Source organism: Apodemus sylvaticus, chromosome 8 (genome assembly GCF_947179515.1).
Source record: "Apodemus sylvaticus chromosome 8, mApoSyl1.1, whole genome shotgun sequence".
NCBI classification, from domain to species: domain Eukaryota; kingdom Metazoa; phylum Chordata; class Mammalia; order Rodentia; family Muridae; genus Apodemus; species Apodemus sylvaticus.
The window spans coordinates 82,462,701-83,039,416 of record NC_067479.1 but is presented as its reverse complement, the minus strand read 5'-3'; the positions used below and the strand labels follow the sequence as shown (position 1 = coordinate 83,039,416).

At 41.0% G+C, this 576,716-nt stretch overlaps 8 protein-coding genes, 2 non-coding genes and 3 pseudogenes across 18 annotated transcripts; 7 read left to right on the top strand and 6 right to left on the bottom strand.

Annotated features, from left to right (window-relative positions):
• The first annotated feature begins 9,747 nt into the window (after positions 1 to 9,747).
• Positions 9,748 to 22,922, top strand: Ptger2 (prostaglandin E receptor 2). 2 transcript variants are annotated; one of them, XM_052191734.1, is made up of 2 exons: positions 9,748 to 11,401; positions 21,970 to 22,922. In XM_052191734.1, the coding sequence occupies exons 1-2, from the start codon at positions 10,580 to 10,582 to the stop codon at positions 22,213 to 22,215; spliced, it is 1,068 nt and encodes a 355-aa protein (XP_052047694.1). In that variant the 5' UTR covers positions 9,748 to 10,579; the 3' UTR covers positions 22,216 to 22,922. The 2 variants fall into 2 exon arrangements, with proteins under 2 accessions (XP_052047694.1, XP_052047693.1); XM_052191733.1 differs by having other exon boundaries at positions 9,754 to 11,422.
• Positions 22,923 to 81,635: 58,713 nt separating this feature from the next.
• Positions 81,636 to 89,829, top strand: LOC127690782 (glyceraldehyde-3-phosphate dehydrogenase-like; annotated as a pseudogene).
• Positions 89,830 to 145,028: 55,199 nt separating this feature from the next.
• On the top strand, positions 145,029 to 145,135 carry LOC127691803 (U6 spliceosomal RNA). The gene has a single exon (XR_007979376.1). It is a non-coding gene; the product is annotated as a U6 spliceosomal RNA (small nuclear RNA).
• Positions 145,136 to 164,668: 19,533 nt separating this feature from the next.
• Positions 164,669 to 253,691, bottom strand: Txndc16 (thioredoxin domain containing 16). 5 transcript variants are annotated; one of them, XM_052191729.1, is made up of 21 exons: positions 253,618 to 253,691; positions 252,441 to 252,512; positions 246,696 to 246,934; positions 244,775 to 244,857; positions 239,517 to 239,590; positions 238,734 to 238,808; positions 223,113 to 223,234; positions 220,626 to 220,716; positions 210,063 to 210,213; positions 203,560 to 203,726; positions 203,180 to 203,240; positions 200,828 to 200,942; positions 198,817 to 198,960; positions 198,214 to 198,273; positions 183,364 to 183,532; positions 178,567 to 178,703; positions 175,861 to 175,945; positions 172,664 to 172,802; positions 169,749 to 169,909; positions 168,414 to 168,604; positions 164,669 to 165,194 (listed from the first exon to the last, which is right to left on the bottom strand). In XM_052191729.1, exons 3-21 carry the CDS (start codon positions 246,895 to 246,897, stop codon positions 164,926 to 164,928), a joined length of 2,496 nt encoding a protein of 831 aa, XP_052047689.1. In that variant the 5' UTR covers positions 246,898 to 246,934; positions 252,441 to 252,512; positions 253,618 to 253,691; the 3' UTR covers positions 164,669 to 164,925. The 5 variants fall into 5 exon arrangements, with proteins under 5 accessions (XP_052047689.1, XP_052047688.1, XP_052047686.1 ...); XM_052191728.1 differs by lacking the exon at positions 253,618 to 253,691 and adding an exon at positions 252,791 to 252,872; XM_052191726.1 differs by lacking the exon at positions 253,618 to 253,691 and adding an exon at positions 252,683 to 252,850.
• On the top strand, positions 245,207 to 246,113 carry LOC127691100 (tubulin beta-5 chain-like; annotated as a pseudogene).
• Gpr137c (G protein-coupled receptor 137C) lies at positions 253,189 to 327,875 on the top strand. The gene is made up of 7 exons (XM_052191732.1): positions 253,189 to 253,866; positions 281,767 to 281,810; positions 283,385 to 283,613; positions 322,168 to 322,317; positions 323,631 to 323,756; positions 323,903 to 324,021; positions 325,059 to 327,875. Exons 1-7 carry the CDS (start codon positions 253,441 to 253,443, stop codon positions 325,234 to 325,236), a joined length of 1,272 nt encoding a protein of 423 aa, XP_052047692.1. The 5' UTR covers positions 253,189 to 253,440; the 3' UTR covers positions 325,237 to 327,875.
• On the bottom strand, positions 286,506 to 286,616 carry LOC127691814 (U6 spliceosomal RNA). The gene has a single exon (XR_007979387.1). It is a non-coding gene; the product is annotated as a U6 spliceosomal RNA (small nuclear RNA).
• Positions 327,876 to 328,323: 448 nt separating the features above from the next.
• Ero1a (endoplasmic reticulum oxidoreductase 1 alpha) lies at positions 328,324 to 368,827 on the bottom strand. The gene is made up of 16 exons (XM_052191725.1): positions 368,635 to 368,827; positions 359,422 to 359,541; positions 357,836 to 357,919; positions 353,971 to 354,009; positions 352,219 to 352,292; positions 352,063 to 352,136; positions 347,759 to 347,879; positions 346,798 to 346,838; positions 343,219 to 343,230; positions 339,862 to 339,888; positions 339,605 to 339,697; positions 338,205 to 338,451; positions 337,637 to 337,706; positions 333,830 to 333,916; positions 333,624 to 333,757; positions 328,324 to 331,230 (listed from the first exon to the last, which is right to left on the bottom strand). The coding sequence occupies exons 1-16, from the start codon at positions 368,746 to 368,748 to the stop codon at positions 331,170 to 331,172; spliced, it is 1,398 nt and encodes a 465-aa protein (XP_052047685.1). The 5' UTR covers positions 368,749 to 368,827; the 3' UTR covers positions 328,324 to 331,169.
• A 12,467-nt stretch (positions 368,828 to 381,294) lies between these two features.
• On the top strand, positions 381,295 to 402,119 carry Psmc6 (proteasome 26S subunit, ATPase 6). Its single transcript, XM_052191724.1, has 14 exons — positions 381,295 to 381,422; positions 382,302 to 382,381; positions 382,459 to 382,498; positions 383,359 to 383,411; positions 386,790 to 386,857; positions 387,057 to 387,171; positions 389,430 to 389,517; positions 393,536 to 393,597; positions 393,680 to 393,803; positions 394,160 to 394,221; positions 396,548 to 396,668; positions 396,794 to 396,874; positions 399,764 to 399,835; positions 401,184 to 402,119. The coding sequence occupies exons 1-14, from the start codon at positions 381,296 to 381,298 to the stop codon at positions 401,300 to 401,302; spliced, it is 1,212 nt and encodes a 403-aa protein (XP_052047684.1). The 5' UTR covers position 381,295; the 3' UTR covers positions 401,303 to 402,119.
• A 1,586-nt stretch (positions 402,120 to 403,705) lies between these two features.
• On the top strand, positions 403,706 to 431,693 carry Styx (serine/threonine/tyrosine interacting protein). Its single transcript, XM_052191719.1, has 11 exons — positions 403,706 to 404,047; positions 411,084 to 411,116; positions 412,719 to 412,772; positions 415,467 to 415,564; positions 420,107 to 420,167; positions 420,876 to 420,912; positions 421,514 to 421,553; positions 421,628 to 421,678; positions 424,105 to 424,177; positions 425,715 to 425,808; positions 428,381 to 431,693. The coding sequence occupies exons 1-11, from the start codon at positions 403,991 to 403,993 to the stop codon at positions 428,452 to 428,454; spliced, it is 672 nt and encodes a 223-aa protein (XP_052047679.1). The 5' UTR covers positions 403,706 to 403,990; the 3' UTR covers positions 428,455 to 431,693.
• A 685-nt stretch (positions 431,694 to 432,378) lies between these two features.
• On the bottom strand, positions 432,379 to 443,502 carry Gnpnat1 (glucosamine-phosphate N-acetyltransferase 1). Of its 3 annotated transcripts, none has more exons than XM_052191723.1 (6): positions 443,480 to 443,502; positions 440,170 to 440,337; positions 439,049 to 439,111; positions 437,169 to 437,296; positions 436,457 to 436,518; positions 432,379 to 433,433 (listed from the first exon to the last, which is right to left on the bottom strand). In XM_052191723.1, the coding sequence occupies exons 2-6, from the start codon at positions 440,321 to 440,323 to the stop codon at positions 433,286 to 433,288; spliced, it is 555 nt and encodes a 184-aa protein (XP_052047683.1). In that variant the 5' UTR covers positions 440,324 to 440,337; positions 443,480 to 443,502; the 3' UTR covers positions 432,379 to 433,285. The 3 variants fall into 3 exon arrangements, with proteins under 3 accessions (XP_052047683.1, XP_052047680.1, XP_052047682.1); XM_052191720.1 differs by lacking the exon at positions 443,480 to 443,502 and adding an exon at positions 443,111 to 443,190; XM_052191722.1 differs by lacking the exon at positions 443,480 to 443,502 and adding an exon at positions 443,106 to 443,173.
• Positions 443,503 to 504,096: 60,594 nt separating this feature from the next.
• LOC127690986 (60S ribosomal protein L18-like) lies at positions 504,097 to 504,664 on the bottom strand (annotated as a pseudogene).
• Positions 504,665 to 509,888: 5,224 nt separating this feature from the next.
• On the bottom strand, positions 509,889 to 576,235 carry Fermt2 (FERM domain containing kindlin 2). Of its 2 annotated transcripts, XM_052191716.1 has the most exons (16): positions 576,119 to 576,235; positions 575,616 to 575,781; positions 550,344 to 550,577; positions 532,771 to 532,905; positions 527,764 to 527,796; positions 527,230 to 527,455; positions 526,936 to 527,038; positions 523,814 to 523,921; positions 520,014 to 520,148; positions 519,292 to 519,341; positions 518,021 to 518,145; positions 515,878 to 515,984; positions 515,537 to 515,758; positions 513,160 to 513,284; positions 512,803 to 512,944; positions 509,889 to 511,141 (listed from the first exon to the last, which is right to left on the bottom strand). In XM_052191716.1, exons 2-16 carry the CDS (start codon positions 575,770 to 575,772, stop codon positions 510,968 to 510,970), a joined length of 2,076 nt encoding a protein of 691 aa, XP_052047676.1. In that variant the 5' UTR covers positions 575,773 to 575,781; positions 576,119 to 576,235; the 3' UTR covers positions 509,889 to 510,967. The 2 variants fall into 2 exon arrangements, with proteins under 2 accessions (XP_052047676.1, XP_052047677.1); XM_052191717.1 differs by lacking the exon at positions 527,764 to 527,796.
• Positions 576,236 to 576,716: the final 481 nt, after the last annotated feature.

Here is a 576,716-nt window from a genome sequence, read left to right as displayed (position 1 = left end):
GGTCAGGTTTTCTAAGATGGAGTCTGAACCCCAAAAATCTGATCTCTCAGAATCAGTGTCCGAGTAGTCTTCTCTAGTGGATAGGATATACCTCACAACATTTCTGGAGGCCCCAGTGAGATCTCCAGAGCCCATACCTTGAAATACTAGAGGTCTTGAAGACCCCTAGAGTCAGAAAGAATGAGGTTGTCATGTACTCCCAGGATTGTACAACCTGAGATTTTCCAGGGTCCCAGGATATCCTCTGATGGATTGCTACCCAATGTTTCTGAAGAATCTGACACCTCCTCCCCTAAAGATGAACAAAGTTGAAAGTCACCTAGTTTGTCACTGCTAGAGGTATGTCACCTGGTTTAGGATACAAAGAGACACAATGGAGATAACCGTGGTGAAGATCTATGTCTAGGGTCCAGGTGAGACTTCACTTCCCCTGGTCTCTTCAGATGTATGAATGCACAGTGATAGTGACGACCCCTGCTTGTCTTTACCATGTATCTCTCTGTGTGGTTCTGTCAGTTCTATTGATTAAAAAAAAAGATCTAAAAAGGAAGGGGAGTGAGCCCTCCTGGGACCACAGCTACTGCTGCCCCTGGGATGAAACACAACGTCCCACAGGCTCATGGGTCACACTGGGTCATCCATGCTGCACCCTTCTTTTGGCAGCATCTGTGGCTACAAGCAGTTGCTGCTGTTGCTATGGTGATGCTAGCAGTAGGGGCTCCCTCTAGAGTGGTATTGTGAATGGTGGCCACAGGCCCAGACGAAGTTTTATAGAGGAGGATGAAAATGATGTCTGTTTCTTGAACAGAAAACTCTGGAGCTTTTGTAAAATCTATCGGCCATTTTTTGGAGTCAGATAGCCCTGTGACAGTGCAGGCTGTCTGGAACATGATTGGGGAATCCCAGAACCCCAAATAGTTACCCATACTGATTAGTGACTTTCTCTCTTGTGAAACGCCCCCATCTCCTGGCTTAAGACGTGTGCCCTCTTTGGCAACTGTATATGGGATCTGTACCCACACCTGGGGATCCATCCCACATACAGTTGCCAAAGTTGGATGCTATTGCAGATGTCAGGAAATGCTTGCTGACCGGAGCCTGTTATGACTGTCTCCTGAAAGGCTCTGCCGGAACCTGACAAATACAGAGGCAGATGCTCACAGCCAACCATAGGACTGAACTCAGGATTCCCAATGGAGAAGTTGGAGAAGGGACTGAAGGAGCTGAGGGGGTTTGCAGCCTGGTGGAGGAAGCAACAGTGTCAATAGGCCAGAATCTTCCCCCCAACCCCCCACAGAGCTCTTGGGTACTGGACCACCAACCAAGTAGTACACATGAAGGGAACCATGGCTCCAGCTTTGTTGGGCATCAGTGGGAGGAGCAGCCCTTGGGTCTGAGGGGGTTCGATTCCCCAGTGTAGGGGAATGCCAGGGCTGGAAAGCCAGAATGGATGGATGGGTGAAGGAGCACCCTCATAGAAGCAGGAGGAGGGGGGAGGGGAGAGGGGATTTCCAGAGGGGAGACCTGGAAAGGGGATAACATTTGAAATGTAAATAAAGAAAATATTCAATAAGAGGAAAAAATAATGTTGAAAAAAATTCCAGACCTAAAAAATTATAACCAATATTTTATATAAAATTATTTTTTTAAAAAGACTTGTGCCCTCATGTTGCCTTGGCAAGGTCACCCAGAAAAATTTCAAACCTCCTCCTGTTCTTAGTCCTGGTGGAAGAAATTTACCTCCTGTCCTCCTGCCCAGGAGCACTGATCAGGGCTCTGACTACTTGGCTGCTTGGCCCAAGTTTTCCCTCCCTCCCCTCTCCCCACCACCTAATTAGATAAGCAGTCACACCCAGGGAAGGGGAAGTAGTTCTGCTTTATCAACCAGTGTTCTGTACCCCAAAACTGAACAAGGTAAGGAGACTTAGTCAATTTTTGCCAGGCCATTTTAGGATTGAAACAGCTGATAGAAAACATTGCTTTTATCATGCATTTGGACCTCAGATATTAGAAAAGAGACTTCAAAAGTTAGAAGGATTTGGCAATATGAATAAGTATAAATTATTAGAAATTTCTAGAAAAGTTTACAACAACCATGACTCTATAGAAAACCCAAGACAAAACAAAGATAAAAGAGGTTCCAAAAGGAAGCCAGAGACACCAACAAAGAATTCTTTATAAGAATACAAGAATGACCCATCTATATAAGTGACTACAAAGGGGTCCTGGCCCAGACACTGGGACCCTGGAAGAGGCTAGTAGTCTGTCTATCTGTCCAGAAGACTTGATCCTGGTTGGCCTGATTGTGGACCGTTGCTGCTACAACCATCCTAGTGGATAAGCCAACAACTTAACCAAGTGTTAAGGGGCCAAATGCAGACCAACAGCAGCCAGTGCTCTCGGGAGTGCGAGGACCTGAATGGGAGCTCAGAGTGGGCTCGTACGCTGCAGACTCACCCTGCTGCCAGGGTGCCAGGGTGTGCTTAGCAGTGTGGCTCTGTAGAAATAGTTGAGCTTTGCTTCTGACTCATCCGTAGCTTTTCCTTTGAGGTCTGAATTTTTTAGAATCCTCATCTTTGGTATAGCTCTAATCCCTGAGCCCAGGGAACCTGAAGAATAAAATGAGAACCAGACTCCAGAGACTCTCAAAAGAGAGGAAATAAAATCCATAAACTCAGAAAAATGATTAGCAACCCAAAGTCAAATTATTTCTAAATGATCTTGGCCCTCTAAATTATCAAAGCATCTTCAAGACAGAAAGCACCCAGTGCTAGGTAGATGTATTGAAATTTGAGCTTTTAATCCCATTTCAGATGAAAGCAATATGGACTAGGAGGCAGAGGCAGGGGGATCTCTAGTCTGTGTCAAGCCTGGGCTGTGTATTGAGAACCTTTCTCAATAGAACACACAAGAGAGTGACACGGAAACAAGCTGTCATCTCAGGGGATATCATGTGCTCTGACTTGGCAATTTCACAGGTCTGGTTTTGTCCTATGGATAAAACCTCAAATGTGGGATGACAGCCCAATGTCAGAGCACTTGTCTAGCACAGACAAAAGGAAGGAAAAGAGGGAGGGGGGGAGAAGGAAGGGCCAAAGCTGAGCAGTGTTACAGGCATACAAATGTTAAGAATGCTATCCCTAAGAACTGGAGGGAATCTAACTGTGCCACACTGGGAGCATTGCTTACAATTAACTGCAGTTCAGAAACTGGAAATGATTGTTCCTGCGTTGCTGTACAGAAAAGACTTGAACAGTAGCAAAGACAGTGGCTGTGCCTATTTTATATGTGCCTTAGAACAAGAACCCCACAAAGGATGCTTCTGAATAGAAATGTTCAAGTGGTACCTCTGAACTTTAAATTTGTATAACTAGGTAAAATCAGATTGTTCTTGTATATTTCCAGATGAAATACAAGATATTTCCAACTTCTGAAGGTTTCGAAGTTGTTCCTCTAGAGGGAGCCCAAGTGCCTGAATATACTGAAAGTGAATCATCTCCCCCAGGTCAAGATTTCAGAGCTGCAGAGGAAATCCTTGAAAGATGCTACTGACACGGAGTCTCCTATGCTCAGCCTCGGCCAGTGAAGAAGATAACAGTACACAGAAATCTCCATGTTCCTGCTAGCGCTGTGGCAGCACACACCTGCCCTCCTGACACTTGGGGTGCTAAGACAGGAGAGCCTGGAGTTTGAGGCTATAAGGGGAAGCACTGTGCAGGTCTCTCCTGCTCTTGCAATTGCAAAGGGAAATGGGATGTAGCTTTGGACAGTCTTCAGGTCCCATCTGGTTCACCCATATTTTGGATTTGATTCTAAGATCCCAAATTCAGCTGCAGAATCTCTTTCCTATAACCCACGTTTGCATCAAAGCTACTTAGAACCAGAAGCAAAACAAAAAGCTGCAGCTTGCTGAGCTTTTATTCCTTCTTGCTTTCATGGGCCTAAGCAACCACCAAAGTGACTAAAGCTGAGGTAGGAAGGGCATGAGAAAACCTCAGAGGTATTGGTCCTGTGCTGCGAAGATCTTTTCAGATTCTCCTAGAACTCTCTGGATTCACTGGCAGGGGATTGGTGAGTACGACTATTCATAGAATCTAGATGTGGAAATGACACACCAAACTCTTATTTGGGGAACCCAGGAAGCTTGTTTTTCCCTAGTCTGGTGGATGAAATGAATGGATGCTTTCCTAGTACTTCAGCTGTGGCATCTTGTTCCCGACAGCGGCCGCACTCTCCTGCCTGCCTAGTGGAGCCTCCTCTCCCATCGGCCTGATGCATCAGCCTAGTAGCATCACTCCTGATTGTTACTCTTGTTGTTATCATTATTCTAAAGATGATAAAGCTGAGGTGATAGCTCATTGGTTGAGATCACTGGCCGCTCTACCAGAAGACCAAAGTCCTCCAGCATTGGGGTGGCCTTCACAACCCTCTGTAATTCCAGTCCCAGGGAATCTGACATCCTCGGTGATTCTGTAGGGCATCAGGTATGCATGTGGTATACACACTCACATGCAGAGAAAATACCCATGCAAATTAGATACCTAAATAATAACTGATAATAAATAAATAAATAAATAAATAAATAAATAAAAAAAAAGATGTGTGCATCCTAAAGAAATCATAGTTGTTTAAAACCAAGAGCAACCCAATGATACATTAGGACTAAGCTATTCACTACAGTGAGTGAGAAATTCCTGCCTTAGACACCTTGGCTCAGCTCCTCGCAAACACTGGAGAGTGAGGTGCCAGCGAAGTGTGACAGTGTTGGAACCAATTGCTTCACTCAAGCTTCTCCACCTGTTAGAATTCTGCTCCAAACGCAAATGTCTGCATCACATTCTCAAGAGGTCCTTTTATGGTCCATTTTGTTCAGAGCGTAACCTGGTTCCAGACGTTGTTTTGCCTCAGGACTCACCTTCTTAAAAAACACACTAGCTTGCTGAAGACTTATCCAGCTGCCCCTGCTGAATGGTCTGCCTCTGCCTTCTTCCCTGCTCCACTTGCTCTCATCTGATCTGATGTAAAAGAAGGTACAAGTTCCAGTTATATCTTCCATCTAGGATGAACCAGAAGCTGTAATTCCTGTTGCTTTTTTGTCCACGTCAGAGAAAATAAACACTGATTGGATGCTAATATTCACTCTTGGGCGACGTCAGTTTGGAACTTTACAAAATACATTGTCTTTATTCACAAGTTGTGTGTGCGTGTGTGTGTGTGTGTGTGTGTGTACACATGAATGCTACTGTGCACTGTGTGGCGGTCAGAGGACAGCTTTTGGGAGTCACTTCTCTCCTTTGAGCATGTGATTCCAGGGATCAAACTCAAGTCACTAGGCTTGGTGACAAGATCCTTTACCTGATAAGCTCGCTAGTCCAGCTTGAGTTTTTCCCTGAACCTTTAGCCCCCCTTTCACCATCAACCACAAGAAAGCAATCTCTGTAGTGTTAACTTTGGTCTTATGTGACTTTCTAGTTCCCAACAACCAAGTACTTAAACATTTTAATTGTAATTCAATATAGTAACTAAATTGCTAATTTTAATAGGAATTACAAATTGTGCATTTTTCTTATTCTGTCTTGCTTTCTATATTCTTGGTTAACAGTCTTCTATACAGTAGAACATTCATCATTTGGACCTATTTGGTTTCCTTAAGATACATCATTTTTAGGAAATTGGGAGATTAAATTTGCTACTCAAATACCAATTTTCAAACTAGGAAGTGAGTGTACCACACACTTCAAATGGAAACTCTCTCAATAGACTTTTTTTTTAATGCTTTTGACTAATTCAAAAACCTCCTTGGCCTGCCTCAGTGTTCCTGGGAAGCCTTTTGTTTTTCTAATGAGAAAGCAGACTAAGATGGAGCAGAGCATGCACTGACACTGTCTCTCCTCTTGTCCTGACCTCACTGCAGATGGGATGCCTAAACCCTTGGGGGAGCTGAACGGTAAGCTTTGCCTATGTCTTCCAGACAAGCAGAAAATATCATCCAGATTCTTTGCACAGTCACAGGCTAGTGCTTGTCTTAAGTGGCATGTTGCATTCGTTCTGAAAGGCAGCAGAGAAGCAGCATCATGCTGTCCCCACTCTAAAGACAAAATGCAAGTTCTGGGCATGCTGGTGGCTTTCCCACACTCCCCCTGATCTGCTGGCTTATCCTGCTGCATAGGACATCATCTGAACTTGAAGCTCCTCAGTCTCTACCAATGGTTTCTTCAAATCTCAAGCCAAGGACACTAAGACCCTCAAACTTCTTCTGTGGTATACTGATGCCACTAAGGCTGGAGGTGCTAAGACACATACATGCACACCCAGTGTGTCCCCAAAGGCTCCCATCAGTCCTTCATGAGTTCTAGGTTCCCTTCAGGGTTCTGATGTATTCTTTCTATCATCTATGACCAGAGTTCTTCTCTGGCTGTTGTTCTAGCAATGAGGTTCAGGCTCAAAACAAGAACAAAGAATAGTGACAAACACTGTGGTCTCCTCCACCAATCCCCACATCATGTAGACAGTGGGTCTCAACCTATGGGTCATGGCCTCTTTGGGGTTTGTGTATCAGATATTCTACATATCAGATATTTACATTACAATGTATAGCAGTAGGAACATTATATTTATGAAGTAGCAATGAAATAATTTTATGGTTGGAAATCATCATACCATGAGAAATTAAATTAAATGGCCACAGCATTAGGAAGTTGAGAACCTGAATAACCTAAAGGATTCTAACTTCTGCAATGAAAAAAATATTTCACATATGAGTGTCTTCGGAGAGGAGTCACTAATGGCTGGAAATGTACCTAGACTCACTAAATGTTGCAAGAGAAACTGCCTTTTTTCCTTTAATAAATTTAGATCTAAACTGTCATGTGGCTACCAGCTAGCGATTGGACAATGCAAGGCTTATAATAATAAAATCTGCATTATTTATCTCTAACAGTGGACCTGTTTCTCTGACTGTATCTTGACTGGCATAGAAAGCAACTGACACCTTCAAGGGGAAGAGCCTTGCTGCACAAAGCCAAAGGATGGGGCTGACGGGGCTGGAGGACGGCAAGCTTCCGCCAGCAGGCCACCTAGAAACTTCACAGGACTCTGTGGACTCTGTGGACTGTCACCAAAACCATCCTTTAACTCTAATCTCCACTTTTCAGTGACTTCTGTTTACTACAGTGGATGGTGTGAGCCTTGTCTAGTTTACTACAGGGCACAGATGGTGTTCTTAGAACTCTCTTTTAAAAAATTATTTAGACATGCATAGATATCAAGAAGTAAAGACTGAGTGTTTTGGAAGACACAGCTCCTGCAAACAGACCCACGGAAGCCCCACTGTTAGCGTCCTCCACGTAGTTTTCCTTTCCTTTGCTTTATCTTTGCCTTCCTTCGAAGAATGAGCTACAGGAAGTTGCTTGCCTTCCAAAGCCCCTAAGGTACAGATCCATAAAGGAAAATATGAATTTTAGATTTCAAGTAATATGTATTAGTCAGAGATCTTCAAAGAAATAAGACCAATTGTATATGTTTTTCTGTGTGCGCTGTGTATATAAAGCCATATGAGGCATAATGTTTTTGTCAATAGTGCACTTCACACTCACACAACAAAACTGCCAAGCAACAGCTTTCTTGGTCTATATTCCAGCCCTTGATGTACATGTACTATAGTGATGTACTATGTGTATTGCCCATAGAGATGCTATGTTTAGAAGAGGTCTCAAAACTGAAGAGCTAACAGCTTCGATTCTAGTCAGCCTGAAATCTGGAGAATCAGGAATATCAGTGACAGACCAAGGCCCCCAAATCAAGCCGGGTATCAACCTTCACCTATATTCGTAGTCCTATTCAGTCAGCAACTGATCAGATGGGGCCCACCCATGCTGGAGCAGTTATGTGCTTCAGTCAGTCAACCAATGTGAATGCTAAGCAATTCAGAGCATCCTTCCAGATACAGTCAAACATACTGTTTAGTCAGCTCCTGGGCATCCCATGCCTGACGAAGCTGACACACAATTACTAATCACATGGTGTTCCCCAAACATGGCGTGCTTCATGAACAGGAACTGAAAATTAGCAAAGCTGTATGTCTCAATTCTAAAACTGAGGGTGTTAATACATTTTCTGTTAAGAAATCCCAGACTCTGAATAAACTGAACTTGTACTGAGATGCTGACACTACAATTAGAAATGGGAAGAAGTCACTTTCAAAATAAAGATGAGGATTCAACTTACTCAACCAACCTGACAGTCTAACTGAGGAAGTAGAGATGTCAAATTAACAATCCAGTGAGACTTCTGAAACATGGAACACAGAAGAACTGCTAGCTCTCTCTGTTCAACTACTGGAAACACACAAACAAACAAAAATGGTAATTCGAATATGTGGTAACTGAAAGCATGCAGCCTAGAAGAGTAATTAGTAAGATATGAGCTCCTAAGAATTATGCAACTAGCTCTGGTCATCCTTTTGTGACAAATCCACCTTTAAGTAGGGATTTCTCACGGAGACCCAAAGCCACCTGTCCTGTAGGCAAACTTCCCTGCACCTGCAATCAAGGAATTCCTTGCTTAAATGTTTGCCTTAAACACATGTCTGGGGTTTCATAGTGGCTTCTTCCCCCAGGATTCCCAGGGCTGTCTCACATACAGGGAGTGCATACCCTAGGGTCTGAGGAGTTGTTGAGGAAGGGATGTGGGCAGAGCTTGGTCATCAGAAACTAGATTGTCCACACACCTCTGTGAGAATCCTCTTACGGTGTGCTGGTGTGCTACTGAGTTGGGGTGGCGACTAGCAGATGAAGGCAGAGGGGGGTGGGATGGGGATCTTGAATTTTCTCTGCTATCCATTAAAGTCAGCGGGAGTCATACCACTCATGTAGTGAAGAGCTGGAGACAATTATATAGAAATAGTGCCCCAAGGGGCTTTTGTTATCAGGGGATCATGAACACAGAAAGGGTACAAAAGCCTTTGGAAAGTAAACACAGTGGAAACAGCATCAGAGTCCTGCCCGTTCTTCTCATTCCCCAACCACTTGGGATGGCACAAGATGGGCACATGGGAGAGTCCACTTTGGGTGGCTGCGTTGAGGGTGCTACTAGCCTGCAGTTTACAGCCTAAAAAAAAAACTAGAGGAGTTTGAAACCAACTCCATCCATGCCCTACAAAGCTTAGCAATGGGGTGGATAACTCCTGTGTGGAAATTAGCCTGTAGGCCTCCCAGATGAATTGTGCTTGCCTTATTTTGGGGGAAAAAAAACCCTCTGCTCTCCAATCCCCAGGCCTGAATCATGGTGAACTAAGTCATGAGAAGCAAGGTGTATTCCATAAATAATCTTTCCCTTGCTTTTTCTTTTTACCAGACTCCTGTGCAAACCTTTCTCAGCACACTCTTTCCCTGCATGAAATACACTTTTTCTAGTGGTATACTATTGCCTACATTGTCTGTCAGGCTGGACTTGGAAAACTAGAAACACTGATACATTTTTACTACTCTGTAACTATGACAACTGATGATAAACAACTATTTGTGCCAACTCCATTGTGAAACTGGCCAACTCCCGGAATAAATCCTTCCAATGGGCCCTCATGGTTAACTGACTGTGGAGAAACGAACGCGAACAACCTTTCAACAGTTTCTTAAAGATTAAGCTTCAGTAGAGAACACTTACGTGAGGTTGTTTTCCATCTGGAGCCACAAACATAACTCTAGAGGATTTCAAGAACGGTTCCTGTTTTGTTTTGTTAGGATTGCTTAAGCAAGTCGTTATTTGTTATAGGAAGACAAGGGCTACCCTGTGGCGTGCATGGTTCCATTCCTTGGATAGACAGGCTTGCATTTCAGTTTCTTCCAGTTTTTGTCCCACCTTTGTTGGATATCTTTCTAGTTTTTTTTTTCCTAAAGGAAGACAACAACCTCTCTCATATTCTTACTTCAAGTTGTCTTGATGTCTTTGTGCCTCTTTTCTCCACATGTCACAGAGCTGGACTCTCTTAACCTCAGTTTGGTGAGTTCCTGTTACCCCAGTCTTATTAAACTGTGCTGGTTCCTAGCCTTCTTCTAGGACTAAAGGCTTCAGAGCTGAAGCCAGACGCACTGCAACTTCAAACCCATGTACTCTGCAGGAAGACCTGGAAGACCTCATCCAACTCAGGGCAAATGCTGGAACCGCCCCCTTACCCCTTCTAGAGTGCGGTCAGGCCAGCGTGTCTCTGCCTTGCCTGGCCCCTCGGCAGCAGCTCGCAAGCGATCTAAATTGCTTGCCTGGATGCCACTACTGGACTCGCCCCCGAAGGCGCGGGACGGAGCAGCTGCTCCTCTATTCTAAGGCAAGCAGCCCTGGATAAGGCAGGTGAGGCACGGGAGCATTGAGAGCAACCGGATATTATAGGGAAGAGGACACTGTGCGCAGAGGCAAAAGACCCAAGCAAGTCTGCCCTTGGTGCGAGTTTTGGGGCCGGAAGGGAGCTCTGGATTTCGGTCCCTCCCCTTTCCCTGCTCTGGCTTGGAGCACTGGGGCGGTCAGATCCTTCTACTGTCTGGTACCTGCCGGGAGGAGATATCATCTCTCCTCCACGCCCTCCACCATGGGCAATTCTTTTAATAACTCCAAGCTAATGGAGGACTGCAAGAGTCGTCAGTGGCTGCGTTCGGAGGAAAGCCCAGCCATCAGCTCGGTGATGTTCTCCGCAGGGGTTCTGGGGAACCTCGTCGCACTGGCACTGTTGGCCCGCCGCTGGCGCGGGGACACCGGGTGTAGCGCCGGCAGCAGGACCTCTATCTCCTTGTTCCACGTGCTGGTAACAGAACTGGTGGTCACCGACCTGCTGGGGACCTGCCTCATCAGCCCGGTGGTGCTGGCTTCCTATTCCAGAAACCAGACCCTGGTGGCCCTGGCTCCCGAAAGCCGCGCGTGTACCTATTTCGCTTTCACTATGACCTTCTTTAGTCTGGCCACGATGCTCATGCTCTTCGCCATGGCCCTGGAACGTTACCTCTCCATCGGGCACCCTTACTTCTATAGGCGCCACTTATCGCGCCGCGGGGGTCTGGCGGTGCTGCCTGCCATCTATGGGGTCTCCTTGCTCTTCTGTTCCCTGCCGCTGCTCAACTATGGGGAGTATGTTCAGTACTGTCCTGGGACGTGGTGCTTCATCCGGCACGGGAGAACTGCATACCTTCAGCTGTACGCCACGATGCTCCTGCTGCTCATCGTGGCTGTGCTAGCCTGCAACATCAGCGTTATCCTCAGCCTCATTCGCATGCACCATCGGAGCAGAAGAAGCCGCTGCGGATTGTCTGGCAGTAGCCTAAGAGGCCCTGGGTCTCGCAGGAGGGGAGAAAGGACTTCGATGGCTGAGGAGACGGACCACCTCATTCTCCTGGCCATTATGACCATCACTTTCGCTGTATGTTCCTTGCCTTTCACAGTAAGTCACATTTGTTTCCACAGCCCAGCAGCCCACAGCCTGCTCAAACTCCCCTCAGCCCACCCTTTCCACCTCCAGGCATACACGCTGACAACCTGCCTGGGAAAAGTCCAAATTGACAAAGGTCTGTTGCCTTCCCCTTTCCTTTTCACCTTACCCACTTCCTTCTTTCCTCTTTCTGTCTTTGCATATGAATGTTGCTACCTTAGCACTTCTGAGAACCTTCTACTGGTCCCTTCCCTGGGTTGGTAACTGAAGAGGAGGGAGTCCCTTCCAAGATAGGACTGTTGTCAATGTTATAATCTGACCACTGGGGCTCACTTTGCTATCCTTGAGGCCCTGTTCCTTGGTACTTTAATTTCTCCTGGGTAAAATATAGTTGTCAACCCACAGCACTCAGAAGGTCCTTGGTGTAGACGTTTACAGCCACTTTCATTTGGAACATTAAATTACAAAATAGTCTCTTGATGTCACTGTCAAGAGTACACATAGATGCTCCTCATTCTGTAGCTGTGTAATTCGTCAGCACAAAGATAAATGCAGTAACAGCTGGAACATCTCAGGGAAGAGGAAAAAGGCTGCCTGGGGGAACTGAGGCAGGGCTAGGACAGAAACATGGATGTTGTCCAGTTAGAGGCAGCATCGACAGTGAGTTCTGAAACAAATCCTCAGCTTCTAAAGTCTAATGTAGATACACAGCCAAAATTGGAGCCTTCGGATCTCTCATGAAGAGATATAGAAGGGGCACCTGGGAAAGGATGCCATGGACAGTGGCTACTCAAAGATCTGACTTGTAGAAGCATAGAAATAGCTCTTCTCTGGTTCACATGGATGCTTCTGATTGGTGTCATCTATTTATCCTCAGGGAGAAAGGGATGCAGATAAGGACCCTGCCCCAGGGACTCCCCTTCTCAGATATGTTTTCTATGCTCTGTTCTGCATTGTTAATACACTTGTCCCTCTCCTCGGTCACAGCACATGGTCTGAACTGGTAAGTTATACTTAGTGGGAATGAGATGGAGCCCACACTGCCCTTTAGAATAATTAATTGGGCTGTGGAAGCTGGCATCTCCACAGATACTCCAGGAGGAGAGTTTGTGTTCTGGAATGTTATGATTTAAAAAGAATGTGGCTCCTGTGCTTTTGTGTTATGGGCAAAGTATTTTATGTTTGGGGCCACATTGGAGGTGGGGATGGGATAGTGACCACTATCTATAAAAGAAAGCACTTCTAGTCTCACTAAACAACTGACTCCAACCATTCTACAATGTGTCTGTCTTAGGCTGCTGGGAACCAGAATGTCTGCTCTAAGAATTGTATCTGTTATCTGTAAGTAAATGTATAAAAATACCAGGAGCTACTTATGTAGCCTGAGAATGGGCTCCATGCTGGCCCAAACACTTACAAAAAGGATTGATTCTCCATTTCTAATCCACTGAAAAGAGGTTAGTGGGCAGAAAATGGCTCCTCCTCAACTGAAAACTTGAACTCAAAACTTGGTAAACTATATTTTAAAAAACAAAAGCTGTGACTTTCAACAGATCCCCTGTGCTCTTGTAAGTGTTGCCTTTAATCATGAAGGAGCAGTCATTGCCATATATATAAACCCCCCTCTTTAATCCCTACTGCAGCTCCTCCTCCCCCCTCTGCTCCCTGTTCCTTCCCCCCCACCTCCCCCCTACATTCTCGCTCTCCTTCACGTTCCTTTCCCCCACCTCCTCTCTACCCTGTCCTCCCAACCATTCCTCCTCTGTTTCTTTTCAGAAAAGGACAGGCTTCCCCCATGGATATCAACAATACAGCATACATATCAAGTTGTAGTAAGAATAGGTACCTTCCCTTGTATTAAGGCCAGATGAGGCAACCCAGGAGGAGAGGGGTTCCAAAAGCAGGCAGTCAGAGACAGCCCCTGCCCCCACTATTAGGAGTCCCACAAGAAAACCAAGCTACACAAAGGTAACACACATGCAGAGGATCCAGGTCAGTTCCATGCCAGCCCCTGGTTGTCCATTCAGTGGCCGTGAGACCCAGTGAACCCAGGTTTGTTGATTTTGTGGGTTTTCTTGTTATCCTCCCCTTTTTAATATCAGTCCAGAGATGGCCCCAGAATTGCCAAAAGAAAGGACTTTGCACCAAAATTCTCTTAGAAAGGATGAGGAAGTCGAGCTTGCTTTGAAGTTCTGCTCTTGATCAGTTTCTTTTTGTGGCTGGTAGGGGGAGGGGCACACAGAGAACGTTTGCAATGGCTTCTACATCAAACTGTCCCTTAGAATGGACACCATCAGCAAGCTGAGCTCTAGATTTGCTTCTGCAAAGCCCATGGCAGAGATTCCCAATGATAGAGAGAATCCCGATGTGAGTATAGTGGAAGGCCAGCACACTGACTTGCCTTGGGGATCACCATGGCATCACAGCTACACACACTGCAGATGATCCAGGAGGTGCAGTGTTAAACCGAAGCATCACATCATCTCTTCTAAAAAATCAACTTTGTCCTTTGACAACTTTTATTTTGATAGTGTTATCTTTCTGTCCCACACCATGTTAAGCATTAGGAACTACTGAGCTATTCTGATAAATTACTTTAGAGATGATATGACAGTTCAAAACTCATGGCTAATGTTCATACATTCTGTTATTTCCAAACATAAGCCCCAAGGCAGAGTTCCTCCCAAATTCTCTGACCCTACTTGGGCCACACTAAAATATGGCCAAGGCAGAGCTGCCACTTGAGTAGGAATCCTTTGCACAAGAAGGAGGGTGAGGCTCACAAATTCATTCAGGCACTTGATTTTTTTTAGCACCATCAACATGCAATCAATGCACACCACAAACATGAGATACATATTAAATTTTTCTTGAAGCCATACATGCTAAAAATGAAACCAACAAAACTTATTTTAATTACATATTTATTTAAATCAATTTATCAGAATAGCATCAATAATAAAACAAAAGTTATTCTTGTAAAATATTTGCCCAAATATTCTAATTCTTTTTCTTATATTCTCAAACACAGCAGCAACCCATCATTTTCCTCCCATCTTTGACCCAGAACAGCAAGAACTGTTTTCTGCGTTCCTGAAATTGAGTCAGACCTCTAGACAGCAAGGAGAAGCCTTCAGGGCCACAGCTGGTGGGGCCATAGTCAGTTCTACAGGTCTCTGGCAGTAGAGGAAGCTGGGACTTAGGAAATCTAGAGTCTAGAATCAGCAGTCATCATCCCAGGTTATGAACAGAGTAGATTTGCTTCTTCCTTCTAGGATGTCAGTCTAGGGCCTACCAAATTCAGGAAATAAAACTCTCAAAATAGAAAAAATAAATGCCCAGTACCCTAAAATAAAGTCAAGTTGGGTGTATCATGACTGTTACACCCAAAAGACTGAGGGTCTGAGTATTATATTTTTTACCTCAATTCATTATTTTCCCTGTGACCTCCAAGATGTGTAATGGGATTCCTATTGTGCATGTAAGTCAAGTAACTTCCTCCCGGGCCTGCAGTGAGGGAGTAGTGGAGCTGGGATGGGAAGTCTAAGGCACTGAGACCATATATATTAGTAGCAATAATGTCCAGAAGAAAGTCCTCATTTCAAGGAAAACATGGGAGGAGATCCAACCATGCTTTCACAAGAGAATTGTGATAGTATTATAAATATTTGGACCACCTTGTTTCTTTATTCCAACTTGTTAGCTTTAAAAATAAATCAGCAGGGACTTTTTTTCTCCATGTTATTTCAATCATGTTCCATTTTCCCTCAGTCCTGTGGCTTGCAAGCCCAGGACTGAGATTTTAGGAGATTGCTAGGATAAATGCTAGTCTAAATCTAGATATAATCAGATTATCCCTCACATAAAACCTTTATTTGATGCCCATAAAATGTTTTCTTAGTGATTAGAAAAGCGTCTGTTGTTTAGTAAATGACATTATTTTGACTGCCCAGTATGAAATCATGCATAAGGCTAACGATTTAGACCAAACAGTTTATTCACTAAATGAGTAGTGTATAAATTAATAAACTCCTCATGTCAATCAGTTATTGTCATCATGTCACAGTGATAAATGGAAACTCTTTTTCTTCCAGAAAAGGAATAGAACACAGGAAACAATGAGCCCTCCAGTCTTGTCTCAGACCCTGCTTGTATCATCTCCGTTCCCCACCCACATCCACTCACTTTCTCAACACTTGGCTAACTGGTTAGCTTCTGATCATTTTAAACTGCTCACCACATGACATCAGGATAAAGTACTTATGCTTTTTATTCAGTTCTGAAATTTCAAGAGCCTACCATTGACTCACTCTAAAAATACCTTCATCTTTACAAATTCTCCACGGTTAGAATTTCTAAGTAAATCTGATTAGTAGAAATCTGATCTTTATACTATAGAAAACATTGAAGTAAACAATCCTGGAGTTTCCCGTTTGTTCCTGCTATTCCTTGTGTAAAATGACATGTACATGGATGGTGAAAGTCTCATATAAAATTAGCCACTCACAAGGATACAAACTATAAAAGTTCAGGTAGTGAGTTAAAAAAAAAATTCCAGGCAAACCCCTCTACAGGGCTAGTTCCGAGTACATCCAGGATTACACAGAGAATCCTTGTCTCAAAAAACAAAAACAAAAGAACCTCAGGTAGTGGTAAAAGAGAAACCTATAACTCTTTAGGTGTCTAGAGAGAACTTATCATGAAGATATAGAAGTGAATATTTGCCAATAGCTGGAATGCCCTTTGTTACTGAGACATCATTAGTAGCATGTGTTTGACAATTGTTGGGAGCATTTAAATGCACATTTCCTTTTAAGAGAATATTCCTCTGTGTAATTTCAATTGATATCTTTTACTTCACCAATTTGTTAATGTGCAGTGGTGTCTGTAAATATAAACACAGATATGATGGTTTTTAGTATGTAGTATGCATGAAGCATCATCTGTTCCCAACACCTTCAGTTAAGTGGATCTTCCCTGTTGTTTCAGGCCAGGTCTTCAGCTCAACAAACAAACAAATAAAACACCCCTCACAGTATGAACTTAAAAACAAATCAACACCATGATTCAGGAATGCAGTCAACAATTCTTTTTCCAGGTAGAGGCTTAACCCCGGTTAATCTACAACTTGTTCTACTTGCTTGGCCTCTCCTGTCCCCTGTTTTGAGTTTCTGGCCATCAGTCCTCATCCAGATCTTGAACCTAAGTCACTAAGCTACACTTTTCTGACTGTATTTTGCTCCTTAAAAGTGTTCCATAAATTGAAAACAGGGTTAAGTATTCTGAAATTAGGACGTGTGTGTGATGGAAAGGGTCTGAAAAGGGCAGAGAGAATCTAGGGAAGCCTGAGACTTCCTGTAGACAAGGGTGTTGATTTCTGCTCTGTGTACATTGTACATGAATACTCTGTTCAGTACGTGTGGTACACTCTATAAACATACACTCCGTTCACTACATGTAGTACACTCCATACATGTACGCTCTGTTCAGTACATGTGGCACTGACTGGGCTGTGATTGAGCTCGTTTACTCTGCCAATCAGGAAACTGAAGGCAGGAAAGATCTCCAGTGTAACGGAGCAGAAGGGAAAACCCAGCAGACAGAATCAACAGGTGAAGAAAGGCTTTTATTAGGTGTGAGGAAACACACACATACAGGTAATACACAGAGAGAAAGACCTTCTGCAAAGCACAGGGGAACTGGGGAAGCTGACACCCCAGCTCTCCCTGAAGACTAGGTTTAAGGGTCTATGAAGGATCTCCCTCCCTAATTTAATGTTGCTCAGTTTGGGCAAAATCAGGGAGGCTGGTTGGTCCATAAGTGTGGAGTAAACATGTCCTAATCCAGCCTTGTACTTGTCTAGCTGGTCCTTCAGGGTATGCACATATGCCACTACTGGAGGAAAAGAGAGGTCTTTAGGCCTTTGTCTTCAGTCAGGATTATGAAGAAGAAGCTGGAAGTTTGCCAACTGTCTTAGTCAGGGTTTCTATTCCTGCACAAACATCATGACCAAGAAGCAAGTTGGGGAGAAAAGGGTTTATTGAGCTTACACTTCCATGTTGCAGTTCATCACTAAAGGAAGTCAGGACTGGAACTCAAGCAGGTCAGGAAGCAGGAGCTGATGCAGAGGCCATGGAAGGATGTTTCTTACTGGCTTGCTTCCCCTGGCTTGCTCAGCCTGCTCTCTTATAGAATCCAAGAATCCCAGCCCAGGGATGGTACCACCCACAAGGGGCCCTCCCACTTGATCACTAATTGAGAAAATGCCTCACAGTTGGATCTCATGGAGGCACCTCCCCAACTGAAACTCCAGCCTGTGTCAAGTTGACACACAAAACCAGCCAGTACATATTGTCTATTTCTGACTCCTTTCCCTATTTGTCGACCCAGCTGAGATCTGTCTGACTCCCTCCTAGCCACTCACATAGATCATTCCAAAAGCCACCTGCAGACTAGGATTAGAGGACTCTTGGTGAACAGATCATACTGCCCATCATTTCCTCAGAGCTCTAGACTTTAGCACTCGGTCTTCATTTCAGTTCCCAGATGTACAGTACCAAGGTCATGATCATTCTGGAACCATATTAATGTCACAGTTGTTCTTATAGTGTAAAGTAGACCTCAGTTTCCATGCACCATAAGCATGTTTGGAGGGGAAAGATTTCTTTAAAGCATGGCCCCATCCCCACAACCCAATTTCTTTTTTAATTTAATTGTGCAAAGCCTGCAGCTAAGATACCACAATGTCTTTCAGAAGGTGGAGGAACTCAGCAAGTGCTGCCTACAAGTTAGCTGATGGGAGGTATTGATGGAAAAAAAAAAGAGTCGCATGTTTTCCATCCCTAAACAGAAGAGTGAGAGCCACGGTCTTCATCAAACCCTTCAACAGAAGTGTCTGCATACCTTGTGTCCATATAAAGCTTTTTGCATCAGAGGCTTTCAATGGAGGTGTCAGGATACTGGCTAGGGACTGGCATTTAAGCTAGAGCCCCACGAGGGCAATTTGACTCCATACACAAAGTAACTAGTTTTTTAAACCTTGGCTTCCTCCTCTCTAAAAGAGTCTGGGTTCCTGTAGGGAGCTTTTAAGCCTCCCAAGTTCATGCCTTAGCCAAGACTGAATAAGTCAAAGAAACAGTGCAACTGAATGTATTAAGTCTCCCCTGGGGATGACTTCACACACAGATGAACCCAGTAAAGTGCTCTTTCACGCTAAGATCCGGAACCCACTTCATATCAAATAAAAGATAGGAAAGCAGTTTAAATCACAGTCCTTGACCACTGCTAAGATGACACTTCCCATGGATGCCTGCTTCGGACATGGCTGAAACAGAAGACTCCCATCTGTGCCCCCTGTAGTCTTTACAAAGCCTGGTGTGGGGGTGGGGCTCAAGCAGTTAGTTCATTCAACACATTAGACTAGCACCTGGTATTTTTCTCACAGCAAGGAGATTGATAGTGTACGCCAGAAGGCTCATGTGTTCTCACCAACCTCTGAATTTGAACTTTAGAACATCACCAATATATCCCTGAGTAATTTCTGTATCTCCCACATGTCAGCTGTTTGTTAAGAACTGAGGCTCAGCTCTAGGAAAGGAGGAAGTTCACCTGTGTAGAGGTTCACACTTTCAGTTTGGAACCAGGTCATGGTGATGGGTACTTTCTGATGTTCAGATCAGTCAAGAGCAGTTCCAAGAGGAGATTTGCTTGAAGAGAAATCCAGCCAAAACCAGTGGACCAGGGACCTCAGGATTGAGAAGAGGCAGGGTGCATGACGGGGCCTGGGCTGTGGCCTTTATTAGGGTTTCTGCAGGAAAGGCATGTTAAGGTAAAAGGATTAGGATTGGCAAACTTGTATAACTGTGGCAGGCTGTTAGCTACAGGGCAGTCCTTAGTTGATTGGTAACAGAACCCTGGACCATTAAGGAGGAGGACACGTCTATGGGCTATGTACTCTGTAGGTGAGGTAGGTCTCAGGACTGGTTAGTAATGTGTATAGCAAAGGCATACTCCCTATTGAGCCCTTTGTTGGTTGCAATAATTAGTCATTCCAAGAAGGGGCAGTCTCTCCCCAGCCACAGACTTTTAGATATCTAAACCTTATAATAGGGTTGGGAGTATAGCTCAATGGTTGAATGCGTGCCTAGCATAAGTGAGGTCCTAAATTCAAGCCCCAGCGAGGCACAGAAAACCACTCACATCACAAAATATCATAATATAGAAAATTATAATACAATTATATTAACGTTACATCTACTTAGTGTGCACTTGAAAGTGCTAAAATGGTATGTTTTTATGTTATGTGGATTTCAGCACAACTTAAAGCAACATTGAATCCAGAATGCACAAGAACAAAGGTATAAATTCCAGTCAGAAATTTTAAAAAGTGAAGGAGAGGCAGAAGGCAAAGATCACATCAAAAGCCCAAAGTGTTAAAGGTGTCTGAAGTCAGCATCTCTTCTAAATGTAAAAGAATTGAATCATCTCCTACAGAGTATTGGCTACCCTCCGATACTTACCGACCATAAAAGAAATAGCATAGAGCTTCTCCACCTTTAAACCAGCTCTCACTTCTCATTATCCTGTTACACTCTACAAGATCAGAAATGATGATGTAGGTTATTCTGTACTGCAAACCTGGCTCATCTTCTGGGTGGAGCTGGGAGATGAGGATGCTGAACCTGGTTCACTGTGCTTGCCTTGATGCTCAACTCAGCATCACTGTGTGCCCTGCCAAACTAGATTGGAGACAGCCTTGGGCTTTTCTACAGTAGAATGCTATTACCTATGCATGCAGTGTGTGTGTGCATGTGCATGTGCGTGTGTGTGTGTGTGTGTGTGTGTGCATGTGTGTGTGCATGTGTGTGTGCATGTGCGTGTGCATGTGCGTGTGTGTGTGTGTGTGTGTGTGTGTGTGTGTAGTATAGTTTAATTACCAGAATTATCAGAATTATGTATACTATTACTGAATGTTTCCCTCCAAACTCCCCTCCTGAACACATCATACTGAACATTTTGCATCCAAAGTAATATAACAGACTAGAAGACTATTGCCCCATTGCATTGGATTTCACATCCCCACCTAACTCTTTTCTCTGTGCTCTGGAAAACCCACGATCAATTCTTCTTTTTCCCTACTCATCTGCCAACTCTATTCTCCACTCATTATGCCAAGATTCTCTGGCATAAACACCTCTGGCTGCCAAACCTTCCTGCCATTGTCTTAACATAAGCAACCCAAGGATGACGGCTTTTCTCTCTCCCTACAATTTGTTTAGTACATCCAGTTCCCAGATGCTGTGGAGGGAGTACCAGGGTAAAGGGAAGAGATTGTTCAGGGAAAAGCGTGTCAGGGAAGAAGTGGCTGGTTTCCCTAAGTCACAGACTAGGTCAGAAGGTTCCCGGAGCATTAAGAATAAGTGTGTAGTTAAATGATGAGGTGTGATCCACATTTGGATTCCTTTCTGTAGGTTGGAATCAAGAATCATGGCTTCCAAGTATGTTCTGTTCCCTAACCAAATCGCTGCATTGAGTCAGATGAGAGCACCAATACCAGTTTGAAAGTCCTGATCTACGTATAAGGATTTATGTCCACTTCCCAGAGTTTAGGTTACCATTCTGAAAGGCCATGCTGCAATTCTGACCTGGATGTAACAGCAAGTGAATGCTGTACTAGCATCAGAAGTCTTGGACTTGTGCTCTTACCAGGCCACAAAACAGCCTTAGATCCATGGCAAGTTCCCTGAGTCTTTGCTGCCCCTGTGTTCTCTCTGGTGAAATGAGGTCAGAACTCACTTACTTTTAGAGTACAGATTACATGCACACTGTTGAAGCAGCCCATGAGTTGCTTACGATGAGCGTGTGAAGTAGTGATATCAACTTTTTTACACACTCGCGAGTTTCTTGTCCTTGATACCAAAGGTACACAGAGTTAAACTCAAGCTCCAACACTGAGACACTCAGAGCCAGCCCTCCACCTGCTGCTCTGTTGGTCTCTGGCAGAATCATCAGGTCAGGCATTTGGGAATGTAAAATGTTCTTAACATCCCCAGAATGTACTTCCTCATCTGTTACATTTCCCATTAGGACCCGGAACATTTCACAACACACATATCAGGTAAACTGTAGCTACTAATACTATCACTGCTGATATTATTAAAATACTGTTTGGCCAGGCACAGTGGCTCCCACCTGTAATCCTATCTGGGGGGCGGTGGAGCCTTACTGGCAGATCCTGTGTTTGAGGACAGTTTGGATTATATAATGAGACCATCTGAGGGGAAAACAGATTCTATTCCAGATGCCATCTCCCTCCATTCCCAATGACAAGACTGAAAGTTTTGTGGGACGCTAACATTAATGGTAACCTTAGAATACATGTTTTCTTTAAGTTCATGGGGAAACGATGATGTAACATTTGTGTAGGAGATTTTTCACCACCCACCCTTTCGCCGCCACTACCACACAAAACAAGGCTTGATCTCAAGAAACAACAGAGAATCTAAGCTGGCTTGTTCACAGTGTAGACCTAACATTGTTTTTCTCTTTGCTTTTTTCAGATCTTTGCCTACATGGATGAAACGTCTTCCCTAAAGGAAAAGTGGGACCTGCAAGCTCTCCGGTTTTTATCGGTTAACTCTATAATCGATCCTTGGGTCTTCGCCATCCTTAGGCCACCGGTCCTGAGGCTAATGCGCTCAGTCCTCTGTTGTCGGACTTCACTGAGAACACAAGAAGCTCAACAAACTTCCTGTCCCACCCAGTCCAGTGTCAGTAAACAGACTGACCTTTGTGGACAGTTGTGAGGATGTGCTTCACCAGGGAACCTCTGAAGAAGCCTTCAAATGGCCTCATTGGAGAAATGTAAAGGGCTGAGATATAAACAAAATGGCCTTGCTCTGAGGAAGCAGATGAAACAGACTTTACAAAGTGGTGTGGGCTGCAGATGTGATGACAGGGCCCTTTGAGGAAAGTGTCAGAGGGTGTATAAAGTTCACATTATGTGACCTTTGAAGAACAATCAGCTGTGTCTAAGACCCAGTTGATTTAAGCTTTCCTGTTGAATGGCAAAGCATGTGGTTTTGTAATTTGTTTTAAAACGATACATGGTTGCCATCTCCTGTTTTAATGTCAATGCCGCTGCTGTTATAAACTCAGTCAGACCAAATGAAACTCATTCTCTAGGAAGTCAGTTCGTGCAAGCGATGAAGCAACCAGAGCAGACAAGTTGCTGTCTCGTGATTGCTTAATGGACTCCATTTGGACCATGAAGTTGAAAGCCATTGGCCCCTTCTACTGTGTGTGTTCATGTGGGTGTCTTCTCCAGTCACACTGTGCCACCCTTGAAAGGATGCACTGATTTGATTAATGCCAGTTTGGGTCACCTATCCTTTAGGTGCTCTGTCGTGTTGTCAGATTATTTATTCTGTCTTGTCTATTATGAGGAGGCTGCTGAAGAAAACTTCAGAAATGTGTGTCTCACAAAGAAATAATAAAAAACAATCAATTTTAATTATTGTTCTTTTTGTAGAGAAAAAATTTTTACAGTTGTATCTGAGGCCAGATTTTAGGATCAATCTCTGGAAATTCAAGATCATTCTTTGGGTATACTAGAATCCTTCTGCTGTTGTAATAGGGACATAACTAACATATGCACTTACTTTACAAGGTGTTTGTGCCACGCCAAACTCTTTCGTCTGTATTTTTATTGAGGGAACATATTTTTATTGAGGGAACAGAAGAAAACACCTAAATGTTAGTCATAATATATTTCCAAACATTTGGCATGATGTAAACTCAGCTTTAAAGTATTTCAGTGAGCGTGTACATTAGTCAGAGTTATGGTATAAACACATAACTCTGAAATGCTACAAGCTGAACTATAAAACAAAAAAAAGTGGAAGTCTTCAATGAACTCACGCCCCAATGACAGTTTCCAGTTAGTGTAGACATGCATCTTTTAAGTAAAATGAAAGTTAAAAAAAGAAAATCAAATTATTTTTTGGCAAGTTTTGAAAATGTACGATTGTTGTAAATTAAAATTTTAAGATATCCGGTAGAGTTATTGATATTGAAAGAGAGTTTTGCTCAGTTTTCAGTCTTCTGACATCGTCATTAGAATAATATAACCATCTTATTTGAAGGCAGATAAAATTGTAGGATGGCTGTTAACTTTTTAAATTTAGTTGTTTCTCAAGCTTCATGTTTGCCCAGAGCTTTTTTTTTTTTTTTTTTTTACAATTAGTTATCATTTAGAAAGACTCTTTGAGTAACTAAGTGTCTCTAATACAAATTCTGTGAATCAAATCAGCTCTTACTTTTACAAGAATAAATAAATAAATAGTTCCTATTTGTATAAATTTAAGCAGAGCAGACAAAGTTTAATTTAACTAAAATCTAGACAAGTATAAATACCCCCTCTCCACCCGGGTGCTTTATGCCCAGAAATTACACTCAGGGGATAGTGAGGCCTATGGAATGATCCTTAAGTAGAAAATTCTGGTTACTTTGCATCTGGAATTTTGATCCCTTTCATCAAATGTTTTCGTAAAATCTCAGAATGAAAAAAATATATTAACTACAGTTTCTCAGTCCACCATACCCTGCCCCTACACCCATTGAGAACAATGCCTGAAATTTTTTTTAAATGGACATAGAACTGATGTCCATTTAAAAAATGATACACTTGGGAGCATACAATATCAGAACTTACGCCGCTTTACTTATTTATTTATTTCCATTATTATGGCCAACTCTAAGCATGGCATACACACTGCTTTTATGCATGCATATGTATATGTGCATTATGTGTGTCTGTGTGTGTGTGTAAAGGGCCCCAGATTTACGTGGCTTCTGCTTCATTCATTCAGATAGTATCTTCCAATCAATTGAAGAGCTCAGCAATATGATGAGTCTAGCTAGCCAGTTTGCTCTGGAAGTCCTCTGTCTCTGCCTACCCAGCGATTATGTGGATTCTGGCTATCCAAACTCTGATACTCAAATTTTCACAAAAGGATTGTAACCACTGAGGCATTTTCTCAATTCTATTAAGCCATAATTTAAGAAGTAGTCAGTCTCTAGGACTCCATTTTCTTGTGTGCTTCTGTTCCTTGTATGTTGATGACTAAATTGTTTTGTTTCATTTGCACCAATTTATAAGCAGAAAAAACTGAATGTCTAAACTTTCTCTAACAATCACCTATTGTTCATAGCATTTCAAAGGCAACTTAGAAAAAAATAATACCTGGAAGGTATGTAACAATTTCCACCTTATAGACCCTGTCCTATCAGTGTGCTTGCTTTAGTTGCATTTTCCAGGTAGATGAGAGAAACCCATTACATATTATATGTTACATATTACAGTGTTGAGTTGGAGAAAAGAGAACCTGATTGTGTTCTTTGCTTCCAACTGTTGTTGATGTGAAAAGGGAGAAACATGGCAAGTGAATATTCACCTGAGAATGCCAGCCCTAAGTTAACATGTCCTGGAATCCACTTGTCTGTTCCATGCTAGGCTGTTTCTAGATGACTCAGTGCAACCCCAGTCAGTTTTCCCACAAAAGATATGGAAAGTGCTGCTGCACTGAATTGGAGCCTTGGCTCTCTAGAGATCTGGTGTAGAAGCAAGTTTGCTCTCAAGTCCATAGAAAACCTAAATGTCAAGAACTTTAGAAACCAAGACAACCATTTGTACAGCCCCATGCTCCAGAAACTACCATGCTCAAACCATAGAACCCAAACAACCTACAGCCGGCCCCATGCTCTATAAACTTCCATCCCCAAACCACCCAAGCTGGCATAGGAGCCCAATCCACCCCACCCCATGCTCAGCATCGCTTGCTTGTTAAACTTCTCCTCCTCAATGCTACTGCACTTTAGGAGGGATTGACCTTATGCTGGAGTTAAGACAGCTCTGATTTGGACTTGGACTAAGAGAAACAACACACTCTGGCTTAGAATTTGATAACTTAACTTTGAAAGGCAGAGCTCTCACTTGGGACAAGATTGTTTATTTTACTTAGCTAAGCCAACTCTAATGGTTTTCTAGACTTGGGCAGGGCTCCTACTTGGGCCACTCACAGAGATGCATTGCCCTCTGCAAATGAACATTTCTTCTTGAAGGGTCATGAGCTTGGTCCTTGTCATTTAGAGAGATTAGCAAAGTTCCTTTCTATCCATTGTATGTCCTCTTTGTGTACAGTTGTGACATAAAGCCAATTACTCAAAAGCATTATGATATGATAGGCCTAAAAAAGCATTTCTCAGCGTGTCTGGTGACACATACCTTAAATCCCAGTACTCAAGAGGCAGAGGTAGGAGAATGCTTGATTTAAGGCCATCTGGGTCTACATATTGAGTTCTAGGCCAACCAGGGCTGTATAGTGAGACCCTGTCTCAAATGCCTACAAAAGAAAGCAAAACAAAAGCCATTCGGCCACCTGAAGGACTATAAGAAGGAGTATTATTTTAGCAACTCAAAAAATCTACAATCTAGTTTACACAGAGGTGAAGGCCACGTGTCAGGCAGCACTGTTTTCACGTTCCTTCTTAAATCTGTTAACTTATGTACTTTGAAAAAAATAATGTAAATACCTTTTGTGAATTGTGGTTTTATTTTCTATGCAATGTATGTGTCACTAAAGGTCAATCTTAGCAATCTGACTTTGCTATCCACGAATGTCACATGCGGAAACTTTACAGAATCAAGTAAGGCAGTGATGATTCAGGTAGGAAATGATGACACATTCAGGGGCAGAGGAGGAATGTTTAATAAAAGGAATATTTACAGAGTGTGAAGGAATGGTGGAGGAGGCCTTCAAAGCTGTTCCTCCTCCTACGCCTGGAGTAGCAGGGGAGGAGCAGTTACTGGAACCCAGTGAAAGATGTAGAAGATGCCATCCAATAGGAACCATGACTCAGAAGGGGGAAACAGCCACTGCCAAGCCACAGGGTGAGAAGGAGTTCTTCTGCCCCTCCCTTTCATCAGGCAAACCTAGTTGTAGTCTACAACAGAAGAGGACCCAGGCTGTGCTCCTATGAAGCACAGAATGCTAGATCTAGAGGAGAAAATGGAAACTAGCCACTGCGGGAAGACCAACAATTTGCGTTGGGCAGTTCTGCTTCTTGCCTTCTAGTGCAAACAGATATTCCTTAGCAAGTATGGGAAATAGGGAGCTGCCCCATTTACAGAGGAAGAGATAATACAATAGATCTCCCTTCCAGATTTACTTGCCCAAGACTCTATGTACTGGTTTAGAAATTAGGTCTTATTTTTGTGAAGGGTCTCTGGGATCAGAGAAACCTAACTGAGGGCAGCCCATATCCCCCAAAATACAAGTTGGATGTGCCTACAGAGCCGGTATAAAGAGCATCTGAAGCAATTCAGCAATGTCTAAACACTAATAAGAATCATAAGAAACCTGACACACTTGTAATCCCAGCACTTGAGAGGCTGAAGGTCCAGAGTCTGAAGCCTGAGGGACCCAGTGAGAATCTAGCTTCAAGGCAAGGGGAGAAAGAAGAATGAGGTCAAGGGACAGGGCAGACAGGGTGGAGATTTTAACACTACAGGAAACAGTCAGCAAAGTCCAGCTTCCAGGAGCAGCTACTACCATGGCTGATCCTGCTACACAGCCTTCATCTTCATTTCTCTGCTCATTCCCCCCTTTTGTGATAGAGTCAAATTACATAGCCCAGGCTGGCCTCTAAGGCCAGGCCCTCCTGTCCCACATTCTAGAATGCTGATGTCACAGCACGCAGACTCCTTCTTGAGGGTATTTTTCCTGGCATGGAAAACACACACACACACACACACACACTCCTGTGACATAAATATCTTGTTTGCTTTGATGCACATGCAAACTCTAGTAGATCTGTAGGTTTTTTCAGACTTCCAAAGTTTTCCCAGACAAGTTACTTCATTGCTCAGAGTCCCGGTTTCCTCACCTCTAAAATGAGAGTGACGTCATCCACCTGCCAGCCTTTTGAGTTTCCAGGACATTTAGCTCTATACCTGGATGAGGTAAATGTTAAGAAGGTTAGAACCAGTGTTTTTCTAAATGCGCAATGTAGAGTTCATTCTGACATTGCACACACTTGGCTCCACTCTCTGACCCTTGGAAATGGTAATGGTTAGAATAAATAATTCTGTGCCTGTTCCTCTATCAGGTAACAGTCACAAACCATGGTAATGGTATCTCAGAGAGCCAAAGGATGACTTGTCTACATGTGTAACACATAGGGATTTGTAAGTGTAAAGAGAAAGGGCCAAGAGAGACAAAGGGACAACTGAAAACACAATACCTCCCCTCAGGGTGACTACTTTCAGATCTGGCCCAGCTAACATGCTAGGCCAAAGCCAAACTCCAAGAAATTTAAGGGGGAAAAAAATGCACCTATCAGTGAGAGTTTTCATATGTGGGCTTCCGGCTTAATTTTAACATTATGTTTCTACTGATATTGTCTTAGAAACAAAGTCATACATTAAAATCCTCAGCAAGTAAAAGAAGTGTGAGTGCCACACTTTGCACAGTGGGAATTGGGTGTGAAGGTTAAGTGAAGAGGCCATCAAGGGCATCCTAGTTAGAGTTATTGTTGCTATGACAAAACATCAAGACTAAAGCAAACAGAGGAGGAAAAAAGTTTACTGGGCTTACACTTTCTTATTTAGAGAAAGTCAGGTCAGAAACTCAAGCAGGGCAAGAACCAGGAGACAGGAGCTGATGCCGAGGCCATGGAAGGATGTTGCTCTTCATCCTGCAGTTGAGGATCACCAGCCTAGGGATTATACCACAAACAATGGGCAGGAATCTCTGTCAATCACTACTTAAGAAAATGCCCTACAGGTTTGTCTACAGTCAGATCTTATAAAGTTACATCTCATGCAGGCATTTTTCTAAGGTTCCCTTCTCTCAAATGCCTTTAGCCTGCATCAAGTTGACATAAAACAAGCTAGCACAGGCAGCAGAATGAATGGAAGTATGCATCCTGGGGGGGGGCCCGCTGGGAGAGGAGGTGGGGGGACCCTCTAGAATGTACCAGAAACCTAATAAGTGAGAGTCTTTTGGGACTCAAAGGGGGGGAATCTTAGATGAAATGTCTGATAGCAGAGAGAGGGAACTTGTAGAGTCCACCTCCAGTAGAAAGACAGGGCATCAAGTGGAGGGATGGAGTCTCCAGTCAAAAACTCTGACTCAGAATTGTTCCTATCTAAAAGAACTTCAGGGACAAAAATGGAGAAAAGACTGAGGGAAAGGAGGTCCAGTGACCAGCCCAACTTGGGATCCATCTCAAGAGGAAGCCCGAAAGCCCGGCACTATTACTGATGCTATGGTGTGCTTACAGACAGAAGATTAGCATGGCTGTCCTGCAAGAGTCCCAACAAACAGCTGAGACTGACGCAGATACTTACACCCAACCAATGGATTGAAGTCAGAGCTCCCCCCCCCCCACCCTGTGGTTGAATTAGGAAAAGGCTAGAAGAAGCTGAGGAAGAGGACTACCCCATAAGAAGACCAGCAGTCTCAACTAACCCAAACCCTGAGATCTTTGAGACACTGTGCCACCAAACAGGAGGCATACAAGAGCTAGTCTGAGGCCCTAACACATATGGCAGAGGACTGCCTGGTCTGGCCTCAATGAGAGAAGACGCACCTAACCCTGGAGGGACTTGAGGCCCCAGGGAGTGGAGAGGCCTGACTGGTGGGAGGGGGACATCCTCTTGGAGACAGCAGGAAGGAGGAATGGAATAAGGAACTGTGGGAGGGTGAGCCAGGAGGGGGAAGGGTAATGACTGGACTGTAAACGAATAAAAGTAATACTAATACTAATAATAATAATAAAATATAAGCCAGCACAGAAGGCATGCTTTAAGTTGCCCCTATGATTATGGTTCTGATCAAAGTCTTGTCTACAATCACATGAACCACCTGTTTTTTTTCCTCTTTTTGTTTTTCCTGCTTGGCCCTGTATACTAGTGCAGGGGTAGGTGGGTCTCGTAGGATTATTAATAGAACCTGGTCTTTCATGTTAGACACTTAGTTCTTATGTGCTATCAGTGCTATAACCCATAAATGAACACTCTCTTGGAAATGAGACTCCTTGGCTCTTACTTATCAAATGACATCTTTACTAGAAATAACTAGCAGATACTCATCTCAGTGCTAAGGGTGTGCCTGTTAAATCCAGCCTTTAAAAACTATAACAGCTGTACAGCCAAGTCTTTGAAGATGTAGTTGAGACTATCTTTCAGCTCTAGGAGAGTGTCTCACTATTTCCACACTGCAAAGAGTTTAGAGAAGCCAGCCAAAAAGTCCCCAGCTTTTGCAAACACAGGTTCATTTTTCTGTGTTTTTAAAAATAAATGCCCTGGTGTTACTTGAGAATGAAAGGCATGGTAACCAGAACACTGCGGGCTGCATACTGTGGTGTGCTACTCTCTGACCTGTGAAAATAAATCTCGTGTAAGTATTCTTCTGATAAAAGAGGAGCGAATTGCTCTAAGTATAAACGAGGGACCTTTATTTTCTTTGCTACCTATTATGGTGATGGGGGAGTTGCACTCCCGCTCTGAGAGGAAACACCAGCTCAGATGTTCATGCCTTTCCATGGCACGTCGGTTTGAAACACCTAGGAAGGTGAAGAAGTAGACACTGATCACTTTTTACATTTTTTTTTCTAGTACTGGAAATCCACACCAGAGATTCATGACCTAAGCAAGCACCAGACCACTGAGAAGCATTCCCAGCCCCTTTCTAAGATTCTCTTCTGTATCTTTTCACAGTGTTACAGTGATACATGATGGTTGCAATGGCACAGCATGTTGGAAACATGATTACTCATTGTCAGTATTAATGGCATCTTCAAATGATAAAGTGCATTCAGTTTATCTAGTGAATATATTAAGACAATACTAAATAGAATATTTTACAATAGAAATCTTAAGTAGGAAACTCATCACCCTGGGAGAGGCACAGTGGTATTCTATGCACAACACACTGAAGGGTTAATCCAGAAAGCTGAGCTGGGGATGGATGTGAGGGAGAAGGCTCAGGTAACTTTGCTCTGCATCATCTCTCTCTCTCTCTCTCTCTCTCTCTCTCTCTCTCTCTCTCTCTCTCTCTCTCTCTCTCTCTCTCACCTCCTTCCCTCTCACCTTCCTCCCTGTTGTGTCTCCTTCCAAAAGTCACCAGTCACCTTTTTAAAAAAATTTTTTATTATATATATTCTTCATTTACATTTCAAATGTTGTTCCATTTCCTGACACCGCCCCCCCCCGAAAGTCTCATAACCCATCTCCCCTTCCCCTGTTCCCTAATCAACCCTCTCCCGCTTCCCTGTCCCAGCATTCCCCCACACTGCAGCATCAAGCCTTTCCAGGACCAAGGTCTTCTCCTCCCTTTGATGTCCAACAAATCTATCTTCTACTGCCTATGTGTCTGGAGCCATGGTAACTCCATGTGCACTCTCTGGTTGATGGTTTTGTCCCTGGGAGCTCTGGGAGTATTGGTGGCTCATATTATTGTTCCTCCTATGGCACTGAAAACCCCTTTAGCTCCTTGGATCCTTTCTTTAAGGCTCTGCTAGTGCATGACAAATACAGAGGGGGACACTCGCAGCCAGCCATTGAACTGAGCACAGGGTCCCCAATGGGGGAGCTAAAGAAAGGATTCACCAGTCACCTTTACCTCCATGCAACACACCCAGAAACCCCCTGGGTCAGGGTCAATGCCTTGGCTGTTCTCTCTACTGGGAAAGGCATCTTTTCCTCTAGACAGTCATGGTTTGCTTTCCAACTTGCCCATCTCTCCCAACATCCTGCCCCATAGAGACCCTCTGTGGAAATCCTACCTAAAAATTGTACCCCATGATGGCCTCAAACCCACTATGCAGTTGGAGATGACCTTGGACTTCTGATGCTCCTGTCCATACCTCCCAAATGCTGGGTTACAAGTGTGTGCCACTATATCCAGCTTTATGCAGGGCTGGAGACGGAGCCCAGGCTATGTGCATGCAGGTAAGCACAATAGATAGATACAGCCTGATGTGCTTGCTCCCCTTTAAAACAAGAAGCAAGCCAGAAAGTCCCTCTAAGCCTACTGTGAAAAGGATTTGATGACACGCTTTAAGTGTTGTGGATATTGAATCTCAACCCTCAGAATAACACTGCAAGGTATGTGCTTTCTCCATTTTACAGATAGCACACACACACAAAAATTTAATTCAGTCAAACAACTAGCTCAGGAGCTCATCCCTTTAAACCCAAAGCATTAAAGCTAGTTTCTGATCCCAGGCTCAGAGGACATTCTACTGATTCCATAGGGCAGAGGTCTACCACAGCTCTCTCTTTCTCACTGTACTTCTGGAATAAAAACATGCTGGAAACGAGCCCAGCCGATCCTGTCAAAATAGCACCTGGGATACAATTTTATATTGTAGTACATAGTATAGACCTTGTTGTGGACTGGGTTATCTTAAATGTTTTGAGTGAATAAACAAATGAATGATATTAAGAGCACAACCACTATTAATCTCTTCCTCCTTTGCTTCTCTTTTCTTGTTCCCTTTGTGTGCAGAGGGGAAGACAGACCAGGACTGCTACTGGGGGATATAAAAGCTCAGGAGAGGAGGAGTCTGTTCAGGGATCCTGACAGTGTGGTGGAGCCCACACAGGGTAAAGATGTGTCTAGACACAGGAGTGTTGTGGTGGTGGTGGGGTGATACAGAGTCACAATGGACATATAACAACATAAGCCTATAGAAGAGGTTTCAGTGAGGTATCAGAGCCTGAAGAGTGAGGAGATTATCCACATAATTACACATTGTAAGGAGCCAGGCCTAAATGGGGTGGTTGGGGTGGCATCAGGATGTAAAAGCTTAAGGGGAAGAAGCCCCTTGGTCAGAGATAAAGCTAGCCTTAAGCAACTAGGGAGAGTTCTGCACAGGGTGAAATAGCGTAGGAACTCGGAACCCATGTGAGAGTAAAGTGTTTTGCTACAGCTGGGCTTGTAAGCCTAAGCAAGGTTAAAGATCCCCCGTCTGAAGCCTGCCATGGGCCATCAGGACCCATCTGGAATGAGAATGGTACCTGTGTAGGGCAGTTAGGGGCTCAGTTTGACCAATAGCATGAGCAGAAAGAGCAGTGTGGACAAGAATGACCACTAGGTGATGAGAGATTGGTCACATAGCTGGGCTGAATAAATAAGCCAATGTATGAAGAACAGAGAGCAGATGTCACAGATGAACACGGGAAATGAGAATGAATAGTATGGGGCTGGGCTGGAAGCAGGAGCTTGATTCTAGCTCATATTTTTTTTTCAAAATACAGAAATAAATACACATGTGTCTTCTCTGCCTTCATCCACCAAGAAAACAAGAAATCTGCAAACCTTCCCCCAACTCAGTGCTAACAAACCCTCCTCATGTACCTGCCTCTGTATTTACATATTGTTTTTTTCTAAAGGAGACAGCATTCCATTGAAATAGCTGATTCAAGGGAAAGAGTAAAACAAATTTTAATATTCTGTTCTTCAATAAACTATAGAGGAATTCAGTGACTGAAATCGCTCTATCACAAAAACACTGATGCTGGATTCAGAGAGGATCCTCACCAACCAAGGTGGTGCAAATTCAAACCTCAAAATGTAGGATGTTAAGATTATGAATGTGAGTGAAATAGAAAACCACACAAACAAAGGTAAATTCTGAAGTGAAAATATCTGCCAATTATATAACTGCTAATGGCAAGGAAAAGGACAGCGAGATGCAGACAGGCTCAGACCAAGCAAGAGGACCCAGTAAGCATTATCAGTGATGGACACACTGAAATCAGGAGCCAGGGGGTTACATGTGAGGCTTCTATTTGTCAAAAATTCATCACAGTATCATGAAGAAAAACCAAAATTGTCGGCCCTATTATCAAAGCCAAGAGACAAAAGCCATGAAAGTCAAGGAGAGGTGAAGAACTATTCCAGACAGGTCACAGTGAGCAGATATGAGTAGCTCTGAATTAGTTCCTATTACTAGGAAAGGCATGATTAGGACAATTAGGAAAATGTAGAAGAGTTGAGAGCTAAATGGTAACATGCCTATCTTAGCCTCCTAACTTTGGTTATTGTGTCATGCTAATGTAGGGTTTTCCTTGAGAAAACACTCTGATGTCTTCGTGGTGGTTATGTATCAGGTCCAGAATCCAATCTCTAGTAAATCAGAGGGAAAGGTCTGTCCTGTGCTCTTGATTCTTTTGTAAGCTCATTACAGTTTCAGCATTAAAAATACTTAAAGATAAATCAGGATGCTTACGTCCTGCAGGGGGAAGATAAAATATTCATGGTTCTTATAGATATAGAAAGTCTAGTCTAATCTATAACCACAGTATAATTCCATCATTCAGGTTAGATAGAGGTTGGATATGTATATGTAATGTGTGCATATATGTATGTTCACATGTATGTAGGTATGCACACATGTTTGTTACATATATGTAGAGGCCTGAGGTCAACATCAGGTGTCTTCCTCAGTCACTTTCCACTTTATTTACTGATACAAGGTATCTTAGTCAGGGTTTCTCTTGCTGCAATGAAACATCAAGACCAAGAAACTAGTTGGGGTTTATTCAGCCTACACTTCTACATTGCTGTTCATCACCAAAGGAAGTCAGGGCAGAAACTCACACAGGGCAGGAACCTGAGAGGTAGGAGCCAATGCAGAGACCATATAAGGGTGCTACCTACTGGATTGCTTCGTCTGGCTTGTTCAGTATGCCTTCTTAAGGAACTCAGAACTTCCAGCCTAGGGATGGCACCACTCACAATGGGCTGCGCCCACCCTCAACCCCTGATGACTTATTGAGAAAATGTTTTACAACTGGGCCCATGAAAGCATTTCCTCAGTTGAGGCTCCTTTCTCTGTGACAACTCCAGCTTGTGTCAAGTTGACACACATACCCAGCCAGTACACAAGGTCTAGGTCTCATTCTGGTCCATTCAGTTATCCAGCTTCCTTCAGAAGTCCTCTGTCTCTGTCCTCTGAGTGCAGGGAGTGGGCAGCTGCCTCACTGCCTGGCATTTTCTGTGGGTTCTGGGCACACAAAACCCAGTTTTCGTTCTTGTGTGACACTTTATTTAGTAGCCAGCTCTCAAGGCCTAGAGTTAGTTTCCATCAAATATTTGGCTTTTGAGTTATAAAGCAGTGAGTATGTATGAAATAGGAAACAAAACAGTGAGGCGATCCATGGAGTCACTTTCCTAAGGACTGCTAGCTTTGCCCAGCTTACCTGTTTGCCAGTAAGTCAAGCTAAGCACTAATCAGACACTAAAAGTTGACTTCAAGGACTGACATTCCTGACCATCCTATCCTAGCAGAGAAGCTAGGATAAAGCAAATACACTCACAACCAAGAACTGATATTTCAATGTATACACAGTGTTTTGAAATTACAATGCCTTTTTTCCAGTAGACTTAGTGAAAATTGTAGGTCCCACATGAGAGAAGGATTCTGTACCAAGGAGAACTGGTGGTGTGGCTGTGGGGGGCTTAAAAAGGAGAGGATTGGGGGTCAAGGGAGTGTGGCATGGCAGTGTGGGGGAAGGTGCCCAGGCAGGCCCCTGTCCAGGCACTTCTTCCCCCTGAGGGACCACACGTACACAGGCATGGTATAGAATAGAGTTTATTCAGAGTAGGGGAAAAACAACACACTCTGGCTTAGAATTTGATAACTTTGAAAGGCAGAGGAGAACAATTAGCTCTCACTTGGGACAAGATTGTTTATTTTACTTAGCTAAGCCAACTCTAATGGTTTTCTAGACTTGGGCAGGGCTCCTACTTGGGCCACTCACAGAGATGCATTACCCTCTGCAAATGAACATTTCTTCTTGAAGGGTCATGAGCTTGGTCCTTCTCATTTAGAGAGATTAGCAAAGTTCCTTTCTCTCCATTGTATGTCCTCTTTGTGTACACTTGTGACATACAGCCAATTACTCAACAGCATTATGATATGATAGGCCTAAAAAAGCATTTCTCAGTGTGTCTGGTGACACATACCTTAAATCCCAGTACTCAAGAGGCAGAGGTAGGAGAATGCTTGATTTAAGGCCATCTGGGTCTACATATTGAGTTCTAGGCCAACCAGGGCTGTATAGTGAGACCCTGTCTCAAATGCCTACAAAAGAAAGCAAAACAAAAGCCATTCAGCCACCTGAGGGACTATAAGAAGGAGTATTGTTTTAGCAACTCAAAAAAGCTACAATCCAGTTTACACAGAGCTGAAGGCCACGTGTCAGGCAGCACTATTTTTGTTTTGTTTTGTTTTTACAATGCCAGTATCGTCATTTTAAATAAAATTTTGTTCCTGTTTTTAGGAACCTGTATTAACTGTGTAAAATATCATCACCAACACCACCATTACTACCGCTCCTAACACTACCACTGATATAACATCAAAACCACCAATACTGATACCATACCGTTACCACCAAAACAAACATTAATACCAATACCTCCACTACTACCACCACCATCTCCAACACCACCAACATGAACGTTAACATCACCACTTTTATCATCAATAAAGCCAACACTGATAACATTCTCTTTACCCACACCAACCTTAACACAACCAACAACCTCATAACTACTACTGTGAACATCAATACTGATCCCTCAACTTAATATCAGAAGCAACAGCACTAACACCATCAGCAGCATCACCACCACTAGCATCATTATTAGCACCACCAACATCGTCATCGTCAACGTCAACATCGTTCTTGTCATCACATTGGTATGTGCCTAATTGCTTTGACAGATGTTTCTAACATTTTGACGTTGACTGAAGCCCTGAGGTTTTGAAGTCAGAGATGACTGTAGTTCATTGGAAATACATCTGTGTTCACAATAAGAAATGCCCAAGCAAATAGTGACTGGACCAACTTTCCCACCTTCCTCCAACCACACAGGAACACACCATCTCTCCAGGCAGTCTCCATTCTTCACTCTCATTTTATTCAGGCCTCGACTCAGTGTCACCTCAACAGAGAATATATGGTTTTGGCCTACATAAAGAAGAACATACCTCCATAAAATGTTCCCTTTGCTCCCTCCCTTCATTCTGTGTCCTCGTTACCATCCTTTTTCCTCTCAGGACCTGGTGCTGTGCACGTCTCTGTGCATGCATGCTCATCAGCCTTCTCTCTGAGTAAATAAAAGACTCCCTGATGGCAGGCCTTATTTATTTGCAATTAAAACACCATTTCAAATGGTAGATTTTTAATAAATATTTATTGAGTAAACAAATGAGCGGATCTAATTTTCAACTAAGTTTAGAAACAACCCTAATTTTTAATCAAGGCCAAAGGTCCATGGGAAAATGCAGTATTGCCACATTTGCTAAGAGAAAGAGGACAAGGAGGAAGAGGAAGAGGAGGAAAAGCAAGTAGGAAGTTTCAGTGTAGTTAATACAAAGGAAAAGAGGGCCTCAAAATCACCTTTGCCATGAAGCTCTTAGTACACATTAATTACAGAGTGCATTTCTGTTGTTTTTTCCTTTAATTTTGTAATTTTTTCCCTTGTCGTGGCATAAGTTTCCAGGAGCAATACCCCACTCTGTTGCATCTGGAGGAGTAGGGTCTTTCTGCTACCCACTTCCTTCCTTACTCATTAGCTCCATAGAGTAATTCCCAACATCCCCCAGATAAGCCCCCAGCTCCCCAGAAGACATGGCAGCATATGCTAGTTCTGCCCAGTTGCTTGTCTCAGTTCATGAAACCTTGCCATCTTCCTTAATGTTAACTGACAGAGTCAAGAGTCACCTGTGAAGGAACTGCCAAGTGAAACAATGCCCAGAGCAGACTGATCTGTGGGTTTGTTTGTGGTTGGGTCATCTTGATTATCATTTGATATAAGAAGATACAATCCCTTGTGGACAATACCATTCCCTGGGCAGCTGGTCCTCAGTATAAGAAGGTAGCCTGTAAGTGAGGCTTAGATTCATTTCCTGACTCTATAACCTGTGATGAACTGTGACCTGGAAGTGTAAGCCAAATAAACCCTTTCCTCTCCTGCAAATGTATTATCACAACAAGAGAACTCAAACTAGAACACTTGCCACCCTGACTTAAGAAACTCAACTTCTGCTTTGCTGAACCTTGGATGGTTCTCTTTTCTAGTGTGGAGAGTCCAAGTCTTTGAGGACCAGACTTCTTATTATGATCATGATGAAAACAAAACCAGTTGAACGCTCTGACCAATCCTTTTTGTAACCCTTCACTATAACTGACCAGAAGACCTAAAAGTGTGTGTTGTTCTGAAGGCATGTCTTTAAAATATGTATTTTTTAATATTTCTGCAAAGAACTCACCGATTCTGTACCAGACTCTAGACCCCGAAGTGCTAATTGTGTTAATAAAATGAGCGTCTCATCGGTGACTGCAAAATTCTATTTTGACTCCAGTCTATAAATAGGAAATTTAATATAGACAGAAAAATAACTTCAGACTAGCTGCTTTTCCCCAATGAATGATCTCACAAACAGCAGCCAACTTTTAAAAAAGAGCAAAAAGCAAAACACTGGTTTGGTCAGCTGCTTGTCCCTGAATTTATTCTACTGTCTTAATTCAGAAGAACATGACACAAGAAGCTTAGCTTCATCTGCCACAAAATTATATGTTATGGCAATGTTTTTCAGAGCATAAATTACATCTTGGAAATAATGGCATTGTAGTTAAACCCATTACTTTCCATGAACTTTTTTCCAGGCAAAATAAAACTGACATCTGATAAGCATTTTATTTCTTCTGCCAAAGAGCAATCCACTGGGGGTTAGAGTTAGAATCTGAAGCTTGATTTTCCTAAGAATTCAGATAAAAATGTCAAAGTAGTGACATAAATAAAAATCCAGGCCAAAAACTAAATACAAAACCCTTTTAATAGGCTTCCAAAGTAATTTTTCTTCTTCTTCTTCTTCTTCTTCTTCTTCTTCTTCTTCTTCTTCTTCTTCTTCTTCTTCTTCTTCTTCTACTTCTTCTTCTCCTCCTCTTCCTCCTCCTCCTCCTCCTCCTCTTCCTTCCCTCCCCCCTCTCTCCCCAGACATGGTTTCACTGTACAGCTCTGACTGTCCTGAAACTCACTCTATGGATCAGGCTAACCTCAAACTCAGAGAGTTGCCTGTCTCTGTCTTCAGAACACTGGGATTAAAGGTATACACTATCATCACTCAACCAGAAGTCTTATTTTTCATTCAGACTATTTCAAGTGATGAATCTGTGGGCTTTTTTTATTTTGGAGCAAACCCACAGCCTTGCACACACCAGTCAAAGGCTGGACCTCTGAGCTACAGCATGGAGTGAGGAATCTTTAACAAAGAAGGGGACCAACATGGGAGTGTAGCTTTGCCTAAAAGTTAATCACAAAAGTAAACAAATCAGTCAGCACATACCACAAGAGCCTGAACTTGAGAGTGACCAGGCCATTTTGACTTTTGACCTCAAATGTGAGTAACTGAATGAGTCCACTAAAGGATATCACCTCCAGAAATGCATGTTATAGTTAAAAGGATGCTTCCATTGGCTTCCTTGGGAACATCCTATGAAAATCAAGAGGTCCTTTGGGTTTTAATTTTTAGATCTCACAGTTTTGCCAAATGGATTTAAAGACAGTGGCAGTGTCAAGCCACACATAAACTGTGTATAATTATTTGCACACATGAACAAAAACAAAAAAGAAATTACTCCCTGCTCAATTCTCCATTGCCCATCATATATGTCGATAGAATTGTAAACATCTGTTATCTCACATTAATAAGAAAAGGAAGAAAAGGTGAAAACAACTGTGATGCAGGCCTCTGGAGTATAGGGCATCCAAGGGTGAGTAAAAAAGATATACTTCAAATTACATCCTCTCATTAGACTCTATCAGTCAACATGATAGGATTGACACATATAAGGCACTTGGCTGAGCAAAACAATTAATTACAAGGTTTTTTTTATTGATGGCATACTTGAACTCAAGCTATGTTTTCTCAGAATCCCTCCTCTTTCAGAGACTGTCAGTATTTCTCAGGCCATAGCCATATTACTAAGGCCTCTGCTTCTATCTTTGCATCTCTGCCTCTGGCTCTGATCCCCTTGTTTCCTCTTTTGATTGCTGTAATTAGTACTGGCTCTACCTGGCTAACCCAGACTTCTCTCTGTCTCAAACCCTTATCTATGTCTGCAAGTGCCTCTTCTCATGTAAACTAAAAGAGCTAGGACTCAGATCTGCACCATACAGGGGTACATTATTCTGTCTACCATGCAATTTTGAAGAGTTAGGAGGTGGGCCTTGCCACACTAGGCACACTATGTATGACTCCTATTAACACTTACAATGAATCAGTGCTAATTAAAATGATTCTATAAAAGATATAAATAGATGGATCCTGAGGCAAGGCTACCATATCTGGAACTTGTTATATGACAGAAGTAGCTTTATAAATTAAGAGGGAAAAGCTAATAAACACCATCGAAACTATTAATTATGTGTGCAGGAAACAATAATTAGATCTCTACTTAACCATATATGAAAGTATTTTCAGACAAGTCACATAGAGACAAGGCAAATAAAATATTAGAAAATATAGGCAAATGATCTTAAGAGCTCAGATAAGGAAGATTTCTTAAACAAAACCAAAGTGTACACATGGTGAGTCTTGAGATGTATACATAAAAATGTAATGCACAATAAAAAATGCCATGCAGAAAGTAAAAAAAAAATGTTCATGAATTTCGAAACATCTCTACCATTCTTGGAGCCAAAATATTAGTATTTAAAGTGGAGAGAATGTGTACAAATGAATGAGAAGTTATAATTACATAATTAACTAAAATTAATAAAAGATCTAAATAAGAGACCTAAAACAGCAATAATGTTAAGGTGGAAATAGAGACCAATCTTTATAACCTGGAATCAGAAATCATTTCTTAATAATAACACCAAAAGCACAAATAAAAAGTAGATTAGATGAGCTGCATCGAAATTTGAAAATTTTTTCTTTCTTTCTTTTTTTTTTCTTTTTTGTTGGCTATTTTCTTTATTTACATGTCAAATGTTATCCCCTTTCCTGGTCCCCTGCCCAACCCTCAATCCCATCATCCTCTCTCTGCTTCTGTAAGGGTGTTCCCCAACCCACTTACCCACTCCCACCTCCCCACCCTTGAATTCCCCTACACTTGGGCATTGAACCTTCACAGGACCAAGGGCCTCTCCTCCAAATGATGCCCAACAAGGCCATCCTCTGCTACATATGCGACTGGAGCCATGGGTCCCTCCAAAGGGTGCTGGTTCAACTGGATGTGAGCATGCAGAAGAATGCAAATCAATCAATTCTTATCTCCTTGTACAAAGCTCAAGTACAAATAGATCAAGGACCTCCACATAAAACCAGACACATTGAAAGTAATAGAAAAGAAAGTAGGGAAGAGCCTCGAGCACATGGGCTCAGGGGAAAATTTTCTGAACAGAACACTGATAGCTTATGCTCTAAGATCAAGAATTGACAAATGGAACCTCATAAAATTACAAAGTTTATGTAAGACAAAGGACACTGTCAATAGGACAAAACAGCAACCAACAGATTGGGAAAAGATTTTTACCAACCCTACATCCAACAGAGGGCTTATATCCAATATATACAAAGAACTCAAGAAGTTAGACTTCAAAGAACCAAGTAACCCTATTAAAAAATGGGCTACAGACTAAATAAAGAATTTTCACCTGAGGAATATCGAATGGCTGAGAAGCACCTAAAGAAATGTTCAACACCCTTAGTCATCAGGGAAATGCAAATCAAAACAACCCTGAGATTCCACCTCACACCAGTCAGAATGGCTAAAATCAAAAACTTAGGTGACAACAGATGCTGTCTAAGATGTGGAGAAAGAGGAACACTCCTCCACTGCGGGTGGGATTGTAAGCTGGTACTCTGGAAATCAGTTTAGCAGTTCCTCAGAAAATTGAATCGGGGAAACCAGAAAGGGAGTAACATTTGAAATATAAATAAAGAAAATATCTAATAAAAAATACATAGTGAATTTAAAAGGTAAGCATCAGAAAAATAATCACCCACCATCTAGGACACTTACAACCCAACAGAAAAATAACTTGTTTTTAAAATATTTCTCTAATAAAGATACTAAGTGACCAACAAGGACCTGAAAAATGCTCAAAATCATGTTATTAAATGCAATTTTTATATGGATTTTTTAAAATTTTGGTATGTATTATCTGCTCCTACAGCTTTACAAAGGTCTCTTCAATTCTTCTGGGGTACTAGGTATTACAAATTGTAATGCAAAAGAAAAACATCATGTCCGGAGCTGCAGAGACATCTTTTAGTCTTTGAATAGCAGATCCAAACTGGCAGGGCAATTCTTAGGACCACTTGACTAGACCAGCACATCTTTCTGCTCATTCATCCATTTTTCCTAAAGTGTCTTAATTTAAATCAGAAGTCTTTCACAGTCTCTGGTACCTTGGTCATTTGCCTTCAGATAACAGGAAACCCTGGGCATCTTACTCTTATTTTGATGTTGGTCTTCAGGATGTTATCTCTTCATAGGCCAACATCAAAACATCTTGGCTGGAGGTTTCTAGACACTCTTAAACTATCTTTAATAGTGATGTCCATGTCTTGAGCACCATCACACTAGGAAGTAAGATCCTTTATACTCTAAAACTCAATGCCTTTGATAGCATCAATCACAACATTATGCAAACAACCTCATCAAAGTCACTTACAATTGCCTAAATCCTGTACCAATTAGAAAGACTCATCATCTGTTTGTTTTTGTTCTAAATGCAATTTTTTTAAATTATTCCTTTTTTACTTATTCACTTTACATCCTGCTCTCTGCCCCCCTCGTAGACACCGCCTCCCACAATCTTTCCTCCCACCCTGGCACATCAAGTCTCTTCGAGGCTAGATGCATACTTTCCCACTGAGGCCAGACAAGAAAACCCAGGTAGTAGGAAATATCCCATGGACAGGCAACAGCTTTTGGGATAGCCCCCATTCCAGCTGTTTGGGACCCACAAGAAGAACAAGCTACACATCTGCTACATATATGTGGGGAGGCCTAGGTCCAGCTTGTGTGTGTGTGTGTGTTTTGTTGGTGGTTCAGTCTCGAAGAGCCTCAAGGGTCCAGGTTAGTTGGCTCTGTTGGTCTTCCTGTGGAGTTCCTATCCCCTCCAGGACCTGCAATCCTTCCTCCTACTCTTCCATAAGAGTCTTCAAGCTCCATCCTCAGTTTGGCTGTGGGTGTCCTCATCTGTCTGAGTCAGTTGCCAGGTGGAGCCTCTTCTGTCTGCAAGCACAACAGATATCCTTAATAGTGTCAGGGACTGGTGCTTGCCCATGGCATAGGTTTCAAGTTGGGCTGGTTATTGGTTGGCCATTCCCCCAGTCTATGCTCCACCCCCTGTCCCTGCACTTCTTGTAGACAGAATAAATTTAAATGCAAATTTTAAGATCATACGAGATACTAACTCCATACCCACTAACATACTTACAATAATATTTTAATGAGAAGTAGACATCTTCAAGAGTGTGGGAGAGTCCAACCTTCAGAGATTGTTACTAAGAATGAACAATGGTGGCTGAGAGATAGTTCTGTCAGTCAAGTGGTTGGCATATAGGCATGAGGACATATAGGCAGCTCTCCAGCACACACACTAAGGGGTGAATGGAGTTTATGTGTGTGATCCCAGTGCTGGGAAGAGGGACAAGTAGGTCCCTGGAGATCACTGGCCAACCAGCCTAGAAAAACTTACATGCTTGAGGTTCAGTGAGAGACCTGTCTCAAAGAACACGGAGCACTGGGAGCCTTGTGGAAGAGTGGGGGTGGAAGTGAGCAATTTGGAGGGGTCAAGGACTCAAGGACACCACTAGAAAACCCACAAAGTCAATTCACCTGGGACCATGAGGGCTCAGAGAGCCTGGGCCACCAACCAGGGAGCATGCAGGAGCTAGACCTAGATCCCTACACATTTGTAAATGTGCAGCTTGGTCTTCATGTGAGTCCCCTAAGAAGTGGAGCAGGAACTGTCTCAGTCTCTATTCCCTGTCATTGGATCCCCTTCCCCCTACCTGACTGCCTGGTTGGGCCTCAGCGGGAGAGAATGTACCTAATTCTGCTCAGACTAGATGCCCCAGGATGGGGTGGTACCCAAGGAGGTGTCTCCTCTCTGAGGAGAAGGGGAGGGGACAAGGGAGAAGAGATTTGTAAGGGTGGGACTAGGAAGAGAGGAGGAAGAGAGCAGTGATTGGGATGTAAAGTGAATTTTAAAAATGGAAGAAAAAAAGGTGGAGAGTGACTGTGGAAGACACTGAAGTATACATACACATGCATGTTTACCAACACACATACATATACACACCCATATGATCACATACATTCACACACACAAAAAGGATCAAATCACATATAAACACCAAACACATGCACAGACTCACACATTCACACATGTTCATGTACTCACACCATATACACACATTCACACACACATTCACACACACATTCACACATATGTGCACACCACACACACTCACATACACACATTCATGCACACACACCCACTCACTCTCACACATTCACACACACTCACATGCACATACACAAATCATGCAAATAGGATGTGGTTTTGTTGGGATTCCATGGAAAGGGGAAGAGGAGAAGAGAAGATAATGGGGGAATATATATATAAATATAAATTTATTTGTGAAGAAATAAATAACTTTTTAAGCAGTTGCAACTCACCTAAGTCTGAGCGATGCTGAGCAGAGCAGAAAGCTCGTTAGAGTCTGGACTGTAACTTCTCGCCTTGGATGTGGAGCTTTGGATCAGTGTCCTGCAGATTGCCACTGTCAGGGATGAAGTCCATCTTTAAGCATTTGGGGGGAGTGGCAAGTAAGATAGAAAGTTAAAAGCAAAATAAAAATAATTTTATTGGTGTACCTACTGCATAATACAGTTCTTACAACACTAAATAGAATCCCTACGACACAGCATTTCCATTAGGTATGACTCCCAGAAACGGAAAACAGTGACTAAAACAGATACCTATGTGTCAATTTTCATAGAAACGCTATTTACAATAACCAACAGACTTAAGTGATAGACAAATTTAAGAAAAAAAAAGCATGCTATACACATGCAAGGCATTATCATTCAGCTTTAGAAAGGAATGATAAATAAGGCCAAAGCGCCAATAGGGAGAGATTCATTCATGTAACATTCCAGCAAATAGCTTATCTTTATTTTGCCCTTGCCCTGAAGCTCCAGCAGGTTGAATTAAAAGGCACTGGAATAGTTAATCTGGAGGGAGGAGTTTCCAGATAGCACAGAATGCAGTCTGTGGCGTGGGGCCCTGCCACCTAATTCTACTCAACTGTACAGGAGAACTGGGAGCAGAAAGGGGAACAGAAAGATCTAAATGCTTGCCTTTGACCCAAAATGAAACCACGAAATTGGGGCCAAGAGAAGTGTGGCTGTTACGATTAGAGACATCAAAATGAGCCAAGCATTTTATATTCTGATAGTAGGGAAGATGCCTTGAGGGTGCTTCAGGACTTGGCAAGATGCCACCCATCCCAGGTTTTTAAATCATTTGCAAGATTTAGCTTTGAGAAGAGCACACACACAGGACTAACTACAGAAATGGTCTTCTATGTTCTACCACCTAGGCTCTCAAAGACCGCTGTAATCTCAGGGAGCCTGACTGTTTAGGCTGTTGGCAGACATTGGTGTTGGCCATGTAATGCTGGTTTTGCATGATTCCATGGTATGGAATCATGGAGACTTTCACCCAGAGTCCAAAGAAAGGATAGGGAAGCCTAGCAGTGTTTGAGAGGGTCAGTGCCTGAGGGAAGCCATGACAGGAAGAGCACGAGATGTAAGCATGAAGGCCAAAACACAGTGGAGACCCTGACAAGTTAGAGATGCCGAGAACAAGGAATATCTGTGGAGAAAAGATGTAGGGACAAGTCTGCCCAGCTTAGAACCGTGTAGTCTGCAGCCACTGAGGCTGTAGGGGCTGGATGGCACAAGTGCCTCAGAATTCACACAATGGCACCATGTGTCCTGAAGGACAGATGTGCCAGGGCAACAGAGTATAATGTGTTTACCATGAGATCCAGCTGGATCTCAGTATTGCTTCTGTCCCCTGCCTGCTCTCCATGTCTCCACGTCTCATGTTTCAATGGGAAATGTCTGTCCTGTTGCCCTGTGTAGTAAAATGTGAATTTGCTCTTGATTGTTTAGGACTCACCAACAAGAGCCTTGAGTTAGCTTTTAGATAATATTGTAACTGATAAGACTGTGGTGTGTCGGGGGAGGGGCTGGACTCATAGAGTACAGGAAAGTGTTCTGTTTTGTGAATGAGCATAAGCTTTTAGGGGCCAGGGTGGAAGGCTACGAGGGGAAGATGAAACATTCCCCATAAGCTTATGTGATGGGAGTTTGGGGAAACTTTAGCAGGCAGAGCATGGTTGAAGAAGGCCGACCTCTGAGGACATGCCCTTGGAGGGTGGGTACATTAGGACTCAGTACTCCTTTTGCTGTCCCTGTGAGGTGAGCAGATCTGCCACCAAGCCTTACCAAAGCTCAAAGCAAGGAGGCCAATGGAACATGGAGTGAGATGGCAGCAACGGTAATAAATAAATATTTCCTCTTTAACAAAGGGAACATAAAAGGAAGGAAGTACTAATGCATTGTTCAATTTAATGAACATAAAAAATACCATAAGTGAAAGGAGTTGGACACAAATGGTCACATGGTTCCGTTTATGTGAAACACCAAGAACCAGCCAGCAAAGAGGATTCGTGTTTTCAGAGGCCTGGCAGCGGAGAGAGGGAAGATCTGCTTAGTGAGCATGTGTTTCCTTTCCGAATGATGAAATGTTGTGTAACTAGACAGAGGTGGCGGTTGCACAACATTGTGGATAACTGGATTTCACTGGTGGTAAAGGTTATGCTATGTGAACTTTACTACATAAAATGAGTAATATGCTGTGTGTGCATCCAAATGCCCCTCCCTACACAATAGAAAGCATCATGAGCAGTGTTCAAAAATAGATTGTTAATTATTTTTAAGATGCTTGCCATCCACGTAGCCAAAGAAAGTGTAGTACCAAAAGCCATAGAAAGAATGCCCATAAATCTTTGTGAAAATATAAATGGCACAAGGAAAAAATGGTCTGAGGACCAGCCAGGGAATTTACAGAAGAGTCTGATGCTAAGCAACCAAGCGCCGCCACCCCCCACCCCCAACAAAAAAAGTATGAAGTTAGATTCAACCTCATTGTGATCAGGAAAGTACAAATCCAAACACATTTTGTATTTTGTCAGACAGAGATCTAACACCAGTGAAAATGGTGAATTAAATATAATACCGTGCTATGGAAATATTCCCCCAAACAGTGTCAGGTAAATAGACAAGTTTCTGATTGATTTGTAGAATAAACTGACATGTGTATTCATCATTAACACATTAACTGTGAGGGTAGATATCGTAGAAGGTACAACTGTGTAAGGAAGGGAGCCTGGCAGCTTCGTGATGGTGGCTGGCCCTGGAGATGAGGGACATCAGAAGAACAGGACAACAAAACGCACTGTTGGTGTTCGTCCGTTCTGAGCAGTTGGTGCTGATGCCTTTGTTATATGTCTTCCATGTTTGTATCCCAGTGGCACTTGCAGAGTTAAATAACCAATATTTACTAAAGGTTTATTATTAATAAACAAGATACAGCTATCCAAAGACTACACAAATTTTTCTATGGTGAGAAAATTGTCTAAATGTGTGTGTGTGTGTGTGTGTGTGTGTGTGTGTGTGTGTGTGTGTGAGAGAGAGAGAGAGAGAGAGAGAGAGAGAGAGAATTATCTAAATGTGTGTGTGAGAGAGAGAGAAAATTGTCTAAATGTGTGTGTGAGAGAGAGAGAAAATTGTCTAAATGTGTGTGTGTGTGTGAGAGAGAGAGAGAGAGAGAGAGAGAGAGAGAGAGAGAGAGAGAATTGTCTAAATGTGTGTGTGTGTGTGTGTGTGTGTGTGAGAGAGAGAGAGAAAAAATTGTCTAAATGTGTGTGTGTGTGTGTGTGTGTGTGTGTGTTAGAGAAAGAGAGAGAGAGACAGAGAGAAGCAGATAGAGAGAGGCACACACAGAGAGGAGGCACAGAGCTGTCCCACAGATGGTCAACATTGCCAAGTTTAACATCTTTGAAGAGGCGGCACAGTGACAGCCTGTGTGACACTCCCCAGTCAGAAATCCCTGGACAGTGCAATGCCATAGAGCCCTGTGTGTCCACCCAGGACAGCGTGTGCTGCAACTGAACAAACGTGCTTCCTGTTCTTCTGAAAAAGCCAAACAGACAACAAAGCCAAGCGCAAGTTCTGCTACCCACCCTGGTTTGTTCCACATTTTCCCTTGACCTGAAGTTCACTTCTTTGCTCAGTGACTTAAATCTGATGTAAGCCACAACACTGCAGATTGTATCAAACAGAGTTTTTCAAATTATCATTGCTACTACACTACTAAGTTGCCTCCAAGGTTACTACCACTCACTGATTCTACAAGTGAACTGCTATTGATTTCCTGGGCTGTGTATTCTAATAACCAAGCTGCTATACAGACATGAGAATTAAACGAAGCTGCTTAAGAGGTTCTGCAGCCCACAGCCCAGATCTTTCTAAATGTGATGTATCGAGATTGCCTGCCTGCTCAGCACATAGGAATGCTCCATGGACAGGCTATTTTCCCCAATTAATAAACATTTCTTTCTAACGCGGGCTTGCTGAAAGAAGCTCCGACTTAATGTTCTTAGGTCTCTGAAACCTTACCACGGAGATAAAACAGAGAAGTCTGTTCCTAAGAATCACAGTGAATTTATAAATACCGCATGGCTGTAAATACGGCTTTAAGATGAGAATTTCTCTGGTGAGACTGGTCTCTGTTATTTTTAACTAGAAAGAGCAATTGTGTCTTATGTAGAAAACACCAAAAAATTATTACCACATCTCATTATCTACAATTTTTTAGAACACAGCTTTTTGTGCTAAAATACAAATTTGTGGTGGGCAGGAACTTTGTCCTACTTGGTTAGCATAAGGCTTGGCACCTATGTAGGACCTGTTATAAGCAGGGCAGACTCTGGGTAGCTACGTGGGTCTTGGATTATATTACCTCATCAACAGATATGCATTCCCTTCTTTCTGCTCTTGGAAGAGTTAAGTAAAAATAGTAGGATTGTACTCATTCAGAAGCAGGAAAAGTGTCTTTAAATATGAATAAATCACAAGTACAGCATGATTACCAGAAACCTATCATTGTGACTAAGCAACTTCAAATGAGGGAAGATTCCAGGGACCTGCTCCATGGTCTCAGGACCTGTGACATCTCTCAGTAGTGGCCAACAGAAAAGAGCAGGGACCCCAATACCCATCTGAAGAGTAGATCCCCAGTGATCTAACTTCCTCCTTTCAGGGTCCACTTAAGGACCCTCCTTCCCAACAATGAGAGGGCAAGCCTTTAACATGTGGCTCATACAGTTAATCCACAGCACAGTCGTTCTTATTATAGAAAAAGGCACAAATGTCACACTAACATCTGCAATGACAAGTAGCAGACAGTCAACCCCCAATAACTTCTAGAGCCACTCTTTCTTCTGAAGGATGAAGATCAGAGAAGATACTGGTGTTGATAAGTAGATACACATTTGCACAAGCCAGGAAGCATACTGTCGTGTGACCTGACATCCTGTTTGGTTTTTTCTTTTCCCCTTTTCCAGCACATGGGGGAAAACCTGACCTAAGCTAACCTGGTTAGAATTGTTATCTGAAATTTTGAGTTAGAACCAATGGAGTGGACTTCAAATTTCCCAGCAACGAGTCACGCTAGAAGCTCTGTGGCAGCTATACTTTGCGCCCCCCCCAGCCCCCACTGAGAACTGGAGAGCAGAAAAACCCAGTCACTGGCCAGAGAGACCAGTGAGGTAAACGTTGTATCAGTTTCCTGTTGCTGCTGTTAAAAAAAAAAAATACCACAAGGTAGGGCTATGGGGTAGAAGTCTGAAATGGGCTGGCAGGCCTGTGTTCCTGTAGGCTGCAGGGGCATCGTTGCCTCGCTTCCTCTACCCAGAGGCCCCCTGAAGTCCTTGAATCATAGACTAGTCCCTCTTTTCCCCCTCTTGCACCTCTCTGGTTTCCCTCCCATAAAGACCCTCCCAATCACACTGGGTCCACCTGGATAATTCAGGATAATTTCTCTAGTTCAATATGTTTAACTTAATTATATCTACAACATCTGATTTGCCGCTTAAAATGACATATTCACAAATTCCAGGTATTTGGGACATCAGTGTGGAGAGGGATGTCATTTTTTCTTTTCTTTTCTTTCTTCCTTTTTTTTTTTTTGGTTGGTTGGTTTGTATGTTTCTATGTTTGTTTGTTTGTTTGTTGAGACTGGGTTTCTCTGTGTAGCATAGCCCTGACCTCATACCCAGAGATCTACCTACTTCTGCCTCCCTCTGTACCTCCACCACCTGCTTGTTTTGTTTTTGTTTTTGTTTTTTGTTCTTTTTTTTAAATCGGATATTTTCTTAATTTACATTTCAAACGTTTTCCCCTTTCCAGGTCTCCCCTTCTGAACCCCCTATCTTATTTTATCCCCCATCCTCCTGCCTCTATAAGGGTGCTCTTCCACCCACCCAATCCCATCTTCCCACCCTGGCATTCCCCTACACTGGGGCATCGAACACCCTCAGGCCCAAGGGCCTCTCCTCCCATGGATGTCCAACAAGACCATTCTCTGCCACATATGTAGCCAGGGCCATGGGTCCTTCCATGTTTACTCTTTGGTTGGTGGTCTAGTCTCTAGAAGCTGTGGGGGGTGTCTGGTCTGTTGACACTGTTGCTCCCTCCATGGGGTTATAAACCCCCTTAGCTCCTTCAGTCCCTTCTCCAACTCCTCCATCAAGGGCCCTGAACTCAGTCCAATGGTTGGTTGCAAGCATCTGCCTCTGTATTTGTCAGGTTCTGGTAGAGCTTCTCAAGAGATAGCCATATCAGGCTCCTGTCAACAAGCACTTCACAATATCCACAATAGCATTCAGATTTGCTGACTGTATATGGAATGGATTCCCGGGTGGTGCAGTCTCCGGATGGCCTTTCCTTCAGTCTCTACACTTTGACTCCATAGTTCCTCCTGTGAGTATTTTGTTCCCCCTTCTAAGAAGCACTAAAGCATCCACACTTTGGTCTTCCTTCTTCTTGGGCTTCATATGGTCTGTGAATCAAATCTTGAATATTCTGAACTATTGGGCTAATATCCACTTATCAGTGAGCGCATACCATGTATGATCTTTTGTGACTGAGTTACCTCACTCAGGATGATAGTTTCAAGTTCCATCCATTTGCCTGCGAATGTCCTACTCAATGATAACTTGGTCAAGGAAGGAATAAAGAAAGAAATCAAAGACTTTTTAGAATTTAATGAAAACAAAGAACAACATACCCCAAATTATGGGACACAATGAAAGCAGTGCTAACAGGAAAACTCATAGCTCTGAGTGATCTCCAAAAAGAAACTGGAGAGAGCATACCCTAACAGCTAACAGCACAACTGAAAGCGCTGGAACCAAAAGAAGCAAATACATACAAGAGGAGTAGATAGCAGGAAATAATCACACTCAGGGCTGAAATCAACCAAGTAGAAACAAAAAGAACTATACAAAAAAATCAACAAAACCAGGAGCTGGTTCTTTGAGAAAATCAACAAGATAGATAAACCCTTAGCCAGACTAACCAGAGAGTACAGAGACAGTATCCAAATTAATAAAATCAGAAATAAAAAGGGAGTTATAACAACAGAAACTGAACAAATTTAAAAAAATCATCAGATCCTACTACAAAAGATTATACTCAACAAAACTGAGTGAAATGGACAATTTTCTAGACAGATACCAAATACCAAAGTTAAATCAAGATCAGATAAACCATCTAAACAGTCCCATAACCCCTAAAGAAATAGAAGCAGTCATTAAAAGTCTTCCAAAAACAAAACACACACACACACACACAAAAAAAAAAAAAAAAAAAAAAAAACCAAAAAACCCCGAATACCAGATGAGTTTAGTGTAGAATTCTATCAGACCTTCAAGGAAGACCTAATACCAATACTCTTCAAACTATTCCATAAAATAGAAACAGAAGGAACACTACCCAATTCATTCTATGAAATCACAGTTAGGCTGATATCAAAACCATACAAAGACCCAACAAAGAAAGAAAACTTCAGACCAATTTCCCTTGTGAATATTGATGCAAAAATATTCAATAAAATTCTTTCAAACTGAATGCAAGAAAACATCAAAATGATCATTCACCATGATCAAGTAGGCTTCATCACAGGAAGGCAGGGATGGTGCAATATATGGAAATCTATCAAAGTTATCCACTACATAAACACACCCAAAGTAAAAAACCACATGATCAATTCATTAGATACTGAAAAAGCATTTGACAAAATTTAACATCCCTTCATGTTAAGTCTTGGAAAGATCAGGAATTCAAGGCTCATACCTAAACATAGTAAAAACAATAAACAGCAAACCAGTAGCCAATATCAAACTAAATGGAGAGAAACTTGAAGCAATCCCAGTAAAATCAGTGACTAGACAAGGATGACCACTCTCTCCATATCTATTCAAGATAGCACTTGAAGTTCTAGCTAGAGCAATTAGACAACAAAAGGAGGTCAAATGGATACAAATTGGAAAAGAAGAAATCAAAATATCACTATTTGCAGATGATTTAATAGTATACTTAAGTGACCCCAAAAACTCCACCAGAGAACTATTAAAACTGATAAACAACTTCAACAAAGTGGATGGATATAAAATTAACTGAAACAAATCAATAGCCTTCCTATACTCAGAGGATAAACAGGCTGAGAAAAAAATTAGGGAAACAATACCTGTCACAATAGTCACAAACAATATAAAGTAAATTAGTATAACTCTAACCAAACAAGTGAAAGATCTGTACAACAAGAACTTCAAGTCTCTGAAGAAAGATATTGAAGAAGACCTCAGAAGATGGAAAGATCTCCCATGCTCATGGATTGGCAGGATTGATACAGTAAAAATTACCATCTTGCTAAAAGCAATCTACAGATTCAATGCAATCCCCATCAAAATTCCAACTCAATTATTCATAGAGTTAGAAAGAGCAATTTTCAAATTCATTTGGAATAACATAACAGTCAGGATAGCAAAAAAGAAAATCTCAACAATAAAAGAACTGCTGTGGGAACCACCATCCCTGACCTCAAACTGTACAACAGAACAATAATGATAAAAACTGCATGGTATTGGTACAGTGACAGGCAGGTTGATAAATGGAATAGGATTGAAGACCCAGAAATGAACCCACACACTTATAGTCACTTAATCTTTGACAAAGGAGCTGAAATCATCTACTGGAAAAAAAGGACAGTATTTTCAACAAATGGTACTGGTTCAACTGGCAGTCAACATGTAGAAGAATGCCAATTGTTCCATTCTTATTTCCCTGTACTAAGCTCAAGTCCAAGTGGATCAAGGACCTCCATATAAAACCAGATACACTGAATCTAATAGAGAAAGATGGAAAAAGCTTCAGGCACATGGGCACAGGGAAAATTTTCCTGAACAGAACACCGATAGCTTATGATCTAAGATCAAGACTTAACAAACAGGACCTCATGCAATTACAAAATTTCTGTAAGGCAAAGGACACTGTCAATAGGACAAAACAGCAACCAACATATTGGGAAAAGATCTTTACTAATCCTACATCCAATAGTGGGCTAATATCCAATATATACAAAGAACTCAAGAAATTAGACTCCAGAGAACCAAATAACCCTATTAAAAATGGGGAACAGAGCTAAACAGAGAATTCTCAACTGAGGAAAATTGAATGGCCAAGAAGCACTCAAAGAAACGTTCAACATCCTTAGTTATCAGGGAAATGCAACTGAAAACCCTGAGATTCCACCTCATACCAGTCAGAATAGCTAACATCAAAAACTCAGTTAACAGCAGATGCTGGCAAGGTTGTGGAGAATGAGGAACACTCCTCCACTGCTGGTAGGATTGCAAGCTGGTACAACCACTCTGAAAATTAGTCTCATGGTTCCTCAGAAAATCAGACAGTACTACCTGAGGACCCAGCTATACTACTCTGGGGCATATACTCAGAATATGCTCCAACATGTAATAAGGACACATGCTCCACTATGTTCACAGCATCCTTTTTTTATAATAGCCAGAAGCTGGAAAGAACCCAGATGTCCCTCAACAGAGGAATGGATACAGAAAATGTGATACACTGACACAATGGAATACTACTCAGGTATTAAAAACAATGAGTTTATGAAATTCAAGGGATGTCATTTTTGCCTACCAAAAATATCCAAGGAGATACAAAAGGTCATAGGTAAAGAAAGGTTCCTACAGCCCCTTTCTTTAGGCATTTGTACCCTTGGGAGCCAAGACACACTTTCATGTCCCTGTAAAACCTCCTGTGTAACAGTGGCCTAGAATATTAAGTATTCTAAAAGCTCTAAATAATTTGCTTTACCATAATCATCACCATCACCATTATTGTGTGTGCGCGCACATGTGTGAAGGGATGGCTGTGGAGGCCAGAAGGGGATATCACATCCTCTGGAGCAGGAGTTACTAGGAGTTGTAAGCGCTTGACTAGGTACTGGTAACCAAACCCAGATGTTCTGCAGGAGCAGCAGGTGTCCTTAACTGCAGAGCCTCCCTCCAGCACCCCCCCCACCCAGCTTTTAGGGACAAGAAGACCAATAAACAATGTCTTTGCTGAGTACTAAACAAGAGTCATATGTGCCACAGATTCACCACTCTCATTCTACTTCAGAAGAGTAGAATTAGTGTGGCCAAGTAGAGAATCTTTTTCTCTTATTAAAGTGGAGTTTAAACTATAAAAATGTAAACCTTTGTTAACAGTAGCAGAATATTAATGAGGGGATATTTATAACCCACAGGAGATTGCCCGTCACATGTAATCCTAGGGAGTTCCAAAGGCGAGGGAACCTTAGCTTGGTGCTTCTCAGCCTGCTTCCTCTCCTTTCTCCCCTCTCTCTTCTCCACTCTCCCTTCACAAACAGAAGAATTGTGTCCGGAGCCTCTGGACTCAGATATATGTCTGGGACATCACGGTGACTAACCCTTCCTAAGTAGCCTGGCAGCAGTCAGAGGTAGCATGTTTGACAATGTAAAACATTTTTCCATGTTGAAGCACATTCTCAGAAGAGAAAGCCACAAGTTTCAGGAACCAGAGTTTTATTTCTGTCAGTGTTGTTTGGTGCTGTGTGCCAGGGCCTCACTTATGCCTGGATCTCTGGCCTGGATTTCATAGGGCATTCTCCTGGAGTGCCTCTTAACAACTTCCCTAATCGCTCACCCTACTGCTCTCCGTGATGTCACAGGGATGAAATGACACTGCCACCTTCATCCTAGACAGAAACAAGGACAAGAGGAGCCCATTGTGTGCCCAAATTTATGAAGAAACGAAAGGCGGGTTGGAAAGTATCACACACTTTTAAGTGGAATCGTGACTCACTCTGTGTCTCAGAATCAACAAGAATGCAAGGAGCAGACACAAGCTAAACATCTCTGCAAAAGAGGCCTCTTCCTGTTAGCTGCCCAGCCCTCATCTGTTAGTGAAGAACTCTCTCCTCTCAGAAAATTTAGGAAGTAGATTTCTAAATCCTCTCACTGTATCCTTTAAGACCCAGTGAAATGAGTTCAGGCAAACTAGAATCTTTTACTAGGTACTGTAGAAAGGCTGCCTGCATGCATGTTTTGCCAAGAAATTAGAATCTGTTCTTTGCCAAGGAGCATAAATATACTTGGCAGAGTACAGAGACTCAGTAGCAAAGATAGAAGTAATCTTTCCATTCAGCCAATTTTTCTCACTTATTACACAATATCTGTCTTCCCCTGAATGGACTTCTTCCCTGACAAGCCTGGTTCAGAGGGCCAGATCTATACAACAGGGCGTACACAGGGCCGTAGGGGCTGTCGCTGGCCCAAGACTTTCCTCCCTCTGCAATCTGTTGTGTTTTCTTCCAGTAATGATCAGTTTTTAAGAAAGGCATTCAGGGTCTGTCAGCAGACTGTCAGTATGAGCGCTGATGATTGACTAACCAGAGATTTCTAGTTTTACAGTCACTGAATCAACTCAGGCTGTGCATGGGGGCACTGGGGAGCTGTCAAGATTGTGCATTTAGGGCTTGGGAGACAATGATGATTCCTAGGATATGTGAACAGACAGTCCAGCTAAGCCATGAGCTCCAGGACCAGTGAGATTCTGTCTCAAAAATAATTCAGTGAAGCCAATTGGGAAGGATATGATCAAAGCAGATTTTTCTAAGAGGAAGGAGAGAGAGAGAGAGAGCGAGAGTGAGAGAGAGAGAGAGAGAGAGAGAGAGAGAGAGAGAGAGAAATAGATTTAAAAAGAGACCCAACATGAATCTCTGACCCCTATGACCTCTATGGGTATGTGTGTGTATGTGTTTATGTATGTGTGTATAATCACACTCTATATACAAATACATACACATGTGCATGAGAACATACACAAGCATGTACACAAAATAATTAATAAGCAGGCAGATAGATTAATAAAAGATTGTCAGTTAAACCATCTATATGTCCCTAAATACACATCACTCCAGGAGAAAACCAACCACAGGAGCCCGGTTCTGGGTAGAGACTCACCTCTCTGTTCTTCCTCATGGATATGCGGTCCAGATCAAATAATCATCAGAATGCTAGAATTTCATATTCATGCAAATATAAGATAAAATAACTTATATTGGGTAGGAATTTTAATGTGATTGAAAGGTCAAGGCATGCCTAACATTCCAACAGAAACATCAGCAGCAGCAAATAAACTTTGATAATTCTTGTTGGCAGCTAATTCAATGTACTCTATGCACTTGATAATAGCACAGCTGTAATTCTTTTAAAAATAGCTTGTAAACGTTTTTAAATTACTCAAATGCCCATTTGTTTAGAATTATGGCTATTTGTGTTCCAATAGTACTTTCCACTTGATTTCTATATTCCTGGAAAGGAGGCACATCAAAGCATGAGTCAGACCTGATCCCATCCCACAGATATATAGGCAAAAACAAGAACTAGGATCCATGTACCAAATGACCTTTCCTCTTCTTCTGTCTCTCTGCTGCACTTGCAAAAGCAAACCCTGTGAACATTTCTCATTATTTAGCATTTGGATCTGTGTGTATGTGTGTGTATGGAGTATTCATATGTGTGCATATGTGTGTTTGGTTGGGGAGTGTATCTCTGTATGCACATATCTACAGAGGCCAGAGGTTGACATCAGGTGTCCTTGTTAATCATTTGCCACCATTTTTGTTTGTTTGTTTGTTTGTTTGTTTCAAGACAGGTCCCTGGCTGAATCTAGAGATTTCTGTTTCAGATATAGACATGGACCACTATTCCTGCACACACGTCCCCTCTCTGTGTAGTGGTTCTAGAAATACGATCTCAGGCCTTCATATTTGGTGTTATTTTTTCAAAATTTCTATTAAAAATGACTCACTCTGGGAACTTTTTGAAAAACTTCATCTGAACATTAACCATTGCCATAAATTTTCATGCAATGAAGTGTTGAGAGAGACCTCAAAAAAGCTACCCAGAGAGAATAGAAATACATGAGTTTTTGGAGATTGAAGTATAGTAGACAGAGGAGGTCTCTCTCAAAAGAATGAGTAGAGAAAGCCATTTGGGAATTCTGTTGCATTGTAGCTCACACTTAATTTTTATTAATCATTACTATTTATTTATTTGTGTAGCCCGGGCTACCCTTGAACTTGGTTTAGCCTTCTGAGCACTGAGATTTTAGGGACAGGTCACTATGCCCAGCTACAGTTAACATTCTTAAAAAAAGTGCATGCTGCAGATTACATTTGGTTGATAAACTGTTTTTTAAATCACACATCCTCGAGGAAGCATTTAACACATTAACATTATTATCAAGCTGTTTCTCTGCAGAAGCACACATGAACAGGTAAGAGAGGCCACGACTCTGCTCATTTCATTACCTGACAGACTAGAGTCTCTCACAACAAGTGAAGCAAGCAAGGATCCTTCCAGGAAGAAGAAAAATGCAGTGGAAACAACACGAAATCTCCCCCTAGATGCTCAGGCAACAAGCCACCCAGGGGAACCTACCTTCTGCCCCCTTTAGCAAACTGAATTTGCCCAAACATAGATTTATATTAATCTATAAAGTGATACTTTGATAATACTAAATGTTTTAAAGTGTCCATCTTTTCTATTCTTCTAAACAGGTTAGAAACACAGTTTTAGAATTATATAGCTAAGTGAAAACAAAGTAAAATGCAACAGGCAACACATTTCCTCATTAAAGGCATAGATCTTTCAAGCCTTCGGCAAAAAACTAGAGTTCCCAGAAATTCACTGGAGTGGACGTCCATGTAGTTTTTCTTCATGTTGATTCCCACTGCACTATATCTCAAAACCAGACACACACCCACACTCTGGCCGCCATCCCATTCCCTAGTTCCCTTTGACCCAGTTGAAATGGTCTTAGTATTTTTCTTGTAAACTTTTTTTGTTAATATCTTTGTGTTCTTTTGATTTTTTGTAGCTTATCACTGACCTTGGAAATGTTAACTAAATAAGGAAGAATATAAAAAATAATTACAGGACATTGAAACTCCAGAAGCAGGCACATTTCCAAAGCACATATTTATGATTCTAAAATAATGTCCCCGTAGCCTGATGGGCTGTGTGCAATCACCTTGCCCAGCTTCCAGAGCCTCTGGTTCCCCTCATCTCTCAAATTGGCAAATAATTCTTCAAACCTTATATCCATAAGAACCAATCTTAGACACCAAATGGCACGCAGATACCAAGTTTGACACACATACCCCATTCTTTAACTGTGCCTTCCCCCCCAGCTGCTCCAGTTAAGCCTACTTTTCCATTCAAGAAATTCATATGACTTACAGAACTACAGCAGTTTTTGAATAATGAACTACTTCTCTCTACCTCTAATACCAGGTTCTTTTTATCTTTGGAAGAAGGTTCAGTTGAAAACAGCTGAGAATTAACTCAGGCACCTGCTATTCCTAAACCCCACCATGGCTGCTATGTCTACACACATCGGGTCTTGCTGAGACCACTGGTCTTGGAAAGCACAAAAATGAGGGGACTTGGACCTCCCTGGCCTCCTGACATGTGTGGAGACTGCAGCTGGAGACTGCAGGAACAAGCTCTACACATCTGAAAAGTCTTGTCAGACAAGGACATTCTTGCTCTCTAATGGTCCTGAGGATTAATCCTGGGCCCCTGAGAATGCAAGGCAAACACTCTCCCACTGAGCTACATCTCTAGCCTTGGAACCAGAGGGCTGCTCGTGTTAACAGCAAAGGGGTATGAGAACATAGTCCCAGGAGACTGAAATCCCAGGCTAACAATCCAGGCCAAACTGCATGCTGCTAAAGACCCAGGGTTGACAACTTTCACTCACATAATTTTAGTCATATCTGAAATATTCATTAGAGGAAATAATGCAATCAAAATTATCAACATACTGTCAGCAGGTCCTATATTTTTGCTTTGGAAACAACAACAGCAACAACAACAACAAAAGGCAAAGAGCAGCGAGGAGAGCCCTTGAAAAGCACAGGCAAGCACTGAGGGTGAAGAGTAGAGGGGTAGAAGTGCCATGGAGATGCTGGTGTCAGAACACATGATGGAATTTCTGATGTTCTGCATTGTGGGGCTGAGTCTCAGAAGATGGGTGAGATAGCTAGGAATGGGTTTATGGAACAACAGGACAAAACAGAAACGGACTGGGTGGACATGTAAATGGTGTAGATGCTATTTCAAACCCCAGAGAAGACAGAGTTGTTGCTGGTTGTTGCTATTGTTGTTGTTGTTGTTGTTGTTTTCTTAAAGTGAGTATGGGCATTCTGCCTGTGTGTCTATGTACCAGATGTATACCTTATATACTCGGGGCCAGGAGAAGATGGAAGATCCCCAGGAACTAGGAACTAGAGATACATACAGTCACCACCTGGGTTCCCTGGAAGAGTGGCCAGTGCTCTTAAGAAGTGTCTCTCTGGCCCAAGAATACATTTCAAGACATTCATTTTAATTTATTTCATTTTTAAAAAAAATTAAAAACCTTATCCCTTCTGATTAATAGCTTAGAATTTTTAAAATAAATAGCCAAATAAACGAAATAAAAGTAGACTGATATTTCATAATACAAGCTTGGATACATTCCAAAGTAATCAGGATTCTCAATGTTCAAAATGAACCCATGTTAGCTTTTAAAATATATATAGGTAAATTAATTTAAAATCTAAACGTTGGGGAAGGCTTCCTTTCTTTGACTTACTATGGAGGTACAATAAGAGAAAAAATGTTTTTATATGGCAAAAGGCAAAGGACAAAAATGTGATGATAGTACAGAGCTTCCAGTGGGGCTGACCCCCTCAGTCGCCATGGTGCTTCTACTGATTTTGGAAGGCAAGGGCTGGTAACATAGTGGGAAACAACCCCAGGTCTTCATTGTTTACAGAAAAAGAAAAGCAAATGATCTTAACATACAGGTCTAGCAACATCTAAGATCTACAGTGTACTCATTTCAACAAGTATGGGAAAACAAATTCTCAAACAAATTAGCGAAAATGGGTAATTGTGAAATGTCAATGACGAGGGTTTTAGTAATATGTAGAAGAAATTCAACATATCTCTTTCTTGATACAAACTTCCCACTTATAGAAATCTTGCCCAAAAGAAAATCAATACAATAAAGGTATAATGCATCCGTAAATATGTATGTTGTATTTTGTTTTATATAAATGGTCACTTATTGTTGTATCTGAGCACTTGTAACAAGCAGAGTTCTGTCTCCAACAACAGTTCTCATCCAACAGGAAGGAAAAAGAACACTGAGGAATCTTCAAGAATAATTAATTATCTTTTTGCAGAGAAAAAAATGGGCAGAATACATATTCTATGACTCTGAAATACTTCTGTGCTAAAAAGTCATGGAATATTTTTTTAAGAGTGGTAGACTCATGTGTAGAAGACAGAAAAAGCTGAAGGGCCAGCTGGGAAAATCTGGGGAACATGAGGACTGAAGGAGTTAGGCGGGGCTCGCCCAAGCACATACAAACTCGGATGAAAGGTCAGCCTAGAGTTTATTTACAAACAACAGTACATTGCTTGAATTCCCCAAAGCAATGTTTCTGGGGGGGGGGGTGTATTAACTGTCAGCTAGAAGTCCTCCAGCTCTCTGGCTTCTCCAGGAACACCACTAAGATGTCTTGTCTCTTCTATCCAAGAGAAGACAGTGAGTTGTCCCTTCTCCTCCTTGGAACAGTCAGGACAAAACCTGGGTTTTCATATTTTTTACCCTTTATGGATGAAGCAAGTGTGCGTGAGACTACATGACATTGTACTATTACTTAAACCTTGAAGGGCTTTAGGGGCACTGAGCAGTGCAGAAAGTAGTACATAAATATACCATACCTACCAAGCATAACTTTACATTTGGACATGATCGATATGCTTATTAAACAATCAAATATTACAGTAAATTTCAGTTTCTCTTCTATGTGGATATGATGCATAAGGAAGGGGTCTATGCACTTGTAACTATCTCTATAATAAACAACCCACATGTCACCATTTCTAAGTCTCAATTTTTTGTGTTTGTTACTTCATACATATTTTTCAAGATTCATAAATACAGATCTAACTTATACATCTTAAGAATTGACTGTAACCTTTAAAGGGGAAATGCCACCATCTATTTCTCCCTCCTCTAGTGGGTATTTCAAATGTAAACTTGCTGGTGTTACCACCTTCGCTGCTGCGTGAGGTGAGAGTGAGCCAGACTTTCTCAAGATAAATGTGAAGTGGAATGTCTATGTATCCACCTTCTCATGTAAACACAAACTGTTAAATGTCTTTTAAATGCTCTTATCTTGGATGTGACAAACAACCCAGCAGAACTGGTCATGGGGGTGGGAATCCACTTGTAGATTAACTAATTCATTAATTTATGGATTCATTCATCTTTTAATTTTCCCCATCAGTTAGTGACTATGTATGTACCTAAGTCTTGAGCTATAAATTACCTACCTAAACTTATAGCATATATAAGTTTACAAGGTTTCATCTTGCTAGAATGCTGTCCCATCGTCCTTGTATATCTAGTACAAAGTTCAGATGTTTTTGAGAATTCCTAGAATTCCAGCTTCTCCCTATCTTTTACTTGTCTATCAATCTGTGTATACAAGAATAAGTTTTCTCACTTTATAAGAAGAAGCGCTCATTCCAAGCTTTGGATCTTCCCAAGTAATCAGAATTACCATGCATCTTGCCTACAGTCAGCTGTAACTTAGAACTGTTCTATAGTTTCTCCATGGCAGTCATTTAAAGGGTGTCTTGAGGCCAGAGAACAGCTGAGCTCTCCTGTAAAATGTAAATTTCAAAATTAATAAGCATCATTTTACTGTCAGCATACTCAAATGTTTCCTTTTCCTTCTTCTTTTTTATTTAATTGGATATTTTCTTTATTTTCATTTCAAATGTTTTCTCCTTTCCAGGTCTCCCCTTCTGAAACGCCTATCCCATCGCCCCTCCTCCTCCCCCTATGAGCGTTCTTCCCCACCCACCCACTCCCATCCTCCTGCCCTGACATTCCCCTACACTGGGGCATCAAACACCTTCAGGCTCAAGGGCCTCTCCTCCCACTGGTGTCCAACAAAGCCATCCTCTGCCACATATGTGGCCAATGCCATGGGTCACTCCATGTGTGTTCTTTGGTTGGTGGTCCAGTCCCCGGGAGTTCCAGGGGGGTTAGCCTGTTGACATTGATGCTCCTTCCATGGGGCTGCAAACCTCCTCAGCTCTTTCAGTCCCTTAGAATATGTATACACGAAAATTATTACCTAGAGAGACATAACAGAGAATAGTTGAATGTGGAGAACAAGGAAAAGAGAAGACCAGTACAAATTATGAATCGATGACCCTCTTCAGTGATGGCTCATGCTGGGCCATGTGTCTTATTTTCCATCCACAAAGGATGCAGAAGCAGCAATGCAATGGTTCTTTCAATCCTACTGCATGGAGGAGATGTGAAAGCTGGAATGTTGCTTTAATCAACCCATGAAAATGTCAGTTTAATTCAATTGGTCTAATTCAGTTAGTCAAGACAAATCAGGTCACCTTGACTGAGACCACCATTGGATTGGATTATCTCCCCCCTAAAAAATAGCAGCTGGAATAAGTAGAGCCTGTTTTCCATAGCTGAATTCACAAGTGCCCTCTAAACGACCTGGCAGTGCCTAGAACAGGCCCAAAACCCTGTCTCTCCAACCTCTTGCTGCTACTTGAAGCTGTTCATCTGCTGCATCAAAAAGAAACCACCCACAATTTGTTTATCCATGTCAGTAACTACAAATTGAATAAACAAGTTCAGCAGGCCAAGGTGGGATGAGATGAAGGGTACTCACCCATTACCTCGAGAACTTCAGTTTCTGTGCAGATGATGTGTATCTCCTGAATGCTTTAAAGACACAAAGGTTCAGCTCCTGAAACATCATTTAAGCTGAGTGTTCCTGTTGTCAATCAGGATCCATCAGAGTTTATTGTTTCTTTTCTGGGAAGATCCCACACTATATTTTTTTCATAGATTCCCTAAAGGCAGTTACATGTAATAGATCTTCTAGATCAAAAGTGTAGGTGGAATAAAATCGTATCACTAATTTGCAACTTCAATGTATTCCTTCAGTTAAAAGTCACTGACTTGGGCAAATTCCATTTGTAGTGAGGCCTCAGAGATGGTTGTCCTGACCCAGGCATATCTGGGAGCTTCTAGTACTTGCTGGGTGCCAGAAACTATCCTGTGTGCTATTCCATGTGTTCATTCAGCTCAACCCCCATAACTGCAAAGTGGAGATGCTATCATTATCCTCACTTTGAAAATGAGGAAATCAGAGTTACAAAGGAGGTCTGGAACACATGCTATTGTGCACTAGGTCTGAGCCTGTACCTCATGTCACTCCTGAGCCAACTACCAATATGTTAGCTGTGGTTTTCAGCCCCCAAGAGGACTGTATCTCTTTTAGAGTTATTTGGGGATTAGAGTTGCAATGTCAGATTCAAAGCTCAAAAGAAAATAAAGGAAATCAGGAAGTGGGGCCCACCATTCTCTCTGAGGCAGCCATAAGTCTTCCCCATAAGTCTTCCCCATCATCCCTCCAAAAATGAGACTTAACTGAGGAGAAGGATGGGAAAATAGGACATAGGAGGAGAAGAGGAATAGAATAACACTAAAAATGCTTGGAAAAGCCACAAGGAAACCTACTGTTCTATAAGCATTTTATATATATATCCTATACAAAGGGGTTACACTTCTTTCAGAAGTCATAGGTTGCCAAATTAAAAGGCCTGGATCCTAGTGTGGGTACTGTCCCTCAAGTTGTTGAGTCAAAGGTGTTATGGAGACCCCCCAAAACAATACAAACTACTATCCTGCTCTTAGCTGCCCATCGAAACTTGATAGTAAAACCCTTTTGCTGAAGGCATCACACAGATTGATTGGTCATGAGATATCGAGAAATAGAGTTGGTACTAACCAGTGATCATCCTCCCTAGTGGCTAGATTTTTATAGTCCTTTGTAGGCTGCTGGAGGAATGAGGGCATTGACAGGTTAGCATATATGTGAATCCCACAAACTACAAAAATGATCAGCATAGCAAGATACAGCTATCTACATCAGTGGCAGGAATGTTATGGAGGTAACTAATTACTTTCTGTTTGAATTTAAGGTCTATCCCATGAAAGGAAATGCATACCCATTACTGTAAATCTGTCCTAGAATCCATGGTTGTAAATTCATAAGCCCCACGATGAACCTTTTACTTACTATTATTCTGCTAAATGGGCATAGTTTCAAACTGCCCTATAAATTCCTATCTTTCTACCATAGATTAATGCAGCTCACATACCTCATCAGAGAAATATGTGTGTGCAGTAAAGGTGACTAATACAAAAATTCACAACTGGTCAAAGTGGGATGAACTTCAAAGTCAGTGAAGTGATCAACTATAAATGGGACATCTATATCACACGTACACATGTCCTGAGACTCTGTGACTATTTCAATAGAGGGGGCAGTTGGGGAGTACAGGATCAAAACTGTGTCTTCTGGACATGACAGGTTTGCTGCACTCATGAATTTATGACATTTGTGGCTGTTTGCACAAGACCTATACAACATCAAGTCAGTCAGCATTCTAGATGAAGGGAGAAGTTCAAGAGTTCCAGTCCTTAATGGGGAATTGTAGAAGGTTGGTGATTTCTTGGGGGAGAGAGAATCATTTTTCTTGAAGATTTTGGCCCCTTGTAGATTAACCATACTCCAGTATATGTTCTCATACCCAGAAGAATATAGGCAGCACAAACTGTATTTAGTGAATGGTTTGAATATGCTTGGCCCATGGGAAGTGCTATTAGGAGGTGTGGCCTTGTTGGAGGATATGTGTCACTGTGTGGGTGGACTTTGAGGGCTCCTTTGCTCAAGCTCTGTCTAGTGTAGAAGAGTCTGTCTTCTCCTGGCTGCCTTTGGATTAAAATGTAGAAATCTTGGGTCCTTCTCCAGTACTGTGTCTGCCTGAAAGCTGCCATGCTTCCTGCCATGATAATAATGGACTGAACCTCTGAAACCGTAAGGCAGCAACTATTAAATGTTGTCCCTTATAAGAGTTCCGTTGGTCATGGTGTCTCTTCACAGCAATAAAATTCAAACCAAGGCAATGGGTTATAAAGGAAAAAAAAAGAGGACATGGTATTTTGGGGGGTTATGAAGGTGGAGTGAATTTTGGAGGAGCTAGGATGAGTAGTGGTGTAAATGTAGTCCAAATACATTGTATGTATGAAATTCTAAAGAAGAAAATAATTTTATATATAAAAAGGCATCCCCTGACTAAGGATGTAGCTCTTTAGCAGAGTGCTTGCTCTTCATGCACCCAGCCCTGGGTTTGATCCCTAGCTATATCTGATTTTCTTCCCTCTATACCTAATGCAAAACTCAGACAGTAAGGGACTGTCTCTGATAAAGTCCTATCTTGTAGAACCTCTTCCAATCCAGGCCGTTTTGGAAACAGATCTGGCTTCCTGGATTTTTTTGGCCAGGTAACAATTTCACTGATTGAATTTATAACTCTCCAAGTGTTAATCATAATACCTCTAATAGGTGAGGAGAGATCTTCTGGTCAAATAAATTTGAGAAAAGTAACACTGTATTGAAGATTCCTAATGAAAATGAATATATTAAAGGCTCAAGGAAGCCCTGCAGTGTTTCTATTCTAGTGTATTTTCTAGCTAGTTCTCCCCAAGCTTGCGCCTTCACATCTTCATGAGATGCCACTGGGACCTAAAGCTGGAGAATGAAGCTGATCCCTGGTATTTTCAGACGCATGAGGAAAGAAACAGAAGGCCTCTGATCTGCCCCACCTAGGAGACATTCTACAACTATGGTCACGGAATCCCCATCCTGTCTCCCTGGCCTGGCATCAGGAAGGCCTTGCTCTCTAGACTCCTTGTCAGGACAGCGTTTGGAAGCTAGTGTTTGACACTTGAAGGCAATCATTTAACTTCCTAAGCCCCTTTGGATGTTTCTGTTCAACAACTTGGTGTGTGGCCCTGTGTAACTTGAAAATGAGCCACTGAGTTCTGATCCCCAAAGCTGGGGACAAAACATTGTGTTTGGAGTTTGAGAAAATCCTAGGGAACATTTGTACAATAAGCAATGACTCATAGATGCCCATGATAGACAGGAAACATGCTGTCCTATGGATTGCTCTCCAAAGAGGAGCTAAATTGAATTAAGTGTATTCCCACACTATGCTGCTTGGAGTTTTGAAGAGTATGAGAAACCTGGATATTACAAAGCAAGCCACAAATGAACTTCTTTTCTGCCAAGTCACACCACTAATAGAAAATTAAATTCCTCTGTGGCCAAACTCAACATCCAGTTCCCAGTTACTTGTTCCTCCAACAAGTAAGCCAGGCAGACAGTCTTGCAGTTACAGCCTTCACCCACACTCTCCATCTAGACAAGAGTCTATGATCTCTTTAAGGATGAGGACTGATTAAGACTACGATGATGGGCGGCGGCAGCGGCAGCAGCAGCAATGGCTGCTCCAGCTGAAGGGCCATCAGCAGTGGAACCAAGGCGTCACAGGGACCAGTTAGGCCCTGCGCCCACGACCACTGACCTTCGCTGACCAGCCGGGCAGCAAGCAGCTGCAGTTGTGCTGCGCCTTTCCTGCAAGGAGGCCACTTCAGAACTCGGCCTCCCACCAGTCAGGAGAGGCGCATCCATCTTGGTTCCGTACTCCACGGATCGGACTGAGGTACACAAACATAATCCAAGGCCAACACCGCGGTGGTCTGAGCCCAACGGGCGTTGGCCTGCACCCAGGCCCTGGGCGGGTCGGGGGGCCATCGGGGTGCCAACCCAGGCAGGAGGTTTTTTGCACAGGCCTGCGAGCGCGCCGCCGCCATTTTGCCTGCAGGACGACAGAGAGCTCAGGCGGGCAGACCTGTAACAGGCATAGCCTAAGGCTAACAAAGCGGGGGTCCAGGCCCCAAAAGGCACAGGACTGACCCCAAGAACTGGGCGGCTTGGTGGGCCATCTGTGAGTCAACCCGCCCAGGTGATTGTTAGCAAAGCAGACTCTCCCGGCGCTTTCAGGGAGCGCGGGCGCGCACGCCCGCCATCCTAGTCACCTGGCAGACCCAATTAACAGTCATAGCCCTAGGGGAACTTTGCTCGGACCTTGGCCTCCCAGGCTTTTGCCTGGACTCAGGGACTGGGCGGCCAGGCTAACCTTGTGTGCGACAGCCCGGTTGGCGGATCGGCTGCCCAGCGGAGTGAGCGGAACACAGGGGAGGTCACAGTAGCATACACCGTCGGCACTCCCTGGGGGTGCACACAGGCTCCATCTGGTCCACAGACACAATCTGGGGCAAGGCCTCAGGCAGAAGCCCTTAGCTCTACTCTCTCCGCTTCCGGATCCAGATCAGTCTGGGCGGCAGCATTACATCTCCAAGTCCTGCAAGTGGCTAGCTGGGCTTCCGGGCGGCCAGCTGGGAGAAGTCAGTGTGCTCCAGTGAATCCAGCGGGCCCCAGCGGGAGCCTTCGGGTGCCTGCTTTGGGATCGGAACAGCCTGGGCAGCAGCACACTGTCTACAAGCAGTGCAGGAGGTAAGCTGTGCACCAGAGGCCAACTGGGAAGGGGCAGCTTGCACTGGTGAGTCCAGCACTGAGAAGATAAACTAACACCAGTGAGAACTAGATGGCAAAAAGCAAACGCATGAACGTCACTAACAAAAATCAAGGCAATATGGCAACATCTGACCCAATTCTCCTCTACCAACATGTCCTGGATACCCCAGCACACCAGTAAAACAAGATTTGGATTTAAAATCACTGGTCATGATGCTGGTACAGGAACACATGAAGGTCATACATAAAGAAATTCAGGAGAAAATGGATCAAAAGTTAGAAGCCCTTGCAAGGGAAACACAAAAATCATTGAAAGAAATCCAGGAGAATACAAAAGCCAACAAGGAGGAAATGCAAAAAACACTTAAAGAAATACATGAGAACTTTGCTCAACAGGCTGAGGTCATGAAAGACGAAACACAAAAATCTCTTAAAGAAATACAAAAGAACTTTGGTCAACAGGCTGAGCTCATGAAAGAGGAAACACAAAAATCTCTTAAAGAATTACAGGAAAACACAAACATGCAAGTGAAGGAGCTAAGCAAAACCATCCAGGATCTAAAATCAGAAGTAGAAACAACTAAGAAAACTCAAAGGGAGACAACTTTGGAGATAGAAAGCCTTGGGAAGAAATCAGGGGACAGAGATGCAAATATCAACAACAGAATACAAGAGATAGAAGAAAGAATCTCAGATGCTGAAGATTCCATAGAAACCATGGACTCAACAGTTAAAGAAAATGCAAAATGCAAAAAGCTTGTAACCCAAAATATCCAGGAAATCCAGGACACAATGAGAAGACCAAACCTAAGGATTATAGGCATAGATGAGAGTGAAGATTTACAACTTAAAGGGCCAGCAAACATCTTCAATAAAATTATGGAAGAAAACTTCCCTAACCTAAAGAGAGAGATGCCCATGAATATACAAGAAGCCTACAGAACTCCAAACAGACTGGACCAGAACAGAAATACTTCCCGTCACATAATAATCAAAACACCAAATGTTCTAAACAAAGAAAGAATACTAAAGGCAGTAAGAGAAAAAGGCCAAGTAACATATAAAGGAAGACCTATCAGAATCACAGCAGACTTTTCACCTGAGACTATGAAGGCTAGAAGGTCCTGGGCAGATCTCATGCAGACTCTAAGAGAACACAAATGCCAACCAAAACTACTATATCCAGCAAAACTCTCAATCACCATAGATGGAGAAACTAAGATATTTCATGACAAAACCAAGTTTACCCAATATCTATCCACAAACCCGGCCCTAAAAAGGATAATAGGAGGACAACACCAATACAAGGAGGGAAACTTCACCCTGGAAAAAGCAAGATAGTAACCTTTCATCAAACCCAAAAGAAGTTAAGCATTCAAATTTAAAAAATAACGTCAAAAATGATAGGAAGTAACAATCACTATTCCTTAATATCTCTTAACATCAATGGACTTAATGCCCCAATAAAAAGACACAGACTAACTGACTGGATACGTAAACAGGACCCTACATTTTGCTGCTTACAGGAAACACACCTCAGGGTCAAAGACAAACACTACCTTAGAGTAAAAGGCTGGAAGACAATTTTACAAGCAAATGGTCTCAGGAAACAAGCTGGAGTAGCCATTTTAATATCAGATAAAATTGACTTTCAACCCAAAGTCATCAAAAGAGACCCTGAGGGACACTTCTTGCTAGTCAAAGGAAAAATACAAAAAGAAGAACTGTCAATCCTGAACATCTATGCACCAAATGCAAGGGCACCCTCTTTCGTAAAAGAAACTTTATTAAAACTAAAAGCACACATTGCACCTAACACAATAATTGTGGGTGACTTCAACACTGCACTTTCCTCAATGGACCGATCAGGAAAACAGAAACTAAACAGGGACACAATGAAACTAATTGAAGCTTTGGACCAATTAGATTTAACAGATATATATAGAACATTCTATCCTAAAACAAAAGAATATACCTTTTTCTCAGCACCTCATGGTACCTTCTCCAAAATCGACCATATAATTGGTCACAAGACAGACCTCAACAAATATAAGAAGATCGAACTAATCCCATGCCTCCTATCTGATCACTATGGAGTAAAAGTGGTCTTCAATAGCAACAGAAACAACAGAAAGCCCACATACACGTGGAAACTGAACAATACTCTACTCAATGATACCTTGGTCAAGGAAGAAATAAAGAAAGAAATTAAAGACTTTTTAGAACACAATGAAAATGAAAACACAACATACCCAAACCTATGGGACACAATGAAAGCAGTGCTAAGAGGAAAACTCATAGCCCTGAGTGCCTCCAAAAAGAAAATGGAGAGAGCATACATTACCAGCTTAATGACACACCTGAAAGCCTTAGAACAAAAAGAAGCTATTTCGCCCAGGAGGAGTAGAAGGCAGGAAATCATCAAACTCAGGGCCGAAATCAATCAAGTAGAAACAAAGAGAACCATACAAAAAATCAACAATACCAGGAGCTGGTTCTTTGAGAAAATCAACAAGATAGATAAACCCTTAGCCAGAATGACCAAAGGGCACAGAGAAAGTATCCAAATTAACAAACTTAGAAATGAAAAGGGAGATATAACAACGGAAACTGAGGAAATCCAAAAAATCATCAGATCCTACTACAAGAGCCTATACTCAACACAACTGGAGAATCTGGAGGAAATGGACAATTTCCTTGACAGATACCAAATACCAAAATTAAATCAGGACCAACTAGACCATCTAAACAGTCCCATAATGCCTAAAGAAATAGAAGGAGTCATAGAAAGTCTTCCAACCAAAAAAAGCACAGGACCAGATGGCTTCAGTGCAGAATTCTACCAGACCTTCAAAGAAGAGTTAACACCAATACTCTTCAAACTATTCCACAAAATAGAAACAGAAGGAACACTACCCAATTCCTTCTACGAAGCCACAATTACGCTGATACCAAAGCCATACAAAGATCCAACAAAGAAAGAGAACTTCAGACCAATTTCCCTTATGAACATCGATGCAAAAATACTCAATAAAATTCTTGCCAACCGAATCCAAGAACACATCAAAACGATCATCCACCATGATCAAGTAGGCTTTATCCCGGGAATGCAGGGTTGGTTCAATATACAGAAATCCATCAATACAATCCACTACATAAACAAACTCAAAGAACAAAACCACATGGTCATTTCATTGGATGCTGAAAAAGCATTTGACAAAATTCAGCATCCCTTCATGCTTAAAGTCTTGGAGAGAACAGGAATTCAAGGCCCATACCTAAACATAGTAAAAGCAATATACAGCAAACCGGTAGCCAGCATCAAACTAAATGGAGAGAAACTTGAAGCAATCCCACTGAAATCAGGGACCAGACAAGGCTGCCCCCTTTCTCCTTATCTTTTCAATATTGTACTTGAGGTACTAGCTCGGGCAATTCGACAACATAAGGAGATCAAAGGGATACAAATTGGAAAAGAAGAAGTCAAACTATCATTATTTGCAGACGACATGATCGTCTACCTAAGTGACCCAAAGAACTCCACTAGAGAGCTCCTACAGCTGATAAACAACTTCAGCAAAGTGGCAGGTTATAAAATCAACTCAAGCAAATCAGTGGCCTTCCTATACTCAAAGGATAAGCAGGCTGAGAAAGAAATTAGGGAAATGACCCCCTTCACAATAGCCACAAACAGTATAAAGTATCTTGGGGTGACTCTTACCAAACATGTGAAAGATCTGTATGACAAGAACTTCAAGACTCTGAAGAAGGAAATGGAAGAAGACCTCAAAAAATGGGAAAACCTCCCATGCTCCTGGTTCGGTAGAATCAATATAGTTAAAATGGCCATTTTGCCTAAAGCACTATACAGATTCAATGCAATACCCATCAAAATCCCAACTCAATTCTTCACAGAGTTAGAAAGAGCAATTATCAAATTCATCTGGAACAACAAAAAACCCAGGATAGCTAAAACTATTCTCAGCAACAAAAGAAAATCTGGGGGAATCAGAATCCCTGACCTCAAGCAATACTACAGAGCAATAGTGTTAAAAACTGCATGGTATTGGTACAGTGACAGGCAGGAGGATCAATGGAACAGGATTGAAGATCCAGAAATGAACCCACACACCTATGGCCACTTGATCCTCGACAAAGAGGCTGAAAACATCCAATGGAAAAAAGATAGCCTTTTCAACAAATGGTGCTGGTTCAACTGGAGGTCAGCATGCAGAAGAATGCGAATTGATCCATCCTTGTCTCCTTGTACTAAGCTCAAATCCAAATGGATCAAGGACCTCCACATAAAGCCAGACACTCTGAAGCTAATAGAAAAAAAACTGGGGAAGACCCTTGAGGACATCGGTACAGGGAGAAAGTTTCTGAACAGAACACCAATAGCGTATGCTCTAAGAGCAAGAATTGACAAATGGGACCTCATAAAATTACAAAGTTTCTGTAAGGCAAAGGACACCATCAAGAGGACAAATCGGCAACCAACAAATTGGGAAAAGATCTTCACCAATCCTACATCAGATAGAGGGCTAATTTCCAATATATATAAAGAACTCAAGAAGTTAGACTCCAGAAAACCAAACAACCCTATTAAAAAATGGGGTACAGAGTTAAACAAAGAATTCTCACCTGAAGAACTTCGGATGGCGGAGAAACATCTTAAAAAATGCTCAACTTCATTAGTCATTAGGGAAATGCAAATCAAAACAACCCTAAGATTTCATCTTACACCAGTCAGAATGGCTAAGATTAAAAATTCAGGAGACAGCAGGTGTTGGAGAGGGTGTGGAGAAAGAGGAACACTCCTCCACTGCTGGTGGGGTTGCAAATTGGTACAACCACTCTGGAAATCAGTCTGGCGGTTCCTCCGAAAACTGGGTACCTTACTTCCAGAAGATCCTGCTATACCACTCCTGGGCATATACCCAGAAGACTCCCCACCATGTAATAAGGATACATGTTCTACTATGTTCATAGCAGCCCTATTTGTAATTGCCAGATGCTGGAAAGAACCCAGGTATCCCTCAACAGAAGAGTGGATGCAAAAAATGTGGTATATCTACACAATGGAGTACTATTCAGCCATTAGAAACAATGAATTTATGAAATTCTTAGGCAAATGGATGGAGCTAGAGAATATCATACTAAGTGAGATAACCCAGACTCAAAAGGTGAATCATGGTATGCACTCACTAATAAGTGGATATTAACCTAGAAAACTGGAATACCCAAAACATAATCCACACATCAAATGAGGTACAAGAAGAAAGGAGGAGTGGCCCCTGGTTCTGGAAAGACTCAGTGAAACAGTATTCAGCAAAACCAGAACGGGGAAGTGGGAAGGGGTGGGTGGGAGGACAGGGGAAGAGAAGGGGGTTTGCGGGACTTTCGGGGAGTGGGGGGGGGCTAGAAAAGGGGAAATCATTTGAAATGTAAATAAATTATATCCAAAAAAAAAAAAAGACGACGATGATGATCTTTTTTTTTTTTTAATATTTTTATTTTATATATTCTTTGTTTACATTCCAAATGATTTCCCCTTTCCCGGATCCCCCCTCCCCATATGTCCCATAAACCTTCTTCTCTCCATCCTTTCTCCAATCATCTCCCTCCTTTTTCTCTGTCCTTATATTCCCTTCCAATGCTAGGTGGTATATTTACACAATGGACGACAATGATCTTAATTGGAACAGAACAGTTTATAGGAGGGAGCGCTCGCTTGATGGCATTACTTCCTTTTCCAGTAAAAAAAAAAAAAGTGAGAATGGGGACAGTTAGAGTTGTTGCCAGTTGTTATGATGCTCACAAGGATGATGAATAGAATTGGGTATCTAAGTTGTAGTGCTCACAATAAATACCTGAAAACTACATACTAGATTTTGATGGCAGAGATTCAGTGCTGCTATTATAACAAAGCAAATGGAAGATACATGCTGCAAACAGGGTGATTATGGAAATTCAACAGGCTCTCTTCATTTCTAAGGCTTTAGTTTCTGCAAATAAAGAGATTTTTAAAATGACGGTCAGAAACTTCTTTTCATTGTTTTGTTTTGAGATAAGAGTCTCACTATTTAGCCTTCACTGGCAAGGAATTTGTTATGTAGATCACCAGGCTGACCTTGAACTCACAGAGATCTACCTGTCTTTGTCTCCTGTGCATTGACATAAAAAGTGTGTACCGCTATGCCTAGCTTCATAAATTCCTTTCAAGTTATAAAAGTCAGTGAATATGCCACACTGATATAAAAATGGAAGTGAAGGCTGGGAATATAAACCCAGTGGTGGAGTGCTTGCTCAGCATGCAGGAGCACTTAGGTTGGCTTCTTAGACACACACACACACACTCACACACACACACACACTTACACACACACACACACATACACTGAAAGAAAAAGAAATGAATATGTAGAGTTGGAGAATTCATATTGTGTATTAACTTAATTCCTCAAAGAAATTACATGCTTTCTAAGGGACTATAACTGCCAGTTTTTGTATCTCTTTGTGAGGAGGTCTTTTCTTTTTCTTTCTTTTTTTTTTTTTTTTTTACTTTTTATTGATTCTTTGTGAATTTATCTGGCTTACACTTCCACATTGCTGTTCATCACTGAAAAAACTCAGGATAGGAACTCAAAGCGGACAGGATCCTTGAAGTGATGCAGAGTGATGCAGAGGCCATGGAGGGGTGATGTTTACTGGCTTGCTCAGTTTGCCCTCTTGCAGAACCTAGGTCCAGCAGCCCAGGGATGGCACCATCTACAATAGACTAGGCTCTCCCCCATTAATTGCTATTAAGAAACTTCCTTACAGCCTGATCTTATAGATGCGTTTTCTCAAGTGAGGTTTCCTCCTCTCAGGAAACTCTAACTCATGTCAAGTTGACATAAAACTAGCCAGGACAGGAACGGGCTGACACCAAACATTCTCTTCCTGATCATTGCTGCATGTGAAAGCAGCAATGGCATGGAAGAGCTGTGGCAGCAGCAGCCTGCAGTACTGGCACACTCAGCTGTTCCCAGACTCCATAAACGCCAGGAGTCAATGGTGCAAACAACACTGACAGCCTACACACGCTTGTGACTTGGAGATGAGGTGGCAATCGGGTGTAAGAAAAGGATAGTGACTGCCAACTTTTCTTGTCTGGTGGATAACAGCAGAAGTCATCTCAAATGTAGTAAGTATTTTACATTTCTTTCTTCCATGTGACCCCATCCCCCCCCCAAAAGGATGAAATCGGCTGATGGTCATGGTACAGTCACACTTGCAAGGAGTTCTCAGGCACCAGGTACCTACAAACATTATAAAGTACATACATCCGCTTGTAGCTCTATGGGAAACCAAGGCTTAGAGAAATATGCTACTGGATCAAACTAGCTGGAAATTGTATCCAAATCCCCTTCCTCATATTCATTGCCTTACAGCATACCTCTGCATTTTTTTAGCCAGGTGCTGGGGACCTACTATGGGAAAAGTAGCACTTGGGACCCACACATACACACACAATTTTAAAACATGAATTGGGCATTGTCTCTATGCTCAAGGAATTTTATTTAATAAATGGATTGGATCCAGTCATGTACTTGTAATACAAGGCAGAATTAAGTGCTACGATGAATTAAAATGACTGGAGCAGTTGAAAACAGAGTGATCAACATAAAAGAATTCAGGACTGCTAGAGAGATGATTTTAAAAGAAGCAGAGAAGAGGCAGTTGGGATGGCAGGACTGTGAACATTCAGCCTGAATTCCACTACAGTCATCTGAAGGCAGCTGATACTTTCAGCAGAGGATGCTCTGTAGAGGGTAAGTCTAGAAGAGGCCGCAGGAGCAGAAGGGGGATAAGAGATGAAGGATGTTAGAACCAGGGAGCAGGTGGGGAGGAGGGAAAGGGGGTGAAGAGAAGGGAAGATGTGAGGAGGAGGAAAAGGAGGAGGAGAAGGGGTGGAGGAGGGAAGGGGTGAAGAGGAGAGAAGGAACTGGGGAGGAAGAGGAAAGAAGGAGGGGAGAAGGGATTAAGGTAAGGAGAAAAGAAAAACTAGATTTGGCAAACATAAATGTAGTGAACAAATAGAAAAAATTAAGCAAAGAAGAATAAAATGTTTTAAATGGATCATAGAGAGATGATAGTATGTATTATTACTAAAAATGACCATGGAACTCTAAAAGAAACCAAGGACTAAGAAGGACAAAAGCCGTGATTATACCATGTTGATTGTTCAGTGTTGACTCTATCAATTTTGGCATCCAGGAGCAAACATCTGGCAGGAAGTAAACAAAAATGGGAAGAAGGAAAAAAAATAAACAGACATGGCTGGGTAAAGAAATGGGTGTGCAGGAAGAAGCAAAGCTTTGAGTAGACCAGGGGAAAATAATAATCCATCAGTTCATGTCACTAAGCTTTTCTGTGAAGTCACTAAGATGCAATGGTGACAGCAACTTTGCCTTCATGAAATTTGATTTCTGGAATGTAAAACCAAAACAAGTTTGAAGAACATTGACTCTAATAGGATGGAAGGGTGGCAGTGCAGAATATCCATGGGGAAGAAAGAAAACATTTCAACACAGAATGCTTCAGGCCAGAGATCAGTGTGTTGCCATTGCTCTGTAAACATGCATGTCTTGAACCTGCTAAGCATGAAGATGCAGATGAATACCCGAAAAGGAGTCAACCTGGAGATAGCATTTATTCCAGTAACAGGAAGCAAAGGTCAACAAGGAAATGTGGTGGTTAGAATAATGGCCCACAGGCTCACACACTTGAATACATCAGGGAGTGGCACTATTTAGAAGGATTAGGAGGTGTGGCCACACTGGAGGAAAGTGTGTCACTAGGGGTAACCTTTGGGCTTTCAGAAGCTTGAATCAGGCCCAGTGGTTTACTCTCTATTCCTGCTGCCCATGGATCCCCGTATAGAACCCTCAGCCACCTCTCTAGCATCATGTCTGTCTGTAGGCTGTCATGCTTCCTGCCATGATGATAATGGACTAAACCTCAGAAACTGTAAGCTAGCCCCAACTGAATGATTTTATTTTTTAAATAAGAATTGCCATGGTCAGAGTGTCTTTTCACAGCAATAGAACACTGACTAAGACAGAAGCAATTACCCATTGTCACAAGTACTATGTGTAAACAAATGGAAAGAAGCAATGACAAAGTTGATTTTGGATATGAAACATCTTCCATAGCTCAGGTGCTGAAGGCCTGGTCCCCAGAGCAGTATTCAGAGGTGGGGCCTTGGGGAAGTTGCTGAATCCTGAAAGCTTTGGTCCAATCAATGATGGGTTCAAATTCTGATGACAATCCTAAAATAAGTAGGAGGTGGAGCCCAGGAGGAAGTAGGCTGCTGGATGCATGCCAGTCTGTCTTGCTCTCTGTCTCCCATCTGCCATGAGGGGAGAAGCTCTGCTCTACTGTACAGTCTCTGCCATGAGGTTCTGCCTCACCATAGCCTAGAAACAAAGCTCTGACCGTGGACTGAAATCCCTGCAGCCGTGAGCCAAAATAAATCTTTCCTCTTCTAAGGTGTTTCTCTCAAACATTTTGTCACATGATAAAAGATTATCTAACACCTAAAGGCAGCTAAGGAAAGAGAGAAGACATATGTGAACCTTCCAGATATGACTTTGTAGTGAGGACACTGAACACAGAGTCATGAAGATGGTAAACTCTCAGCACTGGAGGAAAGTGTGTCACTAGAGGTAGCCTTTAGGCTTTCAGAAGCTTGAATCAGGCCCAGTGGTTTACTCTCTATTCCTGCTGCCCGTGGATCCCCGTATAGAACCCTCAGCCACCTCTCTAGCATCATGTCTGTCTGTAGGCATGAATTCCAAGTAGAAAGAACAAGAAAGAACCGGTGCTGTGGCTTGGGCATGGTATGTTCCACAAAACTCCTGTTAAAACTCGGTTCTGTGGAAAAAGCACTTTGCTGCACAAGCATGAGGATCTGAGCTCAGTCCTCAGAACCAAGGTGAAGTCACATATAGGAGCTCCTACTGTGTGTCAGGAGGTGCAGTGCTCAGCAAAGAGAGCCTGGCTCAAACAAGCAGGGCAAGGACCAATACCCAAGGTTCAACCCTCACCTCCACCTGCATGCTGTTGCTCTAGAGTGCCTCACATTCAAACCCATGAGCACATACACACACACACACACACACACACACACACATACACACAGGGGAAAAATGAAATCAAAGATCTCTCTTGAGCATACAAGTGGTGGGAAGTGAGGACATTTATTTTGCTGTGGAGCAATGGAGAAATAGACTGGAGGAACAAAAAGTTCCGTTTAGGATATATAAAACTGAGGATACCCGGGATGGATTACTGAATAATACGGGGTTGTTTTGTTTGGTAGGAGGAAGGAAGTTACATTTATAGGCTGAATTCTCTCCATGGTCATTCTGGAGTTATAGTCTCATAGCCATTTTCCTGCCAACCCAAACCAACACCTCCAGGAAGGATCCAGTTGCTATACCCAGCTTTGGGAACTTTGTTTTGCACATGGACTCTCAAGTCTGCGCCAAACCTACCACATACATTCTAGTGGATCAGAGGTGGAGGGAGGCACAGAGGGAGCTAGGGGAGTCATGTAAGTCTGCTATCAGAAAGAAGATGTTTGAGTGTGTCAAACAAACAATGAAAATAACCAGCACAAAAAGGAAAACTGGCCTGTTCTTGACCCCTGACAATTTCTCCCCATCAAGTTATCCGCACTGCCTATAGTTGCCTGCATAAGATTAAGTCAGTCAAAGTTCTGGCATGGACGGGGAAGGGTCTCTCAAGACCTCACCGCTAGTTGAGCACCAGTGGCAGTTAATGAGTGTTAGAGGTTGTGGGTTGGGGAGTCAGTTTTCTTCAGGGTTTTGTCCCATAGGTTGTCCATATGCCCTTAGTGGATTGCCCTGTTCCCTGTACACACACTTGAACTGAAACTGGGATTAAAAAGGAGAACACGAAGGTAGAAGGGAGATACAGGAGAGATCTTGTTGAAGTCATAAGGGGGAGTGAAGGGAAGTATAATAAAAATATATTGTACACATGTATAAAATTCTCAAATAATAAATTGAAAGTATGTTTCCTTAAAGTTCTCTGAGATAAAAGAAAAATCTACATGTTTCTTTTATTAGAAACAAAAGCTACACATATAAAATGTTAACAATACATGGGAATCTCTTTGTCGAAACAGGGTTATTTTGATGCTACAGGCAGTTGGCCACCTCTAAGCAACCCCTGCTCTGTGGGAAGGTTGAGTAAGACCCTTGCTACTTGACCTAAGCCTTTATCTGTTCCTTCATTAAACAAGTGTATCTTGGGTATCTATGTGCTGGGAGATATGGGGTCTATAAGATTGTATGAAGCAAATTGTTTAACCCTTTGGAGAGAATAGGCATGGACAAAAATATCAAAAAGTAAATCTGTGTTAAGTGCCCAAAGTCCTCACTAAGAATTGAGCTATGGCAACTGAGATTGCCATGTAGCAAGAAGGTAGGATCTGGGCACAGAAAAAGACAGAGAGAGGGGTCATTGCCAAAGTAGAGAGGCAAAAAGCTGAAGATGGGGTTGTGAAATAGTCAAATATCACTGGGACTGAATTCTAATACATGTGGCAAAATAGGATATAGAGGTTGGAAGGTCAATGACAGCCAGATGTGGCTTCCTGGACCAACAGGCTTGAAGCTCTGGATCTGACAGGACATGTCTTGGACATCTGAATAGAGAATGGTAAGGTCCAAGCAGCCTCTAAGGAAGATGACTTGATGAGGGGCAACAGAACATTTAGAGGAGGAAAAGGAGGAATCAAGTGGCCAAGACAGCTCAGTGCCTGAACACAGAACTGAGCTAGGGAGATAACAGCAGAGCTGGATAGGGATGTGGGAGCTGGGGAGATGGTTCCGTGGGTAAAGCGCTTCCTGCCAGCACAAGGACCCAGGTTTGGATCCCCAGTATCCACATAAGAAGCCTGGCATAACAACATGCACCTGTAATCCCAGTGCTGGAGACGCAGAGGCAGGAGGATGTCTGGCTTGCTGGCTACCCAGTCTAGCCAATAAGATCCTAATTCAAAACATTAGGTGGGGCATGACCGAGGACGACTCCCAACATCAGTCTCTGACACCCATCCACATGCACACACAAGAATGATCACCAGCACGCACCAGTGCACACACATAAACATGGACATACACTACGTGAACACAAACACACAGAAGAAAAGAAAAGAGGAAAGAGGAGGGAAGACATTAAAGGAGGAAGGGAAGAAAACTCAGACACAAAATCAATGACAGATAATCAGGAATCTCCTTTTATTTATTCAGAAACTTGTATGCTACAGAATATGTAAAATATGAACTATGCATGTTACAGAATATATAAAGTGACTGCCTTGAAATCTTAACTACATCAAAGTCACTTGTTTTTTAATTTAAAAATAGGCTGTTTATAATATGGAAAAACAAAGCGCAAAAGAAAATACCATGTTCCTTTTAACCCTAATCCAGGGCTAAGCTGGCTGAGGCCCAGTCCTCTCAATGATTTACTATTATAAACACTATCACGGCAGACAGCCTTAGGCATTCACTTTTGCATACTTCTCTAAATATTTTCTTACAAATTCCTTCAAGTGGAGTTGTGCGACCTGAATGTGACACTCCATCTGCACTACAGCAGAGTCCTGTTCCCTCTGCTCTCTCCTTGGATCTTTTATTAATTTATACTTTGCTAAATGAAAAACCAGGTTGAGTTCTCCCCGAGTGTTATTGACCGCTGGTATCTCTCCTGTTGTGACTCACTTGACCCTTTTAGCTATGGCTGCCCATCTCCTTCTTACTTTCTAGTTCTTTATGTGGCAGGATATGAATTCTTTATCTGTCATACACATGAAAAATTTTCCCTCAGTGTTTTCCAGCTTTTTGTGTTTGGATTAATTTTATAATTTTTATAATATATGAAAACACTTAAAAATTTCAAACATATATAATCAAATAAGCCAATATTTATGGCTTTTGCTATTGTCCCATTGCTTATACTTATAAGAATATAAGTATTCTTATAAATTGTCCCACGCATTAATGAAAAGTGATCACCCTTATTTTCTTCCAGTTTTTAAATAATTATCTATATTTGTATATACACATGTGTAGGTATGTGTGTTTTACATGTAGCAATTTCATCTGTGTGTATTTTATTTCCATATTTTTGTATGTGAATAATTAAACATAGCTTCCAGACTTTGTTTCAGGGACTTTTTTTTACAGGAAGATGCAAAATGAGGCTTTGAAAAGTGTGTCCTCAGATTGAGTAAGTTTGGATAGACTTGCATTTTATAATGCATATTTTCGGAATCAATAATAATAATGATTAATTATCTTTTAAAGAATAAGGAACTTGAGAAAACAATAACTCAAGGCCCTATATAGTTTCAGAGCATAGAACATTCACTTTGAAACTCAAGTAATAAACTCATATATTTATTTAGTGTCTCCTATATTTATAAAGATAAAGAATTTAAAAGCTCTAAAGACAGGAGACACAATATCTCCAAAAATTTGCAACCAGCTAGACCTGATGGTACACACCCTTGATCTTACAACCTGGGAGGCAGAGGCAAGCAGATCTCTGTGTGAGTTCAAGGCTATGTGTGGTCAACATCACAAACTCTAAGCCAGTTTGGGCTACACAGTCAGACCCTGTCTTAAAAACAAAATGAAAAGGGAACTTACAACCAATACTCTAAAAAAGGCCTGTGTTAGGGACAAAAAAACCCAGCTCCCATTAGAAGTGGGTAAAATCATGGGAATTTGTCACCAATGTACATAAAGGTGAAGAAACAGCAGGCGTCCAAGAGTCTCCATGGCTGGCAGGCCAGACATGTGGAGCCCGGACCTGCCCAGTTTGAGCTGAGAGCACAGCGCCTGAATGTAAGCAGCAAAAGATCTGGAATGAAGGTCAGATGGAACCAGAACAGAAGAGACAAATCTTGAAAGGAGAGTAATAATGTAAGTTTGGACTGCCATATTAAAATACCACAGGGAGGGCAGTTTAGCTGACAACCATTGGTTTCCCACAGTTGTGGACACTGCAAAGTCTATTGTCAAAACATTAAGGTGTTCATTAGATTGAGCTCAGGAAGTCTTGTGGAAGACTTGGGGGAAGGATTGAGGAACCCAGAAGGGATAGGGACCCCACAAGAGGACTACAGACTCAACTAACCCGGACCTATCGGGGTGTCCAGAGTCTGAACCAGCAACCAAAGAGTGAGCACGGACTTGACCTCCCACACATATGTAACTTGGTCTTCATGCGGTTCCTCCGGCAACTGGATCAGGGGCTTATCCTGACACTGATGCTTGCTCCCCTAACTAGTCTGTCTTTGTTTGCCCTCAGTGAGAGAGAATGTACCTAGTTCTACAGTGACTTGAGATGCCAGGGTGGGTTGGTTCCCCAGAAAGACCCCTGCTACCCCCCCAGCCCGCCCCTGCATGCCACTTCTCAAAGGAGAAGAGGCAGAGCAGAGGGAAGGAAGGACTGTGTAAGAAGGTGACTAGGAGGAGAACAGGTGTGGATTAGGGACATAAAGCAAATAAATAAATAAATAAATAAATAAATAAATAAATAAATAAATAAATAAGGAAAATGTTAAAGCTTTCACTTGGCGAAGGCCCTGCCTGCTTCTGGTTTACAGATGGCTGCCATCCCACTATATGCTCAGATGGCCTCTTCTTTTTACTCCTTAGAGAAAAGAGGGCTCTGCTCTCTCTTCTTGTGGAGGCACTAAACCCACCTTGAGGACTACTGCCATGATGTCATCTAACCCCATTACCTCATGAGTCCCTCTTGCCTCTCATCTGTATGCTAGACGTCAGCATATGACCGTGAGTGGTGAGAGAAACAAACACTAGGTACATTATCAGAGAAGTTTGCAGAGAGGCACAGCTTGAACCCTGGGGTCTAGCTACTGTTAGAAAACCACTAGAAGAGTTGGAGACAGAGAATGAAGATCCATCAGGGAGGAAGGAGGGTCTTAAATAGATTTGGATGCACTCAGGGTAGATCTGTTTTGCAGAATAATTCTGAGATATGTTTTTAAAAATTAATTAACAGTTTCCTAGACAAAAAGCTTGGACCACGGGGTCAACTTGCCTGGGGGAACTACCGTGATTCAAAAACACATCAGCCTACTACATGTGAAATACAACTGGAAATGAAGGCTGAGGAAGGATATATATTTGACAAACTTAATCCAAGACAGATGCAAAAGAACCTTAAAATATATAGGTATAATCTCAATACCTTCATGGCTGCACACAAAACTGCCCTCTCTGAGTTGAGGGAGCAGAAGAGAGCAGACTAAGAAACTGGGAGGGGCCAAGTACTTTCTGAACTGAGGCTCATACACAGCTGTAGATTCTGAGGGGGGTAAATGGGCAGTAGAGTATGCTAATAATAATGATTAAAGCCACAAAACCCTCTGCCAGAGGAACAGAAATTAAACAGTTCATGGATGGAAAAAAATGTTTGTTACACTTGAGGCAAAGGAATCCCAGGTTCTGGTGAGGGAACATTCAGCTGAATCAACAAATGAAAATCCCTTTTGCGTAGTACCTTTCTTCTTGCTCTTCCATCAAAACATTGAAGCCAGTTTCCCTCCTTCCCTGATTACCCAATATTTAATTCTTCTCACCTCTTAAATTATATATTCATTATCAACATGAGACTAAAGGCCATCTCTTACTTCCTCGTACCCAACATTGTCAGACCAGACAGTATTTCCATCTCTATCTTTCTTAACAATTCTCTGTATTAGCTACTTTTATCTCTGTTATAACCAAAATACTTTCCTCCTTGAAGGAGGAAGGGCTTATTTTGGCTCATGGTTACAAGGGTGTGGTCCATCTAGATGAGAATGGCACAGCAGAGCAGTTCAGTTCACTTCGTAGAAGGCCTGGGAACAGGATAGGACTTGTCAGTGCTCAGCATTTTCATCCAAGTCCCCAGCTGCCAACATTTAGGTTTGGTTGTTCCCCTTAATTAATGCTTCCTGGAAATGCTCTGTAGACCCATCAAAAGTGTCTGTATCCCTTGTGTACACTAAACCCAGTTATATTGACAATGAATGCAGCAATGTGTTCTCCAAAGGGTTTTTTAATTATCTTTCTTCAAATGCCTTTCAGAGAACACGCATACTTGGATGGCATGTTCTCTTATGCATCCTTTGGGGAGCATATGACACCATGCAAGCCATCTAACTTAACCTAAGAACTTCTTTTCCTCTGTAAGCTACTGTGACTTCACTCTCCTGATGGTGGTTCACAAAACTAAGACTGCATGGAGCACACAGAGTTCCCTGTTGCCCTACAGTTAAGTAGTTGGGGATATGCATATTCTCTACTCTGTGAGTGGAACATAGGCAACTCAAGTTGGAGAGAGAAAGAAGGAGGGAGGAGGGAGCAGGAGGAGAATTAATGGGGTTACTAACTGTTCCCAACCCTGATTCTAATTTCCTTTTGATTCTAAACCATATGTCTATAAAGTTCTTGACACATCTGAATTCCCATAGTAACTTCCCATCAGGATTTTTTTAGTGCAATGGCTCTCAACCTCCATAATGCTGTTACCCTTTAATACAGTTCTTTATGTTGTAGTAACCCTCAACCATTAAACCTTAAAATTGTTTATTATCTCTACCTTACAATAGTAATTTTGCTACTGTTATTAATCATAATGTAAATATCTGATATACAGGATATCTGGTATACATTCCTCCAAAAGGATCAAGACCCACATGTTGAAAAACACTCCCCTAGAGGGTCAGAACCAATAGAATGCTTATACACTGAAAGATGATTTGTTCCAGCAAGACGGCTTGCCAAGTAGAAGTGGCAAGCCCAGAAACCCAAGTTCAATTCCAAGAACCCACATAAAAGTGTAAGCAGAAAGTTGACTCTAGCCGGGTGGTGGTGGCTCACACCTTTAATCCCAGCACTTGGGAGGCAGAGGCAGGTGGATTTCTGAATTCAAGGCCAGCCTGGTCTACAGAGTAAGTTCCAGGACAGCCAAGGCTGCACAGAGAAACCCTGTCTCCAAAAAAAAAAAGAAAGAAAGAAAGAAAGAAAGAAAGAAAGAAAGAAAGAAAGAAAGAAAGAAAGAAAGAAAGAAAGAAAAGAAAAAAAGGAAAGGAAAGGAAAGAAAAGAAAAGGAAAGGAAAGAAAAGAAAAGAAAAGAAAAGAAAAAGAAAGTTGACTCTACAAATCAGTCCTCTAAGTAAGTTGAACATACACCCGGTGGCATTTGTGCCCATTTGCATTCAGTACATTAGTTTCCATACTCATAGATGTGCCTCTCTGGTTCCCAACCTCACCTCTTCTGTCTAAAGAATCAGTTGCTTGAGCTACCTCAGGTGACTTCCTTTTGGCAAGTCCTCGTTTGCATCTTCTTTACCCATAAAAAAAGCCAACCTGCTAGATCCCCACTTCAGTTGTCATGTAAGATCAAGAGTTCCTAGAGGTTAGGCTATGGACCTAGCTGTGCTGCTGTACCATCAAAGGCAGTGTAAGGGTGATGCTGCAGCTCAGTTGCCTAATCCAGGGTCTACCCTCAGTCTCTTCTCCAAATCTAGATTATTATTAGTGCCTCTAAAATGCCACCAGAGATCCCCAGAATGACTTTGAATTTAGAGCCTCAACACTGGTCAAGGTCAACTTGTATTGACATATTGTTAAGAGCTAATCGCTGCCTTCAGGCCTTCATCTGCATTACTGCTCCTTAAAGATGAGAAAGCGAAGCAGGATTCAACCCACACTGTGTAATACCCCAAGTATTTCATACAGTCAAAATGGATTTGAGAGTGTAACTCAGAGGTGGAGCGTGTGGCTAACGTGAACAGAATCCACCCTAAGTCTGATCCCCAGCAGAGCTCCCAACTCATTAAAAAGCGAGCTACATTGAAGAGAAGAGGACCACACTCCCTTCTCAATCCTTTGGCTAAGATAAAGAGATAGAAGAACATGCTAGTGCAGGGACAAAGTGTTCTACTACAGAACAGAGATGACTGTGAAACAGGAAGGGCAGCAAAGTAGGTAAGAGGCTAGGCTATGAAGATGATTTCTAGTCATTAGAAAGCAGCCCTGTTCCACCACCCCCCCCTCTCCAACATGTTTGCTTCCTGCTTCTGCCAAACCATGTCCTAGAATGCCCTTTCTATTTTCCCTCTGCACACTCTGTCAACTCGGGAAGCCTCCTTCAGTCCTCACCCGTTCACATTCCCTGACCATGCACAACCTGCCACCCCACTACTCACTGAAATGCTTAACCTCAGACTACTTGAGATGGTTACTTAGCACTTTGGGTGTTTGGTGTGTTTCCTGCTTGTCCCTCCTGATGCCCCAGGCTACATGTTTAGGAGTGCTTCAATAGTTCCACTTCCTATCTGTAACCATTCCTCAGAAAGTTAGTCATAGATTAGGTGTTCATTGAGCACCTGCTGACTCAAATTCCATCACTGCAGGGAAACTTCTAAGTGGCCTTTGCATGAGTGATGTCTTAATCTTTAACTGTCTAATTGCATGTGGCATGCTAGGGGAAACCATTGTGACTGCTTCCAGAATTTCTGTTTACTAAGTATGGTTTGAGTTATCTCATGCAGACAAAAAAAAAAAAAAAAAAAAAAAAAAAAAAAAAAAAAAAAAAAGCAATCATTTGCTTCCAGAAAACATTTTTTTTAACATTATTACTGGCTCACACTGACATATTTTAGCTGAACTTTGATCACAGATTCCCCTTCTCCAAGTATCTTTTGGAGCCAACTTTACTTTCCTAAGACTTCCTAAGACTGGCGGCTAAATGTCCACGTAAAGTGGACACAGCCACATGTTAGAAGAACAATCTAGTTGAAAGTCCAATGTCTGTGTTCATTTTACTGCTTAAACAGAACATTCACAAATGTTCTCCATATGCAGGAGCCCAAGCAAATGAAGCAATTTCCAATTACGATTGGATGACAATGTGGCCTATTTTCTCTATTACTGTAGAATGTTCAGTATGAGCAATGCCAGGCAAACACCATCTTGCACAAGGCAGCATGAGGACACTCAGGCCAGAATCATCCCAGAATTCACAGCACACAACTTTGAGAATTCCATCCATGCCAAAAGTGCTCTGGTATCCCAAGATCTTTGAAACACACTTTATAGTTTCTTAATATAATGTTGATAAATTCTCATAGTACAATTTTGTAAAATTATCCTACTTTCTTGTATGAATTTGAATTCTGTCTTCCAACCAGGTTTTAATTATATTTTCCTTTTAAATATGTATGCTATAGTTGTCTAGAGGAATGCTGGACTGAAAGGGATAGTTCACAGAACCTAAAGGGTCTTTCCTTCTTGAACAAATGCTAAGTAGACACTCCATAGAGAGACCTTATTAAATGTGTGGGCTCCTCTTACTTTTCTTGTTGATGCAAAGGCGTGACAATTCTCTAATTGACACCTAATTGCAAAAGGAAAAATAGTTTTTCCAACAGTGTCTCATTGGGTATACAAACAGCACTTAAGTCTAGGCCCCATGCCCAGTAGTAGATGGCCAACACAAAATGAACTTAATGCTATTTTTGGAGATGTGTGTGTGTGTGTGTGTGGTGTTGATTCTTTAATTTTTAATTTGCCTGTTTGTTTTCTAAAGAAAAAGAGAGGTGTGGAGTTGGAAGGGTGGGGAGTTGGGGATATGGGGAGGATCTAAGAGGATAATGAGGGAGAGAGTTGTGATCAGAATATATTGCATGGAGAAAAATATTTTTAAAACCTGACAAAAACAGTCTAAGGAAAGGAGAGTTCATTTTGGCTCACAGTTTAAGTGCATACAGTCTGCTTTAAGGAAGGCATAGAAACTGAAGTAAGAGACCGTGGTTCGTATGCTATCATTAGTCAGGGATGCTGGCTTTTTTTTTTCCTGTATTATTCAGTCTGTTACTTTAGCCTATGTTGCCACCCACTTTCAGGGTCAGTCTTCCCTCCTCAGTTAAACCTCTCTGAAAACACCTTCAGAGACATACCCAGAAGTATGTCTGTTAAGGAATTCCAAATCCAGTCAAGTCGACAATGAAGCTTGCCCACAGCAGCTTACACCCATGGCATGGCTTCCACTCTGTGTCTGCTAGCATCTCTCGCTCTTGATAACATGGGCAGTTGTTAGGAAATCCATGAACCCTGGGAAAAGACCATAGGCACAATCCAGATTACACATGTTGGTCAAATTTATTGATACTGCTAGCAAAACAAGCTCCGAGCCAACCTTGAGACTGCCTCGAACCAGAAGCAGAGGGAAGGATGTTCAGAGATGACCACAGGAAGACCTTGAGAACTATGCAAGCAAGCCAAGGCTGTTCTATCTGTCAAGATTAGGTAGTGAAGGCTAACCTCCAAATAGTCCTTGAATGTCTGCATAAGCAGGTTACAGAAGCCAAAAGGCAGTTAGCTGTACCATAACAAGTAGATATTGTAACCTTTCTGGGTGGGGGTCACTGTGTCAGGGTTCCTGAGAATTTATCTTCCAGGGACTGGAGTCAAAGGCAAACCCCTAGTGGGTACTAAGATGGATACCTAGCATAAAATGGAGTTTCTTTGGCCATCCCACAGTGATCTCAATGGTTCACATAGAGCAGATGGTACTCTCACTAATCCTCCACCAGGTCTTGGTGTACTCAGGACTCTGCATTTCCCCAGTAACTGATGGAAACTGTGTCCACTGCACGTCCTCACATGCCAGCCAACTGGCTGCATCTTCCCTGCCTCCCTCCATGCTCTTCTCTCTCTTGTGTGCTTGGCTCCGGCCTTTCCTTAAGCACCATTGTCAGGAGAGTGTGTTCTGAGATCCTTCCCCCACCTCCCATGCTGACCCACGGCCACAGGAGTTCCCTCTCTTCCTTCCCATCAGGTCCACAGATGCTTCCTGGAGCCCCTGCTCCCATCCCTTCACTTCCCTTTCTTCCTGCCCAACCCATACTAGGAAGCCATAGCCCCATCCTTCTGCCAGTTTCCCCAGGGCATGTGGGGTTGTCAGGCCAGTGTAAGTTGGGGGACTGGGAGTAGGAGGAAGATAGGAGGAGAAAATTAATTCTTGGAGTATCCACTTGGAAGCTAGAACAAATAGAAATAAAACAGTGGGGAGCAGTTGGTTTTTCCCATGCTGTGGTATATTATTATAGTTAAGACATCTTATGAGACATTGTGAAGACAGGTTAAGAAAATGAAGACAACTCTTGATTAGAAAAAGCATTTGCGTTTTCACCACCATGGAGAAGGCCGGGGCCCACTTGAAGGATGGGGCCAAAAGGGACATCATCTCCACCCCTTCTGCTGATGACTCCATGTTTGTGATGGGGGTGAACCATGAGAAATATGACAACTCACTTAAGATTGTCATAAATGCATCCTGTACCACCACCTGGCCAAGGTCATCCATGACAACTTTGGCATTGTGGAAGGGCTCATGACCACTGTCCATGCCATCACTGTAACTCAGAAGACTGTGGATATCCCCTCTGGGAAGCTGTGGCATGATGGCCATGGGGCTGCCCAGAACATTATCCCTGCAACCATTGTTGCAGCCAAGGCTGTGGTCAAGGTCATCCCAGAGCTGAACAGGAAGGTCACTGGCATGGCCTTCCATGTTCCTACTGCCAATGTATCTATTGTGGATCTGACATGCTGCCTGGAGAAACTGCCAAGTATGATGACATCAAGAAGGTGGTGATGCAGGCATCCAAGGGCCCACTAAAGGGCATTCTGGGCTACACTGATGAGCAGGTTGTCTCCTGAGACTTCAACAGTATCTCCCACTCTTCTGCCTTTGATGCTGGGGCTGGCTCTCAATGACAACTTTGCAAAGCTCATTTCCTGGTGTGATAATGAATACAGCTACAGCAACAGGGTGGTGGACCTCATGACCTTCATGGCCTCCAAGGAGTATGAGGCCCTGGACTGCCCACCCCAGCAAGGACACTGACAGTAAGAGAGAGGCCCTCGGTTGCTGAGGAGTCCCTGTCCCAACTCAGCCCCCAACACTGAGCATCTCCCTCACAATTTCCATCCCAGACGCTCATAATAACAGGAGGGGCCTAGGGAACCCTCCCTACTCTCTTGAATACTATATCAGTAAAGTTCACTGCACACCCCCCCCAAAAAAAGAATAAGAAAAAACGTTTGCTATGGGAGGGCACAACTGATTTCTAGCCTATTGTCAAACCCGAGGTTCTCATCTCTACACCCTTCTCAATCCTCTCTGCTTGTTCTCCTCCATGAGGCCCTCTCTGATGCTCTTCTGTGACTGTGAAGATGCCATGACCAAGGCGATTTATAGAGGAGAAAGCTCATTAGGGACCTGCAGTTCCAGAGGGTAAGTCTATAACAATCATGGAGGGGAGCATGGCGGCAGGCAGGCATGACACTGGACCAGTGGCTGCGAGCTCACATGTTGAGACCACAACCACAAAGCAGAGCGAGAGGAAGCTGGGAATGGTGTGGGCTTTTGAAACCTTAGAACCCACCCCCAGTAACTCACCTTCTCCAACAAGACCCTGTCTCCTAATCCAAACAGTTCTACCAACTGGGGACCAAGCATTCAAATATATGAACCTGTGGCGGGGAGGCAGGAACATTCTCATTCAAATCACAAGTTCATTGACTCTTATAGTTACAATTCATACTGATAAGCACACGAGGCAAAGCCTACACCTAGTGGAGCATCAGCTCAGAGTAACACACACACACACACACACACACACACACACACATACAACAAGCAGGAGTACATCTCAGCATGTGTGGTCTGGGTTTCCCACCCTGGGTTTCCCACCTCAGCCTCTACATCTACATATCTCCAGGGTCAGGGCAAAGGGTTTTAAAAGGCAATACCAGAGGCAGTCAACATATTAAATCCTGCTTTGGCGCACCTTTTTTGGAGGGTCTAGACTGTGATTGGTTGGCCCTGCTTAATTGGACCTGTGGCAAGGGAGCAGAGTGAGGAGCAGAGACCTGCCAATCACCTTACAATAAAGGGAAGAAGGAGGGGCCAATGCTCCCTTCAGTGACTTACAGATCTCCCAACAGGCTCCACCTCTACCTCCCACTAGTGATGTCTTGAAGTCAAGTCTTTAACACATAGGTCTTTGTTGGGCAAGGGAGCATTCACACCACAGCACATGGAAAATGCCCACCCTTCTGAAGGGAAATGAAAGCATCGTTTTATTCTTTGTTTACATTCAAAATGATTTTCCCTTTCCCGGTCCCCCCCTCCCCATAAGTTCCCTAAGCCCTCTTCCCTCTGCCCATTCTCCTATCAACCCCCTCCTACTTCTCTGTCCTGGTGCTCCCCTACAATGCTGGAACAAGCATTTTCTGGACCAGGGACCTCTCTTTCCTCCTTCTTGGGAGTCATTTGATATGTGAATTGTGTCTTGGGTATTCAAAGCTTCTGGGCTAATATCCACTTATCAGTGACTGTATTCCATGTGTGTTCTTTTGTGATTGGGTTACCTCACTTAGGATGATATTTTCCAGATCCAAGCACCTTAAGTCAGAGCATGGGCTAAAATTCAAGCTAGGGCTGTCATTCCCAAGTGGGGGATCTTAATTCAAATCGCCCTTCCCGAAGCTGTTTTCTCATGCGCCAAATGTCCTCATCAGTTCTCCCAGTGTTCCTTGACCTGCACAGCTCAGCCCCTCAGCATCCCAGGCTTCTCCCTTCCACGGACAGAGCTCTAGCTGGCAGGGTCCTATTATCTGGCTGCTTCTTACAGGAGACCAGCGAGAGCTGGGAGGTCTGGCAGCCTTGTTTATCTGGTTCTTATGCCAATGGCGTTTAAGCCTGGGCAGATGTAGAAGAAATACTGTTGCTTTTTTTCTTTCACTATTTCATTTTTACTTTGAACTCTAGTGCATTTTAGCTTCCTGTGGGAGGACCCTGTGGTTTCAAGTTATGGGTGCCTGGGGACCCTGGAATGATGGTAAAGTGGCCTGATGCTTTTTCTCTTCTAAGACCCATAGTTCTCCGAGCATTTCCCTGTGAAGCCCCTCCCCAGGCCCCCGACCTATGAGAGTCTGCCACCTCTATCCTCCCTGTCTATCCAGAACACCAAGTACAACTTCCTTATGCACTGGGGTTTTAAAAATCATGATGTAAAAGGGGAAGTGTTTGCCGTCAACTTCTGCTTTCTGCCCCTCTGAAGCAAGGGCAGTGTGGCGCCCTGCTTAAACGAGAGAACAAATGTTTTGGGGCTGGGGAACATACAGTGTTATCTCAGAGAATTTTACATCCATTTATCATGCCACCACCCTGGTCCACTAAAGTGCTCACACCCTCATCCTGAACAGATATATACCCCACAGAATGAAGGATATTTTGCAAATAGGATTGAGTTGAGGATACTAATATGGAATAAGCCTGAATCATCTGGTCTTTAAAAAGAGACAGAGGGAGGGTGGGAGGGAGAGAGGGAGGGAGGGAGGGAGGGAGGGAGGGAGGGAGGGAGGGAGGGAGGGAGGGAGAAATAGAGTCAAAGACAGGGGGGGGCCATGAAGATGAAAGCAGAGGCCACAGAGGGAGGTGTCATTGTGCTTCCTTTAAAGAGAGAGTAGGGCCACTCAGTATGCAGGGAAGCATGTAGCAACATCTGGAACCTATGAGAGGCAAGGAAGAAAGAACACAGGTCTATACCTTGAGGTTCACCCAGAGGGGCTGGATTTGGACCTGTGTTTTCCAGAACTGTTAAGATAATACATCTGCATTGTTTTAGCTACAAGTTTGTGGCAACTGACCACAGGTGACTGTGCTAATTAGTGGTAACATCACCATTAATAATAATAGGTCATAGGGTGTAGGAAGTTTGTATTTTTTCCACAGAAAATTCCAGAAATATTTATACAACTGAATTCTCCTACTCTTTTAGGTAGAAATTGAAAAGTAGTTATTAGCATGCTGGCTCTAAAATAAATATGGTATATGCAACCAGAAAGGAGTTTGGAAAGTAGTGCTTTGGCTTCTAGGTACATTTCCCTCTACCCTCCAAACAATATCTAGAACTTGCCTTCTGCACAGCATCCAGGGTATGGATAATGCCAACCAGTGAGAGGAAATCTCAACACTGAGTTTCTGTGCACTTCAAGAGATCCTTAATCAGTTAAAAAAAGAACTGATAGAAGCATTTTTAAAGTTTCTAGAAATAAATTCCTTATCAGCAGACACAAGTTGTCCAAGTGCAGGACATGGCGGTAGCAAAGATGGTGGGGCAGAATTAATGTGTCACTATGCAACAGCAAGCCCCACCAAAAAAGAAAGGCATCACCATTAGGAGGGCAACAGGGACTCCTGGCTTCAGTCAGCAACCCCCTGCAGTTAGGGACAAACCCTCATTTCCCCTTCAGTACTTAATCATGAGATGGCTCGATCAAGTCCCCTGTCTCAAGTCTGTGCGACAAATGACATCATTTCAGTTAGAGAGGGGTATAGATAATTGCATTTTCTTGTATCAGAACTCTGTAGCCTGATAAAATTTTATGTAGAAACCAAAGTACCTGTTATCCAAGATATGCATTCGTCTGTACATTTCAAAGAAAAAATTTCCATTTCATGGAGCTCAAAGTGCTGAGGGGTTTTTTTTAGATAAAGAAGAAAACTGTACTTGTATACTATAATTTTTTCTCCTGGGCCAATGTAGTATTGGATTTTACAGAAGAACTCTTGATTTTTTTAAATTAATATTTACTGTATATGTACACCCATGTGTGTGCCTGCGCATGCACATGGGCCAAATGAAAGTCCAAGGACACCTTGGTGAAGCAGCTCTTGCCTTCGACCATACGGGTCCCAGGAATTAAATTCAAGTCAAAAGACTTGTCAGTTACTGTTATCCACTTAGCCATCTTACAACCCCCAATTCTTTTTAAAATATGCATCTTTCATCTCTTCCCCTTATCAAGTATTGAATGTTTTTTAACTTTGACATGCTGTTCTTCTTTATTTAAATCCACCCTATAAATTTTGTCTACATATTTCTATAAAATTAAAGAAATTTAAAGAAAGAATTAAAAAATATAGAAAATAGTGTTAAAATTGAAGATTTTTATGGAAAATTATAGGATAAAGTGGCAGACATAAAAATTCTAATATAATTGAAAAGTAAAATAGCAATATTTTCTGATAAAATTAAAGATGTTGATGTAAATTATTTCTGATAAAATTGAAGCACTACATAGAAAAAAGTTTTAAAATAAACGATTATCTTGGAAAATCATAAAGATAAAATGTTAGACATAAAAAGCATTTCTGAATTAATTGAAAAAGGAATTATAAATATTTTCTGATAAAATTGAGGATTTACACAGAAAATATTTCTGATAAAATTGAAGAAACATATAGAAAAAAGTGTTAAAATTGAAGATTTTCACTGAATGTTATTCAGATAAAATGGTAATCATAAAAAATTCTATTTAATTGAAAAAGGATGTAGAAACATTTTCTGACAAATCTGAAGATTTACACGGAAAATAAGTCTGAAGAAATATATAGAAAAAGTGTTAAAATTGAAGATTTTCATGGATTATAACACAGATAAAATGGTAGACATGAAAAACATTTCTAATACAATTTAAAAAAGATTTTGAAACATTTTCTGGTAAAACTGAAGATACTGATAGAAACTATTTTTGATGTAACTGAAGAATTACATAGAAAAAAATGATAAAATTCAAGATTTAAATGGAAAATAACACAGATATATTGGTTTATAAAATAAACATATCTAAAATAATTGGAAGAGTAATAATAAAATTTTTCTGATAAAATTGGAGCTTTACATGGAAAGTATTTCTGATAAAATTGAAGAAATAATAGAACAAATGTTAATATTGAGGATTTTCTTGGAAAATTATACAGATAAAATGGTAGACATAAAACTATTTCTAGGGAGCCTCTGCCATCTTGGCTCCTGGATGAAAAAGACACAACACCAGGTACACAGAGATATCCTGAGTTTAACATCGCTCGGGACATAGCCCACCAGCCTTCTGCCTGCACCCAAGGCCTGGGCAGGTCTGTGGGCCGTCTGTATGCCAACCCTGTCCAGAGATGTTTGCCCTGCAAAGTCCCACTTGGAAAGGGTCCCCGCAGTCTCCACCACCTTGGCTCCCAGGTGGACTGACAGGCAACATCAGGTACACAGAGACAACCAGAGTATAACATTGCGCGGGGCAAGGCACACCAGGGCTCCAACAGCACCCAAAAGTAGGGCAGCCCATCAGCAATCTGTGCCAGGGGAAACCCAGTCATCCAGAGGTACAGAAATAGACTTACAGGCTCACAGGAGGTTCAAGCACCAGCCAGTGACAACAGGACCAACTAACACCAGAGATAGCCAGATGGCAAAAGGCAAACAGAAACATTACTAACAGAAATCAAAGCAATATGGCAGCATCCGAACCCAATTCTCTGACAACAGCAAGTCCTGGATACACCAACACACCAGAAAAACAAGATCTGGATTTAAAATCACATATCATAATGCTATTAGAGAATTACAAGAAGGACATAAATAAATCTCTTAAAGAAATACAGGAGAACATGAAATAAAAGGTAGAACCTCTTACAAAGGAAACACAAAAATCATTTAAAGAAATTCAGGAGAATATGGGTCAACAGATATATGCCAATAAAGAGGAAATACAAAAATAACTTAAAGAAATACAGGAGAATTTGGGACAACAGGCAGCAGCCATGAAAGAGGAAACACAAAAATCTCTTAAAGAATTACAAGAAAACACAAACAAACAAGTGAAGGAACTAAGCAAAACCATCCAGAATCTAAAAACATAGGAACGTTATGAGATAGGAACTTTGGAGATAGAAAACCTTGAAAGAAATCAGGGATCATAGATGCAAATATCAACAAGAGAATAGAAGAGATAGAAGAAAGAATCTCAGATGTCAAAGATACCATAGAAAGCATTGACTCAACAGTCAAAGAAAATGCAAAATGCTAAAAGCTTGTAACCCAAAACATCCAGGAAATCCAGGACAAAATTAGACCAAACTTAAGGATTATATGTATAGATGAGAGAGTGAAGATTTACAATTTAAAGGGCCAGCAAATATCTTCAACAAAATTATGGAAGAAAGCTTCCCTCACCTAAAGAGAGAGATGCCCATGAATATACAAGAAGCATATAGAACTCCAAACAGACTGGACCAGAACAGAAATACCTCCCATCACATAATAATCAAAACTCCAAATGTACTAAACAAGGAAAGAATATTAAAGGCAGTAAGAGGAAAAGGCTAAGTAACATATAAAGGAAGACCTATCAGAATTACACCAGACTTCTTACCAGAGACCATGAAAGCTAGAAGATCCTGGGCAGGTCTCATGCAGACTCTAAGAGAACACAAATGCCAGCCAAAACTACTATACCCAGCAAAACTCTCAATCACCATAGATGGAGAAACCAAGATATTCCATGATAAAACCAAATTTGTACAATATTTTTCCACAAACCCAGCATTACAAAGAATAATAGGTGGAAAACGTGAATACAAGGAGGGAAACTACACCCTGGGCAAAGAAATAGTAACCTTTCATCAAACCCAAAAGAAGATAACCACTCAAACATAAAAATAATACCAAAAATGACAGGAAGTAATAATCACTATTCCTTAATATCTCTTAACATCAGTGGACACAATTCCCCCAATAAAAAGACATAGACTAACAGACTAGATAAGGAAACAGGACCCTACATTGTGCTGCATGCAGGAAACACACCTCAGTGTCAAAGACAAACACTACCTCAGAGTAAAAGGCTGGAAGACAATTTTACAAGCAAATGGTCTCAGAAAACAAGCCGGAGTAGCCAGTCTAATATCAGATAAAATTTACTTTCAACCTAAAGTCATCCAAAGAAACAAGGAAGGATACTTCTTAGTGGTCAAAGGACAAATCCACTAAGAAGAACTTTCAATTCTGAACATTTATGATCCAAACGCAAAAGTACCCTAATTTGTAAAAGAAACTTTGCTAAAGCTCAAAGCACACATTGCACCTAAAACAATAATTGTGAGTGATTTCAACATTCTGCTCTCCTCCATGGACTGATCAGAAAAAACAGAAACTAAACAAGGACACAGTGAAACTAATAGAAGCTTTGGCCCAATGGGATTTAACAGATATATATAGATAGAACATTTCATCCTAAAGCAAAAGAATATGCCATTTTCTTATAACTTCATGGTACCTTCTCCAAAATCAACCATATAATCGGTCACAAGACAGACCTCAATAGATATAAGAAGATCGAACTAATTCCTTGCCTCCTATCTGATCACTATGGAGTAAGAATGGTTTTCAATAGCAACAAAAACAACAGAAAGCCCACATACATAGGGAAGCTGAACAATGCGCTACTCAATGATAACTCGGGCAAGGAAGAAATAAGGAAAGAAATCAAAGACTTTTTAGAGTTTAATGAAAATGAAAGCACAACCTACCCAAATTTATGGAACACAATGAAAGCAGTGCTAAGAGGAAAACTCATAGACCGGAGTGCCTCCAAAAAGAAACTGGAGAGAGCATAGAATAGCAGCTTAACAGCACACCTGAAAGCCCTGGAACAAAAAGAAGCTAATTCACCCAGGAGGAGGAGAAGACAGGAAATCATCAAACTCAGGGCTGAAATCAATCAAGTAGAAACAAAGAGAATCAAACAAAGAATCAACAAAACTAGGAGCTGGTTCTTTGAGAAAATCAACAAGATAGATAAACCATTAGCCAGATTAATCAGAGGTCACAGAGACAGTATCCAAATTAACAAAATTAGAAATGAAAGGGAGAAATAACAACAGAAACTGAGGAAATTCAAAAGAAATCATCAGATCCTACTACAAAAACCTATACTCAACACAACTGGAAAATCTGGAGGAAATGGCCAATTTCCTAGACAGATACCAAATATAAAAATTAAATCAGACTCAAATAGATCATCTAAACAGTCCCATAACCCCTGAAGAAATAGAAGAGGTCATTGAAAGCATTCCAACCAAAAAAAGCACAGGACCAGATGGTTTTAGTGCAGAATTCTATCAGAACCTTCAAAGAAGACCTAACACTCTTTAAATTATTCCACAAAACTGAAAGAGAAGGAACACTACCCAACTCATTTTATGAAGCCACAATTTATGCTGATACCAAAACCACACAAACATCCAACAAAGAAAGAGAACTCCAGACCAATTTCCCTAATGAATATTGATGCAAAAATACTAAATAAAATTCTTGCCAACCGAATTCAAGAACACATCAAAATGATCATTCACCATGATCAACTAGGCTTCATCCCAGGGATGCAGGGATGGTTCAATATATGGAAATCCATCAATGCAATCCACTACATAAAAAAACTCAAAGAAAAAAACCACATGGTCATTTCATTGGATGCTGAAAAAGCATTTGACAAAATTCAGAATCCTTTCATGCTAAAAGTCTTGGAGAGAACAGGAATTCAAGGCCCATACCTAAACATAGTAAAAGCAATATACAGCAAACCGGTAGCCAGCATCAAACTAAATGGAGAGAAACTTGAAGCAATCCCACTAAAATCAGGGACTAGACAAAGCTGCCCTCTCTCCCATATCTTTTCAATATAGTACTTGAAGTTCTAGCTAGAGCAATTAGACAACATAAGGAGGTCAAAGGGATACAAATTGGAAAGAAAGAAGTCAAACTATCACTATTTGCAGATGATATGATAGTCTACCTAAGTGACCCAAAAAACTCCACCAGAGAACTCCTACAGATGATAAACAACTTCAGCAAAGTGGCTGGTTATAAAATCAAATCAAGCAAATCAGTAGCCTTCCTATACGAAAAAGATAAGCAGGCAGAGAAAGAAGTTAAGGAAATGACACTCTTCACAATAGCCACAAACAATATAAAGTATCTTGGTGTGACTCTAACCAAACAAATAAAAGATCTGTATGACAAGAACTTCAAGTCTCTGAAGAAGGAAATGGAAGAAGACCTCAGAAAATGGAAAAAATCTTCCATGCTCATGGATTGGCGGGATTAATATAGTTAAAATGACCATCTTGCCAAAAGCAATATACAGATTCAACGCAACCCCCATCGAAATCCCAACTCAGTTCTTCATAGAGGTAGAAAGAGCAATTCTTAAATTCATCTGGAATAACAAAATACCCAGGATAGCTAACACTATTCTCAACCATAAAAGAACTTCTGGGGGAATCAGTATCCCAGACTTCAAGCAATACTACAGAGCAATGGTGTTAAAAACTGCATGGTAGCTGGGCAGTGGTGACGCACGCCTGTAATCCCAGCACTCTGGGAGGCAGAGGCAGGTGGATTTCTAGTTCGAGGCCAGCCTGGTCTACAGTGTGAGTTCCAGGACAGCCAGGGTTACACAGAGAAACCCTGTCTTGAAAAAACCAAAATCAAAAAAAACAAAAAAAAAAAACAAAAATAAAACAAAAAACTGCATGGTATAGGTACAGTGACAGGAAAGTAGACCAATGGAATAGGATCGAAGACCCAGAAATGAACCCACACACCTATGGTCACTTGATATTCGACAAGGGAGCTGAAAGCATCCAAATGGTGCTGGTTCAATTGAAGGTCAGCATGCAGAAGAATGCGAACTGATCCATTTTTATCTTCTTGTAACTAAGCTCAACTCCAAGTGGATCAAGGACCTCCACATCAAACCTGACACACTGAAACTAATAGAAAAGAAACTGGGGAAGACACTTGAGGACATGGGCACAGGGGGAAAGTTCCTGAATAGAACACCAATAGCTTATGCTCTAAGATCAAGAATTGACAAATGGGACCTCATAAAATTTCAAACTTTCTGTAAGGCAAAGGACACTATCAAAAGGACAAAACGGCAACCAACAAATTGGGAAAGATCACCAACCCTGCATCGACAGAGGGCTAATATCCAATATATACAAAGAACTCAAGAAGTTAGACCCCAGATAACCAAATAACCCTATTAAAAATGGGGTACAGAGCTAAACAAAGAATTTTCACCTGAAGAACTTTGATGGCTGAGAAGCACCTTAAGAAATGTTCAACATCATTAGTCATTAGAGAAGTGCAAATCAAAACAACCCTGAGATTTCACCTCACACCAGTCAGAATGGCTAAGGTCAAAAACTCAGGAGACAGCAGGTGTTGGCCAGGATGTGGAGAAAGAGGGACACTCCTCCACTGCTGGTGGGATTGCAAGATGGTACAACCACTCTGGAAATCAGTCTGGTGGTTCCTCAGAAAACTGGGAATGACACTTCCGGAGGACCCTGCTATACCACTCCTGGGCATATACCCAGAGGATTCCCAGGCATGCAATAAGGACATATGCTCCACTATGTTCATAGCAGCTTTATTTATAATAGCCAGAAGCTGGAAAGAACCCAGATGTCCCTCAATAGAGGAATGGATACAGAAAATGTGGTATATTTACACAATGGCATACTACTCAGCAATTAAAAACAATGAATTCATGAAATGTTTATGCAAATTGTTGGAACTGGAAAATATCATCCTAAGTGAGGTAACCAAATCACAAAAGAATACACATGGAATGCAATCACTAATAAGTGGATATTAATTAGCCCAGAAGCTCTGAATACTCCAGACACAATTAGCATATCAAATCATGCCAAAAGCAATACACAGATTAAATGCAATCGCCCTCAAAATCCCAACTAAGTTATTTATAGAGTTAGAAAGAACAATTCTCAAATTCATTCGGAATAACAAAAAACCCAGGATAGCTAAAACTATTCTCAACAGTAAAAGAACAATTAACATATCAAATGATTCCCAAGAAGAAGCAAGGAGAGGGCCCTAGTCCTGGAAAGGCTTGATATAGCATTGTAGGGGAGTACCAGGACAGAGAAGTGGCTGCGGGTTGATTGGGGAATGGGGAGAAGGAAGAGGGCTATGGGACTTATGGGGAGGGGGGAAATCATTTGGAATGTAAACAAAGAATGTAGAAAATTTTAAAAATAACTATTTCTAAATTAATTAAAAAGGAATTATAAACAACTTCTGATAAAATTGAGGATTTTCATGGAAAATATTTCTTTTTTTATTCGATATAATTTATTTACATTTCAAATGATTTCCCCTTTTCTAGCCCCCCACTCCCCGAAAGTCCCCTAAGCCCCCTTCTCTTCCCCTGTCCTCCCACCCACCCCTTCCCACTTCCCCGTTCTGGTTTTGCTGAATACTGCTTCACTGAGTCTTTCCAGAACCAGGGGTCACTCCTCCTTTCTTCTTGTACCTCATTTGATGTGGAAAATATTTCTGATAAAATTGAAGAAATAATTAAAAAAATGAGTTAAAATTGTAGATTTTCATGGAAAATTATACAGATAAAACTATAGACATAAAAAACATTTCCAAATTAATTGAAAAAGGAATCATAAACAACTTCTAACAAAATTGAAGATTTAAATGGAAAATATATCTGATAAAATTGGAGAACTATATAGAAAAAAGTGTTAAAATTGAAGATTTTCAAGGAAAATCATTCAGAAAATTATTCAAATTTATCAGAAACATTTTCATGCAAATCTTCAGTTTATCAGAAAATATTTATAATTCCACTTCAATCAACTTAGTAATGCTTTTATGCCTATCATTTTATGTGTATAATTTTCCAGGACAATCATCATGTTTTTTCTTTTTCATTGAAAAAGGAAGTAAAAACATTTTATGATAAAATTGAAGATTTACATGGAAAGTATTTCTGACAAAATTGAAAAAATAAACAGAAAAACACATTAAAATTGACAATATTCATGGAAAACTAAAGAGTAAAATGGTAGACATAAAGAACATTGCTAAACTAATTGAAAAATGGAGTAGAAACATTTTATGATAGAATTGAAGATTTATGTGGAAATTATTTCTGATAAAATTGTAGAAAATATAGAATAACATGTTAAAATTGAAGATTATCATGGAAAATTACACATATAAAATGATATGCATAAAAATATTTTTAAGTTGATTGAAAGTGGAATTATAAACATTTTCTGATAAAACTGAAGATTTACATGGAAAGTATTTCTGATAAAATTGAAGAAATATATAGAAAAACATGTTAAAATTGAAGATTGTCATGGAAAATAATGCAGAAAATGGTAGACATAAAAACATTACTAAATTAATTGGAAGAGGAATTACAAACATGTGTTTATAAAATTGAAGATTAACATGAAAAATCCTTTTGTTAGTCTATGCCTTTTTATTGGGGAATTGAGTGCAGTGATGTTAAGAGATAATAAGGAATAGTGATTGTTGCTTCCTGTTATTTTTGTTATTTTTATGTTTGTGTGGTTACTTTCTTTTGTGTTTGTTGGTAGATTACTTTCTTGCTTTTTCTAGGGTGTGGTTTCCCCCCTTGTGTTGGCATTTTCCATCTATTATCCTTTGTAGGGCTGGATTTGTAGACAGATATTGGGTTAATTTGGTTTTATTAAGGAATATCTTGGTTTCTCCATCTATGATGATTGATAGTTTTGCTGGGTATAGTAGCCTTGGCTGGCAGTTGTGTTCTCTTAGGGTCTGTATGAGGTCTGCCCAGGATCTTCTAGCTTTCATCGTCTCTGGTGAGAAGTCTGGTGTGACTCTGATAGGTCTGCCTTTATAAGTTACTTGCCCTTTTTCCCTTACTGCTTTTACTATTCTTTCTTTGTTTAGTGAATTTGGTGTGTTGATTATTATGTCCTGAAGAGGACTTTCTGTTCTGATCTAGTCTGGAGTTCTGTAGGCTTTTTTTTTATTCGATATATTTTTTATTTACATTTCAAATGATTTCCCCTTTTCTGGCTTCCCACTCCCCGAAAGTCCCATAAGCCCTCTTCCCTCCCCTTATTCCCCCATCCACCCCTTCCCACTTCCCTGTTCTGGTATTGCCCTATACGGCTACACTGAGTCTTTCCATAACCAAGGGCCACTCCTCCATTCTTCTTGGACATCATTTGATATGTGGATTATGTTTTAGATATTCCAGTTTTCTAGGCTAATATCCACTTATTAGTGAGTGCATACCATGATTGATCTTTTGAGACTGGGTTACCTACCTTAGTATGATGTTCTCCAGCTCCATCCATTTGTCTAAGAATTTCATGAATTCATTGTTTCTAATGGCTGAATAGTACTCCATTGTGTATATATACCACATTTTTTGTATCCATTCCTCCGTTGAGGGATACCTGGGTTATTCCCAACTTCTGACTATTACAAATAAGGCTGCTATGAACATAGTGGAGCACGTATCCTTATTACATGCTGGGGAATTCTGTGGGTATATGTCCAGGAGTGGTATAGCAGGATCTTCCAGAAGTGAGGTGCCCAGTTTTCTGAGGAACCGCCAGACTGATTTCCAGAGTGGTTGTACCAATTTGCAACCCCACCAGCAGTGGAGGAGTGTTCCTCTTTCTTCACATCCTCACCAACACCTGCTGTCTCCTGAGTTTTTAATTTTAGTCATTCTGACTGGTGTAAGATGACATCTCAGGGTTGTTTTGATTTGCATTTCCGTAATGACTAATGATGTTGAGCATTTTTTTAAGATGCTTCTCAGCCATCCAAAGTTCTTCGGGTGAAAATCCTTTGTTTAGCTCTGTACCCCATTTTTTAATAGGGCTATGTGGTTATCTAGGGTCTAACTTCTTGACTCTTTGTATATATTGGATATTAGCCCTCTGTCGGATCTACGGTTGGTGAAGATCTTTCCCAATTTGTTGGTTGCCGATTTGTCCTTTTGATGGTGTCCTTTGCCTTACAGAAACTTTGTAATTTTATGAGGTCCCATTTGTCAATTCTTGATCTTAGAGCATAAGCTATTGGTGTTCTGTTCAGAAACTTTCCGCCTGTACTGATATCCTCAAGGGTCTTCCCCAGTTTCTTTTCTATTAGCTTCAGAGTGTCTGGCTTTATGTGGAGGTCCTTGATCCATTTGGAGTTGAGCTTAGTACAAGGAGATAAGGATGGATCAATTCACATTCTCTGCATGCTGACCTCCAGTTGAACCAGAACCATTTGTTGAAAAGGCTATCTTTTTTCCACTGGATGTTTTAAGCCCCTTTGTCGAGGATCAAGTGGCCATAGGTATGTGGGTTCATTTCTGGATCTTTAATCCTATTCCATTGATCTGCCTGCCTGTCACTGTACCAATATCATGCAGTTTTTAACCAAAAAAAGCACAGGACCAGATGGTTTCAGTGCAGAATTCTATCAGACCTTCAAAGAAGACCTAACACCAATACTCTTCAAACTATTCCACAAAATTGAAACAGAAGGAACACTATCCAACTCGTTCTATGATGCCACAATTATGCTGATACCAAAACCACCCAAGGATCCAACAAAGAAAGAGAACTTCAGACCAATTTCCCTTATGAACAGCAATGCAAAAATACTCAATAAAATTCTTGCCAACCAAATCCAAGAACACATAAAAAATGATCATCCACCATGATCAAGTAGGCTTTATCCCAGGGATGCAGGGATGGTTCAATATATGGAAATCTATCAATGCAATCCACTACATAAACAAACTCAAAGAAAAAAAACCACATGGTCATTTCATTGGATGCTGAAAAAGCATTTGACAAAATTCAACATTCTTTCATGCTAAAAGTCTTGGAAAGAACAAGAATTCAAGGCCCATACCTAAACATAGTAAAAGCAATAGACAGCAAACCGGTAGCCAGCATCAAACTAAATGGAGAAAAACTTGAAGCAATCTCACTAAAATCAGGGACTAGACAAGGCTGCCCCCTCTCTCCCTATCTTTCCAATATTGTACTTGAGGTACTAGCTAGGGCAATTAGACAGCACAAGGAGGTCAAAGGGATACAAATTGGAAAGGAAGAAGTCAAACTATCACTATTTGCAGATGATATGATAGTCTACCTAAGTGACCCAAAAAACTCCACCAGAGAACTCCTACAGCTGATAAACAACTTCAGCAAAGTGGCAGGTTATAAAATCAACTCAAGCAAATCAGTAGCCTTCCTATACTCAAAGGATAATCAGGTTGAGAAAGAAATTAGGGAAATGACACCCTTCACAATATCCACAAACAATATAAAGTATCTTGGTGTGACTCTGACCAAACAAGTGAAAGATCTATATGACAAGAACTTCAAGTCTCTGAAGAAGAAAATGGAAGAAGACCTCAGAAAATGAAAAAAATCTCCCATGCTTATGGATTGGCAGGATTAATATAGTTAAAATGACCATTTTGTCAAAAGCAATATACGGATTCAATGCAACACCCATCAAAATCCCAACTGAGTTCTTCATAGAGTTAAAAAGAGCAATTCTCAAATTCATCTGGAATAACAAAAAAACCCAGGATAGCTAAAACTATTCTCAACAACAAAAGAACTTCTGGGGGAATCAGTATCCCTGACCTCAAGCAATACTACAGAGCAATAGTGTTAAAAACTGTAGGCTTTTTGTATGTTAATGGTCATCTCTTTCTTTAGGTTAGGGAAGTTTTCTTCTGCAATTTTGTTGAAGATATTTACTGGCCCTTTAAGTTGTAAATCTTCACTCTCTTCTATACCTATAATCAAAAGGTTTGGTCTTCACATTGTGTCCTGGAGTTCCTGGATGTTTTGGGTTACCAGCTTTACACATTTTGCATTTTTTCTATGGTATCTTCAGCACCTGAGATTCTTTCTTTTATCTGTTGTATTCTGTTGTTGATGCTTGCATCTACAACCCCTGAATTCTTTCCAAGGTTTTCTATCTCCAGAGATGTCTCACTTTGGGATTTCTTTATTGTTTCTACTTCCTCTTTTAGATCCTGGATAGTTTTGTTCAGTTCCTTCACTTGATTGATTGTGTTTACATGTAATTTTTTAAGGGATTTTTGTGTTTCCTCTTTAAGGGTTTCTACCTGTTGACCCATGATCTCCTGTATTTCTTTAAGGGAATTTTGTGTTTCATCTTTAAGGGCTTTTACCTGTTCACACATGTTCTCCTGTATTTCTTTAAGGGAGTTATTTAAGTCCTTCTTGAAGCCCTCTATCATGAGATACAATTTTAAATCCAATTCTTGCTTTTTCTGATGTATTGTTAAATCCAGGACTTGCTGTGGTGGGAGAACTGTGTTCTGATGTTGCCAAGTAGCCTTGGTTTCTCTTGGTAGGGTTCTTATGCTTGCCTTTCCCCATCTGGATATCTCTGGTGCTGGTTGGTCTTGCTGTCTCTGGCTGGAGCTTGTCCCTCCTGTGGGCCTGTAAGCCTGTGTCTGTACTCCTGGGAGACCAACTCTCTTCTGGCAGGGTCTTGCACAGAAGGCTGTGGAACTGCCTGGCTCCCCGGTACAAATGACAGTGGGAAGGCTTCCATCCCAGCTGCGCCACTGATCTTATGCCTGGTGTGCCTCTAGCTGTTCCCCTCCAGAAAGAAGGTAGTGATCTCACCTCTGTGCTCAGAAGTAAAAGCACTGCTGGAAGATCACTCTCTCCTGGTGAGCTGTGCACAGAAGGCTTTGGAGCTGCCTGGCTCTCCAGTGACTTCTGTATCCTTTCTAATATTATTTCTTCTCTACTCATTCTAAATCCACGAAGAAGAAGAAGAAGAAGAAGAAGAAGAAGAAGAAGAAGAAGAAGAAGAAGAAGAAGAAGAAGAAGAAGAAGAAGAAGAAGAAGAAGAAGAAGAAGAAGAAGAAAAAGAAGAAAAAGAAGAAAAAGAAGAAAAAGAAGAAAAAGAAGAAAAAGAAGAAGAAGAAGAAGATGGCTCTCCAAGTTACCGCTTCTCAAAGCTGAACATGTGGTTCTTTTTTTGCTTGTTTCATTTTTTAGACAAAGTGTTTCTCTGTGAAGTCCTGGCTGTGTTCTGGAACTCACTCTGTAGACCAGCCTGGCCTCACACTCACAGATTTGCTCCCTCTCTTCCTCCAGAGTGCTGGGATTAAAAGTGTGTGGCATCCCTGCTTCTGGAAAGACTCAGTGAAGCAGTATTTGGCAAAACCAGAACAGGGAAGTGGGAAGGGGTGGGTGGGAGGACAGGGGAAGAGAAAGGGGCTTGCGGGACTTTCGGAGAGTGGGGGGCTAGAAAAGGGGAAATCATTTGAATTGTAAATAAATTATATCGAATAAAAAAAAAAGTGTGTGGCATCACTGCCTGGCTTCATGTGGCTCTTATTAAAGTGTGGTAATCAACTGATGATTACCATGAAGGCCTGACAGCCACCCTTACTGTTCCCCCGCTCCAGTGGAACAGTCCACAAGAGAGCTCATCCGTTGCTACCCCCACATATTCAGAGTACAGCTGGGCCTCTCTGTGCAGCTTCCACATTCATAGATTTGAACAAATGTGGTTTGAAAATAACTTTTTTTTTATTCGATATATTTTTTATTTACATTTCAAATGATTTCCCCTTTTCTAGCCCCCCACTCCCCGAAAGTCCCATAAGCCCCCTTTTCTCCCCCTGTCCTCCCAACCACCCCTTCCCACTTCCCCGTTCTGGTTTTGCCCTATACTTCTTCACTGAGTCTTTCTAGAACAAGGGGCCACTCCTCCTTTCTTCTTGTACCTCATTTGATGTATGGATTATGTTTGGGGTATTCCAGTTTTCTAGGTTAATATCCACTTATTAGTGAGTGCATACCATGAGTCACCTTTTGAGTCTGGGTTACCTCACTTAGTATGATGTTTTCTAGCTCCATCCATTTGCCTAAGAATTTCATGAATTCATTGTTTCTAATGGCTGAATAGTACTCCATTGTGTAGATATACCACATTTTTTGCATCCACTCTTCTGTTGAGGGATACCTGGGTTCTTTCCAGCATCTGGCAATTATAAATAGGGCTGCTATGAACATAGTAGAGCATGTATCCTTATTACATGGTGGGGAATCCTCTGGGTATATGCCCAGGAGTGGTATAGCAGGATCTTCTGGAAGTAAGGTGCCCAGTTTTCGGAGGAACCGCCAGACTGATTTCCAGAGTGGTTGTACCAATTTACAACCCCACCAGCAGTGGAGGAGTGTTCCTCTTTCTCCACATCCTCTCCAACACCTGCTGTCTCCTGAATTTTTAATCTTAGCCATTCTGACTGGTGTAAGGTGAAATCTCAAGGTTGTTTTGATTTGCATTTCCCTAATGACTAATGAAGTTGAGCATTTTTTAAGATGCTTCTCTGCCATCCGAAGTTCTTCAGGTGAGAATTCCCTGTTTAACTCTGTACCCCATTTTTTAATAGGGTTGTTTGGTTTTCTGGAGTCTAACTTCTTAAGTTCTTTATATATATTGGATATTAGCCCTTTATCTGATGTAGGATTGGTGAAGATCTTTTCCCAATTTGTTGGTTGCCGATTTGTCCTTTTGATGGTGTCCTTTGCCGTACAGAAACTTTGTAATTTTATGAGGTCCCATTTGTCAATTCTTGATCTTAGAGCATACGCTATTGGTGTTCTGTTCAGAAATTTTCTCCCTGTACTGATGTCCTCAAGGGTCTTCCCCAGTTTCTTTTCTATTAGCTTCAGAGTGTCTGGCTTTATGTGGAGGTCCTTGATCCATTTGGATTGGAGCTTAGTACAAGGCGATAAAGATGGATCAATTCGCATTCTTCTGCATGCTGACCTCCAGTTGAACCAGCACCATTTGTTGAAAAGGCTATCTTTTTTCCATTGGATGTTTTCAGCCCCTTTGTCGAGGATCAAGTGGCCATAGGTGTGTGGGTTCATTTCTGGATCTTCAATCCTGTTCCATTGATCTGCCTGCCTGTCACTGTACCAATACCATGCAGTTTTTAACACTATTACTCTGTAGTATTGCTTGAGGTCAGGGATACTGATTCCCCCAGAATTTCTTTTGTTGCTGAGAATAGTTTTAGCTATCCTGGGTTTTTTGTTATTCCAGATGAATTTGTTAATTGCTTTTTCTAACTCTGTGAAGAATTGAGTTGGGATTTTGATGGGTATTGCATTGAATCTGTATATTGCTTTTGGCAAAATGGCCATTTTAACTATATTGATTCTGGCGATCCATGAGCATGGGAGGTTTTCCCATTTTTTGAGGCCTTCTTCCATTTCCTTCTTCAGAGTCTTGAAGTTCTTGTCGTAAAGATCTTTCACATGTTTGGTAAGAGTCACCCCAAGATACTTTATACTGTTTGTGGCTATTGTGAAGGGGGTCATTTCCCTAATTTCTTTCTCAGCCTGCTTATCCTTTGAGTATAGGAAGGCCACTGATTTGCTTGAGTTGATTTTATAACCTGCCACTTTGCTGAAGTTGTTTATCAGCTGTAGGAGTTCTCTAGTGGAGTTTATTGGGTCACTTAGGTAGACTATCGTGTCATCTGCAAATAATGATAGTTTGATTTCTTCCTTTCCAATTTGTATCCCTTTGACCTCCTTATGTTGTCGAATTGCCCGAGCTAGTACCTCAAGTACAATATTGAAAAGATAAGGAGAGAGGAGGGGGCAGCCCTGTCTAGTCCCTGATTTTAGTGGGATTGCTTCAAGTTTCTCTCCATTTAGTTTGATGCTGGCTACCGGTTTGCTGTATATTGCTTTTACTATGTTTAGGTATGGGCCTTGAATTCCCGTTCTTTCCAAGACTTTAAGCATGAAAGGATGCTGAATTTTGTCAAATGCTTTTTCAGCATCCAATGAAATGACCATGTGGTTTTTTTCTTTGAGTTTGTTTATGTAGTGGATTGCATTGATGGATTTCCGTATATTAAACCAACCCTGCATTCCCGGGATAAAGCCTACTTGATCATGGTGGATGATCGTTTTGATGTGTTCTTGGATTCGGTTGGCAAGAATTTTATTGAGTATTTTTGCATCGATGTTCATAATGGAAATTGGTCTGAAGTTCTCTTTCTTTGTTGGATCTTTGTGTGGCTTTGGTATCAGCGTAATTGTGGCTTCGTAGAAGGAATTGGGTAGTGTTCCTTCTGTGAAAATAACTTTTAAAATTTGAACATGCATCAAACATGTACAAACTTTTTTCTTCCTGTCTTTCGTTCCTAGACTAGACAGTGCAACAACTATTTACATTGCATTCTACATGATTATATAAAGAGGACTTAAAGTACAAGGCAGGACTGCTTAGGATGTGTGCAAGATGTGTGCATGCTTGCTGTTTTGTGTAAGGGACTTGGGGTTTGGATCAGTGGCCATCCTGGAACCAGCCACGAAAAAAACAGCTGTATTGCTATGTTAATCATATTTTTAAAACACGTTTGAGATCATTAAAAAAAAAAACCAAAAAACAAAAGGATTAGAGTTAAGTTTGGATCATTTTTTCGTTACTATTATTCTTTTCCTCCAGTAATTTATTTATTCCGTTTATATCCTGATGAAAGCCAACCCTCTCCTCCCAGTCCCCTACTCACACAGCCACTTCCCCTCTATACCCCCATCTCCTCTGAGAAGGAGCCCCCCCCCAATGCCCTCCCCAAAAGCTGGTGAGTTGAAGGCTTCATCCTTGGCTGGAAACACTGTTATCTGGTGGTGGACACATTAGAAGGGCAGGACCTAACTGGAAGAATTAGTAAGAAGTTGGAGCTTCCTGCCACTGAGGAGTCTGTTAGGACCCTTCCTCTCTCTGCTCTCTTCTCTCCTCTCTTCCTTTGCCATATGACTGCTGTGATTACCCCAGTGTTGCTTGCTTCTACCCCAATGTTTTGTCTTACCTCAAGCACAAAAGCAACTGGGCTTAACAACACTAGCTGACTCCTTTGGTTTCTCTCAGTATGACAGAAAGATAACATACTGTTCACAATTTAAATTCATCGGGCCTGGGGTCAGTTAGTGAGGGTAGACCACCATCCACACAGGAATATCTGTGGTTTTGCTCTAACCCAGTGCTTCTTAAGCCTCGCCAAACCTTAAAATATCTGAACATGCTTTCAAAATCTGCCTGTCCACTCCCCACTTTCCGTACACATCAGAAATCTTAACTGGTTTAGGGAGGGGGTACAATGTAGTTCTCAAAAACACTGGGACTCTGAGAGGCAACAGACAAGGACCCTTCCTCTCTCTGCTTTCCTTGCAGAGACAGGAGGCCCTCTCTGCAGAGAAGGAGAAGGTGCACCACCTCCCTGTGAAAACTGCTTCAGCTCTTACCCATTGACCCAGCACATCCATGCAATCACACGGTAAGCTGCGTTAAATTATACAGCTCACATAAATAGCACTCTAACCTCCTTGTAACTCAGTAAGGGCTCTTAGCAAGGGAGATGATTCAGGAACGGCCCTCCTTTTTGGTCCATGTAAGGAAAGTAGGGAGATATTAAGTTTCAGAGCACAGTTACAGGAAACATACCTACTTAAAGGAAGACTCTGTCCATTGTCTTCTCCGAAGCCTCAACATTTACTAGCTAAACCTTGTAAAGTTGGCAGAAGCCAGAGAAGGTTTCTGAGACTGAAATGTCAGCCAAGCAATCCCTCTGCAGAATGCAAGCCTTTCAAGTGTATCACACTGCTACAAAGCCAGCCTGTTTCAGTTAGACCACGGGACCTTGGACAGTATTCCTGATTAATTACTATACTGATAAAATGGATCTGCTGATGAGGCTATGAATGATAAAATGAGCTCCTGTTGATAAGAGTGGTGCTTAGATAGCTACTTGGGAGGTCCAACCCATTCATCCTGAGAAATGAGGAGTATTAGGATTGCACCAGTCAAGATTGCATCTTAGCATACCTACAGCTAACTCACATCCTTTGGGTATTGATTTAGACAATAATGAAGTATGTGGTGTGCATGGGACAAGTCTGTCCTGATCATAAGCTCAGAAGTGCAAACTGAAGCCAGCTTGTGATACGGCTCATAGGCAAGGACAAAACATCTAAACTGGTGCTATGAACAGTAGAGACCCTTCTGCATTTTTAAATAACAGGATGACATGATCACTTTCCTGTTTTAAAGAAGAGTGCAGGGACTAAAGAGATGGCTCAGAACTGCAAATCACTTGCAATGCAAGCAAGAGAAACTGAGTTTGTATCCCCAGCACCCACATATAGGCTGATCATGGTGGCATGTAATCAGAGCACCTGGGAAGCAAAGACAGGAGTATCCCTGAGGCTTACTGGCAGTCAATGTAATCAATGCAGCAAGCTCCAGGTTCAGTGAAAGACACTGTCTCAAAAAGATAATGTGGAGAGAAATGCAGGGGAGGCACCTGAAGTTGGCACACATGCACACATGTGCACATGCACACTCAGATAATATTAAAGAAAAATAGAGTATAAAGGTCAAACAGGGTTTGTAAGTATCCTACGTCCTCTTCAGCTCCAGGCTTTCTCTGCTCCCTCTGCAAGCAAAACCACCACAGAATTTACATCTGCCAATTGTACTTTTGCTGAAGCAAAGAATTAAAACCACTGATGTTTCCATTTCTGCCCCTAGATGATAACAGTGGACAAAACATGAGGTCTTTGTCTTCTGACAATTCCCAGGTAGGCCTGAGGTGATGTCCTTGTTTAAATCTTATAACAGACATTTATAATACATTTAATACCTATACCAGATACACAGTCATTTTCCAGGCTCAAGGTCTAGTGGGGAAGAGCTCTTGACTATAACACGAAACTCATCTGCAAGAAATAGAAGATGGTTGTAGTCAGGGAGAGTCAGGAGCCAGGAAGACTGGGGTCAAAGGTTCCTGAAGAGTCCCATTGGAAATATGACCAAAATAAATAAGTCTACAGGGTTTCACAAGAAGCAGAGAAAGAAGACATTGTAGGTAGAGAAACTAATATGAACAAAAGCAAATAGTAGATATGTTTGTCAATTCTCATCATTATGCTTCAGTAAAGAAAATGGCCAAGTGAGTGGACAGAGACTCTGCAGAAGCTTTGAGAAGTCATAAGGCTGACGGAGGAAGAGAAGATAGGCCAGAAATCTACAAGGCATTGCTAAGGAAGAATGTCAAGAATGTATTCCTGGTCCTATCTCTGACTCTAGTCATTGTCTTAGTTAGGTGTCTATTGCTATGATAAAACACCATAGCCAGAAGTAACATGGGGAGAAAAGGGTTTAATTCATTTATATTTCAAAAATCACAGACGATTATCTGAGGAAGCCAGGGCAGGAACCTGGGGGGATAGGAACTGAAACAAAGACTGTGAAGGAGTGTTGCCTTCTTCTCCATGGCTTGCTTTCTTATAGTGTCCAGGGCCATCTGCTGAGGGGTGGCTCCACCTTCAGTGACCTGTAACCTCCCATAGCACTCATCAAGAAAATGTGCCACAGGCTTGCTCGCAAGCCAATCTCACTGGCGAATTTTCTCAATTAAGGTTCTCTCCTGCCAAATGACTCTAACTTGTGTCAAGTTGACAAAATACTAACCAGGACAGTCTTACTTGTTTGTAGAATAAAAGAGAAAACAAAATGTCAAAAAGAATGAATGACGGGTGAGGAAGTAGAGTGGATAGACATGATCTAATAAAACCATAAATAAATAACTCTGAGGTTTTACATATGGGTGAGTGATAGAACCATGAACTTAAATGGAGAAGTCAGGAAAAGCAAGTGGTTTGGCAGCTTGCCAGGAAGAGGTGAGTTGAACAAGGTCAATATGATGCTTGCACAGTTCTAATGAAGTGTATGAACTCCCTGAGCACTCTTGAGTAGTCTCTGACTCATTTACTCAGGTAACATATAGTGAACCTTTGTCATCTGTGCCACAATGGTGGATAGAAAAGACTTGTTGGAAAAATGGTCTACATGGCTGATGTAGATGGAAGCTGAGTGCAGAGGTACACATCTGTAAAACCAGTGTCAGGGAGGCAGAAACAGACAGCTCTCTGGAATTCACTGGTTGTCAGTGATCTTCAGGTTCAATGAGGGATGCCAATTAAAAAATAAGGTGGAATACTTGGAGCTGGAGAAATGGCTCAGAGATTACAAGCACTGGCTGCTCTTTTAGAGGGCCTAGGTTCGATTCACAGCAAGGACTTGGTGCTCACAGATGTTTGAAACTCCAGTCCAGTGTTGCTCAGCAGTTTCCTCTGAGATTAAAAATTCCATCTAGAAGGGAAGCTTCTTAAAACAGAATGTAAACAAGTCAAAGGAGCTTCAGGAATTCCCTGAAACTGACCAGATTCACTAGGCCCCTTCCTCTCACGAAAAATCCATTAAGACTGTTGAGAGCCACCCTCAGGCAAGCCAAGCTGCCAAGAGGACTCTGAGACCAGACAAACAGCACGAAAGAAGCAGCAATCAGATGAGCTGCCTGGGAGTTCACACCAACTGAGGCATCTGGAAAGGAGGCTGTCCAACCTGTTGAGCTGCCTGATGGCTGTGCAGTGTACTCCAGGGCCTCAACTTTCATGAGCTAGCACCAATGCTGGGGTGGGCTTTGATGATGAAGCTGTCTTGGAGTTGGTAACCCTTTACCCATCCATATTCCAGTAAATAACCACAATAAAACACTTTGGTTCACCAAGTTGGACTTTAGTTTGTCATGGGTTCCCTATCTTGGGGAGTAGGTGTGTGTGTTGCATTTCTCCAGGAAATGTCTGTCACACAACACCCAGGAGACCTGACCATCATGGTCCCAGGCACATACTTACACACAAACCAAACACCCACAAATAAGTAAATGGATGGATAAATAAATAAGGTTGAGAACAGTTGAGAAAGACACTAGCTTTGGCCTCTAGACTCCACAAATGCACCCACGTGTTTATGTGTGTGCCCACACATGAGCACACACAAAAGCACATATATGTTGTAGAAATATTTCTGGAAGAAGCATTCTGACACCTGTGAGAATGGAAAAGAGGAGATATTACCAATGAGAGGTCCAAAAACCTTGGGAATTAAAATTAAAATTCCCTGGGAAGCAAACTGGTCTCCTCAAAGGAAGCCACTGGCGTTGGACTGTTGATCATTGACGACCCTGACTTAGGGAGGATATGTCTGGAGTGGAGTCAGCTTCTGGGAACCCTGGCCAGAGGAGATAACAAGGCCAAAACTGAGCTGGTCTCTGAAACTCTTTAAGATCTCACTAAATATAATGAAATTAAATTAGTAACCTATCAAAGTTGTACTAATGTACAACTTTGCCCCTACCAATCATATTAGAGGTTATCTAACCCTTCAGGAAAATTCCCCTAGCACTGCATAAAAGGGACCTATGAACCCCTGTTTATCATCATTTTGATGGATGGTTGACCCCTGCATGCTGGTAATTTATGCAGAATAAGTGCCCTTTGCATACTATTTGAGTCTGGAGTCTTCTGTCAGCAATTCTTGGACCATCCCATCCATGCACTGAAGCCAGGATAGCTCCTGAAAGGATTTGAAGCACGGTCTTGTTTGTATTCTCATTTTATACTCTAAAGTATAAAATGGGGTGGGCAAGCAAGTAAGAGTTGACAGAACTTTGCATGGCAGTAAGCAGGTTGTTAAGGTCAGTAGCCCATTGTTTTGACTATTTCTCCAGGTCATTCTGTTCCAGGTAGCAAATGAAGTCATGCTTAGCAAATAGGTAGTAAAGCTTTAGGTGAATTACTAAATCAATAAATTAATATCTAATAATTTCTACATTATTATACACTTTAAATATCAGACAGACAGACAGACAGATAGACACAGACAGATAGAAGAGCTGAGCTGGGACTGAGAGATAGCTCCTCTTGCAAAGGACTCTAATTTGTTTCCCAGTTCCCGTGTTGGGCATCTCACAACTGCCTTCAACTCCAGCTCCAAGGGAACAGACACTCTTCTGGTCTCCACTGACACTGTATGCAAATGTGCAAACCCACACATGGACACACAAGTCTTCCTTATTGTTTTCCTTCCTTCAGCTTCCATGTCAGTCCACTGGCTCTTTCTCTTTGTCTACCCATCAGCCTACTACAAACTGCTGATATTCTTCACCTGCAATGCCTTCGCAGTTTCCCACAGATTCCTACCTGTCTCCTGCATCTTTCTCTGTTTCTCTATAAAACTGTCTTCTTCACTATGATGAGATTTCTTCTTCAGCAAACCAGGCTGTGCCACGTTACCACTTGACACCTTTGATATCTTTCAGTCCACTTTACTATAAAATCCAAATACACTTTCAAAGATGCACTGGCCTCTGCACATCCTGCCCCTGCCCATTTTGCCAATCTCACCTCCTACCAGCATCTCTATATCACTGACCTTTTAGTTAGGTGACCTTCTCCCACTACCTTGAGCCCCCAGCCTCTTTGCCACCTTTATGCTCACTGCTTCCCTTCAGTAGATGCACACACACAACGTGTACCTCACATATTCATCTTCACTTTCCAGGTCACTTGTTTCCCTCTTGAAATTATACCGCACACTTGCTATTTTTATTGTTGTTTTAAAAAGACGCAGTCTATCTTGGCTCATGGTTCTGCAGTCCATGATTAAGGGCCACACTGGTGATGGCTTGCTGGTAATGTGCTGAGATAAAGCGGAGTGCCTACCATCAGAGACTGGGAGTAAGCTTAAATATGTGTCTTGTACGGTCTCTTCTTCATCATAAAAAACCACCAGGATTAAATCCTGTATGCTCCGTTCTGATGGCCTCATCTAATTCCAGTCACTTGCTACAGAAGATGGTAAGAACATTTAGGGTCAGCTTTCTTAGAATTTTCAAGTATAAAACACATTATTACCACCATCATCATCATCTCTAAATTCCACAGTTGGATTAAGTTTTTACCCTCTTAATATCTCACAATGAGGCAATGCCATAAATATTATTGTTTTATTCATTAGTTAAATGGAATGGATAGTCTCTTTGTCATTGTCTAAGAAGACTAAACTATTTGAATAATAAATTTTAGTTTAATTTAATAAACAGTTAATGACTAGTTGAATTTGTATCTTATAGTATCATTTATTACTGCATTGGTTACATTTAGCAGTACATTAAATCAACTACATTTAAAAATTGCATGTCAAGTAATAACACATATTGTTTTCTATCCCAGACCACTTTGTACCAGTTAACTTCTTTTGACCTTTGGTTTACACATGTAATAAAAACCACATGATGGAGAATCAAAGATAGGAATGCCCCAACTAACCTACGGCACCATGTATTTTTCTTCAGAAGCCATAAACCCAAAACAGGAAGATGATTATGGGCTAGATATGGTTTTTAGAACTTTCCAATGAGAAATAAAACAAGTTATAAATTAAATTACACATAGCAAATGATCAATGTTTCTCAGATAAGGTGTTTGGAGATGAGCAATGAGTGATTAGCAAATGGTAGAAAACTTACAATCATATTCAGATGCTTACAATCAAAGAGAGGTATATTGAGGTCATTCTAGGCAGAAGGAAGTCTGCTTTTTTCTTTAAAAAAAAAAAAAAACAACTCTGAGAAATAAGGAATCAACCGTTCTTCCTCAGTCTTTTTTTTAAAGTAGCATATACCCAGACCTAGGGAGAGGGCAAATAGAGATAGCAGATCTGTGAGTTTGATTTTTTTTTTTTAATTTAAGCAGTGGATTCATCTTTTGAGGCTGCACCCTTCTATTTGTTTAGAAAATGTCATAAGAAGTGAATCACAGTATTTGATTTCATACAGGTTATCAGCTGGTGGGAAGGCAAGGTGAAATTCATAGAAATCAACCAATATACAAGATAAAGGAGCAGGCAGGGCAACACATGGCTGTTGGAAACGTGTCTTCTGGTCATGGTTCATGGTGTAGTCCCAGAACTTGGGAGTTTAAGACCAGCCTGTGATATGCAGTGAGAAAGGACAACCTAACAAAAACGCATTTTTTTTCAGGGAGTGAGATGACCTCAAACACTGGTTCTGAATCTTGAGAAACTGGAGCAAATTTGTGGTGCTGTATCACCCCTGAATTCAGTCTGTCCTCTGTTAGAAGCCTAACTTTTCCTCAGAGGGCCATGAGGGGACAGTGTGTACAGAGTGCCTGGCGTTGGGGGATAGCACAAGGTAAGTGATGTAACTCCTATGAGCCTACAGACCCAGCTATCTGGATATCAGGACGATAGCATGAGGCTAGGATTTTGAGATGAGCATGGGAACATCAGAAGATCCTGTCTCTTAAAAAAATAAAAATAAATAAATATTTTTAAGATTACTTTAGTCTCTTGTAAATTGTAAGGGACTGTATGTAAGAATAAAAATAAAAATAGAAAACCTTTGTTGAACAGTATTAGAATCAATGCATTACTCACCCTGATTCTTAGTTTGCCGGGAATGGTAACCAAGACCTTGGGTCTAGCTTCACCTCCTAACCTGTAGCTACCATGTGTGAGAACATCTCCATCCACATTGGCCAGGTTAGTCCCTGATTGGCAATGCCTTCTGGGACTGCTATTGCCTAGAACATGGTATCTAACTAAATGACCAGATGCCAAAAAATATGACCACCAAGAAGGGACTTTCCAGAACCTTATTCAGTGAGCATGTGCCCAGAGCAGTGTTGTGAGGTAAGAACAGAGGTCATCTGTCACAGGGTAAGAAAATGCTGCTAATGTGTATGTCCCAGGCACTGCACCATTGGCCAGGAGATTGCTGCCCCAGTGATCATCTTAAAGATGACATCATTGATGAGATCATATAGGTTGAATTCATAAGCTGAATGGCTGGTGCAGAGGTCTTCAGGACCTTCTGACTTTCCAGAGCTCTGATGGGGGAGCTGACTCTGGGTTCACCTCCCTACTTGTGAAATGTCTCTCTATTGATAAGATCAAAAGGTCCAAGTTGAAGTTCCTTGTTTATCAAGTTCCACAGTCACATATGAGTCCCACAACTCCACCCTCACCATCCACACCAACCTGGAGCACTGTCTGTGTCTTGATGGTGGACAATGAGGCCATCTATAACATTTGTCATAGACGCATCTATATTGAATGTACAAACTACACTAACCTTAACTGTCCTTTTAACTAGATTAAGCCTTTCACCACCACTTTTATCTGAAGACTGATCTCACAAAATTCTAGGTCAACCTATTGCCCTATCCCCACACCCACTCCCTTCCTAGCACAGATGTCCCTGTCATCTCTATTTTAAAATCTGACCATGAGTGACTTCCTGCAAGAAAGTCACCAGTTCTTACTTTGAGACAACCAACCAGATGATGAACTGTAACCCTCACTGTGGTAAGTGCATGGCTAGCTGCCTGTTGTACAATGATGATGTGGTTCCCAAAGATATCGCTGTTTCTATCTCCATCATCAAGACCAAATACATCGTCCATGTTGTGTATTTATGACTCACTGGCTTCAATGTTGATATTAATTACTAGCCATCTATTGTGGTACCTAGCAGAGCTGGCCAACATACAGTGAACTGGGTGTCTGCTGAGCCATGGTCATTGCTGAGGCCTGGGCTTGCCTAGAGCACAGATATGAACTGATATAGATCAAACATACTTTTTTTCACTAGTATATGAGTGAAAGGATGGAGAACAGGAAGTTCCTAAGGACCATGAGAACACAGCTGCCCTAGAGAAGGACTTTGAGAACAGGGAGAAATGCATATGGGTTCTGCTGAGGGGGAGCAGAGGAGGAGGAAGATAATCCTCATTACACTTCCTTTCAGTCCTGCAGGCTACATTTCCAGAATGTGAGCTGCAGATACTAATGTTTTGCGATTGTGTTATCTTCACTCAGCAGTGGCCATGCCTGCCTTTTCTATATGTACATGTAACATATTTCCATGACGTCTCAAAGTAAGCACTTTGAGAAAGAAAAGTATAACTAACCTTAACTTGTATAACCACAGCTCAACTGCGTTATCAACAATGAAGAACACCATGCAGTTAGCAATATAATTGAGAGAAAGCACACTGTAAAGTTTTTGACAGAAGTTTGTCATTTTGAGATGACATTTTCTGGAGTTACACAGCTCTTTTCTTCCAAGATACTTCCATTTCAATTGAATGTATTCATTGGCAAGAGATCCTATCTGTGACTGCATAGGGTTTTATGAAAATGCAATTATCTAACAAAAAAAATATTTGTAAGGAATACCAAGAATCACATGCATTGTCTGACTTTTAACAAGCAAGATATAAAATATATATGTATATAAAGATTCTGTGCCATTTTGTCTGAGAGCCTTTCCTTCCTCGTGGTTTTAGCTTCTTCCTGTTTTCTGATGACTCTGAATCCACATCTGGCCCCAAACTTCCTCTCTGTGTCTCAGACTATGTTCAAGTGATGACCAGACAGTTCCATCAAACAGCATGTCCAGGACCTCCCTTGCCACCCTGCTACCCAAGGAACACAGTGTTTACCTAAGCAGTACTTTCTCCCTTCTCCCCATCAATCCTTCCATTCCTTAGATTTTTCACCTCCTACATTTTCCTGACCCATCCTTCCTCTGCACTGGTATCACCACTATCCTAGATTTGGATCTCATTTATGATTGAAAATCTGTCGAACTGACCCCTTCTGGCTTCCTGTCAGAGGCTCTGCACTGTACCTAGAGGCATCCATCTATAAATTAAACCTGCCTCCTCTAACTCCCCCTAGCATTGCCTTCCACTTAAATTCCCTATTGTCAAGGGAAGAAACAGAGCTCTTAGCACAGCACACAAGGAGTCTTATGGAAAGGCCCCTTTCCATCTTTCCTAGTGCAGCCATTCATTAACTTTACTATTCGTTGAGCTAATCTTTACTGAGCGTCTAGCACAGACTAGACACTGTTTTAGACACTGAGAAAAGTATAAGAATAAGAGGTGGGGTTTTCACCCTTTGTAAGCACACATTTTACTAAGACACATCAGAAAAAAATAAACAAAAGGGGAAGCCTGTGATATCAGGTACTGAGAGGCAATATAAGAAACGATGAACCAAGATAAGGGGATGGGGTTGGATACAAATGTCTGATTTTAGAGAACGAGAGAAGGTCTCTGCAAGGAAAAGACTTGGGCAAATTTTAATCAAGCTAATCAGTGAACAGTTTAAAAGATACAAAGAGAAATGTCTCTGGCAGAAGACCAATGCCTGCCTCCTGAGTCTGAGAAGCCTGAGACTAACACAGGTGAGATGGTATGCCAAGAGGAGGCATGAGATTTACTCAAGACCACAACAGACTCGCCACTCATCACAAACCAGATGGAGAAGGTTGAGACCAAAAGTGTGCGGGGTTCTCTTTGAGAATCCAACTTCCAGGTGGAGGAGCCAAAGGTCAGTCCCAGCAGATCTACTAGCTGTGGGCTGTAACAAGGGCAATTCAATTGAGAGTCCCTTGCCACAGCTGAAAAGCAGGGCTCTGGGCTGGTTTGCTTCCCTTTGCAGTCTTTCTGAGCGTTTCCCAACTCTCCTGCTCTGGTGAGGATCCTCTAGAGGTCAGTGGCGCCTTTTCTTTTCTTTTCTTTCCTTTTTTCTTTTTTCTTTTAAAGATTTATTTATTTTATTTATATGAGTACACTGTAGCTGTCTTCAGACATACCAGAAGAGGGCAATGGATCCCATTACAGATGGTTGTGAGCCACCACAGGGTTGCTGGAAATTGAACCCAGGGCCTCTGGAAGAGCAGTCAGTGCTCTTAACCACTGAGCCATCTCTCCAGCCCCAGTGACGCCTTTTCTTGTCACTTGACAAGATGTAGAAATCACTGATCCCTGAGAACCAGCATAGACTAACTCTCCACAGCTCTTAAAACCAGAAAATTGACTTAAATTTTTTAAAAATTAAATATTTTAAGATATTTTAAAAAATTATCTTAAAACAATTTGAAAACCAATACTACATATTAACTATTCTAAGCCTTGAATTTCATAAACTTTTTCATGGTATTTTCATAGATAAAATACTAAAAGACTGACTTTATTTCATACTTAGTTGAAATTGCAATTGATTAAATTACATATCAAAGAAGTATTGATTATTAATTTTGAAAAAAATACTGATTTGAAAGTCTGTAGCCAAGTCTGTGAAAGTGGAGTTTTTTTGTTTGGAGGGGGTTGCTTGGGATTTTTTTGTTTGGTTTGGTTTTCTTTCTTTTTTGATATGGAAGAAAATACTGTACAAACAAATTGCATGTAACTGATTAACACAAAAATCAAAAACTCACAGCCTGACATGCTAGCAGATCATACAGAAAAAGTTGAAACAATAATTGAGAGAAATACTATGAAGTTCTAAATTCAGCCTTGTGGCAGGAAAATTCCAGGCTTTTTAAAATAATTCTGCTTTAATAGACCTGAGTGTGCACTTGATTACAGTACAAAAAGAGTTGTGACAACACCATGGTTGCTTTGGGGCCAGACTAGAGTTCCTTAGAATCAATCAATCAGTCAATCAATCAGTCAATCAATCGGGGCAGCAGCATAGTAAGTAGCCCTGGGCTGTGATTAGATCTTGCTGAGCATTCTCTGCTGGAGAGGACAGGAGGAGAGCAGGACCACCAACACCCCCAGAGGAAGTGAGCAGAGGGTGGGAGGGGCTCTGCGGCTTCTTGTGAGGAAAGGCTTGGTTTTCCCATCCTTGCACACTGCTCTGTAGCAAACAAGCCAAACTTCAGAGGATAGGACTGCGGCCAGGCAAGAAAGCGCAGTGGGCTCTGATATGGAAGATAAGACCCAACAGGGGCCGGAGTAGGGTAAGTGCTCTCAATGCAGGCCTGAGGACTGGAGACCAGATCCCCAGCACCCTGTAAAACAGCAGTTCTCAACCTTCCTAACGCTGCCGCCGCAGCCCTTTAATACAGTTCCTCATGCTGTGATAACTCCAATCATAAAATTATTGCCATTGCTAGTTCATCACTGTAATTTTGCTACTGTTATAAGTCCTGACATAAATATCTGGTATGCAGAATATCTGATACATAACCCCTGCGAAAGGGTCCCTTCACACACACACACACACACACACACCGCCAAAGAGTCCTGACCTACAGGTTGAAGACTGCTGCTGTAGGTTGAAGACTACTGCTGTTAAAAGGCAGGTGTGCAACTCACTCACAAAACTTTCAACCCAAAAATCTATCCTGTCAACAATATATGCAGGCCCAGGAAAGGGAGCAGAGACTGAGGGAATGGCCAACCAATAACCAGGCCTACTTGAGACCCATCCCCTGGGCAAGTGCCAATTCCTAACACTATTAATGATACTCTGTTATGCTTGCAGACAGTAGCATGTTGTCCTCTGAGAGGCTTCACCCAACAGCTGACTAAGACAGATAGACACCCATAGCCAATTGGTAGATAGAGCTTGGGGACTCTTATGGAATAATAGGAGTAAGGGTGTAGGAACTCCACAGGAAGACCAACAGAGTCAACTGACCTGGACCCTTGGAGCTCTCAGAGTCTGAACCACCAACCAAAGCACATACACAGGCTGGACCTAGGCCTGTCCACTCACATGTAGCAGATGTACAGCTTGGCCATTATATGAGCTCTAGACTAATGATACAGGGGATTTCCCAAAAGCTGTTGCCTGTACATGGGATATGTTCTTCTCGCTGGTCTGCCTTGCCTGGCCTCAGTGGGAGAGGAAGCACCTAGGCTCACAGAGACTTAAAGTGCCAGGGTAGGGAGGGGGGATACCCAGGAGGGCCCCACCTGCTCAGAAGAGAATGGGGGCATTGGGGAAGGATTGTTGTAGAGGGTAACTGGGACAGGGCAGGATGTAAAGTGAATAAGTTAAAAAATAAATTTATAAAAGCTAGATGTGGTTAGTGAGCATCTGTAATCCTGGTTTAAAATGGGGTGGGGTCAGGCAGACAAAGAAGGCCCCTGAAGCTCACAGGCTAGCTGGTCTTACCAAATTGGCGAGCTTTAGGCTCAGTAAGAGATCCTATGTAAAAAATGGATGGATAGTGACTGACAAACACAAATGACAGTGACCTCTGGCTCTCACATGCATGTATGCATGCTCCTGTGTACACACACACATACACACACACAAACACACACACACCAGCAATCACCTTAAAAGGCACACTGTCCCTGCAGGTTGTCTTCCAGCACAGGCTACATCGCCCTCCTTCAGGGATCTGGCAGGATTTGCTTTTCTAGTTAAGTAGCATCTGCTGAACTACATGGCTCCTCTCAAAGCTAAGCTTGTATAATTTATTTACATATTACTAAGACAAGAGATTAAATCATACAGACTCCAGCCCCATACAGTGCACTTATGTTCACGAAGCACGTCAGGAAGTGCTGCAGGTTCTCCTATTATTTACCTTTTGTAGCAGTTGTTTTTGCTTTAGTCACTACTGCAACCACACTGGAATTTCTGCCTGGTTTTACTCTATCAGGGTGGTGACCAGAAGCATGAGATGCAGAGACAGACTGCTGTGCTTCAATCTTATTTTTACTGGTGTGAATTTAAGACACATTATTTAACCTCCAAACTTCAATTTCCACTGTAAATTGGGATAACTGTTCATGGAGTGGCTGTGACAATTCAGTAGGGTCATATAAAGAAGTTAGTGTCATATATATGATATAGCAAATTCTGGAAGATGTCAACATTGGCTGTATGTCAGTGTTCTGATATGTTCTCTGTAAATATAGCTCCTGGACTCCAGCTCTGACACTATGCTACTTTGGGCCCAAGAAACTGAGTCTGCTGTGCTGAATGTTCTGCTTTAAGAGTGGCATAGTTGAAGTCACAACCGATGCTTCTTAAATATGTAAGACATCCTAGAAGCTGGAGATATAGCTTAGTTAGTGATTGATTAATTAATATATACAAAGCCCTGGGTTTGATCTCCAGCACTGCATAAAACAATGTTTGGTGCTATATGCATATAATTATAGTTCATAAGTTTGAGGTCCACTCAGATACATGATAACTTATCAGGAAGGTCTGGAAGAAAGGACAAAAGTATGGAAGGAGGGAAGGAGGGAGGAAAGGAGAAGAGGGGGGGATAGAAGGAAAGAGGGAGGGAAGGAAGGAAAAAGGATTAGGAGGGAAATAGAAAGAGGGAAGAAGGAAGAAACAAAGACATTGCTATGACAATATTAATCCTCACTGCACAGGCAATCTTTGACAGATCTTCCTCAGGCCCATTGCTTTGAAATATTTGATCTGATTTTTCTCCATAGGTATTGTTCTATGTGGTTGAGAATGATCTCTGATAGCCAAAATTTCTGTTTTGAATGAGTAAATTTATTAAGTTTATAGCAAGCTAGGGTAAAAGAAAGTAGAGAATGCAAAACATTATCAAAGTAGGCACTTAAAACATCCAGCAGAAATCAGTTGGGGAAGCCTCTTAAATAGTCTACTGGAGGTGTCTCACAAGGAGTGCCACTCCTGCCTCAGAATGTCCCCTCTGGTGAATCTTCCAAGTAAAAGAACAAAGAGCAGCAAACAGGTATCATCAGATTGGGCACTCACAATAACCAGAAACCAAATGGAGAAGTCGAGGCGGTCAGCGTGGCGCTCTCTCTCCACAGTCGAGCTTCTCAGCCTGAACTACCAGCCTGTCTGACAATGGGCCCTTTTATACTGTGGGATAAACAGTAGCAACCTCTGTTGGAAATGGTTCATCTTCTCTCCTCAAGAACACGATGTTTATTTTACTCCTGGGTAGTTTCAACTGTTTCCCTCTCTCTCTATTACAGAGTTAAGGGGTCCAGCCCACCCCTAGACAAGAGGCCTTGGAGGACACTTAACAGAGATGCGCTTGGGTCTGACGTGGCCTCAGTTCCACAGCTAACCTCCCAATGAGTCAAACATCGTATGAAATTTGTCAGTTTAATATACACTACAGTTAGAACAAGCCGTTCCATAATAAGGCTGACAGCATTTGTATCTATTAGAATATTCACAGAACCAGTAGCATGTATATGTATGTGTTTATATGCATTCACTCCCTAATAAACAAATGTAGGTACATACATAACACCCTTTAAAATACTTATACTTATATAAACATATATGATCAGAACTCTGTCAAGGGTGATTCTGTGGGAATGAGACCTGGAGGAAGAAGTCCCCTTCTTCAGGTCCCTAGTGTTTTCTCTGAAGAATTTCAACTACTTATATGGATCAAGTAGCTTATCATTAAGCTGAATAATCTAATTTCATCCATCTTTACCATTTAAATGTCAACCCCAAAATGTTGTTGGTTATTTTTTATATTAAAAATGTTTTAGTCATACAATACATTTTAATTATGTTTTTCCATCCACTAACTCCTTCCTGATCTCCTCCATCTCACCCCGCTTTGTGCTCCTCTCTCCTCTCTTTCAAAAAGCAAAAGCAAAAATAAACATTAAAATGAAAATAAAAATAAACAAGGAATCAACACATAAAAATGAAACAAAAATCCCACAAGGAAATGTAGGGTTGTGTTGTTGTTGTTGTTGTTGTTGTTGGCCAAATATGTCTGGACATGGAGTCTTTCCTGAAATGTGGTTGATATACCCAGTGATGCTCCGTTTGGGAAAACTTATTTTTCCTTTAGTGGGTATCAACTGAAGAAATCTTGTTGGTTTAGGGTGGAACCCTCTCAGTGTTGTGACCCTTCTAGCTTGAATCTATATACATCTATGCATACAAAAGTTTCCAAGAGTTCATATGTGCACCAGCTTCATTGTGTCTGGAAGATACTGTTTCCTTGAAGTCATCCATCACTTCTGGCTCTTATAAACTTCTGTTTCATCTTCCACAGAGATCCTCGAGCCTTGGTGTAAGGGCTTTGATGAAGACATCAAAGTGACTTCATCTGCTTCAACATCTCTCAGTCTCTGAACATTGTCGAGTTGTGGGTCTCTCTGTTAGTTCCTATCTGCTGCAAGAAAAAAATCTCTGATGAAGGTTGAGTGATGCACTGATCTATGGGTATAGTAATGGGTCATTAGGAGTAACTATTGCTACATTCAGTTAGTGGAATAATAGTAATAAGTTTCACCATTAGGCACCATGGCTTACCTAGTCTCACATTCTTGGCCACTTGAGCAGTGTCAGGTATGGTTTTCATCTCATGGAGTAGAGCATTCAATCCATCAATAAGTAGCTGGTTATGCCCATAACATTCACGCCACAATTGCACCTGTACATCTTACAGGCAGGTCACTGTTGAGGGTCTCAGGGTTTGTACCTCGGTGATGTTGATAATTACCTTCCTCCTAGGGTAGTGTACAGGGTACCTTCTAGCACGTGAATGCTAGTCAGTAAGGATAAAGCTTCTTGTTGGGTACCAGCTCAGCTTTTCCATGTTTGGTGACATGACAACAGGGCTTTACCATCAGGTTGTGGAGAGAAACCAGTAGCCTTGCTAATTGCCTGTGACATTTGAGGGTTCTAGGGGACCCCTTTGGCCAACTAATCAACAAGATGTTATCTATCTCTGGCACTTTTACTTGATAGCATAAAATGTCTAGTTGAGACATTGTCTCACCTATTATTTGGTGAAGTAATTTATAATATATGTATATGTATATATATACATATATATATATATATATATATATATATATGCACACACACACACACATATATCTTCTACAGTAGTAGGTTTCAAGTAGCCTATAATGTTGGGTGTCCCTCCCATATATCCTTCCTGTTATCCCACCCCATGCCCTGTTTAATTCCCCAGTCTAGTTTCCTACATATTTCTCCATAACACTATTTTTTCTCTTTCCATGGGAGATCCTTTCCTCTCTACTGATCCTTACTCAGTACCTCACCTTTGTTATTATTTGGATTATAGCACACATATTAAAATCTTAAAAGTTAATCTCCACATACAAAAGAAAACATGCAATGTTTGTCTCTTAGCATCTGGGTTACCTCAGGATACTTTTTTTCTAGATCCATCCATTTACCTGCAAATTTCATAATTTTCTTTTTTCTAACAACTGAATAGTGTTCCATTGTGTGAATGTATGATATTTCCGTTATCCATTCATCAGGTAATGGACATCTAGGCTGTTTCCAGTTTCTAGCCATTATGAATATACCAGCACTGAGCATGGGAGAACAGTTGTCTCTGATATAGGATGCGAGTCCTTTGGGTATATGCCCAGGAGTGTTATAGCTCTGCCTTGATGTAGATATAGTCCCAGCTTCTTTAGGAACCTCCACACTGATTTCCAAATTGGATTCCAGTTTGCACTAGCAATGAATAAGTGCTCCCCTTTCCCTGCATCCTCACCAGCCGCTGCTGTCATTTCATCTTACCCCTATAATGTACCCAACAAGTGCAGGGTCCTGGCACAAAAGCTCTGTCCCACACAGAAGATGGTACTAATTCTCCCTCCCAGGAAATTTTCATTTGAGTGCTAAGATGAATCAGTTTTTAAAAGAATATTGAGACAGACTCTCATTCTGTAGCCTTGGCTTGTCTGGAGTTCACAATGTAGACCAGGATGAACTTGAATCTGTCTCTGATGCCCAAGTGCTAGGATTAAGAGATTGTTTTCCCATATCCAGTTCAAAAATATTTATTTTAAAAAATAAAATTAAGGAGCTAGTAGGATGCAAACTGCACACACACACACACACACACATGCACAAGCACATGCACACGAACACGCACACACACACACAAGCACATGCACACACACATAAGCACACACACACACACACACACACACATACAAACACACATGCATGAACTCAGGACCAAGATTCAGAGGATGCAAGAACAGAGGTGACCGAGACACAGAATGTGACTTTACCATCTAGCAAAAATAGTGCACAAAAAGATAAAGCTGCAACTTCATGTGGTAAATATTACAGTAGTGATGGTTGTGGTACGTCAGTCACAATGGGAGCACAGACTTTCTTACGGTTGCTATTGGAGGTTTCCAGGGGCCACACCTACAGCAGAAGAATACAAGCAGAGTTCGGCCGCAGGCCACCTGAGGCCACACTATTGAGCTGGCAGCACGGCTCCCCACCTTAGAATCTTGAGGAAGATGAAGCTTCTGGGTGGTGAATCACCTAGGATTCCCAGACATGCACCCCCACCTGTCTTTACTTGACTTCCAGGTCTGTTCTTCATGTGTTCCAACAAAGCCCAAAATGCCTCCTTTCCTTGTTTCCCACATGTGCCTGTAGTAACATGCTAGCTGAGCTGATCAAGAGACTCAGTATTACCTGAGATCTAAAATCCAAACATGTTACTTGCTATACTAACAGGCTTTATAATTAGACAAAACCAAAATCGCCTACAAAGCAAATGCTGATTTAGGAAAACAATCATAAAATCTTTAACATTCAAATTTCTCAAATGTAAAAGTAAGCAGATAGATATAGATGGAGAGAGAGAGAGAGAGAGAGAGAGAGAGTCCTTATTTCTAATTATTTTCTCCAAAAATAATGTTTGTATTAACTAGTAACTATTTAAGAATTTCATACAATGCACCAAAAGCACACTCACTTCCCATCCCTCCTAGATCCACTCTCTCATCCTTGCACCCTCCCCACAAAAATAGTAAAAACCGCCAAGTCAAATTTGTGTTGCCCATATACCCACTAGAACATGGTCAAGTTCCCAGTAGCCAGCTCCTTAAAGAAAACTGAGTCCTTGGGAAGGGTTGGGTGGGAAAACAGGGGGAGGGAAGGGGACTGATGGGACTTTCGGGGAGTGGGGGTCCAGAAAAGGGGAAATCATTTGAAATGTAAATAAATATATCAATAAATTAAAAAAAAGAAAACTGAGTCCTTCCCCACCCCACTCCACCCCCACCCCACCCCCACCCCGACCCCACCAGAAGCCGTCAACTGTGAAGAGCTACACCTCAGCATCTTTATCACAATTTTTAATAATGCTTCAATAGATTCCTGTATGGACTGTTTCTTTTGGCGATGGGAGGGGGAGATTGTCACATAAGCCTTCAATGTCTCTCATTCTCAATTATGGGTCTGCAATCATCAATACCACTACAAAAGAAGCTTCCTTGCCTATAGCAGCCAGCAGCAGCAAGGATCACAGACTTCCACAGACCAACATGAAGGTCTCTGGTGGCAGCCCAGAGCACAAACATAAGTATCTTAACTCCTGTGAGGTTTTGTTTCCATGCATTTTGACAGGTGTGAAGTCTATTCTCTCTTCCCTTTCAGTTAGGAACTGGAAACCATGAGTCAAAAACTGAAATGAATATCATCATGCTGAACCTCACAGCACTTTCAGATAGGAACTTTAAATTTTCCACAGACGACTGATTCAGAATGAAAATTCATTGCACTACATGTGCTTGCGCACACACGCACACACACACACACACACAAGTGGTGAAAATGGAGGAAGGGGAGAAAGAGGAAGAGAGAAGGAAAGAGAGGGGAAGATAGAGAGGGAAGGAGCGATTGAGAGAGATAATCACAAACAGACCTATAAACTTCCAAAATCTCTTCTTAACTCTTGTTTTGTTTAATTCCGTCTCTCTGTTCCATTGGGTCTCCTTGGCATCAGACTGCTACAAGGCACAAAAGCAACACAAGTGAACAACTACTGAACAAAGAAGAGAACATCTACTACTGTAGATTAGCAGAGACATTGACAAAGAACAGCTTCTGCTCCAAGAGTAGCGTCTAACCTGGCAGATGGTGCTGCCAACAGTTATTTGGGAACTGTTTGAGACTCCTCAGCCATCACCAGAGAAGCTTCCTCCTGCAGTATATGAGAACAAATACAGAGGCCACATCTGGACAACGTGCTAGGACTGAGAGACAGTAGAATACTCAGTCATAAACGTGATGTCACCATCAAATCTCTCCCCTCAGAGCTCAGGGAGCAAATCCGAAGAGAAGGGAGAGGGTGTAAGAGCCAGAGGGCCTGGAGGAAACCCAAGTCCTTCACATCCAGCAGGACTGGTGCTCCTGTGAACTCACAGAGACAGCGGCAACATGCACACAGCCTGCACAGGTCCAAGTCGGGTGGGGTCCCAGTGCTGAGAGTGGGAAGTTGACGAGTTCCCATCCCTAGCCCAGAAACCATCTCCAACTGACAATTGCTTGCAAAGGAAAATGTAGTCTTCTCCAAAGGAGTCTCACTGGGTATACAAATCACTCTTAAGGGCAGGCCCCATGCCAGCAGTAGATGGGTAGCAAAAATTAACTCAGTGGGTTATTTTATTTTGTTTTGCTATATACCATCTTATATTGCTTTGTTTGGGCATTTTTCTTTTAAACCTTACTTACTGGCTTTTGCTTTTATTTTATGATTTCAGACATTGGGTTTTTATGGTATGTGCTTGTGTGTATTTCTTGGGTGTTTTTTTTAACCTGTGTGGGTTTTTTTTTTCTAAATAGAGAAAAGACAAGTGCGGTGTTGTATGTTTGGGGAGACAGGGAGAATCTGGGATGAGATGAGGAAGGAGATAATCAGACTATACTGAATAAAAAATTTTATTTTTGATTTTTTTTAAATTAAGCATTTTAATAATTAGAAAGAATGGGCTTCCTGGTTTGGGGAGATAACTTAGTTGGAAGAATTGAATACCACACAAAAATGAGAGCCTGAGTTCAGATTCCCAGCAAATACATAACAGACTGGGTGTGTTGGTAATCCTTGGATGCCTGCAATCCTAGTAGAAGGCACCTGGAGCTTGCTGGCCAGATAGTCTAAACAAATCATTAAACTCAGGTCTTCTGGTCTCTACAGGTCCTGCATGCATGTGGTAAACAGACATGCAAGCAAAACATCCATACATTCAAAAAAAAGGTTAAAAAATTTTAAATACTATTGGAAGCTGGAAGTATAAATCAGTAGTAGAGGAGTAACACAACATTCAGAATTTAATCTACAGCATTCACACATGCATGCACATACATGCACACGCACACACAGGCAAGCACACACACAAACACACACACACATGCATGGATGGAACATACAAATCATTTTCTGTAGTTGACAAAATCTGTAGACTGTTCGTGAGAGGACAGACCATTGGCACTGAAGGGAGCCTGACCTCTTGGGTGTCCTGTGTTACCAGTGGGGATAGAAACTTCTGCCTTACAAAGTTAGGATTAGAGCAAGTGTTAAGAAAATAAAATCTGTTACACATATTTTAAAAAAATTATCTCATGCTTGTCCATTAAGGGATCAAGGGAATTACTAGAAATAACTCTAAAATTCTTTCCCACCAATACTGAACTCAACTCCTTTTGACAATCCATGTTTGTTAGTAAGTCTGCCTGAGGAGAAAGAAGCAGCAAAGAAATTACTGTGCTTGATTCTGCTGTGAAGTTTGTGTTGTGGGCAGAGGACTGACAGAAAAATGCTTGTCAAGTATATTCAAAGCCTTACGTTAGATCTCCAGGACATATAGACTGGGCATGCGGGTTCCTGCCTTTTACCCCAGAACTTGAGGAGTAGAGGGAGGAGGCTGAAAAGTTCAAGGTAAAAGTCACCCCAGCTACATCAAGCTCAATGATAGTTTGAATGCATAAGATGTGTGTGTGTGTGTGTGTGTGTGTATGTGTGTGTGTGTGTGTACACACACATGTGCACACATGCTCAAGTGCATGTGAGAATGTGTGTGTACATGTTTGTGTGTGTGTTTGTGTTGCAAGCATGCATAGATGTGCATATGTGGGAGTGCATGTATGTGTAAGTTTTTAAGGACAGAAGAGTTTGTTTTGCCTCTTAGTTGGATACAGTCTCTCATCATGAAGAAGTCATTCATGGCAGTGGGAACTTGAAACACCCACTGGTCACACTGAAATATATATTTTTAAATACCTGTTCTCTGGCTGAAGATATGGCTCAGTGGTTAAGTACTTGCCTGGGGTACACAAGGCCCTATGTTTAAATTTTAGTTCTACACAAACTGAGAGAGAGAGAGAGAGAGAGAGAGAGACAGACAGACAGACAGACAGACAGACAAAGACAGAGAGAGACAGAGACAGAGAGTCAGAGAGACAGAGAGACAGACAGAAAGAGAGAGGGAGGGATGGAGGAAAGAAAGGAAGGAAGGAAGGAAGGAAGGAAGGAAGGAAGGAAGGAAGGAAGGAAAATATTCTTAATATTTGTCTTGACTTATTTATAAAAAATTGAGATTTGGATGTTTGAAAAAGCACCAATATATTAGTTTGCATATATTTTCAGAAAGGCAAAGGCGAATTAGGCCATATGCCCCTTATACAAAAAATGGCTCCTGTGACTTGTTGAGTTCATGTTTATAAAACAGAAAAGTGCTTTCTCCTGGATAGCGACGAGAAAGTCCGAGTCAGAGATACAGAGCTAAATTACACCAATGGAGTGACTGAGGGTGGATCGGAACAAGAACTTCCTTGCACATGTGTCCGTCCAGGAGCAATTGTCAGCAGTCTGCAAGAGTGAGAGTGTGTGAGGCCTGCCTTGAACCCTATAGCTTAAAAAGTCTTTTGACAAATGTCATATGTAGTTCATGATAAATTTGCATATAGTGAATTCTCATCCCACTTCTCCCTAACCTCTCTTAACCTCCCTCTCTTTTATCTAGCCAGTTGCCTATTATTCTAATGTCTGGACTCTAGTAAGAAAAAAACACAGAAATATTATAAGAATGTATTTTCATTTTAATCCCAGGTATGGGATATGGGGATGCCTCAGATTGTCCACAGCAGCTGACTGTGATTTGCCTCATGCTCTAGCAGGGGTGTGATTTTGCCAGCTGTGGCTAGTTTCTGTGAGTTTGGAGTTCTGGGGACTCTTCAGAGGGTATATAAATGCAAGGACCCCAAGAAGCTTGAGGGGTTATTGTTGGTTACAATCTGTTAAGTAGTCATGCACAAAGAAGGAGAAAGATATCCTGACTATAAAGATCAAACTTGCCCCAAGGACCTTGACAGCCCTAATCAGCAGGAAGTAGCCTGATGTTAACATTGCCCCCTTTCCCCTTGGTCCTTTTTTCTCTCCTATCTAGTGGTAGAGGTACAGAAGGGTGAATAGAGGTACAGAAGGGTGGAAGAAAAAAGAATCCACAAAGCTGCCAAAAATGTAGCTACACTGGATATTTGGGGACTTACTAAGTTGTAGTTGCTTGCGTCAGCATGAATAGTGATTTACTGGGATGTGGGCAACTTATCATTTGCTATGCCACTGGCTCCTCTCCCAACACTTAGTAACTGATCATAGTCCATAACTGAGGGGCGGGGCCTCATGAGACCCCCTCCCCCATGCATAAGGAAATGATGATGGGTTCAGTCTTATGTTACTCTTGTGCAAATAAATAGTGAGTTTGGATAAAATGAGCATGACACTGTTTGATAGCACTTCTTCCGGTCTCTAACTCTTACATTCTTCCCAACCCCTTGACAGTTCTTGAGATTTGGAGCAGATGAGATAAATGTTTATTTAGGGCCAAGCACTCCACCATCATTTATCTAAATAAACCTTTAAAAAGTTTTACATATACTGGATGTCATGGCACACACCTATAATCATAGCACTTGGAAGATTGAGGCAGGAGAACCATGAATTCAAAGCTAGTTTTGTCTAGGGCAGTAGTTCTCAACCTTCCTAATGCTATGACCCTTTAATACAGTTCTTCATGTTGTGGTGACCCCCAACCATAAAATTATTTTCATTGCTACTTCACAACTGTAATTTTGCTACTGTTATGAATCACCTGTGTGTTATGAATATCTGTGTGTTCTGATGGTCTTTAGGCCACCCCTGTGAAAGTGTCATTCAAGCTCCAAAGGGATCAAGACTTACAAGTTGAGAGCTTCTGGTGTAAGGTGGTGCTTGAAAGGGTACCATTTGTAAATGATACTGTAACTTATGCTACTTAGCCCAATGACTACACTTGTAAGCAGGAAGTGTTTACAGTCTTCTACATCACCAAAACCACAAGTTCTATTTTAAAACAAAACAACAACAAAGTTTTCATTTATTCTTTGAGAATTTTATAAAGTATATTTGATCATATTCATCCCCTTCCTCCAGATCCTCCCAGATCCTCCTCCACTTCCCCGTCCACCCACTTTCTTGTTCTCTCTCACTCTTTAAAAATAAATTTAAAAGTCATTGGGTCCAGTTATGCTAGCTCACTACTCCTGAGCATGGGCTTGCCCTAGAGTGAGGTTAATACGCATGTTGTCACTCCAGTGAAGGAAACGGGCCCTCCCTCTCCTAGCAGCCATCCATCTCCACCAGCCCCATGGCTAGGGTCGGTCTCTGTGTCCACTGCTACTCTTCCACGCTGAGGTTTTGTCTGACTTGAGGCTTCACACATCTTGCTATGATGTGACGTCTCTGTGAGTTCACAAGGACATCTTGCCCTGCTGTGTCTGGAAAACACTGCTTCCTTACAGTGATCCACCTCTGGCTCTGACAATCTTTCCAGTCCCCTCTTCCACATAAATCCCTGAGCCTCAATGGGAGGGCTGTAATCAAGCATCCCATTTAGGTCCATGCATTCCAAAGTTATTCTCTGCCAATGGACCAATTGTGGGTTTCTGAAACCTATTTTCTTAACCAATAGGCAGCAAGTGAACAGAAATTATTTTAAACTCACTTCTCCCAAATCTTTTACATCTGATGGAGGTTATGATAAAAAAAACTTATTGTTTGTATCTATGAAACTGCCAAACAATAAACAAAAAGTGTTTCTTTTTATCTAATGCTGAAAATTGTCTTTGGTTTCTGGCAACTAAGAATGGGGAAAGCCATGGGCTTAAATCTCAAAGAAGAAATCCCATAACCATTGCTTGGGGGGGGGGGTTGGTTGGTTGGTTGTTTTGCTAACAAAAAACAAGTAAAGAATATGACAGCCCATCACTAGCACAAGATCAACTGCCAGTTGCACATCTGAGGCATGCTTTCAGGCTTGGGAACTTCTTTCTGCATTCCAGATTCTTCTATAGCCTTACAGCTTATCACTAAACATGGTTGAATGGACTCTCCCACATATCTGCAGAATAGCTTAGGCAAATTATATGCTTTTTAGAGCCTGATTTTTGCTATTGATAGTGGAAAAATAAAAGTGCCTCACACTCACATATTCCCTCTGGGGGGCAGAACTCCCAGCTTTTCTAAAATGTTCAACCCTCTTCCCTGTGTACCTACCTGAGCATGGATTCAATAGGTTGGATGACAACTACTAGTGATTTGTCTTTTATCTTGCAGCTTCATGCAGATTTTTTCCTCTTTAAAAACTGCAAGGGGCCTCTTGTCGGCTGTAGCACTCAGGAAAGTAGGCCCTGTGCCTTGCCTGGGCAGCACAGTAGAGCTGGCCCTGGTAACCAGGGCACAGAAGAGCCAGCCCCACAGGTGTGAGACTGGGAGAGCTGTTAGACTGACCAACTCAGCTACCACCCAGGCCCAGATCCAGGGCTTTGAGTTGGCCCACCCCAACATCTACCCCATCTGTGAACTGCTGGAGCATGTGAAGGGGCAGGTCCTGCAGAACCAAAGCTGCAGGATGTCCATGACACAGGACAACAACAGTCTATCCCAGAGGAGTCCTAGTGAGGATCCAATGTTGGTAGTATAGCAGAAGCCAGAGGCCTCAGGCCAGAACATGATTCACTGCAATTAACATTTGCAAATAGAAGATGGGTGCACTGTGTGACTGCAGCTTCTACAGAGAGATGTATATCTGTTTCGTGGTTTGTCTGTTTGTTGTTTGTGGAGAAGATTGCAAAGGTAGAGAATAGATGTGGGGGAACAAGCCAATTAGTAAGATGAGGGGATAATGTAAAATTCACAAATGAAAACTGGGGAGAAACGTATTTCTCCTGTCTTACTTATCTGTGCTTTTTCACTTTCTATGTATGGAAAACTTACATGCACAATTCGAAAACCATACTAATACAATGTCTGTACTCTTTCCCACTGTCCTGTGAGACGCTGTCATTCTGAAACTTTCTAAACATTAAGGAGCATTTCATCTTTACCTTTCAAGTACTATTTTTGAAGGAAAATTGCTGGACGATATTGTTGGCATCCATTGTCATCTATGTCCGTCTTTCTTGGCATCCGACCCAACTCTGCCTACTCACCTGCAGTCTATGGGCAAGGCCTTTGACTACATTTAGTATCCCTGGAGTTTTGGTTCTGAGGACCAAGAGCTTTATAAAACTCTCTTTACCCAGGAGGCCCCAGTTAAGCTGGCTACCAGCATTGTTTGTGTGGCTTCGTGGCTCCAACGGAGTAGGTGTTGGAGCACAGCACAAAGGATCTGTTTTAAGGAGAGCTCACCTACTAAGTTGGAAATCTTGGTTACTTTCTTAGCTTTTGAATGCTGAGTATGCTTCTTAGCGCTACCAGAAGAATTAAAGCACTCTTTAGGGCAAGGCTTCACCCTTGGTGAAACTCTATATAATCCAAGACAACAAGAGCTAATATGCTTTTGGGTTCAGAGTAAAGGAAGTTCCCGGTCAATCCTTTCTGCAGCAACTATCCATACAGAGGCTTAGAAATTAATGTCAGCGTTGGTGATATAAAACGTTCACAGTACATAATTTTAGAGTATACCAGAGATAAACTACAAGAAGGGGTTTTTAAACTAATAGGCAAGATGTTTTTGTTATGCTTTAAAATAAAGAGAGAGACCTAAAAATAACATTATCCCTCCATGACTTCTTGATTTACACTAAGAAGCATTGTGGGAGTCTGTTTCCTTCTTCTATGAACATTGGCAAAAGCTGTGGCACACTTAGATAATGAACCAGAGGAAGGACAATGGTGTACAAATATCATCTCTGCCCTTCCCACCATTAGCTGCTTCCTGGAACTGGAATAATTGCGGTGCTCAGGAGGCTTGCTGAGTTCCCATTTTTGTCTATTTTACTGCAGTGGGAAAAAAAATGGTATTCTGATAGCCTGGAAAAATTACTGCAGGAAATGACTTCTGCCCTAAAGAGTATCTAATTCATTATCGTTTTCAGGATAAAACTTTCTCTACAACTTTAAGTCTCCAGAGAATTTAATCTTCTTAAGCTAATGCAAACAAAGAGGCTAGTAGAAAGAGACTATCATTCTACTGTGACTGGAATTGTCCTTGGGAGTGGGGACCATAGACTTGACACTCATTATAGATGCTTCATTTTTCTGTTTTATTTAAGTACAAACATCTGAACTTAACTTTTCTACTTTTAGGGTAGGATACAGTAACTGATAAGAGTATAACCCTAATTTATAACCTATGATCCAGAGCCCAACTCATTAATTCAATGGTGCCTTGCTGTGTTCGCCTCCTGTTCCTCTCTGACCTCCTAGACTTTTCTACTGATCCCCTTCATTCAATATCAGCTGCTGCCTGTTTCTACATGTGTTTGGTTCTTTGGAGTCTCCAATCCAATGCTCTCTCCTGGCCATGGGAGTTCCTTTAGTAACTTGTTCTAGATTACGCTTCATGCTAGCACTTCCAACCTACAAAGGAAGAATGATTTCTGTGTTACTCTTCTTCATACACAGTAGGCCCTGTAGATAATGGCTGATTCCTGATTTAATTCTGTGTTTACAGCACTTAGCTCAGAATCTGACAATTAGTAAATAACCATAGACTTGGTTGGTTGAAAGAAAAAATGTAAAGGAATTCATGGTGTAATCTAAAAATAAAACCTCAAATAATTGATTATGATACTTGTAAGTATATTTTGTGTGTGTGTGTGTGTGTGTGTGTGTGTGTGTGTGTGTGTGTGTGTGTGTTTCTTTTTAAGTGGGAAAAGTTGGCCTTCATCTCTCTGGTAAGTAGGAAGGAAATACAAGGAGTTACTATATTCTCTGCAACTCAGTGTCACTTGAATTGTTCCTAGACACTGAACAAACATAAGCAAAGTATCCATCCTGGTTTGTTTTGTGTTGCTGTGACAAGCACAACTAAATGAGACTTGGAGAGTAAAGAGATTATTTATTCTCATACTTTACAGTTCATCATAAAGAGAAACATCAAGGTAGGAACCTGAGGCCACGACTAAAGCAGAGACCATGGAGCAACACTGCCTACTGGCTGCCTTCCTCTGACTTGCTCAGCTGATCCTCAGACAGTCCGGGATCACCTGCACAGGAGTCGCACCAGTCCCTGTCATTGGCTCTTCCATAAATGATCAATTAAGAAAATGTTCTGATGCAGGATAGGGATGCAGGTAGACTAGCTGTAGATCTTTATCTTGCCCTTCTTGCCTCCAAATCCAATCTCCTAATGTCACCCCAACTCTATAACAGATCACCTGTCACAGCCTCCTCTCCCTCTGTGCTGCCATCTCCAGTAGATCACACAGTTCTCCTCCACCCTTCTTTCCCTCCCCTTCCCTTATCCTAGCACCTATCTCCATTCCCTGGGAACTTACTGGCCACACAGTAGGGGAGCAGGTAAGGCAACTGCAGATCTTTACCTCTCCTTCCAATCCAACCCCCCAGTCTCATCCCCAGACCACAGCAGATTACCTGCTATAGCTCCTCCTTATTCTCTGTCCCTATTCTGAGGATAAAGTAGATACTGGTGGAACACCCTGTTTTCTTCCCTCCTGTGGACCAGGACCCCCTTCTATTCCATCCCCATTCCTAAGTGTCAACTCCCAGTATCTAGAAACACATTCTACCCAGAGGCCACAGTGGTCACAGAAGCATTCCCTACCAGACAACACACAGCCAACACACTCTCCTTAGAACCAGGGAGGGCAACAGAAACCAAGAAAAAAAAAAGACTCACACAAAAAAGACAAGACCAGATATCAGCACCTAGTATCACAATCATTCCAAACCCAGATGTCTAGATACTAACATAAAAACATAATCAAAACAGCCAGAACAATGACTCCACTAGAGCCCAGCAACCCTTCTACAGTAGACCCTAAGAAATGTAATATAGCTGAAGAACAGGACAAGAACTTCAAAATAGCCTTTATGAATAGCATAGGATTTATGAATATCATTAAAAACAAAATGAATAAATCCATTAAAGAAATCTATGAAGAGTCAGATACATATATTTACACCCAACCAATGGACAGAAGCTGCTGACCGCGGTGGCTGAATTAGGGAAAAGCTAGAAGAAGTTGAGGAGAAGGGCAACCCTGAGGACTGGCAGTCTCAGTTAACCTGTACCCCCAAGATCTCTCAGATGTTGGGCCACCAACAAGGCAGCATACACCAGCTGATATGAGGCCTTCAACACATATACAGTAGAGGACTGCCGGGTCAGGACTCAGTCAGAGAAGATGCACCTAACCCTCAAGACACTGGAGGCCCCAGGGAGTGGGGAGGACTGGTTAGAGGTTGGGGGGAATATCCCCATGGAGACAGGGGTTGGGAGGAAGTATGGGATGAGAAACAGTCAGAGGGTGGACAAGGATGGGAATAAAATCTGGACTGCAAAAAAAAAAGATTAAATAAAGTTTTTTAAAAAGACATTTAAAAAAAAGAAATCGGCCATCTTCCCTCCCAGTCAGACAGGATAAGCAGCCACAGGTACCGAGATATGCCAAGTTTAAAAGATCTCTGGTGACACAGACCACTGAGATGTGGGCTACTGCCTGTACCCAGGACCTGGTCAGATCAGCAGTTTGTCTGTATACCAGCCAGTCTTGGGCCCTGTGCCCTGCGGGGTAGTCAGAATTTGGAGGAGTTCCCTGCTGCCATCTTCGCTCCCAGTCGGGCAGAACAAAAGGCACCAGGTACCGAGATATGCCAGAGATAACAAGATGGCAAAAGGCAAAAGTAGGAACGTTACCAACAGAAATCAAGGCAATATAGCAGCATTTGAACGCAATTCTCCAACAACAGCAAGTCCTGGATACCCCAACAAAGCCGAAAAACAAGATTTGAATTTAAAATCACTGGTCATGATGCTGTTAGAGGAACACAAGAAGGAAATAAATAAATCTCTTAAAGAAATACAGGAGAAAATGGATCAAAAGTTAGAAGCCCTTACAAGGGAAACACAAAAATAATTTAAAGAAATTCAGGAGAATATAGGTCAAAAAGATAGAAGCCAATAAGGAAAAAAAATGTAAAAATCACTTAAAGAAATACAGGAGAACTTTGGTCAACAGGCAGAAGTCATGAAAGAAGAAACACAAAAAAATCTTAAAGAATTACAGGAAAACACGAACAAGCAAGTGAAGAAACTGAGCAAAACCATCAAGGATCTAAAAACAGAATTTAAAAAAAACTAAGATATCACAAAGAGAGACAACATTGGAGATAGAAAACCTTGGGAAGAAATCAGGGGCCATAGATGCAAATATCAACAACAGAATACAAGAGATAGAAGAAAGAATCTCAGTTGCCAAAGATACCATAGAAACCATGGACTCAACAGTCAAAAAAAAAAAATGCAAAAAGTTTGTAACCCAAAACATCCAGGAAATCTAGGACACAATGAGAAGACCAAACCTAAGGATTATAGGAATAGATGAGAGTGAAGATTTACAACTTAAAGGGCCAGCAAATATCTTCAACAAAATTATGGAAGAAAACTTCCCTAACCTAAAGAGAGAGATGCCCATGAATATACAAGAAGCCTACAGAACTCCAAACAGACTGGAACAGAACAGAAATACCTCCTGTTACATAATAATCAAAACCCCAAATGTACTAAACAAAGAAAGAATATTAAAGGCATTAAGAGAAAAAGGCCAAGTAACATATAAAGGAAGACCTATCAGAATTACACCAGACTTCTCACCAGAGACCATGAAAGTTAGAAGATCCTGGGCAGATATCATGCAGACTCTAAGAGAACACAAATGCCAGCCAAGACTATTATACCCAGCAAAACTCTCAATCACCATAGATGGAGAAACCAAGATATTCCAAGACAAAACCAAATTTACACAATATCTTTCCACAAACCCAGCCCTACAAAGGATAATAGGGAGAAAACACCAATACAAGGAGGGAAACTACACCCTGGAAAAAGCAAGATAGTAACCTTCTTTCATCAAACCCAAAAGAATATAACCAATCAAATATAAAAAAATAATATAAAAAATGACAGGAAGTAATAATCACTATTCCTTAATATCTCTTAACATCAATGGACTCAATTCCCCAATAAAAAGACATAAACTAAAAGACTGGATACGTAAACAGGACCCTACATTTTGCTGCATACAGGAAACACACCTCAGTGTCAAAGACAAACACTACCTCAGTGTAAAAGGTGGGAAGAAAATTTTACAAGCAAATGGTCTCAGGAAAGAAGCCTGAGTAGCCACTCTAGTATCAGATAAAACTGACTTTCTACCTAAAGTCATCAAAAGAGACTCTGAGGGACACTTCTTGCTGGTCAAAGAAAAATGCAACAAGAAGAATTCTCAATCCTGAACATCTATGCTCCAAATGCAAGGGCACCCTCATTCGTAAAAGAAACTTTACTAAAGCTCAAAGCACACATTGCACCTAACATAATAATTGTGGGTCAGTTCAACACTCCACTCTCCTCAATGGACTGATCAGGAAAACAGAAATTAAACAGGGACACAGTGAAACTAATTGAAGCTTTGACCCAATTGGATTTAACAAATATATATATAGAACATTTCATCCTAAAGCAAAAGAATATACCTTTTTCTCAGCACCTCATTGTACCTTCTCCAAAATCAATCATATAATTGGTCACAAGACAGACCTCAACAAATATAAGATCGAAATAATACCATGCCTCCTATCAGATCACTATGGAGTAAAAGTGGTCTTCAATAGCAACAAAAACAACAGAAAGCTCACACATAGAATCTGAATAATACTCTACTTAATGATACCTTTGTCAAAGAAGAAATAAAGAAATCAAAGACTTTTTAGAATTTAATGAAAATGAAGACACAACATACCCAAATCTTTGGGACACAATGAAAACAGTGCTAAGAGGAAAACTCATAGCCCTGAGTGCCTCCAAAAAGAAACTGGAGAGAGCATACACTAGCAGCTTAATGACACACCAGAAAACCCTGGAGCAAAAAGAAGCTAATTCACCCAGGAGGAGTAGAAGGCAGGAAATCATCAAACTCAGGGCTAAAATCAATCAAGTAGAAACAAAGAGAACCATACAAAGAATCAACAAAACCAGGAGCTGGTTCTTTGAGAAAATCCACAAGATAGATAAACCCTTAGCCAGACTAACCAAAGGGCACAGAGACAGTATCCAGATTAATAAAATTAAAAATGAAAAGGGAGATATAACAACAGAAACTGAGGAAATTCAAAAAACATCCAATCCTACTACAAAAGCCTATACTCAACACAACTGGAGAATCTGGAGGAAATGGACAGTTTCCTAGACAGATATCAAACACCAAAATTAAATCAAGATCAAATAGATTATCTAAACAGTCACATAACCCCTAAAGAAATAAAAGGAGTCATAGAAAGTCTCCCAACCAAAAAAAGCACGGAACCAGATGGCTTTAGTGCAGAATTCTATCAGACCTTCAAAGAAGACCTAACACCAATACTCTTCAAACTGTTCCACAAAATAGAAACAGAAGGAACACTACCCAGCTCGTTCAACGAAGCCACAATTATGTTGGTACCAAAACCACACAAAGATCCAACAAAGAGAACTTCAGGCCAATTTCCCTTATAAATATTGATGCAAAAATACTCAATAAAATTCTTGCCCACCAAATTCAAGAACACATCAAAATAATCATCCACCACGATCAAGTGGGCTTCATCCCAGGGATGCAGGGATGGTTCAATATAAGGAAATCCATCAATGCAATCCACTACATAAACAAACTCAAAGAAAAAAAACATATGATCGTTTCATTAGATGCTGAAAAATCATTTGACAAAATTCAGGATCCTTTAATGCTAAACGTCTTGGAAAAAACAGGAATTCAAGGCCCATACCTAAACATAGTTAAAACAATATAAAGCAAACTGGTAGCCAACATCAAACTAAATGGACAGAAACTTGAAGCAATCCCACTAAAATCAGGGACTAGATAAGGCTGCCCTCTCTCTCCATATCTTTTCAATATATACTTGCAGTTCTAGCTAGAGCAATTAGACAACATAAGGAGGTCAAAGGGATACAAATTGGAAAGGAAGAAGTCAAACTATTACTATTTGCAGATGATATGACAGTCTACTTAAGTGACCCAAAAAACTCCACCAGAGAACTCCTACAGCTGATAAACAACTTCAGCAAAGTGGCTGGTTATAAAATCAAATCAAGCAAATCAGTAGCCTTCCTGTACTCAAAGGATAAGCAGGCTGAGAAAGAAGTTAAGGAAATGACACTCTTCACAGTAGCCACAAACAATATAAAGTATCTTGGTATGATTCTAACCAAACAAATAAAAGATCTGTATAACAAGAACTTCAGGTCTCTGAAGAAAGAAATAGAAGAAGACCTCAGAAAATGGAAAAATCTTCCATGCTCATGAATTGGCAGGATTAATATAGTTAAAATGGCCATCTTGCCAAAAGCAATATACAGATTAAATGAGATCCCCATCAAAATCCCAACTCAATTCTTCATAGACTTAGAAAGAACAATTCTCAAATTCATCTGAAATAACAAAAGACCCAGGATAGCTAAAACTATTCTCAACAGTAAAAGAACTTCTGGGGGAATCAGTGTCCCAGACCTCAAGCAATACTACAAAGCAATAGTGTCAAAAACTGCATGGTGTTGGTACACAGACAGGCAAGTGGATCAATGGAATAGGATTGAAGACCCAGAAATGAACCCACACACCTATGGTCACTTAATCTTTGACAAGAAGCGGAAAACATCCAGTGGAAAAAAGTTAACCTTTTCCACAAATGGTGCTGGTTCAATTGGAGGTCAGCATGCAGAAGAATGCTAATTGATCCATTCTTATTCCTCGTACTAAGCTCAAGTCCAAGTGGATCAAGGACCTCCACATAAAACCAGACACACTGAAACTAATAGAAAAGAAACTGGGGAAGACACTTGAGGACATGGGCACAGGGGGAAAGTTCCTGAACAGAACACCAATAGCTTATGCTCTAAGATCAAGAATTGACAAATGGGACCTCATAAAATTTCAAACTTTCTATAAGGCAAAGGACATTGTCAAAAGGACAAAACGGCAACCAACAAATTGGGAAAAGATCTTCATCAACCCTACATCCAACAGAGGGCTAATATCCCATATATACAAAAAAACTCAAGAAGTTAGACCCCAGAGAACCAAATAATCCTATTAAAAATGGGGTACAAAGCTAAACAAAGAATTTTTACTCAAAGAACTTCGAATGGCTGAGAAGCATCTTAAGAAATTTTCAACATCATTAGTCATTAGGGAAATGCAAATCAAAACAACCCTGAGATTTCACCTGACACCAGTCAGAATGGCTAAGATTAAAAACTCAGGAGACGTGCTCGCTTCGGCAGCACATATACTAAAATTGGAACGATACAGAGAAGATTAGCATGGCCCCTGTGCAAGGATGACACGCAAATTCGTGAAGCGTTCCATATTTTTATCTCTTAACATCAATGGTCTCAATTCCCCAATAAAAAGACATAGACTAACAGACTGGATAAGGAAACAGGACCCTACAATTTGCTGTATACAGGAGACACACCTCAGTGTCAAAGATAAAAACTACCTTAGAGTAAAAGGCTGGAAGACAATCTTACAAGCCAATGGTCACAGGAAACGAGCAGGAGTAGCCATTCTAATATCAGATAAAATTGACTTTCAACCTAAAGTCATCAAAAGAGACACAGAAGGACATTTCTTGCTGGTCAAAGGAAAAATCCACCAAGAAGAACTTACAATTCTGAACATCTATGCGCCAAATGCAAGGGCACCCTCATTCGTAAAAGAAACTTTACTAAAGCTCAAAGCACACATTGCACCTAACACAATAATTGTGGGGGACTTCAACACTCCACTTTCCTCAATGGACCGATCGGGAAAACAGAAACTAAACAGGGACACAGTAAAACTAATTGAAGCTTTGGACCAATTGGATTTGACTGATATTTATAGAACATTTCACCCTAAAGCAAAAGAATATACCTTTTTCTCAGCACCTCATGGTACCTTCTCCAAAATCGACCATATAATTGGACACAAGGCAGACCTCAACAAATATAAGAAGATCGAACTAATCCCATGCCTCCTATCAGATCACTATGGAGTAAAAGTGATCTTCAATAGCAACAAAAACAACAAAAAACCCACATACACGTGGAAACTGAACAATATTCTACTCAATGATACCTTGGTCAAGGAAGAAATAAAGAAAGAAATTAAAGACTTTTTAGAACACAATGAAAATGAAAACACAACATACCCAAACCTATGGGACACAATGAAAGCAGTGCTAAGAGGAAAACTCATAGCCCTGAGTGCCTCCAAAAAGAAAATGGAGAGAGCATACATTACCAGCTTAACAACACACCTGAAAGCCCTAGAACAAAAAGAAGCTATTTCACCCAGGAGGAGTAGAAGGCAGGAAATCATCAAGCTCAGGGCCGAAATCAATCAAGTAGAAACAAAGAGAACCATACAAAAAATCAACAAAACTAGGAGCTGGTTCTTTGAGAAAATCAACAAGATAGATAAACCCTTAGCCAGACTGACCAAAGGGCACAGAGAAAGTATCCAAATTAACAAACTTAGAAATGAAAAGGGAGATATAACAACGGAAACTGAGGAAATCCAAAAAATCATCAGATCCTACTACAAGGGACTGTATTCAACACAACTGGAGAATCTGGAGGAAATGGACAATTTCCTTGACAGATACCAAATACCAAAATTAAATCAGGACCAACTAGACCATCTAAACAGTCCCATAATGCCTAAAGAAATAGAAGGAGTCATAGAAAGTCTTCCAACCAAAAAAAGCACAGGACCAGATGGTTTCAGTGCAGAATTCTATCAGACCTTCAAAGAAGAGTTAACACCAATACTCTTCAAACTATTCCACAAAATAGAAACAGAAGGAACATTACCCAATTCCTTCTATGAAGCCACAATTACGCTGATACCAAAGCCACACAAAGATCCAACAAAGAAAGAGAACTTCAGACCAATTTCCCTTATGAACATCGATGCAAAAATACTCAATAAAATTCTTGCCAACCGAATCCAAGAACACATCAAAACGATCATCCACCATGATCAAGTAGGCTTTATCCCGGGAATGCAGGGTTGGGTCAATATACGGAAATCCATCAATGCAATCCACTACATAAACAAACTCAAAGAACAAAACCACATGGTCATTTCATTGGATGCTGAAAAAGCATTTGACAAAATTCAGCATCCTTTCATGCTTAAAGTCTTGGAGAGAACAGGAATTCAAGGCCCATACCTAAACATAGTAAAAGCAATATACAGCAAACCGGTAGCCAGCATCAAACTAAATGGAGAGAAACTTGAAGCAATCCCACTGAAATCAGGGACTAGACAAGGCTGCCCCCTTTCTCCTTATCTTTTCAATATTGTACTTGAGGTACTAGCTCGGGCAATTCGACAACATAAGGAGGTCAAAGGGATACAAATTGGAAAGGAAGAAGTCAAACTATCATTATTTGCAGACGACATGATCGTCTACCTAAGTGACCCAAAAAACTCCACTAGAGAGCTCCTACAGCTGATAAACAACTTCAGCAAAGTGGCAGGTTATAAAATCAACACAAGCAAATCAGTGGCCTTCCTATACTCAAAGGATAAGCAGGCTGAGAAAGAAATTAGGGAAATGACCCCCTTCACAATAGCCACAAACAGTATAAAGTATCTTGGGGTGACTCTTACCAAACATGTGAAAGATCTGTATGACAAGAACTTCAAGACTCTGAAGAAGGAAATGGAAGAAGACCTCAAAAAATGGGAAAACCTCCCATGCTCATGGATCGCCAGAATCAATATAGTTAAAATGGCCATTTTGCCAAAAGCAATATACAGATTCAATGCAATACCCATCAAAATCCCAACTCAATTCTTCACAGAGTTAGAAAGAGCAATTATCAAATTCATCTGGAACAACAAAAAACCCAGGATAGTTAAAACTATTCTCAGCAACAAAAGAAAATCTGGGGGAATCAGTATCCCTGACCTCAAGCAATACTACAGAGCAATAGTGTTAAAAACTGCATGGTATTGGTACAGTGACAGGCAGGAGGATCAATGGAACAGGATTGAAGATCCAGAAATGAACCCACACACCTATGGCCACTTGATCCTCGACAAAGAGGCTAAAAACATCCAATGGAAAAAAGATAGCCTTTTCAACAAATGGTCCTGGTTCAACTGGAGGTCAGCATGCAGAAGAATGCGAATTGATCCATTCTTGTCTCCTTGTACTAAGCTCAAATCCAAATGGATCAAGGACCTCCACATAAAGCCAGACACTCTGAAGCTAATAGAAAAGAAACTGGGGAAGACCCTTGAGGACATCGGTACAGGGAGAAAGTTTCTGAACAGAACACCAATAGCGTATGCTCTAAGAGCAAGAATTGACAAATGGGACCTCATAAAATTACAAAGTTTCTGTAAGGCAAAGGACACCATCAAGAGGACAAATCGGCAACCAACACATTGGGAAAAGATCTTCACCAATCCTACATCAGATAGAGGGCTAATATCCAATATATATAAAGAACTCAAGAAGTTAGACTCCAGAAAACCAAACAACCCTATTAAAAAATGGGGTACAGAGTTAAACAAAGAATTCTCACCTGAAGAACTTCGATCTTCTTATATTTGTTGAGGTCTGTCTTGTGACCAATTATATGGTCGATTTTGGAGAAGGTACCATGAGGTGCTGAGAAAAAGGTATATTCTTTTGTTTTAGGATAGAATGTTCTATATATATCTGTTAAATCTAATTGGTCCAAAGCTTCAATTAGTTTCATTGTGTCCCTGTTTAGTTTCTGTTTTCCTGATCGGTCCATTGAGGAAAGTGCAGTGTTGAAGTCACCCACAATTATTGTGTTAGGTGCAATGTGTGCTTTTAGTTTTAATAAAGTTTCTTTTACAAAAGAGGGTGCCCTTACATTTGGGGCATAGATGTTCAGGATTGTCAGTTCTTCTTTTTGTATTTTTCCTTTGACCAGCAAGAAGTGTCCCTCAGGGTCTCTTTTGATGACTTTGGGTTGAAAGTCAATTTTATCTGATATTAAAATGGCTACTCCAGCTTGTTTCCTGAGACCATTTGCTTGTAAAATTGTCTTCCAGCCTTTTACTCTAAGGTAGTGTTTGTCTTTGACCCTGAGGTGTGTTTCCTGTAAGCAGCAAAATGTAGGGTCCTGTTTACGTATCCATTCAGTTAGTCTGTGTCTTTTTATTGGGGCATTAAGTCCATTGATGTTAAGAGATATTAAGGAATAGTGATTGTTACTTCCTATCATTTTTGACGTTATTTTTTAAATTTGAATGCTTAACTTCTTTTGGGTTTGATGAAAGGTTACTATCTTGCTTTTGGAAATCAGTCTGGCGGTTCCTCCGAAAACTGGGCACCTTACTTCCAGAAGATCCTGCTATACCACTCCTGGGCATATACCCAGAAGACTCCCCACCATGTAATAAGGATACATGTTCTACTATGTTCATAGCAGCCCTATTTGTAATTGCCAGATGCTGGAAAGAACCCAGGTATCCCTCAACAGAAGAGTGGATGCAAAAAATGTGGTATATCTACACAATGGAGTACTATTCAGCCATTAGAAACAATGAATTCATGAAATTCTTAGGCAAATGGATGGAGCTAGAGAATATCATACTAAGTGAGGTAACCCAGACTCAAAAGGTGAATCATGGTATGCACTCACTAATAAGTGGATATTAACCTAGAAAACTGGAATACCCAAACATAATCCACACATCAAATGAGGTACAAGAAGAAAGGAGGAGTGGCCCCTGGTTCTGGAAAGACTCAGTGAAACAGTATTCAGCAAAACCAGAACGGGGAAGTGGGAAGGGGTGGGTGGGAGGACAGGGGAAGAGAAGGGGGCTTGCGGGACTTTCGGGGAGTGGGGGGGCTAGAAAAGGGGAAATCATTTGAAATGTAAATAAATTATATCGAATAATAAAAAAAAAATTAATTAAAAAAAAAAAAAAAAGAACTTCGGATGACGGAGAAGCACCTTAAAAAATGCTTAACTTCATTAGTCATTAGGGAAATGCAAATCAAAACAACCCTGAGATTTCATCTTACACCAGTCAGAATGGCTAAGATTAAAAATTCAGGAGACAGCAGGTGTTGGAGAGGGTGTGGAGAAAGAGGAACACTCCTCCACTGCTGGTGAGGTTGCAAATTGGTACAACCACTCTGGAAAGCAATCTGGCGGTTCCTCCGAAAACTGGGCACCTCACTTCCAGAAGATCCTGCTATACCACTCCTGGGCATATACCCAGAGGATTCCCCACCATGTAATAAGGATACATGCTCTAGTATGTTCATAGCAGCCCTATTTATAATTGCCAGATGCTGGAAAGAACCCAGGTATCCCTCAACAGAAGAGTGGATGCAAAAAATGTGGTATATCTACACAATGGAGTACTATTCAGCCATTAGAAACAATGAATTCATGAAATTCTTAGGCAAATGGATGGAGCTAGAGAACATCATACTAAGTGAGGTAACCCAGACTCAAAAGGTGAATCATGGTATGCACTCACTAATAAGTGGATATTATCCTAGAAAACTGGAATACCCAAAACATAATCCACACATCAAATGAGATACAAGAAGAAAGGAGGAGTGGCCCCTGGTTCTGGAAAGACTCAGTGAAGCAGTATTCGACAAAACCAGAACGGGGAAGTGGGAAGGGGTGGGTGGGAGGACAGGGGAAGAGAAGGGGGCTTACGGGACTTTCGGGGAGTGGGGGGCTAGAAAAGGGGAAATCATTTGAAATGTAAATAAATTATATCGAATAAAAAAAATTAAAAAAAAAATAAAGCAGAAAAAAAAAAAAACCTCAGGAGACAGTAGGTATTGGTGAGTTTCTGGAGAAAGAGGAACACTCCTCCACGGCTGGTGGGATTGCAAGATGGTACAACCACTCTGGAAATCAGTCTGGAGGTTCCTCAGAAAACTGGGCATGATGCTACCAGAGGCCCCTACTATACCACTCCTGGGCATATATACTCAGAGGATTCCCAGGCATGCAATAAGGACACACGCTCCACTATGTTCATAGCAGCCCTATTTATAATAGCCAGAAGCTGGAAAGAACCCAGATGTCCCTCAATGGAGGAATGGATACAGAAAATGTGGTATATTTGCACAATGGAATACTACTCCCCAATTAAAAACAATGAATTCATGAAATTTTTAGGCAAATGGTTGGAACTGGAAAATATCATCCTAAGTAAGGTAACCCAATCACAAAAGAACACACATGGAATACAGTCACTGATAAGTGGATATTAGCCCAGAAGCTCTGAATACCCAAGAAACAATTAACATATCAAATGATTCCCATGAAGAAGGAAGGAGAGGGCTCTGGTTCTGGAAAGTCTTGATCCAGCATTGTAGAGGAGTACCAGGACAGAGAAATGGGAGGGGCATGATTGGGGAATGGGTGGACAGAAGAGGGCCTATAGGACATATGGGGAGGGGGGAACTGAGAAAGGGGAAAGCATTTGGAATATAAACAAAGAATATAGAAAATTAAAAAAAGAAATCTATGAAAATATAAACAAACAGTGGAAATAAATCAACAAAATATTTCAATACCTGGAAGTGGAAGTAGAATTAAAAAAAAATGAAGAAAGTCTGGATACAGAAAATTTAGGAACCTCCCCCCCCCCAAAAAAATCTTCAGAGGTATGTCTTACCAACAGAATACAAGAGATGAAAGAGAGTGTCTCAGGCATTGAAGCCAAGATAGAAAAAAAATGGATACCTCAGCCAAGAAATTTTAGCAAAACAAACAAACAAAACTTTCAAACACAAAACACACAGGAAGTCTGGGGAAACATTGAAAGGCCAAATTTATGAATAATAGGAATAGAGGAAGGAGAATAAACCGAGATCAAAAGCACAGAAAATATTTTCAATGAAATCATAGAAAATTTCCCTAATCTAAAGAACAAGATGTCTATCAAAGTATACAAAGTATACAGAACACCAAATAGGCTGAAACAGAAATATTCCATTCAGCACATAATAATAAAAACACTAAATGTACAGCATAAAGAAAGAATATAAAAGCTGCAAAAGAAAAAAAAGACCAAATAACAGATGAAGGCAGACCTATTAGAACAATATCTGACTTCTAAATGGGAAGTAAAAGCCAGAAGGGCCTGGGCAGATGTCCTACAAGAGATTGCAGATGCCCCTGGACTACTATATTCAGAAAAAAATATTCAGTCACAGTAGAGGAAGAAAGAAAGATGATCCATGATAAAAGCAAATTTAAGGAGTATCTATCTACAAAGTCTAACTTTACAGAAAGAGCTATAAGGAAAACTTCAACCTGATGAGGTTAACCACACCCTAGAGAACACAAGGAATACATAACCTCTGACCAGCAAATCAAAGAGGAGCACCCATGCCACATACAACAACATACACCATAACAACAAAATGAAAATCAGCAAACACTGCTCACTGATAACTCTCAACATCATTGCTCTTAATCCCCCAATAAAAAGACACAGACTAACCGAATGGATGTGAAAACGTGACTCGCCCTTCGCTGCATCCAAGATAAGCACCTTAATATTAAGGATAGACATCACTTCAGGGTAAGAGGATGGGAGCTTTTTTTTCAAGCTAGTGGACCTAAGAAACAAGACAGTGTAGTCATTTTAATATTTGACAAAATAGATTTCGAATCAAAAAGATGCTTCTTTGAGAAAATAAGTAAGTATGCTCTCACTGATAAGTGGATATTAGCCCAGAAGCTAGAAATACCCAAGATATAACTCACACACCACATGAAGCTCAAGAAGAAGGAAGACCAAAGTGTGGATAATTTGGTCATTCTTAGAAGGGAGATCAAAATAACCATGGGAGGAGATACAGAGACAAAGTGTGGAGCAGAGACTGAAGGAAAGGCCATCCAGAGACTGTCCCACCTAGAGAACCAACCCATATACAGGTACCAAACTCAGACACTATTAGGGATGCCAACAAGCACTTGCTGACAGGAGCCTGATATAGCTGTCTCCTGAGAGGCTCTGCTAGTAACTGACAAATACAGAGGTGGATGCTCTCAGCCAACCACTGGACTGAGCATAGGGTCCCCAATAGAGGAGCTAGAGAAAGGAACCAAGGAACTGAAGTGGTTTGCAGCCCCATAGGAGGAAAAACAATATGAACTAACCAGTACCCCCCAGAGCTCTCAGGGACTAAACCACCAACCAAAGAGTACACCTGGAGGAACCCATGGCTCCAGACGCATATGTCCTTGTTGGACATCAATGAGCGGAGATTATGTGAAGGCTCATTGCTTCAGTGTAGGGGAATGCAAGAATAGGGAAGCAGGAGTGAGTGTGTTAGTGAGCAGGGGAAGGGATGATAGGATAGGGAGTTTTTGGAGGGGAAATGAGGAAAGGAGAAAACATTTGAAATGTAAATAAAGAAAATACCTAATAAAAATAAAAATAATAAAATAAAATAAAGTAAAGTAAAATTGAAATACCAAAAAGAGAAAATAAGATTGACAAACCCTTAGTCAAATTAACTAAAAACAATAGAAAAGATCAAAATGAACAAAATTAGAGAATTAATGCCAATACCTAAGTTGTTCCACAAAACAGAAATAGAAGGAACACTGCCCAATTCTTTTGAGGAGGCCACAGTATGCTAGTACCTCAACCACAGAAATACCCAACAAAGACAGACAATTACAGACCACTTTCCATTATGAACACTGTTGCAAAAATTCTCAAAATACTTGCAAATCAAATCCACAAATACATCAAAAAGATCATCCACCATGATCAAGTAGGCTCAGATCACCATGATCTCAGAGTTGCAGGAGATGGTTCGATATAAAAAAAAATCAATAAATGTAAGCCACCGTATAGACAAATTGAAAGGAAAAAGGCCATGTGACCATCTCATTAAATGCAGAAAGGGCCTCCTCCCTCCCCTCTGGCTCTCTCACTCAGATCTCCTCTTTGATGGGGTTTCCTGGAATCTGAGGAAAGGAACACATCTCTTTAAAATACTGCAATTTTTCCTTTCTTGTTTGCCCTCAAGATCTCATTTTATTATCATAAATTATAAAATACAGTCCATCTTTAAAACTCCTACACTTAAAAGTCAAAGGTCTTTTTAAAAATCCAAAGGTTCTTAACTATATAGCCTCTTTGAAATAAAAAGAAGCTATATACTTTGATAATCCAAGAGAGAAGAATCAGGGCACCATTATGATCGGGTCAAATTAAAACATGGCAGCTAGTGACCTTGATGGTTCTTCAACCCAAACTAAAAATCACACTTTTATTTATATATATTATATATAAAGTATATGTTATATATACATATAATATTATATATATTATATACACATATTATATACATAATATGTGCATATATTATATATGTATATATGTCGGAACATATATATATGTTGGAACATATGTGTGTGTATGTGTGTGTTGGAATATATATATTGGGAATATATATATATATATATATATATATATATATGGAGGGAGCTCTCCCTCCCAAGAATGTAAATATCTTTAGATAGAATGATCCTAGTCTCTTATGTAACTGAATAGGAATTAACTTACTGTTCATCTTGTTGAGACCATATCATGTAAGACTGGATGTTTTTAGCATTCTATCTGGTAGCTTTGGGAATCGGTTTTAACACACTAGTCACCTTCATTACAAAGCAGAAGGTAAGGGAGTTTGCTGTACCAAGAACAATGTAGCTTATTACATTGTATTTCTAAGAAAAAAAAACAAGCTTAAATGTGAGGAAAATTAATTCTCCAAAGGTATCCTTCATATACAAGATATCCACTTAGAAGACAGAAAGTCCAGGCTGGGTAGAACGCTGGAGGAAATGAGTCCTTTATTTGATTAAGAAGATGATGTGATGTTTTGCCTATTTGAAGTCAGGAGAGTGGTCTGGAATATTTCACTAGATCCAGATTCTTTCTTAAAGTCTATGTAAGGAATTGACCATAGGTTATTCCAACTAAATCTTGGGTAGGATTCAATTGACATCTTAGTATGTTTTAAATAAAGTTTACATTAAGAAAATGTGGAATGTTATAACATTAATCAACTCTAAAATGGGATGATGCCTGAATTATCTGCTTCCTCAATAATTTAGTAGCAGGTCATATTAATATTATTTTCAGGTATAACATACACACAGGTTTTTTTTTTAGAGAAACAGAATGGACAAGGAAGACTTTTATATGCTACTATCCCAGTAAGTGGATATATAAGATATATATATATATATATATATATATATATATATATATATATATATATATAGAGAGAGAGAGAGAGAGAGAGAGAGAGAGAGAGAGAGAGAGATCTGTTACTGGGGGAACTCAAGGCAGGCACTCAAACAAGAAATTGAAGCAGAAGCCACACTACTTGCTAGCTCATTCTCAAGCTCTTGTTCAGTTACCTTTCTCATATAGCCTAGGAGACCACCTGCCTACAGAATGGTAGCCCTCCTAGTCAACTAACAATAAAGAAAATTTGTCACAGACACTCCCCAGTCCCTCAGTTGGGGCTTTTATTCTCAGATGGCTCTAGGCTCCATTAATCTGGCCATTAAGGCTAACTAGGACAGCCTCCAATCTTTGTCAGTAGGAAGCAATGTAATGCCCAGATTTTATTTCAATCCTTGGTTTATACAATCATATGCTTAACACTGCCCATTTAAGTATTGTTTAGTTATGATTTTCTTGACTGGTTACACTGTGGTCAGAAAGCATACTGTATAACTACGTTAATCTTTTAACAATAGTTAAGATTGCTTTATTGGCCAGTATATGTCAACTTTGATAAATGTTCTTAAAGTCTTGACAGGAATATCTCTTCTACAATCCTTGGACAAAGCTATATATATCAACAGTGTTGTTTAAAGCCTTCGTAACTTGACTTGTTTTGGTTTTTTTACCTGATTTAATTAGGTACTGAAATGGAATAATAATGAAGTTGTTTAGCTCTACTAAGTTCTACTTTATATATTTTTATAATGATATTAGGTAATTAAAACATTTACAGCTATCTTGGGACTGGAAAGATGACTTTGAGGTTAAGAGCATTGTCACTCTTGCAGCTGACCTTGATTTGGCTTCCCAGAATCCACATGACACATTACAACCACCTGTATCTCCAGTCTAAGGGATTGGGTAGCCTCTTCTGGCTCGAGGGCACCAGGCATGCATGTGGTGGCCAAGCACATAGGCAAAAGAAACACTTATGCACACTAAAAAGAAGGGGGAGGAGGGGGAAGAGGGGGAAAAGGGGAAGAGGGAGGGGGAAGGGAGGAGGAGGAAAAGAAGGAGAAGGAGGAGGAGGAGGAGGAGGAAGAAGTTGTTTATAACTATCTTAGCACATTGGTGAGCTGACATTATCATTATGAAGTTACTGCTTAATGTTTATCTCATGTAACATTATGATTTTCTGACATCCTTTTTCTTGTATAGAAATCTTGCACTGTATATCTTGTCCTATTCTTTATTTTTAAGCTTTTTATATTTATTTTTATGTGTATTGTAGTTTTGTCAGCATGTATTTCTATGTACCACATGTGTGCTTGGTGCCTGTAAAAACCAGCAGAGGGTATTGACCAGGACTGGCATTATAGACAGTTGTAAACTGCCATGTAGGTATTGAAAATCAACCCTGGTTCCTCTAGAAGAGGAGGCAGTGCTCTTAACTGCTGAGTCATATCTTCAGACACCCTTTCCCCCCTTTTTACTTTTAATCTTCCTGTATACTTATGTTTAACCTGTGTCCTTGATAGTTATATGCCAACTTGAAAGAAGCTACAGTCACTGGGGGAAAGAAAGAACACACAACTGGGCAAACAAAGAAACAAAACAAAAAGGTCCCCAAAAGATCTGCCTAGAGCCAAGCCTCTAGAGCATTTCTTAATTAGTGATCAATGAGGGAGGGCCCAGCCCATCGTAGGCGATGCCATCCCTGGGCAGGTGGCCCTGAGGTATAGAAGAAAGCAGGCTGAGCAGGCTATGCAGTGTGAGCGACTGAGCAGCGGTCCCCCACAACCTTTGCTTCTGTTCGTGCCCAGAGTTTCCTTCAGGACGAGCTGCACCTGTGAGCTGAAATCTCCTCTTTGCTTTCCTAGCTGCTTCTGGACACAGTGCTTTATCACAGCAACAGAAACCCTAATTAAAACACCAATATTATACTGGATGTGGAAAACCTGCAACACGCATTGTAAAATCAGGAAAACAAGGATGCTCATCTCTCTGCTCTTATGCAGTGTAACGCTCAGTGTACTGGCTAGAGCAATAAGTCAAAAGAGATAAAACAGATACCAAGAAGAAAATAATAAAATTATCTTCATTTGCAAATAATATGATCATCTACCAAAAGAAAAAAATCTTAAAGACTCAGCCAGAAAACTTATAGACATTTTCTGTGAAGTAGCAGGATACAAAATCAACACAAAAGTCAGGAGGTTTTCTATATATCAACTTCAAACATGCTGAGAAAGAAATTGAGGGGAAAGGGTCCCATTCAAAACAGTCTATAGAGTCAATATGTTGCACATCAAAATCTCAATGACATTCTTCATGAAACTATGGGGGTGGGGCTGGAATCTTAAGACTTGTATGGCAATACAAAAGACTTCAAGTAGCCAAAGCAATCTTGTCCCTAGTAGCTTTAGTATCTAAAGTCATTACTGATTCATTTCTGCTATTAGTTTTTGCTAATTCTTATTCACAGTAAGTCCAGCTTTTTCCCTTGTGGTGTTGCTCAGTTGCCTGCACACACATCATTGCTTTGCAAGCTGTTTTTAGGACTACTATGGACCTACTTTAGGACTATTTCGAGGCCTACTATGAGGTTTGTTTCCCTAGGCAAAATGCGCAATTTACTTCTGGGAGATACTTGCTTTCAGGACCTATTGGAAATATTTTAGAGTGAATTTAATCACTTGAGGGTTTGTTTTGTTGTTTGGATCATAGGTTGCATCTATTTTGTTTGTAAATCTCAAAGACTGGCTATGATTTCAAATTCTCAGAAATGCCACTGTCTCTGACACCTCCTTCTGGAATTCTGAATCATCTTCTCATGTAATTATGGAGTGCAGATAAAGAGTTCTTTCCTCCTCCCTCTCGTCCTCTCTCTCTCTCTCTCTCTCTCTGTCTGTCTCTCTGTCTGTCTCTCTCTGTCTCTGTCTCTGTCTCTCTCTCTCTCACACACACACACACACACACACATCACACACACACACACACACACACACACACACACACACACATCCCCTTCCTCATTGTCTTCTGGAACCCAAACTTGCTCCCACTTAGGAATTTAAAGGGCACCTTTAAGGCTAAGCTTCCCCTTTCTTCTAATTTCAACAAAACTGGTGAACTTTCCACCCTGGGTAGACCCAAGCCTTTGAGTTTTGCCTCCGTGGCCAAGGAAGGTACACAGACATACTTGTCTTCCATGTACCTCCCAGGCAGATGAAGCTAGTCTCTGCCCAGTGGCCCTAGGAACCCTACTGCAGAGTCCCACAGGGATGAGGACTCTGAAGGCACCAGAAGCTCCCAGGACTCAAAACTTCCCCCAGACTAAAATTTCACTTTCTTTGTCTTCAGACCATCAGACCCATGGTGATTAGAGAAACCTGACACTATGGTTTCATTTTTTACATATTTTTATGGTTTTCCTCTTTAAACTGTAAGTTTGCTCAAATAACCACATGCCTGACAACTTAAAGGGAAAGCTATCAGGGATTTTGCTATTTTTTCAGACATTCCTACCTGAACTATTCTGCATGTGACATCAAGAAAAAAGTTATAAAACAAAATATTGAAATTCTCCACTTAATAAGGGTTTTCACATTGTTGAGTTCAGCTTTTGTGTCTTTGTTGAAACAATGAGAACAAAATGGCCTAGTGAAATGTAAAAAGTGAAGTTTAATCACATGAACAAACGCTTTTGTGGGCAGGGAATGTTGGAGCTATGGTTACATCTCTGGTTTTTGCCTTCACTTAGATTTTTGACTAAGAAATGTTTGGTCTCCCGCTATACCACTCCTTGGCATATACCCAGAGGGTTCTCCAGCATGTAATAAGGACACATGCTCCACTATGTTCATGGCAGTCTTATTTATAATAGCCAGAAGCTGGGAAGAACCCAGATGTCCCTCAATGGAGGAATGGATACAGAAAATGTGGTAAATGGAGTACTATTCAGCCATTAGAAACAATGAATTCATGAAATTCTTAGGCAAATGGATGGAACTGAAGAACATCATCCTAAGTGAGGTAACCCAGTCTCAAAAGAACACTCATGGTATGCACTCACTAATAAATGGATATTAGCCTAGAAGTTTGGAATACCCAAGACACAATGGTGTCCAAGAAGAAGGAAGGAGAGGCTCCTGGAAAAGCTCGGTGCAGCAGTGTAGGGGAATACCAGGACAAGGAAGTGGGAAAGGGTGGACTGGGGAACAGGGGGAGGGAAGAGGACTTATGGGACTTTCGGGGAGGGGGGATCCAGGAAAGGGAAACTCACTTGAAATGTAAATAAAGAATATATCGAATTTTAAAAACAAAAGAATATATAAAATTAAAGAAAAACCCTTTTAAAATAAAAAAAAAAAAATGTTTGGTCTCTTGTCAGATCCTCTAATCAATCCTCTAACGAAACATTTTGTTGCTTTTTGACTTACCACTTAAATTTGTTTTCACCGTCACCATGTCTCAGTCACTGTTCTATTGCTGCAAAGAACCACAATTACCAAGGCAACTTATATAACAAAGCATTTAATTAGGGCAGCAGTTCTCAACCTGTGGGTCACAACACTTTGGAAAGTGTTTGTCAGATATACTTCATAACAGTAGCAAAATTACAGTTATGAAGTAGCAACAAAGTAATTTTATGGTTGGAGGTCACCATAACATGAATAACTCTGTATTAAAAAGTGGAAGCGTTAGGAAAGCTGAGAACCACTGAATTCGGGGACTTGCTTACAGGTTGAGGGCAAGACCATGAGCATAATGGTAGCAAGAGGACGGACATGGCTCTGTAGCAGGAGCTGGGAGCTTGGCATGTTGATCCACAGACAGCAGGCAGAGAGAGAGAGACAGACAGACAGAGACAGAGTAACAAAGAGAGACAGAGATGGAGAGACAGAGACAGAGAAAAACAGAGACAGACAAATACAAAGCAAGGCAGACTGGGCATGGTGTGAACTTTTGAAACTTCAAAGCCTACCCACAGTGATATACTTCCTCCAGCAAGGCCACACCTAATATTTTACACACAATCTACCCACTGATGACTAAGCAGTCAAGTATGTGAGCCAATCTGAGGCATTCTCATTCAAACCACCACAGACTAACAGCCTGAGGCCTGCTTTTTTCTCCCCACTCATTTTATCAGTAAGGCCTTCCTTAACAATACTTCTTGTTGGTAGTTTGACTATGCTTGGCCCATAGGAAGCGACACACCTTCTTGTTAGAAGGTGTGGCCTTGTTGGAGGAAGTGTGGTACTGAGCGGGTGGACGTTGAGACCCTCCTAACTACGAAGTGGAAGACAGTCTGCTCCTGGCTTTCTTTACATGAAGTAGAACTCTCAGCTCCTCCTGCACTATGCCTGCGTGGACACTGCCATGGTCTTTCCTTGATGATAATGGACTGAACCTCCAAACCTGTAAGCCAGTCTCAATTAAATATTGTCCTTATAAGACTTACCTTGGTCATGGTGTCTCTTCACAGCAATGAAACCCTAACTAAGACACTCCCCCAATATCATCTCCATCTCCCTTTGTCTTCTCTTCCTTCACAGCAGTTGTCACCTGTAAATTTACTTATTTCCTATATAACATGTACTGAGAGTTAAATAAAAGGGCTGCTTTATTCACACTACCCAACAGCTCCAAACAGAAAATATTTGTTGGATCAATGAAGGATAGCTCTCCACTATGCCCCAGATTCACATATCCCACTAAATATTTGACATCTGCCAATGTGATCAAGTAGGTCTTCAGTCTTAATGTAGATGAAACAGAACTTGGGATTCTCAGACTACCCAATCTTCTGTATTCTACACCATTCCAGTCTGTGGTTACTAATATCAGAAACTCAAGTCATGTGATGTCATCCTTTCCCTCAAAATTCCATCTTCTTACCACCCCTATGGCCATACCTTAATAGCAATCAGAACACTCTAATTTTTACATGTTTCTTGGTGCAGTTACAAGGAGTTCAAATGCCTTGCCATCTGTGCTCCCAAAATACTGCCTGATTTTTGCCCTCTTCCCAGTTCTCCAGTCTTCCCTCTTTCCTTCCCCACCATGAGACATGAGGCATACTGGCTCCATTCCATTCTTCAAGTAACCAAACTTTTCCTCAAGTCTTCTAGGCCTTGTTCCTTCTGTCTAGAATGTTCAGTCTTCCTGATCAGGTACCTGACCATCTCATCCTTTCTAAATGTGCATGTCACATTGCTAGAGAGGACCAACAGGTCACAGTAATTCTTTATCTGTCTTCTTCATGTCCACTACTGTGTTGTCACAACGTTTGAAGTTCCTGAAAGGGATTTTAGTAGTAGAACTCTGTTTGTTAAGACACTTGGCCTATACGATTTCCTGCCTCTCACAGTGGTTGAGTTTTGTTTTTATGACTCTTAGAAAAGCCTGTGTCACCAGGGCAGAAAGACTTGCCAGATCTCAGCCAGTGAGTAATGACTTGAGCTTTCTACAATGTCTATAGAGGGAAGTGTTTCTGCTCAAAATCCAGTGAATTGCTCCTGCTTAAGAACTACGGAAGGGGAATCTTCTGCACCAGTCTTTCTCATGAGAGCTTCCTATGTCTGGAAAAGGAGTCCAAGTGAATGCAACCAAGTGTCATGTCAGGACCTTTTCTCAGCTGACGTCCTTTATATACCTGGCATGTGTTCTTTTATTTTATCCATGGTACTGGGGAGAGAACCCAGGTGTGGTACTCTACATTTAGCTCCCTCGTCATCAATGCCCTCCCCTAGTCACGGGATCTCACTGAGCTGAGGCTGTCCTCTCCTTGTTCTCCTCCTTCCACCTGGGATTATGCCAAGTTCTCCTCACTATCCTTTAAAGAATTAGTTCAGTTTCTATCCTACTCCTCCAAGTCTTTTGCATGCCTGCCATTGCTCTGGCCTATCTTTTGGAGGACATAAAACTAGTGGCCTAGGAAGCCAGCATCCTATCAAACACATTAGCATTACTGTATAACCCTAATTACACAGTAATAATAAGGCTAGTCATGAAACAGTCACTGTGTGTGCTCCTCTGCGCTTGAGGCTTGTTTCTTTTTTTTTTTTTTTTTTTTTTTATTATTCTGCATCTCACTCTGTATAGGTGGGCTCGGGCCTCTCTGCTTGAAACTGGGGGTAAAGAAAACTGCACAGATATCCGTACTCTCACCAGTGTTTACTAGGGAGAGTAATTAAGTCCTTGCCAGTGGCAAAACTAACTTATTTGCAAGAAGGGTAAAAATACCAACTCACTTCTTGCTTTGGTGTCAGCCTCCTATTCTTGCCAAGGTGAAAGAGACCATGTGTCTTGTTTTTCTATGAAACGGTTTAACATTCTTTGGAACTCAACTCCTTTGATTTTTTTTTTTCACCCAGTGCCTTAAGAGAAGTTGTGGCTGCTTCTTTCAGCATAAAAGAAAATACAAGGGTGGAGGAAGGCTCAGCCATTAAGAGCACTCACTGTTCTTGCAAAAGACTTCGGTTTGCTGCCCAGCACCTATACAACTACCTGTAACCCCAGCTCTAGAAAATCCAATGGCCCCTTTTAGCCTCCTGCTCTCCCACATGGTGCACATAAACTCACACAGACTCATACACATACACATAAATTAAGAATAAAGTAATTTTAAATGAAAATAACCTTTCAGCTTCCTGCACCTTGGGCTAAAGGACAATTCTCAAGCTGTTCTTAATTGCTTTTTATAACTAAAGCCTGACGTTGATCTCAGCAGCTTAAAAACATTTTTAAAGCAGCTTCTGAGATGAACTCCAGGAGTTTCAGGAACTGAACATTTCATTCACAAGAGCTGAAAGCTACAGACTGAGCGGGTCTGGCTTGAACATGGTGAGGCAGGAAAGGGTGAGTCCAACTAACTCACAGGAAATTAGAGATCACAGGCCATCACAGAAAGTGCTTGTCCCTACTGGATCAGGGCAACATGTAATCCACCTGAGAGAAAACCATTTGGATATCTCAAAAACAGGTGAGAAGATGTGGCAAAAGGGCCTAAACAGGTGTGACAGGTGACAGCGAGACAGTGCCATCTGCAGCTTTCCACTTCCTTGTCCCTCTCCATACTCATGCTTCAGTTTCATCCTGAGCAATTTTTGTTATTCTGTGAGTTTACTTCTTCTGTGCTGAGGAATTCTTGTCAGGGCTGTCGCTTGAAGAACTTAGCTACACCCCTAGCCAAGGCTTTCCCAGAACTCTCCTGATCGTCACTGATGGAAAACCTGGTGAGCTACAATGCACTTAACTATGCAAGTCACACACACACACATGTAGTGAACAATGTATGAACAAAGAATGTAATGAACAAGATAACCCACACAGAGAAACATGGCAGGGCACCAACTCAGATGTTCTCAATAAAATCCTCAGACAATGCAGTGCCAAAATGAGCCAGACCCACTGCAAATACATCCACCCAACAGTTTATGGTTTCAGATGAAGAATTGACTGTTGGGTGATTCATACTCTCATAATAAAGGCAAGTCCCATAGCCCAAGAAGACCATTCGCTTTTCCCCAAGCATAAGGGGTAGATTTCATACGTGACACAGATAAGGCAGCCTCTTTTTGCTAGGAGATTGTAACACAATATTTAATTCCTATTTAATCTGAAACTTAGCATTCTAATTTAGAGAGATAAGAGCTCATTTAAGACTCCCTTATAATACACAAATACGTATATAGAAAGTTGCACATATAGACTTAAATGTACAGATATATATTCAGACAGGTGCACACAGATTTACATACATTGTAAGTCCTTTTGAAGAGACTTTCATTGCTTCTTCAAAGTATAAAAATTGTGGCTGGAGAAATGGTTCATCAGATAAGAGCACTGGCTCTTGCAGAGGACCTATTTGGTTCCCAGCATCCACAGGACAACTTACACTATCCACAATTCCAGTCCTCAGGCATCCAATGCCCTCTTCTATCCTCTGTGGGCACCAGGAATGCATGTAGTACATTTACATGCACACAGGTCAAAAACTCATACATATGAAATGTAAAAAAAATAAACCTTTTTTAAAAACTGACTTTTAATAATCAGGATATCATAGCCACTCATTTTTAATATCCAAAGATTTACAGTAAATGGGAAGACTAAGAAGATATGAAGATCCTACTCTGCTACAAGCCACTACAAGATTGCTAATTATACAACCTTGGTAACTAATGGCATGAAAAGGTAATTCTTTGATGGAGGATCCATCTATCCAGTATATAGTGGTTGGGTGTAGAGGGACCTCATCCTCTGTCCTGTAGAAGCCAGTAGTATCACTAAATCAAAATATTAAAACTGTCTCTTCATCTTGCCAAATATCCTGGGAGGCAGAACTGGAAAGTACTGGTTGTAATATGACTACAAGAAAATAAATACAACTGCCAGCTATGATTCCACTGAAGAGTCAATGGTGATTCAGTAGAGTTGCATCCCAATTTGATTCAAATGTACATGTTAGCTAGAACCAGGTCAATGACACTGGTGTTGGTCTGATGATGAACTTCCCAGTACAACTGTCATGTACCACCTGTGGCAAATAAGCGCACAAACATGGATTTCTTTAGTAAGGAATGGTGTTAAATGTAAAATGCACTGTGACTTGCACTTTGAAATGCACTTTGAAGACTTGACATTAAAAAGTAAGTCTCTCAACAGTTTTGTAGTAATTAAGCTGTCTGGGGTTTACTGGGTGAAGTACATTTTAAGTCAATTTTATCTACTCGTTTTATGGTTTTAAATGTAGCCAGTAAGAAATTTTACATGTCATGTGTATCACAGTTCCATTCAACGGCACTTATCTAGAGACAGCATAATTCAGTCTTGTTCCTTAACAGAACTGATCTCCCGTTTCCTGAGCCAGTAAAGTCCAGTCATAACTCCTTGTCGTGGTGAAAAGGCTCCTCCTGCGTTTCTTTCGGCCAGTTACTCCTGTTCCAACGCTTTATTCTGAGCATTTCAACCGGTTCTTTCCTGGTTGCTGACTTGTCTTCAGGCTGCTGCCCAGCACTCTCCTGCACCTCTGTTTCTTTCTGACACTCCAGAACGTTCTTCGTGGGAGCTTGAGATGTAGGTGCATCCATCATACTAAGAAAATCAAAGGCTGGAAGAGGAGGTTTCCATTCCTGGGCAGATAAGACTGCTGGAAGAAAGAGACAACCAAGAATTTTAGTGATTAACAGAGATGAAATCACTGTATGAATATAGTTAGGAAGTATTTTATTTTGAAATACATATTTGTAGGAGGAACTCATCAGCTATCTCCATTTGCATTTGTGGTGACCCAAGGAGGTCATATGCACATTTTCCCACATCCATGCAGAGGCCAAAGAAGAAGCCTACTTATTAATCTTTATTTTTTGAAAGTCTCTCTCCCTGAATATGAAGCTTACTAGTTTGGCTGGCCATCAAGCTCCTAGACTCTGCCTGTTTCCATCCCTCAGCTCTGCTTTACAGGTAGAAGCAGCCATGCTCACCTTTTCTGCAGGTAGATGGGATCTGAACTCAGAGCTCATGCTTTTACCACAAGCACTATAGCATCTCCCCAGCATCTAGCTTCTGATGCCCATACTGGGTGGCTTACAATTGCTAATGACTCAAGTTCTAGAGCACTCAACCTCTCTTTTGCTTTCTGAAGGTTACTGAATGCACACAGTGCACACACACACTCATATGCACTCACATACACACACACACACACACAAGTAAGAAACATCCATACCGATCATATTCATTCAGTAGACTGCCCTTAAAACTGTAAATCGAACCCTTAAAATTTTACTTCACCTTCTGTAGTCTTGTACTCCTAAAAAGTATCCTCCTTTTATTTTATTATTTGTTTGTTTGTTTGTTTGGACAGAGGTGTAACCTTGGCTGGCCTTGAACTCATATGCAGACCAGGCTGACATTAAGCTCACAGACATCTACCTGCCTCTGCTTCCCAAGTACTGGGATTAAAGGTGTGTGCCACCACATGTTAAACTTTTTTAAACGTGTGTGTACTTGTGTTCTGGCAAGCTTTACATCAACTTAACACAGGGTAAAGTCATCCTAGAGGAGGGAACCTCAATTAAGAAAATGCCTCTGTAAGATCAGGCTATAAGCAGATCTATAGGGCATTTTCTTAATTACTAGTCACCTATCCATAGCCTTGGTATCAGCCCTGGTTCCAGAGTCCTGTCCTGCTTGAATTCCTGTCCTGACTTCCTTCAGTGATGGTCTATGATGTGCAAGTGCAAGAGAAACCCTTTCTTTCCCCTGTTGCTTAATCACTGTATTTATCGAAGCAAAAGAAACCCTAAGACGTGTGTGTGTGTGTGTGTGTGTGTGTGTGTGTGTGTGTGTGTACATGTGTGGATGCACATGGAGGCCAAGCCAGAAGTAAACCATGGTGTTCATGGTGTCTTCCTCAGTTACTTTTTGGTCAGGGTCTCATACCCTGAGCTCACTAACTGAACTAGCTCCACAGATCTGCTCCCCTCTGCCTCCTCAACAATGCATTACAGGTGAGTACTGATAGCATTTTTCTAGGCTCTGCCCCACAGTTACCTGGCAACAGCCAGGTGTGCCTGACTCATTATCAAAGAGGCTGCTTGCCCCTTCCTCTCTCTTGCTTTCTGGCTCCTGCTCTGTCCCTTTGCTCCTAAACCTCTCTCATTCCCCTCCTGCTCTCTCCATGTGCTCATGGTCTCCCCCTCCTCCTCTACTCCCTCAACTCCCATCCCCATGCCCTGAATAAACTCACAGATACCTTCATAGAACTGGTCCCTCATGGGGAAGGGGTGCCTCAGCATGGGCCCACAAAGGCACCCCTTCCCCTACACTTTACAGCACCTCCAACAAACATATTCCTTCTCTCCAATATCTTTTTATAAAACACAAGTATTACCACACCTGCCCTCTTGTTTTGATTTTTTTAAATGTGAGTGCTAAAAATCAAACTCGGGCCTTCTTTGGCCCCAAAAAGTAACTATTTCTATGAATCATTCCAGAAAAAAAATATTTTGGAATATATTTAACATTGTTACTCATATTAGTAATGCCTTAATCTTGAACCATTTTCTGTTTCTAGGCCAGTATCTTTTTCCACACACTTTATGAAAACAAGTCCATTTTTAAAATTAATTATAGACAAGTAATAATTTTAAAGTGCTATGGAGTCAACTAAACTATAAATACACAGAGATTAGATAATTTCTTTTACAAGAGTGTCACACAGTGAATCTTCACATTATTTTAAAATACTGGTCCCAATATGCAGAGAATGACAAGAGTTTGGAGAATGTATCCCTAAATGGGAGGGCATCATTAAACTCCTCCCCTTGATGCTCACTGATCCACGCAGAAGAGGAGTCAGAAAGACGGTAAGAGCCAGAGGAGCTGGATAACTCCAAGGGAGCAGTGTCTCCCAGACACAGCCAGACTGATGCACATATGAACTTAAAGACTGACAGCATGCAGAGGCCTGCAAGAGTTCAAGCCGACAAAATCGCAGCACAGAGAAAACATGGGCACACAATTCCATCCCTAATCAAGAAGCTATTTGCAACTGATAGTACCCGGGGCACTCTGTCATCTCCAGTATAGCCTCCTCACTGGATATATCAACCACATTCCATGGCTGCCCCAAGTGCAGGAGTAGTTGTTCAAAACAAAATGAACTCCATGGGTGGTTTTCGTTTTGTTGTTTGTTTGCTTTTTTGCATGTTTTGTTTTAGTATCTTTTGTCTTACTGGGTTTTAATTTTCCATTTTGTTGATATTATTATTTGTTAGTTGTTTTGTAGGGTTTGTCTTTTTTAAGAGAGGGAAATAACATGACATTAGGTGGGTAGAGAGTTGGAAGGATCTGGGAGGAGTTGAAGGAAAAGGTATGATAAAAAATATATGATATGAAATAGTCATTATTTAAATAGTCATTAGATGAAAAAGACTGATTTAAGTTGATAACAGATAAATTAGATAGCCAAAAAATCTACTAAAAAGTTTAGTTGGCCTATTTAAATTTTTTAAGAAATAAACTATATAAATAAGTATAGTTAAAAACAAACTGTGATGGTAGAATTTGTGTATAAAGATGGCACAACAGATTTTTACTCTGGCCGGTCAATGCTCCCAAAGTGGCAGGTTTTTAAACTAGATATTACAAGACTCACATGTCTGAGGTACTAGCAATGTACACAACAACATGGATTCAACACATCAGTATTAAATAAAAAAAAAAAAAGGCCTTAGGTGAGGCAGTGGTCTCCATTCAGGACTTGAGGAGTCTAGTCTGCTCATCTTTATTAGTTATGATTAACATTTAAAACATATGCAGCAAAATACAGAATTATATGTACTGAAGGAAACAGAAAACTTACTGATAGGATTTTCTAATCCCGCTTGTAAATTTTTCAGCCACAACACAAGGCTTTGTTCCGTTATAGACTGGGATAAAGGAAATGCATATACTTGGCCACCCGACTGCAGATTCACCAAAAGCAGCTGAGGAAGTGGTGGTAGACGGCCAAAATATGCCTTCAAGATGCCCCTCCCCACTGGAGTGTTCTTTCTGCAAGAAAGGATGGTTGAGTATGTTAATCATTCCTTCTCTGACAACAAAAAAGAAAATTGTCATTTATAGAGCAATAAGTTTCAATTATTAGCCTGCTGGAAATCTTATGAAAAGACTTCCCCAAAACCAAGAGATCTACAATTATATTAGCAATCAAATGCCTTTAAAGCGTCGTTGTGATACAGGGCAGTCTGTCATGGGAGAACAAAAAGCAGCCAGGGACTGTGCATGAAAATCAACACGGGTCTGACAATCCGTAGGTTCTCCTTAAGCTCCTCATCACGTGTCGGCTCCAAATTGACCTGTTATGTAAGTCTAACAGGATGCTTCCTGTTACAAACATTTCTCTCCCCTCAGATTGTCCCTTTCCTTGAGAAAGGAGGAATGTTAATTCCACATTAAAGATCCAAAACTGTAACTACATCCCTACAAGGAACTACATGTTAAAGCCTAGCTCCCTGATGCAGCACACCTCACATTATGTAAAATACTTCTTTAGATACCTGCAGTGGACATTAGTGAGGTAAACTTTCCCTCAAGAGTAAGATGTAATAAGATTCAACAACAAAAATCTATATTGCCACATTTTTCTTGCTTTTCAATTAAGTTTAAGAAATAATGCCTTTTATCTGTAAGTCTGAACAAGGGTCATGTGTGCACATGTGAACTGTGCTCACAGACATTTAATGAAGCACTAGTGATTCATCTAGAAAACATGCCAAAAACTACCACCAAGGGATGCACTCAATGAAAGCCTTTTCTAGTACTACTGGGTTCCTTTCAACACACAAACAGACTGAAGTTTGTAAATATCACAATGTTTGCTTTCTCATTTGCCATTTTTTCAATGGACATCTACTACTTTTTATATTACCTACAGTTATTTTAGGATAACAGGTCTAAACAAGGTCATCTTTGAACTTGTCTGAGGAAACTGTTATAAAGATATCATGATGGTGGATTTAGTTCCATGTTAACTCAAAAGTTATAGAATTTCATTTACTAATAAAAATGTAATAATTCGACTTCCTTCATGTAGCTCTTGAACTCATTAGTGGTGTGATTTTAGGCAGACACCACACCACAGGCTTCCCCCAGCCTACCTCTTAGAGCAAAACAAAACCATATAACACATACTTACAGGTTTAGCCAGCAAGGGGTAAATGAATCCATCTGCTTCTGTCTCACCAGTGCCAGGACTGTGCTCCTATACTGAGGGTTTATGCTGCCATCACTAAACAAGATAAGCAATGGTCTCTGAAATCTTAAATATGTGGGAAGATTTTCCACAGTGATCTCTGGCTGTTTAAAAAAAAAAAAAAGCATCAAAATCCCTCAAACAAACACAGGCATGATACAGCATAAAGCAGAGACGATACTCAAATCACTCATGCAATTTTAGTTTATAAAATGAAATTCACACATTTTCTTTCAGAGATTTAACCACAGTAAGTCTTAGAAAATTCTTATTCAATCCTATATCACAGTAATGAGTTATAGTCAAAATAAAAATACTAACAGACTTTAAGAACACAGTGGTTGATATCTCTACAATAATTTGTGCTCAACTCTGGACCCAGATTAGCTAATACATACACAATAGACAACTCTTCCATACTTCCCTCTAGTACTTTTTTTTTTAATTTACTAGAGGTTAAAACATAAGCTAAACTTTGAAATTATAACCTTTTCCCCACTATGATTAGCTTACTTTTCCCAAACATATGGATTTTTAGATGTTTAAAACAATTAAAGATGTGCTAAACAAACCCAAAAGCCAATTTTTACTTCTTCTGGGTTTAAAGCAACTGAAAAGAATTTAGTGAGGAGTAAGAAATCTAATTCTCTACCACTCGCTACTGCTTTTCCAGGGTGTCCTGCAGTAGCACAGTGCCCTCTGGAGGCACCTGTGAGCTAGAAATCTCATTTCAGATGAGAAGTGTTCCCAGAGGCTCGGTGGGGAAAGAGGCAGGCGTACTGCCCACCAGCTAGCTTCCGATTTCGCTGGGTCACTAGAAACCCTTGCCAACAACTTGACTGTTTAAAATCACGCCAGCGACCTTTACACAAGCTGGCATATACCTTTCCCTTCCCTTTGCCAATCACTCTTTTTTCCACTTCTTTTCTTCACTCTCACATTCATCATCTTAGATTTCCCACATCACAAGTTAAGTCCTATGTCTGCTTCTTCAAATGCCCCTCTGGCCGTCTGTTCTATCCACTGTCTATTTTGGTAACATTCCCTCCTAAATGATGAAAGATCTCACGGAGCCCCAGAAACATGAGACGAAGGTGACTTCTGCTCATCTCATTTACTAAGAATAAGAAGCCTGAAATGTAAGGAACTCCCTGCCCCCTAAGAATTCATACATTAGAAGAGAGAGGTATTCAAACTGCTGTGATCCTTGAACATTGTTCATGTTCAACAGCCAAGGAAGCCAACCTGTCAAAAAGACAAGGTGAGGGAACTCATGGTGTGAGGAAGTGTCATGCTGATACAGTCTCTGTATAAAGAGCAAGATCCTGACAGGCTAGGTTTGTACTCCAGCAGAGCTACAAACACTGAGAGCTATCATCAGAACAGACAGAGCTGTTACGGCCACATGTGGGACATCAGCAAGCTGAAGGGTGACAGCACAGGGACAGCAAGAGGCAAGTGTAACTGCAAGACCAGACAGGAACGCCGCAGCCGGCATTCTAGCTCTGAGAAGTGCAGACTGTATATCAGACTGGAGACTTGGACAGACCGGCCTGTTTGCAGGAGGATGACTAAACAGAATAGGAATTTGAGAAAACAAAGGTCAGTGATGGGCAATCTCCTTTTTCATATCAGCAAAGAAAGACAGACCAAGCTATCTGAAAGACGACAAATATCCACCAAGGGGAAACTGGTTAATTAAACACAGAGCATTAACATAAATAATTATTGAGCATATATTAAAAATAAGAATTTATATATTTTCCTTCATGAAAATATACTTAATATAAGAAGAGATGGGGGAGGAGGAATGGAATGAGGAACTGTGGGAGGGCAGACTGGGAAGAGGGTAACAACTGGAGTATAAAAAAATAAAAGTTATATAATAAGAAGAGACAGATAATTGTTTTCAGATTTCTGGAGAAATATATTCTCAAGTTTAAACCCGGAGAAGTTACAGTTGAGTCTAAATTCCTTCTCTATTACTTCTGTATTATTTGAAAAAAATATAGTTACTATACTATGTATATATTAAGGTAGCATTTCTTTAATAACATGTCTCTTAAAAATTAATGTAACAATGATTTAGAAAAATATTAACTCAGTTATTTGATTAATTATAACCTGTTAATTTGGCAGTAGGATTGGGAGACAGAAACAACGAAACTTGTTTTAAAGTCTACCCTTTATGTAGTCTTTAATGTAGTCTACCCAATGTATTAGCATTTAAGTCACTGTGACAAGACACAAGACAGGAGATCATTGAGTCAATATTTATAGTTGATAATAGTACCCCAACATAACTTCACAAATACAAATGTATTGTAGCTACTGGAATCAAGTAACTTAGGTTACACCTGTTGTGCCTTCTTTGACTCCACTCTCGGGCATTAGAAAGGAGGTCAGATGGTGGCATTTTAAAACTGTACAAATTGTAACAATAGCTAACACTTGCTGAACCTTTGCTATAGGTTAGACACTTTCTACAAAGTGGCACTCCTCTGACATTTACTCCCAGCAGTGATTCTGCACCTTATACATGGATACCTTAGGAGCAGCAAATATACTACAGAGCCAGTAGGATGCGGAAGAATTTGCAACCAGGAAATCTGACCTTCTAGAACATCTTTATTATAACAAGGTTTATCCTACACTGGCACTTCCACCCCAGGAAGCTAGTAAAGTTTAGCAGCACACTAGAAAAGCTGTGTGTATAAATAAACAACAAAATCAAACAAGTATTCAGCCATAAAACATGACATGCCAGAGCTTCTGAAAGCTGAAAACTTATGTGTTAAAATGTGATATTACCATAATTTTATTTCAAATAACTTTCTTATAATATACAATATACTCACAAATGCTTCCAGTGGTGCATTTGCTAGTATCTGAACCATGTCTTGTACCGGGGTGGTGTCTAGTGGGACACTTTCTATTCTACCTTCTTTAGGCCTGGCCAGGAGCAGGGCTGGGAGAGTTGTAGCATATTTATTTGACCTATGAAGAAATATACTATTAAAATTTATAACCAAGATATATCAAGTCACCAAAAGATGAACAACCACACCGGCACCTCCCAGTGGGAGGCAAGAGAAGAAAGTCTCACAGCTAGCTAGTGAGAGGGCATCCGCTGCAGTCCCCACTCTGAGAAGTGAGAAAAGGTGGCCATGGGTTTAAGGCCAACCCACACAATACACTGAGGCACTGTTTCAAACAACAAGAAAGTATAAACATGTTAAAAGCCCTAGCGCTAAGGAGAAATTTCTCTCAATTTCCAGACAAATTTTTATTTGAAGTTATCTGAGAAAGTTCAGGAGTACTGACGAGCTGAAAAAAAAAACGACAATAATCTAAAGATGTCTTCTTTACAATTTTCCCTCAAGAAAATGTGTAAACAGGACCGGGAACACACTGGTCCACCTTTCTGGACTGCTCGTCACAGGCCCGAGTAAGGCAGAGAACCGATGGCAAGCCTACAGTCTGCAGGTACTATAGTTAACACCTTATCTATGCCCGCTGGTCCATTGGAGCACTTCTAAAAGTAGTTGTAGCTATCCTGTCTTACAGCTGAATGGGGTTCAGAGAGCAAAAAGCTGATAGATGCTGAACTCCAATGAGGGACTCTAGACAGTATGTAAAGAATCCACTTTTGCTACTAAATCTGATATAACCCAAATCCTCTAAATCAAGTGAAAAATATTTTGTGTGAAATGCCAGTAAAATTATATGGTGTGTAGAAGAACTTAAGCCAGAATGAAGTACAGACACTACAAGACCATAAAGATTGTTCAAGAGCCCACACTTCAGATAACCAAAGGAGGTACCAAATTGACAAGCTAGCTGTTTATAAACCAAACACACTGAAAATAGTATTGACCTTGCTCTTTATATCTTAAATGCAAATTAACAGCAGAAAATAGTAGGTGACTAATTATTAGATAGGTAGGTCACCTATTTTCTGGTTCAGTAATACTTTCTAAAAATAGACTAATTTCATAAAATAATCTAAATTTTCCCCATTAAGAAGTGTTCAAGCCAGGCGGTGCTGGCACATGCCTTTAATCCCAGCACTTGGGAGGCAGAGGCAGGTGGATTTCTGAGTTCGAAGCCAGCCTGGTCTACAGAAACCCTGTCTTGGGGGGGAGGGGGGGAAGTGTTCAAAATGAAAAAAAAAATTGAGTTCAAAACAAAAGAATTAGTAACAGTGTAGCCAGAAAATCCAAAGCACAAACTATTAGGGCATAATAAATCCTGGAGCTGGTCTTGTGTGCTGTGCATTCAAATGCTGAGTTCTGTACAGCAAGATCAGGTTGCAGTCTAGACATGGGCACTGTACTGACCAATGTGCTATAAAGAATGCCCCCCAACAATCTCTGACTGGTAAATAAAAAGCTAATGCCTAGGCTAGGGCAGAGCAGAGAGGAAGGTAGAATTTATTCAGTAGGGGGTCTCAGGTGGGGACCACAGGGAGAAAGGACAAAGGAAGATGAGGTCACCATGAGGCAGGACAGACCATGAGGCTGGATCCTGAGCACGTACCCTGAGAAGCTTGCCAGGGACATACATAGAACAGAGCAAGACTCAGTTACCAAGTAACGCAGGGTCTGTGGCTGGAATAGAGATTAGAATAGCTCAGAATCTCCCCAGTTTGGCTTGCAGCTTAGTAAAAAATATCAGGTTTTGATGTCTTGTGAGGGAACTATACAGACTAAAGTGGGCATAGAAATACCCTGCAGATATCTGGGACCAAAGGGGGGTTGTACCAACCCCCCAAAATATTTCTACTGTAAATCTACACACACACACACACACACACACACATACACACACACTACTCATGATGTGTTGATAAGAATTTCCAAATGTGTAGTCCAAAACTAAATTATACTGGCAACCTACAGCAATCCCACCTAATATTTTTATTCTGTAACAACTAAAGTATACTGGCAACCTACAGCAATCCCACCTAATATTTTTATTCTATAACAACTAAAGTATACTTGTAACCTACAGCAATCCCACCTAATATTTTTTATTCTGTAACAACTAAAGTATACTGGCAACCTACAGCAATCCCACCTAATATTTTTATTCTATAACAACTAAAGTATACTTGTAACCTACAGCAGTCCCACCTAATATTTTTATTCTATAACAACTAAAGTATACTTGTAACCTACAGCAATCCCACCTAATATTTTTATTCTGTAACAACTAAAGTATACTTGTAGCCTACAGCAATCCCACCTAATATTTTTATTCTATAACAACTAAAGTATACTTGTAACCTAAGCAATCCCACCTAATATTTTTTATTCTGTAACAACTAAAGTATACTGGCAACCTACAGCAATCCCACCTAATATTTTTATTCTGTAACAACTAAAGTATACTGGTAACCTATAGCAATCCCACCTAATATTTTTATTCTGTAACAACTAAAGTATACTGGTAACCTACAGCAATCCCACCTAATATTTTTATTCTATAACAACTAAAGTATTCTGGTAACCTACAGCAATCCCACCTAATATTTTTTATTCTTTAACAACTAAAGTATACTGGCAACCTATAGCAATCCCACCTAATATTTTTATATATATCCTCCAGTGACAAATAAAAACAAGACTCAAGAAGTAAAATTCTCAACAGTATAAAAACTCCAAGGAAAAGCTAGAACACAGGCAGCAGGATGGAGCCTATGTAAGTGTGGTCACTCCTGTGGGTACCTTCAAAGCAAGCGTGAGTCTAAGATCCCCTGTGTCACTTCAGAAGGAGTAGAGAATGTAGCAGCGTGGAACTTCTTAGACATCTCCATGAAAGAAAATTAAAACTTTAGAATACTGGGGTGCACTGGTACAAATAGGAGTAGAGGGGGAGGGAAAATGGCAGACCAGATGACGTGTGTATAAAACCCCACACACCCATCACCTTGCGAGTTGATTGAAAAGTAACTTGTGGTTCTGATAAACCTCCAATCAGTTGTGGAAAGACAAGTCTTACACTATACTGCATCATTTCAAGTGTCCCAGAATTAGAAGAGCAATAAACTTACAGTATCCAAACATCATCTTCAGAATAAACTCCTGTGATGACAGAGCCTCTCAGCTGCTTTCCCGCTTCCCTGAAATATTCTTCTGCTGCAGAGACAGAGATGAGAAAAGCTTGTGAAACTTTAACGTCATGTGTGCTAGGCAGCTGAGACAGACTTTACAGACGGCAGACTCCATTACCTTTAAGCTTCAAAGGCTGATGCTTAAGTGCAGACACTTAACAGCTAAAATAAATCTGCTTCATGGCATACCTAAAGAGGTATCTACTGATATGATACAACTGTGGTTTCATAAGCAAATGTTCTCTTAATGTCATTTTTAAGATTTATAGCACTCAAGAGCTGGAGAGATGGCTCGCAGTTAAATGCACCTCCAAAAGACTAGAGTTTAATCCTCAGTACCCACAAGGTAGTTCAAAACTGTTTGTGGCTCCAGTTCCTCACACAGATATACACATAGGCAGACCACCAATGCACATGAAGTAAAAATAAATTTTAAGGAAGTATAGCACTCTAATAATACAGAATGACGAAATAAATACTTGATATTTTTTAATTTGCCTGCTAAAGCAAGGAAACCGGGCACAGCTGTCTTCTTACATACAGACTGGAGAGAGGTGTGAGTATGGGAAATGATATATACCTTAAAATCACAAAGGTATGAAAATGCTTGTTGCAATGGATTGAAAAGTAGGCAGGGCTCGTATAGAATTACTTAGCGGGGCAGAGCTCTTCAAGGCAGAGATTTCCAGGGTGAGGACTGGTTTGGATTTCAAGTCCCAAGCTGGAGGATCTTAGGGATTGGTGGGTTTTCCTGCTCAGAGATTGGCGGCTTTATTTTGCTCCCTTTTTCCTGCATCAGGCCCATGGATCAGAATGGCTTCCCAACTGCAGGCAGCTTTGGCTGGGGTCCCACTGTGAGGAGCTGCTTGGGGAGGCTGGAGAGGCTGTACTGCGGGTAGCTTTGACCACTCTTATGGTGGTACCTCACTGGACAGGGTGCTGGCTGTCCCTGTGGGGCACTGCTCAGGGACTACGGGTGGCAGATGGACTAGAAAACTGGCTGGCCATAAATCTGAGAAAAAGCCAGAAAGCGAGTGAGCAAGCACTGTACTTCAGTGGCTGTGAGGCAGTTCTCTGACCGGAGGTAATGCTGCAGGGAATGTCTTCCCTCAGTGATGTACTGTGACCTAGGAGTGTAAGCTGAAATAAACCATTGTCTCTCCTAAGCTGCTTTGGGTTGGACTATTGTACCTCGGCACCAGAATAAAACTAGAACAATTAGCAAACAAAGTTTTGTTTTGTTTTGTTTTTCCTTTTTTTTTTTAAATTTCTGTATTCTTTGTTTATATCCTGAATGCTTTCCTTTTTCCCGGTTCCCCCCTCCCCATAGGACTCATAAGCCCTCTTCCCTCCACCCATTTCCCAATGACCCTCCTCCCTTTTCTCTGTCCAAGTACTCCCCTACAATGCTGGATCAAGTCTTTTCAGAACCAGGGCCCTTATATTTTATTATTTTATTTTATTATTATCCCTCAGATGTCAGTTTGTTTTCTAATGGGAGGCAGAAAAAGGGTGGATCCATATAGGAGGGGAGGTGGAGAGGAACCGGGAGGAGTAGACGGAAGGGAAACCATAATCAGAATACACCTTATGAGAAAAAAAATCTATTTTCAATTTTAAAAAATGAAAATTCAAAAAAAGAAACAAAAAGGGGATGACCCCTGAATACTGACATGAATCTCTGCTTCCTGGCCTGCCAGCATGTGAGCAGTGGCCTCATGCTCCTGCCTCCACACCTTCCCTGCCATGCTCCCAAGTTGAGTAAAAACAGGACTCTCTTTAAGTTGTCTTTTGTAAGGTAATTAGTTACAGCAGCAAAAAAAATAATATAAACTCTTAGAGTAACTGCATCATAGGTTTTTCTTTAACCTTGTCTTTACATTTAAAATTCTTTACAAGAAGAATTTTTTAAACCATTATTAAGCAATGTACTGGCTGGTTTTGTGTGTCAAATTGACATAGGCTGGAGTTATCACAGAAAAAGGAGTTTCAGTTGGGGAAGTGCCTCCTTGAGATCCAGTTGTGGGGGCATTTTCTCAATTAGTGATCAAGTAGAGAGGGCCCCTTGTGGGTGGTACCACCTTTGGGCTGGTGTTCTTGGGTTCTATAAGAGAGCAGGCTGAGCAAGCCAGGGGAAGCAAGCCAGTAAGAACATCTCTCCATGGCCTCTGCATCAGTTTCTGCTTCTTAACCTGCTTGAGTTCCAGTCCTGACTTCCTTTAGTGATGAAAAGCAATGCAGAAGTATAAGCTGAATAAACCCTTTCCTCCCCAACTTGCTTCTTGGTCATGATGTTTGGGCAGGAATAGAAACCCTGACTAAGACAAGCAATAAGTGTTTAAACTGTGCGATTTAAAAGTATGGGCTAAGGAGATGGCTCAGTGGGTAAAATACTGTATAAGCATATTGAATCAGAATTTGATTCTCCCAGAGAAGACACATTAAAAAAAAAAAAAAAAAAAAAAACCACTGGATAGTGTACAGCTATAATCCCAGCACTGTGAGGTGGGGACAGGAGGATTCCCAGTGCTTGTTGACCAACTAGGCCAGCCAATTTGTGAGCTCTGGGTTCACACACACACACACACACGAACATATGCAGCAACAGCAAAATAAAAATAAAAAAGGGAGTTCCGCTCTACTTACCTGATGTCATGGCTGGACTAAAGAGCCCCAGTACTGACACGCTAGTGAAGCTGAACAGGTCTTTATATAATTCCCCACGTAGGTATTTTTCTGCTTCTTGAATGGATGCTAAGTTCACTGGACAGGAGATCTTGTTCCTGAATATATGTATAACTATGCTCAAAACTATTTCTTTTTTTATATATATTCTTTGTTTACATTCCAAATGATTTCCCCTTTCGGGGTTCCCCCCTCCCATAAGTCCCATAAGCCCTCTTCCCTCCTCCCATTCCCCAATCACCCTCCTCCCATTTCTCTGTCCTGGTATTCCCCTACAAGGCTGCATCAAGCCTGTCCAGGACCAGGGCCCTCTCCTTCCTTCTTCTTGGGAGTCATTTGATATGTTAATTGTGTCTGGGGGTATGCAGAGCTTCTGGGCTAGGATGAGGAGAAAGAGAAACACTGCTCCACTGCTGGTGGGAATGCAAGTTGGTACAACCACTTTGAAAATCAGTCTGGCAGTTCCTCAGAAAACTGGGCATGACACTTCCAGAGGACCCTGTATTGCCACTCCTGGACATATACCCAGAAGATTCCCTGGCATGCAATAAGAACACATGCTCCACTATGTTCATATTAGCCTTATTTATATTATCTGGAAAGAACCCAGATGTCCCTCAAAGAGGAATGGATACAGAAAATGTGGTATATTTACACTATGGAATAGTATTCAGCAATTAAAAACAACGAATTCATGAAATCCTTATGCAAATGTTTGGAACTGGGAAATCTTAAGAGAGGTAACCCAATCACAAAAGAATACACGTGAAATGCAGTCACTGATAAATGGATATTAGCTCAAAACTAATTCTTAACGATATTTTATAGTTTATAAAAAACACAGAACCTAGCAAACAATAGATTACATAGACTACTGGATAAAATTATTCTTTTCTTTTTTTTTTATTCGATATTTTTTTATTTACATTTCAAATGATTTCCCCTTTTCTAGCCCCCCACTCCCCGAAAGTCACATAAGCCCGCTTCTCTCCCCCTGTCCTCCCACCCACCCCTTCCCACTTCCCCTTTCTGGTTTTGCCAAATACTGCTTCACTGAGTCTTTCCAGAACAAGGGGCCACTCCTCCTTTCTTCTTGTACCTCATTTGATGTGTGGATTATGTTTTGGGTATTCCAGTTTTCTAGGTTAGTATCCACTTATTAGTGAGTGCATACCATGATTCACCTTTTGAGTCTGGGTTACCTCACTTAGTATGATGTTCTCTAGCTCCATCCATTTGCCTAAGAATTTCATGAATTCATTGTTTCTAATGGCTGAATAGTACTCCATTGTGTAGATATACCACATTTTTTGCATCCACTCTTCTGTTGAGGTATACCTGGGTTCTTTCCAGCATCTGGCAATTATAAATAGGGCTGCTATGAACATAGTAGAGCATGTATCCTTATTACATGGTGTGGAATCCTCTGAGTATATGCCCAGGAGTAGTATAGTAGGATCTTCTGGAAGTGAGGTGCCCAGTTTTTGGAGGAACCGCCAGACTGATTTCCAGAGTGGTTGTACCAGTTTGCAACCCCACCAGCAGTGGAGGAGTGTTAACTCTTTCTCCACATCCTCGCCAACACCTGCTGTCTCCTGAATTTTTTTTTTTTTATAATAAATGAATTTATTGTGCTCTGTCCCTAGGCTCCTCTTTATTCCTAACATGGCCACATCTTTTCTTTCTTTTTTTTTTTAATTGTTATTTTTTTTATTCGATATAATTTATTTACATTTCAAATGATTTCCCCTTTTCTAGCCCCCCCCCCCACTCCCCGAAAGTCCCGTAAGTCCCCTTCTCTTCCCCTGTCCTCCCTCCCACCCCTTCCCAGTTCCCCGTTCTGGTTTTGCCAAATACTGTTTCACTGAGTCTTTCCAGAACCAGGGACCACTCCTCCTTTCTTCTTGTATCTCATTTGATGTGTGGATTATGTTTTGGGTATTCCAGTTTTCTAGGTTAATAACCACTTATTAGTGAGTGCATACCATGATTCACCTTTTGAGTCTGGGTTACCTCACTTAGTATGATGTTCTCTAGCTCCATCCATTTGCCTAAGAATTTCATGAATTCATTGTTTCTAATGGCTGAATAGTACTCCATTGTGTAGATATACCACATTTTTTGCATCCACTCTTCTGTTGAGGGATACCTGGGTTCTTTCCAGCATCTGGCAATTATAAATAGGGCTGCTATGAACATACTAGAGCATGTATCCTTATTACATGGTGGGGAATCCTCTGGGTATATGCCCAGGAGTGGTATAGCAGGATCTTCTGGAAGTGAGGTGCCCAGTTTTCGGAGGAACCGCCAGACTGCTTTCCAGAGTGGTTGTACCAATTTGCAACCCCACCAGCAGTGGAGGAGTGTTCCTCTTTCTCCGCACCCTCTCCAACACCTGCTGTCTCCTGAATTTTTAATCTTAGCCATTCTGACTGGTGTAAGATGAAATCTTAGGGTTGTTTTGATTTGCATTTCCCTAATGACTAATGAAGTTGAGCATTTTTTAAGGTGTTTCTCTGCCATACGAAGTTCTTCAGGTGAGAATTCTTTGTTTAACTCTGTACCCCATTTTTTAATAGGGTTGTTTGGTTTTCTGGAGTCTAACTTCTTGAGTTCTTTATATATATATTGGATATTAGCCCTCTATCTGATGTAGGATTGGTGAAGATCTTTTCCCAATTTGTTGGTTGCCGATTTGTCCTCTTGATGGTGTCCTTTGCCTTACAGAAACTTTGTAATTTTATGAGGTCCCATTTGTCAATTCTTGATTTTAGAGCATACACTATTGGTGTTCTGTTCAGAAACTTTCTCCCTGTACCGATGTCCTCAAGGGTCTTCCCCAGTTTCTTTTCTATTAGCTTCAGAGTGTCTGGCTTTATGTGGAGGTCCTTGATCCATTTGGATTTGAGCTTAGTACAAGGAGACAAGGATGGATCAATTCGCATTCTTCCGCATGCTGACCTCCAGTTGAACCAGCACCATTTGTTGAAAAGGCTATCTTTTTTCCATTGGATGTTTTCAGCCCCTTTGTCCAGGATCAAGTGGCCATAGGTGTGTGGGTTCATTTCTGGATCTTCAATCCTGTTCCATTGATCTGCCTGCCTGTCACTGTACCAATACCATGCAGTTTTTAACACTATTGCTCTGTAGTATTGCTTGAGGTCAGGGATACTGATTCCCCCAGAATTTCTTTTGTTGCTGAGAATAGTTTTAGCTATCTGGGGTTTTTTGTTATTCCAGATGAATTTGATAATTGCTCTTTCTAACTCTGTGAAGAATTGACTTGGGATTTTGATGGGTATTGCATTGAATCTGTACATTGCTTTTGGCAAAATGGCCATTTTAACTATATTGATTCTGCCGATCCATGAGCATGGGAGGTTTTCCCACTTTTTGAGGTCTTCTTCCATTTCCTTCTTCAGAGTCTTGAAGTTCTTGTCATACAGATCTTTTACACATTTGGTAAGTCACCCCAAGATACTTTATACTGTTTGCGGCTATTGTGAAGGGGGTCATTTCCCTAATTTCTTTCTCAGCCTGCTTATCCTTTGAGTATAGGAAGGCCACTGATTTGCTTGAGTTGATTTTATAACCTGCCACTTTGCTGAAGTTGTTTATCAGCTGTAGAAGTTCTCTAGTGGAGTTTTTTTGGGTCACTTAGGTAGAATATTATCTGCAAATAATGATAGTTTGACTTCTTCCTTTCCAATTTGTATCCCTTTGACCTCCTTATGTTGTCGAATTGCCCGAGCTAGTGCCTCAAGTACAATATTGAAAAGATAAGGAGAAAGGGGGCAGCCCTGTCTAGTCCCTGATTTTAGTGGGATTGCTTCAAGTTTCTCTCCATTTAGTCTGATGCTGGCTACCGGTTTGCTGTATATTGCTTTTACTATGTTTAGGTATGGGCCTTGAATTCCTGTTCTTTCCAAGACTTTAAGCATGAAAGGATGCTGAATTTTGTCAAATGCTTTTTCAGCATCCAATGAAATGACCATGTGGTTTTTTTTCTTTGAGTTTGTTTATGTAGTGGATTGCATTGATGGATTTCCGTATATTGAACCAACCCTGCATCCCTGGAAAATTATTCTTTTAAAAAACTCTGCCTCATTAACTGAAAAGTGACAGAGCATGCACCAAGCTTCGTTACTCTGTGCTCTCAGCTCTAGTATCCTTGACTCTATTAAAAGTTTGTCAACAAAGTGTGTAGTTAGAACTATAGCCTCAAATTTAGAAACCTTAAGAGTGAGCTGAACAGCCCTACTTATAATTGCCAGAAGTTGGAAAGAACCCAGGTATCCCTCAACAGAAGAGTGGATGCAAAAAATGTGGTATATATACACAATGGAGATTCAGCCATTAGAAACAATGAATTCATGAAATTCTTAGGCAAATGGATGGAGCTGGAGAACATCATACTAAGTGAGGTAACCCAGACTCAAAAGATGAATCATGGTATGCACTCACTAATAAGTGGATATTAACCTAGAAAACTGGAATACCCAAAACATAATACACACATCAAATGAGGTACACGAAGAACGGAGGAGCGGCCCCGTGTTCTGGAAAGACTCAGTGAAGCAGTATAGAGCAAAATCAGAACAAGGAAGTAGGAAGGGTTGGGTGGGAAAACAGGGAGAGGGAAGGGGACTTATGGGACTTTCGGGGAGTGGGGGTCCAGAAAAGGGGAAATCATTTGAAATGTAAATAAATATATCAATAAATTTAAAAAAAAAAAAAAAGGATGAGCTGAATACTTACAACTGGATGAACTTCAGGAGATCTTTAGTTCCCAACATACCGGCATAAGACACTGGGCTCTCGCCTTTCTTGTACAACTTTACCACAGGAAACGCAGTAACATTTTGCTTTGCACATACATCAGACCAATCTGCACAATTTATTCTAGTGAGAAGGATGGTGGACCTGCCTAAATCAAAGGGGAAATGCATACTTTATAAACACTACTGCAGAACCTTGTTGCTTAGTTTCAGCTTGTCTAATCCCATTCATTTTAGGTGTATGTCCAGCATGACACTCTTGCAGACCTCTTCCCCTGATCTCTGGAGGCATTTCCTTACCCTTGATGATGATTTCCTGTCTCTAGAGCGGCTCCCTTTGGACCCTTTTGTAGGCTCTTCTATTACTGGAGTTGGGACCTTCTTAAGCCAGCGTTTAAACTGCTTTTGCTCTTGCTGTACAATCTCTTTTTCAACTACAAACAATCCAATATAGCCTAAACTTGTTTCTCTGCCCTCAACTTCTCATTGAAGTTCCAGACCCACATATTGTTAGTGGCATCTCTGTCACCCTCTGAATGAACATATCCTAAAACTCTGCATGACTAAAACCAAGAACAGGTTCCAATCTGTGTAGTGGTGAAAGAGGCCGCTCTTGTGCAGCTAAGAAAACAAAGCAACGTTTTTCTCATCTCCTTGTTCCTAAGTCTCCCATGCCTTCTCAGTCACTACTTTTTCAATTTTACAGCTCTAATTTTGCATGTTTCCAGTTATCTTCTATTTATATTTATTGCCAGTAGTGTTTTTGCTGGATAACTACAATAGGTTTCTACTTCAGGTCCCAGATTAAGCCTCTCTAAAACATTGCTAGAGATACCATTTTCAAAATCAAGTCTGTTCGGGTACAGCAAACTCCTCCTCACCCATCCTCACTAAGCTTTGTAGGGGTAGGAATGTGTCACCATGACACTATTTCATGGACACCTTGCCTGGAACCCCATCTGTACCAGATCCCTCTTCTACATGCTACTACAGAACTACACAACTCAGTTCCTAGTCACGTTTTCTATCTCTGTGTTTATCTGCATTGTCTGGTGAATATCTGTCTCTATGAAGAAAACTCCTTGGGAAAGGGGGCTGTGCCTGCACTTGTCACCATCAAAGCATGAACCTGGGGCTCTGTTATCATCCCCATCTAAACCCAACAATCTCTTCTCACCCCAGGAAAATGCATAGAATAAAAAGCATACATTCTTACTTGTTCAACAACAAAACATATAAAGAACTCTGGAATATACAGACCACTGGCTGAAAACAGATTTTAAAAAATCAACTAACACGAGCACCACATACTTAAGCTAGAAAAAAAAGAAATTCATTCTAATCAAAAGTAGAGTCGATATATTACATTGAGAAATTTGTATCATCCACTACATAAACAAATTCAAAGAAAAAAATCACATGGTAATTTCATTAGATGCTGAAAAAGCTTTTGACAAAATTAGATCACCCATGCTCATGGATTGGCAGGATTAATATATAGTAAAAATGGCCATCTTGCCAAAAGCAATCTACAAATTCAATGTAATCCCCATCAAAATTCCAAAACAATTCTTCATACAGCTAGAAAGCACAATCTGCAAATTCATTTGGAATAACAAAAAACCCAGGATAGTAAAAACTATTCTCCACAACAAAAGATCTCCTGGAGGAATCACCAGCCCTGACCTCAAGTTCTACAACAGAGCAATGGTGATATAAAAAAAAAATAAAAAAACAAAACAAAACTGTGTGGTATTGGTACAGAGACAGGCAGGAAGATCAATGGAATAGAATTGAAGACCCAGAAATGAACCCACACACCTATGGTCACTTGATATTTGACAAAGGAGCTAAAAAACATGCAGTGGAAAAAGGACAGCATTTTTAACAAATGGTGCTGGATCAACTGGGTCAGCATGCAGAAAAATGCAAATTGACCCATTCTTATATCCTTGTACAAAGTTCAAGTCCAAGTAGATCAATGACCTACACATAAAACCAGATACACTGAGGCTTATAAAGGAGAAAGTGGGGAAGAACCTAGAACACATGGGCACAGGGGAAATTTTCCTGAACAGAACACGAATGGCTTATACTCTAAGAACAAGAATCAACAAATGGGACCTCATATAACTGTAAAACTTCTGTAAGGCAAAGGATACTGTCAACAGAACAAAAGGGCAACCAACAGATGAGGAAAAGATCTTTACCAATCCTAGATCCGATAAAGGGTTAATATCCAATGTATACAAAGAACTCAAGAAGTTAAGACTCTAGAGAGTCCAATAACCCTACTTAAAAAAAAAATGGAGTACAGAGCTAAACAGGGAATTCTCATCTGAGGAAACTCAAATGGCTTGAAGTACCTAAAGAAATGTTCAGCATCCTTAGTTATCAGGGAAATGCAAATCAAAACAACCCTGAGATTCCACCTCATGCCAGTCAGATGAAAAACTCAGGGAACAGCAAATGCGGGCGAGGATGTGGAGAAAGAAGAACACTTCTCCATTGTTGGTGGGATTGCAAGCTGATAAATCCACTCTGAAAATCAGTTTTGCAGTTCCTCAGAAAATTAGACATAGGACTACCTGAGAACCCAGCTATACCACTCCTGGGCATATATACCCAGAAGATGCTCTAACATGTAATAAGGGCACATGCTCCACTATGTTCATAGCAGCCTTATTTATAATATCCAATAGCTGAAAAGAACCCAGATGTCCTTCAACAGAGGAATAGATAAAGAAATTGTGGTATATCTACACAATGGAGTACTATTTAGCTATTAAAAACAATGAATTCATGAAATTCTTAGTCAAATGGATGGAACTAGAAAAAGTCATCCTGAGTGAGGTAACCCAATCACAAAAGAACACACATGGAATGCACTCTCTGATAAGTGGATATTAGCCTAAAAGCTCAAAATAAACAAGTTACAATTCACAGACAACAAGAAGCTCAAGAAGGAAGACCAAAGTGGGGGTGCTTTGGTTCCTCTGAGAAAGGGAACAAAATACTCACAGGAGTAATTATGGAGACAAAATGTGGAACAGAGACTGAAGGAAAGGCTACCCAGAGACCGCCCTACCTGGGGATTCATCCTATAAACAGTCACCAAACCTGACACTATTATGGATGACAAGAAGTGAGTACAGAAAGGAGTCTGTTGCCTTCAAAGGGGGACCTGCTGGAGCCTTACAGATACAGAGGCAGATGCTAGCAGCCAACAATTGAACTGAGTGTGGAGGTCCCCAATGGAAGAGTCGGAGGGCAGAATGGAGGAGCTCAAGGGGGTTGCACCCCATGGGAAGAATGACAATGTCGACCAACCAGTCACCCCAGGACTCCCAGGACTAAGCCATCGACCAAGGGATACACATGGTTCCAGCCAAAAGAGTGGCAGAGGAATGCTTCAGGGGGAGCAGAGGTCCTTGGTCCTATGATGGCTCAATAAATGCCCCAGAGTGGGGAAATCAAGGTGGGTGGGGTAGGTGGGAGAGGGTTTGGTAGACGGGCATATTATTGAAACAGGGGATAGAAGAGTAGGTTGGGGGTTTTCGAGGAGGGGGGAAACCAGGAAAGGGTATAACATTTGTAATGTAAATGAAGAATATATTCAATTTTTTAAAAAAAACTAAAAAAAACTAATACAAATTATTAAAATATACAAATATTTTGTATATTTTGATAATTTATAAATATACAAAATATATAACATTTATTTTGTAATTTATAAATATACAAAAATATACAAAATATACAAAAAGCCCAAAAGGATACAAAAAATAAAAAAAGAAACCTATATCAACATGTGAGTCATTCCTAAGCTGTTCTCTCAAATTGAAAACTTCTTTTAAATAAAAAAAAAAGCATTGATGCATGTTAAACATGGATGCACTACTGATTTATATTTCAGCAACAGGTTAGTATGCTGGCATTCCGAGAGCACATCCCATAAATTTCACTAACACATTAACTTCAAATAGAATTCCTAATCTGAAGGTGGGGGTTCTTTTATATAATGACTAGATTACATATTAAAAACAAATCTGCCAGGCTGTGGTGGCATACACCTTTAATCCCAGCACTTGGGAGGCAGAGACAGGCAGATTTCTGAGTTCGAAGCCAGCCTGGTCCACAGAGTAAGGTCCAGGACAGCCAGGGCTATACAAAGAAACCCTGTCTCAAAAAAATCCTTGTCTCCTTGTACTAAGCTCAAATCCAAATGGATCAAGGACCTCCACATAAAGCCAGACACTCTGAAGCTAATATAAAAGAAACTGGGGAAGACCCTTGAGGACATCGGTATAGGGAGAAAGTTTCTGAACAGAACACCAATAGCATATGCTCTAAGATCAAGAATTGACAAATGGGACCTCATAAAATTACAAAGTTTCTGTAAAGCAAAGGACACCATCAAAAGGACAAATCGGCAACCAACAAATTGGGAAAAGATCTTCACCAATCCTACATCAGATAGAGGGCTAATATCTAATATATATAAAGAACTCAAGAAGTTAGACTCCAGAAAACCAAACAACCCTATTTAAAAATGGGGTACAGAGTTAAACAAAGAATTCTCACCTGAAGAACTTCGGATGGCAGAGAAACACCTTAAAAAATGCTCAACTTCATTAGTCATTAGGGAAATGCAAATCAAAACAACCCTGAGATTTCACCTTACACCAGTCAGAATGGCTAAGATTAAAATTTCAGGAGACAGCAGGTGTTGGCAAGGATGTGGAGAAAGAGGAACACTCCTCCACTGCTGGTGGGGTTGCAAATTGCTACAACCACTCTGGAAATCAGTCTGGCTGTTCCTCCGAAAACTGGGCACCTCACTTCCAGAAGATCCTGCTATACCACTCCTGGGCATATACCCAGAGGATTCCCCACCATGTAATAAGGATACATGCTCTACTATGTTCATAGCAGCCCTATTTATAATTGCCAGATGCTGGAAAGAACCCAGCTATCCCTCAACAGAAGAGTGGATGCAAAAAATGTGGTATATCTACAAAATGGAGTACTATTCAGCCATTAGAAACAATGAATTCATGAAATTCTTAGGCAAATGGATGGAGCTAGAGAACATCATACTAAGTGAGGTAACCCAGACTCAAAAGGTGAATCATGGTATGCACTCACTAATAAGTGGATATTAACCTAGAAAACTGGAATACCCAAAACATAATCCACACATCAAATGAGGTACAAGAACGGTGGAGTGCCCCCTTGTTCTGAAAAGACTCAGTGAAGCAGTATAGAGCAAAATCAGAACAGGGAAGTGGGAAGGGTTGGGTGGGAAAACAGGGGGAGGGAAGGGGACTGATGGGACCTTCGGGAAGCGGGGGTCCAGAAAAGGGAAAATCATTTGAAATGTAAATAAATATATCAATAAATTAAAAAAAATAGCAACAAAAACAACAAAAGCCCACATACACATGGAAGCTGAACGATTCTCTCTACTCAATGATACCTTGGTCAAGGAAGAAATAAGGAAAGAAATCAAAGACTTTTTAGAATTTAATGAAAATGAAGGCACAACATACTCAAATTTATGGGACACAATGAAAGCAGTGCTAAGAGGAAAACTCATAGCTCTGAGTGCCTACAAAAAGAAGCTGGAGAAAGCATACACTAGCAGTTTAACCGAACACTTGAAAGCTTTAGAACAAAAAGAATCTAATAGACCCAAGAGAAGTAAAAGGCAGGAAATCACTGAGTAGAATATTATTCAGTTTCCACGTATATGTGGGTTTTCTGTTGTTTTTGTTGCTATTGAAGACCACTTTTACTCCACAGTGATCCAATAGGAGGCATGGGATTAGTTCGATCTTCTTATATTTGTTGAGGTCTGTCTTGTGACCAATTATATGGTCGATTTTGGAGAAGGTACCATGAGGTGCTGAGAAAAAGGTATATTCTTTTGCTTTAGGATAAAATGTATATCTGTTAAGTCTAATTGGTCCAAAGCTTTAATTAGTTTCACAGTTTCCCTGTTCAGTCATATAGTTCTGTAGGCTTCTTGTATATTCATGGGCATCTCTCTCTTTAGGTTAGGGGAGTTTTCTTCCATAATTTTATTGAAGATATTTGCTGGCCCTTTAAGTTGTAAATCTTCACTCTTATCTATGCCTATAATCCTTAGGTTTGGTCTTCTCATTGTGTCCTGGATTTCCTGGATGTTTTGGGTTACAAGCTTTTTGCTTTTTGCATTTTCTTTAACTGTTGAGTCCATGGTTTCTATGGTATCTTCAGCATCTGAGATTCTTTCTTCTATCTCTTGTATTCTGTTGTTGATATTTGCATCTATGTCCCCTGATTTCTTCCCAAGGTTTTCTGTCTCCAAAGTTGTCTCCCTTTGAGTTTTCTTAGTTGTTTCTACTTCTGATTTTAGATCCTGGATGGTTTTGCTTAGCTCCTTCACTTGCTTGTTTGTGCTTTCCTGTAATTCTTTAAGAGATTTTTGTGTTTCCTCTTTCATGACCTCAGCCTGTTGGCCAAAGTTCTCCTATATTTCTTTAAGTGATTTTTGCGTTTCCTCCTTATTGGCTTTTTTATTCTTCTGAATTTCTTTCAATGATTTTTGTATTTCCCTTGCAAGGGCTTCTAACTTTTGATCCATTTTCTCCTGAATTTCTTTAAGTATGTCCTTCATGTGTTCCTGTACCAGCATCATGACCAGTGATTTTAAATCCAAATCTTGTTTTACTGGTGTGATGGGGTATCCAGGACATGCTGGTAAAGGAGAATTGGGTTCAGATGTTGCCATATTGCTTTGATTTCTGTTAGTGACATTCCTGTGTTTGCCTTTTGCCATCTAGTTCTCACTGGTGTTAGTTGGTCTTGTTGTCAATGCTGGACTCACCAGTGCAAGCTGCCTCTTCCCAGCTGGCCTCTGGCGCACAGCTGACCTCTTGCACTGCCTGGAGAAAGGATGCTGTGGCCCAGGCTCTTCAGATCCCGAAGCAGACACCTGAAGGCTCCCACCTGGGGCCTGATGGACTCACCAGAGCACACTGACTCCTCCCAGCTGGCCTCCCAGAAGCCCCTCTGGCCTCTTGCAGAGCCTGGAGATGTGCTGTTGTAGCCCAGGCTGTTCTGGATCCCAAAGCAAAGATCTGAAGGCTCCCTCCAGAGGCCTCAGGGCTGGAACCTAAGCTCTGTGGAGCCAGACCCACCGGAGCAAGCTGTGTCCTCCCAGTCTACCTCCGGGTGCACACCAGGCCTCTTGCACTTCCTGGAGACCGAGTGCTGTGGCCCAGGCTGTTCAGATCCCAAAGCAGGCAACTTGGAAATTATTCTGGCGGTTCTTCAGAAAACTGGACATGACATTTCCGGAGGACCCTGCTATACCTCTCCTGGGCATATACCCAGAGGATTCCCTGGCATTCAATAAAGACACGTGCCCCATTATGTTCATAGCAGCCTTACTTATAATAGCCTGAAGCTGGAAAGAACTCAGATGTCCCTCAAAGGAGGAATGGATACAGAAAATGTGGTATATTTACACAATGGAATACTACTCAGCAATTAGAAACAATGAATTCACAAAATTTTTAGGCAAATGGTTTGATCTAGAAAATATCATCCTAAGTGAGGTAACCCAATCACAAAAGAATACACATGGAATGCAATCTCTGATAAGTGGATATTAGTTAGCCCAGAAGCTATGAATACCCAAGGCACAAATCGTGTAACAAATGACTCCCATGAATAAGTATGGAAAGGGTCCTGATCCTGGAAAGGACTGATCTAGCATTGGAGAGGAATATAAGGACAGAGAAAAAGGAGGGAGGTGATTGGAGAATGGATGGAGAGAAGAAGGTTTATGGGACATATGGGGAGGGGGTATCTGGGAAAGGGGAAATCATTTGGAATGTAAACAAAGAATATAGAAAATAAAAATATTAAAAAAAAAAGGCAAGAAATCATGAAACTCAGGGCTGAAATCAACCACGTTGAAACAAAAAGAACCATACAAAGAATCAACAAAAGTAGGAGCTGGTTCTTTGAGAAAATCAACAAGATAGATAAACCTTTAGCCCGACTAACCAGAGGGCACAGAGACAGTACCCAAATTAACAAAATCAGAAATTTAAAGGGTGATATATAGGGGTACAGAGCTAAACAGGGAATTCTCAACTGAGGAAACTCAAATGGCTGTGAAGCACCTAAAGAAATGTTCAGAATCCTTAGTTATCAGGGAAATGTAAATCAAAACAACACTGAGATTCCACCTTACACCAGTCAGAATGGCTAAGTTGAAAAACTCAGGGGACAGCAGATGCTGGAGAGGATGTGGGGAAATAGGAACACTTCTCCATTGTTGGTAGGATTGCAAGCTTGTAAAACCACTCTGGAAATCAGTTTGGCGATTCCTCAGAAAATTAGACATAGTACTACCTATGGACCCAGCTATACCACTCCTGGGCATATACCCAGAAAGTGCTCCTACATGTAATAAGAACACATGCTCCACTATTTTCATAGCTGCCTTATTTATAATAGCCAGAAGCTGGAAAGATCCCAGATGTCCCTCAACAGAGGAATGGATACAGAAACTGTGGTATATATATACAATGGAGTACTATTCAGCTATTAAAAACAATGAATTCATGAAATTCTTAGGCAAATGGATGGAACTAGAAAGTGTCATCCTGAGCAAGGTATCCCAGTCACAAAAGAAAGCACATGGTATGCACTCACTAATAAGTGGATGCTAGTTCAAAAGCTCAAAATAAACAAGTTGCAATTCACCCAGCACAGGAAGCTCCAGAAGAATGACTTAAGTGAAGGAGCTATGGTTCCTCTGAGAAATGGAACAAAATGCTCACAGGAGCAACAAGGGAGGCAATGTGTGGAGCAGAGTCTGAAGTAAAGGCTACCCAGCAAGTGCCCTACCTGGGGATTCATCCTATAAACAGTCAGCAAACCCTGACACTAAGATGAGAAGCATGTACCAAAAGGAGTATGCCCTAGCTGTCTCTAGAGAGGCCCTGCCAGAGTCTTACAAATTCAGAAGCAGAAACTAGCAACCAATCTTGGACTGAGCTTGGGGTCCCCAATGGAGGATCTGGAGGGTTGTCTGGAGGAGTTGAAGGGGTATATAGCCCCATGGGAAAAACAATGACTTCGGACACCCAGACACCCCAAGACTCCCAGGGACTGAATCATCAACCAAGGGGTATACCTGGTTCCAGCCAAAAATGTGGCAGAGGAATGCCTTTTTGGGCAACAGTGGGAGCAGTGGTCTTTGGTCAGGTAAAGGCTCAAAGAGGCCACAACAAAGGGAAACAGAAGGGGGAGAAGTTGGGGGGAAAGTGGGACTGTGTAGGGTAGAGGGGCATATACATGGAGGCAGGGGGAAGGAGGAAGGGTAGGGAATCGTTGGCGAGGGGGGCTTTTGGGAGGGGGAAATTGGGAAAGGTTTTACCATGGGCAATGTAAATAAAGAAGATACTCAATAAAAAAAAAAAAAAGGTGATATAACAATAGAAACTGAGGAAATCCAAAAACTTATCATATCCTACTACAAAAGCCTATACTCAACAAAACTGGAAAATCTGGAGGAAATGGACAATTTCCTAAACAGATACCAATTACCAAAATTTAATCAGGATCAGATAGACCATCTAAATGGTACCATAACCCCTAAAGAAAGAGAAGTGGTCATTGACAGTCTCCCAACCAAAAAAAGCACAGGACCAGATGGCTTTAGTGCAGAATGCTATCAGACATTCCAAGGAGACCTAATGCCAATACGCTTCAAACTACTCCACAAATAGAAACAGAAGGAACATTACCCAACTCATTCTATGAAGCCACAATTTCGCTGATACCAAAACCACACAAAGATCCAACAAAAAAAGAGAACTTTAGACCAATTTCCCTTAGGAATATCGATGCAAAAATACTCAATAAAATTCTTCTCAACCAAATCCAAGAACACATCAAAACAATAATGCACCATGATCAAATAGGCTTCATCCCAGGGATGCAGGGATGGTTTAATATACAGAAATGCATTAATGCAATCCACTACATAAACAAACTCAAAGAAAAAAACTACATGGTCATTTCACTAGATGCTGAAACGACACTTGACAAAATTCAGCATCCTTTCACGTTAAAGGTCTTGGAAAGAACAGGAATTCAAGGCCCATACCTAAACATAATAAAAGCAATATACAGCAAACCAATAGCCAACATCAAACTAAATGGAGAGAAACTTGAAGCAATCCCACTAAAATCAGAGACTAGACAGGGCGGCCCCCTCTCTCCATATCATTTCAATATAGTACTTGAAGTTCTAACTAGAGCAATTAGACAACATAAGGAGGTCAAAAGGATACAAATTGGAAAGGAAGAAGTCACTATTTGCAGATGACATGATAGTCTACTTAAGTGACCCGAAAACCTCCACCAGAGAACTCCTACAGCTGATAAACAACTTCAGCAAAGTGGCTGGTTATAAAATCAACTCAAGCAAATCAGTTGCCTTCCTATACTCAAAGGATAAGCAAGCTGAGAAAGAAGTTAGGGAAACGACACCCTTCAAAATAGCCACAAACAATATAAAGTATCTTGTTGTGACTCTAACCAAACAAGTGAAAGATCTATATGACAAGAACTTCAGGTCTCTGAAGAAGGAAATTGAAGAAGACCTCAGAAAATGGAAAAATCTGCCATGCTCGTGGATTGGCAGGATTAATATAGTTAAAATGGCCATCTTGCCAAAAGCGATCTACAGATTCAATGCAATCCCCATCAAAATCCCAACTCAGTTCTTCACAGAGTTAGAAAAAGCAATTCTCAAATTCATCTGGAATAACAAGAAACCCAGGATAGCTAAAACTATTCTCAACAACAAAAGAAATTCTGGGGGAATCAGTATCCCTGACTTCAAGCAATACTACAGAACAATAGTGTTAAAAATTGCATGGTATTGGCACAGTGACAGACAAGTGGACCAATGGAATAGAATTGAAGATCCAGAAATGAATCCACACACCTATGGTCATTTGATCTTCGACAAAGGAGCCAAAAACATCCAGTGGAAAAAAGATAGCCTTTTCAACAAATGGTGCTGGATCAATTGGAGGTCAGCATGCAGAAGAATGCGAATTAATCCATTCTTATCTCCATGTACTAAACTTTACTCCAAGTGGATCAAGGACCTCCATGTAAAACCAGACACACTGAAACTAATAGAAAAGAAACTGGGGAAGACCCTTGAGGACATGGGCACAGGGGAAAAGTTCCTGAACAGATCACCAATAGCTTATGCTCTAAGATCAAGAATTGACAAATGGGACCTCATAAAATTACAGTTTCTGTAAGGCAAAGGACACTGTTAAAAGGACAAAACGGCAACCATCACATTGGGAAAGGATATTCACCAACCCCACATCTGATAGAGGGCTAATATCCAATATATACAAAGAACTCAAGAAGTTAGACCCCAGGGAACCAAATAACCCTATTAAAAATGGGGTACAGATCTAAACAAAGAATTTTCACCTGAAGAAATTCGGATGGCCGAGAGGCACCTTAAGAAGTGCTCAACATCATTAGTCATTAGGGAAATGCAGATCAAAACAACCCTGAGATTTCACCTTACACCAGTCAGAATGGCTAAGGTCAAAAACTCAGGAGACAGCAGGTGTTGGCGAGGAGGTGGAGAAAGAGGAACACTCCTCCACTGCTGGTGGGGCTGTAAGATGGTACAACCACTGTGGAAATCAGTCTGGAGGTTCCTTAGAAAACTGGACATGAGACTTCCAGAGGACCCTGCTATACCTCTCCTGGGCATATACCCAAAGGATTCCCCGGCATGCAATAAAGACACATGCTCCATTATGTTCATAGCAGCCTTACTTATAATAGCCAGAAGCTGGAAAGAACCCAGATGCCCCTCAAAGGAGGAATGGATACAGAAAATGTGGTATATTTACACAATGGAATACTACTCAGCAATTAGAAACAATGAATTCACAAAATTTTTAGGCAAATGGTTTGATCTGGAAAATATCATCCTAAGTGAGGTAACCCAATCACAAAAGAATATACATGGAATGCCATCTCTGATAAGTGGATATTAATTAGCCCAGAAGCCCTGAATACCCAAGGCACAAATTGCATAACAAATGACTCCCATGTAGAAGTATGGAGAGGGTCCTGATCCTGGAAAGGATTGATCTAGCATGGGAAGGGAATATAAGGACAGAGAAAAAGGAGGAAGGTGATTGGAGAAGGGATGGAGAGAAGAAGGTTTACGGGACATATGGGGAGGGGGGATCCGGGAAAGGGGAAATCATTTGGAACATAAACAAAGAATATAGAAAATAAAAATATTAAAAAAAAAAGATTGACTAAGCCATAGACAAGTGAGAGGAAAAGCAGAGAGAGAAGATCCAAGTTAACAGAACCCAAAGGGGCACAGAACAACACTCACCGAGGACATCCTCAACACCATAAAGCTGTACTTTAAAACCTCCACTACACCAAAGTGGAAAACCTAAAAGAAATGGATAACTTCCTTGATACGAACCAGTTGAAAAGTTAAATCAAGACCAGATGAGGAATTTAACTGACCTATTTATTACCCCTAGAGAAATAGCAGCAGTTATGTCTCTTTAAAAAAAATCTGGGAGTCATTTGTTATGCTACTTGTGTCTTGGGTATTCAGAGCTTCTGGGCTAGTTAACATCCACTTATCAGTGATTGCATTCCATTTATATTCTTTTGTGATTGTGTTACCTCACTCAGGATGATATTTTCCAGTACCAACCATTTGCCTACAAATTTCATGAATTCATTGTTTTTAATTGCTGAGTAGTATTCCACTGTGTAAATATACCACATTTTCTGTATCCATTCCTCCATTGAGGGACATCTGGGTTCTTTCCAGCTTCTGGCTATTATAAATAAGGCTGCTATGAACATAGTGGAGCATGTGTGCTTATTACATGCTGGGGAATTCTCTGGGTATATGCCCAGGCTGGAAAGGCCTGATCCAGCATTGTAAGGAAGTACCAGGACAGAGAAAAAGGAGGGAGGTGACTGGAGAATGGGTGGAGAGAAGGCTTCTGGGACATATGGGGAGGGGCGAACTGGGAAAGGGGAAAGTGTTTGGAATGTAAACAAAGAATTTAGAAAAAAAAAATTGTGGAAAAAAAAAGAAAAAAACAAACATAATGTACTCCTTTATTTAGTATGCTTGCTTACCACAAGCTTGGGAGAAATTACATTTCATAAAAGAAAAATCATTTATTTTTCCTTTCATTTAATATTGTAAGCAATATTGGGGCCTCCTGATCTTTTATAGTATTTTGAAAATATCCTCTTGTACTGTTACTGAGGGTTTTTAACATTTAAATACATGAATGTCATAATTGAATCCTCCAATTTTAGGTGGACATGTATAATTGATTGTAAGGCCAATGTAAGTTGTATTATAAGCCTCAAAAAGAAATTGAGTTCATAAAACTTTTCTACAATATCAAAAAAAAAAAAAAAAAACAAACCCTGAGGCCAGATGGCTTTAGCCTTGAATTTTATGAGACTTTTAAAGAACAGTTAATCCCAATACTCCTCAAATTATTCCCCAAAATACAAACAAAAGGAACACTATTTATTTTGATGAGGTCAAAATTACACTGATAGTAGAAAGACCCAACAAAGACAGACAATTACAGACCAATTTCTACTGTTGCAAAAATTTTCAGCAAAATACTTGCAAACCAAATCCAAGAACACATAAAAAGATACCTGCCATGATCAAGCAGGCTTCATCCCAGAGATGCTGGGTTTGGTTCAGCTATGTAAATCAATAAATGTAATAAACAAACTGAAAGATAAAAATAGCATGACCATCTCCTTAGATGGAGAAAAGGCTTTAACAAAATCCATATCCCTTCAGGATAGAAGTCCTAGATATATTAGGACATAGCTCAACATAATAAAGACAAATTCAAGCAAGGCCATAGCCAACATCAACTTACATGAAGAATAGCTCAAAGCATTTCCACTAAAATCAGGAACAATCAGAAGTGTCCACTTTCTCCATACCCACTCAGTACAATAAAGTACTAGAAGTCTTAGCTAGAGCAATAGGACAACTGAAAGACCAAATAGGAAGGGAAGAACTCTACATATCTTTATTTGTAGATGATATTATAATATACACAAGTATACTTCTGTATACATAAGATCCTAACAATTCCCCCAGAAAACTCGTACAACTGATAAACACTTTCAGCAAAGTAGGCTACAAAATTAACTTGCAAAAATATGTAACCTTCCTATATAGATATGAAAGACTCAAAATCATGGAAATAATACCCTTCACAATAGCCTCAAAAATATATATATAATATCTTGGGGTAACTCTAGCCAAGCAAGTGAATTAAAATCTTTAAGACACTAAGAAAAAAAAATGAAGACAATATGAGAAGATGGGAAGACCTCTCATGCTCATGAATTGGTAAAAATAGTAAAAAAAAAAAAAAAAAAAAAAAAAGCCATCTGATCAAAAACAATCTACAGATTCAATGCAATCTCCATCAAAATTCTAACACAATTCTTCACAGAACTGGAAAGGAAATTTTCAGCCTCATGTGGAAACACAAAAACTGAGGATAGACAAGGCAGGACAGTCCTGCTGGAGATGCCACCCCCTTTATTTACTCATTTAAACTCAGTGCCACAAGCTATAATTTTGTGGGAGTTGTTTGTTTGTTTGTTTGTTTTCATCTTTAACATGGTTTTATAAAAAGTTTCACACTCAGACCAAAAAATAAGAATGCATACTACATGATACTACCTTTCAACTTAATTGCCACATCAATATAGGATTGTAGAAATGCCATGGATACTGCATGCCCTGTAATAAAATCAGAAAATTCAACAGGCATTAAGAGGTGCTTATGTACAGAGCACCCATACTTACACCGCACACATAAACACATGAAGAGGTTTATGGGAATTACCAAAACTAGAACTTCCAAATAAGAGAAGTTACTACAGAGTACCCAATATTATTCAATCACTTATATTGATTCCAAAAGCAACTAATATTTTCATTCATAATGTATACAGTGAAATGGCTTACTTGAAGATATTTCCTATGCTACTATAAAAATATTGATATAAAGTAATTACATTCACTGATACTAGCTTTGAAAAGTTAACTAGCTGAATTTATAGCTTAATCATTGACCTTCAATGTGTAAATTATATATCTAGAAGCACAGAAAGTTAAGTTTTATTCCTTAGAACCAGAAGTAAATACATCAGTGTGTGTAGTCTATTTGAGACATTAAAAACTATGACATCTTACAATGTATAATATTTAGAAAGCAACATAAAAGCCATCTTTTAAGGGTGTTCATATGTCATATAGCGCCCTTTCAAATCTCATACTTACAGGTAGCATAGAAGAGCACTATGCTGTCAGAAGCTGTGACCGTTGTGTTAAATGTCTCCTCTGTTAGCTCCACAGACAACTCCAAAGGTAGCTGTCTCTTCCTATCTCTGTAAACAGTTCCTGCCACCTCATCATCTTCAACAGCTAAATGTTTTTAAAAGAAGTTAGTTTACATAGTTAAATAATTAAATATTTAAAATGTCATGAGCCATCACAGGAGAAGTGGGCTCCACCACCACTGCTGATGTGACCTCAGGCAGGTCGCATAACTGTGTAAACAGATTCTTCATCTATCAATCAAAGGGAAAGCTAGCTCTGGCAAATGACACAATCCAAGAAAGCCGTGTCAGGCATGAATTCATGAAATTCTTAGGCAAATGGATGGAGCTAGAGAACATCATACTAAGTGAGGTAACCCAGACTCAAAAGGTGAATCATGGTATGGACTCACTAATAAGTGGATATTAACCTAGAAAACTGGAATACCCAAAACATAATCCACACATCAAATGAGGCACAAGAAGAAAGGAGTGGCCCCTGGTTCTGGAAAGACTCGGTGAAGCAGTATTCGGCAAAACCAGAACGGGGAAGTGGGAAGGGGTGGGTGAAAGGACAGGGGAAGAGAAGGGGGCTTACGGGACTTTCAGGGAGTGGGGGGCTAGAAAAGGGGAAATCATTTGAAATGTAAATAAATTATATCGAATAAAAAAAAATTTAAAAAAAAATTCAGGAGACAGCAGGTATTGGCGAGGATGTGGAGAAAGAGGAACACTCCTCCACTGCTGGTGGGGTTGAAAACTGGTACAACCACTCTGGATATCAGTCTGGCGGTTCCTCAGAAAACTGGGCACCTCACTTCCAGAAGATCCTGCTATACCACTCCTGGGCATATACCCAGAGGATTCCCCAGCACGTAATAAGGATACATGCTCCACTATGTTCATAGCAGCCCTATTTATAATAGCCAGAAGCTGGAAAGAACCCAGGTATCCCTCAATGGAAGAATGGATGCAAAAAATGTGGTATATATACACAATGGAATACTATTCAGCCATTAGAAACAATGAATTCATGAAATTCTTAGACAAATGGATGGAGTTGGAGAACATCATACTAAGTGAGGTAACTGAGTCTCAAAAGATGAATCATGGTATGCACTTACTAATAAGTGGATATTAGCCTAGAAAATTGGAATACCCAAAACATAATCCACACATCAAATGAGGTACAAGAAGAACGGAGGAGTGGCCCCTGGTTATGGAAAGACTCAGTGTAGCAGTATAGAGCAAAACCAGAACAGGGAAGTGGGAAGGGGTGGATGGGAGAACAGGGGGAGGGAAGGGGGCTTATGTTACTTTCGGGGAGTGGGGGGATCTGAAAAGGGGAAATCATTTGAAATATAAATAAAAAATAAAAAAAAATAAAAAAATAAAAGAGCCAGCCAGCTGCATATGTAGCAGAAGATGACCATTTCAGACATCAATGAGAGGAGAGGCCACTGGTCCTTGTGAAGGCTCAATTCCCCAGAATAGGGGAATGCAAGTCAGGAAATTGGGGGTAGGGGAGCAGGGGGGAGGGGAAATGGGAGAGTAGGGGGTTTTCAGAGGGGTAACTCGGAAAGGGGATACCATCTGAAATGTAAATAAAGCAAATATATAATAATAATAATAATAATAATAATAGAATAAGAGCCAGAAGTGACTGATAAGTAAGTACTGAAATATTACTGAAATTTACTACTAACACTGCTGACAACCAGACTCATTCATAACTACAAACACATTATGCGCCATGGCTTTGTGTAGATGCAGTAAGCCCAGTGGGAGAAAAAAAAACGATTATGGAAGACAAAGGCAAGACTGTGGGAAGCCAGAAGCCTGGTGTAAAACAATAAAGGTACACACTAAAGTGCAAGAGAAAGCAGCCTGACATCTGCTCACCAATCCACCCAATAAAATGTGATTCCATTTTACTGGCATTAATGGCAGGAGGTGGGTCTTACAATTCTTACCCAGATCTGGGCCCTCCATGTCTTCGCCTTCATCTTCTTCAATGTGCATATTATTTTTCACATGGGAAATGATTAACTCAACATCATTCAATACCAGAAACTCCACAGGCACATCCTAGAAATGTTATTTCAAGTTAGCATTCAGAGTAACAGGTTTCACTGTGACATTTTCAAACATGTCAACATACTCTGTGCTCATGTGTCTCCTTCCCATGCTGCCCTCCTGAAACCTCCTTGCTGGTCTACTGCTCCCTGCTAAGCAGTACCCCTATTTAGTTACAGCCCCCCTTCACCCTTTTTCCCTCCTCCCCTTTCCTTGAAGATCTCCTCCTCCCCTCTCTGGCTTCTTGACTCTTCACATACTAATGCATGCACGCACACGCACACACACACACACACACACACACCTAGACTCTGCATATGAGAGAGAATATGTAGTATTTATATGAGTCTGTCTTATTCTACTTAACATAATAATCTCTAGTAGTTCTATCCATTTTCTCATAACCACACTGTTTATTCACCTGTTGATGGACATTAGACAGACTCCATCTTCTAGCTATTGTCAATAGTGTAGTAATAAGCATGGATATGCAATATCCCTGTGGTCTGCTGACTTAGGAGTTCTTCAGATAGATGTCCAGGAGTGGAATAGCTAGAGTACATGGTAGTTTCATCTTTAGATATTTTTAAAGATTTATTCTTAAAATGTGTGTGTGTGTGTGTGTGTGTGTGTGTGTGTGTGTGTGTGTGTGTGTGTGTTAGGTATGTGCACATGAGTGTAGGTGCCCATACAGGCCAAGCCAAAGCATTGGAGCCCCTGGAGCTGGAATTACAAGTGGCTGTGGGTACTGAGAACAGAACCTCAGTCCTGTGTAAAAGCAGCAAGCACTCTTAACCAATAGCTGTACCTCTAGCTCCTGCATTTCTTTTTATCCTTTTGTGTATGGTGAATTTATATATGTATATATATGAAGTGTGTATGCACATGCACATGTTCATGAGTTCCTACTAACATCTGTACTGGGTGGTCTTATGCCAACTTAGCACATGCTATAGTCATCTAAGAGGGAATCTCAATTTTAAAAAAATGCCTCCAGAAGATCCAAAATTAAGCAAGCAAGGATATAGAGTGTTTGTCTAATTAGAGATTGATGGGGGAAGGCCCAACCCACTGTGCATGGTGGTATCCCTGGGATGGTGTTCCTGAGTTCTATAAGAAAGCAGGCTGAGCAAGCCATGGGAAGCAAGCCAGTAAGTAGCACCCCTCCATGGCCTCTGCATCAGCTCCTGCTTCCACATTCCGAACCTGCTTGAGTTCCTGTCCTGAGTTCATATAATGATGAACTGATCTTTTCCTTTCCATGTTGCTTTTGGTCATGGTGTTTCATAACAGCATTAGTAACCCTAACTAAGATGAGGCCCATGCTTGTGAATGATGGTGTGGTGTAGAGATCAGAAGACGACATTTGTGTCCTCCCTTTCCATCCTTGATTGACGCTGAGTTTCTGTTGTCTGACCAAGCTAGCTAGCCTTCAAGCTTCTAGGCATATTCCTGTCGCTGTCTCCCATCTCTTTAGAGGGGCTCTGGGGTTATAGGCACTCACTAGTGAGGTCTCCTTTTCATGAGTTCTAAAGATCCAAATTCTGATCATACTTGTCCAGCTAGCATTACACCTGCTAATCCCTCTCCCCAGCCTACAATGGGCTATTTTTTAGTTTTTAAGGACCTTCTATCCTGATTTAATGGCTGTGCCTGCATACACTCCTGCAGCAGTGTATAAAAGCTTCTCTTTCCCAACTTCTTTGCTAGTATTTGTTGTCGTGTGTTATCTTGATCACAAATATGTAATGAAACAATTTTATCTAAAATATTTTTCTTCCTAGGAACTAAAGAAAATCTCTAAGCTTCAGTTTTAACACTAAACAACAAAGGAGGACCCAGAGTGTACCTCAGCTAAAGACAGATGCCCCCTATGTGTGTGCATGTGATAACATACACCAGTTACGCTAGCACTCATAGCATACAAGAGGACTCCAAGTAAAGCGTAGCCTGAACTACATAGTAGAGACTGTTTCAAAAAATAAAAATAAAATGAATCATTTCCTTTGGTAAATTTTGCCAAAGGAAAATAATCAGTAATATTCAAAACAATTTATAAGGGCAGGAATAATATAACAAAAACAAATAATTAAATATAATTTTAGGGGAAAGTAAGAAAATAGAAAAAAGCAATTGTGCATTTTTCAATAATTTAAAGATCTAATAGTAAACATGTATTACTTTAGTCCACATGAACTATTTTTGGCCCAAGAGGTAAAATTATAGACCAGTATGTAAAAATGACTAACCTTCTCTGCTCTTCTGAAGGCCACATTAGCATGCTGAGGAATGTTCACGTCCACAGAGTCCCTTTTGCAAAATGAAAATAAATTTTTATTCACTCGTCTACATAAGCCACCCTGGTTATAAATCTAAAACAGAACTTTACATCCTTATTCTAAAAACAATTATGAATAGGTTACAATTTAGTGAGCTTGAGAAATTCCGTGTATGAATACCAACTGGATTTTCTAGTCCTCATTTTAATTTTAATCAAGCTAAGTGTATAGACTTCAGCTCAGCAGTTAGTCCTAACTGTACCTGAAGCTGTTAGATGTAAGAGTTTTCTTATTATTAGACCATACAAAAAAACAAGCAGCATTATCTTGAAGGCATTGTGGTGAGATACCTCAACAAGAGCAGGACGCCTGCTTTCCCCAGGAGATGCCATGCCACCCACTCTGCAGTTCTTCTGTCAGCCTCCTGGGTGGCTCGCTGGCTGATAATAAAGACCAGCGGCAACCCTAGTTGCAGATGAATGGTTGAAACCAGTTGAGGATCTTCAGCTACTTCCATCTTGATTTAGAAAAAAAGAAGGCAAATCAATCTCATCCTATGGTAATAACCCACATGACAGACTGTATGAACCCTCTCCCCAACACACAAACACATGGAACTAATTTTTATAAATATATACTGTATCCTATGAAGCTGGTCTCTAAGAAGTTATGTGAATAAAAGTTTAATTCAACTTCCCCAGATCTCAATGTATAAACAAGAAGTAAAATTCTCTTCAGAAAAAAAAACCTGTAAAACATATATATATATATGTTTTACATATATCCTTCTGTCTACCAGGTATAAGTAACCAACCACTGTGGAGAATATTATCAGCCTTCAGAATGTCCTTGGGTTTACTCATTAGGGTGATGGCTTAACCATTTCCCAATCTGAGTTCATTGGTGGGAACCTTAACAATAGGTCTGGATCGGGACTGAAGAAGAGGCTCGGCAGTTAAATGCACATCCTGCTTTTGAGGAGGACCCAAGTTCTGTTCCCAGTACCCATGTAGGGCAGTTCACAATTGCCTGTAACTCCAGCTCTAAGAGATAAGCACCTGCAGTAACATACACATAACCATAAAAGGGGCACAAACATATACACATAATTTAAAATAATAAAAATAAATGGTTTAAAATTGGTCTGGGGTAACTTCATACCTGGTATAATCTCAATCTATTTGAGATTGAATACATATACAAATTTACAGTAAAGATCTGTAGTTTAAATTTTAAAAAATCAGATACAGTTATGGCCAGGACTGGTGGAACATGCCCATAATCCCATGATTTGGGAGTTAAAAGGACTGCCCCTGGTTCAAGATTATCATGGGCTATGAGGCAAGTCCTATGCTAGCCTGAGCTACATAGCTATATAGCCACGTTACATCTAAGAAACACACACACACCTAACCATTAGATTATATAACTAAATTCTGTCTCACTTTAAAAAAGAGAGAGATGAACATATATACAAAAGCACCAACCTGAATCAAATTTTTGGAAGTGGAATGATATTACATTGCAATGATTAGACAAATACTATTCACACAAAAGTCTTAATCTTAATTTCTACTTTTGCTTGCTTACATATTTAACATAAAGACACCAAGTCACTTTAGATCCTAAGTGCCTATGCCTAGGATAGTTTGCAAAACACAATGACCACTGTACCTCAAAGACAAAAAGTCATCAAAAAAGACATGGAAGGACACTTCATACTCATCAAAGGAAAAATCTACCAAGAAGAATTTTCAATTCAAAACATCAATACTCCAAATGCAAGGGCATCCACATTCATAAAATAACTTTATTAAAACTCACAGCATATATTGCACCTCATACAATAATTGTGGGTGAGTTCAACACCCCACTCTAATCAATGGACAGATCAGGGAAACCCAAACTAAAAACAGACACAGTAAAAGTAACAAATTATGTACAAAATGGATTTAACAGATATCTATAGAACATTTCATTCTGAATCAAATGAATATACCTTCTTCTTGGCACTTAATGGTACCTTCTCCAAAACTGACCATATAATTGGTCACAAAAAAAGACCTCAACAGATATAAGAAGATTGAAATAATCCCAGGCCTCCTATGAGACCACTATGGATTAAGGCTGTTCTTCAATAGCAACAAAAAAAACAACAGAAAGCCCACATATACATGGAAGCTGAACAATGCTCTACTCAATGATACCATGGTCAAGGAAGAAATAAGGAAAGAAATCAAAGACTTTTTAGAATTTAATGAAAATGAAGGCATAACATACCCAAAATTATGGGTCACAATAAAAGCAGTCATAAGAGGAAAACTCATAGCTCTGATTGCCTCCAAAAAGAAAATGAAGAGAGCATACACTAGCAGCTTAACAGCACACCTGAAAGCTCTAGAACAGAAAGAAGCTAAGAGAAGTAGACAGCAGGAAATCATCAAACTCAGGGCTGAAATCAACCAAATTGAAACAAAAAGAACTATAGAAAGAATCAATAAAACCAGGAGCTGGTTATTTGAGAAAATCAACAAGATAGATAAACCCTTAACCAGACTAACCAGAGAACACAGAGACAGTATCAAAATTCTGGTTTTAGAGCAGAATTCTATCAGACCTTGAAAGAAGACCTAATACCAATACTCTTCAAACTATTCCACAAAATAGAAACAGAAGGAACACTATCCAACTCATTCTATGAAACCACAATTATGCTGATACCAAAACCACACAAAGATCCAACAAAAAAAAAAAGAGAACTTCAGACCAATTTCCCTTATATTGATGCAAAAGTAGTCAATAAAATTCGTGCCAATGGAATCCAAGAACTCATCAAAATGATCATTCACAATGATCAAGTAGGCTTCATCCCAGGAATGCAGGGTTGGTTCAATATACGGAAATCCATCAATGTAATCCACTACATAAACAAACTCAAAGAAAAAAAATACATGGTCATTTCATTAGATGCTGAAAAAGCAGTTGACAGCATTCAACATCCCTTCATGCTTAAAGTCTTGGAAAGAACAGGAATTCAAGGCCCATACCTAAACATAGTAAAAGCAATATACAACAAACCAGTAGCCAATATCAAACTAAATAGAAACATGAAGCAATCCTACTAAAATCAGGAACTAGAAAAGGATGCCCTCTCTCTATATATCTATTCAATATAGTACTTGAAGTTCTAGCTAGAGCAGTTAAACAACAAAAGGAGGTTAATGGAAAACAAATTAGAAAGGAAGAAGTCAAAATATTACTCTTTGCAGATGATATGATAGTTACCTAAGCAACCCCAAAAACTCCACCAGAGAACTTTTACAACTAAAAAACAACTTCAGCAACATGGCTGGATATAAAATTAACTCAAATCGGTAGCCTTCCTATACTCAATAAACAAACTGAGAAAGAAATTAGGGAAACGACACCCTTCACAATAGTCACAAACAACATAAAGTATCTTGGTGTGACTCTAACCAAACAAGTGAAAAATCTGTATAACAAGAACTTCAAGTCTCTGAAGAAAGAAATTGAAGATCTCAGAAGACGGAAAGATCTCCCATGCTCATGGATTTGTAGGATTAATATGGTAACATCCCTTAGCCATCTTGCCAAAAGCAGTCTACAGATTCAATGCAATACCCATCAAAATTCCAACTCAATTCTTCATAAAGTTAGAAAGAGCAATTCTCAAATTCATCTGGAATAACAAAAAACCCAGGATAGCTAAAACTATTCTCACCAATAAAATAACTTCTACAGGAATCAGTATCCCCAACCTCAAGCAGTACTACAGAGCAAGAGTCTTAAAAAAACAACAAAAACAAACAAACAAACAAACAACAAAAAACGGCATGGTATTGGTACAGTGACAGGCAGGAAGATCAATGGAACAGAATTAAAGACCCAGAAATGAACCTTCACACCTATGATTACTTGATCTTTGACAAAGGAGCTAAAACCACCCAGTGGAAAAAAGATAGCCTTTTCAACAAATGGTGCTGGCTGTTAGCAAGTAGAAGAATGCAAATTAATCCATTCTTATCTCCTTGTGCTAAGCTCAACTCTAAATGGATCAAGGACCGCCTCATAAAACCAAACACACTGAAACTAACAGGAAAGAAACTGGGGAAGACTCTTGAGGACATGGGCACAGGGGAAAAGTTCCTGAACAGAACACCAATAGTTTATGCTCAAAGATCAAGAATTGACAAATGGGACCTCATGAAATTACAAAGTTTCTGTAAAGCAGAGGACACTGTCAACAGGACAAAACAGCAACCAACAAATTGGGAAAAGATCTTCACCAACCCTACATCCGACAGAGAGCTGATATCCAATATATACAAAGAATTCAAGAAGTTAGACTCCAGAGAGCCAAATAACCCTATGGGGTACAGAGCTAAACAAAGAATTTTCAAATGAGGAATGTCAAATGGCTTAGAAGCACCTAAAGAAATATTCAACATTCTTAGTCATCAGGAAATTGCAAATCAAAATAACTCTGAGATTTCACCTCACACCAGTCAGAATGGCTAAGATCCAAAACTAGGGAACAGAAGGTGTTAGAGAGGATGTGGAGAAAGAGGAACACTCCTCCACTGATGGTGGGATTGCAAGCTGGTACAACCACTCTAAAAATCAATTTGGCAGTTCCTCAGAAAATTAGACATAGTAGTACCAGAGGTCCCTGCTATACCATTCCCGGGAATATGCCCAGAAGATGCTCCAGCATGTAATAAGGACACATACTCCACTATGTTCATAGCAGTCTTATTTATAATAGCCAAAAGCTGAAAAGAATCCATATGTCCCTCAACAGAGAAATAGATACAGAAAATGTGGTATATTTACACAATGGAATACTACTCAGCTATTAAAAACAATGAATTCATGAAATTCTTAGGCAAATGGATGGAATTAGAAAATATCATCCTGAGTGAGGTCACAAAAGAACACACATGGTATGCACTCACTGATAAGTGGATATTAGCCTAAAAGCTTGGAGTACACAAGATACAATTCACAGAACAAGCTCAAGAAGAAGGAAAAACAAAGTATGGATACACCAGTCCTTCTTAGAAGGGGGAACAAAATACTCACAGGATGAGATACAGAGATAAAATGTGGAGTAGAGACAAAGGAAAAGACCATCCAGAGACTGCCCCACCTACGGATCCATCCCATATACAGTTACCAATTCCAGACACTATTGTGGATGCTAACAAGTGCTTGCTGACAGGAGCCTGATATAGCTGTCTCCTGACAGGCTCTGATACTGCCTGACAAATACAGAGGGGGACGCTCTCAGCCAACCATTGAACTGGGCACAGGGTCCCCATGGAGGATCTAGATAAAGGACCCAAGGAGCTGAAGGGGTTTGCAGAGCCATAGGAGGAACAACAATTTGAACCACCGAGTACCCCCAAAGCTCCCAGGGACTAAACAACCAACCAAGAGTATCCATGGAGGGACCCATGGCTGTAGATTCATATATAGCAGAGGATGGCCTTGTTGGACATCAAAGGGAGAAGAGGCCCTTGGTCCTGAGAAGGGTAGATGCCCCAGTGTAGGGGAATGCCAGTAAGGACAGGGAAGCGGGAGTAGGTGGATTGGTGAGCAGGGAGAGGGGGGATGGGTCAGGGATCAGGGGGTTTTCTGGGGGGGGGGACCAGGAAAGGGGACAATACTTGAAATGAAAATAAAGAATACATCTAATTTTTTAAAAAAAGATGTATCATGTGAGAAAAATGTAGTGAAGGGTTTTCACAAACTTAAGACGAGCCTCTAACATTTCAAAGAAAATGCTGACCACCATCATGGAATGTCTCTAGGACTCTTTTTTTTCCCCCTAAATACTTTTATTTTCTATATTCTTTGTTTACATTCCAAATGATTTCCCCTTGCCCAGAGCCCCCTCCCCATATGTCCCATAAACCTTCTTCTCTCCATCCGTTCTCCAATCACCTCCCTCCTTTTTCTCTGTCCTTATATTCCCCTCCAATGTTAGATCAATCCTTTCCAGGATCAGGACCCTCTCCATACTTCTTTATAGGAGTCATTTGTTATGCGCTTTGTGCCTTGGGTATTCAGAGCTTCTGGGCTAATTAATATCCACTTATTAGAGATAATTGCATTCCATGTGTATTCTTTTGTGATTGGGTTACCTCACTTAGGATGATATTTTCCAGATCAAACCATTTGCCTAAAACTTTTGTGAATTCATTGTTTCTAATGGCTGAATAGTACTCCATCGTGTAAATATACCACATTTTCTGTATCTATTCCTCCTTGAGGGACATCTGGGTTCTTTCCAGCTTCTGGCTATTATAAATAGGGCTGCTATGAACATAATGGAGCATGTGTCTTTATTGCATGCCGGGGAATCCTTTGGGTATATGCCCAGGAGAGGTATAGCAGGGTCCTCCGGAAGTGTCATGTCTAGTTTTCTGAGGAACCGCCAGACTGATTTCCAAAGTGGTTGTACCATCGTACAGCCCCCCAGCGAGCCATAGAAGACTATGATTGTAATAGCTACCAACTTTTCGAACAATGTCTAAAATATCCAAAAACACTGAGCACTCGCAAGTATCTGCACTCACTATAACTATGACACAGTATTATCACTTGTGTGTTATATTTAGGTGATTTGATGCAATAAATCAAAACATAAAACCACTATTTAAAAAACAATTTATATTACACGTTTAATAAGTACTTGTTCAATGCGGTGAAAGCAATGTGTCCAAGGAAAAAGAGATCAAAATAGTCACCAATATAAGCACTCATCTGTGAATCAAAACTTACTATCTCTCACATGTGAATATCTGTTGCAGTAAAGAGAAACACATACCAACAGAGGTGCGTTCATGGTCTTCACAAATAAGTGAATATTCAGTGTGGTCAATGGTTGTTCCATTAGTGTTCGTCTGCAATGCTCAGTCAAATCCAAGACCAGTTTGCAATGAAAAAAATAGAGATGTGCATGTTCTATATTCTCAGAGCTGCGAGTGTAAACCAGGACAAGGCAATTAACGAGATTCTGTGTGATCCCCTTACAATCCAAAAAAATATACTTTTGAATATCTCTAATGCACTGAATTTAATAGAAACCTAAAAGTTAACTTTAAAAATAAAATCAACTTGGTGAAAGTTGAAAGAAGACTGAAAGTATTTAAGAAAACTAGCCTTAATATCTGAACCAAACCCCTCAAACTCTTACACATTGTCTACGTTAGGTTATAGGTTTCAATAAGACAGTCACAGATGAGACTGTCTTTAAATACAGTTGCTTCTCTGTACCTATTCTAAATAAAGCTTTATAATACAAATTTTCTAAGTTTAATTTAACCTAAATCTGTTGAATAAACTTTAGTTAAACTATGCCTTAAGATGGAAGCCATATGATAGTTGTGGGAGTCTTTGAATTTGTATCTGAAAAATTACAAAACTGGACAAATACAGTTTATAATTTTAGTTGTGGTATTATTTCAATACAAGAAATGAAATCTACAGTGAAGATAAGTTTTGTCAAAATTTAAACAGCATTTTTTTAAATCTTCATGTAGTATTAATAGAGCTTTGTAAAATACTACACTACTTTATTTTTAAAATAACAGGAACAACTAAACAGTAACTAATTTCTTTTTTATAAATACACAAATAAGTTAATAATTTTTTAAATCTAGAATTACAGGATTAAAACACACAGACCAAGCTAGTTCTACTTCTATTAGTTACAATATGATTTCCAATAGAGTCAGTGATCAGAGAAACAATCCTGTCCAGCTATGATGCCTATGTTACATCAAACAACGACCAGCATTTAAAAGTATAACCCTAACTGTGGCACACATACCTTGGCAATAACCAACCCCTCTGTAATTGAATCTAAGACCCATTCAACAAAAAGACCACGCTTAGTTCTAGATACCTAGTTTCCTACTCAGTGCTAGTGGAATCATAATTATTGGAAGAGAATCTACAACTCCTAATTTCCTAAGCAAGTATAATCCCTAACAACAAGCTATAAACATTTGTCCTTATACCCACATCCTTCATAAAGAAATCTCCATCCTTCATCAAGGAAGCTTCTCTTTGCAACAGACAAGAGATCCTGGCAGAAAACCACAACCAATCAAATGCAGAGTTGTTGAGTCCAGCCCCAACCTACCAAACCTCCCACACCTAAGGCTCAACAAACATTATGGAAGAGGAGACAAAAGATTGTATGCACAGACCAGAGGATCAGGAAAGATGCTATGAGACTATGTCTCCTAGTTTATCAGAAGCTACACATGTAAAGTCTCACCAACATGACTGCATAAATGTGAGCTGTGCAAGGATGACCAATAGAGTGTGCCAAAATGGATGAAGAAAATCCCGTGAGGCCTCAACCCCACACAAAGAACTATTATAGGCAACTGAGGAGAACTGGGAGTGGAAGAGGGGGTCCTCACAGCAAGTGCACACTAAAAGGTTGTTCAGTGCCAAATGGTCAACCCCAAAAACATGCATACAAGTATCATTATATGGAATAAACAAGCAATCTTTAGAAATATATATGCATACACAAATACATACATGCATGTAATAACAGTAAAAAAGGCAGACATAAATTTGAAGGGGAGAGAGGTATGTGGGAAGGCTTAAAGGGAAGACAGAAAAGGAAGAATTGTAATTAAATTCAATATCAAAAATAAGTTAAAAGCTTTATATCAAACAATAAAGACTAATATGACTACTGAAATCCTTTAAGTGCTTAAGCCAAAAGAGATGTATAAGGGTAATATTTTTTTCATTTTTTTCTTTTTTTTTATTCGATATATTTTTTATTTACATTTCAAATGATTTCCCCTTTCCTAGCCCCCGCCACTCCCCGAAAGTCCTGTAAGCCCCCTTCTCTCCCCCTGTCCTCCCACCCACCCCTTACCACTTCCCCGTTCTGGTTTTGCTGAATACTGCTTCACTGAGTCTTTCCAGAACAAGGGGCCATTCTTCCTTTCTTCTTGTACCTCATTTGATGTGTAGATGATATTTTGGGTATTCCAGTTTTCTAGGTTAATATCCACTTATTAGTGAGTGCATACCATGATTCACCTTTTGAGTCTGGGTTACCTCACTTAGTATGATGTTCTCTAGCTCCATCCATTTGCCTAAGAATTTCATTAATTCATTGTTTCTAATGGCTGAATAGTACTCCATTGTGTAGATATACCACATTTTTGCATCCACTCTTCTGTTGAGGGATAGCTGGGTTCTTTCCAGCATCTGGCAATTATAAATAGGACTGCTATGAACATAGTAGAGCATGTATCCTTATTACATGGTGGGGAATCCTCTGGGTATATGCCCAGGAGTGGTATAGCAGGATCTTCTGGAAGTGAGGTGCCCAGTTTTTGGAGGAACCGCCAGAATGATTTCCAGAGTGGTTGTACCAATTTGCAACCCCACCAGCAGTGGAGGAGTGTTCCTCTTTCTCCACACCCTCTCCAACACCTGCTGTCTCCTAAATTTTTAATCTTAGCCATTCTGACTGGTGTAAGGTGAAATCTCAGGGTTGTTTTGATTTTCATTTCCCTAATGACTAATGAAGTTGAGCATTTTGTAAGATGCTTCTCTGCCATCCGAAGTTCTTCAGGTTAGAATTCTTTGTTTAACTCTGTACCCCATTTTTTAATAGGGTTGTTTGGTTTTCTGGAGTCTAACTTCTTGAGTGCTTTATATATATTGGATATTAGCCCTCTATCTGATGTAGGATTGGTGAAGATCTTTTCCCAATTTGTTGGTTGCCGATTTGTCCTTTTGATGGTGTCCTTTACCTTACAGAAACTCTGTAATTTTATGAGGTCCCATTTGTCAATTCTTGCTCTTAGAGCATACGCTATTGCTGTTCTGTTCATAAACTTTCTCCCTGTACCGATGTCCTCAAGGGTCTTCCCCAGTTTCTTTTCTATTAGCTTCAGAGTGTCTGGCTTTATGTGGAGGTCCTTGATCCATTTGGATTTGAGCTTAGTACAAGGAGACAAGGATGGATCAATTCGCATTCTTCTGCATGCTGACCTCCAGTTGAACCAGCACCATTTGTTGAAAAGGCTATCTTTTTTCCATTGGATATTTTAAGCCCCTTTGTCCAGGATCAAGTGGCCACGGGTGTGTGGGTTCATTTCTGGATCTTCAATCCTGTTCCACTGATCCTCCTGTCTGTCACTGTACCAATACCATGCAGTTTTTAACACTATTGCTCTGTAGTATTGCTTGAGGTCAGGGATACTGATTCCCCCAGACTTTCTTTTGTTGCTGAGAATAGTTTTAGCTATCCTGGGTTTTTTGTTATTAAGATGAATTTGAGAATTGCTCTTTCTAACTCTGTGAAGAATTGAGTTGGGATTTTGATGGGTATTGCATTGAATCTGTAGATTACTTTTGGCAAAATGGCCATTTTAACTATGTTGATTCTACCAATCCATGAGCATGGGAGGTTTTCCCATTTTTTGAGGTCTTCTTCCATTTCCTTCTTCAGAGTCTTGAAGTTCTTGTCATACAGATCTTTCACATGTTTGGTAAGAGTCACCCCAAGATACTTTATACTGTTTGTGGCTATTGTGAAGGGGTCATTTCCCTAATTTCTTTCTCAGCCTGCTTATCCTTTGAGTATAGGAAGGCCACTGATTTGCTTGAGTTGATTTTATAACCTGCCACTTTGCTGAAGTTGTTTATCAGCTGTAGGAGTTCTCTAGTGGAGTTTTTTGGGTCACTTAGGTAGACTATCATGTCATCTGCAAATAATGATAGTTTGACTTCTTCCTTTCCAATTTGTATCCCTTTGACCTTATGTTGTCTAATTGCCCGAGCTAGTGCCTCAAGTACAATATTGAAAAGATAAGGAGAAAGGGGGCAGCCCTGTCTAGTCCCTGTTTTTAGAGGGATTGCTTCAAGTTTCTCTCCATTTAGTTTGATGCTGGCTACTGGTTTGCTGTATATTGCTTTTACTATGTTTAGGTATGGGCCTTGAATTCCTGTTCTTTCCAAGACTTTAAGCATGAAAGGATGCTGAATTTTGTCAAATGCTTTTTCAGCATCCAATGAAATGACCATGTGGTTTTTTTCTTTGTTTATGTAGTGGATTGCATTGATGGATTTCCGTATATTGAACCAACCCTGCATTCCCGGGATGAAGCCTACTTGATCATGGTGAATGATCGTTTTGATGCGTTCTTGGATTCGGTTGGCAAGAATTTTATTGAGTATTTTTGCATCGATGTTCATAAGGGAAATTGGTCTGAAGTTCTCTTTGTTGGATCTTTGTGTGGTTTTGGTATCAGCGTAATTGTGGCTTCATAAAAGGAATTGGGTAGTGTTCCTTCTGTTTCTATTTTGTGGAATAATTTGAAGAGTATTGGTGTTAACTCTTCTTTGAAGGTCTGATAGAATTCTGCACTGAAACCATCTGGTCCTGTGCTTTTTTTGGTTGGAAGACTTTCTATGACTCCTTCTATTTCTTTAGGCGTTATGGGACTGTTTAGATGATCTATTTGGTCCTGATTTAATTTTGGTATTTGGTATCTGTCAAGGAAATTGTCCATTTCCTCCAGATTCTCCAGTTGTGTTGAGTACAGTCTCTTGTAGTAAGATCTGATGATTTTTTGGATTTCCTCAGTTTCCATTGTTATATCTCCCTTTTCATTTCTAAGTTTGTTAAATTGGATACTTTCTCTGTGCCCTTTGGTCAGTCTGGCTAAGGCTTTATCTATCTTGTTGATTTTCTCAAAGAACCAGCTCCTGGTTTTGTTGATTCTTTGCATGGTTCTCTTTGTTTCTACTTGATTGATTTCAGCCCTGAGTTTGATGATTTCCTGCCTTCTACTCCTCCTGGGTGAAATAGCTTCTTTTTGTTCCAGGGCTTTCAGGTGTGTCATTAAGCTGGTAATGTATGCTCTCTCCATTTTCTTTTTGGAGGCACTCAGGGCCATGAGTTTTCCTCTTAGCACTGCTTTCATTGTGTCCCATAGATTTGGGTATGTTGTGTCTTCATTTTCATTGTGTTCTAAAAAGTCTTTAATTTCTTTCTTTATTTCTTCCTTGACCAAGGTATCATTGAGTAGAATATTGTTCAATTTCCACGTGTATGTGGGTTTTCTGTTGTTTTTGTTGCTATTGAAAACCACTTTTACTCCATAGTGATCTGATAGGAGGCATGGGATTAGTTCGATCTTCTTATATTTGTTGAGGTCTGTCTTGTGGCCAATTATATGGTCGATTTTGGAGAAGGTACCATGAGGTGCTGAGAAAAAGGTATATTCTTTTGCTTTAGGATAGAATGTTCTATATATATCTGTTAAATCTAATTGGTCCAAAGCTTCAATTAGTTTCATTACGTCCCTGGTTAGTTTCTGTTTTCCTGATCGGTCCATTGAGGAAAGTGCAGTGTTAAAGTTACCCACAATTATTGTGTTAGGTGCAATGTGTGCTTTGAGCTTTAATAAAGTTTCTTTTACGAAAGAGGGTGCCCTTGCATTTGGAGCATAGATGTTCAGGATTGAGAGTTCTTCTTGTTGTATTTTTCCTTTGACCAGCAAGTGTCCCTCAGAGTCTCTTTTGATGACTTTGGGTTGAAAGTCAATTTTGTCTGATATTAAAATGGCTACTCCAGCTTGTTTCCTGAGACCATTTGCTTGTAAAATTGTCGTCCAGCCTTTTACTCTAAGGTAGTGTTTGTCTTTGACCCTTAGGTGTGTTTCCTGTAAGCAGCAAAATGTAGGGTCCTGTTTACGTATCCAGTCAGTTAGTCTATGTCTTTTTATTGGGGCATTGAGTCCATTGATGTTAAGAGATATTAAGGAATAGTGATTGTTACTTCCTGTCATTTTTGACGTTATTTTTTAAATTTGATTGGTTAACTTTTTTGGGTTTGGTGAAAGGTTACTATCTTGCTTTTTCCAGGGTGAAGTTTCCCTCCTTGTATTGGTGTTTTCCTCCTATTATCCTTTGTAGGGCTGGGTTTGTGGATAGATATTGGGTAAACTTGGTTTTGTCATGGAATATCTTAGTTTCTCCATCTATGGTGATTGAGAGTTTTGCTGGATATAGTAGTTTTGGCTGGCATTTGTGTTCTCTTAGAGTCTGCATAAGATCAGCCCAGGATCTTCTAGCCTTCATAGTCTCAGGTGAAAAGTCTGCTGTGATTCTGATAGGTCTTCCTTTATATGTTACTTGGCCTTTTTCTCTTACTGCCTTTAATATTCTTTCTTTGTTTAGTGCATTTGGTGTTTTGATTATTATGTGACGGGAAGTATTTCTGTTCTGGTCTAGTCTGTTTGCAGTTCTGTAGGCTTCTTGTATATTCATGGGCATCTCTCTCTTTAGGTTAGGGAAGTTTTCTTCCATAATTTTATTGAAGATATTTGCTGGCCCTTTAAGTTGTAAATCTTCACTCTCATCTATGCCTATAATCCTTAGGTTTGGTCTTCTCATTGTGTCCTGGATTTCCTGGATATTTTGGGTTACAAGCTTTTTGCATTTTGCATTTTCTTTAACTGTTGAGTCCATGGTTTCTATGGAATCTTCAGCATCTGAGATTCTTTCTTCTATCTCTTGTATTCTGTTGTTGATATTTGCATCTCTGTCCCCTGATTTCTTCCCAAGGCTTTCTATCTCCAAAGTTGTCTCCCTTTGAGTTTTCTTAGTTGTTTCTACTTCTGATTTTAGATCCTGGATGGTTTTGCTTAGCTCCTTCACTTGCTTGTTTGTGCTTTCCTGTAATTCTTTAAGAGATTTTTGTGTTTCCTCTTTCATGACCTCAGCCTGTTGACCAAAGTTCTCCTGTATTTCTTTAAGTGTTTTTTGTGTTTCCTCATTATTGGCTTTTGTATTCTCCTGGATTTCTTTCAATGATTTTTGTGTTTCCCTTGCAAGGGCTTCTAACTTTTGATCCGTTTTCTCCTGAATTTCTTTAAGTATGTCCTTCATGTGTTCCTGTACCAGCATCATGACCAGTGATTTTAAATCCAAATCTTGTTTTACTGGTGTGATCAGGTATTCAGGACATGCTGGTAAAGGAGAATTGGGTTCAGATGTTGCCATATTGCCTTGATTTCTGTTAGTGACGTTCCTGCGTTTGCCTTTTGCCATCTAGTTCTCACTGGTGTTAGTTGGTCTTGTCAATGCTGGACTCACCAGTATAAGCTGCCCCTTCCCAGGTAGCCTCTGGTGCACAGCTGACCTCCTGCACTGCCTGGAGACAGGGTGCTGTTGCCCAGGCTGTTCAGACCCCGAAGCAGACACGTGAAGGCTCCTGCTGGGGTCCCCTGGATTCACTGGAGCACACCAACTTCTCCCCGCTGGCCGCCTGGAAGCCCCTCTTGCCTCTTTCAGGACCTGGAGATGTGGTGTTGCTTCCCAGGCTGATCTGGATCCGGAAGCGGAGAGGTCTGAAGGCTACTGCCAGAAGCCTCAGGACTGAAGCCTAAGCTCTGTGCCACAGGAATGAGCTGTGCTGTGAGCTCCCAGACTGCCTCTGGGTGCACACCAGGTCTCCTGCACTTCCTGGAGATGGAGTGCTGTGGCCCAAGGTGTTCAGATCCCAAAGCAGGCGCCTGAAGGCTCCTGCTGGGGCCCGCTGGATTCACCGGAGCACACAGACTTCTCCCTGTTGGCCGCCCGGAAGCCCCACTTGCCTCTTTCAGGACCTGGAGATGTGGTGTTGCTGCTCAGGCTGATCTGGATCCAGAAGCGGAGAGGTCTGAGGGCTACCGCCAGAGGCCTCAGGACTGAAGCCTAAGCTCTGTGCCACAGGAATCGTATAAGGGTAATATTAAAACAAAGTTTATAAACTATAATCTAAAGGTACAAAGAACAAAGAAATATTTCATTCTGCCTCAAGGTGGGAATAAGGAAGGAAAAGAAAGAGAAGATCACAGAGCTCACACACAAAGGGAAGCATAAAATCTTTGTGGGAAGCAACCAGTATATAGCTAAGACTAAAGAAAGTGCAGAGTTTCCCGAGGGGTGAGTCTGGACTGCTTGCTGACCACTGCTGAAAGCAAAGAGCTGAGCACTGGATACACTGGTGGGGGTGTAGGTCATATCAAAGTCTCTGAGGTAAAGCTGGAAAGCTACTTTAATCATGTATCCTTTACTGTTCACAGAGACCCAACAAGGGTCTATTGCTACTAGAAGTTTAGAAGTCTATGTCACAGAAAACAAGAAAAGTTCAATAATGGGCTGAAAACATCATGGAGAATCCTTGGAGAACAGCAGGAGCACAGATCTTCACTCTAGCACCAACACTTTTCAGTTCCCAATGCAAACTTGTAAGGACATGTCTTTGTTTTTTCCAGTAATTGGCCTAAAACCTACAGAAGTAAAAGATCTCTGTCCTTTGAACAATTGTGTGTGGAATAATAACAGTTATGATGTCCCAAGAGATCAGCCAGGCAGTCACATGAGAAAATTTGGCACAGCCACAAAAGTCATGCTTTGGATTAATTTTCTTGGAGAGAATTTTGAAGCTATATTTCATTGTTAAATTTCATTGGTTACCACATAAAAACAGATACACTGAAACTAATAGAAAAGAAAGCAGAGAAGAGTCTGGAGCACATGGGCACAGGGGAAAAGTTCCTGAACAGAACACCAATAGCTTATGCTCGAAGATCAAGAATTGACAAATGGGACCTCATAAAATTGCAGTTTCTGTAAGGCAAAGGACACTGATGGTGGGACTGCAAGCTGGTACAACTACTCTGGAAATCAATTTGGCTGTTCCTCAGATAATTGGGCATAATACTACCAGAGGACGCTGCTATACCACTCCTGGGCATATACCCAGAGGATTCTCCAGCATGTAATTAGGGCACATGCTCCACTACATTCAGAGCAGCCTTATTTATAATAGCCAGAAGTTGGAAGAACCCAGATGTCCCTCAACAGAAGAATGGATACAGAAAATGTGGTACATTTACACAATGGAATACTACTCAGCTATTAAAAACAATGAATTTATGAAATTCTTAAGCAAATAGATGGAATTAGAAAAATATTATCCTGAGTGAGGTAACCCAATCACAAAAGAACACACATGGTATGCACTCACTGATAAGTAAATATGAGCCCAGAAGTTTGGAATACCCAAGACACAATTGAATCAAATGTGTCTCATATCAAATGAAGCTCAAGAAGAAGGAAGAACAAAGTATGGATACTCTAGTCCTTAGAAGGGAGAACAAAATATCCACAAAAGGAGATACAAAGAGTAGAGCAGATTCTGAGGGAAAGACCATCCAGAGACTGCCCCACCTAAAGATCCATCCCATATACAGCTACAAAACCCAGACCCCATTGTGGATGTCCACAAGTGCTTGCTGACCGGAGCTGGATATAGCTGTTACCTGGGAGGCTCTGCTAGTGCATGACAAATACAGAGGGGGTCACTCTCAGCCAGTCACTGAACTGAGCACAGGGTCCCCAATGGAGGAGCTAGAGAAAAGACTCAAAGAGCTAAAGGAGTTTGCAGCACCATAGGAGGAACAACAATATGAGCCACCCAGTACCCCCAGAGCTCCCAGGGACAAAACCATCAACCAAAGAGTACACATGGAGGTAGCCATGGCTCCAGACACATAGGTAGCAGAGGATGGCCTTGTTAGACACCAAAGGGAGGAGAGGCCCTTGGTCCTGGAAAGGCTCGATGCCGCAGTATAGGGGAATACCAGGAATATCAGGACAGGGAAGCAGAAGAAGGTTGACTGGGGAACAGGGGGAGGGGAGATGGCTTATGGGACTTTGGCGGGGGGGGGGGGGGGGGGGGGGGGGGAGAATCCAGGAAAGGGAACATTTGAAATGTAAATAAAGAACATGTCTAATTAAAAAGTAGAAAAAAATAAATTAAATTTCATTGGTTACTCATGATCATGAGTACTAAAGGAAAAATATTTATCCTAGATTGACTCTCCACCAACCAAATGCACTGAAAAGTGAACTTCTAGGTAGACCTATAAATTAGGAATTAGAGAAAAAATTATCCACATTCTATTCAAAAGCTACTTAAATGCATTTATAACTATTATGACAAAATGACTTTCGAACCCTCAAAAGACTCTCTGGAGGCTAATTCCAAAACTGTTACTTTATGCCATGTGACCACTACAGGTCTGTTCCTAAGATCTCTCCTGCAGCCAACAGACACTATCACACAGCTTGTCCACAATGACTCTGTTCACCCCAAACTACCATTGCAGTGTGTCTTACAACAGGGTAATAAAGGCATTCAAGGCTCCCTTTTGCTTACAACTGTATGTGACTCCTTTAGAGAACCCCAAGTTGTGTCAGTGAAAAAAAAAAAAAAAAGATGACTAAGCAACATGAAACATACCCACAACAGAAAATCACAACATTGACCTGAGTCTCTCATACATACCCAATATTTTCTAAAAGAGCAGTTTCTGTGGTTAAGGCAAACTGGTATGAGGTCCCATACACAAAAGCGGCTTCCATGACTGCTCTATGCTCTGAAGAGGAAACAGGGAAATAGATTAGTATGTGACTCCATGCAAACTTTCATCCTGAACGTCATCCTATCCCTTTTATTACCTGTTACATTTAAGGAAAGATGGTTTGGTAGTTCAGAAACCTTACTGTTCTTCCCAAGGACCTGAGTCCATATCCGAGGACCCCCATGGGGCAGCTTGTAATTCTAGCTGAGGGAAGACCCCCATGGGGCAGCTTGTAATTCTAGCTGAGGGAAGACCCCCATGGGGCAGCTTGTAATTCTAGCTGAGGGAAGCAATGCCCTCTTCTAGCCTCCACAGGCACCCAGCTCACACATGGCGCACTCTCACACAGACATATACACATAAATAAAAATAAACCTTTAAAAAAATTAAAGTATATTTCATTCAAGTTCATAAAGGAACTGGGATAGTAGAAAACAGTTATCCTTGAATATCCTTGTATCATGCATGTGTGTGATTTTTTTTTATTAGTGGGAAGCATTTATGAATTTACAAGTTTCATATTCTATATTCTGTATTTATACATACACTTTTTAACCAATTTTTAAGAGACAATATAGCAAGTCATATTAAGAAAGGAAGGAAATCATTTCCCCTACTTTCTACCCCATCTCCATTACTCAAGACAGAATGCTTCTAATTCACTCATTATTTCTTTTAGTGTTTATCTGGAAGCCTTTACTCCTTCCCATCTATTTCAAACACTGTGGTCAAATTGAGGCAATGAAATATAAATCAACCTGTAATCCCAGCACTCTGGGAGGCAGAGGCAGGCAGATCTCTGAGTTTGAGGCCAGCCTGGTCTATAGAGTGAGTTCCAGGACAGTCAGAGCTATACAGAGAAACCCTGTCTCCAAAAACCAATATATATATATATATATATATATATATATATATATATATATATATATATTGATATATATATATCAAGGAATTAATCCCTGTCTTGCTATAACTCATGTCTTTTACTAATGACAACTAAAAACTGGGGAAAACAAAACTGGAGACCCTGAAAAGTAAAATAAATGGGCAAGCTGTTAGTACTATGTTTTAAATTTTAAATGTTTTTATTTTGGGGGTAAAACTAACATGAAGGTCAGAGGACAACTTCTGGGAGTTGGTTTGCTTCTCCCATGGGGGAATTGAGGGAGAAGGAAGGTTCCTAAGATTGGAAAGATTGCACACCTTTACCTAATAAGCCATCTTGTAGGCCCTGGAGTACTATTTTATGAGGGTATTACATTTTGTTTTGTTTTTTTTTAACTTTTATTTCATGTGTGTTCATGTATGCCTGTTGGTGAGAGGGTGTTGGAGCCTCTAGAACTGGAGTTATAGACAACTGTGAGCTGCTATGTGGGTGCTGGAAATTTAACATGGGTCCTCTGGAGGTGTAGCCAGAGCTCTTAACCTTTGAGTCATGTCTCCAGCTCCGGATATTATGTTTTGCAACATGCTGAAGCTCTATATCTATAAATAATAAAATTTCAACATGTAGTTTAATTCATAAAAAACACAGAATTGGATAAGGAGATGGCACAGTAAAGCATTTGGAGTCAATTATGAGAACCGAGTTTGGATTCCTCAGAACACACTTAGAAGCCAGACAGAACTATAAGCCCAGTGCTCAGAAGGCAGGAATCCTCCAGGGCAAGCAGGGTAGACTAGCCAAATTGGCAAGCTACAGATGCAGCAAGAGATCTTGCTTAAAGAAATAAAATGGAGAATGACCAAAGAGAACTCTGATACTAACTTCTGAGCTCTACACATGCACCAACATACAGACAAGCAGGCACGTGCACGCACACACACACACACACACACACACACACACACACAGCTGTGTTCACTCTGATGGAGTGCTGGAGTGCACCTACTACCAAAGCAGTAAGAGGTAAAGATGGGAAAGAGGTATTGGGAAGCAGTCTCAGGTTGCAGTCCACTGGGAGGAGGAAGCCACAGGCTAGCTTTTGTCACAGTGGTTCAGTATGGTCAACACTCTTGGGCCAGAGGAAGGCTTTGCCATTTTCTGGTAAGCATTGCCTGGAGGAAGGCTTCACACTCACACAGGTCTAAGGCACCAGGCCGTGGACATGGCCCTGTCCACACTCAGGACTGCATCTGCTCTTCACACATTCACCCAAGGCTTCCTTGGCTCTCCACAAGTTTTCCCATGCAGAGACTGGAAAAGGGAGGTTAAGTGACTTGTCTAAGTCACACTCTCAGCAACCAGTGAGCCAGGAGGGCTAACCTGGACCACTGGGTTCTAGAGCACCACTCCACTGTGCTGCTAACTGACAGGAGGAACAACAGGAGAGAGACTTTATGCCATCTGAAGCACTTCAATGCAGTCACACAAGTATAAGCCCAGCCAGGACCAAGCAAGCTTGCCATACCTGGTGTTCCGATGGCTTCTACATATGAAAATATCATATTTGATTTTCCTTTCAAAGAGTTTTCTATGCTGTGAAGGTCTTCCAGGGTGGTAATATATTTTACTTCATTAAAAAGCAGAGAACTAAAATAAACAAAGACAAAATAGTGAAAAGTTTATTATGGACTTTTTTTTTTTAAGAATAACTCCTTTGAATAAGCTGAGTAATAAGAGTACAATCGTTCTAACACACTGAAGTAGAACTGGTCTCTAGGTTATTGTCCTTCCTTGAAAACTCAACCAGGACACTGGTAAGAAATTCTTCCTCACAATCACCTCTGCAGAGCTAAACTACATTCTCACATCCTACTCTAATCCCTTACAGGTCTCTCAGGCTTGGACCTAGATGAGCCATCTGCACATCACAGCTGCGGGCTTCTTTCCAAGAGTCCCTATGCCTTTCATGACCTACACATTATCTACCTTGCTAATGTCACTGTGTCCGCCTGTGCTCAGTCTGACACAATGCAGGCACAACTCAGAGCCTCTGTTGGGAGCTCTGCCTCTACTCCATCTGATACATCTGATCCTTTACCATCATTTCAAAGAAGCGTTCCCTGTTCCCATGTCAATAAACCTGTAGTAGCTTCTCCTTATTTCATTATCTGATTCCTTCATGATATATACTATAATCTGAAATTATCTATACTATACTCTATTCCACTTTCTTGTTAACTCCTTACTCACACTAGACATTGTCATCTTAATATAATAACCCAAATATTTTATCAGTGTACTTGTAGTAAGTATAAAATAGAGTACAGAACTTAGAAGGTAATCAGACATTGAACTAACAACATCAGCCAGGTGCTTCACTCAGAAATGGAAATTCAAATGGTTGGACAGAGCCAGGCATGACACATTCATCTGTAACCCCAGCGGTGGCAAGAGAACCGTGAGTTCAAGGTCAGCCTGGGTCACACAGAAAGAAAAAGAGAAGGGAAACAATACTGTAAAGCTTATTCATAAATACATTTACTGAATTAAGGGAACAGGGATAGAACACAAAGCAGATGCTGTCCTGTCTACAACAGCAACCTTTTTACTTCACCATAACTTCTTTTGGCATGTTTCTTCTTTTGTCTTATGAAGACAAGGTCTTACTCTGTTGTTTAGGTTGGTCCAAACCTACTTCTCTAAAAAGCCCAATTGAGCCTTGAGTTTGCCGCAATCCTTCTACCACTCTCTGCCTCCCAAATATGGATTCATGCATGAACCAACATGTCCGACTTACCAACAAGTACTGTTTTGTCAACCAAATGATCTTCATTTTTTGTTGTCTATTTCTAAGTAAGTTGTTCCCATGAAGAAGAATTTTCATTTCATCTCTATGTATGTAACATATTTAAGATTTGGGGAAGGTTTTCCAGGCCCACATACTTAAGTAGAGGTTCACTCAAATATTCACAATTAGTTATTCAAATATAACTTTCTCTCACACACACAAAAAAAACCCACTTTCCCTTAGACAGCTATTCTCCAACCTTTTGGGATTAAGACTCTTACAAGCTTAACAATTACTTATGTCCAATTTGTTTACATATGTTCTCCTATCAATAGTTGCCAAAATGGAAAAGGAAAACTTAAAAATCCTTATTTTTAGAAAATAAGAACACCACTGAATATTAGCATAACTTTTTATCAAAGATTTTTTCAGAAAAACAGTGGCACTGATTTACATTTTTGCAAATCTGTTTAACATGAAATCAAATCTGCTTCTATACCCAATGTGTTGTAGTACTGTGTGTCATATGGCCTTGGGGAACTTGTTCATGAGAAACTGCTACTGAAAAGGTCAAGTAAGTAATGCCTTATATCACAAGAATATTTTTACTTGGTAGTCACTCTGAAAGTGCTATTCCAAATTATGTTAGCTTAGATATTTAACTATTTATTAAAGATTTGTAAAATATAATAACTTAATCTATAATTCCCAGGGTAGCCTCTTGTTTTGTTTAAGAGTGTTTTCTAAGCAGTACTCACTGTGCTAGGTATTTTGCATGCTTCATATACATCCTCAACAATATTATTGAAACACTCTGTTAGCTCTACACAGTAAGTTGGGTGGCTCTAGATCATTGTACCAGTTGCTGCTACAGCTGAGATTCAAATCCAGGACTCCTGACAGTAATGGATGGACTTTCTGATGTTTTAACCCACTATTTGGGGGACTGGGGGAAAAAAGAATATTGCCTTTTTTCTAGTTAGCCTAGGCTGGCCTCAAACCTGAAGAGATCCTCTTGCCTCAGTCTCAAATGTTTACATTATAAGCATTTACTACCACACCCAGCCATCACTGACCACTCTTACAAATAGGAAGCCAAATGGGGAAAGGATGCTAGCTAATCATGGGGCAGGAGCAACCCAGATCTACACCTTTAAGCTAACAATCTGATTTCAGTCAGCTGAGTGCTATCCGGTGCACTTCCAAGAATCCCATGTCAATCCTTAGCTTAGAATTTTGTCATGGTGAATGAAGCCCAAGTTTCTACAAAAATGTTGATAATTTCCCAAACTTGCTTTTCCAGTCTCCCAACTACAAGGCTTGGCCATTTAACATTGAATCACCTGCTTGAGCATCTGTATCAGGAGCAAGTGGTACAACCAACCATTGACACTAGACTTATTTGAGAGATGGCAGAAATAATGCTTCAAAGACAGTCGTGAAAGACTGTTGCTGAGCACCTCAATGAAGGTAGTGCAAACTTGCGTCCATTGTGTGGCAGCAATGCAAGAGTCCTCCCCACATTAGCTGTGCCCTGATTCTAACTATAACTCTGGGCTATTAAGTCCAGTACTCCAGCCCTTTTAGGGAAACTGAGGTTTCCTCTATCCACTCCAAATCCTTCAGTTTCAGTCAGATCAGGGTTTGAACTAAGAACCCCATGTAATGCACTCACTCTGTCTTGTTTAATTTTCATGGCAAACATTTAAGATGGGAACTATCATTAACCCTGTTTTTTAAAGGCAAGACTATGGGGTTTAGAGAAGTTACACTGCCTAATGTCCCAAAGCTCATTATGCAGTCATTATCCATGAGATAATAATAACCAAAACTAATGACATTCATAATCTAATGATCTCTATGATTTTTCCCAGTGGCTTCCTGGCTTTATTATATTCCTTAATAGGTTCCAGATTATGTGCATGTCCAGGGAGCTCAAGGATGCATCCCATATGCCTGTCTGTACTCCTCACTTTGGTTCCAAAGAGAAAAACTGCTGTGGACACAGGTTACGAAGAAAGTCTCTCTTGGAATTTTCTCCCTCTGGTGACTGGGTCAGACAAGCTGGGACACTCAGGGTGCTTTCTGCCCTGGAAAGGATTTATCTTCCTTTGGTGATGCTCTTCCTGAGACTTGATCAGAATCAAACACACAGATAAAACAGACAACAAAGAATTGAGCAGCTGTCAGTAAAACAAAGAGACCAAGAGCCTACTCTTCCCTTTTGTTTCAGAGCCAATCACTCATTCTTTTTCAAAAATTATAGTCTGTCAGAATCCAAATTCTTTAAAAAAAAAAAAAAGCAGTAAAACAGTATATGCTAATTTATCACTCAACCTCTCTCTCCCACAGGCGGAGCAGGGAATAGCAAAGGGAAGATTATTCGTACATGTGGGTCATTCTCTTTGTTCGTGCTTTGTTTTGCTTTTTGAGATATGATTTAATAGGTATCCCAAGACAACTTGGCCTTTCCTATGTAATCCAGGCTGGCTTACACTAAATCTTTCTTCTTCAGTTTCCCACATGTAGGATGTAGAGGCAACATAGCACAACACTCCCAAGACATTAGTATTATCTAAACCATGAAGCTGTGACTACAAGATGCACACATAAAGTAATAGGTTGAATACAAGAAGCCACCTATGAAATACAAACTGAAAATGCACACATGTATTCTCTAGTGCCTGCAGTCTCCTACCAGCTTACTCCTTATAAGACACCTATAGGCCCTTAGAGGAAGAGTTCTGTTCCTTCCATATTCAGTAATTTAAGTGTAAGCTTTCAAAAGACACATCCACCAACCTACTATGTACTAAGCACCTGAGAGATCAAGCACCTCATTATGATCCCAGGTCACAGTTTGAAGATCTAACATGAATACCAATTAAAAGCTCTGTAACAAACTCACATCCAAGACAAGCAACCTTTTATTCTAGATGTCTAATAAACCCCCATCAACGTTGTACATTTTTAAATAATGTTTCAATGACATTTTAAATATAATTTTAAAGGCCCACATAATTGGCCATAGGGGCCCAAAAGTATCTAATTTATAAACAACTAATGTGAACATTATCCTACATTTATACTTATTCTCAGATTTTATAATTTCATTCTTTCCCAGCTTTATTTTTTATATTTGGGGGGGGGGAGTAACTTATCAAAAATTTGGACAGTCTTCTGACAGAGGAACAGAGTGGAAGAAAAACTGTGGTGCATACTCAATTAAAACATTCTAATAAACAAATACAGATGCTCTGAGAAAAAAAGTAACACCACAGTTTACACACTTTTGAAACAAATACATACAAACATTATCAAATGCAAGCTTTCGGATCATGAACAAATGTTTTGAAGACAATCTAAGCAGTATCTACAAGTATTTCTTGTCCTTAGTCATAAGGCTAAGTAGAACATCTTGACCAAAAACAAGTGCCAAGTTGGCTGAAATTAATATAATTTAGCATGTGCATTGATCAATTTTGCACCCTACATGCACCCTACAGAGTAGAAAGGTAGCACCAACCCAGCTATAAACCCTTATGTCTACAACAGTGACCTACTTACAGGATACACTGACTCAGCAGTAGCATAAGTATGGGAATGACCAGCCTCTAGCCAACTGAATTAGACCCGCTCTAAGACAGGGAACCCATGTCTGACACTGGTCATGTGGCCAAGAACCTAAGACTAGACAGGCCATGAACCAAGAGGAAAAGCAAATACTATTCTTCTACTAAAGGAACAGCAATAAAATGACTCTTCTGTCAATAGACGATCGGGATTTTTGTTAAATTAATATATTTATTAATAAAACATTAATATGTATTAGTTAACAAAAATTAATTTTATAAGTAAATTTAATTAAAAATGATAAAAATTTCCCAAAATTTGAAAAACGACTTATTGCTATCCATAGATTAGTATTTTGCTTAAATCTATCCATAGATTAGTATTTTGCTCATCAGAGACGCTCCCACCTATGATAGATGGGCACAAATATAGGGACCCACAACTGCACAGTGCTCACAGACTGACCTTGGAACAGCCAGTCCTTAATGGGATGTCTCAACCCAATCCCCCAACCTTGACCCCGTAGAACTGAGTAAACTCTGAGAAGAGGACATGGAAAGATTATGAGAGTCAATGGGGATGGAAGACACCACAGAAACAAGGTATTCTAAACACAACATGATTTACACAATACAAACTCATAGACATGGTAGCAGGATGCACAGGGTTGACACAGATCCAAGTCAAACGGGGTCTCACCACTGAGAGGGGGAAGGGACACAAGCTCTCATCCCTAAACAAGAAGCTATCTCCAACTGACAGATGCTTTCAAAGGAAATATTAGTTTTTCTAATAGATTTTCATTGGGTGTACAAACAACACAAGTGCAGGACTCATGCCTAGCACTACCTGGCCAACTCAAAATGAATTCAAAGGTATCTGGGACATTATTTTGTATCACAAAGCTTTGTCTGAGCACTTTTTTTTTTTTAACCAAAGAGACACCATGACCAAGGCAACTCTTACAGAGTCAAGCATTTGACTGGGGCTTGCTTAGTCTCAGAGGTTTAGCCCATCATGGTGGGGATCATAGCAGCATGCAGGCAGATGCCAGATTGTAGCCGAGAGCTATATCCTGATCCATAGGCAGAGACAGACAGGTCTAGTGTGGGCTTTTGAAACCTCGAAGCCCACCCTCAGTGACACACTTCCTCCAACAATTGTATACCTTCTAATCCTTTCTAATAGTACCATTTCCTGGTGAGTAAGTATTCAAATATATAAACCTATGGGGGCCTTCTTTTACTCAAACCACCACTCTGGTCTTTTGCTTGTATATTATGGTTTATAATTTTGTATTGTTACGGTTTTCTATATACCTGTGTGTGTGTGTGTGTGTGTGTGTGTGTGTGTGTGTGTGTATGAGTGTGTGTGTTCATGTACATGCTTCTCAAGTCTTTTGTCTTCTTTTTTTCTATTTTTATCTATTCTTATTTGGTTTTTATTTGCCTGTTTGTTTTCTAAAGAGAGAAAGAAGGCATGGAACTGGATGGGTGAAAAGTTGGGGAGGACACAATAGGAGATGAAGGAGGAGAAACTGTAATCAGAATACCTTGTATTAAAAGTCTATTAAAAATGTTTTTGTAGAGACAGACAGGGGTGGCCCATGCCTTTAATCCCAGCACATGAGAGGCAGAGGTAAGCAGATTTCTAAGTTAGAGGCCAGCTTGGTCTACAGAGTAAACTGAGTTCCAGGACAGCCAGGGCTATATAAAGAAATCCTGTCTCAAAAAAACAAAAAACAAAACAGAAAGTTCCTTCTGGTCTGGGATGGTTTACCTTGGGAGTGAACTCCCCCGCCAGCTGCGCAACACCCAGAGGAACCTCCGCTCCCCAGCATTGTAACACACCCAGGATCACAGGATCACAAGATTCCAGGATCCCAGGAGCTAGGTCACACCAAGATCCCAGGGCTCCAGAGGAAGCTTCACTCCTGAGAGCTCTGACACACCCAGGATCTCAGGATCTCAGGATCACAGAATCACAAGACCCCAGAGATAGCTGGATTCTGAGGAGTTCTGACACAACCAGCATCATAGGGAGGAAGGGCTACAGTCACATATTTCAAATGCAGGTAGCATTAGAGATAATATCAATGGTCTCAATTCCCCAATAAAAAGACATAGACTAAAAGACTGGATACATAAACAGAACCCAACGTTTCGCTGCATACAAGAAACCCACCTTGTTGGCGAGGATGTGGAGAAAGAAGAACACTCCTCCACTGCTGGTGGGACTGCAAGTTGGTACAACCACTCTGGAAATCAGTCTGGAGGTTCCTCAGAAAACTGGGCATAACACTTCCGGAGGACCCTGCAATACCATTCCTGGGCATATACCCAGAGGATTCTCCGGCATGAAATAAGGACACATGCTCCACTATGTTCACAGCAGCCCTATTTCTAATAGCCAGAAGCTGGAAAAAAAACCCAGATGTCTCTCAATGGAGGAATGGATACAGAAAATGTGGTATATTTACACAATGGCATACCACTCAGCAATTAAAAACAATGAATTCATGAAATTCTTAGGTAAATGGTTGGATCTGGAAAATATCATCCTAAGTGAGGTAACCCAATCACAAAAGAATACACATGGAATGCGTATCTACTGATAAGTGAATATTAGTTCAGAAGCTCTGAGCACCCAAGACATAATTCACATATCAAATGACTCCCAAGAAGAAGGGAGAAGAGGTCCCTGATCCTGGAAAGGCTTCATCCAGCATTGTAGGGGAATACAGAGGACAGAGAAGTAGGAGGGGGTTGATTGGAGAATAGGCAGAGGGAAGAGGGCTTGTGGGACTTATGGGGAAGGAGGTAACCGGTAAAGGGAAAATCATATGGAATGTAAACAAAGAATATAGAAAATAAAAAATTAAAGAATAAAGAAAAGAAACCCATCTCAGTGACAAAGACAGTCACTACCTCAGAGTCAAAGGTTGGAAAACAATTTTCCAAGCAAATGGTCCCAAGAAACAAGTTGGAGTGGCCATTCTTATATCAGATAAAATTGACTTTCAACCAAAAGTTGTCAAAAAACATAAGGAGGGACACTTCATATTGGTCAAAGAAAAAAATCTGCAAAGATGAACTCTCAATTTTGAACATCTATGCTCCAAATTCAAGGGCACCCACATTCATAAAATAAACTTTACTAAAGTTCAAAGCACACATTGTACCCCACATAATAATAGTGGGAGACTTCAACATCCCACTCTCAGCAATAGACAAATCATGGAAACAGAAACTAAACAGAAACGCAGTGAAAGGAACTGAAGTTATGGACCAAATGGATCTAACAGATATTTATAGAACATTCCATCCTAAATCAAAAGAATATACCTTCTTCTCAGCACTTCATGGTGCCTTCTCCAAAACTGACCATATAATTGGTCACAAAACAGGCCTCAACAGATACAGGAATACTAAAATGATTCAATGCACCCTATCAGATCACCACGGCCTAAGGCTGGTCTTAAGTTCAAACAAAAATGGCGGAAAACACACATATACATGGACTTTGAACAATGCTCTACTCAAGGATAACTTGGTCAAGGAAAAAATAAAGAAATAAAAGACTTTTTAGAATTTAATGAAAATGAGGACACCTTATACCAAAACTTATGGGACACAATGAAAGCAGTGCTAAGAGGAAAACTCATAGCTCTAAGTGCCTCCAAAAAGAAAATGGAGAGAGCTTACACTAGCATCTTGACAACACACCTGAAAGCTCTAGGAAAAAAAGAAGCAAATGCACCCCAGAGGAGTAGACTGTAAGAAATAATCAAACTCAGGGTCAAAATCAACCAAATAGAAACAAAAAGAACTATACAAAGAATCAACAAAACCAGGAGTTGTTTCTTTGAGGAAATCAACAAGACAGATAAACCCTTAGTCACACTAACCAGAGGGCACAGAGGCACTATCCAAATTAATAAAATCAGAAATGAAAAGGGAACAACAGAAACTGTGGAAATTCAAAAACTCATCAGAACCTCCTACAAGAGCTTATACTCAACAAAATTGGAAAATCTGGATGAAATAGACAAATTTCTAGACACATACCAGAAGCCAACATTAAAACAGGATCAGATAAACCATCTAAATAGTCCCATAAGTCCTGAGGAAATAGAAGCAGTTGTTAATAGACTTCCAACCAAAAAAAAAAAAAAAAAAAAAAAAAAAAAAGCCCAGGACCAGATGGGTCTAGTAGGGAATTACATCACATCTTCAAAGAAGATTGAATACCAATACTCTTCAAACTATTCCAAAAACAGAAACAGAAGGAATGCTACCCAATTCATTCTATGAAGCCACAATAACACTTATACCTAAACCAAAGACCAAACAAGGAAAAAGAACTTCAAACCAATTTCCTTTATGAACACTGATGAAAAAAATACTCAAAAAAAAATTCTGGCCAGCCAAATACAAGAATGCATCAAAGGGATAATTCACCACAACCATGTAAAGCTTCATCCCAGGATGCAGGGATAGTTCAATGTACAGAAATCCATCAATGTAATACATTATATAAACAAAATCAAAGAAAAAAACTACATGGTCATTTCATTGGATGCTGAAAAAACTTTTGATAAAATTCAGCATCCCTTCATGATAAAAGTCTTGGAGAGATCAGGAAGTCAAAGACCATACCTAAACATAGTGAAAGCAATATACAGCAAACTGTAGGCAACATCAAACTAAATGAAGAGAAACTTGAAGCAATCCCACTAAAACTGGGGAGCAGACAAGGCTGCCCATTCTCTCCCTATCTATTCAATATAGTACTTGAAGTTCTAACCAGAGCAATTAGACAACAAAAGGTCAAAGGTATACAAATTGGAAAGGAAGAAGTCAAAACATCACTCTTTGCAGATGATATGATAGTATACTTAAGCAACCCCAAAACTTCCACCAGAGAACTCCTAAAGCTGATAAACAACTTCAGCAAAGTGGATGGATATAAAATTAACTCAAACAAATCAGTAGCCTTCCTCTATAAAAAGGACAAACAAGCTGAGAAAGAAATTAGGGAAATGACACTCTTCACAATAGTCACAAATAATATTACATACCTTGGTGTGACTCTAACCAAGCAAGTGAATGATCTACATGACAAGAACTTCAAGCCTCTGAAGAAAGAAATTGAAGAAGATCTCAGAAGATGGAAAGCTCTCCCATGCTCATGGGAGGATTAATATAGTTAAAACTGATCATCTTGACAAAAGCAATCTACAGATTCAAAGCAATCTTCCTCAAAATTCCAAATCAATCATAGTGCTAGAAAGAGCAATCTGCAAATTCATTTGGAATAACAAAAAACCCAGGATAGCGAAAACTATTCTCACCAATAAAAGAACTTCTGGGGAAATCACCATCCCTGACCTCAAGCTCTACTACAGAGCAATAGTGATAAAAACTGTATGGTATTGGTAGAGACAGGCAGGAAGATCAATAGAATAGAATTGAAAACCCAGAAAATAACCCACACACCTACGGTCACTTGATATTTTACCCAGGAGCTAAAAACATCCAGTGGAAAAAAGACAGCATTTTTAACAAATGGTGCTGGATCAACTGGAGGTCAACTTGTAGAAAAATGCAAACTGACCCATTCTTATCTTCTTGTAGAAAGCTCAAGTCCAAGTGGATCAAAAAAAAACCCAGATATACTGAAGCTTACAGGGGAGAAAGTGGAGAAGAGCCATGGGCACAGACGAAAATTTCCTGAATAGAACACCAATGGAAGGCTGGAGAGATGGATCAGCGGTTAAGAGCACTGACTGCTCTTCCAAAGGTCCTGAGTTCAAATCCCAGCAACCATATGGTGGCTCACGACCATCTATAATGAGATCTGACAACCTTTTCTGGAGTGTCTGAAGACAGCTACAGTGTACTTACATATAATAAATAAATAAATCTTTTAAAAAAAAAAAAAGAACAACAATGGCTTATGCTCTAAGAACAAGAATCAACAAGCAGGACCTCATAAAACTGCAAAGCTTCTGTAAGGCAAAGGACACTGTCAATAGAACAAAACAGCAACCAAAAGATTTGGAAAAGATCTTTACCAATCCTATATCCAATAGAGGGCTAATAACCAATGTATACAAAGAACTCAAGAAGTTAGACTCCAGAAAGTTAAATAACCCTATTAAAAAATGGGGTATAGAACTAAAGAAATATTCAGCATCCTTAGTTATCCAGGAAAGACAAATCAAAACAACCCTGAGTTTCCACTTCATAATAGTCAGAATGGCTAAGATGAAAAACTCAGGGAACAGCAAATGCTGGCAAGGATGTAGAGAAAGAACACACCTCCACTGCTGGTGGAATTGAAAGGTGGTAAAACCACTTTGGAAATCAGTTAGGCAGCTCCTAGATAATTAGGCAGAGTACTACCTAAAGACCCTGGTATACCACTCCTGGGTATATACCCAGAAGATGTTCCAACATGTAATAAGGACACATGCACCACTATGTTTGTAACATCCTTATTTATAATAGCCAGAAGCTGGAAAGAACCCAGATGTCCCTCAACAGAGGGCTGGATACAGAAAAGGTAGTATATTTACACAATGGAGCACTATTCAGCTATTAAGAATGATGAATTCATGAAATTCTTAGGCAAATGGATGGAACTAGACAGTGTCATCCTGAGTAAGATAACCCATTCACAAAGGAACACACATGGTATGCACTCACTGATAAGTTGATATTAGCCCAAAAGCTCTGAATACCCAAGATATAATTCACAGACCACATGAAGCTCAAGAAGGAAGACCAATGTGTGGGTGATTCAGTTCTTCTGAGAAGGGGAACAAAATACTCACAGGAACAAATATGTAGATAAAGTGTAGAGCAGAGACTTCAGGAAAGGCCATCCAGAGACTGTCCCCTCTGGGGAGTCACCCCATATACAGTCACCAAACCCCAACACTATCGTGGATGCCAAGAAATGCTAGTTGAAAGGATCCTGATATGGCTGTCTCCTGAGAAGCCCTGCCAGAGACTTACAGAGGCCGATGCTCACAGCCAACCATTGGACTGAGCATGGGGTCCCAGGTGGAGGAGTTAGAGAAAGGACTTTAGTAGCTGAAGGGGTTTGCAACCTCATAAAAAGAACAATATCAACCAACCAGATCCCCAGAGCTCCCAGGGACTAAGCCATCAACAAAGGGATACACATGGCTCTAGCTGCATATGTAGCAGAGGGCTGCCTTGTCAGGCATCAATGGGAGGAGAGGTCCTTGGTCCTATGAAGGCTCGATAGATGCCTCAATGTATGAGCAAGGGCGGGAGGTGGGAGTGGGATGGGTGGAGGAGCACCTCATAGAAGTAGAGGAAGGGAGGATGGGATAGGGGCTATCTGGGAGGAGGGTAAACTGGGAAAGGGGATAGCATTTGAAATGTAAATAAAGAATATATCCAGCTGGGCAGTGGTAGTGCACGCCTGTAATCCCAGCACTTGGGAGGCATAGGCAGGTAGATTTCTGAGTTCGAGGCCAGCCTGGTCTACAGAGTGAGTTCCAGGACAGCCAGGGTTATACAGAGAAACCCTGTCTTGAAAAAACCAAAAATGAAAAAAAAAGAATATATCCAATTAAAAAAGAAAAATAAAAGATGTAAAATCAAAAAAAAAATTGTAAATGGAAAAAGGTCAATAAATTTTGGGTTACTTATAGTCTATGTAACAAAATGCTAGGTTAGAACAATATGACTATATATACGTGTATTCATACATATATTACATATATATGATATATACACATACCTCCTATGAGTATATTAAACACTAATAATGTGCTAGAGTGATGTGACCAAGTATTTTATATATGATAAATACATATACATCTTGTAAATATGTATATGAAACAGCAAATAAAAGCATCTTTAAAGAAGACGATATAAATCAGTGGAGAAAAATTGTTCAGCTATGGAAAATGTGATTATAAAGACCATTTGTGTGTTAACAACTTTTGTACATAGACTCAAAATATTTGCTGCTCAATCTAGCAGTAGCTTATTGTTAGCATCAATAAACCATCCTACTTTATTAGTGGGTTTAACCTAATTTATTTTTCAACTGTTTTTAAACAAAAATTCCTTTAGGGTTAAAGAGCAAAACTATGAAGACACAAAATATTGGTCTCCTGGGTGGGGCAGATGTTTTAGGTCAATGAAAATACTCTGTGTGATACTATCATGACTGATTCAATTCTTTATACATTTGTGCAGACCCACAGAATACACAACATGGAGAATGAATTCTTTTGTAACTGTGGACTTTTAGTGACTGATTGTCAGGAGGGCTGGGATTTGCCTCAGCATTTGCCTAGCCTATACAAGGCCCTGGGTCAGATCCCCAAATCTACTGAAGAAGAGATACATTATTCCATACTGATTCACTGTAACAGATGATGCATCACTGATGGGAAAGGCAGAATTTATGCATGTTTGGGAGCAGGGGATGAATGAGAGCTCTGTGTTCTCATCCTTTTGCTATGAACTAAAAGTGCTCTTCAAAAGAATAAATGTCATCTTAAAACAAAGAAAGACCTCATAAAATTACAAAGTTTCTGTAAGGCAAAGGACACTGTCAAAAGGACAAAACGGCAACCAACAATTTAGGAAAGGACAGAGGGCTAATATCCAAGATATACAAAGAACTTAAGAAGGTAGACTCCAGAGAGCCAAATAACCCTATTAAAAAAAATGGGGTACAGAGGTAAGCAAAGAATTTTCATCTGAGTAATATCAAATGGAGGATAAGCACCTAAAGAAATGTTCAACATCCTTAGTCATCAGGGAAATGCAAATCAAAACAACCCTGAGATTTCACCTCACACCAGTCAGAATGGCTAAGATCAAAAACTCAGGAGAAAACAGGTGCTGGCAAGGATGTGGAGAAAGAGGAACACTCTTCCACTGCTGGTGGGGTTGCAAGCTGGTACAACCACTCTTGAAATCAGTCTAGTGGTTCCTCAGAAAACTGGGCATGATGCTACCAGAGGACCCCACTATACCACTCCTGGGCATATACACAGAGGATTCTCCAGCATGTAATAAGGACACATGTTGCACTATGTTCACAGCAGCCCTATTTATAATAGCCAGAAGCTGGAAAGTACCCAGATGTCCCTTAACAGAGGAATGGATACAGAAAATGTGGTATATTTATACTATGGAATACTACTCAGCTATTAAAAATAATGAATTCATGAAATTCTTAGGCAAAGTGGGTGGAACTGGAGAACGTCATCCTGAGTGAGGCGACCCAGTCACAAAAGAACACACATGGTATGTACTCACTGATAAGCGGATATTAGCCCAGAAGCTCAGAATACCCAAGAAACAATTCACATATCAAATGATGCCCAAGAAGAAGGAAGGAGAGGCCCCTGGTCCTGGAGAGGCCCCTGGTCCTAGAAAGGCTCAGTGCAGCAGTATAGGAGATTACCAGGACAGGGAAGTGGGAAGGGGGTGATTGGAGAAGGGGGGGGAGGGAAGAGGGCTTATGGGACTTTTGGAGAGCGGGGATCCAGGAAAGGGGAAATCATTTGAAATGTAAATAAGGAATATATTGAATTTTTTAAAAAAAGCACAGCTACTAGTGTACAATACTTTTAACAAATGGAAAACATACTATTCTAGGATGAGAGGATTCATTTTTTATTTATTTTTTTATTATTCGATATAATTTTTTATTTACATTTCAAATGATTTCCCCTTTTCTATCCCCCAACTCCCCGAAAGTCCTGTAAGCCCCCTTCTCTCCCCCCGTCCTCCCACCCACCCCTTCCCACTTCCCCGTTCTGGTTTTGCCGAATACTGCTTCATTGAGTCTTTCCAGAACAAGGGGCCACTCTTCCTTTCCTGGGAGTGGGGACCCAGAAGAGGGGAAATCATTTGCAATGTAAATAAAAAAATAAAATAAAATAAAGTGGGTAAACTATTTGGACAGCACACCAGGAAACTCAGCATGTAGCCAAAACAGAACAAAGACCTAATCCATCCAAGTCCATAGCTCTGGGAAAGTCTCTAAATGTAGTAACCTTGCTTTTCAACTTCTGTAGTTCTGCTTCTGGATAACTGCTCTTGTTAACTGAAGTATGTCAACCCAGAACATCGTTTGGTTTGGGTTTTTTGTTTTATTTTGTGCTTAAAAGCTTACCCTGATACAGTCTCAATGCTCTACTGGGATCCTGAATACCCAGTATAGTCTAATACAAATATAGTATGTATAGGCTAATGCATACCTTCCATTGGCTTACACCTATTTCCAAGCAGTTTTCTCTAGTGGATACTCCACAACAGCATCATAACAGAAAGCTCAGCTATCCAGGTTCCTTCTGCTAGAGGAGAACATGAGGAGAGCACATCTTTCTATGAAGGGCAAACCCTCATATGATACCAAATCTGACAGTAATGTGACACTGGACTTTCAGCCTCCAAAGCTGTGAAAAATAAATTCTGTTTTCTACACCACCTCATTTGTGGATTCCACTGTAGCATCCCAGACAGACTAAGGCATCTAGGAAGCATTCATTGCACTAGTAAACCAAAGCAACTTATGATCATTCATCAGGTCCAGTTAGGGAAACTGCTTTCATATAGAGTGCATATTCCTGTGTTCCTTGTCACTGAAGAAAGTTTAGATCCTTGATATGAGATGAACCAGTGATCTGTATGAAACGTATATGTATAAAGATGTTAAAACTCTAAAATACCTCCAAGTAAAATCACTGATAAATAGGCAATCGAGCACCCCTGTACTTACAAGAGAACATGCGCAATGATGGCGTTCACGTCAAACAAGATGTCCGTGGGGAATTCTCTGAGAAGTATGTTGCCTCTGGAAAGAGTTTTAGGAACACGTTATACAAGTATCTACTTATGCTCCAAGTTGCTTCCCAATCTAAAACATTTAAGTTCTTTGATTAAAGTCTCTTTCTTATCTGTGTACCCCATATACCTACCAGAATGCTGGTACATAGTATATTTAAATATATGCTGTATATGTACTCAAGTATGTTTATTCTGAAAAATGTAGAACCTATACTTCTACAAAAAGTACTGAGAAACAAACCCAAAAGAGACCTCCCAATAACATTTTCCTGTCACAAAGATTTCCAAGCTTGCTTGGGAAAGAAACAAACAGGTAAAAGAAGTTTCCTGAAGGCCCATCTCCAGGGTCTGAGAGTATATGAAATCCCTCTGAAGATGACACTCGAGGGTAGAGGAATCAATACCAAGATACCAGCAGATCTTGAAGAGGGAAAGGAGTCCCAGTATGGAGCTGGCAGAGCCACTCAGAACACTGTTCTGCCCTTCTTACCAGACAGTCTGAGCAGGAATTCACACAAGAGTCTCACAGGGAGTACTCAAGTTCCCAGCTTCAATAAAGAAAATTAAAATGGCAAGTCTGCTCCTTGGAGTTTCTACTAAACTTCCCAAGACCCCACTAAAGGCCACATCATTCTGACCCAGTGATATGTTACATACTTTTAAGTAGTCTAAAACAATCACCTAGCGTAACAATCACACTCCAAAGAGAATTTACCTGAATAAATACGCTTTCATCAAACCCTCTTCTTCCCCACAGTACCTTGATGCTTCTTCTTCGACACAAATAACCTTTAAAAGATTATATTTAAGGTTCAAGGTATGTATCACAGGGCCAAACATGGAGAATTATTAAACATCACTGCCTGTCTCCAGGTTAAATTCTGCATCTCATTTCTTCTGGTTTATGCTGTCACTACTCACACACCTGAAGACACCACAGAAAGGAATAGTCCTCTACAACTAATGACGTTTAATTTTCTGCAAGTTTATATTTAACTAAATTTTTCTTAAGAATTAGGTGGTAGGGAGGTAAAATAGGAAGGAAATGCTTAAGGCAAGATAAACAACCATGAAAGAAAACCAAAAATCAACGCTAAGAGTGGAGCTCAGAGGCAGAGTGAGTACTTAGCAGAAAGAGTGAACATAATCTAGGTCCATGACAGCAATCCAATGCCTGAGCACAGTGTGGCAGCTCACACAATATGGCAGACAACATAGTGTGGCAGCTCTGCTGGTCTCCTAACCCAAGTCCATGAACTCATTTACTGCTATTAACAGAATCTTGCTTTGAAAAAAAGAAGTGTCCTATTGGAATGTTTGTAGCCTCTACAGCGGGTCAGGATGGCCACAGGGTACACTTGGCATTGGCAGATGTCACGGTATGGGAATTTACTGACAGTTCTCAAAAGGAGACAGCTTCTCTCTCAATAAGAACACTAGAATACCAGTAGCAATCCCAAGCACAGGCACATTTATACTGTTTGCTAAACCAAGTGTGCACTGTTAGAGAAGAAACACCAAAACCAGACTGCTCACAACCCAGACTTATGTGGTGTAATGTCTCAGACCATTTGTGAAAATAAGACAGGGTGACAGGACACAAAATCAGGAGGCAGTAATGTAAGTACAGGCCAAGGACGTGGACCTGGAGGGAAGCCATAAAGACCTAGAGGCTGATTAGGAATGAAGAGTGTGTACACACATCACCACACAGAAGAAAGCCATAAGGAAAGCACACACATTTCCAGCTAGGGAGATGAATGGCCACTAATACAGCTAACCAAAACAAAGGCAGGAGAGGCAGTTATTTTGTTCTGAATTTGATTAAGGGTTTTGTTTGCTTTGACGGAGTAGGGTTTTATTGTTGTTAGTTTAATTTATTTATGCAGAATTTGAGGAAATGGAATGAAAGCTGTGGAACATTTTTTTTAAAAAAATATAAAAGGGGAACTGACAGGAAAGACATAGGAACAGAAAATTAGAATTAGCTCAGTTAGAACCAAAAGAACTTTAGTGTATATAGGTTATTAATTTTAAATTGCAAACTATAGGAACGCCCACGTTATGACAAGAGGTCCATTCATTCACTCATTATAGTCTGAAGATATGGCATTATGTTAACCACTGGGGATATAGTTAAGTCCCAAATAATAAACATTATTTTTAATTTACATTTTTAAAGTTTAATCTAAATAATTAAGACATAAAGCTAAGCAGTATGCATTACAAACAGTAAAGGGACAGAATACAGCAGAGCATTTGAGACAGATAATCAAGGAAGGCTTCTCTGAAAAGGTGACATTGGTACTAAGAACTGAAGGAGACATGTAAGTATTTGAATACGTGCCTAGGTCCTGTGGTAATGGCAGCTGGGGGACTCAAGGAATAGGAAAATGAACTGAATGCTTTAGGAACATGTAAGTATTTGAATATGTGCCTAGGGTAAAAATACATGCAAAGGTCCTGTGGTAATGGCAGCTGTGGCAGACTCAAGGAATAGGAAAATGAACTGAATGCTTTAGGAACATAAACAAGGTGGAAGACAGAGTGAATCACAGACAAGGTAGTCTCTGTGACACTCTGAGCTTTGATTTGCTGTGATTGCAATGGAAAGCCTGTCATCACACATGGAGAAAAGGGTCTGTAGTGGTTATGATCAACAGGGCAAGCCTTTCTGGGACAGCCCTGGGTCCCCTCGGTGACAGGATGACCAGGAGAGTAAGAGTGGAACAAGAGTAGCTGAGCTTGAAAAGTCTTGAAAACAGAACACAGGGGTTATAAGAGAAAGAAAAATCAGGGATGAGCTTATTTGCTTGCTTGTTTGTTTTGTTTTAAAAACAACTTTGATACAGTCATGAAACTTTGTTTTGGTTATCATTTGTATCATATTTCTTTTTCCTTCATTTACCTTAAAAATATGTAAAGTCTTTAGACACATATTTAAGTTGCATAAAGTTGGACTAGGTTACTTTCTCTGGCTTGAGAATATTTATCTTAATTGGAATACTTAGTCCATTTATATTTTTATCTCCACCCATCCTGGAAAAGCTACTAGCAACTAATGGTGGCCATAGGAGAGGTAGTCTTTTTCTTCCATGGTGTAACCATTAGTAAGTTGTCTCACTAAATAAGCCCTGACTCATTACCATTCAAGCAATCATAATTAAATTCAGTGGTCTCACATGCTCACAAAGGCATCTAGGATTTGGTATTTTCTTCATCTATCTGTGTCTCTCAATATTAATTTTTAGGACATTCTCAAATGCTACTCTCTTCCCCAACACCATGTCACTTTCTTTTTTTTCTTTTTCTTGTTTTTTTTAATTTGATATATTCTTTATTTACATTTCAAGTGATTTTCCCTTTCCTGGATTCCCCCTCCCCGAAAGTCCCATAAGCCCTTTTCCCTCCCCCTGTTCCCCAATCAACCCCTTCCCTCTTTCTTGTTCTGCTATTCCCCTACATTGCTGCACTGAGCCTTTCCAGGACCAGGGGCCTCTCCTTCCTTCTTCTTGGGCATCATTTGATATGTGAATTGTTTCTTGGGTATTCCAAGCTTCTGGGCTAATATCTGCTTATCAATGAGTACATATCATGTGTGTCCTTTTGTGATTGGGTCACCTCACTCAGAATGACATTCTCCAGTTCCACCTACTTGCCTAAGAATTTCATAAATTCATTGTTTTTAATAGCTGAGAAGTATTCCATAGTGTAAATACACCACATTTTCTGTATCCATTCCTCCATTGAAGGACATCTGGGTTCAGCAACCAACAAATTGGGAAAAGATCTTTACCAACCCTACATCTGACAGAGAGCTAATATCCAAGATATACAAAGAACTCAAGAAGGTAGACTCCAGAGAGCCAAATAACCCTATTAAAAAATGGGGTACAGAGCTAAACAAAGAATTTTCAACTGAGGAATGTCAAATGGCTCCTAAAAAAAATGTTCAACATCCTTAGTCATCAGGGAAATGCAAATCAAAACAACCCTGAGATTTCACCTCACACCAGTCAGAATGGCTAAGATCAAAAACTCAGGAGAAAACAGGTGCTGGCGAGGATGTGGAGAAAGAAGAACACTCCTCCACTGCTGGCAGGGTTGCAAGCTGGTACAACCACTCTGGAAACCAGTCTAGCGGTTCCTCAGAAAACTAGGCTTAATACTACCAGAGGACCCTGCTATACCTGAGCATATACCCAGAGGATTCCCCAGCATGTAATAAGGATACATGCTCCACTATGTTCATAGCAGCCCTATTTATAATAACCATGTCACTTTCAGTCTCAACACTTAGCAGCAAATCTTCATTTCTTTAACATGGGACTGAAGTTGTGTATCCCTTACTATACTGATGACACTCTTAGTAACTAAGATGATCTGTGAATGAGACGTACACCCATATTTACATACAGCCTTTCCAAAGAGACGGGGTCATCTAAAGAACATTCAATATAGGAAGTTCATTTCACTTATATTTACTTCTTACGTGGCAAGGACGGAGCTAATCCTTTAGTGTGGGCCTGTGATTTATTACCTTCCCTTGGGATTTCTAAGTGTTCTCAACCATAACATCAAAACGTCAGTTAATAACAGTGACAGCCTAGCTGGGCGGTGGTGGGACATGCCTGTAATCCCCAGCACTCTGGGAGGCAGAGGCAGGCGGATTTCTGAGTTCGAGGCCAGCCTGGTCTACCGAGTGAGTTCCAGAACAGCCAAGGCTATACAGAGAAACCCAGTCTCGAAAAAAAAAAACCAAAAATCAAAAAAAAAAAAAATTGACAGCCTAAGCATAAATCCTAATATTCTCTCCTCCAGTTATTAGATACACAGTCTAGGTTCTTCTCTACTTGTTACTAAACAGCACAGTAGTCATGGTCTTCAGTATCATACATAACTACTACTTCATTTTTAAAGTTTATGTCCATGAATATGTGTGTGTGTGTATATCATGTATGCCACATGGTGGAGACCAGAAGAGGGAATCAGATTCCCTGAAACTGGAGTTACAGATGGTTGTGAGCTGCCATGGTGTTGGGAACTAAATTCTGTCCTCTGCAAGAGCCACTAGATCTCCTTACTACTGAGTAGCTGTAACCTGGCACTTCCAAATTTTGGAAGCATGCTGGTGTAACGCTCTAGAATAGACTCAGCTGTTATAAATAAATCAAGCCTTATTATATACAGTACACTTAAAATATGAAATTTGTAGTCTGACTGGGTTTTTGTAACTGTCCTACCTCCCTGTCTAGGAAGTCTTACTACAGACAAGAGGCAAATAATCTCTGGGGGGAGGGTGGAAGTTGAGAATGAATAAATGTATGCAAAAAGCCATTGGGCACTAATCTGAAAGAATTACAACTTTCAATAGGTGACTTCTCATGTCAAGTTAAGTTAAATAAAAGTTTTAGATGTTATCGAACCTGACACATGTGGAAATTGTCACTGAAATCCATAGCAAATTTGAACCTTTTTTTTTTTGAAAAAAAAATATATCTTCAGATTGGCTTGCTTTATTCTAAAAATGTCCCAAACTATAGTATAAACAATTGTAAACACAGAAAAATACAAAGCCAAAAAATTTTAATCATCTTCATTTTGTTCCTTTCACTTACATGAATAGAAATTTAATGAACAGCAGAATTGTGACTGCTATGAAACAGCTATAAAACAAAAGAAAGAAAGCCCACCACAGACTTGAGACTGCTCTGGCAGAACAGGTGATGAAATGCACTGATACTCCAGAGCTGAGGGACTTGAGCAGCTTCTCTTCTCTCTGTGTCCCGTGACACAATCACTGAAGCTCTTCCTGGCCTTTCACTTACACTTTAGGTACAAAAGCAAGGAAAAGAAACTCATTTTTTTCTCAGTTTGGAAAAAGTTGTGAATGTGTTTTCAGATATGCAGTCTGAGGTCCGAGGGTTGTACATGTCTGTCACTAATGTTTTATTAACATAAATATCTGTGTACCTTTGCAACTGAAATCCCATAGTCCTGGAGAGGCCTAATGGCTTCTTTTAGTTCTTCAAGAAATACAGAGTTACTTAGAGAACCTAAAACAAGAAATGTTGAATGAATAATATTGAATTTGATCTTTTAAAAGATGAATATTTAAAACTAAAGGTAAAATCTGAACACACAAAAAATTAATTATTTTCCATTAAGTATTTATGTATCTAGCCTTCAAAACAAACATACCAACACATATTTTCCTATTGCTTCTTTATTATTTCTTTATCACGGGATAGTTTAGTTTTGTAAGTTACCTTAAAATTTTATTTAAAGCATATATTTAAAAAATACTAAGTTTGAATCAGCACCCCAGCACAGATATGACACCATGAGGGAGACTGGGTATAGCAGACAGGCCAGTACAGGGACCAGCTGCATACCAAGCAATGAGCTGCTGGGGGCCACCTGGGTGACTCAGCGCTGTGGCTGGAGAAGGCTGGAGTCTACTACCATGACTCGTGCTCTCAGAAGTGTATGCCGTGGGGATGCCTTGCTGGGTTGGAGCCTCGCATCATAGACAATGTGTGGTCTGAGCCTTTGGGGCTGCTCTTCTGGTGTGGCAATTTCATCTTTACTGGAACAACTGGGCCAAGGGCCACTACAGAGGAATGTGAGCATTGTAACTGCCTGCAGAGTATCTAATTCATGCACTGACTGGGCAGTGCACGGGCACGCTGCTCATCAGCAAGATCTGAGAGGAGCACCCAGACTGCATCTTGAACACCTTCAGAATCATGTGGTCACCTAAGGTCTTCGACACTGTGTGGAGCCCTACAACAACACGCCACTGGAGCACTGGAGCCAGTGGGAAGCACTGATTAGACCTGGTGCATCAACAATGGGGTCCTCTACCACATTGCTTCCCCAGGCTCAAGCTAAGCACACCCACCAATGGGGACTTCAACTACAGGTATCTGCCACCAGGAGCAGTGTCACCACATCTCTACATGTCCATGTCACACCTGGTCAGCTCAACACCAACTTACACAAGCTGGCCATGAACATGGTGCCCTTCCCATGCCTGTACTTCTTCAAAAGCCCACTTCAATACCCTCACACCCAGGGCTACCAGTAGGACTGTGCCCTGACAGTGCCCATGCTCACACAACAGACGTTCAAAGCCAATCACCTGATGGCCGCCTGTGACCCAGGCCACAACTGCTACTTGACCTTTGCCACCATCTTCAGAGACCCCATGTCCATTGAGGAGGTGGATGAGCAAATGCTGGCCATCCAGAACAAGTTAGATACCACATACACAGCATACTTAGACACACATACAAAACTTCCAAATTGACTTTAAAATACCAAATCACAAATAAAATTAAAACAGTGCCTAGAGATGTGAACTTATTTTATTAATTCCAATACAATTTTATTGTTACTGATAAGAAGGCTTAAATAAACCCATCACAATTATGTTCAATAGTCATGTATTAAAGAGGTCTCAGTACAATTAATGACACAGCCAATGTAGAATAGAATAATAAACTAATCATTGCTAAAACTATATATCCAGCTTTTATAAAGTTGCTCTAACAGCTACATGCTAAAGAAAAGAGTAAGGAAGTATATACTCCAGAAATGACTGACTGAAATTCAAATGGTTTGTCAGTAACCCTGAAGTAGTGTTTTCTATGAATAAGCGATGTGTAAATCCATTTAATCCTCACACTAAGTTTAGAAGACAATCACTACTACATCATAGCAGATGAGAAACAGAGAAAAGCTCAGGTGCCTGGATCATGCAAGCAGGCAAATCATAGAAATAGCATTATGGCACATATGGTTATAACGGACAGAAAGTTTCCACTGAGTGTACTGACTACAGCAAAATAAGTATCTCAAGAGTCACGTAAGAATTTTAAGAGATACTTACCAACTTGGCAAAAATAAGCTAATGAGGCTTTTCCTGGCTGCAGTGTGCTGAAATATTGCTGAGAACTCAGTTCTGGGAGAGAGTCTTCAGTTGACTTGTAAAAACTGCACATCAAAACCAACACAACACCAGCTCTAAATACGCTGAAGCCAGAAGACATCATGAGCTGTGCCTGACTATGAATGCCAGGAGATTTGTACATTTTCTTCACTGCTGTGTTCTACTGCCTGAAGCGATACCTGGCACAGAGCAGCAGATCAACAAAGTTCTGTTAGACTACATTTGTTAAATTTAAAGATATCAAATGAACAGTCAAATCACTGCATGACTTGATTTTACTAGAACTTTATTTCCTTCTAGTGAGAAAGAAATAGGGAATCATATTTAAGAACACTAAATTGATAATACTTTTGTTTCATTTTATATTTTCACATTGCTGGAGACTGTTTAAGAAAGTTTAAGGATAGTTTAAGGAAGTACTGTATCACTAAGCTAACTACCTTCACACATCTTGAAGAGGGCTAGGTGTACAACCATGCTATCATTGTTGATTCTGTATTCTATTTGGTGTTTTGAGACAAGGTTCTAGCCTGAAGGCCCAGCTCACCTCAAACTTATAACAGCCCTGTTTGCTGCCTTTTGAAAGCTTAGGTTACAGTCATTCAATACCATACTCAACTTAATTTTTGATAACTGCAATAGAAATCAAAGATACCTACAAAATGCTTATTAATTTTCACATCTTTACTAAAGTATGTTAAGCTGACATTCTTGAACATTCTAAAATTAATTTAAAATATTATCCAATCCTTTATTGTTTCCTATGTTAAAGAATGAACTCAAAGCATTACACTAGCTAGTTGAGTACTCTACCACTGATCTTCAGGCCAGCCATCCTCTTACTTCTTAAGTCAAGGTATCAATCATTAGCCTAGAAGCCTGGAATACCCAAGACACAATTCACATATCAAAGGATGCCCAAGAAGAAGGAAGGAGTGGCCCCTGGTCCTGGAAAGGCTCATTACAGCAGTGTAAGGGAATACGAGGACAGGGAAGTGGGAAGGGGTGGATTGGGGAACAGGGGGAGGGAAGGCAGCTTATGGGACTTTCAGGGAGGGGATCCAGGAAAGGGGAAATCATTTGAAATGTAAATAAAGAATATATCAAATAAAAAAAGGTATCAATCAGCTGTCTAGGATGGCCTTGAATTTATGATCTTTGTGCCCCAGCCTGCTGAACAGCTTGGCATACAGGCCTATATCACCAAGCCTGGCTCAACTCATTTTTAAAATTGGACATTTTGTTTGACCCATTTACAGCTAATGTACAACAAATACTACAGTGATGGCTCAACATCATTTGGTTGGGAATAATACATGCAAAGTCTGCTATAGGTTTACTATCTTTGAAATCTCCTGCAAGATATCTACTCACACTGTGCAAGAACATTCGTTCTGAACAGAAGCCTATTTTAATGCTTGGATGTACTATTTTGCACTGGTTATACACTGCCATCTTAACTGGCTGGTCCAGCCCTACTCCCTGACCCGGTCTGACCTAGCCATCCATTCTCCCATCACCTTCTTCCTTGGTGTGCTCAGCACGTTCCTTCTTGGCCTGCTCTCAGTTTTGTCTGCTGTTTTGCAGTTTTCAATTTTTTTTAACATCTCCGGGAGTTTTTCTATACTACCGAAGTTTAAATGAAGATAGCTTAGGCAAGCAATTTACCACAGACATACAATCCCAGCCCCTAGGGAAATTAGGGTAACATAAAAAATACCATATTTATAAAAAGCGTAAGTACACTCATAGGTATAGGTGAGAATTTTCATCTTTTAATCTGAAATAGGACAAGATATATAGATAGAGATATAGAGACATTCCTAAGAGTAAGAGCAGAGTTTTTCAACAAAGGATAAGATGACAACTTTGTAAAAAAAAAATCATAAAAGCACCGACTATACACTCCATTCATCAAAGATCATCAATGAGATATTTCTCCCTAGAGAGCAGGTGTTTCTGGAAAAATAAAAAAGAATGAAGCTAATGATTCGTGGATTACTTAACAACTTCTGAAATTCATTAGACCAAGTTACTATCAGTGAACAAATTTGTCTTCAGTTTTTAAACCTGAGTTGTGCTAAAAAGCTGAAAGTAAACTAAGAAATGGCAGCTGTGAAGGGTGTATAAAAATGTAATCTCAATGATACCTCATTGAGAAGTATCCTTAAAAGAACAACAATAGCAACCAACCAGAGCTCCTAGAGTCTAAACCATCAACCAAGGAGTACACATGGAGACACTCATGGCTCCAACCATATATGTAGCAGAGGACAGCCTGGTCAGGCATCAATGGGAGAAGTGGCCCTTGGTACTGTGAAGGCCCAGTATAAGAGAATTGGGGGGGGAGGGGGGCAACACACCCTCATAGAAACAGGTGGAGTGGTGATGGTATAGGGAGCTTCTGGGGGGAGGGTAAATTGGGAAAGGCAATAATATTTGAAATGTAAATAAATAAAATATGCAATAAAAAAGGAAGTATCCTTAAAATTAAAATTGATTATACATTCTAACCATTGTAAGAAACCTATTTCACGGCTGCTTTATTAGTAGAAACATTTTAAAATAGGTCACTCACTATTTTCTTTGTATTCTGGAGGAAACTGTATGTATTTCTGTAGCTAAGGGAATAACTACAGAGCACTCATTACTATATGAAATAACAATAACCTAATTAAAAAACAGCAAAGTATTAGGTTAAATCATAACTGAAAGATCAACCATCAATTATTTCCTTGTCTTGAGGCTACAATTCAATTACTTTAGACTAAATTGGACATTAGAGTTTCACACTGTTCCTCCCCCCCACAGTGTGCTTTGCAGCTCCAAAAGTTTGACTTCAGCAATCTTCTATGTGACTAGACAGGTGAGGCTACACCTCTGAAAGTGCAGCTACCAGTTAGGTGCCAGAGGCAGGAATAAATTAGTAATACCACATACATACTTAGCTAAGCACAGAGAATGCAGAGTCCACTAGAACTAAAACCGTAACAACCAAAGTTGAACGGATGAGGAGACACAAAGGGAAAAAGCGAAAGGTGAGGCGGTGACAGAGGCTAAATATATTTCACAACACCAAAAGCCAAAATTATTTAAAATAAGTCTATGCTGCCAAAATACATGAATACAAATTGAGAGCAGTTATCTCTGAAGAAAAAAAACGGAGGCAAGAGTGAGTGAGTATCAAAGCAACTTTTGAAGCCCACAAAGCCATTCCTTTTTTTTCCTTCCCTTTCCTTAGCTTTGTCACATATGGTCTCACTGTGTAGCCGAGCTTGGCTTCATGGTGATCCTCTTGCCTCACACTCCAGAATGCTGAGATTACCGGTATGAGCTGTAATCATACCTGGCTAGCATCATTCCTTCAAATAAACCATCTCATTTTTATTTTAAAAGTTATTTATATTCTTGTTCTTCGACTTTTGCAATCTTTTGCCTTCTATTTGCATGTAAATAAATCTTCTACATCTTCCACAATTATTCAAATCTACCCCAACCAGCTACAGAAAACTGGATGAACCCATGCATGGAAAAGAAAAAGTATTTGCTTAGAGGCTTGCCTTCCTTAAACAGGGATCTTTAAAGGACGGAGTATGTGGGTGGGAAAAAGCATCAGCAAGCACGGAGTAAAAACACAGACATAGAAAATAGCGACTTTTCCCTCTCGTAACTAGAAAAGGTATGAAAAAGCAGTGCTCAGTGCTCCAAAGTTCTCCACAAGTTGATGAGACCCATGGGAGAATGTGACCTGGCTCCCTGGGTGTGGCAGATCCGGGCTCAGCACTCTTCACAGGTCTAAGGCAGCCTTCACTTCATGGCGCTTCCTCATTCCATCTCTGCTGAAGCTGTTTATGATACCTTGTGAATTCATTATGGGGGGAGCAGGGGGATATCAGTCAATAATTTCAACAGCCAGCACGTGGCAGGCACTTTATTTCCAGAAACGTTTAAATTGGTTAGTTCTGTGTCAGCAGGAACACAACACCAGGGAACCCTTAGCTAATGTGTAATGAATTCAAGGAAGACTTGTAAAATGTTAAATCATCAAGATTTGAGGACTTACTTCTGAAGTGTAAACTAGTCTATGTCCATTGGTACACAAGCTAGAAATGAGCAGCTGCCTTAGCAAAACCTCTAAAATACTAGCTAGGAGGTTAAACATACCTCAACGCTGGTCTGGGCACCGCAAGAAAAAGGTTATCTAACATTGATCATCAATAAAGAAGCCACATCAAGTTGGTAAAACTGTTGCTACAGCAATCTGGAGATGATACACACCTACTGAGTCCACAATGAGTTTGTACCGAAGTTCTTACAGCTAATGAGCTTATTTTAAGCATGAAGAGGCTTGCAAACAGACGATTCATACTGTATAGAAGCTGCTGCTGTTTGTATTTAACAAGGTATGAAAAAATCTGGGAAGCAGCACCAGCAAAGACAGGCAACATGCAAACATTAAACATAATTTACACCCAAACTATTCCTTGTTCATAGCAGCATGCTGACCAAACCACCTCAGCCTCAAAACAAAAGGCCATATACTCCCAAAACCAGTTTAAGATTATAGCAAGATAATGATAAAACTGGCAGGACCTGTTACAGGACAAACCCAAAGACCTTGGAGAACCATGCTCTAGGGCATGCAGAACAAGAACTGCTTGCTGCTAATCTGTACCAAGTAACTGTTGTGTGCTCAAGTTCTCTGAAGAAACTGTATCTGTATAAAGACCCTGCAGCATGCCTGACCTGTGCCGAGTAGAACATAATGAAAAATCGAACACTCTTAAACGAGAACCAAAATCATCCTGCACTACTTCTTCCCCTTCCAGTCAGCGCTGAGTAGCCACTGTTGTATCTGGCTGAATAGCTGTAATGTTAAGAATGCATATAGCCTCCACCAACCATAAAGCTAATGAGAAAAAGACAACTTCTAAATGCTGGAGATTCTCCTGCCTCATTATAGTCTACCTGGTGAGCCTACCATTAATAAACACAGACTTTTTTGCTCATTTCTTTTCATTTTATCGTTATTGTACATGTATGGTCATGATTACATACGTGTAAGTGGTAGTACTATCTGGTGCCTGGTGAACTACTGGCCGAGAATACTCGTTCAAATACTCATTCAGAACAGATCTTAAGCTCCTGTGTGTCATGTACTTGGTGGTGGAGGATTGAGAAACAGCACTGTTCTTAGGCAGAGGATAGGAAAGAGTATTCAGGAAAGGCCGGATATTGGATGTTCCAGTAAATATACTGTCTACAAGAAAACTGAATCTGCGGTGAAATGTTCATTCTGAGAACAGAGGATTCCCTCTTAATCTTTCATTTCTTTGACTGATTTGCTACAAAAGGCCAAAAAAATAGTAACAAACTTCATATCGTGGCCCAATATACAGTCGTTTCTCACTTAAAGAAGAAATATACCTCTTATTTTATACCTTTGGGTCTCAGATGAGGATAGCACCACTTGCTATCTCACACAAGCAGAATTGTCACACCAACTCTTCCATTCTGGATGATCACCAAATTGTTACTGCTCCGCCGCCCAGCCCGCCCCAGACAATTCTCTAAATTGCTACTTTCAAACAAACACCTTCCCCTTGCAGAAGGCCTTAACATTCATCTGTTCCCAGTACCACCGTTCTTAAAGACCTCTTCCCAAGAGATGTAAGGGTTACTTACAGTTTCTGCTCACGCTTTGCTTCATTCGCTCCCCTCGCCCCGTGTTTCCTCCTGTTCACTCAGACCTGCTCACTTAAAGAAAAAAGAAAAGATCAAAACCAGCGTCGTTCGGTGCCCTAGAAACAGGTGAGCTGAAGCAGAAGTCGGAGCTCCGCAAGCAGCCTGGCTAGGAGGAACGCTGCCGGGTGCTGAAGTGCATGCAATCCTGCAGGAAAAGTCTCGAGGCCCGCGCTGCGACCCACCTGCCTGAGATCCTCGTGCAGTGAAATGAAAGGTCTCTGAGATCAGCGCTTCTCACCACCCGAGTGGAGACCGTGACAGAAGGCGGCTCGCAAAGCGACTACGCCTACCTGAGAGAGCTCACCGCCCACGGCCGCTACAGCCTCTGCAAAACCACTCTCTTGGGCTAAAAAACAACCCCCGAGGCTCCGCCTGCTCCTCGTGCTCCTTACGTAAGAGATCCTCCAACCAATGGAAGGCCAGGGGGCGGAGCGAGAACGGCCCTAGGTGACAGAATCTCGAGTCCTCCCGCCGGCGCGAGGAAGTCTTGCAGTTGCTGGGCCAATCAGCAGTGTGGGTGGGGAGAGAGGCGGGGAGGAAAAGAGGAGAAAGCAGGAGGCCAATCAAATCTAAGACTTCTGGAGTGACAGGTTCTGAGGCCTGTGGTATTCCGAGTGAGGCGCCCAGAGGGCGCGCCCGCCCGGGCCAATCGCCGGCTGCTCACAGTGCAGAGCGAGCGCCTCAAAAGCTCGGGTTTCTCAGCTGATTGTCTCCAGCCGAGAGTTGTTTTCTGCTGCTGCCGAGCCGAGCCCCGGCAGGAGGAGACGAGCCCCCCAGGGGGGGAGGGGGAGGCGGGCCCGAGAGCAGCCGCGGCCACCGCGCGGGGCTGCGACTCCTGTCACGGCGCTGCCCGGGGCCGCAGGCTGGGGCGGGTGGGTGGTCCGGGGGGCGCTCTGCCCGCTTCCTTCCCGCGCTCCCTCCCCGCTGCTCGCGTCCCCTCATGAGGGTGTCAGCGCCAGGGCCGGCGGCCGCCGCGGTCCCCACGGCCGGCCGGGAACCCTCGACGCCCGGCGGGGGCGCCGTCGCGGCCTCGGGCGCCGCGGTTCCCGGGTCCGTGCAGCTGGCGCTGAGCGTGCTGCACGCGCTGCTCTACGCCGCGCTCTTCGCCTTTGCCTACCTGCAGCTGTGGCGGCTGCTCCTGTACCGCGAACGGAGGCTCAGTTACCAGAGCCTCTGCCTCTTCCTGTGTCTCGCGTGGGCAGCGCTCAGGACCACGCTCTTCTCGGCCGCCTTCTCCCTCAGCGGCTCTCTGCCCCTGCTGCGGCCACCCTCTCGCCTGCACTTCTTCCCGCACTGGCTGCTCTACTGCTTCCCCTCCTGCCTCCAGTTCTCCACGCTCTGTCTCCTCAACCTCTACCTGGCAGAGGTAAGGCGGGAGGACCGGCGAGCGGGGGAGCGGGGCCGCCGGGATGCACTCCTGCCGAGACTGAAGGGGGTCGGGGCGGGGGAGGTGGCTGGAGAGCAGTCTGGGTACTGAGACACTCCTGTCTTTACCTCTCCCTCAACTTAAGCGGCTGATGGACTCGGTGCCTGAGGGGGTTGGAGAAGTGAGAGAGAGAGTATGCGTGCCCCGACAACTTAAGGCAGTGGGACACCCTTTGTTCAGTGTCCCAGACCTCCACGTAAGGCGTTGGTGGCGACCACAGAGAAGCACCGTAAGAAGTAGCAGCTCCGGTAGCTCGGTCGGGGCTGGACCGGGTTGAGGGAGGTTGGATGCTGAGGTAGAGGCAGCTCTGCTGAGTCTGGACCGCTGCCAGCCATTACGTCACCAGGCAGAGCTGTTCCTCCGCTATTGTTGCTGCGTTTCTTTTATTAGAAGCTTATATTTCCCCCCCCCCCTGCATCTCCTTAACTGTGGCTCGATACATCTTACACAAATTCTGATCGATCGCTTCCCCGACGGGCTGAGCGATCAATAACCAATGCTGCGGGACAGTCGAAGGACCTCCATAAAGCCCTTAGTGTTTGTCCCGGTTGCTGCTTGCTTTGGCCATTTAGGCGGTCTCTTCCAGCACAGCGTTTTGAGGGAGAGCTAATTAGGAGAGAAGATACAAGCTTACCTGTGCCTGTTGCAGAAACAAACCACGGAACTGTTGGGTTTTTGTTTTGTTTTTTCCAACAACTTGCTTAATAGCCGGAGTCTAATCACACCCCCTTTCTCTTTTACGGGGAATTGCCGGTTGGATTGCATTGTTCTGCAGCACTTTGGTATTTGACCCATTTCAGACAGGTTGGAGTATAAGGTTGTCAATCATATCTATCTGGTATTTATGCCTTTTTATTTTCAGGTTCCTCCCCGCCAAAGTCTTTATTTTCCTCAAAGTAAGAGCTTAGGAGAGGAGAAAAAAGGTGACATCATACACTTAATACTGACTAATATAGAACGGTATTGGTCTATGCAGCTAATCCTCTCAAAGGCTTTTGGAGGTGATGAGAATTAGCACAGTTCAAGGAAAAGTAACCAAAAAATGCACTTTTAAATCAGATTGTTTATATTTCCTACATAAACCAACTCTTTTTCTCCCTTATTAACAGGAAAACATCATTATTTTAAAGTCACAATTATAATTTCAGTTATATACATTATATATAAGCTATATACAATTATATATAAGTTATAGCCAATAAAAACAATTATTAGCAAAACCAAACTTTATTTTTATTCTCTATTAGCATAATACCACAAAAACCTTATAATACCACAAAAACTCAAACCCTTAAGAAGCAAAAGTGAAAAGGATATGCAATTATAAAACAAACATGCTACAATAGTGTGATATTTGGGAATCATCTGGTTGCTTAAGCTATTATAACATTTATAAACTGATACTGAGTTTTTCTTGACACTTCTGATAGTACATTAGTAATTTCTCATCATTGAAGCCTTGCTTTAGCCTCAGATACAGTTAATCTACCTGAAAATTATTAAAAGTCAGTTTGCTAGGAGCATCAGATATCCATGGGTGTTGTCATCCTCCCCAATATATCTTAAGAAATTATTTCTACAGTTCATTGGACCTTGCTAACACCACCCTTTCACTTGAGACATAACACATCAGAAAGTGTACAATCTTAAACATGCAGCTAAGTAAGTTTTATATATGTATACATCCAAGTTACCAACAGCCTAAGTAAGATCTTGGATGCCTTAAGGGTTCATTTGTATCTTCTACCAGCCAACACTTATCACTCAAAGGGGGAAAAGTAGCCAAATCATAATAGGAAAAATATCAACTATATATTTAAGCACAAAATTCTAAAAACTATTTCTAGAACAAAAAAAATAAAGATTTATCTAGATAAAATTTTCACTATTCTATCACTGATAAAACATTAAAAGTCTGAAAGTCGTATTAAATGAATCGCTTGTTTGTGTAATACAGTTTTCTGGGAAAAAAACTCTTACCCTAGAAAATATAATTTTCAAAATACTAAAGCTTTTTTTTTTTTTTGGTCTGGTTGTTTCTTAGTATCTTCTGGAAAGGGCTTATGTGTTGTTTGTCTTTTATAATAAAACTAAAAAGTTTAGGACAAACAATAATACTTGAATAAATATCCTTTTTTGAAAACCTGCTTTATAATAGACATTTAAATCAGAATTTATTTCCCAGTTCATTGATACCTATACTTAAAAGAGTATTTGAAGTCAAGTGTGGTGGTATATACCTATAATCCCAGCACATGGGAGGGAGAGGCTGGAAGAATGCCATGATTTTGAGGGCAGCCTAAACTACATAGTTCTAAGGCAATATGGCCTATATAACAATTGAACTTAAAAGGTGAGTATGTTAGCACACATTTGTAATCCTTGCACCTAGATGTCAGAAGCAGGGGGATCTCTAGTTACACACTGTAGTACTCTGCCTCAAAAGGCAGTAAAGAGTGAATTTGTTTTTCTTGTGTTTTTTGAGGCAGGCTTTCTATGTACTCCAGGCTGGCCTTGAACTCTCCATCCTCCTGCTTCAGCTTTCCAAATGCTAGGAAATATAGATGTATATACCATCATGCTCAGCTCTGGATGACAATTTTTAAGTGACAATTTCAAGTAACTGGAAGTATATTTTCCATTGATCATTCTGAATTAGTAAAGGTTTTCTCTGTGAGGAGTTGTTTCTTTATTTCAATGTTTTGTTTTCAGATGGGCTTGCTAGTTAGCTCAAACTGGCCTGGAATTTGCTGTGTAGCTCAAGATGCTACAAACTTAAAACTCACATGCCTCAACATCCCAAGTGATGAAATTGTAGCATTGCTGCCATACCCAGCTTTTGGATTCTTCATACTACAGCAAAGTTGTAGAGAAATTTTGTTGACCAAAACAAAACTATTATTTAATTTTTGTCCCAAAGTATTGCCTTTACTGTCTCATGTTAAATGCTAATTCCATTTTACTTTTAATTTAAAACATTTGTTGTGTTCATGTCTGATGAATTAAAGGCATTCAAACTTTTCATTATAAAGAACCATGGATCAGGCCAGAAGGTATACTCCATCAGTTAAGAGCACTTGCTGCTCCCACAGAAGACTGTCCAGTGCCCAGCACCTGCCTGTGGTAGCTTACAGCAGTAACTGTAGGTGCCAGCATACCTACATTCACATGCACATTCCCCTCATAGATACATAGTTTGAAAATAGAACCTTAGATCATTATAAACATAGGAAATAGCATTTACTACTTCGAACATATTTTATGGTGACTCTTTCAAAATACATATTTTTTTAAAAGTTAAGAACTGTGTAAACCATTCATTCTTTTGGTTTATACATGAATGGAATTGAGCTGAATGTATTTCCTTCTGACTTTTCATCTTTCTGAATTTTGGAATGGAAAAAAAAATGATAACCTAAAAACGGATATTGAACTTTCTCTGGCAGTATCAGTACCAAATAAAATTTTGTGGTCTTACATTTTCCCTAGTGAAGATTTCAGTCTTTAAATAGATTGTTCTGATCCTATCCTTCATTAGGATGTACAAAAAAAAACAGCATAAGAGTTAGTATACTATCTTTGGAGCACTATGATGCATGCCAAAATGAATGAGTTCATCTTTGAGGTCCATATTGACATTTTTCCTTCCAATATCTATAATATAAATGATAGTTGCTTAATCAGTATAAAATTCAATGACTTGATTCTCATGCTAAAAGAGCTAAAATGTTATATTTAAATTTTTAACTTCACAAATGTTATTATTGCTCTTCAAATGAAGTTACTATTATAAATATCAATGACACTTTAAATAAAATGTAATTGAATTTCCAGGTATCTTGGTTTGTTATATTACTTCCCACAAGTGTATTTTTACCACCTAAAATATCTCCTAAGGACAAGTCTCAGGGCAACTACAGCTACTATGAATATATTATTCAATGATGATGTAAAAGTTAAATTCTAGAAAGCATGTGATATATACAATTACCTTATTTTGATGAGTATTGAGGTAAATATGTATGGGTTGTTTAGTCTTTATATTTTGTGCTTAAAGATTATACATGTTATGAATGCATAGATTATCTTGGCTTAAATAGAGAAAAGTTAATTCTGGTATTTGTAATTATTAACAACGCTTCTAAGATATAGTACATGAAAAGTCTACAAAATAAATATCTTACATCACAAGTTACTATTCAATGGAAATGGCTTAGTTCATTGTTTAACTGTCTGCAAGGAATATAAACTGCTTTTGTCTAAACTTACTCAACTACCTTTTTCCCACTAACTTGATCCTACTTTTTCTATGACTGAGACTATAGTTTTTTTACTGAAGGCAAGATCAGATTGTCTGACATTTTAATGGATTTAATATTTTCAAAACATTTTATAACAATTACTGTGAGACTCTAATGATCAACAAAGCTGATCATGTGAATACAGGTGAACAGGGAGGCAAGAAGAGGATATTGGCGCCTCCTGGAACTTGAGTTCCAGGCAGTTGTTAGCTACCTCATGTGGGTGCTAGGAATTTGGATCCTCTAAAACAGCAACAAGTGCCTAACTGTTGAGCCATCTCTCCAGCCCTAGAAAATAAAATCGTTTAAAAAAAAAATCCAATGGGGGCTGGAGAGATGGCTCATTGGTTAAGAGCACTGGCAGCTCTTCCAAAGGACCCAGATTCAATTCCCAGCACCTATATAGCAGTTCATGACTATAATCCCAAGAGATCTGACACCCTCACACAGACATACACAGATACAGAATACCAACGAACATTAAATTTTTTTTAAAAAATTAAAACTATCTTGGAGGTCCTAGTAATTACATGAAAACACGAAGGAGAAATAAGTTCAGTATTTAGAAAAAGAAAGTAAAATTGTATTTGTAAATGGCATTAATTGCTGAGGTCAGACATCCTAAAGAATCTTTAAAAACTATTAGAACTACTAAATAAACTTAACAAATTATAGGATAAGAATTTTTACACTGAAAAAAAAAATTGGGCCCTGCATTGGTGGCACACACCTTTAATCCCAGCACTTGGGAGGAAGAGACAGATGAATTTCTGAGTTCAAGGCCCCTGGTCTACAGAGTGAGCTCCCAGACAGCCAGGGCTACACAGGGAAACCCTGTCTCAAACCAAAAAAAAAAAAAAAAAAAAAAAAAAGGAAGCTGAAATTGAGAAAGTTTCACTTACAAAACAATAGTATTAAAAATTAAAGTACTTAGGGAAAAAAGTACTTAGGAACAAATGTACTATAATGCAAGACATGCAAGACATATAATGAACACTACAAAATATTAAGAGAAATTAAAACAAGTATATATAGTTTGAAATAGACTATTCAGTTGACATATACAAAGCCCTAAGTTAGATCCCTAGCACTGAAAAAACAAAAACCTACATAAATGAAAAGTATACCAAACAGGATGCATCACCTTTTTTTTAATATTTTTATTTTCTATATTCTTTGTTTACATTCCAAATGATTTCCCCTTTCCTGGATCCCCCCCTCCCATATGTCCCATAAACCTTCTTCTCTCCATCCATTCTCCAATCACTTCCCTCCTTTTTCTCTGTCCTTATATTCCCTTCCCATGCTAGATCAATCCTTTCCAGGATCAGGACCCTCTCCATACTTCTTCATGGGAGTCATTTGTTATGCAATTTGTGCCTTGGGTATTCAGGGCTTCTGGGCTAACTAATATCCACTTATCAGAGATTGCATTCCATGTGTATTCTTTTGTAATTGGGTTACCTCACTTAGGATGATATTTTCCAGATCAAACCATTTGCCTAAAAATTTTGTGAATTCATTGTTTCTAATTGCTGAGTAGTATTCCATTGTGTAAATATACCACATTTTCTGTATCCATTCCTCCTTTGAGGGGCATCTGGGTTCTTTCCAGCTTCTGGCTATTATAAATAAGGCTGCTATGAACATAATGGAGCATGTGTCTTTATTGCATGCCAGGGAATCCTTTGGGTATATGCCCAGGAGGGGTATAGCAGGGTCCTCTGAAGTCTCATGTCCAGTTTTCTGAGGAACCTCCAGACGGATTTCCAAAGTGGTTGTATCATCTTACAGCCCCACCAGCAGTGGAGAAGTGTTCCTCTTTCTCCACATCCTCTCCAACACCTGCTGTCTCCTGAGTTTTTGACCTTAGCCATTCTGACTGGTGTAAGGTGAAATCTCAGGGTTGTTTTGATCTGCATTTCCCTAATGACTAATGATGTTGAGCACTTCTTAAGGTGCCTCTCGGCCATCCGAATTTCTTCAGGTGAAAATTCTTTGTTTAGATCTGTACCCCATTTTTAATAGGGTTATTTGGTTCCCTGGGGTCTAACTTCTTGAGTTCTTTGTATATATTGGATATTAGCCCTCTATCAGATGTGGGGTTGGTGAATATCCTTTCCCAATTTGATGGTTGCCGTTTTGTCCTTTTAACAGTGTCCTTTGCCTTACAGAAACTGTAATTTTATGAGGTCCCATTTGTCAATTCTTGATCTTAGAGCATAAGCTATTGGTGATCTGTTCAGGAACTTTTCCCTTGTGCCCATGTCCTCAAGGGTCTTCCCCAGTTTCTTTTCTATTAGTTTCAGTGTGTCTGGTTTTACATGGAGGTCCTTGATCCACTTGGAGTGAAGTTTAGTGCATGGAGATAATAATGGATCAATTCGCATTCTTCAGGATGCATCACTTTTAATGATTAATTTCTCCAATTTGAGCTATGCATGAAATACAGCTCCTATTAAAATCTCTGCAGAAGTTATAAGATACTTGGAATATTGTTTGTGGGAAATAGAGGCCTTAAGAGTCCTTAAAATTTTGAAAAGAAGTAATAAACCTGGAGAATCATACCACCTGATTTTTCAAGAGGTTCTAAAAGTTATCAATACCGTGTAATACTAATATAAAGACATATCAGTAGAGCAGAATTCAGAGTTCTGAATTAGACATGCACACTTAATTCAACATGTTCTACAAAGATGTCAAATTTTAGTGAGAGAAATTTTTGTTAAATATACAAATGGAAAAAAAATGAAGATTAGTTCTTACCTTATACTGTACTTTAAAATCTACTTGATAGAAATCATGAACTTAAGTGTGAATGCTAGGTTTGTAGATGAAAATTTTTGTTTTCTTGGATGAGGTCAAAATTTCTTGGTTAGAAAATAAAAATCATGGCCCAAAACTAACAAGTGAATTTTTAAAATTAATTTGGTTTTTGCAAAACACAGAGTGAAGATGAGAAAATATTTACAAAACATATACCTGGTAAAAGAATATGTATTTAGAATATATTTTTAAAACCTCTTAAAATTCTATAAAGAGATTTGTACAAAGCCAAGAAGCACTTAAAAGAAGGTCAGAATGATTAGTTATCAGGAGAATTAAAATCATGATTAATTACCACTGAACATAGATTAGGGAATCTAAAATGTAAAAGACTGACCATACTATGGACTGCTAAAGATATAAGTTAGAAGTATACACAGGGGACCTAAAGAGATGGTTCAGCACTTAACACTGGCTACTCTTCAGAAGAACCCAGGTTCAGTTCTCAACACCCATAAGGCAGCTCACAACTGTTAACTCTTGCTGTAAGGCATCCAACGTCACACAGACATGCATGCAGGCAAAATACCAACACACATAAAAATAAGTTGTTTTTTTTTTTAAGAATCTGTGTACAGGGGTTGGGAGGAGGGTGGTGCTTTAAGTGTAGGACTTTACAACCAGTTTGAAAAACAACCTTTAAAAGTCTGTCAGACAGTCTAGCCATAACTGTCTTAAATAATTATCCAGAACAAACCATATGTCCATAGAAAGCCTTATATTTGAAAGCTCATATTAGGTTTATTTACAAGAGCACAAAACTGAAATTAACCCAAATACCCATCAAAAGGATGGCACACAAAGGAGTACTACTGTTAGGTTGTTTTTTAAGCACAGACAACACAAAGTCAGTAGACTGAGTGAAAAAAGCAGACTCCCCCTTCCCAAATGACCTCACCTATTCTAATTATAGTAAATATTTTTAAATGCAAAGTAATCTGTACTAAGTAGGCACTGGAATCTGGAGAAGGGAACACATATAACATCCAACAAAGAGTTCTTTCTTTCTTGGATGCCCAGTACCAGTTGGACAGGTTTGGGGGCATTCTGTATTTATAGATGATCTCTTAGTTTGTATAGATCTTTCAAAATTCAGAATTCTTTACACTGATGATGTATGGTGTGTCTTATATTAGTAATGCCTCCAGTTAGATTTATGTCTCCCTCAAGAACAAGATTCTTCTTACTCCAGGAATAAAAACTAAAGTGGTAAATGAAAAATATAACTACACATTTATTAAAATTACTTAGGTAAATTATTGGGTTACTCTGTGCCTTCCACCTTGCTTATAAAAATGAGAGCTATCATAATACATGCTTATAGGATTATCATGAGGCTAAGATTAAATATGAATATTTAAAATGGAACATGGCATATAATATTGGTCATTAGCTATTACTAAATTTCAAAGAACTGGAATTTTATAGCCTGTATTATCTCATCCAGAAGGCATTACATTAGAATTCTGTCACAAAAGAATTTGTAAGGGCTGACAGTGTGACTCTGTAGTGCACTGTTTAACCTAGTATGTGTGCGAGACCCTAGATTCAATGTCCAGCATGGAAAAAAAATTATCTAGAATTTTTAAAAACAAGTTGACATGTAGACATGTTTGAATCTATATTAGCCACATACATTTTAAAAAACTAAAATTTAGCAAAGTTAACATCCTTCCATCTCTTTCTTTTTTCCTTCTTTTCTTTCTTTCTGGTTTTTCGAGACAGGTGTCTCTTTGTAGCCCTGGGTGGTCTGGACCTCCCTCTGCAGCCCAGGCTTGCCTCAGAGATTTGCCTATCTCTTCCTCTGCCTCTAGAGTACTAGGATTAAAGGCATGTACCCCACCCACCACACAATCCTCCTAACTCAGCCTCTAGAGTGTAAAATCAAAGCCTTTTGTACATAGTTTTTCATAGTACTTCAAAACATAGTTTTCTCTCTTCAGTCTAATTTTCTTTTGCCCCATAATTCTACAAAATATCTGTTGCCCATGACCCACAATGATTCATGTCAGCAAGTTCATTCGATATTTTTAGTACTAATTCAAATTAACCAGTAGGAAGTGACTCTGCCCTTCTCCTTTAAGGCCAGAGGTTGACAGTTCTAACAATGTGAGCCTATCTCCTTTCTTTTCCAAGTAATAACATCTACATTCATGGCATAATGTCACAAAAATATATATATATATACCTATTTCTGATTCACCCAAACTGCATCTCTGAGCCCTAGCATTCTAGGTTTTATAGTTACTTGACATTATCCAGTACCTCTAGCACCCAGACTCAGCATGGCTATGCTCCTCTGTCAGTTTATGCCCTACACCTATTTCTACCAAAACCTAGTTGTCAAGTTTATTCACCATTTCCATGATTTCCACTGCTCTCTGGCTTTTTGTTGTTGTTGTTGTTGTTGTTGTTCTTGTTTGGTTGGTTGGTTGGTTGGTTGGTTGGTTGGTTGGTTTTGGTTTTTTTGAGACAAGATTTCTCGGTGTAGCCCTGGCTGTCCTGGAACTCCCTTTGTGGACCAGGCTGACCTCAAACTCAGAAATCCACCTGCCTCTGCCTCCCAAGTGTTGGGATTAAAGGCATGCACCACCACCGGCCGGCTTGCTCTCTGACTTTTATGTAATTGAGAAGCTACAAGTAATCCTTGATACTGCCTTCTTATGCTTACTTACATTCATTCCATCACCAAATCTTAACATCTTTTCAGTCCATTCCCCCATCACAATACCTGGTTCAAGCTACTACAACCTGCTGAATAGTCCATACTGGTTAACTGCCTAACTACTTTGTATTCTCTGGCACACCTACACACGTACAGGTTCAGTCTCTGCACTGTTGCTAGCGTTATCCTTCTCTAACAGGAATCTAATTTTAGAAGTTTCCCCCTAGATTCTTTTATTGGCTTTAGTTACTCTTTAAAATAAAGACAAATTTGTACATACTATGAGGCATTGCATCTTGCAGAGTATTCCTTGTTCCTCATCACTCCAGCCATAGTATATGTCCTTTCTTTCAGTCCTTTGTACAGTTTCATTTTTCTTAATTTGTTTTTTTTTTTTTCGAGACAGGGTTTCTCTGTATAGCCCTGGCTGTCCTGGAACTCACTCTGTAGACCAGGCTGGCCTCGAACTCAGAAATCCGCCTGCCTCTGCCTCCCAGAGTGCTGGGATTACAGGCGTGCGCCACCACCGCCCAGCCAGTTTCATTTTTAATAGAACATTTCCATGGTTTTTGAGCCCAGAGTGTTCTTCCTTCTTTTCTTAGTCCTCTCATTTCCTGAGCAGCACTTCTTCAGAGAAGCCTGAACACAACTATTCAAATAGATCTACCATGTAATTTTACAGCAGAAAAAGTTCAGCCCCAGTACCTCTTCCTCATCTTTCTCTCCCCACTTCTTTATTTGGTTTAAAACAGGGGTCCTACTTAGTTTGGTTTAAAACAAAATTCAAATGCTAAGAAGGGTCTTAAGTAGAAAATAGTGATGACTGTGAATTAAAGGTATCAGGTCTTAAGACATCCACATAACAGTTTCTACTGTAAGACAATATAAGAAAATAGTGTGACTTTCCAAAAGAAAGAAGTGTGTATTTCATTTTTTTTACATTTATTGTGTATGTGTGTACTCAAATGTATATATTGGGAACATACTGCAGAACATGTGGAGGTCAAAGAACAACTTTCAGTACTTGGTTCTCTTCTTCCACCTTGTCAGCTCCAGGGTTAGAATTCAGGTCATCAGGTCATCCCCCAGCCCAGAAATGCATATTTCTTAAAGTTGGGAATCTGGTGAGCCTGGTACTTGGGAAGCAGATACAGGAAGACTAGGAGTTCAAGGCAAATTTCAGCCTAATTGTGAATTCCAGGATAGCTTGGACTACATGACACTCTCTCAAAACTAAACAAATAAGAAATCTTCTTGTAAATATTATTTGAGAAAATATTGTTACTACTACTAGATAAGGCAGCAAAACATTTGTGTGGGTCATTCCCAACACATATAACTGCTGAATTTTACTTTCTCTTCCTCTTCTGTTGCTGGATGGTCTTTCTTAAAATAATAAAACAACTAAATAAAGTCTTTATAATTTTCATGTAACAAACTGTGTTAGTTTTGTTTCCTATTGCTGCAATAAAAATAATTCTGACAAAGGCAACTTAGGTTTGAGAAGTGGTTTATTTTAGTTCTCAGTTCCAGGCTTTAGTCCATCACTACAGGGAAATCACAACAGTGGGAGCTTGGGGGAGTTGGTTATATCCAAAATTAGGGACAGAGAATAATGGATGTTTGCATGCTTCTAAGGCTCAGCTCAATCTCTTCATTCAGTCCAAACCATTTAAAGCGGTTTAAACCACCTTCCTAATGCTGCAACCCTGTAATGTAGTTCCTCATATTATGGTGACCCCAACCATAAAATTATTTTGTTGCTGCTTCATAACTGTAATTTCTGCTACTGCTAAGAATTGTAATACAAATCTAATTTGCAAGATATCTGATATGGGCCCCCATGTGTTGAGACCCACAGGTTAGAACTGCTGGATAAATAGAAGACCCCACCTTCAATGCAGATCTTCCCATCTCCATCAACTCAATTAAGAAAATCTCTCATAAACCAGCCTAAATCTAGACAGTTCTTCATTGAGACTCCCTTCATGGGTGATTCTAGATTAGGTCAAATTGACAAGCAAAACTAACCATAACAGAAAACATTAATTATATTTTAATACTCATCAGCATTAGTTCAGATGAAACCTGAGCAGTTTATTCATTTCATCTCAAGTCTAACACGGTATATAGGAAGTACCATAAAACACAGGATATATCATAAACATCTGCCTTCTACTACACTATAGGTTATGCCATGCCAGAGTCCAGTTTACATTTATTTTAAGGAAATTTTGCATATCCTTTATCTGCTTTCTAGAATAAGATGTAGTTAGATTTTTTTTAATTATATGTTTTGTTTTAAGACAGGATCTCTCTGTATATTATTGGCTGTCCTGGTAACTCATATAGACCAGAACTCAACAGAGATCTGCCTACTTCTGCCTTCCAACTGCTGGAATTAAAGGCAGACTAAAGGCACAACATCCAGTGATGTTCTTCTTACACTATAATTAAATTATATCTGCCAGTTTATCAGTATATTAAACACACTGTACAGTTTGTTTTTCCAGACTTCAGTTCTTCAGAGGTAAAAATGCTGTCTTTAAATTTTGTGCTGTTTTCTCTGCTACTATATTGGACTTCCCAATTGTTAATTCAGTCATTTGGACTGCTTTGAGATGATGTAATATATTTAACAGGATATGAATTTTTCTCCGTTACAACCTTATATTAAATTCCTTGGTCAAGTGTTTCCTCATTTTCTTTCTCTCATTTTGTGAAGCCTCTTACAGAACAGAAAGTTCAAGACTTTAGATTCTAATTCAGATTTTGACAAATCTATTCTGAAAGGACATTTGATAGCAGAACTGATAGAATAACTTGTTTGAGTAGATACATATACTTGGCAACAGGAGGAAGGAAAGTGGAGAGGCCATGTGGTGACCTACTAGGAGAATTACACATAAGTATGTCTTAGAAAGAGTAAGCAGACTAGAATCAGTTGGGATTAAGGAAACTAAACAAGTTGTGGATTTTTTTCAGGTTTCTAAACTAGAAGTTGTCAGAATCTGGCTGGAACATTAAATATGGAGGAGTGGTACAGTTAAGAACTTGAACACTGCCATGTGCAGTAAGTAGCACATGCCTTTAATCCCAACACTCAGGGTAGAAGCAGGAGGACCACTATGAGAAGCCATCCTGGTCTATATACTGAGACCCTATCTCAAAACCAAACAAATAACAACAAAAAAAAATTGAACACGGAGTCCTAAACCTTCAACTCTTGCTGACTTTGAAAAGGCTACTAAACTTCTGCATCTCAGTATATTTCCATGTTTAAAATAGAGCTACTTATATCTATTTCAATGCTATAAATATTAAACAAAATACTGTTTTAAAATACAGAAAGTAGTAAACAGAACACAGTAAGAAACAAGTATTATTTACTGGTATTTTAGGTTGGAAAAGGGGGCTAAGGAAGAGTACATCTCTTAAAATTAAGGTTTTCTTCTGTCTGGTTTCTTACAATGAGCTTTGAAAAATAGTCACTTTTCTTAATATAGATTAATATATTTTGTGCAATTATTTCCTACTATATGGTGAAGAGGGGTTTGTAGATATTAACCCCAATTTTAGATAATGAACTAAGGTAATAGGTTTATGGTGAACCACATTATAATTGAAATTCAGGTCTTCTGGTGTATAATGCTTTTTCTAGCATGGTATGGTATTACCAGGTTTTAATCTATTGTTAGTGGTTATTAGTATTTACATTCAAGCTATTTTGCCTTTAAGTAACGAAAAGGCGAGCCAGAAAGATGGCTCAGCAGGTAAAAGGTACCTCTGTCAAAACCAGTGACCTGAGTTCAGTGCCCAGGGACTACATGGTAAAAGGAGAGAACTGACTCTACAAGCTGTCCTCTAAGGTCCACAGAGTGTTGAATTTGTGTGTGCCTGCCAGTCTATCTGCCTGCTGCCTATCTGCCTGTCTGTCTGTCTATACACACAAATAGATAAATAAATGTAATAAGAAAGAAGTCAGGATGAAAGATAAAAACAACATTCCTTATACTTGTTTATTTTGCAGGATTCCTTATGTTTGATACAGCTTCATTGTTTCATAGAAACTGATATTCTTCAGTGTATTCTTGTATTTGCAAAAGCAACTCTACCATTTTCTTGACTTAAAAACATGAAGGACTGTATGAACAAGCACTACAATATATTATAGGGTATTTGCCCCTGGAAAATTTATTAAAGGACAAAGGAGTTTCAGTTTCAAAATATATTTAAATCCATTTTCTAGAAGCATAAATCTTCACACTTAATTAAGAAAAAAGTTCTGCATATTCCTTAAATATAAGACACATTGACATCTTCAGCAAACTTTTCATGGTAAATTAATGAAGTTTGTAGTAATCAGTTATATTTAGTTTTTTTTTTTTTGAAAGGTCACAAATTTTCTTCTCATAAACTCATACTTTATTTCTAAACATTTTAGCTGTTACTTTTCAAGGGCATAAAGGGTGTGCAAAGCATAGTGTTTATAGAGCATTATACTTATTAAACAGTTTCCTGACTATATTTGCTTGGGCATATTAGTTATATAAATCTTTAACAACTAAGAACTGGTTCCTTTTATTCATGACACTAAAGGAAGCCATATTTGTTACCCTGAAAATTTATTAAGAAATTAACTTTGCTTTTTCTCCTTTTCTTTGTCTCTTTTCTGTTTCTGAAACTCTTTCATTAGGTATTTTGCATCCTATATTGAGCTTTTTCTTCCTTCTCCTTATCTATATTTACAACTGCCTTTGTTTCTACTTTTGGGGAAAGAGCCCTTCCCTTCACTTTGTCATTTCTTCCATGAGTTCTTTTTTTCTTAGAGTTCTTTATTAGTTGCATTTTTTGTTTCATGAATGCATTATCTTAATCTGAGTATAATCATTTTATTTGCTTGATTTTATTTTTCCTTTTATCTATTTGTTTTGATCTTGTATTTTATTAGAGACTCTGAGACTCTCTGGTTACATATGGATTGCTATTCATAGTTAGAGAAAATTGATCATGTGGGTGAGGCATGTACACTTGACCTATGTTTAAGGGAGGTCTGGGGTTCTGAAACAGAGGCTTAGAGCCTTAGATCTTACCTCTTGAGTTCATCAGATTCTTCAGGAGAGATATATTTAATCATTTAGAGAATCAGAAGTTTACTCTAGCATTTTAAGAATAGACTGAGGCAAAAAAAAGCTAGAGTAGAGGAGAACACTTAAGCCCAGTGTGCACCCTCAGGGTCCCTGTTTTTAGTGTGGTGAGATAAACTAAACTGTGCCTAGTATTTAATGTTATATTTTAAGACAAAAGCTTTTTGCTGACTTATTCATAGAACAAATACACAGGTACCTGCCAGAGTAAAGAAGGGTATTTTCCCAAGGAACTAGAGGGTGAGATTTATTGATTCACCTCTCTAGCCAGTATTATTTACCCCTATTTTACCTACCCTAAAATGATACTGATTCTTCTGGCTCATGTAGCTTTGACAGTTCTGAAATATTTATCAGCTACTTCTCAACCTCCTTGCTCCTAGCTTGGGAGTAATATAACTTGGTAATCATAAATTGTGATGAGGTTCCAAGACCACCATTAGGCTTGGTGTTTTGTTAGAAAGACTCACAATTTCACTCTCACTCTTGATTATACTTTATAACAGTGAAAAGATACAGATTAAGTTCGGTCAGGGGTAAGCCACATGGCTATAAAATCTAAACTCTATAGTTTTTTCCTAATGAAACTTCACAGGATATACTTTAACTCATTTGGCAACAAGTGTGACAACACACCTGAAGTGCTATCTACCAAGAAGAGACTTGGACATTTCTAGGGGTTTTCCAGGTAAGCAGCTTCTATCTAACATATAACCAAAATTCTAGTCTCTCAGGAAAAAGTCCAGAATATAATATATACATTATCTTACAGTTATTTATACACTTATCTTTTAGGAAATTATGGGGACCCTCTTGAAATCCAGTTTACAATTGACAGCATGGGCCCATCTTACAAGCAGGCTTTCTGAGCAGTGTATAAACACCTACACAGGCATGTGGAGTGCACACAGCACTTACTTGCTTTCTAGACTCAAAATTTTGTTTTTATGTCCTTTCACATTCCTTTTAAACTCGTGAGTTTATACTTTTCATGAGAGTAACTTTGTTGTCTTAGTTTACTTTTTTAGGTAAAAAATATAGGTATATTCAGTACTCATCTGTAAATTTATTTTATTGTAACACTTCACTTTGATTATATAAGATCATTTTAAGCAATTTTGTTTCATTACTCACTTTGTTTCCACTTCAAATGTTATGCCCCCTTCCCAGTCTCCCCTCCAGGAAACCTCCACCCCATTCCCCTCCCCTTTGCCTCTAAGAGGGTGCTCCCCCACCCACCCGCTCCCACCTCACCTCTCAAGCATATGCCTTCTTACATTGTGATGAGGTTCCAAGACCACCATTAGGCTTCAAGCCTCCACAGAACCAAGCACCTCCCCTCCCACTAATGCCAGAGAAGGCAGTCCTCTGCTACATATGCAGGAGCTATGGACCTGCCCATGTATACTCTTTAGTCCCTAGGAGCTCTGAGGGGGTTCAGTTAATTGAAACCGTTTTCCTTCTATGGGATTGCAATTCCCTTCAGCTCTTTAAGCCACTTTAATGGAGAGAAAAGAAATGTTTAAGAACACAGTATACTAGATTCCTAACAGAGATGCAAGAAGATATTATGTCTTAGAAAGAACATGAAGATATAAAGAAAACAATAGAAGACAGAAGCTCTTTTAAATATATGATTGACATGGAAAAGAAGGAAGTATTCAGCTTAAAGCTGAAGTAACTGAAACCTCATAATCCTTGTGTAGTCAACAGCATTGGTAAGTTTGGGAATAATGCACCATTCTGCAGAGGAATTTGAGCAGTTGATATGGGGACTATAGATAACTGCTTCTGTGAGAGTAATCTACATAGTTAGATATGTATGCCTAGCTATTCACCATGGAGAAGAGATTATATTTATCATGATTCATTTTAGCATGAATTCTAAATTTTATACAGATAAGCTCACTGGTAAAAATTTTTATTTCAATTTAACAAAAGTGAGAAAAATTCCACAGGAAAGTACTCGTCCTATAAGTATTTCAACACTTAAACCATCTTCAGAGCATCATGTCCTACATGCCAGAGGGATATATAAACAGTACATACCTTCTGGTTAAGTGTTAGGCCATTCAGTATAAGGAAACATAATACCATGGACTAGTATAAACAAACTTATGATAAAAAAAAATTACCATTCTACAGACTGGAAAGTCCATGGCTCTGGCAGACTTGTCTAGTGAGGGCCTACTTTGGAGCATAGACAGTGACTGACTTCCCACTGTAACCTCAGGTGATAGAAGACAATAGAACCCTCTGTGAAGATTCTGTTACATGAATACTATGTCCTCATTTATGAAGACTCCATCAATGTGATCTAAGCATGCTCCAGTTGTCTCCTAACACCTTCACAGTGAAGATTAGTATCTTAACCTAATTTTGAGGAAATGTAAGAATTTGGACCATAACACCATCTTCAAACTTTGTGTACTTACAATAGTATTTTTTTTTTTTGGTTTTTTGGTATTTTGGATTTGGTTTTTTTGAGACAGGGTTTCTCTGTATAGCCCTGGCTGTCCTGGAACTCACTCTGTAGACCAGGCTGGCCTCAAAATCAGAAATCTGCCTGCCTCTGCCTCCCAGAATACTGGGATTACAGGTGTGCGCCACCGCCCAGCCAATAGTAAACTTATATAGGATATATTCACACATAAAACATGCTACAATCACCTCTCCTCTAAGAAACGAAAGTGGAATTCATACATCTATATTTTAAGATGGAAACTGCTTCAGATTGCTTATTTATGATGAATATTATAAGATAAAATTAATAATACTATCTAAATATTTGTTAATTACCAAACCATATATCAGTACTTTGTTTTTTGTGTTTTCTCTATTACATATGTACTTTGAGCAGACAGCCTCATACCTGCCTACCTTCCACTTTCTCACCATTCTTTCTGTTAAACCGAACTGACATATTATTTACAATTCTAAATTTCAAAAAATTTGCATAAAGCATGTGTCAGTATGTTTTAAGAATTATCTTAGCAAATTGTATATAATTAAGTGCATGTTTTTCTAGTAACTATATTTTCACCCAGGATTAGTTCTTGTTAGATGTAGTTGTAAAATATTTTGAGTCTATTGGTATTAATAACATATTGTTGTTTTTAATATTCCTATAATAAAAATATTAGTTAACCACAGATTAAATGATGCATTGAAATATATTCTGTAAGTTCAGGTTGTAAGTGACTTTTAATTCTGTTTTATCTAGCTCAAATCCCTCTTAGACCCATTATTTCTTGACAAGTAATATGAATTACCCTTCTAAACCAGCCCTGACTCTCATCTCGATAAGATCTTTTTAATGGCCTATTCTGAAATGTGGCTATTCCCAGATGACACTTTGTGGCTTTTGTAGCAGGGAGACAGTAAGTCTATCTTATGCTTCTCAGTACTCTTCACTGATGTTATGCCTTCATCTCCTCGCTGAAATCTGCCATTTGATTAGGTCATTATTGAGTATAATAATAACCTCCTTGGGTGAATCAGCAGTTTTGCCTTGCCTTGTCTCCTTTGGTAGAGAACCATTTTGTTTTCTTTTTCTTTTTTTTTTCTTTTCTTTTTTGGACATTTTCTTTATTTGTATTTTAAATGTTTATCCACTTTCCCCACTTCCCCTCCACAAACCTCCTATCACATCCCTCCTCCCTCTGCTTCTATGAGGGTGCTCCCCCACTCATCCACCCACTCCTGCCTCCTCGCCCTCCCACCCTGGCATTCTCCTACACTGGGGCATCGAGCCTTCACAGGACCAAGGTCCTCTCTTCCCATTAAGGGTCTGACAAAGCCATCCTCTGCTACATTCGCAACTGGAGTCCTGGGTCACTCCATGTGTACTCTTTGGTTGGTGGTTTAGTCCCTGGGAGCTCTGGGAAGGTCTATTTGGTTGATATTGTTGTTCTTCCTATGGGGTTGCAAACCCCTTCAGCTAATGGAGGAGGACCATTTTCAAAGCCCATATTGTTAGCCACCAAATACCTCAATTCATTGTTTTCCAAAATGTCTCCATTTCTGTTTAAGCTATCTATTAACACAGCCTTATCTTGAAACAGTTCTTTAAAATGGAGCTGTTCTTTCTTTTTTTTATTGAATATATTCTTCATTTGCATTTCAAATGTTATACCCTTTTCCGGTTTCTCCCCTCCCCGAAAACCCCCAACCCATCTTCCCACCCCCTGCCTCCAAGAATATGCCCCTCCACCCAACCCACTCCCACCTACCCCTCCTCCGTTTCCCTTTGCTAGGGCATCTATTGAGTGCCCTACCAGACAAGGGCAGTCATCAGAAGAAATTCTTCTCTTGAGTACTTTCCACAGCTTGCAGTTCTAAATCAATACGTGAAGACAGCCTTGTTAAACCTGAACATTCTATAGTGATAGTCACTTTTCCCTATTCGATTATTTTAGTTTTAAAATCAACAAATCTTTATGGCTATATCCACTGTCTACTGCATCTATATACCTTAATATGTTCTTTTAAATACTTCTAATTATGTTATCCATGCTCCAAGCACTTATTCTTCTCCAGAATATACTTTTATATTGAAAAATAGATTTTTATAGAAAAACAGAAGAGAATCCATTTGCCAAATTTTCTAATCCCACTCTATATCAAAATGTCTCAATCTGTAGTGTCAATTTTTCACTTATTACCTTTGCGTATTTGTAAGCAGACATGTGTATATATGTATGTGGGGGAGCATATCATATATGAAGATCAGAGGACACCCTACAGGAATCTGTTCTTCTTTGCACTATGCAGGTCCCCATGACAGGTAACTTTAACCACTGAGCAATCTCCCCAGCTCTCAAATGTTTTTAGTGAAGTGATGGCTTATAGATTATTTTCAGTTCCATATAGACCTCTTAAGTTTTTCTTCCTTGTGTGTGTTTCTTCAGCTGAACTGTTCTTTTACAATCTTGAGTAGTCAAGCTTTCTTTCCTCTCTCCTCCACTTTCTGCCTCACCCTTTCTTTTTAGTTCATTTCTACAAAAAAAAGGATTTTAGATCTGAAACATGAAGGGTCTTTTTTTACCCTGCTTCAAATATAACAGAGTACCTCTCACCATTTTTATACTATTCCAAAAGAAATATAAGACTCATAGGTCAGAGAAAAGAGCCATTTATTACTCCAACTTTTAAAAACAGCTACCCAAGCAGGGTTTTATGTCAGGTTCCTTGGCTCCAATCCATAGGGCAACACTGTGAGGGGCCAGAATTACCTGCACATGCAGTAAGGTGTTGCTACAGAGGAACCTTTTTTGCAAGGTATTAATGACCCAACCAGTCACCCAACCAAATGCTACTTTGTTGATCTTTTTTTTCTTTTTTTTTTTTTCTTTTCATGAAATTGCACAAGGGCTATACTTCCCTTTAAATCATCCTGCTGGTTTCTATGACTGATCTAATTCTGCTTCTCTTCCTTGCCTTAGCTCTCTTGTTCATCATTCTTATGCTTTTTGAATCCTGTTAAATATGAAGATACCACAGATTATTCTCATCTTTGTTCCTCATGCATCTGCAACTTGAATTTCAGTTGTCACCTCTGCAGGCATCTATACTTTCCTTCAAACATTCTAAAACTCACCATCTTTGTATCTATTTAGATTTAATAGATTTTAAAAATAAAGGTGAAGCCCATGATCTGATTTATTTCATTTATTATTTGGTCCTTTATTCTAATAGTTCTTTAGACTCAAGAGTAACAAGCCAGGTGGCACATGCCTTTAATCGTAGCACTATAGAGGCAGAGGCAGGTTGGCATTGTAAGTTTGAGTACAGCCTCATCTACAGAGTGAATTCCAAGACAGCCAGGGCTACATAGAAAAACCTTGTCAAGAAAACTAACTATAAATAAACAACAAACTGCTAACAGTTGTGGTAAGATGGCCCCAAGCCTGACCACCTGAGTTTAATTCCTAGAACACACATGGTAGAAGGAGAGACTCAACTTCCACAAGTTATCCTCTGACTTCTACGCACATGTCATGGCACATGCATATCAACATACTCATACACACAAATGTGATTTTTAAAGTTAAAACTTTTTAACCTGGGAACATTATTTGGTATATTCAATCATATCAATTGTATTCTTTTCTATATTCTTTGTTTACATTATGGGACTTATGGGGAGGGGGAACCAGAAAAGGGGAAATATCAATCATATTTAATGAAATTTTTTTACTTCATTTTACTCCATTTTCAGTGATCAATAGAAGAATCACCCAAATAGAATCATATTGCAGTTTGTAACAGGCTAAAGAATATTCCTCTAGCACTTTATATAAGATCTCTGAATAGATGATGGCTTGCCCTTCCATCCTCAATTTCTTCCACCTTTCCATACTTCCCTATACTACACTGTAACACCAAAGTACTTGCTTTGACTTGAATACATTGATCATTTAAAAAAATATTTTCTGAACTCCTGCAAGCATTGTGCTAGAAAGTGAGGCTATAGATCTAAATAGTGACTTTTCTCAAGAAGCAAGTAAATACAAAAATAAATTTCATGGAATATGATTAGTAATGTAATAGCATGACAGTTTCTCTTTCCCTGAGGCATTTAACCAGACAATAAAAACTATGGTAAAATTTGTTACATGATCATGAGAGTATATTCCAGATAAAGTACAAATATGAATGAAGATATACAAAATTGAACCTTCTTATTGAGAAGCTGTAAATATTTCAGAGTTGACGGATCATAACATTGAAGACAGGAAACTAAAAGAATATAACGTGGGATACAAAACCTTTCAAATGCACACATATTAACGTCTGTACACTTTTTCCTGGGATGGTATTATGAGATTTACAAACACAATGCTGTACTGTAATTTATTCAGACAAGAGTCAATTGTAGATAATAAAACTTGAGGATAAACTTTTGAAGGATAAAATAATTACAAAGTTTTTAAATATACCTACATATAGCACTTGCTAATTAGAATGTAGAAAATAGTTACCAACAGTGGGAAAACCTTAACAGATTCTACCTCAACTAGCTAATCAGTATTAGCAAGGTAGGAATTGAACAAAACACCATCATGAGTCACTGATAAAAAGGGTACTTCATCATCACTTCTGTGGCATAAAATCCAGTCGTAAGTAAACAGCCAAAAAATCCAAGGAGGAGAAGCATATCAACAAGTGGATATGCTGAAGAGGTAAGGGAGAATAACCACAAAATTTCTGAATAAAAATTACAAAGATATAATAGATTAAAGGATAGTAAAGCCAGATGGCTAGGAGGTAAAGATCCATGCCACCAAGCCAAATGACATGAACTGCATTCCCAGAACCCACATGGTGGATGGAGAAAACAGATTCCAATGAATTATCCTTTGACATGCACATGCATACCATGGAACCCTCATGCCCATACATATACAGGATAAAGTTACACAAAAGTGTAAGAGACTAAGCACAAAATAATGTATATGATGCATATTTCCTGAGTTTCCACCATAAAGGCATTATTGGGCTAACTGAAAAATATTCATAAGTCCTGAACGTTGCTTTATAATGCTGTATTACCTTTGAACCTAGCACACACAAATCAAAGGCAGATGGATTTCTTTGAGTTTCAGGCCACCCTAGTTTATATAGAGTTCTAGCCAGTCAAGAATGCTTAGTGACACAGTATGTTTACAAACACAAAATACTAGGAGCACTTATTGCTCTGGGAACAGTGCCAAGCACCACAACCATCCAGAACGCTAGTTCCAAGGGTCTCACCACCCACTGCTGACCTCTACAGGCACCAGGCATGTGTATGACTTACATACATGTTCACATACGCTCAATATAAAAATAATTCAAAGCTAAAAATAACTTTTAAAAAACAAGTGTTTCAACATTGAATTTTATATTAATGACCCTGAAGAGGTAGCTCACCACAAAACAGCCCTTGCTGCTCTTACAGAGGACCTAGGACCATGTGGTCCCTCACAGCCATCAGTGACTCAAGTTCCAGGGGGTGTGGCGCCCTTGTCTGGCCTCTACAGGTACTACATATAAATACACATATATGCAGACAAACACATAAAATCTTTAAACTTTCTTTTTGTAATGGTGTTGTGCATACATGTGAATTTACTTTTAAAAGGAAATGTACAATGGAGTATTTAGAGGTAAATATATAATTCACTATCAAATAATGGCTTAATATTTTGCATAGAACATAGATATTTATAGCAACATTCACAAAAAACAAAAATGTAGAAGCTACATACATGTCCAATGATGAGTGAATGCATAAAGTTAATATATATAATTTCCTTCCTAAGACTAACTTCATATCTATGTATATATACATATTATACATATATAATATTTGTGTATTATGTAGATTCTAATGTACATATATGTGAGTAAATGTATGTTGTATATATGCATATAATATATATGTATATATGTAGACATGTGCATATATATACACATGTATAGCCTTAGGAAATAAATTCTGACACAGATGAATCTTTTTTGTTCTTTTTTTTTATTTGATGTATTCTTTATTTACATTTTAAATGATTTCCCATTTTCTGGGTTCCCACTCCCCGCAAGTCCCATAAGCCCTCTTCCCTCCCCCTGTTCCTCCATCAACTCCTTCTCACTTCCCTGTTCTGGTATTCCCCTATACTGTTGCATTGAGTCTTTCCAGAACCAGGGGCCACTCCTCTGTTCTTTTTGGACATCTTTTAATATGTAGATTATTTCGTGGGTATTCCAAGTTTCTAGGCTATTATCCACTTATCAGTGAGTGCATACCATGACTGATCTTTTGAGACTGAGTTACCTCACTTAGTATGATGTTCTCCAGCTCCATCCATTTGTCTAAGAATTTCATGAATTCATTATTTCTAATGGCTGAATAGTACTCCATTGGGTAAATATACCACAGTTTTTGTATCCATTCCTCTGTTGAGGGACACCTGGGTTCTTTCCAGCTTCTGGCTACTACAAATAGGGCTGCTATGAACATAGTGGAGCATGTTTCCTGATTGCATGCTGAAGAATCCTCTGGGTATATGCCCAGGAGTGGTATAGCAGGGTCATCCGGAAGTGCCATACCCAGTTTTCTGAGGAACCGCCAGACTGATTTCCAAAGTGGTTGCACCATCTTACAATCCCACCAGCAGTGGAGGAGTGTTCCTCTTTCTCCACATCCTCTCCAGCACCTGCTCTCTCCTGAGTTTTTGACCTTAGCCATTCTGACTGGTGTGAGGTGAAATCTCAGGGTTGTTTTGATTTGCATTTCCCTAATGATTAATGATGTTGAACATTTCTTAAGGTGTTTCTCAGCCCTCCGAAGTTCTTCATGTAAAAAATCTTTGTTTAGTTCGGTACCCCACTTTTTAATGGGGTTATTTGGTTCTCTAGGTTCTACCTTCTTGAGTTCTCTGTATATATTAGATATTAGCCCTCTGTCAGATTTAGGGTTAGTGAAGATCCTTTCCCAATCTGTTGGTTGAGGTTTTGTCCTTTTGACAGTGTCCTTTGCCTTACAGAAACTTTGTAGTTTTATGAGGTCCCATTTGTCAATTCTTGATCTTAGAGCGTAAGCTATTGGTGTTCTATTCAGGAAATTTTCCCCTGTGCCTATGTCCTCAAGAGTCTTCCCCAGTTTCTTTTCTATTAGTTTCAGTGTGTCAGGTTTTATGTGGAGGCCCTTGATCCATTTGGAGTTGAGCTTAGTACAAGGAGATAAAGATGGATTGGTTTGCATTTTTCTGCATGCTGACCTCCAATTGAACCAGCACCATTTGTTGAAAAGACTATCTTTTTTCCACTGGATGCTTTCAGCTCCTTTGTCGAAGATCAAGTGACCATAGGTGTGTGGGTTCATTTCTGGGTCTTCAGTCCTATTCAATTGATCCACTTGCCTGACATTGTGCCAATACCATGCAGTTTTTATCACTATTGCTCTGTAATAAAGTTTGAGGTCTGGGATACTGAATCCCCCTGAAGTTCTTTTACAGTTGAGAATAGTTTTAGATATCCTAGGTTTTTTGTTATTCCAGATGAATTTGAGAATTGCTCTTTCTAGCTCTATGAAGAACTGGGTTGGGATTTTGATGGGAATTGCATTAAATCTGTAGATTGCCTTTGGCAATATGGCCATTTTAACTATATTAATCCTGCCAATCCATGAGCATGGAAGATTTTTCCATTTTCTGATATCTTCTTCGATTTCCTTCTTCAGAAATCTGAAGTTCTTGTCATATAGGTCTTTCACTTGTTTCGTTAGAGTCACCCCAAGATACTTTATACTGTTTGTGACCATTGTGAAGGGTGTCATTTCCCTAATTTCTTTCTCAGTCTGCTTATCCTTTGAGTATATAAAGGCTACTGATTTGCTTGAGTTGATTTTGTAGCCAGCCACTTTGCTGAAGTTGTTTATCAGCTGTAGGAGTTCTCTAGTAGAGTTTTTTGGGTCACTTAAGTAGACTATCATATCATCTGCAAATAGTGATAGTTTGACTTCTTCCTTTCCAATTTGTATCCCTTTGACCTCCTTATGTTGTCTAATTGCTCTAGCTAGGACTTCAAGAACTATATTGAAAAGATATGGAGAGAGGGGGCAGCCTTGTCTAGTCCCTGATTTTAGTGGGATTGCTTCAAGTTTCTCTCCATTTAGTTTGATGTTGGCTACCGGTTTGCTGTATATTGCTTTTACTATGTTTAGATATGGGCCTTGAATTCCTGTCCTTTCCAAGACTTTTAGCATGAAAGGATGCTGAATTTTGTCAAATGCCTTTTTCCACATTGTATATATGCATTGTATATATGCATATAATATATGTATATATGTAGACATGTGCATATCTGTATGTATATATATATATACATAATATATATATACATATATGTATAGCCTTAGGAAATAAATTCTGACACAGATGAATCTTAAAAGCATATTCTAAATGAAATAAGTCACAGGATTATTACTGGATAAGTCGTTATATAATTTATAAATACTGAAAATGGTTGTAAGAAGTTGGAAATAAGAAAATGGGAATTATTTTTAATGGGCTTGAAGAATGGAAAGTATATTAAGGCTGATGGTGATGGTTGCACAGCAGTGTAGGTGTACCCAATGCCACTGGAGCAGATATTTTTAAATGGTGACATTATAATTTTATATATATATATATATATATATATATATATTACCACAATTTCAAAATTAAATCACTTGGACACAGAAAAGGAAAGAAGATAAATGGAAGAGTTATCTTCTAAAGAAGTAGATAGAGTTACAGTGGACTTAGAGAAATCAATTAAGGGCTGGAGAGATGGCTCAGGAGTCAGGAGCACCGACTGAAGGTCCTGAGTTCAATTCCCAGCAACGACATGGTGGCTCACAACCATCTGAAATGGGATCAGATGCCCTCCTCTGCTGTGTCTGAAGACAGTGACAGTATACTCATATAAATAAAATAAGTAAATCTTTTTTTAAAGAAAGTATTTGGGAAGTCAATTAAAAGACTCTTGAAATAATACATTGTGGTGATGAAGACAGAAAATGGGTGAATCTGAGAATGATGTAAGGAGTGCAGCTTAGAGACTAATGGGATAAAATTAGTCTTGGGCTGTGCCATACACTGACTTTTTGGTAGAGTCGGGTGTTAGGCACATGCAGTAGGTATGGCTAGGCCTAAACACCCACCTGCTGAGGACCCATTCCCCTTTCATAACTGTTTCCTCTAAGAAGCTCTGCCTTGCTCTATAATCTCCCTTACTTCTTATCCTTACCTAAACTCATTCTTTTTCTCATTTCTAAATTTTATGATAGCACCATTGCCTTTTTACCCCAATATGTCAAAATAGGTGGTTTATCGTTTGCTTTTATGCAGTGAGTCTCTACAATATATTAATAGCAATTATGTTTATGAATCTTTGACATCTTACATGGGCATGAGACATCTAGGTTTTCCCCCACTGTTTTGTTTTATTTTGAGACAGTCTATGTAACTCAGACTAGCCTGAAACCTGCATCATTCTGCCTTTGCCTCTGCTTCCCACTTGCTGGGATTACAGGACATGCCACCATACCAAAAACATGGAATCATAGTAAGTTCTCAAGAAGTATTGGAGTGAAGTCAGTAAGTCCCTGAGTATTTAACAGTATTTGTGTGCATAACATTTTGGGTTTTGTCTGCTTTTCAAACCACCAAAGTTCATGCCATATTTCATTATGCTATAACTAGTCTGCCCGCTTCAATTCTTTACTCCCTCTGTGTACGCCTTATGTTAATACCAGATTGGTGAAACGCCATGCTTTGGAATATCTGCATAGAAACATTCAGTCCCTTCCCATTATCTAAAAAATACAGTTCAACTTTACTGGTAAGAAAATGATCTTTGATATTAGCAAGCTCTATTTTAGAATAAAGCATGACTAATAAAAAGTTTACAGTAGGGATTAGAGAGATGGCTCAGTGGTTTAAGAGCATTGCCTGCTCTTCCAGAGGATGTGGGTTCAGTTCCCAGCATCCACATCTCCCATTAGCTCACAAATCTCTATAACTCTAGCTCATGGATCTGATGTCCTCTGGCCTTTAAATTTGTCTGGCACACAGACATATCTGCAGACAAAACACCCAGGCACATAAAATCAGACTAATTTATTTTTCTAAATATTTAGGATAGATGGCAAACCATCCACCAGAGTATCTGCTTCATAGAAAAAGTTCATGCCTATTTAAACTAACAATTTTGTGTGATATTTAAGGTAGAAATTTAAGTATCTGGGTACCTATTTTTCTTTCACAGTAATTCAACTGAAAGCATTGGATTTTATTGGAAGCACAAAATCAAAGTAAATTGAAAAATGTCTGTATTACACTTGTTCTCAAAACTCTTTACGCTCTCTTTATAGGTTATATGTAAAGTCAGATGTGCCACTGAACTTGACAAACACAAGTAAGTTTCATGAGTGTCAGACTGTATGTAATTGTAAATTATTTACTTTATGTATATTGGTGTTTTGCCTGCATGTATATCTGTGCACCACATGTATGAGTTGCAGGCAGTTATGAGCTGTCTGTCATATGGGTATTAGAAATCTAATCAGGTCTTGAAGAGTTTTCAGTGCCCTTAACTGATAAACCATCTCTCCAATACCCCCCACCCCCAAGTAAATATTTTTAACAGTCAGTTGATAAAGGCAAAAGGAAGGAATTGCAGAGGGTGCCTTCACAATCTTATAGACAGTGGAGTCATTGGTCAGTTCAAAGGAAATGAGGGCCGTAGGTAACTTTCTCTCTTCAGCCATGATAGCCATGAGGCTTAAGCTCATGCCCTCCCTCCCTCCCTCCCTCTTTCTCTCTATTATCCCCCCCTCCCTTCCCCTCCTGGCTCCTCCTTTTTTCTTTCTACAACACCATGCATTCACATATACAAGAGCTAATGCAAATCAGTTTCCTGAGCTAAGCAGTGTTTCTGTACTGGTTACTCTCAGCAGAGGGAACAGAAAATGAGACCAGAGACATGAGTTTCAGTCCCAGTTCTCCTAACTCAACTCTTCTGAGCTTTGGTTTCCTAAACTATTCTAATTTACTACATAACATAATTTCAAGTTTTTTTTTTATTTTAAAGTTCTAAAGCTATTTTCTTATTATTTAGTTCAGCATTTCACCACATGTGATAGCACAGGCTATAATTCCTACACTGGGCAGACCAAGGAAGGAAAACAATTTGGACTGCATAGCAAGACCCTCTCAAAAATGTTGTTTAATGTAACCTTTCAAACTAATTTGTTTTTTACTTCACATGTATACTCAAAGTTTTCTTATTACTAATTACAGATTGCTTTCCACTTATCTTCTATAAATTATCTTCAAGGGCTGAAAGCAATCCAAAACAGATGATGCTAGAATGCAAATATATTTGACCTGGGGTTGTTTTCACAAGTTTGCTCTTAACTGCTACTTGGTACAGACCTTACTAGAGTTTTTATGATGAGTGCTGGGAACTACATGTTCTGTTCCTATGTTCTTTTATGGTCAAGTTTAAAACATGTTTGTTATAGATAATCAGGTCATAGACTCAAGCACTGCTTAAAACTATTTCCTATAGCTCTTAAAATTGATGAATTAATTAGGCACAGCATATTAATTACCTAGAGAAATGTTAAGAACCTGATAATTATTAGAATAGGAAGACCAATGAAAATGCACTCAGTAGTTATAAAAATGAAAAAAAAATCATGATTTCCCATAATGGTGTTAAAATGGCTCAAAATTTTTTTCAACTCTATAGATCAGTATTTATTTTTACACATGAGATTATTTATAAGGTAATGATTTAAAGTCTGTGCATTTTGAAATAGTTCATATACTAAGTTCATAATGGCAGGCATGCCAAGTAACTATGGGAGATTATTAAATTTGTATTTAATGAAATTATAAGCATTTAAGCTGAAAGAATTCTTGTCCCTGAAATAACACGAATTTCTGAATAGTTTTATAAACATCAGATAAACTTTTTTCTTTCAGAATTCTGCTGCATTTGGGCTTCATACTGGCAAGCCTTCTCTTCTTAGCAGTGAATTTGACCTGTGCAATGCTGGTCCACGGAGATGTCCCAGAAAATCAATTGAAATGGACTGTGTTTATTCGAGCATTAATTAACAATAGCCTGTTTATTCTCTGTGCCATCTTTTTAGTTAGTTACATATGCAAAATTACAAAAATGTCATCAGCAAATGTCTACCTCGAATCAAAGGTAAGTATAGTTGTTCAATATGCCTGAGAGTCTAATTTCAAATCCTAATCCTAAGGATCATACTTTAATGGGAAATTTTTGTTGCTTTTTAAAAGAGTGTTCTGGAGAGCAGTCACATTTTTAGCATGAAAAATAGTTGTAGCAATTAAAAGATGTTCAAATTGGTTGTGAGCATTAGCCTTCAACAACTAAACCATCTCTCCAACCCAAATTTCAGGTCTTCCTAAACAATTAGGTACTTTTCTGTGACTCTGCATTAGAGGCTAGTCAAAAGAAGTAAATCAGAATGAGTGTAAATGAATCAACCACATCCCGCTTTTCTCCTGGGACAGTGCTCACCAGCACTCGGGATGGGCCAGGATTCAACAGCCGGTCACAGAATTTCCTACAGTACAGCCCTAACAAAGCTAGGCTGTCTCAACCCCCTGAGTAGCATTGTTTACCTTTATACCAAAGTTGGGAAAACACCAAAATCCACATGATGTATGCCCAGACAGACCTGGAGGGTTTTATGCTATGAAGACCTAAAGGCCATATGAGGTTGTCTGAAATACAGAAGCACCTTAGCAGGGCTTTTGCTGGCTCCATGTGTGCTGTGTATCTGAAACAGGATCAACATGCTTCCTTTTGAGGAGCAGAAAATTAACGTGTTGAAGACACAGGCATAGAGTCAGAAAGTGATTAAATATGAAACCTTTTTAAGTAATAAAATCAAGACTTGTTCTAAATAGAAAAAAGTTTAACAGTATAGGAAGAACTTAAGATTGTGTACAGTAAGAGCAATAGTATTGCCATAAAGCATGCTTACCAGATAATGTGTACATACACTTAGGTTAGCAGGGTACTGTGCCATGGACATAAAATCTTGTTTATTTGTGTGATGGTTTAGAAGTGATATTTCACTCTAGTTTGTGTATATATATTCACTTATGTGTGTGAATGTATATGCATATATAATATATAGATGTATGTTCTGAAACAACTCAGACAATTTTGTATTCTCAACCACATTCAGATAGATAGATAGATAGATAGATAGATAGATAGATAGATAGATAGATAGACAGACAGATCTTTATAAATCTTTAAAAGTGACTTTAAAATCATTTCCCAGAAGAATCTCTGCTGCATTCAGGCAGCACATCATCTGGTTTTTACTTTCTCCCTGTAAAATCACCAGGGTCATTTGCGGGGTTTTATTACTCTCCTGTAACAATATGCAGTAATGGCTGTTTAGTCAACCAATGCCTAAAACAGTCAACCAATGCCTATCAGTCCACTACCTCCAGTTTCACATCAGCTTTCCTGACAGCCCCAAGAGTCTTTTCTTAAGGCTTCAGACTCAGTCTTTTACTTTCCTCTTTCTAGTCTTCTTCCTTTATATACATTGTGATACTAATCTCTCAGCCAAATCATATGTACCGGATTATCAAATGATAATCCTGCCCCTTCATCCTTGAACTACATCATCTGGAGTTGCCTCCCCACTTTCTAGTGCTCTCTGCATGTTCCTCTCTTCCTCAGCCTTAAAGACCTCATTTAACCCAATCTCTGCTCTCTGTCTCCATAACCAAATCTAGACAAGCTGACGGATTATCTGACTTGTCCTGAACTTTGGTGTCTGGGAGCTCTTGCCACTTTGTATGAGCTACCACTTGTATACATATATTGTGTATGTATAGATGTAGATTCCAAGTAAAGTGAAGCCACTTCCCCTTATGTATCTTTGTAAGGCATTAGAATGTAAACATATTTGTCTCATAAATTAACATGGGTAAGACAATTAACTGAGGAACAATTGAAGCTCTAGGATCATGGTGCCTGGGTTTTACCAACACATAATTTAACCTCTCTGTAACTGTCTCCATAGCAGTGTAGTAAAGATGTGGGAAATCACAGCATATGATCTGGCACTAAAAATAGAAACATTATCTGTTATTATCTTTATCATTACACTTTGGCATAGTTCATAGGGAAATTATTAGAAAATTTAAACAAAGTTTTTAGATAACTGTTTAGGGAAAGGTTATTCTTGGTATGTATGTTTGTTTTGTTTTAGCTTCCCCTAATATTGTTCATTAGCTGGTTTTATTCCCACCAGATCAGCACTCTCCAGCCTGACTGCTAAAGCTTGGCAATATGAAAGGGTATAATTTCACAGTTTTAAAAGAAGCAGCAGGGACTGCACATAGCCCAGCAGCAAAGAGCTTGCTCAGTATACAAGGCCTTGAGTTTCACTTCCAGCACTGAAACAGACAAGCAGCAGTAAGGCTACCATGATATTATGTTTAGAACCTGGAGCAAATATAGCTTTATGTCCTTCTTCACTATACTCTAGTAAAGAATCTTATTAAAAATAAGACTATATAACATTATATATCAAAGTTAACTCTTACCTGATAGCCCTTGAAGTCATTTTTTAAAATATCAACTTCTAAATTGTTATTTATCTTCACAAAATTGGACTAAGGGTTTTAGTAATTGCATCTACAACTCCCTTGACAGAGAAGGCATTTAAGAGTCTTTCATGTTCACTTTTTTTTCTATATTCTTTGCTTACATTCCAAATGATTTCCCCTTTCCCAGTTCCCCCCTCCCCATATGTCCCATAAGCCTTCGTCTCTCCACCTATTCTCCGATCACCTCCTCCCTTTTTCTCTGTCCTGGTACTCCCCTACAATGCTAGATCAAGCCTTTCCAGTATTAGGGCCCTCTCCTTACTTCTTCATGGGAGTCATTTGTTATGCTAATTGTGCCTTGGGTGTTCAGTGCTTCTGAGCTAATTAATATCCACTTATCAGAGAATGCATTTGTATGTATTCTTTTGTGATTGGGTTACCTCACTTAGGATGATATTTTCCAATTCCAACCATTTGCCTAAAAATTTCATGAAAAAATATGGAATGCTTCACGAATTTGCGTGTTATCCAAATTTGCGTAGGGGCCATGCTAATCTTCTCTGTATCATTCCAATTTTAGTATATGTGCTGCCGAAGCAAGCACTCATGTTCACTTTTTTAGTACTTAATTTATATGTTGACCAGCTATAGCAGTACTGTGGTTTGACTCTCTTTTTCAAAGAGGAGTTTTACTTGCTTTTAAAACATTTGTTACTGAGAGCCATCTTTAATCCCAGTACTTTGGAGACAGGTGCAGGTGGATCTGCTAGTTTGAGGCCAGCCTAAGCTATGTAATAAGGCTCTGCTATAAAAAATATTAGTTGCCTAGAGTTTGAATCATTTATTTCTGTGCCTTCATTGTTTTCCTTGCTGGTTGGTGGATGTACTGGCTAGTTTTGTGTGTCAGCTTGACACAGGCTGGAGTTATCACAGAGAAAGGAGCTTCAGTTGGGGAAGTGCCTCCATGAGATCCAGCTGTGGGGCATTTTCTCAATTAGTGATCAAGTGGGGAGGGCCCCTTGTGGGTGGTACTACCTTTGGGGTGGTAGCACCTTTGGTGCTCTTGGGTTCTATAAGAGCGCAGGCTAAGCAAGCCAGTAAGGAACATCCCTCCATGGCCTCTGCATCAGCTCCTGCTTCCTGACCTGCTTGAGTTCCAGTCCTGACTTCCTTTAGTGATGAACTGCAACATGGAAGTGTAAGCTCAATAAACCCTTTCCTCCCCAACTTGCTTCTTGGTCATGATGTTTGTGTAGGAATAGAAACCCTGACTAAGATAGTGGATTTGTTTACTTTCTTACATATTTAAGGCTGCCACCTTGTTCTATATGCATGTGCTTATATAAACTATAAACATCATTATTTTATAAACTAGTACATGTAGAACAATGTTTCCTCAACAACTATTTTGGTGTTTCTTATAGCCTTATAATATTGTAGCAATACCACATGCTTAACAAAAACAAAGAGAGACTACAGAGATTGCCCAATGATTAAGAAGGCATGCTGCTCTGGTAGAAGACCAGAGTTCGATTCTAAGAACCCATGTCAGGCAGCTTACAACCACCTGTAATTCAGGCTTCAGAAGGATCCAATGCCTCTGTTCTCCACAGACACTTGTGCACGCATATGCACACACACATGCACACATACACATGCACAATTTTAAAAGTAATTAGAATTTTAAAAAATTAGGTTTAGATTTCAGCCATGTCTCATACATTGCATATTTACTTACAAGCCAGTGTTGATTACACATTATCTCTGTCAACTTACCTCAAGAAATATGAAAATCAGATTTCTGTCATATTTAGGCCTCCTCAACTCCCATAAAATGTTACCAATTTTACCTTCTGCTTGCTTTTCCACCAAGGTGACTCTGACCTAAAGTTTCTGTATTCTAGGTTGTTGTTAGAATAAATTCTCACCTGCTAGATTCACAAGTTAGTTTGTCAGAAATATGACCTAAAGGGTAAACAATCTGTTTCACCTTCTAATATTTATTTTGTGCTCAGCTCCATCTAGATCAGTGAGGTTCTGAATTAAGTCTGAGTAATACCTGGATTGTTGTCTTCTTCTGTCCGAGACTGTGACAGACACCATGTCTACATGTATACATGTATACATCAAAATTTTTAAAGGAATTTTCTTATAAGAAAGGTTTGTTCTAGGGGCTGGAGAGGCCACTCCTGAGCTCCTAAGTTTCATCCACAGGTACATGTCACTGTTCGGAACCAGAGCCAGGAGAGTTGTGCCCTTCCTGACCTCTGCATGTAGTGACACATACATGTGGTATATATTCATACACGCCTGCAGACATATAAATAATAGTAAAGAGGCTTTGTTCTCGTGCGTGCTAGATGGCTCAGCCAGTACTTGGCGCCAAGCCTAGCTACCTGAGTTTGACCCCCACATCTACAAAGTGGGAAGAGTCAACTCCCACAGAGTGTCATCCGACTTCCATTCCTGCGCAGTGGCATGTGTGCTTAAGAACACACATTAATAAGTAAATAAATATTTGAAAACTTTTAAAGAAAGGTTTATAGTAAAATCATTAGTATGTGCTGTATAATCCTGTTGATGGTATTACTATGCAAACTCCCCAAGAAAGAATGTTTTTTTCATTTTTAACACCAAAAAGAAAAAAGTCACTGATTAGAATTCTTCACTCAGGTTAATATGTCTTCCATTCAGAAACAAACATGTAGCTATTCCCTATCAATTTTTAAAAGACCTTGTTGTATGGACTATTGCTCTGGTTCTACCTCTGTCTTATTTCATCTCGTTCTTCTCTATCCACAAACATATTCTTATGTGTATTTTTAACCTCTATGCACCTCTGTAGCTTCTGATTATTCACAACTAGAGAGATGTAAATTTAAAATAAGATTAGATATGCTTTTGGGTATGTTATATTTCTTCCTTGGATATGTCCTTTTTTTTTAATTACTTAAAAGACCTTAGAGGCAGTGTATTTTAGGAACTAGAAGGAAAAACTTGAGAATGAGAGAAAAGAATATAAATTCCATTCATCTGGTTTTGCCTAAATGTGACCTTGGGCAATTAAAAGTCTCTGAGCTTAAATATCCTTAACTTACCTGATGGATCCCATCATAGCACACAAGAATCAATAGCTTCTGTGTGTACAACAGACTTGCTGAGTCAGCAACCCCCCCTTTTTTTTTTACAATAGCCTCAAAGAAAAAATACCTTGCAATACTCTTAATGAAGGAAGTGAAAGATGTCCACACTGCAAGACACTGAAAAAAGAAACTGAAGACAATACATGACAAAAACAGAAACAAAAATTGCTGTGCTCCTGGATGGCAGATTCAGTATTGTGAAAATAACTACACTACCAAAGGCAGTCTACAGATTCAGAAGAATACTCATCAAAATTCCAATGACATTCTTCACAGAAACAGAGAAAACCATTATAAATTCATTTGTAAACATAAAAGACCAAGTAGACAAAACTAAGCAGGAAGAACACAAGCAGAGCCATAACGTTTCCTAACCTCAAATTACACTGCAGGGCCATAGTGATAAAGATATTGTGCTTCAGGAATGAAAACAAACATGTAGACCAATGGAATATTACACAAGATCCAGATATAAACTGTATAACTGTGGACATCTAACTTTTTTTTTTATACATACACAGACACACATTCACAAACATATATATTTTTTCAGGGTAATAGGTTATTTCCAGTGGATAGAAGACAATAAATACAAACCCTATGAAAGAGATGGCTTATGAAGTGGTTTCCTTTGGTCTTGGGTCAAGGTTGTTTCTGGGTAGCGAGTGTTTCTTATTTAAGGGATTGTTTCCTATACACTCACAGTACTTATATTCTATGGAGCATTATATGGAGAGAGTACTCACTCATCATTTGTTTATTTTGTTTTTTTTTTCTCTTTTTTTTTTACTCGATATAATTTATTTACATTTCAAATGATTTCCCCTTTTCTAGCCCCCCCCACTCCCCGAAAGTCCCGTAAGCCCCCTTCTCTTCCCCTGTCCTCCCTCCCACCCCTTCCCAGTTCCCCGTTCTGGTTTTGCCAAATACTGTTTCACTGAGTCTTTCCAGAACCAGGGACCACTCCTGCTTTCTTCTTGTATCTCATTTGATGTGTGGATTATGTTTTGGGTATTCCAGTTTTCTAGGTTAATAACCACTTATTAGTGAGTGCATACGATGATTCACCTTTTGAGTCTGGGTTACCTCACTTAGTATGATGTTCTCTAGCTCCATCCATTTGCCTAAGAATTTCATGAATTCATTGTTTCTAATGGCTGAATAGTACTCCATTGTGTAGATATACCACATTTTTTGTATCCACTCTTCTGTTGAGGGATACCTGGGTTCTTTCCAGCATCTGGCAATTATAAATAGGGCTAACTTTTGACAAAATTATTTCCTAAATACACTAAAAAAGAGACATTCTGGCAAAACTGGATATCCACCTGTAGAATGAAGTTAGATACCATCTTTTTACCCTGCACAAAAACCAGTACAAAGTGGATCCTTAATTTAAAACTAGAAACATGGAAACTGCTATAGGAAAACATGAGGGACTTCAGGATATAAGTGCAAGCAACATGTTTCTGAGTAGAGCTGACCTACACAGGATAAAGCACAAAGAATTGACAAATGGAACTGTATGGAATTTTAAAACTTCTGCACAGAAAAACTATCAGCAGAAAAAACAAGCAGCCTACAGAATAGAAGAAAATATTTGCCAGCTATACCCAAGACATGGATTTAATATCTAGAATATATAAAAACCATGAGAATTAAATACCAGAGAAACAGAACTGAAGGTTGGTGAGTGGGCCAATGAACTAAACACATAGTTTGCAAAAGAAGAAACAAAAATGGCCAATACTTTTTGAGTGTTGAACATCTCTGACCATTATAGAAATGCAAATTAAAATTACTTTGTGATTTCATCTATTCTTTTCATATAATAAGAGCAGACATCAAGAAAACAAATACCACACAAGATATAGGGGAAGAAAGAACCTTTATGCACTGCTGGTGTGAGTGAAGACTTCATTATGCTAATCAATGTAGAGGCTTCTCAAAAATGAATGCATGTTCCATATGACCCAGAAATATCACTTCTAGGCATACACCCAAAGGATGCCACATTCTACCACAGAGACACTTGTCCATTTGTGTTTAGGGTTGCCCTTTTTGCCATAGCAAGGAAATAAGGTTAACCTAAATGTCCATCAGCAGGTAAGTAATGAAAATATAAAGTGATTTTATTCAGCAATAAAGAAAATTTGAATTTGTGAGAGGAAAGCATTTTAAGCCTGGTACCTAAATCCCAGAAGGAAAATACAGTGTGTTCTCTCTCAAATGGGCATCCTAGCCTCTAACTATTAAATATGTGAGTCCAGATGGGAGAAAATGTGGGTGTGGATCTGTGTGACTGGAAGAAGCCCTAAGGGAGTAGTGGAAGGAGATGGGAGAAAAATGGAAATGGGAAGATTAGAGGTAAAGAGTATAGCAGGAACCGATGGTAGAGGGATGGGGAGGCAAAGGAGGAAGGACCCACCAGAGGGGAAGTTTATGGAAACCCATACAGAAGTAACTGTTGCTTTTAAGTTAATTTAAAAAAAAAAAGTGTGATGTAGATAAGTTAATGTTGATGTCCTAGGTTTTGGCAGGACTGAGTAGTAACTACCTCAAAAGTTTATTGCCAGAACTCAATGAAAATGTTCATGAATAACTAATATAGTGTGTTGCACCCAGGAAGTCCTAAAATGTTAGCTTTGTGCTTGTAACAGATGGTAATCTAGTCTGGAGTGTGTTGTTGCTGTCATCGCTGCTGATACTGTTGTTGAGATTTATGTATTTTTCTTTTCTGTGTATGGGTATTGTACCTGGATGCATATACCACATGCATAGACCCCATAGAGTCCAGAAGAGAGAGTTGGATCCCTTAAAACTGGAGTTACATGTCATTTGTGTTCTGGAAATCAAACCTGGGTCCACTGGAAGAGCAGTCAGTGCTCTTAACAAAGGAATTATCTTTCCAACCCCTTGATGGAGGTTTTAAAATCTGAAAATGATGGCAAAACTTATCTGGGAAAGTATTCTCTATATTTAATTAAACTCAAAAGGAATAATGACCCTTAAAAATTAATTAAAATCCTACTGGATTTCTTCTTTCAGTAGCTTAGTTTTACAGTGGATGCCATTTTATACTTTTATTTTTAATTTACAACCCAACTGTTGCCCCCACACCCAGTCCTTCCCTCCCACAGTTCCTAATCCCATTCCTCCTCTCCCAGTGTCTGAGAGGATGCTCTCCACCATCACACCTTCCCCCTCTCTGGAGCGTCAAGACTCTTAAGGATTAGATGCATCTTCTCCCACTGAGGCCAGACCAGGCACTCCTCTGCTATATATGTACTAGGGCTTCAGACCAGCTCATATATGCTGTCTGGTTGGTGGCTCAGTATCTGGGAGCTCCTAGGGTTGGGTCTGGGTTAGTTGAGACTGCTGGTCTGCCTATGGGGTCGCCCACCTCTTCAGACTCTTCCATCCTTCTCCTTCAACCATAGGGGTTCCCTACTTCAGTCCAGTAGGTGAATGTAAGTATCTGTGTCTGTCTCAATGAGCTGATAGTTGGGCGTCTCAGAGGATAGCCATGCTAGGCTCCTGTCTGTAAGCACACTATAGCATCACTGATAGTGTTGGGTCTTGGTGCCTCCCCATGAGGTAGATCCTAATTTAGGCCAGTCACTGAACTGCCTTTCCCTAAGTCTCCTCAACATTTTTTGTCCTTGCAGTTCTTTTATAAATGAAGAATTCTGGGTCAGAAATTCTAACAGTGGGTTGGTAACCCCATCCCTCCACTTGATGCCCTGTCTATCTGCTGGAGGTGGACTCTTCGAGTTCCATCTCCGCATTATTGGGCATTTCATCTAAAGTCACTCCCATTGAGTCCTGAAAGTCTCTCACGTCCCAGGTCTCTGGTACTTTCTAGAGTGTCCCCCATCCCCCAAGGCTGCATATTTCCATTTATTCTGCTGGCCTTTTGGACTTCTCACCTGTTGCCCCTTATACCTAATCCTGTTCCCTTTTTCCCCCTCCCCCTTCCCTCACCCACCCAGGTTCCTCCATCTCTATGCCTCCCATAATTATTTTTGCCCTCCTTCTAGTGGGATTGAAGCATCCTTACTTGGGCATTTCTGCTTTTTAAACGTCTTAAGTTCTGTGAGATGTATCCTAAGTGTTCTATACTTTTGGCTAATATCCACTTATTAGTGAATACATACTGTGCATGTCCTTTGGGGTCTGGGTTACCTCATTCAGGATGATATTTTCTAGCTCCATCCATTTGCCTACAAAATATATGATATCCTCATTCTTAATAGCTGAATAGTAGCTGGCGTGGTGGTGCACGCCTATAATCCCAGCACTTGGGAAACAGAGGCAGACAGATTTCTGAGTTCGAGGCCAGCCTGGTCTACAGAGTGAGTTCCAGGACAGCCAGGACCACACAGAGAAACCCTGTCTCAAAAAACAAAAAACAAAAAAACAAACAAAAAAAATTAGCTGAATAGTATTCCATTGTGTAAATGAACCACATTTTCTGTATCCATTCTTCTGTTGAGGGACATCTGGGTTTCTAGCTTCTGGCTATTACAAATAAGGCCACTATGAACATAATATAGCACATGTCCCCGTGGTGTGGTGGAACAAATTTTTGGGTATATACTCAGGAGTGGTATAACTGTGTCTTCAGGTAGAACTATTTCCAATTTTCTGAGGAACTGCCAGACTGATTTCCAGAGTGGTTGTACAAGTTTGCAATCCTACCAGCAATGAAGGAGTGTTCTTTCTACACGTCCTCGCCAGCATGTGCTGTCACCTGAGTTTTTGATCTTAGCCATTCTGCTGGGTATAAGATCGAATCTCAGGGTTGTTTTGAACTGCATTTCCTAGGTGGCTAAGGACTTTGAACATTACTTTAAGTGCTTTTTGGCCATTCAAGATTCCTCTCTTGTGAATTCTCTGTTTAGCTCTGCACACCATTTTTTAATGGATTTATTTGGACTTGTGAAGGTTAGCTTCTTGAGGTCTTTATTCATTTTTGGATATTAGTCCTCTATTGGATGTAGGGTTGGTGAAAATGTTTTTTCCCATTCTGTAGGTTGCTGATTTGTCCTATTGTGTTTTGCCTTACAGAAGCTTTCAGTTTCGTGATGTGCCATTTATCAATTGTTGACCTTAGAGCCTGAGTCATTGGAGTTCTGTTCAGGAAATTTCCCCCTGTGCCAATGAGTTCAAGGCTCTCGCCCACTTTCTCTTCTATTCAATTCAGTGTATCTTGTTTTATGTTGAGATCCTTGATCCACTTTGACTTGACCTTTGTGCAAGGTGACAAATATGAATCTATTTTCATTTTCTACATACAGACTATAAGTTAGACCAGCACCATATATTGAAGATGCTTTCTTTTTTCCATTGTATGTTTTTGGCTTTTTTGTCAAAAAACAAGTGTCCATAAGTGTGCGGGTTAATTTCTGGGTCTTCAGTTCTATTTTATTGATCTACATGTCTGTCTCTGTACAAATACCATGTGTTTTTTATTACTATTACTCTGTTGCACAGCTTGAGGTCAGGGATGGTGATTTCCCCAGAAGTTCTTTTATTGTTAAGAATTGTTTTTGCTATCCTGGGTTTTTTGTTTTTCCATATGAAATTGAGAATTGCCTTTTCCATATCTGGGAAGAATAGTGTTGGAATTTTGTTGGGGATTGTGCTGAATCTGTAGATTGCTTTTGGTAGGATGCCCATTTTTACTGTTAATCCTACCAATCCATGAACATGGGAGATCTCTCCATTTTGTGAGATCTTCTTCTATTTCTATCTTGAGAGACTTGAAGTTCTTGTCATAAGGATCTTTCATTTGTTTGGTTAGAGTTACACCAAGATATTTTATATTATTTGTGGCTATTGTGAAGGATGTTGTTTCCCTATCTTCTTTGGCAACCCATTTATCATTTGTATAGAAGGAACACTACTGATTTGTTTGAGTTAAATTTATATCCAGCCACTTTGCTGAAGTTGTTTATCAGCTGTAAAAGTTATCTGGTAGAATTTTGGGGATCACTTATGTATACTATCATCCACAAAAGGTGATACCTTGACTTCTTCTTTTCCAGTTTGTATCCCCTTGATCTCCTTTGTTTGTTGCCTTACTGCTCTAGCTAGAAAGTCAAGTACTATATTGAATAGATAGAGAGGGAGAAGCTTTGTCTTGACCCTGGTTTTAGTGGGATTGCTTCAAGTATCTCTCCATTTCATTTGATATTGGCTGTTGGTTTGCTGTATATTACTTTTATTCTGTTTAGATATAAGCCTTGAATTCCTGATCTCTCCAATACTTTTAACATGAAGGGGTGTTGTATTTCGTCAAATGCTTTTGCAGCATCTAATGAGATGATTGTATGATTTTTTCTTTGAGTTTGTTTGTTTATATACTGGATTATGTTAATGGATTTTCATATGTTGAACCCCTGCATCACTGGGATGAAGCCTACTTGAACATAGTGAATGATGATTTTGATATGTTTTTGGATTTAGTTTGCTAGATTTTATTGAGCACTTTTACATTGATATTCATAGAGAAACTGGCCTGAAATTCTCTTTCTTTGTGTGGTTTTGATCTCAGAGTAGCTGTGGCTTCATAGAATGAATTAGGTAGTGTTCCTTCTGTTTCTATTGTATAGAATAGCTTGACAAGTGTTGGTATTACTCTTCTTTGAAGATCTGGTAGAATTCTGCACTAAAACCATCTGGCCCTGGGCTTTTCTTGGTTGGAAAGTTTTTAATGACTTCTTCTATTTCCTTAGGAGATATGGGAGTGTTTAGATAGTTTACCTGCTCTTGTATCTTTCTAGAAACTCATTCATTTCATCTAGATTTTCCAGTTTTGTTGAGTAAAGGCTTTTGTAGTAAAATCTGATGACCTTTTAAAATTTCCTCCATTTCTGTTGCAATTTCTCCTTTTCATTTCTGATTTTGTTAATTTGGATACTGTTTCTGTGTCCCTTAGTTTGGCCAAGGGTTTATCTATCTTGTTGATTCTTCTCAAAGAATCAGCTTTTGGTTTTGTTGATTCTTTGTATCATTCCCTTTGTTTCTAATTGGTTGTTGTCCACCCTTAGTTTGATTATTTCCTGCCATCTACTCCTCTTATGTGTGTTTGCTTCTTTGTGTTTTAGAGATTTCAGGTATGCTATTATATTGCTAGTGTAGGATCTCTTCAATTTCTTTATGAAGGCACTTGGTATTATAATAAAAAGTTTTCGTCTTAGCACTGCTTCCATTGTATCCCATAAATTTGGGTATGCTGTGTCTTCATTTTCATTCAATTCTAAAAAGTCTTTCATTTCTTTATTTATTTCTTCCATAACAAAGTTATAATTGAGTAAAGAGTTTTTCAGTGTCCATGTGTGTGTTTGTCTATCTAGAGATGTCATAAAAAATTATGAGTAATACTTTACATGTGTGGTGCTAAAGATGACAAATACATCTGTGAAGCACTCTGTACTGTTGGATCTTAGAGCAGAGTTGATCTCTATTCTCCTGGGCCCACCACTCTGCAGAGGGTTAGGTATACAAGGTGTTAAAAAAAAAAAAAGAAGGGGACACTTAAGAATATCAACAAGACCCAAGAATGGTGGCATATGCCATTAATCCCCACACTGAGGAGGCAGAGACAGGCTGATTCAAGGCCAACCTGATCTACAGAGGGACTTTCAGGACAGCCAGGGATACAAAGAGAAACCTTGTCTCAAAAACCCCAAAACAACAACAACCCCCAACAACAACCAAAACCATTCTTAAGTGTCAGACAAACTGACTGCAGTCTGCAGTTGAAATAGACCATTTCATAAGTGGGATGAGCCAGGCTAAAGCCAAGGTGATAGTCTGGAGTCTGCCTGTTGGTCCCATGGTGCACACGCTATATGATCAGATGACAGGCTAGTAGGAGCTGTTGCCATGGCCAGTGTTAGGTATCCTCTTCTTTATGGGGTCTAGGAAAGTCTTGCACCCTTCTTTGGTCTAGTGCATTCATGAGTTCTCAGGCCTGGTTTTCCTCATATGACTCAAATATGCCCATGTGCTCATGTGGGTACAGTTTACCTTGATAAGTTTACTGGCTGATGCTGTTTGTGCTTTTATGGATGTTATTTTTCAATCTGTACCCCTTGAATGGTTCGTGGTGAGTGGTGGTGTTAATATACACAACAAAGTGCAGAGGTGCCCTGCTTCTGCAACTCTGTTCCAACTGAAGTCAGGTGATGTTTGCAAGATGGACTCTCCAAGAGCAAGGCACAACATGGAAAAATGCTGGTTTATACAGAGTGGCATAGCCTAGATAACAGAACAGTGTCATCTCAACACTCAAGTGGTTTTTCTCCCCTTATACTTTTGTATTCTTGTGGTCTTTCTTATCAGAACTGATTTTTCTGTGATCAGAAGGTCTACCCAATAAAAGCTATCTGGGCTACAGTGTCAGGATCATAGGGATCAAAGACTTAACTTCATGGTGTTTTAACAGCATGAAATTATTTCTGAAACTATCCAGATTTTAGAATTTTAAAACCTATTTTTAAATTTGTTGAAAATGTTTTTCTCGTTTTTAATGCTTAGTATGTCCTTTTAATTTTAAAAGGAAAATAACATTTGTGAGACTTTTTAAGGATATGTGCAGCTCTCTGCTTCTGATAATGACCAGATTGCTCCTAGTAGATAGAATGATGAGCTCTAGGATAATATATCAAAAGCACTGAAGATACTGGAAAGTAGCACTTAGAAGAATGTGGTACTAAACCAGCTTCCTGCTTTATACTGCTTCTAGTCGGACTCCCACCCTTGGGGAGCTTGACAAATCAGAAAATGCAATTCTCATACTGTTACAGGTGGAAACTAACTGGGAGCTTGGGGAGGAAGACAGCCTCATAGAAGAAACACCACGTTCTGGTTATATTCTATACCAAATGTTTAACACCAGATATTGTCAAGATAGTCTAGACTGTAGAGGAATGATAAAGTAGTTAGATTTAGAACTTAGCTCATATCTAGCATGGGAAACAGCTTGAGATCAAGTCTAACAATCATTTTATGGTTGGCTAGAACAGTCATTTTTAGAGAAATATAACAGAATTTCAGCTCTTTAAAATATGTCTTTCACAGTGCTCACAATCTAAAGCTACTAGCTCTATGAAGAAGTGGAAGGTGTAACTCACACTCAGCAATCAAAAGAGTTAAGATGACATAGATCGTGTATTTGTCCAAAATTTTATTGTATTTTCAAGGTTATAAAGGAAAACACATTCTGATTATATAGGAATTCTTAAGAGAAACATATACTATAAAAAATAGAAATTCTAAAACTTAACAAGTCACTTGGACTGGATTAGAAAGAGTCAGTGTACTTCGAGATTAAACCAATGGAAATTAGCCAACTGAAGAATAAAGGATGGTGAGGGAAATAGAGAAAGAAATATAATGATCAAAACCTACAGATCTACTTTTGAATATTTAGAGAAATCAAAGGAAAAAAGAAAAGATAAAGCTGGGAAAAGTATTTAGAGAAATGACTTAAATTTTCCAATTTTGTTGTAGAACAGATTTATAATTTCAAGAAAATCCACATCAACTTTGATTTAACCAGAACATACATAATAAAATAAGCACATTGCAGTCATGTTGCTTAAAATCAGCTAGAGAAAAATGAACCATCACATGTCAGGAACAGGGAGGGCACTCATTTATCGCAAATAACAGACGTCAAGAGCAGGGCAACATCCTCAGATCCTGGAAGGGAAACTTTCAACTCTGAGATCTGCAGCATCCTCTTTCTGTTGTTCTGTTTCAGACAAGGTCTCCCTGTGTAGTCCTAGCTGTCCTGGAACTCTTTATATAGACCAGGTTAGCTTCAAACTCAAAGATTTTCTTGTCTCTGCTTCCAAGTTTTGGCATTAAAGGCATGCACCACCACACCCAGCTTGAAATATCCTTGAAGAACAGCAAAGAAATAAATTTATTCAGATAAAGGGAAAACAATCAGTATACCTGGACTGCATGAAATACTAAGAACATTCTACACTCTGTAGAAAAATGAACTGGTATGAATTCAGCTCTTCAGAAATGAAGAACACCATAGTTAATATGCAGATAAACAGAATTCCTTAAGTTTTAAAAGTACAGAATATGAGGTTTACATATGTAGATGTAATAGGCAATGTCTTCTATATGCTGTATCCACCAACAATTAATGATAGGAGAATATAAAAAGTTAAGGGTGTACATTATAGTATTTGGAGCAGTGGCTCTCAAACTGATCTTGAAACTACTAGAGTCCTAAATATTAACAATGTTCTCAAGGATATTTGTAATATATTCCTAATACATGTTAAAGGTTAAAATATTAAGCTTTTAATTCATCGAAAAACAAACCCATTGCATACAAAAATCAATAATCCTTATGAGTAATGATATTTTCTTTTAAAATTAGAAAATTGACATGCTGAACTCTTCAAAGCTCCTTAATGTCTGTCTTGGTAGGAGACACCTAGGTTTTCATGTCTGCCCCTGTATTCACTGTGTAGGATGTTATTCAGACTGAAAAAATTCAGAAACTTTACACAATTATATAACTTTACACAATTATGCATTTAGAAAATAAAGAACTTTTTAAAAAATATTTCAGACAATTGTAGATATTCTTTAACACTATACGAAAACTCAGAAGTAGCACTCTCTGAAAGATTAGTTGCCATGAAGAATCTAAAGCAAAGAGTTACTTTATTTTTTAAAGATCTGCTTATTTTATGTATATGAGTACATTTTCACTGTCTTCAGACACACAGGAAGGGGACATCAGATTCCATTAAAGATGGTAATGAACCACCATGTGGTTGCTGGGAATTAAATTCAGATCTCTGGAAGAGTAGTCAGTGCTCTTAACCACTGAGCCACCTCTCTAGCCCAATGAGTGACTTTTTTATTAATCTATATTATACTTGTAAATTTTTGATGAGATTATGCTTTGATCATTTGAAAAAAAGTTGTCACAAATCTTCAAAATGTTGTATTTAGAAAATGAGCAGCTTGGTCTTCATCGGCCGACAACTAGAGTAGGGGCTGTCCCTAAGCCTGTTGCCTGCCTGCCTGCCTAAACAGGCTGCCTTGTCTGGCCTGAATAGGAGAGGATATGCCTAGTCCCATAATGACTCCATGTGCTGGAGAGAAGGGGTGTGGGAAGTTGACACCCAGAGGGAAGGTGAAATGGGGGGAAGACTTGCATGAAGGGGTACTGAATGAAAAAGGGGGGCTGGTATTGGGTTGTAAAGTGGATAAACAATTTTTTAAGTTAAATTTTTGATTGGGTTATTTGGGGTTTTTTGGTGATTAACTTCTTGAGTTCTTTATAAATTTTGGATATTAACCCTCAGTTGGATATGGGGTTAGTGAAGTTTTTTTTCCCATTCTGTAGGTTGCCAATTTGTTTTATTGACTATGTCCTTTGCCTTACAGATGCCTTCCAGTTTCATGAGATCCCATTTATCAATTCTTGATTTAGAGCATGAGCCATTGGAGTTCTGTTTAAGAAATTTCCCCCTGTGCCAATGAGTTTAAGGCTCTTTCCCACTTTCTCTTCTGTTAGATTCAGTATATCTTGTTTTATGTTGAGATCCTTGATCCACTTTGACTTGAGCTTTGTGCAAGGTGACAAAAATGGGTTTATTTTTATTTTTCTACATAGAGACAGCCAGTTAAGCCAGCACCATTTATTGAAGATGCTTTCTTTTTTTCAATTGTATAATTTTAGCTTCTTTATGAAAGATCAAATGTCTGTAAATGTGTGGTTTTATTTCTGGGTCTTCAATTCTATTCCATTGATTAATGTGTCTGTTTCTGTACCAATACCATGCAGTTTTTATCACTATTGATCTATAGTAAAGCTTGAGGTAAGAAATGGTGATTCCCCTAGCCATTCTTTTATTGTTAAGAATTGCTTTTGCTATTCTGGGTTTTTTGCCTTTCCAGATGAATTTAAGAATTGCTCTTTCCATGTCTATGAAGAATTGTGTTGAGATCTTGATAGGGATTGCATTGAATCTATAGATTGCCTTTGGTAGACTGGCCATTTTTACTATGTTAATACTTCTAATTCATGAACATGGGAGATCTCTCCATTTTCTGAAATTGTCTTCAATTTCTTTCTTGAGAGACTTGAAGTTATTGTCATACAGATCTTTCACTTGTTTGGTTAGAGTTACACCAAGATATTTTATATTATTTGTGGATATTGTGAAGAGAATTGTTTCCCTGATTTCTTTCTCAGCTTGTTTGTAATTTGAATAAAGGAAGGATACTGATTTATTTGAGTTAATTTTATATCCAGCCACCTTGCTGAAGTTGTTTATCAGCTAGAGAAGTTCTCTGGTGAATTTTTGGGCTTGCATATGTATACTGTCATATAATCTACAAATAGTAATACCTTTATTTCTTCTTTGCCAATTTGTATCCCCTTGATCTCTCTTTGTTGTCTTATTATTCTATCTAGCACTTCGAGTACTATATTGAATAGATATGGGGAGAGTGGGCATCCTTGTCTTATCCCCAACTTCAGTGGAATTGCCTCAAGTATGTCTCCATTTAATTTCCTATTGGCTGTTGGTTTGTAGTAAATTGCTTTTATCATGTTTAGGTGTGGGCCTTGAATTCCTGATCTCTCTAATACTTTTAACATGAAGGGGTGCTGTATTTCATCAAAAAATTGGGCATAGAACTAAACTGAAATTCCACAACTGAGGAATCTTGAATGGCTGAAAAGCACCTAAAAAAATGTTCAAAGTCCTTAGTGATCAGAGAAATGCAAATCAAAATGACCCTGAGATTCCACCTTACACCAATCAGAATGGCTAAGATCAAAACCTCAGGTGACAACACATGTTGGAGAGGATGTGGAGAAAGAGAAAAACTCCTCCATTGCTTGTAGGATTGCAAACTGGTACAACCACTCTAGCAATCAATCTGGAGGTTCCTCAGAAAATTGGAAATAGATTTCCGTGAAGACCCAGCTATACCACTTTTGTGAATATACTCAAAAGATGCCCCACCATGCCACAGGGGCATGTGTTGCACTATGTTCATAGTGGAGTTATATGTAATAGCCAGAAGCTGGAAACAACATAGATGTCCCAAACAGAAGAATGGATACAGAAAAGTGGTTCATTTACACAGTGGAATTCTACTCAGCTATTAAGAATGAGTACATCCTGAGTATTGCAGGCAAATGGATGAAACTAGAAAATATCATCCTGAGTGAGGTAACTCAGACCAAAAAGGACATTCATGGTATGTACTCACTAATAAGTGGATATTAGCCAAGAAAAAAAAGTACAGAATACCCAAAATATAGTCCACAGAACTCAAAAAGCTCAACAAGCTGAAGTGCCCAAGTGAGGACAACTTAGTCCCACTTGGGAGTGAGAAGAAAGCAATCACAAGTTGGGAGGGACGGAGGGAGGGGGGGAAAGAGGGAGGGAGGGATATAGGAGGGAAAGTGGACAGGATAGGAAGTGGGAAGAAGAGGAGAACCTGATCTGACATTGGGGGAGGGAAAAGGACTGAAGCCCTGGGGACCAGCAGAAAAACTGGAAACAGGCAACCTCAGGAGATATAGGAGGTTGAGGGGACCCTCCAGAGTGCACCAAAGACTTAAGAGTTGAGAGACAGGACTAAAAGGGAGGGACCTTAGATGAAATGCCAACAGTAGGGAGAGGGAACTTATAGAGCCTACCTCCAGCAGTAAGGCAGGATTTCAAATGAGGGAGGGGGGCATCCCACAGATATAACTCTGACCCAAAATTGTTCCTGTCTGAAAGAATTACAGGAATGGAAATGGAGAGGAGCCCAAGGAAAAGAAGGTCCAGCAACAGGACCAAAGTGGGATCCAGCTCAAGGGGAGGTCCCAAGGCCTGACACTATTACTGAGGCTATGGAGCACTCACAGAAAGGGACCTAGCATGGCAGCACTCTGGAAGACCCAACAAGAAACTGAGTTAGATGTAGATATTTGCACCCAACCAATGGACAGAAGCAGCTGACGCCTGCTGTTGAATTAGGAGAGGCTGAATGAAACTGAGGGCGACCCTGTAGGATGACCAGCTGTCTCAATTAATCTGGACTCCTGGAATCTCTCAAACACTGGTCCACCAAACAGGCAGCATGCACCAGCTGATATGAGGCCCCTAGCAAACATACAGTAGAGGACTGCCGGGTCTGTGTTCATTCAGAGATGATGTGCCTAACCCTCAAGAGACTAGAGGCCTCGAGGAGTTTAGAGGTCAAGTGGGGTAGGGGGTGGGGACATCCACGTGGAAATGGAGAGGAGAGGAGGTATGAGATGTAGAACAGTTGGAAGGTGAACAGGGGTTGGCAAGGGTGGGGAATAAAATATGGAGTGTATAAAGATAATAAAATTGTTTTAAAAAGTTAAATTTTATATACAAAAAATGTATTTCATAAAGTTGAGTCCCAAAGTATATATGTTAATCTCTCACCATCTCATTAGCAAGGTCTAGTTTTTAGAAAATATTACCTATGGCTGCAAGTGTGTATAATTTCCCAGAATCTAATTTTCACTAGAAATTCTCATTTAATTGGTAGCGTTTTTATTTAAAGGTATAGGCTTATTTTGTATACATAAAAATTACAACTGCATATCAAGTCTGAATAGCCATTGTTTGCCTGCTAAAGTTGTCTGGCAAGTAAAAAGTACAGTCCTTTGGGGGGGGGGGGGAAGGAGTGACTATTTCCACATCCAAATAAATTAATCATGTAAGTAGTTTTCTCCAGGACAGCCACAGTGTTTCCATATGAAAAAGAAGTGCTTTCATCCTATGACATGGATTATTAAATAAACAAGTCATCTAGGGTCAACGTTTAAGTATTTTTACTATTTCATCAAGGTTATTATTAAAATATTGCTTTCCTAAAATCCTGGCTCTTGGGAGGCAGAGGTAAAATCAGGAGTTCTGGGCCAGTTTCAACTTCAAAGAGCATTTGAGACCAACCTGGGCTCTGTGAGACACTGCCTCAAACAAAAAGAGAATTCTTAAATTCTCATTTTTAACCAGGAATGCATGGTACTGAAGGGTAGAGTCACCATAAAACAACTTACATTTGTGGGCTAAAAAACAAAAAAAAAAAAAAAACAAAAAAAAACATTTTATTGAATCTTAATTTATCGGAAAAATTATAAAAACATTATTTGACATACCTGCATTTAAATTTTCAATTCCTTTTGCTTTAAGCTCTGAATGATTGGTCTCAAAAAGATGCTGCAGCTTAACTTGGACCATAGTACTATTCAAAAAATGTTCTGTTGCAGAAGACATAAAAGGTAAACTCTTAAATTTTATAAAACTTGTTGAAAGACAGTTGTTATTTTTTGTTTCTTACCAACCGTTTCATGCCGTTCCTTGGAGGCAGATTGAAGGAATCTCAGTGGTTCAGATAGCTCTCTGACACCTTCAACTTTCTTAGCAGCTTTCTTTGTAGGGCAGCTCTTGTTGAAGACGACCTTCATTCATTTTTTTCTTTTTTAAATACTTTTGAAAGTATTTTATTTGTGTATGTGTGATACATGTATGCATATTTGTATGAGGGCTCGCTCATGTGTGAGTGTGGGCACATGTGAGGTATGGCACATGTAGAGACATGAAGGCTACTTTTGCTGTCAATACTTGCCTTCCTGTGCTTCAGACACAGCCTCTTTATTGTCTGCCTCAGCATGCACCAAGCTAGCTAGCGCACAGAATTCTGAACTTAGATTGCTGGGCTTATGCAGCACATATGTTACCAGAGCCATCTACTGAGGCCAAATTGTTTCATGTTAACCATTCTTAAATACACAGTCATTGCCCTTAGGTTCATTCAGAGTGTCACACAGCCACCCCCTCTACCCGTTCCCAGAACATTTCTCTCACCGCACACCAAAACTCTGTACCCATGACTCCCCATTCCCAAGGCCATAGTACATTTTTAAGTATGAAATGTACATTTTATTATAGTTTCTCTGTATAGCCCTGGCTGTCCTGGAACTCTGTCTATAAACCTGAGGCTGGCCTCAGACTCAGAAATCCACCACCACCACTGCCTGGCTCAAATTAATTTTTAACTTTGAAAAATTATGAATTTTTTAAGGCCAAGAAGACAGCTCCATGGGTCAGAGCACTTGCATACAAGAAAAGGTGAGGTCCTGGGCTCGCATCCTCAGAACCCTTGTAAAACAGGCTGACAGGGCTCTGTCATCCCCAAGTCTTTTTTACTGGCAAGATGGGCAGCACCAGAGGGCAGTATCTAGAAGCTGAACAGCCAGTGAGCCTGGTGTAAGAAGCAAAACAACAAAAGAGAGACCTCATCTCAGACAAGGTAGAAGGAAGGCAAGCTGACACCCACGGCTTCCTCCAATCTCCATACGGTGTGCAGCGTAGTGTTCACATACCCACACTCAGAGAGGCAAGCATAAATATTACACACATTGAACATGCATGGATGCATCATACAGACAATGGAGAAAACCCATATAATCATTTTAGGAGACTCAGAAAAAGTGTGTGACAAAATTCGACATCCATCATGATTTTAAAAGATTTTAAAAGGCATTCAGTTAATAAGTAATAGAGGAAATTGCTTCTGTTTAATTAAAAAGAAATCTGTTTTGGGGGCTGGAGAAATGGCTCAGTGATTAAGTGTACCTGACTGCTCTTCTAGAGGTCCTGAGTTCAATTCCAGCAACCACATGGTAGCTCATAACCATCTGTAATGGAATCTGATTCCCTCTTCTGTTGTATCTGAAGAGAGCAACTGTATACTTAAATAAATCTTTTTAAAAAAGAAATCTATTTTTATAGTCAATAGCCAACTTAAATGTTCTGTCCATGAATAAAGGAAATATATTGGTAGATTTTTGAGAATGTAATTCTACTCAATATACTAAGAAAGATAAATAAAAGATATAAAATTGGGAATTACGTAGAAGTAAGTATCCAGATATTATGGCAGAAACCTGTAATCCCAGTATTTATGTGGCTGAGGTAGGAACATTTAGAGTACAGGGCTATTCTTGTTCAGGGCTACATAATGAGACCCTGTATCAAAAAGCAAGGGAGGGAAGGCTTAGTGGTCATAAATCCCTTTAGTCTTCCTTTGTCATGGACATGCTTTTCCTTAGACAGATAGTTTTGCTGGATGTAGTAGTAACCTGGGTTGGCAGTTAGTGTTCAGAACATGAAATACATCGTTGCAAGATCTGGTTATCCTGGTGGATAGTATGGTATTATAGGTCTGCCTTTACATGTGACTAGTTCTCCCTCCATTCTTGGTTTGCTTTTTATTGTTCTGTATATTTAATGTTTTAATATGGGGGCCTCTTGTCTACTTTATATCCTTGACACATTGTCTGTGTAGGTTGGCATCTCTTTTCCTGACTATGGGGAATCTTCTGCTTCTTTTTAAAATGTCTCCTATGCCATTAGAAAGAGAGTCTATAACCTGTAAATTTGGTCTTTTCCCTGTCACTTCTCAGAATTGCTGCCTTATTGTTACTGTTTTATCCATGTCCTTGCTGGATTGTCTGGTTGCCTCCTCTTGTCTGCAGTGTCTGAGTCTGTTCTGTCCTTGATCCATCTATTACTGAGACTTTCCACAGGGTTTTTATTTGACTGTAGTTTGTTTTGGTTGTTGTTGTTTTTATTTCTAGACTTAAAACTTATTTTTCTTCAGTATGTTCTTCAGTTATTTTGCTGAATTTCTCTTGCGTTCCATCCAGATCCTTCCTTGTTAGGCTGTTCATATATTTAACCTGCCTATAATTGTCATCTTGAGTTCTTTGGTTTTCACCCAATTCACTTTAACTAGATGCCATTGCTATAGGGATAAGTCATCTTTGGAAGAGTTATGTTATATTGATTTTTGTATTTCTTGTGTTACACTGGAACTTGTGCTTCTTGTGTTGTTTATCTTATTTTTATGAGCTATATTTTTTTTTCATTTGAACTATTTTTAGTGTTCAAGTGAAAGTTCCAAATACCTGGTGTATCCTCTGTATTGGTCCCTAAATAGCATATAAACGAAGTGAACACAGCATTTGATATCACCACGAGAAATTGTCATAATGACCCGTAAACAGCAATGACCTCTTTCACTTCCATAACTGCTGGAGGATGAACAACTAATGACAGTATGGAGCATGCTTAGATTTGACTTAATCTCCATCTTATTTTTTGTGACAGGGTCTCTTGCTGAACCAGGAACTCACCCATCTGGCAAAAGTAACACAGGCCCCAGGATTTCTGCCTCCAGCTTTGCAGCCACAGGATCATAGGCATAATGCAGCTATGCACAGATTCTCAAATGGGTGCTCGGAATTGAACTCATGTTCTCATAATGAACACAGCAAGCAATTAACTGACTGAAACATCTCCCCATAAATTTAAAACTAAACATGAACAAGCCATTAACTTACTAAGTCATATACTTCACTGTGCACAGATTTCTACGTGTCAGTCATCTTGTAACATTTTTTTTCTTAAGAGCTCTTCATTTAGTTCTATTCTCCCATTTAAATTTTTCTTGGAGGTTGGTTGGTTGGTTGGTTAGTTGGTTGGTTGGTTGGTTGGTTAATTTATGTGTTGACATCCCAAACAATGCTCCCTCCCAGTTCCCTCCTCACAGAGTCACCAAACCTCCATCCCCTTCTCCTCTCAGAGGGTGGGGCCACTCCTGAATATTCCCCCTACACTGGTGCATAGAGTCCCTGCAGGACTCAGCACATCCTCTCCCACTGAGGCCAGACAATGGATTCCATAATCAGGCTACAGCTTTAGGGACAGCCCCCACTCCAGTTGTTGGGGGACCCACATGAAGACTGAGCTGCACATCTGCAATGTGAGGTAGCCTCTGAGAGGTTCCAGAGCTCCAGGTTAGTTGACTCTGTTGGTCTTGCTGTGTAGCTTTCCCAATCCCAGGCCTCTGAGCCATCCTCGAGATCCCCCCATCCCACTCACCTACAGCCCCTTACCTCCACACCCTGCAGCTGCAGATTTCCATTCATTCTCCTGGCCCTCTACCCTGTCTCTCCCCACACCTGCTCCTGCCCTCCCATTTCCCTCCCCCTCCTCCTCTCACTCAGTTCCCTCCTTCCTTCCCTCCCTCTGCCTCCTATGGCCATTCCCTCTTCTAAGTGAGATTCAGGCATCCTTACTTGAGTCTTCCTTCTTGTTTAACTTCTTTGGGTCTGTAGGGAGTAGCATGGGTAGCCTGTATTTTGTGGCTAATACCTACTTATCAGTAAGTACATACCATGAATGTCCTTTTGGGTCTGGGTTACCTCACTCAGGATAATATTTTCTAGTTCTATCCATTTGCCTGCAAAAACTTGTTGTTAATAACTAAATAGTATTCCATTGTGTAAATGAACCATAATTTCTGTATCCATTCTTTGGTTGAAGGACATCTGGGTTGTTTCCAGTTTCTGGCTATTACAAATAAAGCTGCTATAAACATAGTAGAGCACCTGTCCTTGTGATATGGTGGAACATCCTTTGGGTATATGCCCAGGAGCAGGATAGCTGGGTCCTCAGGTAGAACTATTTCTAATTTACTAAGAAACCACCAGATTGATTTCCAGAGTAGTTGTGCAAGTTTTCTATCCTACAAGCAATGGAGGAGTGTTTCTCTTTTCCACATCCTCTCTGACATGTGCTATCATCTGAGTTTTCTATCTTAGCCATTCTGATTGGTGTAAGGTGGAATCTCAGGGTGATTTTGATTTGCATTTCTCTGATGACTAAGGATGTTGAAGATTTCTTTAAATGTTTCTCAGCCATTTGAGATTCTTCTGTTGAGAATTCTCTGTTTAGCTCTGTATCCCATTTTTTAATTGGGTTATTTGGGTTTTTTTGAGTCTAACTTCTAGCCCTCTATAAAATGTAGGGTTAGTGAAGATCTTTTCCTGATTTGGAGCCTGCTGTTTTGTCCTATTGACAGTGTCCTTTGTCTTATCGAAGCTTTTCAGTTTCATAAGGTCCCATTTGTCATTGTTTATCTTAGAGCCTGAACCATTGATGTTATGTTCAGGAAATTGTCTCCTGTACCAATGCATTCAAGGATATTTCCCAATTTCTTTTCTATTAGATTTAGTGTATCTGGTTTTATGTTAAGGTCCTTGATCCAGTTGGACTTGAGTTTTGTGCAGGGTAATAAATACTGATCTATTTGGATTCTTCTACATGTAGACATCCCATTAGACTAGCACCATTTGTTGAAGATGCTTTGTTTTTTTTACTGTATGGTTTTGGCTTCTTTGTCAAAAATCAATCATTGGTATGTGGGTTTATTTCTGGATCTTCCATTCAAATCCATTGATTGACTTGTCTGTTTTGGTATATAAATGTGGTTTTTATCACAATTGCTCTTATAATACAGCTTGAGATTACGGATAGTGATTACTCGAGAAGTTCATTATTGTTCAGTACTGTTTTAGCTATCCTGGGTTTTTTTTGTTGTTGTTGTTTTGTTTTATTTTTCCATAAAGTTGAAAATTACTCTTTCAAGGTCTAAAAAAAAATTGTTGGAATTTTGATGGGAATTGCATTGAATCTATTGATTGCTTTTGGTAAGATGGCCATTTTCTTTTTTGAGACAAGGTTTCTCTGTGTAGCCCTGGCTGTCCTGGAACTAACTCACTCTGTAGACCAGGCTGGCCTCGAACTCAAATCCGCCTGCCTCTGCCTCCCAAGTGCTGGGATTACAGGCGTGCGCCACCACTGCCCGGCAAGATGGCCATTTTCATTATGTTAATCCTACTGATCCATGAGTATGAGAGATCTTTCCACCTTTCGAGATCTTCTTCAATTTCTTTATCCAGGGTCTTGAAGTTCTTTCACTTGCTTGGTTAGAGTTACACCAAGATATTTTATATTATTTATGGCTATTGTAAAGGGTGTTGTTTCCATAATTTCTTTCTCAGTCCATTAATCATTTATATTTTGAAGGAGGGCTACTGATTTATTTGAATTAATTTTATATCCAGTCACTTAGCTGAAGTTGTTTATCAGCTATAGAAGCTATCTGGTAGAATTTTTGAGAACACTTTTGTATACTGTTATATCATCCACAAATTGTGATACCTTGACTTCTTCTTTTCCAATTTGTATCCCCTTGATCTCCTTTTGTTGTCTAATTGCTCTAGCTAGAACTTCAATTACTATATTGAATAGATAGTGGGCAGCCTTGTCTTGTTCCTGATTTTAGTGGGATTACTTGAAGTTTCTCCCCATTTGATGTTGGCTATTGGCTTGCTGTACATTGCTTTTATTGTGTGTAGATATATGCATTGAATACCTGACCTTTCCAAGACTTTTAATATGAAAGGGTGTAGGATTTTATCGAATGATTTTTCATCCTCTAATAAGATGATCATGTGATTTTTTTCCTTTGTTTTATATAGTGTATTATGTTGATAGATTTTCATATATTGAACCATTCCTGCATCCCTGGGATAAATCCTACTTAATCATGGTGAATGATGTTTTTGAGGTGTTCTTGGATTTGGTTTGCAAGAATTGTATTGTATATTTTTACATTGGTGCTCATAAGCAAAATTGGTCTGAAGTTTTCTTCCTTTGTTGAATCTTTGTGTGGTCTAGGCATCAGGATGACTGGCCTCATACAATGAATTAAGTAGTGTTCCTTCTGTTTCTATTTTGTGGAATAATTTGAGAAGTATTGGTATTAGCTCTTCTTTGAAAGTCTAGTAGAATTCTGCACTAAAACCTTCTGGCCCTGGGCTTTTCTTGGTTGGGAGACTTTCAATGACTGTGTCTATTTCTTTAGGGTCATGGAACTGTTTAGTTTACCTGATCTTGATCTAAGATCTGCCTAGAAAATCATCCATTTCATTTAGATTTTAGAGTTTTGTGGAGTACAGGCATTTAAGTGAGACTTAATAATTTCTGAATTTCCTCATTTTCTGTTGTTGTGGGGTGCTGAAAAGAAGATATATTCTTTTGTTTGGGCATAACAGGTTCTGTAGATATCTGTTAGATCCATTGAGTTCATAACATCTGTTTCATTGTTTCTCTGTTTAGTTTCTGTTTCGATTACCCGTTCATTGGTAAGAGTGGGATGTTGAAGTCCCCCACTACTATTGTGTGGAGTTCATTATGTGATTTGAGCTTTAGTAAAGTTTCATTAATGAATGTAGGTGCCCTTGCATTTGGGGCATAGATGTTCAGAACTGAGATGTAATCTTGATAGGTTTTTCCTTTGATAAATATGAAGTGTCCTTCCCATCTCTTTTAATTACTTTTTGTTGAAAGTTTATTAGATATTAGAATGGTTACTCCAGCTTGTTTCTTGGGACTGTTTGCTTAGAAAACTTTTTCTGCTCCTTTACTCTGAGGTAGTTTCTATCTTTGTTGTTGAAGTGTGTTTCTTGTATGCATCAGAATGATGGATCCTGTTTATGTATCCAGTCTGTTAGCCTGTGTCTTTTTATTGGTGAATTGAGTCCATTGATGTTGAGAAATATCAATGGCCAATGATTCTTAGTTCCTGTTATTTTGATATTGGAGATAGTTCTCTCTCTCTCTCTCTCTCTCTCTCTCTCTCTCTCTCTCTCTCTGTGTGTGTGTGTGTGTGTGTGTGTGTGTGTGTGTGTGTGTGTGAGAGAGAGAGAGAGAGAGAGAGAGAGAGAGAGAGAGAGAGAGGGAGAGGGAGAGGGAGAGAGATTGGTTCTCTTCTTTTGGTTTTGCTGTGAGATGATCAATTTTTCACGTTTTCTTGAGTGTAGTTACCATCCTTGTCTTGGATTTTTCCTTGAGGTATCCTCTGTAGGACTGGATTAGTAGAAGGATGTTATTAAATTTGGTTTTGTTGTGGAATATCTTGGTTTGTCCATCTATGGTGATTTGAGAGTTTTGGTGGGTATAGGAGTCTGAGCTGGCATCTGTAGTCTCTTAGGGTCTACAAGACATCTGTCCAGGATCTTAGAGTCCTTGTTGAGAAGTCAGGTATAGTTCTGATAGGTCTGCCTTTATATTTTACTTGGACTTTTTCCCTTGCCTCTTTTAATATTCTTTCTTTATTCTGTACATATGGTGATATGATTATTATGTGGTAGGAGGATTTTCTTTTCTGATTCTTTCTATTTGGTGTTCTGTAAACTTCTTGTGCATTTATAGCCATTTCTTTAGGTTAGAGAAGTTTTCTTTTATGATTTTCATTGAAGATATTTTCTGGCCCCTTAGGACTGGGAATCTTCACCCTCTTCTATTCCTATTATTCTTATGTTTGGTCTTTTCATGGTATCTCAGATTTCCTAGATGTTTTGAGTTAGGAACATTTTTACATTTGGCATTTTTGACTGATGTATCAATTTCTTCTCTGGTATCTTTAATGCTTGAGATTCTCTCTTCCATCTCTTATATTCAGTTGGTGATGCTTGCAGATGGACATTTAGATTGGCTCCATTTCCTTGGTAAATATTTTATTTTCTCGTTCCTATTCTCTTTCCTAGATTTTCCATCTCCAGGGTTACCTCCATTTGTATTTTCTTTATTGCTTCTTTTTCCATGTTTAGGTCTTGGACCATTTTGTTCATTTCCTTCACCTGTTTTATTGTGTTATTCTGTATTTCTTTAAGAGCTTTATTTTTATCCTCTTTAAAGGACTCTGTCATCTTCATGAGATGAGATTTAAGGTCAGAGTTTTATTCTTTAGGATTACTGGGACATCTAGCGCTTGATGTATTGGGATAGCTAGAGCTGGGTTCTGACGGTAGCATATTGCACTGGCTTCTTGTGCTTGCCTTATGCCATCTTATTGTCTCCAGTGTTTGCTGGCCTGGTAGTCCCTGGGTGTCCCGAGTTAGAGCAGGCCTCCCGGAGGCAGGCAGAGCTGTGGGTGGGAGCAGTGTGCTGATCAGAGATTGCAGGTGGACATGTGTACCTGAAGGAAGATGGAGCTCCAATAGGTCAGGGCAGAGCTCAAAGCTGCTGGGCTTGCTGGGATCGAGTGGGGTAAGAGGGATTTTACTTGAGTGTCCAAGGTTGGAGCAGGCCTTCTGGGATTATCATATTTTTAATTAATTTGATCTCAAAATATGTGTGAAAAAGCAAAGAACTCAAAATGCTTAAAATAGTCTAAAAATTGGGAGAGCAGTGAAAGTTTTTCTGTAGTTGTAATGTTCATTATAGTTCATGACCATATGGTGAAGACAGGACCATTCATGCAAACTTAAATACTCATGTGTAGCTAATGGATACTGTATTTAATGGTGTAGAAAGTAACACCAAAAAGGAAAGAGATTTATGATTTATGGCTGTGAAACTTATTCAAAAAGCTACAGTAATTAAGAATGTACTACTGGCCTAAGAATAGACCAGTAGACCAACAGAACAGAATTGACAACATGGAAATAGAATAACAAAGCTGTGGCCATCTAACTTTTGACAAATAAGACAATAACATACATTGGAAGAGATAACCCATTCAATAAATGGTCCTGGCAAAACTGCATGTGCATCCACAGAAGAATGAATACAGATTCAGTCTTGTCAAGAAGATGATTTAAAATCTGAGATGATAAAACTATCAGGAGAAACAGGGACTGCTTTTCAGACACTGTGGTAGAGAAGGGCATCCTGAACATGGATGAAGGCACAGGTGTCAACAACTGAAATTTGAAAGTTTCTTCACAGCAAAGGAAACTATCAACAGCACATACAGCAGCCCAGAGAATGGGTGAAATTTTCCACCAGCAATCCTTCAAATAGGGGGCTAATGCCCAGAAGTAACTCCACATAGCCCAACTAATTCTACTCCTGAGCATACACCCAGAGAACTCTATTCCACACTCATGTTTATTGGTGTTGAAATAAACATATTTTAGCAAGGAAATGGAACCGATCTAAATGTCCATCAGCATATAAAATGTGATCATGAAACTGGTTTATTCAGAAAATGGAATATTATTTGGCTGTAAAAAATGAAATTTATAAGAAAGTAGATCTACTTAGAAAATATAATATTAATGAGTAAGGGCACACAGACTCAAAAAGAAGCTGTATGTTGTCCCTCATAATGCAGATCCTAGCCTATAACTTAAGTGTATTTATTTGCAGAGAGCTCTAAGTATGGATACAGTATGACATAAGACCAAGAGGGCTGGAGAGATAGCTCAGAGTTAAGAACACTGACTGTTCTTCCAGAGGTCCTGAGTTCAATTCCCAGCAACCACATGGTGGCTCACAACCATTTTTAGTGGAATCCAGTGCCACCTACAGGTGTGTCTGCAGACAGCTACAGTGTACTCATATAAGTAAATAAGTAAATATTTTAAAAAAGAAAGACAACAGACCAAGAAAGGGATGCAGATGGGATGCAAATGAAGCACACAAGAGATGTGAACGAGAATAAAAGGTAATTGTTGTTTTCGCTTTCAACTCTGTCAACATGTAAGTGATAGTGAACATTAACACTCTAACTGAAGCTGCATGCCTTCAGAATAACAGTTCTAATGGTCTAGAAGTTCACTGAGATACATGCAGTTAAGGACTGGGCAAGTGTTCATTTGAGTGCCTGCTTAATCTAGAGGTGTGAAGATTTTAATTGTGAGTTTATTATAATACAGTACTTTTAAAAATAAGAATAGGCAAATAGATCAGAACAACAGGATAAGAACTTAGACATCAGTTCATACTCATGTTCTGAATTCTGATAAATATGCTAAAAACAATCCAAATAGAACTGAATTATTTTTAACCAGTAGAAACAGAGAATTGGATATGCATATGGAATACAGTAGAGCATCCTAGATCCATCATTCATTTATCTATCTATATATGTATATGCAAATATAGTATACATGCATATATATATATATACATATATGTGTGTATATATATATATATATATATATATATATATATATATATTCAAAATGGAAAAAGGTCAAAATCTTCTAAAAGAAAACAAAGAAGAACCATACAAGTTAGGTCAGACAAAGATTATATAAGTCATAGAAAGTAACAACCAAGAAAAATCAAGTCAATAAATTAGATTTAATTAAACTTAAAAACATAATCAAAAGGCAAGAGTAAGAAAATACAACCACAGGCTTCAAACATACTTAAAATGCACATATCTAACAAGGAACTAGTGTCCAGCATATATAAAAATCTATAATCTAGTTACTTTTTAAAGACATCCTAAGTTGGAAGGTGTTAAAAGATTTGAATAGATTGTTGACAGAATGTTTAAAGGGCCAAAAATCCCAGTATCATTAGTAATCATGGAGAGTCAGATTCAATGAAGACATCACTACACATCTACCAGCAAACCTAGGAGTAAAAAGTTTGCCAACTTAAGTGGGATCTAGGACAGGACAACTACATGAAGCCACTGGAACTCAGACTTGGATGGAAGTGAAAAATTACACATCCATGCTGAAAGAAGACATCATTTCTGAAAGTAGCTGAACCTCTGCTACTACACAACTCAGAAATACCACCCCCAGGTATCTGCCCCAAAAAAGTGAAAGCGTATATCTACAAAAAATTTTATGGGTGTTCACAGAACCTGCCTGTTAAGAGGAAGACAAACGAACAAGCTGTCACATAAACAAATTGATGTAATTGTACAGTGGAGTTAATATAATTAACTACTCCGGTTTGCCTGGAATTTTCCAGAAAGTGGGCCTTTCAGGAACTTAAGAAAAGCCATAGCAAACTGTGAAGACTTGGTCGCCTTCAGTATTGACGAGAGGCAAGCACTGGGGACACAGAGACTCATCAGCTAAAAACCTGCAAACAAGTCCATGTTCTTTGATTCTGCTTACATGAACCTCTAGAAGAGGCAGAACTGAGTTGGCAAAACAGAAATGGTAATATTTCTATGTCGGGATGACTGGCTGTGTGGGAGCTCTGCATCGATGATGATGGCCGACATCTTGGCAGAACTTTGCCAAGTATGAATGAAAAAGAATGCTGTACGAACTATCTAAATCAGTCACCAAAGTACAAGGTCAGTGTACAAAGTACAGTGGTTGCACCCTTTTTCCATTTCCTAATCCTGTGCTTTGTAGCTCCCATTTGTTTTTTAAATCACTGTTATACTTCCATTGTTTTATATAATTAACTTGTCTGTAAGTTGTTTTTATGCATTACTTCATTGTTATTGATTCTTTGCCCATTTCCCCCTTAAAAACCTTAAACTATTTTTATGTTTAAGGTGAGTTAACTCATTTTATTCAAACATTTTATTTTACAAAATTCTCTCCCTCTCCCTCTCTCTCTCTTTCTTTCTCTGGGGGATGTATGTACCCACGTATACACACATGCATATGCAAGTGTGACCCTGTACTTTGGTGACTGATTTAGATAATTCGTACAGCATACTTTTTTATTCATACTTAACATGATTCTCAATTATATGGCTCTTTTAAAGTCTAATCTTAACAGAGTATTTGGTCCCAGGGTAGTTCCAGCTATTCAGGAGACTAAGAAAGAATTTTACTGGAGCTCACAGAGTTCAAGAACAGTCAGGAATCATAGTGAGACGATTTCTTATAATATTTTTAAACTCTGGATTGACTCTAGGTTAATGTTTTTATTAAGTTGAGGGAGTCAGAAAAGTTAAAATGTACATTACTGAAGATTTTAATTTTTAAGTTTTTCAAACTTAATTTTTCATGTATTATGAAATAAACACTTTGTTATAATTGTACTGGGTTGATTCAAAGAATAAACTCTACTGCCAACATCTTTCTAAGTATCTTTTATTTTTAGTTCTTTTTCTTTCAGATGCCTCTAATATGCTTTGTTCCTATGAAGAAGTCAGTTACAATAATGATTCCCAGTTCTGCCAGAACCAGTCCAGCCTGTTATGAAAAACTCTTTTTAAAATTTTTAATATTTATTTATTCGGTGTGTTCATGTGCACATGCATGCACACATATGGAAGACAGAGGACAAGTTCTTTTCATCTATAACATAGGGTCCTGTGTATCAAACTTAGGGCTTCACAATTGGTTACAGGCACATTTATCTGGTGCACCACCTCACTGGTCCTAGTAATAAGTATTTTAATAACTGTTATCTATCCTGAAATCAATACACTTAAACCAACAATACAAATAAAATTTAATGTAGTTACCATAATTAAATATAAAGTGAAAATAAAAGAAGTTAACAAACATGTCAGTATGTAAATTTGAGAGCATGCTATAATCAGACATTTGTCTGTAGACAAAAGAATCATGAATAGAGTGACTGCAGGTGTACAGTTGAATTTTTCAATACGATAGGTAGTATTGGTGTTACGGAATATTTGAACTCTTGATAAAACTTTGAAAAAACAAAATAGAAGTTTTATTTAATTGCCCTAATTATAATAGGAATTTTATACATTATATGTGCTTCTTGGAAATACGGCATGTATTTAAATTATACAAACTCTTCAGATATTCCAAATTTTATTTTTAAAAATAGTCTTCATTACAATTTTGAAAGTTTGAGATAGCTTTTTTTAACATACTCAATAAGTTAATAAACATGTACAAAGAGTAACTCAGAACATAAAAATGTAAGAGATAATATTGATAGGTCTTCAGCTTTAAAGAGATAGTATTATCTTCTGGTCATTTGTAGCAGGGTCCAGAAGGCTGTCGGAAGGCTGACTTAATACTCCAAATGTGGACCTTTGTTCTTCCACTAAGATCAAAGAAGAAAAATGAGATAATCCAACAAGGGAGTAAGTGTTAGCATTAGCATCCTAGCTGGATCCCTGGATTCTGCACTTCAGATAACAGTGGTTTTTTTCCCCACCTTAATTGAAATCATTCTCTTCTGCTTTTTTTTTTTTTTTTTTTTTTTTTTGGAAAGGTGAATTTAAACTTTCCTTTAATGGAGCATAATATTGAGACATAAGCTCTAGTATTTGAAATTACCAGTTCTTTTTTGTTTGTTTGTTTTATTTATTTTTTTATTCGATATATTTTTTATTTACATTTCAAATGATTTCCCCTTTTCTAGCCCCCCACTCCCCGAAAGTCCCATAAGCCCCCTTCTCTCCCCCTGTCCTCCCACCCACCCCTTCCCACTTCCCCGTCCTGGTTTTCCCCTATACTGCTTCACTGAGTCTTTCCAGAAGAAGGGGCCACTCCTCCGTTCTTGTACCTTGTTTGATGTGTCGATTATGTTTTGGGTATTCCAGTTTTCTAGGTTAATATCCACTTATTAGTGAGTGCATACCATGATTCATCTTTTGAGTCTGGGTTACCTCACTTAGTATGATGTTCTCCAGCTCCATCCATTTGCCTAAGAATTTCATGAATTCATTGTTTCTAATGGCTGAATAGTACTCCATTGTGTAGATATATACCACATTTTTTGCATCCACTCTTCTGTTGAGGGATACCTAGGTTCTTTCCAGCTTCTGGCAATTATAAATAGGGCTGCTATGAACATAGTAGAACATGTATCCTTATTACATGGTGGGGAGTCTTCTGGGTATATGCCCAGGAGTGGTATAGCAGGATCTTCTGGAAGTGAGGTGCCCAGTTTTCGGAGGAACCGCCAGACTGATTTCCAGAGTGGTTGTACCAATTTGCAACCCGACCAGCAGTAGAGGAGTGTTCCTCTTTCTCCACATCCTCTCCAACACCTGCTGTCTCCTGAATTTTTAATCTTAGCCATTCTGACTGGTGTAAGATGAAATCTTAGGGTTGTTTTGATTTGCATTTCCCTAATGACTAATGAAGCTGAGCATTTTTTAAGATGCTTCTCTGCCATCCAAAGTTCTTCAGATGAGAATTCTTTGTTTAACTCTGTACCTCATTTTTAAATAGGGTTGTTTGGTTTTCTGGAGTCTAACTTCTTGAGTTCTTTATATATATATTGGATATTAGCCCTCTATCTGATGTAGGATTGGTGAAGATCTTTTCCCAATTTGTTGGTTGCCGATTTGTCCTTTTGATGGTGTCCTTTGCCTTACAGAAACTTTGTAATTTTATGAGGTCCCATTTGTCAATTCTTGATCTTAGAGCATACGCTATTGGTGTTCTGTTCAGAAACTTTCTCCCTGTACCAATGTCCTCAAGGGTCTTCCCCAGTTTCTTTTCTATTAGTTTCAGAGTGTCTGGCTTTATGTGGAGGTCCTTGATCCATGGTTTCAGAGCGGAATTCTATCAGACCTTCAAAGAAGACCTAACACCAATACTCTTCAAACTATTCCACAAAATAGAAACAGAAGGAACACTACCCAATTCCTTCTACGAAGCCACAATTACGCTGATACCAAAACCACACAAAGATCCAACAAAGAAAGAGAACTTCAGACCAATTTCCCTTATGAACATCAATGCAAAAATGCTCAATAAAATTCTTGCCAACCGAATCCAAGAACACATCAAAATGATCATCCACCATGATTAAGTAGGCTTTATCACAGGGATGCAGGGTTGGTTCAATATAAGGAAATCCATCAATGCAATCCACTACATAAACAAACTCAAAGAAAAAAACCACATGGTCATTTCATTGGATGCTGAAAAAGCATTTGACAAAATTCAGCATCCTTTCATGCTTAAAGTCTTGGAAAGAACAGGAATTCAAGGCCCATACCTAAACATCGTTAAAGCAATATACAGCAAACCGGTAGCCAGCATCAAACTAAATGGAGAGAAACTTGAAGCAATCCCACTAAAATCAGGGACTAGACAGGGCTGCCCCCTTTCTCCTTATCTTTTCAATATTGTACTTGAGGTACTAGCTCAGGCAATTAGACAACATAAGGAGGTCAAAGGGATACAAATTGGAAAGGAAGAATTCAAACTATCTTTATTTGCAGATGACATGATAGTCTACCTAAGTGACCCAAAAAAACTCCACTAGAGAACTCCTACAGCTGATAAACAACTTCAGCAAAGTGGCAGGTTATAAAATCAACTCAAGCAAATCGGTAGCCTTCCTATACTCAAAGGATAAGCAGGAGGAGAAAGAAATTAGGGAAATGACCCCCTTCGCAATAGCCACAAACAGTATAAAGTAACTTGGAGTGACTCTTACCAAACATGTAAAAGATCTGTATGACAAGAACTTCAAGACTCTGAAGAAGGAAATGGAAGAAGACCTCAAAAAGTGGGAAAACCTCCCATGCTCATGGATCGGCAGGATCAATATAGTTAAAATGGCCATTTTGCCAAAAGCAATATACAGATTCAATGCAATACCCATCAAAATCCCAACTCAATTCTTCACAGAGTTAGAAAGAGCAATTATCAAATTCATCTGGAATAACAAAAAACCCCGGATAGCTAAAACTATTCTCAGCAACAAAAGAAATTCTGGGGGAATCAGTATCCCTGACCTCAAGCAATACTACAGAGCAATAATGTTAAAAACTGCATGGTATTGGTACAGTGACAGGCAGGCAGATCAATGGAACAGGATTGAAGATCCAGAAATGAACCCACACACCTATGGCCACTCGATCCTCGACAAAGGGGCTAAAAACATCCAATGGAAAAAAGATAGCCTTTTCAAACAAATGGTGCTGGTTCAACTGGAGGTCAGAATGCAAGATCCATCCTTGCATATTGATCCATCCTTGTCTCCTTGTACTAAGCTCAAATCCAAATGAAATTACCAGTTCTTATGAGATGAAATATTTAATGTAATAAAATGTGTCCTAATGCCACAGAGTTGGGTAATTGACTCAGAGAAGTCAGGCAGGGCTCTGCTCAGGGAGCAGGAGTGCTGAGAGAGTGAGAGAGGCTGGACTTGCAGCCCCATCCATGTGAGGAGTCTTCTCATTTTCCATGGAGTTGGGATTCAGAAGAGCAAACAATCCTACATCAGGTTAATTCTGTTTCTAATCCACAGAACAGTGCCACATTACTAGGGCCATATGAATAGGTGTCATGCTTTGCTCTAAGTCCTTATTCTAGAGAGATGTCCATCAATACTTATGATCATGAACCAGAACAAACAGCATAAAGAACCCTCCCAGCAGAGTGAGTTTCGTGACTCCAAATGACAATAATCAAGAAACAGGCTACCAAAATGTTATTATATAAAATAGAATAAAATAAAATTCTGGCCAAATAATTATAAACTGTTTTTTCTTCTTGATTATCATAAATGTCAGAGGACAGTACTCCCATGGGAGCACTCCCCCATGGCTTATAGGTCATTTACTAACCCTGGACCTTGTGTGCTAAGTGCTGTGTTTCTTAAGCTAGTGACAATTGAACACGACTTTCAAATTATCATATTGAGTGTTTACTTGAAATGGATCAATATTTTTGACAATGGTATCACCTCTTAGGATAATGTTTTTAACTCACATGAAAAATATGTTGGATAACAGAGGAAAACAATTATTTTCAAAAGAAGACACCAGATTGAGAGGCCTCGCAAACTGTATCATAATTCCCTTCCTTGTACCCAATACAGTTGAAAACCAGCAAGTTATATATAGGACTTTCTGTTGCTGGAGAAATGGTAAAAGCCATAGTTCAGACATTTGAAAGTTCGGTCAAGTACCTGGTTTATTTTGTCAGCAGCATGATATCACTCAAAGCACTATCATCCATTTCTTAATAAAATGGAATAAATATGCAAGGATCTGAATTTTTGTTCCTGCTTTGTATCAGGAAAAAAAAGTGTATTCAAACAGGCAAGTGTTTCCATTTCCCCTTCCACTCTGATTAGACTACACTGGCTAGAATCAAATATGGCTCAGAACTTAGGCCAGTTTGTCTACTCATATATGCCACAAGCATAAGGCAACTTTGGTAAAAACAAAATCTTCCAGCTGCCATTTAGCAAGTGGGCAAAGCACTTACACACATTAAACACAGCAGGTCATTCTAGCCACAGGAGTCACAGGCCGGATAATCAAGAGGTTGCCTGAGCAGGCGCCCACCCCTCTTCCTAGGGGACTTTGCAAGAGGTGGCGGTGCTGTATGCGGATGAAGAGCTGACTCACTGTGGGAAACATGCTGAAATCACGGCTGTGCTCTCCTTCCTGTAGGGTATGTCTCTGTGCCAGACTGTCATCGTGGGCTCTGTGGTCATTCTTCTCTACTCTTCCAGAGCTTGTTATAATCTGGTAGTGCTCACCATATCACAGGATACCTTAGAGAGTCCATTTAATTATGGCTGGGATAATCTTTCGGATAAGGTAAGTGCCTGACACATATTACCAGTCTACAGTTAATACAGTTGATAACTAAGTCATCTTAGCAAGGACAATTAGTGTTTGACTTAGACATGTTTGTATACAATCTCGGCTTTCAATAACCTTGTGTAAAACTGTTTAAATTTTCTCATTTGCATGTAACACCTTGAAATCACCCTTCAGAAAGTTTTATCAAAGAAAGAACTTTTTAAAAATAATAATGCTAGAAACATTTTTCTCATGAACCTAGTTATTAACTTTTAAGATGATATTTTAATATCTTTAGGTAATTGTCTGGCAGTAGCCAGTGAAAATATAGCTAATGTACTATAAGGATGAAAGAACTAAATAAAATCTTAATACTTTGTTCAGTTTTATATATATAAATAATTACTTTCTTTAAAATGTGTTTTCATCAGCCTTGCACAGTGAAGAGCCTTAGTAGCTCTTTGCATGTCTGCATGTTTATTCACAGCATTACAGCTGTACACATTTACCCTCTGAGCATGTTCCATCCTTCCTAAATGTACAGTTTGACAATTTAATGTTCTGCCTTTGTATTAGTTTTACTTGGCACTGAACCTAAGACAGTTTAGGAGGCTATTTCATTCATTCACTAAGGAGATGGACTTGTCACGTCATTGCATGTGGCAGATTCTCCTTACATCTTTTCCTGTTTCCCTTTTCCCAGCATCTGGCGGAATAGAAACAAAGTCAGCGTATAGAGTAGTCCCATAGTGGATTTTAAAAATCAGCTGTGGCCAGGCGGTGGTGGCACACACCTGTAATCCCAGTACTTGGGAGGCAGAGGCAGGCAGATTTCTGAGTTTGAGACCAGCCTGGTCTACAGAGTGAGTTCCGGGACAGCCAGGGCTACACAGAGAAACCCTGTCTCAAAAAAAAACAAAAAACAAAAAACAAAAAAACAAAAAACAAAAAACAAAAAAAATCAGCTGTGAATATTTACTTAGCATGTCTCATTTGTCACAGGCCTAACTCATAGTGCTTCTGTGTCCTTGGGGCAGTTGGAACAATAATTCCTTAAAACTAACACTCTTCAGACTCTGGTGTCTCAAATTATATCATTCTGCATTATCCGGAAGACTGAAATTTTTTTCTAAGCTAATGCATTAAAAAGTTTGTCTTGCAGTAATAAAAAATAAAAGTATTATGATCCTAGAGGGAAAAATAATCATTACATGAGAAATCACAAAATACAGAAAAGTTCAGTGCATTTGTTTTTATACTTGATGTATGTGACTGCTCATAATATAAATAATATAAAGCCAATGTGAAAATCTGTGCTCTATGGGCAGGCTCGGGGAGAAGATGGAAATGGAGGAGACTACATTGTCTTTGGAATGGTCCTCTTTCTGTGGGAGCATGTACCAGCATGGTCAGTGGTACTATTTTTCCGGGCACAGAGATTAAACCAGAATCTGGTAAGATATCATAATATCCTCCAAGGCTCAATCTCATTTTTTAAAGCATGAGATATTTATCCCAAGTTGCTGTTTTTAGCAAAGTTTGGGGTTAAAACTCATAGACTGGGGTCTCTGCCTTCACCCAGCCTTTAATGCATCCACAGGCACCCGCTGGTATGATAAGCAGCCACAGCTACAGCTCCAGGGCTTTCTTTTTCGACAATCCAAGACGGTACGACAGTGATGACGACTTGCCAAGACTGGGGAGCTCACGGGAAGGAAGGTACATATAACTGGTCACTTACTGAATTAGTGTTGACAAACAGGAGCAACCCTGAGCTTCAACCCACCCATTCAACCGGTGATTTGGCAGTATACATTAATACATACGCTGATGAAATACTGTAGCTTAACGCATTATATCTATTTTTTTTTTTTTTTTGGATTTGGTTTTTTTTTCGAGACAGTGTTTCTCTGTATAGCCCTTGGCTGTCCTGGAACTCACTCTGTAGACCAGGCTGGCCTCGAACTCAGAAATCCACCTGCCTCTGCCTCCCAAGTGCTGGGATCAAAGGCATGCGCCACCACCGCCCGGCAACACATTATATCTTAACTGTGTGGTAGGGCATGCTCTATAAAGGACTGTCAGCTGACCTGAAGCCAGCTTACTACCCTTTCTTGAAAAATGTTGGGAGTAAAGTGGTACTATATCATCTTAGGGCCCCTTCTTGGTTCAGAGTCAGAGCATACAGGCACTCTTGGCATGTTGACAGACATGAAAGGATTGCTGTGCACTGTGTATCTGGTTGTATATTTCTAGTGCAATTCCAGATCAAAAAAGTCTTTCTGTGCCCCCCACTTCCAAAACCATTGAGAAACCTTATCATTCACCAACAGGACTCTCTCTCAGCTTGGCTCATTTTCAGTAATTCTTGCTTCACCTGGACAAGATGCTTAATCTTGTTTTCATCTGCGAGGCAACGATTATAACTCAGCCTGCCTAATGGCTTGTACTTAGGACTAAAGAAATACATGTTCATACAGATGTGCTGTAGACAAGCACAGTACATAATTATAAGACATGACTATTGCAGGCACATTCTGCCACTTTTGAGAATCATATATGTTTTTTGTGATACATGTTACAGATCAGAGATTCTAAGATAGAGGCCATTAAACTTTGTAGAAAGTCGTATTATTTTGCACATTTTAACATATTCCTGAGCTGTGAAATTCTTTGGAAATGTTTTTTATAAATGCGGTGTGGCACCTTCTTACCACTGCCCTATGACTTGTTTGCCTTATCGTTTGTTGTTACAGTTTATCGAACTCGCAAACTTTGGGCTGGTACGGCACCATGACTGGGTGTGGTGGCAGCACATACACGGCCACACCCCCACTGAACGGACCTGTGACAGACACTGCTCCTTTGCTCTTCACGTGCAGTAATTTAAATATGAGGAATCACCATAGCTTATACGTAACTCCACAAAACTGATGGCTTTCCCACGGCTGAAGTCTCAGACTGTCTTTTATGAATGTATATGTGTATTCAACATCTTTAAAACCATCTGCATCAATACTGCATCATCCCTTGCAACTAACAAAAGTCTGGAAATATAGCTGTGTTTCATGGTTCTCCATGTTTTGACCTCTGAAGCTTGGAGAAGAGATTAGACATTAAGGTACTTGATGACCTCAGAACCTCCTAACTTTGGAACATCCAGCACACATTTGCATATTTGCACTTTTACCTATGTTTGGAAAGAATACTCTGCCCCAAAGTCCCCAAAGCCACACTTGAGTATTCACACCAGAATATTATTGTACACTATATCAGGAGGCAGTTTTCCACAAAAATCAAAACATAGAAACCCGATGGTGTACTTTACCTTGACCAGTGACAGCTTTAAAGTGTGATCAGTGTATAAAATTAAGGCTTAAAAATGCATTATTATTTTTAAAAAATCTAAAAATATGTAACACTTAAGACAGTTTTTTAAAGCATGCTTTGAAGAATATCAGTTGAAATTACTCCATTATTTTAAACAAGTGATAGTAGAAATCCTTCACGGTGCTGCTGGCTGGCAGTGTTCTTTGGAAAGCCAGAGGGGTTTCTTTAAGAGGAACAGGGAGTCAGTGGAGACTATGTGGCTTTGAGGATTGGTCAAGTGGCTATTCTGTGACTAAGTAGCAGTTTAAGCATGACTCTTCCAGAAGCAATAGTGACCTTTGCATAGGGGACTTCGGTAGAATGTCTTGTGACTAAACAAGGTTACAGATGCATTTAGAGATTCTTCATGGGAAAAAAAAAGTGCTAAGTTTAAAACAGTATTTTTTCAAAAAGTATTCAATTTATCTGAAAGGAGATGGAGCTCATCCTACCTACTGAGTCAAGACTGTCCTCAGGTAAATTAAATCATGAGACACTTTGCAGTGAGCTAAAGTGCAATACTTTATAATCCCGCCTTTATTTTCTCGTTTTATACCTTGTATATGGCCTAAACCAAATTAAATTAATTCCAATCAATTCCAGCATGGGATTAACAAGAAAACAGAAGAAATGTTAAATGGTTAACAACATTGGGATATTTTAGGATCTCATTAAAACTATCTTAAATATGATATTGTAAGCTGTGTGCCTGTGCACGCAATGCTCCCTGTGTTCACGCAGACACACAAACATAACACACACATAGTAGTAGGCCAAAACAACACAAAATTTTAAAATGCACTTTCTACCTGTGTCTGCATGGAAAGTAAATGCTGAATACCTCAGATCCCGAGGGGACAGGCCATTTAGGAGGCTGTCACACGGGTGAACATGACCTCACACAGGATCTGCAACTGCTCTGGAACTGAGACGAACACAGCTGCCCTCTCCTGCCGACTGTGACTAGAAACTGTCCACTTTGTACTCATACCTAAAATATCCTTCAGCTTTTTGATGACTGATGCAGCCACTTCACAGAAGTATATATGAATCTCTAAAAACAGTCAGTCCTCTCCATCTTCTGAATGGTACAAAGCCAAATACTTTTCTTCTTTTTATGAACAACAGATTTTAAATTCAATCAGAAGCATAATTAATATACATGACATTTGTTTATAAGTCCTTATTGTGACAAATCAGTTAAACTTTTATAGTACAGAAGTTAGCCTTGGTACTAAGATGACAACCTAACAACATAATCTACCACCATGGGTTTCAGTTATTTAGTTTCTCAGAATGCCAGTTGTTTGACAATATTAGGTATCTAACTCTATTGTCTTTGTTAATCTCTGGATTCAAGATTTTTTTTTTCTAGTCAAGCTTCTATATACAAACCTCCTGGTTGACAAAGTAAAGAAAGATTACTTAAACACTTCAGATAAAGTGTTTTAGTTCTTTTAGCACACTGGTTGACTATACTGAATTTGAGATTTGCTAATTCATTAATTTTATCACTGACTCAAGTCCTTTTTTTTTTCTTTCTTTCTTTCTTTTGAAACAGGGTGTCTCTATGTAACCCTGGCTGTCCTGGAACTTGCTATATATACCAGGCTGGTCTGGAATTCACAGAGATTCTCCTGTCTCTGCCTCCTGAATGGGAGGATTAAAGGTTTGTGCCACCACACTTAGCCTATAAAGTACCTAAATTCTTAACATTTGTCTAATATACATCTCACAGTACATCACCAAAGAAATCTGCCCCCGTGTTTGCTTAAAATTTCAGAAGCACTAGTGGCACTTTAAGTTTGGTCTCAGAAGGAGCTGTTTATCAAGTCAAAGGGCTATAGTTCCCTGTCCACCTGCACTGAAGCACATGACAATTCCAGCCCTTCCTCAGTCATAAACCAGAAAATCAAATTTCATTGCTTAAGTGTATAATTCTACAGTGATTAGCAATATTTATCATTTTATTTCACTCGGGTTGCTATTAATTTTGAAATTCTTACCACTTACTGTAGCTGATTGTAGTTTTGTGGACAATGTAATTTATAGCTAAAGTGGCTTTTTTTTATTCGTAATTGCCTTTTTATTGTTTAACAGTATTTCTCAGCTATACAGTCAGTTTCAAACTGGTTGCAAAAGTATAGCTGTGTCCAATGAATGTACTTCGTTTCACTAAATTATAATAAAATGCTACTGTTAAAGAGTGCTTTTATTTGAAGGTGTGTTTTCTTAATGTCCCTCAATGGAAGCCATTCAATTTTTTCAAAAATCCCATTACAAATGAATTAGTGAATAATGCATTAAATCCGGATCATAACACATTATAGCCAGTTTGAAATAAAGCACCATGCTCTTAATGGCAGTATTTTGAGGCAGACATTTATTCAAACATTAAACTAAGAAAAATCCTCATGAAATGATTTATAATCTCTCCCTCCTGAGAATTTTGAAGTCTAGTCTACAATCCTAGCTACCCTTCCGTTAAGAAACTCCTGTGTTATTGGTTCTTCCCAAAGTAGAGCCCATGTGTGACTGACCAAAGACCAAAGATTTCTCAATTATTTTCATCTTTATTGCCACACACCCCCAGTCTCCTGATCACCAGTGTGCAGCAGAGGCAGTGAAGGTACCTACACTCAGGGACAGCTGTCATGTGAAGCAATTTATTCAACAAACATTTATTAAATGATCATATGTCAAACATTATGCTATAGAGATGCCAAAATGAATAGTTTCTTTTCCTGCCCCTAAGGAGCTCACATTCTAGTAAAGGACACTTTAAAAAATAAAATATACAGTACAATAAGTGATTCAATAGAGGTAGGTTGCAATTACAGTGGTGACCATAGAAAGGGGACAGGTAATTTCACAGAATTTCAAGAATGCACATATTTCCCAGATGAGAAAGAAACCTAGGGCTCTCGATACAAATGCAGTGTCTACAGAGGTTTGGAGGGCTACCAACTCTGGACTTTTGAAAACCTTTTTAACACTCTTATCAGAACAGAGTGGCAAACATAAGACGAGGGTCTTGGATAGCAAGGAGAGACTCTCACCAAAAAGCTCATAAGCTTGTCAGCAGAAATTAGACTGAATGCTTCTAGAAAGCCCAGTTTGACAATGTGAGCCAACAGAGATGGGAAAACAGACTTAAGTAATCCTCTGGGTAACTATGCACAGTAAAAACTGAAAGACAGTGACAGAAATGTTGGAGTAAAATCGGCAGAACCTAATCAATAGGTAGAAGACACAGGAGAGAACTGTAAAACCTTGAACAATGCAATGGTTCTGAAATTCACCAAGTATGGAACACAAACATAGAGTAGGTTTGTGGTGATTGAGTCTTTGAAGATGCAGAAGTGACAACAGGTAGCCAAGTGAGCACAGCAAGCAGATAGACTAAAAAGCTAAAATGAGATCACTGCACGGAAATTACTCAAAAGCACAGTCCAGTGACTCAGAGTGAAAAGTCTGAGGAATGATATTTAGGTTAAATGAAGAGACCAGAAGAAAGATACCCAGGAGCAAGCCAAACACAAGGACACAAAGGAATATGGACTTTAGGGAAGGGATCGTCAAATGTGTCAAGTACAGGAAAAGTTAAGATTTCTTAAAAAGTAAACTACTTATTAACTGCAGAGTTGGGACTTTGGCTGTCACTTGGAGGGACAGAGGACATGGCCAATCAAGTGGGAGACAGCAAGTGAAAGCAGTGAGGGTTTCAAAAGGGCTTGCTTGTATGTGGTGATCATTTAGTTCTCTTAAGTTTCCCCAAGAAAACTGACCTAACTGGTCTTTCGTTTGAGATCCAAAAGAAAAAGCGAGAGGAAAGGGGAAATAGAATACATTGTTAAATGAGATACATCACCATTCACTTAAAGTATACTAAATACATACGCTTTCCATCAACAAATATTAGACACTAACTGTATGCCTGGCACTAGACCAAGTCTTAGGGACAGAGAAAATACACAGCAGTGTAAAGTGACATTCCTAACTATTATATATGTAAGTCTTGCTTTTTTGTATGTGATATCTCAACCTGTCCTAACTGCTCAAGACATTATGTGTGACATCAAGGGGGCATAATTTTGAGGTACATACCATTTATAATTGCCATGGGATGTAAATGCTTAGGCCACTTCAAATATTGCTCTCCGTGAAGAGCATCCACTAATAAAAGCCTGTCTAAGTTATAGTTCCATTCTATGGAGGAAAAGAAAATGAGTTTCATGCATAAAAAACATGATTTGTATACCCTGTGATTACACAGGTCAAAGAAGGCAACCAAATTCAAATTTCAGATGACTGGGATGTGGGATGTTTCCTTATTTTAAGGCTTATAGTAGTTCAGCTCAGATTTGGAAGGTTTGGATTTTTCTTTAAAAAAAAAAAAACAAAAAACAAAAAATGGTGTTTAGGAAATTGCTGACCATCACACTGAAGTATTTTGGGTTAAATCATGATGCCCATGACTGATTTTCAAACCCTTAAATAAAAGCAGGTTATATAGGTCTATGTGGGAGCTTAAACAAGGCCTGTGAACACAGCTCATGAACGCAGGGCTGGCTCAGCATGACAAGGCCCTGGGCTCAGTCGCCACTGCGAGGTGGGATGAGTGAAACACCTGTGAACAATCCATGAATCTGTGTAAAACAGGTTTGGATGGTTTTTTTGTTTTTGTTTTTTGAACTGTTTTTGAAACTTTATGTAAATAAGAAATTATATAAAAATAAAATTTCCCCCAAAATTCTATTAGGGGAACTATTATGAGAATAAATATATAATCTATTCATCTTTCTACAATGTTTAGAAATCTCCTGTGCCTCTGAATTGTTCTACTTCCCTACATACCAAAACAGCACAATCAAAATAGCTATTTAACTCTAAAAGGAATGTTTCATACCAGTGTATTTTAAGGTTGCCAGGAAAACACAGGCCTCCCAGTTCAACTTGAACTTCAAGCAAATAATTTGTAGTATAAATAGGCTCTAATAAAATACAACATACTTAACATTTAAAGGAAAACTAGTTGCTTATCTAAGATTTAAATCTAACTGGGCAGTCTATATCTTCTTTGCAAACAAGGCAAATGAAAAAGCGTTGGTGTCTGGGCTGATGACCACGGCTTACCGCTGAGCCTCCTCACTGCCACAGGACCTAAGCTTTGTTTCTATTACACCTTCTTAAATACAATTCTAGTTTGAGAGCCTAAGGCAGTATTTACCTAGCTTTATCATACGGGAATTCAATGACCTTACTTTTGCTTAGTATTAAAATTTGTACATTACCAAAATATTACTTTTATTCACAATAATATTAAACATGAACAATTTTTAAAAATGTCATTTACTTAAAACAATGTATCTCTCCTTTTACAAAAGCAGCTTTATATAAACGTTTGGCTCGGGACGGTCATTGCAACCATGGTACTCAGAGAGATTCCACCCTTCGGACTCCCCTGTGCAGAAACAGGCATGTTCCAACCGTCCTCCTCAGTGAACATTCTGTAACAAGTGCCTGAAGTTCTCTAACTCTCTCACGCTTGTAGAAATCCTGTAACCAAGAAACATTTCACATCAAAACTGTCTTTCATGAATTCTATGTTAATCATTCTGCATTTTTAGGGTACATAAAAATTTTGAAATAGTTTATTTCAACAAACTGAAAGGTACATAAATCTACTTATATCCTATAGTTTTCAATCTGGCAAGGAAAACCTAAGATAATATTTTCCAACACAAGCTAACTTTTAATATTAAAGTATTAAATATATATATGTGTATGTATATAAATGTGTATTTTAAATATCCAGAGCTATGTTGAAATGTTTAAAGCACATCGATATTCAGTATAGAATATATAAAAGCATCAGAATTATATATTTTAGGTATTCACAATTGTTCTTGTTACTTGTATTATATACCTAATATAAAATACAGAATTGTAAAAATATTAAAATAAGCATTTAAATATCCAGTGTAAGAGTGCAGTAAATAATATACTTTTCCTTCAATACTCAATGCACAAAGGTCAACGCTACAGACAGTAAGCTCCAATCTGCCTTGTGTCTCTGCACAATCCTTTCTAAATGCACTTTAGCTCTTCACTCACTCCAGGATGACGAACGTAGAACACACAATTTATTATAGCGGTAAAGCTCTTGGGTACTAGGGAAATAAATTCTAAGCCCAATTATTTCAATCCCAAAATGTTGGATAGTATTTTTAAGTGAAAGCTGCCCACCATGTGAGGGTTCAGTGGTAGCACTGAGGGTAGGGTCTGTCGGTCTCAGAATCACCACAAGCAGGAAATGCCATCTACATCTAAAATTGTAAATGAATCTTCCGTATCTCACACTTTCATCAGTTTTGATAGAAAAAAATTAAGAATTACTCATCTTTTTTTTTCTGAACCTCCTTTCCAATATTTTTTTTATTCGATATATTTTTTATTTACATTTCAAATGATTTCCCCTTTCCTAGCCCCCCCACTCCCAGAAAGTCCCGTAAGCCCCCTTCTCTTCCCCTGTCCTCCCACCCACCCCTTCCCACTTCCCCGTTCTGGTTTTGCTGAATACTGCTTCACTGAGTCTTTCCAGAACAAGGGGCCACTCTTCCTTTCTTCTTGTACCTCATTTGATGTGTAGATTATGTTTTGGGTATTCCAGGTTTCTGGGTTAATATCCACTTATTACTGAGTGCATACCATGATTCACCTTTTGAGTCTGGGTTACCTCACTTAGTATGATGTTCTCTAGCTCCATCCATTTGCCTAAGAATTTCATGAATTCATTGTTTCTAATGGCTGAATAGTACTCCATTGTGTAAATGTACCACATTTTTTGCATCCACTCTTCAGTTGAGGGATACCTGGCTTCTTTCCAGCATCTGGCAATTATAAATAGGGCTGCTGATATCCAATATATATAAAGAACTCAAGAAGTTAGACTCCAGAAAACCAAACAACCCTATTAAAAAATGGGGTACAGAGTTAAACAAAGAATTCTCACCTGAAGAACTTCGGATGGCGGAGAAGCATCTTAAAAAATGCTCAACTTCATTAGTCATTAGGGAAATGCAAATCAAAACAACCCTGAGATTCCACCTTACACCAGTCAGAATGGCTAAGATTAAAAATTCAGGAGATAGCAGGTGTTGGAGAGGGTGTGGAGAAAGAGGAACACTCCTCCACTGCTGGGGGGGTTGCAAATTGGTACAACCACTCTGGAAATCAGTCTGGAGGTTCCTCCGAAAACTGGGCACCTCACTTCCAGAAGATCCTGCTATACCACTCCTGGGCATATACCCAGAGGATTCCCCACCATGTAATAAGGATACATGCTCTACTATGTTCATAGCAGCCCTATTTATAAGAATTACTCATCTTTTTGTATAATAATGAGTTCATAGACATATTTGTGACTTTCCATAACCTTTAAAGGTAGCACCAATAGTGCTTGCTTCAGCAGCGTGAATACCAAAAAGAAAAAGGAAAAAGAAAATGCTTTTAAATAATCACAATTAGCTGGGCCTGATGGCACACACTTTAATCCAGCAGGAAGGTAGAGGCCATCAGATCTCAGCATGAGGCCAGCCTGGTCTACATAGTGAGTTCCAGGTCAGCCAGGGCTACACAGTGAGACCTCACCTCAAAACAAAACAAAAAAATCCATGTATGTATATACGTATACAAAATAATTACAGTAAAATACACAAATTTAATGGTACTCAAAATCTGTCAGAAAAGTAAACATGAATACAAAAATCAATAGATGGAAATAATCAAGTAGTGAATACATGTGTGTGTATTCTTGAGGTATTTCAATCGTATAATTCTATAACAAGGCAATCATACTGAAAAGAACATTTCTAGTTTTCTCTGAAAACATACTCATGACATCAGACTAACACAGCTAGCAGAAGCAATTTCAGCACATCAAAACTTACCTTCCAAATGCATTAAACAATGATACTATTTCTTGTCTGGTTAGCTGGAATTCATAACTTGGTCCACTTTCCGGCATATTTGCTATCAGTTTTTCGGAAAACAAGATCTTGAGAGCAGTGCCCAGACCCTGAGTCTAAAACAGAAGTAAGAAGAGATGAGGAAACGGCTCGCCAAAGGGTCAGTAAGGAGCCAGAGCAAGGCTTACCTGAAGTTTGCCCCACAGGCGGCACTTGAAGCAGCCAACACAGTCCATGATTCTCGAGATGTTTCTAAAGTGTAGTCGGAAGTCCTCCTACAAACAATGTAACAGAATCTTGTCAGAACTGGTTCCCCAGTGCTTTCCATGGACACTGTACCACAGGGCACCAGAGCATGAGAACACCTGTGAGAACACCCCTCCCTATCTTTCAATTTAATCCTCCCTGAGATCCAAAATTACATGCAATCCACCCCTCATGAAGTTCTTTAAAAGATGCAGAAAATTAAGTAGCAGGTCTATTCAAACTCCTGGTGACCTGTACATTTTGAAACCAGCCCTGCCTCACTCCAATTCACACCAGCTGGAAAGAAATATAAGTCATAAGTATAGTTGTATACATCAGTGTTGGTAGTTGTGGAATTAAAAGGGTATCACCCAAAAGGGAAAGGGAAAGAAGATGGAGGAAAGTGACCTTTGATAAAGTTAAATTATAGCTCTCCTTTTCTGGACTTAAGAAAAACACTCAATATTTTCTTTACTACTGATATTATTGACATCAGTAGTAATATATAATTATATTTTTGCTACTAATACATAATTATTTATTATATATACTATCTACTAATATATATTTACTACTAATATATAATTATATTGCTATTTTATATGAGTATTAAATATACACACATATACACAAAATTAATAGTCATGTATGCACCACCAAATTTAAAAAAAAAAATCATTACAAATATAATTCAAACTCCCTAAGTACCATTCCCCATTCCTGTGCCTGTCCACTAACACTATGCTGGATTTGGAATGTTGCTCAATCTATATTTTTATACCATGGGGGGGGGGGGGGGCGGGGGGAATGATCCAACTGTTGTTTAATGCCAGGTTTTTGTTTTTGTTTTTAATTTAAAAAGAATCATACTTTTACCTACTAGAGAAGAAGGGCCTTGTGATGCCCGACTCCACCCTGAGGGAATACTGATTGTAGCTGTTCTAGAGGTTACAGAATCTACATGGAGACAAGTTATCTAGAGAAGAAGCAGCAGTCCACACAGGCTCCACAGATGTCAAAACAGATACAATTATGATGGACAAGTGACACATATTTTACTTAAAAAATGTCACTGAATACAAAGTGAGTTTCTGATAATTACATTTTACATTACATTTCATTATATTACAAGATACTAAAAAAGGCCTAAGGTAGAGGGGCTTAAAAGTCTTTAAGAGACAATCATACTTGCAAAGTTATAAGCCATTATTCAAAAAGATTATGCCTGCATTTATCTAAGTTTAGTGTTGGAATCTATGTAACAAAATATTTAAACAGAGCATCTTTTGAGTAAATCTTTGCATGATATGTACGGCGAGCACGCAGGGTTGCTTATAACAGCCAAATACCGTTATAAAATTAAAGCCAACCACATAAAATAGAACGAGGATAGCCTACCTATGTGAACTGTATATGCTAGGAATTTACTGGATTAGGACAAAATCTTTGTAATTTCCACAAACAACCACAATGTCTAATAATCTGGGTATATCCCAAAGTTATCTCTGATTAGAAAACCATACAATCCTTAAAGTAATCAGAAGTTAAGTTGTTAAAACAGAGCCTTGTTCTGCTGCTCAGGCCGGCACTCACTCTCCTCCCAGTCAGTCAGGAACTATAAGTACGCACTGCCACTTCCAGCGTTCTCCGTGGAGTACGGTCATTTGGGACAAATCACCAGACTCAACTGACTGGTTCTTGCCAAACTTCTCAAATGTCTTATAAACCTTCAGACTCCATTCTGTTCTGAACACTAGCAATTATTTCTATCGGTACACTGCCACTATAGAGGAACCATAATGAAAACTTTAGTTTGTTTCTTTGAGACATGGTTCCTCTATGTAACTCTGGATGTCCTGGAACTCACTATGTAGACCAGACTGGCCCCAACTCACAGAGATCCTCCTGCCTCCTAAATGCTGGGATTAAAGTGTACCACCATGCCCAGAAACATGAATTTATGAATAGTGTTCAAATCTACATTTACCAGAAAGCTTTTAATGTCCTATAATTTTTTTTCTGAAGGTACTATACATAAACTTCAAAGCACATAAAAGCTGACTGGAATTTGGATCAAATTAAAATACTGAGAAAATTTCCTAATTTGTACAGTATTAAAAAAAAGAATGGATGCCAAAACCCTGACCAACAAACCAGCAAGTGAAGTAAAATAGAAACATATTGAAAACCATACAGAAAAGGAAGAAATCTACTGTGGTATCTTCCCCTCACTTTCCAGTTCCTGGAAGGGCGGGGGATTGCAAACCACTGAGGTCCATATCTGTGTGGAGATAGCGCTCAGGAGGAAAGCCACCGTAATGAAGAGCAGCTGACCGGACAGCTGATCTCAGCACCATGCACAAAGAAGAGCTTGCTTCACAAAGTGATCAAAGTAGCTTCTTTACCACCATGGGAAAGAGGGAGGGGTTACATATTCTGGGGAAGTCATATCAAGCACTGTGCCATTTATGAGGCAAGATTCAGTAGGAAGTATAAATACATTTATACCTTAAATTTATTTATTTGTTTGTATTTTTCTTTGTTTTGGATTTGTTTTTTTCGAGACAGGATTTCTCTGTGTAGCCCTGGCTGTCCTGGAACTCACCCAGTAGACCAGGCTGGCCTCGAATTCAGAAATCCGCCTGCCTCTGCCTCCCAGAGTGCTGGGATTACAGGCGTGTGCCACCACTGCCCGGCTTAAATTTATGTTTTAATTGGCAATCAGACTGTTTATGGTATGTAATGATATTTTCATTTTTACTACTTAATATGGAGCAATAAAATTGATGCAAGATATTTCCTATCCATTCACATTGAGGCAGTGAGAGGCAGTGACTGGAGGGGACAGAGGAGGCAGAGCTAAGAGAAGGGGGGCCGGAGAGAGAGGGAGCCTGGAAGCTGCACGAGGGAGTGGAGGGGGAGGAGCCATGCAGACCCAGATGGTGTCAGCTGTGTCTCTGGTGTGCTGAGAGGTTAGAGATATTGGGATAGAACTTTATTATTGTAAATTGGCGTTATGTAATTGAGAGTTTCATATATATAAATATATTTGGTTAACTACTCAAGTTTAAGAGTCATGCTTTGCTGGATACTTGGAAGGAACGGGTACTGAGCAGGAGAGAGACCTGCAGGGACTTGGAACAGAGAGGCCTGGCCAGGCTGTACTATATTTTAATCATTTTCCCACTACATAAAACCATGTAAGAAATTCTTAACTTAACATACCGTTTTGCAGCCGGGCGGTGGTGGCGCACGCCTGTAATCCCAGCACTCTGGGAGGCAGAGGCAGGCGGATTCTGAGTTCGAGGCCAGCCTGGTGTCCAGAGTGAGTTCCAGGACAGCCAGGGCTACACAGAGAAACCCTGTCTCGAAAAATACCAAACACACACACACACACACACACACAAACAAAAACAAAAACAAAAACAAAAAAACATACCGTTTTGTAGTAAAATCTGCTCTTAACAGCTCTGAAATATGTAATACATGACCCCTTACTAGTCATCCTGCTAAGCAAAGGGCCACTAAAGCTTGCCCCAATGAGACTCTGCTCTCACCAAGATCTTCCACCTGTCCCATCTCTGTCCAGGGTCTCTCAAATGCATCATTTTACTCAACTTCCAATAACACTGCTATGTTACAGACAGGCCAGGACACCACCCTGGCCTCTATGTTATACATATGTCATGATGTACAGCATCTGCATAGTCACCAGGCCGTACCTAACAATTAAATTGACATACAATTACCTTTAGTTTATGTGCTTCATTTTTATCCCCAGCAAAAAAAGAATTCTCATCAAAATGCAAAGGGAATGACCTGCATTTAAACAGAAAAGGTTCATGTTCATGAATTAGCAGTGTTGAAAGTCTTGCTAATATATTTTGTCAGAAATAAATAATATAATTTTAAAAAGAACAGAAATCATTAAAGCCAACACCAATGCAAACAAATACTTATCCTCAAATATAAATTCTAAGTGTATTGGAAATCTGGCCTCAAACTTAAAAGACTGAGCAAATAAAATCATTCTGGTATTAAGAACATAAAAAAAAAAAAGTGTAATACATGGATCAAAGCAAATCCAAGATATTCTAGAATTTCTGGGAAGGCCAGGGGATACATACCCATTCCCAGCACTCTGGAGGCCGAGGCAGGAGACTCTGACCATCTCAAAAAGAGTGAAAGTTCAATGAACAGAACTACATTTCCATGATTTTAAAGATGGTTTCCTTCTCTAAACAATGGTGTCCGAGTTTACTGTGGACACCAGCCTGGCCGCTATGTTATGCATATGTCATGATGTATAGCACCTACTTGATTTCATGAAGTATCTCCAGAAGTAGCACTTTGTTTTCTGCATCCTGAACTTTATTTCCAGTGAAGAGCTGAAAATCTGGACGCTCAAAAAATGGAAGCACTTTAGAGAGTGCCCTTAACTCTATCAAGTACAGAAAGTACAAGTTCTTCAGCCTTCTTGGTCCTTCTCCTTCAGTCAAAATCCCATCGAAGCGCTGCTGAAACTCTGTGACGTTGTGACCCCACTTCTTCTCCAGCCAAGTATCTAAGAAGAAAGAACATTAAATGATTGAACTATACAGCTAAGTGATCTTCATTTTAATTATAAGGGACTACTTATACTTATAGAAGTCAATTTCGTTCTGTAGCTTAAAATACATAATTCAACCAAAAACAGTTTGGGTTTTTTATTGTTGTTGTGGTGGTAGTTGTTTTTCTTTTTTTTAATAATTTGGCCTTAAAAACTCTGTCATAAACTAGGCATGGTGGTACATGCCTTTAATTCAAAGCAGACAGGTTGATCTCTGTGAGTTCAAGGCCAGCTTGGTCTACATACAGGTTGCCAGGACAGCCAAGGCTACATAGAGAGACCTTGACAAGAAAAATAGATAAAATTTCAAAAATTCTGTAGTAAGAACTTTGCCTTTTGGAATACATTCTTAAATAGAAACAGGCATCTGGTAATATCAGACTGCTGAATATCTACAACCATAAAGTCACAATGTATAATTAAAGAGTTACTTGCTAAGCTGAGGACTGAGCAGGAAAGAGCAAGTGCTACTTTTTCAGCGGACCTGCCTTCAGCTCACAGCGGCCTGTCCCTCCTGCTCCAGGTGGACACCTCTGGCCTCTGAGGCACCTGTGCTCGCATGCACGTACCTTCCCCTCCCCTCCCCCTACAACACAAATATAATTAAAATTAAAAGCAAAAATTTTAATGACGATCTGAAATTACTAGTGAGTTTAAAGCATCTATTTCAAATTAGAATTACTATTTTATTTCTCAAAGGTAAAATACATTCCAATTTCAGAGGGAATAAGTTAATGAAAATCAACCATGGATTGATTTTCTATCAGTATCCTAAACCATAAGGAAAAGCAGACAATGCTGTACCCACTAAAGTCTAAACACAAATAAAGGCTCTCGGACAATAACAAACTGTGCTGTTGCGGGTATTTTAATTCCCACAGCAAAACAAAAGAAAATTTCCAAAGCAATGTGTCTAATTTTGAGAGAATTAATAATACACAGAGCCATTCAACTATATATACATTCCTAGTTACTACCATTTATGAGTGAATTCTTACTGCCCAAGAGTCAAACAAGTCTCTTTTTTTTTTCCCACCCAGGTAAATACCAAGAAAATTCTAAGAATACCTAAAAAGCAAATTAATGAAAGATTTCAAAAGTCACACACCTTGTAAAAGATATCTTGCACTCAAATGCACATTAATACTTGCATGAAGGCCAGATATAAGCCTGTAGAATGCTCTCTTTTCTACACAGAGGCCTAAAATAAATAAATAAATAAATAAATAAATAAATAAATAAATAAATAAATAAATAAATAAATGATTTGAAAATTAAATTTTGTATGTAAACCTTGGGAATTTAAGAATTATTTCATGATTTAAAACTGGAAAAAAATTAATTTGTTTAAAAGTTTCTGATTACCTTCTAGCCAGCTGTAAAATGTATTCTCTGAAATTAAAAGAAAAAAATAAGTCATAATTTTTCATAACACCAAATGTGAATTTCCAAGTACTAAGAACTGTTCCAGCTAAAGTTCCAAATCTTATTTCCTCAAAGAAGAGAAGATGGAGTGGATCCAGCTAGGTCCACTCTGTTCCTCAGTCAGGTCCTGTCTCCTGACTTCTTGGATAAAATGTTTCATATGTTATCAAACTGTAGAATTTTGAGTCAGGAGGGATGTTATTCTGTGACATATCACGTGGCTACCCTGTTCACAGCTCCTTAGTTCAATTACCACAAATAAGACAAATGCACACGAACACACATGTGCACACTAAATCTAGCAAGATTACACAACTAGATAAATTGCCAAAGTCATGTATGCTTTGAAAATTCAGGACATATTACATACTTTTAGATTCTGGTGAAACAAACACTGTAAGATGCTACTGCAGATGGAACAGACTTCCATGCAGTTCACAACATCCACAGAGCAGTAGGCCAGTGCTAAACACAACTACTCTTGTTCTGTGACCTAATGACACTACTGTCAAAATGCCAATGCTTACTAATTCTGGCTTCAGAATTATGGTCTAAAGAAATAAAATGGGAAGAGGACAAGGAGTTTGTAGAAAGGTTACTGTTTTAATTTTAAAACCTCAAGTAATGAAAATGATCAGTAACATCTGAGTTAACAAAATGTTAACTAGATAACAAAGCTATTAAAACTGACAAGGAGCTGGGCAGTGGTGGTGCACGCCTTTAATCCCAGCACTTGGGAGGCAGAGGCAGGCAAATTTCTGAGTTCGAGGCCAGCCTGGTCTACAGAGTGAGTTCCAGGATAGCCAGGGCTACACAGAGAAACCCTGTCTCGAAAAAAAAAAACAAACAAACAAACAAACAAACAAAAAAAGACAAAAAAAACTGACAAGGAAATATAACAAAAATAACATAAAAATATTTTAAACATTTTACAAAATATATGATTACATGTATGCAGTACTTGCTATAGAGATGATAAATACTATTAGGTAGGGATCCTTTTATTTTGCTAAAGTCATTTAAAATGATAATAAACCAGACAAGCATGAATCTATGAAAGACATAAAAATTATAAACCCAACTACGTAAAAACTTCATTTGTTAGTCAGAAAAGCAACTAAATCAAGCACACAAAAGGCAAGCAAGCTGGATAAGACGCATGTTATAAGTGTGACAAGGGGCTAATGTTCCAAACATAAAAGAATTTTATACATCAACAATTAAATGTTAAAATACCCATTAAAAAGATAAGTGGGGAATAGAAATCAACAAATAGAATAACTTTTATGAACTGTTCAGTCATGTTGTAACTAAAAGATGAAAATTAGAAGAATATTTGTATTTATCAAGACAGCAAAGAAAAAAATTAAAGTATGGGTGAGAGAGATGGCTCAGTGGTTAAGAGCATGCACTGTTCCTGCAGGGGCTCTGAGGGTTTCCCAGCCCCTTATGGGCAGCTTACAACTGACCGAAACTCCAGTTCAAGACAGTCTGACACCCTCTTCTGGCCTCCACAGTCAACTGCATTCACATGCACATACCCACACACACAAATATAATACAAAAATATAATAAAAAATAAAATAAACCCAGGCAGGGGTGGCACATGCCTTTAATCCCAGCACTCAGGAAACAGAAGCAGGCAGATCTCTTAGTTTGAGGAAGCCAGGTCTTCAGAGCAAGATCCAGACAGCCAGAGGTATACAAAGAAACCCTGTCTCAGTAAGTAAAGGCACATGCCTCTAAGCCTGATGACCCCTTCAACCCTAAGGACCCACACAGTGGGGAAAAGCCCAACTCCTCCCAAGCTGTCTGAGCTCCACACGTATACCACAGCAGCATGTACTCGCACATATCCACTAAGTAAATAAAGACACTTAATAAAATCAAACATAAGAATGATGTTTAGAGCCAGGCGGTGGTGGTGCACGCCTGTAATCCCAGCACTCTGGGAGGCAGAGGCAGGCAGATTTCTGAGTTCGAGGCCAGCCTGGTCTACAGAGTGAGTTCCAGGACAGCCAGGGCAATGCAGAGAAACCCTGTCTTGAAAAACCAAATCCAAATTAAAAAAAAAAAAAAAAAAAAAAAAAAAAAAAAGAATGATGTTTAGAAATCAAGAGATTTGAGGAAGACAAAAGATACTTCATGTTTAACATTTTCATCTAAACAGATTAAGGCCAAGCAAGCGCTGACTGGGTTTCTTCACATGGTGTGTCTGTTTGTCTGTCTGTGTGTGGCAGTGCTGAGGATTTAAACTAGGGCTTCTGACTGTTCGAATGAACTATATGTATGCCTCTTTTTTCTCACTTCTTGAGACAGGGTCTGGCTAATTAATTCATTCAGACTGGCATTGAACTCATTCAGTAACACAGAGTGGCCTTGAACTTGCAATCCTCCTGCCTCAGCCTCCCCCAAGTAGCTGGGATTATTAACCTGCACCTTAAAGGCTCAGTTAAGCATATAGTCTTTAGAATAGCAAAAATTATTTCAATCTCACCCCTAAAGCAAAAAATATTCTCAAAATTACAAAGTAATGCTGAAATATATTTCAAATTTTAGCATTCCTATAACACAGCCTTGGCAATGATAACTAAACCCAAGAGTCAGCTCTGAATCAATATGCAAAAATGTCTAAAACCTCCCCCTGGTAAGACCCAGTATATCCCATGTCTCAAGAAGTCAAGAAGAGACCTTTTCTATGCCAGACTTGGAAGCAGACACACAACTGAGCTGCCAGATCTGAGGCAGGCTGCCCCAAATCTGTAACTCTAAACAGGGGCCCCTATCATCTCTGCTTTCACCTCCAGCACTTTAGATAAAAAACAAAATTAAAATAAAAATTAAGCACTAGCCTGGTGGCTCATGCCTATAAACCAACCTCTGAGAGACACACAGAAGACTGCCAGAATTCAAGGACAGCCTGAGCTCTATAATGAATGAGCTGCAGGCCAACCTGGGTTATGGACATCTCTAAAACCTTCCTAATGCCACAACCCTTTGATGTGTTCCTCATGCTATGCTGATACCAACCATATGATTGTTTTCATTGCTACCTCATAATTATAATTTAGCTACTGTTATAAATCATAGTGCAATTGTCTGTGTCTTCCAATGGTCTTAAGGCAACCCCTGTGAAAGGGTTGCTTGACTCCAAAATAGTAGCGATTGAGAACCACAGCTCTAAAATAACAAAGTGTCAGAGGAAGTGGAAAGAAAAGCACTTTGCCACAATAAACACGAGAACTCACATCTAAATATGCAGGCAGAACTGACATAATGTATGATAAAAATACATACCTTTACTTTTTCCTGAAAAACAAAACAAAACATTTTTTGTTATTATATTATAAATTACCTCCACCTTTCCCTTCTGAAATGCTACACTCTTTTTTTTCTTTTCTTTTTTTTTATTCAATATATTTTTTATTTACATTTCAAATGATTTCCCCTTTCCTAGCCCCCCCTCCCCGAAAGTCCCATAAGCCCCCTTCTCTCCCCCTGTCCTCCCACCCACCCCTTCCCACTTCCCCGTTCTGGTTTTGCTGAATACTACTTCATTGAGTCTTTCCAGAACAAGGGGCCACTCTTCCTTTCTTCTTGTACCTCATTTGATGTGTAGATTATGTTTTGGGTATTCCAAGTTTCTAGGTTAATATCCACTTATTAGTGAGTGCATACCATGATTCACCTTTTGAGTCTGGGTTACCTCACTTAGTATGATGTTCTCTAGCTCCATCCATTTGCCTAAGAATTTCATGAATTCATTGTTTCTAATGGCTGAATAGTACTCCATTGTGTAGATATACCACATTTTTTGCATCCACTCTTCTGTTGAGGGATACCTGGGTTCTTTCCAGCATCTGGCGGAAATGCTACACTCTTATGAAAGTTTTTTAATGATTCTTTTAGTCAATGTATCCATACAAGTAAGATCAGGGGAAAGAACACCATAGCCATATCTCCATCCAACAGTAGTTTAGGCTCACAGAGGTCACCTGTGCTGACAGGCAGGGGAGTGTGGCACACTGTCTGCCAGCAGCTGACACATCTAAAGCACCACAGTGCACTTGGACAGCAGTCTTTTTGTACATTTATTACCCTAAAGCTATAACTCAATCCTTGCTAAAGGTTTGTATCACTGCTTTCACTCCTCCAGACTAACATAAGATTTAACCTTTGTACTGTTTTCAAAGACTATAAAATTCAAATTCCTCATAATGTAGCAGTTTATATGCAGTTGCTTACTTACTGTTAAAATATAATCTTCATTGTTCCCATTTCTCTTTTCGTTTTAGATTATTTTTATTAAAAAACATTTTTGATATACTTTTGGATTGCATTTTTCCCTCCCACGACCCCTCCCATCATCCCCACTCCCTCACAACTCCTCTCCATCATCCCCACTCCCTCACAACTCCTCTCCATCATCCCCACTCCCTCACAACTCCTCCCCTCGTCCCCACTTCCTCACATATCCAAACCTACACCCTTTCCTGTTCTCACATTAGAAACAAAAAGGCATATACAAAGTAATAGGATAAAAATAAAAACAAATAAACATGAATAGGACAAAACAAAAGAACAAAAAAAGAGCAAAACAAAATAAAATAAAAATCCCAGACAAAACATTACAAGACAATAAAACCTCCCAAAACTACCATCAAGTTCATTATATTTTGCCTATATTTCTTTAGCACCATTAGTATTTGTTGAACTCATTACCAATGTTTAAAATATTTTTTATATTTATTTTGGTTTTTTGGGAATCAGTATTTTATCTGCATGTATATATGTGCACCATGTGAGTGCCTGGTGCCTTCATGGATCAGAAGAGGACTTCAGACCCCTGGAGCTGGAGTTATGAACATTATAAGCCACAACCTGTGTACTGGGAACCAAACCCAGATCGCAGTTTGTATTGCCAAGACAAATACCATTTATACTTTGGAAACTGTGATATTATTTAGGTATTTAGAGGTACTGTTCTATTAACTCTAGCTACTGTTTCTACACATGCGTTTTTCCTTCACTGTGCTGCTGATCATCCTTTATTTAAATAAGCTTCTCTCCATCATCCCCACTTCCTTCCCCACAACTCCTCTCCATTGCTACAAACGTAACAATGTTTGTTACAATTGTATTAAATTGTACAATTGTGTCCCTAGTCACATTCCATGGTTTTCGATAATCACTGAAATAGTTCCCTTTTCCACTAAAATGAATGAAAGTGATTAAATATGAGCTGATAATAGAGAATACTTATCTATGAATTTGCACTTCACCTAATTAGATACACAGCTTTCCCTGCCTCACCATGTATAACTCTGTACAGCCTAAAACGTTCTTTCTTTCGAAAGAAAGACTTGCCTGAAAGCAGTGCCTACAATCAGTGTCTTTCCAAATGAACTGGGAAAGTAAAAGCCTTTGCTTAAAGTGCAGCAAAGATTCTAACAATAAGTCCATCCTGGGAGAATATAACTGGTGGTTTGAATGAGAACGGCCCCTACAAGTGCCTATATTTCAATGCTTGGTCCCCAAACTGTTCGGGAAGGATTAGGAGGGACGGCCTTGTTCACGGAGGTGAGTCACGGGAGCTGGGCTCTACAGTACAAAGCCCAGGTCATCTAGGTCGAGCCTTCCATCTATGCCTTAGACTTGAGCACCATATGTGAGCTCTCCACTACTTCTCCAGTGCCATGCGCATCTGCCTGCTGCCACACTCCCTACCATGACAGACATGGATTAAGCCTCTAAAACTGGAATGAAAACTCCAAATTAAGCCCTCTAAAATTCAATTAAATACTTTCTTTTGTTAGTTGCCTTGGTCACTATATCTCTTCACAACAATATAAAAGTAACTAAGTAATAAGAATATGTAATTTCTAAAAAAAAAAAATTCAGAAACCATATGTAGAAATTGTTTATTCTATAAACTATTATTAACTGAGGGCAATTTGAATCTGCACATCCTCTTTGTATCTACGTATTGCCTTACACAATGCTGAATAACCAGTTCTTGCACAAATAAGTGGTTCTTACACTGCTCTAGACAGTATCCAAAAATCAAACTTTTATTGAAATTATAAAATGTGTCAATTTCTCTAATTCTTTTAAAGAAACTGTTCAATGGAGAAAACAATTTCCATCTTCATTTATCTAGCAATTTACTCCATGATTACCAGGCTCTATATTGAGATAATTGCTGCCCATTTCCCAAAGCACTGGGGCAAATGAATACATATATAAATAACAGAATGATGCCACCAGTAAACAGACTATAAGAAGGAAGCAAACACAGCAAGTGCTGCATCACAGAGAGCCAAAGATGACTTCCAACTGGGAAGCGAAATGTTCAGACTAGATCTCAAATGTAAATGGACAGTGGAACCTTATATTCAGTGAAATAGAAGGCATGTGGACTTACAATCAGACCATATAAAGTCTTTAACTTGAGGTATAGGTGTGTGTGTGTGTGTGTGGGTGTGTGTGTGTGTGTGTGTGTTATCTGGCTGGGAATCAAACACTGCACCATTAAACTTTCTCTCAAACTCAAGTTTTTTTTTTAAACATTAGGTAAATGTTTGGAATATTCATTTATCTGAGGGGATGAATGAAATTGAAGTCAGGAAACAAATACTTGGTGCATTGCAAAAACAGATAATAAATATATAACCTAACCTTCGTATTACATACAATGGTCTAATACCATTAATACCCTTAGAAGAATAGCTATGCCTTCGCAAGAGTGAGATCACTCTCTAGAAACAGAACCAGTGGACTACTTGACAAGCTTCCCTCGCCACTTAATCCTGCCTTCTTCTTCACTCTAACCCAAATATACTAGCCAATAAACAAGAGAAGACGCAAGTAACTCACCTCCTCGCCCAGAAGCCAAAGGCCTTTGAATTGTCTGTGGCCTGCAAACAAAAGGATTGTACTGTATGAACATCAGTGTTACCAATAATGTTATAGTTGTATCTGATATTGAAAGTGAAATGTGTTATCATACAGATCTTTTGTCCCAGGGAGAAATATGCACACACACACACACTCTCTCTCTCTCTCTCTCTCTCTCTCTCTCTCTCTCTCTCTCTCTCTCCCCCCCCCTCTCCCTCCCTCCCTCTCTCTCTCCCTCTCTCTCTCTCTCCCTCCCTCTCTCTCTCTCCCTCTCTCTCTCTCCCTCTCCTCCCTCCCTCCCTCCCCCCCCCCCTCTCTTTCAGGCTTCCACGTGAAGAACCTGAAGCACTTCTCAGTCCCCTAGGGATCAACTTCTATTGGTCTGGCTAAGAATACAAAAGGTGTTTCCCCTAAGCACTGAACTTAAAAGTTTCAGATTCTCCATCTATGAGCAGTTATGACTATGATACATTGTTACCGTAAGAACTAGAAGAACAATGTCTGTGACATGTTTAGCAGTATGTGTAACATACAGTGAGTACACAAAAAAATGCCACCTTGGAGCTGGTCTTGGAAATCAATTTAAGTTGAAGAGGATAAAATAACTGCAGCCACAGAAAGGAGAGTGACAAAGAGAATCTTAAGCTGTAGATTCTAATCTATACCCCACCATTGGCTATAAAGATCTTGGTAAATGAAGCAAAGCCCCTGATTCCAGAATTACTTCATCCACATAATAAGATCCTGTAATCCACTCAGGAATGTTTGTTCAGTGTCTCCAATCCTAAAAAGGTCTATTATTATCTAAGTCTTTAAAGAAGTAGTTTTTACAACTTGTGCCAGTGCCCATGAAGAAACGGAACATTTAAGTTTCAATGTCCTAATCAATCTTTTAAGAACATGAAGCTGATTTGTACAGATCTAGGAGAGCAGTACATACTTAAAACAGTTTTCTTCGTAGATGACACTCCATATCCTCCACGCGTCGGGCCCCTTGTAGCCTGTGTAGCGCTCAGGGTTAAGGAGGAGATCCACATACTCAGCATCGGGGGACTGTATATCTGCAAGATAAAATGTCTCACCAAATCCTACCTATTTCAGAACCTTTTAGAAGTAATAATAGGGAGAAACAAACAGCCACATTAACTGTACACAAAGGTTGCAGATATTCCTGATCCTGTAAGTGGTAAAAATGAGCTGGGCGTGGTGCACATCTTTAAACCCGCACTCAGGAGACAGGCAGGAGGATGTCTGAGTTTGAGACCAAGACATTCAGGGCTACATGGAAAAATCCTGTCTCGCCCAGGCGGTGGTGGCGCACTCCTGTAATCCCAGCACTCTGGGAGGCAGAGGCAGGCGGATTTCTGAGTTCGAGGCCAGCCTGGTCTACAGAGTGAGTTCCAGGGCAGCCAGGGCTATACAGAGAAACTCTGTCTCAAAAAATCAAATCCAAAAAACAAACAAAAAAAAAAAACAACAACAAAAAAAGCCTGTCTCAGAGAGGGCCAGAAGGCCAGAAGAATAAATGGAAATCTGCAGCTGCCAGGGTGGGGGAATGTCTAGGAAGTCCCAGAGACCTGGGATTAGAGTCTCCCAGAAGTCCATGTGGATTGCCTTAACGGAGCTGCCTAACAATGGAGACATGGAACCTCAAGAGACCACCGCACACAGTTAGGCAGGACCCCCAGGGAGGGATAGAGACACCAACCCACCCACAAAACTCGCAACCTAAAACTTGTCCAATCTAAAAGAAATTCAGAGACAAAGATGGAGCAGAGACTGAAGGAATAGCCAGCCAATAACCAGCTCAACTTGAGACCGATCCCATGGCAAGCACCAATCCCTGACAGTATTAATGGTACTCTGTTGGGCTGGAGAGATGCCTCTGCGGTTAAGAACACTGACAGCTCTTCCAGAGGTCCTGAGTTCAATTCCCAACAACAACATAATGGCTCACAACCATAATGGAATCTGATGCCCTTTTCTAGTGTGTTGGAAGAAAGCAGCAGTGTACTCACACATATAAAATAAATAAATCAGAAAGAAAGAAAGAAAGAAAGAAAGAAAGAAAGAAAGAAAGAAAGAAAGAAAGAAAGAAAGAAAGAAAGAAAGAAAGAAAGAAAGAAAGAAAGAAAGAAAAAAAGAAAGAAAGAAAGAAAGAATTAAAAAAACTTTTTATTAGTACTCTGTTATACTTGCAGACAGGAGCATGGCATAACTGTGCTCTGAGAGGCTCCACTCAACAGCTAACTGAAACAAATACAGAGACCCACAGCCTAACATTAGACAGAACTTAGGACTCTAGGCATTGTTGGAAGAAGGACTGGTGGGCCCTCAAGGGGACAGGAACTCCACAAGAAGACAACAGAGTCAACTAACTCTGTTGACTCCCAGAGGAGGCTCCCAGAGAGTAATCACCAACCAAAGAACACACACAGGCCGGAACTAGGCCCCTCAACATATATAGCAGATGTGCAGCCTAGTCTTCATGTGGGCTCCACCCCTCCAACAACTGGAACAGGACGATCCCTAAAGCTGTTGCCTATGGTGGAATCCATTCCCCTAACTGGCCTTGTCTGCCCTCAGTGGAAGAGGATGGGCTTATCCCTTCGGAGACTTGATGTACCAGGGCTGGGGGATACCAGGAGAGGCCCCACCCTCTCAGAGGGGAAGTGAAGGAGGAATGGGGGGAGGGATTGTGTGAGAGGGGGAACCAAAGGGGGACAGCAATTGGGGATGGAAAATGGAAAATGAATGGAAATCTGCAGCTGCCAGGGTGGGGGAATGTCTAGGAATAATAAATAAATATATTAATGGAAAAAAAGAAAATATTTTTCTAGGTACAGGAAAGGAAAAAGAGAGAGAGAGAAGGAAGAGAAGGAAGAGTAGGAAGAACAGGAGGAGGAAGAAGAGAAGAGGAAGAAGAGGAAGAAAAAGAAGAAACCCTATCTCAGAAAAAGAAAGAAATCTATGGAATTTATGTTTTAAGAAAATGTCTAAGTCAATCTTCACAAACTATGCAAACAATGAAGACAATGTTTTCATCCACATTAGCATGGCAGTTCATCGATGACTGGATGGAACGAAGAAAGGATTGGTTTTTTTGGGGCGGGGGTTGGTTTCTTTTGGTTTTTTCGAGACAGTGTTTCTCTGTGTAGCCCTGGCTGTCCTGGAACTCACTCTGTAGACCAGGCTGGCCTTGAACTCAGAGGTCCGCCTGCCTCTGCCTCCCAAGTGCTGGGATTAAAGGCGTGCACCACCACCACCCAGCTGAGAGGATTGTTCTTAGGAGAGCTACCACCTCACCAGTTAACCATGGGTCTGATCCCTAGCACTAAACAAGAAAAAAGAAAAGTACACTAAAAATCATACAGACACACACGGGTGTTTCTCCAGTGAAATATAGAAATACACAAAACGACCCTGAGCTAAACTCAACGGAGAGATGCTCATTTTCAGATTTGGGCAACAGAAATAAGACACCAGGAATGCATGACATGCATCCTACTACAAAAAGGCTTTTTTGTTTGCTTGCTTGCTTTTTGATTTTTTGAGACAGGGTATTAAAGATCTACCCTCCCCTGCCTCTGGAGTGCAGGATTAAAGGTGTCCACCCGCCCGTGCCTCTGGAGTGCTGGATCAAAGGGATCCCCCCACCCCTGCCTCTGGAGTGCTGGATCAAAGGTGTCCACCCGCCCCTGCCTCTGGAGTGCTGGATCAAAGGGATCCCCCCACCCCTGCCTCTGGAGTGCTGGATCAAAGGTGTCCACCCGCCCCTGCCTCTGGAGTGCTGGATTAAAGGTGTCCACCCGCCCCTGCCTCTGGAGTGCTAGATTAAAGGGATCCACCCACCCCTGCCTCTGGAGTGCTGGATTAAAGGTGTCCACCCGCCCCTGCCTCTGGAGTGCTGGATTAAAGGTGTCCACCCGCCCCTGCCTCTGGAGTGCTGGATTAAAGGGATCCACCCACCCCTGCCTCTGGAGTGCTGGATTAAAGGTGTCCACCCGCCCCTGCCTCTGGAGTGCTGGATTAAAGGGATCCACCAGCACCACTCACCCTTTTCACTAACGTTTTAAAAGTTCATTAATCCACTAATGTAGAGCCATACAAATAATATCAACATTCCAATCCGATTTAATTTTGCTTAGCTAATGCAGAGGTAGGCAATGCAAATAGAAATAATATACTATAGGAAGAGGAATTAGAGCCATCTATAAATCTTGATCAGAATCCTATGCAATTCTAAGGCTGTGTAATTTCAGCACAGCCTGCAGACTTGACGTCATGGCTCAATATTCTGTGCACTAAAAGCATGGAAAAGGTTCACAATCCAGCAGCATATACAGATGATGTTTTCCTTTTTCCTACATTTAGCTACTTTTGCAATATGCAGAAGAGAATTATAAACTACATGATACATAAACCTGCAAAATGTAATATGTGATTTTTTTTACAGAGAGTATTTTAATTTTTTTAACTATGATAAAAATACAGATAGTGAAATTGGCCATTTCCACCATATTCAGTGAACCAGTAAGTTATATTCACAATGTAATCATTGACACTTTGTTTCCAAAACCTCTCTACTACCTAAACAGAATGTCTGATAATTTAACAATAAACTCTTCATCCGCCACCCCAGCACATCCACTAACCGCTAATCTACTTCCTGTTGCGATAGCATTGCCCGCCCCAGACAGTTCAGAAGCAGATTCATACTTGTCTGTGCTGACTTCTTTCACCGACCACATTTCCAAGGTTCTGCCCCATTGCAGCATTTGTTGGAAGCTCATTCCTTCTTACTGTTCAACAGTATTCATGTGTATCATATTAACACAGTTCACTTAGTTTGCACCTAGTGGTAGACACACAGGCCACTTTCTCTACCTTGTGCCCCTTATGAGTGAGCATCAGTCTACCTTTGTCCAAGTCTTTCTCCAATTCTTTTGAGTTTCATACCAAGGAATGTCATTAAGTCCCATGGTTCTATGTTTAGCTTTTTGAGAAACCGTCACACTATTAGAACTGCAATTTTTAAAATAATTTTTTAAAATATTGGGGGCAGCTTCTGGAGCAGCTCTTGGTAAACCACTTGCCTAGCATCCAAACCTGAGTTTAATGCTTAATACAATAAATGGGAAAGGAGGGAGGCTGGAAGGAAGATAGATTCAAGCAGACAGAAAAGAAGGCAGGTGGGGTGGCTGCTTGGTTGGCATGAAATGCGCACTTTAACAAATGTCATACCGTCAACTTCACAGAAGCTGTCTGAAGAATCATCGTGCTTGGTCCACTGAAGTACGGCCTTCTGGGTCTCCTCACTTCAAATAAGGAAAATTGTGTTATTCTCTTTTCCAGTTAGCTGTGATGCAGAGAAACAATGGATGGCGAAGAGTGAATCACCTCAGAGATTCATCCACTGCGCCCAGTCGCTCAGCTTGCTCACATTCTTCAATGAGGTTGGCTTCCTCAGAATACTAAATGGAAAGAAAACAGATTCACTACGTTTTAAACCTGCTGCTTCCATTTTTGTTTTTGAGACAAAGTCACACGATATAGCCCAAAGACGACTTCACATAATCTCCCTGTTTCAACCTCCTGAACACTGGGATTATAGACATGAGCCACTCCACTTTAAAGGAATTAAAAGTTAACCAGGCTGGTTCTGCCTGCCACTATCAACCCAGGCTTATAAAATGCACTCTTACAACCAAAAGGTAGGTGAAAGGCTTTTTTGCCTCTTGTTTTTGTCAGAAGCACAAATTACTATTATGTTCACAAAATAAAGATCACTGTGGCAGTGACTAAACTGTCCACAGGAAAAAGTTTCTGAGGTACATGCGGCCATGGGGCAGGTCAGAAGGCAGCCCTAGTGACCTGACCGTAGCTCTGGCCTTCTCCTCCCTCATGGCCGTGGCTGCACTTCTGTGTCTCAGCTTCCCCCATGCCATAATTGGAAGAACACCTTACACAAAGCATGCCAGTAGCTTCAGGTATTTAAAGCAAGGCTTTAACAACACTATTTCTTCATGTCTAAACATACATACTCATTTTTTTCCACTAGGCCTGTGTACAGCACACACCAAACTCATGAGACTTGATAACATCACCAAGTTGTAAATTATTTCAGATGAGATTTGGCATGTTCAGGGTGGTATAGCCATAGACAGAAAATTATTTCAAAAGAAAACTTAAACATCTAAGGGCCAGGAGATGCTAGTCCAACAGGTAGACATGCTAGTCGTGTGAGCTCGATGGCCTGAGTTTGACCCTAGGCCATGTAAGAAGTCAGGTGCAATGGCATCTATAATCCCAGCATGCCTGCAGCGATGGGAGGCAGGGACAGGAATGACCAGAAACTCAAGACCGACTGTCCTTGAAGATGGAGACCAGCTTGCAGAAGAGACAGAACCTGCCTCCACAAACACATACATACACACCCAAAACAATTAATGCATGTTTAATTTATTCAAAAAAATCATATGACTATATATACACCTATTAAAACAAAAATTTTTAAATCTTATCTAAATTTTTTAAGTTAAAGTAACTTCTTAGTACCATTTAGTAATCTAATCAGCCTAATTAGATTTCTCACCTTACTAGGATATGGAAATGTTTCTAAAGAATATTTTTTGAAATAAATTATTTTAATTATTTTTCTATAAAACTGATCTTTAAAACTGTATTTTATGATTAATCTATTTGAAATTATCAATAACTTCAGCTGACTATTCTCTGCAGATATATTCTAAGAAAATACTCCTTATATATACATGTGTGTGATAATTTAACTCTTGTCTCATAAGTTCTAGTCTTTGAGAAAATTCTGAATAGCATTTAACTTAATTCTGAAATGCTCTAATTTTGTATTGCTCTCAAACAAAATGATTTAATCCGAGCCTGGCCCTTAAATGACTGGGAATGTGAAGTAGAAAATGCAAATGAAGCAAAACTGGCATCACTACTAACTGCTGGATCATGAGTAAGTAGGTTTCCATCCACCACCTTTACTTAAATGTCGTATAAATGTTTTTAAAGGAGTGGAAGCTACTGAATATGAAATAGCTTTCAAGGGATCTCACTAAGAAGAGCAGAATGGGATTTCTGAACTTTGCAGAGACATCAGTCCCATGGATAAGTGTATGCGCATACCTTATAGCTGGCAGACTTAATTCCATCAGGAACTTCATCCTGAAAAAGAAAACATTCATTGTATCTTCTGAAAAAATATTTTAAATTCTTATGACAAATGAGAAAAACCCCCAAATTATTAGAGACTATTTTAGGTGAGAAGAGTTAGAATTTTTTAAATAATTTCTTTAAATTAAATAAAACTTCAACAGGTATGGTAGCACACAGCTTTAATCCCAGCAGTCTAAGGGCAGAGCCGAGAGGCTATCTGTGTTTGAGACCAGCCTAGCCCACACAGCAAGAGCGATGAAATAAGATCTGCTCTCATCAAGGCCCATATATTACTGATCACGTACTTACTGTACCATGGAAATAAAAATGCTTACATTCTATAACTCTTGTTGGTATACAAGACAAATGCGGTATCAAGCTGATTAAGGCGTGGCAAATATTCCAAGACCCTTGGGCTGCTGTTTGTCACTCTTTGGTCCCTATTAGGAAATGTCAGGATAAGGCTCAGGCTTGCCTACTTGAAGAGAATGTCTCTGAGCCTGGCTTGTCTCTGCTCTTAGTAGGCATAGTTCAGAGGCGTACTGTAAGGCTCAATTCAATTAGTGTTGCCCTTCTCAACTAAACCACAACAGCAAGGGCAGAGCTAAGCTTATGTAACCAGGGCCTGGCACCCAGCAGGCTCACACGGAATATTCATTATTCAAATTGCATGCTAATTAATGCGTTACCAGTCTCTGGTCTCATTTTCAGTCCATGATTCACAAAACTACATTGTCTTTCTAAATCACGACATTTCTCTGCCAACCTTATATATATTTATAAAATGGGAAAATTTTAAGGTGGATATTTTCCCATTATGTAAGGTTTTTCTTTTTTAATTTTTAATATTAATTTGTTTATGGGAATTTCACACGTATATAAAGTACATTCTAATATCACTTCTATTTCTCTTACTCCCCTCCTCCCTGCAAAGCCCCCTCCCACATTCAAGACGTTGTCGTCTTTGTATTTGTTTTTTTGTGTTTTGGTTTGGTTTGGTTTTTTTTTGTTTTTCGAACAGGGTTTCTCTGTATAGCCCTGACTGTCCTGAAACTCACTCTATAGACCAGGCTGGCCTCGAACTCAGAAATCCACCTGCCTCTGCCTCCCAAGTGCTGGGATTAAAGGTGTACGCGCCAAAAACCACCGGGAGGTGGAGGGGGGGTGTTAGAGCCTAAGGACCAGTTCTGTAACAAGGTATTTCATAAGTTAATCCTTGAAGAGTTGCATTGTGTGTAACTGAAAGCATGCTTCACATTCTCATGAAGAAATATAGAAAAGTAACAGCTGACATTGCTGTAACATCCTGCTCGGTCCCGCTATGGAGCAATATTTACATGTATAAAGTAAATCACGAGACCATAAACCCACACCACACACGTCAAGGTGGTTATTACCTAAACCAAGAAACTAACACATAGCCACATATAGGAGATATCAAATACAGGAACTCTTGTGTGCCACTGGTAAAACATATATTGCTACAATCTCTATGGAAGACAGTTCTATAACTCTTTAAGATTTACAATTACCACACAACCCAACATATCCATCTGTAAGAATATATGAAGAAAATCTGAAAGGCCAGAGATGTGTCTCAATGATACAAATATATTGAACAGCAGCAAATAAATGAATATTTACTATCTAATGGATATATATAAATCTAGACATTCAGCAATACATTGATGTTATGGTATGTTCTACTTAAAGATAGATTTATTCATTCATTCATTCATTCATTCATTTATTTAATGTATTATGAATACACTGTCCCTATATTCAGACACACCAGAAGAGGACATTGGATCTCATTACAGTTGGTTGTGAGCCACCATGTGGTTGCTGGGAATGAACTCAGGACCTCTAGAAGAGCAGTCAGTGCTCTTAACTACTGGCCCTTGATATATTCTACTTAAAAGCAGTATACTAAGTGAAATAATGCCAACTATAAAAGGACAAATATATAATTGCCTGTGTTAGGAGGCAGGTTCCTAAACAATCAAACTGACTGAGGGAAAACAAAAAGAATGGCAGTAGCCAAGGATGAGGGGCTGGGTCGGTGTTTAAGCTGCAGGGGTTCAGTATGCGGGGAGAGGATTGGACAGGGCTAGTCGGTGGCTGCACAGTGTACATGTACTTAAGCCACTGACTGTCAGCTTAAAGGTTAGGTGATCAATCTGTGACACACAATAAAAGTGAGAAATAAAAACACAGATATGTGGTGGTGCCTGGTATAGGAAAGTAGGGCCTCATGCATGCTAGGCAAGAGCTCTGCCGCTGAGCTACACCCCAGGCCTATGTACTTGTAAAAACCTACAGCATTTGAAAGTGTAAAAAGGGAAATCTCTGCTTTCACAATAGAATACTCCAAACTTCCAGAGTACAAACAAATATCAAGCCAAAAGACCGATTAATTTCTCTAATAAGTTAAAAGACTTTATTACTCAGATAGGCAGAGAAGGAACCAATGTGGAATCCCTTAAATAAAAAAAAAATGATGCAGGGCCAGCAAGATGGCTCAATGGGTAAAGGATCTGGTACCAGGTCTAAGGGTCTGAGTCAATCCCTGGAACCCACCAATGAACCATGAGGAGAGGGCAGGGCTCACTCCAGCAAGCTGTCACCTCCCCAGTTGAGCCATGTGACATGCCACCCCTTACCACCAACAAATAATGTAATAAAATATTTAATTTATTGACTTCATAAAAAATAAGAATGTAGGGGGCTGGAGGGATGGCTCAGCGGTTAAGAGCACTGACTGCTCTTCCAGACGTCTTGAGTTCAATTCCCAGCAACCATATGGTGGCTCACAACCATCTGTAATGGGATCCGATGCTGTCTTCTGGTGTGTCTGAAGACAGTGTACTCACATATATCAAATAAATCTTAAAAAAAAAAAAAAAAATAAGCCAGGCGGTGGTGATGCACGCCTTTAATCCCGGTATTTAGGAGGCAGAGGCGGGCGGATTTCTGAGTTCGAGACCAGCCTGGTTGGTCTACAGAGTGAGTTCCAGGACAGCCAGGGCTACACAGAGAAACCCTGTCTCAAAAAACAAAACAAAAAAAACCAACAACAACAACAAAAAAAGAGTGTAATAACCATAAAAATGTAATTGTACTTAAAAAAAATACTGGAGGGCTGGAGAGATGGCTCAGCAGTTAAGAGCACTGACTGCTCTTCCAGAGGTCCTGAATTCAATTCCCAGCAACCACATGGTGGCTCACAACCATCTGTAATGGGATCCAATGCCCTTTTCTGGTGTGTCTAAAGACAGCTAAAGTGTACTCATAAATAAAAAAAAATAAAAAAAAATACTGGAAAGATAATGAACACTTTTAGTCCCAGCACTTGGGAGGCAGAGAAAGGCAGATCTCTCAAGTTTTGAAGACAACCTGGTCTATATAGTGAGTTCTAGACCACCAGGGCTACATAGTGAGAGATCCCTTCTCAATAATAACAACAATAACAATAATAATAATAATTCTATTACCATTAAAAGTGTAATTCAAAATAAATTTTAAAGGTCTGAGAGATGGCTCAGTCATTTAAATGCTTCCCATAAAATCCTGAGAGCCTGAGTTTAGGTCCTCAGCCAGCACCCCGGGGAGGAGCCAGGCTGGAGGCAGCCCCTGTAACCCCCGTGCTGCAGAGGCAGCAGCCATCTTGCCTTATCAGAAATACAGTGGAAAACGACAGGTTAAGTTTTGTATTTATTTAGGTTTATGATCTATAAATTGAATGTTATATTTAAGCAGAATCACATTACAGTTTGGTTGATGCTGGCCCTTTCTGAAAACTTGTAAAGAATGAGGAGAGCTGGGCAGTTCTTACAGAGTGACAGGGTTTGACAGCACAGTCTCTTCTTCCACACTGGTTGATGTCATTCCAGAAAGGACATGGCTTCCTCAAGTTTACCTACAAAAGAATAGAAAGTTGTAAAAATATAAAGCCCTGAAAGTATAAGTGACTGCTGGCACCATGATCACGTGGTTATGCTTTATCCAAGAGTACACCGTTTCTCCCACTGCCAAGGTGCCTTGTCTGTATAAATGTGCAGCTGCGGGTAAGCCTGGAGAGAGAGGCATGGACTATCACTAAACAGACCCTGGACAGATGGCAGCTGGGAGTCAGGGTTCAAATCAGTACCACACAGCTCCTATTTATGCAAGAGAACAGGAAGGAACTGTGGACCAGGTTTTCGAAGCTCTTTCCATAATGTGCTCACTGATCTACTACTGTTAAGTGTTTAGTAAATCCAAAAGTGCCTCCTCACAAAACAAAATATTTATAATAGTTGGAGTCCATCTGACGGCTGACAAAACAGTTTTACCATTATGAGAACAATATTACCATTCTATTTTAATTTAACCAGTCAGTTTCTACCTCCAGAAATTACTGAAGTCTAAACACCAGGGCTGTGGGGAGAGTTCAGTTGGTAAAGCGCACAGGGTGTGAGTGTACTCCCAGAAGCCATGTAGAAGAAAGAAGCAGGGTGGCCTCCCAGGGCTGGGGCAGCAGGGACCAGATCACAGAAATCAGCCAGGTGAGCCTGCTGCCAGAGCTCAGGCCAGTAGGAAACCAAGTCTGGAAAAGACAAGTGGACTGTGCCCGAGAAACACACCCACGGTTGTCCTTGGGCCTCCTCATGCACAGGCGCTTGTACACACACACACACACACACACACACACAGTCCAATGGGTGGTCCCTCAAGCCAACAGTTCATTTGTGAGCCAAGGTTTCCTACTAACTTTAGCACACATTTTAAGAGGCAGAGGCAGCCCTGCAGGTGAAAGTGTCTGATGCATAAACGTGACAACCTGGGCTTCAACCCCAGAACTCACAAAACCATGAAAAGCATACAGAGTTGTCCTTACCTCCACAGGCATAGACACCTGCACACAGACACACACACACACAGACACACACACAGAGATGTCAGGCCTGAGTGTCTGCATTCATATGTACATACCCATCTACACACACACAGACACAGACACACACACACATACATACACTCACACATACACATCAGACACAGACACACAGACACACACTCACACACACACACACACACACACACACACACAGAGACACACACACAGACTTCAGGCCTCTCCGAGTGCTGGCATTGACATGTACATACCCATCTACACACACACACACACAGACACACACATACCACACATACACACACCACACATACCACACACATACTTCAAGCTCTCTGAGTGTCTGCATTCACATGTACATACCTATCTACACACACACACACACACACACACACGCACTAAATTTTTTACTTAAATCTTGTACACATTTAAATAATTACCAATTTCAGTAAAAGTACTAAAGTTTAGTCATCTAAAGAAATATAATCATCCATTATAGCATACTTATATAAAAAAATTGAAAGTACCTTATAATATCTAAAGTAGTCACTTTCAAGAAGCTTTTGTAGTCTTGGGAAAAGTCTGTAGTTATTAAATTTATCGATGGTCTCAACATCACAGGTACAGTCATCCAGGTAACCGCTAACCTGTTATAACAAAAAATGAAGCATTGAGTTTAATGGTCCCTGATGCCCCAAGGCCCTTCTCCTCACAAAGTCATCATTTTTGAAAGTCTGCTTCTCAGCAGCATTATCTTCCCACCCTCTCTTGGTTCCCTAAGATAGAGAATGCCAATAATCCAGCAAAGTTGTTGCTCTTCTTGTATCTCTAAAGCAACACTGTGGCACGTTTATAGACTCAGCTGAGGTCCTATGTACACAGAACTAGACCCTGAGCAACCACCCATAGCCTTACCTTCCAGGAGCCAGTCGACCTGGCCAGAGGTTGGCACTAAGATTAAGAAGAAGAGAGAAATGTCGCCCTATGGCTGGACCAAGCAACGAGAAAACTCAAATCATATTTCATCACATGAACTGACAAACACACACAGCAATCAGGAGAGAAAGATACCACAGAGGGGCAGGCGGGGGAGTGCAGAAATAACTGCTTCTAAATCCCTAGAGCTTGTGTGTGTGTGTTTTTCTTTGTCTGTCTCTATCTCTCTCTTTCTCACGCTCTCATTTTTCTGAGGCTATATAGCTCAGAGACAGCTTAGTGAATGTATAAAGAAAAGTAATACTAACTGGGCGTGGTGGCGCATGCTTATAATCCTAGCGCTTGGGAGGCAGAGGCAGGTGGATTTCTGAGTTCGAGGCCAGCCTGGTCTACAGAGAGAGTTCCAGGACAGCCAGGACTACCCAAAGAAACCCTGTCTTGAAAAACCAAAAAAAGAAAGAAAAAGAAAAGAAAAGTAACACTAATTAATAAAACAAACAGTAGCTCTTATCCTCTTGTTCTCTTGTTTCTCTTTCCCTCTTGGGCTCTTCCCTTCCCCCCTCTCTTCTCCCCTCTCTCCATGTGGTCATAGTCAGCCTCTACTTCTCTACTCTCTCCTCTCTGCCTTTCTCTGCCTCTATTAGCCTCTTTGATTCCCCTCCACATGCCCTAAATAAACTCTATTCTATACTATTAAAAAAAAAAAAAAGAAAAGAAAAGAAAACCAGTAAGTCACTTTTAAGACTGACAATCCAGGTGGTGGCGCACGCCTGTAATCCCAGCACTCTGGGAGGCAGAGGCAGGCAGATTTCTGAGTTCGAGGCCAGCCTGGTCTACAGAGTGAGTTCCAGGACAGCCAGGGCTATACAGAGAAACCCTGTCTCGAAAAAAACAAATCCAAAAAAAAAAAAAAAAAAGACTGACAATCCCAACTACTGGGTAACATTGGGGTAATAAATTGACCACAAATGCTCAGCACTGGTATCGTGAACCTACCTCCTATATCTAACTATTGACTCTCTATACCAAGATGAAATGAGAATTTAGAATCAGCCAATGTTGTTGGCCGTAAAACTTAGAGTTTGGAGCATTTATTTGGAGCTAAGCAGGCACTTAATGAAAGTTAAGCAATAAGTACATAATGATTCAAAAAATAGAAAGAAAGAAAAATGCATCACCACAATACTTTGGTGTGCTATGTCTACACTGTAAACTATATTGAAAATATGGAAGGGCCCAACCCCTCACTAAGGAGCTACTGACAGCTGCCAAGGAGAGTTTCCTTAGGGATGTGGTCCCTGGCAGGGTGACCAGGCTCCCGTGGATGGTCACACACCCATACATACAGAGCAGCACAAACCGATCTTGGAGAAGAGTTTTTTTAAAAAAGGATAGACAGGCACTATGCACACTTTTAATCCCAGTGCTTGGGAGGCAGAAGCAGGCAGATCTAAATCAGCCTGACTGGGAGGAGGAGGGAAAGGAGTGCGGATGGACAGAATCAAAATGCATTACAGACATGTATGGAGTTTTCGAGAGTGAGTAAAGATATATAAAAAGGAAGAAAGCGAGGGCTGGAATAATGACTCAGCAGTTAGCTGCTCGCACTTCTCTTCCAGGACCCAGGTTTGGTTCCCAACACCCCTGTGCTAGATCCAATGCCTTCTCCTGGCCTGCCCAGGCATGAACTCACATGCACATACCCCACACAGAAATACACACAAACACACACTTAAAACTTTTTTAAAAAATAAGAAAGTGGGACAGGTGGTGGGGGACTGGAGAAATGGCTCAGCAGTTAAGAGTACTGATTGCTCTTCCAGAGATCCTGAGTTCAATTCCCAGCAACCACATGGTGACTCACAACCACCTGTAACAAAATCCAATGCCCTCTTCTGGTGTATCTGAGGACAGCTACAGGGTACTCATATATATAAAATAAATAAATAATTCTTTAAAAAAATAATAAATAAATGTTTTTAAAAACTTTTTTTAAAAATAAGAAAACATCCAGGCAGCGGTGTCACAGGCCTTTAATCCCAGTATTCAGGATGGCAGAGGCAGGCAGATCTCTAAGTTCAAGACCAGCCTAGTTTACAGAGTGAGTTCCACGACAGCAAGGGCTACACAGAGAAACCCTGTCTCAAAAGAACACAAATAAATAAATAAATAAATAAATAAATAAATAAATGTAAATAAATGAAATAAGAAAACAGGTAAGTAAAACTTTATTAAAACACTGAATTAATATCTACCCTTGGACTATATGAAATCCTATACAATCTTCATTTAAGAACATTGAAAATCAGGCTGGAGAGATGGGTAGGAGCACCGACTGCTCTTCCAAAGGTCAAATCCCAGCAAACACATGGTGGCTCACAACCATTCATAAAGAGATTTGATGCCTTCTTCTGGTGTCTGAAGACAGCTACGGTGTACTTGCAAATAATAAGTAAATAAATCATTTAAAAAAAAGAACACTGAACACCAGTACTGGGCGATGGGGGAGAAGGCTCAGTCTACTGACTTTTCTGGTCTTATTTACTAGCAATCTGATCCATATATCCCAGCATTTCTATTTTCACTCCTTTTGAGTTTGTAAGGATAGAAATCACCTACTATTTCTAGCCTTTGATTTGAACTGTTACAAAAGAATGGCATTAGGAACAGCAGGAGGAACAGCAGGAGGAGGGGACCAGCACACCTGAGCCAGCCAGTTATAAAAGGAAGCCAGGACGGCCTTAAATCTCTAAATCCCCAACCAAGACAAATAAATGATAGAAATGCCACATACACACAATAAGATTCTGCTATTTAACCTCAGTAGCCCCGGAGGACATGCTAAGAGAATTAAGCCAAAGAAAGACATGCCTGGCCTCACATGTAGAATATATTATGAAAGGAGGAGAAAGGAGAAAGAGAGAAAGAGAGAGAGAGAGAGAGAGAGAGAGCAAGAGTAAGAGACAGACAAAGATGGGAAGAAGAAAAGAAGAAAAACTAGAGTATTACAAATGAAAGGATACAACAAACAAAAAATCTACACCAGATTGCAGGGCATACGATTGTAGGGTTGTGGGTCCTGCGTCTGCTCTGCCATGGTCACTTGGGAGGCAAAATAGCCAGGAGTTTGACTGCGTTTACCGCAGGCAGCTCACTCGTGGTGGGAAAGCGCAGTCTGAGGCATGGGATAGCCAGAGCTGGTTCAGGGGTCCCCAGGGCCTGCAGCGAGGCTGGGGCCATCTGGTTCTCGGTCTCTTGGACACCCAGGCACTGGTAGAAGCCATGGAAGAGCTGAGAATGGAGTTGGGGGCACATCTAGCCCAAGGCAGGGGGGGTAGAGGGAGGAGCTCTGGGAAGGAAAGCTTATTGGATACCCCTCAGACCTCTAGGTACCACATTAGCACGGAGAGCTCTGTGTTGAGCCTATGTGACTACAGGCCATGTCTCTTTTCCTATTGTCTTGATCTGAGATGTTAGGGATGCCTCATCTACATGTGGCATTGCCCTTCCGTGACTGATGGTCACAATTCTAAGCCCAGCTGCAGCTAGTGGCAGGGGTCTGATGCCCGAGAGCAAGTGAAGCTCCTACCATTGTCCTTCAAGATCTCTGGGGCTTCAAAGCCTTTAGCTCAACCAAGGACCAAGCTACCTCTCATGGTCCACTGCCCCACATATGATACTGTCAACTATCTCTGCCTAAAGTCTAAGTTTTATTCAAGTTCACAATGTCGGGCTAGAGAGATTGCTCAGCAGTCAAAAGCTCTTGATGTTCTTGTGGAGTTCCAATGTGCAATTCCCAGAGCCCACATGGTGGCTGACAACTGTAACTCCAGTTCCATGGGATCTGGTGTCCTCATCTGACCTCCACAGGCATGTGCATGATTCACAGACATACTGTAAGTAAAACACTCACATACATAAAATAAGTACATTTTAAAGAAAGAAGGAAGGAAGGAAGGAAGGAAGGAAGGAAGGAGGGAGGGAGGGAGGGAGGGAGGGAGGGAGGGAGGGAGGGAGGGAAGGAAGAAGGAAGGAAGGAAGGAAGGAAGGAAGGAAGGAAGAAAGAACACACAGCATTGTGAAGTGACTCACAAACATTTCTTCCATATACTCTATTCAGAAAAGTCAGGAATGCAACAGGCACTTAAGAGTCAATGGCTATCTCTCCAGTATAACCAGTTTCAAAGATCCCTCTGTCTAGGATTTAATACATCCACCCAGCAAATCATCTCTCCCACAGGCCAGGAACACAGCCTAACAATTAAAGCTATTTTTAAAACTGATTTAACAGGACCCTTCGCAGGTTAAATCTACTGAAGCACGTTTGAAGAGTATGTGTTGCAGGATTTTTCCCTGTCCAATTAGATCTGTGCAGAGAAGGTCTATGATTGGACAGGGAAAAGGGGCGGAGCAAGGAGTGGCAGAGAGAGGTGGCGGGCAAGAGAGATTAGAGAGATCAAAGAGGGCCAGGAGGAATGGAGGCCGAAAAGATGTCATCAAAATGTTGGAATATTGGGAAAAAGCTTTTATCATTATCAACTGGCTCTGAAACTGGCATCTTGAAAACTGTAATATTATTTATATATAAATCTGATTAATTAATTAAGCTTTAAGAGTTTGAATTTACTTGATTACTGGGATGTGGGTCGGCCGATTACAGGGATTTATGGCAGAGAGGGAACACAGCTGGGATGCTGTGGGAGCTAGCTGGGAGAGAACAGCTGGGTGCTGAGCAGGACAATGCTGGGACATGGTGCTGTGGCCTGTCAGGGCACGAGAGATGGCGGGAAGAGTTTTTTAAAATATTTCCCACAATAGGTATGTCTACAATGTCTACTACAAGCAAAAACTGATGTGTTTGTGGAGCTGGCATGAGTGTCCTTCCTGCATCAGCCCGAGGCAGACCTAGCACTCAAGTAACTGCAGCGTCCCCACCGCAGCAGCCTGAGTGCGCCCCGCAGCAGCCTGAGGCAGGCCTGCCACCCTCAGGGGGCTGAGCATCACTACTGCTTACCAGACTTAAAAACAGTTTTAGTGAAAAGGAATATACACTCGTGTTAAATTAAGTGCGTCCTCCATAACAGTCTTCAATGTTTCTTCTGAGAATCTATCTTTGAAATATATTCCACTACTTGTACCTAAGGTTTTACTACATTCACTTTCACTAATGATGCATAATTCAACATAACTGTCAGAAAATAAAAATAACAAACTGGAAGGACTCTTCACCTAAGTCTGTCTTTGTGATAACACACACTATCTTGGTTCCCAGAAGGAGTACTTCCTGAATGCAGATTGTTTACTCAAATGGGGATAAAGTCAACTTTCTATATAAATTAATAATATTATTAATTAACATTCTAATAGGATAATAAAAAGCAAGTGATTGTAAGAAGGATTTACAAGTCCCAAACAATTAACCATTTTGAGTAATGAACAGTAAACAATAAAACACTATTATGAAAAGAGTTTATAAAAGGTTGGAGAAATGCCTCAGTGGTTGTTCTTGCAGAGGACCTGTGTTCAATTCCCAGCATCCACATAGCTCACAACTAACTATCTAACTCCAGTTCCAGGGGATCCAATGCCCGATTTGACCTCCAGTGACTCCTGGCACTCAAGTGGTACACATACATACAAGCAGGCAAAACACTCAGACATAAAATAAAGCTAAAATTTTTTTAAATGATTTATAACATACATGAAAATCATGTTAAAAGGCCTTGACACTAGCGCAACGATGTGATAATTGAGCAAGCCCAAAGACTCATTACAGCCATCACCCATCACAAAGCCCAATCCCAGCGAGCTATGCAAGCAGCTGGCTAAACTAAAAGATTTTTTAACATCTTACACTGAAACCTCCCGAACATGTGCTGAGCACCAATCAAATACTAGGTTTGAAAACCAATTTTTTGACTCAGTTTTGATCTCAACATGTGATCTCAACAAGCACCGGGGACTTGTTGCAATGACCTTCTAAGGTCAAACAACCACAGACTGCTCTGACTCAGACAGCACCTGTGAACTGAACCCCACTGCAAACCAGATACCCATGCGACAGCAGGAGGTATGTGGTGATGAGGTAACCCAAGGTAGATGTGGAAAGAAGGACCCACTGGCAGCAAGAAGAAAAAAAACAAAAACAAAAAAACAACAACAAAAACAAAAAACTAAGACGATTTTGACTGTTTCTGCCGTTAGCTAGGCTATACTTAGGAAACAAGACTCTCACTATGTAGCCCAGGCTGACCACAAATTCCTGCCCAGGCTGACTGCAGATGTTAGCCACAAGCACCACTGTTCCAGGCTAGTTTACTCTTACTCAAAGTTGACTCTGAAGAGGAAAACCAGAAACTCTTCCTTTAGAGAAAAAGTGACTTAGATGATCGTGGGGCACACCTTTAAACCAAGCTCTCTGGAGGCAGAGGAGGAGTTCCATGAGTTCAAGGCTAACTTGATCTACAGAGTGAGAAACCCCATCTGGAAAAACAGGAAGAGAAGAGAAAGAAGAGAAGAGAAGAGAAGAGAAGAGAAGAGAAGAGAAGGATGGATTAAGGAAGCAACAAAGTAACAAAGTTAGTTTTAGCAGACTAGGGAGCACTTAAATATAAGGATGTGGAGGGCTGAAGAGAGCTCAATGATTAAAATCAAGTATTGCGCAGTATGGTAGTGGTGCATGCCTTTAATCCCAGCACTCAGGAGGCAGAGGCAGGTGGATTTCTGAGTTCCAGGCCAGCCTGGTCTACAAAGTGAGTTCCAGGAAGGACAGCCAGGGCTACACAGAGAAACCCTGTCTCGAAAAAACCTAAAAAAAAAAAAAAAAAAAAAAAAAAAAAAAAAGCAAGTATTGCTCTTCCACAGTACCTGAGTTCTATTCCCAGCACCCATGGGTGGCTCACACTCTAGTTCCATGGGATCCAACATCCTCCTCTGGCCTAGACACTGCATGCATGTGGTGTGCAGACATATATGCAAATACACATACACATTAAATAAAAATAAATAAATCCAAAAAATAATAAGAGCTGGGTGTGGTGATCCAGTACTCAGGAGGCAGAAGCAGTGAAAGCTCTGTAGGTTCAAGGACAGCCTAGTCTACACAGTGAGTTCCAGGATAGTCAGGGCTATGTCAAGAGTGGCTAAAGATAGATAGATAGATAGATAGATAGATAGATAGATAGATAGATAGATAGATAAACAGACCTGAAGATATTTTGACAACAGCTAAAAAACAAACAAACCCTTAATTACTAACCAAGGGAAAATGAAAAAATAATTAATAGTTACTCAATTTTAAGGATATATCCAAAAAGACTGGGTGTGAAACAAAGTTGAAGAGTCAAATAGTATTTTTATACCATTAACCAGAGAACATACCTGAAAGTGTAACTCCTAGGATCTTTTCTCAACACCACTAGTTAAAAGTTGTTTATTCCTATCTCAAGTGTTTAGATGTTAAAACTGTTTACCTGAAATTTGTAATCAAAAGAAAAATGGCCTTTTTCTGAACTTCCAACAACTCATTTCTGCTCCAAAATTACTCAACAAAACAATAAAATCCAAAAATTTAAAGGGATGAAACAGATAATACCTCTTCTTCCTGGCACTCAAGCGTCTTACAGTATCATATGCTGCATACACGCATTTCTGATCACAAATAGTAAGACCCACGAAGGACCTGGCTGTCTATCCCTCCATTTTTTATAAATGTAATTTCAGAGATCGAAGTCCATCAAAACGAAAGCTAATGCTTGGTCATTTGCCTGAGGACCTGGGGTAAATCCCTGTGTCCCATGTGGTGGATGGGAAGAAAGATTCCTGCAAGCTGTGGATTAAAAACACTCCCTACTATGCGTACATTCACAGGTACAATATACATACCCACAAAATAAACCAGTATTTTAAACATCATAAAGAACAGTAATGAACAGTCAAGAGGAAAGGGGTGCAGGCCAGCGCGAAGTGTGGTCGTGAACGCCTGTATAGCAATACAATTTACATATTAAGTAACACAGTAATAAAATGATATACACTTTTAAACAGTAGAAAGTCTGGGGAACCGCTAATATTCAAGAGTTCTTCCAGGCCTTACAAAAATGCACTAAGACACATCGACTGAATCCAGATACTTCTGGGTGTTTTCCAAGCTGTTAGCATTTTCTTTAGACTACAAAATGAAATTCATAGTTATTTCAATGCGCCTAGCCTAAAAGGCCTCATAAAAAATTTTAGGGTACACTACGAAACAAAATTCTTTGAATGTTTTGCTCACGGAACCCACATCTCCTACAGAAGTAAATATCACAGTTCATAATCAAACTGAAGAGCTAGGGCCTGCCTGGGATTCCGCAAAGGGAGTGTCAGGATGCGAGAATAAGCTTTAGGAAGAAAGTGCACCAAACACAGGCCGAGAAGTCACAGGACAACGACAGCCGCAAAGACACCAGGCAGTTGGACCAGGGCACCCAAAGAGCCCCGCAAGGTCATTCAAACTCCGGACAACGACAGCAAGACCAAAAGAACAGTAAGTCTCCGCAAGAATCCATATCAGGAGCAGAAAGGCTGGGGACGCCCAGGGCAATGAGCACACAAGGTGCCCAGGTGCCGGGTCCACTCAGAACCCCAAGTCCTGTGGACACGGAGCAGTCAAGGATGCAAGGAAGCAGTGTGACAAGCTGGCCAGGCGCCCACGCCGACTGAAGGGTGCCCCGGCCCGGGGCGATCGGGAACGCAGTGCGGGCCGCGCATCAGGATCGCCCGCGCCGGAGATACGCAGCCCGTGGGCCGCCCGCACGCCTCACCTGGCAGAAGCAGCGCTGTGCCGCCGTCTCCGGCTGCCGCTCCTCGCCGTGGCCCAAGCGCAGCAGCCATAGGACACTCAGGAGTCCGACCAACAAGCCCCGGGCGCGGCCCATCGCCGCTCGCCGCCCACCGCCCTCGGCCCGCGCCACTGTGCCTGGCTCCCCAGCGCAGGCCGCGCGCCGGCTGAAGAAGCCTGCGTCCGCCCCGCCCCGCCCCGCGCTCCGCCCTCCGCCCTCCGCTCCCGCCCCCCGTGCGGACGTGCGGCGGCGCGCGCCTCAGTCCACGCGAGCCTCGGGCGTCCGCCTGCCTGCGCTCCCTGCTCACGCACCCGCCTCCGGGACACCTGTCTTGCAGCTCGCCTGGCGTAAAGATGCGGTCCTTCCGGGGTCCGGGTATCCCCGGAGCCACACTGCCCGGGGCCCGACGCCATCCTGCCCGCCCCATCCCGCCCCGGAGCTCACGCTGGCCCATCCTCTTTCTCACTAAGAGGAAATCGCCTGGGTTACGTGTCCGCCGTGCTTTGGCTGGCTAAAGGCAAGAGGATGTTGGAGTTCATCTGGGGAGCACGACCGGACACACGATTTTGAGGCTTTCTAGTTTTTCCCCTTCCTACTTCCTACAAAGGGAACAGGTGAAATTGGTTTCCGAAGGGCTGGGCGTCGCATCGCGATCTACATACACCTATAATCCCAACACTAGAGACTGTGGCAAAAGGATTGTTCAGTTTCTGTAATCCCAACACTAAAGACTGTGGCAAGAGGATTGTTCAGTTTCAAAGACAGCTTGAGCTACATATTTCCTGCCCTATAGAGTTAGGCCCTACTTCATAAATAAATGTTTAAATACAATAATAAATACATGTTTTTATTAAACTAGTATAGGGAAGATATTAGTTCAATGTGTACTCAACTTCCGATTTATTCATAAAAATAGTCTCTTTTTTTTCTGTGTTTCATGGGAATCAGGCGTATTTCACAAGCTAGAGCAATGTGGTGCTCCAATCTCTCGTTTCATAAGTGGAAACGGGGATAGCTAGTGCCAGGCAGTGAGAAGAAGCCTTCCTTAGCCTGTTATCTATAGTTGTGTTGTACACATAGTAAGATAATATGGCCTTATAAGCTAATATTGTCTTCACGATATTTATATTCCAGCTCATACTTACCTTTTCTAGAACCAGATCATAGTTTCTCCTTTTCAGGTGTTTTTCCTGGTGTCCTTTTCACACAGTTCCAGATTCCAAGCAAGTTTCCATCAATTTATCTTGCAAAGATGAGTTTGACATTGCAAGTACAAAGATGCATCAGACCTAGCTGGTGCGTGGAAGACACCCATAAAACTGACAGTATTGTCATCTTTTCATTCTTCGTTGCTTTGTTTTGCTTGGGGTAGTGGATTTTGATTTTTTTTAAAGATTTATTCATTTATTATATGTAAGTAAGTACACTGTAGCTGTCTTCAGACACTCCAGAAGAGGAAGTCAGATCTCATTACAGATGGCTGTGAGCCATCTACACTATAGACCACACTGGACTCAAACATGCGGGGGTCAATCTGCCTCTGCTTCCCTAGAGCTGACATTAAAGGCCTGTGCCACCACAACCAGCCTTTCAATCTTATTTTTAGTTCACTAATAATTGTGTGTACAATGTGATGTTTTCCATCCATATATACGTTGTAGGAAGACTCAATCACATTAATATATCTATCACCTCACCAGCTTGACTTCTTACAAGAATGTTTAAAAATAAGTCTATTAGCCAGGCGGTGGTGGCGCACGCCTGTAATCCCAGCACTTGGGAGGCAGAGGCAGGCGGATTTCTGAGTTCGAGGCCAGCCTGGTCTACAGAGTGAGTTCCAGGACAGCCAGGGCTACATAGAGAAACCCTGTCTCGAAAAACCAAAAAAAAAAAAAAAAAAGTCTATTAGTAACTTCCAAGTACACAGCATATAAACCACAGCCTCCATGTAATACGATGGAATCAATGGTCAATAAAACTTACTTTTCCAGCCTAACTGTACCTTTGTGTCCTTGGACTAACTTCCCTTTCTCCAACCTTCTCTGGTTACCACTTTTCTACAGATTCCACGAGATTGGATTTTTTAAACTTTCACATGCGTGAGATCACACAATGCTTCTCTCTTCTCTTGCTTCATACCACTTAGCGCAGTGTTCTGCAGTCACAGCTGTGTTGCAGGTTATCACAGTCCCCTTCTTTTTCAGTCTGCACAGTACTCTGTGTCAGGCTACATACACTCAAGGGTGTGCTGCGTTATTTGTTCATCCACTGATGGACGTTTAGTCTGCTCCTGGCTACTATGTGTAATGCTGAGCCACACTGAGACCTACTCAGACCTCTTGGAATATTATCAAAAAGATGAGTGGCTAGGCTTGGTGGTTCATAGTGTAGTCGCAGCACACATTTAGGGCTAGCCTGGTCTACATTAAGCATTCAGGGCTATGTAACAAGTTCCTGTCTTGGAAAAAAAACAACAACAACAAATCCACTAAGCAAACAACAAAAAAAGGCTAATAAAGCTGGGCATAGTGGTATACTTTAATTCCAACAGAGGTAGGCAGATTGCTGTGTGTTCCAGGCCAGCCTGGGCTAGGGGTAGTGAGTTCCAGGACAACCAGAGCTATACTGTAAGTGTTAAAAATAAGAACCTACTAGAAAAAAACAAACAAACAAAAAACCCAAAGACTAAGGCAAGAGGATCTTGAGTTTAAATCCAGTTGGAGCTACATAGCAAGACCTTTTCTTAAAAAGAATTAAGAAAAAAATTATGTATGTCATACTTGGGAAATAGAAAAGATTCCACAAAAAACTAAACATAGAATTACCAACCTGGTCATTTCCATAAATATCCTTTGTGTAAACATCTGTGCAAGTTGAAATTTGTATACTGAGTGGATACTTGCCCTCTCCACGTTCGATATTTGTATGACATCTTTGGCAACATGTCCTTCCTCGTATTTCTACCACTGCATTGCAAGCTTTTAACACTGCTTAAACATGGCCTCCATCTCAAGCATACCTTAGACTCCCAGGTTTTTGTTTGGGAATGAATAGCTTTTCCAGGCCCTCTATCATCAACAATGAGAGGCAAAGCAAGGGAAGAGAAGCACTGAGGGAGCAAAGTGCAAGTTTTCTGAAGCAAGCTTGGTGCAGCGTAAGAGTCTCCAGCGAGGCGAGAGTCTGAGTGTCAGCTTCCCCGAGAGTGTCCAAGAGGCCTTTACCTCAGTCTCCTGAGTGAGTTTGCTTCTTCAGTATGCCTTCCTAGGCATATAGTGTGAGGCCCACGAAATGGCTGACTAGTCATTCAATAGCAATCTCAAGAGTGCCAGAGCATGGGAAGTTCAGACCTCAATTCTGAAAGCCCAGCCTCCTGTTACAGGTTTGTTCAGCAACATTAAGTTGTTGGGAGATGAACTAGATCATGAGTTTGTTATTCTAATACTAGAACAACATCATGTCAGACTTAATGCACACAGCATTTCTTGACAGAGTCCTGATTGCTATGTAAATAGGAGCTATTATTTTTCTTTTAATGAGCAAAGCAGGAAGGGCCTTGCACCAGTTTTTCAAAATGGGACATGAAGGCATCTACAGGAACCTAGGCGCCTAAACAATTTCCAGCATTAAACAGACAAGAAAGAAAGAATTCAAAGGAAAAGATGAAGTCACGGAACAATGACTAAGCAAAACTTTAAAGGCTCGGTGCCACATGATTAGACCCGGTTATCTAATCTTGACTGAGTACAAATATCATATTGTCAGGCCTTCCTTGCCACATGATCAGAACTATCTGAGGTGGGAAGGCACAGCCACTGAAGCTGTCTTTATGTACAGTTCCTGAGTAAGCAAGCTATGTATTACAGTCCCTGACTTCACGACTTCATTTCCCATTCCTGCCTCAACCCACAGTCTATCTGGTTTCCAGGTTACCAGCCCTCCTGCTCCTCTTTAAATGGAGAATCATCACTAAATTCAATGACCATTTTCCAGGAAGTACATGCTGCATTTTGACAAGGCTGAGTCCCCTCTCTTTAAATTCAGTACAAGGTGTAGGTTCTCTTAATGACCTCCTCCCCTTTTGTCTCTCTCAGCAGGTAGCCCAGGCTGGACTCTAATTCACTGGCTCCCTGCTCCACTTCCAAGAACTAGGACAGCCACGCCCACCCTCCTTATCCCTTCCTGATGCTATTTAACTCTCTCCTTCCTGATCTTTCTCACAGTCCACTTTTAAGATGTGACTGCTCCTTGGGACTCCATCTATGTTTTAGCATCTCCTTGAGAACATTGCTTAGTTCCATAACGTTAAATGCCTTCTCTACTCTCAAGTCTCCCAAGTGTATATTTCTAGTTCAGTTTTTCCCTAGAGCTTCACAGTTCAACTGCCTGTTGGTCATGTATGTCTGCCTTTCTGAGCGATAATTGGTCACAAATGTCTGTGGCCAGGCATCTGGAAAGCAGGAAGATGCATTGGGCTTCCTTCTGGTTTTCTTTCAGATCCCACAACCTTTTGATGCACCATGATGAACCTGACAGGCTTCATGGAGAAGAACTGAGCTCCGGCTTTCTTTCTCAGCTAATTTATTTCCTCATTCCCTTAACTAATCAACTGGCTTGTAGGCTTATATCCCTCAAAAAAAAACAAACAACCAACAAACAAAACCATGAACAGCCTCCACCCAAGGCCAGTTTCTGAAATATGTAAGTCTTATCACATTTAAGTTTTCCAACGCTCTCAGCTGTTTGAAAAGTTAAGCTCAAGACTCCTGACATTCAAGGCCCCTTACGATCTGAGCCTGCCTACTCAGGCTTCATTCCCAACACTCTGTCTTTACCAGGATGGATTCTTAACAATTTCCCCCCGAACGGCATGTTTGTCAGGTGCCACATCTCTGCTCACATGAAATGAGTTTGAAAACCTGACATTTGCCCTCCGTGTCCTGTTCTTCCACAATTGTACACACCATAAGGAATGAACAATACCCGTCTATGTGCATGTTCTCTGCGTTCATCACAGGGCAGAGGCCTTGACTTGATGTTTGTAGCTCCTCAGCCCTTACTCCGCAGTGAACTGTGTGTTGCAGAAGAAGAGTCTGGGTGAACTGAGGAATGTATGAGTGAATTAGCAAATTAGCAAATCTAAAAGGATAATGGAAGCTTAGGGTAGCACAGGACAATGTGTTGTTTAAAAAAAAAACAAATTAGAGAAAATGCTGTCAAGCTTATAGGACAAGCAGCCAAGTGTTATGCATTAGAGGGAAGTAGTAATTGTGGGTGAGGGTGAAAAACGCTGAACTTGGAAAAATTTACAAGAGGCACGGATGTAGGAAAAGTGATGTGAAACCCAGGGCTCCAACTACATGTTGACTCTGTAGGTAGAGGGATCCAAATTCACTCAGAGAACATTTCAAAGCCAGGAGTGTGCAGTCAAGAGTGGCCACAAACTCAGAGATTGCTGACTCGGCACGATTCAGGAAAAAGGGGACAAATTCTGAGCCAGGCACAACATGGATTTTGTGGAGACACTCTTAAACCTCTCCCCAGAGCACCTGCTCTGTTCAGCTTGAGTGACACTCGCTTCCCACTCACATCATCCCACCCAACGGTCGGTCCTCCTGTTCTGGAGCCTGCTCTGGCTGTAGACTGACAGAAGAAACTAAGTGTCTAACAGAAAGAAAAGTCTGCAAGCTTGGGAGCCTGAGTGATAGCTTAGCAGCTAAGCATGCGACCACTCTTGCAGAGGACCCCCATTTGCTTCTGAGCACCCACATTTGTTGGTTTATAATTGCCTTTAACTCCCAACTCCAAATATGGAAATCTGATCACAATACTACAGCTTTAAAAATTGCAATGCTCCCCAGCTGTTTGAAAATTCAAAACTCTCGACATGACATTCAAAGCCCCCCAAGATCTGACAGCTTCATTTCTACCTTTTTAAAAATGAAGGATTGGGGTTGGAGAGATGACTCAGTGGTTAAGAGCATTGACTGCTCTTCCAGAGGTCCCGAGTTCAATTCCCAGCAACCACATCGTGGCCCACAACCCTCTATAATGGGGTCTGATGCCCTCTTCTGGTGTGTGTCTGAAGAGAGCTACAGTGTATTCATATAAGTAAAAATAAATAAATGTTTAAAAAAGAAAAGAAAAGAAAATGAAGGATTGCTAACAGTTATCTCATTTTAATAGGTGAAAGAAGGGAGCTGGTGAGATAGCTTGGCGATTAAGAGCACTGGCTACTCTTCCAGAGGTCCTGAGTTCAATTCCCAGAAACCACATGGTGGCTCATAACCATCTATAATAGGATCTGATCCCCTCTTCTAGTATGTTTATGTACATGCAGATAGAGTACTCATATACATTAAATAAATAAATCTTTTTTTAAAAGGCAGAGGGAAGTTTCATACATTAAAAAAAATCTTTTAAGAAGTTATACAAAAAGACAGAGAGAGAGAGCTGGAGAGATGGCTCAGTGGTTAAGAGCACTGACTGCTCTTCCAGGGCTCTTGAGTTCAAATCCCAGTGACCACATGGTGGCTCACAACCATCTGTAATAAGATCTGATGCCCTCTTCTGGTGTGTCTGAAGACAGCTACAGTGTATATATAATAAATAAATAAATCTTTAAAAATAGTTTAAAAAGACAGAGCGTGGGGGTGGAGTTTGTGTGTATGATTGAAATGGGAAAACCAGCAACCTGGCCCAGTGGGAGAAGGCTCCACCCACCAAACTTAATTACCCTGAGTTGAATGCCCAGGACCCACACGGTAAACCAACTGGAACACCACACACACACACACACACACACACACACACACACACACACATGCAGACTCCCCACACAAGACAAATAAAATGTAATTTTAAAAATAAGAAATGAAATGAAAAAACTCAAATGATTAAAAAATAAAATCTAATCACCCAAGTGTAATTAAGACCTTAGAACTAATTAACAAGAAACGCCAAACCAAAAGGATGGCTATCCAGACTCAGAGCCACTGGGCACCCAGCTAAGGGAGTGGAAACCGTCTCTATCAGAATCTAAGGTTTTAGAGCAGTGGTTCTCAACCTCCCTAATGCTGAGACCCTTTGATACAGTCCCTCATGTTGTGGTGACCATAAAGTTATTTTCATAGATACTTCATAACTGCAATTTTACTGCTGTTATGAAATTTAAAGTAAATTTCTTTCTTTTTTTCTTTCTTTTTTTTTTTTTTTTTTTTTTTTTTGGTTTTTTTTCGAGACAGGGTTTCTCTGTGTAGCCCTGGCTATCCTGGAACTCACTCTGTAGACCGGGCTGGCCTCTCAAACTCAGAAATCCACCTGCCTCTGCCTCCCAAGTGCTGGGATTACAAGCATGTGCCACTACTGCCCGGCTTTAATGTAAATTTCTGATATGCAGGATCTGGTAGGCAGGCCTCAGTGGGGTCACAACCCACATGTTGAGGATCCATCGTTTATGACTGTGAAACAAAATATTGTAGAAGCCACGGGAAAATAAGCCAGGACCTTCAAAATCTTGAGAGAAGATATATTCCCAGACAGACTTAATCGTATTTGAAGGTAGATTTAAGACATAAGGTATTTTTAGGTCAGGCATGCAGTTGTAGTTCTCTGGGAGGCTGAGACAGAAGAATGCCAAGTTTGGAGCCATTGGGCTGCACCTGATCTCCATTCTCAGAAAAATGTTTGTGGCCTGGTGGCATGGTACACGCTAGGAATCTCATTGTACAGCAGTCTAAAGCTCAATGACTGTAGAAAGGTCCAGGCCCACCTACACCGCATAGCGGGAACATGCCCAGCTCTTCTTTTCCACTTGAATCTTTATAGCACTTTTAAAGATTGTTTGCATACACTACTTTGATGGAAGTGAGAACCATACCACCGCTCTTCATGTGATTCATCTTGTCTGATTAAAATGAAGATAGTTTTCGGAAGCCTGGGAACTTACTTTCCACTCCGACCCAGACTCTTAGTGCTTAGCTCCAGTTACACACAATTCCATTTTGGTAGACATTTGAAGTACATGTATGGGACAAAATACTTGTAAACACTTGAGAGTGCACTCACCACTGAGGCATATCCTTGTAGTCCTGACTATTACCAGATAACTCCTCAATTGGCTGAAACAGGAGGAATTATTTGAGTCCATTAGTCTAAGGAACGATACCTCAAAAGAAAAAAACCTTGAGGGTCATAGGTTGTATGTGAGCAAAAGTAGTTGCTACTTGCCTATCTGGTACGATCTGCTAATCTCTCTCTCTCTCTCTCTCTCTCTCTCTCTCTCTCTCTCTCTCTCTTTCTCAAAAAGCAGTTTCTATTGTACCTATCCCTGTGGAACAATTTACTCCCATTTTAGTGACACTGAACCACAAACATTTCATCTCAGTTTTGCTGGGGCGGCAACTCAGGAACTATTGAGTGAGCTCAGTACGTGACTCAGTCTCATGCTGTTGCAATCAAGACTAAGGTTGCATTCATCTGAAGTTGTCCTAGGGCTGGACATCTGTGGCCAACATCACTCATTTGCATGACTGTTGGCAGGAGGCCTTGGTTCCCTGTTGATTGTTCTTTCCATGGGGCTTTCTGTAGACCTGTTGATGTGTCCTCATGGTAAGGCAGCCAACTTCTTCTGGAGTGGGTATTCCAGGAGAGAGTAAAGAGGCAGCTTCGGTTTGCTTTCTGTTTTGTTTTTGGTTTTTTTGTTTGTTTGTTTTGTTTAGTATCCTTGTCTCCGCAATTGTATGCTGTCACATCCACTTTAATCATCAGGAGGAATCACTAGACTGCGAAAGAGTAATTAGGCTCCATTTCCTAAAGTGGTTAAGTGTCAGAGCTGTGCACACATTTTAAAATGACTTTACTCACCAGTACTAAGTTAAAGGATTGTAGATCAGAAGACTATGTGTGCCTCATGAAGGCTTAAATCCCTTTTATTACTTAACTTTAAAAAAGAGTCTATTTAGTGTATTTTTGTGTTTGCGTGTTTCGTCTGCATGTACGTGTGTGCGTGATGTGCTTGTGTGCCACACCCACGGAGGCCGGAAGAGAGTGGTGGATTGTAATACAAACTGGAATTGGAGGACAAATGGAGCACAGAGGGTTGTGAGCTTCTGTGTGAGTGCTGGGAATCCAACCCCATCCTCTGATCCATTGCAAGAGCAACCAGTGCCTTAACCATTGAGCCATTTCTTTCTTGTTTTTAAATATATATTTATTTTATTTATTTATATCACTACACTGTAACGTCTTCAGACATATCAGAAGAGTGCATCAGGTCCCATTATAGATGATTGTGAGCTACCATGTGGTTGCTAGGAATTGAAGTCAGGACCTCTGGAAGAGCAGTCAATACTCTTAACCACTGAGCCATCTCTCCAGCCCCTTAAACCATTTCTTTAGCCCTCTATTATACTACTTTTAATGATTTCCAAATAAACTAATAATATCATATATTTTCATACCTCTTCTATTCTACTCTGATATTTAAATTTCTTTGCGTGAGATTTCTTAGACTTTTTTGATACTTATTTTTACTTCTAATTGTCTGTGTGTGTGTGTGTGTGTTTGTGTGTGTGTGTGTGTGTGTGTGTGTGTGTGCACTCACATGAGTGCACATGCATGAATGCAGTTGCCTGTGGAGGACACTAAATGCCCTGGAGCTGGAATTTCAGGTTGTTGTGAGCCACAAGATGTGGATACTGGAAAGCAAACTTGGGTTTGCTCCTAAGTTGCTGAGCCAGCAAAACTGTGAAATGAAATATTTGTGATTCAATGTATACTACTGAACCATCTCTCCTGCCCCTAGGTACATTTGTTAAATATATCCGCTTATCTGTCACAGTGCTTAATATCATTTACATATTTTGTATATATAAGTATATGTCAATATATATATATATATATATGGAGAGAGAGAGAGTTTATGTTCTCAGACACTGTCCTAGATATATCCATGAGCAATAAACAGTCACCATCTTTGTGTAAGTTCTTGGGCTTTCTATGGGGAATGAGAAAAGACACTAAACATTTAATCACATATATGAATATATATTTACAAATTATGTTACTCTTTCATACACACACACAACACACACTCATATACACACAACAAAATAGGGTTGCTGTGGGCATGAGAAACACAGAAAGTTCAGCTGAAGTTAGAATTTTGCCATATGGGTAAGAGGAAAAAGAATCCAGAGTTAAAAAGATTGACAAAGATTATGTTAAAATGACATTCTGATCTGTGCTCATGTAATTTTGTTTAACCCCAGAGAATAAACTTGAATTCTATTTTATGTGTATGGGATGTTTTGTCTGCACATGTGTGTACACCACTGGGATACCTGGTGCACATGGAAGCCAGAAAACACCATCGGATGCCCTGGAACCGGAGTTAAGGGGTGATTGTGAGCCACGATGTGGGTGCTGGGAATTGAGTGCAGGCCTTCTAGAAGAGTGACCTGTGCTCCTAATAGCTAAGTTATCTCTCCAGACCCTGTGTGCACATATTTTTGCTAAACTGTACAAATTGGACTGCCTTTTATATTCTGTCTTGTCTTTTCTTCTTGATGTTAGAATTGAGATGTATTGGTATGAACCTACTCATTTGATCAAAATAGTGTGGGAGAAAGGACACTTCCTGTCACTTTATTTATTGTCTACTTTAAAAGCCATTTTTAGCAAAAATACAACAGAAAACTCACATAATATCCACACCATTTTCTCCAAGTAAATTTGGAGGACTCTGTCACTTTGGGCATTAATTAACATAATTGTATATGTATTTGTAAAGTATATTCATTTATTTTTAGGGTGCTGGGAGTTAAACCCAGCTGTGTCTTAGATAAATATTCTCCCAGTGTTATACTCCCAGCATGAGAATAACAATTTAAAAGAGAACAATTAGCATATGCCCTATTTTGGATTAACCTTTAGTTATGTTGTCTATTTAATACCCATGACAATCTTTTTAAATAAGTACAATTATGCTGATTTTATGAAGACATCAAGATATCACCACCCCTCCACCACAGAGATCTGAGATAGACTTCGAAGTTCCTACCTTGGTCTCTGCAGAAACTTTATCTTGTGTTCTACATCTCTAGCCCATTTCCTTCCAGTCCTGCTGGCCCCCTTTTCCTGATTGAAGTGAGCCAAGCTCTTTGCTACCATAGAATCATGCACTTGATGTTTAATCTGTTCAGAAGACTCCGGTGGCATAGTGGGGCACCTTCTGATCTCAGATGTGCTCAAAATTTCTTCTCCTCTTTATTCCATAATATCCTTTTATTTCAATTGTAGCATTTAGTAAATTAAGATACCTTTATGATTTATTATTGTTTGTGCATCTACACGTGGATCTCATGCCACCTTTTGCCGCCTTTAGGTGGGTTCCATGAATCCAATTCAGGTCACCTGACCTCCATGACAAGCGTACCTTTGCCCATTTAATCATCTCTCTGGCCTCTATTCAAGTCATTTTTAATTTGTTTATTAGATTAGAAGCAGGTCAGTACTTTATTGAGAAACTGGAAATTGCCTCATTCTGCTCATGCAGCTGATATCAAAAGGCTGCGTCTGGGGGCTGGAAAGTGGTTCACTGGTTATCTTCCTAAAGATCTGTGTGTGTGTGTGTGTGTGTGTGTGGTGAAGTGTATTCATTTAGAATTAGGCTGCTGAGGGTTAAACTCGGGGCCTTCTGTGTGGTAGGCAAATGCTCTACCAAAGTTACACTCCCAGTCTGTGAGTAGCAATTTAAAAAAATACAGTCACTGAGCCTAGAGAGATAGTTCAAAGGGTTATCATACTTGGTGCTCTTGGGAGAGGCTCTGGATTCCGTTCCCAATATCCACATAGTGGCTCACAACCATTTGTAATTCCAGTTCCAGGGGATCATGTGGCTTCTTCTGACCTCCTCCAGCACCAGGCACACATGTGCTGCACATACATACATGCAAGCAAGACATTTATAAAATAAAATAAAAATGAATTTTTAAAAATCAGAGCAGCAGAAAAAAAAAAATCAGAGCAGCTTGCAACTCCAGAACCGGGAAATCCGTCGCCCTCTACTGGCTCTCCTGAGGTGGACAGTTAGACACATACACACATAAACATAAATAAGCAATTTGGAGAAGAAAAAGGCTGAATCTGGAAATTCATCTCAGTTGGGAAATCTCTTGCCTAACAAGTAGGAGACCCTGGATTCGATTTCCACACAGCACATACTGAATGTTCGATGTATGTCTATGATTCTAGGAAGCAGGGAGACCAGAGTTCAAGCCCTCAGCTGCGTGGTGAGTGCCAAGGCAGCCTGAGTTACAAGACACTGTCTCGAAAGAAAAATCTTGCCATTTCCTCTTCCTTTTCGATTTATTACAGATCCTTTGGCGTTCTAGGAAAGCAGTGACTTAATATTGAGCCAATCAGTAGCTACGTCAGGCATTGCTCACTCTGGCCTGCAGGGGACAGTGTGACCGGAGAGGATCTTCACCGCTTTCGAAGCTTTCTGCCGCTCTAGGTGACTCAAGATATTGACTTAGGCGCGGGGAGCGAGAGGCGGGCCTGCCGGAAGGGGCGGAACCAGCCAGGATCCCGCCCCAGGCCGCCTCTGCGCCCTCGCCCCGCCCCCTCCCCCGCCCGGGCTGCCATGGCCCTTCCCGGCATCCCCTATGAGCGACGGCTTCTCATCATGGCGGACCCTAGAGATAAGGCGCTTCAGGACTACCGCAAGAAGCTGCTAGAGCACAAGGAGATTGACGGCCGTCTTAAGGAGCGTGAGTGAGCCTTGACACACTCTTTAGTGCCTGGACCGGCTTCCGTCTCTGATAGAGCGGAGGCTTCGGCTGAGCCCCAAAACAGCGTCCGGCTTGGGAAGGCCTGAGTCCAGGGACGAGGCGCTTTGTCATCCCGCCCCGCGCTGGGGTGCAGCACCGCCTCGGCCGTGGGTATGGCCCCAGTCCCAGTCCGGTGGCAGAGGGAACAGCCACAGTTCTGAGGTGGAAGGGGAGAGGAGGATTAGAGGAGTGAGGAACAAGTGGGCTGGGGTCATATCTGAAGTGCAGGAAGGCAAGGTTGGAGCCTCGGGACCCTGGGGCCGGAGGACGCTTGAGTCAAAGCTCCAGCGGAGGCGGCATGTACTTGGAGTAGAAAGGGCCCAGTGGTTGTAATAGCCTTTCTCATCTTTCCTTGGGCTTCATACTAAGTGCCAAGTTTTCCGTACACCTTGAGCATTTGCGTGAAAAGCCTGCGTGATTTAATTAAATGAGAGAATACCGCAGCTATGATTCGGTGAAGAATTGCGTTGCTTAACTTTAGTATTTTTTAACCAGAGAGTAAGCCAGGTGATCTAGTGTAGCTATGGGAAGTCTGATTCTCGGATTATCATTTAGTTTTATAGCAAATCTGAAAGTGCCAGGATGTCACTATCTGTTAAGACTGTAACTTAGTAATATTCGTACCAAGAAAATAGATATATGATACCTTCTCTGTTACATTTCCTTTTAAAACATGCCACCTATCCATTACAAACTGAAAAATCTTTTTTTGTGGTTTGATACAGTAGGTATGAAAACTACATAAAGTAAAAGAGACCTAAGTAAAAATTTTAACGCAGTTATTATTTAATTTAAAATGTCAAAATTTTATTATTTCAGTAAGGGAACAATTAAAAGAACTTACCAAGCAGTATGAAAAGTCTGAAAACGATTTGAAGGCACTACAAAGTGTTGGACAGGTAGGTGATAAAGTTTGAAAGTATTTTGCCGTTTTTAAGCTGTTGGCAAAAGGTAATGCACCTTTTTTCTTTTTCAGATTGTAGGTGAAGTGCTTAAACAGTTAACAGAAGAAAAATGTAAGTGGATTAGCTTACTAATTAGTTAAACAAAAAGCCCCAGTTCCTTCCCAACTTTGTTTGTTTGTTTGTTTGTTTTTGAGACAGTTTCTCTGTGTATTCCTGGCTATCCTGGAACTCACTCTGTAGACCAGGCTGGCCTCGAACTCAGAAATCCGCCTGCCTCTGCCTCCCAAGTGCTGGGATTACAGGCGAGCGCCACCACGCCCAGCTTTCCTTTCCATCTTTTGAAATGCCCATTTTATTTTTATTTTTGAGGCCATGTACTATTGTGTAGTTCTGGATGCAGCTTCCTATGTAGACTAGACTGGCCTTGAACTCCACTTGATCTTAGCCAAACGGCCAAGAAGCGATGATGGCCTTGAACTCAGAAGAGATTACCTGCCTTTGCTTTCCAGTGCCGGGATTTTAGGCATGTGTGCCATCGGAAGGTTGTTTTAATTCTTAGTGTGTGTGTGTCTATCTTGTCTGTCCTCCCGCCCGTCCGCCCCCCTCATGCACGCATGTGTATATGTGTATATATATGTATGTGCATACATGTGCACGTGCTACAGCACACACATGGAGATCAAAGGACAATTTGTGGTAGTTGCTTTTCTGCTTCTGCCATGTAAGATGGGACCCAGAGATTGGCCTTAGTCAGATCAATGGGTTTGGGTATAAGTGCCTTTATTTAATAAGCCATCAGGATAGCCCTGAAGTGCCTAGTATTCGAGTGACAACAGTACAAGGAGTTGGTCTTTTGCATAAGCTAAATTTTGTATTTACTGTTCTTAGAAGTCAGACATTAAAACTACACTCGCCGTAGATGTTGATGTATTTGTTTTCTAACTTTGTTTTTCAACTTGTTCTTCTTCTAGTCATTGTTAAAGCAACAAATGGACCAAGATACGTCGTAGGTTGTCGTCGGCAGGTAACACTTTTTGTCTGTCTAGGCTTTGTAACTGAGAAAGACACTTTTATATATAAGTTACATAATTCTTGAGGTAGGCAGGTGAGGCATTGTACCTATAACTCCCAAGAGTGTTTTGTTTAGACACAGCAAATGATTAGCAAAGCCTGGAATTTCTTAGTCCCTAGTGTTTCACATTGTCCTAGTCAGATACCTCTACTTGGAAATCAAATCATTTTAGAACTAGAAAAAAAATGGTTTGCTGGGCGGTGGTGGTTCACACCTGTAATCCCAGCAATCTGGGAGGCAGAGGCAGGTGGATTTCTGAGTTCGAGGCCAGCCTGGTCTACAGAGTGAGTTCCAGGGCAGCCAGAGCTACACAGAGAAACCTTGTCTCGAAAAAACCAAATCAAAAAAAAAAAAAAAAGAAAGAAAGAAAGAAAGAAAGAAAGAAAGAAAGAAAGAAAGAAAGAAAGAAAGAAAATGGTTTAGTATGATGTCTTTCTTGAAGAGGGTATCAATTATCCATGTTTTATATTTTAACATTCAAAAATGTTACTTACAGACTCTGCAGTAGTTAATTTTTTAGTCATTTAGACCAGAATGGGGAAATTGAAATACCCCTGAATTTCATTTTGCAGACTTTACAGTGTCAATGAGTAGTTTGGAATGATTCAGTAGCATCTAATTTATATACCATTCTGTTCTTTAGGCAGTGTCTTAATCATATTGAGTTTAAGTTTTCGTTGTTGGTTTTGTTTTTTTGTTTGTTTTTTTGTTTGTTTGTTTTTGTTTTTTGTTTTTTGTTTTTTTTTCCGAGACAGGGTTTCTCTGTATAGCCCTGGCTGTCCTGGCCTCGAACTCAGAAATCTGCCTGTCTCTGCCTCCCAAGTGCTGGGATTAAAGGCATGTGCCACCACCGCCAGGTGGTTTTGTTTTTTGTAACTGGATCTTGCTGTGTAGCCTATGGTGGGTTTAAACTAACAATACTGGTATCTCAGCCTCCTGAGTGCCAGTGCAAGTGTTTGCCATTACACCAAGTTCAGGTTTTAAAACACTGGTATTACATGACTGGAGAATAATATTTAACATTGAGGCTAAAGCTAATCTTAGCATTTCACTCAGCATATAACTAGATATTTTTCTAATCGGATACTACAAGCCCAAGAGCTGGAGAGTGGCTCAGCAACTAGGAGCACTGGAGCTCTTCTAGAGGACCTGGGTTCAATTCCCAGCACTTAACCAAGGGCTCACAATCATCTGTAACTCAGTTCCCAAGGGATCTGGTGTCCTCTCCTGGTCTCTACAGCCACCTGTATGGTGCATGCATACAGGCAAAATATCGAATTCATAAAAATAAAGATTTAGAAAGTATCAAAGGTCTAGGGTTGGGGATATAGCAAAATACATGACAAGCATAAGAGACATCCTGGGTTCAATCCCTAATAATGATGATGGATTTTTGTTGTGGCTTAATCAGCTTTTGCATTCCTTTCAAGGCCCTCTGGATGCCAAAATTTGGCATTTCTAAGATACTGTTTTGAAAGAGCTTCTATTGATTTATCTTTTCAAGTACTTTGCTTATAAAGGTCTTCTTTCTTTAATGCTAATCCACTAAATTTAGTGTTTTGCCTATTTTTACTTCAGCGTGTAGTATGTGTGTGTTAGTATATGTGGTGCATGCATGTGATTGTATAATGAACCTATAGGAAGGCTAGAACAGGACATTCTCAGTGTTTCTGCTTTGAGACAGGGTCTCATAGAACTGGAGGAAGTTTTGGCTAGGCTAGCTGGCCAGTGATCTTGGGATTTGCCTATCCCAACCTACCAATGTTGGATTAATAGGCACCAGTAGCCACGACTGACTTTTTATAGGAGAGAGAGAGAGAGAGAGAGAGAGAGAGAGAGAGAGAGAGAGAGAGAGAGAGGAGCTTAAGTCCTCCCTCTTGAAAACAGTACTGAGCAAGCTCCTTACCCCTGCTTCATTTTGAAATGACTAAGGTAACACCCTCTTCTCCCAGTGTTACTTTGTGCCTGCCCAGTCACTTCTCAGCCTTCCACCCCCAGCAGCTGCATCACTTGATGCTTCTAGGACGGTCCATGATCTTGACCACGGTCCAAATGTATTATGTAGTGTCTGGAAGATACTGGTGGGCCTTGCAAAGGAAGCAAATGTTAATAACTCCAAATCCCTCACCAATTCAACCACCCTCGCACGACCCTTATGCAGTTATTGTTTTGTTTCTAAAAATGCTTTGCCTCTGAGCTTGGGCACCAGGGAAAACCCACTCTTGGTCTGGCAACAGTTTCAATTGATTTAATCAGTGTTGTTATCAATAACTTTCTACATCATTTCTATTTTAGTGAGCACAGTCTCCTAAATTTGTAGCTCATTGTAGTCCTGTACAAAGTAGTTAAAATTCTAAAAATATAATGGCAGTCAATTTTGAAACTATTGGAACGTAACTTCATATTTCTGACAAGTGAGATCTTCAGTATATATTCAGTGCATCTATAGAATAGACTATCCAATTGTAACCAAGGAAGTCAACATGCTGGTATGCAGTAATTATCTAACCTGATGTGCTCAGTATGAGGCCTGTTGTATACAAGGGCACAGGATTAAGTTTTTGTTTTATCTTTTGCATTCCTTAGTATGGTTTTTGTTTTTGGAGACAGACATACATTCCTTAGTATGGGTTTTATTTTTATATCTTTGTATAGCCCTGGCTATTTGGAATTCACATTGTAAATCTGCCTGGCCTTGAACTCAGAGATCTGTCTGGCTCTGTCTCCCAAGTGCTGGATTAAAGGCATGTAGTAGTACCACAGACTTGCATTCCTTAGTATACTAATAGAAATCTTTTAAAAGGAAACTTGTTTCCTTATCTCTTAGGATTATGTATATACATTTTTCCTTCTAGATATAAAAAATATATTTTACAGATACACTTACAAACCATTTTCTTTTTTTTTTCCCAAAATAGTCACTAAGGGTTTTTTTTTTTTTTTTTTTTAAGTTTTATTGACAGGAAGTTTATAATGTGGTATTTGTGTCTTTTATGTAGTATGAAGATGTATATGGCTTCTGAATATTAAGCTCTTTTTTTTTTTGTTAAAGATTTATTTATTTTTTTGTTAAAGATTTATTTACTTTATGGTATGTAAGTACTTACATACCATACTGTAGCTGTCTTCAGACACCAGAAGAGGCATCAGATTCCATGACAGATGGTTGTGAGCCGTCATGTGGGTACCAGTATTTGAACTCAGGACCTTCAAAAGAGCAGTTGGTGCACTTAACTGCTGAACCATCGCTCCCGCCCCTATTAAGCTCTTGTTAAAGCAGCATTCCCCTTCTTTAATGTCTGTGTAACATCTTTTGTCTTATGAAACCAGCTTGATAAAAGTAAGCTGAAGCCAGGAACCAGAGTTGCTTTGGATATGACCACACTAACCATCATGAGGTGGGTTTCTCATTGCTTACATTCCATTTTCATAGAGGGGAGGTTTTCTGAAGTACAGGATTTGTGGAATCGTCCAACATTCTACTACTCCTTACCTATTAAGTTCAATGTCTTTAGAAGGTACTTATAGGTGCTTGCATAATCCACAAGCTAAGAGGAAATCTTTTGAAAGAAAAATTTCTGATTTTTTTCGTCCTAGATATCTGCCAAGAGAGGTGGATCCATTGGTTTACAACATGTCTCATGAGGATCCTGGAAATGTCTCTTATTCTGAGATTGGAGGCCTGTCAGAACAGATTCGGGAGCTGAGAGAGGTGGGTGTTGTAGTCTCTGATCTCAGACCATTGCTCTGTTGCTTTTAGAGTGTCTGAAGGGAGAAACTGTGTAAAATTACATTTGAGGTTTTTGTTGTTGTTGTCATTGTTGTTACTGTTTGGTTGGTTTTTTGTTTTGTTTCATTTTGGTTTTGGCTCAATAGTACCTTCTGCTTATTATACATTTGTAACTGCTGAGAATAGCAGTAAATTTCTAGCTATAAAGATTACTGCTCCTTGTTATTTTGGAGATGTTTGGTGTTAGGAAAATCACTTTTTTGTGGCCAAAAAAACAGTGTAGGGGAAAGTGAAGAAATACTGATATAGTACAAACTCCTTGGGCTGTTAAGTGGCTTAGTCAGTACAACACTTGCCACACAAGCCTAGATCACCTAGATTTGATCTCTGGGACACAGATAAAAGAGGACAGAAGGACTGATTCCATAAACTTGTCTTCTGTGGCCCACAAGTATGCTGTGGCACGTACGCTTCCTCCTCCTCATACACAAGTGTATTAGCACATGCATGTGGACACAGACACCGGTGGGGGACACACACACACACACACATATATATATATATATATACACACACATATACATATATATATATATATATATATATATATATATATATACACATTTGTACACAGAATAATAATAAATTTTAAAAGAAACTGGTCTCTGAGTGGTTTAAAGATTGGAGTAGGGCACAAGCATTCCAGGTGATTGTGAAAACAAATTTTTCTTGGCAATATATAAAGAAGCACTGGCCTGATTATGAAATAAAAGTATATACTGAATTCAAGTTAGTGAGAGGGTAAGGGAAGTAAAAGGAAATGTTTTCATGAAACTTGCCTCCCACAGTGCGTGGCTGCATCCCATCTGCCAAGGAATAGGACAGACACACAGACACACACTTCTTATCCTCAGATATTTTAGAATGTTGGTGGTTTTGGTTTTTTTTACACTTTTACTTATACGAATCATGTTTTATGACTTTATAGTTCTCACACAGATGTTATTTCAAGTAGTTGGTACTGTAAATAAATTGGATAGCTAGATCCTCTTCCTTCTCCTCTTCCTCCTTTTCTTTCTTCTCCTTCTGTTTTTCTTTTCTCCTCCTCCTCTGAGACAGTATCTCGTGTATCTCAGTCCTTAAATTCATTTGAACTTGTGATTCTCCTGCTCTCTCGCCTCCCTGGTGCTGCATGTTGTGGGCACTCATTGCCACGCTCAGCTGTGCTGGAGATAAATCCCAGGGCTTGGGTATATTAGGGAGGCAAGTACTCTACCAACAGAGAACATGGCCAGCCTTCCTTCTTCTTCTTTTTAATCCTCTAAATTAGAGTAAAAAAATAAAAGAATTTTGTTTTGTTTTGTTTTGTTTTTTTAAGGCTGTGAGATACTGCCAACAGAGGAAATTTTATGTCTTTTGTGGTAGTGACCAATTATGATGTCAGAAGCAATTCTTGTTTTGTGACTATTTTGCATTGTATTCTGTAAATTATTGTAGATCCTTTTATTCTTTGCTGATTATAATCATTTTGCAATACTGGGAATTCAGCTTAGGACTTCACATGCCAGGCAAGTGCTCCAGCCCTGAGCTGCACTCACTCTTTTCCACTTGGTCTTTCGAGACACATCTTGGTAAACTAACCTCTCTAAACCAGAGCTTGCTGTCGTCCTGCGCTGGCCTCCTGAGTAGCACGAGTTGCAGATGTATGTCAGTGGGCCCAGCTTCTCTAGTTTTTTATACTGTAATTTTTATTGAGGTGAAATATGCGCCTGATATAAATGTACAGATTTGTAAATATCTAATTCTAATACATTTTTACAAAGTATTTACATGTGTACAATCTAATATGTAGCTTGCTAAAAACAACCACTACTTTTTAATTTTTGGTTTTAAGAGATTTCCATCTGAAATAAAAACAATATTTTTGTATAGCATGAAAGTGTAGTTCTCATAGATTATAATATGGTATTATTAGACTTTATTTGTTGTTGTGGTGGTGGGTTTTTTTGTTTTGTTTTGTTTCTTTTTTTTTTTTGAGACAGGGTTTCTCTGTGTAGCCCTGGCTGTCCTGGAATTCACTCTGTAGACCAGGCTGGCCTCGAACTCAGAAATCTGCCTGCCTCTGCCTCCCAAGTGCTGGGATTAAAGTGCACCACCACCACCCGGCATTATTAGACTAAATATTTGAAAATATATTAAATTTTTTTTACTGTTTAAGAAACATGTAACTTTTTTTCCAGGTAATAGAATTACCTCTTACAAATCCAGAATTATTCCAGCGTGTAGGAATAATACCTCCAAAAGGCTGTTTGCTGTATGGACCGCCAGGTTGGTATCAAATATCTCTGCCCCTTCAGAAAAGGAGTAGATGGGGAATGAGAAGGTAGTAAGACAGGAATTTAATATAGGCAATTCCAGTGTCCACTCTGTTGAGAGTACAGGTTGACATCTCTTCCATCAGGCATGTGGGTCCTTGAGTGCCCTGTCCCAGTCCATGTAATTCTATATACCATAGTCCTTAGAGTTAATGTCCTAGAAACAGAGGTCCCTGAGACACTTTAATGGAGCTGCAAGGTCAGAACCACTGGCATCAAACTAGTGTATTATTTGGCTCTTTCCTTGTGTTGACATCTATTGCCGGTACCAAGGCACTGTGGTGAAGTTGATCAACACCAGCATCCTCAGTGCTGGTAGTCACTGTCCCAGACCACCATATTCTTGCAGTGTTGGCAAAAATGCCAGGTTCACTTTGACTGTTGCTAGTAAAGGGGTAAAAATGATAAATCTTATTAAAATTTCATTTTGAAATGTTTTTTGTGATGAAATGGGAAAAGGTATAGAAAGTACTTCTGTACGATTGCATCCTGAAAAATATAGTGTGTTCAGACAAAGTATTCATGCAGTTATTTGAGTGGGAGGCTTTACATGGGATAGTTTTTACTTGAAAGGACAATTTGCAGTCTCTGGTGACTCAGATTGTTGCTTTCTGGTGATTAGATAATTGGTTATTCAATCTGGCAATTAGTTATTTAGCTTATAATTTTTCTATAACAAGTGAAAGAAGGGTTGGATAGATGGCTCAGTGGTTAAGAGCATCAACTGTTCTTCCAGAGGTCCTGAGTTCAATTCCCAGCAACCACATGGTGGATCACAACCATCTGTAATGGGATCCAATGCCCTCTTCTGGTGTGTCTAAAGAGAGTAATGGTGTACTCATAGATAATAAATAAATAAATCTTAAAAAAAAAAAAAGTGAAAAGTAGTACAGACTGTTAGTAGTCATAAAATTTGAGGTAGCAAGTAAAATTAGAACTTTTAAAAACAACTTATATTCATGAATATGTGTGTCTTTTTTTTCTCTGTATAACCCTGCCTGTCCTGGAACTCACTTTGTAGACCAGGCTGGCCTCGAACTCAGAAATCCGCCTGCCTCTGCCTCCCAGAGTGCTGGGATTACAGGCGTGCGCCACCACCGCCCGGCTGAATATGTGTGTCTTATTTAGGTTTCTGTTGCTGTGCTAAAAACCATGACCATAATCAACTCAGTGAAGAAAGGATTTATTTCAGCTTTTGGCTCTTATGTTATACTCCATTGCAGAGGAAAGGTGAGGAAGGAACTCAAACAGAGCAGGAATCTGAAGGCAGGAGCTGATAGAGGCCATGGAGGAGGTCTACTGACTGGCTTTCCCATCATAGCCAACATAACCTGCCTTTTTATAACACTCAGGACCACCAGGCCAAGGCTGGCACCTCCAGTAACAGGATAGACCCTCCCACATCAATCACTAATTAAGAAAATGTACCACAGACTGGCCCAGTTGGGGGCATTTTCTCAGTTGAGGCTCCTTCTTATCAAATGACTCCACCCTGTATCAAGTTGGCATACCTACATGTGTATCTGTACCACATACACACTTTGCGCCCAAAGAGGCCAGAAGAGTGTGTCAGATCCCCTAATACTAAAGTTACAGATGGTTGCGAAGTACCATGTGGGTACTGGGGATTGAACCTGGAAAATCAGCTTATTGCCCTTAACTGCTGAACCATCTCTCCAGCCTGAAAATTAGAACTTTTGAAAAATATTTACTAGACCCAGTGAGTTTGACAGCTTTAATATGTTAATTCTAGAAGACTTTTCTGATGAGGTATACATTGATACCAGTAGATGATTTTGAATATTTTATAGTGAAAATGTCAATATTTAAGAAAATTGTATAATTCACTGACCCTCTAGTTTCCAAATAACTAATGATTGATGCTAAAGATATCGTATACAGGTAAAAGATCTATTCAGGAGCTAGAGAGATGGCTCAGCAGTTAAGATCACTGGCTCTTCTTCCTGAGGTTATGAGTTCAATTTGTAGCACCCACACAGTGGCTCACTACCATGTATAATAACTATAGTCCCAGGGGATCCAATACCCTCTTCTGGGGTACAGATGTACATGTAGACAAATACCTGTATACATAAATAATTTTTTAAAAGATCTGGACAGTGTGTATAGCCATTTGTAAGAATAACTTTATTTATTTCTAAAGTTCTGTATTCATTATGCTTAAAATTATAAGACGAGATACTGTCTCACAACTATTAGAATGGCTGTTATCAAGAAAAGAGTGAATCAATGTAATGAAACCAGGCATTGACAAAGATGGAGAAAAGAGAAACTATATTGCTGATAGTAATGTAAATTGATGCCACCATTTTAGAAAATAGTATGGGGTTCTTCAGAAAATTAAAATGAAAGTACTATATACCTTAGCAATTGAGGGTGTATGTGGTGTGTGTATGTATATGTATGCATGCAAGGCAGCTGAAACCAGTATGTTGAGATGTTGATACCTCCATGTTTATTGTAGTGCTATTTACAGTGGCCAAATAAGAAAGTCTTAGTATCCATTGACTTATGAAAGGATAAAGAAAATATGGTGTGTGTATATATATATATATATATATATATATATATACACATACATACATACATACGTACGTAGAATATGGTTGAGTCTTCACAAAGAAGTAACTTGTGTCATCTGTGTCAACATGGATGAGTCTTGCAGCAATGACAATAAGTGAAGTGAGCAGGCACACAAAGACAGACACCACATGATTTCACTTGCATGGGGGATTTTAGAAAGTTGAACTTACAGAGAATGGTTTGTTTAAGAGGGGCTAGGGAAAGAGAGATGGGTTGAGTTCACAAAAAAAAAAAATTAGCTGTTTGGGGCTGGAGAGATGGCTCAGCAGGTAAGAGCACTGACTGCTCTTCCAAAGATCCTGAGTTCAAATCCCAGCACCCACACGGTGGCTCACAACCATCCGTAAAGAGATCTGATGCCCTCTTCTGGTGTGTCTGAAGACAGCTCCAGTGTACTTAACGTATAATAATAAATAAATCTTTTAAAAAAAAATTAGCTGTTTGTGTATTAGGTATTTCCAATTGATGAAAGAAGACTAGGTTTTCACCACAAAGTAATAAACATTTGAGTTAATATATATGTAAATTAGCATGGTTTAATCATTCTACAATGTATACATATACCAGTGTCACATTTTTAATGTTATAGTTATTTACCAATTTAAATCAGGAGGGATATTTAAAGTTAAAATCTTTTTTTTTTGGTTTTTTTTGTTTTTGTTTTTTCGAGACAGGGTTTCTCTCTATAGCCCTGGCTTTCCTGGAACTCACTCTGTAGTCCAGGCTGGCCTCGAACTCAGAAATCCGCCTGCCTCTGCCTCCCAAGTGCTGGGATTACAGGCGTGCGCCACCACGCCTGGCTAAAAACTTTTTTTTGAAGATTTATTTATTTTTATATATTCGAATACATTGTCGCTGTCTTCAGACAGACCAGAAGAGGGCATCGGATCCCATTACAGATGGTTGTGAGCCACCATGTGGTTGCTGGGAATTGAACTCAGGACCTCTGCAAGCGGTACTCTTAACCACTGAACCACTGAACCATCTCCAGCCCTAAAATTAAAATTTTAGTATTGCAAGTAAATTACGTTAGGATTTTAAATAAAAATTCTATGTAGGATTTAGCTTCAGTCTTAGAAAATTCACTAACAATACAATTATATTATTGGTTATGTGTTTGTGTGTATCTGTGCAGATGAATGCCATATGTGGGAGGGTGCCCATAGAGGCCAGAGTGGGTATTGGGTCACCTGTAGGAGATACAGGTAACACTAAGATGCCTTAAGAGGTACTAGGGACTGAACTCTTGTCCTTGGGAAGAGCAGCAAGCATTCTTAAGTACTAAGCCATCTCCCCAGCTCCAAGAGTTGTTGAAAGGCTTTTAAAAATGGTTCTGCTTTGAACCCAACCTCATTTGATATTTCTAGGCACTGGGAAAACACTCTTGGCACGAGCTGTTGCAAGCCAGCTGGACTGCAACTTCCTAAAGGTAAGGAAAAATTCTTTTATATATTTTTAAATGAAGTTTATTTTATTTGTCTAATTTGTATTACTATTTTTCTTTTGAACAGGTTGTATCTAGTTCTATTGTAGACAAGTACATTGGTGAAAGTGCTCGTTTGATTAGAGAAATGTTTAATTATGCCAGGGACCACCAGCCATGCATCATTTTTATGGATGAAATAGATGCTATTGGTAAGAACGAAACCTTTTCGATTTTATCTTAAATGCTTTTGTTAAAGAAGTTGTTTAAAAACCTGAAAGGCCCTCCTGCTGGGCAGTAGCTGTGACCTGTCTACAGTCAGCAGCATGGCATTGGGCTCCTCAGAGCGCCTCCTGCCTGAAGAGGACTTATCCGAGGTTAGAGAGCACGGCCTTGAATATTACAGAATGAGAAATATTCAAAAAATCACTTCTAACTCAGTATAACTCTTACTGTTTAAGTTTTACTTAGTATTTTTAACACTGGCTACTATTACATTCTGTTTTATTAAATTATGGGCACCGAACAAAAGAATAATGTGTATATATTTCCAAATTTATTACTTTAGGTGGCCGTCGGTTTTCAGAGGGAACATCAGCTGACAGAGAGATTCAGAGGACATTAATGGAGGTAAGTAATGCTTGGTAAAGAGGATTTATAAAGAAACACTTATTAATAAAAAACTAAGTATTGCATATTTGAAGGCGAACGTGTTTGAAATGTTGCCAGCAATGAACACATTCCTGTACCATGATCCCTAATGAAAACAATTAGTGTGTAGTTTGGGAAGATGGCTCAGTGGGTGAGAGTGTTTGCTTTGCAAATATGATGCCTGAGGTAAAGTCCTGGCTGTAGACAGGAACAACGTAAAGCTTTGTGAGGCAGACGCGCGTCTATAAGGCCAGCATAACGAGTAGATACCAGAGATGCTTAGACTTGCTTACTGTTGATGAGCTTCAGGGTCAGTGAGAGACGAGGCAGAGTACACCAATGTCCTTCTGCTGGTAGCCTCCAGAAGGACCCACACATACATATCATATCTACACACATACACAGAAGAAGGAGGTTACTAAAGAACAGGAAAAGACAGGAAAAGTTGGATCAGTAGATACCAGGTAGACAGGAACAAGCAGTATATTGTCTGTTAGTACCTGGATATCTCCGTAAAAAAACATGTAATATATATTTGAGGACTGTAAGAGAACACAATGTTTTTGCCATAAAGAAATGATGAGTAAGGAGAATATGTTATGTTTAAGTTGACTTAAGTGCTGTAAATATGAATTAAAACATATGGATCCATCTAAATGTGTAGATTTAATGTTTTCATATAAAGAGGTAAAAGAAAAATGGATTCTAAAAAAGAGATATAAAATTCTATTTGGTAAAAAATGGACTATTCTATAGTTTTTTTAAATAGATCAGTTATTCAGATGTATAAATTATTGTTAAGCGTTTGACTGTGCTGGTTTGATAAAGGTATGAGTAATATATAAGATTTTTAGCAGTAAATAAGTTGTATTATGTTTGTGGTTGCTCTGAAAAACCACTATTCGATCTTTATTATTAAGACAATGACAGCTGCCGGGTGGTGGTGGCGCACGCCTGTAATCCCAGCACTCTGGGAGGCAGAGGCAGGCGGATTTCTGGGTTTGAGGCCAGCCTGGTCTACAGAGTGAGTTCCAGGACAGCCAGGGCTACACAGAGAAACCCTGTCTCAAAAAAACCAAATCCAAAAAACCAAAAAAAAAAAAAAAAAAAAAAAAAAAAATTAAAAAAAAAAAAAAAGACTATGACAGCTAAAATAGAATTTTAAAAATATGTTTTATTCTTTGACAATTTGATGCACATACACACGCATACATACAGTGTCTTCACATCTACCCCACGTCCTCACTCACTCCTTCTAAGAGCCCAACACCATCCTACCTTCATGGTCTTTCTTTTGAATAACTCAGTGAGTCCAATTAGTGTCTCCTGCTTGAATTAGCAACCTAATAAGGACCATGCCCTTGAAGAAAAATTGCTCCCTGTTTTCCAGCAGTCATCAATCCATAGCTCCTCATAAGCCTACTAATTGGTGGGAATTATTGCCTGCCTTGATCTTGGGCAGGTAATCACAGCCACTGTGAGGTCATGACTGCAGTGCATCTCCTAGGAGTCCAGCCGATCCCAGTCTCCCCTCTGCTCTCAGCCCCATGCTCATGATGGAGTGTGACCCTGGAATAGTGAACTGGTTTTAATGCTGGAGCAGATGGGGGATGAGGTGAAGAGGGTACCTAATGCAGGATCTCATTTGCTGCAGTGGGAACTAGGGAGCACAGGTCATTTGGTTTTAATTGTTTTTATTGTAGTGTTAGAAAATCTTTTTTTCTTCTTTTTTTTTTTTTTACAAATTATACAGACCTAGGCAGAGAATGAATAGTTTTGTATTTTTAGATAAAAATACTATCTTCTTGGAACTCCTATATAGACCAGTCTGACCATGAACTTAGGACTATCTCTATATACAATACTTTAAACTTAAAATATAGTCTTGTGACTGGTGAGAGAGCTCAGCGGTTAAGAGCACTGGCTACTCTTGCCAAGAACCCATGTTCAGTTCCCAGCACTCACATGACAGTTAGCAGCTGTCTCTAACTAGTTGAGGGGCGTATGGCACCCTCACACAGACATACACACACAAAACACCAATGAACATTAGAAAAATCAAACAAACAAGGGGCAGGAGAGATGTCTCAGTAGTTAAGAACATAGCCTACTCTGTCTTAAAACAAAAGCCAAAACTATAAGAGGTATTTTAGAGCAACACAGTGTATTCATATAACTGGTAATATCATCAACTAGCCGACATCAGTCAGCTAGTTATGTTTCAATAATTTTATTTCATTAACTTAGTGTATATGTGCACAACATGCACATGTTTGGTAAAGTCTGTCTCTAATTTTTTATTTAGTTACTAAATCAAATGGATGGATTTGATACTCTGCATAGAGTTAAAATGATCATGGCTACAAATAGACCAGATACACTGGATCCTGCTTTGCTGCGCCCAGGAAGATTAGATAGAAAAATACGTGAGTTACTCTCTTTTCTTTATCTGTTCTGTTTTTCTCTTTGTCAATTTTTTCTTTTTATTCAACCTCTTTCCACTCTATTAAACTATCAACTAGAATACAAAATAATTTATTTCTATTTTCAGATATCGATTTACCGAATGAACAAGCAAGATTAGATATATTGAAAATCCACGCAGGCCCTATTACAAAGCATGGTGAAATAGGTAAGAAAAGAGTGTTTATTCGAGTATGCATCGGGTAAATAAAGTGCAGTACAACAGGATGCTGCTGCCAACAGGTTCCCAGGTAGCCTAGGAGTTTAGAGATTCTTCGGGATGCTTTTATCTTCTCAGAAGAATAAACGTGAAGATGCAAAGTATTGTTACAAATTGGAGGGCAGTGGGAAAAATATAAAATAGTTTCTGTGTGCTGGAGAGACGGTTCACCAGTTTAAGAGCTCTGGTTGCTTTCCCAGAGGTTCTGGGTTTATTTCCCAACACCCACATGACAGCTCATAACCAGCTGTATCTCTAGTCTGAAGAAACCCAACATCTTCTGCCTTCAAAGGGCACTTTGTGCACATGGTGCACATACAAAGATACAGACAAAACACCCAAACACATAAAAATAAGTATATTTAGCTAGGAGGTGGTGGCACCTACACTCAAGAGTCAGAGACAGGCAGAACTTTTTAGTTAATGGCCAGCCTGGTCTACAACAAAGCGAGTTCTGGGACAACCAAGGCAACCCAAAGAAACCCTGTCTCAAAAAAACTAAAATAAATAAGTTTAAAATTAAAATTTTAAATTTAAAATATTATAAAGTGCCTATGTAAGTGAGGGTTGAACTGTGGCAAAACATGGCTAATGAGTTGTACTTGATTGTAAGAGAGTTTTGGAGTGGCTCGTCTGTGTCGTTCCTTTGCATACCATTATGGCTGCCTTTTCACCACAGCAGTGGAGTGAAGTAGTTTGGACAGGATGGAATGCCTGCAAAGCAGGCTTTATTTTTTTCTCCCTTTACACAAAATGCTTGTTGACTTCTGTATTAAGAGAATGTAGTGTAATTGCTTGACAGCTTTAGAATGGTCTACAAAGTGACACAGTGTCAGATTGCTTGTGTAGGCTGCTTGCAGTCCTAGTTCAATCACCATTACTACCAAAAGAATTTCTTAGAGCCAGTATAATGTCACACAACTTCAATCTCAGCTCCCTGTAGGCAAAAGCAGGAGCATTTCAAATTCTGAGAATTTGAGGTCAACTGGGTCTACATAGAAAGCTTCCAGCCAGCCAGGGCTACATAGTAAGACCCTGTCTCAAATAAAAAAACAACAAAGGAAAACTCTTTAGAACTTAATGGTTGACTATTACAACTCATTTCGTTGTCCATATGAAAACTTTTAAGCTGGAAAGATTGATCTAAACAAAAGATTCTAGGTTATAAGTATCTTCTACAAATACTGAGCTCTCCCACGATACTGGATAACTATGGTATCCTTGGGAATCCCTACTCTTAGAAGGTTAGTGACATGACCATGATTACGTGCTGACTGAGGAGTCCCTGTATAGACACTGACTGGTTCTGTATTGCCGACAAAGGTGTTTCATAGTTTTAGTGGGTGGTGCTCTGCTGTTTCCCTCACTATCTCTGTCAGATTCATAACTAGCACAGAGCTGTAGTACTTCAAGCCATGACTGTTTTGTGAGGAGAAAGAGTTCACTGTTTCTGTTATTCCAGCTGCCATACAACTTGAGGTTTACAAAGAAAATCAGAAAGCTAATAAATGCTTGCTGTATCATTTCAAGGTTCTGTTTGATACGTTATCTCTACCTTTAGTATGTTTTACATTTGACTTGCATGACTAAAGTACATTCTGCTTACTGTCACTGTTTTACATACTTATATATTTTATGTGTATTTGCACATGCCTAAGTTCAAGGTGTCTGTTCACCACACGTCTCAGACAGTTGTTAGCCACCCCATGGGTACTGGAAACCAAACCTCAGTCCTCTGCAAGGGCAGCAAGGGCTTTTAACTTTTGAACCATCTTACCAGCCCCAAATTATTTTGGTTTTGTTACTTGACTTTTTTATTTTGTGGTGCAGTGATTGAACTCAGGACTTTAGAAGTGCATAGCATACACTTAGCCATACCCCCAGTTCTTAGAATTTTTGTTAGAATACACTATAAACAATACTGAGTTTCATTATGCCATTTTTGTGTGTGTGCAGGCCTGTGTGTTTTGTATTTTGGTCATATTCACCCCATTTCTTTCTCTTGTCTTCCTCCCATGCACCTGATTCCTTCCTCTTCCATTTTAGCTCCTTCTAATTTTATGTTTTATTTTGCCACAGAGTGAGTTTTGTGGGTTTTTTTTTTTAATTTTATTATTTTATGTACATGCTTATTTTATATGTCTGAGTGCTTGCCTGTATGCATGCATGCCTGTGCACCAAGTAGGTGCCTGGTACTCCTAAAAACCAGAAGAGAGAGTTGGTGTCTCTGGAGCTGGAGTTCGGATACTTGTTAGGCACCATGTGGGTGCTGGGAATCTAACTCAGGTCCTGTGAAGGAGCAGCCACCTCTCCAGTCCCTGATCCAGAGTGAGTTTAAGTATGGATGCTTAGAGAAGTATGGACCCTTTTCCTGTGGCTATACCACTGAAGAGAGTGTCTCTCCCTCCTACTGTTACTGTAACTGATGATGTAACAGCATCAATCAAGAGTGAGTGCCATTTATGTGTGGGTCCAAGGTCTGTGCTGCATACCTGGTGTGGAGCTCTTCTTTCTGCCACCTTCCTCAAGCTTGGGGTTGATTACAGCCGTGCAGCAGGTTTAATGAGTCACATCTTTGCACTTACTTTGTTGTTCTTACAACTTAAAAGTAGGCACCTCCCAATTTTAATGAAATTTTGGTTAAAAATTCAAAAGTGTGTTTCCCTGATTCCAGTTTATTTTGCAGCATGTTTTGTTGTTAATGTTGTAAAATAGTAGCACAGGTAATACTAATCAAATTCAAAATGAACTAGTCCATTTAAATTTTCTCTATAGGCAAAAATCAGTATTGAAACTTCATTATTATCTTGTTGATTTCTGTTATTTTTTTCTAAACAGATTATGAAGCAATTGTTAAGCTTTCAGATGGCTTTAATGGAGCGGACCTAAGAAATGTTTGTACTGAAGCAGGTGAGAATAAAAAATATATTTTCACCATCAATAACAATGTTCTAAGCTTATTTAAAAGCAGAGCTGCATTTTGTCAGGATTTCCTTCATTTGGTTTGCATTTGAGACTTGATTTCAAGAAGTAGAACAAAACAACACAAGGGAGGATGTGCCACTGTGTAATTGACTTCGGTTTCTTGTAAGGGACCATAGGAGACTACAGAATGCCTTTGAGGGTGATATGGCTGACCTTGCAAGACCGGAACACTGCTTTACCAGCTACCCTCCCCCAACCCCAGTGAAGTTGGGCTCTTGGGGATATGATCTCTGAAGGACTTCCTAATGCCCACAGGCATGTTGTGGGAAGCAGGATTGCTTGGTACACTGTGGCTAGAACTAGAGTGGACTAGTTCCATGGGACCCGTATTTGAAAGATTTGCTCTAGCAGGGCAGTGGTGGCGCACGCCTGTAATCCCAGCACTCTGGGAGGCAGAGGCAGGCGGATTCTGAGTTCGAGTCCAGCCTGGTCTACAGAGTGAGTTCCAGGACAGCCAGGGCTACACAGAGAAACCCTGTCTCGGAAAAAACCAAATCCAAAAAAAAGGAAGGAAGGAAGGAAGGAAGGAAGGAAGGAAGGAAGGGGGGGAGAGAGAGAGAAGGAAGGAAAGGAAGGAAGGAAGGAAGGAAGGAAGGAAGGAAGGAAGGAAGGAAAGGGAAAGGGAAAAGAAGCGGTAACATGGAAGATCTTGGCAGCCTTGGGTACTAGAATCTGGGAAGCTGAGTGAGCTTTGTAACCCAGAAACCAGAAACCAATGGTGACTTTCAGTGTACACAGGAATTCCAAGACTCAGAAATGAATGGTTTGGGGGGGGGGGGGGGGGAGGGGAATCCAAAAACAAAAAAAACAAAAAAACCAAAAAGAAAGAAAGAAAGAAAGAAACTTCAGCCAAAAATGTGTAGGTCTTGATAGTTTCAGTTGTTTTTTATTAAGTACTAACACTTAATACTACCAGTACTTTTATTAAGCGAATATCAATTTTATTAAGTACTGCCCAGTCCAGATTTAAGTATTCAGATAATTGTGTTATCTGCTTATTTCAAAACTAATGCTCACTCTACTTATGAAAATGTATGAAGTAGCACTACTGGCTCAGAATTAGTAAATGTATTTCCTCTTCACGTTTCTCAGCTTTCCTTTTGAGATCAGGTCTCGACATGTTAGGCTCTTCTTGAACTTGCAGTCCTCCAGTTGCAGTCAGCTAAGTGCTAAAGTTACTTACAGGCGTGTGCCACTGTTTCCAGCTTAATTTCCTTACTGATTGAACTGCATTTCACATAGTATAAGCAGCATTTTGTTTTGTTTTCCACAGGTATGTTTGCGATTCGTGCCGATCATGATTTTGTAGTTCAGGAAGACTTCATGAAAGCAGTCAGAAAGGTGGCTGACTCCAAGAAGCTAGAGTCTAAACTGGACTATAAACCTGTGTAACTTTCTGTAAGGTTTTTGGTGGCTGCATGACAGACATTGGCTTGATGTAAAATAAAGTTAAGGAAAATAATGTATGTATTGGCAATGATCTCATTAAAAGTGAATAAACATGTATAAGCAACATAATAGTATATAATTTAGTAATTCTTTTAAAATTGGTACAGAAGAAAGTTGTATGCTTGTTAATGTTGCATTTACTGCAGCAGGATTTACAAAAGACATGCGGAAGCTTTTCGCATTTGCTTTATGAGCATTTGTACAACATTTAGAATGGTTAGAGATAGTAGAGGAGAGCATTTCCTAGCACTGATTTTATAGTTTGTTTTCCTCGTCCTAAAAAAAAAAAAGCAATAAAATCTGTTTTAGTTGTCCTATATATATATATATTTGTCTTTTCTAAGAGCACATTTATTCTAGTCCTTTTGGATCAGTAAGTATGTGATTTTAAAGCCTGGATGAAAATGAAAATTAAAATAGGGCTTTGAATTTTATTTTTAAACAGTACTCACAGCATCCACAAAATTGTCTTGTATATATTATAAAGTGTTGGGGGTATGGAGTATATACATGCACTTGTGTCTTCCAAGAAATTCTCTTTACCTATTGCAGTATTTGATAATTTTTTAAAACTTTTTAAAGATTATGACTGAAAGTAATACTTATAGTTAATTTAGTTTATGTGAAAAAATAATTCCCTTTTCAGGTCTGGATCCAGGAAAAGTCTGTTTGTGGACATTTAATTTTGCATATACGTGATTTCTAGAGATGTATTATTTCCTAGGTTCACTAATGGATTCTATAAATATCTTCCAGTAAATACCAGGCTGAGAGTGTCTATTCTGTGGAATGTTAAATGTCAGAAATGTTCAAAACAAAAGTTGTTACCTGTACACAATTCTAATTTCATGTGGCAATCAAAAGTTGTATAAGGAAATTGTCAATGTCTTAAAATTAAGATTATAGCTAATTCTTGTTTAAATAAAGGCATCAAACTTCAGTTTCATAAATACCAAAGGACTAACCATAAATGATCTAGCTAATGTAGAAGATGTAATTCTTCTTTTCCCCTTTCTTTTTGAGACAGGGTCTCGCTATGTACCCTGGCTGGCCTGGAATAACTTACTGTGTGGATTAGGCTGGTTTCAACTCACAGACATTCTCCAGCCTCTGTCTCCTGAGTGGTGGACTTAAAAGGCTTTCACTGCAATACATTTTTGTTTGTTTTTCGAGATGGTTTCTCTGGGTAGCCTAGAACTCACTCTGTAGACCAGGCTGTCCTTGAACTCAGAAAGCCACCTGCCTCTGCCTCCCAAGTGCTGGGATTAAAGGCATGTGCCACCATTGCCTGGCAAAATGAAGATGGATTATTTTTAATTAAAAATTATTAGCAGGGTATTCTGTGTCTTTTGTAATCTATAAAGCTGGATAATAGTATGTGTAATACCAGAAAACATGGAACATCTAATTGGCTAATTATTGAACAGGTATACTTCTAAGTTGAGCAAACATATATGACAACATGAAAAGAATTAGAGGAAATCTAAGTTAAACACATGGTCCTTCCACTTTGTTTTTAAAGGATGGTTTTTGATAAAAATAGTAAGACCTGAGATCCCTAGGAAGTAGTCTTAACATACAATGAAAAGCAGTGAGAGTGTTAGTTACTCACTTTGCAGCCTTCAGAGAGACCGAAGGTTGTTCAGAAGTTCTAACCAGTTCTTTGTTTAATCCCAGAACTCTTGTAAATTTGAAGACCAGCCTGGTCTACATAAGTGAGACCCTGAAAGGTATATTCTTAACTTTTAAAAAATTATTAACTCCAATGCCAGCTCCTCACACAGAATCATATTTTATGTTGAAAAATTGACTTGGAGAAATCCTAAAGAGTTCTGAGTACAATTTAGTAAGTAAAATATCACTTAAACTAACATTTCTGATGAGTTTTTCTATGAATCATTTCCTTGAAAATTTTCTGGATAATTTGAGTTGTTACACTCTGGAGTATACCTAAGAGGCCACTTTCTACTCTGTTTAAAGGTGATGAATATCTCGTTTTTTGTTTTGTTTTGTTTTTTGCGTAGTCTAACATGAATTTAAACTGAGCTCTTCCTGTTTGGTTATAACTTCACCCACGGATTGGGCAGCGTTCCTCTGAGTGCTGTGGGTCATGGAGGACACTGAAGGGGCTCCCATCTCATCTGGGAAGGCCTAGCTGGCCTGACAGCCCACTGCCATCGCTCCGACCGCTCCTCCCTCCTTTCGGCCTCGGCTCCGCCCCGCGGGAAGCCCCGCCCCCCGCGTCTGCGCGCTCGCGGCGGGCAGGGCGGAGGCGCGCTGACACCTGGCGGCGGCGGGGGCGGGCCGGCGGCGAGCGTGGGCTGGGATTGGCTGTGGCGCGTGGGCTGGGGCGGGAGGAGACGGTTATGGGCTCGTTCCTGGGCAGGATCCGAGCTGTCTGAGGGGCGCGGAGACCTGCGGGAGGGAGACGGCCGCAGCATGGCGGCCGGCAGCGCACCGCCCTGCCCTCCGCCTTCCTGTCGCAGCCGTTTGGACCCTGTAGTCCGCGAGTGCTTGCTGTGAGCCCGCCGCGCGTCATCCCGCTGTCCGCCCGCCCTCCCTCCCCCATCGCCTCTGCCAGCCCGGAGGGCGGCCGGGCTCACCGCGCCCACCCGCCGGGGCCCTGGGACCATGGAGGACGTGAAACTGGAGTTCCCCTCGCTCCCGCAGTGCAAAGACGACGCCGAGGTGAGTGCTCGCCGGGCCGCCCTGCCGCAGACAGCCCCGGGGTCTCCGGCCGAGCAGCGCCTCTGGCCCAACTGTCCCAGACTCTTGCCTTTCCCCTTGGGGGGCGTCAGTGAGGTCCTCCTCCCCTGAGACCCTGGTGGAGGAGCCAACCCGGAGAGTACTTTTGACCACTCGCCACGGCGTTGAGGTTTTTCTTGAACACAGACTCATCTTTGCCAAAGCAACACGCTGAGGAGTTGTTTTTAATCTGATCTTGATATTAGGTTCACATGCAGGACACATAGCCCCACGTGTGGAATAGACCAGAGGCATGAACTATGGAATTGCACCCTCTAATAGTTCTTAAAGTCAAAAGCCAACCAACCACCACCAACAGCAAAAACAAAAAACAAAAAGCAAAAAAACCACAAAAAACTATGACTAGCAGAGGGAAAAAAAGTAAAAAAGCTAGCTTCTTTGAATTTGAAAATTTTTAATAACAAATCTTGCCTTTGGAGGAAAAGTACTATCTAGAGCAAAATTCTCCCAACTTATGATTTCAGGGTTCTTTTCACTCCACCTTGATTTTTCTTTACCTAACATCTGTTGCAAATATTTTATTGTACCTGAAACTCTTAGGAGTTTGCCAGAGGCTAAATTAATAACAAGACAAGGATTCTTAGCTGTGACACTTAATAGGATCAGAAAAGGATTCTAGAGTTTTGTTTGTGTGTTTTGACATAAGACTTTATACACAGACCTGGCTGTGCTGGAACTCATTAGACCAGGCTGTCCTGAAACAGATCCACCTGCTTCTGTAATCCAAATGCTGGAATTGATGGTGTACAACCCTTAATCTCTCAGTGTTTTAAAAGTATTTGGGGCTGCTCTTGGCTGCCACACTTGTAATCCCACTCCTTGGAAGGTAGAAGGAGAAAGATAAGGAGCTCACAGTAGCCTTAGTTATATAGCAAATTTGAGACCAGTCTGAGTTATGTATGAAATGGAGATTTATTCCAAATACTCAATTCTATTGAATGTCTTTTTGTTTTTATTTATTTATTTATTTATTTATTTATGATTTGGTTTTTCAAGACAAGGTTTCTCTGTGTAGCCCTGGCTGTCCTGGAACTCACTCTGTAGACAAGGCTGGCCTCGGACTCAGAAATCCGCTTGCCTCTGCATCCCAAAGTGCAGGGATTACAGGTGTGCGCCACCACCGCCTGGCCCTATTGAATGCCTTGATGATCACTTTTTTGTGTTTGTTTTGTTGTGATTCTGGGTTTTTGAGAAAGGATTTTTTGGTAGCCCTGGCTGTCCTGGAACTCTGTGTAGAGCAGACTGGCCTTAAAGTCCTGAGTACTGGCTAAAGGTGTGAGCCACCAAACCTAGCTACTTTTTTAAAATGAATTTTAAGACAAGGTCTTGTGTAGCCAGGAATGTCCTTCAGCTCCTGTTCTCCCAAGCGATGGACGTACAGGCGTTTGGAGGATTCTCTTATTTGTATAGTGATGGTTGAGACATGCATATATTTTTAAGTCGAATCTTAAATTTAAAAAAGAATTTGTACTTTTTTTCTTTAATGTAGAGTCAGGTGAATGAGGGGTATTTTATCTTCAAGCAATTTCAGTTTCACGAGTGGTTTCTCTGTGATGGAAGAAGAGAACCTTCTGACTTCTCCAAAAAGGGTGCAGGATATTGATTGACATTTACTTAGAATAAGTGTTATATCAGGTATGCCACAGCACATAGTGCCCGTGGAGGCCTGACTTCTAGTTCTTTTGGGTTTTTAAATACACTTTAATCCTCCCCCCATTCTTAGAAGTTAGAGCTTAATTTCCCCCCTCTTTTATTGTAATTATATTTATTCCCTGCAAAAACTGTAACTTCTTACTGGGAATAATAGCTTTTTATCTAATTAGCAACATTGACTTACTATTTCCCAGTGATATATATAAGGCATCAGTTTCTTCTGCATAGAATATCAAATCACTGCCAAGCGAGTAATGGCCTTGTAGGTTGTGTGGTGTGTGTGGTGTGTCTGTGTTTGTCCCAGTGTCATTCATACATCCCATTAGTCTGTCTTGTCTGTCAACCATTTGGTCTTCCTCTTATTCAAGATATAATCATGAAGTTTATGCTAACAACATTATCTAAACCTAATCACTTCTAGAGGCCCCCCTCAGCACACTGTATTTGTATTGAGTTTCCACCTTTTAATTCCTTGTTTGGACATTTCAAAACTTGTTCCTTGGAGATATGTTCAAACCATATCCCAACATAGCTGTAGGGTTAAGATGAGAAAGCTCTCAGAGATCAGCATCTGATGATGGCAACCAGAATAATTTCAGATGAAATTTTTTCTGAACATTTCTAGGTTTCAAAGTTCCATACTTATTCCAGTGAAACTTGTTGATCTCTAAATAAGATTATATATGTATGTAATCTGTGAATGGAAATAACTTTCTATTCTCTTGCTGGTTTGCAACTTGCTTTAATTCTTGTAATTATTATTATTAGCAACAGGGTTTCTCTGTGTAGCCCTGGCTGTCCTGGAACTCAGTATATAGGCCAGGCTGGCCTCAAACTCATAGAAATTTGCCTGCCTCTGCCTCCTAGATTCTAGGATTTAAAGATGTGTACTACCACATCCTTTTGTAATAACTTTTTTTGGTATAAATATGGAGACAGTGTTTCATGGTCTATTGTCTACAAACTTATACAGAGTGTGAAACAACTCTGGAATCTTGTTTTTGTTAAAAATTGAGATTAAAATTTCATTTTCTCTATTATGTCCTTTATTTTTTAACCTAATAATTTAATAGCATTGAATACCCTTCACCTGATTAAATCTTTTAGGGGGTAAAGTACTTAAACGAAAAAGCACATTTATCCTGTCGATTTGAGTTCCTTCTAGCTTCTTGCTAAATCAAAAAGGTTTAGGAAAGTCTACCCCCAAAATAATGCTGTTTGACATGCTGGTTACTTGAATATATAAAATGGCAGATGCAGAAGAGGGTTTCTGAATGCCCCTCAGTTGCCTAGAAATAGATCTGAAAAAAAGGGTTCAGTAAATGGTAACCAATAGAAGATTGACTTACAGAAGTGGATACACACCCAGGTTTATCATAATCCTTGCTAAGAGTCATTGCATATTGGTTTGTGTGGCTTTCTTAGACATGAGCACATACATAGTCTCAGAATTCTTACTATCCTACCTCAGACTCCTAAGTGCTGTGAGTGTAGGCAGGTGCCACCATGCTCAGCTTTAAGCTTCTAAATATCACTGGTATTGGATGTTTACCTTGTGCATATAATAAATGTGTGTACCTTTTTTCCTATTAGTCTGTCTATTGTCAATTTTCATAGACTTCAATATTTTACTTTCCCTTAACGTAGAGTTTCTCTTTGTATCCACGGTTGTCCTCAAACTCACTCTGTAGATCTGGCTGGCCTTGAACTCAGAGATATACAGATACTCTGTATATATGTACAGAGAGAGAAAGAGAGGGGGGGGGAGGGAAAGAGAAAGAAATTTTTTTATCACACCCTAGGGCAGCAGTTTTCAACTTGTGGTTCAAGACTCCTTTAGGGGTCACATATCAGATATCCTGGATATCAGGTATTTACATTACAATTTATAACACTAGCAAAATTACAGTTAAAAGAATTAAGTAGCCACTACATTAGAAAGGTTGAGCACCAGCCGGGCGGGCGGTGGTGGTGCACGCCTGTAATCCCAGCACTCTGGGAGGCAGAGGCAGGCGGATTTCTGAGTTCGAGGCCAGCCTGGTCTACAGAGTGAGCTCCAGGACAGCCAGGGCTATACAGAGAAACCCTGTCTCGAAAAAACCAAAATCCAAAAAAAAAAAAAAAAGAAAAAGAAAAAGAAAAGAAAAGAAAGGTTGAGCACCACTGCACTAGAAGCTAGGGAGGTTTTCCCTCTCCTACACAGTATCTCTCAGCAGATCTTTAATCATTCTTGTTAATGTTTCTTTTCTCTTTAACCACATACAGTATTTTATTTTAAGGAATTTCTTTAATTGCTTTTCTTAAGATTGTAACAAGTTGCTTCAGGAAATAAGTTTGGCCAATAGATGACTTCAAAATTTTTGGTGCACACCTTTAGTCCCAGAACTCTGGAACAGAGACAGGCAGGTAGATTGCTAAGATCTAGGCCAGGAGGCCCATCAGGGCTACAGTGTCTATAGGCTAATGCCAGGTATCTTCAGAATTCACACTCACTGTGTAGTTATTCCTTGTAACACACTTAATATTAGGGACACCATCACTAAAAATGTGTCTTTGGCCAAAATCATTAAAACTTGTCTATAGAAAAGATAACCATTTCTCTGTGAATGTGCTAGCCTACTCTACAGAGTGAGTTCCAGGACAGCCAGGGCTACATAGAGAAACCCTGTTTGGAAAAACAAAAACAGAAAAAGAAGATAACCATTATCTACTGGTAAGTTGAAGAAGCAGACAAATAGCAAGTTTGGCTAATATGGTTTTGTTTTTATTTTTTTGTACTGACTTGAAAATCAGATTCTCTTCTATTCTGTTAATCTCAGGAATTATAATTACCATTTTGTGTTAAAATCATTCTTTGTTTAAAGATATGTTTTCCATAAGGCTTTTTGTTCACATTCACAAGGCTGAATAGAGATGTACTAATTATGAAAATAAGTTCTGGATCTAGGTTGTCTAGACTAAAGGTAAGACTCAGGCCTGGAGAGACAGCTCAGTAGGGGAGAACATTTGCAGAGAAGCACTCATATAGCAGCTCACAACTTCAACACCACTTCCAGGACATAGAAGATCTCTTCTGGCCTCAGAGGGAAGCAGGCACATACATAATACACAAACACACATAAAAGCAAAACAATAATAAAGTAATAAAAATCTCTAAAAAATAAAATTTTGGGGGCAGATAAAATTCTTTAAATAGAATTTAAAATAGAAGTATAAAGTAGACACAATGTTAATTTTTTTTAACATAACATTAAAAAAAGTTTCTTTAATAAGAATCTGTTTATAAAATTGGTCTTTATAGCCAGGCGTAATGATACGTGCTTTTAATTCTAGCACTTGGGTGGCAGGGGCAGATGGATCTCGAAGTTGCAGGCAAGCCAGGTCTACAGAGCAAGTTCCAGGACAGCCAGGACTACACAGAGAAACCTTTTCTCAAAAATCAATTAATTAATTTAAAAAAAATTGGTTTTTATAAAAAGTTATTGGGACTGGGTCAGGGTCTATCCTGGCTGGCTTTGAACTCACAGGGATCCACCTGCCTCTGTCTCCTGAATGCCAAGATTAAAGGTGTGCTATTATGCCCAGCTTGGAGGAATTTTTTTGTTGTTGTTTTGTTTGTTTGTTTTTTGGATTTGGTTTTTCAGAGACAGGGTTTCTCTGTATAGCCCTGGCTGTCCTGGAACTCACTCTGTAGACCAGGCTGGCCTCGAACTCAGAAATCCACCTGCCTCTGTATCCCAGAGTGCTGGGATTACAGGCGTGCGCCACCACCGTCCAGCGGAAATTTTTAAAGATTATAAAATCTTATTTGTGTACATAAATGGATGTTGGTGTGTATGCATACAGGCATTTATCATTGTGGCTATATCTATTCAGGCTGTGCCTGAACCCGGGGCTCATGTTTTCTTGGCAAAGCTAGAAGCCAGAAATCCCAAGCCGTCCTCCTGTCTCTGCCTACCTCAGAGCTGGTGTTAATGCATTTTAGGTTTCCTGGCCTATAACATGAGCACTGGGATTAGAGCTCTGATCTTGGTGCCTGAGCTACCTTTCCAGAGATGCTTTTGTATAGGGTTGCCTTTTATTCTTGGACTTGAACAGTGTTTTTTCTGAGCTGGTAGCACTGAACTTATAGAACAGGTATTGTGCTGCCAGTTTTGTGTCAGCCTGACACAAGCCATAATCAGCTGAGAAAACTGTGAGGGTCAAGCCAGTAAGAAGTCCTCCCCTATGGCTGCTGCATCAGCACCTTGCTTCTAAGTTCCCATCTGGTTTGAATTCCTGCTATGGCTTCCCTCAATAGACAGTGACTAGGGATTTGTAAACCAGATTAAATTGTTTCCTGTTCCCAAGTTGCTTCTGCTCTGGTGTTTCATAACAGCAATAAAAACTTAAGTTTTACCTTTTGAATTTTTCCTGTAGTGGATTAGTCTTTATTTTTGTTATATGCTCTGTCCTTTAGGCTAAGTGCTCTTTGTTTTCATTTGTTTGTTCGGGACAGGGTTTCTCAGTTGCCTGCCTGTCCTGGAACTCACATTTTGACTAGGCTGGTCTTGAACTCAGAGATCTGTCTGCCTCTGCTTCTGAATGCTGGGATTAAAGCCATGTGCCACTATGCCAGGCTAAGATTGAAGAATGTTTATATCAGTTTAAAAAGGTATCCCATTGACCTGGAGAGATGTTTCAGTGGTGACTGCTCCTCTAGGGAACCTGGTTGACTTCCAGCACCAGCATGGCAGCCCACAAGTATCTATAACGCCAGTTCCAGAGAATCTAACACCCTTTTTTGGCTTTGAAGAAATCAGGCACACAGTGATACACAGGTATAATGCAGACAAAACACCCAGACATATAAAACAAAAGAAAATTAAATTTAATAAAAGAAACTAAGAGAAGATTATAGGCATTCCACCCAACATAACACCAGGCAAATTGTAATCTGATTTCTGTCACCAGGGATATCTGCTATAGGGGTGTATGTAGGTAGGTGTGTGTGTGTGTTTGAGACAAAGCGGCCCTGGTTGGCCTGGAATTTACTGTCTAGACCAGGCTGCCATAGAGCTTGGCAATCCTCTTGATTTTATCATTTAAATTCTGGGATTATGAACATGTCACCATACCTGGTTATTTTTATTTTTTATTTTTTGCAGTACTGGGCTCAAAGGGTAGCTAGCATTCAGGATTCCAGTCTCTATCACTTGGGTTTCAAAGATCAATTTCAGATTGTTAGACTTGAGCCATCTGATCAGCCTGTGATATTTTTCATGCTATTTATTTTTACTTGTTTATTTTTGTTTTCCTTTTCAAGGAGTGGACTTACCCTATGAGACGAGAGATGCAGGTATGGCAACTTTGAGTTTATTCAAACGACCCCTCTTATTTAATAACATATGCTTCACAAAGGAGACCTGCTGGTTCGTTATCTGTAGGTTTTTCATATTTACCTAGTTATGAGTATTGTGCAATGTATATATACATTAGAATATCAGGTGATACATATGTACTATTTGTATCAAAATTTTAATATGTAAATGAATTCTTTGTATTACTTGGCTTAGATTTAAGATCATAGCGATATGTGGGTGTTCTTAATGAGTCACTGCTTTTCCTCTGTGTTCCTTGTAAAGCATTTTGCTTTCCTGGCTAATTTACATAGATTCAAGAGACTTGACCATAAAATAATTGAGGCTTTTGGGTAGTTAATCATTTTTTTATGTTTGCTTCCCAGTTGACATCCATAACTAATTTATCTAGTATTCAGTGAGTTGAATACTTACTGTTTGGAATGAATTATCCTCTTTTGTATTTCTTATACTTTGCAGTCAACTTTGTTAGTCCTCAAGATAAGCAGTGCCCCTCACTCTTAATCCCATATCTTGTAATGATCTCCTTTTCTTAATGAAAACTCACTTTTTAAGTGACTCTTCTTTGGGAAGCCCACATTCATGCTCTCAGGTGTCTTGCTTTCCCTTCTAAGTGTTTTTTCTTAACCCTCATGCTTTATGAAACCTAAGTCTGCTTCATTAAAAAGGAGAGAGAAAAGAAGAAAGTTCTCTTTTAGACCTTTATATGTGAGTACATATGAGCACTAACTTGATGCTATGGGGAATGGAGACATAAGTGAAATGTGATTCATACTTGTAAGATGCTGTTGGGGCCATTCCTATAATCTCTGAACTCAAGAGGCTGAGGCAGGAGAACTGCCTGGAGTTTAGGGCCAGCCTTAGCTATGTTAGGAGGATGCTGTTTTAAAATGAAAAGAAGTTAGTGAGCACAGTGCTATCTACAGGGATTGATTACAGTTAGCTTAGCTTTTATTTACTGTGATGCCAGTTGTATCCTGTTTCATCTTGTGCTGCTTTGTTTCTGAAGAAAAGACAGGCTCTGATTGTGAGTTCCACCTGGCCTGAAACTTACTATGTACCCAGACGGCTAAAACTCACGATCTTCCACCGCAGCCTCCTGAGTGCTGGGATTATATCTATGTTCCACTACACCTGGCTCTTGCACTGCTTTTTGTTTTGACCAAATAAAAGTTAGTGTAAATGTAATTCTAACGGGGTGATTTTCTTTATATGCCTGTTTTATTTTTAGGCTATAGTTGATAATAGAAGTTAAAAATGGTTTTATTAATGTGGATGTCAATAATATAATGTGTTGATTATATCCAGTCCTACTTATAAGAAAAAACTGTAGGATCTCAAATATCTGGCTTTTTAGGATAAAACTTAAATTGGGAACATCACACTTGAATTTATAAAGACACACCTATGTTTCTCATCCCAGTTTGCTAAATGTAGCTGGGAAATGCTCCCTGATCAAAGTTTTAACCAGAATATTGCAAAGGCTATTAACCCCTGTACACAGAGACAAATTGAGCTAATTGAGCTATATGATATGTATTTGCCATAGGTTTAAACTTTACGTATGTATTTTCCCCTAGGAAGTTTTGCCTGGATTGTTCTTAGGCCCATACTCTTCTGCTATGAAAAGCAAGGTATGAACTTTAGGTTAGGTTCTCCAAGAGGCTTTAGTAAACCAACTGTGTATCTGGTAAGTTTTTAATAGTATGAGTTTTACATTAGCGCACATTTATATACAACTGTGTTCATAATACTTGTACCTACTTTTAAATTTACTGGACCATTAATAGTTTTTAAGTGTTTCACCACAAATTACAAGTGAGGTTTTATAATTTATTTTTCTCATGAAATCTTGTGTTTGCTAGATTTACTAATCCTATAACTTTTAGTAATTTATTTACTATCTTAAAATGTTATATCTGTACCTGCCAGGCATCTTCTGACCAGTATCAGATACATGCAAAGTATCAGAGGAGGAAATAGAACAGGGTGTCAACTTTTATCAAAGCAAAAGTGCTGTTTTATAGTGGTGCTTCTTTTGCATTGGATATAGACTTCTTCAGTTGCTCAGTTAAGATGGGGGTGTTTTAGTCTTTAGTGATGGTCTTGCCACCTTTTAAGGAATTTTCAGCTTTATGAATTATGGGGATGATACTAATGCTTTTTAAGTGATATATAGTGTGAAACATTGTTTAGCAAATATCTTCCCCCCAAGGGCTTGCTGATTCAGAATTCAGTATACTTTTATATGATAGTTTTATGACAATAATTTTCAGAGTCATACTGAAATTGGAAGGTTCTTTGATAGTTTTTTTGTTGTTGTTGGTTTTTTGTTTTGGTTTGGTTTTTTGGATTTGTTTTTTTCGAGACAGGGTTTCTCTGTGCAGCCCTGGCTGTCCTGGAACTCTCTCTGTAGACCAGGCTGGCCTCGATCTCAGAATCTGCCTGCCTCTGCCTCCCAGAGTGCTGGGATTACAGGCGTGCACCACCACCGCCTGGCCAGGTTTGAGGTGACCCACAAGGAAGCTGGAAAGGGTAGATGGTGTAAAAGTGAATTAACAAATAGAGATTTGACTCCCTAGAAGATGGTGTCAGCAAAGCTGTTGTCCCAGAATGTAATGACCAGATGCGGATCCTCACAATCATTTGTGCCCATATTAGCATCTCTTAGATGGTATGTCCCTGCGTTATGGGGGATAGAGTGAACAGGCTCTTTTCTTTGTCGTATAATTATGCCTAGTAATGGGTTTCACTATGACATTTTTATTTCATGTATATAAACTATTTTGATACTCAAACACTTAATCTGTTCCCTCTCATCCTCCACTGACTCCTGTTAATCCTTTTCCCAACTTATGTCTTCTTTGTGTACATATTTATATTTCTCAATATGAGTTACCATAATATATCCCAAATTTCTACTCATACCACCCCCAAAAAAAGTATCTTTCAACCATAAAAATTAATAGTGGGGATACAGAAACCTTAGAGGGATGAATACTTTTTTAAAGATTGGTTTACTAAAAGCATATTTTACTATGTCCAAATACCATTTAAATAAAAGAGATGACTTCAGGTTGCTTGTTAACCAGCGACCTATTCATTTTTATAACTTTTCTATTTGTATTTGGAAGGTAAAGTCATAGTTCACTTTTTATAAATGCTTCTATTGAAAGGTACAAATACATTCTGCTTATTGCATTAAAATTTCATTCTGATAAGCTTTGCTTTACTTAATTAAATGTGCCTTGAAAGCTTTTAAAGGAGTTTTTGGTTTGGTTTGCTTTCTTTGTTGTTACTGTTTGAGACAGGGTTTCACTATGTAACTCAAGCTGACTTGGAACTTGCTCTGTAGACCAAGATAACCTCAAACTCAGATCCTTCTGCCTCCCAGGTACTGAGATTAAAGGCTTGTGCCACCATGCCCACTTACAGCAGGTTTCTTCATGTAGTTTTTCATATTAGTAAACTAAAGTAGATACAGAAACCTCATCTTAATTATTAAGTATAAATTGAAGAATAAATGCTGTTAATTTTGGAGTTTGCATACATGTGAATATAGAACATTGGCTCATTTTTAATCCCGTCAAACACATCTAAGTAATTCAACAAACATTCCTGCTTATATACCATGATATTCTCGCAAAATACAGGTAGCTATGATTAACATTAAGAAAACCATATTGTCTAGTCAATTTGGAGACTTCTAAAAAAACACAATGGTTTGGGTGACTTGCCTCACACAGTGAGTTCCTGAATTTGTCTCTCAGATGGTATGTCCCTGCTTTATGGGGGATAGAGTGAACAGGCTCTTTTCTTTGTCATGTAAAGGTTATGCTCCCACATGGGTGTTCCATCTCATGACTTTGTTTAGACTAAGTCTTTATAGTACACATTTTTTTTTCTTTTCTTAGAGTTATTATAACTGCTCATATAAGGGTAGTGTTTCCCATTCTCCCAGAACAAAACTGAGCCACAGACCTCAGATCATTGGCAGACCTGGGATTGCCAACTTAGAAATTCATGATTCTAAACTCCCTGGTTTTAGCCACAATTGTTAATAGTACTGGTTTCTTGAAATGTTATCTTTAAATTCTCATCAAGCTCAAGAAATAAACATAAATAATATCCATGTTAAAGTGCAGAGAACGTTTTGTGTGTTAAGCTTGAATCATTGAATTGTCTTGTAGATCATGTCAGGTCAGTTACTATAAAATAACTTTAATTTTCTGTACTTTAGAACTAGATATGAGTCTTGTCTATTTTCAGACATATTATTGTAATGTGATGTTTTATTTTAAACTATTATCTCTCCCCACTTTTTATAGCTACCTATATTGCAGAAACATGGCATAACTCATATAATTTGCATACGGCAAAATATTGAAGCAAACTTTATTAAACCAAACTTTCAACAATTATTTAGGTAAGAATTATTACTGTGCTTTATAGAAAAAATGTTAAGGACAAAACATGTAATGATATTTTATTTTTATTATTATTATTCAAAGTGTTTTAAGATTAAACCCAGAGCCTCAAGCATGATAGGTAAGCATTTTCTCTGTCCTGTAATGACTTGGTTTCAAGTTTGTTACATAATGTAACTTTCAGCTACTTCATAAGTATCAGCTATATGGTATATATTTTAATAGAATTTATTTAAAATTTTAAAATCTTGTTCATAATTCTAGAATGTGTTCCTTTACTCCTTATCTCCAAAATACGCAGTCCCCTTCCTCAAAGGCACCTACTATTTTTTCTTCATTGTGTCCATTCAGAAGCATAATCCTGTAGATAAGGTTGTTCTGATTTAATAGTTTTTGAGTCCGCCTCCCTCCCAATCCCCCCACCCCCACCCCGACATTACAGAGGTCAAGAAACAACAGAGTGGAGACTTGGTCTTTCATTGTTTGCAGCAGAATATGCTATGTTAGTTTCGTCCACAGGCTTCAGGGGTGTTCCCTGAAGTCTGTGCCTCCTGTCTTGCCATTCAAGTACTGGGATTACAGATCTGAGCTTCCAAACCTTGCTTTTCTTTTCAAGATACTATTTTTAATTATGTGTATGTTTGTCTTTCTGTAGATATGGGCGCATGAGTGCACATGCCCCTGGAACTGGACTTACAGGGGATGGTTACAGACATGGTTATAGATCCAGACATGGATGTAGGAACCAAATCGAAATTCTCCTCAAAGGCAATTGGCCTAACTACTAAATCACCATTCTAGCCCTCACACCTAGCTTTTTTCTTTTTCTTTAGAGTTCAGGGTAGGCCCCATGCGAAGGAACAGTTGTTCAACATAAAAATAAACTTTGTTGGCATCTTTTGTCTTGTGGGGTTTTATTTGTTTTGATGTGTGTGTGTGTGTGTGTGTGTGTGTGTGTGTGTGTGTGTGTGTGTGTTTTCTGTCTGTCTTGTCTGTCTCTTTAATAAAGAAAGAGCTGAAATTGATTGGGAATGGAGGTGTAGAGAATGGGAAAGGATGGGGGAAAGGGAAAGAACGTGATCAAAATATATTGCATGAAAACTTTTATATGTACATGTCTTGCCTGTATGTATGTTTCTGTATTGTTTTGTGCTTGGTGCCCATGGAGATTTGAAGAGGGCATCAGACTCTCTGGAACTGGAATTACAGTTGTGAGCTGTCATGTGGATGCTGGGAATCAAACCTCAGTCCTCTAGAAGAGTAGCCTTAACTACTGAGCTGTTTCTCTGTTTCCCCTACCAAGCTTTTTATATGATTCTGGGGATTTAAACTCAGGCCCTCACACTCATGGCTAGTGCACTACCCACTGAGATACCTCCTTGGTCTTCCCCGAAACCCTCATATTATTCTCTTTCTCATTCTCATTTTCCCTGTCTGTCTGAGACAGGGTCTTATGTTGCCAAAGCTAGTCTTAAATGAATGATTATCCTGCCTCTGCTTCCTAAGGACTAAGATTACATGTGTGCATACCATATCCAGCTTTAGTCAATATCTTACTAGACGTTTCTATATTTCTAGACTTTTTTTATGTATTCTTAAAAGATGCCATGACCATCCTTGAGCATGTCATTTACTAATGATAGGGTAAATATTGCACTCCAGTGCAGTGTATTCGTTTATATTTCATGGTCAAGTACGAGTGACTGTTTATAAAATACTGAAATTTGTTTCAATCTGGTGAAGTTAAATACTTTTCCATATAATTTTAGCTTTCTCATTTATCTTCTAATTACTGCAATTGAATAATTAAAAGTCTTAATATTTGTTATTTTTAGGTTCATTTAAAAAATAAGCTGGGTTTGGTGGTACATGCTTATAATCCTACCACTTAGGTGCCTGGGCTCCAAATTGAAACTGACCCATAAGGCAAATAATGTCACAATAGTAAAGACTATATTACACATGCTAAAGACAAAGGAAAATGAACCACTTGATTATTGGGAGAGAGCTACTACCAATGTTTTTTTTTAATATCTTTATAGAGATATTCTGTATCTGTATAAAAGTACTTGTTAGAATTTTTTTTTTAAACTTAGGATACATAAGCCAAATGTTTTTTATCTAATTTTACCTGGAACTCCTGTCTGTAGACCAGGCTGCCCTTGAATTCAGAAGTCCAGTGCTAGATTTAAAGGTGTGAGTCATCATGTCCAACTAAAGTTTTAAATATTTTTGTTTTGTCTTGTTTTTAGCTGTGAAGAATGTTTGTGTCTTAACTTTTTAGCCATGAAGGAAATGTCTGACTTACTGTAGTTTTAGAGTTGAAGGTGTTAATAGCAAGATTAAAAGTGATGCATGGGTTTGACTTGGGTCTGGACTAGTAGAAGGTGTTGGCTCTAGAGTTGGGTGTGGTCTCTGTAAAGGCTTCTGCTCTAGTGTTCACTGGGTCTGCAGCTTGGGTGTTGATGGTATTGACTTCTTTCTCATTCCAGGGGACAATTTTATTAAGTTTAGCAGCAGCCTGGGAGGTACTGATTTATAATACTAATTTCATAATTTAGCTAAAGTTTTTTCCTAAACAAATGATATTGGATAGGTTAAAGTTAGAAGTTTTTTGCAAAAAACAAACAAACAAACAAAATATACTTTGCCAAAAAATATATGTAATTATAGCATAATATAGTGATGACACCCTATTTTCTTTTCTACCATAAATCTCGACAATAAGAATTCTTTTAGCTATTTTTTGCTTTACTAAAGATCAGTTCAAAACAATGAATTGTTGACTCAGTGTTTCACCAGACATTTTAAAAAGATATATTATTTCTAGTTATGTATAGGTGTATGGATGTGTGCATGTAAGTGCGGGTGCCCTTAGGGGCCAAAGGCATCCAGTCTCACTGGAGTTGAAGCTACAGGCAGATGAGAGCTACCTGTAAAAGAGCAGCACATGCTCTTCACCACCAAGTCATCTCTCCTCCCCTTGTTTGTTTTTTGGAACTGGGATCTCTGGTATCTCAGGCTGGCCTGGAACCTCACACCTGCTGGAGCTACAGAACTGAACCTCCACACCATTTTGTTGAACTCCCTCTCCCACAATCCAACATAAAGCTTCCTTTGAAATGTCCTCTGAAGGTTCAAAGACCGTGAACACAAGACCTCTAGAGAATCATCTTCCCACCAACTCACAGGGGAATTGTTAGAGATGGGAAATAGGAATGAGGAGTAGGTGTACTTTTTGTACTAATTTTCTAGATTCACTCTAAAGCTCTCTTTACTGCTTATGGTTTTTGTTTTAATTAGTTAAACATTTTATACTAAAACATCAGATGTTGTGTTGTAAGGCTTTAAATGTCCTCAGACAACGTAAGTCTATGACACAGTCCCTAAAGATATGATACTTTGAAAATTATTTTGCACTTTTTATGATTATCAAACATTATCAGGGGCAGGAGAAATAGCTCAGTGGTTATAAGAGTACTGGCTGCTCTCGCAGAGGACCTGGGTTTGGTTCCTAGCATGCACATGGTAGTTCATAACCATCGTAACTCCAGTGTGAAGGGATCCAGGTGCCCTCACTGGCTTTCCTGAGTAGCAGGCACACATGTGATCATGCAATGGTGTACATACATGCAGATGCAGGCCAAATACTCATTCACATAATAAAGTCTTTTTAAAAAGATAATTATGACACCTTAGTAGTAGCACACAATCCCAGCACTGGGAAGGCAGCATTCCGGAACAGCCAGAGCTACTTAGAAAAAAATCTTTTTTTTTTTTTTTTTTTTTTTTAAGGGGTGTGAAGTTTGAGAGCAGGATGTAGAGTCTCTGTCCTGGAGGAATATGGGGGAATAATTGGAAAAGGAATATAATCAAAATATACTGTATGAATCTATTGAAATTCTCAAAAAAAAACTAATAAAAATATTGTTAAAATAGATACCAATCTTCTCATAGTAAAACATACAGGGAAATGGAGCTCATAGAATAAAGGGAAGCTTAAAAACTCAAACTGTTAGCTGGGCAGTGGCAGTGCATGCTTTTAATCCCAGGACTTGGGAGGCAGAGGCAGGTGGATCTCTAGAGTTTGAGACCAGCCTGGTCTACAAATCAAGTTCCAAAGCAGTTAGAGCTACACAGAGAAACTATCTTGAAAAAAACAAACAAGTCAAAATTTGGGGCTGGAGAGATGGCTCAGAGGTTAAGAGCACTGACTGCTCTTCTGAAGGTCCTGAGTTCAAATCCCAACAACCACATGGTGGCTCACAACCATCTGTAATGAGATCTGACACCCTCTTTTGGAGTGCCTGAAGACAGCTACAGTGTATTTACATATAATAAATAAATCTTTTTTAAAAAGTCAAAACAGATATCACATGATAGATGAGTTGCTTACATGGAAGATCAATGGGATGGAAATGTAATTAAGAATGATAGTTTATTATAAATAAATAGATGAGATGTTACTTTTATTTTAGAACTTCAAGTGTTGTGTGGAGATTTATCTGAGCATATACTTATCATAAATGCTTTGTTTTCAGATATTTAGTCTTGGATATTGCTGATAATCCAGTTGAAAACATAATACGTTTTTTCCCTATGGTAAGTATCAGTATTTTTATATCACTTAAAATTTATGTTTTAGACCTAATAATTTAGATTGTAAAACTATTTCTGTTGCTTTATAGCTGGGAAAAAATGGGTGAGGGGTTACTTTATAAAGAAAGTGAAGAAGTTTTTTTTTTTGTTTTTTTTGTTTTTTGTTTTTTTTGGATTTGGTTTTTTGGAGACAGAGTTGCTCTATATAGTCCTGGCTGTCCTGAAACTCACTCTGTATACCAGGCTGGCCTCGAACTCAGAAATCCACCTGCCTCTGCCTCCTAGAGTGCTGGGATTACAGGCGTGCGCCACCACCGCCCGGCGAAAGTTTTAAAGTAGACAGGAAGAGCTTTTTACCACTGAGCCATCTCACTAATCTGCTCATTGAGGTTTTTTTTTTCAAATTGTATTATATTTTTTTTGTGTGTTTGTGCTCATGCATGCACACACACTTATGTGTGCTATGGTGTGCATATGAAGATCAGAGGACAGCTTTGGGGAGTCTGTTCTGTCTACCGTGTCCCAGGATAGAACTTAGGTCATCAGGCTTGCTGGTAGGTGCCTTTACCTGCTGAGCCATCCTGCCAGACCAAGAGTTGTGTCTTTTAAAGGTTAGGTGTTGCTCTGTAATTTCCAAACTCTTTTTATTTTACTGTATAATGTTCGTCTTACTCTGCATGCTTTTTGTAACACGTTCTCTCTTACCCTCAGACTAAAGAGTTTATTGATGGAAGCTTACAAAATGGAGGTAAATAATTTTTTCTGTTATTAAAGATTTATTTTTGTGTATATGAGTATTTTATCTACAAGTATGTATGTATACTACATATGAGCCTGGGGCCTGCAAAGGCCAGAAGAGCTTATCTTATCCTCTAAACTGGAGTACAGAGAGTTGTGAGCTGCCCTGAGGGTGCTGAGAATCAAACCTGGTCCTCTAGAGAGCAACAAGTGCTCTTAACCACTAAACCATCTCTCCAAGCAATAGTGTTGTTTTATTTTTAGGAGTTTTTGTTACAATTACCTTTTAATTGATATTTTTTCAAAATGTCAGGTAAAGAAATTCTATTTTTATATCGTAGATGATACTCAAATGTATATTTTCCCAGCTACTTAATTTCATCTTATGCTTTAAATTTTTTCACTGAACTACTTTCAGTTTCCCCTAAAATCTGTTGTATTTTCTATGTAACTAAAATAAAGACTCGAAAATTAATAGTTAAGTGGCAAGTACATGAAATAAAACATCTAAGAAAGACTCATCATAGCCAATATGTGTCTTTAGTATAGTTTACATTCACATTCAAAATCCTATATTTTTAGATGATTAACTATTTTATAAACTTTTTCAGGAAAAGTTCTCGTCCATGGGAATGCAGGTATCTCTAGAAGGTATGAAGAGAGATAATCTTTGTTTCTTGTTTTTAGTTATGAGTTGTGTATTCTAATTGTTTCTCTGTCTTCAGTGCCGCCTTTGTTATTGCATACATCATGGAGACATTTGGGATGAAGTACAGGTAAGCTAACACACTCAAACCTAGCAACAGTTCACCTCACTTAAATAGACTTAATAAAATAGTTGGGAATTTAAGGCTTCTTATAGATTGTCATGGTTGATTGGGTAAAACTGGAAAACTACCTGCCATTAGGGCATTGATTAGTTTCAGCTTAAAAACTCTGGTGTTTATTTTACTTCAGTTGACATCTACTGGGTATAGTAGAATATGCCTGTAATCAAAATGCTCAGATATTAAATAGGATTACAAAAATTCAGGGCTTCAAATCAAGACCCTGTCTAAGAAAAGAAACAAGTAATTAGGAATTGTCTGTATCACCCTCTTCTATATAAATCAGGGCGATCTTTCACACCAAAATTCATCTCTTACAATCAATACATAGATTTTTAAAGAGAGGAAAGACCTAAGACCTTCATAATAATCAAACTAGTATATAGTATTACCTGTCTTAGTCTTAATAAAGCTAAAAATCCTCTATATCACTTCTAAACAGAAAACTTTAAAGTATTTTTCTCTTGGGGCTGGAGAAATGGCTGAGGACCTGGCTTCAGTACCCAGCACTACATGGAGGCTTATAACTGTGTTAATAGTTCCAGGGTATTCAACACTCTTTTCTGGTCTCCTGCAGACCGTGCCTGCACACACGCACACGCGCGCGCACACACACACACACACACACGGTACAAGCAAAGGTCTTATATACATAATTGTTTAAGTAGTTGCCTCTGACAGATTTAGGCAGAGTAGAAAATCTTGCTGTCAGTTATGCATTGATGACCCTACAGGCTCCAGTAGATAGTTTCAATCCAAGGTCACACACTAAATTTATCTGTTGAGTGACAAGACTTTTCCTGTGGAGAATCAATGCACATCTACTCACCTCAGATACGGAGCCTACTATAGACCAAAGTATGGCTACAGCCCAACTTGGTGAACCAATGAATTTTATTGGGGTTACTGACAGAAATATGAGTGAGGAATTACTTGGAAGAGCAGAAATGAATCAAAGGCAGTGGCATCACCAAAGCCCACCCCTGCCTGGGTGACAGATCACAAAAGCTGGGAATCTGGAACACACTCAGCTAGGTGGAGAATGTTCTTTCCATGTGACTTAGTCCTTGAGTGTAAAGCTCTTTCAGGCAGCTTAGTGGTTATCTGCTTCTTTAAAGCAGCTTGGCTTATCTGAGAGTGACTGCATCTCTTTACTCTAGAGAGAAAGGCATCTAAATCTGGTCAGTTTCAGGGACTTGCTGAAGCTTTTTAGTTGTTTTAGCTTCCCTGCTGGAGGGAATGTGGCAACCTTGAAGGAAACTGCTACACAACAGGCTCACAACACCAAAAGCGATTAATGCCAGAAAGGGACTGGTAGACTGGGGAGGCAAGAATCTAGAGCCCAGATGGGGGTATGGATGGGTTCCTAGGGATGAGGAGAATAAAACAAATTAGAAAACACTATATACATATGTAGATTTGTAAAAAACATAGATGGATGCAATTTTAAATATTTGAATGCAAATAGTTGAAAAATATGTTCCTTATTTAGGATCTTGTCATAATATTCATAATCTCTTGATTCATTGTGTTTACTACTAGATATACATGTAAGCTTTATAGCATAAGGGAGTTGGGGTTCACTTCTCATATGTTTGTGCATGTGCACCATGTGAAAAGTATCCTGCATGCAGAAGGATGCATCCTTCTCTCCACAGCAGTCCTCCAGAAGCAGCATCCCAATGCCTGCTTTATCACTGAGAAAAAATGGAGCAAGTTCCCTGTTAGAGGTGGTGAGCCCAGAAACCGTGAATTTAGTTGGCCTAAGTTCCCTCCATCGTGAAACATTACCTGTCTATAGTATTATGAGTATTGTTGACTATTTTGGCAGGTTATTTAGGTGGTTTTTAATGTTGTAGGTTTTTTTTTTTGTTTTTTTTTTTAACTGTAGTGAGGACTGAACCCAGGGCCTTGCATTAGCTAAGCAGTTCTATCCCCAGCTTTAGGGGAAATTTCAAGTAAATTCCTCTTTGGTTTACTTGAGACAGCGTTTCTCTGTGTAACCCCTGCTGTCCTGAAACTTACCCTGTAGACCAGGCTGGCCTTGAACTCAGATATCCACCAGCCTCTGCCTCCTGAGTGCTGGGATTTAAGACGCACAGTACCATCTTCCACCCACCTTCATATAAATTCTAAATGGAAAAAATATTTTAGATTATTTCATGAAATAGGTCTTTTTTTGGGGGGGGGGTTGTTTTTTTAGGGTTTCTCTGTGTAGCCCTGGATGTGTTGGAACTCACTCGGTAGACCAGGCTGGCCTCAAACTCAGAAATCTAACTGCCTCTGCCTCCCAGAGTGCTGGGATTAAAGGCGTGCGCCACTACCGCCTGGTGAAATAGATCCTTTATATTAATTTTTTCTTCCTCTATTTTTAGAGATGCATTTGCTTATGTCCAAGAAAGAAGATTTTGTATTAATCCTAATGCTGGATTTGTCCACCAACTTCAGGTAATGAGCTCCTATGTCTTCTATTTTAGAATCACTCCAATCCACTTGTTTTCATAGGTAACGGTCTAAGCAAACTGTCAGATTTTCATCTTCCCATCCCAAGCCCCTGCCGCTTTTGCTTGTAACAGCTCTGTACAGTTGGAACAGGCCATGTGCCAGATGCAGAGCTGCCTGAAGCACGAGTGCAGGAAGTACCACTTTCTGGCCACTCTGTTTAAGGCAGAGTATAGAATGATTAAAATGGCTTGTCTATACAGCTTAGGTGTAGAATTTACTTTCTAAATATTTGATATTATTATAATCTGACTAACCTGATGATTACTCCAGTTTTCATCTTAATTTAAATATTTTTTTTGTTTCTGTCCATTATTTAGCTCTGGCTGTCCTAGAATTCACAGAGATCTGCCTGCCTCTGCCTCTGCTTGGGAAGCAACGGCAGTTGTGTCTCTGTGAGTTTAAGACTAGTAAAAACAAACAGACAGACAAACAAAAACAGCTTTTAGGACTGGAGAGATCGCTCAGCAGTTATGGGCACTAACTGCTCTTCTAGAGGTCCTGAGTTCAAGTCCCAGCAACCACATGGTGGCTCACAACCATCTGTAATGGGATCTGATACCTTCTTCTGGTGTGTCTGAAGACAGCAACAGTGTATTCATAAATAAAATAAAAATAAATAAATCTTAAAAAAAAAAAAAAAAGACTGGGGAATATAGCTAGCAACAGACGCTTTCTCACCTAGCTTGCTAGCATGGGTAAAGCTTTAGGTTCAGTTCCTAGAAGCAGCATAAAGAAGTATTTGATGAACTCACATTTGCCAAGTATGCTGTCATACACCTGCAATCTCAGAAGGAAGGAGGATCAGAGGATCAAAAATTAAGGCCAGTCTCAGCTAAATAGAACATTGGAAGCGAGCTTCAGTTCTTTGAGATTGTGTCAGGAAGAGGAAGAAGGGAAAACATTTCAAAGGCAGAGCACTACAGCACTTAGGCATGCAGAGGACTTGAAAATACAGCTAGCAAGGAAATGGCTAGTGATGTAGCAAGAAGATTCTGGTGCACTGATTTCAGGGATGGAAGGTTAAAGACTTTGCAAAAGGAAGGAGTAATTCCCTATTTCAAAGAACTTGGGGCCCTTCACAAAGTTCTTGTGAGATGGGGAAGATAAACTTGTTCAGGGAAAACTGGGAAAAGATAATTTTATTTTGTTTATTTATTTTTTAGATAATTTTATTTGTATTGATTCTTATAACCATTTAATAAAATTGCAGGTTTAAGTTTTTGGTCCCTCTATCCTTTGTGCTATTTTAACATATAGAATTAGACTGTTAGAGTTAATGCCCAGTGGCAGAAGATAAATAGTGTCTGGAAGTGAGCCCTTGAACTTTGTTTCTAATTACAGTAACTGACAATTACCAGATAGGAACTGTGAACTTTCATTATTTTTGCAAGAGTATGGTGCCAGCCCTTTTTGTCTGTAATCTAAGAATAGAAATGTATACATTCATCTTTTATCTGAGCTATTTGAAATCTTTTTTTAGGAATATGAAGCCATCTACTTAGCAAAATTAACAATACAGATGATGTCACCACTCCAAATAGAAAGGTCCTTATCTGTTCATTCTGGTACCACAGGTAAGGGGTTTGCTTGCTTGTTTGTTTTGTAGAAAATTGAAGAGAAAGGTAATGGTGGACAAAGTAGAAAAGAAGCATCTATTAAACATTTCACATACTTCTGAGCAATCTGTTTAGAAACTCTGAGTAAACCAAAGAGTTTCAAAAGATTAGCAGTCTAATGAATAAATAGTACACATAGTAGTACATGTAGTTTATTATTACTATGTTATGCATAGACTATAATGCATGCCAATTATAATAACCAGTTGAAAATCACGTATCTATTGTGTTTAATTTTAAGACTGTTAAATTGTATAACTATTATGTAAGATTAAAATAGGACCAGTTTGGATAACTTGACTGACATCAAAAAGGCGGTTACTGGATATGGTGGCATATGTCTATAATCTCAGTCCTGGGTGATGGAGGCAGGAAGATCAAAGCAAGACCTGTCTCAGAACAAAATGAGAAAAGTGATTAATACGTAAAAATGTTTCAAGTTCAACAATGTAATTCAAGTTATCTCAATTTCTCTTTGCTCCTATTTTGAGTTTTTCATTGTTTTTAAGCTTTATTTTTATGAGTGTTTTGCCTGCATGCACATACACATACTATTTGCATGCCAAGTTTCTGAGAAGATCAGAAGGTGGCAGCAGATGTCTGGAACTGGAGTTATAGATGGTTGTAAGCTACCAAGTAAATACTAGGAACCAAACCCCTGTCCTCTGAAAGAGCAATATGTTCTTAACTGCTGAGCCATCCTTCCTACTATGTAGTACTGGCTTGCCCAGAATTAGCTATGTAGCCCAGACTAGCTTGGAACGTACCTGGTTACTGTGTATGTACTGAACTGGATAGCCCTCTGGTCCCCTGAATCCACGTGGTATAGGAGAGAACTGACTCCCACAAGTTATGAACTGCCTCTACCTTCCAAATGCTGGAACTAAAAGTGTGTGCCACCATTATCAACCTACCATTTGACCTGACTTCTATTTTAGAATCACTCCAATCCACTTGTTTTCATAGGTAACGGTCTAAGCAAACTGTCAGATTTTCATCTTCCCATCCCAAGCCCCTGCCGCTTTTGCTTGTAACAGCTCTGTACAGTTGGAACAGGCCATGTGCCAGATGCAGAGCTGCCTGAAGCACGAGTGCAGGAAGTACCACTTTCTGGCCTGCCTAAAATACTCAGGCCAGATGCTCCTTTCATGAGTGTGGCTTCCCAGTTACCCTTGATCCCTCTCATTAATTATGATGTTTACCAGCATCTTTAAAACACACTTCCTTCTAAATAGTACTAACAAAGGCTAGTTAGGCCATCCTGAACCTCTTAGCCAGATTATCTTCATATATTCTATACACTGCGGTTATATTTATCTTTCTTAATGTAATGATGTTTTTGTTTTGCCAAGACTTATTGACTATTCCTACAGAAGTGTAAACTGGGAGGTCCAAAATAAGCATACCAGCTGAAGAGAGCCCTAGTTCTCACGCAGAGCCATGGGCAGCAAAGGTTAACATATGTAGTAAAAGCCCTTCTGCTCTTTTAGTTTTTGTCTGCACTCCAAAAAACTAAATTGATGGTCGTTCAGGTGTTATCCTTACTACAGTGCATGATATTCCTCTTCTCTATTCTTACATATAACTTAGATACCATCTCCTCACATGAGGCTGTTCACTGTAGTCTTCTCTGGGTCGCTCCTGGAGAAGCATCACTGCCTGGAAGTCATGCACCTATGCTTACTCTTATGCTAGGAGTTATCTTCCACTTTCATTCCATTGGTTTAAGCATAACTTTGTTAGAATCTGCACCCTGAGGCAGGCAATGGGAGTACACTCCCTACCCTCAGGAGGCACAAAGGCAAGTGGATTTCTGGATTCAGCCAGGGCTACATGGAGAAATCCTGTCTCAAAAACAAAACAAAAAAATCTGCAATCTGGGCTATAGTATGACAGCACAACTCTGAGCCTGCAGCCGTGCCATCATTAGTCACAGAGCACGGATAACTGCCATTTAACTGTCCTTTAGCTGTCGCCTCCACAAGACTGCTTTCTGAATATAATTACAGGGCACACAAGAGATAAAATGTATTCTTGGTGGGATATTTTTATACAGCAGACTCTGGTATAAGTAAAACGGATCTCTTATCTGATGTATATTTTCCTTGCTTCTAACTCATAGGTCTGGATGATAAGGCCACAGCATTAGCAGAAAAATATTTTCAACTGTTCCTCTTCATAACTATAACTGTGTGAACAGAACAATTATATCTAAAAATCTTATGAACACAAACTCATCTACTAAATGTGGGGTCTTAGGTCATGTTTATGTTGCCTACAAAGCATAAAGTTGGCAGTTATCAGTTTTAATGGACCACTGACTCTTGAAAAGTTTTACTATGTACAAGATGTTAAGTTGCCAAAGTAACTTTATCTTCATGACACAACATAAGTGTGCTGTAAATTCAAGCATGAACTTTTCACACTGCTAATATAGTATCACTTGGTGGAAGAACAAATTTTGCTGCTTGTAGTATCCTAAGGTAAGTTTCCATAAGTTTTCACTGTACGTTCATTCAATAACCTTTAGGTAGTGTGAAGAGAACACATGAAGAAGACGATGACTTTGGAAACATGCAGGTGGCAGCCGCACAGGATGGCTGACCTGTGAGGACTGTTACATGGGTGTGAGCTTCCATCTGGAAAGGAGAGGATACTAGTGATGATAATGTGAAATGGTAAACACACAAATACTTTCTTTTCAATTATATGTTGCTTCCAGACATGTTTCTCTGCAACTTGTTAAGCAACACTTTAAGACATTGGACTTCTGCAGTAGATGGCGTTGATGGGTGATGGGTTTACTTAAAAAAACAAAAACAAAAAAATACTTCATGGTTTTATTATAAACCAAGAATTTTGGACTTGCAAAGAGGTATTATTGCAATAATGCACTTTTCATACTTGAAATTTATTTGTATGATATAAAGTTATGACTTTAAACAAAATACAAGTTAGGGGGATTTGTTTATAGATTTTGGATAATTTATAACAAACAAATTTCCTAATGTTTCCTAAAAACTCATTTTGTGTTATATTTAAGGTAATTTTGCAGTTCAATTTTATGATGGAGCCTCTTACAGAAACATTAACAAAATGTAGAACTCTTCCACATTTTTTAGTATAATTCAGTAACTTGATTACCATTTTTTTAACTTGTTGGACCCATATCTTTAAATCATGACTTTAGCCAACTAGCCTATTAATTTAATACAGTTAATACTTCCTTTCCAGTTGCCTCCCTTATTCTAAATGAGAAAAGTTGAGATGATCAAAGAAAGAGGTCTTACTTTACAAAACCAGATACTCAAAAAATAAGGATAGTGTTATATTTTCCACATGACTTTTTTCTCCTTGCTGTTTAAGCCAAATGGAGACTTGGTCTTTTCAGAGTTGCCTAGCTCTTCTAACTTTTGTCCAAAATGGTTCAAAGTAGACCAAACCAATGTAGCACTGTTTCTTCAGTATGAAACTCCCAAAAGAAAAGTGCCTTGCATCAACAAACAAGCAAATCCTCATGACTTCTAAATTAGTATATAAAGCAGTGAAAAGCTATTAATGTTTTTCTGTAATTTCTTGTTTTAAAACCATAAATTAAATCTGATGCTTGAAGAAAGTAAATTATCTGGAATGAGACATTTACTTCTATTTTACATTGTATTACTTCTCTGAGGTTAAGCTGACAGCTTTGCTTTGAAGATATATATCCATTGGGAAAAGCAATTTGTGGGTGGCTTCAGTGTATTGTAAATTACTGTTTCAACTTGTTCCTAAACTAACTCAAACTTATACCATAATTTGCATTAACAAAGTCATTTTATGGCTCTTTAGTTTTCCATGTTTTGAATCTATATGTATAAAAGTTGTTCTACAAAAAACCTTTTACTATTGTTAAGTGTGATGTGCAGAAGAGAGGTGTTTTTAACTTTTTGTATATGATGACTTTAGGGTAGCGCAGACACAGTTCCTTTATAGCCCATGCTTCTCAGTCCCCTTTAGAGGTGCTTTGCCGTTGGGAGTGATACTGCACACTTCCAGGGTCCCTTGAGGCACTGTGTCAGGTACAGGTCACACTTCACCGCCTTTAGGACAGGAACAGCATAGAAAGAATCTTTGTCCTTCCCAGTGGGAGCCTGACTAGAACCAGAAGGACCGTCACCTTGATCTCTATCCTCTTCTGGCTTCCCGTCCCATCTCCTATCTTTCAGCTCTGAAAAAACAGCAGTGCTTTTAATTCTGTTGTGTCACAGGCATGGTGGTCTAGTAGAGCCAAGATTACATTGGGTATTCAGAAATTCCTGTAATACATATCACCACTGGACAGATCATCTCTCTTGGAGTCAACCCATAATCTATGACTCAATGAACAGAAATTTTGCTTATTAAAGCAATCTCTACAAATAGTTTTTCAAGATGAGACATGTAAAAAACTTTTTAAAGTAAGTTTTATAAAAATACATGTTCTTCTTTAAATAGGAGTCTGTCCAAAAATACAGAGGTTATTGACAGTCATTTGTAGCTGGTAATTTTCCATTTTTCTATCCACTGTCATTTTTTCTTCTCACATAAAGTGCCTATCCAACACAATATACTGGAGACAGTCTCAGACACTTGGGACTGCCACCATGTTGAGCACAGTTGATGTGGACAGATGAGATTTGTCCTTTCATAAGACACCTCCAAGTTTGTTTTCTTCCTCTGTATTTACTAAGTAGCTGTCTTAGGTTCCATTTCTAGTGAAGTTTTGTAAGTTAACTATGATAAATTTATCCAATCATGATTTGTTCTCTAGACAACTTGAATAATGTATGAATGTCTACCCAGCTTCAACATTAAATATGTAAGCTGGACTCATAATTAAAACTATACATTTTTATCAAAACACAGGGAAATTACTCCCCATTTTGAAAGTTTGAGACAACTGGAAACTGGAGTGGAGAAGGGAGTCTTCTCCTAATTTAAATGATTTATGTTAGTTTCTTGTCTGTTAGATGTTGTACCAACTCTATGGTAGGAATGTTGAAGTGTGATAACTTTGCTACCAACTTTCAACCACTTGTAGAGCAGAATATTCATTTGAAGGGGTATAGGGTTGTACTTACTGAGTCTAGAAGTAATGTCAGAAAATGCTAAGCATGTCCTTTATAATAAAACATAAGGTTTTATTGTTTAATTACTATGGAATTCAAATTAATTAGAAGTATTTAAGTGCAATCTTGAATTATGAAGTTGAGATGTATATATTAGGATGTCAACTTGATGTAAAGTAAATGAGCAGTTACCTGATGGATTTTTTTTTTTAACAACTGGTTTAATCCACAATCTTAAAGCATAGCTTCACTTCAGTATTTACAGTATCTTTGTCCATTCAACAACACTCCAATGAGGAAATAGTAGGAAATAACTAAGAATTACTCAAGGATTTTATTTATTTATTTTTACTAGGAAAGTAAGTTTCTAGAGTCTTGAGTGCTGGATAATTCTTTTGTCTTTCCCATTCATGGCAGCTAAAAATAAATCACTCAAAATATTCAGGTTTACATGTTATGCTCTTACAGGGAGCTACCATACCTCACAGTTCAAAGTGTTTCCTCAATCAGTAACATGATACTGACATGTAATTGCAATTTACTATGCAGCAAAAATGACTCAAAATCCTATGTGTCTATTTACCTCTGTATAGGCAGTTGCTTACGTTACTCTGCTTTTAACATTTGTACTCAGATAAAATGCTTATGTCTGTATAGGAATGTCACAGGGCAAGATGCTGCTAGCCTGGGCACAAAGTATTAAAGTTATTTTGTGAAGATTGGTGGTTGTATTAAAACTGTTGTGCCATTGTACTTCAAATGATTGAGAGGCTCGTTCATATTCCTTAGGCCTCAAAACTTCTTTGTCTTCTGGGTAAAAGTAACCCAGCTTTACTCCCGCAGATTAAGGTGAGTAAACATTTAATATTAAAACTGTTTCAGTACTACAACTGTTTCTGTAAGAGGGATTTATGAGAAAACCTTAACACAACTCTGTGGGTTTTGTTGAAATACTAACATCGTAGATTGCATTAACACAAAGAAATAAAGTGCTAAATTTTACTTTAGGGGAAAGGCCTCTTTTAACATAGGAAAAACCTAATGAAGGTCTGTCATGGCTACAGAACTAAAGAACTCTGAAAATGAAAGTCAACCTAATGACTAGAGGAAAAAAAGTCCAAATAATCCAAAAGATAACAAAAAACTAGGTTGTTAAGAGTCACACCTGTAATCCCAGTACTCTGGGAGGCAGAGGCAGGTGGATTTCTCAGTTTGAGGCCAGCCTGGTCTACAAAGTGAGTTCCAGCACAGCCAGGGCTACACAAACTCTGTCTCGAAAAAAACAAACAAAAAGAGCCAGGTTTTAACCTAATAGACTCAAGCTGATCATGGTGCTCGCATGCCTGAAATAGCAGCTCTAGAATATGTCTGAGGAGCCCCAGGGTATCCTGGGCACCCTGTCTTAACAAACAAGAAAAACAAAAGACAAGATTCTAACTTGACTATTCATATAAACAAGTTTAATGTAATAACATGGAATGCAAAAGATTAGAACCATTATTAATAAAGTATCTGATTCTATTTTAAAAATCATTAAAATAAATAAAACAGGACAGTGATCAGAATAATAGTACCATTATAATCACATTAAATAGAAAAGCTACCATCATTTTAAAGCTGTACCAAAGGCAGTACTGCACATTTTTTTTGCGACTCAAAGGCTTCAGATGTCAATGATATGGAAACCAGGGTAGAAGCTCCCCTAGGAACTGCTCACTGACAGTTTGAAAAGACCCTGGATAATTCTAATATCATGTGACAGATGAGACAGGTGGTACAGTATCTGCACAAAACTATATACTTAGTAAAATAGTTATTTAAGCTGTTGTACCTTGTCCCATTTTTCTTTTGTTGCTTTAAAAAGACTGCAGGGTTAGGATCAACAGTGTGCAAATATGTATCTGGTGGTCATAATAACAGAAGCGTCCAACTCCCTGTAATGTGAGAAATGGTGCACCTTAAGTCTATTTAAATGTATGAGACAAAAATAATTTTATGGTAAGAAACACCCTTATTCAATATATATATACATATATTTAAAAATGAGCAGCATAGAGCAGACATAACTGTTTACTACCCATACTCTTGACTACCAAGAAATGAAGACAAACTTTAGAAAAATACAATGCAAGAAAAGATTCAAGTTGAAAATATATTCCTTTGGTTAAAAATCCTCCCCCTTTATGATAATGTGAACTCCCAGCGGCGACTGCATCCTCCCGGGTCACTACCCTGGCATACTACAGCGTACTGCAGTCCAGTAGTTAGGGAGCTTACTGGGCTGCAGCAACAAAAATGAACTCTAACAGTAAAGCCTTGTAGCATTAACCTCTTGATGGTAGTTTTTACTTTAGAAACCTCCGACACATGTAATTTTCTTCAGATACTGTATAGTCAAACTTTTTGTAGAAACCGACATTTTGTGGTAGACATTCAAGGGTGATCTTGTAACAGTTCAGTTTCTTGCTTAGCAAAGTAAGAGTTGATAATAACCTGAAAAAGAAAGTATAAGGAGACAACATTAACCAAAATGGGTATTGATAATGACACAGATTAGCGTTATATAAAAATAAATTAGTATTTATTCGGTATACAAGTTTAGAGTATGGCCTTTCCACTTATTCCTTTAAGTGTTCAAATTATTATGCTGATAGCATTTAAATCACTGAGGAATTGTTAGACTGTGTTAATAAATAACTCAACCTACACCCTCCTTTATTATGGACCAGATGCACAAGGTTAGAGCCCAAGTCCGTGTAGTTCTCTCCTTTCTGCTTTCTTGGGATCAAACTGAGGCCACTCTCACCCACCTTGCTAACCTCTAAACCTTTTTTAAAATAAATGTTAATAAATGTTAAGAATTCGTGTATGAGAGGCTGGAGAGAGCACTTGCTTTTTACAGAGGACTAGCACCCACATGGCTACTAACTATCTCCAGTTCTAGGTAATCTTTGCCCTCTTTGGACTTCCTGGCCTCCACAGACAACAGACATGCAAGTAGTACACATAAATACAGGCAAAACATCTATATGCATAGCATTTTAACAAATTCACATTCAGGACTAGAGAGTTGGCTTTACAGTTAAGAATATTGCCTGCTCTTGAATTTGTTTTCTGATTTGATTCCCAGGCCCAACATGGTGGCACACAACCCTTTGTAACTCCCCTCCCAGGGCATCAGATGCCTCCTGGCTTATGAGGGTACCGGGGACAGGAGTAGTTAGTTGCATGTAGGCACAACACCCACACAAGAAGAACCTATGCATGAGCCTAGGTATAGTGAGTGGCATCATATGGCATTATTTGAGAGGCTAAAAAGAGAATTGCTATGACTTTAAAGCAAGACCAACTGAACTACACAGCATGTCTGGGATAAGCATAGGCTCAGATTAAGACTTATTGAGAAAATAGCACGCATGAAGCCTTAGCTTCAATCCTCAGTACTGGGGTTGGGAAAACCAGAGAAAAAAAAAGACACTAAAATTATCAAATTTTGAAAAACATAGCCCATGTTACTTTTTTTTTTTTTTTAAACGAAAAATCTCTAGTTAGCTTTGGTGACACAGACCAAACAGGAGGCTATGGAATTGAAGGTTGTTTTCTACTATAAAACAACACAGATCTTAACTCAAAAAATAAGGTTGGGAGTGTAGAGCTCAGTGGTTACAGGGTTGGGATACCTTTATGTCTACTTCAAGTAAAAGCACTTGCATAAAATGAGTATGAAATAGCTGTTCTTAGCCTTGGCTGGCCTGGAACTGGCTATGTAGAGCAGGCTAGCATTAACCCACAGATCTGCCTGCCCCAGCTCCTGCCCCTGCCTGTTGAGAGCTGTGAATAAAGGTTTGTGCTACCATGCCAAGTGTCTTCAATCATTTTTAAAACTACTTTTAAAGGAAATATGGATCAGATAAACCCAAGATTGGTCTGAATCTCTTTAATTTCAGCACTAGGATAAAGAGAAATCTCAGAGTTTGAGGCCAGCCTGGTCTACAGAGTGAGTGGACAGCCAGGGATATATGAGAAACCCTGTCTCTGAAACAAAGTAAAACAAAGTTTTTTCAAAAGTGAACTCCTGTGCTAACTGAAGGGCCTTCTCCTGTTGTACATAGTTAGACATGATTTTGTCATGTAGTCCAGGCTGGCCTTGAACTTAAGGTCATCTTCCTGCCCCAGCTTTCTGTGTGCCAGTTTTATAGTTAGCCATGTCTGGATTTCAGGTTTTATAAACAATCCTTTATCATTCTTAAAAACAACTTTCATGTTCTAAAATTTCAGTTGAATGGATTAGAATAGCAAAAACTGGTGCAGTTCATAAGTCAAGTATTCCAATTCTTAGGGTACTATATGATACATACCTGATGCGTATTTATTGAGTAGACTCATTAAAACTCAGACGTTAGATTTAAATGCAAGTTCTTCTACTCATAACCTGGCAATTACACTTTGATTTTTATCTGACAGGAGCTGGGTACTCACTGTGTCTGAGAAAGCTAGTATTAAGAGGTAAAGAGGAGGTTACTTTTCTTTCTTTGTTTCTTTCTTTCTTTCTTTGTTTTTTTTTTTTGTTGTTGTTGTTGGTGGTGGTGGTGGTTTTTTGAGGCAGGGTTTCTCTGTGTAGCCCTGGCTGTCCTGGAACTAACTCTGTAGACCAGGCTGGCCTCGAACTCAGAAATCTGCCTGTCTCTGCCTCCCAAGTGCTGAGATTAAAGGCATGTGCAACCTCTGCCCGAGGCTGCTTTTTCTTTTCTTTCTTTCCTTTTTTTTTTTTGTTATTAATTTTTTTGGTTTTTTGGATTGGGTTTTTTCAAGACAGGGTTTCTCTGTATAGCCCTGGCTGTGCTGGAACTCACTCTGTAGACCAGGCTGGCCTCCAACTCAGAAATCCGCCTGCCTCTCTGCCTCCCAGAGTGCTGGGATTACAGGCGTGCCCCACCACGCCCTGCTATCCAAAGTTACTTTTCATAAGCCAGCCCTGTTTTCAAGTACTCCAGACGCTGAGGCAGAAGGACCACAAATTCATAGCTAAGCTGAATTTAATGAGACACTTGTCTCACAAAAAGAAGTCTGGGCAGTGGAGGTGCACACCTTTAATCCCAGCACTCAGGAGGCAGAGCCAAGTGGGTGTCTGTAACTTTGGGTCTGCAAAAAGAGATAGGCATACCTGTCTCGAAAAACAAAACCAGAGGAGTTGAGGGACGACTACTATCGAAGAGACTGCTTGCAACATACCTCAGTGGTAGAACACAACTTGCCTGTGCCTGGCATGTCAGAGTCAAAGGTACCATACAAACATACATGCACAGCTCAATTACATGTTACTTTTGGTAAATGAAATGTTTTCAATTCTCAAACTCTGAGGTAAAACTAACAAAACTATAATTTTTCATTAAATTCAGTCTAAGATACAGAGAATGAGTTCAGAATTTAAGGTCAGAAATAAATCAAGTTTCCTGGCATGAGGCCAAACTGGGACAGAAACCATCTAGTTTCCATGGTTACCTGTGCATACTTACAGTTTGCCAAGCTGCTTCCCTCTGCACTCGTCACTAACGACGACATCTTCTACTCTCCCTCTCTGCAAACAATCACAGTACTACAGGATGAGCCTTCAGCCTGTTTTCCACTAAGCCAACAGATGATAATGATTACAGTTTTTACTTTTTCACAGAGGAAACAGGAAAATCAGCTACTCCTTAACCGGTTTTTAGCTATATTCTCAACCTCCCTTCTCTGCTATTACAGCAGAAGTCTAAACCCCAATTACCATAACACAATCTTGTCATAAACATAGTATATTCAACTTGTTGCTTAGTAGCAATTTATACCCAGCACAGTTTACCAATGTTAAGTACAGAAACTAAAACCCTTAACAACAGAGTACACGCGCATTTTTTCCTACATTCAGAATGAGAGTGAGTGTATCTGCATTTGTGAATGGCTTTTGGGGTATCTGTGGAGGTCAACTTGTGATAATTCTTTCCTTCCACTATGCCAATCTGGGACTTGGGTGGTTTGGGCTTGGTGGCCCAACCTCTTCAGCCGTCTATCTGCTGACTCATCTGTCTGAATTTCATTGGACTGTAATTGAAGAAACTTCAGAAATGTCTTCTGCTAAGGAGCAATGAACAAATACTGGAACATTGATTTTGCTAATGATGTTTCCAAGTTGATTTCATTAGAAAATATCTGTGTGCTTTATTCATAGGCACTAGTTTGAGTACATACCTTAGCACATGAATGGATAAATTTATGTTCTATTATCAGAGTTGCTGTAGCCACAATTTGTCCTAGGGTCACATCCTCCACAACCGTAACATAGTAATCCCCAGACTTCTTCATATGCTCAAAAGACTCTGTCAGGAAATGTCAAAAAGTGTTAGAAAGTAGGCGTTTCTATTTTACTGAATTCAAGAAAAGCACCAAGCTTGTCAGACTTCATCTTTCCATTTTAAAGCCATTTTGCTACAGTGCTTAAGTTTCTAGCAAGAGAAATAAACTGTTATTTGGGATTTTTGACTAGGGTATCACTCTGGATGTTCTGGGACTTCCTCTGTAGACCAGCTTGATCTTGAACTCACAGAGCTCTGCCTGTCTCTAACCACCTCCCCCCCAAGCTCTGGAATTAAGGGTGTACACCACTACAACCAGTCAGTTTCCTCTTCTAAAAATACATTATTTAAAACATCAAGGAGTTGAAATACCAATGGTCAGCACTGGGTGGTTCACACCTTTACAGTCATCTGTTAGTACAGAATGGAGATGTAACCCTGAGGTAGAGAGTGCTGTTGACTGGTTGAGCACCCAGAAACACACAATCTGCTAGCAAAGTAAGACTTGAGTTCTTTGAAATGAACACACAGTATTACAGATAAACTGTGCATGTGCCATTTCTATGACTAATTAAAAAGTCAATATCTTCCCTCTTAATTTACATTTATCTAAAACTAACATCACAGATACTCAAAGAACAAAACTACAGGTTATTATCAGAGCATATTATATCCACAATTCAGTCTTAGCTTTAAAATATTTTGATAACAGTTTTCCATTTCTTATCGCTTCTTGCCTTTTGGCTAAGATCAAGTGCAGTTTTCCATTTGTTTTTCCAATGTTTCATGGTTATGTATTTGTCTTTTTAGAATAGGATCTTTGCTATAAAAGCACCTTGCAAAAATGAGATACATCCCCACTTAAGCAGTTTTTCCAAAGTCATACAAACAATAATGCTTACACTTTATATTGCTAGAAAAGCTACATTTCTCATCTATTCTGATATGTAAGCAAAGAGAAAAAAAGGAGTTTAAAAGCCAAGCTCTAAAACTCAGATATTGTTTATTTTCAAAGTCTCATTCTATATAGGTTCAAGTAGGGGAGAAATAATTCAATGAAGGAAAATAAACAAAACTATAGAATATTGATCTTCATCCTCAGCCTGGTTGGAGAAGTTACCAACTAAAGGAAATGCATTAATAGAAAATGGGAACAGGCTTGAGTTAGGACACTGGATAAAGCTCAGAAGGTTCCATTTTTCTTGCCAGTAATTAACTGTGGCAAGTAATTATATGACTGGTTGTTTTTGGAAACCTATTTTCTCATGTCTCAAAGGGAGAAGGGGATTGTTAAGACTAAGATACCCAACCTTAAAATTCAATATAAAAGCAAATAAATAGATGGATGAAATGAGTAAGAACAAAAGAATAGGAACATAAACATAAATTGTAAAATTTTTTTAAGTTAGTAATAAATTTCTGTGCTAAACATAACCACATAGAAAGCTATACTACAGGGATGGAGAGATGGCTCAGCGGTCAAGAGCACTGTCTGCTCTTCCAGAGGTTCGGAGTTCAATTCCCAGCAACCACATGGTGGCTATCATGAGATCTGGTGCCCTCTTCTGGCCTGCAGGATACATGCAGGCAGAATGCTGTATACATAATAAATCTTAAAAAAAAAAAAAAAGATATATACTACAGTAAAAAAAATAATTCTAGAGTAAATCTCAAGTTATACAAAACATCTCAATTCTCTAAGGATGGCTGATTTGTAACTTTCAGCTATTTGAATGAATTCACCTGAATTCAGACAAGGTGCAGCATGGTACTTACTCAGGAACTGCTCCGGGCTGACGACACCAGTCTCTGTCAGTTGACCCAATACCTTAAAAAAACCTAGTTTTAAAATGTTGGAGAAAAACAAAAGAAAGATTAAAATATGGAAAGCAGCAAAAATACTGACTGGGTAGGTTAAAGAAAGTTACTTTTCCAAAACACTATAATCATGTTTTGCAATAATCTTTAATCAAGATTTGCTGATTAAACATGCAAATTTTCAACTGTGGTGTGTGTATTCATGGTACCGTATACATGAGGGAATTTTTATTCAAGTACTTATTGTTTTTATAACCAGAATAGCAAATGACAGCCTCCAAATATGTTTAACAGCATTTGATTTTAAGGTAATTCAGACCTTAATATCAATAATTACAGAACAAGTGCTACTTAAATTTTATGTAAGGGATGCCACATTTTCCTAAATACATGACTCAAAGTGCCAGATTGTCACCTCCACTGAATATATCAAAAGCGTAACTAATATAACACTGTTGGGACAATTTAAAAAATCTTTAATTTTAATGTTAATGCCACTGAACATAGTGGTACATGCCTTTGCAAATCCGAGCACTTGGGAGACAGAGGCAGGTAGATCTCTGAATTCAAGGACAGCCAGGACTACACATATTTTTGAACATTTTTAGTCTTAATTTTTCTACATGCAGGAATTCTGGCCAAAGTTACTTTATTCAAATACCTATGTAGAAGAAAAGAGTAAGGTAAAATGTTATTACCAAAAGTTTCAGGAAATTATTATGGATAATTTAGATGTTAAAAAATTAACATCTAGATAAGACTAGATAAAACCCTTTCAGTTTGTCCAAGGAATAGTCCTTTGCCTGTCTAGGTTCTTGGAGAAGACTTTTCCATGTTTTTTATACATTATAACTTCAGTTTTGTTTTGGGGACAAAAATTCCTTTTGAATAGAATACTTAGTATTTAGTTATTTTTAAACTTAGTAATATCTGGTCTTAGCCATGATACATGCTTATTACAGTTGAGTGATACAGTCACTGTAAGTACAAAAATGAAGTACTGTTTTAAGTTCAAATCATGCTTATAAAGAAAGCAACAAATTCTAGTCAGGATTCCCAAACTAAAGTTGGGCCCATACCTTTATTTAAGTCTGAAGTACAAAGAGGCCTCAAAACCAAGCCTTCTCCAGGATGCGTTGGAGAAATGGCTGGAGAAAATATTGCTGTATTCTGACTCCAGTCCACTTCTTTAAGCAAACTTGGGTCAAACATAGGAGTTTCATCGGGTTTCATCTTTCCAGTAAAGTCTAAAATAAAATTTCGAATGTTGAGAGGCCTTATAAAAGGAAAAGTATGCTTGGTGAGAAAGTGAATTTCATCATACAAACATTTTATCATCTACTCTAGCTACCAAAATCTGTAACTGTAAATATGTTTACATGTTAAAAGCCAGCTTTACTATCAGTAGGGAAATTAAGTCAACAAAAACAAAACATTAAAACTCCATTCTCCAGCAGGTCATGAAGAAAGCAAGAAGTGATTACACACAAAGGATTTTAAAGAACCCAGGGGTTATCAATAATTGATTTACAAAAGAAATCCTTAAAGGCTCTCAAATAGTGTCACATTGTGTAGCTACTTGTCATGGTGCACAGCTGAGGCACTTTAGTACACACTTTGAGTTTTACAAGGCAATCCCGGAAGCTTCGAGGTAACTGAACAAAGACAGGGAGGCTGTGGCCCCCCCCCCCACGGCCCCCACTCTCGCTCTCTAGCCTCATTCCCTTATCCTTTCCTAAGCTATCTCCACCCACACTGAAAAGGCCATTTTAGATAAGCCATCCTCCTGGCAAAGGTGGGAAGCTCAAGGGGCAAGCAGAAATGGCGACCCGGTGATTAGCACAGTAATTTCTACACGTGCCACTGATGAGCTACCCAGGACCAGTCAGTGGGCCAGGAAGTACATAGCTACAAGGAAGCCACACAGTTAGTGGAGAAAGAAATAGACAATGCCAGGAAATCACTTTCTAAGAACAGGGTTTCATCGTGTAGCTTAGGCTGGCTGGCCTCAAGCCCTTCACTGGATGTGTGCATTTGTGTAGGCATGTTTGTATGTGTTGTGTGCATGTGTGTGCCTGTGAGAGTGGAGGAGGCCGAAGGCTGACTTCAGGCGTCGTTTTCAATCTCTCCACTGAATATACTGAAGGTAGTTCTCTCCCCAAACCCATCGCTCACGTTTTAGGTTGGTGAGAATTGCCAGTTTACTCAAAGGACTTCTCTGTCTCCTGATGATACCATTACAGGTGGGCTACTAAGCCCACCCTATTTTCTTTACATGGGTTCTGGGAATCAGAATTCTGGTTCTCAGTCTTGTATTGCAAATGATTTACTCTCTCAGCTACCTCCCCAGCCTCCCTTTAACTCTAGGTTCTCCTGTTTCCATATCCCCTGTGCTGATGACAGGTGTGTCCCACCATACCAGACAGCAACATTAAATCAATTTCTAGCATTCATTACTAACTGGATGAGGACAGACATTGGTCTGGTTAAATACAAAGGATCTGATCAGAGTCAAACCTCTTTTTAAATGAGATTTATAAAACTTAAAGGGGAAAAGCCTATCTTCCTAGTCATAAAAACACAATCTATGATACTGACAGAGGCCATGCCTTATTACAGTCTAATAAAAAAATCAGGTGAGGTGACAAACACCTGGATCCAGTGCTAGGGATAAGGTAGAAGCTTGAACAGTGGGCACTCAAGGACAGCAGGCTACCCAGTCACAACAGTCTCAAAAAAGCCACACACTTTAAAACTATGGAAAAAAATTTTAAGTTGGCTCTAAGGCACCCCCCCCCTCCTCCTGCCAAGCTACACAGGCTGTTTTATCAAAACAAAACGAAAAAAAGCCTTCATTCCGTAGCACTTAAAGGTCACCACCTAACTTCATCTAAGTTTGGTTGTAAACTCAAAGCACCTCCCCCCCCCATCCCAACCAGTAGGGTTTAACTGCTAAATTAGCATTTGTTTACAAGGCTTGAGTATTGCCTAAGCCTTAGTCCCATAAACCTCTAGTCAATGAATAATGAATGGTGTGAGGTATCCTCTAGAAATGACATTTCAGAAAGTCACGAAGAAAAAAAGATTGCCACATGACCACAAGTGAGAACACAAAAGACATACACCAAAGTTCAAGTTTGATTTTCCAGCCTCTGAATGAGACTGGATACAGATGGGGAGCAACAAGTAGGGAAGATTGAAGACCAGGATTCACAAATTTCTAAACATGATCTGCAAATCGAAACCGCTGTGATAGGTGACAGACTGATAGCTAGGTAGACAGACAGGTGGACAGCTTCGAGTATCTTCATGAAGATAGAGTTTCATGAGACAAGTATTTCCCGTTAGCGTACTTAATCTACACCATCTGATTATCCCCAGTCTACTTAAGACTAGTCCTAAAGTGATGCATCAACAAATGAGTGGCCTGGAATGAGGGTCCTCTCATTTTCCTATTGAGCTCTACAGCAGAAAAGTCAACAGATGACAATCTCTGCATCATGAAATCTGTTTCAGCCATACAAATCCTGCCTTAGGAATCAATTTTCTGAGACCCAGTCTTGGATTAATTAATCCCAACCAAACAAATCCCCATTTATTTTTACAGAAACATTTTATGCTTGCCTTACATAAACATTAGCTATTACAATAGAACCCACACAGTCGGTGTTTCTAGGGGTTCAAGTCCTAGGTTCCCCCACCCCAGGTTTCATATAGTCTGCGCAGCTGGGGCTCTTCAGAGCTGGCGCGTGACTCCGGCTCTGACCGCTGCACTGGTAAAAGGGAACCTAGAGTTCGCGCCCTTTCATAGCGACGGCAGCAGACAAGGCGAGGACCGTCCCCCAAGTCCCACGCCACGGACACTCGGTCCCTAGGCCCTCCAAGATCCTGCCCGGCCAGAATGCCGGGCATCATGCTTAGCCGCCGGGTTCCTGGGCCGGGGCGCCCCAGCCTCCGCAGTCTGCAGCGGTACCAAGCCCGCCAGCCCCCGCGTCCCAGCCCCAGGCCGCCTCACCGCACCGGAGAGGACCACGCTCCCGTCGCGGCGCGTCAGTCTCCCTGCGGGTCACAGAGCCGCCGCATCCGGATCCGGATCCGGCTGCAGCGCAGCCCCGCCCCCCGTGCGCCCCCACGCGCCGCAGCCGGAACCGCTAGGCTTAACGTGGCCGGACCAACGCCTCCGCCCTGCCCCGCCCTCACGCACCGCTGCGCACGCGGAGGCACGGCCACGCACTCCACTCCTGGGCTCCGGGGGGCGGGGTGGAGCGGGGCTCTGGGAGGCGAAGGGAGATCTGCGGGGCGGGGCTCCGGGTATGAGCTATGGGGCATTTTAGGCGACTCCGGGGCGTGGGGCAAGGCCTAGGGGCAAGGCTTGTGTCATCAGTTTACCTTCCAGACGCGCCTTTTGCTTGCCGCACGCATGTACCACCGCCGCTCTCACGCCTAATCTGAAAATAAAGCTATAGGAGTATAAGCTGAGTATCGCGATAACCAGTGTGGGTTTCTTTCATTCTCCGATCCCCAAGGTACTAACCTTGTTAGTCTTTTGGTTCCCCTTCCCTCACATGCATGCAGTCCATTAATCAGGACTTGGGTTACTCACTGGTGATCACATCCCGATTCCCAAATGTCCGAGACATGGCTAGGTTCCTGTTTTTTAGAAACTTGTGTTGGGACCACTCACCTTTTGAGATTTCCACTGCAGCACTTTGCTTTCTAGGACACCGGGAACATTTCAGCGTCTCTGGGCAAGAAGTGGCTAGGTTCTCCAGACTGAAGAGTGGGGTAGAAGCCAGGACCCTGTAACCATCTTACAGTATACAGCAAATACAGTGTTTGTTCTGTAATCTCAGTACTGGGAAGGCTTGAGGACTCTTTTTGTGGGCTCCTATCTCCATTGTCTCTCCTAAGTACTATTTAGTGCCATCTGACAACTGAGGAAACAGATTTGGAGATACACACACACACACACACACACACACACACACACGTGTGTATAGTACCTGGCATGTTGGTGTATGCCCATAATTCCAGCACGAGAGACCAGAGGCTTTGTGCATCTCTGTGAGTTCAAGGCCAACCTGATCTACACAATGAGATCAAGGGCAACCAGGGATATGTAGAGGAATGCTGTCAAGATAGATAGATAGATAGATAGATAGATAGATAGATAGATAGATAGATAGATAGATAGATAGATAGATAGAGATAGGTAGATGAGGAGGAAAAAATGTCTTGAATATACCAAGAGACCACTTGACTTCCATCTCTGAATTCATTAAAATATTTATCTCTTTAATTGCTTACTACATTATATTGCTTATTTTAAAACTTGCAACGTTAGAGAAACACAGGATAAGAAGTCCTGTGTCCCTATAGCTCCACCTGCAGAGTTAAGATTATGTTAACAGCTTGGTAGAAATTTCTTGAGATTGCCGGAATTTCCTTTACTGTTACTTCTGTTTGACTTGTGTCCTTGAACATTTGTGACACAGCTTCCTAATCTTGGTGTGGTATCTGCCACCTCATTGACACTGTGAGGGTCTAATAAAGCAATACAGATAAAACATCCAATATGTCTCCTGTTCGTAATGTGTGCTTAAGATGCTAGTTTGTGTACATGTATGTGTGTGTGGAAGGAATAAACTACAGTATGGTGGAATAAGGAACATCTACCCAAATTCCAGTGCAACAAAACTTATCAGTTAACTGCATGTCTTACACTGAATGGCAGCGTGATTACTCCATGCAATCCCATAGGGGCCAAGGACACCCAGTCACAAAAACATTCTGAAATAAATCATATCTTTAATGAAAAGAGACTAGAAAATCACAGGTAGACTTTTACTGATTTAACTCAAGGCTGATGTTCCACTCACAATCAACTGATCAATTAGTAAATACAGCATTGCCTAAAACCACTAGCTAACTGGAAAACAGCATAGTTCATGAGCAGCGCCATGTCTCTTACAGTCGCCTGCTTCCCCTTTCTCTCAGGATGGCACAACACATGTGAACTATGTGCAGTGGTGGTCATCTCCTCACTTCAGTACAGCGGCTCACCCACCCACTGACCACCTGTTGAGCCCTCTCCATATCAAGCATTGTAGTGTTGGGATAATGGATTTGCTAAGGTTTTTCTTCATAGACTTTTAGATTGTGAAAAGATCAGAAATAAAACTCTTTGCAAGTTATTTTCTATTAAGAGGTAATAAGTGTTATGGTTAAAAAAGATACGAAAAGGCCAGTCCTAGGGGTACACACCTAACACTAAGAAGGCAGAGGCCTGTGGATCTCTGTGAGTTCAAGGACAGCATGGTCTACATAGTGAGTTCCAGGACATCCAGGACTACATAAAGACACTGTCTCAAAAACAAAAACAAACAAAACGAAAAACAAAAAATAGAAAAGGTAATGTTGGGATATAGTTCTATTCATTTATTTGTTCTCACTACATAGCCCAGACTGGTCTTGATCTTTTCACACACACACACACACCACCACCACCACCACCACCACCACCACCACCACCACCACCACACCTAGTTTGAAGTTTAAAATGTGATGATCACTGAAAAGTTCTCTGGGATCTCATTTGAGTTTAATTCTGAAAGGAAATAAATCTTGTAAATATCATTAGAGAAAGAACATTCCAAGAAAATAAAATTATTAGAGTTTGGTCTTCAGTTCAGGGGAGGAGCACTTACTTGGCTACCTGGGTTCACTATCAGGGCTAAACAATAAAATTAAAAGAAAACACTAAGTTGCTAAATGCTAAGTTTTGCTACTCTTAATCTAAAAATTCCCATGGGAAATTTGAACACAAAAGATAATACCTGTAAGATTTTAATAGAGTTTTTGTCTGCATTTTAGAAAATGGTTAGAAAATTTATAAAAAAAAAAAAAATAGATACTTTAACCGCCTCTGATTTATTTCTTTGTTTTGTTTTTTGAGACAGGGTTTCTCTGTCTCAAAAGGATCTCCTGGACAGCTTAGAACACAGTCTCTAGACCAGGCTGGCCTTGAATTTGCAGATATCCCTCTGCCTCTACTTCTTGAGTGCTAGGATTAAAGGCTTAGACAGAACCCTAACAATTGCAAGCTGCCATGTGGGTCCTGGGAGTTGAACCTGTATCCTCTGAAAGAGCAGTCAGTGCTCCTAGCTGCAGAACTATCCCTTGATAACTTTGTTTAAAAATAGTCACATCTCCTAATTATTCTGGTTGATCGGGTTTGTTTTGTTTTACTTGTTTTTCTTTTCTTTTTTCCTAGTATAGAATAGAATTTATTCAGGACATGGGGAGGGGAGTTAAGGGGGTAGTAGAGGCAGAGAAAAAGAGAAGGAGAGAGTAAAGAAGTAGAGGCTGGCCATGACCTTGTGTTAAGAGGGGGAGGGGAGGAAGGAAGGGAAGAGTCCGAGACGGGGCAAGAGAGAGTCTGAGAGAGTGAGAGGCAAGAGAAGGAGGAGCTTCACTTGTTTTTTAAAACAGGGTTTTTCTCTGTAGTCCTGGCTGTCCTGGATGAAACTCTCTGGGTAGATCAGGCTAGCCTGCAACTAAGAGATCCATCTGCTTCTGTCTCCCCAGTGCAAGTATTGGGATTAAAGGCCTGTGCCACCACCAACTGGCAACAATACCCTTTTTAAAACAAACATAAGCCAGGTAGTGGTGGCGCACACCTGTAATCCCAGTACTCTGGGAGGCAGAGGCAGGAGGATCTCTGAGTTCGAGGCCATCCTGGTCTACAGAGTGAGTTCCAAGATAGCCAGGAGAAACCCTGTCTTGAAAAAACCAAAACCAAAACCAAAAAAAAAAAAAAAAAAAAAAGAATATATACCTATGCTGGGTGATGGTAGCACATCTTTAATCCCAGCTGGCTGGGAGGCAGAGACAGTAAGTTTGAGGCTAGCCTGGTCTACAGAGCAAGTTCTAGAACAGACAGGGCTACACAGAGAAACCCTATCTCAATAACCCCCCAAAATACATATAATAATAATAGTACATATATGCACACGTACATGCATACACATTTATAGTTCTAAACAGTGGGTTATAAAACATACCTACAAGGAGTTTAAACAGCTGTTTCAAAAGTTCTTGAGGTATTCTTGCAAGTCACTGGAGGCTTTGAATGGAAAGTTTTCTCAATCACATATTTATGATTCTTCCACTTTTAAAAATGTACTTTCAGTGTTTGATTTCTGTTGTCATAGAAATCAGCTGTATCACACACACATTTTGGTAACTTCCATCATGTTTTTGGCTAAAGTGACTAAGAGTCTCAAGAGCTTTAGATAGTGAGGACTGAGAAAATGAGATCAGCCTGGGCTGAGCCCACAGAGTTTGCTCAGCTCTTACAGGATTATATTGTGGAGTCACTCCCAGACGCTGCACAGGGAGTGTCCTGGAAAGATCACTGTTTAGAACTACTCAGTGCTTAAAGGAAATGGTGACAGGCTGGTCACTTAGTGAGGGAAAAGCTCTTGTCGAAGACATGCCTGCCACCATGAGTTACACAACCAAAACTTGGTGTCTGAAGGAAAACACACCACTTGCTGAGGAGTTGTGTTAAAGGAGCTTTGGCAAGCAGGATGTGTACAGCTTAGTGTATGAGGGCCGGGGCTCCATTCCCAGCATGGGGGTGGGGAGGCGGGAAGGATGGGAGAAGGATACAGGCAGGCTGAACTTCATGACATTAGTTACATTAAAATCCTGTTTTGTAGCCAAGTGTGGTAGCATGTGCCTTCAATACAGCACTCAAGAGGCAGAAGCTAGAAGATCTCTGTCCATGACAGTGGCTTGTCTAACACATATCAGGCCCTGGTTTGCTCTCAGCATGGGAGGAAAAGTTGAGAAGTACCAGATGCTTTGGGAGCTTTCAAAAGCTACTATGTCACCAAATTTGGAGGTTCAAAGTGGGCTTTAGAGATATCAGAGTTAGAAGCACAGGATCAGACATTTGAAACCAGTGTTGGCCACATTATGAGTTCAAGGCCAACTGGAGGTATGTGAAAACCTGTCACAAAAGAGAGAGGATGCTAAACAAGAAAATGACCTGGCTATTACCCCAGGGATGCAGGGATGGTTCAATATACAGAAATCCATCAATGCAATCCACTACATAAACAAACTCAAAGAAAAAAACCACATGGTCATTTCATTGGATGCTGAAAAAGCATTTGACAAAATTCAGCATCCTTTCATGCTTAAAGTCTTGGAAAGAACAGGAATTCAAGGCCCATACCTAAACATCGTTAAAGCAATATACAGCAAACCGGTAGCCAGCATCAAACTAAATGGAGAGAAACTTGAAGCAATCCCACTAAAATCAGGGACTAGACAGGGCTGCCCCCTTTCTCCTTATCTTTTCAATATTGTACTTGAGGTACTAGCTCGGGCAATTCGACAACATAAGGAGGTCAAAGGGATACAAAGTGGAAAGGAAGAAGTCAAACTATCATTATTTGCAGATGATATGATAGTCTACCTAAGTGACCCAAAAAACTCCACTAGAGAACTCCCACAGCTGATAAACAACTTCAGCAAAGTGGCAGGTTATAAAATCAACTCAAGCAAATCAGTAGCCTTCCTATACTCAAAGGATAAGCAGGATGAGAAAGAAATTAGGGAAATGACCCCCTTCACAATAGCCACAAACAGTATAAAGTACCTTGGGGTGACTCTTACCAAACATGTGAAAGATCTGTATGACAAGAACTTCAAGTCTATGAAGAAGGAAATGGAAGAAGACCTCAAAAAATGGAAAAACCTCCCATGCTCATAGATCGGCAGGATTAATATAGTTAAAATGGCCATCTTGCCAAAAGCAATATACAGATTCAACGCAATACTCATCAAAATCCCAACTCAATTCTTCACAGAGTTAAAGAGCAATCCTCAAATTCATCTGGAATAACAAAAAACCCAGGATAGCTAAAACTATTCTCAACAATAAAAGAAATTCTGGGGGTATCAGTTTCCCTGACCTCAAGCAATTCTACAGAGCAATAGTGTTAAAAACTGCATGGTATTGGTACAGTGACAGGCAGGCGGATCAATGGAACAGGATTGAAGATCCAGAAATGAACCCACACACCTATGGCCACTTGATCCTCGACAAAGGGACTGAAAACATCCAATGGAAAAAAGATAGCCTTTTCAACAAATGGTGCTGGTTCAAGTGGAGGTCAGCATGCAGAAGAATGGGAATTGATCTATCCTTGTCTCCTTGTACTAAGCTCAACTCCAAGTGGATCAAGGACCTCCACATAAAGCCAGACACTCTGAAGCTAATAGAAAAGAAACTGGGGAAGACCCTTGAGGACATCGGTACAGGGGGAAAGTTCCTGAACAGAACACCAATAGCTTATGTGCTAAGATCAAGAATTGACAAATGGGACCTCATAAAATTACAAAGTTTCTGTAAGGCAAAGGACACCATCAAAAGGGCAAATCGGCAACCAACAAATTGGGAAAAGATCTTCACCAACCCTACATCAGATAGAGGGCTAATATCCAATATATACAAAGAACTCAAGAAGTTAGACTCCAGAAAACCAAATAACCCTATTAAAAATTGGAGTACAGAGTTAGTCTCAGATTCCCTGTGAAGCCAGGACAATCTCTTACTAAAGACCTTACTGCCTCAGCCTTCCAAGTTTGGAGTCTAGGTGTGTGCCATCATAGTCAGTATAAGTTAAAAAAGCGCAATGAGATTGAAAGTAAAGACAGGGGACTGGAAAGACGGCTCAGCGGTTAAGAGCACCGGCTGCTCTTACAGAGCTCCTAAGTTCAACTCCCAGCAACCACATGGTGGCTCACAACCATCTGTAATGGGAGCCGATGCCCTCTTCTGTTGTGTCTGAAGACAGTCACAGTGTACTCATACACATAAAATAAATAAATCTTTAAAAAAAAAAAAAAAAGAAAGAAAGAAAGTAAAGGCCAAACCTGGAAGATCCGTACCTTTCCATGTAAACCGGTGTAATTAAGAAGTCCAGTAGCATACCACAGAGAGGACAGACACAACCCCTGTACTAGGGAGGCTGAAACAGAAGGACCACAAGTGCGAGACCAGCCTAGGCTACATAATGAGGCCCTGTGTCAAAAAACCTTTGGTGTCCCAGGGGCATACCTAAGATGCCAACACCTTGGCCAGAGAGGTGGCTCAGTAGGTAAAGGAGCCTGCAGGCAAGCCTGACAACCTGAGTTCAGTCCCTGGGACCCACATGGTGGAAGGAGAAAGCTGAGTCCCCGGGCTGTCTCCTGTAACCACCACATAAACATACACAAAGGGACACACACAAAATAAATCAATGCATAAAAACAATACCAAATCCAGGGATAACGGACTCCTTTGTATTTGTATAGAGTTGTATTTGCTTAACTTATTTCACACGTATATTTTAAATCACTTAAAGAATACTGATGAAGCTGGGCGGTGGTGGCACACGCCTGTAATCCCAGCACTCTGGGAGGCAGAGGCAGGCAGATTTCTGAGTTCAAGGCCAGCCTGGTCTACAGAGTGAGTTCCAGGACAGCCAGGACTATACAGAAAAACCCTGTCTTGAAAAAAACCAAAAAAAAAAAAAAAGAAGAAGAAGAAGAAAAAGAAGAAGAATAGTGATGAAACCTATTAAAATACGAGTATTACGGGATTATTTGTTATCTAAATCCATGTATAGAATAATGACAAGAAGAAAGTATACATGTAGTACAAACATAGTTTCAGAATATTTTAAGTTATTATTATTATTGTATCTGTGTGGTTGGTGTGTGTGAGGTGCATTCGGGTCAGAAGACAGTGCCAGTTCCTCCATCCACCTTCACGTGGGTGGGTTCTGGGGATCAAATGCAGGTCTCCAGGCTTCTACCATAAATGCCTTTACCTACTGAGCGCTCACTGGCTCTCAGACATACTTTTTCCAAATATTTTTAACATCTAGGAGAGTCCAGAGGGAGCGTGACCCTGAGCTGGGCCACGTGAGGAGAGTGGGGGGGGGGAGGGGAGAGAGAGCCAGAGACCAGGAAAGTAAAAGGTATACAAAAAAGGCTAGCAACCAGAAAGGTCGGATTGTGTGGGGAAGGGCAGCTCCGCCCCCGGACTGTTTTTTTTTGTTTTGTTTTGTTTTGTTTTGTTTTAATCGAAGAATGTGAAATCTCAGCTGATGAAGGCCTCTCTATAGATGGTTTGGTCTCTGTCCTCAGTCGGTGGCATCGAAACTCCTACATTCCTCATAGTTTTCTGAGAGAGACAGACAACGGGAACACATTTGTTGTAATTTGGTTCATATACAAAGTTCGTAAACCCTTGAAGCTACTGTGTGTTAGGTAGGTCTCAAACCCAGGCCAAAGGCTAACTGAAGTACCTATTTAACATATCAAATCAGACCTGGCCTCCACGTTGTCCCAGAATGCCTCAGTCCTTCCTTACTGTTATAGGGTGTGGTTGGTATATCCTAAACTTGTGCAGTCCGGGGGCGGAGCTGCCCTTCCCCACACAATCCGACCTTTCTGGTAGCTAGCCTTTTTTGTATACCTTTTACTTTCCTGGTCTCTGGCTCTCTCTCCCCTCCCCCCCCCCCCACTCTCCTCACGTGGCCCAGCTCAGGGTCACGCTCCCTCTGGACTCTCCTAGATGTCTCTGCCTCTCACCATGCTTTATCTACAATAAACCTTCTCCCCCACCAGACCTAGGAGCAGCCGTGTCCCTCTTTTGTTTAACCGGTTCATTTCCTGGGTCGATGCTGTCCTACCAGTTCCCTTTGGCTCACTCTGGAGTGTATTCTAATGAGACAGGCGTCTCATGACGTGGTATGATACTGCTGTAATAGTTCAGCTTGGGGCTGGTTTACAGAAAGAGCCAGTGCTTAGAGGATGACAGGGTTGGAAGTTGCAGCCCATTCAACCCTAGGACTTAGGAGACGGGACCTGGAGCTCAGGCTGTGTTAAACCTTTCGGATAGGAGATTGCAGAGCTGGTGGGCTGGTGCAGGCGGGGCTGTCCACCCCAAGCCCAGCAAGACAAGAGGTCTAATGCTTGCCAAACTGCGGTGGCACATATCTTTAATCCCAGTACTAGGAAGGCAGAGGAAGGTGGATCTCTGTGAGTTCGAGGTCAACCTGGTCTACAGAGTGAGTTCCAGGACAACCAAGCTACACAGAGAAACCCTGTCTCAAAACAACAGCAAAGAAGTGCAAATGCTCAGGAACCTTCCACACATCGCTCCATGACACGGCTTGAATAGGAAAGCTCCCCACAGGCACCTGTGTGAAATGCTTGTGTCTGTTTGGCCGTGCTGCCTGGGGAAGTAGTGAGACTGCGGGAGGGTGGGCACATCTGGAGGAAGGTGACTGGGGGCTGTGGCGTGTTCTCGGCCATGTCTGTCTGCTTCCTACCTGTCATCGGTGAGCAGCCCTGACAGACTCCTGATACTACAACGTTCTCAGGCTTGGCGGTAAGTACCCGTGCTAAGTCATCCCTAGGGAGGCAGACTGTACGTTATGGCTTCTCTCTGACATATCCGAATTGCCAGCAGGGCCACTCTTGGTGTCATTATTAAGTAAAATAAAACCTTGTTGAGCACAGCAGCTATAGCTCCATGAAGCTAAAGGAAGAAGGGCTGTTAATCCCACTGGTCAAGAATAAGACCACGACCACAGTTTTGAGGTAAATTTGAAGCAAGCTTTAATTAAACACTGGCCAGGAGGATGAGCTCTGGCCAGGACCATTCTGGAGTCCCCAGGAAAGGGCCACCAGCCATGTTTTGCAGAGGATTAAAAGGCAAAACCACAGAGCTACCATATTTCTCATCAGGTCCAATCAGGGGCAAGCAAAGGTCTAAACTCACTTCCTGCCTGTGTAACCCACTGCCTCCCCCCATCCAATCAGGGTCAAGTGTACATCCTGACATATTTCCTGCTCAGGTACCTCCCACCTCCATGTGATCACATCTGGTGTAGTTGGGTCAAATAAACATGTTTAGGGGAGTGAGAACGTGTGGCTAGTTACCTCTCATAAACAACAGCCTCCAGCATTTCAGGGAGTATCTGTCGTTGGGCAAGGGGCTTACAGGCTAGAGACATTTTTGATTCAAGGACTTCTTAGGCACAGAGAAACTCACACGGTAACTTTGACTCTCACAGGGCCTAGCTGGTTAGCAGATTCACCTCCAGGGCAGAATCAGGTGCCACTGGCAGACAGTACCATGCAGATAATATACAGATAGTATATTATAGTGTCAGTCAGGGTGTGATTTAAAATTTATAAGTTGCTTATGTTTAGAAAGTTCTATTTAGTATTTTTGACCTTGATTCACCATAAATTTGTTTAACACAGGGTGTCACTTACTCTTGGCTGACCTCAAACTCACTATCACTTTGGTCAAAGAAGACTTTGAGCTCCCTGTCTTCCTTTTTCAACCTTCTAAAAGGAGGATTAATTACAAGTGTGTCTAAACCTCAGGGAAACATCTGCCCCCATCAGGAACTGGCTGTTGGGTGTGGGACACTTGTAATCCCAGCACTCCAGGCACAGAGGCAGGAGATTGCAAATATGGGACAAGCCGGAGCTACACTGTACAATAACATCTCAAAAATATTTAACTTTTATAGAAGCTAAATCATAAACAAACACACACAAAGAAAGCTACCTGACTGTGATGGCACACACCTGTAACCCCAGCCTCCCGGAGGATGGAAAAAGGAAGATCAGGGGTTCGAGGTCAGTTGACTACAGTAGTGAGTTTGAGGTCAGCCAGGACTGAATGACATCTCTGTGAAACAAAGGAAGTCAGGTATCCTGGTACATCATCCCAGCCCGCAGGAGGCAGAAGGATTGCTGCGATTCTGAGCCCTCATCTACACAGAGAATTCTAGAGCGAAGTCCTGAGGCCTTTTGGTATCCATACTCTTGTCTGTGTGTGTAAAATTTAAGAAAGAAAGTGAAAAGACAACAAGTCAGACAGAACAGAAGAACATGGCGGTTGAGGGTGATGAAGCTCCCAGCCGAGGGGGCAGATGTGGGGTTGGCAGGGGTAAGGCCCGAAGCTCATGGGCAAAGGCCTGAGGCATCATCTGCTAACTGTTTTCAGTGAGATTAAGCAGGCTCCAGTTTTAGCTTAGGTTTTCCCTAGCATAGCCTGGGGCAAAGACTTAACATGCTATACTCAGGAGAGCTCATGCCAGGATGAAGGGTAATGGGGGGAGTCAGACCTGAGATGGGAGAGCCACATGAAATAACTAGATGGTGTTGACGTCAGCAATTGTATAGTCTCTAAGAACTGCCCGCTTGTACCTGAAGATGCAAAACTCACTTACTAGACACTGTTCAAAGATGATTAGTTTTCCTTCGTAGGTACTGGAGATTCTGATATGTATAACGGAGACTCGTTTAGACCTAGTTCATAACTCAGATTCCGTTTCATCAACAACCAGCTCGTACTTGGTAGTAACGGGAACCAGGTCTCATGGGGTCCCCAGAATAAGAGCTCTCATTTAGCAAGCACGGGGCAGTTTTAGATAGTGCCCGGTCCACACAAAGTAGCTTTTGTTATATCAATTGTATTAATGCCAAACTGAGAGTCACGGACTTGGAAACTTGGTCAAGATCACAAAAGAAGTAAATAGCAGATCTTGTTTCAAAGTCAGGTCAGGAGGAAAATAAAAATTAGAAACTCAAAAAGCAACCTCCAAAATTACAGCTCTTGTTGTTGTTGTGTTGTGTTTTTCTAAGACAGGGTTTCTCTGTGTAGCACTGGCTGTCCTTGAACTCACTCTGTAGACCAGGCTAACCTCAATCTCAGAGATCTGCCTACCTCTGCCTCCCAAGTGCTAGGACTAAAAGCTAGCACTAAAGGTGTGTGCCACCAACCCGTGGCCCAAACTAAGGCTCTTTATCATGATGCCTCTTAGAAGAAAGGTTTAAGACCCTTAAATCCCTCCTCAGTCTATTGTGATGGTTTGTATATGCTCGGCCCAGGGAGTGGCAGTATTAGGAGGTTTGGCCCTGTTGGAGTAGGTGTGTCACTGTGGGTGTGGGCTTTAAGACCCTCATCCTAGCTGCCTGGAAGCCAGTATTCTGCTAGCAGCCTTCAGATGAAGATGTAGAACTCTCAGCTCCTCCTGCACCATGCCTGCCTGGATGCTGCCACATTCCTGCTTTGATGATAATGAACCAAACCTCTGAACCTACAAGCCAGCCCCAATTAAATGTTGTCCTTATAAAAGTTGCCTTGGTTGGGCTGGAGTGGTTAAGAACACTGACTGTTCTTCCAAAGGTCCTGAATTCAAATCCCAGCAACCACATGGTGGCTTACAACCATCCATAACAAGATTTGATGCCCTCTTCTGGAGTGTCTGAAGACAGCTACAGTGTATTTACATATAATGAAAAATAAATCTTGGGCGGTGGTGGAGCACGCCTTTAATCCCAGCACTTGGGAGGCAGAGGCAGGTGGATTTCTGAGTTCGAGACCAGCCTGGTCTACAGAGTGAGTTCTAGGACAGCCAGGGCTATACAGAAAAAAAAAACCTGTCTCGGAAAAAAAAAAAAAAAAACCAAACCAAAACACAAACAAAAAACAAAACAAAACAAAATCTTTAAAAAACAACAACAACAAAGAAGTAACATGTGCCTATGTATCAAGTACCCTCGTCATATCTTCCAGGTGGTTTCTGCCCCATACCTAAACCAAGTGTTATTTTCTACTTGGTGCCATTAGTACTTAAGGTGAGACAAAGTGAAAAAGGAATATAACTATGTAGTTGAGCATTGTATCTTACATATTATTAAGTACTAAAGATTCATAATTTTGAATCAGGCATGGTGGCTCGAACTTACAATCCTAGTGCTTGAAAGGTAGAGAAAGGAGAGTTAGGAATTCAAGGTCAGCCTCAGCTACATATCAAGTTTGAGGCCAGCCTGTGCTACATGAGGGCCTGTCTCAAATAAAGAAAAAGTTATGTATATGCATACAGACACATATACATGTGTATATATACATATATGCATATATATAATTTTAAAATATTTTATTTAAGTTTTGTCTGTGTGAGGGTGTTAGAGCTCTTGGAACTGTAATTACGAACACTTGTGAGCCGCCATGTGGATGCTGGGAATTGAACCTGGGTTCTCTGGAAGAACACCAGAACTCTTAACCACTGAGCCATCTCTCCAGTCCCAACATTTATAAATTTATATGTGTGTGTATATATAATTTGCTTTCTAACTATCATATAATTTTACATATATATACATATATATAAAATCTTATGGTTCTAGTAATTTTATACTGGATATCAGACCTTATAAGTATTATACTGTTTTTGAATATTCTTACTTTTATAGAGTTTTGAAAGGCTTTTTTTGATAATCAGGTGAGTGATTAGTTTACTTGTGGGTCATCTAGAGGATTCTGAGGATTTGTTTTTTGTTATTGTTAATTGAGCAGGGCTTTCAATCCAGACGCTCCAGACACGTGTGCTCTTCCCTCTTCAGCTCTGAATGCATGTGCCACCGTGTTTTGGCCACAAAGTTGGTGTTTAGCTCTGTTGCGGATGACTGGAATTGCGTTTACTGCAATAGGGCTAGATTAGTATTGCTCAGCTTCCTACTGGCGGCTCTCTGTGGCCTCATGAGTTCTCTCTTCGGGTCGTGTAGGCTCTGAACCCCTCATGGCCTCTGTGTGCTCCGAGGACCATACTTTAGTACCGGTCATATACTCAGCCTCACAGAGATCCACTTTAGGACTGCAAAGATTGTTACTTAGCCAGAGACTCACATGTCTCCTGTATAGATCTGGGAGGTCTTTCTCTGCATATCTGTATCTTGTCTAGACCTCTGTTGCAGCAGAAAGACATATAACCCTAGCTGTAGATGTGTGACAGTCTCACATCAATGTCATGACAATGCCACCCAACTGTACATTGTGGTGCTGGGAATCCAGCTTGGGTCCATGGCAAGAGCAGCTAGTGCTCTTGCTTCCTTATTTTGGGGGCAGGATCTCCTCCCAGGCTGGCTTCCAGTTGGCCTTTCTTCATGCCTGGGTAGCTAGTCTCCGCCTTTTAAGACCTGGAACCACGGGCACCGGTACTCCTCCGACCCTAGAGTCATAAACACCGGGGTTTGTGAGCTTAGCTCACAAGCTACTGCCAGGCAGTGCTTGAAGCTTCAAACACGAAGGAGCATGTTTCTTCCTTGTTGTTGATTTCTACCTGAACAGAGTAAAAGAATCCTTCACCAACTGCTTGTGACACCTCCACTCAGTAAGCTTGGCTTTTTGTCTACCTCAGCACTTGCCGCAGGGAGGTTCCCACAGTCCCACAGCTGAAGGTGGAATGAGGAGCAGCAGCAGAGTGTGGCAGAGTGTGCAGGGTGAGAGTGTGAGCCCCCAGAGTGTGAGCAGTGAGAGTGTGAGCCCCCAGAGTGTGAGCAGTGAGAGTGTGAGCCCCCAGAGTGTGAGCAGTGAGAGTGTGAGCCCCCAGAGTGTGAGCAGTGAGAGCGTGAGCCCCCAGAGTGTACGCAGTGAGAGTGTGAGCCCCCAGAGTGTGCGCAGTGAGAGTGTGAGCCCCCAGAGTGTGCGCAGTGAGAGTGAGCCCCCAGAGTGTGAGCAGTGAGAGTGTGAGCCCCCAGAGTGTGTGCAGTGAGAGTGTGAGCCCCCAGAGTGTGCGCAGTGAGAGTGAGCCCCCAGAGTGTGAGCAGTGAGAGTGTGAGCCCCCAGAGTGTGTGCAGTGAGAGTGTGAGCCCCCAGAGTGTGTGCAGTGAGAGTGTGAGCCCCCAGAGTGTGTGCAGTGAGAGTGTGAGCCCCCAGAGTGTGCGCAGTGAGAGTGTGAGCACACAAAGTGTGCACGGTGAGAATGTGGATCCCCAGAGTGTGCGCAGTGAGAGTGTGAGCCCCCAGAGTGTGCGGGGTGAGAATGTGGACCCCCAGAGTGTGTGGGGTGAGAGTGTGAACCCCCAGAGTGTATGGGGTGAGAATGTGAACCCCTAGAATGTGCGGGGTCAAAGTGTGAATCCCTAGAGTGTGTGGGGTGAGAATGTGAACCCCCAGAGTTTGCGGGGTGAGAGTGTGAACCCCCAGAGTGTGTGGGGTAAAAATGTGAACCCTCAGAGTGTGTGGGGTGAGAATGTGAACCCCCAGAGTATGTGGGGTGAGAATGTGGGCCCTCCAGAGTGTGTGGGGTGAGAGTGTGAACCCCCAGAGTGTATGGGGTGAGAATGTGAACCCCCAGAATGTGCAGGGTCAGAGTGTGAATCCCGAGTGTGTGGGGTGAGAATGTGAACCCCCAGAGTCTGCGGGGTGAGAGTGTGAACCCCCAGAGTGTGTGGGGTGAGAATGTGAACCCCGAGAATGTGCAGGGTCAGAGTGTGAATCCCGAGTGTGTGGGGTGAGAATGTGAACCCCCAGAGTCTGCGGGGTGAGAGTGTGAACCCCCAGAGTGTGTGGGGTGAGAATGTGAACCCCCAGAATGTGCAGGGTCAGAGTGTGAATCCTCAGTGTGTGGGGTGAGAGTGTGAACTCCAAAAGTACGTGGGGCGAGAGTGTGAACCCCCAGAGTGTTTGGGGGGAGAATGTGAACCCCCAGAATGTGCGGGGTGAGAGTATGAATCCCCAGAGTGTATGGGGTGAGAGTGTGAGCCCCCCAGAGTGTACAGGTGAGAGTGTGAAACCCCCAAAGTGTGCAGGGTGAGAGTGTGAACTGCCAGTTTCTCTTTCTTCCTCCTCTTCCCCTCCTTTCTTTTTGCTTTTGTTGTTTTGTTTTGGTCCTGGAACTAGCTCTGTAGTCCAGGCTGTCCTCAGCTTCGAATTTATAGAGATGCACCTGCCTCTGCCTCCCAAGTCCTAGGATCAAAGGTATCTACTACCACTACCTGACTTTGAAGTCTTTTTTTGAAAAGCAATTTACTTATTTAGGTTATGTGTGTTGGTGTTTTGCCTTCAAGTATGTCAGTGTGGGGGTGTCAGAGCATCTAGAACTGGAGTTACAGAAAGTTGTGAGCTGCCACGTAAGTGCTGAGAATTGAGCTTGGGTCCTCTTAATTACTGAGCCATTTGTCCAGCAGACCAAGAGTTTTTTTGTTTTGTTTTAATGGGCCTTTATTGCTGCTCTAACAACTCTTTGTAAAGAGGTAACTCTAGAATCCTTTAGGCACCAGATTAGCAATCAGACCCTGAAACAGTTTTGGCATCCCTGGCCTTTCCCAAGTGGTCTGAGGACATGTTTACTGTTAATCTCACTGGGAAAGAATAAGTTGCTACCGCAGGGCACAGAGCGCCATACCCAAGTGGGGCAGGGAGACAGCTTAACCACCCAGGAGTACAGAGGGGCCTGCCTGCACAGGTAGAACCACCCCCGCTGCTCAGAGGATCACACCCAGAACCCTCTGGTGGAAGCCCTCCGGTTTTTGTCTCTGGCTTGGGACCACCCTCTGCCACCGTGCACCATATCCAAGTGACACACAGATGTAGCTAAACACTCAGGAATGCAGAGAGACCAGACAGCACAGGTAGGACCACCCCTGCTACTCAGAGGAAGCAGCCAGAAACCCTGAGGACACAAGAGCCTGGGAGCAGCCTGGGACAGGAGTCTTCTGATTACCATCTGCACCCAGAGCTGATCAGGGTCACAGAGCTACATACCCAAATACAACCACAAGACAGTGGATCTCGCAGGAATACCTACATATCGGTGTACACAGAGAGAATGGATCTCCCAGGAGCACAGATACAAAGGCTTGCAGGACAGACAAGCCACAGTCAGAGACAGCAACACCAGCTAACACCAGAGATAACCAGATGGTAAAAGGCAAATGCAAGAACATTATCGACAGAAACCAAGGCAACATGGCACCATCTGAACCCAGTTCTCCCACAACATCAGGTCCTGGATACCCCAACACACCAGAAAAGCATGATCTGGATTTAAAATCACATCTCATGGTGCTGATAGAGGATTTGAAGAAGGACATAAATAACTCCCTTAAAAAAGTACAGGAGAACATGAGTCAACAGGTAGAAGCACTTAAAGAGGAAACACAAAAACCTCTTAAAGAATTACAGGAAAATACAAACAAACAAGTGAAGGAACTGAAAAAACCATCCAGGATCTAAAAGTGGAAGAAGAAACAACTAAGAAATCACAAAGGGAGACAACTCTGGAGATAGAAAATCTTGGAAAGAAATCAGGAGTCATAGATGCAAACATCAACAACAGAATACAAGAGGTAGAAGAAAGAATCTCAGGTGCTGGAAATACCATAGAAAGCATTGATTCAACAATCAAAGAAAATGCAAAATGCAAAAACCTTGTAACCCTTGGGCTGGAGAGATGGCTCAGTGGTTAAGAGCACTGACTGCTCTTCCAAAGGTCCTGAGTTCAAATCCTAGCAACCACATGGTGGCTCACAACCATCCTTAATGAGATCTGATGCCCTCTTCTGGGGTGTCTGAAGACAGCTACAGTGTACTTACATATAATATATATATATATATATTTGGTTTTTTTGGATTTAGTTTTTTCGAGACAGGGCTTCTCTGTATAGCCCTGGCTGTCCTGGAACTCACTCTGTAGACCAGGCTGGCTTCAACTCAGAAATCCGCCTGCCTCTGCCTCCCAGAGTACTGGGATTACAGGCGTGTGCCACCACCGCCCGGCCTAAATAATTCTTAAAAAACAAAAACAAAAAAAACCCTTGTAACCCAAAATATTCAGAAGATCCAGGACACAATGAGAAGAACAAACCTAAGGGTTATAGGTATAGAAGAGAACAAAGATTTACAACTTAAAGAGCCAGTAAATATCTTCAACAAAATTATAGAAGAAAACTTCCCTAAGCTAAAGAGAGAGATGCCCATGAACATACAAGAAACCTACAGAACTCCAGACTGGACCAGAACAGAAATACCTCCCATCACATAATAATCAAAACACCAAAACAAAGAAAGAATATTAAAAGCAGTAAGAAAAAAAAGGCCAAGTAACATATAAAGGAAGACCTATCAGAATTACACCAGACTTCTCACCCCGAGACCATGAAAGCAAGAAGATCTTGGGCATATCTCATACAGACTCTAAGAGAACACAAATGCCTGCCAAGATTACTATACCCAGCAAAACTCTCAATCACCATAGATGAAGAAACCAAGATATTCCATGATAAAACCAAATTTACACAATATCTTTCCCCAAATCCAGCCCTACAAAGTATAATAGATGGAAAACGCCAATATAAGGAGGGCAACAACACCCTAGAAAAAGCAAGATAGTAATCTTCTTTCAACAAACCCAAAAGAAGATAACCACTCAAACATAAAAATAACATCAAAAATAACAAGAAGCAACAACATCTCTTAACATTAATGGACTCAATTCTCCAATAAAAAGACATAGACTAACAGACTGGATACAAAAACAGGACCCTACATTTTGCTACATACAGGAAACGCATCTCAGTGTCAAAGACAAACACTACCTCAGAGTAAAAGGCTGGAAAACAGCAATCTACAGATTCAACGCAATCCCCATCAAAATTCCAACTCAATTCTTCATAGAGTTAGAAAAAGCAATTCTCAAATTCATCTGGAATAACAAAAAACCCAGGATACTAAAAACTATTCTCAACAACAAAAGAACTTCTGGGAGAATCAGTATCCCAGACCTCAAGCAGTACTACAGAGCAATAGTGTTAAAAACTGCATGGTACTCCCCTCCAATGCTAGATCAAGCCTTTCCAGGATCAGAACCCTCTCCTTAAGAGGACAGAGAAAAAGGAGAGAGGTGGTTGGAGAATGGGTGGAGAGAAGAAGGTTTATAGGACATATGGGGAAGGGGGAACTGGGAAAGGGGAAATCATTTGGAATGTAAACAAAGAATATAGAAAATAAAGGCGACTAGCATGCAGAAGAATGCAAATCGATCCATTCTTAACTCCTTGTACTAAGCTCAAGTCCAAGTGGATCAAGGACCTCCACACACTGAACCTACTAGAAAACCCAGACACACTGAAACTACTAGAAAAGAAACTGGGGAAGAGCCTTGAACACATAGGCATAGGGGAATTTTTCCTGAACAGAACACCAATAGCCTACACTCTAAGATCAAAAATTGATAAATGAGACGTCATAAAATTACTGACTTTCTGTAAGGCAAAGGACACTGTCAAAAGGACAAAATGGCAACGAACAAATTGGGAAAAGATCTTTACCAACCCTACATCTGACAGAGGGCTAATATACAAAGAACTCAAGAAGTTAGACTACCGAGAACCAAATAACCCTATTTAAAAATGGGCTACGGAGCTAAACAAAGACTTTTCACCTGAGGAATATTAAATGGCTGAGAAGCACCTAAAGAAATGTTCAACATCCTTAGTCATCAGGGAAATGCAAATCAAAACAACCCTGAGATTTCACCTTACACCGGTCAGAATGGCTAAGATCAAAAACTCAGGCAACAGCAGGTGCTGGCGAGAATGTGGAAAAAGACGAATACTCCTCCACTGATGGTGGGATTGCAAGCTGGTACAACCACTGGAAATCATTTTGGAGGTTCCTCAGAAAACTGGGCATAATACTACCAGAGGACCCTGTTATACCACTCCTGGGCATATATCCAGAGGATTCTCCAGCATGTAATACAGATACATGCTATGTTCATTGCAGCCCTATTTATAATAGCCAGAAGCTATAAAGAACCCAGATGTCCCTCAACTGAGGAATGATACAGAAAATATGGGATATTTACACAATGGAATACTATGCAGCTATTAAAAACAATGATTTCATGAAATTCTTAGACAAATGGATGGAACTGGAAAATTGTAGCTGCCCGCAGCCACATGTGAACCGGATACCTGGAAGAGAATTCTGGGGATAAACGGGAAGGGGACAAAAGAGAATTGAGTCAAGATGACAGTTGCCGATAGAGACTGACTTTACTATTATTTAGCCAAAATATATAGTCTTTAGAAAACAACCCTGCCCCCCCCACACACACACACACATCAAGGAGCAGGTCGCCTGCTTCAAGTCTAGCGGGTCTCTGCTGGTCTCCAGGTGAGACTGCCCTGAGGCAGCCTGGTCTTCAAGGTGAAAGCACCGTATTGTTCCCAAGGAACAAGGGCTGGGGAGATAACACCAGCGGAAAAGTGGGGGCTGCCAGCCAGCTCAATGCTGTGGGGGAAAGGACAGAAAATATCATCCTGAGTGAGTGTCTTTGTCAGGGTTTCTATTCCTGCACAAACATCATGACCAAGAAGCAAGTTGGGGAGGAAAGGGTTTATTGAGCTTACACTTCCATGTTGCAGTTCATCACTAAAGGAAGTCAGGACTGGAACTCAAGCAGGTCAGGAAGCAGGAGCTGATGCAGAGGCCATGGAGGGATGTTCCTTACTGGCTTGCTTTCCCTGGCTTGTTCAGCCTGCTCTTTTATAGAACACAAGAACACCAGCACAAAGGTGGTACCACCCACAAGGGGCCCTCCCCCTTGATCGCTAATTGAGAAAATGCCCCACAGATGGATCTCATGGAGGCACTTCCCCAACTGAAGCTCCTTTCTCTGTGATAACTCCAGCCTGTGTCAAGTTGATACACAAAACCAGCCAGTACAGTGAGGTAACCCAATCACAAAAGAACACACATGGTATGCACTCACTGATAAGTGGATATTAGCCCAGAAGCTTGGAATACCCAAGACATATTTCACATATCAAATGATGTCCAAGAAGGAGGAAGAACAAAGTATGGATACTCTGGTCTTTTGTAGAAGGGGGAACAAAATACCCACAGAAGGAGATACAGAGACAGAGCATGGAGCAGGATCTGAGGGAAAGACCATCCTGAGACTACCCCACCTAGGGATCCATCACAAATATAGTTACAAAACCCAGACACAATTATTGATGCCCACAAGTGCTTGCTGACCGGAGCCAGATATAGCTGTCACCTGGGAGGCTCTGCTAGTGCATGAGAAATATAGAGGAGGACACTCTCAGCCAGCCATTGAACTGAGCACAGGGTCCCCAGTGGAGAAGCTAGAGAAAGGACCAAGGAAATGAAGGGGTTTGCAGCATCATAAGAGGAACAATATGAGCTACCCAGTACTCCCAGAGCTCCCAGGGTCTAAACCATCAACCAAAGAGTGCTCAGATGGAGGGACCCGTGGCTCCAGATACATAGACAGCAGAAGATGGCTGTGTTAGACACCAAAGGGAGGAGAGGCCCTTGGTCCTGGAAAGGCTCAATGTCATAGTGTAGAGAAATACCAGGACAGGGAAGCGGGAGAGGGTTGGTTGGGGAACAGGGGGAGAGGATATGGCTTATGGGATTTTCCAGGGGCAGGGGGGAGCCAGGAAAGGGGACAACATTTGAAATGCAAATAAAGAATATATCTAATAAAAAAAATTAAAAAGGATCTAAGCATAAAAAAAAAGATTGCTGGCCGGGCAGTGGTGGCGCACACCTGTAATCCCAGCACTTGGGAGGCAGAGGCAGGCGGATTTCTGAGTTCAAGGCCAGCCTGGTCTACAGAGTGAGTTCTAGGACAGCCAGGGCTACACAGAGAAACCCTGTCTCAAAAAACAAACAAACAAATAAACAAAAAAAGATTGCTATCACAATTTTTAGTCAAAATTTGAAGCAAAATTTAATTAAAAACTTGCCAAAAAGATGGGCTTTAGTCATGTCTGGTTTTGTAGCAGCTTAAAAAGGCAAAACCACAGAGGTACCATATTTCCCATCAGATCTAATCAGAGGCAAGCGTACATCCTGACATATTTTCAGACCACATACCTCTCACCCACGTGTGATCAGGCGCATTCAGTGCAAATGGGTCTGATAAACATAAGAGCAACAGGAACATATTCTTAGCTGCAAACAGAACTCTTAACCTGCAATGTATATTTTTTCCTGGTTGGGTCTCACACTGGCTGTTAGCCAAGAAGAAACCTGATTGCTTCTCTTTGGGGTCTTTTATCCCCTAAGCTGCCTAACCAGTCTCTATCTCCTGTGTTCTTCATTCCCTCTCTGATGAGGAGGCCTGGCTTCTTAAAGCTTGTCACCATCTCTGACACTATGAAGCTGAGAACTAAACCTTCTGTGTGTGGACCTGTGGAAGGACAAACTTAAACGGCCAAGCCATAGGAACACGTTCATCTGAAAACATGCTTTGTCATTTGGGTCAAAAGCTTCAGCAAAAGTGAAATGTTGAGTTGTTTTGTTGTGCTTTGTTTTGTTTAGTGGACTGGCCCCAGGGCCTGACATTGGCTGGATAACCATTCTACCACTGTTCTATGCTCCAAGACTGGGTTAATGTTTTAGTTATTGAGCATATCATTGTGCAGAGGAAAAATGGAGTTAAGTATTGGAGGCTGAATTCTGACAGGCAGGAACAAACACAGATCTCACTAAAGTCTCACCTAGCCTGCATGCTGCCTGGGGCTACACAGCCAAGAGACTTGGCCTTTTTTTCTCTTGTTGGTTTTTTTGAGTCAGGGTTTCTCGAACAGCCCTCCTGAAACTCTGTAGACTAGGCTGGGCTCAAACTCACAGAGCCCCACCTGCCTCTGCCTCCCAAGTGCTGGGATTAAAGGCCTGCAGCACCAAGCCCAGCAGGCCTCTTTGCTTCCTGGGTGTGTAGTTAAAGAAAGGGAGAAAGATTCGGTAATATCAAGTTGAGGTTTTGTTTGTTTGTCATAGGCTGGTGCCACCAAGCCCAGCTGGTTTTTTGTTTTGTTTATTTTATTTTATTTTTATTTTTTGAAGTATTGGCTATTTTGTACAATTAGCAATGCAAAGAAAGAACCAACGATTAGGAGGTGTGGCCTTGTTGGAGGAGATGTGTTACTTTACATGGTCTTCAGGGTTTCAAAGCCTATGCCAAACCTCCCACCATGGTCACAGACTCACTCTCTGGAATCACGGGCCCCCAAACTAAATGATTTCTTTATAAGTTGTTTAGGTCATGGTGTTTTGTCATAGCAATAGAAATGTAACTGAGACACTGGGGGATGATGGCAAAGTGGGGTGGCTATTTAAGCAGCTCAGCTAATAGCTGGAAGGGAGCCCTGTGAGCATCTGTGCAGGATTGCTATAACCATTGTTCAACATGGGAACTCGGAGTTGAGATTCTCCTCTTCTGGGTCATGAAAATCATATTTGTGATTTGAGAATTACTCTCCTCAATTGTCTGTCTCTTCTAAAGTACAAATGTGGATTTTTTTATAATCCACAGAAAACTGACTCCCCAAAATCAGAAAACGCTTTAGGTCAGTGAATGACAGGAAGGACTACATTCCCATCAAAGAGTATTCACCAACCCGTGGATCAAAATCTGGTGAAACTGTGGGTCTGTGACCCCCATTGCAACACTCACTCGCAATGTCTTGCCAGAGATGGGGAGGCTCAAAGATGATCACTGTTTATTTCTGTATTTTTATGTGACTCTGGGTTCTTAAAATTCTATGACCCGAAAAAAGACAAGAGAAATTGTCTGGATACTTACGTTTGGTACTGGTACTGGCTAGTTTGGTATCCAGATTTAATACATGCTGTAGCTAAACAGGACACATAGGAAACTCTTTTCCCCCTGATGTTAATTAAGAGCCATGTAAAATGTTCAAACAAAATTTGGGACTAGAGAGATGAGGAGGGGGTGAAGCTCTTGCTGTGCTAGCATGAGGACCTGCGCTCAGATCTGTAACAACCACAAGAAAGCTGCGGATAGGATGAGCCTGTAATCCCAGCGCTGGGGAGGTGCAGGGAGGTGGGTCCCAGGGCACCTGGGATTGTTAAATACCCAGTCTACCTCTAGGACGAATGACTCTTTTAAACAAACAAACAAACAAACAAGGTGGTGAGTGGCAGAGAAAGATCCTGACCCGATGTCATCCTATAGTCTACTTACTTGCATTCTGGGGCACACTCATTGCACACACATGCACACACATGCACACACACACACATGCACACATACACTTGCATACATCCACGTACAACGAGCACAATATGGTGAACAGGTACGAGCAACATAAACTGTGTTTGTTGTACTGCACCATGTGTCTTTAGGAAGCTAATGTTAGCCCTGTCAAACGCACCCACTCAAATGTCTAGAGAAGTCAGTGAGGCTGTCTTGAAACATTCTAACAAGAACTCAAGTACCTTCCCACCGTGCTCTCACACACCGTCACCCCAAGATTGGAAAAGGATTCCATTCCATTGATCCCACAGTTAATTAGTTCCTAGAACTAGTCAAGGTTTGGTGACTGTAATGGCAGATCATTAAAATCTATCAAAGTGTAGGGTCAAGTGAGCGGAGGCCCTGAGTTCAAGTCCCAGCAGCCACATGATGGCTCATAAGCATCTATACAGCTACAGTATATTCATATACATAAAATAAATTAATAAATCTTTTAAAAACATCTATCAAAGTATTCAGAGATAAACACTCCACTTTACATTTTCCATCACAATGAAACCCTCCCCTTCATGTGACAAACAGGATAGTCATGCACATTGGAACATTGTGTCAGTAGATGAGAACTTCACCAACAGCAGAGTCATTTATAATGTATCAACATAAATGTTAAATAGATCATGATTTTTAAAACGTGTAATACACACTCTTGGGACCATTATTAACATTTAGGTTTGAGCAGGGCATTGTCTTAGGTGTAACAATGTAGCTTGGAAGGACAATACAGCTCTTTTTTTAAATGTCATGACAATTTACAACTTATTTTCAGTGGTTCAGAAATATGGTTAGAAGTCAGGCATGATGGTGCACATCTTTAATACCAATACTAGGAGGCAGAGGCAGGCAGATCTCCGTGATTTTGAAGCATGCATAATCTACATAGTGAATTCCAGGACCGTCAGTGCTGTGAAGAGAGACCATGCCTCAAATAAACAAATGAACAAAGAATCCAAAAACAAAACAACAACAAAACACGGCTAGATGAAGATTGTTAATCCTTCCTAGCTAAATGTAGGTGGGTGGTTCTGTTTATTGTGGCATGTTAATAATGGATAGTAATAGTTATACAGAGGGGTATGGAGAGATGGCTCAGTGGTTAAAAACACTGGCTGCTCTTCCAGAGGTCCCGAGTTCAAATCTCAGCAACACATGGTGGCTCACCACCATCCGTGTGCGCTCTTCTGGTGTGCATGAAGACAGAGTACTCACATACATAAAATACATAAATAAATATGTTTTTATAAAAAGATGTCCTCTGATATCTACACCTGTGCTATGATATGTGTCTGCCCTGCCCACCCAACACATAATAAATGAAAATGCTTTTTAAATAGTTACACAGATTAGCGGTACTTAAATGTATTGGTTTCTGGTACTCGGGACTGAATCCAGGATCTCAGACGTGTTCAGCAAGCACTGTTCGCAGGCCTACATCCTGAGCTTGGTCTCCTCCTTCTAACTTCTCTGGGTGTTTAATTTTTTTTCAGAATAAAGACTTTAGGAAAGACTTCCATTAGTTTTTTTATTCTTTGTCAAAAACAAGTTATGATTATGTAATTCCCCAAAGGGAATCCCTTCCCAAAATATGAATTATAAATTGGAGACCATACAAATCTGAGCAGTTTTCAAAGAGATTGTGTTTCTTTTAAATCATTGCCCAAGGGTAAACAGAAATCTGAAGCAACACTTCCTGACCTTTGTCATAACAGTTACTGACTGTTTCTTTATCCAAATGCTCCAGGACCATGTACACTCAGGTTTGCCAGAGATACTGGGTCTTCCTGATCTTCAGCAAGCTTTATCATATGGTCCACACACATGCTCATGATATGATCCTCTTGGGGGTCTTCGAGAACAGATCCAGGTTGTATTCCCCCCACACACACCCTGAAGAGTTCCCAGTTCAGTTGGAAAGCCAACCATGATGAAATTGAGAAACCCAGAAAAACTTAGACAAATAAACTAAAACAATAGAGTTCTAAAAAGGAATCATGGAAAGGAAATTATCACCTGATGATAAACTGTGTTCTATCTAAGCTGTGAGTTCTCAGTGACTGGACAGCCACAGATCTCCTGTCTACATAGATTATGATTTTTGTCAAGTCTAAGTAGATTCAGGGCACCGCAACAGCAATTTTCTGTTGCTATTCTCCACGTTCCTAATTCAGGCATTCTTTGCCTGAAGCTAAGCCTAGAACAACATTAAATATCTAAGCAAGGGGGAAAATAGTGACTGGAGGGGCTCAAGAGATGTTCAGAGGTTAAAAGTGCTTGCTGCTCCTACAGAAGACTTGAACGTGATTCCCAGCATGGAGTCTGGTTACTTATAAATGCCTGTAACTCCAACACCAGGGCGTCTGATGCCCTCTTCTGTCCTCTGTGGGCACCTCTGTCCTCTGTACACATGTGATGCACACAGACACATAAACCAGAGGCTGCAGTTTTATCATGCATATCCACAACCTTCTGGATAAAGAGTGTGTCCCAGTAGTGGATAAGTATGACACCTGTGGTATTTACTCCCTTAGTGATATCCCTGATATTCTTAAGGAAGGCTGAAAAAAAAAAGACCTTTTACCCAAAGTCAAATATGCAAAAGAGTGATAGAGAGTTTTGTGGGAACCAAGAGTTCTTGTGGCTACTATGACTGATACATTGTAAAAATTTTGTCCATGTGTTTGTGCAAGTCTTTAATCCCAGCACTTGGGAGGCAGCGGCAGGTGGTCTCTGTGAATAAAGGCGTGCTTGGTTCATATAGTAAATTCCAGGACAGCTAAGGCTACAACAGAGAAATTCTGTTTTTTTGGGGGGGGGGGGCAGACAAAAGCAACAACCAAAAGCTTTATTTTTGACTCTGTGTGTGTGTGGTGTCTGTACTTGAGAGAAAGAGACACCATAGATTCCAGCCTAGTCTAACCTATCTAGCAAATTTCAGGCTAGCCACAGCTACATAGCAAGACCTTGTATCAAAAGACAAGACAACAGATACAGCCTATATGATCCTGGATACGGCCCTGTGGTAGAGTGTTTACCTCGCATGCAGAAAGTCCTAAATCCAATCCCAGTACCTCACATATACACACAAATTTTATTTTATATGACAGAGCTATTAAATCCCAGACATTTTGGAGATGACCCTTGCCTGCTACCACCAAGTGTGGGTGGAGCAGAAGACACCCAGAGACCTGGGTGCCACTAAGAAAAGCAAGTAAGTGCGGAGAAATGCGAGAAGAGGAGAAGCAGAAGGATGTGTGCAGTGAAGAGAGGCTGAGCTGCAGACTGGACGGTAGCGAGGGACAGTCTGATGTGATTGCCTGCTCTGCCTCCTGAGGCCATGGCGATGTCCCAGCCCATGGGTCCGTGGCACTGCAGCAGCAGGGGTCTGTGTCCATGAACAGACCCTTGTGGACATCCCTGGTCTGGGCTGCTGCCTGGAGCCATGGAGATGTCCAAGGGCTCTGCAGGGCTGGCCACGCCCCTCACCTGGACAGTGCTGGAGATTTGGTTCTGGTGGTGTGGGTGTTGGAGACCTTGTGGGTTGACCAACTCAGCTCCCACCCAGGCCCAGACCCAGGACTTTGAGTTGGCCACCCCAACATCTATCCACCATCTATGAACTGCTGGAGCATGTGAGGGGACAGGTCCTTTAGATCCAACGCTACAGGATCTCCATGACACAGGGCAACAACAGGACATCTCAGAGGAGTCCCAGTGAGGATCCACTATTGATAGTGTAGCAGACTCCAGAGGCCTCAAACCAGACCAATGATTCACTGCAATGAACATTTGCAAGAAAAGATGTGTGGACAAAAGGGTGTACTGGGTGGCACACTGTGATACACTGCGACTTCCACAGTGAGATGGGATTTGTTTTATTTATTTCTATTTTAGTTTTTATTTTATTTTATTTTGGGGAGAGGTTGCAAGAGCAGAGGGGAATACAAAGGGATGATGAGTGGGATTGGGGTGCATGATGTGAAATTCACAAAGAATAAATAAAAAGTTTTTTAAAACTTGACTTTTGTGAATATAAAATATATTGACATGTCAACTTGGTTTTAAAACTAAATGTATTATTTTTTAATATACAGGTGAGTGCCAGGATGCTTGGTTCGTATGGTGCTGAGCATTGAACCCAGGGTTTCATGCATACTAGGTAAGAATGCTACCAACCAAGCTACATCACTAGTTCTAAAAAGTGTTTTTAGTGAGTGAAAATTATGTTACCACTAGATGGCGCTATGTGTGCGACTTTTTTTTAATTTTAATTTTACTATTTTTTTGATGAGCACAAACCACCTACTGAAAAACAATCTATTGGCAATTTTTAAAGTAAAAACTTAGGATTTGGAGCTGGATATAATGGTGCATGCTTGTCATAGTACCATTTAGGAGCACAGAAAGTTTGAGGCCAGCTTGGATTACATATTTAGTCTTTGTCTCAAAAGCTAACAGGAAATGTGTGGGATAAGTTGGAGATAAAATATTAATATTAATATATTACTTATTTGTCAAAAGTTGGTCACTCTATAGTGAGTGTGTGTGTGTGTGTGTGCGTGCGCGCGCATGCACGCTTGCACAAGTGCAGATGAGTGCAGGTGTTGTCATAGGGTTGAAATCTCCCTGGAGCTGAAGTCACACTTGGTTGTGAGATGCTTGATGTGGGTGCTAGGAAATTACCTCAGGTCCCTTTAAGAGCACTGCATGCACTTAACCACTGAGCCATCTCTCAGCTCCAAACAGTATTGCCCTATTGTGGCAGGTTTAAGGATTTATTTTATTGATTTATAAAATTATTCTATGAAAATGTTTCTTTCTACTTAGGACATCCCTTCCTGTACACACAAATTGCTGTACTAAGGCTCTTAATAAATAAAGAGCGCAAAGATGATTTCCTAAGGGAGAAATACAGATTCACATAGCTATGTGAAAATGTATGCAAACTCGCTAACAATCAGAACTAAAGCAACAGAAACAGGTCTTATAAAGCAGCCCCCCCCCCAGCCCCCGCGGAAGCAAAAGCAGTGAGAGGTACTTTGTACAAGCTTGTAATTCCAGAACTTGGACTACATAGCAAGACCTTGTCACAAGAGAGAGGAGAGAGAGAGAGAGAGAGACAGAGACAGAGACAGAGAGACAGAGAGAGAGAGAGGTCTTAAAATGTCTAAACTTAGTACTTCAGCTTCTGAAGGAGATAATCAGAAGCATAGACACACGCACACATAAGGGAATGGATTATAGTGTTAGATATAATTATTGCATAAATTAGTGTGTGCATATGCTACTTGACAGGCATTTACAAACTCGGAACAAATTTAAAATGATATAAATAAATAAAAAGAGCAGAGAAACACTCTACCTGGGAATCCAGCTGCCACACCCTACCTGGCTGAGTTTTGGGTAAGTCCTTCTCTCTCTCTCCTTTCTGCCCTCCATTACTCTTGCTTCAGTCTCATTCCTACCGCTGTATCAGACCATTCGCAGGGTCCCCTCCTTCTCCCTCCATTCTCAGTGGACTCCACCAACCTCATGGTAGACCCAGCTATCTCCCTCCCATGCCCTTCTGTCAGCAGCAGGTACCTAGAACACTCTTTTTGGGACCTCAGTGGCCACACTAGACTGGGAGTCAGTAGGTGACTGTCACCCTCATTCCTGTCCCCACTGCAGTCTTTCCAGCCTCATCTCAGTCCTTCCACCTGCCTCCACTCTGGGGAGTAGACATACCATTTCTCCTTCCCATGGACCCTCTCAGCTACCCTATTCTAGCACATTCCTTCCTTCACTTCCTGTCAGCTGCCCTCCACACACACAAACACACACCTAGACATAGTTTATATGTGGTACCTTCAGCATCCACATCTAGCAGGGACTCTGGTGAATCACAATATCCTTTCTGTCCTCAATTACAATCTCTCTACCACCCTCACTGTAGCAACAACATGCCTACTGGTACCCTTCCCCCACCTCAACCTCATTCACTAGAGACTCCAAATCTTGACTAGGACGCAGGGTCCCCTATTCCTTTCATCCTTGTCTCTCTATAAAATTTTTTGCCTTACTGTAACATTCTTGCAAGATAACCTCTTCCCATCACACCTTCAAAGCCCTGAGGACCCCACTTGTAGATGTGAACAGGATCCCCTTAACCCCACTTCTAGCCCACGTCTATTCTTCTCTGCCACCCACTGACCAGCAGAAGCACCTCCTACCGCACAACCCACAGTCATCAATCACATTTTCCTAAGATCTAGTGAGGCCAATAATAACCATCAAATGGAAGACCCACCCAACAAAACCAAGAGCAGACATCAACACCCAGGATCACAAGTGTCCCAAGCCCAGATGCCTAGACACAAGAGTAAAACCGCAATTGATAACAGCTGAGACTACATCCCTCCCCCAAATCCAGTAATCCCGTTAAGAGAAGCGTAATACAGCTGAAGCACAAGATAAGGACTTCAAAGCAGTAATTATGATGTGTTCAAGGGCCTTAGAGAGGGTGTGAACAAATTCCTTAAAGTCTGTGAAAACAGAAAAACAATTGAATGAAATAATAAAAAACAATTCAAAACATAAAAGAATTTTAAAAAGAAATATTATCACTAAAGAAAACCTAAACTGAAATAAAAGTGAAAATGAAAACTTCAGGAAGTCAAACAAAAATCTTAGGTGAGACTCACCCAACAGAGTATAACCTGTGAAATAGAAAATCTCCAAAATTGAAGCAAAGTAGAAGATATGGATGTGTCAGTCAAAGAAAATGTTAAATACAAAAAAAAAAAAAAATCAAGGCACAAAGCATCCAGAAAATCTGGGATGCTATGGAAAAACAAAATCTATAAATAATAGGAATAGAGGAAGGAAAAGAAACACAAGTGAAAGGCACAGAAAATATTTTCAACAAAATCATAGAAGAAAATTTCCCTAACTCAAAGAAGGAGGCTCTTATCCAGATATAAGAACCATACTGAACACCAAAAAGACACAACCAGAAAAGACAATCCCCATGGCACATAATAAAAACATTAAATGTATAGAACAAAGAAAAAATATCAAAAACTGCAAGGGAAAAAGAACAAATAACATGTTTTTTATTTTTCACTTTTAAAAATATTTATTATTATATGTAAATACACTGTAGCTATCTTCAAACACTCCAGAAGAGTTCATCAGATCTCGTTATGGATGCTTGTGAGCCACCATGTGGTTGCTGGGATTTGAACTCAGGACCTTTGAAAGAGCAGTTGGTGCTCTTAACCACTGAGCCATCTCACCAGTCTGAACAAATAACATGTAAAGACAGACCTATTAGAATAATATCTGAAATTCTAAAAGACAGAAGGGATTGGACAGATGTTCTACAAACTCAAAGAGATGACAGATGCCACCCATACTGCTATACCCAGCCAAACTATCAGTCAAAGTAGCCATAGCTGAGAAGAGACACATAGTGTTTTCCTGGAAGCTTCCTGGAAAGGGTGCATGTGATGTTTTACTAAAGTGGATGCGTGAGAGAACATGTGATGCTTGGAAAGGATATAAGAATAACCCAAAGACAGTGGATGGCGCTGTCACATCGGTTTTCCTTGCCATTCTTTGCTGGTCTTCTCTGACAACACTGTGGCATTGGGTCACCTTGCCTTCTTTGCTGATCATCATTTTTTGTGACTTCATAGACAGAACCGCACCAAATAATTTCTTATGATATTCTAGTGGCTTCTTGCCACTCCCAAAGATTTGGGGTAATTGGCAGAGCCTCTCAGTTTCTTCTGGATTGAACTGCCATTACTGATTCATAAATTGTGCTTGCAAGTGGATCAAGGTACCGCTGATGATTTATGTGAACTGAATTGCTGATATCCCAACACTGAAGACTAGAATCACCCCAAAGAGCTATTTCTAAACAGTTCCAACCCCCTTTTGCCCTATTAACTTTTCCTTTCCACTAACTATGGTGGGTGGTAGACTAGAAAGGAGGTTAAAGATTTAAGAGCCTTTACTAAAGTAGGTTTTGAAAAATCAAAGCCTACATAAAGAGGTTAACCATGCCCAAGAAAACATAAGGAATAAACAATCCCAGACCAGCAAATCAAAAGAGGGGGAAAACCTCACATCTCATTGACAGATCAACAGGAATCAATAAACACTTATTGATAACTCCCAACATTAATGTTCTCAATTCCCCAATAAAAAGACATAGAATAACAGAATATATTTGAAAACAGGATCTTACTTTCTGCTGCATCCAAGAAACACACCTTAACATCAAGGATAGACATCATCTCTGTGTAAAAAGATGAAAAAAGATATTCTAAACAAACAGATCCAAGGAGCAAGCAGGTATAGCCATTTTAATTTCTGACAAAATAGTTCTCAGATCAAAACTAGTCTGAAGAGATAGAGAAAGACACTTCACACTCAGTGTGGTGGTTTGACACGTATGGTTTCCATAAACTCATGAGTCTGAATGTTTGGCCAATAGGAAGTGGCACTATTAGGAGGTGTGGCCTTGTTGGATTGAGTGTGGCCTTGGAGGAAGTGTGTCACTTTGGGGGCGGGCTTTGAGGTCTCCTATGCTCAAGCTATGCCCCATGTTGCTCAAGGTCTCCTTCTGCTCCCTGTGGATCAAGATGTAGCAGTCTCAGCTCCTTCAGCACCATATCTGCCTGCTTATGTTTCCCATGATGACAGTTATGGACTAAACCTCTAAAACGGTGAGTCAGCCCCAGTAAAAGGTTTTTCTTTATAAGAGGTATCATTAGTTATGCTGTCTCTGTGAAGCAATAGAAACCCTAACTAAACACTCATCAAAACACTACTGCACTAAAATCATATATTTACTCTCATACAGTGATAGAGGGAGACTTCAGTGCCCCATTTTCATCAACAGACAGATCAGTCAGACAAAAACTAAACAGAAATGATGGATCTACCTGATGTTATAGATCAAATGGACCTAACATGTTTACAGAACATTTAACTCAAACACAAATAATATATCTTTTTTCTCAGAACTTTCTCTAAAATCAACCACATACTTGGATACAGAACAAGTCTCAGCAGATACAAAAAAAAAAAAAAATTGAAACTACTACCTTATCTGACTTCCATGGATTAAAGCTGGATACCAACAAGAACAGAAACAACAGGAACTTTACAAATAGGTAGAAACTGACCAACTCACAACTGAATGAAAAAGTGAGTCAAGACAGAAATATAGAGAAAAAAATTAAAAATTTTTTAGAATTGAATGAAAATGAAAACACAACATACCCAAATGTAATGGAAACAGTGAAGATGCTTCTAAGAGGTACTAAGTGTCTACACCATAAAATTGGAGAGATCTTATATTACTAGCTTAACAGCACACTTGAAAGATCTATAACAACCCAGACAGTGTTGGTGCACATCTTTAATCCCAGCACTTGGGAGGCAGAGGCAAGCAGATTCTTGAGTTCAAGGCCAGCCTGGTCTACAGAGCAAGTTCCAGAACAGCCAAAGATACATGGAGACACCCTGTCTTGAAAAGAAACCAAGGAATAAACTGCAAGAAATAGTGAAACTCAGGGTTGAAAGCAATAAAAATAGAAACAAATAAAGAACAATAATAAAAAGAATGAAACAGCTGGGCAGTGGTGGCTCACGCCTTTAATCCCAGCACTTGGGAGGTAGAGACAGGCGGATTTCTGAGTTCGAGGCCAGCCCGGTCTACAGAGTGAGTTCCAGGACAGCCAGGGCTATACAGAGAAACCCTGTCTGGAAAAAGAAAAAAAAAAAAAAAAGAATGAAACCAAAATTGAATTTTTGAGAATCAATACAATTAATAAACTTTCAGCCAAATTAACTAAAAGACGGAGAAAGAAGATGCAAATTGATAAAATTAGAGGTGAAAGGGGACATCACAACAGACACAGAGGAAATCCGTAGAGTCATAACACATGCTTTTAAAATCTATACTCCACCAAACTGAGAAACCTAAAAATATGGATACATTTCTTGATATATATAACTTACCAAAGTGAGATTTGGATCAGACGATCAATTTAAACATATCCAGAACTGCTGGTGACAGATACAGATGTGAGGGAGGGATGCAGAAGAGAGAGAAGCAATAAAAAGTTCCAAGCAAAGGAAGCCGGCTTCACACAGAGACCTACCAGACAGTCAGGAAAGAATCCGTGTTAATGTTCCTCCAATCATTCTGCAAAATAGAAACAGGAGGGACAGTGCTCAATTCTTTTTAGTACCTGATTACCATGATAGCTAACCACACAAAGTCCCAACGATAAAAGGTCAATTTCCCTGGCGAACATAAATGCAAAAGTCCTCCAAAAATATTCCAAGTCAAATCCAGGAACACATACAAAAGATCATTTGTCACGATCAAATAAGCTCCATTTCAGATATACAGGGATAGTTGTAAATCGATAAAGGTAATCTACCACATAAGCAGACTGAAAGACAAAAACAACCACAGGATCATCGCATTAGATGTAGACCAGGCTGGCCTCGAACTCAGAGATCCACCTGCCTCTGCCTCCCAAGTGCTGGGACCAGAGGTATGTGCCACCACCACCCAAAGTTCATATTAAACCGTAGGGAATTTTGAATAAACGCTTTTAGACAGATGTGACTGAGTCTATGGTATCTATTTGTCTTCTTCAAAATTTCCCTTCAGTTTATGTATGGCTTTGGTTGACTCAGATTTATAATTCAGTGCCCCCACCCCAATTTTGTTTTGTTTTGTTTTTGGAACAGAGTGAGTAACCCAGGAAACTCTCAAATTTATGATCCTCCTGCCTCAGTCTCCTTAATGCTGAGGTTACGACAGGTATGTGCCACATGTCGCTTTAAACTTTAATTTTCTGCGCCATAATTCACACCAAGTTTTCTAATCACTACAAGTCCATGAACTCAGTTGCTCCTCAGTTCATCATAAAATCAGTTACTGAAAATGCCGTCAGCTTAAATGAAGTCACTGCAAGCATTGGCAAGCAGAAATGCTCGCTCGCCGGACACTCCCTTTTAAATCCAGGTCATCTGTTTAGCGTCTGGGCTAAGAAGTCTGGGATTCAGCAAGAGGACCTTGCCGACCTTGCAAGGACTGGTCAGAGGACAGTTAGGAATTAACAGCATGGCGTTCCATCTGGTAATGACTCTTGTGCGATGCTTGGTAAATTATTTATCCTGTTTCTTTTCCTATAAAGTTAAGCTAGTGGCCCAGAGGGCCTGTGATGTGACTCACTGTCTGATGGCCCACAGGGTTGAACTAAGTCTGCACTCAACGCTGCAACCTTCAGGGTCTCTTCAGGACGGTGTCTACGGGAGCATCTTCCCCGCCTTGTCACTAATTTTTCTCCCAGAAGTGTAGTTTAGGGACCAGCATTAACTTCCATTTCCTTCTCTTTTAAAAATGTATGTATGTATTTTATGTATACAGGCACTTGTGTGTGTGTGTGTGTGTGTGTGTGTGTGTGTGTGTGTATGCACACCGGAAGACGGCGTAAGACTATTGTGAGTGGCCATGTGGGTGCTGGGAATTGAAGTTAGGACCTTTGGCAGAGCAGTGGGTACCCTTAACCACTGAGCCATCTCCAGGGCCTGACTTCATTGTTTAGTGCTATGGTCTGGATGCTCATGTCCGTTCCAAAGCTAGACAGATGGGTATCAGGAAATAGACCTCTGTGTGGTATCTAAGACAGGAGATCAAAGCTCTGACAAGCAGGGCCTGGAGAACTTATCTGCCTCCGTCTGCCGTGTGAGTATGTAGCCAGAAGGTGCTGGGTGAGAAAGGAACCCCATAGCAGAGCCAGAACTTTGTTCAGGAGGTTCCCAGACTCTGTAACTGTGAGGAATGAACATTTATTAGAAATTACCAGTTGGTGGGTTTATTTGTTTTGTTTTGAGAGATGTTGTAGTATTCCGGGTTCTCTAGAGAAATAAAACAAGTAGAATTAATCTCTATATACACGTAGGAAGGGGATTTATTAGAGTGGCTTATAGGCTGTGGTCCAGTTAGTCCAACAATGTCTGCCTCCTAATGGAAAGTCCAGGAATCCAGTCCGTGAGGCCGAATGTCTCAGTTGGTCTTTAGTGTACACTGGAATCCCAAAGAAGTAGGCTTTAACATCGTGATGGAACAAACGTGCTAGGCAGGATGAGGGCAAGCGGGCAAAGGGAAGTGCTTCCTGGAACTTCCTGCTTCCGGCTGTATGTCCTTTATATATGCTGCCACCAGAAAGTGTGACCCAGATTTAAGGTGTGTCTTCCCACCTCCAATGATCCAGAATTAACGTGGGTCCTTCCCACTTCAAATGATTCAGTCAAGAAAAATCCTCCGCAGGTATATGGCATTGCTTTTTAGTTAATTCCAGATGTAGTCAAATTAACGACCAACAATGGGGGCTGGAGAGATGGCTCAGCAGTTAAGAAAACTGACCGCTCTCTCAGAGGTCTTGAGTTCAAGTCCCAGCAAACACATGGTGGCTCATGCCACCTGCAGAGGGATCTGATTCCCTCTTCTGGCTGTTTCAGGTACTGCGTTCATGGGATGAACTAAATGCATTCAGGCAAAACAAAAACAAAAACCAATCAGACACATAAGAAAAGAAAGAGCTTTCCAGGGCCTGATGAAGTCAATCCCCCAAACCCACATTGACTTAGGAGAGAGCTGAGTCTTGCAAGTTGTCTGCTGACTTCCAAGACCCTGGACAGCAAAGAAGCAGCCAGTTCTCCTGAGACTGGACAAACCCCCTATACCCCTTTCTCTAGGTTCCCCAGAGACACGTCACCCCAGTGTCAGCATGAAGCGGCCAGATCTCAACAACGACCCTATTCCTGCTTCACCATCACTTCTTTTTTCTTTTTCTTTTTTAATTAAGCAAATATTGGATTATGTTGGTATAGCCAGGTATGCCCTGCCTCATAGATCAGGCCCACTATAAAAGGGGCTACTTGCCCCTCCTCTCCCTCTTTTGCTCTCTCCACTCTCCCACATACTCTCACCTCTCTGCCCCTTGGACTCCCCTCCCCCTCCATGTGGTCATGGCCAGCCTCCACTCCACTTCTCTACACTCTCTCTCTCTCTCTGCCTTTCTCTACCACTAACTCCCATCCCCTACTCTGAATAAACTCTATTGTACACCATGCCTGTGTGTGTGTGGTCCCTCAGGGAGAAGAGGTGCCCGGATAGGGACCTGCCTGGCACCCCCTTCCCCCACATCGCTGTGCCACACTCCCTTAACCCCCAATTCTCTCCTTTTTAAGTCCCTTCATTTGGTGCTGTGACTTCAGATGAGAAACACCATGGGTTTTGCTTAAGCCCTCTCATTGGTGCCAAAACCCGGGACGAGAAACACCATGGGTACACTTGTTTAAGCTTCATCTTCATTTGGCCTTTCACATACCTTCTGTGACACATGTATTCCCTCATAAGTAAAAATAATAATAAAAATAATAGCTAACAATATTTACAGCTGGATGTGGTAGTGTATGTCATAATTCCAGAACTTAGAGACAGAAGGAGGAAGACTGTAAGTTCGAGGCCAGTATAGACTATCTAATAAAAGCCTGTCTCAAAAGACAACAATAACAATACAAGGTCCAAGTATAAACAAACAGACAAGCAAACAACACTACACTGTTCACACTTAAGGTTTCTGCATGCTCTTTCTGTTTCTGGTGTGCGGTGCTTGAGTGGCCCGTCACAGTCACAACTCAGCCACTTGCAGGTCATGATTTACTCTGTATTTGCCTAAACGGTGCTTTCCTTCTATTTTTGGCCATCAGGAAATAGTAAATCTAGGGTCTTAATTTTAGTCACTGCATTTACAAACATTAATAGTCAGATAGCCCCACTATTTAAGCAATATTTTTATATGTGGGAGATTTTCTCTGCCTTGGCCTTATAACCTGTAAACCACAAATGGAATTTTCTCAGTTCTTAGAGTCTCTCATGTTTATGAATATAAGTACACTATGAACTATTAATATAAATTTATTATTAAGCATAGTTTACTTTAATTAGTGACGGACACAGAGTAGACTGAAGAAAGGGAACATGTCCATCCTATATGGATACTGTTTACTAGATACACTGTAACATTATTGGCCTAGCCCTTGTGCGGGGATAATCACAGCTCATTTATTGCTGGCTAAAACTGAGACCCAGACAATACACTGTTCTAATTTATCTCATCTGTTTCAGTGATTCTCTGATTCCTCTTCTACTTTGTTTTTTATTGTTTTACTGGGTTTTCTGAGGCAGACCCAGGTAGCCCAGAGTGGCACCTTTCTATGTTTCCAGGGCTCCTCTGAACTCCTGATTCTCCTCTTTCTAAGGCTCTGGGGCTGGAATTACAGGCTTGCATCACCACAGCAGGTTCTCCTTATTGTTCTTTGGAACTGTCCTTTGAAGCTCCCAGTGTGCATCCCTTTGTTAAATCTCTGTTGGCTACCACAGTGTGAGGAGGATCGGTAGGGCTGGCTCGTACCTGAGCTTTTTGACTAAGACAAAGTCTCAGTGGGAGACAGAGATGTTACATCATAAACAAAAACCGTGCTTGAGGTTCCCAGAGATTATACTGGAAGGAACTCCTGATTCTCAGGGTATACCTGAGGCTGAACTGGTTACCATGCTAGAGGAGAAAGACAAGTGTGTTTGTTGAGTGCTAGACAGATAACTCATCAGTGCTCTTCCAGAGGACTGGAGTTCAATTCTCAGCAAGCACACAATGGCTCACAACCATCTGTAACTCCAGTCTCAGGGAATCTAACACCCTCTTCTGACCTCTGAGGGCACCAGGTATGCACATAGTGCATAGACATATATGCAGGCAAAACACCCATATACGCATAATAACCAAAAAAGGAAAAGGGAAAAAGGAAAGAGTCTTCCAGGAAGACAGAGCAGAGGGCAGGCCACAAAGAAGTTTCTATAGCTTCCTCAGGAAAGAAGAGAAATTCAGAAAGGCTGTGTGAAGGGGAGTTGATGGGAGAATATAAATTTGCATCATAGTTGTAGCTAGTACTTAGATAGCACATTGTTCCAAACAGTTAACAGGGGCTGGAGAGAGGGTGTAATGGTTAAGAGGGCTGGCTGCTCTTCTAGAGATCCTGAGTTCAATTCCTAACACTCATAGGGTTGTTCACAACCGGCTATAAAGGGAAATGGCGCCCTCTTCTGGCAATCAGGTGTACATGTGGCAGAGCACTCATACATAAATAAACAAGAAAAAAAATAAATAAAAATAAAAACAAATCCAAACAGCGAACAGACTCAGTCAGCACCATGAGATATTACTATTTCTATCTCCATTGTACAGAGGAAGGTCCCATGGTGCCATTCAAATTTGCCCACAGAATTTCTGGTTCTTTTAAAGACATGGGGCCTGATTCTATTACTCTATAACTAATGAAATAGGACAGAAGCCTGTGGTCTCCGTAAACGCCACAGCCAGCAGAGTGTCGATCCATGTGAGACAGGTAGGAAGTCTGGTTCAACACAACTCAGGAGCCAGCGTTGGGTCAAACTACCAGAGTCTGACACTGGGAAGTTTATTTTAGAGATATTTAAGCACAGTGCTATTTGGGAAAAAAAGGTTTTCTGGTGATAATTAACCTAGATCCATATATACAAACAAGCTTAAGACATGATTTCATTGAAGCTCTTTTCAAAAAGTGCATGTGACCTCTTCCATAAAGATGGATTCTATTGACTGAGAAGCAATGATCAAGATAGAGATCCAAAGGAAGACTGAAATAAACAAGAGTCTGGGGCATGGGCAGTGTGTGTGTGTGTGTGTGTGTGTGTGTGTGTGTGTGCAATGTCTGGCTTTGCATGTCAACTAGTCACAGGCTGAAGTTATCACAGAGAAAGGAGCTTCAGTTGGGGAAGGGCCTCCATGAGATCCAGCTGTGGGGCATTTTCTCAGTTAGTGATCAAGCGGGGAGGGCCCCTTGTGGGTGGTGCCATCTCTGGGCTGGTAGTCTTGGGTTCTATATGAGAGCAGGCTGAGCAAGCCAGGGGAAGCAAGCCAGTAAGAACATCTCTCCATGGCCTCTGCTTCAGTTTCTGCTTCCTAACCTGCTTGAGTTCCAGTCCTGACTTCCTTTAGTGATGAACAGCAATGCAGAAGTGTAAGCTGAATAAACCCTTTCCTCCCCAACTTGCTTCTTGGTCATGATGTTTGTGCAGGAATAGAAACCCTAACTACTGACAGGGAGGGTAGGGGGAAAAGGGGTTGGTATGGCTTAGCCATACAGATAGTGCAAACCACCATGCTGTTAACCACCTCTGCTCCATTTGTAAAGTGCATGTGATGTCTTCCCTAAGGATGGGTTCGATTGAATGAGAAACAATGTCTGGGATAAATGTAAGTCTGGGAGAGTCTGGGAGACACGGCCTGGCCCTAGAGTGAGCACGGAGGTACCAGGCTATTATCCACTGCAGCGTTCTGGGTGGAAAACGGGTTATATACATACCTTCCTTTAAAGAGCTGACCCTGAGTCTTTAAGGTTTCTGTTTTCCCCGAGTGCCTAACTGTGAGCACGAGGACCTTGTGCCCTCTACAGGGAAGTGACAAGCTGTGACTCCTAAGACGAGGTTGTAAAAGGCATGGGGTCTTCTCGCACTCTCTCTGACGCATTATCCACCCCGGGGGAAGCCAGAGGCCTTACCTGGAGACTGAAGGAGTGTCAGGAAGTGATTCCCACCGTGCAAGGAATGACCACTTTCCGCTAAGAGCCATTTTGGAACCGCAGCCTCCCATGCTCCACCACAGGAACAACCACCTCAGAAAGGTGGCCTCGCCACACTGCTGCCTTCAAACTTCAGCTGCCCCAGCTCTGACCTACCCCAGGAGGGAACCTGGGCAACTCACCCCACCTGGGTAAGCTTCTCCCAGGTTCTCGACCTATACTAACCTCAAAGACAGTAAATATTGGTTATTTTAAGCTATCAAGTTTTGAGGTGATTTATTTTGCAATGGCATTAACACGTTAAGTTGTGCTTCTAAGCTCACATGACTCGTTTGTCATGTTAGATTTCTGAGGTGGCATAAAAACTGAGAGGCAGAGACCAGAGTCTGATCTCTTTTTGGGGGGTGGGGTGGGTGGGGAGTTCGAGACAGGGTTTCTCTGTGTAGTCCTGGCTGTCCTGGAACTCACTCTGTAGACCAGGCTGGCCTCGAACTCAGAAATCCGCCTGCCTCCGCCTCCCAGAGTGCTGGGATTACAGGCGAGCGCCACCACCGCCAGGCTCGAGTCTGACCTCTTGCAGATGACGCTATCTTTATTAATTCACAGGGCAAGGGGCAGCCTCTCTCCCGTGGGAAATTGAGAGGTCGACCAGGGAAGAAGTTGGCTGGGACCCTTGAGGTTGTTACAGCTGGGGGAGCGGGGGGGGGGGGCGGGGGGGGATGATGGCTACGTGTCTCTCTTGTGGTCTCTCTTGAAATCATTTGTTGTTTTTTAACAAAATCTCAAATGTTCAATTTTATCAATAATGACTTGGGAGCCAGATGCTGGATTTAAAGCCTGCTAGCTCGGAGCGGCAGAGAAAGCACAAAACTGACCTTCTTCCTCATCTGATGTCTACAAAAGAAAACCAAGCGCTCCTTCTCCGTGCCTCTCAAAACACCTTTAAACCCAAGGCCCCTCCCTTCTACTTCCGGTGCATCTCTCTCTCCATCCTCCTGGCTTCCTCTTACACTCTGGTTTTTTCCTCCGTTCATTCCCTGCCTACTGGTGCTTGTTCCACCTCTTGACCTATGGTTGACTTTATTTAATCTCTTTTACAATTAACAGGAAGGTCTTGGATTAAAGGTGTGTGCTAGGGCTGAGCCGCACCACCACTAGGAACTGGTTTTTCCAGTAAATAACACAGTCTTGTGGGTTTGTAATGTGATCAAATATCCTGCAACAATCGTTTGCCCACGGTGAGACAGACTGTCCTTTCTGGGCTAACAGTAATCTCTGGAATCCTGTTCCACAGCTAGAGTACTCTAGCAAGTTACAAACTTGAAATAGGGATCCAGGTCCGAAGACTCCAGAGTGTCCACACCTGAACGTCATATAATCTTACCCAGAAAGGCACTGTGCTCCCTCTGCGGAAATCATGAATGTATCATGAGAATATCTGCATCCACCCACATCCCTGTGTAGCATCTTTTATACAAGTGCTAGAGCTTAAACCTGACAGGGACTGGGAACTTGTGAAAGCAATTACATTCAGAAAACGCCCAATTGGAAGAGGCTACACTGTAGCAGAGGCAGATGACAGAGACAATCTAGGTGCAGGGAGAGGTCTTGAACTAAGGCACAGGGTAGGAAGGGATAGAGGAGCTCAAACTCAAGGAAAGTTTACAAGGAGGATTTAATGATTCTATGGCCACTTAAGTATTTGTGGTGTTGGCTATGACAGTAATGGAGGGGTCACTGGCAGGACTTCCAGAACTGTGTGGGTTATAATAACAATCATGGTAGTGAGGAGAGGTGGGGAGGGAGGGAGGAAGGGAAAGAGAGGGAGAGACGGGGAGGGGGGGTAGAAGGAGGGAGGGAGAGAGGTTCTATAGCCCCGACATGCCTTTGGGATTGTCAAGACATGTCTGAACATGGAATCCCAACCTCCCTGGGCAGCCAGCAGAGGTGGGGCTCAGAAGGGATTTGTAAGACATCTGTCAGTCTCTAGTGGCCAGTGATGTCACAACATTGACTCTCTTCCTCAGACAGATGGAGATGACTCTCAAAGGAGGACCTGGAAATCCTAACCCTGAGGTGTGGTGGGCAGAGAGAAACCAGAGGAAGGGGAGCCAGGTAGAATGGCATTAGAAGAGCTGAGGGGAAAGAGATTCTCACAGGAGTGAAGAACCGGAAGTGGTCTCCTCCTCAGCTGAACAAGTCCTTGAAATCTGCCTGTGATTCCAGACCTGTCACTTGGAAGACATGAAGTGGAAACCCATCTCTACTGGCCACTGAGGTGGAAAGCACCCAAGTCCAGTCTCAGCAGACTTCCTTGTTTAAATCCAGAACACCCTTAAGATATAGCAACTGGCCATCAAGATGGCTCAGCAGGTAAGAGCACTCTCCAGCAAGCCTGTGGACCTGAGTTCAGTCCCCAGGAGACACAGGGTGCAAGGAGAGAACCCAGCTGTGACCTCTGCCCTCTGTGCAATGTGCTGCCCTGCCCCCATGCACACAGCAGACATGAAGTTTAGCAATCATAGGGCACATAATAAATGATTGGCGAGTGAGCGAATACTTTCAAGTAAGTCACAGGGTTGCACCGGCTTTTTCCATTTGCACACTGCATACGTAAGTCATGAGACTGCTTGATGAGTCCCTTTGACTCATTACATTGCTTCAGATTTTAAAAATAATCCGATGTCTCCCATGGTGCTACATGTTTGCCTCCCCTCTGGAAGGGGTGTTAATTTTGACAACGTGAAATTCAGGGATGTATGATTCCAGAATTTTCCCCAATATTCTAAGACTGAGTTTAAAAGAGCAATTTGAGGTGCACTGGGTTCTTCTAGGTTCCAGCAGCCTCCTTCAATCCCACTTCTGCCAACTCCACTGTTCTAGTAGCAATTTCCTGTCCATCTGGGAGTCATTATTTCCAAGACTTGCACTCAGGTAAACTGGGATAATGCCAACTCGTACCTCTCCTGTTAATTAGCAGTGGCGGTTGGAGCCTCTTCTCAAATCGGGCTCAAGTTGCGGATGAAGAAACCCATGGCAAAGCCATAAAATAATAGGTCACAAAGTTTCAAAGGTCTGAAAACGTCTACTCTGGAAAAAAATATTAACAAAACTAAATTAATGTGGTGATCATCTTCAAGGCAAAAATTTTCCCACATGTTTAAATAATTAAGACAATTAGACAACTGTAAAACAGGCTTTCAAGTCTGTGGTTCTTTATAGTAGGAAGGTTCTGTTGTAAACTGGATTTATTAGCCAAGGATGTTCTTTCAAGTAGGGCATAAAGTCTGCAGACAATGTTACCTGCTGAGGGGCCCCTTTATGCCCTCGTTTTAAAATTCTCAGAAGGTTTTTTTTGTTGTTTTTTTTTTTTGTTGTTTTTTGTTTTTGTTTGTTTTTTTAAGTAACAAAAGAATTAACTGAGGTCATCTGGAAGAGCCTTACCCCCCTCTTCTTTAGGGAAGCCTTATCCTTAAATCTGCCCCGCTCCTCTGTTGCAGTCATGTTCTTTTCCGAGTCTTCTCACTTGCTCTGTCCTGCCATACTTAGCCCCTTGGTAAAGAGGTTTCCATTCTGACATTTCAAGCGTTTCTGTGGTTATTTCCTGGGTGCCTTGTACAGCTTCCTCTGTGGAGCTTGATGGAAGGTTAGCTTTCCTACAAAGCCTTTACCAGGACCCCTGTGGTTAACTTCTCCAGTCCATTCAGCTATGCTAAGAAGCATAGTTGTTTGGTTAAACACGGTGCTGCTTTGAAGGTATTTTTACAATGTAACATTTAAATCAGTAGAACCTGAGAAAAGCTTTTTATGACAGGTGGGTCTCATCCAGTGAAAGCCAGAACAGGAGAACTGAGGGTCTGAAGGTCTCTGAAGTGGAAGGAATCCTACTTAAACCTGCAGCACAGACACCCACCCTGTGGAACTCCGACTCCATTGTAGCATCCACTATTCCTTGAATCTCCAGCTTGGGGGCCAGGCGTGTTCAGAGATCACACCTCGAACTACCTGGAATAGACCTTGGGGGAGCTACCATGTAGGCGGTCTGTTTGCAAACATGATCCCATTGAAAGCCTGTTCACCTCAGCTCTGCAGAGACTGAAGCAGGGCTAACTGGGGCCAGCCTGGGCTCCATTATGATCTCCCGTCTCAAGAAAGTTCAACTCCTCAGAAGCAAACAGGTAGACCCTGCCTCCTCCAGAAGCTGAGAACGTTGCTAAGTGCAGCCATTTCCTCCAAACCTGACTGAATTTAGCTGTCACGGATTTTAGCTTTGCATTTGGTTGTAACCTCAGGCTTACAGAAACGCTGCAAGAGGAAGAATAGAGCGTGCATGCGCATATGTATTCTGAACGGTTTGAAAGTCAGCAGCATATATTGTAACTTTTTCTTGACATGTTGCAGTATGTATTTCTCAGGGATGGAGATACCCTAGTAGTTCACAGACAGATTTTAACACTGCCCAAACACATCTGTTCCAGAATCCATGTTCCAAAGGGATCTATTAGTGTGGTATTTTCTTCTAAAGCATTTTATTTTTCTTTAATAAAGGATTAAGTTGCGCTGCCTCTCTAACCTAGAAATTTATCTTTGTCTCTGTTATTTATGATATATGCTGTGAGTTATGATGTAGGTGCTTAGCTTAAAGCTTTTTTTTTCATGAAACAGCTTTGTAGATGGACAGCATAAGCTGTAGTTTTCTTACTAGGCTCTTTCGGCCCATTCACCGCCCTGGGCGTGAAGCGGGCTCGAGCGATGCCTGGTGTGGCCATCACTGACCTAACCGTGTTCTCCCGGGGTCCTGACCTAAGCCGCTGCCTATGCTCTGGGCAGTCATTAGCTGTCTCAGCCTTCCTGTCTGAAATTCTGTGATGAACGGCTTATTCTGGATTAGGGGTGGTCTTGCAAATTAGAACCAGATCTATTTTCCTCCTAATTAATTCATAACAAAATTTAAAGGCATGAGTTAAAAAGTAGTTAATAAGAAAACCCTGAAGGCCCTGGTCACAGGCTTTTCGGGCATCTGTTCTTGTAAGCTTTATTTAATATATTTCGTAAAGATAAATAAATAAAATAAAAATAAAAAAACAATTAGGGCAGACTTAGTCATATCAAGTACTGAGTTTGTTTTTTAGAAAGGGGAACATTTGATTAAATTACTCTTCATCTGAAAATAACATTGGACAGGGAACTCCCCTCAGGCATGTAAAGATGTGTGATACTGTGCAGCTAATTGGGACCAAAGACTCAAGCAGTGTCACAGACGTAACTAAAGAGAAGATGTCTATATTTTGAAATGCTTTTTTTAAAAAAAAAAAAGATTTATTTATTTCTATGTATATGAGTACACTGCAGCTGTCTTCAGACACACCAGAAGAAGTCATCAGATCTCATTGCAGATGGTCGTGAGCCACAATGTGGTTGCTGGGATTTGAACTCAGGACCTCTGGAAGAGCAGTCAGTGCTCTTAATTGCTGAGCCATCTCTCCAGCCCCTTGAGATGCTTTTTTATGAGTGTCAGAGAGTCCAGTTTAAATAACTTGGTTGGAAGTCGGCAGCATATACTGTAACTTTTTTTTCATCTGAAAATGGAAAGCTGGCAGTGAGGAGTGCGTGCAGGCTGCTCTCTCTGGGTGACTCACGTGGCCTGGGTTTCCTGCAGATGAGACGGAGAAGGTTCACCACACTGAGGGAAACTGCCTCAGATAACAGCAGAAAGAGCACAGTTAAGGAGCCGTGTGTGTGTGTGTGTATGTGTGTGTGTGTATGTGTGTGTGAATATGTGAGTGTGTATGCATGTGTGTGGCATGTATATGTGTGTATTTGAGTGTGAGAGTATGTGGTATGTATGTGAGTATATGTAAGTGTGAGAGTATGAGAGTATGCAAGTGTGTATGAGTGTATCTGAGTGTGGTATGTATGTATCTGAGTGTGCTATGTATCTGAGTGTGCTGTGTGTGTATCAGTGTGGTTTGTATATGCGTATCTGAGTGCACTGTGTGTGTATCTGAGTGTGCTATGTGCATGTATCTGAGTGTGCTGTGTATGTGTATCTGAGTGTGCTGTGTGTGCATCTGAGTGTGGTATGTGTGTGTATGTATCTGAGTGTGCTGTGTGTGCATCTGAGTGTGGTATGTGTGTGTGTGTGTATGTATACTGGAGATCAACCCAGGGTTTTGCTTAAGCTAGCCAAGTACTCCTCTACTGAGCCATATCCCCAGCCTGGGTTATTTAAAAGCATTTTCTTGGGAACAATAAAAGAACTTAGTTCTTTAAAAAAGCAAAGGAGTGAATTTTAAGTTCAAATCTGATAGGGAAGGGCATGCATGTTTAGTGATTACTAATCAGAAATCTCCAGAAGCCAATACTTCCTTTGTAGAAAAGACTCATGGATCAGGGTGGGTGTTACTCAGAAAACAGTAAAATCCTTGCTTCTTAGAAGTTGCTATGGCAGCAGCTCTCTGCTTCAGAGCTTGGGAAGGAAAGAGGCTGGGGAACGCGGAGTTCTGGCCCAGTCTTAACCGCATAAGATCCTGTCTCAGCAAACAAAACAAAATAAGGAAAAGCCCACTTAAAAGACCAACCACCATTCTTTAGAAACAAGCTAGTTATGGGGCCTACTCAGAGCCAGGACGCCACTCATAAAGTTTATGAAGACAAATGGTAGCTAATCCATCCAGTTAGCAGCCCGTGTTCTGGAAACCCATACGGCCTTGAGCTAAAGGAGGGCTGCTGGCTAAGGGCTAGCAACTCTGATGAACCGCGGGTCTCCAGCGACCCAGCACACGATGGGGGGGTGGGGGTGGGGGGGCGTGCAGTGGGAGCCTCTGGCTCTCAGCCTTGGACAGCCTCCTGTCTCACAGCCTGAAGAGCAGGTTCCTACTTCTGCGAGTGGTTTTCTACTCCTTAATTTACCTGGAATTCAGAGACCGTGTTCCTCATTTCCTTCCAGAGAGGCAGCAGTGAGTCATGGAGATGGTGCTCCAGCTGCCCGGGCCTTTTCTCTGCTAAGCACAGAAGGGCGCACGGCAGCTGCATCTTGTGTCATCTACAGTGTCAGCAGCCTCCTCTGGTCTCTCAGAGCAGGTCTAGACGACGCCCAGTGCTGTGACACACAAAAAGCCAAGGCACAGTGTCCTGCAGGGTGGGGGACGGGGAGTGAGGATAATTGTGTCTGATACGCTTCCTATTTCACAAGAGTGGTTGATTGTGTGTGTGTGCGTGCATGCATGCGTGCGCGCGTGTGTGCATGTGGGTGTGTGCTCTTCAGAAGTACATCGCCAAAACAGCACCACAATGCTTTTGACCTGTCTTTCCCAAGAGTTTTAGAGTTAGAGCTCTCACAATAAAGCCTTCAATTCATTTTGAGTTAATATTTTATATATGGTATAAGAGTTCAGTTTCCTTCTACTGAATGAGGATATCCAGTATTCTAGTACCATTTAAGGAAAAGATTCTTTCTTTTTTCCCCTAAGATCTATCTATCTATCTATCTATCTATCTATCTACTTAATGTATATGAGCACACACTGACACTGTCTTCAGAAGAGGGCATCAGATCCCATTACAGATGGTTGTGGGCCATCATGTGGTTGCTGGGAACTGAACTCAGGACCTTCAGAAGAGCAGTCAGTGCTCTTAACCACTGAGCCATCTCTCCAGCCCCCAAAGATTGTCTTTCTTAGCACTGAATGGTCTTGGCGCCTTCACTGGTCATTGTTTTAGTTTACCTTGAGAGAAGGAAACTGTATACATTAGAATTACATCTCAACTTCTGGACTGACATTCACATTTTGGTAGATTTAAAAAAAAAATCTCTGCATCCATTACACCTTTACTCAAGGGACAATGAGAGTGTGGGTTTATCTCTCACAAAGGTTATCAGGCCTTGAAAGGGAAAGTATCAGCTCAGGACTCCCAAGTCCAGGTTCTCAGCACAAAGGAGAGTTATTTGTCCCAGAGGGGCAGAGGGCAGGGATAAGGGTCAAAGACAGGAGATAGAGGAAGAGGGAGAAGAGGGAGAGGGGTATTTGTCCTGCAGGAAGACAAAGGACTGCATCTGGATAGAGGAGACAGACAGGCCCGTAGGCAAATGGTGGTTTATAAAGATAAAAGGGGAACCCTGAGTTAGGGTGAGGTGTTTAATTTTAATTGGGCATATTAATCAGGTGAGCAGGCAGGGACTTTTGGTTGTTGGGCTTCAAGGCTGTGATAGCTGGACCTTGGTAGTCAGCTTCAGGAGGAGGAAGAGGAGGAGGAGGAGGAGGAAGAGGAGGAGGAGGAAGAGGAGGAAGAGGAGGAAGAAGAGGAGGAGGCCAAATAAGGGAATAGGAGGAAGAGGAGAAGGAGGAGGAGGAGGAGGAGGAAGACGAGGAGAAGGGGGCTAGCATACGGTGCCTCTGCTGAAGGGGTGTCCTGAGTCATGTGGTATTGAGGTGTTTCTACAGTGGGAGGCTACTGAGTTTCAGGCCTGCCTGGGAAGGGACCAATGGAATCCTCATGGAGAGAGCGCGGGCGCGCACTTGTCAGAGAATTAGCCTGGCTCCTCCCAGGCCTAGTTGCGATCTCCCACACCCAGATCTCCTCTGCACTCCCGCTATTGTGACGCAGCCCACCGTGAGGGCCTCACCACGTGACCTCCACAAGCGCGAGCTCTTTTTAAATAAAGCCATCCAGCCTCTATCCAGCCTCCGCTGTTTAGTTATAATAGTAGAAACTACCCCCTGCTGTGCTTTATAAAAGGAAAGAGAATGCAGGGTGTGTTTGGTGAAGGGGCAGCGTGGTGTGGGGGAAGGGGCGCCTCTTCGGGCCCATGCTGAGGCTTCCTTTCCCCAGAGGGAGCAGCCACTGAGGTTTATTCACGGCATGGGGGTGGCAGTTGAGAGAAAATGGGGGGATGGCGCACGGGTAGGAGGAGGTGGGAGAGAGGCTGGCCATGAGCATCAGAGAGGGAGGAGAATGGGGAGGGGGGAGAGGGTAAGGGAGCAGGGGCAAGAGAAAAGAGCAAGAGAGCCGTGGTGTCTGCACGCCTGTAATCCCAGCACTCTGGGAGGCAGAGGCAGGCGGATTTCTGAGTTCGAGGCTAGCCTGGTCTACAGAGTGAGTTCCAGGGCAGTCTCGGGAAAAAACAAATCCAAAAAAAAAAAAAAAAGAAAGAAAAAGAAAGAAAAAAAAAAGCACAAGAGGGAGGAGGGGGGCAAGCAACCCCTTTTATAGTGAGTAGCTATACCTGTCTGTTGCCAGGTAACCGTGGGGGCGGAGCCTAGACGAAATGCACCCCACCCTCCTTTTCTAGTTTAGCATCCTGCAGTTGGAGCTCCCCTTTCAGGGGCGCATACCTCTAGAAAGCCAGTGTAAACCAGAGGAATAAAAAGCTGCAGTTCCTCACAAGCCTGTGTGAGTTCATTTGCAGCACTGCTTTCCTCCCAGTAAATCATCGGGGCGGGGCTTTACCTTTAATTTTCCCCTGCCTTCGTCCCTCTTTTCTTTTGAGATAGAGTCTTATGTCTCTGGGCTCAAATGTGTTATGAAGCTAGCCATGGCCTTCAGCTTCTCCACCTCCCGTCTCAGGATTCCACCGGCTCCGCCTCCCAAGTCCCAGGATTATAAACGTAAGCCACCAGACTGGCCCTTTGTGCAGCTGAGGTTTGGACCCAGGAACGGCTCCTCACCCCGTCCCACCCCCACCCCCGGCCTGCTAGGAAAGCATCCACCAACTGCTCCACATGCCCACCCTATTTCCATTCCTGAGAAAGGCGGTCACTCTGTTGCCCAGGCTGATTCAACCATCCTGATACCTTGGCCTCCGTCTCTATCCTCGCCATCTGTCTTTATTAAGTATTGGGGAGAAGGGAAGAGACAGGAAGACATTCTGCTTTAAGGTCAAGGGCAGATTCATGGAGGGCAGACCAGGGTGTGGAGCCACTCCCGTTGCTCTGAGACAGCAAGTGCTAGGAGAGAGCTGCAAAAGGGGAAACACGGGAGTCTAAAGATAGACTGTCTGCGCACAGCTGTGCCAGGGAGGGGCTCTGGGAGTCAGAGTAAGAATCCCGAGACGTGCTCCGGACCCGCCCTGTCTTGCTTATTTTTAAGCTAGCCAGCCTTCGCTTTTCCAGGCCAAACCCTCCCAACGGTCTGACTTTGAAGGGAAACATGAAAAGTTTAAGTGCTAAAATTCTCTAATTGTTTTCTTCCTGTGACCCTCACATCAACCTCTAACTCCACGTGCACAAGGCAATTCTGTTTTAGGGAAGGGCAAGTTGTCATGATTTCATAATCTAATTAAATTAGTTAATTACACGTAGAAAAAAAAAGAGGTGAGGAGTTGATATAGGAGTTGCTATGTGGCCTTTCTACCTTGCAACCCAAGCTGGCTTACAACGTATAGCTCTTTCTATGTAAGCCCCCAAAGTTCTATACAAACAGGTGTCTGGTAAATAGTATTTCAGAACTCATTGTGTGGACAAGACTAATCTAGAACTCACAGAGATTCACCTGCCTCTGCCTCATAAGTGCTTGGGTTAAAAGCAGGTGCCACCATGCCCAGCAAGACAGCAGATATTTAAAATGTAACTCATCCGAGTTACTTATATTGAGGCAAATGTTTCGATTGTCTGTTTATGGCTTTCAAGAACGGGATGCTCTTCAGTTGCCAAAGGCTAGCGTTTTGTCTTGGAAGCACCTCTAATACACAGAAGAAACACGTAGTTTTACATTTGTCTTGGAGCCCATTGTGCTGGTACATACACGCAGGCCCAGGCATGGAGAAGTAAGAGACACGCATCAGGAATCCAAGAGCATCCTCAACTCTGTAGTGAGCTCCAGGCCAGCCTTGGCTGTGCGAGATTGCTTAAAACAACAACAATAACAAAACCCCACACAAACAAAACCCAGCGAGCTTTGTTTATCTCTGAAGCTCCTTTTACTTGGGTTACACTCAGAATTGGTATGACATTAATATCTCGTTAGTCATTAATTTGGCCCTGAGGGGCTCAGCTATTAATACAAATCAGGCTTTTTCTACTGAGGCCAAAAGGTTGTATTCCTGCTGAGGCTTTCCTATTGCAGAGCTGGCCTTACCTCTCTTATTGGTCTCCATCCTGTCACAAAAGTAGACTTGACAGGAGGCCGCAAGATACCAGAAAGTGCTGCAGCTAATCCCTGTGCTCTAGCAAGTCACAGGACTGTTTCAGAAGCCAGGGGAGGCCTCTCCTGTTATCACTAGGAAGCTGGGCCTTACCCTTTCCATAGCGTTTATGCTGTAGATATGTTTTTTTTTTTTTATAATGATGTCGAGTGCTTTATGAATCAAATCTTGTGAAATCTTGTGAAACAATCCTCCCTTGCAGACTGTGTGGCCCTCCTTTTTGCCAAAATGGTTTTTGAAAAATTACTGGTCTGGGGAGATGGCTCAGTGCCTAAAAGTGTGAGGACTGGAATTCCCAGAAACCCATGTAAATTCTGTGTGGGCATGGAGGCCTGCATGCAAATCTGGCCTTGGGAAATGGAGATGGAGACCCCGGAGCAAGCTGTCAGCCATACTGGTGATCTTTGAGTGTGGAGAGACCCTGCCTCATTGATTAAGGTGGAAAGATTCCTGATAGTAGCCTTTGGCCCCACGGCGTGTACAGTGGATGAACACACACACACACACACACACACACATCTGAGTCCTATTCCCAGAACCCACGTGGGAAGGCAGTACATACTGTGATCCCAGTGCAGGGGAGGCAGATGGAGATGCCCTCCTGGAGCTCACTGGCCTTCCAGCCTAAGGATGGAGCGCCAGACCACACACAGAAAGACCCTGTCTCTCAAAACAAGGTAGGTGGCCCCACTACCTGAAACTAGTCGGTGGCTTTCACACACAGCACACACGAGAACTCGTAGTCACATGGGGTCCGGCATCCACATGCCTACATATACATACAACACACAATTGGATCAATGGTGGAAGACTTTTGTGTATGACTAGGATTTTCGATCTAAGCCATGCTCTCAAAACAGAAACCCAACCCGTGAAGCAACCATGGAGCATAACCTTATATGATATAAGATATGATATATACATCTTAGATATATAAGATCCTATCTCAAAAACAGAAGATAGATGTCACGCATGGTGGTGCACACCTTTAATTCCAGGACCTGGAAGGCAGAAGCAGTCAGATCTCTGTGAGGTTGAGACCATCCTAGTATACATAGTGAATTTCAGGATACCGAGGGGTTCAAAGTTAGACTCTGTCTCAAATAAATAAATAAATAAATAAATAAACAAAATTAAAAAAATAAAAAGTAGGCTCTGAATTCTATACTTAGCACAAATCCTATTAACCTTCAAAATGGATCCTTTTTTAATATAGACAACAGAGTTTTGTTAAAAGAGGATTGTAAGTCAATAGGAAAACAACAGTATTTTCTACAAATAGTTCACAAATATCTATATACCCACATATTAAAACAAAAATACCTACCAGGGGCAGTTATAATAGCTCAGTTGGTAAAGAGCTTACCAATCATGCACACAGCACTGGGTTCAATACCGAGTACAGAATGCACCAGGTATCGTGGATGGTAAATCGGTTAATTCCAGAATGTGGAAGGTAGGTAGAGGCAGGAGGATTAGAAGCTAAAGTTGTTTCTTGGCTACATTGAGAGTAGAGGCTAGCCTGGGCGAGGTGAGCTCATAGGTCAAAATAACAACATCAAAATACTACCTCAAGACAGAACAACATATATGACTAATTCCTTGTGTCATGTACAAAGATTAAAATAGGTCTTATTATACCTAAAATAAATCTTAAAAAGAATCCTCAATTTTAAAAGGGCTAGTGAGATGGCTCAGTGGTTAAGAGCACTGACTGCTCTTCCAGAAGTCCTGAGTTCAATTCCCAGCAACTACATGGTGGCTTATAACTATCTGTAATGGGATCTGATACCCTCTTCTGGTTTTTGAGGGTTTTTTGGTTTTTGTTTTTGTTTTTTTCAAGACAGGGTTTCTCTGTATAGCCCTGGCTGTCCTGGAACTCACTCTGTAGACCAGGCTGGCCTCGAACTCAGAAATCTGCTTGCCTCTGCCTCCCAGAGTGCTAGGATTACAGGCGTGCGCCACTACCGCTTGGCTCTTCTAGTGTTTCTGAAGATAGCTACAGTGTACTCATATACATAAAATAAATCTTAAAAAGAATCCCCAATTTAAAAATAAAATAACATAGGTCTTATACTTTAAAATGAGAAAAATAAAATTATGATTTTTTTTTTTTTTGACACAGGGTCTTGCTATGTAGCCCAGGCTGGTGTCAGACTTACAATCCTGCTTCAGTCTCCAGAGCAGGGATATCACCATCATGTCCGGATGTTGTACTGTGGAGCCTTGAAGCTTTAGAGAGGAGTCAAGAGAACTTTCTCACAAACTGAAGTGAGGCAGCTGATTTTCAGTAGAAAATAATACTCGCAAAAGGAAACATAAATTATGCATCTTCAAAATTAAGTATTTCTAATTATCAGAAACACTTTGAGGGAAAAAAAAAAGGCCATTCACAGCCTGGGAGAAGCTATGGACACATATTCAATAAAGGGTTTGTTTCCTGAATGGAGAAATCCCTTCCTTCCTCTGGAGAACAGATTCAATATAGAGACAAGTTTCTCAAGAATGAGCAAAAATGTGAGACACTTCCCAGGGAGAGGCACATGGGCAGGCAGCAGGCTCCTGAAAAGATGCCCAGAATCCTCTCTCCTTAGAGAGAGGCAAATTAGAGTCACTTCACACCCATTCGGGCGGCTAAAACATTAAAGACTGACAGCCTCACATTAGTAACCCAACAGGGCCCGTGGACACTTTAAACCGCCTGTCTGGTACCCTCCAATGCCAGACCTCCTAGTAGGGAGGTCTTTGTCCTTGATGTCACAAAGCCAGGGAGATGAAATCAATCTGAACAAGAGCCGCAAGTGTCTTCAGGTGGCCCGGGGGTGGAGAAGCAGCAGGTGAGGCCCGTAGACACCTTCTCTAAATCTTTGAGGAAAGGAAGCTATAGATATGAAGCAGAGGAAATGATGAGCGTGGGCAGGAGTGTGGAAGGAAGGCAGCTCTGTCTTTCCTGCAGCTCTGTCTTTCCTTAGGTGGTGTGGACACCTGGAACTCCTTTTGTGGCCTGGTGCTTCTTACCAGCTGGTAAGCACAGTTACTTAATACGGAAATTAGATTATAATGAGGTTGGAAGTTATGTGGCCGCATCTTACATTTATTTGGTTTGGGCTAGGCTACCTGAAGAGGAACTGCTGCCCTGTAATTTGCCTCCAATGATGTGCAAGATTAGGGCAGGGGAGAACTCTAACCAGCTCACCTATGCAGAGCACTGGGAACATGCCCACTCTGGAAGAATGTTTAGGACTTTTTATGTAAAAATCAGACACACATCCTTCTTCCAGACTTACAATTGCCATTCCTAGGAGAAATGGAAACATGTGGAGACATACACATGTGTGTGTGTGGGGGGGGGTGGCAGGGGAGAAAAGAGGGGGAGAGAGGAGAGATAGAACGAGAGAGTGAGATCAAGCTTGGATATGAAGTTTCACTCATAGTAGCCCAGGTTGTAAATCAGGTGCTCCTCCCGCCCACCTGTCATGGACTCAAGGCCACCAGCTTATGTCACCGGCAGCTGCCACCATGCAGGTGTGCCTTGTAGCATCCCATTAGGCGGTGTTGGCTTTGTAGTGTAGTCTTTTACGGCTTTGGGGGCTGTTAATTAGTGATTTTGGACCCAACACAGGTGTGATGTGTTATTGGACAGACCTATTGCCCTTGTGGGCTGTGCTAGCAGGGACTTCCTTAGCAGCCCAGACAGGTGTGGTGTAGAAGCAGTGGGTGGTGGGTTGTCACGGGGTAGATACTCTTGCAATGAGTGATGAGCTGATGAGGATGTCCTCGGGGTATTGATCGGGGCCTCCTCCAGTAGTGCGGCTGGCACTAAGGGGAGCCGGCAGCACTTGATCTCAAAGTTGGGTTGGTAGGGCAGGCCCAAAGGCTTCCAGGGTTAGTGGGGGAGCTGGAGTTGCTTCTTTTGGTACTCAGGCTCTCCTGACAGCAGTGCTCAGACCAGGTGCCTGGACAGGAAAGGAGGAACCAAAGGCAGTGTGGCAGCAGGAGCTGGTGTCCCGCACTCCTGCCTGGGAGCAGGACCACGGCTAAAGCTCGGTAAGGTCCTCTTTGGAGGTCACCTGGCTGGAGCAGGGCATTTGCTTGGCCTCTCCAGATCCTTTAGCTATTGAGTCTTCCTAGGATTGAATAGGAGCCGGGTACAGGCTAGGCAAAGTTGCTTTCTGTGCCCTCTAGCTTCATGTGTCCGAGGGTAGCCACAGACTGGCTCAAGGCCTCCAAGTGTGGCCCTGTGTGCAGGCCAGCAACAGCAACAGCCGTGGTCCTTCTGCTTCCTGTCAGTAATATGTGCCTGAACCTGGGGGGATGGATGTGGACCATGAGGGCACCTGCTGTCAATCCTGGCACTGTGCGCTGACTCAGGCAGATGACCCCGCCCTTAGTCTAAGGGGGCAAGTATCTAGGTCTCTTGGTTCTCCAGGAGGGCTTCTTCCATTTTGCTACATGTTATGATACCAGTGCCCCCTATAAGGTAGTGTACACAGAGGCCTCTGTCATTCTCCTGGGCCAGGGTAGGTTCCTCAAGTCAGTGCAGTTCAACTGCACTGAGAGCCCAGAAGTGGGAATGCAGGAGTTTCTGGCCAGGCGAGAGAAATGCCCAGTTCTCAGTCTGGCTTCTGGCTACAGCACCCTGCTGGGGAGGGGAGGTTCCTGGGAGGAGAGATCTTTCCCAAGGCCAGGCTGCTGCACAGAGGTCAGGTTACTGACCTAGGTGTCCTGACTGTAAGGAGGAGAGGAGGATGGGCAGCTTTCCAGAAGCTAAAGCTGCCCGAGGCTGCTCTGAGTTTGCTGGGACTTTTTCCAGCCACCCCCACCGCCCTCCCCCTTCCCTGACTGTGGAGCCTGGGGGCAGATGCCTGGCTCTGCTCTCTCCAGCTGACCTGTGCTCACCTCAAAATGCAGCCATAGACTTTAGTTTGGTCTCTCCTTGTGAATTTGGAGGTGAATGAGTGCTAGCCACCTCCTTTAGCCATCTGTGATATATATATATATATATATATATATATATATATATATATATAGATATATATATATATAGATATATATATATAGATATATATATATAGATATATATATATTCTTAAATGCCTTCCGGGAATCTTTTTGCTTAATTAAGGTGTTGCTTGCTGGCTTGCTGATGAGTGGGGTTGGGTGTGATAGAGTCTTGTGGACGCTTTATCAGAGAAGAAATTAGAAAAGGCTTCGTAGTGGGCGCCTATTTAGGACTTTAACTGAGAATGAATGCCTCCATTCTGGTGAGAACGCCTTTTGTCTTTGTTATTGTTGTTTTGTTTCGAGACAGGGTTTCTCTGTGTAGCTCTGGCTGCCCTGGAATTCACTCTATAGGCCAGGCTGGCAGTGACCTCAGAGATCTACCCGCCTCTGTGTCTGGAGTGCCTGGGAGTAAAGGTGTGCACATACACCCCTCCATTTCCCAGTGAGAATGCTTTTTCTGCATAAAACATATAACAGGATAACTGAGATGGTCCCTGCTTTTATGTTGTTGTTGTTTTGGTTTTTTGTTTGTTTTTGTTTTTTTGAGCTTACGTTTTCTGTTGGAAGCACCTGTCTACAAGTTCTGATCGATCGGGTCATGATTATTTAAATGGGTACAATTTCCTGATTTCAAAATGGCAGCGGGAGGGGAAGACTATGATGTTTGAATTAAAAATAACAGAGAAAAATCCCTAGCTGGCTAATGGGAAAAAAAAATCCCTAAACAAAAACAAAACAAACAAAACCCCAAAACAAGTTTAAAGCCTATGTTTACACTTGGACCTGAGTGCTGTCCTCCCAGTCCTCCAGCTCCCGCTAGTTCTGGGGATGAAGCCCAGGGCTGTGTACATGCTCAGTGCTCGGCAGATCAGCTCTTAGCCCCAGCTCTGCCGACCTTACAAGCAGGTCACCTGGATCGCTCGATTGATCGATCAATGTTTTCTTAAAGCTAATCCTTTTCTTTGAATCTGGATCCCACCCACCGCCCCCCAGAAGTCTGTGCTGAGTCACTTCTGCATGCCTGGCTTCCTAAGGGTCTGGGCTTGTGTGGCCCTGTGGTCTACATTCCCGGTTGAGATACTCAGAGTTGCTAGTAATGCTTTGCAGGGACACCTCATAGTTGTGGTCAGTGTCAGCCTCCTAAGAAGTCATGAGAACAGATCCTGTCTGGTGACAAGAACCCTTTTTCCTAGTTTTGGTTTTTTAGAGTTATGTGTGGTAATATATTATTTGGGGGGAGGGGTTACCCCACTTTGACCATATAGTTTCCATATAAAAGCCACAAAACCCTTTTAGATTTATAATAAGCTGTATAGCATTAAAGCTGGGCAGATATCAACCCTCTATGCTATTTAGTCTACTTCCCTGTCAATAACTCCGAGATGTCACTTGCCTTGTTCTGCCAGGCAGCTCCTGGCTAACAGGCCAGGCCTTACAATCCACTTACCCCACGGTGACTGCTTTCTTGCCTGCTCTCTCCTCCTGGTCCCAGCCTGACTGTCACTCACTCTGCCCTCTCTTCTGCCCAGACCAGGCTGCAGGCATTGTTATTAACTAACCAGGAATAACTTGGGGGTGGGAGGGGAGAGGGGAAGGGGTGGCTAGGGGAGGGGGCAGGGGGGGTACAGCAAGGTTTACACAACAAGAGCTGACATACCCACTGATCTGCTCCTTTTGGAGCAACCAGGTCTTGAGTACAGTATTTAGCAATTGAATGCATAACAGCCCCAGACCATTGCAGAGATTCTACATGGAATGTGCTAGAAAGAGCTGACTTCGAAGGCTTATTTACGGCAGTGGTCTTTCTCAGTTCAGCAGTTTTCCTAAGCAAAAGGACACACAGGCGCATCTGCTCCCGCTCTAAGGTCCCCACACTCTCCTCCTGTTGGGAGATTCCCACGATGCGCTGTCTCCCTGCAGGCTGCGATCTGTCCCCTCTGCCCTCTCACCGGATGTGCTCTGGTGTGATGTCCCTCATCCTCAGTGGAGAGCATCTTTGAAAATGCAAGCTGGCTTTCCCACTGGTCCCTGACAGCATCTTGTTCACAGCAGCCTTTGCTCTGGGCTCCTGTATCTCAGGAGTAAAGCCCTTCTGGCTGTCTTCTTCCATGTTCCTCACCACCTCTTAACACTATAGGCCTTAAGTTGACTTGGGCTATATGGCTGATGTTCACACGGATGCAACTGATTGGCTTTGTTTCTCCAGGAGGATTTTTTTTTAAATGGCTCTACTCCCAGGAAATCTGGTTTTCCCATCCGTACTTCAAAAACAGCTAAATTTAGCCTTATTTCAATAATTTGAACAGACCTCATTACTCCCCGTAATTTTTTTCTCTTTTCCTTTTTCAACCCTTCATTGAGGTTTTGAGGGTTATTTCTTGAGATTCTCCCTTTCCTGGGGGATGGGCTTTGGCTTTTTTTATTTCCTGCCATCTGGTCTCTGCGCTCTCCCATGGCTTCCCTTGGGCCTTGGTGTCCCCTTGGTCACACGGCTTTCCCAGGGCTATGTCCCGTGAGCACTTATCCCTTTTCCCCTGGCTGCAGTTGGTCATTAGCGGCTGTGGGGCTGTCATGGGCGGTCGTCAGAGCGTGCAACCTTCTCTTTCTTGAGCCCTGAAGGCTTCATCTTTTCTCCTCCAGAGCACACACCACGATTTATTAAAAAACAAACAAACTCCTTGTTTCTTCCCCTACCTCTGGCGGCAGTGACATATTTGGGTCTGAATGCAGAGATCTTTAGGAGCATGAGCTCTCTGGGAACCAAATGAGTTGACTGGTTTCTTTATCAACCCGTGACCTTCCTTAGAGATGGCACCCAATTAACTAGGCACCAAACAGTTAATTATTTTGCCTCTCCCCATTGAGAAATCAGGGCAGCCTAACCAAGGGCCACAGGCCATGCCCTCGGGCTTTGCTGGACTCAGCGTCTTAGCCCAGTTGCTCCAAATATCAAAGGGGTTCTGACCACACTTCATAGGTTTAGAAATTATTTTTGTTCAGAGATCAACATGATTTGACCCGAAGCAGTTCCTAGGGTTAGAGGAAAGGCTGTTTGCTAAACAAAAAAAAAAAAAAAACACCAAACAGAAAGCACTTAAAAGATCTCCATTCTACTACTGTGTCTTAAGTAGTGATGATGAAAGGAGACATCTGTCCAGTTTCCTTTCTAAACCGACTTCGCAGGGAGAATTTGGGGCATGTGAAAGAGGTCAGGCTCCCAGCACGGGCCCCAGTCACCATACAGCAAGCAAGCAGAGAATTTAGTTCCAGTTTCACGCTCTGAGCCAGGAGGCCTTTGCACTTCACAGTGTGGCTGCTGTCCTCCAGTCTGTGTAAGAGGCTACAGGAGGAGGTGTCAGGCCCTGCCTCAGCTGTGGCTCAGGTGGCTTCAGCAGATTTGGGTTGGTTTTCACAATCGCAGTTGTAAGCTGAGGCAAGCTTTGAGCTTGATTTCCCGCTGGATTGGCGGTGCTCTCACTGGTCCTGTTGGGTCTGGGCCTCGCATGGGGTCTCGGTATAGCCCGAGGAGGAAGCAGTGCAGGGTTAACTGGACCTCGAAGAAGAACTGAAGCCTTGGCTCTGGGCTCATGAGCTCCCTTCTTAAATCACAGCAGCCTCGTAGGCCACCAACGAGAGATTCGCCTGGCAGCAGAGGCCAGAATTGGGGAACAGGTATCCAGGACAGGGTGGCTGCTGCTGAGACCTCTCCTCCCTCTGGCCTTCAGTGCTTAGTGCCACTGTTACATATGGGACATTAGAACCCGAATGGCCTCTCAGTAGTTTGGAAGCTGTCCAGATGCTGTGGTAGGGTGAAGTACTTGCCACGTGAGCCTAACATGAGCCTGACTTACACCCTGAAATCCATGTGAAGGAGAGGGAAGGGGGGACCTTCATGTGCTTGCACCTTCCCCTCAACAATAATAAAGATTTAAAGCACAGCCTGCCTGCTACACTGACAAACATGTGCCACTTTTCTTTTGTTGTTGGTTTTTTTGTTTTGTTTTGTTTGGATTTGATTTTTTTTGAGACAGGGTTTCTCTGTATAGCCCTGGCTGTCCTGGAACTCACTCTGTAGACAAGGCTGGCCTCAAACTCAGAAATCCACCTGCCTCTGCCTCCCAGAGTGCTGGGATTACAGGTGTGCACCACCACCGCCCGGCCAAAGGTTTTTTATTAACAGTAAGATTCCAGGGTTAGTTTTTGTAGCCTCTGCTGGCCCTCTGAACTTTGGCACAGTCAAACTTCTGGCCCTTGGAACAGACATCGGGTTTGGTGTGGCTGTGTGGGGTTCCTGGGGCCTTGATAAAATGTCAGTACACCTCTCTGCCCTTCCGAGGACCAGACAGGAGCATAGTGCCTCGGCCCTTGGGAGACTCCAGAGCCAGCTTGTTAAAGGTGAGGCTCTTACCCCTGGCCTTGAGGATGCGATTTCGGGCAGGGCCGCTCACCCGCAGTGCACACACCTTCATCTTGGGCACTTCCAGAATCCACACGCTCCTCCTCTGTGACCATCCACATAACCACAGCGCCCTTGTTCTCCCACCCAGGAAGCTTCCTCTTTTGTATCATCCGGGATAGGGACAGAGGAGGCCAGTTAGTGTGGCTCATAAGTGACCTCTTCAGCACAGCCTTATTGAAGGTGGCGTTGGTCCGTCTGGCCAGAAACCTGTCCAGCTTGACTAGCAGCGGCAGGTAGATGTCCCGGCTCTTGGGCTCCTTGCGCCGAACCTCTCGGTCCTTGTGGTGACTGTCAACCCCCATGATGGCGCCTCCTGCTCAGCCAGGTCCAGAAAACCATTTGCCATTTTTCATTGCTTCAAATCCCCCATGTTTAAAAGCTAATTGTATTTTCTGTATGTCCTTCACTCTACTATTTCATATCTTTGTTTCTGAGTCATTGTTGCTTTATGTAGTGACCTCTGTTATTTATTTTTATTAATTTTTTTTATTTTTAATTCAGTGCTAGATATTGACCATAGAACTCTGCATGGGTGGGACGTGGTTCCGGAAGTGGAGAGACTCCTGGGTAGCTCAGACAGGCTAGCCTTGGACTCCTTAACCCAGGCTGGTCTTGAACTTCAGACCCTGCTTTCTACCTCCCCGTGCCAGAATTACACACAGGTTTCCCAGCCCGCTTGACTTTTTGACACGAGGTCTAACTAATTTGCTCAAGCTAGCGTTGTGATTCTCCTGCTTCAGCTTCACGATGGGATTAGAGACCGGCACCATCACGGGGCTCTGTGTGTCCTGCAGTGCGTTTCCCGGTGGTCACGAGGGCGTGTTTAGTTTCTCCACATACACAGTGGAATTGAGAGGCCTAAATGCACGAGATGGCGGCGACTGTTTCTGGAGTGATACTGTTTATAAGTGCACCAATAAATATCCTGTTTTCCCAGTACTGCTTGACTCTGTCAGATCTTCACCATTTTACTAATACCACAGGCAAGAAACTACTTTAAAATTGGTGTCTGGGGGTGTGGTTCGGAGGCAGAGCATGTGTCTACTACACGCAGCCTTCTGGGCTGCTTCAGTCGCCCCACTTCACACACAAAGCACCCTTTTCCCAGAATACTGTGAGGCTGATCAGGCTTCCACTTCAGGCTTCCTTTCCTCTCTGAAATGAGTTGTTTGTTTGTTTTTTGGGTTTTCAAGACAGGGTTTCTCTGGGTAGCCCTGGTTGTCCTGGAACTCACTCTGTAGACCAGGCTGGTCTCAAACTCAGATCCCGAGTGCTGGGATTACAGGCACGCGCCGCCACGCCCAGCGTGAAATGAGTATCTTAAGTTTTTGTGCATTTCCTCTGGATTGGTCTGTGTGAGCACAGACTCGTGTGCACATCTGTTTATAGTCTGGGTTCTCATCTTCAATCAATTATGTTACAAATACCTTCTCCACATTTTCTGTTCTGTTGATTGTTTTGAGAAAAGGTTTTACTCTGCAGCCAAGCTGGCTTCAGACTCAGCCTCTTCCTGCCTCTCCAGTGCTCGCTCTCCTCTTCCAGCTTTGATTTACACCTCACAAAGCTCGCATTGTATCTCCTCAGGGATCGTAGGCCAGGATCCTTTAACTCAGACCACAAGAGCATTTTCCTGTCCAGACTTCAGTCCTTGGTCCACCTGGAACTGATTTCGACGACTGCATAACCAGACGAGGGAGGCTGTGGTCCAAGCTCTTTGGGGAACTCTTTTGTGATGATCTCAGAAACAAGTAGCTGCCCCTACACCCTTGGTTCCAGTCTCTTCTGACTCTGCGGTGTTTCCATCATCTCTGTCAATATCGTGCTTTGTTTGTGGGATTTGTTTGTTTTTTGAGGCAGGCTCTCACTGCATAGTCTTGGAACTCACTATTGTAGATCAGGCTGGCCTCGGTGTGTTAGGGTCAAAGATATCACTGCACCTAGCACTTTCTGCATTTAAAACTTTAAAGTTGGGATCCAAGATGGGCGGGGCTATGCGCTGGGCGGGACTATGTGCTGGGCGGGGCTCTATGCTGGGCGGGGCTCTTCTGTCATTTTTGTGTGCATGCTTTCTGCTTTGTCCGCACTCCTCTCACCCACTGCCCTATTTGGCAAAGCTGGTCCCTCCGCGGTTTGTTATTTCTCAGGAGCATATTGGCTCTTCCAAGTGTTCTAAGCACCGAGTCCGTAACTAGGCAAAATGCTGAGAGGCTGTGCAGCTGTGAGTAGGATCAGAGTCCACGTGTTCACTAGATTTTAGAAACCCGGACATCAGAATTCCATGCTCCCAGAAATCTTTTCATATCATGCATTTGCTACATTGATTCAGACATGGCTTTAAAGTTGTGCTGTTTGTAATCATAAATTTAATTAACATTGAACCTGGACCAGTTCCCGGAGCAGTATTATGAATAATGCCTGAGCAGCGAAGCCGCAGGAGACTATAATTAGATCTCATGAAATAATGGTCTCAAATTATTTTTAAGTGCTTGTAATTTTTAGTAATACTTAGGCCGAAGCACAAACAACAGAAGGGACACTGAACAGGGAGCAAATCTACTAAGAGGAAGGGACACTTGACATATATATGCTTATCCTGGGAAACTTGATTTTGTTTAATTAAATGCAGCAGAGGGCTCACACAGTGGGAAATCAGGTCACTAGATAAGCCTCTGGCTTCTGTTTCCTGTTCTGGGTGCTCTGCAGTCCACTGAGAATCTCACTGCCCTTCGCCTGATTTGCCATTTCCTGTTAGTTTTCACTCCCACCTCCCCCATCCTTGAGCTGCCAAAACAAGTCAGGCCAAACAGATAGAGCCTCAGTTAATTTGCTGAACAGCACTGAGCTCCCGGGAAGGGATGGCTGTGTAGAGGGCATCAGCGGTATTTCTGCAGGATGAAAACTGGCTGTTTCTATTATACTGGCCTTTTAGGCCTGAACCCATAGAACAGACGGACTCACCCTTGTCTCTGCTGCGCTACATGGCATGGCTTGAGACGCACTGGTGCGGTGGCCACAGGACATGGTGAACATTTGAGGCAGTGTAGGTGGCGGGTGTGTGGGGGCCATGCACTCGGGACAGTTCTGACACGTTGGCATGAAGCACAGGCACAGATTTAGAAGGCTCTCATGCTAGGGATGGCCTCACGAGTCAAGTGACTTGGACACAGATACAGTACAGAGAAGCTGAACAAACGGCTTGCTATTGTGTCACTACTGCTCGTGTTGGCTTTAAAATACCGAGCCCTGGCTGGTGTCTTTCAGCCAAGGCCAGGAACCCAGACTGGCCTCAACCTTTATCACTACTAACTTCAAACCCTTTTAATAAGGCATAGATTACAACTAGACAATACAGAACAGTCTGCCTTGCCATTGCCTTTTGGATGTGTGACGTTGGAGAGACAAGAACTGCAAATGTCTTTCAAGGTTACAGAGAAAACTAGTTTGTGTGGAGTTGGCATTACTACATCAGAAACTTCTGACAGGCCACTAGCCCGTGAGTGAGAATAACAAAATTTGGATGGAGTTTGGTTAGTATCCTAGTCCCGTGCCCTTGTAAACTTGAATCACAGGGAACAGAAACTGAAATGCAGGTTTCTGGGAGTCCTAGACAGTGTTCTTACAAAATGCCTTTTTTTTTTTGTTTTGTTTTTTGGAGACAGGGTTTCTCTGTGTAGCCCTGGCTGTCCTGGAACTCACTCTGTAGACCAGGCTGGCCTCGAACTCAGAAATCTGCCTGCCTCTGCCTCCCAGAGTGCTGGGATTACAGGCGTGCGCCACGACCGCCCTGCTGTCGCAAAATGCCTTTCTTAATAGAGGCTGCTGCCCACAGGTTTGAGGTTCACAAAGGCTTGCTTGCCATCTGACTGGACAGAGAGATGGGCATCTGGGTCCATTCTAGTTTTGCCTTGGTTTCCATTAAATGTAGCTGTCTGTTCAGAGAAGGCGAAGAGTGTGCTTGGCTCCAAGGAAACTTAGACGTATTTATGGAGGAACAGCTATAAACTAAAATTTCTAACAGGAGACACAGATTTGGACATGTGAGGACTAGGTGCAGGGCTAGGAAATAATATGGCAATGGGCTGAAGGGCTAGATCAGTGGTTCTCAACCTGTGGGTTCTGACCTCTTCTCACAGGGGTCACCCAAGGCTACGGGAAAATACAGATGTTTATATTATTCATAACAGTAGATGAAAGGATAGAAAATAATACAGCCTAACTCTAATGACCCCAAGAAGTCAGAAGTTTAAAATGCTATCTCGCTTTGTTAGAAACTAGGTAAAAGGTCACATTCCAGAGCCCGCCCTTTGTTTAGAGGTAGCAGAAAGGCCTTGAATAGGTGATCCTGGCCCCACAAGGTAACTGGAAATGGGCTAAGCTTATCTTGCTTCTGTAAACTGCTGCGCCATTACGCCTAAGCTGGAGTTCACGCAGCTATAAACATTCAAGAAAATAGGAAACTAATTGGTCCACTGAGTGCGGGCTCCAATAATTTAAACGGATTGGCCTAAAAACTATGGAACGTACAAATCGATTGGCTCGAACTTCGCAGGCTCTCCATGCTAAGAAATGATTGGTTTGTGATTCACGGGCTTTGTCGTAAACTTATAAAAGCTGTCGCAATTTGGCACTCATGGTCCACAGTCCTCTAACCCTGCACAGTGTATGGCTGTGGAACCCAGAATTCTGGAATAAAGAAATCCTCATGTTATTGCATCAAGACCGTTTCTTGAGAGTGATTTGGGTGTCACCTTCCGGGGTGTGGGGTGCCGGGGCACCCTCGGTTCTTGGGGGTCTTACATAGCAACATTACAGTTATGATGCAGCAAAGAAAACAATTTCATGGTGGGGGGGGACAGCAACAAGAGGAGCTGCATTAAGGGGCCACAGCATTAGGAAGATTGAGAACCACTGGCCTGGAGACTGTGGCCAGCCAGACTGCTTGAGGAGGAATGGGCAATGCCCCCAGGAGATGCCCCAGCTCAGGATCTGGAGGAGACCGGTGGGGCTTGAGCTTCTGCTCCACAGGGCACAGTCATCGAGATGAAAACAGCCAGGGCAGTGCTGCCCTGGGGCTCAGCAGGCAGGGCAGGTGCTGTGGGCAGTGGCATGGGGAAGACCACAGTGCGGCCTCAACACTATATTTAAGCTTTCAGTAGGTGATAGCATGCAGATTATCATACTTTTAAAAATGGGAAAGAACTCTTATGTCCTAAAGTTGGCCGACCAAGATGGGGGGGGGGGTTGTGGGGAGGTGACAGGACAACGACACAAGATGGACGGGTGAGCACAGCCTGGTTTTAGAGGATGTCTTGGCCTCACAGGAACAGGTATGCGACTCACTGACAGAGGTGGCAGCCAGGCTCATGAGGAAAGTATAGAGTCTAACTGAATAACCACCAAGGTCTCTCCATGCTGGAGAAAGGCTGTCTCCTAGAGAGAGCTCTTCATCTGGGACACGGCCTAGCACTGGAGGGCTGTGGTATAGGGAGTGTGGAGAGATCAGAAGTACAAAAAGAAAACATTAAATAAAAGGTTTTACTTTTATTTAAAATAAAATGCATTTATACAGTCTTTAATTCATGGATTATTGGACAATACTGGTAAGTCCACCCCTCCCTGGTGCCCTTCTGGGCTCGTGAGCTAGGAATTGTCTAACTAGCACCAACGCAGATGTAACAGCGCAACAGACTAGAACGCAGCCCATCCAGGCTGTAGTTAAGGGCATCATGGCAAGTCATGAGCATCATGGAGTCATTCGCAATTTAGCAGAAACTGAAACTGCATATTCATTATATACTTTAAAAGCATTTAATTAATGTAAGGATGCTACATTTAAGCCATTTCCTAGTTGTGAATAGTTTTTTTAAAAAAACTGTACAATTTTATAAAATTTGTGTTTGTACATTAGTTACACAAAATGCATACTTCATAGATCTTTACTTCATATTGTAACACAAAGGTTGCATATCTTAGGCCAACGGTGACTATGCTGGTGAATACTAAGAGTATTGTAATACAGTTTGGTGTAAAAATAAACACAAAACAATGTACAACATGCTTCCTCAAGGACAAAACCCACCCAGTAACAACAGGTTAACAGTGTTTCCTTCCAGGTCAATGGCATCATTAAATACCAAGCATCTATTGCGGACCTGATTTTTATATTGGGAGAGGGAATTAACTGGGTACCAGAAGGATACTTTAAAGGAGGGCATCAATTAAACATAAACACATGCATTACACATGATAAATAGACTTCATATCGGTTACATGTAAGCCCTGGGTAGCTTGGTAGCAGATGGCTTGTTTCTTCGTTTGCCTACTGTCCATCAGACAGGCGGTCCCTGACTCACCCACTACGTCGGCTGTCAGTTTGTGGCCCTAAGGACTGCTGGATATCTCATAGTCCACATACGGCATCAAGGTAGGCAGCAGAGTAACAATCGTGCTTGTTAGTGCACATATTAACCGGTCTGGTAAGGCAAAAAGGTATCATGATAAAATGATAAATTTCAAGCTTACTTTATTAAGCAGCATATAAGAAACAATAGCTTTAAAGTTAAATATTGTTATGGCTGTGGAGTTTCATTACACAGTTTTCCTATTCACACCCACCCACTGGTGAGTTTGTAGAACATCTCCTCATCTAAACTTTCATTTTGGTCTTTCGCACGAGTTGAGAGAAATATGTAACCACCAATGAATTCGTGGACCACCTTGCAGTCTACTTCAGTACAGATGAAGGACAACCGGACTTCGTCTGCAAACTCTACAGTGACCTGGAGCAAAGACAAAGAACTGTCAGTTCCCCAGGAAAGTTCCTGGGCTTTAAGTTATGGTACCCTCTCCCCAGGGACTCCGGGAACAGCCATTATGTCTGTAGTCTAAACAGTAAGAAAAGTGTATTATCCCCCAATTCCTTCAGTTAGCAAGTTCTCAAGTCATTAAGGTCCCAAGTGGTCTCTGGTGATGCAATTAATAGAGTGTCCCTCCTCAGGTCCTATGAGAAAACTTACTTCCTGTGTTTTATTTAACATTTGCTTCAATATTTAACCTTTAGGTATCAAGCTTAAATATTTCAGGAAGATGTGATTTTCCGATAGCAGCTGATACAGTGTAAGTATGCCAAGCCAAACAGCCTACCAGTGAGACTGTTTTATATGATCAAAATGTAACAAAGAAGGGCACCAGCTAGGCAGTCAAGAAGTGTGTGGGTGTGGACAATAACCAGTCCTAAGGCTTGTAAGTGGGAGTGTTCTCATTTGGGAAGTCTAGGCAACCTGCCTGCTTTAGAAGGCTGTGATGCGGCTTAGAGGCCAGTATAAATACAAACATCTAGTGTCATGCCTGGCCCATAGAGGAGGTGTAGGATATAACCTCTGACTGCTGTTACGAGAATGGGTTTAGCTGTTACAGAAAGCTATCCTTAATTATGATGGTAGTTCAAGTGAGAAAGGAGTCACCAACTGCATGGTCCACACTTTAAAGATTATTTTTTACTATTCACATTTTTAGAGACTCTTCTGTATGCAGCCCAGGCTAGTCTCTAACTCCTTAGATATCTCTGTCCCTCCCAAGTGTTAGGTTATGGGTGTGCTACACCAACCAGGGCTTCAGGAAGGCTGGACAAAGAAACACTCTATAAGTACTTGCACTATATCCTTAGGCGCAACTTTTTTTTTTTTTTTTTTTTTTTATGAGCACAGGTGTTGTGTCTGCTATGTCTGTGAGGCCAGATGAGATTATCAGATTCCCAGGAACTAGAGTTGCAGGGGGTTGTGAACCTCCCTGTGGGTGCTAACAACTGAACCATTCTCTAGAAGAGCAACAACTCTTAGCTTCTGAATCATCTCCTCTCTCTGATTATTTGTAAACAGACTAACCTACCCAGGGCCTCACAGGGATGGGGATGGGGATGGGGTCTTTAGAGGCTGGCTCTCCAATGGTGGCCTTTAAAAGCTTGTTTGAGCCAGGCAGCGGTGGCACACACCTTTAATCCCAGCACCCGGGAGGCAGAGGCAGGTGGATTTCTGAGTTCAAGGCCAGCCTGGTCTACAGAGTGAGTTCCAGGACAGTCAGGGCTACACAGAGAAACCCTGTCTCGAAAAGCAAAACAAACCAGCTTGTTTGAAGGGTCAAGCGTGGGAACACAGCTGCTTGGGCAGTCCTGGCAGAAGGAAGGTCCTTCTCTATCGGGGCAGGCCATCTGTTCCCACCAAGTATGAGAGGAGAAGGCAGACAGGAAAATTCACTAGCCCCATAATCTAAATCAGCCTTAGCAGTTAATGGGGGTGTTAAATACCACGGCCAAATCACCTCACATAATCCAATCTTCAAAATTTATGAGGCTCTACCTTTTGTCTTAAGTCCTGGGGATCAAATCCAGAGCCTGAGCTACACCCTCAGGTGTTTGTACTGAGGGAGTGCTAAGCCAGCTCACCATTTTGATCTCCCAGTTGACATTCCACTGTTTCATGTTGCTGAACCGCCACGTTTTGATGGCATCTCCTGTGCTGGCGTCCATCCGAATCAATCTGTTGTATGCAATGCCAATAAGTTCTTCCCTCTTGCCGCCTTGAAATCTGCAATATTGAAGAAAAATCACTCAGAATGAGGAAAGGGATTTTCTCTAACCCTAAAAACAACGGGACTGTTATAAAAGAGGACCATCATGAGCTGTTACTGAGAAAACTGAAAGCCTAGACAATACCAGGCGCTTGTGGCAGAAGAGGTCAGTGTGACCAAGCAGCCCCTCCGCCAGTGGTGAAGATCTAAACGTCACAGTGGACAAACTGACCTCGCGATGAAGTGCGTGATGCCGAACTCCGGCAGGGACTGCCACGCCTGGATGAATCTCATCTTGGCTTCAATCAGGCCCATCTGCGCCACGTTCTGGTGGGCCTCCAGAATGCGCGCTGTTATCTAAGCAGGATTGTAAATGCTTTATTAAATAATTAGACATTAATTTCTCTTATAAAGATAAAATGTGCACAACCATAATATTATACTGAATTGGAATTAAAAATTATCTAATGCTTCATTTGGGAATCCCGACAAAGTAACAATGTTAATTTCAGTTTTTCTGTACTGCACGAGAAGCATTATTGGAGGTACAGCTGGCTAGGACCATGACTTTGCATGTCTAGTTGCTTTCTCTTTGTAAATATGGAGAACTTACCAAATCTCTTAGATAGCCTGGCTGTAGATGGCAATGGGAGGAAAGAAAAAGGAAGCAGAAAGGAAAAAAGTGGCGATCAGGAAATGGCAATGGGGCAAAGCAGAGGCGGTAGCACCGCAACCCACGATTCCAGCAGAAAACCATGCGCAAAGAAAGCACTCAGGTGGCAACGGAACACAAGGAAGAATGAGAACCGAGAGCAAGCAGCCACAGGCGCCACAGCACAGCAAGTGTCACTCAGATGAAGGATGGGAGCTCACAGAAAAAAGAGCAAAGGGGCAAATCCCTCTCTCCCCTCATGTGTCAATTCTCACAGTGAGGGTAAAGCTAATTATTTTAGTAGCAAAATAACAATTACTAATCAAAAGCCACTGCAGTCTTTTCAGATTTAGTCAGATGACAGGATGCATGCACTCTCCTCAGAAGAGAGCTAAGGGCTGCCTGTGAGCTTGCTGGCCACACCGCCCTTTATGTGCACAAAGGCAGCAGGCCTTCAATTACCATCTGCTTTTTGCATCCTTTTTCCTGGAAGGAGAAACAAAAGGTCGCCATACAGGGCTGGGAGCTGTGGCCACACAAGTATTAAGTCTTTTCAGTTGGGGACTGCAACTTTTTTTTTTATAGTTAAAAATTCATTCTTACTTAATCCTAGGGAGTTTAGTTGATATTCACAGACTAAGAAGCTATGCTGACTGTCCTGTGCCCCGGCAAGGGTCACCTGCAGCGAACCTCGTGCCTGTGAATCTTACTACCAGGGCAGCAATGTGAAAGCCCAGCTTTCAGGGAACTGGCCTCAGAGGGTCCTCAGAGAAAGAAGGGCTGTGGAGGGCGCGGGGCCCTTAACCAAGGGCTACACACTGCTCTTGTCACCAAACCGAAGAAAGAGTCCAGATCACAATTTTGTCTACAATTCAAAGACAGAAAACTATCATCTTGGATGCCTGACACCTATGGAAACAAACCGCTAAGGTCTGAGAGCATCTGAAGGCAGAGGAGGTCCTTTCAGAAACTATCTCCTTAAACACAGGTCTTCAGTGAGCAGAGAGGCAGGGCCTCCCTCCTCCTCCTCGCTCATCTGCATTCCATAAGCCCCCTCCCCCCCCTCTGGGCAGCACTTCCGCCAGTCCTCAGCACACACTCCCACAGTCTTGGCCTGGAGGATAAACAATGTCCCTCCTCTGACACGGCCTCTGAACCGCACAGACAGACCATTCCTGATTAAAGTTCTGAACATTTCTGTGGAAAGCGAAACTGTTTCAGACTCCTTTAATAAAGTTATGTTTAAAATTTAAGGAAGGAAATGTCCTGTTTGGACCTTAATGTTTTAAAATTATTTCTGAAAGATAAAACCTAAACTTGGTAAAAATGATTTATTTATTTTAGAAGCCTTCTCTGCTCCCCCACCTAATCTGAATCTTTCCTTTTATGGAGTGCTGTTCAGTGAAGAGAATCCTGGGGGCTCTCCAGTCAAATTCCCCTGCAAAGGACCTTTCGTGATGCATCAAAGAGCCATTTTCCTGAATAGCAAACCTTTTATGGTCTTAATTTCCAGGGCAGGAATTCTAAAGAGTGGACAAAGGCAGTGAATTCTAAGTTAAAATTGATCAAACTTTGTAACCCTGTCTAAGATTCCATTAGGTTTTACTCTTGTTAAGACAGTGATGTAGGCTAAATCATCTCTACCACATAACAGTTTATTTCTAAAGGTAGAAAAATCTTCCTCAGCAAAACCAAGAATTAAATCCTTTGGGAAAAGAGCTGAATGTGCTTTTCTGTCCTATTTCCACAGAGGACAAAATAATTTCCTTGGGCTGGGCAGAACAAACTGGCTTTATCTATTAACTTCACACTAACAACCAGTTTAAACTGACCTATACCTCCCCCATTTCCTGTGTTTTATTCTACCAAAGATGGTATCTTTCGTTTAATAGGAGAAACAGCATTTAAAGTATGTGCACAAAGTGATAAAACCATCAGAGTAAGCAGAATGAAATACCTGCTTGTTCTTATACTTTTTCAGGTACCGAGGGGACACCAGACACTCAGGATTGATGTCAGTTGTAATCTGGTCAGGGATTAGCTGGGGGTCTGGGTTCAGATGCTGCATTTTCAGGAAGGAAAGAATGTTTTGAACTTCTAAGTTGTAAGAACTGTCTGCCATGGTCTTGCCTTTGGAGGCTAATCTGCAAGCTGCCATCCAGTGTGCATACTGCTTCTCCTGGAGAAAGGAAAGATGAAATGACAGGGTGCTCAGGGCCCAGGCACACGATCTAGGGCCAGAGGACCAGCACGCTTGGAGTCAGAAAGAGAAGGTTTATGTTTAGTTGGAAAACTTACATTATCACAACGAAGCCAGATCTCATTCATGCCCTCTGCAACCGGAATTAGGAGTTTTATGTTAAATTTCTGGCCTGAAATGTTTACATCCGGAGTAACTTCACATCCTGGAAAAATAAATCTAATTACAGAAATGTATAAAAGAGATTCTGAGCCCACACAATAGCTTCATTCTGTGAGGTCAGACTCTGCTGAAGTTGTCCATTTTAAGAACACTCCTGTTGGGTGGACAGCAACTTACGACAGCGTTGGCACTCGAGTGAGTGCAGAGCAAGGATTCAGAAATGCGGACCTGACTCAGCTCTACCTCCAAGGAAATGTTTAAACCATTAAAAGAAAGGGTACTTTAGGTAAAGAGTCCTATTTTCTCTAGGAACACTACACATATAGTGGCCTTATAAGGCCTTTTGTGGAACTTTTCAAACAAGGGAGAAGTTATGTGGTGAAGTTAAAATAAATATGTGAAGATACACAAATCTCTAGGTGATTTAGAGATAGTAGTAATTCTGTTATCAGGCCTTAAAAAAAATATCAAGAACGGAACCAGGAGTTTTTCTTCTCATATTAGAGCCAACCATACTGATTGTTAGTACCTGTAGCACAGGTTTCCCCTGATCCATTCTCCACATCCAAACTATTCTTTCCCTAAACCCTGTTTTATATTCCAATCTCCTCATCCCATTTCTGCCCAACTGCACCCGCTTCGGAGTTTCTGCCAGCGCCTGTCTCTGCTCCACAGATCTCCTACCATTTACTTTGGGGGGGACCCAGGGCCTAGAGTGCATTGCTAGCACACACTTTACTCGTGAGCTCTACTAGAATCCCTCTCTGCATCTTGAGTCTGACCATTTAGCCCATGACATTCACACCCTCATGGACAATAACAACCAGGGCCTCTCACCACCTCCTCCCTGCTGACCTTTTCTAAACCATCACTGCAGAAACTGGTACAGATTTCCAAAAGGTACCGGGAACTGCACTTAGGTTCTCACACATACCAGACACTGTACGACTGAGTGCCACCCAGTGCTCTTCAGATGGAGAGGTAAGTGTCCTTCTACCTGAGCCTGTGCATCCATTAGGAGCAAAGGGGAAGAAGTGACAGAGGCCACCAACTTGGCAAATGAAGCTGTAGCCCCATCCACAGACCAGAATGGACAGGGGCTGAGCTAGGTGCCGGACGAGGCGTGGCTCAGTTACAACTGCCTCTCATTTCAGCTCCAGGGTCTAATACCCTCTGCTAGACTCTTCAGATAGCTGTACACACTGACATAGACAGACAGATACACACACACTTCAAAATGAGATAAAGCTTTAAAAAACACTAAGTAAAAAAGCAGAGCTAACAGCTGAGCTGGTACCAAGGTGTGGCCCATGCTGCAGGTGCTCTGTAAGGAGCCACACCCTTAAGCTCCAGTCCCTACACCTCAGCCAGCTTTGACAAGGGAGAGGGAGACTCAAGCTGGCAGCTAGGAGCCTAACAGGGACATCCTGTGCTTGCCTAGGGGAAAGCAAAAAGCAAGGAGAAAAAAGTGGATGTGTGGGTGGTGGTGGTGTACATCTTTAATCTCAACACCAGGGAGGCAGAGGCAGGTGGATGTCTGCTTTAGGCCAGCCTGGTCCAGGACAACCAGGGCCACACATACAAAAATACTGTCTTGAAAAAACAAAAACAAAAAACAGAACCAAAATAACAGAAACAACAACAACAAAAACCCACGCCAAAACCCACGTGGGTGAGGAAGAGGGACACAGGGCGGCATCCCTAAAGAGGCTGTGGCCAGGGAAACAGGCTAAGCACGCTGACCAGAACTAGCCGTGACCAGAGGCTAAGAGCAAGCAGGATGGCAACCACCAAGGGAGAGGCCAGACATGCAGCCGTGATAACCACAGCTGAAATGAGGGAACCTGACGTTCTTAACGCTCAGGGCCAAAAGAGCAACATCATTTACTTGACAAAGTACAAATCGAACACTTCAGCTCCATCTGCCCACAGAACATAAAATATCCACATGCAACTCAATACCAAACTGGAGAACCAAAACCCTATTGAAAACCCCAAAGGTGTAAAGAAAGTGCTAGGCAGGCGCTGACACATAACCTTTACTATCCTATCCGGGTGGCAGAGGTCACGAGGCCCTACCTCTGAGGTTCATCTGATGAGCAGGTGTGCCACTGGACTCTTCTCGGCTCTTGTAGCAGGAGATGGACGTGTCTTTGAAAGTGCACCAATACTGCTTGTACCCCTTTAAAGTCAGCTTCTTCGGCCTAGAAGTTAGAGTTGAGACAATAACCACTCTGACGTAACTTTGCCAGAGGCTGAAATCATCTCCCTTTGGCCATTTTCTTCCTGGTCCAGGCTGCTGGTGTGCTCTCCCTTCTCAGTCTACCCCACCACACCCCAGTGAGAGGCTGCAGAGCCCACAACCCCACGTCTCACTGGGGATCGCAGGGGTCCATGTGCAGCAGCGGCCTGCAGAGGCAGTGGGGTCCGCAGTGTCACTGCCGCTGAAGCCCCTGCATCATGTCCTCAGCGTGACTGCAGGAAAGAGTCTAGTCCTGACACCAACATGCTTCTCCAGTGCCACACACAGAAGGTGACATAGTGAGGGTACAGGCAGATGCCAAGTGTGGAAAAGGAAGAGGGTAGAGACAGTGGCCTTTGGAAATCTTGCTGTTGTAAGCGCTATCTATATACTGTGAGTTGTGATGATACACTGCAACAGTTGCACAGCGCAGAAGCATAGTGGGCGGTGGGCACCACGTCTCTGTCTCCCATCTGCCTTACTACTCGGCTCTCAGTTTTGAGGACTAAAGGTGGATTGCTTAAACGTTTACAAGGATTTACTGGGACCTTGTAGGGAGGGTTCAGGAGTGCATAAACACAAGCCTACGGAGTCTGGAGCTTCTAGCAAAGAGCTAACACCGGCAGTCCCGGGGCACCAGGAGAGCCCACTGGGGTCAGCCCTATCACCGACTGTATGATACAACCAACCTTGATGCTTTATTATTTTTTTTAAAGATTTATTTATTTATTATATGTAAGTACACTGTAGCTATCTTCAGACACCCCAGAGGAGGGCATCTGATCTCATTACAGATGGTTGTTAGCCACCATGTGGTTGCTGGGATTTGAACTTAGGACCTTTGGAAGAACAGTCAGTGCTCTTAACAGCTAAGCCATCTCTCCAGCCCCAACCTTGATGCTTTTAAGATCAAAATAAAAAGATTAAAACAATGATTGCTGTGGCTTTAATTTAATGAGCATGATACCTTAATTTTAAGTGTTTAACTGGTAAGTCTTACAGATTTACTTTACAAATTTGACAAACTTCCTGCAAACGTAAATACTGTGAACATGGCTATAAAACAGTTCTTATTCGTATGTGACATCTCTCCCATTTTTGTACTTACTTGAAAACTTTAATATAGTCAGCAAGTTCTGGGATTGAAGTAATGTCACCCTAAGGAAAGAATTCAATTAATATTTCTCTTAATTAAAAAAAAATCTAGTCTGGTATCTGATATAAAAAACCCTGCTTATTTAATATTCAAAATTCATATGTTAAAGACTTAAATGGTATGATCATATTACATGGTCTTGTTACAAAAACAATTTGGAATAGTATAGAAAGTTAAAAATTTGCACAAAATGACAATTTGCACAGTTCTAAGACTACATTGTTACTTCTAAATATAGCTAAAATAGTTTGTAGCAACATATGGAAATATCATAAATCATAATGACACTGAGAAAGTGTTTCTTCAGCAATAACTCATTCATTAGCTTTAAAAAGAAGCAGTATTTAACTGCTACCGTGAGACGCTTATCTCCAAGGACTACCACATGAAACTTACCATGACTTGATTACTCTTTCCCCTGGAGAAAAGCCTTCCCACCACTTGCAAAACAAGTGTTTGTGTTGGATGCCCTAGCTACTGGTAACACAATTTCTTCACAAAAGGTTTCCTAGGGTGAAGAATGAGGCCCTGGGGTCAATCTTCCCACCATAAGCTTCCTGAGAACCCATGACTGACTTCTATAAAGAAGCTACCTTGCAGGTGCCTTATCTGGCAATGGAAAACCCACACCGAGGTAAGACTAAAATCAACCATTAGCTGAAGAGCCACCCTACCAGAATTGTTGATGTTTTCCCGCCTTCCAAAGTGATCTCCAGGTCGGAAAGGGCAGCATCAACTTCATCAACTTCTTTGTCACTGTTGTTTAAATGATTTTCTGATGTCATGATTGACAGCTTATTGATATGATACTGAAACCACAATAACATGTTGTTGAAATGACTGTTTAACTGTAGAACTTTAACATGAAATTACTACTTGACTCTTTATTGGATTTTTTGGTCATCTGATTTGCAAAGATAAAGCATCAGGCTGAGGGAGCTGGAAAGAGGAGGGCTCAGGAGCTAAAAACCCTTGCTGCTCTTGCAGTGGACCTAGGTTGATTTCCAGCGCCCACTCAGCTCACAACGCTCTCACTGTAGGTCCAGTGGATTCAGTGCCCTCTTCTGGTCTCTACAGACACTGCATGCACATGTGCACAGACAAAATGCAGATAAAAGACCTATACACATCAAAGTAAGGAAAGTGTCCTAGAACTGGAAGGATAAAAATCACGGGCCCCAGCACCTCGGATCATTGTGACAGCCCTACTCAGAAAGACTTACTCGAATGAGCAGTTTCTGTATACACACAAATGAACTCAGTCTCTGGTTCCCTTGGTGTGAAGGGAATTTACTGGTCTGCTACATTACACCAACAGAACTTCTGACATCTGTTGTTGGCTAGTTGGTGACCACCGATTAGAACAGGGCCTTATACATGTATGAAGTCTTCTTCAGGAATTAACTAAGCCATTTGTTTTACATCACTGGAGAAAATTAACCCTCACTGCCCTACAATGCCAATTACCCAGGACAAAGAGGAAGTCAGCTCTCTCCCCAGTTCTGATTCAATGCTTTACATATAAGAATTCTCTGTTCTATAAGTGAACAGAGCATGTGTGGGGACAGTTAGATTGCCCTCTATCTATCTAGGAAACAATCTTTGGTGTAGAATTTTCTTTTTCTTTTCTTTCTTTTTTAAATATTTATTTATTTGTTATATATAAGTACACTGTAGCTATCTACAGACACTCTAGAAGGAGGAGTCAGATCTTGTTACAGATGGTTGTGAGCCACCATGTGGTTGTTGGGATTTGAACTCAGAATCTCTGGAAGAGCAGTCAGTGCTCTTAACTACTGAGTCATCTCTACAATATAAAATAGTTGATTTTAAATGCACATAGTGACTCAGAATACTAACAATATAATAAGTTTTGATGTCAAGCCTTAGAGATCTTACACAGAGATCAACAGAATCTGGTGTAGCTGCTTCTCAAAGCGTAAGTGGCTCTGAACTTCTGAAGAATCCATTTACCCAATGAAGTCTATCTGAGGGGACACTCAATGCACGGACCTGCAGCCTATTACCAGTGTCTTGTACTCTAACACTCAGTAGTAAACTTTTCTGGTCATACCTTCAAGTCTGGCAAATGTGAGATCTTTAAGGTGACATAAATTTCTATGGTAACTAGTAAGACCAAAGTATGCAGACTGTCAGATGTGTCCTCAAATGTGGAGAATCCTGAGAATCCTGTGCAGAGCTGGTTAAAAATCCTAGACACCCTACAGATCCTGACTTGGCCTGAAATCTGCATTTTTACAAAGCACTCTGGATGATTCTGACCCAACAGGTCTCAGAGAGTCCCACTGGAGGGGCCCTGGCTATGGACAGACCAGAGCAGCTTTACTTCCAAAGGATTTATGGAGTACCAGTTAACATTACAGCATACACTTGTATCCAAAGGCTTTAAAAGCTAGCCTAATAACTTTTTTATTCAGTTTATTTTGAATTGTCAGTCTTTTGGATTTGTACTCTGAAACGCCCTCATTATAGATATCTAGATTCCAAAATGGTTCAAAGGGCAATGCCCTGAAGGCCTCCAGTTACTGTGGATCGAATCTCAGTCTTGCTAGGAAGGATGTCAGTGGCAGAAGGCTTGCTTAGCGTGAAGGCTTTGGGCTCAATCACTGGCACGTACCAAAACAACAACAGAAGACAAAAGAACAGTGCTCTACAACAACATGTATGGTCATAAAACAGATACGTTTCACACGTCTAATGCTTGTTTTTGATAAAACGTCCACCAGAAAACAGTAAGTCTGTATGCACAGTACAAAAGAAATTTAAGTCATTCAAGTGAGGCTCCCAATGAACTGTGCCCAAAGTTAATTCAGGAAATTCTCCAGACAGTGGAACCCACCCAGAAACAGTGTAAGATACTTAATCAAACGCTTAATCATCGTTCTAAAACAACTGATGAGTTAATTCATCAGTTAGCAAGAACTTCCCAACAATGACTCTGGTTGTCACTGTGAACTTCCTGACATTTTGGCACATTTGGAAGCATTTTTGTGTTCTGAGAAAAGAAGTACAATCTCTACACAGAAAGAGCTTCTTAACTGAGGGTCAATCCAGCTTCTCCCACTTCTATTTAAAGAGTATCAATTGCACTGGGACCTTAGGGAAGACTAGACTCCCATCACAACCCAGAAGTTCTTGCCAAAGCCCCAACTCAAGACACAGTGAAATCTGGAAAAGAACCAACCTGGTGACAATGGACATCACTGCTTCTAAGAGCTCTGGTCTAAGCCACTTCACTGAGGTGGATCATCAATGGGAGTGGATAATTAGTTTTTTAGTAAGTACCACTATAATTCAGAAGCATATGGTATCCAGCAACATTAACTTTCTCTTTTTTTAAAAATTTTTTAATTTGTTTTTTTTGTTTTTTTTTTTTTTTTTTTTGAGACAGGGTTTCTCTGTATAGCCCTGGCTGTCCTGGAACTCACTCTGTAGACCAGGCTGGCCTCAAACTCAGAGATCCGCCTGCCTCTGCCTCCCGAGTGCTGGGATTACAGGTGTGTGCCACCACTGCCCGGCCATTAACTTTAACTTATTAATCATAAAAGCATTTATGTTTATCTTAGTCTCTTGAATTCTTATTACTTAAAAGTTATAATTTCTGCCACAGCCAGCTGGAAATATATCTCATCATCAATTTAATATTGTCAGTTTCTTATTTCCAAGAGAAAATTGAGTCAATTTCAAATTAATATGTACTGGGAGGGAAAGTGCAATTTTCCCCACAAGATTCAGAAAAGTAACTAAAAGTATCCTTGATTCTTATTTTAAAACAACAAAACAAAACAATGTTTGTTTTACTTTCTTAAATGTCCACTTTCAACTTCTAAAACTTTTCATTCGTTTATTGTGTGTGCAGGCCCATGTACCATGCATGTTTATACATGGAGCTGAGAGGACTTTAAAACCAAACGGAAAAAATGGGCAGCAGTGGCACACCTTTAATCCCAGCACCCAGGAGGCAGAGGGGCAGAGGGGCAGAGGGGCAGAGGGGCAGAGGGGCAGAGGGGCAGAGGGGCAGAGGGGCAGAGGGGCAGAGGGGCAGAGAGGCAGAGAGGCAGAGAGGCAGAGAGGCAGAGGCAGGTGGATCTCTGTAAATTCAAAGCTAGCCTGGTCTACAGAGCAAGTTCTAGGAGAGCCAGTGTTACATAATGAGACCCTGACTCAGACTCACAGAAATCCACCTGCCTCTGCCTCCCCAGGGCTGGGACTAAAAGTGCCCTATGTCCAGCCTCAGAAGACAAGTCTTGGAGCTGGTTCTCTCTCTCCACCAAGGAGGTCCTGAATACCACGCTTGGGTTATCAAGCTGGGTAGCAAGCATCTGCCTGCTGTACCATCTTTGCTAACCACGACTTTCTACACAGCAAAAGCAATGCCATCAAATGCTTGCACTGCCCCTACAGCACTCTTCCCTCTCCCCAGTAAAAGTCATCCATTGATTCTTCCGTCTACCTGCAAGGCTGCGAACATCATCATCTCTTCTTCCGTGCATTCAATCTCTTCTAGGAGAAGAGCCCACTTGGCCTGCTCGTAAAGCTGATTGATTCTGATGGCGTCATACTGTAGAACAAAGGAGACATGGTCTGTAAGACAGTGTTTTCAATACCAGAAAGCTCAATGAGAGATGGCTAAGCGGACAAGCCAAGCACACAGTGCATACTGCTACTGTGGAAGAATCCATGTAGGACAGTTCACAATTGCCTGTAATTTGAGCTCCAGGGGTTTCTGATACCTCTGGCCTCTGTGGACACTGGCACTCACATACACCTTAATTTTAAAATGATAAGTCTTTAAATAGTCTCTTAAAAATATTTATGAATGTTTTGCTCTTGTGTATGCTTGTACACTACATGCATGCCTGGTGCCTGCCGGGTCGCCTGGAAGTGGAGTTATGGATGGTTGAGAGGTGCTGTGTGGGTGCTAAGAAGTGAGCCCAGGTCCTCTGCAAGTGCTCTTGACCAGTGATCTACCTCTTCAGCACCCTCTCTCACCTTTCTGAGACAGGGTCTCACTATATAGCTTTGCTGGCCTGCAAATTGCTATCTAGACTAACTAGTCTTGAACTTGAGAGTCTCCTGCCTCTACCTCCTGTTGTTGCCATCAAAGGCACGTCACAATGTCCAACTAAACACTGACTTTTAAGGCATGGGAAAAAGTGAATGTAATGTTTTTTTCAGTCTTTTAGTATCAAAATAATTCTAAAAAAGGGAAGAGACCTGCTAGTGTTAGACATGACTATAGATACATCTAATTTTCCACTCAAAATGATATAAATATAAGAAGAGAATTACTCAGGATGTAGCTCAGTAGGTGGAGGGAGTTGCCTAGTGTGACAGGATTTAATCTCCAGCACTGAAGGGGAGAAAGGGGCTCACGTAACAACTAAGGGTCACTGTTTCAGTGTAAGAAATCAAACTTGAAGTAGGGTACGTGGTACATGTCTGTTATCCTGGCACTTGGAAGGCTAAGGTAGGAAGATCCTTCATTTCTAGGCCAGCCCAGGCTGCACAGATCTTGTCTCAAAAACAAAACAAACCCCATGAAATTGGATATTGCTGCAGCCTTGTAATCAGCACCCATAGTCGGAGGGATCACAAGTTTGAGGCCAGCCTGGGCCTGGGTTTCATGTTAAGTTCCTGGCAGCCTATGAAGAGAGGCTGAACTGGCTCAAAGACCAAATGTAGAATAAAGGGGGTGGTGGTGGTGGTGAGAAATATATTTGGAAAAATTAAAACAAACTACAAATAGAGATGCTTTTTAACATTGTTATTGTGACTTGCCACTGTAAAAGTCAGTGAGAACAAATTAGTTATTTTGGAAAATACCTTGTTCAGAGGGAAACACACAAGGAGGGAGGCCCTCCAAAGGGGGAGTAATTTTAAGTATCCAAAGAAGACAGTGCATACACAATTTGGAAAGTATGTTTATCTATGTTATTAGACTGTCCATTTAATTATATTAGCAAAATGTAATGCTCTTAAAATGTTAATCAAACATTCCACCCCCAACCTACAACTAAAAGTAGATATGATGTGGCCAGAAAATAAATCTTTTATAGTTCTATTATATATAGTTTAATATATATGTTAAAATATATGTATGTGTGTGTATATATGTATGTATGTATGTAAAGAATTACATGAGCACATAATGAAAAACACTAGATCTGTGGTTTTCAACCTGTGGGTAGCAATTCTGGTGTGTGTGTGTGTGTTGTGTGTTTGTGTGTGTATGAAATAACGCTTTCATAGGGGTTGCCTAAAGCCATCAGAAAACATACTGTAACAAAATTAGTTTTAACAGTAACAAAATTAGTTATAAAGCAGCAACAAAAATAACTTTATGGCTTGGGGGTCACCACAATATGAGGAATGGTATCATGGGATTGCAGCATCAGGGAGGCTGAGACCCACTGCACTAACTAGAGTGCAATTCAGACATGAAGACCAAGCAACAAGCCAAGCGCCCCTCTCCCCAAAGAATCCAGACCTCCGTGCCATCTGGGGAAAAACAGATTTTCACAGCATAGTTAAATTGCAGCAGAAAAGCAAAGTTATAGCTAAGCAGACTTACCAGTCACAGAAATTAATTAGTGATTAGGTAGGAGGATAACATGTAGATGATAAAACAATACAAAGCAGGTTTGGTGCGCACTTTTAATCCCAGCACTTGAGAGGCAGAGGCAGGTGGATTTCTGTGAGTTTGAAGCCAGCTTTGTCTACATATAGAGTTCCAGGATAGCCAGGGCTACACTGTCTCAAAAAACAAAAACAAAAACAAAAACAACAAAAAAACAAAGCAAAACCCAAAAACCAACCAGTCAGCCAAAACAAAAATACATACAAAAACAAATACAAAAAAGCAAAAACAAAAACCAAAACACAAAACAAAATCAAAACACCAAATAAAAATACAAATAATAATACTTTCAGAAAAGTAATTTTTCTAATTTTAAAATAATTATTTATGTATACTGGTGTTTTGCCTACATGTATGCTTATGTAAAGGTGTTGGATAATGTGGAACAAGAGTCATAGGCAGTTGGGAGCTGCCGTGAGGATGCTGGGAATTGAACTGGAATTCTGGAAGAGCAGTGCTCGTAACTGCTAAGCCATCTCCCCCCTTCCCCCGCCACAGGGTTTCTCTGTGCAGCCCTAGAACTCACTGTGCTGTCCTGGAACTCACTTGGTAGACCAGGCTGGCCTTGAACTCAGAAATTCGCCTGCCTCGGCCTCCCATGTGCTGGGATTAAAGGTGTGCCCCACCACTGCCTGCTGAGCCATCTCTCTATCCCCAGAAAATTATTCTGTACCTTACAATATACTTGCAGATGATACATTTTTTTAAAGTAACCAGTACCTTTGAAACACACAAAGAAAATATAATTACCTTAACAAATGAGGAGAAAATGGTTAAACATGGTCTCAACCTAGGAAAATACCAGATTTATTCAGAATACAAATACCTTTGCCTAAAGGTCTGGCTTTTGAGTTATTATTCAAAACCTGCTATAGTTTCTTAAGAATCAGATGAGAAGAGGAAGAGGTAGAAAGAGCCCTTTAAATCATTGGTACCTTTGGATTCAAATCAAAAAAGCTGTAGTACTTGAATCGGAGCAGCACGGCCTCGTTCTCCTTCACGTCTTGCTCCATGAGCGATCGTGAGGAGTCAAGCCACCTGGAAAAGCAGAGAGCAGCCCTGAGCAGACACAACCAACAAATCCTAACCAACTTCGGCCAGGCCTGGTGGTGCATGGCTTTGTAAAATTAATCCCAGGGCTTGGGAGGCAGAGTCAGGCAGTTCTCTTTGAGTTTGGAACCAGCCTGGTCTCTTAAGAGACACCCTGTCTCAAAAATCCCAAAACTTACCCTTGGTTGGTTTTTGCTTTATCAAGAAGAGCTTGAGGCTTGAACATTTTTGCCAGTATTTCTGGTGATGTTACCGGCTGACTGACAGCAAGTATCCCAGGATTGCCTTCTGACAGGGCACTGTCACCAAACCAGGCAGAAGTTGGTGACAAGGGGCTTCCATCATGAGCGTCGTAAGTAGGGGTCATTGTTTTACTATAAAGTCCCGGGCTTGAATATATGCTTCCTAGTGAGTGAGAAGAGATGGCTGTGAGGAGGTGCTCAGGACCTGAGCGCAGTCATGACACACACTACGGTAGGAAGCACACTGAGCCACAAGCTTCGATCTGGAAGGAAAGCTTTAGTACATTAATTACCTGCCTCAGAACACAAAGGAACCCTGCTCGTACATTAGAACACACAGCACCAAAGCCGTGAGAGTGTAATTAAATTGGCAGAAACTCTGAGGAAGAAGCCAGCTGGTTTGAGGGGACTAGGGCTATGGCTGAAGCGCGCAGACCGACACACCGTGTGTGTGACTGTGGTGAGGCTCACCTTTCAGAGGGCCAATGTAAAGAACATCGGTGCCTATAGGAAAGGAAAGAAAGGAATTCAGAAGGCAAAGGAAAGGCAACAACAGAAGACAAAAGAATGAAAGGAAACGGGAAAAAGGAAAACAGACTTGCCCCAGTTGTAAGTAAACACATCAACACCTCAGGAGCTTCAGCATAAACACAACGTTCTGCCCAACGCTGTGCTCTAATCAAGCACACCCTGATTTGGTTATGTGAAGCTGACTTAACCAAGTCAGAGCATCACCTCAGTGACCTCGGGACCCTCAGTGACAGGTACAGAAGAGGCTACATAAAGAAAACACCCTTGCTAATGATACATGTCCTTTCACTTGAATAACACCATTAAGGCGCTCAAAGACACCAAGTAAAAACATCTGCCTTAACTCTGCTAAATTTGGTCCTGTCCTGTGTTTTCTTTTTGTTGTTGTTGTTGTTTTCCAGAGACGGGGTCTCACACCATGGTCTAGGCTGGGCTCAAACTTGACTCATTTTCTGGCTATAATCATGCTTTTAAAAAAGAAAATGTGCAATTGCTGTGACACTGTCACTGGACGTGGAAAGAGGAGTAAAGGTCACTCTCCCCCAGTTATGTAACTGGGAGTGCGCTTAAGAGCTCCTCCCTCCTCCCACCCATGTGAGCACAGGAGCTACAACTAAGAGGTCACAGTGAAAATAAATGGAAGGGCTTTCACTGAACCTGAGAGTTCAGATATTGTCAGCACCCATATCTGACCTGCTATTCCTGTGTTCTGTGCTGTGCTCAAACAACCTGTCGATCAATCTAAAGGCTGTGTGCGAGGCAGAGAGGCTGCCTGAATTCTGCTCCACCTTTAAAGCAGATACTGGGACACAGCCCCGAGGACCTGTTCACTAGGGAATCATTTTCAAACTTAACCTCATGTGTCCATACTTACCAAAGGCAGGAATCACTGCCCCAGTTCACTGCTAAGGGAGTACAAAGAAATACAGTACGGGAAATATTGTCTAAGAAGAAACCTGTTTAGTTAAAAGAACTATTAAATAAACCTTTCACTAAAAATGTCAGAATATTGACCTTCTCCATTAAAATACTAGAATTATTTAGAACCTACTAAAATTAAAATTGACCACTCTTTATGGAGTTTCCCATACAGAATATGTTATTTTATATACCATAGTTTCTATTTGTCTTATGGATAATCTAGGATAACAAATCATTTCGTGTCCTAACGAATCGATTTTCAGCCCAGAGAAAAAGCTGTCCTGAGCTAGCAGCTGTGGATCCGTGGCAGGAACCAGCCCGTCTCAGTTGCCTGCACATGACTTCACATACTGCAGCTCTAACCATCCAACTCTGTGCGTCCGATTGCTTAGAATCTTCGTGTCACGATAAGGGAAGCTTCAGTAAATAGTTTCTGTACTTATTTCCCAATTCTAGTTGCACCGTGGGGTCAGAGGGTAGCATTGTTTAAATTCCTTCAGGTCCAGCTCAAAGGCTAAAACTAACGATCTTGTTTTCCTATTTGCCTGTGTTTATATAACAAACATTGAAAAGAAAGAAGAAAAGAAAGAAATGGCTGGCTCTTGAAAGGGAACAGGCACAGAATAAGTTTAAAAGTAACTTTCACTAGCTTATCTTCTGTATTATTTGACTTTGTTATAATGAAATTATATTCATTATCTGACTTCTGTAATTGAAAATATGACACTTATTAGAACATACTACTGATTGAAGGAATCTCTCTTCTCTCTTTCATATAAATCTCAACTGTAGTTGGGAAAAATAAATTGAAGAAAATCTCAACCTTTAGGATTTGAATATTTAAAATTCAAATATTCAAAGATATATAGATTATAGATATAGATCCATCCCATCCTTCTTTCCTTCTTTCCTTCCTTCCTTCCTCCCTCCCTCTCCCTCCCTCCCTCTCTCTCTCCTTCTCCCCCCCTCTCTCTCTTTGGATTGGTTTTTTCGAGACAGGGTTTTTCTCTGGAACTCACTCTGTAGACCAGGCTGGCCTCAAACTCAGAAATCCACCTGCCTCTGCCTTCCAGAGTGCTGGGATTACAGGCGTGCACCACCACCACCCGGCCACGTTACAGTTTCTAATTTGGATGATCTCACACTGTTCTGACTACCACACACACATTGTATAGTATAAAGAAAGATTACTTAAGGAACTGAAATTGTTTTTCTTTATAGTAATCGAAGTTAAAAAAAAAAAATCAGTCAAAGCTAGACTCTGGCCTTTGTGTCCTTAGCAGTGGGTTGGGGCACGTGGCCACATGGTCAGAGCTTTCTTTAGCTTTGGGGACAAACAAACCTGACAGACCTCCGCTCTCCTTTACCGGCTCTGATCACAGGCAACTGACTCAGCCTGAGTTTCTCATGCTACCTATTACTCAGAACCGAGGTGAGTTCAACACTAGCCCTGCACGTCCTGTTCAGGAAAATAAGCTGCTCACGGAACATGGCCTTCCACAGCTGCAACCTTTCAACACAACCCTGGCTTTCCTTTCTTAAAAAGATGTGAAGGAACTGCAGATGGCCAGGCGGGTCCCACTGCTCTTCCAGAGGACGGAGGTAGAGTCCCAGCATCCACGTGGCAGCTCACAACTGTCTGAAACAGCAATCTAGGGCTTCTGCCACCCTCATCTGACCTCTGTGAACACTGCACACACGTAGTATGCACAAACATGCATGCAGGCAAAACACCCACACATAAAAAAAAATCTCAAAAAAAAACCCATTAAAGTCTCTTGCGAAGCTGTCCAGTGGCACACTGAACTGCCAGAGAGGTCAAGCCTGAGGAAAGGACTAAAGAATGATGCGTGGTCCAGAACTAAAGATCAGCTATAGTCGGAGTGAAAGGGAAATCACCAGTACTAGGCAGGGGAGGAGAACATCATGAATTCTAAACTACAGTGGGCGTGATCTCTGTCCCCACACAAAGAAGAAACCCAGCGGGTGTAGTTGCTCAGACCTACAGGCAGAGGCTGAGGGTCACCACTGTGGTATGTGAGGTCGGAATGATGTACACAGCAAGCTCCAGCCCTAGCTACATCAAGGCTCCACTCAACTGAAAAACAGAAGCAACTGGCTGAAGGGAGGAAGGAGCAGTAATTACCAAAGAGCCCAAGGGCCGAGGGGTGGGAGTCTGGACTCTGGCGACTGCAGACGTCCTCGTGCTTAGAACAATCTTATCTCATCACTCTGCTCTCCAGAGGACCTGAGTTTGGTTCCCAGCACCCAGGTCGGGTGGGTCACAACCGCCAGCCAGGAGATCAGACGCAGTGGTTTGGCATCTTCCAGCACTGCACACATATGCACCCCTCCCCCACATACACTCATATAAAAGGATTCGGAACTCTGGCCAGCAGACACACACTAAAAATACATACACTTTTAGACCTACATAAAGTGAAATAAAGGACTATGTTCTGAAGACATTATCTGGCCCTAAAGTATCCAATCTTTTTGTTGGAAGAGATCTTCCACTGTTATCTGTTAACATTGGGTGACTTCTGGGGCTAGGTACACTGTCCATATGCTCATATGAGCTTCTAATCCTGGCTATCCATCGGAGCTCCTACAACTGCCTTCATAATTCCCTAGGGTGGTTCACAGAACTCACAAACTTCCTCACTACATCACTACTTCATAACCAAAGGAGTCTACTCAGGGACAGGCAAATGGAAGAGGAATTTCTTGTACCAGGATGATCTTAGTCTGCTAATTCCTTCTGCCATTCTTTTTGCAATAAAATTCTAACCTCTGCCACATCTTTAATCCCTGCACTCAGGAGGCAGGTCTCTTTGTGAGTACCTTGGTCTACATAGAGAGACCCTGTCTCAAAAATTAAACTCAATTCACAAACTAAATTCCTCAACCCATAAAACTGAATATGCCCTGAGATGAGTAATACTGGCCTCTGAATTCCTAGCACATTTTCTAATTCATTTAGCATTTATGTTTAACTCCTCTAAATATAAAAACTGTTTCCCAACTAGCCTGTAACTTCAGAAGTGCGTGCACTGTCTTGTTTGTATTTCTCAAAGTCCAGCCAATGCCGAGTAGTAACAGTGCAGTGCCTTTCTAACTTTCTTGTGCTATAATTCCATCCTAGTTGGATGATAGTTACAGAGCTACCTGAAAGGCTGGGGGTGGGAATCCAGTTTCCCAAGTGCATTACACAGCTATGGACAACGCATGATTTGTGGCTCATTAGAGTTGGCTTTCATCTTCACCATGACAGGATTTACATGGCCAGGAATGAATTACATCAAAGCCAAGTTCAGACATCTTCAGCAGGCAAGGATTCCAAGTAATGGGTGGCCCATGGAAATGTGGTGACCATGATGTTGATATGTCCAGGACTAAAGAACCATTAACCCATTTAGTCTTCCAGAGATTAGAATCACCTACCTGCCTAATGGATGTCATATACTGAGTGCGTTTTAAAGCAAAAAGGGTAAGGGACTCCCTTTGTGTAGGGAATGAACAATTATTAGAGCACACAACTCACCATACACACAGAAGGCCATAAGATGGGAGAATACCTAATTCAGCTTGGGAAGGAATGGGTGCAAATATGAGGACACTTCTCAAGGAAGGACTCCCGAAGAACAAGGCAGGGCTACAGAGACAGGATATGCAGAGCACAGAAAGGTCTTAAGTAATTAAGAAAGGTTTTAGGTACCAATGTATCAACAAAATAGTGATTTTTTTTTCACATTCTACCTATAAAAACGCTTTCAATTTCTGCAAACTAAATAACTGACTCTAACTGTAGAATATCCTTTTTAGACTCTGTGATCAAAGAGGCTCTTTCTTCATTAATCCAATCAGTAACATGACATGATGACAGGCAGGCCCTCAGTACTGTGACTGAGGAGAGAGGCTGAAGGGAACTGGACCACTCTCCTGACCTCTATGAGTCCACACCCTTAACAGAAGACACAGGGTACAGGAGCCTCACGTTCTGCCTTTGCTGAGTCTGGGTCTCACCTGATCCAGGCATGATAAGAGGTCCTTCCAATTCAAGCGCATCATCTTCAGACTGGTCATCTAGCTTTTTCTTTTTTTTCTTTGTGGGATCTCTGGGTTTTTTTAAGAGAGAAAGTTCTTCAGGGTGTCTTATATCTGTTAAATGAAAAGAGGTTAGTACAGTAAGTTTGAGGTGTGAATTTGTCATTTCCTTCTGTGGATGTCAGTATTCTGCCCAACACTCCTATCACATGGAAGACTGACATAAATGATATGCTCAAAGTCCCCCAAATTACAGCAGGAGAGTATACCTAGCTCACACAAGGCCCTGGAGAAAATAAGTCCAAACAATTCATTATTAGATGGTAAGTGTAACAACCTCAAAATTGGACAGAGAAATCTACAGGGCACAGAAGGAAAATCCACTGGAAGGGGTGGTGCATGCCTTTATAATCTCAGGCAGGTAAAACTATGTTCTAATTCAAGGGCAGCCTAGTTTACATATTGAATTCCAGGACAGTCAAGGCTACATAATAATACACTATCTAAAAAACACTGTCCAAAACCATAAAGAAAATCCTAGAATTCTTATTTATTCATTTTTATCCAAGATTTTGTACTATCTGGTACCAATCATTCTCATAAAGTACATTTGGGCATGAAGCTAATTAACTGTAGAGTATCCTTTTTACTCTCCCAAAATTAGTGGGGCCTCAGTTAACACCCCCACGATTGATAAGCAGGTTAAAAATTGTGTGTGCATGTGTGTCCATGAGATAGGCAGTCAGTCAGCATCAGGCATCTTCCTCAACTGTGCCCCATGTTACATTTTAAGGCGAGGTCTTGCACTGAACCTGGAGTGCACTGGCTGGCTGGTCAGTGGCCCTCGTGGCCTTGAGGCCGGCTCCACCTCCCCAGTACCGGTGTGCTTCTACATGACGTCAGGAACGCAAGCGCAGGCCTCCTGCTTATGCGCTAAGTGTTTCCTGTGAGCCAACTCCACCCTCACGGTTATAACCTTGGATGAAAATGGAACGGTCCCAGAAGAGACAGTGCAGTCCTTTTTTTAAAAAGTTTTTTTTTCCTTTTTGAGACATTATATTTCATTTTATTTTTAAGTCATAAAAATAATTTATAATAGTTAAATGCCTCTTAAGTATACACAATATCTTCTGAAGCTAAAAGTAATATGTACTCAACCAGTTTTTAAAATCTATTTGGAACATTAAACATAATAGAAGTAGAAAAAAATCTCTTATGAAATCTTCTATGAAAGGAAATTGTGACAAGTTCCTGATTAGACAGAAACTGTTCCATTCTCCAAGGGAGAATACTCAGCATAATTGTTAATCTGGTGAATTGATTTTCATTCATCATAAAGCTATAGTGGTAACGAGGTAGCCAGAAGATCCATGAAGGTGTCAAGGCAATTCAGAAGGACAGGAAAATCTTCAACAAATACTGCTAAACAATCAAAGATTCAAAGTTTTTAAAGAAAACATTAACATTTACCTAACTCGATGTGTTAAAATTTAATTCTCAGTGAATTGTGAACTTACATCTAAGAGTAAAACTAGAGGACACAGGTAGACCCAGACTGCTTAGAAAGGATAGCGGAAGTTTGAGAATGTCCCCAGACAAGCTCACGGGTGTGAACGCTCGGTTCCCAGCTATCTGAGCGGGTTGTAGAACTCGTAGGCTGTGGAGTCTTGATGAAGGACTACGTCTGTCTGAGGTGGCACTCAGCGGGGCTTTGAGGGTTTACAGCTTCGCCCCACTTGCAGCTCACCCTCTGCTTCATGTGAGTAAGGAGAAGTGTTCAGTCAGCTGCCAGCTGCTGCCACCATGCCTGCTGCCTGCCACCATGCCTCCCTGCATGATGGACACTTACACTCTGGAACCAAAAGCCAAAATAAATGCTTTCACCTGTGAGTTGCTTTTGGTCATGGTGTTTTGTCAGGACAACAGAAAAGTAATTATCTACATCCCTCCCTCCCTCCACTCCACAAACTGCCTTTGAGGCTGGAGAGACAGCTCAACAGTTAAAAGCTCTTGCTGATCTTGCAGAATACCCACATTTACCGGGTGGCTTACGACCACCTGTAACTCTAGGTCCAGGAGAGCTGATGCCCTCTTCTGGCACACAAGTCAAACATAGATACACATGCAGGCAGGCACTCAAGCATAAAATAAAAACACATACATCTTTCAAAAATTTCTTTTACTTCAAACAAACTAACAAAGTGGGGTGGAAATATATCTCAGTGATTAAAAGAACTGGCTGCTCTTCCAGAGAACCCAGATCCGAGTCCCAGTACCACATGGAGGCTCACAAACCTAATTCCAGTTCCAGGGACCCAATACTCTCTTCCTGACTCTGTTTCTTTTTTGGATTTTTGGTTTTTCAAGACAGGGTTTCTCTGTACAGCCTTGGCTGTCCTGGAACTCACTCTGTAGACCAGGCTAGCCTCGAACTCAGAAATCCGCCTGCCTCTGCCTCCCAGAGTGCTGGGATTACAGGTGTGCGCCACCAGCGCCCACCTCTGACTCTGAATGCATTTGGCACCAAATATATGCAGGCAAAACACACATATACATAAAATAAAAATAATAAACAGTTAAACAACCTGATCTTTGAAAGGTAATGTTCAGAAAATAAGAGAAGCAATATACTGGTATAAAATGTTTAGAGACTTGTATTCAAAATATGTGAAGAACATGTACTATTCAAGAATAAGGCCAGCAGGCTGAAGAGCGGAATAAACTCCTGTACGTGGCCCAGACGTACATGAAAAGATAATGGTTACCACTCAAAGAAACGTTTGCTAAATTATGAAATAGCACTATTACCGCAGCCCACCCTACCCTGGACAGAATACAGCATGTTCAAAGACACCGAGGTTGGAGCTAGGACTCAGGCAACAGCCACCTGCAGCTCTCACCTAGCTGGGAAGGGAAATGACAGAGTGTGGAAATGGTTCTTCCGTTTCTTGTAGCTTAAACATGTAGCTAACATATTACTTGGATGTTCTTCCATATACCCAGGAAAGTGAAAGGCACATTTACAACAGCTTTATTCATAAAACTGGGAGTGATTCAAGATGGATAAAAAAAAATGTGGAATTTGCATATCATTGGAAACAATGTTCATACAATAAAGTCCATTCATCAGTAGAAAGAAACAGCCTATTGACACATAGTATAAAGTGAATGTCTCTAAATTAAGTGAAAGAAACTAATCTAAAAGGAGAAAATTATGATTAATATCTATAGTTTCGCTAATTAAATTCCAGAGAATGTGAACGAATTTCAGTGACAGAGAGCAGCTGAGTGGTACCAAAGGACCTCTGGCAGAAGATGGAAATCAACTGTGGTGACTTCACAGTGTAGACATGCTGTGTGTTGAAGCAGGAGGATGTCAAGTTTAGGCTGGACTTTAGAAAGTGGGTTCTAGAGTAAGGCCTTCTCAAAAAACAAAAACAAAACAAAACAAAAAAACCAACAAAAACCAAAAGTTTGACATTTCAAATGGGTATAAGACAGTTGTTTATTGGTTGCATTATAATCTTAATTTAAAAAAAATCTAAAGGGCCAGGTATGGGAGCTCGGGGCCTTTACTCAACAGTGAGCAGACAGAGAACTCTGAGTTCAAGACCAGCCTGGTCTAAATAGTGAGCTCCGGGCCAGGCGGAGTCACTGGTGAGACACTCTCTTAAAAGACAAGGAGAGCCGTGCGGTGGTGGCATGCACCTGTAATCCCAGCACTTGGGAGGCAGAGGCAGGAGGATTTCTGAGTTCGAGGCCAGCCTGGTCTACAGAGTGAGTTCTAGGACAGCCAGGGCTACACAGAGAAATCCTGTCTCGGAAAAAAAAAAAAAATCCAAAACACCAAAAAAGAAAAGAAGAGAAAAGGAGCGGAGCAGGCAGACGAAGGGCCAAGAGTGAAGAGGGGAGAGGGCAGCAGGAAGCAGGCTGGCGCACATGCTCAACCACAGGACCCGCGGCTCAGGAGTGGCGGCCTTCCAGCTTCAGGCTTGTGTTTGACCCACTAGTGTGAGTCACGAGTCACGAGTCAAGAGCTCTCAGTCTCAAGAAACCAGAGACTAAGATCTACAATCTGGCTGAAGGGCCAAGAGGCACAATTTAAGGTAAGAAATGCACCTCCAAATCACCTGAACTCGAACCTGAGATCCTTGTTTACCAGAACTCAGACAAGTTTCCCAGCCTGTCCGGGTCTCAGCTTCCTTATCAACTGCTATAAAAACTAAGGGACAAGAGCTGTTTTATTTTACAAGTCTCCTTTTGTCCATGAGGCACACATCCCATAACTCCCAATGTATGCCCTGCCACTTCAGGTGGCGCCAGGCTCTACAGTATTTCTTGTAAATACACACCTGTAAGAAAGCACACTTCTAAATAAGGCACCATAAGAGATTAATAATAGATCAATTAATAATAGAACAATCACTACACAGACTCTAACAAACAAAAGTCCCATAAATACAGTGTTGCCAATATCAGTGTTTGCCTTTCCTCTGGTATCTGAGACAGACATTCAAGGGCACTTTTAGGCCTCTTTGCAGGCCAAATTGCCAGCACTGTGTCTCTTGCCCTCCGAGACTACTAAAGGTAGGTTAAACACAAGCTACTGAGCGTTTATCTGATATTTGATGACTACTGGGTGGCTAGGGGCAGGGGCTGATTCACCCCCAGTGAGGCAAGGCGAGATTTCACTTCACTTAATACTTGATTTCTAGAATTTTTCATTAAATATTATAAAACTGTGTCTGACCACTAGTAAATGGAATGTTGGGGAGTGAAACCACAGACACAGTGGGAATATAAATTCATGTAATATTTTCTTCTAAGAAAATATAGTTGTGCTAAAAATTGAAATAGAAAAACTATGAATTATTTATAAATGCTCTCTTTTTCTTTTTTTTTTTTCTTTTGAGACAAGATCTTGCTCTGTAGCCCTGGCTGTCCTAGAACTCACTATTTAGACCACGCTGATCTTGAACTCAGAGATCCAGCTGCCTCTGTCTCCTTTAAAATACTTAATAAAGATTTACTTATTTTATGTATGTGAGTACACTGTCACTGTCTTCAGACACACCAGAAGAGGGCATCAGATCCCACTACAGATGGTTGTGAACAACCAGGTGGTTGCTGGGAATAGAACTCAGGACCCCTAGGAAGAGCAGTCAGTGCTCTTAACTGATGAGCCATCTCTTAAGCACCCCTAAAATATTTTCTTATTGAAGCATAATTATGTAGATAATTTTAACATCTACACAGTATTCTCTGTAAATATGACTACTTATTTTAATTCTGATATAAATATTTCTACAAACACCTATGTTCATCTTTTTCTACTCCATATTTCTTTTGCAATTGTGTGTGTGTGTGTGTGTGTGTGTGTGTGAATGACTGGATTACTACCAGAGGCATGCTAATTTAAAGCAAAAGTAGAGCAATAGGCATATATCTTACTTTTTAAACACTGGCTTTGAACTCTGTAGATAGCCGAGGATGACCTTTGACTCCAGGTCTTCCTGAATTCTCTACCTTCCAAGCAAGGACTAGGATGACAGATATGATGGCTAGTTGTAATTGATAACTTAATACAATTGAAAATTAGCTGAGAATACTGTGGCTTCTCTTCAGAAGGTATAAATACACCATTCTCCAGGCTTGGGTTCTGGAATGTGTTATCTGACAGGTAATTAATATCTGGAATATATTTATTTAAAGACTCAAAACATTAAATAACCCCTCCCCTTAAACCATCCAATCAAAAATAGGCAAATGAATCCCACAGTAGAAATACAGAGAGGGCTAGAGAGGCGGCTCCACGGTTAACAGCACAGCACTGGCTGCCTTCCCAGGGGACCTGGGCTGGGTCCCAGCACCCACTCAGCAGCTCATCACTGTCTAATTCCAGTCCATGTGACCACCATGGGCACATCACACACGTGGTACATAGACATATACAAAGGCAAAGCACACACATAAAATATTTAAATTTAAAGATTAGATTCTAAAGGAGAAGAAATACAGAGAGCCAGTAAGTATTTAAAATAAAATTAATATCATTAGTGATCTAATAAATGCAAATAAAAACCACACTGAAATTTCATCTCACCCCAGTGAAAGTGGCTATCATCCAAAAATCCAACGTGGAGCTAGAGAGACGGCTAAGCAACTAAAGAATACTGGCAGCTCTTCCAGAGGACCCAGGCTCAATTCCTATCACCCACGTGGCAGTTCCTAACTGTCTATATAACTCCAGTCCTGGGAGACCTAATGCCCTCTTTGGCTTCTTTGGGCACCAGGCACAGACATGATGCACAGACAAACATGCAGGGAAACATATCCACAAAATAAAAATGTAAAAACCCTTTATTACTACTAATGAGCATGCACTAGTACAGCCACTACAGAAATCTGTGTGGACCTTTCTCTCAAAACTGAAAATCGAGCTATTGTCTGCTCCAGCTGTAGCAGGCCTGGATACACACTCAGGGTCTTTCAGAAAGTCAGCATCTACGCCATTCATGAGAGCTGAGCTTTGGGACTGGCCTCGATAATCAGCAGATGAATGGATATCATAGACATTGCGATATGTAAACACAACAATTTCATTCTGCTGGAAGAATAAAATTAATGACATTTTCAGAAAAATGAATAGAATTGAAGAGTTAAAGACTAATATTCCATTTTTCTCATAATCAGAATCTCTCTACACACACACTCTCTCACACACACACACTCACAAACACACACACAAGCACATACATACTTATGTGTGAACATGAAATCAGAAGGGGATCATGTGGGAGGATGAAGGGCCAAACGATATGTAAGAGAACATACGACATCATGGGGAAGGAAGAGATAAGCCTGTGTTTAGGGGAATCTACATTTATCAATCTACACACAGGCAGGAAACCATGATAAGTGTGAGGAGAAACGGGCGGGTCATGGGGCAGGCTATGAGCAAAGTGTGATAGGATGTATGCAGGACAATGGCGTATGGCTATCCGTGCTTTGTACCACTAGCAACATGACAAAAACAATACAGTGATTTTATTCACATAACTAAGAAGCAAGGGTTTTTCTTTTCGAGACAGGGTCTCCTTCACCATGTAGCCTTGAACCCCTAGCCATCTGCCTGCCTCTGTCTCTGAGTGCTGTGATTAGAGGCGTGGACCTCCATGGCTGGCTCTTCATTCTTATGTAATATTAGTTCACCCCTATGTGTAGCATTTAGATCTGATGCCTCATTACTAACTGGGTATGTTCAGAAACCCAGAAGAAATTTCAGGTGAATGTTCTGATCTGTATTTACTTAATATAAATGAATCACATGATTCTCCTAGACTACTTTTCCTTTTTCATACACATATGTGGTGTATATATCTACGCCCATGTATGTGTGGACATGCATGATGTGTGCATATTCATGAAGGACCAGGAATCTTCCTCCAGCATTTTTCTACCTTATTTACTGGCGGAGAGTTTCTATATCAAATTCAGAAACATAGCTAAGTCTCACTAGCCAGGCTGCTCCAGATCGCTGGTCTCTGCCGTCCCTGTCTTGTACAGTCCAGCCACCAGGCCCACCCAGAATGCAGCTGGCTCTGCAGATTCAACTCTACACCTCTATGGGTGCACAACAAGTACTTTCCACTGCTGAGCTATATCCACAGCCCACAGACTACTTCTTAAAGCAACAAATTTAACATCTGACAGACCTTACATGGTGGCCTCTTCACTGTCAATTTGATCGGCAGGAGAGCACAGATATGTAAGACTAGTGAAGCACTCCTCTGGGCCTGCGTGTGAGGGCACTCCTGTGAGGACTAAGGGGGAAGTGGCTGCCCAGAAGGTGGACAGCCTGGGTCCTATATGGAATTAGAAGCAACAAAGAAAAAAGCCCATGGCACAGGCACTTCCTGTGCTCCACCAGACCCCTTCTGCCACGATGGATGGAAACCTGTAAAGCCGATGTCCCTTTCAGCTGTTTCTCTGGTATATGTCACAGTCACAGTGACTAACAGGTATTTATGAGCTGCACTCTTGGTACTCAGTGCACCCTTGGGTTTAAATGCCATCACTGCCATGTATGGAGAAGAGAGGGACATAAGAACATTCCATGCTGGGCTGGAGAGATGGTTTGGCAGGCAGTTCAAGAGCACATACTGCTCTTGCAGAGGACCTGAGTTCAATTCCCAGCGCCCACATGAGGCAGCTCACCATCAGCTTTAACACAGTTACAGGGGGATCTGACTCCTCTGGCCTCTGAGGGAACCTGTACTCATGCGCACCCCAAACAAATAGACAAATACATAATTAAAAATAATAAATCTTTTAAAAAATAAAGTTTACGCTTACTTCCTGCTTCGGTACGAAGTAGGGCCAGGCTGGTGGCGCCGCAGCGGCAAGCTTTCTTTCCCCCACAGTTGTTTCCCCTTAGATAAACTACATTAGTATATGGGAAAAAATCCAAAACACCGGAGGGCACAAAGGGAGTCAGCCGAGCTGTGACACACCTCCACCACCCCTGTCACTGACCAGCTGGAGAGGGAAGCATGTGTCATCTGAAGTCTTCGTAAGTGCTCTGGTATGTTTCCTAGGTTCTGAGAATTTCTGCACTGCTCATTCATACACTGAGAGTTTTGTTCCTAAGTCATTTCCTGTCCAGCTCACAGCGATAAATGTAACTAAGACAGCAACAATAAACTGGTAACTAACTTTTCAGTCTATTATAAGCAGTTAATCAACTGGACCAATGGGAACTGCTTGTCCAGTCAATCAAAACAGTAAACAATATCAACCAGACTGATGTTCTAGACGGACTACACCGGGTGAACAATTCGCTTGGAGACCTGCGTTTTGCTTAGCATGCATGGGAGTTGAGTTCTGACAAAGGCTCTCTAGGGTGAGTTTTATTCCTTCCTTGCCTCAGTCCTCTGCTTGCTGACAGTCTCTCCCTTGGCCTGCATAAGCCACTGGCTGCACAGGAAATATCGCTAGTTGATTCTCATTTTATTATAGTGACGGCAAGAGGTAGACCTAATCATTCATGTAGGAGACTGTCGTACTAATGAAAGGAAGCTTAGAATTTACTGATTTATGCGCTAGAGAGATAACTCAGGGATTAAGAGCTCACAGGCTCATGCAGAGGACCCACGTTCATTCCTGGCACCCACGGCGGATGGCTCACAACAGGCTATATAAACTCTAGTTTCAGGGGATCCAACACCCTCTTCTGTATAAACTGGCCTGCAGACACACACACCTACACTTTTTTTTTAAAAAATAAAAAGCAGACTTGACTTTGTGCCTTTTTTCAGGGACTGGTAAGTCTAAAGCATCTAAATTAAGTGTAAGAGTGGGACTGGAGGACGATACAGGACTGAGACATGTCAGACATAAAACATACATCCCACTGCATAATAAACGTAGCTGGCAATCACAAGGACTATACAGAACAACATTCCTGCATCTCTTGCCACTCCATTAAACTATGTAACAGCGGCTTTAATGCTTATGAAATCAGCATTATCAAACTGACTGATAATCTAGATGGACTACATAAATACTGTACATGTATGTATAACACAAGTGCATGTATACCTGCATACATATATAAAGTTATAGGGCCTAGACATAGAGGAACTAAGAATGAGTACATCGGAGGTGTCTGAGGAAAATAATTTTAGATTTTCTTTAAAGAAAATGTTTCTTGTGAGTTTCTGATTAAGTATAATGAGTCTGTGCGTTAATTGTTTTTACTTTTCCCAAATGACAAAGAAATACCTGCCTGGAAAGAGTTTTCAAGGGGGCAGGGGAGCACAGCAGTGTCAAGAGGTACACGCAATGGAATACGTTTATAATACTGGCACTTGAGAAGCTGAGGCAGCAGGATGCCTACAAGTTCAAAGCCAACCTATGCCTAGGCACAAAGCAAGATCTTGTTTCCAAGAAACAAAACTATGAACAAATGCAAACTAAATAATGAGAAGAAATAAGCCAGACAGAAGAGCAGGAACTGGCTGACCAATGTGGTGAAGTATCAGAGGAGAGAGAGGCAAGGGCCACTGACTCACTGGGCCAAACGCCAGGAACGCAGACACCGAAACCCAAGCACTGTAGGTGGAAACACTTTGCCATAGCCTCCTGCTCCATTACTGTGTTAAATCCACCTCACCTGCCTATAGGATCCTCTCAACAGAAAACTGAAACAGCACAGGATGAAGTCCTTGAGCTGATGAGCTGAAACACTCAGGGTCGGCACTCTGCTCTCTGAGGCAGGGCAGCGACCTAAGCCCCAGCCAAAACTCCCTATCAGAAATGCAGGCATCATCATGGAACTGTGAATGGACATTTAAGAAAGGCTTCAAGGAGAGACACTCTAGAGACAACCCCTGCTTTACATTTCAACAATGTGGGACACTGCTGTGAAGGTTATTAGGCATCCGATCTCAGGGGGACAGATGGGTTATCTGGATGTCCTTTATAAACAAGAGAGGCTGAAGAAAGAGGCACAAGAAAGATGAGCGAGGAGAGGTCAGATGAACTTGAGAACTCAGGAGGTCTCAGAAATTGGGGAGGGGGGAACCTTATTCCACAACTACAAGAAACCACACTATGGCATGAAGAACTCACGTTTAGAGTGCGGAGGAGGGAACAAAGACCTCAGATAGTCACACTGATGTGCCCAGACCCTCAGCCTTCAAGATAAAAATTCTGAGTTTTCAGCTGCTAAATTTATATTTCCTTATGGTGGCAATGAAATGATAATAATTTCAAATATGAAAGTCAGAGACATAGCTCAATAGTAGAGGTCTTGTATGCACAAAACAAGCAATACAGGAGAAGCACCGTACGAGTATAAAATGAAACTACTTCAATAAACACGCTAAAAAAGATGAGAGAAGGGCATCTGTGAGAGAAGACAGGGCATCCAAGAGGCAGAGACTAAGAGGTTTAGATATTAACAAGGAGAGGGGTTTCTATGTGTTGTCACTCTTCGACTGAGGCACAACTGTATTACAAGCCACTGTGGTCTTAAATCTATTGATCATCTGTGCAACAAACACTCAGGAAATACAGTGAGAAGGGTGTGGTGCCACAGTGCAAACTCCAGTACAAGACACGCAGTTATTACTGAGAGGGTCAACCCAAGACACTGCCAACAGCGCACACCAACGGCAAGTGAGCAAACAAGGGGGGAGAACTAGCAAGGAAATAGTAACAGGAAAACCGGGTGGGCCCTCCGAAGTCTCCGGAATATGTATGCGTATATGGAGGGTCTGATGACAATTTGCAGAAATCAGACCTTACGCAGGAAGGGTCTCGGAAGCGGAGCTCAGGTCTTCAGGCTCGGGGATAACACCTTCACCTGATGAGCTGCATCTCCAGTGGCTTTATTTACAATAGTCCAAACTAGAGGGAATCAATGTGCCCTGAAATTGATAATGTATTATTACTTTTTTGTTTTTGTGATAAAGCATCCTACAGAAGAATTTAATTTTAGCTTACGGTTTCACAAAGGTAGGAGTCTCTAATGATGAGAAACCATGACAACAGGAACAGGAAGCTAGGAGACTACATTTTTTTACTGTGAGCACAAGGCAGATATTTCCAGGAACAAACTTCTTCTAGCAAGACTGTGCGACCCAAACCTTCCCAAACGGCACCATGCCACCAACTGGGGACCAAATGTGCAAACATCTGAGCCTATGAGGGACATTTCCCATCCAAACCACCACAGGTAAATTATACGTGAAGGGCTGAAAGAATATGCTAAGTGGGAAAAGCCAAATTGAAAAGGCCCTATACATCATGGTTATGCTAAAGTGACACTTGAGAAAAGGCAGCCCTTAAAGTGATAGAAGACAGATCAGTGGTTCATGGGGAAGAATAGCAAAGGGGACGAGAAAACTCTAGGGAGAGGAAACTCAGGATGAGGAGAGGAAACTCTAGGATGAGGAAAGGAAACTCTAGGATGGGGAGAGGAAACTCTAGATTGAGGAAAACTCTAGGATGAGGAGAGGAAACTCTAGGACAAGGAAACTCTAGGATGAGAAGAGGAAACTCTAGGTGCTGACACCTGCCTTATCATACCGCTGTAGGCTTATCGAAAATGCATTCTATATTCTCTGAAGATTATATACCTCAGTCAAACTGACCAGATAGTTATGTGAGGGGTTGGGGAAATGGTTCAGCTGTTAAAGCTGACTGCTTTTCCAGAGGACCCAGGTTGGATTCCCAGCACCCACACAGCAGCTCAAAACCATTTATAATTCCACTTCTAAGGGATCTGACACGCTCTTCTGGTCTTAGGAGGTGCCAGGTAGATATGTGGTGCGTAGACAGACATGCAGACAAAACACACATGAAGAAAATAAAATTTAAAAGTTAAGTGAGAAAGGAGCATGGTGCAGGCAAACTCACAGACCTCTTTTTAACCCTCCTCTCTGCTTGTCTTAACATAAAGAAATTGTGAGCATTGGTATCTCTGTTTCTCTAGTCTCTCTTGAATCTAAGACTCAGTGTGATCCAGGGGGGCAACAAGACATGAGGGCAGTCTGGGCAGTTTCTGCTGCACTTACTCAGCCAAGCTCTGAAGAGAGCTCAACAGCCCCTCCTCCAAAGGAACGTGTGCTGATTGGTTTTTAAATCAACCTGACACAGGGACTTACCTTAGAGACGGGGTGTGACCTGAGAGCTGCGAGCTTCTCTCCCAAGTTGCTTTGGCCATGCTGTTAATCACACCCTTACTAATGCAGGGCCTTGTGGAAGGGCCTGTCCTTGGAGACATCCAAGCACTCAGTTCCTCAACTTCTCATGATGTGAAAATGAAAACCCTTGCTTGGAACACAGCTGAGTTTGGATTTCTACTTACAGACAAAACTAAACTTATAAGGAAGAAAAATATATGAGAAAAGTAATTTGAAAATAAAGTAACAAGAAGCACTGAACAGTTTTTAGGCTAAACAAACAGCAGAACTCTGAGGACACTCACAAGCATAAAGCAGAGAACAATAATCTGACGAACTCTTCCTTCCCTTTCCTCTTTGCAGGAAACCCTTCAATCGGTCCTGCTGTCACATCCCTGTGTGTGTCTGTACTAAACACAGGTGCCCTTCCCAGGAGCAGGGCAGAGGAGAAAGTGGGGATGGGTTAGGGCTGGCCTAACCGACCTCACTAGTGGGAACACCGCCAAACCCCAGGAAGAGACTGTCCGCTTTGCTGTCCCAGGCAGGAGTGCACATTTGTGATGCTCGCCCGTCAGCAAACGGGTTAGAGAAGAACTCACTATGCTCTGACAGCAATGTCTGCTGTGAAAAAAGGCAGAGTGAGCAAGTCTGTCTCATTAAATCATTACATGACATTTTTGTAAGAGTTAAATTACAAAAGAAAATGTTTTCCTTTTTTTACCAATTAAAAACAAAACCAACAACAACAACAAAACTTTAGAAAGGTTGTCAGTGTTCAGCAAAAATGAGATAATTTCCCATTCAATTGGATGCCCGGCTGTACTGCTGACGGTTCAGAAGCTGGCCACCTCCAGCTCTGGGCTCTGATGCTAATGACATTTTTCTTCCTTTGGATTCTACTTCTCTTACAGTAACCAAGAGCCACAAGAACGAACCCAGAAGAGTTCAACTAATGAAACCACCATGACGAGCAGCACTTAAGTGGATTCATTTAATTTGAGGAAAATTACTTGGCTTGAATATTAAAGGATTTAATGGGAGAAAATTATTGCAGAGAGCAGTTACAAAGTCACGTCAGTGTTTGGTGTTCAGTGGTGGAAAAGATGAACAGAGAGTCTCCAATAAGTTACTTCAGGGTTGGCAAGCTTACCTTACGGGGCAGATGGAAGACCTTTCACCCTGTGCAGATCCACTCAACACTGTCATGCAATGCCCTGGTATGGGCAGCTGCCCAGGACCATGTTAATATCCAAGGGCCATGCAGAGCTGGCCCTGCCTCTCACTGACTGCAGCACTCTGGAGACAGGGCCCTGCACCTCTCCTGGGCAGCACAGTGGGAAGAACAGGGGAGAGCTGGCCCAGGGGGCATGAGTAAGAGAGAGAGGGCCCCATCACTCATCTGCCATGAGCACAGCAGAGATTCCCTCCTCACCGTGCCCCTTTCTGGATTCCTCCAAGCCCAGGCCGCTACAGCAGGATGTCCCTCACACTTGGGTTTTGGAAGCCTGTTCTCCAGCTGGTAGTGCTAAACACAGGTTGTAGATCCTCTGTGGCCTGAGCTGCCAGGCCTTGTCTCCTTCCTTCTAAAGCAGAGGGCGAGCAAACGAGTGGCTGAAAACAGCACAGCATTAGCAGTGGTAAAGGCTGTAAGAGCCTTCCCAGCAGAACAAGCTCGCACACAGCGAGCGTATTTAGGACGCACACAGTGCCGGTACAGAAACTTAAACTGCCTGGCGTTTACCTTCACTCACAAGAGATGTAGAGGGAAAGATGAATGTCTAAGGCATCTTACAACGAGTTAAAAAATCTGCAAGATTCAGTGACAGCCCGCACAGGATAGGAGAGGGGACTGTGAACTATGGTCATGGTGTGAAGGGCACACAGTATGGTACAAAGGGCACACAGTCCTTCCTCTTGTTCCTCATATGACACTGGCTCCCTGATCCCCACCTAAGTACATTTTATGTGGTAAGGTGTTAGGAATAAAATATAGGTGGAAAGTTCCCAAACACAAGATGTAAGTCAAAGCAAAGTTATCAGGAACAATGAAACAAAATTGTCACTGCTAATAAGACTAAAGGTCTAATTCATTACAGTGACACAAGGCAGGGGACACAATGCACAAGTGAAAAGAGGGTAAGGTATAATTTATAAGAGGTGTGACTATATAGAGTGACGTTTCTAACGGCAGTAACCAATGGGGTGGGGGAGGGGAACGGGGGGGGGGGTGTGAGGTGGCTCAGTGCACAGAGCAGGGAGAAGCTGCTGGACCCACCCCTAAGCCAGGCGTGGTGGCACACACTCACCGTCCTAGCACTTGAGGATGTCCCAAAGAAACAAAACCAAACACCAACCCTACTCTCACCTACAAAGCTCCCAAGAAATACAGAAAAATATCTTTCAGAGCTTAGCGTCTGTGATGATCATTCAGATGAGACAAGCTAGAGAGAACACTAAGCATAAAAATAAAATCTGCTCAGAGTAGAGGCTAAAGACTCCGGTTCAAGTCCCGAACCCACTCAGCATGACACAACCAACTCCCTGAAGTTGCCCCTTGACTTCCCCGCATGTACACTGTCATGTTTGCCCCACTGCCAGACAACAGCTATAAATGAATTAAAAAAACAAAAACAAACCTTGAGCCACGTGAGGTGACATACACAATCACAGTAACAAAAAAGCAAACCAGGCCACATAAGTACTTTGTGAAGGAAGTTAGGTGACTGATATTAAAGAAATTTACCTGTATTACTGCAACTTAAAAATGATAAAGTATCAATAGCTATTAATTCTAAACATTATGTATTAGATAACTTGTGTAATTCTTTGTGCTTTTCAGTGTTTTAATCTGTATTATCCAGTTAAACATAGTGAGTTATCCCAGAAGCACTACATAAAAATAGTGATACTAATTGGTCTGTTTCCCCTGTGATACCCTAAGTTTTTTGAACTAACAACAAAAGACACCTAAAAATTGGGTTGGCGGGGGAGAAGATGAGCATTTCTAAGATTATTTAAAATAAGAAAAACACACATTTCAGAAGTTAAAAAAAAAATGATTCTTGGGGCTGGAAAGATGGTTCAGTGGTTCAGAGCCCTGTCTGCTCTTCCACAGGTCCTGAGTTCAATTCCTAGCAACTATATGGTAGTTTACAACCACCTGAAATAGAATCTGATTCCCTCTTCTGGTGTGCATGAAAACAGAGCACTCGTGTACATAAAATCAATTAAATCTAAAAAAATTCCTAAAAGGTAGATTCTGATTTGATCAAAGAGGCCCCATGCAAACCACAAAGAACAAACCTAGAGACAGAAACTTAAGGAGCAAGGTGGCCCTGTGCTAAGGCCAACAGTCCCAGCCCAGCCTTCCTTCCAGGAGTACCTGGACAGGAGTATCTGCACACGGGGAGTATCTGCACAGGAGGAGTATCTGTACTGGAGGAGTACCTGGACAGGAGGAGTGCCTGGACAGGAGGAGTATCTGCACAGGAGGCGTATGTACCAGTGGTTCTAGCTCTGAGGAATTATAGAGGTGTCCTGAATCTATCTCAACTGAAAACTTGTCAATAATATGCTAAGCAAAAACAAAACTTCACTGTAGTATTTGCTCTAATAGTGAAACAACTGAAATGTCTACCAACAGAACTCTGGGAATGGAGAATTAATACCAGTGTAACTACATGCAACTACTGTAAAAGAGCACAAAACAGTAAATTGTATTTAAAAAATAAAACTATATACTTGGGGCCAGGGAGATGGCTCTGTGGGTAAGAACACTTGCAGTGCAAGCACAAGGACATGAGTTCAAATCCCCAGTATCCACTTAAATAGCCAGCACACAACTGCAACCCCAGTGCTGTGGGGAGCAGACACAGGATTGTGGAGGCTCGCTGGCTGCCAGCCTAGCTCTAGGTTCAAAGACACCTGCTTGAAGGAATTGTGCAGAGAAGAGAGTAGGACAGAGAACCAACATCTGCCTAACATTTTTACACCTGGGGAATCTCTCACACCTGCAAACACATGTGCAAACCCACCCCCCCACACACACACAGACAATATACAGCATAATCTGAACAAGCATATATATAGCAAATCAAACTGTAGATCAAAGTTACTTTGAGAGACAATATTTTTATGAATTACTAGTATCATCTGAAAATGCAACATATGTATAAAAATTATAGTTGTACTTGGAATTAAAACCTGGAAAAATCATTAAATATATCTAAGAACTATGTGCTAGTGGTAATGACGAATGTTACATTTCTCTGGCAGCTGAATGCTTCCTGTTATACGTCATAACCACGTCAGCCAAGTAAAAAGCAATCCAAGTAAAAAGACATCTTGTTTCTGAGAGCAGAGTATTCACACTGGGCGAGCAGGTCCTCGAAGTAGTTTCTTTCGGAGTGGGCAGGCCTTCATCAAAGGGAGTGACATCATCTCTCTGAATTACTAAAATCAAAGTGACTTAGGTGAAGGAAATACTGGAGAGCCACAGCCCTCTGTAAACAATGCTTGTTTCCTTCCCCACCCTCTGACAAACAATGCACGTGTGGCTTAGGGTATAGCTCAGGGTTGCTTTGCATGCACTGAGACCCAAGGCTCAATCCCACTACTGTCAAATGATCAAGTCATTAGAAAAGAGTTTTATATAATATATGATTCTAATCAGCAGAAAAAACCTAATCTTCCTGTTCCATCTTAACTCAATACTTCTTTATCTCAAAAAACAAAAAAACAAAACCTTATAAATAATAATTTCAAATCCGGATGCACATAGGGTCCAAGCCCAGACACCCTTAGGCTTAATGCAGAGCACCAGCCACATCTGCCTCATGTTTTCCTGAAGGGCGGGTCACTTACTGAACGTCTTGCAGATGTCAGACACAGCTTTGAAGACTCGGTCAGAGAAGTTCACTTTCACCTTCACATACTTCATGTTGGGAAGCTGCAGGCGGAGCAGTTTGTGCTGTGGGGTGAATTGAAGCTTAGCGTCTGCCTGGATGCCATATTTATCCAAGGTCCAGTGTGTCTTCAGCAGCCAAGTCCTCTTCTTTTCCCACCAGAGAGCATGGTCAGACCAATCTTTTTTGACATCTAAAGACAACAAACAGTAAACAAGAAAAAGGTTTAAAAATAGCCCAGGACACCTGGAGAGAAATTAAATACTGGGTACACTAAGAAAAACCAAAGACTGTTAATGATAGATACAAAAAAATACAAGTGGAGAAAACACTTTCCCTAGCCTCAAAACCCAGTGCACAGGAAAAAAAATACCCAAGGCTAACTGACCAACTGGACCTTGGAAGACAAACAGAACCCTGGGACTGGAGTAGGAAGCAGTTGTGGATTTTGAAATTCAGCTTTGAAGAACAGACAAAAGAATCCCCACAAAGTACATTCGAATACTAATTTCTGAGGCTACACACAGGTATGCAGGTGGGAGCTGGGGAGGAAGCCCAGTGGTTAACCACACTTGCTGCTCTAGCACATCAGGTGACTCACAACCACCCATAATCCCAGCCTCAGTGGAACAATGCCTCCGGCTTTTGTGGATGCCAGCACTTAAGAGCACCCCTAATATAATTAAAGTAAAATAAAAGTCTTAAGAAATAAAAAAAAAAAGTAATGCTTTAAAGTAGTAAGGATAGAACGCAGACTGGGAATCAAGAGAATGGCCACTCTAGGGGAAGGGCGTGGAAAGAACTCCACAACAAAGGTGAACAGCTTGCAGCCAAACACGCTTCCCAAAAACATCCTGAGGAAGATAACCCAGAGCATTGCAGTGGCAGAGTTTCTACTGCTGTGGTAAGATAAAAATCATGACTGAGTGACTGAGGAAGAAAGGGTTTATTCCAGCGTACAGCCCTCAGATCACACTCCAGCACTGAGGGAAGGCGAGGCAGGATCTATAAAGCAGACAGCAGGGAAGCATGCTGCGCACTGGCTTGCTCCCCAGAGCTTGCTCCTCTACTTTCCTGTTCAAGTCAGGACCCAGGCGGGGTGGCTCCACCCACAGTGAGTTGGGCCCTCCTACATCAACATCAATCAAGAAAATACCTACAGGCCAAACCAAACCCATAGAGACATTTTCTCAATGCAGATTCCTTATTCCCAGATACATCTAGGTTTGTATCAAGTTGACAAAATCTAACCAGGACAAGAATCATTGAGCCCAAGTTTTTTCTTTGAACATATTTTGGCACAAGTATATATAAAACTTTAATATCTATAAAATGTTTTAGCAGCTTTAGAAGCCTTTAGATACACAAGATTTGGGTACATTCAGATAAGGCATGCCGTAACAATAAACGTGTAATAGGCAGATATACAACTAACTCCAGCTGGTATTTATGGTAGTATTAAATTTAAAAACATTTTTGGATTAATTGTATATTAAGGTTACTAAGTGTCCCCCCAAAAGGGAGAAATGAAACAGCCAAACGGGCTGGAGAGATGGCTCAGCAGTTAAGAACACTGACTGCTCTTTTGAAGGTCCTAAGTTCAAATCCCAGCAACCACATGGTGGTTCACAACCTTCGGATGGAATGAGATCTGACACCCTATTCTAGGGTGTCTGAAGACAGCTACAATGCACTTACATATAATAATAAATAAATCTTTAAAACAAAAGAAACAAACAGTCAAACAAGTACCCCAGAGGGAAAACTAGCCAAACAAAAGAGAACTCACACCAACAACAGCAAAAGAAACTGTTAAGAACACATTCTTGAAATAAAACCTGAGGCTCTCAGCGGAGCTCTTGCTAGCAGAACTGATGTAAGGGGAAGGACACAGCTGTGTAGCCCAGCTTCCGTCCCCTTGCTAAGAACCCAGTTATATTTCTTAGCAGTGGAGACACATTCTCTGTTTATGACACTGACAACTATTCTTATCTGAAACAAAGGTGATTCTCCAAGTTCTTTTCTTACTGAAGTGTATCTATCAATCACGGTGTTGGAGGTCACCTACAAACACATGTGAAAACAGTATTTTGCAGCTGCTCTGTTACGCATGTAGTGTTCGTGCCTTAATTCTTTTCCAGCACTGAATCTGACAACTTTTGGAAGCCCTAAGTTCTGGATTAGTTTACAGCAAGCAGATAGCTGCAGCTGGGGCTTTTGAGAGAGAGAGAGAGAGAGAGAGAGAGAGAGAGAGAGAGAGAGAGAGAGAGAGAGGGGGAGAGGGAGAGGGAGAGGGAGAGGGAGGGAGAGAGAGAGAGAGAGACTGGTCACACCTGTTACTTTTCTCTTTAGGAACAGAGATTAAGATATTCAGAGAGGCTGAGCCTGCAGGTAGATATACAAGCCTCCCTCCCCACACCTCTACCCAGGCACTCCCTGTGAAGGACATGAAGTCATGTATTTCCAGTGAGAGAAAGAAAGCTGGGCAAGGTCTGTAATAAAGTCACTCTGGGGGCTGAAGAAATGGCTCAACAGCGACAAGCACTTCAATCCCTGCACTTGGGAGGCAGAAGCAGGCACATTTCTGAGTTTGAGGACAGCCTGGTCTACAGTGAGAGAGAGCTCCATTCCAAGACAGTCTACTCAGGGCTACACAGAGAAACCCTGTCTTCAAAACGAAACAAACAAAAACCAACCAGCCAATGAACCAACTAAATAAGTAAATTTTAAAGTCACCCTAAATCCAAAAATCCAAGACTTGGGTTGCCCCAAAAGTAACTTTGAGATTAAACTGAGTGGCTTACTTGTAGAACAGGGGTTGGAGGTCGGGGGGTCCCAGAAAGAACACTGGAGAGGGAGCCTGAAGCAGTTAGGAAGGGAAGGGAAGAGGCCAGAGTTCAGTAGCAGATGTGACAACTGCAGTCCTTTTCTACTGAGAGCAGATGCTACAAGGAAAAGAAAGGCTATTTCTCTATTTCCTAGGTTAAGCACTGTGTGTGGGGGTGGGGGTGGGGGTGGGGGTGGGGGTGGGGATGTGTGTGTGTGTGTGTGTGTGTGTGTGTGTGTGTGTGTGTGATTAAATGCCTAGCACTTCCTGGCCATCTCTCTAGTGGCCTAGGGCCAAACACTGTGTGTGTGTGTGTGTGTGTGTGTGTGTGTGTGTGTGTGTGTTGGGGGGGGTCATTAAATGTCTAGCACTTCCTGGCTACCTCTCTAGTGGCCTTGGGCCAAGTACTCAGGCACAGAAATCTCCATGCTTTAGTGGGCGGGCACGTTAGGAATCTGCCCACACAGCTGAAGGTGAAGTGGGCGTGGGGGCGGGTCCTCCCCACCTGCTCCCAGACTGAAATAAATGCTTACTGATGTGAAAAGCAGCTGCCTGACAGGGTAGCAGGGCAGAATCAGCGCCTTAAGCCCTAACAAAGGGCAGGCTCCTGTGAAATGTGGTCCAGATATAAGTGCTGAACAGAGAGGCCTGAGGAGAAACCTGAAATAGAAATTACTCATAATTTGTCAGAGGCAACTTGTTCCAGACCACAAAAGTTACAAGTGGACAAAAAATTACATTTTTGAAGTAAAAAAGAAAAGAAAGGGAAAGGAAAACCACCCCAAATAAGATGTAAAACTAGGGCTGGTAAAGTACACGGGGCCTAATGCACCATCTGTTGGCTTCTAAGGGCTCCCAGGAGCTAACAGGTTTCCGTGTTCATAAGGACTCCTGAGGCACAGGGCCCATCAGCATCCTCCTGACAGACAGACACACTGCGGCCCTCCAGCATCCTCCTGACAGACACACACACTGCGGCCCTCCAGCATCCTCCTGACAGACAGATACACTGCGGCCCTCCATGCCTGGACTCTGAACACTTTCCACAAGGTTCCTCAGATAAGTCTCATCCTTCCATGTGTCTGCCACCACGATGGACTGTACCCTGAAATTGGGTCAAAATCAACCCAGTCTCCTTAAAAGCAACAACAAAGGCAAAACCCCTTCACCACAATCCCTCAACTTTGCATAACCACACTTCAAACCCAGGACCTTTCCGACTGACGCCCCCTTTTCCTTGTTTCCTATTTCCAATCAGACACACAGCACATTGTGAGGTTTGAGAGAGACACAGCTCACATGGTAGCCTGAAAATACAACCAGCCAGCACGCTTATAAACCACAAGTGGCCTGCTGCTATTTCTCTTTAAAGCCTGGTTTCCAGCCAAGGCCAATTCTACTGATTCTTCCACGAAGCAGCAGCCTGCTTGCAAGGATAAACATGCACAAGAACAGCTTGCGACACAGGGACTGGAAATCCTGTAAGGATTCTGTTCACCCAGCATATGACAGAAGACCTCCTACCCATGGATGCTAGTGAGCCCAATGTGCTTCATCCTTAGACCCCTCACCCTGAGGGAGAGGAGGTCCAGGGCAGAAGAAACCTAATGTTGGGACTGGGGGGGGGAGAGAAACAGATCCCTGGAGCCCCTGGCCAGCCACTCCTGCTGGACTCAATAAACTTCTGGTTCAGTGAGAGTGTGTCTAGGAAAAGAAGATGAAGAGTAAGAGATGAAGAATGCTGTGCACACATTTAATCCTGGGACTCGGGCGACAGAGGGAAGGCAGCCTACGGACGAGCTCCACTCCAGGATAGCCAGGGCTACGCTGAGCTGTCTTAGTTAGGGTTGCTACTGCTATGATCAAACACCATAACCAAGAACAAGTTGGGGAGGAAAGGGCTTATTTGGCTTACGCTTCCACATCCACAGCCCATCACCAAAGGAAGTCAGGACAGGAACTAAAAAAGGACAGGACCTGAAGGGAGGGCTGACGCAGACAGAAGCCATAAAAGGTACTGTTTACTGTTTGCTCCCCATGGCTCTCAGCCTGCTTTCTAATAGAACCCAGGGCCACCAGCTCAGGGATGGCCCCACCCACAATCACGGATTAAGAAAATGCCCTACAGGATTGTTTGCAGCTTGATTTTATGAAACCATCTTCTCAACTGAGGTTCCCTCTCCAAGGACTCTAGCTTGTGTCAAAAGTTGACATAACGTTAGTCAGCATAGAAACCCTGTCTCAGAAAAAAATAGTAACGGAAGAGGACCCTTGACATCAACCTCTGACATGCATACACATCATCAAGCATATACATGTGTGTGCATACACCTGATGCACATGTGCATGCACGCACATACACATATTACAAAAAAAAAAACAAAACAAAACGGTGATGGGAGGTGGATGGAAGAGGGAGTGTGGAGCCTGTGGCATGTTTAAACAGTGGACAATCTGGCATTATTACAGGAGCATGCATGCTACAGCATCTGTGTGGGACTCACAAGGCAACTTTAAGGAGTCAAAGATCCTCTGGGAGGCAGAGGCAGGCGGATTTCTGAGTTCGAGGCCAGCCTGGTCTACAGAGTGAGTTCCAGGACAGTCAGGGCTATATAGTGAAACCCTGTCTCCAAAAAACCATAACCAAAAACAAACAAACAAAAAAAGGAATCAAAGATCTGCCTTTCTGTGGGTTCCCAAGATTCAACTCATGTTTGCATATTTTTACCCATGAAGCCATGTCCCCAGCCCTTCCAATAGCAGAGGCTACCCACATAGTCCACAACATTTGATACCAACATGTATCAAACAGCACCTGTAAAACAATTCATTAGCAAATGTCCATTAAACTGTGTGCCCACTGTACTGCCTTAGGGCTGGAGATGAAGCAAGCTCAGGCCCCTGAAGGAGGCTGCTGGGACCAGAGGGCTGCTGTCAGTGGGCGAACACTCCAGAGGCAGGCAGGCCTTGTCTGCAGGGGAAAGTTGTCCAGATTTTATTATGAGTATGAGATAAGGCACTTAGTGACTTCTAGTCTGGTCAGCACTGTGATTTCCTGAGCAGCATTTTAAAAAATGTTTTTAAAAATCTACTAAGTATTTTAAAAGTCTTGATGCCTGGGCCCAGCTGCAAACCAGAGCTATTTGGCCGGGGCTCTGTTTGAGGATGGAGAGGTAAAGGTGACTGACTCTCCTACCATCACCTGAGATCAACTCTGTTTGAACAGGTCTGGGACTGTCTCTCAGCAGGGCGATCCGTGCTTCCTAACAGTCCCTCAGCATGTTCACCAAGACTGCAACGAGAGCAAGAGCCCAGAAACGACCTGACTGCTGACGGCTGGGTCAGGGCACAGCAGCGGGAAAGAGACTGTGGATCGGACAATTCTGAGGAGCAGTGTTACGGGTGACAAGATGGTCACAGAAGGCATGGCAGGTCCAAGGAGCCCTTCAGTGGGGTTATCAGAAGGGAAAGGTACTACTACAGCAGCATTGTAACCTGACTGGAACGACTGTGGAGCCGTGTATCTTCACAGAGTGCAGGATGGCAGCAGTCGAACACATTCACTCTATTCATGGAACATTTCACATCCACAGTGAGGCCAAGCATGCCACACTAACTGTGAGGCAACCTCACAGACAAGCCAAAGAGCCAACGCAAATCAAATGCACGCACAATTGACCTGCAGAGGGAGGTTTACCTCTCTGCTGACAGGGTTCATTTGAGAAAGGGACTCACAAAACAGGTTCCAATGAAAGACAAACCAAGCTACCACGCTGTTGTTACTGACTAAATTTTTACTTTTTTACTATGGCTTATTGAAAAGAACTTGTTTTTCAAGGTCTTGGTAACAAAAACACTGGCCACTATTATAGTCACAGGATCAAAATTTTAAATCTTCTTCAGTTGTTTTCTAAATGTTTCAAAGTGTTTCCCAGTGCCGAGAACACCTGTCTGAGGGATATACTGAAGGATTTTGAGGTTAGGTGGGGGACTTTCGGCAGCAGGATGATGAAGGGGCTTAGAGGGGGGAGTATAGAGGGTTAGGTGAGTGTGGCTAGGCGGCGTGGGGGAAGGTGTCCAGGCGGGCCCTTGCCTGGGCACCTCTGCCCCTGAGGGACCACACACACACAGACATGGTATAGAATAGAGTTTATTCAGAGTAGGGGATGGGAGTTAGTGGTAGAGAGAGGTAGAGAGAGAGAGAGGGGGGGGAGGGAGTGGAGGCCGGCCATGACCACGTGGGGGGGGGGGAGAGCCCCAGGGGCAGAGAGGTGAGAGTATGTGGGAGAGCAAAGAGAAGGGGGAGGGGCAAGTAGCCCCTCTTATAGTGGGCCAGATCTCTGGGGCGGGGCATACCTGGCTATTGCCAGGTAGGTGTGGGGTAGAGCTTAGACAAAACCCCAACATATACGCCCGTGCTTTATCCTAGAACCATCTTTTACATCTTCAAACTCTTTCCCTTTGTTTTCTTCCCTGCTGAGACATTTCTTACTACAAATGAGTATTTACACTTTTATCATATTGACAACTTTTTAGGCTCAAAGGAGAAGCCTACTCCAGCTGTTAACCGCTTACTGTACAATGAGGACTTTAGGGCAGATTGCAGTCAGTGGTCATGCTAATACTCTGTGTGTCTGTGTTTGTGGTCCCACTCAGTTGACAGACAGCATCCAGGAATCAACTGCAGAGCCCACCAGCTAGCTCTAATCACACTGGAAGCCAATGTGAAAGCAAAACACAGTTTCTTTGGGCTAGGTCAACAAGTCAGATGCTTGGGATGGAATTTCCAGTGTCTCCTCTCATTACCTGACTCCCCTCCCCCCCCCCTCACCTTTGACCAGCATTCCAGACTTTCTGGGCCTTCTCCAGCTGTGAAACTGTCAGAGATTATCCTTTCTCAGCAACAAAAAGGTTAGGTTAGCTCCAAAGGAAACTCCAATTCCTCAAACTCCACTTACCTGTGAATCCTGAGGGACTGAGGCAGCCTGGGAGTTAACACTGACTTTGATATTCTGATAGGCATCAAAGATATAATATGTCAATGAACAGCCATATACTTCCCTTCTGCCAGAGGTAGGGGAAATGACTCCTTTTGGATGACCTGTTTCACAAGCTTCTGAGGAATGTTAGCTTAGCTAACCATCACAAATCCTTCTGTAGTAGAGTTTGAATTGGGTCAAGACTGCCATTTTTGGGCACATGCACTGCCCTTTGGAATTTGGGGAATTGGAGTTTCCTTTAGGCCTGACAACTGGTCTCCTTGATGTTTACTGTTGATTAGAGAGGACAACTAGAAGAGGAGGAGAGCCACAAAGTCCCAGGTTGACTCATCACTTAAACATTTCACACAGAAAACAGAAGCCGTTCAGGAGTGAAAAGGTTGGCCAGACTTCTTAAATAACCTTAGTCTGCAACCTAAAAACAGCAACCAGCCTGGAAATACACTGGCGCTAACCAACATGGTAGCACATACCTTTAAGCCCAGCTCTTAGGAGGCAGGGTAGCCTGGTCTACATAGTGAGTTCTATCTAATACAGCCAGAGCTACACAGTGAGATCCTGCTCAAAACAAGCACCAAACAAAACAAAACAAAAACCAGAAAAACACCCCAAACCGAAGACAAAAGACATACAGGTGCAAAAGTGGCTCAGATACGGGAGTAACCAACGACTTCTTGATTAGCCTTTAGGCCTACTGAGAGACGGACACATACCTTACTTACACTGTTAAAGTGGCCACGGGCCTGAGGAAAAGTAGATCACGGGCCTAGAACAAAACCTATTACTATTCTGCTAAAGGAACATAGCAATAAAATAATACTTAATGACATACTGCTATATTCATAGATTAGTGTTTTGCTCAGCCCTCACCTGAGAAGCCCTTCTTACTGCAGATAGAACTAACACAAAGACATACAACTGGACAATGTACAGAGGGGAAGAGACTTGGGAGCATTTAATCCTAAATGTAATGTTTTCATGAAAGCGCTCCTCTTAGGGCTTAAGAGGCAGAAGAGGAGGTGGGGAGATCTTTTAAGAGCTAGAGGTGGTAGAAGACTCCTGCTAAGATTCTGTCTGAACTCCATCCCAGTTACCAGGCAACAGCCAGGTATGCCCCGCCCCACAGTTACCAGGCAACAGTCAGGTAGGTCTGGTCCACTATAAAAGGGGCTGCCTGCCCTCTCCTCCCTTTCTAGCTCCCTCTCTCTGCCCATTCCCTTCCCCCTCTCTCCACAAGATGATAGCTGGCCTCTACTTCTCTACTCTCTCCTTCTCTCTGCGTTTCTCTGCCTCTACTACCCTCTTAACCCCCCTCCCCATGCCCTGAATAAACTCTATTCTATTCTATACTGTTGTGTGGTGAATCCCTCAGGGGGAAGGGATGCCTCAGCATGGGCCCCCTGAGGCACCCCCTTCCCCCACACTTCACCTCACTCCCCTAACATATCTTAATACCGCTTTATCTTTTTATAATCACAACTCCAAGGAAACAGTGTCTTCCAGACACAACAGAACTGATGTACATGTGAACTCTCAGACGGGGACGGCAAGCATAAAACCTGAATAGGTTCAAGCTGGATGGGATCTCAGAACTGAGACAGGGGAGTGGATAATCAAACCTCCCAACTTGTTCCAATGCAGATTTTATCATTTCACTTCTAATGAAAAACATTAAGGTCTTGACTGGCAGTATAACCCCCTTCCTGAGCTACATAAATCTCGGCCAGCGTAAGGGCTCCTCCAACGCAGTCCTCTGGTCCAGTTTATGGACCAAGGCCTAACTTTAGGTGGCTCCTGAGTGCTTATGGTTGGACAGCAAGCACTACTGAGCCATCTCCCTAGCAGAACACTTAATTACGGCCTGGAAACAGCGTCCTTTATGCTGTGGTGAAGTCATTCTACTTTCTAAATAGGGATCAACACTTTAACTTCTTGTTGCGGTTGGAGGAGGTGGAGGAGGTGGTGGTGGTGGTGTGTGTATGTGTGTGTTTCCTTGAGACAGGGTCTCACTACGCAGCACTGGCTGCACTGGGTTTCACTGTGAAGAGAAGACTGGCCTTTAACACACAGGTCTGCCTGCCTCTGCCTCCTAAACGCTATCCTGTACATTCAATGTCACTCTGAGCCTGGTGGCACAGACCTGCAGTCACAGGTACTTGGAGGCTGAGGCAGAAGAATCCCAACTTCAAGGCTGCCGGAACAACTTGGTGACAACTTGTTAAGATAAAAGCATTTTAAGGAGGTTACAGCTCAGTGGAGGAGTGCTTGCTTAGCGGTTAGCCGTCCTGGGTTCAGTCCCCAGGGCAGCAGGATCAGCGTCATGAAATGTTTGAGCTCATCGTTATATACATGCAGGTCTGTTCTGGTGCCGCTTCCATGACGACATCTTCACCCTGCTACACTGTCTTCTCTCTGTCAGTAAGTTTTGTATTTATCAAGATTTATCAAGTTCCATGGCTGCATCTGCGTGTCCTGAGTAGCGGTGGCGGTGGGAGCCGGGCCATCAGGCCGGGCTACGCAGGGAGTCGGACCTGAGCCCACTCTGGAGCACCCGTTTCACTACTGCGTTTATCTTCATTAACCGATTTCCTCTTTCAGTTTTCCATTCTCATAAAAGATCCTGGAAGTTTATCACTCGGAGACTAGAGGCGACACAAGCACACACTGCGTGGACAGAGGTCACGTCACTCGGTTACCCCTGCTACGGGCTAGTGGCACAGACTGCACTTCACTCATCAGTCACAGCCCAGGCAGAAGATGGGAGTTAGGTTGCTAGGCAACTGTTGCAGGTTCGGTCACAGTAACAAAGGAGTACACTGATGGTAAAGCATTCATTGTTTTGAAATTTCTGTGTCATATTTTAAAATGCTAACTTGTTAGCAGAAACACCAACTGTTTCAAGTTTACATCCACTCAAACCAATAACATGTTTCAATTAAAGTATGGTATAGACATTATTAGTTTATTTTACATTAAAGCTTCTGAGGTTAAATGATGGTGTCTGTGTCCCGTGGTGGGAAATATTTAGAAAATGCTACAGATGAGGACTTGGATATCTTTGTGCTCACATGTGGCCACCCTGCTCCCTAGTGTGATGCGCTTCAGGGAAGAAAGGAAGCAGGGCAGGGGCTGAGCTCTGTTGAAGCCGTAGCCTCGGGAGTCAGGCCAGAGCTGGGCATCCCTTCCACCAGAGGAAATAGAGCAGGGTCACTCAGACTTCTCTGTCACCAGAACTGTGAGAACTAAATCTTATTAAAGACACATACATGATTTAGGATAATTGTTATATTTATCCTAAAAATAAACTTCAAATGAAAACTATTTCTTCATAACTAACAAGAATTTGGAATTTACTTTTCAAAACAAATAAAAGTTAGGAATAGTGGTACAAAATTGTAACCCCAGCCCTTGAAATTACAAATTGGACGTCTGGTTATCATGTCCGTCCCCACCCCTCCCAAACTTAACCCAAACTAGAGTTATCCAAGAAACCGAAAAAGTGTCTCTGTAGGATTGGCACATAGCCAAGTCTGTGGAATATTTTCTTAATTAGCCATTAATATGGGAGGGCAGAGTCTATGGTGGGTGGTGCCAGCCCTGGCTTGGTACAATAGGAAAGCAGGCTGAAGTCCCAGCACTCAGGAGGCAGAGGCGAGCGGATCTCTGTGAGTTGAGGCTAGTCTTATAGTGAGTTCTAGGATAGCCTGAGCTACATAGTGCGAGTCTCCAAAAAGAAAAAGTATTCTATGGAGCTGGAGAGATGGCCCAGCAATTCTCAGCACCCATATGGCAGCTTACAACTGTCTGTAAAGCCAGGTCCAGGAGATCCAACACCCTCCCTCACACAGACACTGCTGCAGGCAAAACATCAATGTAGCTTGGTTTTTTGTCTTTAAAAAGGAGGCTGACTTAGCCATGGGGAGCGATCTAGGTCTCTGATTCAGTTCCTGACTTCAGGGTCCCACCCTGAGGTCCCACCCTGAGGTCCCGCCCTGAGGCACCTCAGTGATGGACTGTGATGTGGAACTGTAAGCTGAAATAAACCCTTTCCTTCTGAGGCTGTTTTTGGTCATGGTGTTTTATCATGCAACAAAACCTAACTAAAACAACAGCCTGGGCTATACAGTGAGTTCTAGGCTAGCCCTAAATATGGCAATATCCTATCTAAGAACAAGCAAAGCCAACCAACAAAAACCTAGAAACAACCTTTTTTGAAGTACATGTACAAAATTAAGTCCATTTATTTGATTTCTCTATTTCTACTTATTATTACATACTATCCCAAGGTGGCTGAGAAGGTCTTCAGTTGAGGCGGACCATGCAAGCACAGAGTGCACACAGTGGATGATGCCACACAATGATCATTCCCTGGGGAGGGCGGCTTTCTACCCAGCACTGAAGGCTCACTGCTAACTTATTTAACAGGCTTAGTTTCTAGAGATCAGAGTAAAACAAAGTCAAACCCTGCAATCTCTCAAAGACTATCACTAGAGTGTATGTACTAGATAATGTTCAAGTCACAAAAATTAACTGCACTGATTCTTTTAAAAGTGGTCAGAGGTGTTAATTAGTTCAAAAGATAACTTAGTAAGACTTCTTAGCTTTGACATTTTAAATTTCTCTCAGAAGAAAATACTAACAAATTCTAATACATTCAGTTCTGAGCTTCTAAGTCATTTCCCTCTACAACTCCATCCTATATTCTGGGTCAGGGTCTCAGTCCACATTCCTGCTTTACTTACACTGACTTTGGCTATATTTTAGTAACTACTATGTAAAGACCATCTTTCTCCATGACTGAAAGTAGAACAGTAGTAAAAATTTGAGTTAATTTTATTCACTCCAACAGTTCTTACTTAAAAAATAGTAAGTGACTGAAGAATAAATAAAGCATAAAATGGCGCTTTGTACTTAACTGTACTTCTGCTGATAAGCCCGCTCCTCTAGGACAGGCTGTAGCACACCTCGATGCTGCAGTCCCCACCCACCCAGGACACGGAACTTTTCACTGGACCATCCTCAGGCCAGCCATTAGTTATGCTTCTAAGTCTCCACCATCTTCTGACACAACACAGGTTATCTGGCATCTATTCCTTAGCCAACCTACCAACTCCAAGTTCAAGGTGATCTATTTCATTCTGTTATTAGAAAGCAGCTCTCAGCGACAACAGGAAGGACATGTTGAAAGAACATGTACCCTACACATTTGCTCCTGTTCCAGGAGAGGTGAATCTACACACGTTCTTCACTCCACACGTTTAGCACCACACAGCTCTATAACCTAAATGAGGCATGAACGTATAGAATTCATTCACAGCTGCCTCTCTCACCCTAACATCTCTGTTTTGCAATCACCAAGTTGGAGTTCACTCTTGGATTTCAAGAGGAGCCTCAAGAAAATTATACCCACCGCCGCCGCTGATAGCTATTATTGACTGTATGTCCAAACTACACTACCTCTAGGTGGTTAACTGGATCGCTATCCGCACTTCCCTTACACAACAACCAAGGCACAGGGACACTAAGAAACTTAGCACAAGACCATAAAACATGTGATGTCAAGCTAGTGTTCAAACACATGCGGTCTTACTTTAGGGAAATAATAAGATGTTACACTATTAAGCAGAACTGGTGAAGAAAAAAAATCTTCCAAAGTGGTTTTGACAAACAACTAAATCAGAGATTTCTGACTGAACACTACAATGAGGATATTTTAAATTATTTCTCAATTCATGTTTTAGGCTTGCACAGTAATTAAAGGATAACTTTTGTTTGAGGGTCTGGCCTCCAGGTCCTCCCTGTATCCCTCAGGTACAGGCTATGGCTGGCTTACCCCACCCTCTACCCTAAATTTCTCCAGCTGGGGTGGGGGTGGGGAGTGGGAGTGCTGCCCTTCCTTATATATAGTACAGCCATTTTGGTTCCTGGCTTTTTGTAGCTTTGGGCCTCCTGGCTGCTGCGCTTGGGTCCCCCTCTGCCCCCCCATGGCCCAGTTCAGGGTCAGGTCCACTGTGGACTCTCCCACAGGTTCCTGCTTCTGGCTATGCTCTCCCACGTATCTATAATAACTTTCTCCTCCACCATACCTAGGAAGTCAAGTTTCCTTCCTTTTTATTTTTTTATTCACTTACTTTGCAGTAAGTGATATATGTAGCAAGGATAACATAGTAAGGATAACCTTTTTTGAGAGGTCTCTCTACGTAGCCCTGGCAGCTTTGAACTATGTAGAGCAAGCAGGCTGACCCAGAACTCAGGGATATAGAGGCTTCTGACTCCCAAATGCAGGAATAAAACTGGCTTTCTACTAATTGCTAGAGATATTTAGTCAAAATACTGACTTTAAGAAATAGGTGACAAACCTAAGTTAAGTGGGAATAAAAATAAAGCTAGTCTAACAAAACACACAACTCTTGCCACATTTAAAAGTCCTTAACTGCTGGCTAAAAAAAGGACTTGTCTAATTAGTATGCTAAATTTATATAAAATACCTTCTACGCCAGCACTCCACATGGAAGCAGAAAATATACCATTTATAAAACATCTTCGCACTTTACTTTTTATAATATTACTAATATTGACACACCGTGGTCAGGAAGTTCACTATTATTTCTAATACGGTAGAGCGTAAATGAGTGCTAGATGGCTTAACTTCATAAAAGCCATTTTTCATCTGTTACAAAATACTATTTCTCTAGGTCAGCTTCAGAAAGTGCACACACCACTGCTGGTCATCCCAGACGTCAACCCTCTGCTTGTGTCTGCTGACATAATCCTTCCAACCACTCTATCAGTAAGGCTATAGATTACCCTCACTCTACATGAGTACAGTCCACTGTCACACAGCTAGTCTATGGCACAGTCAGGATCCTGCCACAGGTGGCCTCTAGAACAATAGAATTTATCACCACAATGTCTAAAAGCAAACAGTTTTAAAACTGATACAGCAATCACTTTCCCTTTTCAAGTTATTTTTAAGTTTTATATAATTTTTAAGTCAGAACCCAGAAATTACATTAAGGAGCATTACACCAGAAGGCACTTATCCAGCAGAAGCCTACAATCGATCAACTTGGCGCTTTTTTTGTTTTACTCATACCTCTGGGTGTTCTATTATGGAAAAAGATATCAAAAACATCATTATACAGATGGTTTCAACCTTAAAATACCTGATACATTTTTAAATTACAATATAATATTAGATGCAGAGCTAAGAAGAGACCATAAATGTTAGAGCAGGTGTTCCTGCTGCTTTTTTTCCAGATGGGTAACCTAGACAAGTTTTAAAGGTCACCCAGGGCAGATCCTCATGCACCCAGCCAGGAGACAAGTCTCAGTCCTGAATCACTGCAGGGTATGGAGCTCACGTATCTATAAACCCAACATTCAAAAGGCTAAGGCAGAAGAGTTTCCACGCATTCAAAGTCAGCCTGAGCAGTGAGTGTCGGATTAACCTTGGTTACAGAGTGAAATACTAACATAAAATATTTTCACTCGAGGAGGTTGGAGACGACTCGGAGTTTAAGAGCACTGGCTACTCTTCCAGAGGACCAGGGTTTGGTTCTCATCACACACACACACACACACACACACACACACACACACACACACACGGCAGCTCTTGCAGAAGATCAAAGCTGCTGTTCCCAGCACGCATGCAGGTGGCTCGCAATGGCCTGTAAACCCCTGCAGGATACCAGAAATCCTCCTCAGGCCTCTGTGTTTACACATGCACATACTCACACACAGATACACACAGCTCTATGCAATCATAATAAAGGAAAGCTCTAAAAACTAAATAAAAATAAAACCAAAATAAACACAGGGGCCCAAACCAAAATAAACACAGGGGCCGAGGAGACAGCTCGGTCAGTAAATGCTTGCAAGGAAAACACCCACTAGCGGGGAGCTGAGTTTTCATCCCAGCCCCCAGGAGCTGGAATGAGGAGGCGCCCTGGGCCAGGAAGGTCGGTCAGCTTGTCACACAGACACCAGCAAATACGCTCTTGAAAAGCACACCAAAATTATTGTCATTCCAGACACACTGCCCCAAAGCCAAACTACTAAGTCATCAGAACAGAAAGCATGAAAACAGAAACCCATGACAGTACTATGTGCAGAGGCAGAGAGACTAGCCAAAACTCCTATGCAATGTTGAATGGAAGAGAAAATGACTCCGGACAAACTTGGCTGTCTCTTATAACTTTAGGCTTATGCTTTCGACCCTGCCACCGCACTCTTCCTTAGTTATCAAAAAGAAATGGGAAATTATGTCCACACGTTTTTATGGCAACATTATTCACAATCTCCCCAAACTGGAAACTCAAATGTCTTCCATTACTGGTAAAATTACAGTACATATCCAAGCTGGGTGGTGGTGCACATCTTTAATCCCACCCAGGAGGCAGAGGCAGGTGGCCCTCTGAGTTCCAGGCCACCCTTGACTACAGAGCTCCAGGACAACCAGGGCTACGCAAGAAACCCTGTAATTCCCATCTCCTCCCCCACAAAGCCCACTAGAGTACACCTCCATTCCACAGATTAACATTCCACCATAAGAACTATGGATATGTTCAACTGACCAAAGAGCCACACTGTACGAAGAAACCACATCCAAACACTTGTATCAGTGCGCCTCCCCTTACAAGGCTCCCCAGAGAAGGCCAACCAGCAGTGGTTAAGGGCCTCAAGCTCGGGAGTGAGGTGACCATGGAGGAACACAAAGGAACTTGGGGCCCACTTCTGTTTCTTGATTATGGTAGCTTAACATGACTGTAAATCTATCAAAACCCAAAACATTACATCCAACAACTGTTTTGGCTTTATGTAAATTATACCTAAAAATACTTCTACGAGTTAAGAAAAACAGTAGGGCTGGAAATATAACTTAGTTGGTAGAGTGACTGCCTCCCATGCAGAAGCCCCGAGGTTGCTCACTGTATCAGCTGGGCGTGGTGATGCAGGTCTGTAATCCCACATATGGGAGATGGAGGAAGGGGGATCAAATGTCTACGGTCATCCTCAGCTATGCAAGAGTTCTAGGCCAGGCTCTGCTAAATGAGACACTACTTAAGACAAACAAAACAGTAGTAGTATGGAAAGATGCTGGAGTACGCAGTGATTACAGACTAATACAGTAATTATTTGGGGGGGGGGGCTAGGATGAGATAGGGGCTCTCTCTGTAGCCCTGGCTATCTAGAACTTGCTTTGTAGACCAGACTAGCCTCTAATTCACAGATACATCTGCCTCAGCTTTCTGAGTGCTGGGATTAAAGGCATGGGCCACCACACCCAGCTAATATATTAATTTTGATAATGAACTCAATGTCTCAAAACTGAATTACGATAGGTAGAAATCTGTAATCACAAATCCAAGTGGAAAAGTCACGTCTGGGAATAAAAGAGCCTGTGAGATGGCTCAACAGTTAAGAGCAGTGGCTGCTCGTTCAGAGGAGCGGGGTTTAATTCCCCCATGGTAGCTTACAACTGTCCCTAACTCAGAGGAGCAGGGTTTAATTCCCCCATGGTAGCTTACAACTGTCCCTAACTCCAGTTCTAGGAGAGCCAAGGTGCACACATGGTGCACATACACACACAAAAGACTCATATGCATGAAATAAAACAAATCTTTCAAAAAGATAATAAAGAGTTATTTAAAAACACCTTGCATAATATTTACTTCACACCAGGCATTACTAGTCTTATCTGTATAAAATTCTTAAATAAGTATCCTTTACCCCTAATTGAAGGTCTGGCTCAGGGGCAGAGTTCCTGCTCCGTTAGCATCTATGAGGCCATGGTTTTGAGTATTAGTGTCAAAAATAAACAAGAAGTCTGAATTTCTCCCAAAGTATTTTCATGAGTTTCTAACTAGGCTCGTGTTTTCATGTGTCAAGAAATAATCTTACTTCACTCCTTTACTATTAAAGAATATAAAACACCACTCTTATAAAACAAATTAAGTAGGGAATTAATTTACCACTGGCTACAAATTTCTCAAATCTCTGAAATACCATCATCCACTTACTGGTCAACTGCATTTCTGCAATCTCAGAAAAACAGTTATTAAATAGCTCTTTGTTATATTACTCAGGCAGGTATGTGTTTCAGAACAAAGGGGAAAGCCAGAATGATAGCTATTGTTTTGCTGTTGTCTAGGGGGTGGGAACACATGGTAATCCAAGCTAAACTCTTTTTGAGGCATATATTCTGCACTCACAAATAGGAACCGGTATTCTCCGTTGTACGACAGACACATTCCTCCCCGTCAGGATATATCCAGACATCTCCAATGCTGACAAGGTATAGTCACTGTATTTGTAGAGCATTAACAGTTTATATAAAGCACCTCGATGTGTACATAACTCATGTCTCAACAAAACCTATGATATTTGTCCTTTCGATTTATTACACCTATTCCTGAGCATGTGCATGTGTGTGCATGTGTGTAGGTCAGAGAACAGCTTGTAAAAGTCAGTTCTTCTACCATTGAAGTCCCTGGGATTGGAATCAGACAACAGACTTGGCAGCAGGTCTTCACCTGCTAAGCTAAGGCTCTGTATACTCTTTTGAGACAGGGTCTCATGGAGCCTAAACTGGCCTCAAACTCACTCTGGCCTTGATTACAGTATTACAGGCACACATAACGACCCACTCGGATGGCTGGATTGGTTGTTACAAGGATCACACAAACCAGGACGAAGCAGGGTCAGAGGCTGAAATCAGATCTGCTGGCAGACAGACAACACTTTCTTTCTCTTACTGATCAGAGTATCCATTAGTACTTCAAGCAATATGCGGACAGCTGACATCGGGAACCACCTACAGCCAATAATATCTAAGAGTGTCTTTAATATAGCTGGGTGCAGGGTGCACATCTATTAACTCCTATACTTGGGAAGCCAGGGCTAGAGGATCATACAAGCCCTGGAATCCCATGCCAGCCTGAGAAAAATAAGGAGACCCTATCACAAAAAAGAATATTAAAATAAAGATGTTCCCAACAGTCCAAGTAATTGAAGAGTTAAATTAAATTTAAAGATACAGTCTATGGAAGAGAACTTACAAAAATATTGAGTATCACATTGATAACTTTGCTTTGAAAGGCAAAGAGATGTCTCAATAAGGACTGTTTCACAGTGTAGCTATGATGTCTAGATAGACGGTTATTTTATGTGTACCTTAATTACATAATCTCTTTGAGCTCTGCACTTAGATATTTTGTCTTTTAAAGGTGTAAGAGGCCAGTTTGGCTGCCATCAACACTGAGACAACTATAAAATCTGAATGTATTTGAATATGTATTTATAGAAGGTGACAGTATTAAATTAATATTAAATTTCCAGAATCTGATATAAGAGAAGTCATGTTTAAGCAGTCTGTGTTTGAGTTCTTAAGGGCAAAAGGTTGTGATGTCAACAACTTGCTCAAGCAGCCCTAAGAGCTGTGCTTCCCAGCAGTGAGATCTAATGACCAAGCTGAAGATGAAATGCCTCTCATTGGACCATTCAACTCAGTTTGAAGTTTTAAAGATGAGTTGAAGGTTAAAGTTAAAACTTCAGAGTATTTTCCTCCATATGACACAAAGAAACAGACTTCTGTAAATAACTGAATAAAAGACAGGTAGCATTAAATACTATGGAAGACCTGAAAAAAAAAAAAAGACAGGTAGCCTTTGCCCTATAAATAAGTTAGTTCTAGTTGATATCTAACAGACTTTTTTTTTTTTTGGTAGAAAATTGGGACATAAAACATGGCAGAGGGAAATATGGAAGCAAAGACACCCCTTTAATCCCAGCACTCAGGAAAGCAAAGACAGGAAGATTTCCCTGACTAGACCAAGCCAGCATGGTCTACCTAGTGACAGCCTGTCTCCCACCCTCCTTCTCAAAGAAGGAACAAATACCACATAATATACCTCCAAAATAGCTCATACTTACTGGGATTTATAAAAAGCATAGTAAAATTTATAATGTCTTCTATTCTTTGTTTTTGTTTTTTTCTTGGGTGGGGGGTGGATTTGTTTTTTTCAAGACAGTTTTTCTGTATAGCCCTGGCCTGTATAACTCTGTAGACCAGGCTGGCCTCGAACTTAGAAATCTGCCTGCCTCTGCCTCCCAGAGTGCTGGGATTACGGGCGTGCACCACCACTGCCCAGCAATGTCTTCTATTCTTAAGGAACTTAGGTAAGAGTGAGTGTGAGTGTGTGTGTATACACACACACACACACACACACACACACATACATACACACACATACATCTTCTTTTGGGGGTGTGCATGCCACAGTACATGTGTGAAGGTCAAAGGACATCTCTCCTTAAACCACCCACCGGAGTCCTAGAAACTGAACTCTGGTTGTGATTTTTCAGACTTGGTAGCAAGTGCTTTACCAATCATGAACCATCTCTCCCTTGTTCAAAGAACTTGTAAGTCTTTTAAGAAACAGATAAAAGTCAATCCTGAATTCCTATGGCTCAGTCTTGTATAGAAGAAACACTTAGGAAACTTGCTCTCAGATTTAACTGGGACTCAATTCACTGTAGTGACTGAGCAGCTGTTCCTCCACCCAAAGACTTAAAAACCTGCCTTATCACACACTTCAGCTGGAGTCAGGGAGGCACTATCAAGACATTAATACCCTCATAAGCCTTCAAAGGGGGAAACAGGACTCTCCCAGCATGGACACCATTCTACAGACTAAGTCTTTCTCCCTCAGGGAGCTGTCTGCACAGGGATAGAAAGAGAGCTGTCCAGGTATGTGGCTTCTCTCCCTGTGAGCATCCTGCCAACCTTTTAAAGTAATAAAGGCCCTACTGTGTACCAACACCTTCATCTGGCACTCAACTGAAAGCTTGCCCTTAGAGTTCCTAGAGTTCCAACTCACTATCTGTACTTCTAGGAGGCATGATAAATGCACACTTAAAAATCACATTGAGTAATCTGTGAATAACTTTAATATTATCTTAGTCTAGTTTAGATCAGACATACTAACTTTAAAACCTAACCAAGCCAGGCGGTGGTGGCGGCGCACGCCTTTAATCCCAGCACTTGAGAGGCAGAGGGAGGGAGAGGCAGGCAGATTTCTGAGTTCCGAGGCCAGCCTGGTCAACAGAGTGAGTTCCAGGACAGCCAGGGCTGCACAGAGAAGCCCTGTCTCAAAAAAACAAAAAAAAAACAAAAACAAAAAACAAAAAAAAAAAAAAACAAGAGCAACAACAACAACAACAACAAAAAAACCTAATCAGATCCTCACTCCCACCCCACCCCCCTTTTGAGACCCCGTCTCATTTTGTAGCCTTGGCCAACCTGGAACTCACTGTAAAGACCAGGCTGGCTTCAAACTCAGAGACCCACTGGCCTTTGCCTTCCAAGTGCTGGGATTAAGGGTGTCCATTACCAGGCAGGGCGATTTTCAGGTTTTAAATCAGCTCCATCTATTTCTTCTTTGTTGTAACTGAATCCCACAACTTTCCCTTTCGATCTGTATTATCAGATGTGACTGGACTTCAGACGCAGAGCTAGGAGAACCCAGTCATAAGTGGATTCCTCCCTCCCTGCTCTGGGAGCTGGCTGCTGAGACTTCCATTCATTGAGCTCTACAATATTACAAATTACTCACTCACCACTGAAAATGAGTATTTTTAGGGAGGCACAAATTGTAAGAAAGTCGTCTAAAAGTGACTCTAAAACTTAAAAAGAAAAGCCCAGGTAAGGGTTAGCTCAGAGTACCTAGAGAAGGAAAACCAAGCACAGGATCAACTAGGCATCAACTAGGCGTCCCTTTGGGCCCCAGAACCCTCGATGAAGAGGAAGGCTAACTGTCGCAGGTCTGATGCTCTGTAATTGCTTTCCAGTGATCTCCAGAGGAACCCCAGCCAATTAAGCCTTCTTTTAAAATTCATTTTTAGATATAATTGTTTTAAAATGTATCCTCTTTCATCTTATTTTTTACAATCCTTATCCTGATATAGTTTAATTTTTTTTCTTAAAACAAACAAACAAACAAACAAACAAGAAAACCTCAACAACAAAAAACTATACACAGCAGACATGGTAGTGTACTCATTGATCCTAGTAATTTCAGGGCCAGCCTGGGCTATATAGTAAGTTCCAGGCAAGCTGAAGGAACACGAGGTGCTGATTCAGAACAAACTAACATATGCTCAACACATGAAATACACGTGTATGAAGCTATCCTTATATAACAGTACCATTTATACACTATAAAAAAGAATTTAAACTACTCACGTTAAAATTTTTATTTTTTTACTTATTTGGTTTTTGACACAGAGTTTCTCTCTGTAGCCTTGGCTGTCCTGGAATTTCCTCTGTAGTCAAGGCTGGCCTCAAACCCAGAGATCCGCCGTCTCTGCCTCCTGAATGCTGGATTAAAGGTATGTACCACCAGAGTTGGCCATTAACATTTTATTTTTAATAAAAAAAGACTGCAGTAAATTTACAGCCCCTGTTTGAAGAGTTCCATATGGCTCTTCAAACCCTTCTTCACATGAGATGTACAGTAATGAGACTGTCTACGATCAGCCTACACAGAGCCAGTCATAAGTTTGTTTCATCAGGCTGTAGGTCCCTAAAGCCCATATCACATTCACAGCATATACTTCTTGTTTTCTTTTAAATGTCTAAACCAGAATGACAAATGCACTCCACACTAAGATGTGACTTTTCAGAAGTTGGAATTAAAGTAAAAATCTGAGAATCAGGTTTTACTAACATTCCCTGAAATGCAATAAATGCTCTTTATAAAAGACTGAAAGCAAACACAAGGATACTGCTGACACACACCAAAAAAGCATCATTGCTAGCGCTTCTGACTTCGTCTGCTGTGGGAGGAACACTAGCAGTGCAATAAAACCTACTGGTGAGGAAGGCTGCTCCCTTTTCTGCTCTCCTGCATCTTAGAGGAACCAATGACAGCAAAGGCACCCTCTTCCCAGAGCTTCCACACTCAGGGTGTGACAGCCTGGGATCTATTAACTCTAGGGAATCACAGGGTGCCTTGAATGCTGTAGGAAATGACAGTTGTGAATCATAAAGCTTTGCTGCCGTATCCCCACCCTCCAGGGAGGTCGAAAGGGTTAGTGGGTGCCTGGACATCCAAGGGAAGGCTGCCTGCAGTACAGTGGTACTAACTGTTCCGCCACCACAGAGCATGCTTCTGCTACGTGCCCGCTACTGCTGTGCACTCTGGAGACACCAGACACCGTACCCTCTCATCCCTAAAAAAACCTCACTTCTCACCTAGGCTTTGTGGCTGCTTTCATCTCAGTGTCATCAAGCTGGACCTTTAGTTCCTTCGCTGATAACATGCAGGGCTTCAGAAGGTGGTCCATGCCATTGTTAAGATAAACCTGAAAATCTACAAAATTCCTTTCTAATTTGACTGGTCTGATTTGTGGACATTTTAAATGGTACCCCACTCTGTGCACTTGTCAAAATTTTGCTGAAAAATGCCTCCTCTGTTTGGGACATAAAACTCAAGAGACCTTGTGCAACTGAAGACAGGTACAAAATTCCCACTCGATAAGCCATTCCTGTCCTCCTGGTCTAGGTAATTAATTAGCATCAGCATTATTAAGATAGCTACTCAAAAATAACATCAGTCCTGTCTACAAACAACTCAACTCATCCCCAACAATTCTATTTATAATTGTGATTTCATAACACAGTCAATCAAAGTGAGGCAAATATAGTAGAAATCATTATTTATTCATTAAAGCTTGTTTTTTGAGAATTGCAACTTGTCTAAGTCACCTTTTACAGATCTTTTATTGCATTACTTAAAAAAAATTACAATGTAGAGCCAGGCATGGGGAGGACACCCTTTAATCCCAGAACTCAGAGCAGGCAGATCTCTGTGAGTCTGGTCTTCACAGCAAGTTCAAGGCCAGCCAGAGCTACACAATGAGACTTTTACTTGAGATAACAAAACCAAAAATTAACTATAATAATTAAAAACTACAATGTATTAGTAAGGTCCACTTATCACACATAAGACAATCTGATACAAATGACTGTTTCCTGGTCAAACAGGAACCATATTTGGATAGTTTTCATCCTTAAGTGGAACTGTTCAAAAAAGGTTGGTAAATATTTTGCCAAGAGTGATTGATTTACTTGAAACAAGTAAAAAAAAACGTAAACTGACAGTTACTTGGTTAAATCAGTAAAACTGAATTCTTAAAGGGCCCCTTGGGGGCTCTTTCTTGGGCTGTCTCTGGAGTCAAACAATGGACAGTAAGTCCCGAGGAGAGAAGGCCTCCCGCAATGAGCTCCTCTTTGGTCCTCCAATAATTAAATTCCCTCCAGGGGCATAAAGCAGATTCACCTAATAAATGAATTCAGCCTAATTCCCAAATTGTATCAGACTGCTATTTCATTTAAGTTTATATGGTAAATATGCAGTTCCCCCTCTCCCTTGATAAGAAATACATTTTCTGAAAAATGAATATTTCTTACTTTTCTGGGATGGCCTGAAGCATGAATGCTGATTAAAGCCAACTAACCCTACCACAAAAGACATCCCCACATAAGACACCTCTGTCACTTCATTATGCACAGCAGCAAGCACTTTACAGGCCAGAAAGCCGCTCCTCTGAGAAAAGCTCTAAGGATAAAATCACCCATCTTATCTAGTCGGCTCAATCTACCAGGTGAAAATGGTTTGCCTTATCACAAAATGTGTAGCGCTTTCTCAAATATCCTTACTTACATTCAAGTCAGAATCAATCCAGTCAGTATCTATGTGTACTCAAATAAATACTGTCAACTTCAACTCAGTTTAGTGTCTGCTTTTTTTTAAAAAAAGTTTTTTCATTGGCTTCTTAATGCTCGTGATAGCTTATTTCCAACTCAGAATACCAGATACCAAGTTTGTTAAGCACTGCCCCACCCCTCGCAAGAGCAGACGAGTGGAACATTTCAGGGCACTCCATCACGTAGTGCAGCTACAGAAACTTCATACCGACCGACGCCAGTGCACATTCTCCAGACCGGGCTGATTGTACACGCTCCCCAATAAACACCGTCATCAACATCCAGGTTCAATGAGGGTAAGAGGTAGCAACTCCTACAGACCCGTAATACCACATTCACAACTTTCACCTGCATACTCTCCTCGTTGCTTTCAACAAGTCGTCCCGGGAACCCGCAGTTAAACATTTGGTAGGCTCGAATCACTACCTTATGTAAAAATCAAAATAACAAACAGGACGCAGAAGGGAACAAGTCTATGCGCCCTAATATTAACCAATTTCGCATTTTAAGCGCAGCACACGCTGGGAGCTAGGATCTCCCAATTCCACCCCTCCCCCCGCCGTCTTTTCTCCCCACCCCCTCCTCTCATTCTGGGAAGTCTTTATTGGAGGCTTCGGCGGTGCTACTCACCGAGTTTTTCCACCAACTTCAGCATCACTCCTCCGATGTGCACCTCCCCGGTCACTCTCAGAGTGACATCACGGTTCAGGTCCGTGACATGGACACTCAGTTCCCACGTCCCGTCCGCGTAGCAGCCATCTGGCATCCTTATCCCGTCCAGAGCCATGGCTCCTTCCTGCGAGCGCGGAGGAAATGGCTCTCGTCAGCGTCACTCCCCCAAAGGAAGACAAACCCCACCGAGTCCGCGGCGCCGGCCGCTGCGAGGGAGAAGGCGGAGGAGCCGCGGCTAGGCGCGCACACCCGAGGACGCGGGCGCGGGCGCCTCAGCACCCAGACGGTGGCCTCCGCCCGCCGCACCCGCCTAGCGGACTCGGGCGCCTTCACCTGCCGCCGCTGCGCCCGGCCCGCCCCGCGCCTCCCCACCCGGCCCGGGTGACCGCGCTGCGCCGGCCGGCGCTCCGCTCCTCCCGCGGCGTCCTCCCCGCGCTCCGTTCTCCCGCTGCGCCCCTCACCGTGCTCCTCTGGCCCGGCTCCCGCGGCAACAGGCGAGGCCGGCGGCGCCCGCGTCGCTGCTCGGAGAGAAGCGAAGCCTCCCGCCGCAGCTAATGGAGTCCCGGCGCCGCGGCCCCCGCCCCACCCCCTCTCCCCGCCCCGGCCCCCGCCCCGCAGCACCGCCCGCAGCCGGCCTCCGCCCCCTCCTCTCCGGCTCTCCTCGGGCCGCGCTCCCGCGGGGGCGGCGCGCGCTCTGGTGGGGCCCCGGCTGCGCGCGCCTCGGGGGAGCGCCGCGGGGGGAGGCGGCGGCCGCAATCTCGGCCCTGCGGAGCGCTGCCCTTTTATGGAAATGAAGGACCAGGCGCAGGGATGGAATCCAACATCCGGGCTCTCGGCTGCGGAGCTGGGGAGGGGGGCGGGCGCGCGGGGCCGAGGCGGCGCCTGCCGCGGGGTCCCGGGTTCGTGCGTGAGAAGCGGCCTCGGAAAGTTTCCCAGGCCCCGGGACGTGTGCGGGGAACCCGGGCGCGAAGGCACCGCGCCGGGGAGCTAGGGAGAGAAGTTGGGATGCAGAAACTTTACGACGTCTGCCTTGAACATCCCACAAAAGTAGGAGAAAGG

Bases quoted from the DNA above. Each gene is read 5' to 3' on its own strand.
- Gpr137c (XM_052191732.1), top strand. From the start codon at position 253,441: ATGAGGGTGTCAGCGCCAGGGCCGGCGGCCGCCGCGGTCCCCACGGCC. The intron at 283,614-322,167 runs GTAAGTATAGTT...TCCTTCCTGTAG, and splicing joins ATGTCTACCTCGAATCAAAG to GGTATGTCTCTGTGCCAGAC. The intron at 322,318-323,630 runs GTAAGTGCCTGA...CTCTATGGGCAG, and splicing joins GGGATAATCTTTCGGATAAG to GCTCGGGGAGAAGATGGAAA.
- Ero1a (XM_052191725.1), bottom strand. From the start codon at position 368,748: ATGGGCCGCGCCCGGGGCTTGTTGGTCGGACTCCTGAGTGTCCTATGG. The intron at 338,452-339,604 runs GTGTGTGACTTT...CTTTCTTCTTAG, and splicing joins TGCAAGATATCTTTTACAAG to ATACTTGGCTGGAGAAGAAG. The intron at 333,758-333,829 runs GTAAGCCTTGCT...CTTCTGTTTTAG, and splicing joins GCCTGTGGGGCAAACTTCAG to ACTCAGGGTCTGGGCACTGC.
- Gnpnat1 (XM_052191723.1), bottom strand. From the start codon at position 440,323: ATGAAACCCGATGAAACTCCTATGTTTGACCCAAGTTTGCTTAAAGAA. The intron at 437,297-439,048 runs GTAAGTACCATG...ATTTCCTGACAG, and splicing joins CAGCCCGGAGCAGTTCCTGA to AGTCTTTTGAGCATATGAAG. The intron at 433,434-436,456 runs GTAAGTATGCAC...TTTCTTTTTCAG, and splicing joins GGGAAGCAGCTTGGCAAACT to GTTATTATCAACTCTTACTT.
- Psmc6 (XM_052191724.1), top strand. From the start codon at position 381,296: ATGGCCCTTCCCGGCATCCCCTATGAGCGACGGCTTCTCATCATGGCG. The intron at 382,382-382,458 runs GTAGGTGATAAA...TTTCTTTTTCAG, and splicing joins CACTACAAAGTGTTGGACAG to ATTGTAGGTGAAGTGCTTAA. The intron at 389,518-393,535 runs GTTGGTATCAAA...TGATATTTCTAG, and splicing joins TTTGCTGTATGGACCGCCAG to GCACTGGGAAAACACTCTTG.
- Ptger2 (XM_052191733.1), top strand. From the start codon at position 10,580: ATGGGCAATTCTTTTAATAACTCCAAGCTAATGGAGGACTGCAAGAGT. The intron at 11,423-21,969 runs GTAAGTCACATT...TGCTTTTTTCAG, and splicing joins TATGTTCCTTGCCTTTCACA to ATCTTTGCCTACATGGATGA.
- Styx (XM_052191719.1), top strand. From the start codon at position 403,991: ATGGAGGACGTGAAACTGGAGTTCCCCTCGCTCCCGCAGTGCAAAGAC. The intron at 412,773-415,466 runs GTATGAACTTTA...CACTTTTTATAG, and splicing joins CTTCTGCTATGAAAAGCAAG to CTACCTATATTGCAGAAACA. The intron at 421,554-421,627 runs GTATGAAGAGAG...CTCTGTCTTCAG, and splicing joins AATGCAGGTATCTCTAGAAG to TGCCGCCTTTGTTATTGCAT.
- Txndc16 (XM_052191729.1), bottom strand. From the start codon at position 246,897: ATGTACAAATCTCCTGGCATTCATAGTCAGGCACAGCTCATGATGTCT. The intron at 175,946-178,566 runs GTAAGTAGAGCG...CTGTCTCTGCAG, and splicing joins TAGTCCAGCCATGACATCAG to CAGAAGAATATTTCAGGGAA. The intron at 172,803-175,860 runs GTAAGTTTATTG...ATTTCTTCATAG, and splicing joins GAAGATGATGTTTGGATACT to GTCAAATAAATATGCTACAA.
- Fermt2 (XM_052191716.1), bottom strand. From the start codon at position 575,772: ATGGCTCTGGACGGGATAAGGATGCCAGATGGCTGCTACGCGGACGGG. The intron at 527,039-527,229 runs GTAAGTTTTGGG...CTGCTTTTCCAG, and splicing joins AAAGCAAAAACCAACCAAGG to GTGGCTTGACTCCTCACGAT. The intron at 515,759-515,877 runs GTAAGTTTTCCA...TCCTTTCTCCAG, and splicing joins TCTGGCTTCGTTGTGATAAT to GAGAAGCAGTATGCACACTG.